Consider the following 576,716-nt stretch of genomic DNA (forward strand, 5'->3'; position numbering starts at 1 on the left):
ACTATGGTGGGACCCACCCCAGTTGGTAAGCGTCACCCTCTATACAACAGCACCTGGTCCCCAGCATTCAAAAGGCCACCTATGCAGAAGTCTCGGGATGGCGATAGCAAGGCAAATATATCTTCTCTTTCCTCTCTTCTGTCTGATGTTCTCTTTCCACTGTCTCTCTGAGTAGCAAGGAGTGGAATTTTGTTATTTTCCTAATAAAAAATGTTATGACCTACTCAGTTGGCTTAGCCCTTGAAATGTTAAATATGAGCGCTAAAGAAATCTAGAAAATCTTTTTGTCCTCAAGAGTGCTATCCTTTTAGGCCGATTTTCTACAGTTAAACTTCATATCTGTTGTCAGAAATGAAATAGTGATTCTTCATTCATTCCTCCATTCTCTGATTCTTTCTGTAGCAATGCTTCTCCAGCTCGAGAGCACATCATCACCTGGAGAGCTCATGAAAACAGATTGCTGGGCTTCATCCTCGAGTTTCTGATTCAGTAGGGCAGGGTGGGGACTAAGAATATTCATTTCTAATGAGTTCCAGTGGTGCTGATGTTTCCAGTCCAGGGATCACCGGTGGAGACCCATTAGTCTATGCCATCCTAGTCCCACCCGCCTGACACCTCATGCTCACCAGAAGGACACCTTGGGCTGACCAGAGAGGAGGGTTTCTGTGTGAGAAGGTAAGATAGAAAGGCACATTGAGTTTTACTTTTACCACTCTTAACAAACTCACTGAAAAGCACCAGATCCAACTACCTGCTTATTTCAGTTGAGTATAGTTTAACAATATGAAATTTAAGAGAAACCATCCTTTCTGCTTTGCATCTGGGATCTGCCTGTTTCCAAGACACAGATACCTTCTTTGCTTAACTGAGATTTCTATTGACATGTTCTTTCACCATGATAATTTATCATACTGTAATTTTTTTTAATTTCAGTTTTTTTCTAGGTTTAATTTTAAATTATACTTAAGTGAAATTTAGCACATAGCAAAGACATGGAATCAACCCAAATGCCCATCAATGATAGACTGGATAAAGAAAATGTGGTACCTATACACCATGGAATATTACGCAGCCATAAAAAGGAATGAGATCATGTCCTTTGCAGGGACATAGAGGAATCTGGAAGCCATTATCCTCAACAAACTAATGCAGGAACAGAAAACCAAACACCACATGTTCTCATTTATAATTGGGAGCTGGACAATGAAAACACATGGACACAGGGAGGGGAACAACACATACTGGGGCCTGTTGGAGGTGGGGTGGGGAAGATGGGGAGGGAAAGCATCACGAAAAATAGCTAATGCATGCTGGGCTTAATATCTAGGTGATGGGTTGATAGGTGCAGCAACCACCATGGCACATGTTTATTTACGTAACAAACCTGCACATCCTGCGCATTTAGCCTGGAACTTAAAATAAAACAAAAATTTAGCATAAATGTATGTTCCTGCTTTGGAAGATTTTCTTCCACTTTTTCATGGTAGCAATAGAGCGAAATCATTGATCACTTAATTATGACCCCCTGGGGAGGAAAATGTTAATGAAAATATTTGAGAAAACAAAGAAGCATTTTTCAGATTTGAATGCCAAGTCACAATACAGCCCATCTGGTCTTTTTTAAAAACAGAATTGTGTGCATCACTCAACCTTTCTATGAAAGGCCGTTTGGTGTTTCTGCTTTTAAAGGGATTTGTGTAGGTGAAAAAGACATTTAGTACATTCCACACCAATCTTGCTCTATTTGTTTGAGTAATAATGCACAATTGTAGATCTACAGGCTTTATAAATCACGTAAAACCAGAAGTAGCACTAAATTACTTTGTTTTTCCAAACCTCATTATTAAACTTAGTCTTTTACAGCTTCCTAATTTAAATAGGATCTTCTTTCCTTATTTGGCAAAAGAGGCTGGCAGCAACCATGAAATCCTTCTAACACTGAATGCCGTTGCATCTTCTGATACGATAGATCGTCAATAATTATGAAGATGATTTTGAATCCATTTCTGGTTTTTACCACTGGGTTTTCTTTCCTCCTTTTGTCCCTACAAGCGATTTGTGAATGCATCTCATAAATGCCCTGCTCTCAGCTGCTGAACATTCTCCTGCTGAAAGGCAGGGAGCTAATTAGCACAGCCACCTCGACAGCGTCTGTTCCAGTCACCCCTGCATGCATGCTAGAACACCTTTGAACAATGGATGACAGTCTGCAGAGAGCACAGAGCTCCCGGAGAACATAAAAATGCAATGGAACAGAATGAAGGGATGCAAGTCACAATCGTCTCAACTGCAAGTTGGCCAAAGTAAACATTGCCCCAAAGGTCAGACACGAGGCTGGGTTTACTATCACCTGGCTTCTTATGTATGCATAAAGAGAGAGATTGATATGAGACGCAGGGCGGGAAATTGATAGAGGATGAAAACACACCTGCCCAAGGCATTACTATGGGCAGACAGGCAAGCTAACTTGCTTATGGCCTGCATAGATTATATATCATGTTTGGACCTCATGAAGACATTCTGCATATTTAGAAACATGTCAGGAAATTTGGAGGTGCAAATCTGAAGTTATTTTGATGTCATTAGAAGTTCTACACATTTGCAAAATTCCATAATCCTTTATAAAGTGAACATAAAATAGTGGCTTTCCTATTTTCTTTTAAAGGAACGATGCGGGGATTTTTATCTTCTCAGGGTTAGATTCGATCCAGGATCAAAGTGTCATATTTAAAATGTTTACAATCATGAGTACCTGTCGTGACTTCCTTTCTAATTATCTGTAGGAGATGAGAATCTATTTCATGCCTTGTATGAAAAGATTTCTGTTCATAGCTTTAAATGACCAATTATTTCTTTCTGCACATTTTGGTAATTTTATTTCATGACTTTTGAACACCTTTTATTCTTGAAATTTCTCACCAATATTTGCTTTGAATTAAGTCACAGGGTGCTCATTGTACACCCCAAATCTTCATTTATGGACCCGTTGTCATTGTGACAATCTTACCCGTCGTAAAAAAATTCTAGCAAGAGTCAGTGTGGAATTTACATTATTTAACTTTCAATAGAAGGTATAGGTTTGTAGGTTCTTTTTTAATTTTTGTGAAAAACTTTTGTTAATTTTGAACTAGGTCCCAAATACTCAAAAGAGTGAGGTAAGGAAATGGAAGGAGGGAAGGCAGTGACTCATCAGCCCTCCTGGTTCTGCTCCACAGTGTGGGGGCCCCTCAGGGTGGTCTCATCGGCCGCTTCCCACCCCAGTTCCACTCTGGAGAGGAGTTGGACTTGATCTTTTCTAAATAGAAATGACATTTTGCTTCCACTTAGAGTGTTAAAAGGGGACTTTGTACCCCATGGGACAATGTTAAATAAAGGTGTGAAATTTAGTGTCCCAAGTTAAAAAAAAAAAAAAAAGAAAGAAATGATCAAACTACTGAATTAAAGTCAAAGATTCAGCATTTTTTTTCCTAGTGCCAAAAAAAAAAAAAAAAAAAGTGGTGGGGGAAAGATAGCAAGAGATAATAAAGTCAGGATACAGAACAGAGGGCCTTAGTTTCTGTCCAGAGGGACCACCATCTTTTAATATAGTCACTTAAAAATACATGCATTGCTACATTTTTCATTAGCCTTAATTTTTTCATCAATCATGTTAATTTATACAGAGGGCACTTAATAATAGCTAATTAACACTTATGACTTTTGAAATTAAAAGACCTTTGGAGAGATTACTGCTGATTGGGGAAAGGATTTTTTTTTTGTTCTTTCCTTTTTAGAGAAGAAAGAGAAATAGCAAGAAGGCACAGGGCCTTCATGTGCTCAGAAGAAATTCTCTCTCTTGCTTCACTGATCAGTCAGCAGATGAAAGTGACATCAGCATAAGCAGGTCCAGTGATACTCTGACACCATGCTAGAAAACATGACCCAATTGAGCATTAATGGCTCAAATAAAATAAATAAATGAATGAATAAATACAAATTCAGGATGATCTTTACATAGATTGAGACCAAAATAAAATTTAGAAATGACACAAAATAATGTCGGTGGTTCACACACACACACAAAATAATAATCTGGGGGTAGTTACTATGTTGGAGTAAGATCACATTAAAAATGAGAATTCGCTAAGTTGAAATCATATTGGAATTTTTAGTGAGAAACGAACTGTATAATTACCTAATTCGTCCACAGAGTTTGCTGAGCTGTATTTTCTCTGCGTCACATGAACCAACTGCGCTTGCCTGTATCATTCCTTTGTAACTTACTGCTTCAGGCCATGGTCTTCACATTAAGAAAGTAGATTTTAACTGTGTCCTTTTTAATATCTACAAAATGCCTTTGGTTGAGTACTTGTTTTGTGTTTACAGGATGTGGTGTGTGTACGTATGTATTTATATGTGTATCTATGTCTGTGTATGTATTTATAGACTATATAATCTATATTCTATATATATTATGTATATATATATACATCTGGATAGATAGATGATAGATAGATCGATCGATCGATCTAAATTTTTTATTTTGTCCACCAATAGATGTCTCCCTTCCCTGAGTGAAGGTTTGAATCTACAGGAAGGACTGCCTGAGATTTTTACCAAATCTGGCTTTTGTATGAATGGAGAAATCAAAGTTTAAAAAAGAGGAAAAGCTCAACATAAAGCCTTTCTTACCCAATGCAGTGTTTTAAATGCCTAGTGTGTATTCTATACCCTTCAATTGAAAAATGTTGCATTGGGGCATTTTAATTTTAAGAGGATCGCACAACAGATTCTCATCTCTCTCAGAGGCTTTGAGTGTTTCCATTTTGACTAAAAGTCTACATGAGGCCCAGGATGTGTAATAACTTTCTTGAAGTACCTAAACCAGTCTCTGGGGATGTATGCATTTAAAGGATCTAAAGTCGGCCTGGCACGGTGTCTCATGCCTGTAATCCCAGCACTTAGGGAGGCCGAGACGGGCGGATCACGAGGTCAGGAGATCGAGACCATCCTGGCTAACACGGTGAAACCCCGTCTCTACTAAAAATACAAAAAATTAGCTGGGCGTGGCGGCAGGCGCCTGTAGTCCCAGCTACTCGGGAGGCTGAGGCAGGAGAATGGGGTGAACCCGGGAGGCGGAGCTTGCAGTGAGTGGAGATTGCGCCACTGCCCTCCAGCCTGGGCGACAGAGCAAGACTCCAAAAAAAATAAAAAAAATAAAAAAAAAAAGATCTAAAGTCAATATAGGGAATAAAATGTGTTTCTAAATGTTAACATCTACTTGAAAATTGTACAAATTTAGTTATATGTTGACTCACTACTGATTTTTTAGTTTAGTATGCAAAGAGGTAAAAGACATTTACAAATACGTTTACCATATCTTGAGTTAATGGTAAAGCATTTAGTGCAAGTTGTATATCAGGGGAGAAAATCCACACCTTGGGAAATTAGTCATACCCATGCTGAAAATTTTCTCTAGAAAAAAATTCCAGTGATACAGCCAAATTTTTGAATCATTCTTTTGGTGCCTCTGACATTTTCTTCTCCTTTTTCCTAGTTGCTTCTTCCATTTTCCTTGAGTTGCTTGTGGGGCCTTGGTCTCATCTACTTTATTATCTTCCTTGTAAACTGCTCTTACTTTGGTCTTTAGGAGGTCCTGAATGACTGGTAGAGATTATTAAAGCATCTGTGGCCTGCTCATTGTAGAATATCCCAGTGGGCCAGATGGAAGATTTATTCTGAAATCCCTTGCTATAGCATGGAATATACCTGGAAAAGGTGTTGGCCTAAAACTCACATTTAAAAAATTTTCTTGGTGATCATTTCATGGTGTTCTCATTAACAAAATGTCCTGACGTTATTCTAGCACTATTCTGAGGTGCTTATGGGCTGCAGCTATTTCTTACTGAATCATTTAAATGAGTGAGTCCAAACGTTTCTTCCATGAGGATGCTCCCTACTAGGTAGCTGGGTTTTGAGTTTGGGACTTTCTCATGGGCGACATGGACTGTAGGCTATACCCAACTCCAAGCTATTAGATGTAGTTCTTCCCTTTTCATACAACTGACTGAAAGAAACTAGTGTATCTGACATCATATTAATATATGGAACCACTGATCTAGCGAATTCACTGTCCTCTTTTTATACATGGGGCTGTAGATCTAGAGGAAGTTTAGAGTGAATTACTAGATTATTAGGTTAGTATTTAATGAAATGGCTGTTAACCTGTAGGAGAATCTTATTTTTTTGAGTTTAATCAGTTTTCAAATGAGCAATTCCACTCTTTATCTAGCATTCAAAAAAATTGTGGCATGAGACACATAACATAAAATTTACCATTTTAATCATTTTAAAGTGTACAATTCAGTGGCATTTAGTACATCCACAATGTGTGGTGCAAGCTGCTGTCTAGTTCCAGAATGTTCTCACCATCCCCTAAGAAAACCCCATCTCATCAGCAGTCACTCCCACTACCCCTGCCCTGTACCCCAGCAACCAACAATCTGCTTCTGTCTCTGTGAGTTTGCCTGTCCTAGACGTTTTATATCACACATTGTCTTTTGTGTCTGGCTTCTGTACCTCACATAATGTTTTCAGGATTCATCCTCGTTGGAGCATGTATCAATTCTATATTCCTTTATATGGTCGTGATACTCTGTTGTATGAATATGCCACAATTCATTTATCTACCTTTTGGCTATTGTGAATAGTGATGCTGTGAACATTCTTGTGCAAGTTTTTGTTTGAACATGTTTTCGATTCTTTTGAGTGGAATTGCTGAGTCATATGGTAATTCCGTGTTTAACTTATTGGGGAACTGCCACACTGGGGTGCCACTTTTAATTGTAAATGTTTCTTCAGAGAATCATTAATTTAATGTGTGAGAGGTGTCCTATTTAATAAAATTTCAAAGTTGGCCATCTCAGGACCTGTTGTAATAATGATTATCATTATTGCTATTAGTGTAGGATCTGATTCATTTTATAAATGAGCCAGTTGAGGCCCAGATAGCGTAGCTATCTTAGCTTTAGTTTGTAGCTAATAAGTGCTTTGATCAGGACCACAGTCCAAGTCAACTAGTTCAATATCTTTTATATTACCCTATGACATGTGCTAATTTCTTTTTAGCTTTTCGCCGTACTGGCAATATTAGCTCTGAGTCATTCATTTTGGTTGCTTGTGACAAAGCCACCTTTGATGCTGAGGTGACTGGCTAGGGTTTCTTGCTGTTAGACTCAATTGTCTCTAACCATTTGAGCAATTAGTAACAGTATTACCAGCTAACATTTTACAGTTGCTCCCCTCTTCTCAACATCAGCCAATTCTGTGTGCCTTAAGAAAATAATCCTCTTACCTCTCAGATTAAAAATGATGACACTGATGAATCAAAGGGCAATTATTTGTAATTTTGTATTTGCAGTTGGGAAACTATGGTAGTGATGATGTCTCCCTTTGTCATCTTATTAAATTTCAAACTTGCTTTTGCTTATATCCACAATGGGATCAGAATAGTATTTCCATACAAGAAAAAAATATCTTGCTTAGTGAATACCTTGATTTACTAAAAGAACAGAAGGCCAATTTTTCAGATATTTGATACCTAATTTCTAGTAACACTTAGAGCCAATAGGGATGATCAAAGGACAAAACTTCTAGGACAATTTTTCACTTTTAAATAGTGTTATTTAGATAATAAACTTTGCTTTATCTAGCCTTCAGCAGCTTTTATTCTAACATAATTAGTTAAACTAGTTAACCAATTAGGACTAATTTAGTAATTTAGGTACACACCAACTCTAGATGTAATGATCTAATTCCAGCATGCTTCTGAGCCTATCTCCCACTCAGCAAGTTTCTCCTAACACATTTGGGGCTACTTTGTTTAGTAATAGGAAGAAACTAACCTTTTCAGAGGCATTTTTCTTTGGTGGTGAAACTCATTCTCTGCCAGGATGGTTACCCTGGTAACAGAAAACATAGCTTTCTTTCATCATGTATTTACTTGGTGTATTTATTTGGTAAAACATTTTGGCAGCTAATGTACTCAAGAGCTTGTCTGTTTCACAGTCCAGCAAAATATAGCACATGGTATGCAAATATTCTAAATTGAGTCTGAAATTTTCTGAGAATTTCATGATGGTTCCTTAGGGCTGCATTATCTCATACATTAGGCTCCAGCCATATGCGGCTATTTAAATTTAAATTCATTAAAATTAAATAAAATTAAAAATTCAGTTCATCCATCACACTGGCCACATTTCGAGTGCTCAATAGCCACATGTGGCTCGTGGCCACGGCATTTGATGCCGCTGAAATAGAGCGTTTCCATCCTTATGGTACGTTCTATCAGACAATGCTGCTTTAGATAATTGGGGAAAATCAGTTTGGCATCACAGAAGAATGGTTGTTTGTTTCATGGCCTGGAATTCTAGAAAGTCCAGTGAAGGTGGAAGAAACCTTGGAAAATGTCTGAGCTGAGTTATCCAGTCACAGACCTCAGGCACCGTGGATTGGCGGGCTAGTGACTCACCAAGTCCCATAACTGGTTACTGGTAAATATTTGATAATTTTACAGAGTGCTTTTCCATACCACGGCCGCTTAGCAACTGTCCATTAGTGTTTTAAAAGTTAATGTAATGCTAAAGTAGCTTACTAGCTTGTCATCTTTTTTTTTTTGAGGCGGAGTCTCACTCTTGTTGCCTAGGCTGGAGTGCAGTGGCGTGATCTCGGCTCACTGCAACCTCTGCCTCCTGGGTTCAAGCAGTTCTCCTGCCTCAGCCTCCTGAGTAGCTGGGATTACAGGCACCCGCACCATACCCGGCTAATTTTTTTTTTTTTTTTGCACTTTTAGTAGAGACGGGGTTTTGCCATGTTGGTCAGGCTGGTCTCAAACTCCTGGCCTCAGGTGATCTGCCCGCCTTGGCCTCCCAAAGTGCTGGAATTACAGGCATGCACCACCACGCCGGGCTGTCATCCTTCTTTTCTACATTGCCAAGCTCCTTGAGAGACTGCTTTTGCGTTTCCTCTGTGTCTCTGCCCATTTACTCTGGAATTTCTTGATGCAGAGTTTCAACCCTTACTACCACTAAAATTTCTTCTCCAAGGCCGTCAATCACATCTTAGCCACTAAATCCAAAGGCCTAATCTTCTATGTTGCAATTTCTCTGCTTTAATCTTGGAGCATTGAAGAACAGCTGCCTGCACACGCCTTCCTTTCTCTCCTTTCCCTTCAGCGCTGTCTTCTGCTCCACTCTCCTCTCCCTCTTTGTTTCCCTATCCAGTTCCTCCACCTTCCTTTGTCCCTTAAATAGAGCCACTCAAGGACCCGTTGTTTTTCTTATTACTGTTCTCTCTGAACTCTCTCCCTGGGAAAGTTTACCTAATATCAGAGCTTCAGCTGCCTCCAGGTGAGCAGCTCCCCACCTGTGACTCTTATTCTGACCGAGTCTGCTATGAGCCTGGGTCCCACGGCCAGCTGCCCCACAGGAACCCCACACTTAACATGCCAAACCTAACTGGTTATTTTTCTCCTGTAGGCCTCTTTCCACCGGTGCATCCTGTTTTTGTTAAAGACGCCATAATTCTTTGAGCTACCCAGAATTGAAATCTCAGGACTGTCACTGCCTCCTAGAGTGACAAACCATCCTATTTTGTCCGGGATTGAAAGGTTTCCCAGGAGTGGGTCTATCAGTGCTAAAACCTCAAGAGTCCCTGGCCAACCGGGTCAGCTGGCCCCTGCTCACTATTCCTGCTTTCATATCTAATCAGCCCATAATTTGTTTCATTTTCAGTTCCATGACATTTCTCACATCTGTCTCTTTCTCACTGAGGCCTCCCTTGTCCCACACCAGGTTTCTTGTCATCATCTCCTGATTGATCTCCATATACCTCGTCATCCTTCCTTCCACCCATCCCAAGACCCACTACTTGGCCATTCTTCTATAACTCAGCTTAATCATGTCATTTTTTCAACTCAAAAATATTCCCTGAGGACTTGGGGAAGGGACAGAAGGAGGCTGGAAACAAAAGGCAGGCAACTGCTCTGAAGAGCAAAGTAAGAGCAAATGTCCTATGGAAGAACAGAGGTTTGTTTCATTCTTTCTGGGTCCAGAGGTCTCAGGCGTCAAATCATTAGATTTGGGGAATGACTCCAGCCTGCAGTTGCTGGCGTGAGGATTTGGCAAGTGAAGATTTTCCCGCTGACTACCTCCCTCTGCCACCAGCTCTTTGTTGCTTTTCGGGTCTTCTTCCTCCTCCATCATCACTAGCCTTTTTGGGACAAGAGAGCATTATTCTCAGACATTATTTTTCTTGAGGATTTACTTTCCTTTCTCCATATCAAGAAGTAGGAACAGAGAACAGTAAAATACAGATCAATTACACACACACACACACACACAGACACACACACACACAGACACACACACACACAGTTCCCCAGCTCAGCCCTCCACAAAGAATATCCTCTCCCAGTGACAACATTCTTGGACTGGAATTTAATATTGTTCATGGCCCGGGTTTATATGACTTCTGCTGCCTTATCTCAGTCTGCCCTCATTCAGGCCACTGATGCTCTGGCCACTATAAGCAGCTCCCTCTCCTCTGGGATTGTCCTCTGCCTTTCCACACATACGTGTTTGCACATGCAAACACCTTGCAGACTTCTTTGTCTGTTTTTGTCTCACTCCTGTCTCTGCAGGGTCCCAGCCTATCCACGATTCCAATTATAGTTTATGTGAAATCTCTTCGTTGATGTCTAAGCCGCAGATAATAGAAACCATTCTCCCTTTGCACAGGGGCCACAGCCTTTTGAGAGTCTCGATTTTAAGACAACATCATGGCACATTATGTTGTCACTCAAGAGAGGTGAGAAAAGGCTTGGTGCAAGCCCAATACAGAGAGACACCTTTTTACAAAGATGGTTTAACTTTCTCAGCTGCTTCCCAACACAAGTCAGTTCCCATAATCATGTCATTAAAAGAGTTAGGAGAGCTTTCTGATTCTTTGTCTTCCAGAGGTGTTGTCTCGTCCTCTTGTTTTCCAAGACTGACAATGCCACCAACATGTTCTGAAAAAGCAAGTTATTACAAGTTTATATTTCAGTGGAGCTGGTTTCTAACCAGAATGGGCTGGAAAATGTAGTTGCACTTGAAAACTGATTTGTCTAAAGCTGGTTCCATGATTGGACATAATTTCTCTCCTCTAAATTTCCAGATAACTTTACATGCATCTCCTGTGATGTTTCTCATTTCTGATCATGCGTATGCCACTTTCTTCTCTCCACATGTCTTGGGACACTCTTTCTCTGTCTCTTCCTGGGGTTTCTCCTGCCTATTCATTACCGAAAGTTGGAATTTCCAGTGCTGTGCCCTGAGCTTCCACTTCATCTCATTGCCCATGTTCTCGTTCAGCAATTTTGCCCTTGTCCACAACTTCAATTAACATCTGTATATAACAACATCCAAAAGTATATCTTCATCCCTTGCTCTTTTATGCTCACACCACTGTATCTTCCTGCTGAATTTCCTGATATTTCCACTTGAATATCATGTAGCAGCTCAAATTTAACAACTTTAACACTTCACCATCCCCTCTGGATTTACTGCTACTCCAGTGACCACATCTCAGTAAGTGGCATCCCCATTTACCTGGTTTCTCATGCCAGGAACCTGGGACTCATCTTTTCTCAATCAGGTTGCGTGAAGTCCTGTAGATTCTATCTCCTGCAATGTATCTGGACTCCATATCTTCATCTCCACCATCATTATTATCATCTCTCACTTATTCAGAAAAGCCTTTTTTGATTACCCAATATAAAGGAGAATTTCCAATTATATTTTTCATAGGAATTTTTTTTTCATAGAATTTGTCCTCATCTGTAGCCATATACTTACCTGTGTGATGATGAGTGTGTTTCCTCTCCAGCATTGGTCTGTGAGCTTTGTTTACCTTTGTCTACCTACCTCCAGGCCAGGGCTTGTAATATGTATTGAATGAATGAATGAACCTGACAGGAAGCATGCTATGTATTTGCCTATCAGTGAACAGATTTTGCCTCAAAACCTTTGTGCCACAGATAATAATCAATAAAAATCGAATTGTCAAATGCAGAGAACAACAATAATGTATTTATGAGGTTAGTTGTACATCTCCATATTTGCTTAATAACCTATAGGGAATGGCTTGGAGCTTTAGGGTTATCTTTTCCTTTGCTTAAATAACATTTAACAAAATTCCTAGTTAGAACAAAGCCCATATTTGTAGTCTACAATTCCCCACATATTGAGTCCCATAAATTGGCAAATGATAAAATTTAAAGAAACACAAATAGAGTCTCGAAAAATTCACAAAGGTGAGCATGATATAATGATGAGTTGTTTCCTGTTTAAGTTTTGTATGGAACATATGTTCCTTCTGCTTGCCCATTGCCGGTCCTAGTATTTGGCTCAGAAGGGCTGCCAGTCATTAGCCCATGCTCCTCTGGGGTGGTCCAAAATCCATTTGAAGTCCGTTTCTCTTTTCCAGTAAAAGAAAAATCTTGACCAAAGATTGTTTCTGGAAAGAGATTGGTGCTTGTCATCCAATAGCAATGCCCTCCAGCAATGTTCTATGCTTTTCGTAATTTTTCAGTTCTTCCTCTAATTCTGTAAATGATAAGGAACCATTTCATGGGACCTTTTTTCTTGTTAAAGGTTGACAGTTAATTTCTGTTGCTTGCAACAGAAGAAACACCCAAATATTCCTAATCATTGTTTTCTGCACTAATAATTATAATAATAGCTAACTTTGATCAATCAGTTACTATGTACTAGGCACTGTTCTAAGTTCTTTACATGTATATGTAAAATATGTACTGACATGCATGTGCAGCCATTTTATAATTATATCAGTGTTGGAGGATATACTCAATAAAAATCTCATAACTAAAATTACTACTAATTTAGGATTAGTGACTGACTAAACACAATCTGGCTTTTTTTATTTAGGTCTTTAATAAAAAATGAAATAAGAGCAAGTATATAGGAGAAAACAGCTAACATAACTAAGGGGAAAAAAACCCTGTTTCTAATTATCTTCACAGTCTCTATTTGCATAGAAAGGACACAGACAGATTACATATTCATTTTAATTTTTATTGAGTATTATGTGCTTGGAGTATTGTAAAGATTCACTGAAGAGTACTTCTGCCTTCGAGGAACTTGTGTCTAGTAGACAAGCTTACCCAAACACAAGCAATTATAAGAAGGATGAGGAAGAGTATTTAATTATATTCAATATTACAGTGTTCATAGTAACAACGAGAGGCAGGAATTATTATTTTTCCATTTGCAGATGAAGATTATGAGGCTCAGAAAGGCTAAGTAACTTTTCTAAGGTCACAAAATTAGTTAATGATTGAGCCAATATTCAAATATTCACTTGCTTTGTGGACGTCACAATGAGATTTCTAACTGCAATAAGTGGAGGATGTTAAGGGTTAGTTCTCACTTATAAGTGGGAGCCAGACATTGGGTAATTGTGGACAAAAAGATGGCAACAATAGGAACTGGTGACTCCTAACTAGAGGGGTGAGAGGGGAAGGGAGGGGCAAGGGCTGAAAAACTACCTATTGGATCCTGTGCTCACTCTCTGGGTGATGTCAGACATTTCTCACATCTGTCTCTTTCTCACTGAGGCCTCCCTTGTCCCTCACCAGGTTTCTTGTAATCGCTTCCTGATTGATCTCCATATACCTCGTCATCCTTCCTTCCACCCATCCCAAGAGCCACTACTGGGTAGTGGTAACTTACTCATGGGGTTGTTGTCTAGATTAAATGAGTTAATACAGATAAAGAATAATGACTGGCACATGGGAAGTGCTAAGTAAAGATCAGTTATCATGGTTTATTCACTCTTTCTGAAAAAATTTTACCCAAAGACATATACTGGCCAGGCGTGGTGGCTCACACCTGTAATTCCAGCACTTTGGGAGGCCGAGGCAGAAGGATCCCCTGAGGTCAGGAGTTCCAGACAAGCCTGGCCAACCAACATGGTGAAAACCCATCTCTACTAAAAATGCAAAAATTAGCTGGGCATGCTGGTGCATGCCTGTAGTCCCAGCTACTCAAGAGGCTGAGGCAGGAGAATCACTTGAACCCAGGAAGTGGAGGTCATAGTGAGCTGAGATTGCGCCACTGCACTCCAGCCTGGGTGACAGAATGAGACTGTCTTAAAAATAAATAAATAAGTAAGACAGATACCATTATCTAGTCTATAGAGATGCAATCAAACTAAAGAATTCTAGAAGGGCAACTATATATACACACAAACATAAATATTTCCTAAATGAAAAACCAAATAATAAAACTAGAAAAACATAGTTAAGTATATTTTAATGCAGTTATACAATTTAATTAAAATATAAGCTAATTATTGAAATAGAAGATCTATAATATACATTAGAGAATTATCTAAGTCTAAAATTCCAAATTATTTGACAACCTGGAAGTACATAAAATGGTGGGACAAGAGAAACTAAAAAGTTTTTAAGTTTCTCACTTCACATTTTTGACAATTAGAAATAAATAGGTTCAAATACAAATTTTAGAAAAATAAGATGTACTCCATCCATAAAGAAAGAGATGTACCTTCAATAATCATAGTATTTGCCTCCCATAAATGAGATAAATTAATATATAGTCCTTCTCTAACATAGATGTTTCCCAGATGTCTAACAGTGGTCTAACCTTTTTTATTTTTACAGTGCTCCCAAAGCTTGCTGGCACATAAACATGAATGAATGAACAATGTAGAATTCACTCAAGAAATTTCAAGGAGAGAGAGGAGGAGATTTACATCACACAGCAAACAACCTAATAAATCTGTTAAACGCCATGCATGTGAATAGGCGTTTTCCTCTTTTTGACCCTTTCTTTCCACATAGAACTCAGTGCTCCTTCCTCGTCCTCCGTTACAGTATTTATCGCCTTCCTTCTTCCACGCCGGGGAGCAGTCGAGGCTTGTGTTCTTCAGCGGACTTGCCAAATCATCCCCTCCAGCATGCTGCTCTCTCCCTTCCACAGATCATCTGTTAAGAAAATACATTTTTCATGTCGTTAATTTACATATACATGTGCATTATATATATGTTTATACAATGAGAGATTGTTAGGAAAATCACTACCACATATACATGCATTATATATATTACATATACATACATATGCATTATATATATACCTGCACACACATGCATATGGAAAATTGTTAGGAAAAACAGCACAGTGGTAGTGTTAGTGCTGGTTGTCTTTCGGTGGTGAGATTATACATTTTTTTCTATAATTTTCTGTATTTTCCTAATTTTCTGTGATCCATATATGTTTTTAATCATCAAAAGATGTTGAAATTTAAACCATGTTCTACGTACATTTTACATCCCCATTTAAAGCTTTCTCATGGTTCTCCATGGCCTGCAGGATGATGCTTGATGTTCAGCTTAAGAGCTTCCTCTCCTCACTTCCCACCCCTCTGTCACTTGTAGCTCATGCCCTAATAATACCAGAGTGTTTCCTGTGCACACCCAGCTGATTCACGTCTCTTTGTCTTTGCTCACATGTCTACCTCCACCTGGAAGATAATTTCCCTTCCCCTGGCGACCTTCACACCACCCTTCTCTCCTCAGAGCAGGCACAGCTGCCCAGGAAACATTTCTGGTTGAGCCTTCCATGGGCCCTAACTGCATTTTACCCTGAAGATGAAATGATCTGTGCTTCTGTCTACCCTCCTTTCTGGACGGTAAGTTCCCAAAGGGCAGAAGCCACATTTTACTATCTTCATATCATAGCTTCTAGAAGGTTCTGCCAACATGATACAAGCTGCAAAAATCGAACTAAACTCAAGTGACACTAGAAGTAAAAGACCTCTGGTCCACAGCGAATATATAAAGTGGATAAAGAAGCTTTCTCTCTATTCTATGCATGTTCACAACACTACTTTGACTAAATATTCAAATTGGGACTGCCAAGCACCAAGACCTAAAAATATCTGTCTTTTGAGAGACAAAACAGATACTACTAGTTGAAAATAATGTCCCCGTGCTGTGGCTCTTTGGTATAAGAGCCCCTGCCATTAGCTCTATTAATGACAAGCAAGGGAAGAGCTGGGAAGGATGTCACATGTGAACTCATGGAATCTTAAACTTCCCTTCCAGTGCACTTAGGAGAGTATTCTTAGCCAAAACTGCTGAGTACAGATAAAATAGTTTGCTGCTCTTTAAATCACCCTAATCTTGAAAGCAATTAACCGTGCTTTGATAATTGAATTGATTTTTCCTTCCTCATTGAGGAGCATGGACATCGGCTAGGGAACTGAAGAAAAATCTCTTGAATATCATTAAAATTAGCTGTATTGAACAGCTTAGCATATATTTCAAATTTTTTTAAAATAGTGAACTTATAAAGCCAAGGAAACATTAGGAAAAAAATGAAATGCCATCAGGTGTGCTACTACCTTATAATGCCATAGATGAAAAGAAATGAATAATTCTGAACAATTTTTAAATACAGGAAAAGTGTAGTTTTTTCCCTACATTCATGTATAACTCAAATGTAGTTCAAGAAATTTGGCTCAGGCTTTTCCAGGATAGTTGCCTTTGAGCTGAGACAAAGAAGGAGATATTTCAGTAGAATGGCACTTATTGTTGAATGGATCAGGACTGTTGGAATGGATGGTGCTTATCAACACAGCATTGCTGTAAAAATGCTTAACTATACACATAGACATTCTGTTGCCACAATGGGCTCAAATGAGACGCCATAGAAGTTATGATTATCATTATTATTATTGGTAAGATTACAAGAGATTGTGGCTTCATGCAAAACCTTCCAACATTCAGGACATCCAAGGTGGGGTTCTTGGCAGAAATATTGGTCCAGGAAGAGCCAGCTGCTCTTGGGAGATCCTGCTGCTCTTTGGATACATGTTTTTTACTCCCTGGGTTTGCTCAAGTCTACTCAGAATGATGTGTGGTATCCTTTAAAGGCACTTCCAGGCTACTTTGGTTTCCTGTCTTTGTTTCCTAATAAAACTTTCTTCTGACATTAATTCAGAATTCCACTCATTCAGAATTCAGAAAACTAGGAAGGTTAAACAGCCTGGCTGCTTTTCCACTGAAACATGTGATGATAATTCATCTTCATAACCTCAGCCCTGAGGCATGAACAAACCATGAAATACTTCATTGACAGGCAGCAAAGCAAGATCTTAGGGCAAGTTTTGGTGCTAAGGAGAGATTTTTGATTTTTTTAAATTGGTAATCTTCAGATGGTATAAAATTGTCATTTGTATTATTCAATCAACCGGATTCTCTGATGCCCAGTGATTCTAGAGAAATAATTACTTGTCATACCAATGTTAGAAATTTCATTCTAAAAGTTGAATTGCCTGGCTGTTGAATATGAAAGTATACATTAAGGAATCCAATATAAATTCTCAAAATTAAGTGAATTTTCTGAATTATTTTAATTGTTTACAAGAAAGATATAATTTAGGGGCAACTCTTGAATAGCAGGGTATCTTTCAAGGACTGCATAAAAATAGTTCAGTATTTATACTCATTTTCTAAATACATTTTCATTTTCATTAAAAAAATGTACTTAGTGATATGGTTTGGCTGTTTCCCCACCCAATGTCATCTTCAGTTGTAGTTCCCATATCCCCATGTGTTGTGAGAGGGACCTGGTGGGAGGTAATTGAATCATGGGGGCAGTTCCCCCATGCTATTCTCATGATAGTGAGTAAGTTCTCTTGAGATCTGATGGTTTTATAAGGGGCTTACCCCTTTGCTTGATTCTTGTTTTCTCTCCTGCCACCCTGTGAAGAGGTACCTTCTGCCATGATTGTAAGTTTTCAGAGGCCTCTTTCCTTTATAAATTACCCAGTCTCAGGCAGTTCTTTATAGCAGCATGAATATGAGTTAATACAGTAAATTAGTACTGGGTGGTGAGGCACTGCTGTAAAGATACCCAAAAATGTGGAAGTGACTTTGGAACTGGGTAACAGGCAGAGGTTGGAACAGTTTAGAGGGCTCAGAAGAAGACAGGAAGATGTGGGAAAGTTTGGAACTTCCTAGAGACTTCCTGAGTGGCTTTGACTAAAATGCTAATAATGATATGGACAATGAAGTCTAGGCTGAGATGGTCTCCAATGGAGATGGAGAACTTTTTGGGAACTGGAATAAAGGTGACTCTTGCTATGTTTTAGCAAAGAGACTGGTGGCATTTTGCCCTTGCCCTAGAGATTTGTAGAACTTTGAATTTGAGAGAGATGATTTAGGGTATCTAGTGGAAGAAATTTCTAAGCAGGAAAGTGCTCAAGATGTGACTTGGGTGCTGTTAAAAGCATTCAGTTTTGTGTATTCACAAAGATATGGTTTGGAATTGGAACTTATGTTTAAAAAGGAAGCAGAGCATAAAAATTTGGAAAATTTGCAGGCTGAGGATGCAATAGAAAAGAAAAACCCATTTTCTGAGGAGAAATTCAAGCCAGCTGCAAAAATTTGCATAAGTAATGAGCCAAATGTAAATCACCAAGACAATGGGGAAAATGTCTCCAGGGCATGTAAGAGACCTTTGCAGCAGCTCCTCCCATTATAGGCCTGGTGACCTAGGTGGAAAATATGTTTTCCTGGGCTTGGCCCAGGGTTCCCCTTCTGTGTGCAATCTAGGGCTTTGGTACCATGTGTCCCAGCTGCTCTAGCCATGGTTAAAAGGGGCCAAGGTACAGCTTGGGCTGTGGCTTCAGAGGGTACAAGCCCCAGGCCTTGGCAGCTTCCACATGGTGTTGAGCCTGTGGGTGCACAGAAGTGAAGAATTGAGGATTAGGAACCTCCAACTAGATTTCGGAGGATGTATGGAAATGCCTGGATGTCTAGGCAGAAATTTGCTGCAAGAGTGGGGCCCTCATGGAGAACCTCTGCTAGGGCAGTGTGGAAGGGAAATGTGGGGTTATGTGAGGACACAGAGTCCCCACTGGGGCACTGCCTAATGGGACTGTGAGAATAGGGCCACCATCCTCCAGACTCCAGAATGGTAGATCCACCAACAGCGTGCACTGGGCACCTGGAAAAGCCACAGGCACTCAATGCCAGCCTGTGAAAGCAGCTGGAAGGGGGACTTTACCCTGAAAAGCCACAGGGGTGGAGCTACCCAAGGCCGGGGAGCCCACATCTTGCTTCAGTGTGGTCTGGATGTGAGACATGGAGTCAAAGGAGATTATTTTGGAGTTTTAAGATTTAATTACTACCTAGTTGGATTTCATACTTGCATGGGGCCTGTAGCCTCTTTGTTTCAGCCGTCTCTTCCATTTAGAACAGGTGTGTTTACCCAATGCCTGTACCTCCATTGTATCTCAGAACTAACTAACTTGCTTTTGATTTTACAGACTCATAGGCCAAAGGGACTTGCCTTGTCTCAGATGAGACCTTGGACTTGGACTTTTGGGTTAATGCTGGAATGAGTTGAGATTTGGGGGACTGTTGGAAAGGCATGATTGTGTTTGGAAAGGCATGATTGTGTTTTGAAATGTGAGGACATGAGATCTGGGAGGGGCCAGAGGTGGAATGATATAGTTTGGCTGTGTCCCCATCCAAATCCAAATCTCATCTTGAATTGTAGTTCCCATAACCCCCACATGTTTTGGGAGGTGGGGGGTAACTGAATCATGGGGCGGTTCCCCCATGCTATTCTCATGATAGTGAGTAGGTTCTCATGAGATCTGATGGTTTTATAAGGGGCTTCCCCCTTCCACTTGGTTCTCATTCTCTCTCCTGCTGCCTTGTGAAGAGGTGCCTTCCGCCATGATTGTAAGTTTTCTGAGGTCTTCCAGCCATAGGGAACTGTGAGTCAATTAAACCTCTTTCCTTTATAAATTATTCAGTCTCAAGCAGTTCTTTATAGCAGCGTGAAAATGAACTAATACACCTAGCACGCATTTATTGGGCATTTACTCTATGCACCACACTGTAATAGCTATCTAGGAAGGAAAGATAAATGAAGCAAACAAAAAGATTTTCATTGCATTTTTGTCCATGGCAGGCACTGTGTAGAGTGTGGCATCAGGTAGACAAGAGCATCAGCTTTACTGTTCATTATCTGGGTGACCTTGGGCACATTACTTGACTAGCCTTGGAATCAGCATCCATAACATGAGTATAATAATACTTTACCTCATAGGACTTCAGGTAGAATGAAATAGGATAATGTACCTAGAGTATTTTATATAATGTCTAACACATGGGGTTTAAATGAAGGCTAATATTATCTCATTTAATGTAGTCATCATGACAATTGATGCCCCCTTCTCTCTTCCATGCACTATTATTTTCTCTACTGCATTAATCCTCTATAATGTATCGATATTCAAACCTTCAGTATTTCTCCCATCTGAAAGGAACTTTGCCTTGACTCCACTTTTCCCAGCTACTGTCCCACTCCTCTGCTTCTCTTTACAACTGAAACTCTTTAAAAGAGGCTCCAGTGGTGAGCTGCAGTTGGGTTAAGAAAATAAGTAGATCCCAAAAAGTATGAGTTCCTGTCCTTTGTAGGACATGGATGAAGCTAGAAACCATCATTCTGAGCAAACTATTGCAAGAACAGAAAACCAAACACCGCATGTTCTCACTCATAGGTGGGAATTGAACAATGAGAACACTTGGACACAGGGCAGGCAACATCACACACCGGGGCCTGTCATGGAGTTGGGGGTAGGGGGAGGGATAGCATTAAGGGAAATACCTAATGTAAATGATGAGTTAATGGGTGCAGCAAACCAACATGGCACATGTATACCTATGTAACAAACCTGCACATTGTGCACATGTACCCTAGAACTTAAAGTATATATATAAAAAAAGAATTTTAAAAAAAGAGAGAAATAAAATAAGTGGATCCCAAGCTTGACAGACAGAAAGCGTGGTCACAGAAGCAGCTCAGATCAGCAGATGGGACTAGATACACACATATTCGTGCACATGTAGATGCAGCACACGCACACACATACACACACACATGCACCATCCACGTACACGAGCTGAGGAACAGGATGAAGAAAGTACATTGATGGTGTCAAGGGCTGTGAAAATATCAAGGTGCATAAAACGTTCAAGAAAACTCTTGGCTTTATCAATTAAGAGATGATTAGTCACTCTACAAGGAAATCTCAGTAAAGAGAGAATATGAGAAAACATATACCAGATGGCTTTTATCACCTCAGTGATTCCTCTCTTTTCATTTTCTCTTAAATTTCACACAAGTACGCTTTCCTTTTAACATTCTAGTAAAGCTGTTCTCATTAAGGTCACTGATAACCTCGACATTACTAAATCCAATGGCCAGTTTTCAGACTTCATCCTGTATCATCAGTGACATTAGCTGACCATTCTGTAGTCCTTGAAACACTTTCTACACTCAGCTTTCAAAATATCACTCTCCTTGTTTTCTTCTTACCCCACTGACAACTCCTTTTCTGGTTCCTCCTCATACCTCTTTCCCTTAATGTAAGAATATTCCAGGGCTCAGGCATAGCTCTTCTCTCCTCTCCCCTTCCCTCATTTTTACCATCCCTTCCCTTTTTACTACCCTCCTTATCTCTTCTTTCCACACTAAGCTTCATGTCTTCGAATGCAATTTATATGCTCATTAACTCCCAAATCTGTATTTATAGCACAAATTACTCATTGATTCCAGATTCACATATTCCACTGCCTACTTGACATCTCCATTTGGAGGTGTTTTAGGCAACTCAAACTTAACATGTACAAAACTAAACTGATGTTGCTACTCATTCATTGTTGCCTACATTTCCATTAGTGCTAGCTCTGTTCCTCCAACTACTGAGTCCAGAAATCTTGGCATGATTGTTTTTGCTTCTATTTATTTCATACCCTATATGGTGGTCTTAAAATATGCCCACTATTTTTTATACTCCTCCCTTCAAATAGTGGAGCCTAATTTCACTCCCCTTGAGTGAGAGTTGGTCTTATTAACTTGTCTCTAATAAAAAAATAAAATGGAAGTGAAGATGTACAACTTTGAAGACTAGGTTGTAAATGACACTGTGACTTCCTTTTTGTTTCTCTTTTCTCACTCTGACTGTGTTAGTATGCTCTGGCTGCCATAATAAAAGCTTCTGGGTGGCTTAAACAACAAATTTTCTCACAGTTCTGGAGGCTAGGATTCCAAGATCAAGGTCCAGCATGATCAGTTTCTGGTGAGGGTTCTCTTCCTGGCTTGCAGATGCCACCTTCTCACTGGTGGAGAAAGAGAACAAGCTCTCTGGTGTCTCTTCTTTAAAGGCACTTATCTTATTGGATCAGGACCCCATTCTTATGAGCTCATCTAACCTTAATCACATCCCCAAAGGCCTTATCTCCAAATACAGTCACATTGGAGGCTGGGGTTTCAATATATGAATTTTGGGGTTGGGGGACATCCACGTATTACACCATAACACTGGGGGAAGTTAATGGTCTTATCATGAAGACACACAAGCACCCAATGGAGAGATTCTTGTGACAAGGGACTGGGGCTTCCTGCCAACAGCCATGCAACGATCCATCTGAAGGCAGACCCAGTCAAGCCTTCAGATAATAGCAGCCCCTGATAGCATCCTAATTGCAACCTAATAAGACACCCTGAGCCGAAACTACCCACCTAAGCTGCTCTCGAACTTCTGACCCACAAGAACTATGAAATAATAAATGTTTGCTTTAATCCAGTATGTGTTGAGCTAAAGTGTTATGAAGCAATAGATAACTAATATGCCCCATATCCAATCCCTCAGCAAAGCTCTATGTCTTTATCTTCAAAATATATTCAGAATCCAACCTTAATTGTACTGCCAAAATATTACGAACTATTATATCTTACCTGGGTTTTGCAATATCTTCTTAACTGGTTTCCCTAATTCTACCCTTGTCTCATTTACCAGGACAGCAATCAGAGTGAGCTTGTTAAAATATAAGTCAGATTATGTCACTTCTGTGCTCAAAACTCTCAAATTTAAAGCTAAAAATGCTGTTGCCTCCTTGACTTCATCTCCTGCTGTTATCCTCATTCTGTCTGCTCCTGCCATATGGACCTCTTTGCCATTCCTGCATCATACCAGGCACTCTCCAAGTTCAGGGCCTTTGTGCTTGCTGTTCCCTGGTGTGAGACACTCTTCTTCCAGATATTCTGATAGCTTAACTCCTCTTCTTTAAATATTTACTTAATTATCGATTTCTTATTTCTTATTCTCTTTCCCTGCTCCATTTTTTTTTTTTGCATAGCTCATATCCCCTAATCTACATAGTATATAATTTACTGTTACATTTGGTTTGTTTCTGAATCCTTCCCCACCCAGTGGAATGCTAGCTCCATGATGGCAGGGATTTTGTCTGTTTTGCTTACTCCTATATCCTCGGTATCAAGGAGTGTGCCTGGCACATACTATGTATTCATTAAAACTTGTTGTAAGAATGAATAAATAAATAAGATAAATAGGCCATGCAATTTTACTTTTTTAAAGATGAAAAAGATTTGACTTTGCCAAAAGTGACATACCTATGTTGTGGGGTTGCAAAATATGAACCTGGGTTTGCCTTGACCCTAATGTTCATTTAATTATAACACATTGCAGGGCCCATTTTATATTATTTTTTCATAACAAATATTATTGAAAGAAAAATATCCTTTTTTTCCATAAGGAAAGACTTGAAAGAAGATGGTACTGTCAGAAATCTGAGTGACACCTCACACTGTAGGGTCTTTTTCATTGCTGGAGGTACTGCAGGGACACGGTGAATCACTATTTACTTAACCACAGATACTGTAGAGGAAACTGATGCTCTGCATGAGGAATTAACCAGGTGACCTACCCATCACTGTATCAGTCCCTTTTAATGCTGATATAGGTTCCAGCTAGTCAACACGGAGTCAGTGCACAAATATTAAATTTCCAGATCCTTAAGGGAAAAGAAGGAATCAAAGAAAGAGTCAAAATTTAACCCTCTGTTGTCAATGTGGCTATTCATAGCTCTTAGAGGCAGACACTTGACTGTGGTGTGCAGAAGATGTTGAGCTTGGCTTTTGATATCTTAAAGCTTAGGAACATCCAAATGGAATATCCCAAGGCATGATAAGTAATACCTTCCTCAAGGACTAGAGAGAGAATAGTAAAGAAATGTAGGAGGATTCCCTTCTTAGCAAAGTTTAACACAAACTCCATCAGTGCCAAGAGGACTGCTTCTTTAGGGACAGCAAACCTTGTGAAAATTTCTGATCAACCCTCCCAGGGGCCATATTTAAAGTGGTCTGAATATTGCCAATAGGAAAGTAGCATTGGCTCTTCAATTTCTGACCAGGACACAGGGACAAGAAGAGCAGGTGTATTAGTCCATTCTTCCACTGCTATAAGACCATACCTGAGACTGGGTAATTTACAAAGGAAAGAGGTTTAATTGACTCACAGTTCCGCAGGGCTGGGGAAGTCTCAGGAAACTTACAATCATGGTGGACGGGGAAGCAAACGTGTCCTTCTTCACATGACAGGACGAAGGAGAAACATGAGAGCCCAGTGAAGGGAGGAGACCCTTATAAAACGAGAAAAGGATGGGGGAAACTGCCCCCATGATTCAATTGTCTCCACCTAGTCCCTCCCACAACACGTGGGGATTATGGGAACTATACGATGAGATTTGGGTGGGGACACAGCCAAACCATATCACCAGGTCATTCCATTAAAGGAAGGGTACTATCCCAAAGCTTATATACATTTAACCAAGACTGACTGTTGCTGGGTGGTAGGGGAAGTAGGATACTCCTGGCCCCCAGAATGGATCAGAGAGTCAGATTCTAAGTGTTAAGTACTGCACAGCTGTCCTGGAGGCCCGGTGGACAGATAGAGCTCAGGCCTCATGTTCATGCAAGTGGGAAGGAACATCATGGGATTTCAGTTGGGAGACCTCTGCACATCCCAAAAGATTATCTAATTAGAAAATAAAATGAAAAACCAGCTCCCCTCCCCAGGCATCTCATCACAGAATATTGCTTTATTCCTTCTGCCTTTCATACAATGGGAGGTGTCAAAATGAATGATGTAGAAGTGGTTATTGGAAAAGTGCCATGTAGTACATTTGTGTGGTATTGTTAAAATGTAAATCAAGTCAACTTCATTAGGATGCTTAGTAGTTTCAAAATCAGGCTACAGTCCTTTCTGAGGCTCAGCTTCCAGCTGGAAGGGTACTTTCCCCAGCACAGCTGTCCCTGCTACTAACTGTTCAAGGCAGAGATGGCATTTGAATATAGATTTGAATATACTGAGCAACTGACAACTATTCTCAGTCCACATTTTAAGTCAGTTTTTCCACATTAGGAAAATACATTTTGTTCATTCAACTGACCTTGATAAGAATATAAACTCTTGCAACATGGGGTACGGAGATGCCACTACTGTTCTCACCAGCTATGGTTGTGTACCCATGGCCTCGGGATTCAATTTGGTAGAGCAGTAAATGGGCAAAGCAGCCTTAGGTTATAGTGCACACTACAGAGGGACAGTGCTGTTCTTCCTTGCAGGAGAGGCACAGCTTGAGGAGAGCAGTTTATCTGAGGAGCAGTTGGGGCCGGCACTGTCAGGCTCCAAGGGTGAGCTGCAAGCTGATTTTTTTAAAAAAGATGTCTCCAGCTTGATAGACAACAGGGCTATAGAAGCAACTTGGGCCAACGACTTGGGACACATATGCAGACGCAGATACAAACAAATACACGTATACACACACACACATGCACACGCGCGCGCACACACACACACACACACACACATATATGCACGTACAGCACAGGAACTGGTAAATGAGACAGAGAAGGAATAGGCTAGAGGTAGGATGACCAAGATATTTTAATGACATGAAAGTCAAACACTAAGAGGAAAAAGGTGGTTAATGTCATCAGGGTTTGAAAATGGTCAAGGTCACTGGGTGTGGTGGCTCACGCCTGTAATCCTATCAGTTTGGGAAGCCAAGGAGGGAATATTGCTTGAACCCAGGAGTTTTAAGACCAGCCTGGGCAACATAGCAAGACCCCTGTCTCTACAAACAAAAATTAGCTGGGCTTGCTGGTGCAGGCCTGTAGCCCCAGCTACTCAGGAGGCTGAGGTGTGAGAATCACTTGAGCCCAGGAGTTTGAGGTAGCAGTGAGACATGATAGCACTACTGTAGTCTGGCCTGAGTGACAGAGCAAGACCATTTTATTAAAAAAAAAAGTCAAGGTGCATAAAATATTCAAAAAGGCCCTTGGGTTTGTCAGTTAGGAGATCAGTAGTGACATCAAAACAGGGGTTGGCAAACTATGGCTGTTGGCTGCTTTTGTATGGCCCACAAGCTCCGAATGGTTTTAACATTTCTAAATTTAAAAAGTATTTACCAGATAACAGCTGCTGGAATAGTTGATTATATTGCTTCTTGGTCTGAAAGCCTAAAATATTTACTATTTGTCCCTTTACAGAAAATAAGTTCACTTACTGTTGCTCTAAAGAGACATTTTAGGAGAGGGGAGAGGGAACTTGAAGAATCCAGGTATCTCTTATCATCTCAGTAACACAGGAGGAACCTGTCTTGCTCCTCTCACTACTCAAAGTGAGGGATATGAAAATGGGATTCAGGCTTTGGTACCTTGGCTATACAGGAGACTCCACGAGAAAGTTTTTGCATATACTGCTTTCTTGATCCTAACCTCAAGATATTTCTGGTTTAAAAAATGGTTGAGGGGACCTAGGGTTTTTCTTGTTTTGTTTTGTTTTTGTTTTTTTGAGACAGAGTCTCACTCTGTCACTCAGGCTGGAGTGCAATGGCATGGTCTGAACTCACTGCAACCTCTACCTCCCAGGTTCAAACCATTTTCCTGCCTCAGCCTCTCAAGTAGCTGGGACTACAGGCATGCACCACCATGTCTGGCTAATTTTTGTATTTTTAGTAGAGACGAGGTTTCACCATGTTGGTCAGGCTGGTCTCAAACTCCTGACCTCAGGGGATCCACCCACCTCTGCCTCCCATGGTTGGTATTTTTTAACGGCAGACAGGGCTTAGTATAAACATGTTATAGTCTCATTGTAAAATCAGCATCAAGTCATCTGGAGTTGAATGGAAGGATTTTGGAGTATGTGCCTGCTGATGTTAGACTTTACTGGATTCAATCAAGCCAGTTTTAAGACTTTCCGCACCACCAAGTAGTGGCAAGGTGGGACATCAGCCAGTAGTCAGCAAATACTTATTGAGTGCCTACATTGTGTAGGGCACAGCAGAAAGACAATGGGGTGAGGAATCTTGGGGTGTCGGTGAGGACATCCTGAAAAGTTAAATTATGTGGTTCATTCTGTAAAAGGAGCCAACTAGGGTCAGAAAAGGATAGATGGATGAAAGATGGATGGATGAATGGATGGGTTTGGAGTTCAGAAGGGTTAAAAAACAAGAAGTGGCTGAGAGGGAAAGAACAGATTTGGTGCCTGTGAGAAAATCAGAGACATGTCAGAATGTGTGGTCACAAAGAGGACATCCCAATTACACCTCACTGTAGAGCAGGTTCAGGTCATGACAAGATCCTCAACTGTGAGCCTTCAATCCAATTTAAAGAATACTTATTGACAAAAACAAGCAATGGGGAAAGGATTCCCTATTTAATAAATGGTGCTGGGAAAACTGGCTAGCCATATGTAGAAAGCAGAAACTGGATCCCTTCCTTACATCTTGGATTAAAGACTTAAATATAAGACATAAAACCATAAAAACCCTGGAAGAAAACCTAGGCAATACCATTCAGGACATAGGCATGGGCAAAGACTTCATGACTAAAACACAAAAAGCAATGGCAACAAAAGCCAAAATAGACAAATGGGATCTAATTAAACTAAAGAGCTTCTGCACAGCAAAATAAACTATCATCAGAGTGAACAGGCAACCTACAGAATGGGAGAATCTACCCATCTGACAAAGGGCTAATATCCAGAATCTACAAAGAACTTAAACAAATTTACAAGAAAAAAACAACCCCATCAAAAAGTGGGCAAAGGATATGAACAGACACTTCTCAAAAGAAGACATTTATGCAGCCAACAGACAGATGAAAAAATGCTCATCATCACTGCTCATCAGAGAAATGTGAATCAAAACCACAGTGAGATACCATCTCATGCCATTTAGAATGGCGATAATTAAAAAGTCAGGAAACAACAGATGCTGGAGAGGATGTGGAGAAATAGGAATGCTTTTACACTGTTGGTGGGAGTGTAAATTAGTTCAACCATTGTGGAAGACAGGGTGGCAATTCCTCAGGGATCTAGAACTAGAAATACTATTTGACCCAGCGATCCCATTACTGGGTATATACCCAAAGGATTATAAATCATGCTACTATAAAGACACATGCACACGTATGTTTATTGCAGCACTATTCACAATAGCAAAGACTTGGAACCAACCCAAATGTCCATCAATGATAGACTGGATTAAGAAAATGTGGCCCATATACACCATGAAATACTATGCAGCCATAAAAAGGATGAGTTCATGTCCTTTGCAGAGACATGGATGAAGCTGGAAACCAACACAGGAACAGAAAACCCAATACTACATGTTCTCACTCATAAGTAGGAGTTGAACAATGAGAACACATGGATGCAGGGTGGGGAACATCACACACTGGGGCCTGTTGAGGGGTGGGAGGCTGGGGGAGGGATAGCATTAGGAGAAATACCTAATGTAAATGAGTGCAGCAAACCAGCATGGCACATGTATACCTCTGTAACAAACCTGCAGGTTGTGCACACGTACCCTAGAACTTAAAGTAGAATAATAATAAAAAAAGAATACTTATTGATTTAAATTTCTTTTCTATTTCTTTATTTGCCAACATTGAAATAGCACTCTCCTCCACCATTTTTATGGTCAATGTATTTCTTTATTTCAGTTTATATAGCCTTTGTGGACAACCTAACTACCATTTTATGTTATTACTCTTAGATTAAAATATGTTCCATTCAATTATAAATGTTTGCAATGCATTTGTAATGTACTTGTAAATTGAGACTTTATATGCAAAAATACAAATTTGCAGGCATTTTCAGAAGACCCTTCCAAACTTTAAAGGTGTCCCTCAGTAGCCATGAAGCACAGCTCCTTTTAGAGAGTTGCACAGCACTGAGCTGTCTGTTACAGAGAGCAGTCACATGCTAAGGAAATGCAGGGCTCATGGCATAGAGAGAATTTTCCATTTCTATTAAAATTAAGTGATTTTATTCATGGTCTGATTTCTTTTAGGTTTTTGCAATCTCCAGGAACGCCAGGCCACATGATTGAAACAGTTGTTCAATTTTTCTTGCTGAAGATGGTGAACTGGGTTAAGTTTAGAAACAACCATAGCTGGAAAAAGTATGACTTTGTTAGCTGCTTACTTCCTTTTCAGAGAAAAAATACTTTTCTAGTTTCTTTCTTTAGTTACAAAAATAATATGTGCTAATTATAACAAGCCAATCAATGGAGAGGCCTGCGGATATGAAGTTCATAGTCATTCATTCACTCTTCTGCAGAGTGGCTCCCCAAGGCAGCCAACATTGACAAGCAGGCTTGTGTGTTTCCACACTGTCTCTTGAGCGAGGCTTATTTAGTCTACACTTGCCTCCTTTAAAGCTGTTCACAAGCAGATGAGGATCAATCTCGGATTCTAGAAGGAAGAACCCAGCCCCTACTGTTAGAAGGAGCAGTGAAGGCGGCAGGTCAAAGCACAGCCTGGAGCCGACTGTCTGTGTCCAAATCCCACTTCACCACTTGCTGCATAACTGGAGCAGATGATTCAGCTTTTCTCTGCCTTAACTGACTCATGTAAATGGGGATATTAAAATATCACATATGGATTATTATATTGACTAGGAAGTTAATGCAATACAGCATGCATAGCAGTTAGTAAGCACTCAATAAATGGTAGATATTATTATTTTCTCTCTTGTGGGAGCAACAAAAGTGAAAAGAATGACCCTTTGGTAACTGGGGATCTGAGTATACACAGACTGTACCAATCATAACCACAATCACCAAAAAAACTACATTTGTGGAGGCTTAGTGTTAACACAGTCCCAAAACACTTCATCTATTGATTCCCTTATATGGCTAGAATTTAACATTAATTCTTTTTTCATTTTTCAGGAATAATAAAGAACATCAATAAAATTATAGGCATAATTTTTAAACAATTTTATTGAAGAATAATTATATGTAATAAAATTCACTGGCCGGGTGCAGTGGCTCATGCCTGTAATCTCACCACTTTGGGAGGCCAAGGCGGGGGGATTACTTGAGGCCAAAGTTTAAGACCAGCTTGGGCAAAAAAGCAAAAGCCTGTCTTTACTCTCTCTCTCTCTCTCTCTCTCCATATATATATATATATATATATATATATATATATATATATATATATTTTTTTTTTTTTTTTTTTTTTTTTTTTTTAAATAGCCAGGTGTAGTGGTGTGCGCCTCAAGTCCCAGCTACTTTCAAGGGGCTGAGGTAAGAGGATTGCTTGAGCCCAGTAGTTGCAGGCTGCAATGAGCTATGATCCCACCACTGTACTCCAGCCTGGGTGACAGAGTGAGACCTTGTCTCTAAAAATAAATAAATAAGTAAATACAAATTTTTAAAAATAAAAATTCATCCATTTTAAGAATACAATTAAATAAGTTTTAGTAAATTTACCAAGCTGTGCAACCATCACCACAACCCAGTTTCAGAACATTTACATCACCCTTGGAAGCTCCCTCATGCCTGTTTACAGTTAACCCCAGTTCCTATCCCCAGCTCTGGGCACCATTAATCTACTACTCTCTGTCTCTATGACTTTGCTTTTTCTGGACACTTCATATAAATGGATTATGCAGTATGTGGCCTTTTGTATCTGACTTATTTCGTTAACATAATGTTTTAAAGATCCATCTACACTGAAGTACGTATCAGTATGTGTTCCTTTGTACTGAGGAACTGTATTCCACTGTATGGATATACCACAGTTTGTTCATCCATTCGACAATGGATGGACAGTTGGTTGTGTCCACTTTTTAGCTATTATGAATAATGTCACTATGAACATTTGTGTACAAGTTTTTGGGTGGACTTACGTTTTTATTTCTCTTGGGTAGATACATAGAAGTGAATATAGTACATTTATATTTAACTTTTTGAAACTATTAAACTGTTTTCTACAGTGATCGCACCATTTTATATTCCCACCAGCAATGTGTGAAGGTTCTACAGGTCTAAACTTAAAGGTCAAAATAGAAAGAAGATCTAAAAATACATGAATTCAAGTGCTGAATGTCCGTTCTCTGACACTGGTTATCTTCTAAACTCCCCTTTAATGAAAGGACAGGGAGAATCCTTCCCCTGCCTTCCCCAGATTCTCATTTCCCATATTTTGCTGTTTGGCTAAGTGGGGGCTCCCTCACCTCATTTAGTCCTGCTAATTCAGGGAAAGCAACCCTGTGCTCCTCCACTCCTAGCAACCCTAAGAGGCTATCTAAAGTGGAAAGAACATTTTACAAATGCAAATTCAGTCCTTGGGTATGGCAAGAGAAGAGTTAATGCAGTTTGTAATAATTATTGACTACAAGAACTGCAAATGATTGCATAAAATTTCTAAAATATGCCTGCAAGGTTCTCTTATTGATGTGTTGCCCCCAGGGGTACACATATGGGTTTAAGTGTCTAAACTGTTTTATTAATTAAATTGCTATGATTTACCTCTCCCATGTTAGCATTTACAGTTTATGAAACAGCCCTGTAATTAGAAAATGATGTACTAGTGTTGCTTGTTTACTTTGTGGGTGAAATATTATACACACACAGATGTGTATGTGTATATATATACACTCACTTATATATGTTTATAGACACACACATGTGCACGCGCGCACACACACACACAAAGTGTTTTTTCTTGGGTCAACCCTCATAGGCTACTTTATTTCTAGTCCAATTAATAGGCAACCTCCAGTGGTGCATTAAATTGGTTTTTAGCGGGAGGGGGAGGATAACTGAGAAGTTCATTGTTCCTGCTGAGGTGTGTCATGGCATCCATGTATGTTTGTTTATTTTCCCTCCATAGACAGACAATTGAAATCACAAGAATTTATTGTAAAAAAAAAAATCTGTTGAGAACAGCCCTGAGGATACTTCAGCAAATCCTAAAACTGTACCTACTTTAATTATACAGCATCTTATTATCTTCTGCGTCCATTCTGAAGGTATATGTAGGAATATATAATATAAATTACCTGTGCTACATAGACAATGCCTAAATAAAGTTGTTGTTGAAGTGCTTTTTGTTTGCCTTTATTTTATACCTATTTATTTGTCCCATCTACAGACCATATTCTGGTGCTGAATCTGATGTTTACATATTTTTATCAGTTTTCTTAACTGTGGTTAATATGTGACTTTTATGTATATCAGATTATGCCAAGTCTGGTTCAAGCATATCAAATGATGATTATTGTTAGGTTGGGAGAACTTTAGGGGTTATATACTCACACTTTCCATATTTCTGTAACATTTCTGGGTTCTGTATGGATTGATCATAATTGACATTTCAAATCTCTTTTATATGGAGGTGATGTATAATTTTAAAAGTCTATCTTTCAGAGATACTAGGGGTAAAAGAAAATGATCTTTAAAATACCTTAACATATAGGGGGAAACGTTTCTATGCATATAAAATATCAATTTGGTTAGTAATCTAATGATGCACAAATTTATATAAAAGGGTTGCTCTGCTCCCCTGGCTGTGATGAATTCTGATTGCAGAGGCTAGAACAAATTTGGGGGGAAGAAAAGAGCAAAAGAGAAGTAGGTAATACAGAGCTTAGCACAGGACTATATGCTTAAGGTGCTTTACACATTTTTACTTCTCCACTTAAATGTTTATCGAGAACTAAACTATGATGGTATTTAGTAGTATACTGTACACTAAAGTGAATGTGAAGACTTTCAAGACGCTAATTTCAAGAAGCTCACAGTCAGGTAAAAGGAATGCTCTGTTCACAAGCATGCAGAAAGGTTGCATGCTAAGAAGACAATAGGGTTTCAGTAGGTAGAGGAAGGTCTTCTGGTTGGAGTGGTCAGAAAAGTCTTCTTGGAAAAGATAGTATTATCTTTTTGGCACTGGGGAGAATTTTAATAGATGGGGGCTTTCAAGGATAGGTAATTCCAGCAAGGGAAATGGTATGGGTAAAGGGGCAGAGGTTAGAAAATCTATGGTGTATGAAGATCATACACAGAAGTAAAATAAAGCAATCTCCTCTATTGGCATTTCTGACTTCATATTAAAAGAAAGTCGTGGACGATACCACTAGATTAGCCATTCATCTTGCAATTGCATGATGTGGGTAATTAAGGTGAAAGAAGTACAAATGCCTCACAGCAACTAGTCAACAATGCTGGCAAATATGTGTAGAGTGAATCAATGAATGAGTGAGCGGTCGAACAGCAAACATGCACAATGGAGGAACAAACAGCAACAAAAGGATAGATGAAGCCAAGTGTGGCAAGAGCTTGATAATGACTGAATCTGAGTTCTGGCTGGATTAGGGCTCATGATACAATTTTTTTTTCACTTTTATAGGCTTGACATTTTCATAATAAATTTTTTTCAGTTGTTTACAATTTCCATTTCTACTCCCACAGAAATGGTCCTCCTCAAGGTTCTAATGATCCCCGGTTATGAAATCCCGATGAAAACTTGCGTTCATCTTACATGACCGCCAAGCAGCCTTTGACACATTTGACCGCTTCCACTTTTTTGAAATATTACCCCCTGATTTTGCTGACACCGCATCTCTCCCTGTTTCTCCATTGCCTGCCCTAGCTCAGTTCTGCTGCCACCACCTCATCCTATCTGACCTCTAAATACGGAGTTCTTGAGTTCCACTCTTGGTCCCACGATCTTCTCACTCCACCTTCTCTTCATCAGTGACACATTGAGTTCAGTTATCACATGCACTCTGGTGACTCCTCATATATTTTCAGCCTAGACTTCTCCAATGAGTTCCACACTCACATATCAAACTCTAATCCATGTCTCTAGTCAACACCTCCTGTATTAGTCAGATTTCTCTAGAGGGTCAGAACTAATCAGATATATGTATATATGAAAGGGAGCTTATTAAGGACAATTGACTTACATGATAACAAGATAAAGGCCCATGATAGGCTGTCTGCAAGCTGAGGAGCAAGGAAGCCAGTGGTGGATCAGTCCGAGTTTTAAAACCTCAAAAGTAGGGAAGCCAACAGTGCAGCCTTTAGTCTGTGGCCAAAGGCCCGAGAGCCCCTGGCAAGTCCAAGAGTCCAAAAGCTGAAAAACTTGGGGTCTGATGTTTGAGGGCAGGAAGCATCCAGCACGAGAGAAAGACGAAGGCTGGAAGACTCAGCTACTCTGCCCTTCCATCTTCTCTTGCCTGCTGCCTGCTTTATTCTAGCTACACTGGGAGTTGATTAGATGGTGCCCACCCAGATTGAGAGTGGGTCTGTGTCTCCCAGTTCGCTGACTCAAATGTTAATTTCATTTGTCAACACTCTCACAGACATACCCAGGAACAATATTTTGCATCCTTCAATCCAATCAAGTCGACATTCAAAATTAACCATCACACTTCCACTTACAGACTGTTAGAATTCACTGTGTTCAGAATGGAGCTCGTGATCTTTTCCCCCAGTCTGTTCCTTTTCAGCATTACTACCTTGGTGAATGCCACCACTATCTACTCAGCTGCTCATTCCAGAACTCAAGGTGTCATTCTCTGCACTCTTCATCTCCCCTCAGCCTGTCCATCACCAAGTTTTGTCAATTTCACTTCCAAAATAGTTTTCAAGCCTGTTCACTTCTGTGAACCTCCTCACTTAGAGTAATGAGAAAGCCCTACTGCATCTCCATAAGTTGTAGGAACGCCCACCCGCCTCTCCATCCTCTGCTTGGAAACCAGAAAGATCTTGTAGAAACCTAAAGATTAAATACTCTTCTACTTAAAGCCGTTCCCCTTCCCCACAATGTCCAAAGTTTTTCCTATGGCCCAGAAGACCCCGTGTGACCTACGTGCATCATCTCACACCACTGTCCCCTTGTTCACTTGTTTAGAAGCAGCTGCCCTTCTAACTCCTCCTCCTTTGGGTTTCAGCATAAATGGTCCTTCATCAGCCTTATCAGACCTGCAAAAAAGATAAAGTCTCCCTGTGTTGCACTTTCATTGTCAACTGTAGTTTTCCCTCATAACATTATACACAAATGCAATTATTTATGTAATTATGAGTTTGTTTCCAGCCTCCTGCATTAGACAGAGGCTCCAGGATTTAATACATTTTCCCTTGCCTGACATGTAGTATCTACTCAATTAACAATCTCCCTCATAAAGAGAGAGACTGTATCTGTCTGTCAGAACATGGCACATAGTAAGTGTTCAATAAACGGTTAAACTTATTGAATGTTGTTGGTGTTCAAATTAAACACTGGAAACTGAATCAATGTTAACCTTCATTCTCTTAATAATGCCTCCTAGAAAAAGCAAGTGGAACAGTAATGAGCTGCTAGGTATTTACTTTGGTAATTTGCCTCCTTTCCCCTTCCCTCTAAAATGTGTAACATTCTCCTTGCCTCCCCTGCTGATGTGCTTCATCAGAAGTGAGCTGGAGGGATTTGGAGAGTTTCAGAGTCTTTTGTTTTCCTGAGTAAAGGCTATACACTAGGAGCCAGGTGTGAAATCTTCTGACATTGAATTTAAAGTGTGTAACAGAAAGTTTGAGAGTCATTTCAGAGTAAATAACTTTCTATCCTCCCTAGCTCATGTAAGAGCACATAATTATTTACTCCTTCTAATTTCCCCAGTTAAGGCATCTCTAGCTTAGTGGAGACGGAGTTGCTGAATATTTTTAAGTGACCAGCACGTAGACCGAATTCCAGTTTCACAGCCCTCAGCCTCAAGATGTCAGGTGAGTCAGATGTCAGATTCCCAGTCCTGGTTTTGGAAACTCAAAGCAAGATGAAAGTTTACTCACTTAATTTTCAAAATGGAAAAAATATGGAAAAACTGTGTTTTCAGTAAGTTGGATGAGTACAGATTGCTGAAAAATGGAAGGTGCAACTCCTTACACATGGCCAGCACCACCCTGAACCACAGCTGTTCAGCAGTCCTAACTCCCCCAGGTGTGGTGGGTATAGATGCTGTACTTTGAGAACCTGTTTCAACCATGGCAGAAGTTCTCCAAATAGCAAAGGCCTACCGCTTTTCAGGGAATCCCACACACACTGTGGGGAAGTGGCCTATGGGGGAAGGTTCAATAAATACATCTTACATTAAACTGCAATTAGGCACTTTTGGCTTTTCTGTTCTATTAAGAAAGTCATGCACTTGAGGGAAATAAACCCACAAGATCTCTTTGCTGGTAGAACTTAAAAATATTTTTTCTTCCTGGTTCTATTTGCAGACTGTGCTAGTGGGTTAGTTAATCAAACACAATTGCCTTCCGTCTCTGGGATTTAGGATTAACATATGCAACCTATTTCTCCAAGAGACACTGCATGCGGAGTTCTTGGCTCTTGGTCCTCACCGTAGACATTAATCATGTGAGTGTCCTCTATTAAAATGAGTAGGTCAGGATAGTAATGGGGAAACTCAGGCAGCTGCTCTTTCTGTGGTACCTGAGAGGGCCTGCACAGGTGACAGGAATTCCCTACTGCCCTTGTTGTGTGCCCGGATTGCATACAGGACCAGCTGAGCACACCAGCCAGAATCCCGGACAAATCTGGTGTAAAAGCTCTCGCTTCTCTTTCTTTATCAGGAGTTGGAAAAAAGCAAACTGGTTTTCTTAAAATTAGTTAGAATATTTAAATACATTCTACCTTTGTGATTTCTGCCTCTCCAATTTGAAATTTCTCTGAAACTTCACCATGGACTTCCTCACTTTCAAATTTGATGGTGTCTCCTCTGTCTTCATTTTCATTTGCTTTGCTCTGGTGCTTGATTCTGCTGATGGTCAAATTTCTTAGCTATCTGGCTATAGACTGAATGTTTGTATCTGTCCAAAATTCATATTTTCAGCGCTTCCTTGCCCCTTCTTCCATATGAGGACACAGCAAGAGGGCAGAGCGCTTCCTTGCCCCTTCTTCCATATGAGGACACAGCACTTCCTTGCCCCTTCTTCCGTATGAGGACACAGCAAGAAGGCACCATCTACAACAAGGAAGAGAACCCTCACCAGACACTGAATCTGCTGCACCCTGATCCTGGGTCATCCAGCCTCCAGAATTGTGGAAACTTGTTTAAGCCACCCAGACTGGTATTTTTGTTACAGCAGCCAGGATGGGCTAAGACCTCACTCTTCCTTCTTGGTTTCCCCAAAGTTCTGTGAACCTGGTCTTGTTTCTGCCTCCCCTTTGGCTTCTCAGCCTCATTTCTCTTTGCTATCAGTTCTTCCTGCCCCATGACTTTTGTATGTTTCTCTAAGCTCTGTTCTAGTGGGGCAGGTATCCATCCTCCCTCTGCACAGAGATGTATCACTAATACCTTAGTTCGTAATGTGTTCTCAGCCTGAAAAGCCTCCCCTACGTACTGTGTAACCAAATCCTATCCACTTGTCAAATTGTTCTAGAAATAGTTATTGTACATTGTGTGCCTCCAATGTATCAGGCACCATGATAGGGCTTTAGAAATATGACATTAATTAATCTTCAAATCAAGTTTGAAAAAGAGGTATTATTATCCCCATTTTATAGGGAGCTCTGGGAATCTGTGAAATGGGGACAAGAGAAGTTATTCCCTGGGGACTCAGAGGAGTTTAGCAACTTCCCCCAAATCCCACAGCAGTGGTGGAGCTGAGATACAAACTCAGGAGCTGACAGATAAAGTTTGCTTTGCCTTTCAGCAAAGTCTACACTCTACATACTACAGGCATTGCAGCCAAGTGGCCAAGCTATGTCCTTTTGTGGACAGACAGATCAGGGTTTGAGAACTAACTCAACCATTCATGACCCGTCCAATGTTCAGGTGTTCTAGTTATAAAGTAGGGGAGGGAGAATGATAATGCCTGCCTCATGGGCTGTAGTTCTAAAGGAGCTTGGTATAAACGGTAGGCACATGGTTCCCAATCTAATTAGTTGCTGTTGTTATTATTGTTGTTATGATGCGTTGCTCCAGCTCCTGAGCCAGACGCCCTACTCAAGGCCGAACAAGTCACATTGCTTCCATGTTGGTTCCAACTCTGTTATTCCCCCTCTAGGAACTTTTGTTGAACTTACAGTATCTACCACGTGACTTAATCATTCTCTTATTTTGTTCTCAAATTCTCCAGCAGTTGTGTATTCAGTCTCCCCGGTGGGTTTCATATTAAATTTTCTTCTGGAAATGATAGGCATCATCTAAAGGCATCATTTTATGCTTGCAAGTTTCAGTTGTACCTCTGAGTGACTTCAAATATATTCCTGTTATCTGTCCACAAGGCAGGATCTACTGGCTTAGTTTCATCCCTTCCACTCCCCCTAATGCATTACTGTAGTTATTTCAGTTTGCCAAAAAAAGCTAATTTTCTCACATTTCTCTCCCTCCCTTCCTTCCTCTCTTTTGGGCATCAGTAGTACTTATGAAGAACCTGCTAGGTACCGAGCACTGGGAATTCAACAGTGAGCAAAGCTCATGGGGCTCACGGTCTAGTGGGGAATTGAGACAGCATTGAATCTATTATAGAATCATGGATTGAGTAGAAAAATATGGGTATCGTGAAAGTGCAAGGAAGGCTCCTCATTGTAACTGAAGAATCAAAGGTAGCTTCATGGTGGAAATGAGGTCTATGCTGAGACCAGAAGGATAAGTAGGAGCTAGGGAGGCTGGGGTAGGGATGGGGCAGGAAGTGGGGATGTAAATGTTCCAGGCAGAGAGAAGCACTTACACAATGCTTGTAAACAATAGAGAGCCTGTAAAGTCAAGGAGCCAAACAAAGTTTAGTAGGGCTGGTTGACAGTGTCACGGCTGGTGGGGAAGCTCAGACGTGGTCATCCAGGCCCTATGGCCTATGTGAAAGTGTGAGGACTTGACACAATACCATCAAAAACATTTTTCCCCTCTCCAAGATGGAAAATGACTTGGAGGTGGAAGTAGTCAAGAATAGATTCAGGGAGACTCATTATGAGTAGCTTCAGTAGCCTAGATGAAAGTTAGTGGTGGCCTTTAGAATTAGGAAAATGGATGAGCTTGAAAATACCTAGATAGTAGAATTTATAGAAGTTGATGATAGATTTGGTGTTGGAGGAGAGAGAGAAGAGTAGAATTAAGGAAGACTCCAGGCTTATGGCTTGGGAAACCGGGTGGATATTGGTTCCCTCCAGTGGGGAAGGTAGATAGGAGGGGAAATTGGTTTGGGGGAAAAAACTGTGTGCTCAATTTTGGTTAAGTTAATCTTAAAATGCCTATGGGACATCCAAATGAAGATGTCCAATGGGCAGTGAAATATGCAGGTGAGGCTCAGGAGATAGACGTGGGCTGGGCTTGGACATGATCATGCAGTGGCGTGTGTGTGTTTGTGTGTGTGATTTCCCCGAGTTGTCCATCTGTCTTCTGGCCAATCATTTGAGCTCCAGGTGTTCTTTAAGACTGAGGTCAGGTCTCTCTCCTTTGCTGAATCATTACTTCTCTCTTCAAGTCTCCCTGTCATCTTTTCTCCAATGTCACTGTGTACAAGCCTACAGCACAGCATGGAAAAGACTGCTTTGTGATTATTCACTTGTGTCTTGCTTTGGGCTCTAATCTACAGGAAGGCAAGGATTTTGTTTTGTCCATCTTCATTTTAGGCATAATGGCTGACAGACATGCGTTTAATGAATTTTTTTTTTAATATATTGCAAGTAAAAGGCTAGCCGTGGTCAAAATGATAAAATGACAGTGTTTGATATGGGCTCCTCCCATTTTCCTCCAAGATGGCCAGTACTTCTCACCTACAAAATCAACTAGAACATCCTCCAGATTTTTTACTGCATTTCCCTGTCAAATATACCAGTCCTATCCGGAACACCAAGCAATGCCTATGCCCAGTGCTAAGACACTGTGAGGAAAACAGAAATGAATAAACACATTCTCTGTTTCAAAGAGTCTTCACACTAGTGGAATGGAGAATGAAAATAAAAATCATTGCAGGTGCGGGCAGGGTTTTGTAGCAAGATGAAAGAGGCCCCACGTATCTGGAATGGGCCCTCCCAGGTGCACTTTCTGAAGGGAACACTTTCACTCAAATACGTGATTCTTGAGGTAGAAACTTGGAGTCCTAGGGAGGAAAGGCAAGGGGCATCCTGCCCAGCTCTTCACTTCGTATCTCATTGGTGAAGCCTCACAGGGCTCTATTAATAATTGGGAACTATCCCTAGCCTTTCCAGGATTACCCTCCAGACCCCAGCTTGTCACATGGTCCCTGTACCCATGTGTTTGTAGACTTCCATTAGGAAGACTTTACTAAATATTAAAAAACAGAACAGGCTGGGCGCGGTGGCTCACGCCTGTAATCCCAGCACTTTGGGAGGCTGAGGTGGGTGGATCACCTGAGGTCAGGAGTTCAAGACCAGCCTGGCCAACATGGTGAAACTCCGTCTTGACTAAAAACACAAAAATTATCCGGGAGCAGTGGCAGGTGCCTATAATCCCAGCTACTTGGGAGGCTGAGGCAGGACAATCGCTTGAGCCTGGGAGGCAGAGGTTGCAGTGAGCCAAGATCGTACCATTGCACTCCAGCTTGGGTGACAGCAGGAGACTCTGTCCTAAAATAATAATAACAATAATAAACATTAAAAAAAATAAAAGAACATTAGAAATCCATTCCAGAAACCTACTGGAACTTCAGAGTTTTTACAGATGACATTTGAGAGAGCTTTCTTGAGTTTGTCAAATGAACAATTTCAAGAAGTCTCTACATACTCTTATCTACCATACAATGGATCAGTAGTCAAAATTATGGCCAAGATAGGTAATAAAGTAAAATGCACTGTATTGTCTACTGACAATGCGACAAGTTAAAAGTAGCTTTTAATAAAAGGTCTTACTGTTTGTGGGATCTTAAAGCACTATTTTTAGTTTGCAGCTAAGACATGAGTATTTCAGACAAACTTTGTGAATGTGTGCATAAGTTTAAGTAAGCATGAGACAGTCGTGAGTTATCCTAATAGACTGTGTCTCTTTAGAATCTTTGTTCCTTAGTTTTATGGGAAGGGTGTCTCATGTCTCCTGTATGTTCTGTATGTTCCTGTATATTCATGTCTGTGGGAGCAGAAAGCCAGAAGCTGTGACCATAGACTCTTCCAGGGAGACTGCACAGGAGCCTGTCAAGGAATGCAAAAGGACTCCTTAGAGGTGACAAGGCAGTTTGACAAAGGCAGATGGGCTTCATCACAGACTGAGGTATGTGAAAAATAGACCTCACGGCCGGGTGCGGTGGCTAGCACCTGTAATCCCAGCACTTTGGGAGGCCAAGGCGGGCAGATCACCTGAGGTCAGGAGTTCGAGACCAGCCTGGCCAACATGGCAAAACCCCATCTCTACTAAAAATACAAAGAATTAGCTGGACACCTGTAGTCCCAGCTACTCGGGAGGCTGTGGCAGGAGAATTGTTTGAACCCAGTAGGCGGAGGTTGCAGTGAGCCGAGATCATGCCACTGCACTCTAGCCTGGGTGACAGAGCAAGACTCCATCTCAATTAAAAAAAAAAAAATAGACCTCAGACCTCATGTATTCCTCCTCAGGCTGCTAGGAGGATGTAAAAAAAGCCTCTAACAAGAGTGCTTTCACTTTTGCAATTGAGAAAGGTAAATTTCCCAAGGACTGTAAAGCTACTCTTGTCTCCTATATTGATATTTTTCTCTGAAAAAATAAATGTCTTTTTGCATTATTTAAATAGCACATAATTAAATACTAAGGGCTCTCTGTTACTTGTACCCAAAGCAATGCCCGGTGAGGTATGGAGGCCCAGAGGGCTGTAGAGAAGTATCGCCTCTCAGAGCAGGAGAGAGGAAAAACAATAGACAGAGACAGACAGGGACCCAGGGCAGGAGGAAGAGAAAGGAAGTGTTTAACATTCAGAATTTGTCCACAGCCGATAATTTATTGGAACTCATCTGTAACAAGGCCTGGCACTGATTTATAAGTTGATTTGAAAAATAAATAAAAGTGATAGAAACCTGCATTTGGTTTTAATGATAGACTGTTGCAGCGTGAAAAGTAAGGATATGAAACATTGCAAGGAAATTAGATATTATGCCCTGAAGACAATTGCAGCTACCAGCCCATTAATTGTTAGATATTTATTATTAAAAATTTCTTTTCATGAGTGACTGCAGAATATTTGCGCTACTCAAGCTGTTGGGTTCTGACATGAATGAAGTGTGAGGAGCTCATTTGTTTCTGTGTGTCTGTGTGTGTGTGTGTGTGTGTGTGTGTAAAACTGACAAGCCAGCTGACCAAAATAGGTGATAGATCTCTTTACAGCAAAAACACAAACATAGAGGGGCTGCCTTTTAACTCAGAACAGAGCAAGGAGTCCTGGGGCACTTGTCATTTCTGAAGCTGTTATTAAATAATAATTTCATAAATAATAAAAATAATTTTTAACCCAGGTGTCAACCCAGGTATAGGCACAAGTTAGATCTGTCTACATTAGAACACAACTCAAAAATCCCTGGCTGACCAGGTGTGGTGGCTCACGCCTGTAATCCCAGCACTTTGAGAGGCTGAGGTGGGAGGATCACTTGAATCCAGGAGTTCGAGACCAGCCTGGCCAACGTGGTGAAATGCTGTCTCTACAAATAATAACAACACTAAATTAGACAGGAGTGGTGGCCCATGCCTGTGGGCCCAGCTCCTTGGGAGGCTGAGGCGGAAGGATTGCAGGAGCCCAGGAAGTCCAGGCTTCAGTGAGCCATGATTGTGCCATTGTACTCCAGCCTGAGTGACAGAATGAGACCCTGTCTCAAAAAAAAAAAAAAAAAAAAAAAAAAAAAGGCACTGGCAATAGCACCCCAGAGAGATCGAAATTATGAATACTAAAAGCAATTTTGTTATCTCACCAGTATTTAATGTATCGTGTTGAATTTTGGTCTGGAAAGATCCAGGATTGCCACTTGAACACTTCATGGTTTAAATTATAATACACAATGGTGCACCCAAAACAGGGGTATCCCCCCTCCAAGTTATGGCATGTCTAAACTGCTTTCTTAAAAAATAGGTAATACATTTGTTTTCTCGTTGAGGGAAAAAAGAGAGTGGGTCTTTGGTTAACTGGAAATCACTTGTTATTATAGGCTAATATTGTAAATATTTTACATTTCCTTTTTATTTTATATTTGAAACTTAATATTTGTGTTTCCTTTATTTGCCAGATATTTGTAGGATGAGGCTGTATTTGGACAGATTTTTATTTATTTAAATATACCATTTAATGGTCCAGATACATATTTTTTTTTGAAATCAGAAGGCACTTTATAGCCAATCTTAATTCATGATTCACTCTTAGGGCTATTTTCCATTAACTTTTCTACTGTGCCATTTTTCTGAAGCACACAGAAAACTGTTTTACAGTGGAGAGGACCAGCATAGTAAAGATAAAGATGGCATTATTCACATAAATAGCATATTTTAAAAACAGCTTCGGTGAGTTGCAGTGCAAGTTAATAAATTTAACTTGCCATTATTTAATATGTAATAAAATGCAGTCTAAAACTACAATCTAGGTGGTCCATGTGTCACAATGCCCAGCTTTGCCATCAAGGAATTTACAAATGCTATTCCTACATACTTTGTGCTGCTGACGGCTTTTTTTCTCTAGAGTGCTAAATTCTATGGTAAACCATCGAAGACCTGAGCAAATGCTTGAACTCAAATTTGGGCTAGACTGTGAGCTTCCTGAGGGTAGAGACTGTGTCTATATCCATCTTTGTGGCTTCTGAGGTCAGCCTGGTGCCAATCACTTTATGAATGATGGGTAGGTTAGGTTACTTCCTAAAGCCTTCATTGTTCAGGTCTTAGAAAATCAATCCACAAGCATTTGTTGCATCCCTCCTCTTCTTTTTCCACTAAGGAGTATGGTATTTCAGATATTGATGCACAGAGTTCCCCTGTTGGTTGAAAAGCAGGCTTGTATCCGGAATGGATAACATAATATCAGTGGTGCACACACATATGCACATATGAAAGCAGGCAGGCAGGAGTTTGCTGATCTCTGTTGTACCCAGCCCCACCATGGTTGATTTCAAGCTACTAATACTTGTGGCTTACTAAATTAATAAAAATTTAACTATCAGTTCTTGCCAACTGGTAAAAGGGGGCTCCAGTAGGATGTTCATAGGTTCATTTGTTTTTTTAAAAAATGTGCACTCTCAAACACATTTTTAAAGACTGTCAAGAGGAGGTCTGGACCACAGTGTTTCTCCATGGATTTGACTAACATCTGCCCACTGTCTCCCTCTCCATTCACTTGGAACTCCAAGCTGTACTCTTCACATCTTCCCTTCCTACAAATCACTCACCTGTCATTTCTTTAAGACAATGCAGAAATGCTCAACTCCAACCCTCTCCACCTTCAGTTTTCCTTATGTTGCCTTTCCCTCCTTCTCTCCCCTCCCCTGTCTTGTAGGAAGAAGTGTCTGCTTTCCAACAACCCCTCCACCACCACTGATACTCATCTTGTCCCCACTTTCCCTGAGACCTGCTCCATCATCTGTCTCACCTCTTACTTCAAGTATTCCTTTTCGTCAACAATTTCCCTATTTCCTTTCAGACTTCAAGCCAACTCAGATATTCCCACAAACAAATATTATTTATTTTGTTGTTAAAAAACTTACCTTCTCCTTCAAGCTATCATCACTTCATGCTTGTTGACTCTTCACCATTCCTTAGTTGCCTTGAAATCTGGCTCAAATCACCCAAAAAACCGACATAATCACCAAGTCAAATGGGTTTTCTCATCCTTCCTTCAAATACTTCTCACATGCTGAGCACAGCCTGGTTTTCCTTGTACCTTTTTATTTCACCTTCAGCCAAACTCCCCAAACTTTGATCTCACTCACAGCTTTGCCCTCAGATCTCCTCAGCCCACACTTCCTTGACAATCACGTCTGTGTGCATGGTTCTAAATTTTTATGTCTAGCCCCAGCAGCTCAGTCTTGTCATAACCCAGACCAGATGCCACCTCATTCCCTAACCAAGTCATCCTTTTCATATCTCCCTAACCACCTGTGCTAGAACTCTTGGAAGAAAATATTCCAGTGGTGTGCTGGTAAATACCCACCACCCCAAAGCCCTGATTTACAGTATTTGCTGCTTTCCATAGTGTAAATCAGAGGTTGGTAAACTTTTTCTGTAAAGAACTAGATAGTAAATATTCTAGGCTTTCAGGTTCCAGGCTTTCAGGCCACATGGTCTCTGTTTCAAGTACAACTCAACTGCTGTTGTTAGTGAAAGCAGCCACAGACAATGCCTAAATGCATAAGCATGGCTGTGTTCCAATGCAATGTTATCTATGGACCTGAAAGTTGAAATTCATTTAATTTTGTCATATTATATGTCCCAAAAAAATCTTCTAAATTTTTTTCAATTATTTAAGAATGTAAAGACCATTCTGACCTTGCAGCCACACAAAAGCAGGCAGGCAGGAGTTTGCTGATGTCTGTTATACCCAGCCCCACCATGGTTGATTTCAAGCCACTAATAATTGTGGCTCACTAAATTAATAAAAATTTAACTGTCAGCTCTTGCCAACTGGTAAAAGGGGGCTCCAGTAAGATGTTCATAAGTTCACTTGTTTTTTTTTTTTAAATGTGCACTCTCAAACACGTTTTTAAAGACTGTCAAGAGGAGGTCTAGACTACAGTGTTTCTCAATGGATCTGACAAACATCTGGAACAAGGGTGTTCCTGAAAAGCATTTCTCAGGAACACTGTTTGGAGGATTCTGTCTTGGTATTCTAATTGCTCAAAAGGTTCTTCTTGACCACTGCACAGATAAACCCAATTCACCAAGAGAGCGCTATTGCAGTAGAGAAAGAGTTTAATTATCACAAGGCAGCTAAACAGAAGGATGGGAGTTACTACTTAAATCTGACTCCCTGAAAATTTAGGAGACTAGGGTTTTTTCAAGGACAATTTAGCAGGCAGGGGGCTAGGGAATAGGGAATGCTGATTGGTTGGGTTAGAGATGACATCATAGGAGGTCAAAGCTGTCTTCTTACTATTTTCAGTTCCTGGGTAGGATCACAAGACCAATTGAGCCAATTTACCAAACCAGGTGGTGCCAGCTGGTCATCAGAATGCATGGTCTAAAAAATATCTCAAACACCAATCTTAAATTTTACAATAGTGATGTTATCTATAAGAGCAACTGGGGAGGTTACAAATCTTGTGACTTCTGGCTACGTGGCTCCTGAACCATAATTCTAACCTTGTAGCTAATTTCTTAGTTTTACAAAGGCAGTTTTGGTCGTTCAGCAAGGAGGGGGTTAGTTTTGGGAAGAAGCTGTTACTATCTTTATTTCAAGGTTAAACTAAATTCCTCCCACAGTTAGCTTGGCATATGCCCAGGAATGAACAAGGAGTACTTGGAGGTTAGAAGAAAGATGGAGTCAGTTAGGTCAGATTCCTTTCACTGTCCTAACTTTTCTATGTCAGATTTCTCTCACTGTCATAATTTTTGCAAAGGCAGTTTCACCATTTGTGTAGATTCCCCACTTTTCCTTCCTCTCATATATAAGCAGGTGCCAAGGCCTGTCATATCTATCCTTTCATACTGAGGGTAGAAGATGAGCCCTGGAGGGAGCTGGGGTCCAGATACCCTGCCTAATGCCCTAGCCTGGCTGGATCATTCCTAATTCTCTGCCCTCCCTAGGATCTCTACCAGTGAACTGACTTGTTTCTTCTCCGTAACCTGAATTGACCAGCTTATGCCTGTCTTCCTGGAGTCAGTGGCACCATCAATGACACCCCCTTTCACTCTTAAAAGCATGTGGGTTTGGATGATAAGGTATACTATTTACCTTTACCCTCTTTCACTCCTATCTGCCAAAATCTTCTCATTCATGAGCTACCTGCATATAAAGCCTCTTCTGATCCTTTTGACTGGCTATGATCTATCCCTTTCCAAAATCCCATCGACTTTCTTCTTTCCTCTCTTAGGCTCCCAGTTAGAGTTATTTATAGACCTCTTTTATTTCTTCTTATGTTTTTAAGCACAGAGACTGTGCTATATTAGATGCCACCAAAGTGCCAAGAACAATGCCTTGCTCAGAAGTAAATAATAACTATGGGTTGAATAATAAATAACTGACCAACTAAAAGTTCAAAGGGAAGATGTATCATCAGTGTAAGGATTTTGAGACCCATGAGTTTGAGCAGAAAGTCAGCATTCTCTGCCATCTCCTTTCTTCATCAAAATTTTACACAATGATCAATTTTTCTCCCAAATTGTTAAGTGGAGGCATTATGTAAGAGTTTACAAACTACAAAGAACAAAAGTATTTATTTAGCTAGTTGATTCACAACAGTGTTTTCTAAGATGTGTTCCTTGGAACACTAGTTGAGCATGATATTAGTGGAGTATTTATTAAAACAAGATTATCTGGCCAGTTGACTTAGAGCTCAACAGAGTTTTTAGTGTATATGTGTTTTAATAGTGGGACTCTCAGAACTTTTAATAAACAAATGTGCATGGCAAATCTCTAAAGAGGGGCTATGATATCTATCATTTTCCAAATTTAATTGATCATGGATGCCTCTTCTGAATCTTCCCACTCCCTTTTTCTGTGGAGCCTATCTTACGACAACTAGGGAAATAGTAATTTAGAAAGTAGATTTACAGTTAGTTATAAGAGTATTTTCAATATATTTGTTTTCCAAGGTAGTTCTGACCATGAGTTGGTAATGGATCTTAAAATCTTCTTAAGCCATTTTCTTCAATGTTGGTTTCTTTTTGTTTGTTTGTTTCAATGGTTTATTTTTTGAGACAGGTCTTGCTCTGTCACCCAGGTGGGCATGCAGTGGCACAAACATGGCTCACTGTATCCTTGACCTTCTGGGCTCAAGTTATCCTTACACCTTAGCCTCCCAACTAGCTGTGACAACAGGCACACACCACCATGCCTGGATAATTTATTTTAAATTTTTTGTAGGGACACAGTCACACCATGTTGCCCAGGCTGGTCTTGAACTCCCGGGCTCAACTGATACTCCAGCCTCAGCCTCTTAAAGTGCTGGGATTACAGGTGTGAGCCACTGTGCCTGGCCCAGTTTCTTAGTTGAAGCTTCTTGATAAGCATGAGCGGATGGTACTTCATTCATGCCTTTGACACATAAAGCCTGGAAGACTGAACTCAGCCTGAACTCCAGGGCCCCAAGCTGGATGATTCAGCCTCCATCCTCTGCTTTTTATTACCACTGTTGCCCAGAGCTTCATAACCTCATGCTGAATTATTTTGCTTTCAACCTCTCTTCCTCCTCTCGCCCATCCTACATATGCTCCCACAGCCAGCCTCCCCAAACCACACCTTGGTCAATAAACCTCACTGGTCTTCCTCCTATAGAGTCATTGCCAGCTTATTTACCTGGACGTCTGGGTGCTGCAGAACCGCATGGAGTACTGATATATTTAATTCCATTAAGCACATTAAGAATAATATCTGTAGGAGGAGAATTTTCTATTGCATGTAATATACAAATCACAGACATGAGCACATCTCTCTTAAGAACATATTGTCAAACTAAGCACAGCTGGCTGCTTCCAAATTTTTTTTTTCCTGGAAATTTCCTGCCTCTTGAATTTTCATTTTAGTTAATGTGTTAAATTTTTAAAGAAAATGTTATGGCTGAAAACTTTTAATTGAGACAACTCCATCAACTTAATTTATTTGTTTTTCTATAAATTGGGAAAGTATCACTACTGTTTGATTTTCACAAGATGATACAAGCTAACTCACGATTTGTGACAATACCACAGAGCCAAGTCCAAACTAGTAGGCTGTTCCTATCATATTCTTTTAAAACACACCCTTCCACTACTCTGCCCTACCTGGGCCTTGCTACTCAATACCTTGCTACTCAGTACCTTGCTACTCAGGGTGTGGTCACAGACGAGTAGCATCAATATCGCATAAACAGCTGACTCAAAATGCTGATTCTCAGGCCCTGCTCCAAACCTAAGGAACAAGAATCTGCATTTGAATAAGATCCCCGGATGATGTGTTTGCACACTAAGTCTTAAGGGCACTGGCGAGAGGCAAGCAACTCAAATCTCAGTTTTCCAATTTGTAAAGAAGAATCTCTTTCTCATAGAACTGTTGTATGGATTAAGTAAAACAATGTCCTCTGGTAACTGTGAAGCATTTTGTTGATTGGAGCTATATCATGCTGGTTCACTCACTGTCCCTGCAAACCCATGCACCTTTACCCATCTGAACCTTCCGGCTGCCTGGAACATTTCCTTCCTTTCCCTCTAAGTATTTGAATTACACCTGTCTGTCTTGGGCTGAATTGTGTCCCCACAAGAGATTCATATGTTAAAGTACCAACCTGCAGTACCAGAGTGTGAGTGTATTTGGAGACAGGATCACTAAAGAGATAATTAAGGTTAAATGAGGTCATTATGGTGAGCCCTAATCCACTACGACTGTGTCCCTATAAGAAGAGGAGATGAGAACACAGACCCAGAGGGATGACCACGTGAGGACACAGAGAGAAGATGCCATCTCCAAGCAAAGGAGAGAGACCTCAGGAAACACCAACCCTGCCCATACCTGGCTCTCAGACTTCTGAACTCCAAAACTGTGAAGTGATACATTTCCTGCAGTTAACCCCCTCTCCCCCTGACCCTGTCTGGGGTACAGTAGTCCCCCTTATCTGCCATTTCACTTTCCTTGGTGGTCAACCATGGTCCAGAAATATTAAATGGAAACTTCCAGATATAAATAATATCTGAGTCTTAAATTGCACACTGTTCTGTGTAGCATGTCACAATCTGCCACCGTTCCTCTCCTGCCTGGGATGTCAATTTCCCTTTGTCCTCGGTCTCCATGCCATTGATGCTACCCTCTTGTTAGTCACTTGGGAGCCATCTAGGTGATTAGATAAAAAAACAGCACATATAAGATTCGATATTATCATTGGTTTTGACATCCACTGGGGGTCTTGGAATGCATCTCCCTGGCATAGAGGGGTACTGCTGACTTTTATTAGGGCAGCCCTAGCAAACTGCCACATTCTATTCCCTTGTTCCAGCTCAAATGCTCCATTCTCCACCCTCCTGGATCCCCCTGCCCAGTGCTGCATGACTGCAGTGGGTGGGTTTTTACTGAAATTGACACACATACATTGCCATACATCTTCAAATATGTATTATTATTCTGGAGGCTGGGAAAATTCTATTCAATGCCTACCCTATCTGCCTGTGAATATCAGTGAATCAATATATACTTGTTGATTGATTGGTTTAAAGAAGAGTACAACTCAGGACTTCATATTCCCAGTCAAGGCTGCCAGCTAGTGTATGAAGATACTTCTGCCTCTAGATAAGCAAAGCAGATTTTGCATTCAGCCTGCATTGAACATATATTGGCACTGGTCTCATGATATATTACAGATGTTCTGCATATAAGTTTAATTTGCAGTATCCCAAACTGTGGGAATAAATGAATTGTAATACCTTGCCTTTGAATTTGCTTTGAAAATTTTTAACTCCTTATCTTATTTGACCTCCCAGCTCTACTCCAATGTGAAATAAGAAAATATGTTATTGTTCCTACATGAAAGAGAAAACCTGAGGTTCAGAAAGGTCAAGAGGCTGACATGGTGACTATAGTTAGTAACAATGGATTGCTCTCTTAGAAATTGCTAAGAGAGTAGATTTAAATGTTCTGACCACAGAAAATGCTAAGTATGTGAAGTAATGCATTTGTGAATTAGCTCGACTTAGCCATTCCACAATGTATACATACATATTTCAAAATGTCATGTTGTATATGACAAATATATGCAATTTTAATTTGTCAATTAAAAAACCAGAAAGGTCAAGAGGCTTAGCCAAGGACACTAGCTAGCTAGTAGAGTCTTACATGGCAAATAGGAGGCTCCTGGAGCTCGGATAGTAAACCAGACCTGCGATGATGTCGTCAATGAGTGGTCTTCATAGAAGAGAGAAGAAAAGGCCCTTCTCCACCCCTGTAAAAAAAGGAAAACCCAGAGCTTGCATATGAACAAGCCAGAAACCTTATTTTTCAGTTCTCTATACAGCAAATTCTTAGATTTAAAACCCAAAATTGAAAGCAATCTCCATAGAATTTCTCTGGGGAGAAATGACCTACTTCAGCTTATATTCCTCCCTGTAGTTGCTCTGAGCCTTGGGAATTACCTTGTCCATGTATTTTCATTCAGAATGAATGCTTTAATATATTTCTTTAATCATCTGTTGCATCAGAGAATATTGTTTCATGCATATTAAAGACTTGAGCATGTAATAGAACAGTGTTCTGACTAATAAATGCGCTCAAAGCATGTCACTAGTCTTATTGCTTTTCTTAGCTTCAGGATAGATGTGTTTTATTTGGAAAATAATGATGATGATGATGATAGTGCTTCTGCTAAACAAAGGGAATTATTTTATTTTAAAATGGTGTCATGACCCTGTACAGGTCATTATTCTTTTGAAGGAGTCAACCTTTTGCCTTATTTCCAAAGTGTTTTATTCCCCATTCAGGCAAATTAATCAGTGAGTATTAGGAACTTTCTACATGCCTGGCATAAGACTGTGCAGAAGTACAAAGATGCGCTTTCTATCTAGAAAATCTTCCAGTCTGATTTGGCTATAAACGACCTTCAGAAAATACATAAAGGTACAACTCACTTGCTCTAGGAAAAGAGAGAAGGGAAAGGGGTTTATAGAGAGATAAAGATTGAATGAGATTTTTATTAAAAAGAAAGATTGGGATGCTTTGACAAAAGGATTTCAGGCAAGAAGGAAAAATATAAATGAAGGCACATTATTGGTATGAGTTCCATAAACATGCACCGTTCCACTCATCTTCATCACTTAGATAAAAGACACAGTCCCTGTTCTAGAGTTAAAGGTCACACATACAGTGCAACAAATACCATACTAGAGCTAAACATGGCGTGCTAATTGATCTCAGAGGAAGGCTGTATGACACAGTGGAGGAAAAATAAGAGGACAACAAAAAGCGTATGCACCTAAGAGGAATCTTAAAACAAGAAGAGATTAGCCAGAGCAAGTAGGAGGGAAGGCCATTCTGTGCAGAGGGAATCATTTGGTGAGGGTGTGGAGGAAAGAGAAGAGACACACTTCTCCAGTGCCTCGGTTTGGCTGGAGGGAGGTTTGTGTGCCAGGGGACAGTGAGTGATGAGGTTGGAGACACAGGCAGGGGTGAGGCTGGGGAGAAGTTGGCAAATCATACTAAGGAATTCTGATTTTACTCTGAAAGCAACATGGAACGAATATCACACTCAAAGAACAGCAAGAAGGAAGAGGGTCCGGTAGGAGCACAAGCTTCCGTGGAGGAAAATAAAAGGGGTGGAGGGTGAGGGGAGGTAAGAGAAGGCTTTACTTGTCTTTCATGAGAAGTTTGGATTTGACCGGAGAGGTAATGAGACGTCAGTGTAGGTTTGTGTTCTTGTTCTGGTTTTGTGTGTGTGTGTGAGAGAGAGACTCATGTTGGCATGAGTCTCACATACATGATGATATGCAGTCAAAATAATCACACCAGATTGTATGAATGGGGGCAAAGTCATACTCTCTGATTTAGCAAACATCAGTAAATGACGACAGGCAGAAAATTAAGGTTATGCCCTTAATGAGCTCAGTGAATGACAATCTTTCTCAAATAATGGGTTTTGTCCCAATTTATGATGTGTTTAAATTCCTTATATAAAATAACTTGTACTAAAGTAAATCTGAACATTGTAACTGGTATTTTAAAAAGTTTTTTAAGTCTCTACTTACAGATTAAAAAATCTTAGAGAGTTGCTTTAAACTGGCACTATAACTGCGAAAAGTCCATGAACATTGTCTTCCTTTCTGGATTTCAATCAATCAAGAATATTTGGATGGTTTTTAACAATAAGGTAATAGAAAATGGAAATGTACAAGAGAGACTAGGAATGGAATATTTCATTGTGACCCTACAGCATGATTCTGAAAATAAATTCAGACCATCTTGCCATTCAGTTTACCAGCCTGCCTTAAAGCTTTTCTATACAAATGCCTTGGGGATGGATAATGTAACTAGTGGCAAATTTCTTTATTACTTCAGGATTTACTGGTGAAAATGAAATATACTGTTTTAGAGATTTTATACATTACAGGAATAAGCACATAAATTTTGTCAATATGGATCTTCTTACAACATAGGAGTGGGGTCTGAATATGATGAATATGATGAAAGATGAGACATTAGAATCTAACAGGCTTATGAAACAGAAAACTTATTTTCAGGGTATCTTAATGATTAAGGTAAAATGAAAAATAATCTAAACTGCCTAAAAAGTGTATATAATGTAAAATTTATAGAACTTTTTAAAAACATAGTACTTAAGAATTTAGAAAAAGCATGGCTGGGCGCGGTGGCTCACACCTGTAATCCCAGCACTTTGGGAGGCTGAGGCAGGTGGATAGCTTGAGGCCAGGAGTTCGAAACCAATCTGGCCAACATCGTGTAACCCTGTCTCCACTAAAAATACAAAAACCGGCGTGGTGATGCATGCCTGTAATCTCAGCTACTCAGGAGGCTGAGGCATGAGAATCACTGGAACTCAGGAAGTAGTGGAGGTTGCAGTGAGCCGAGATCACACCACTGCACTCCAGCCTTGGTGACAGAGCAAGACTCGGTCACAGAAGAAAAGAATTTAGAAAAAGCAGTTGAGATGTCACAATATTTGATGAAATCTCCAAAGAAATGGTTGGAAAAAATAATACAAAAGGTGGAGGCATAGGAAAGTGTTAGTAAATGGTATTTCTGAAATAAATACAAGAGGTAAACATAAACATGTTCAATTTGTTCTAGGTTGTTAGAAAAATCTGGCAATAAGTGTTATGGTGGAAGGAAGCACATGCAAATATAGATATTACACTCTAATAATGTTTAAAAATGCTGATACTGGAGAACAATGATAAACTTTAAAAGATACATAATATCAGTTCTGGAGATACGTTTGTTATCTCTCTCATTAGAGGCGCCTTGCATGTGAGTTTAGAAAACATTTTTACAATACACTGCACAGTCCTGCTCATTGTATCAGTCTGCTGGGGTTGCCATAATGGAATACTGTGGTGGCTAAAGCCTGAGTGGCTAAACCAAAAGACATTTATTTTTTCACAGTTCTGGAGGATGGAAGTCCAAGATCAAGGTGCCAGGGTTTGTTTCTGGGAGCGCTCTCTTCCTGGGATACCTTCTTGTTGGATCTTCACATGGGCTTTCCTCTGTGTGCATGTGGGGAGGGAGAAAGCTCTCTGATGTCTCTTTCTCTTCTTACAAGGACACCAATCCTATCAAATTAAGTCCACGTCCTTATGACCTCATTTAACCTTTATCACCTTCTCCCAGACCCCACCTATCTCTAGGTAGTAGGAGTTAAGGCTTCAGCATATAAATTTTGCCGGTGAGGTATGGGGGGAACCATTCAGTTCATTCACTCATCAATGTCAACTCTTTTATTAAAAGTCTAAGACATTTTCTTCTGCTGCTGTATTTAAGCCTAAATATTTTTAGTCACATAAATCCTTACACCAGGTATCACTTGTAAACCCCAGGTGCATTTATAAAACTATCAGCAACACAGAAATAGTCTTTGGAGATAAAGTAGCATTCTAATAAAGCAGTGGATATGAAATCTAAGCTGGGTCTCCCAGACAGAGAAGTGTAGTAAAGGAGAGAGATACAGCTAGACAGATGTGGGAATCAGAAGCAAGGCGAGAGCTGAGGAAACCCTGTTCAGACTTGTTTCTTCAGGAAGAACAACAGACTTGGCATTGAAAAGCTCACTTTTGTTATTTTTTCTGTCTAGAGCTTTTAAGTGGGAAAATGTGTTTCACAGAAGGCAGCTCAGCTGAGAATCAGAAATCCCAGGCCAGTCCTGCCAATAACTCAGAGTGAGACCTAGACAGTTTGCATAATCTCCAGAGCCCTCAATTTCCTCTTCTATAAAGTGAGGTATAGATCACTATAAGACTGCATTTTAACAGTCTGATTTCTATGACTCTAGGACTTACTTCTGAAGAATGTATACACTGGTTCCAATGTTTCTAGAACACTTCTGTATAGCACATGAAAACCTTCCCCTCCGCAATGCCGGTAGCTCTGTAATGCCAACGCTTATGCACAAATTTATTAAACTCTCAAGTACAATCTGGAAACCACTACAATCTGAGAAGTAGTGAAGAAGAAAAACGTAGTATAAAATCCAAGTAAGTGGCCTTATTTCCATGGTGCCATTATGTAGTTAGCTTGTTTATTTAGAAGTAGTTTAGTTTTAATTACCCCAATACTGTTTCTGTAATGCTCATGTTAAAAAGGATAGACTAAATTCAAGCTTTATGCGTTCAGGATAGAATGTTTCCTTTACCAGCATTAGAGTTTTATTTAGCAAATGCTGTTTTTAGTTTATTAGACAATTCAAAATATGTCCACTTACATGGGACATGCCATATTGTTGTCACAGACAGACTTCATATCACTATATGGCTATCATTCATACTTTAGAGGAGAGATTCCAAATATGGCATCCATTTATGGCAGGTGTTAATCAAATTGCATGCCTTAGTGAATCTTTCTCAGAGAATCCTTTTCTTTCTCTGAAGATCATTTACCATAGCCCTCATCAGTCAATATTATCAATGGGTGGTTCCTTAATACGAGTAAGACCAATTCTCCTATTCTGAGCTTCTTGGTGAGTTGGACATCTGTGTGACTTCTGGGGTCATGTAGACTTAAAAGCTGGAGTCTCATTTTGGGACATTCTTGATTGAAAGGGAGCAGAGAAAGCTGCTCTGCAGGAAAGAAAACAAGAGGGAAGCAAGAAGCACTCATAGGAACAGAAGGAACACAGGATCTTCCTGGAATCCTGATTGCTGTCTTTGTCTTTCTTCTGGTCCCCTGGGAGGCCAATCTGCAATCACTGCTCTTAGATTCTTCTAAGAGCTACTGCAATGCCCTGGTAATAAATTCGCCTCCCACCTCGCTCACCCCCCACCAGCACCCACCAAAACTACTTGAAGGTGACTTTGTAGCACTTGTACTCAACAATCCCTTTATCACCATTCTTCATCTTGGCAGACCACCCTAGAATTTAACCAAATTTTTATTACATTTTTTTTTCCAGCCAGTGTCTTTTTATTTGTCCCTCCCCAAAGCAATACTATATAGTATGCTCATTATTATGATAATCTGGCCAAGTGTGGCCATAGACTGAATTTTAGTGAGCTTCTAACCCCAGTTAGTAATGTGGCACAATTTCCAACAAATATGTGCCACTGGCTAAAAAGGAGGGGCTGAGTTTTAGAACACATATATCACTACAAATCTATCACCAGAAATCCAACTGGAAATGCCTAATGAATATAGGTTGTAGTGTCAGTACAAGAAATGAATTATGTTACTTGCCATATCTGCCTTATTTATTAAATAATTGATTCCCACAAATGCTTAACAGCGATTCCCAAACCTCAACAAAGACAGAACTACTGAAGGAAGCTTTTTAAATATAAATTCCTAGGCCTATCCCAGGAACTATGAAATAAGAACCTGTGGGAGGTGGGGTCTGGGAATCTATTTATTTGTACATTTATGATTCTCCAGGCCATTTTGAAGATCAATCATGTTGAAAGACCACTGTTCTAGTATATATAATGTCCAGGAGGAAACTTGTAACTGAAATTCAAACTCCAATCAATATAGAAAAATCAATTGTATTTCTACATACCAGCAATGAACAATCGGAAATTAAAATTTCAAAAAGTACAATCTATAATAGCCTTCAAAACATGAAATCTAACAACATGTGCAAGATATATATGCTGGAATATTGTTGAATCTGTATATTCAACAATATATTGATGAAAGAAATCAAAGACCTAAATAAATGAATATTTATACAATATTCAGGGATTGGCAAATTTAATATAAAGATGTCAATTCTCATTAATCTATAATCTTATATAGAGAGATCTATAATTTCAACTCCATCCCAAGCAAAATCTCAGAAGCAATTTTTAAAAAGAAATTGACAAGCTGATTCTAAATTGTACAAGACAAAGGAACTAGAGTAGCCTAAACAATCTTGAAAAAGCAGAAAAGGGAAGGACTCACATTACCTGATTTTAAGACTTATTATAAAGCTACAATAACCAGACAGTGCAGTGATGGCAAAATGACAGACACAGAGATGAATGAAACAGAGTAGAGAGTTCAGAAGTAGACCCATGCATGAAGAGTCAGTTGATTTTTACAAAAATGCAGGGACAATTTAGTGAGAAAGGAATGTTTTTGAAACAAATGATGCTGGAACAATTGAATATCCATATGCAAAATAATGAACTTTGACCCATACTTCACATTATATGGAAACATTAACTCAAAAAGTATAATAGACCTAAATGTAAAAGTTAAATAATTTCTAAATTATTTGATGATTAGATTTGTCTTCTAAAAAACAATTCTAGAAGAAAACATAGAAGAAAAATGTCATGGTCTTGGGTAAAAATATTTCTTGGAGATGATAAAAATCATGATCTACAAAAGAAAAACATGATAAACTAGACTACATCAAAATTAAAATTAAAAGCTTCTGCTTTTTGAAGAACATGCTTATGAAAAATGAAAAGCCATACACTGGGAGAAAATATTTGGAAAACATTTGTAAAAATATTTGCAAAATATGTATCTGATTAAAAAAAACTTGCATGCAGAATATATCAAGAATGCCTAAAAATCAATAATGAGGAAATAACTCAGTTAACAAAGAGGTAAGGATTTGAACAAAGACTTTACCAAAAAAGATATACAGATGGACAATAAACACATGAAAAATACTCAACATCATATTTATTAGGGAAATGCATATGAAAACAACGAGATGATGCCATTGTATACCTATCAGAATGGCTAAGATATAAAAACTTTCTAATATCAAGTGTTGGTAAGGGTGCTGAGCAACTGGAACCCTCACATGGTTGAAGGGAATGCCACTCAGGAAAACAGTTTGGAAGCTTCTGATAAAGTGAAACACACGACATGAAAATCCCACTCCTAGGTATTTAAGGGAAATGAAACATGTTCACATAAAAACCTATTTATAAATGTTTATAGCAACTTTATTTGTAATCACCAAAATTGGAAACACCCCAAATGTTCATCAACAGGCAAAATGATAAACTGCAATACATTCATACAATGAAATACTACTCAGCAATGAAAAGGGACATGCCACTGATACATGATGTGATATGGATGAATTTCAAATGCCTTATGCTAAATGAAAGAAGCCAGGCTCAAAAGGCCAGACACACTCTTTGATTCTATTTTATAAGACATTCTGGAAAATGCAAAACTACAGAAGCAGAAACCATATCATTGGTTTCCAGGAGCTGATTGGATAGAAAGGTTGATTACAAAGGGACAAGGATCTTACAGTACTCAGTCCTTTGTAGTGATGAGGCTATATGTTATACTGCTGTGTGTGTTTGTCAAAGTCCATAGAATTTTATGTGAAAAACAGTGATTTTACTAAATTATGCCTATATCTCAATAAACCTGTCTAAAAAGAAAAACACAATAAAAAGCAAAGTTCCAGTTTGGTGTGTCAAGGGATATGTACTTTGCTTTCAGGTTGATCCTTTCTAAGAATCAAATTCTTTTTCCCCCTTGCAAATGACTAAGGTAACAAACGGTCTGCCAGTGTCCCCTTATGTGGAAATCTGAGAGGACAGTATGCTGTGTGCCACTCCATTTGCTGTTGTGATGGGCTTTAGACATCTACTATTATTTATTACACAGGTTTAGGATATAATGTGGAGGTCACCTTCCAGCTGCAGTGAGATATTAACAGACTGGGATTGATGGTGGAGAGGAAGACCATTGTTACGTTTCTGCTATATATCAGAAAACCTGTTTATGTTTTGTTTGTATATGTTTCTGTAAACATTCTGTAAACATGTTGAAGTAAACATTCAACAATCCTATAGATAATGATTTTGGGGAAATTTCAATTAAAAAAATCTAGGATCTAACTAAAATGCTAAGTTGCACACCAATTATTATACTTAAAATGGGCATAGTTAAGGGTTTCTCAGCCATTTGCCCTCTGTATACATTTGCAACAGAATCTTCACAAAGAGGGAGGAACGTTTATGATCTCGGGGGCACCTGTGTGCTACCTCTAATCAGGTATTATGCTAAAAGAAAATACTAGCTAATCTCCGGAATGGCATCAAACTTTCCAATATTTGGAAGTATGTGATGAATACAAAAGAGTTGAGGAATACAAATTGAATTATTAAAAAGTTATATTCAACATATTTAATTTCCAGAATTTGCCATCTCCTAATAGGACCTCAGAGACGTTAAATGATTTGTCCCCAACTGGTAAGTGACAGGAATATTTTAAACTCAGGTCTTCTGACTCTAAGGCGAGTGCAGATTATATTGCTTTACTTTTTCTCTGAAAAGTTCACAAATGTATAAGCCATGATGGTGTGGTAAATCACACCAGGAGATGCCAGCAGTATTTCTTCTCTAGACTCTAGTGCTGAGAAGTTGAATACAACAATCTTTAAATTAATTCTTACTTGGCATTCTATTATCATTAGATTGATTTAACTCAGCCACATTTTTAATATTTCAAAGATAGAAGATATATGGCACCCGATTTCATCTTCTGATTTTTTTTAGAATACTCTATAAATGAAGAAGGAAAATACTTAGTAACGTTTTTCACCAGCACATAAAATTCCTTTCTCTTGCCTTCCATGGCACCAGCCTCCTAGCCCTCTCTTTCCACTTGTCTTTAAGCCCCTTTGCTTGCCCATTGGAGGCTGTTTCCCAGAGTTCTGTCCTGAGGTCTCCTTTCTTCCCAGTGTACATGACGCCTCCTCGGTGAGGAGAGCAAAGATCACCTGGTGACCATCAAGCAGGCCACCTGAAGACAAAACTCCTTATCTGAGGAATTTAGAAGTAATTATGAAGCGGCTTCCTTGTCTGGGGTAAATACCCGAGATTCGTTGTCTTATGGCCACGGAAAACTAGGATGTGGGCACACAAAGAGTGCAGTTAGAGCAGAAGTTTAATAGGCGAAAGAAAGAAAAGATCTCTGTGCAGAGAAAAGTCCCAGAGAAAACGGGTTGTGGCTTCCGCAGTGGAATACAGGTTTTACAGAGGAGCTTGAGGGGACAGTGTTTGATTTACATAGGGCACCAAAGATTGGTCAGACCAGGTGTCTCATATGCATAGCACATGAAGAAACTGGCTGCCCCCACCCTAATCTTTTATTATGCAGATGAGCTCTCTACCCGGCTGGCGCCATGTTGCCTGGTTCTTTACTGTACACGTGGTGACGAAGAAAGGGAAGATGGAGCCTCCATGTTGAACATGCCTGGCCCTCAGGTAGCCCTTTTCTATTGGCGCGGCTGCCGGCATTCACCAGTGCAAGTTTCCAGCTTGCTTATCTATGTCTGCAGCTCGATTTTTCAGGCTGCTCTTTGTTGTTAGAAAAGAAATAATTTTGAGGTGCTTTTTGTTAAAAGGGAAATTCCGCCAAGGACTCTGTTGTCCTTACTATCTGCCTAAATAATTTCTTTCTATCTCCTGTATCAATTAGACTTCCCTATTATCTAAAGCTGGCGTCTGGTACAAAGCTTCTTTTGTACCAGATAGAAGTTACTTATAAACTCTAGTTACTTATAAATTTATTTTATTTACTTATAAATTTATAAGTAACTAGAATTTCTGTACATCTCCAGAATACGTGCATGCTGAACGCATTGTGCCAACCTGGCTGGCATTAAGCACAAAAATGTCTACAAATGTAATCATTTATCTAATGATACTAATGGGCTAATATGGTCCAAATTACCTTCAGCTCCGGCTTTAAGGTCCATAAATACCCCTGAGGAAGGATCCACTGTGTTGCACTCAGTCCTCTCTTGCTGAGGTGCTCCGCTGCAGCTGCACTCTTCGACAGCGTTCTTTCTACCTAATAAACCTTTCCTTTTCCAGTCCTATACGGTCAGTGGTAAATTCTTCTTACCAACCCACCAGTCAACCACCTTTTGATGTTGGAGCTCTGACACCTTGCCTGGCTCTGGGTGATTGCTTTCACTCAATTCATCTGTAGACCGATGACTTCATCTCTGGTACAGACCATTCTGACCTGCAGAACCATAGATTCCATTTCTTCTTAGTGGACAGTTCTGTCTGAATGACCACAGAGAACTCAATCTCAACATGCCCCAATTGAATTTAGCTGCCTTCACTATGCTCTGCTCTCTGCCTTTCCCATCTGCCCACTCTCCCCTAAATTTCCAGTGTCATAAATTTAATGACATCATAACTGAGCTGGGAGTCATGCTCAAGTGCTTTCCCTCTTCACATCCGAGTATCCATCTAGGCTTATTGTTCTGCCTGCATTCTCTCTCTCAAAGTCTTCTCCTCTGGATATTCCTTCAATACAACTCTCATCAAGTTTAATCTGCATTATTCTAGTTCATCTCCTCACTAGTCCCCCCAGCTTTGTCCCTGTCTCATTCCTGAGGGATACTGCTGAATCATGTTACTTCCAGCCAAAGGCCTTACAATAGCTTCGTACTCCCAAAGAACCAAATGCAAACTCCAAGGCCCCCCTGCTTCCATCTGCAGCCGAACCCTAATTGAAATCTGTTTCAGCTGCACCAAACTACCTGCAGCTATCTAAACACCCTTTGCTGTTAATCATCTGCAATTATATGCCTAAGCTGCTCACTCCGCCCAACCTTTTAGTGCTGGCTTGTTAGATCTTTGCCTTTAATGTCCTTGTCATTATGGATTTGTGTATCTTTTAATATTTAAAATGATTTTCTTTTATTATTGCCTTTTACTCCCTGAATTTTTCACAATGAACAAGCAAATCATTTTTAAGGGGAACATCTAACATTTATTAAAATACCTAGGTGAACAGGGAATGGCTTTCTCCTTTTTCTACTTTATGATAAAATCCAGATGAATGTAGGAATCGTAAAACTTCAAAAAAGTTATTGTTGTTTTAGGTCTATTCATATGTGCAAGGTTTTCAATTTTACGAATAACTCATACCATTTTGGGGCAAGTTTTGGGGCTGAGGGTTTACACCCATACCTCCACTAAGAGAACCGGGTATTCCTTTCCTGCTGTGTAGGTGTTTTCATCCCTTTCTTTTTAATAAAATAATTAAGGAGTTTTTATTAGTATAGTTAAAGATTTACCGAAAAATTGAGTACAATTCCATATATGCATCCCATTCCCACCACATATATTGTTTCTCTATTATTAACATCTTTCACTAGTGTGGTACATTTGTTACAACTAATGTACCAATATCAATATATTATTAACTATAGTCCATAGTTCACTTTCAGGTTCACTCTTAGTTGTACTTCTATAGGTTTTGACACATGTATAACATCATGTATCTGCTAGTGTAGTATCACACAGAATAGTCTCACCTGTGCTTTGCCTATCCATCCTCCCCTTCCCTTTCCCACCCCACCCAGCCTGTGCCCACCCTCATCTTTTTACTATCTGTATAGTTTTTATTTTTTATTTTTGGAGACAGAGTCTCACTCTGTTACCCAGGCTGGAGTGCAGTGGCACAATCTCAGCCCACTGCAACCTCTGCCTCCTGGGTTCAAGCAGTCCTCCTGCCTCAGCCTCCCAAATAGCTGGGATTACAGGTGTGCACCACCATGCCCAGGTAATTTTTTTTTTTTTTTTGACTTTTAGTGGAGATGGGGTTTCGCCATGTTGGCCAGACTGGACTCGAACTCCTGACCTCAAGTGATCTGACCACCTCAGCCTCCCAAAGTGCCGGGATTATATAGTTTTTCTACACAGACAGTCTGTATAATTTTTCAACACAGGCAGTAATCATTGTATTTTGAGCCAAAGTTTCCATCACCTTTTTAGGCAGACTTCTTTCTATTTGTTTTAAAATGAAGAAAGAATGTCTTCATGAAACATGAGTTATTCTGCATAGTCAAAAGTGTTCACAGATTGAATTTTTAAAGTTGGTAATGCTTTTCTGTTTTTTTTCAAGATCCAGTTTGCATTTTCTACTCCCATTAACCTACAGTGAATACATCATTGGTCAACCAAAGTTACAGGATGAAGAAAGACTCTTGGGAAACACATGTGGGTCCAAACTTAGACTCAGAAATGCCCATGAGGGAAATTGATTTCTCTTGTCCATTACCAAATTGCTACTGTTGACATCAGAGTAAGAAGTTATCATTTTCCTACATATGAGAAGATAAAATAATCTGATACACAATGTAGGCAATTGAAATGGTCAGCATGATGATCTTTTCTATTTTGCCATCAGAAAAAAACCCAGTGGTTTAAATTGCAGACCCCAGCATGGCTTTTTCAGATGGATAACAACTCATTTCTAGAGGCTTTTCCCATTTAAATTTGATAGTACTGACACCAAAGAATGGGGGGCATGCTTATCGTTACTTATTTTGGACTAAACAATCACAATACCCACTTAACAAAGCTGCTAAAAGCTTGGCGCATGATTGTGGGTGTTACCTGTGCCCCAACTCACAGGCAAGAAGCAGTGGCACATTATAATCATTCGACAGGAAAGAATTTCAAGGAGACATAGAAAAATTGAAAGTCCACATGGGATATAATCAAAGTTAAAAGAGAATTTCCTTTTCAACAAATGAAAGCAAGATATTTAGGTCAAACCTCACGTTGACAGGAAACAGAAAGGGCCACTGCCCATGTTAGAAGCAGACTGGACTGCACGACCCAAAGGAGTCCCTGTGGTCAGGTTAATGGCTTCACAAAAAGTATTACTTTTAGAGTACTTTATGGTTTTCTAAGTGCCTTTCTTCATATCTATCTTGATACAAATTGTCCTTATCAGATGTTATTAATATAGCAGTGTTTTAATATGCTGAAATTCTGCTACAGAGAGCAACAGATTAGAGTGCAACAGGTTAGAAATGATCCTGTAGTGAAAATATAATGGTTTTCCTCTTCATCTTTGCTTTAGTGAAATGCTTGAAGGCCTACTCTCTCTCTGAGCTGAAAGTATGATTTGTTATTCCAAAACTATTTTAGTCTCAGCAGAGATGGAGTTTGCACATGCATTTTTGATAACTAAGGCTGACTCCCATTAGGGTGGAAAATAAAGCCTATAATTCATAATAAGAGATTGCTGCCTTTGAAATCACTTCCTACCATAATACTGGCCACTTCATTACAGTGGTAATTAGAAAGAAAAAAACCAGAAGTGGCCATTTGAAGGGGAAATTAGTGCTTAATTTCCAAGACTGTTTTATTTTAATGGATGCAACTCTGGCAAGATTTTATACTTCAATTGCAAACCCAAGAATGATAAGGCTGGTGTTTCAGATCTGTCTTCTAAATGGAAAACACTTCATGCAGCATGTGATGAAAGAGCATCTAATGACTGAATATATCCCTTAAAGTCAGATATACTGTCTTTAAAGGAGGGTTTAAAAAATAAGTATGTATGTGAAGGTGGGCATGTGTGGGTGTAAGTTACATCCATTTAATCAGCTGCTACTGTCATTAACCAAGTACACAACTTGAGCGTGTTAAAATTACTCCAATTAAAAGAAAGTGCTGTTAAAAGAAAATCTCATATTTTATTAAAAATGTCTGATGCGGCCCAAAAGGAAGGAATGGATCTTTTCCTGGAAGAGGAAAACAAGATTTAAGACAAAGAAATACGCATAGGTTGATCTAAGAGTCTCCATTTTTAGAGAGCTGCTGAGGTCTTCTAAAGAATGTTTCTTTTCTTCCCCCAGCCCACTTCCTCTTTTAGAAGACTCTTTTATTGTGGAATGTAATACAGAAAACTCCACCCATTCAAAACACACAGTTCAGTTATATTTCTCAAAGGGCACACCAGTGTAAACATGACACAGGCCAATAAAACATTGCCCCACCACACAAGCCTCCTCAGGCCAGCCCTCTCCAGCCCTAATCTCTCCTTTCTCCCAAAATACAATTGTCTTTTACGTTATCACTTCTTTGCTTTTCTTGATAATTTTACCATCAAAACATGGATCCCTAACCATTGTAGTTTTGCTTTGCCTTTGTTTTTTTTTGTAACTTTACGTAAACAGAATCATATAGTTTATACTCTTTTGTATTTATGCTTTTTCATGTGACATTATGTATGTCAAATTATTGTTGCCATGAGTAGTGGTAAGTCTTTCCTATTCACTCAATTATATGTGTATAGCACAATTTTTTTTAACCCATTGGACTGTAGGTGACTACTGTATTTGGGTGACTCAGTTTCTGCTTTTCTGAATGATGCTGCTATGAATATTTTTGTATGTGTCTTTTGATATACACATGCCTACATTTCTGTTGTATGTGCTTGTGAGTGGAATTTCTGCATCACTGGATGTACATTCAAATTTTTCAGATAATGTTGAATAGTTTTCTGAACTGGTTATAGCAATTTGCACTTCTAATAGCATATGAGAATTGTCAATATTTAGCCTTTGTGGTAAGATTGTAGTAGATTTTTACTTGGGGTTATCACTGAAGCATAATGAGTCTTTTCAAATGTTTATGGTTATTTGGCTATCCTCTTTTGTAAAAGGATTCAAGTCATTTCCCAACTTTTGTATTATGCTGTCCTTATTGATTTGTAGAGGCTCTTTATGTATTCTAGATACAAGTTCATTTTGATGACATGTATGGGAAATTTCTTCTCCTACTTGTGGCTTGCTTTTTTACTTTCTTAATGGTGTCTTTTGATGAATATGATTTTTAAATTTTTAAACATTTTATTTTGAATTAATTTTAGATTTACAGAAGAGTAGAAAAGAGTACAGAGAGCTCCAATATATCCTCCATCCAGCTTCCTCTAATGTTAACCCCTTCCATAACCATTTATCAAACATAACTAACACTTATCAAACTCAGATATTAATATAGGTACGACACTGTTACATAAACAATACAATTTATTCAGATTATACCGGTTTTCCGCTGTTATCCTTTTTCTGTTCCAGGATCCAATCCCGAATACCATGCTGCGTTCAGCGCTCAGTCTCCTTAGTCTCCCTCAATCTGTGGCAATTGTCTCAGTTCCTATTTTTCCTGACTTTAACACTTTAATAGTACTGGTCAGGTATTTTGAGAATAAACCTCAGTTTGGACTTCTCCAATGTTTTCTCATGATTAGATGAATTCACTAATTTTAATGTAATATAGTTTGTCAATCTTCTCCTTTATATTAATGCTTTTTGTCTCCTTTCAAAATAACTTCCCCTCCCCACAGAGCCTGTTTTACCTTTCATATCTTGTGAAAGCCACTGTTTGACCTTTCATATGTAGTTTATAAGTTTAGGCCAAGTTCCATAGTTTCCATATCTAACCCATCAAACATCAATTATTGAAAAAAAAAGTTTCCCTGCTTATCTGTAGTCCCATCTTTGAGGCAAATCAAATGTCCCTGTGTGTGTGGATTTGTTTCTGAGCTCTTAATGTTGTTCCAACAGTCTATTTGTCTCTTCTTGTGCCATAGTGCACTGCACTAATTACTGGAGCCAATAACAAGTCTTGATATATGGTGGTACCTATTTTGTTTAAGAGATCATTGGCCATTTCAGCACTTCTCATTTCTTTATAAATTCTGGAATCAGCTTATTTTCTCATATACACATACGTACACAGGCATGCTGGACTTGAACTGAATCCATAAATCATTTGGGAATGACAATTTACTATATTGCAACTGCCAGTAGATGAACATGAATATACCTTCATTTATGTAGGGATTCTATAATTTTGCTCAATAACTTATAGTTTACTGGCAGAGATTGTGCACATCTTATATTTATTTCAAAGAATTTCATGATATTTAATACTACTTTGAATAGAATCACTTTTTTCTTTTTTTTTTGAGACAGAGTCTCGCTCTGTCACTCAGGCTGGAGTGCAATGGTGCAACGTTGGCTCACGGCAACCTCTGCCTCCCGGGTTCAAAGCATTCTCCTGCCTCAACCTCCTGAGTAGCTGGGACTACAGGCGCCCGCCATCATGCCCGGCTAATTTTTGTATTTTTAGTAGAGACAGGGTTTCACCATGTTGCCTGGGCTGGTCTCGAACTCCTGACCTCAGGTGATCCACCTGCCTCGGCCTCCCAAAGTGCTGGGATTATAGGCATGAGCCACTGCATCCAGCCTAGAATCACTTTTAATATTCAATTTTTCTAGTTGTTTGCTGCTATATAAAGAAATACAATTCTTGCATATTGATCTTATATTGAGAGACTCTGCTAAATCCTCTTTTTAATTTTAATAGTGTATTTGTAGATTGCTTTAGATTTTGTGTGTACATAATTGTGTCATTTGTGAATATACTTTTTTTTCCTTGCAGTTGTTTTTTCTTCCTTGTTTTTTGGCTTTTTCTGTACAGGCTAGGACCTCCAGTACAATGTTGAATAAATGTACTAGTAACAGGAATACACACTTATTTCTGAAATCAAACCAAATACTTTCTATAACTTATCATTAAATATCATGCTTACAGTAGGTTTTTTTGTAGGTACTTACATATATGGAACTATTCAAATTTTGTGTTTTCCTATGTCAGTTTTGGTAGACTGTATTTTTGTAGAAATTAGTTGTTCTTATCTAAATTTTCAAATTTATTGGCATAAAATGCTTTAAGATATTCTTTTCTTCTTCCTAAATGTTCATAGAACATGCAGTAATATCCTTTTTTCATTTCAGGTATACTACACATTTTTATCTTCTTAATTTCATGATCAGACAACCCAGAAGTTTATTAATTTTAATTCTTAAAAAAAAAATCAACTTTTCTTTTTTTTTTTTTTTTTTGTTTGAGACAGAGTCTCGTTCTATCACCCAGGCTGGAGTGCAGTGGCACAATCACAGCTTATTTTAGTCTTGATCTCCTGGGCTCAAATGATGCTCCTGCCTCAGCATTCCATGGAGCTGGGACTACAGGCATACACCATTGTGCCCTGCTGATTTAAAAAAAAAAATTCTTATTTTTTCTAGACATGGGGTCTCATTATGCTGCCCAGGCTGGTCTCAAACTCCTGGTCTCAAGCAATCCTCCCACCTTGGCCTCTCAAAAGTATGAGGTCACAGGGGTGAGCCACTGGGCCTGGCCTTAATTTTTTTAATTGTATATTTTTATTTACTATTTAATTTCTGCTCTTATTACATACTTCTTTCTGCTTTCTTTGGGCTTCATTTGCTGAATATTTTCCTCACTTCTTAAAATAGATGCTTAAAACATAATAAATGTTTATAAAAAATAGGCTGTTCTTTTATGTGCATTTTTTGTTTGATCTTCAAAATCACCTTGTAAAGGTGTGCTAATTCCATTTTTCTGGATGAAGAAAATGAGAAGGTAACTAATTTGCTCCAGGTTAATTATGAAGCTGGAATTCAAATTAGGGCTGTTTGTACAGAAAGTCTATATTCTTTTTAAATATCTTGAATTCACATATGATTAGTATAAAATACATTTTTATCTTTTTCAAAAATTCTATTTTGTAATTAAAGAAAAAATTAGAATATGGTAAATATTTGTTTGCATTATAAAGAATCTAGGGTCAGTAAAGAAATCTAATTGTTATAAATCCATCTTTATGCTGATCATGTTTAAAAATTTTTTCATGTATCTCAAAAACGGCACTGACAACTTCCTCCCTTTTGACCTGTTTCTCCTTCTTTTGGCTCCTTGAGATCACGCTTTTCTCCTTCTCTGACTTCTCATTTTCAGCCCCTGTGCAGGTCCCTCTTGCTCTGTTCACCACTAAACATCAGTGTTCCTCAGGCTTTGTAAACACTCTCTTCACTTAAAAAAACAACATTGACAATCTTACTCATGCTCATTATTTTAACTCCCGAATCCAGATTCCCAGGCCTCTCAAACTACATATTATCATTGCTTTCTGAAATTGTTCATCTGGAGGTTCCAAAGTAAGACTTTAAACTCAGTCATGTCCAAACTATGCTTCAACTTGCTCTCCCCAACAGCAAATACACTCTTTCTCCTGAATTGTGTATCTCAGCAAGTAACATTCATCCAGTTTTCCAAGTCAGAACTGCAAAAGTCATTCTAAGATGCTTCCTCTCCCTCATCCCCTCCCTATCAATTACCCTCTAGATATCCCTATTATTGGTTCCATCCTCACCAGCTCCAATGCCTGAGTGTGTATTTAGATCCTCACGATGTCTTACCTGGACTTGCTTAAATGCTACCTCTTAGAAAAAGTCTTTCAGAATAGTCCTATTACACTTCATATACATTCACATTATAGAAATTAACGCACCATAACTCTATGCCTGCTTCTCACTAAACTTTGAGATAATTAAGTGAAGGAGTTGTGAGGCAGATATATAATCTATCTCATAAACATAGATATGTATTTACATATCTCTGAAGAGACTTGCAAATTGCTCAATACATATTTGGTCAATGGCTGTCACAGGAAAAAAAATGGAAAGGAAAGCTTATGATTTTCTCAGTGGTTGCTACAATAGTGGATAATTCATACTTTTCAAAATTAAGTGGAGAGGTCAAGTGGGTCCATGGAGTGTTACTATTAACCCTTCTGAAAGAGTTAGTTTAGATGGAACTATTGAGTGGACTTGTGTTCACTCACATAGAAATAGAGCTGGACCCTTTATGATAGTGCTCTGCCATCCAGGAAATGTCTGTTCATAAGGTCATAATAAAGCCTTCTGCTATTATAGCCACATCATTTGAACAGTCTTGTCTATTCATAAGCAAAGTTGTATGCTTAGAAAGGCTTAGGATCATGGAATTTGAATTTTGAATATTATAATTTCAAATTACATATCACTTATTAACAAAACTATCATAAAGAAGAAAACTCAATTCTATCAAGAAGGTATTTTTAATCACCCCATTTTCAGTGTGGTGAGTGAAGCACAGTAAAATCAAGCAATTTATGCTAACTGTTATCATATTACTGACAGTAATTCAGAAGTATTTCTTCCTAATTCTAGAGTCTCCTCTTTCTTATTGTGGTGACATTTCCAGCTAACACAGGAGAGGCACATAAAATCCTTAAGTACAACTTCTGATCTGGCACTTAGATCCCATATTTTAAAAATTTCCAGTGTTAATTATTTTTAATCCCTGCTCCAGCTTTAAGTTTATAGGTGTTCCTCGAATTATGACAGGTTACATCCTTATAAACCCATCATAAGTTGAAAATATCCTAATTTGAAAATGCACTTACTGCAACTGACCTACGGAACATCATAGCTTAGCCCAGCCTGCCATAAACGTGCTTAGATACTTGCATTAGTCTACAGTTGGGCAAAGTCATATAGCACAAAGTCTATTTTATAATAAGGTGTTAAATAGTCAGTGTAATTTATTGAATACTGTACTGAAAGTGAAAATAGAATGGTTGTATGGGTACTCGAAGTGCAGTTTCTACAGAATGTATGTTGCTTTCACACATTCTTGATCATTAAGCCAAGAAATCAAAAGTTGAACCACAGTGAATTGGGGACCATCTGTAGTCCCAACTGGATCTCTTGCTAAGAGAGACAAAATGACCTAGGAGTTCACAGCTAAGCAAGCCAGATTCCCTTTGCTTCTTCTCTGACTTTGACGCCTACACTCTATTTTTTTTCCCCAAGATTAAGCTTCTGTCTTGCCTTGTACTTCCAGTGATGTCCTCTCTGTCTTGACTACATTTGCCTTGGCTGCTTTACAAAGTATCTCACTTTAATTCAACGTAAAATCCTGACTGGTCCTTGGATTCTATCCCTTACTCCCAGTTGCCCCGTTTCAACACCTCTCTTTATGGTTGAGTCCCATTACCTGCTGGTAGATGACTTGAAGTGTCTACCTATATAGGCCATCTCACTCAAGCACAGGTCGATTTGGCTGACTGGGGATGTCAGGCAGGAAATCCCTTCTTCTTTCACCTCTGTGCATTCTCTTAAAGCCTGGTTCAAGATGCTAATCTTCTTAGGTGGGTTAGTAAGTATGACAGCAGGAGTGTCCACAAAAGTCCTTCCTTGGAAAAAGTCTTGCTCCCTTTACATGGTCCTGAGAAGGAAGGCAGTGTCAGGATTTTGAGAGGACACAAACAGCTGGAGAGGATGCCAGTCCTAACCTGGTGCTGTTGTGGCTGGAAAGAGCAGGAGTTGAGGAGTGGTGGGTTATCAGCTAGGCATCAGAGTCAAAGAAACCGATTTAGGTGCATTATGCCATTTACTATGTGTGAACCTTGGGTACATCACTTGTCTTCTTGAGGTCTGTTTCCATGTCTTCAAAATACAAACTACTGCTTCCCTGCCTGTTTCAAATCACTTTGTACAAATGATATGCATTAGACAATAGCAAAATTAGGAAATTTTACAAAGTATACTAATTGGTACCATCTCAAATAATCAAAGCTTTATGGTGAAGTTTTCCTATCACAAACAATTATGCCTATGTATTAAAAACAATCTTACCTAATTAGCCATAATATGAGACATATTTTAGGACTGAATTCTGTTTTATATTTCTGTTAGTCTTCTCCTAGAAGATTTGAAATCTATATTTAAGTTAGTAAAATATTTCAAAATTACATTTAAATTAGTAATTAGATTTGTAATAAAACATTACAAATCTTACTTCCAAAATTTGAATTTTACCAATTAAAACTGGTAAATGAACCAATATTTCTGAAATAGATTGCATCAAGATAGCGGCCAGCAAGTTTTCATTTGTATTAGAAAGGCAAATCTGAGAATCATTAGTAGTATAAATCACTAAGACAAAGAGTTGGGAGAAATTCTCTTTTAATGAGTTTTGGCTCCTGTCAAGATGGTGAGCTAGGATAGGCTGCTGGTTTCTTCCAAAAACAATCCTAGAGGAACTAGGAGATGGGGGAGGGTGGCGTGGTAGGGAGAAAGGATAGGAGAGAGGGTGAGAGACAGTGAGAGAGAGAGAGAGAGAGAGGAAGACAGACATACTGATTCAGACAGACAGATGTGAATTCTAGGAAAAAACAAAACAATACCAAAAGTGAGATGTTCTGGGGAGACTGAGGCTGTTTTAATCTTGGAGTTATAGACTAGAAACACAGAAGGCAGCAAGGTGCAGAAGGCAGTGAGAAGGCTTGGAGAGAAACTGCCAATGGCTATGCTAAAGTGTGTAATTACTGTTAAAAAAAAAAAAGACAACTGAAAAATATCTACCATTGAAAACAGAATGATTAGAAGAGAGTCCAAGAATTTAAAATAACCATGATAAAAAATAACACAATTAGGAACAATACTGGTAGCATAAAGCAAAACCAATAAATCGTTTTAAAAATCCAGGTAGAAATATTAGGTCTGAATACATAAGGGTTGAAATATAAAAAACACGACCATGACAAAGGAGATAAACAGCAGGTTGAACAGATGAACAAATTAGTACACTGAAAGCCCAGACTGAGAAACTCTCTCAGAAGCAGCAAGAAACAGCAGAGATGGAAACCATAAGAGAATAGCTTAGGGATATGTAGATGAAAGTAGAACTGCCAACATGTATAGGAGTCCCAGAGGTGGAGGAGAAAAAATAATCAAACTATTAGATATTCCTAGAAACTGTGTTAACAGATAACCCCTTAGAATTATGAAAAAAAAAATCACTACCCACGCTTCAGTTTTATGAGAATGGCAAACTGCTAAGAAATAACTGAACAAATAAAGTGTATGTTAGTAAGATTAGCTTGCAGAATTTACCAAATAGCTAGGACATTTAAAACAATAAATCTCTTAATTCAGTGTGGGACTATCAGCCTGTGAATCTACACTCTTACTGGTGCCCTAGCCATGGACCTAGTTAGGCCTAATCAATCACCTATGTAAACAGTGCAGCCGCACACCTGGTTCTATGCTTCTCCTGAATCCAGCATAACTCCAGTTGTTTAGAGATGGACATCTCTATGACTCAAACTGGCTATGGATGATTCAAACTAGCTATGGTTCATACACATCTTACAGTAAATTCCCCCAGCCTCACCCTGTTAGATCAAACCTTCTTAAGAGCAGACATTTCAAATGTCTTCTTTGATTTAAAGAAAGGTGGCCAAGCATCCAAACAGTCCTGAGATTTTATGATTCTGTGGTGCTTAACACAGATATTGTAGACCAACATCATCAATTAAAATATAGTTAGAAACTAGAGAAAAAGATGATTACCTGTGTTTATGAAATGTCTCTGGTTTATATACAAAAATTATTCTAAACAATTACAATTGAGGTCTATCTATCATTGAATTTTGGAATGTATGAAAAAAATCAATTCCTAAGTGCCCCAACCAATTCCTAAGTGCTTATACACTGTTGAGTCAGAAATGAAACACAATAAACATTTTAATTGATCTGCTTTTTATTTCTGTCACTGTAACTGGTACTAGGAGAAAAATAATTGGGGAAGAGCCCTATAATGAGATCTAGAATAATCAGACTCCAAAGTCTTATTGCTATTATTTTCTATAGTGAAAAATTATCCACATTTCTTTACTTATCTATTTAAATCTTATCAATTGTGTAAAAACTGATTAAAATGGTCTAATTATGTTTTAGAAATGTGGGGGGTTATCATAGGATTAAGATATTTAATAAAACACATTTTTGTGATTAGACTCAGAAGAATCCCTTAAGTGTTAAGACCTACTTCCCTAAACCCCTGTAATTCACAGTTCATTCTGAAACAGCAGTAAATCATTGATGTGAACATTTTCTTCATAATGTCACTACAAAATAGCATAAAAACTATCTTAACTACATGCCATGAAATTAAAACAACAGACCATGACTGGAAGAGAATTACAGGTTTATCTTACTTTCATGAAGATTTTTAAAAAGGTAACATTTATAGAGAAAGTCATGAATATTAAATCTTTCAAACACCTACAATGATTAAAAAACTCTTTCTGCTTATGCCAGCAACTCTCCAACATAAGATTGCTGTTCAGTTTGCTAGGGCAGGCCACCGAGAATGTGAAGTTTGAAAAGCAAATGGAACAAACTTGGGTGAAAATTATTCTGATAATTTCAGATGTCCTGATATTGAAAACTTCTGAAAGTTTGTATGCTACACCCTAGACACTCCAGGTATGGTCCATGGACCAGCAACATTAGCATCACTTGGAAGTATGTTAGAACAAAATCTCATGCCCCACCCAACCCTATTGAATTCAAATCCTTTGTTTTTTCTTTTTAAAAAACTAGATCCTTAGGTGGTACATGTGCACACTGAGGTTTTAGAAGTACTACCACCATGGCGAAATATTCTGAAAACTTAGGGTTAATGTGATGTGTTTTTATATAACAATCATAGCAAATCTTCCATAGATTGGAAGTTTTTCAAGAGTACGGGTTATAGTTTATTCTTTTTGCATCCTCAGCATCTAGTATAATGCCTGGCTCATATTTGGCCCAGTGAAGATGAATGAATAAATGACATTATAGTAAAAATAGAGCAGTCATATCAGTGAGGCTACATTAGCTGTTTACAAATGTTAAGACAGCTGGTTCAATGGGCAAGTATAGGGACAGTCAATAGGGACAATAAAGCAGAATAAGTGAAAATGTAAAATATTTTTGCTCAAACACATAATACAGAAAACTTATCAAGTGTTTAATCAGGAAGAAAACACACAGCAAAGGTTTTGAGTGTCACAATGTATAACCTGATGATTTGATAACCATGTAATTAGTTTTAGAGTTGGGGCTGGCCATGCTGGAAAGACTAATGATGTGACCGTAGGCTTGGGACTTTGAGCCATGAGGTTTGGGACTTTGAGCCATGAGGTTTGGGACTTTGAGCCATGCAATACCAACCCAACCTCTGGGGAAGGAAGGACAGCTGAAGATAAAGTTCAGTCACATGGCCACTGATTTAATCAATCCTATGGGCTGTATAGTGAAACTCCAATAAAAACCATATACCAAGACTTGGGAGAGCTTCCCTGGCTTGAACACATGGATGTACCAGGAGGGTGATGCATCATAAGGACATGGAAACTAGTGTTTGCAACTATGTATATAAGAGTAAATGTGATTTTGTAATGCATACATATTTGCAGTGTGCTAAGCCACATTACTGGCCCATTACTGGTCAAGTTTTACTAAAATTTTAGGCTTACTGATCAAATAAGAATCTAGAATGTAAAGTGGGTTCAAAATCTAGAATATAAAGTAGGTTTAAGGTAAAAAACACTTGGGAAAACTAAAAGCATTTGATAACAGTTCAGACAATGCTAATAGTTCTTTAATGATAGCTAACAAGCATAATGCCTGCAGTACAATTCTGATCCTAACTACCCAGAGTTAGGTCAAATGTCACATGTATTACTCAGGGCTCTCAGAGGGACAGAACTAATAGGATATATATATATATATATATATATATATATATATATATATATATATATATAAAATATATATGTATATTATATATATGAGTATATTATATATATTTATGTATAATATATATTTATATATTATATATATATGAAAAGGGGAGTTTATTAAGTATTAACTTACATGATCACAAGGTCCCACAAAAGGCTGTCTGCAGGCTGAGGAGCAAAGAGAGACAGTCCAAGTTCCAAAAGTGAAGAACTTGGAGTCTGATGTTCCAGGGCAGGAGAGCATGGGAGAAAGATGTAGGCTGGGAGGCTAGGTCAGTCTCGCGTTTTTCTGGGAGGCTAGGGCAGTCCTGCACATTTTTCTCCCTGTTTTATATTTGCTGGCAGCTGATTAGATGGTACCCACTAGATTGAGGGTGGGTCTTCCTTCCCCAGCCCACTGACTCAAATGTTAATCTCCTTTGGCAGCACCTTCACAGACACACACAGGATCAATACTTTGCATCATTCAATCCAATCAAGTTGACACTCAGTATTAACCATCACAAGTCTACCCCTTGTCAACTTGAACCCATACACATCTCCTGAGATCATACATAATCTTCAAATAAAGACAATAATGTCATAATTATGCCTAACATAATACAACTATCCTTCATACAACTGGAAATGCACCAATCCCCAACCCAAATACTATTGCATAAAGTTAACAATACTTAAATGCTGATATGAAGTCAATAATCTTACATCACATGATAAAGGAAAAGGAAATAAAATGAAGATATTTTCTTAGTACAAGTGTATACATGCATAAACATGTTTTTAACAAAAGGAGGAGGAAATATTCATGACAGTTACAGTCCTCGTTTCTGTAGCTGGTCATGTGGTCGTAGCTGGTATTGGTGACTACCTTCTACTACCCATTCTGTATTCCTTTTGCCTTCAGCAAGCACCTCAGCAGATTGTGGCTTTTCTCCTGGTGAAGTCACCCAAATCTTCATTCCCGAGGGGTCTGGACCATTTGTAGTCCTGCCTGGCTTGGGCTGTTGTAGTTTCCCATTGACTTTAATCACAGGGGATGGTAATACTAAGAGGCACCGATCTCCTGTATTCCATGCATACTCTTCCTTACCTCTCTTATGGAGTAATAGACTGATTTCATCTTGATAGTCCGGGTCAATCACCCCAGCCAACACTGTAAGTCCCTTCTTAGCCTATTGACTTAAAGGTAGAAGGAGCCCAAAGTGTCCAGGTGGCAATCTTAACTTCCAGTTTAATGGATCGTTGTTGTGTCTCCTGGTGGCAGCATTCCTCCCTCTGGTACTAAGAACTTTAGGCCAGCAGAACGTAATGTCGCCGGAACAGGAAGCAAAAATTTTGCTAGTGGATCACTAGGGGTGATGGTGAGTGGTGCCACTTCCACTTCCATCCCTTGATTCCTGGACCCATGAATCCTGGCTATGGGAGAAACAGTACCATATATTGGATACTGATTCAGAGCATACACAGACTTCTGGAGAACTTTGCCCCAGACCTGCAAAGTATTGTCACCTAGTTAGTGTTGTAATTGTGACTTCAAAAGGTCATTCCACCTTCTATCAATCCATCTGCTTCAGGAAGATGGGCAACATGGTAAGACCAGTGAATTCCATGAGCATGAGCCCACTGCCACACTCCTTTAGCTGTAAAGTGAGTGCCTTGGTCAGAGGCAGTGATGGGTGGAATACCATGACAGTGGAAAGGCATTCCATGAGTCCACGGATGGTAGTCTTGGCAGAAGCATTACGTGAAGGATAGGCAAACCCATATCCAGAGTAAATGTCTATTCCAGTGAGGACAAACCTGTGCCCTTTCCATGATGGAAGGGGTCAATATAATCAACCTGCCACCAGGTAGCTGGCTGATCACTCTGAGAAATGGTGTCATATCTAGGGTTCAGTGTTGGTCTCTGCTGCTGGCAAATTTGGGACTCAGCAGTGGCCATAGAAAGGTCAGCCTTGGTGAGTGGAAGTCCATGTTGCTGAGCCCCTGAGTAACCTCCATCCCTGTCACCGTGGCCACTTTGTTCATGATGACAGGGGAGGCTGGGGAAAGAGGCTGAGTGGTGTCCACAGAACGGGTCATCCTATCCACTTGATTATTAAATTCCTCCTCCACTGAGGTCACCTGTTGGTGAGAACTCACATAGGATACAAATATCTTCACAGTTTTTGACCATTCAGAGAAGTCCCTCCACATACTTCTTCCCCAAATTTCTTTGTCACCAATTTTCCAATCATGCTTCTTCCAAGTCCCTGACCATCCAGCCAAACGGTTGGCTACAGCCCATGAATCAGTATATAATCCTACATCTGGCCATTTTTCCTTCCATGCAAAGTGCACAACCAGGTGCATTGCTAGAAGTTCTGCCCACTGGGAAGATTTTTCCTTCACCACTGTCCTTCAGGGACGTCCTAGAAAGGGGCTGTAGTGCTGCCGCTGTTCACTTTTGGGTGGTGCCTGCATATTCTGCAGAACCATCTGTGAACCAGACCCTAGTCTTTTCTTCCTCTGTCAACTGATCATAGGAAACTCCCCATGAGGCCATCGATGCAGGCTGGAGGAGGGAAGGCAGGGTGGCAGGAGTGGAGACCATGGGCATTTGAGCCACTTCCTCGTGCCTTCAGGACCTGCTCAAATCCAATCACATATATACCACTTCAATTTGATGATGGAATACTGCTGTACACGACCTGCTCTATGGCTAGATGGGTCAGAAAGCACCCAGTTCTTGATAGGCAGTTCAGGTCGCATGGTGACTTGATGACTCATAGTCAAACATTCAGTTTCCACCAAAGCCCTGTAACAGGCCAAGAGCTGTCTCTCAAAAGGAGAGTAGTCATCTGCAGAAGATGGCAGGGCCTTGTTCCTAGAGGCCTCTGCTGTGATTCACCCATGGGAGCCTGCCAAAGGCTCCAAACAGCATCCCTGTCTGCCACTGACATCTCAAGCACCATTGGATCTGCTGGGTCATGTGGCCCAAGTGGCACAGTAGCTCGCACAGCAGCTTGGACCTGTTGCAGAGCCTTCTCCTGTTCTAGACCCCACTAAAAACTGGCAGCCTTTTGGGTCACTCGATAAATGGGCCAGACTAACACACCCAAATGAGGAATGTGTTGCCTCCAAAATCCAAATACACCTGCTAGGACCTGTGCCTCTTTCTTGGTTGGGGAGTGTGGGGGGGTGGAAATGCAGCAACTTATCCTTCACCTTAGAAGGAATATCTCCACAGGCCCCACACCACTGGACCCCTAGAAATTTGACTGAAGTAGAAGGTCCCTGAATTTTAGTTGGATTTATTTCACATCCTCTGGCATGCAAATGTTTCATCAATAAGTCCAGTGTGTTTGTTACTTCTTGCTCACTGGATCCAATCAGCATAATGCCATCAATGTAATGGACATGTGTGATATCTTGCGGAAGCAAAAAGCAATCAAGGTCTCTCCAAATAAGATTCTGACACAAAGCCTGAGAATTGATATACCCCGAGGTAGGACAGTAAAGGTATATTGCTGGCCTTGCCAGCTGAAGCAAATTGTTTCTGGTGAGCCTTACGGACAGGAATGGAGAAAAAGGCATTTGCCAAGTCAATGGCTGCATACCAGGTACCAGGAGATGTGTTAATTTGTTCAAGCAATGAAACCACATCTGGTACAGCAGCTGCAATTGGAGTCACCACGTGGTTAAGCTTGCGATAATCCACTGTCATTCTCCAAGATTCATCTATCTTCTGCAAATGCCAAATGGGAGATTTGAATGGGGATGTGGTGGGAATCACCACTCCTGAATCTTTCAAGTCCTTGATGGTGGCACTAATCTCTGCAATCCCTCCGGGGATGCGACATTGTTTTTGATTTACTAATTTTCTAGGTTAAGGCAGCTCTAATGGCTTACATTTGGCCTTTCCCACCATAAGAGCCCTCACCTTACCAGTCAGGGAGCCAATGTGAGGGTTCTGCCAGCTGCTAAGTATGTCTATGCCAATTATGCATTCTGGCACTGGCGAAATGACCAAAGGATGAGTCCGGGGACCCACTGGACCCACTGTCAGAGTTGAGCTTTATAAAACTCCATTAATTACCTGATCTCCATAAGCTCCTACTTTTAACTGGAGGACCACAATGACGTTTTGGGCCCCCTGGAATCAACATCAGCTCAGAGCCAGTGTCCAGTAGTCCCAGAAATGTCTGATCATTTCCTTTTCCCCAGTGCACAGTTACCCTGGTAAAAAGCCAGAGGTCTCCTTGGGGAAGGATGGGAGAAAGACTCACTGCATAAATTGTTGGTATGTAGTGGGGTCCTTCCTCAAGGGGGCCTGGCCTCCCCTTCATTCAAGGGGTTCTAGGTCTGTAAACTGGCTCAAGTCTGGAAATTGATTGAGGGGCCGTGATTCTCTGTTTTTATAATTCAAATTAGTCTTTTATCCATTCGATCTAGAAGTTTTCTCCTTGTATAAATTAACTAGAAATGCAGTAGGCTTCCTATCAATTTCACTACTAGGAACACCGTAATTAGCCAATGCCACAGCTCTACATGAGTCAGACTATTCTGATTGTTGCTTTGTCTCTGCTGTCCATTACGGATCCCTGCCACCTCGAGATCCAATTATTCTCATCGTATTTAAATTTTGTAGTTGAGTAACTGCGGTTCCCAGTGTCAGATCTGACATACAGAGAAGAGCAATTACAGGGGTCTTCAAAGATGCAGGTGCTGCCCTCACAAATCTATTTCGCAAGGCATTGGTCAAGGGTGTATCTTCTGGACCCTCCCAGCTGGGATGAGTAGGTCTAAAGTGGCTAATCCACTCTACCATCCCACACTCTCTAAGCCTTTGGATCCCTTCCTCTACATTAAACCAAGGGAGATCAGGCATTTCCAACTTGCTCACAGTGGGCCATCTTTTAATTCATATTTCAGCTAACCAAGCAAACAAACTACTAGAACCTTTTTTAACTCCCCAAGCTGCAACATTAAAATCAGAGTCCCTACTTAGTGGGCCCAAATCAATAAATTCAGCCTGATCCAACTCTATGTTCCTTCCACCATTTTCCCATACCTTTAATATCCATTCCCATGCCTGTTCTCCAGATTTCTGTTTATATAAATTAAAGAACTCAAAACAGTTCGAGTGTAGCACACCTCCTCATGGGTCACACTCTCAACCTCACCTCTAGGGGCCCGCTGGGACTTTATTCTAGTTATAGGTCTAGAAGCAAACAGGGGTATTGGGGGTGGCTCCAGAGGAGAATCAACATTATTTTGCCTGGCAACTGCCTCAAGGGAGGCCATCACTGTTTGCCTCAAGCAGTGCAGGACTTATTTCCTCAGTCAAAGGTGGAAACACTGATGGCAGCCTGGGTCAGCGAGGAGATGTTGCCGCTACTGGGGATGGGGAAGCTATTCCTTGTAGCAAAAAAGGTTCCTCAGGGTTTACAAACTCAGTGTTCCCAGCTTCATCAAGGTCCTCCCACACATCTCCATTCCAAGTTGCAGGATCCCATTCTTTTCCAATTAATGCCTCACTTTAACAGTAGACACCTGGCAAAGCTGTGCATGCACTTTTCATTGCAGGTCAGCCAGTCACATGATAAAAGCTTGTGTTTGTTTTTCCACAATTTCAGCTCTATCTCCACAGGAGAAAGACTCTGACTCAGTGCAATCTTAGCAGATTTGAGGCTCAGTATCTGCTTCTGAAGCCAGGAGACACAGTCCCTGAGTTCATCATTTTCTTTCATTACTTTGTCCACTGAACTTAGGAGTAATCAACCAGCTTCATTATGTTCCTTGGTTCTCCACATATGGTCAAAGGTATTATGTATAGAGTCACTAAACTCCTTGCCTCTCATGAGTGGTGAATCAGGAGTGTCAAATGCATTTATTTTGCATAACTCTTTAAACAGTTCAGGCCACAAGGACTATCAGTGTTCTCCATACTATTGGAAGTAGAGTCCTTAGCATTTTTGGGTTTAATCATATTAAGCAGCCAACCCCAGAAACCCCAAAACCAATGAAAGAACTCCATCCTTAATATTCTATTCCTCTAGAACCATTCCTGGTACCAAAATCTGTATTAGTCACAGTTCTCTAGAGGGACAGAACTAATAGAATATACATATATTTCTATTAAGAACTAATAGAAATATATATATATATATATTAGGGAGTTTATTAAGTATTAACTTACATGAACACAGGGTCCCACAATAGGCTGTCTGCAAGCTTGAGGAGCAAGTCCAAGTCTCAAAACTTTAGAACCTGGAGTCTGATGTACCAGGGTGGGAAGCATCCAGCATGGGAGAAAGATGTAGGCTGGGAGGCTAGGCCAGTCTCACCTTTTCCTGGGAGGCTAGGCCAGCCAGTCTTGTGCGTTTCTCTGCCTGCTTTATATTTGCTGGTGGCTGATTAGATGGTGCCCACCAGATTAAGGGTGGGTGTGCCTACCCCAGCCCACTGATTTAAATGTTAATCTCCTTTGGCAACACCCTCACAGACACACCCTGCATCAATACTTTGCATCCTTCAATCCAATCAAGTTGACACTCAGTATTAACCATCACATCACAGGTGAAGGACACACTCTCCACGAGACTGCCCTCACTTCAGAGAGCAGTTGCAAGCTTTGGGGTTCCCAGGCCATTCACTCTTCTGATAAATTGACTGCAAATTCAAGGGTTCTCATTATCCTTTCAGGTTCAACAATTCATGAGAATGCCTTACAAAACTCATGAAAGCATTGTACTTTCAATTTCATTATAAAGAATACAAATCAGGACCAGCCGAAAGAAGAGATCCATAGGGCAAGGTCTGGGAGGCTTGCAAACACTAAGTTTTTGTGTCCTGAGGACCATCACTGTCCTGGAACACCCATGTGTGTCATGAACCAGGGAAGCTCTTCTAACCTCAGTGTACAGTTTCTATTGGAGTTTCACCATGTAGCCCATAGGACTAACTGATTAAATCATTGTTCATGTGACTAAACTTAATCTTCAGCTTCCCTTCCATCCCTGAATGTTGGGCAGATATGACATGGCTCAAAGCCCCAACCCCACGGTCACATCCTTAGACTTCTCAGCATGGCCAGCCCCAACCCTGAAACTATCTAGGGACCAACCATGAATAACCACATTCCTATCAATTGGAAAATTCCAAGGACTTATAGGATCCCTCCCAAGAACCAGGGACAATGGTCAGCCAAACTCCTTGTTATGCAACATGGTTGTACTGAGAATTCTGGCTTGGCTGGCTTACTTCTAGGCCAATCTTAACATAGTGATCCACAGAAGCTGGCCAGTTAGATCTACTGGTTGTTGTTGTTGTTGTTGTTGCACTGAATATTATGCCATAAAATAAAACACAATATGGCAGAATTTAGAACATCATTTCTCCAGAATATTTTTGTTCTACTGGTGCTTGTTCTTTGATTAGTCTTGCATGACAGGTATTTAGTGAGTACCTACTGACAGGCACCTAATGTAAATACAGCTGAAGAAACAGTTTCTAGCTACATACTGCTTAAAACAAACACATCTACCTATATTTAACTAATGTCTCAATCAAATATCTCACAAATTCTTTACTTAGAAACCCTTCCTCATGCATTGTCTTAGTTTGGGCTGCTCAGGCTGATACAAGAAAGCACCATGGGCTGGGGGTCTAAGACAACAGAAACTTATTTCTCAGTTCCTGGAGACTGGAAGTCCAAGATCAGGGTGCCATCATGGTTATGTTCAGGTGAGGGCTCTCTTCGGGGTTGCAGACTACTGACTTCTTGTATCATCACATGGTGTAAAGAGGGCAAGAGAGCTCTCTGGGGTCTATTTTATAAAGGCGCTAATCCCATTCATAAGGCCTCCATTCTCAGTATACTTTCAAATGTTGATTTCTTTACTACAGAAATCATTCCACATTTCAGACTATTCATTACAAATAAGTGAGGTAAAGTTTACTTCCATCTAATGGCAAATGACAAAAGAAATGGAGTTTAAAGGGTATGACTGGCAACTAGTGATTTTTAAACAGTGCTGAATTGTTTAAAATTGGAGGGTGGAATGATGTTGGTAATAGGGAGACAGAGGTAAAATATTAGGAAAGTGTAGAGGCAAAATAAGGCTTTGATAAGTCAAATTTATATTTTATCAAAGATTTGAGAAAGTTGACAAGTTTTTCTTTCAAGTACAAATCCTTTTCTTCTTAAAAGTTTAAGGCAGCATAATGAAGTATGCATTAAGATCCCGTCTATCTTAAGCCAGGAAAAATTTTAAATGATTACCACTTGGGAAAAAACAATGGCTGTATTTCAGCAAATGGGCAAATGAAAACCAGTCCGAATTCCTCATGCTGGACCCCTCCATGATACAGGCTCTGTTGTACCTGCATATGCACATAACAGATTAAATAGCCATCAGAATACAATGGAATTTTAAGAATGAGATTAACTATTCCAAGTATATTATACTCACAAAATATAAACAGTGTCCCCAAGAGCACTAAGCTTTTTAAACCAGTATTATTTATATTGAAAACGAAGAATAACAGTATTTTTAAAAAATACAATAGAAGCAATTCTAAAAATCACTGCTAAAAATAAGTGCCCAAATCTTTGAATTTAGACTCAAAACTATGCATGCAACATTCCTATGGTCTGAATGTTTGTGTCCCCCTGAGATTCATTTGTTGAAATCCTAACTCCCAAAGTGATTGTATTAAGTGGTGGGGCCTTTTGGGAGGTGATAAGGTCATGAGGGCAGAGTCCTTGAAAATGGGATTAGCACCCAAGGGAGCTTGTTTGGCCCTTCATCATATAAGGACATAATGAGAAGGCTCCTTCTGTGAACCAGAAAGCAGGCTCTCACCAAATCTGCCAGCACCTCCATCTTGGACTTCCAGACATCAGAACTGTGGGAAATAAATTTCCATTGTTTATGAGCTACCCACTTATGGTATTTTATATAGCAGCCTGAATGTGCTAAGGCGGAAAATATTGTCCAAATTTGCTAACTCTACTTGTGTTTCTTAAATTTATCCTATTTTGTCCTCAAACTTCCAAATTAAATCTTACTTTTATGGAAAAAACTAGGATAATTTTATAATTATTTTATTATAATTTTGAGACATCAATTACTTTTTCTTCAATTAAAAAAAATCCAATCATGATTCCTTTGGGATTACTTGGGCAAACTGTAGCAAATTTTTCTTACTACACATACTTACATGATGCAGAATGATGTCTGTTTTTACTACCTTGCCTATATTCTACATAAAACTTAAAGCATGTCTTCTCTAAATCAGTGGTCCCCAACCCTTTTGGCAGTAGGGACTAGTTTCGTGGAAGACAATTTTTCCATGGACTGGGACAGGGGATGGTTTCAGGATAAAACTATGAAACTGTTCCACTTCAGATCATCAGGCATTAGATTCTCAAAAGGAGTGTACAACCCAAACCCCTTGCATATGCGGTTCATAACAGGGTTCCCGCTGCTATGAGAATCTAACGCTGCTGCTGATCTGACAGGAAGTGGAGCTCAGATGGTAATGCTCACTTGTCAGCCTCTCACCTCTTGTTGCGTGGTCTGGTTCCTAACAGGCCACGGACTGGTACCAGTCCACGGCCTGGGTGGTTGGGAGCTCCTGCTCTAAAGAATAATTTTAAATCAGAGAAAACTCAAGTTTTAAAGTTCATGTTAAGCCTTACTCCAACTTCCATTTCTCTCTTTATAACAAAATTCTATTAACACATCTTGAAAAAAGATCACAGAATAATTTTATTTATAATGAATGTTATTCTCTCCAGACTTCAACTCATCAGTTTACTCTTATAACAGAGAATCAATTTAAATAACACCATCAAAATGGAATGAATATAAAACAATCTGCTATTACGTATCGATTTCTTTGATAGGATATAATTATAGCCAATTAGTCTTGCAACACATGGTCCATTTCCAGTGAAATTCTCAATAAACTGCTAGGAATTACAGTCCTTCATATTGACATTTTATTGTAAAGTCTGCTAGACGTGGCTCTCTTGATTGCTTTGGAAGTCAGTCAAACAAATGCTCTGAAGAAAAGGCTGACACCGCAAAACAACTTCATATGAAATCTGTCCACAAATGGGATAGCAATGCCTCCAGATCCTTTGGTTTTTATCAGTCCCTTTGGAAAGTTAATTAATTGATGATTGTTCCCTTAAAATTCTATTTTAAATAGGACAATCACTGTCTATACAGTCTGTGCCAGCGTCCTTGACTTTCTTGCTTCCACTGATTTGTTTATCAAATCATACAGTGATGGTAGTCTTATTTTATCCATATTTTTGCTGTAAACATTAAGAAATATACCAAGGACAACTAACAAACCAGACCATACATACCTAAGAGAAAGAAATAAGGAAAAAAAATTAAAATTAGCAAAATAACAATTTACTATTAACCACAGAATTTGTTAATATGTCCATAATAATTCTTCAGTGAAGTAAAATTCTATTAGAAGCCTACAATAATAGCATTAAAATAAAAATAGTATTCTTAGATGAGATTTGATAGAATTCTGTATCTTTTAATAATGCATTGAGTAGATATAAAGAAAGATATTTTACAAAATTTTATATGACATAGTTCATTTGAACTTTGGGGATAACAGTATATTCAAAGTACAGTCCCCTACCAAAAGTCGTAAAAGTACACTTAAAGCTTTGGACATGTATATCTACCAAAGGCCATTTTGGTAATTAAACTCAGCTGTCCAACTCGTTGTCTCAGTTGGGTAGAATATAAAGGAATAAAAAGAGAAACATCCCTGAGAAAGTAGGGGAATCATTATAATTATATTTATGTATGACATAACACTATTATGTATTATACCTAGTACATACAGAAAGAAAAACTAGTTTATAGACAAATAATAATCTGTAATATATTGATGGAAATTAATTTTATGTTTCCCTCCAAACTTATAGATTGTTAAGTTCTGGGTTTGAAACTTCACAATCCTGACCAATATAAGTTTAAATGGTGCTAATGTCAAACAAATAGTAAAGACAGTAAATATGATAGTAAACACTTTCACACACACAAAAAATAAAAGCTTAGTTTAAAGTCTTTAGGATGTAACTTACAGAATATTTCTCTACCTTAAATCCTTTGTGGAAACAGGCATCAAATAAACTAGTATTTTTTTAAAGCATGTGATGTAAATACATAATTTACATATTTGCAGTAGGGCAAAGGGGAATCCCTTAATCTCAACAACGTACACATCACTCATATTCACTCATAATGGAAACAGGTCACATTTGCACTGGACTCTGGTTAGGCAATTTAAGTATACAAAATGATAAATTCAAAATAATAAATTACCAACATTTCCAAAATAGCAGAAGACACACTGATAGTTAAGAGATCAAGATGAAAAGGTTTCTTTATAAAGCATAACAGGAAAAAAAACCACATTAATTTATATAAAAATAAATACACTTACTACAAAAAAGAAAAAGTAGAAAAGTTGAAATTAAGATTAAGAGGAAATGTGAAACACAGTATCTAAAAACTGAGAAAAATTGTTTAATTAAGAAGTACTTACTGAAACGTGAATGGTTTAGCAAAGAATATAAACGAAAGTACAATGGTCATTGCTTTTCTTCCTGTTGTCACTGTAGGAGCAAAAAATTAGTTTAGAATGTGCCTATTATCTTGACAATATTTTAGAAATCACTTATTCAGCAAATATTTAGACCTGACTATATGCCAGAATCTGTTGAGGTGCCAAGGTGACAATGGAAAGTAGAAACCAACCAACCAAACACACGCACAAAAGTCACTGTTCCCTGTTACTATGGAGTTTAGTCTTGTAGGGAAACAGACATTAAATAATTAATACAGTTAAATGTTAAAGTACAACTGTAGTAAGTACTTGATGGAGGCTATGGTATTACGAAGCCACAGTTTAAGTCTTAGAGAAAGGCTTTCCTATGGAAGCTATGATTAGCTAGAGGCAGGGGTTATTCTTTAGAAACAGTAATCTAAAGGATATACTCATATCTTAATAGGGGTCATCTCTGGATAAGACTATAAGTAACCATTACAATCTTCTTTACGCAACTGTATTAACTTTTCCCTGTCCTTTGAAGTACTACACTTTGAAGTCTGCTGTAACGCTGGAAGCCTTCCTCCCTTCTGTCCCAGGCAGAGTGGGGAGATCTGCATAGATCTCCATGACAGTACTTTCCTCCTCACTGCACTATCGGTTGCCATCTTCCCACTTGACTATGTGCTTTACTTAGTTTCTTGCCTTATTCATCTGTATATTCCAAGACTCTACAGTTCCTGGCACTTAGTAATTTATGCATGAATGAATGAATTCCAAAGGAAGAAGCTGTTCTGGAAACGTGCCAGAGTCAGATTCCAAATGTCTGTTTTTTTCTTTCTATAGTAAAAGGACCCCTATTTTGAGTTGGGTATATGTTCCCTCTTCTCCTGCTACTAGGTGTGGTCATGTGTCTAGGCTATGGTGAAATGTGAGCAGAAGTGCTGTTTCTCGGAGTATGGCTTTTAGGATTTTCATCTTCTCTTACTCCATCCCACTGCATAGCATGAGGATGAAGATGGCACAGTGGACAGAAAGAACATGGGTTTCTCATGACCATGGAGTCACCATACCAGCTTAGAGGCAGTATAATGTATGGTGAAGAGCACAGGTGTGCAGCCAGACTGCCATCACTGGAACCTGGCTCTGGTTGACTATGAGACAAGTCACTTAACCTCCCCGTGCCTCAGTTTATCCATCTGTAAAATGGAATAATCATAGTGCCTAATTTATAGGACTGCTGTGAGATTAAAATAATGGTGTCTGGTACATACTAGGGCTATGTATGCATTAGCTATGATTATTGCCAGCTCTGGCTTTCTTTTACGTGAGAGAGGAAAACTCCTGCCTGTACCTCTAAGGCAAAAGCTGTGCCTTAGAGTTTTGGCAGATGACACAGGTGGCACATTGACTCATCTGTTCCCCTCACTAGGCTATACACTCCTCCAAAGCAGAACAAATACAACTGATTTTTCTACAGGGCCAAGCAAAGACCCTGCACACAGCAGGTGCATAGTGCTTATTGGTGAAAAGGGAAGCTAATCTGGTTGATGTCCTAGAAAATGTACAAATGAAAGGCCTAAAAAGCTTATTTAAAGTGTACCTCTCATACTTGAAATGCAACAAAACTGAAAGTTTCAGTTACAGGTTAAAAGCATATAAAGGCAGTACTTTCTTTGGAGGTCGTCATCTCATCATAATTTTATAGAAAGTTCTTTTAATGCGTTTAAGGGTTACTGTTCTGATAAATGTATATGTTTGATTTTAAAATTAAACCATCAAAATAAGAAATTAAGATCAAACAACATTTTCTTTAGAATTCTAAAGAAACACCATAAGCCAAAGAATAAATTGGTGAAATATGATAATTTTCTTTTTAATATAAAGGAGATGTTGCCCTTATGTTTTGAAAAAGAGCATCAGAGAAAATGTAAATGCTTATTTTATAATCAAAGCAAGTAAATCCCTCCTACCTGTTACAGCAATAAGTGCACCAAAAATTTTAATCAAAGCCAGAACAAAGGAGATTCCAAAATATCCAGTGAGGGAAAAAAGGAACGCATAACCATAGGTCCGAACTGGATTCTGCAAAAAATAAAAAAGCCTGTTAGAAAAATGTAAAACAAACTCCGAGGTATTACAAATAAAATAAAACTACAGATGTTAATCAACTTCTTGAGCAATAAGTTGTTTGACAATGCAGTCAAGCAAAGATTCTTATTTTGATTTAATGAAAAAAAAATGTTGAAATTAAAGATCCTCAACTTTCCTACATTATGAACAGCTTAAAAATCAACTCATAGGGTACAGCAAGGATAAAATAAATTTAAATATCAGTCATTTCATTTCTGAAATTAATTTCCGATTGGCATGTTATGTTAAAGGAGGTATCATTATATCTATGATAGCCTCTTTTGAACAAGGGAAATGAGAAATTTAGAGAAAATTATTTAACAGAAGATTTTTTTTTTTAAATGTGATTAGTGTTTACCTTTGCACAAAATGTTACTGCAGGGCCTAATCCACTAGTGCATGTCAATCCCAGTAAAATGTATACAAAACCAATTGAATACGAATACAATACCTAGAGCAGATAAAAATAAAGCAGAAAAAAGTACTATGAAACTGAAAATGGAAGATTAAGGGTTTTAACTCTATGGCTCAATTAGGTTTGCAGAACAAACATTTTAAAAGAAACATTATAATTTCAATATGGCCTAAATTTCCAGAAATGTTATTTGATTCTAATGTTTTATAAGTCTATGCCTCATTTTATGTACAAAATAACACCTAGTAATATTAATCCTTTCATATATGCTTACATATTCATTTCTTTCTAGGCTTAATTATTGAAATCAACCAGATTTTCATATTAGAGTTCTAAAAAAAATAAATGAAACAAAACAAAAAGCTTTAAAGATACTTATAAAACATAAAAAAATTAAGTTTCTAAAATACATTAAAATATAATGAAAATAAGCAGCATATGGCATATCTACTGCTTAACTTCTCTATTTTCCAACCAACCTTTTAATCCCAATTTACTATGCTTTTCATAAACAGAATCAGCAGCAGCAGCAGCAGCAGCAAACCTAAATATCTGCTGTGTGTCAGGTACTGTGTTGAAGCTCGGTACGGATTATTCCATTTACTTCTCACAACCACCCTAGATATGGGTATTCTTAGTTATCATAATCCAATTTCCAGATGAAGAAACTATAACTTAGAGATATTAAGTAATTTTCCCCAAATGAGTGCTAGTAAAGCCAGGATATGAACTGAGCTATCTTATTCCAGAGCCTACCATCATAAACACTGCATTATATTAACTTTCTAACAACCTACACTCCCTCAATTCTCTCTGTGCCCATCCTTACCTTATCTACAATGAGTAGTGATTATGATGAAGAAAATTCTTAACCAAGTTCCTGTGTTATTAGAGACTACCTAAGTTGCCCCATTCTGTGTCAAGAAAATAACAGGAAAGAATAGTCCTGTCTATCCTTAATTCAGTATGCTCTTTCTGTCCAGCAAGGTGGTTGGTTATAAAATTAATGTAAACACACACACACACACACACATACACACACATAATTTTCCTATATAAAAACCAGTTACAAGATATACAAAAAGACACTACTTGCAAAAAAAAAAAACAGTTACAAGAGATACAGAAAGATATTATTTGCAATAACCACAAAAAGATGAAATAACTTTAATAAGTTATTATTAACAATACCTTTAATAAGAAATGTGCTGGATTTACATGAAGAAAACTTTAAACTCTAATGGACATTGAAAAAAAGACCACTTGAGTAAAAGAAAAGTCATACCTTATTCTTGGACTGAAATAATCAAGATGCCATTCTCCCTAAATTAATTTATAATTCAATGCCATACCAATCACAATACCAATGGGATTTTTAGTTTATTTGGGAATATAAACACCCCAGAATAACTACTGGTAGTAATATTCTGCAAAAGAAAAGGAACAATGGTAGCTAGTCCTAACAGATAATAAATGTCTGATAAAGCTGCTGTCATTATATGTACTATTGCAAAAATAAATTCAAATACAATTCTGAATGCCACACAAGAGTGTGATATGATAAAGAGGGCATTTAAAATGAGCTGAAAGTGGATTATTCAATAAATGATATTAGAAAAAATGGTAGTCATTTGAAAGAAAAGTTCTTTTAAAAAAGTTTTAGATTGGATCAAGGGCTTAATAAAAAAGGAAATCACAAAACTAGTAGGCAACAGGGATGAAATGTTCTAAATCTCAGGGTTAGGAAAGCTCTTTTCAACCATGATACTTAGCCAGAAGCCAGCAAGGAAAAGACAAATTGGGCCATATAAAAATTACAAACTTCTACATGGAAAAATACTACCCACTAGAAAGAGATGAGAGAAAGGATATAACAAAAGATTTTATTTTAATACATAAAAAACTAAATCAATGAGGAAAAAATTTGTCAACTATGCAACAAGCGGTTAGCACTGCTAGTTGTAGTTTTAGTTTTTACCTTCCTATAATGTTTGAATGTATTACTTTTGTAAAAATGAGTTTAAAAATGCAATGCTAGTTATAATAATTATTTCATCAAATTACGTGTATCACCATTTTTTAAATCTGTCTAATTTGAAGAAAAAACACTAGAGTATTTACCATTTCAGAATTAGAAGCATTATGAAGTTTCATAGCTTTCTCTTGAACATTTCCAATGACGGCATCTGCACATAGTGCCAGGGAAATAAGCACCACACCTTCAAGAAGGTATTAAAAAAACAAACAAAAAAACCCTCCTTATTTAAACATATGAACTATAATCAAGCTTTATCAGAAATTTCATTGGTCTAAAAAACAAAAGCAGATCTTCAACTACATTTGTTCGGTAATCCAGAATATTCTTATTCACAATCGGTTGTAACAAGTACATATGTGATGATATTAAAAAAGATATACTAATAAACTGAGTTAGTTCTGTACATATCACATTTCACATTTCAATAGCGTATTAAATAACAGTTCCATAAATATTCTACTAGTCTAATAGTTCCACTAGTTCTGAAAGTGTAGAAGAAACTCTTAGGATATCTATCTATTGGGATTGGTGGCTATTCAGTTAATTAAAAAAAAAAAAAACAGATGAAGAGAAAAGTCATTTTTGAAAAACCCTATTATTACTAAAATGTTTAATTTAAATCACATAAACAGGCACGCTGCTGTCAGGGCCTTTTTCTTTGAGCATGGGTCCTGAATAGAATTCCATATTTTCTCCTTTGTATAAACACACTCAGCACACATTTTCCATGATTTCCAAGGTGTTTTTGTTTAAAAGTGCCCTGCAGAGTACAGAATCCTTTCATATGTTTATGAGCTTCCCTCCAATATTCACAGTGGTTTTACCCACACCTCATTCAATAGTGATTTTATTGCTTGTCAATCAAGTTGTGTCAGTTAACTCAGTTTTCACAAAAACAATTATTTGTTCATATTCATTTTTGAATAACGTAATACTGAGTTACGACATAATTATAATAAAGGTACAACTGACATAAACAAATCTGAGTCAACACTTCATTCCTGAGAAGCATCAAAATGCATGCACACTAAAAAACAAACAAATTGTTTTATCTACAGAGCTGTGATATTTTCACTACATCTTATATGGAAAGTCCAAAAGCTTTATGTTAGATATGAAAATTGCAGCTGTCACACTATCATTTAAAATGCTTACAAAATATTCGAAATTCGTATTCTAAACTAAAAAGCCTATAAAAGCTAGGAATATAAATAAATTACTTACCCGTCAGGTTGAAATTTGGTGCAGTTGTGCTGTCAGCGAGGGTAAACCATATCAGGCCAAGGCTCATACATATGGCAGCAGACACATCTGCAACATTATAACGCTTTCCTGTATAAAACAAACGTAAGTCCACTTCATTATGCAAATACCCACCCAGCTTTATATTTGCTCTATGTGTTAAGTAGAACATGGATTTGTTTTTTTATATCCAATGCCAAAAACGTGAACACTTAGGTCAAGGCAGAAGACAGTCACAAGAGGGCTTCTGAAAACTACCAATGGGCAGCAATATGTCCCTGTAAGTTAGAAACGAGAGCTACTTTATCTGGTATAATAGTGACACTAAAATACATACTTTGGCAAAAACTGACAGCAAGAATAATGCACATCCACAAACATTTAAAAAATTTCCTGGAAATTTAGTTCCTGTTTTACTTTGTGCATAATAAAAGGTTATGAATTTTCTCGTAGTTTGTAAATTTACGAAGTAACCAGATTAATGAGTCTGGTTACATAACTGTTTAAGTTTGCAAATATCATAATGTGATAACTTCCAGGCAGGTGAAAATTAAATTATTTTCATATATCATTATTTTAAAAATAAAATGTAGTATGACTTTTTTGTAAGGTTTATAACGACAATATTATATATGCCTAGTCAGTTGGGACAATAAATGTGATTTTTAATAGGGATTGAGGTCAATTATTTTTTCCTATATGAAGTTATCCTGAAATGATACGTGAAGTAGTTGACAACACTTTCATTTTTAAAGGCTTATTCTGGGATGGTATCTAATGCATAAATGATATCAGGCTGTATAAGAACTTCAGTGATACAGAAACACCCGACTATTAAAACACGAATATTCCTCGTGACAATTAATGTGAACAACAGAAGCTACTTCCACTGTTTGTTGCTATCACTGCCTCCTCTTTTACTCGTATTTCCACAAAACTTGTCACTTAGCTGGGGCTCTAAACATCACTAAAGCCAGCAGGTTGGTAAAAACGCAGTTCTGCTCAGATTAAACTTTACTTCAATATGAGAACTGCCCATGCACAATGGAAGTGAAGGGTAGACCCCTGGAGAGTAGAAGAATGAAGGAACTGAAAAAAGGGACCTTTCCACGTACTTTTGAACTAGACCTTTAATACGTAAATATAGTATTGCTGGAAATGTGGTAGATTCCAAAATAAAATAATAAAAACAAAGTATTATCTTTTCTTTTTCTTAAGTCCAAATTACTGACTTCAGAAACTAAGGCATATAAGTGTTTGTTTGTTTGTTTGTTTGTTTGTTTTGAGATGGAGTCTCGCTCTGTCGCCCAGGCTGGAGTGCAGTGGTGTGACCTCGGCTCACTGCAACCTCTGCCTCCTGGGTTCAAGCAATTCGTCTGCCTCAGCCTCCCAAGTAGCTGAGACTACATGGATACACCACCATGCCTAGCTAATTTTTGTATTTTTAGTAGAGACAGGGTTTCACCATATTGGCCAGGCTGGTCTCGAACTCCTGACCTTGTGATCTGCCCACCTTGGCATCCCACAGTGCTGGGATTACAGGCGTGAGCCACTGTGCCTGGCCATCAGTGTTTTTAGAATACCTTATTTTGGTAAGACATAATTCAGAATTGTTACAATATCTAGAATGCTCATTGAAAATGTAATAGAAGTTTAATGTTTTTCCTAATGCTAGATGCCATAACATAGCCTATTAGTTTTAAATAGTATAAAAACATATCATTACTATACCTTGAATAAAAACTCCTCCTAGCATAACAGGAATCAATTTGCAGCACTTGAAGATGACTTGGGTAGGGTAATTCAGGTAGCCCAAGGAAGTGTTTGATAACCCCATAGTACCCACAGTTAGAAAAGCTATTATCATGTAGGTTTTTCCTGGTATTCTGTAAAAGACAATTTTTAAAACCTTCATTTTGGGACCCAATTCATACTACTAAAAGATAATGTGTTCACATTGTGTAAATGTCTAATTACTTTTCTAATTTCTGGTTACTATTTCTGGAAATATCAGTAAAAAATATCACTATTTAAAAACTGTAATGCTCTTGTATAAAAAAGTTTATAAAAATAACAATTTACCTTTATTTAGTCAATCATAAACGAGGCCACTCAATTATGTAAAAAAGAGTTTAGATTTTTACTGAAGGTATAAATGTTGACAAAAGGTTTTTTTTTTTTTTTTAACAGCAGTTCTAGCCACAAATAAAAACCATCTTAACCATCTTAAGTTAGAGAAAAAGAGCTTCTTTTGTTGTTGTTTGCTTGAGATAAGGTCTCGCTCTGTTGCCTAGGCTGGAGTGCAGTGGCATGATCTCAGCTAAGTGCAACCTCTGCCTCACGGGTTCAAGAAATTCTTTTGCCTCAGCCTCCTGAGTAGCTGGGACTACAGGTGTGCGCCACCATGCCCAGCTAATGTTGGCCTCCATAATGGTAAAAGGTACCTTAACATTTTAAAACTAATTTTTAACTCTTGAATTGTTGTTCTGTTTCCTAATGTTTCCATCTAGCATTAGGAAAAATACATCTATCCATTCTGCTAAAATAACCCAAGATTTTCTCTAGGAAAAGTTCATGTGATTTAAAACCCTAGATGTAATTTTTATTATAATATCTTATAGATCATCTCTCTATATTCTATGTTATAATAATCAACTTTTAAGATGAGGTATCTGACTCTCTCATGATTTCAAGTCTTTTAACTTTGGCTCTATCTAAAGTTCCTAAAGGAGATTCTTAATTTAGCATCTTCAGAATTTTGAGCCATTACTGTGAGCATATGCTCACTTTGACTAGATATTTAATGGTCTAAACTAATAATCTTGTCTACTGGTATGACGAACACAGACACAATCAGGCACTATTCATACTGATAATGCTGGAGAGTTAGATGTAATTTCCATTTTAGAATTTGTGTTCACATTGAAATCAAGGCAACAAAATTTCTCATCTTATATATGGTTAGATATAAGGTAAAATAATTTACTGGAAAAAGTCAATTAAAATGCATCATTTACATTCGATTCTGAGGGGTTTTTTTCTACTTAACTACTAATATAGTAGTTAACCATGAAAATCCACGTGGAAACAACTTGGCATGCCCATATGCATCAGTGTAAATGCGTTCATGCCATCCATGGGGTTTGACCCTCATTGGGATATCATCAGTGATGGTGGAGCACCACTTCGCCAGGTAAAATGATACAAGTCAAGGTGGTCAGATTTTCTCAAAGATAAATGGCAAATCATTGGCAGAAAATAAAAATTCAAGTCAGAAGAATTACAAGGAATGAGTAGAAAAGTAGCACAGTACAGGTAGAAAGAAAACCAGCCTGACAGGGGAACTAAATCCAAAAGTAGCTCCAAAAGGAGCTCAAAAAATTCTGAGCAGTCCTCTAGGTCTTTGTTTTCTCATTGGTATAATGAAGAAATTAGATTTGATCAGCTTGCCTCCAGGATACTCACTATTTCTATTTTATTTAATACATCAATTGCTTGCTTCCTTAGAAATGGGGAGAAAATTTTTTTTTTGAGACGGAGTCTCGCTCTTGTTGCCCAGGCTGGAGTGCAGTGGCGCCATCTTGGCTCACTGCAACCTCCGCCTCCCAGGTTCAAACCATTCTCCTGCCTCAGCCTCCTGACCTCCTGAGTAGCTAGGATTACAAGTGCCCGCCACCATGTCCAGCTAATTTTATATTTTTAGTAGAGACGGGGTTTCACCATGTTGGCCAGGCTGGTCTCGAACTCCTAACCTCAGGTGATCAACCTGCCTCGGCCTCCCAAAGTGCTAGGATTACAGGCGTGAGCCACTGCACCTGGCCGGGGAGAAAATTTTAACTTTAAAAACCTCTTCAAGACAAATCTGAGCACTCTCCTTAATTAGAAACTTATACTAATTAATAATAATGTTACAAGGTATTCTTTGATGAAAAATAATAAGCAGTATATTTAGGATATTACAGTTTATGATGTACTTTAGCACGCATTACCACATATGAGCCTCAAGATAAAATTTAGAGTATTATAGAAACTTCTCTGAGGTCTTGACAGATGTAATAAGACCCAAGTGCCAAGACCCAAACCCATGTTTCTAACTCCAAATTCTCAACGAGTATTGATGTACTTATTCCAGTATGTCGGTATTCACATAAATGTGGGAAGAAGAAAAAAATAACAACAGCAAAGAGTTTAGCTAATTAAAGGTCTAACGAGTAGCAGTACCATTAAATAAATTCAGATATGGGTGTATTTGCAGAAATAAATTCAGAAAGGTTTCAATTCATAATTACATTTATTATAAATACATAAATTATTCTCCCAAATTATTTCACTTATATTTAAATCAAGTACAAATTATTTTATTTTAAAATATGTTATGGTCACGTGATTTAAAAGTTGGGATAAACATGGCTTGAGGCCCCCTCCCCTCTCATCGGGGTAGCTGATAGGGAGGTGTTTCTTTCTGAAATGTAACAGAACATGCATCATCATTGTATCATTTTTCACCTACAAAGATAGTATTAGTGTCTTTTACCTTAGAAGCAATCTTACCTTAGAAGGCCCAGTAGTTTGTAATAAGTAGTAAATCATCATCAAGCTTCCTTATATATTAGTCTTGACAGATATATTTAATTACCTATTCTATCACCTATGGCTATTCCCAGTACTCCTCTAGGTCTTTGTTTTCTCATTGGTAAAATGAGGAAGTTGGATTTCATCAGCTTGCCTCCATGATTCTATCATGGAGAATCATGATAGAACATAAAAATAATGAAGATGATATTCTAAGGTTCAAATATTTTTACAATAATTGCTACAATAATTTATTGGCAATAAAGACAGGTTGAGAGGCAAAATTAGACCCATGAAGAAACCTGTAATATAGATTTAAATATGTAAAACTGTAGTTACCTTGATACAAACTTCAACACCATTTTATGATTAAAAAAAAAGCTGCACAATTTTTGAAATCTTCACTAAAGGATTAAACATTTGTATCAAGGTATGTCAGTATTACAGTCGTTATTACATTTAAACTGCCCAATAGATACACGATATATACACACATTAGGGTACGACAGAAGGAGCACGCTTCTTACATTAACCAAGAACATTTTATATTCAAATTCCTAACCACTTTCTGTTTATAATCAGAGACTAAGTTTTATTGCATATTGTTCTAGATGCCATTAAAGATATATCAAGATATTTCTCAAATCTAGATGGTTGCTACCTGAAATGATATTGTCAAACAAGCACATTTGGTCTTGATGAAAAGGAATGAGATTTGTTTCTCTAATGCTTAAGAACGCAACCTCAGCTATCGGACATCATATGGCAATGTTAGCTGGGGCATATCCCACAAAATATAACTTCACATTCTAAAAAAGCAGAATAACAATAGATACAGACTTGGTATCCCTCATCCAAAATGCTGGCGACCAGAGTGTTTCAAATTTCGATTTTTTTCAGGTTTTGGAATATTTGCATCTGCATAGTAAGGTATCTTGGGGAATGGGACACAGGTCTTAATATGAGATTTATTTATGTTTCATATATACATTATACACATAACCTGAAGGTAATTTTATAGAACATTTTTGATATGGTTTGGCGCTGTGTCACCACTCAAATCTCATCTGGAATTGTACTCCCATAATTTTCATCTGTTGTGGGAGGGACCCAGTGGGAGGTAATTTGAATCATGGGGGTGGTTTCCCCCATATTGTTCTCATGGTAGTGAATAAGTCTCACAAGATCTGATGGTTTTATCAGGGGTTTCCGCTTTTGCATCTTCCTCATTTTCTCTTGCCACCACCATGTAAGAAGTGACTTTTGACTCCTGCCATGATTCTGAGGCCTCCCAAGCCATGTGGAACTGTAAGTTCAATTAAACTTCTTTTTCTTCCCAGTCTCGGGTATGTCTTTATCAGCAGCATGAAAACGGACTAATAACAGTAAATTGGTACCAGGAGTGAGATGTTGCTGAAATGAGACCCAAAAATGTGGAAGCAACTTTGGAACTGGGTATCAGGCAGAGGCTGGAAGAGTTTGGAGGGCTCAGAAGAAGACAGGAAAATGTAGGACAGTTTGGAACCACCTAGAGACTTGTTGAATGGCTTTGGCAAAAAAGCTGATAGTGATATGAACAATAAGGTTCAGACTGAGGTGGTCTCAGATGGACATGAGGAACTTGTTGGGAACTAGAGCAAAGGTGACTCTTGTTATGTTTTAGCAAAGAGACTGGTGGCATTTTGCCCCTGCCCTAGAGATCTATGGAACTTTGAGATGATTTAGTGTATCTGGTGGAAGAAATTTCTAAGCAGCAAAGCCTTCAAAAGGTAATTGGGTGCTGTTGAAAGCATTCCATTTTAAAACGGAAACAGAGGAAAACGGTTCAGAAAATTTGCAACCTGACGATGCAGTAGAAAAGAAAAACCCATTTTTTGAGGAGAAATTCAAGCTGGGTGCAGAAATTTGCCTAACAAGGATCTGAATGTTAATCCCCAAGACAATGGGGAAAATGTCTCTAGAGCATGTCATGGGTCTTCATGGCAGCCACTCCCATCACAGGCCAGGAAGCCTAGGAGGAAAGAAAGGTTTTGTGGGCTGCACCCAAGGTCACTATGCTGTGTGCAGCTTAAGAACTTGGTGCCCTGCATCCCAGCTGTCCCAGAGCTGGTCATGGTGCACATTTTATATCATTTTGTGCACAAAACAAAATTTGTGTTAAGTACTTATGTTTGGAAGTTTCCACTTGTGTCACATTGGCACTCAAAACTTTTCTAATTTTGGAGCATTTCTGGATTTAGGATTTTTGGATTAGGATGCTCAACCTGTACTGATATTTCATTTCACCACTGTGATGTTAGTTGTACTACAAATCAGTAACTGCACCTATTTCAGCAGAATTTATACAAATCAAGTATGTACATTGTGTTTTTTATCATGTTGTAAGAACATATAACACTAAGTTGAGCCTAAAGCTAATATTTTTTTATTTTGTAATACTGCATTTAAGACTTTATTTTTTTCAGTGTATAAATGAATAAAATGTATTTAGTATTAAGTTAGTTACACTAAGAGTTCGTGCCTATCACATGTTTTGTTAATAGAAGTATAAATTTCATGCATATTCAGTATGCCAAAAAAATTCAACTAATATAGAAATATCAAAAAATAAAAACAAACCACATACCTCCTCCTTTTGTCCTGAATAAGCTGAAGTTCTATTAGGCCAAATATGGAGTAAAAGGCAAACTGCACTAAGGTAAGGTACCAGCCACAGGACTTAAAACCCTCCACTGAAAATATTAATTCCTGTCAAAAGACACATGAACACTGTTAAGTCCAAGGCAGCACACTAATTTCCTAAAAATAAATTCTTAGAAACACAACATTTTTAAAGAAACCAAGCCCCACCTCCAACAACAACAAAATGTAAATTAGAGAGGTTAGAAGCTCTTTCATATTGGTAATGTTATTTTTTGAAATTCTTGTGCCATAGATGATATAAACCTTCTTCTTTTAGAGGAAATGGTTAATTTGCCTAAACATGTTATATTATAAAGCAATATTTATATCAGTTATTAATAAGCCATTCTTAACAAGTCACTAAGAGTTATTCTAATAGTTATCTGGTTTAATTTTAATTGAATAAGTCAAATTGATCAATAAATCAAATTGAATAAATGAAGTGTATGTATGAATATGCATACATCTATAAAAAACACTTCATTACCAAACCCCAACCATTTTCTCTGAACTATTTTGATATGTAATTATAAGTAATAGTAGCAATGTCAGTTTTTACAAAATCAAAGTGGTTAAGTTATAAATACAATTAGCAGGGGTTTGTGTAATTTAAAAAACTTTGCATAAACCAATTATAAACTAAAATATCTGATTATTAATTAGAGAAAATTTATTTAATGACACTTACAGGGTGAATTTCAAATTCATTTTCCATTGCAATGGCTAACTCTGTTCCCAAGCTATTTGGTAACAGTGGTATGCTGAAGAAAAAAATGTTTCTAAAATGTTTCTCAACAAGAAATTCTAATCTCTATTTTTAATTGTTCTTCATTGTGGCATCTCAAGTTTTATATCACCTACTAGTGGAATATCAGTTATTATAAATATTAAAATTTTTAATTCATTTTTGTTTTACATTAATATTGTTCATAGCATTCTTGCAAGCTAACTAAAAAACAGTCACAATTCCATGTTCACTTACATTTCCCTTGATGATCATCTCTACAAGACAATGAAAAAGAATACAACAATTTTTAAATTCACTAACTTTTTAGTACTAAAGAATACTGGAAATATCTGTGTTTTAAGAAAATACATCATTTTCCTTTCCTTGAATTACAAAGGTTTTCTCAAGTTATGGGAAAATATCCACTAATTAAATGACCATTCATAAAATTAGAACCCATTCCAACATCCTGTTTTCACTAGCCTGGATCCTCACCCATCCAGCCCATGTCTTTGAAGGTCAGAAATCTGCTCCTAGCCAAAGGTATATAACTTTTCCAAATATAATGTAAATATAAGACAAATTGTTGCAGTATCAGAAATGTTTTGTGCCAGCAAAAAATCACAGAACAATAAGATTCTGGCAAAGTTAGAAGACAAAACCAATAAGAATGAGAATATAAGAGGTGTTTAAAAAAGAAATAATTCAAATATTATAGGATTAAAGAGATACCTTTAGAAAACCATAAAATATCCTGATACATTTTTGCAAAAATGATCTTTTATTATTGAGCTCCAAGAATCAAGTAAACTGCACTATCATTCAATAATATTCCAAGATACCAATCAATACGTGAATCATTGCTTTCTCTTGGAAGCACACATTTTGTTAAATATTTAAAACTTAATTTTCATAATGAAAATTTTTCAAGATAGTCTCTACATATGCCTCCTCCCCACTTAAATTATTTAACTCTTGAATTTTGATCTGTTAAGAAGCTCTTTTCTACTCTATACTAAAAAATTCAAATTTATGAATCAGCCAGTATCCCCTAAGTGACTATCTTGGGCAAAACTAGTAAATGCCCATACTGACCGCAATTATTATAAATAATTAACATATTACAAACATATAACTTTTTTACCTGTAAATACCCATAAATTAGGTAAAATACAAAAACTCCAGCAACACATATGAAAAACTGAGTAAGTTTGTTAAACTTGCTGAGATTCATGCCAAGTACCACAACGTCGTCAACTGACTTGATGTGTGGTGACATTGTTTGGGTTTTGGATGGCACAGTGATAGAAATATATTTCCTGGAATTGTTGAACTTGAGATCCATTGTTATTTTGCTGCATTCAATGCTTTCAGAGTTATTTTTGTTGGTTTCCTGGACTGTTATGTTCTGTATGTCTTTTGCTTGCTGTGTCAAGTCCTAGAGAAGGAAATAAGCAATTAAAACATTTACATGATAAAGTTTAATCCTCCAAATAATATTCCAAATCATACTTTAAAGTTATACAAATGTCTGCTTCTCTCTGGATATTAGTATATTAATTCCTGTATTCTAGGTTCCAAATCACCAAAAACAATATGCCTACAATCTTTAAACAATTTGTCTACAGCTGATAAAGATTAGTACATCATTAAACTGAATATAAACCATACTTATTTCCACAGCAACAAAAGCTAGTTATTTCATCAAAGAACTAAACATGTCTTTGTGTCTATATATAGTTGATGCATAACATTCTCAACATTAAAGTCAATCTTCACTTGTAGAGGAGTAAAAAATAAGTAATTCTCCTTTAAATACTAAGACAATTCTAAGATATATTTGCTAATGACATTTAAAAAATAAACTAAAAAAATGAAGGCCAGGTGTGGTGGCTCATGCCTGTAATCCCAACATTTTGGGAGGCTGAAGCAGAGAGGTTGCTTGAGACCAGGAGTTCAAGACCAGCCTGGGCAACATAGCAAGACCCTCTCTCTACCAAATAAAATAAAATAAAATAAAATAAAAAAATTAGCTGGACATGGTGGTGCATGCCTGTAGTCCTAGCTACTTGGGAGGCTGAGGCAGGATGATCACTTGAGTCCAGGAGTTTGAGGCTGCAGTAATCTATGATTGCACCCCTGCACTCCAGCCTGGGCGACAGAGCCAGACCCTGTCTCTAGAAAATAAATGAAAAAAACAAAACAAAGAAACCCCAAACCTAAGGTCCTTAAAAAGCTAGATTTATCAGAGACTACAGAAAGCACAATATGCTTCAGCAGTAGCATCTCTTAGGTTAAAAAATGTTTTCTTCCTCTGGAACAAATCATTTTAATTTACATTCTTCTGGGATGTAAAAGGCTGGAGAAAACATGTCATTTTTTGTCAGTCTAAAAAAAATTATGAAGCCATCAATTTCTCTTTGGATTTATATAAACTGAAAAAATGAACTCCATGTAAAGACTGAGGAAAGACTGAAGAATTATGACAAAGTATAGAATAAACCTATGTAAAAGAAAAAGTTATTTTCTTAGAAACGACTCATCTGTTTTTAATTCCAGTGGGAACAAAAATTTAAACTCTGCGGCACGAAGAGAAATAAGAATAATTTTGACAGTGAGTTTTCCTTTGGTAATGTTTTTTTAAACTGTTACAAGATGGCTTAAAATGGCCAAAATTAGAGTCGCCTCTTCATGATCACTTCTAGTTTGCTAATTTACAGAGGTTAACCAGGTCATCCTTAGGAATTAAAGGAGGGGTCAAGGATCTGAATACCACTTGTAACTAAAAATATGCAGCCACCACAACATTTTATAGGGCACCTGCCTTATTTCTAAATAGAAAAGTTGTTTCATGAAGTTTACTGTGTTCCTCTTGTTTATTCTTCACTTTCCTTTGTTCTTGCTTCCCACATTATGTTTCAATCACTGTCATTTGTAAGACTTTTTATGTAATCTTGCAGGGTATCTTTGAGATGTGACTTTCTTTTAAAACCATGCTTTAAATTATCTCTCCTAAATATTTGGTCAAACCTGTGCTTGAATGTAGAAGAGACGAAAACCTTAACAATTTACTCTTTTCTATGTGTGAGCATGGATATAGTGCACCATTCAAATAAACCCGGCCTTACATAGGTTTCTAAGTTTGCTCTCCCTCCACTCTCAATAAAGCCCTAAACCACCCATGTTTCATTCCTGAAATACACCAGGGACTTTAAAACACCGCTGCCTTCTGTTCATGATGTCCTTTCAGCCTGAGGTCTTCTTTCTCAAGGTCAGGTTTGGAAGTTCAGCTTTAATATCCCCTCCTTTGTGACACCATCACTAATCCCCCCAGTTATTAGAAAAGAGAACTTGAAAGGCAAGATTCAAATCTTATTTGTCTCTGTGTCCTTGGTACCTGGCATATACTCTGACCTGATATTCAGATGAACCAAATAAACTGATCCTTCCTCTTGATACCCTCAAACTTCAGCTTGCAATCACTCACCTTCTGCTTGGATACGATTTTTGAAATGGATGGTGGTACTGGCAAACTTTATGAGCAAAACTGAAAATCTTATAGAAAAAGAGTGGGGAAAATTTACAAATAATGCTTACATATTTACACATACATACAGAATAAATAAAACTTCTAGAAAATATCTTTCTTTCCTGCTTTTATTGGCATCAAAACATTTCTCCAGAAGGTCACGCTTTCCCAAAGTCACCTTCTTCTGAGATGTTTGTAATTTAGTAAACTGCCAAGCATATTGTAATGACTCAATACAATTATAGGTAATAGTATAAGAAAGCAGTATAGCATAATGCTTTCCCCATGCTTTGGAATTTTGACAGATATGAGTTCAAGATCTGGCTTTACTACTTATTAGCTGAGGAGCCTTGGGCAAATCGTTTAACTTTTCTGAGCTTTAGGTTCTGCACCTTCAAAAGTGGGAGGAGTTAAAAATGTGCCTATCACAGGATTTTGGTTAGGACTATATGAAATAAATGTAAAATTGCCTGGCATATGACAGTCCATAAGTGTGTTAGCTGTCATCCTTCAACTTTTTAGAAATATTGCTAGGGTGATATGGTGTGCTCAAGCTGACTCACCCCTTTGATGTGCAGCTGGAAATACAGACCTGAATTTCCAACGCTGCCTTCTCTCCTGAGATCCAGAGCTCTACGTCTAAATGCTTCTTTGATACCTCTACTCATAAGCTCTGCTGGCACTTCATATTTAAAATGGCCAAAGCTGATTATTTTCCCCTCAAAACAAATCTACTGTTTGTTCCTATATTCCCAATCTCACTTAACAGTACCTAGTATGAAACACAAGCTAAAAATCTGGGAGTCATCTTAAGAATCTTTCCTTTTCCTCACATTCTATATTTTGCCAAGATTCCTGTTAACTCTACCTCTATAACTATATCTAATATCTGTTTCGGACCCTACTCCATCAGGCAGCCATTTTCTCTTGCCTAGATTACGAGACTGTTTATAATCAATTCTTCCCTTTCTGACCCATCTGTCACATGGCTCAACGTGAAGTCTGATCATGCTGCATCCATGAATAAGGCCTCGAAGTTAAAAACGAGTTGATGTCCTGGACTCAATCATATTATACATATTTTTCAAATTCCTAAATGATAATGGTATAGCTTTTTCGTTTTTATACTTGTTTCTCCTAAAAGCCTATGAAATCCTTAAGGCAAGAGATATCTTCCTATGATGTTCTGGCACATAACAAAAATGTAAGATTAAATGAAGGACTCTACCACAGTTTAGCAAGCACCATTTATTTAATCAACGTTATTCAGCTCCTTTCCAACACTTTACCACTTCTAATACACTTCTTGGCAACTTTATGTGCTGCAGATCTAGGCCATATGTGCAGAATGAAATCTCTCTAGCACTGTCTTTTCTACATGTATGCCAAAATACCGACATTGCTACTGAAACTCCCCACAAAACATTTGAAATGAACATGAAAATAAATTTGTTTCCTCTGCCTGAGGCATCAGTCTCATAAAACTTGCCCACCAAAGCCTTGCATTTAGAATGCTGTTTTATTAATAAGAACATCACTGGTGAGAAAGTGTGACTGATAAAGACCTCTGATACCTAATAACTGTGATCATTGGGGAATGTCTGCCATATCCCTTCCACTTCAAACATTAATGACTGATACTAACCATCATCTAAAAAAAAAAATGGGCCAAACTCCTTGTGATGCAAGGAGCAAAAATGAAGCATGGAATTAAAATTAGTTTTCAGACTAAATGATCAACATTGTGCTTTGCTTTTGAAGCTCACAGTAATCAGTGAAACTAAAATATATATATATATATTTTAAAAATCACAGGTGTGTATAATTGCCTGAGGCCTCTTCCTAAATTCAACACAGATATTCAACTTCAACTGCTAAAATGGAATAAAAAGGTAGCATTTCCGGCATACAATGTATATTTAAAAATTAAAATTAGTGATAATGTTGAGTTACAATGACCTATTGAAGTCACAATTATTTCAGTTTATTTTTGAGTTTTCCGACCTGAAGGACAAAAGTCCCACACCAAAAAAAGGTAGAATATGAAAAAAAAGTCATTACGGTGTCATTAACCTGAAAAAACGTGATTTTAACTATACTTTGCCACACTCAACGTTACAAATAAAAGAATCTTACCATGCCATTATGCCTTGATTAACTGCGCTCCGGAATCAATCATGGCCTATGGTGTACGATTATAAAACAGAAAAAACAAAGTTCCATCTCATTTCTTTGTACACACATCATTACACAAAGGTGGAGAAACCCTGTGCTAATGTTTGAAGACTATTCTTTTTTTTTTCCAAGAGAAAAAGTTAACACTAGGACTTTATATATTAAGTAATTAAGTAAAAATAACGCTGTCTAAATTATTTTGAAATGCTGCCTCTCTTCCAAGTTCCAAACTATCTCAATTCACTTAGAAAAACGTTTAATCAAAAAACAATTCTAGGCTTCTGATATCCTAATGTAGAAAAAATGCAGATACTCAACACTTAAGATTTTGTTAGCGCACCAAATCATTCCATCTTTTACTTTCAATATTCCTTAAATAATAAAAAGACGGGAGAGATAATTCAGTTGCAAAGACTGGAGGAAACTTGCAGAACTTCTAGTGGAAGTTTATGCCATAAACTTAATAGCCCAGCCAGAACAATCACATTCTACTGCAAGCCAAATGGAGAAAAGAGTACCTTGGAGTGCCCCTATTTAATAAACACGGAACGAGGAAACAGTTAACTGTAAATACAGTCTAGAGGTATCCAGGTGACTGACAGTTCTCCAGAGACCCCGAGAACAGCGTAAAAGACCCCTTGAGGTCACCTCACCCCTGCGAGTCCACGGATTGGGACCTGAGGGAGTTCTCGCCAGCCCGAGGGCGAAAAACGGGCGAGGAGGAACAGATGCTCCTCCCTGGAAACCGCCCGGCCGGTTTCCGCTCTTTCAAAAAAGGGAATCACCCGTTTCTTCCATCCCGACCTCATCCATTCCTCGAACGCTCCTTCTGGATGAGGAAGATGGGCAGTGTCAAGGTTTTCTGGAGGAGAGGAGATCTGGGTCCCAAACACAGGAAAGGCCCCGAAGGCACGCGTACCCCAAGGCCGGTATGTCACCCGGAAGGGTGACGGCAGCCTGCGTGGCGTCTGAGCTAGACGGAGCATCTCCCCCTCCCCTGGTCCGTCGCCATCACCTCCTCTTCCTCCTCCTCCTCGCCCACTCCTGCACTTTCCACCGCGGCGGTCGCCTCCCCGGAAAGCACTCTCAACTCCGGCGCCCGCAGGCCACTTCCGCCTATGTGTCCCTGCGCGCGTGCGCAGACGCGTGGCCCCGCCTCCCGACAGGCCTGTGTGGCCGGTGGCGGGCGGGCCGTTACCTCCCGCGCATGCTCTATGGGGTAGAGACGCTAGGCCGGCACTGCCTAGGTGGGCCGGGCGGTGCGAGGGTCGCCTTTCAGCCTTTACCTCTACCCACTGAAATGGAGTAGGTCGGTGAGCGCCGATCTGCTGGAGAATCTCATTATCCCATCGGCGCTCTGCCTGCTCCTGGCCTCCAAGCCTCTGAAGCCCCTCGGGTTTCAGCTGCCGGCTACCCTCGAGCCCGTGGTGCCCACGAGAGAGGCGACTTTACGTCAGCGGCCCTGGGCTGAGATTTGAGAACGCGACCAAGTGGAGAATGTTGGAGCCAGATTTTAAAATCCTTGTCTTCCTTCTGCGTGCTACTTGATCTAAATGAGATACGGCAAAGTCACAGAACCTGTTTTTATGTTTTTGCCTGATTCATACGGGCTTCTCCGGTGAAGATGGGCCTGAAGTAACGCTTGGGTTGCTTCTGACGTTATAACTCATCCTGTAGCTGCAGCAACCGTGGTCCTTGCAACCTCATAAAAATGTTGCCAGCATTGTTTCGATAGTGCTGCTTAATTCTTGGAAGGTAAATCTCAAAGCTTGAGGACCAGCCATCAAAACTTTTGTAAAAGGTTTTCCCCGCGTTTAGGGCCTCATCCATCACCACTGAGATGTAATAACGTAAAAACCAAGACGGTTTGGGGATGAGCTGTTTTCAGAGAATAATTAAGGAAAATATTACTGTAACGAAGATGGACAATTTTTGAAAGCATGCCTTGAATACCAGAAAGGGATGAATTGGATTAATATGTATGTTAGAATCCAGTCAGTTATGGACAACTTTTAAAATTTTACAGGCACTCTTCAGAAAGGGTAGCATTTGTGTCTTGTATTGGGATCGAGGGTTTGTAAGAAAGCAAGGCACCTACTTTGGTGGTGAGAAAAAAAGGTCTGGGTAGACATTTTCGTTTAATACTTGCCAACGTTGTTAGGCTGGTGTTAGCAACACTTAGGAATGTTGGAATTAAGGCTTAGAGAACTTAAATTTCCTAAAGAGATAGTAAATGACAAAACCTTTCAGTGATGCCATATCGTCACTGTATAATGTGAATTTAGTACTACTGTTAGCCATTTATATGGTGGTTATTTATCAAGTATTTATTAAATGGGCATATGTATAGCTCATATCGTAAACTATGCGTATGAGCTCCCTGTCCTGAAGAAATTAGGGGTTTCCATGAGAAAGTAAATGGCAGTATAAAACAACTTAAGGTACAAGAGGTGTTACAAGGTACCATCTGCTCATGCCTGGACAATTGCAGTAGCCGTGAGCATAGCTTTCTGCATTCCCTTTATTTCTCTACATAGTTGCATTCAGCAGCTGGAGTGATCCCATTAGAACCTGAATATGCCACTCCTCTGTGCAGAACCTTTTAGCGGTTTACCATTTTACTCAGATTAAAGTTCAAAATTCTTACCCTGACTTTTAAGACTGAACTTATTCTTGATGGATCACATCCAAGCTACACTTCAGAGCTTTTCTAATTGCCCCCAAGCACAGCAAGCATCAGTGCTTTGTAGCTGTTGTTCCTTCTGCATGGAACACTGCCCTCTCAGATGTCCACAGAGCTTGCTTCCTCATTTTTTTCCAGTCACTGCTCAAATGTCACCTGGCTCTTCTCTGACTACCATGTCAGTGAAATATTTTTACATGTCAAATGTGAAATGTAGGAGAGACTATCTGGAGTAGTACTTATTATAGAGTAGGTGTTTAATAAATATCGACTCTCTTACAATACTTCCCATTTACTCCTGTGATAACCACGTGGTAAACAAAATTAAAGACTTGCAGCTATGAATTGTTTTTTATTGACTGATTGACTGATTGAGGCAGAGGCTCACTCTGTCGCTCAGGCTGGAGTGCAGTGGCACATCTCAGCTCACTGCAACCTCTGCCTCCTGGGTTCAAGCCATTCTCCTGTCTCAGCCTCCCGAGTAGCTGGGATTATAGGCGCCTGTCACCATGCCCGGCTAATTTTTGTATTTTTAGTAGAGATGGGGTTTCACCTTATTGACCAGGCTGGTCTCGAACTCCTGACCCCAAGTGATCCACCCACCTCAGCCTCCCAAAGTGCTAGGATTATAAGCGTGAGCCACTGCGCCTGGTCCTATGAATTGGTTTTAAATTTTTAAGAAATTAATAATTCTGTAGTATCAGAAACCTTTGGTGTCTTGATTCACATCTTCTGAGCATCACCTCTCATTTCTGACTTGGTTGTGGGGGGCAGTTTCATGCAATCTTACACATTCTTCTCCCTGACAGCTTCTCCTCTCCCACATTTACCAGGCCTCTTTGCTTTCTTCCCTGAGGTTCTTCGGACTTCACACATTCCAGCAGTAGCTCTCTCAGCTCCTGTCCTGCACAGCTTTGAAGTGCTGGTAAGTCAACACATCTGGGGCCCTTCAACCAAGGGGTGACAGTCACTGATGGATAAATGCTCTTGCTTCTTACACTTGAGCAAGATAGTTTTGTAGGCCATTCTGTGTGTTTTTCAAAAAGTCCCAGTGAAATTGGGTTCTGGTTTCTCACAACAGCAACTTCAATAACACATTCTTGTATTATGTCTATATTCTCCCTTCCATTCTCTCATTGTTTCTCACTAGGATCACATCCCAAATTACCTGTCCCCACATAAGTAGTTGTCTCAGGTTTTGAGGGAAACCAAGCTAAGAAATTTGATGTAAGAAGAAAGTCTAGAATGCAGCTCCTCAGAACTCTGGAAGTGGGTTACTTTGCAGTCAGATGACAACAAGGACTTTCTTAGTGATATTAAGGGGAGGACATGTGCATGGCCCAACAATTAAGGCTCTTTCTTACTAAAGCCGATATGACTACTGCCTCTTTGGATGTCCAGCCCATCAGCAGCAAAGATTGATGGTAAATTCCATAAGGAGAGCAATTACACAAAAGTCCTTCCTTCCTGGAGAGAGCCGTGGTTTGTACTTACGGAACTGACACTTCCCTTGATATGACTGGTCTTGTTCATGGTGCCTCTGCCAGTACCATTATATAACAGAGTTACAAACACATGATTGATTGACTTCCTTCCTTCCTTCCTTCCTTCCTTTCTTTCTTTCTTTTTTCTTTCTTTCTTTCTTTCTTTCTTTCTTTCTTTCTTTCTTTCTTTCTTTCCTTCTTTTTTTCTTTCTTTTTCTTTCTTCCTTCCTTCCTTTTTCTTTTTCTTTCTTTCTCTTTCTCTTCCTTCCTTCCTTTTTCTTTTTCTTTCTTTCTCTTCCTTCCTTTTTCTTTCTTTCTTTCTCTCTTTCCTTTCTCTCTCTCTTTTCCTTCTTTCTTTTCTTTTTTCTTCCTTCCTTTCTTTTTTCTTTCTTTCCCTTCCTTCCCTCCATCTCCTCCCTCCCTCCCTCCCTTCCTTCCTTCCTCTTTCTTTCTCTCTTTCCCTCCCTCCCTCCCTCCCTTCCTTCCTTCCTTTCTTCCTTCTTTGACACAGAGTCTCACTCTGTTGCCCAGGCTGGAATGCAGTGGCACAACCTCTGCCTCCCAGGTTCAAGCCATTCTCCTGCCTCAGCCTCCCCAGTAGCTGGGATTACAGGTGCCTGCCACTACACCTGGCTAATTTTTTTGTATTTTTGGTAGAGACACGGTTTCACCATGTTGGCCAGGCTGGTTGTGAACTCCTGACCTCAAGTGATCTGCCCACCTCAGCCTCCTAAAGTGGTGCAATTACAAGCGTGAGCCACCACACCCAGCCCAAACACATGATTTTCTGATGTATTGCCTCCAACTAAAGGACACACTTTATGGTAAAAGAGGTGTGACAATGACACACGACCATGGAATTCCACTGGTCCTACCATATATTGTATCAACTGGAGGAAATTGGCCTGATAGAACACTGACATTGTTTTGTGAACATCAGCAAGTATCCTTTTCAGGAACAGTGCTCAGATAGGGTTGAGATGCCGTCACTCCTGACACACACACACACACACACACACACACACACACACACACACACCTGGCCCTTGGGAAGTTTGGTGGCATTAACACCCCCAGGCAATGATCCACCAATGGGGAATGGGCACCTATGGATAAATGCCTTCCATTTCCTAGGAGCAATTTTTGGGAGGTGTTTTTATGTATTTTAGGATGTCCTAGATAATCAAGTCATGTGACTTGGGGGAGCGAGAAAGAGAAACCAGCAGTGGAGACTTAGAAGAAGCAGCTGTTGACATAGGATGGGTCCAGGAATGTACAGTCTTCTAAAAGCCAGGTGAAGACAATGTTTAAAGGAGGAAGGAGTGATCAACAATGTCAGTTCGTGTCAATTGGTGTTACTTAGTCATGTGTCTGTGAAGAATCATCTTGCATAGTTAAGTCTCAGGTTCTAGTGTCAGATTAAATTTAAATCCTTGCACCACCCCTTGCTCTTTGAGTGTCTTTGTGCAAATTGCTTAAATTCTCTAAGTCTCAATCTCCCCATCTGTGAAATGGGAATGACAGTAGTACCTATGTGGTAAATTGTAGTGATGAGTAAGTGAAAGATGTTTAAAGATGGTTAAATGGTTAGCACAACACCTATTACCTGACAAACACTTAGTAAAAGTTAGCTATTAATATTCTTATTAATATAGCCTACTATCATTAGAATAATCCATTTATATATAGTCATCAGTTGTCACTTTTCTAGCTCTTCCATAAGGAATAGGTTATATAGCATTTCCAAACTAGGAAGTTCATTGATAGATATATGGTTCCAGATGCACTGAGCAGAAAAACTAGTTAATTTGATTTTCATTAAATATCCATTTAATAAATACTTATTGAGCACTTACTCTGCATGCTACTGGGTATTGTGGATATGTGGATGACAAGACAGACATGGATCCCTGCCCTCACAAAGCTCACAGCCTTGTGTGGTGGAGATAATTAATTACACAAGTAATTATAGTGTGATTTGTGTTGATAAGGGTATTAACTACAGGATGCAATGGGAGCTATAGGCTATGCTAATGAGGCTGTGGTTATAGATTCAGTTCCCCTGTAGGTTGCTTGACTTCCAGGGCTATCAGTTTTTCTCTGCTGTCTCCTAAATGGATAGAGGTTCACAGAACTGGGCCACCTGGACACCAGCCATGACTCCTCTTCTTTCCCAGTACTGATAATTGGCATGGGGCAAAATTCTTCATAAAGAGGTAGCATGTGTAATGAGATGGAGAAATATTTTGCTCGTTTAACACCTGGCTTTTGAATCCCTTTTTGGTCAAAGTTTCTGTGTTTTGTTTTCTTTTTGTAAGAAGTAATTCGATTAGCCTCTTAGAAGATTATTCTTAAACTGCCTTCCATGGAGGGTTAGTCTTATTAACATGAAGTTCTTTTTATTTCCAGAACAGTGCTGTCCAATAGGAATATAATATAAGCCATGGAAGCTACTTTAAATTTTCTGCTAGTTACATTAAAAAGGTGAAATGAGGCCGGGTGTGGTGGCTCATGCCTCTAATCCCAGCACTTTGGGAGGCCAAGGCAGGCGAATCACTTGAGGTCAGGAGTTCAAGACCAGCCTGGCCAACATGGTGAAACCCCATCTCTACTAAAAATAAAAAAAAATTAACAGGGCGTGGTGGCGGGCACCTGTAATCCCAGCTGCTCAGGAGGCTGAGGCAGGAGAATGGCTTGAACCAGCGAGGCAGAGGTTCCAGTGAGCTGAGATCATGCCACTGCAGTCCAGCCTGGGCAACAGAGTGAGTCTCTGTCTCAAAAAAAAAAAAAAAAAAGGTGATATTAATTTTAATAATATATTTATTTAACTCAATATAACCAAAATATTATCATTTCAACATGCAATCAATATAAAAAGTTGTTAATGAAATACTTTAACATCTGTTTTTTTATACAAAATCTTGGAAATCCAGTGTGTATTTCACACTTCCAGCATATTTTGGTTTGGACCAGCCACATTTCAAGTGCTCAGAGTAGCACATATGACTACTATCTACCACTCAGGACAATGGAATTTTAGAGCACTTTAATTCTTGTTCACCACTTGGAAGGTGATGAAGTTTAAAGTGCTAGAGAAAATCCAGGCTGGGCGCAGTGGCTCACATTGCCTGTAATCCCAGTACTTTGGAAGGTCAAGGCAGGCAGATCTCTTGATTCCAGGAGTTCAAGACCAGTCTGGGTAACATGGCAAAACCCTGCCTCTAGAAAACAAACAAACAAACAAAACAAAAATAAAATCAGCTGAGTGTGGTGATGCATGCCCATAGTCCCAGCTACTCAGGAGGCTGAGGTGGGAGGATCCCTTGAGCTTGGGAGGCGGAGGTTGCAGTGATCCCAGATCACACCACTGCACTCCAGCCTGGGTGACAGAGTGAGACCTGTCTCAAAAAAAAAAAAAAGAAAAAAGAAGGAAAGAAAGAAAGAACAAACAAATGAAGGAGGGAGAGAATAAAGGGAATCACCAGTGTGGTATGGCTGAGAAGGGAGCTTTTGGGAGACTATAGGTTCTGTATCTAACTGGAGTATTTAAGTTGTTTTATGGAGGCTGTGATTTATAATTCCACCACTTCATATTCTTAAAAAGCTTCAGTAAATCTGCATTGTTCATTAATGCCCTGCATAGGTGCATTATTTCAGATGAATTTAAAGAAGGCTAAATTCTGTGGCCAGGTGGGTGTGGAGTAAAAATAAAGATGGCTCCCAGGGATGTAGGAGCAAGTGGGTGGGAACTGCTAAAGCTTGTTTTTACGTAAGATAAGCATTTAACTTCCTCCACTCCTCTACTGTGAAGTCTTGAAGGGTTTATGTCACTAATTGTTCAACCTAAATAAACATTTATTAGGCCTGTTCTCTACAGCTGCAATTAGAACTTTTGAGAACCAGCTGCATTTTGCAACTTTGTTCTTTCTTGACTTCTGTACTGCTGCACTGACTGGTTCTCCTACCTCACTGTTCCTTGTCCTGTCCTCAAAATGTTCATGTTTCAGTCTCTGTTTTCCTGATCTTTTGTATAAACTCCTCTTCAGGAAATCAATTTAATTTAAGATTACGGACTTGTCCTCTATATCTGTGTAATTAACTGCTCACCTATGCTTTATTCTCATTTTTCAAACTGCTTGTTAGCGACATTGGATGCAGTGATATAACCCTGTAGTCATCCTAAGTGTGAACTCAGTTTCTTTCACAAATCAGTATTTTCCCTCCTCCTTTCTTTTCCTTTCAATAAAACTCTAATTATTTGTTATCACTATTTCTTTTTCTCCGTCCTTTCTAGAGGTTGAGTATCTCTTATGTGAAATGTATGGGACCAGAAGTGTTTCACAGATTTTAGATTTTTTAAAAATTTTGGAATATTTGCATATACATAATAAGATATCTTGAGGCTGGGGCCCAAGTCTAAACACAAAATTCATTTATGCCTTATAAATACCTTATACACATAGCCTGAAGGTAATTTTAAACAATATTTTTAATAGCTTTGTACATGAAACGAAGTTTGTGTTAAGTACTTATGTGTGGAATTTCCCACTTGTGATATTATGTCAGTGCTCAAAAGTTTTGGATTTTGGAGCATTTCAGATTTCAGATTTTCAGATTAGGGATGTTTAATTGTATTAGTTTACTTTGGTCCGTCTTGTGTATATAAGTAACTGTATTAGCTTTCTATTGCTGCTATAACAAATTACCACAAGCTTAGTGGCTTGAAGACCACACAGTTTTTTTATTTTACAGTTCTATAGGACAGAATTTCAAAGTGGGTTTTGGGTGGGTACAGTGGCTCATGCCTATAATCGTAGAGCTTTGGGAGGCTGAGGTGGGAGGATAGCTTGAGGACAATAGTTTGAGATCAGCCTGAGTAGCATAGAGAGTAGAGTAGAGTAACATCTCTACTAAATACATACATACATACATTACATACAAACATAATGAGCCTCACTGGGATGTAATCAAATGGTCAACAGTGCTGCATTCCTTTTGAAGCGGCTATGTTGTCTGGGGTATATACCTGGGGTTCGTAGTCTTGCACCAGGAAAACTTAGGACACAGACACACATGAAGAGTTTAGGGGTGGAGGCTTAATAGGCAGAAGAAAAGAGAAAGAAAAACAGCTCTCTCTATAGAGAGGGGTCTTCTGAGCAGAAAAGACCAGCTGGCAGTGAATGTGCCAGATTTTATAGTCCCGTTTGAGGAGGTGGTGTCTGATTTAGTGGGGCTTACAGATTGGTTCAATCAGGTATGATGTTTACATAGCACAAGGGGAAGACTGGTTGCCCCACCGTAATCTTATGCAAATGAACTCTCCCCTTGGCCAGTGCCATCTTGTCTGCTCCTTACTGTACACGTAAGGTAGAGAAGGGTAGATGGAGCCGCCATCTTGAACATGGTACTAGTCCCTAGTTCCTGCCGTCATTCACCCAGGGACGCTCCCAGCTTGCTTATCTATTCTGTGTCTATGGCTTGACTTTACAGGCTGCTCTTTGCTAGGAAATGATTTGGGGCTGCTTTTCATTAAAAAGAAAAGCCTTACTGAGGATTCCCATACCTTTACTATCTGCCTAAGTGATATCTTCTTAACTCCTATATCACTTTCTAGGGGCTCTAGGGGAGAGTTCATATTCTTTCTTTCTCCATCTTCTAGAGGTTATCCCTATTCCTTGGCTTGTTGTCCCCTTCCATTTTCAAAGCCAGCAAAGCCATTTGAGTCTTTCTCACATGGCTTCAGTGTGTACTGACTCTTCCGCCTCCTCTTATACATTTTAAAGATCCTTGTGATTACACTGGGCTCACTCAGATAATCCAGGATAATCTCCTTTTTTTTTTTTTTTTATTATACTTTAAGTTCTAGGGTACATGTGCACAACGTGCAGGTTTGTTACATAGGTATACATGTGCCCTGTTGGTTTGCCGCACCCATTAACTCGTCATTTACATTAGGTATTTCTCCTAATGCTCCCCCTCCCCAATCCCCCACCCCAGGACAGGCCCCAGTGTGTGATGTTCCTAGCCCTATGTCCAAGTGTTCTCATTGTTCAGTTCCCACCTATGAGTGAGAACATGTGGTGTTTGGTTTTCTGTCCTTGTGATGGTTTGTTCAGAATGATGGTTTCCAGCTTCATCCATGTTGCTACAAAGGACATGAACTCATCCTTTTTTATGGCTGCATAGTATTCCATGGTATATATGTGCCACGTTTTCTTAATCCAGTCTATCATTGATGGACATTTGGGTTGGTTTCAAGTATTTGCTATTGTGAATAGTGCTGCAATAAACATATGTGTGCATGTGTCTTTATAGTAGCATAATTTATAATCCTTTGGGTATATACCCAGTAATGGGATTGCTGGGTTAAATGGTATTTCTAGTTCTAGATCCCTGAGGAATCGCCACACTGACTTCCACAATGGTTGAACTAGTTTACATTTCTTTTACATTTGCTGAGGAGTGCTTTACTTCCAACTATGTGGTCAATTTTGGAATAAGTGCAATGTGTTGCTGAGAAGAATTTATATTCTGTTGATTTGGGGTGGAGAGTTCTGTAGATGTCTATTAGGTCTGCTTGGTGCAGAGCTGAGTTCAATTCCTGGATATCCTTGTTAACTTTCTGTCTCGTTGATCTGCCTAATGTTGACAGTGGGGTGTTAAAATCTCCCATTATTATAGTGTGGTAATCTAAGTCTCTTTTTAGGTCTCTCAGGACTTGCTTTATGAATCTGGGTGCTCCTGTATTGGGTGCATATATATTTAGGATAGTTAGCTCTTGTTGAATTGATCCCTTTACCATTATGTAATGCCCTTCTTTGTCTCTTTTGATCTTTGTTGGTTTAAAGTCTGTTTTATCAGAGACTAGGATTGCAACTCCTGCTTTTTTTTGCTTTCCATTCACTTGGTAGATTTTCCTCCATCCCTTTATTTTGAGCCTATGTGTGTCTCTGCATGTGATATGGGTCTCCTGAATACAGCACACTGATGGGTCTTGACTTTTTAATCCAATATGCCAGTCTATGTCTTTTAATTGGGGCATTTAGCCCATTTACATTTAAGGTTAATATTGTTATGTGTGAATTTGATCCTGTCATTATGATGTTAGCTGGTTATTTTGCCCATTAGTTGATGCAGTTTCTTCCTAGCATCGATGGGCTTTACAATCTGGCATGTTTTTGCAGTGGCTGGTACCAATTATTCCTTTCCATGTTTAGTGCTTCCTTCAGGAGCTCTTGTAAGGCAGGCCTGGTGGTGACAAAATCTCTCAGCATTTGCTTGTCTGTAAAGGATTTTATTTCTTCTTTACTTATGAAGCTTAGTTTGGCTAGATATGAAATTCTGGGTTGAAAATTCTTTTCTTCAAGAATGTTGAATATTGGACCCCACTCTCTTCTGGCTTGTAGGGTTTCTGCCGAGAGATCAGCTGTTAGTCTGATGGGCTTCCCTTTGTGTGTAACCCAACCTTTCTCTCTGGCTGCTGTTAGTGATAATCTCCTTTTTTTTAAGGTCAGTTTGTTCCGGGACCAAACCCAGGGCTGGGCTGCTTATTCCTGTGGGCCAGTAATGGGATGCAGATGAACTGGGAAAGACGGGAGTTTATTCCTGCAACCAGGTACAGGGAGAAGGCCTGTAAAAATATCACCAAACTCAAAATTATAAAGTTTTCCAGAGCTTATATACCTTCTAAGCTATATGTATACGTGTAAGTGTACATTCATCTAAAGTGATAAGTGATTAACTTCTTCTAATCTGTAACTAAGATCTGAGTTCAGAAGACCTTCCTCTGGAGCCTCAGTACACTTACCTAATCTAAATGGGTCCAGGTGCTGGGATGATTCCCTTATCTTCTCCCCTGCCAAATCATGGAGGTGTGGGGAGTTCCTTCAGACCCAATAAACTTGTTTGCAGAGGCCTGGGGAATTTCTTCAGACCCCCAGTAAAAGTTGTTTAATCTTAAACGGGTCATGTTAAGAATTCCCTCATTATCTCGTCATGCTTTAAGGCCCAGGAGAGGCCTAGGCAAAATTCTTGATGGGCTTTTGTTACATTCCAGCCTTTGTATAAGGGCACTGGCTGTCTCAGCTTTTAATATTTAACTTCATCACTCAGTCAGTGCTGAAACAGTTGTTGTGGAGCCCTGCCTGTTCAGCCTTTATGAAGACCTGGCCTGCAGAAGTTGATTGAAGCCCATCCATACATTTTGAGGCCCCGTTCCATTGGAGATCTCTGAGTTATCTCCCTTAAAGGGTGAGGAAGCTTGGAGATTTATCCTCCACCTCCTCCCGTTGAATGAGGACTTTTTGTAAGTCTGTTAACTCCCCAACAGTTTATTTCTACCCTTCCCCATGCCAGTAAGCAAATCTAGGAGAAAGCACCCAGGCAGAGGGTAAGTAGGATACCAAGAGCCCTCCTGTGGTTGAAGAACTCTCTGTTGATTGATTCATCACAGTGAGTGAGAGTGCATGCTGTGGAGGAACTGTGGAGCATCTCAGTAAGCAAGTATTAGAAAGGATTTACAGGATTTGGTCTCATGTCAGGTAACAAGGAAGAGGTTCTAGGAGGTGGAGATTTGCTCTGGGATTTTCTGTTGCCAGAAAACATAGATCATCCTATGTCTGGATATCTTTAGAATTCTTTTTTTTTTTTTTTTTTTTGAGATGGAGTCTCGCTCTGTCGCCCAGGCTGGAGTGCAGAGGCACGATCTCGGCTCACTACAACCTCTGCTTCCCAGGTTCAAGTGATTTTCCTGCCTCAGCCTCCTGAGTAGCTGGGATTACAGGCACGTGCCACCATGCTCGGCTAATTTTTGCATTTTAATAGAGATGGGGGTTGCACCATGTTGGTCAGGCTGGTCTCGAACTCCTGACATCATGATCTGCCCACCTCATCCTCCCAAAGTGCTGGGATTACAGGCTTGAGCCACTGCTCCCGGCCCAGAATTCTTAGCTTGAAGGAGAGAAGAACAAGAGCAAGCTACAGCTATAATTGGTAAAGAAGTAATTCTCACTTATATTAGCCCAGATAGAGAGACGTTTGTTCATTTTGGGAGTTTAGACAATGTTCTTGTTTTTGTCTGAGTTCAGACATGATCACCAAGTGGTCTTGTGTTCATTTTGATCCGTCATTGTCATGGAATAGACTTGTCCACTATTGGTGTTCTGTGAAACTGGTTATGATCAACAGAAGGACACTGTGTCTTATTGGATAGTACCAGTCAATCTCCCAGCTATCAGGAGCTGCTTTTCTTTTTCTCACTACTATGGTCATGTACTGGCATGGTGAGTGCCAAGACAAGTGAGACTCCTACAGCATCCACTACTTTTCACTTTCTTCCATTCTATAGATTGCTGCTGGGTAGGTATTGATATTTTTACAATATTTCTTTTACCATAGTTTTACCATGTGTATTAGTTTCCTTTAGTGCAAAACAAGTTACTGCAAACTTAGCAGCTTAAAACAACACCTATTTATGAGCTCATAGTTTTGTAGATGAGAAGTCTGGGTATGGGTTGACTGGATTCTCTGCTCTGGGTCCCATAAAACCAGAATCAAGGTGTTGATTAGGACTGTCGTCTTATCTAGAGCTGAAAGTCTTTCTTCAAGCTCATTCAGGTTGTTAGCCAAATCCAATTCTTTGCACTTATTGGACTGAAGTCCCTGTTTCCTTGCTGGCTGTCAGCTGACGGGCCTCTCTCCGCTTCTGGAGGCTGCCTGTGATTCTTAGCCAACTGGTTCACTCCATGTACAAAGTCAGGTGTGTCAAAACCTTCTTGTGTTTCAAAACCCTGATTTTCTCTGTCTCTGACTGCTAGACCCAAATCTAAAGGGCTCATGAGATTAAGTTATGTCTAAAAGGATAATCTCTCTTTTGATTAAGTCAGATCAACTGATTAGTAACCTTAATGATGTTGGAAAAATCCCTTTTGCCATATGATATCACATTTTAAACTCAGATTATTTCAAGAGTCATTCACGTTTTTGCATTCATCAATAAAGCATTTATTGTTATTGCTGAAGTAAAATTCCATTTCATGAAATATTATTTATCATTTCACTGTTAATGAAAATTTAGGCCATTTCCAGGTTTTGGCTGTTACTTGTCAGGATGCTGTTGAGCATTCATGTTACAAGTGTTTGTGTGGACCTATGTTGCCATTTCTCTTGGGTAAATATTAATACCTAGAAGTGGACTAGTTTTGTCACATAGCTGTGTATTTAACTTTTTAAGAAACTGCTGGCCAGGCACGGTGACTCACGCCTGTAATCCCACCACTTTGGGAGGCCGAGGTGGGTGGATCACCTGAGGTCAGGAGTTCGAGACCAGCCTGGCCAACGTGGTGAAAACCCGTCTGTACTAAAAATACCAAAATTAGCCGGGCATGGTGGCAGGTGCCTGTAATCCCAGCTACTAGGGAGGCTGAGGCAGGAGAATCGCTTGAACCCAGGTAGCAGAGGTTGCAGTGAGCCGAGATCATGCCATTGCACTCCAACCTGCCGGACAAGAGCGAGACTTCGTCTCAAAAAAAAAAAAAGAAAAGAAAAAGAAACTGCTAAACTGTTTTCCAAAATGCTTATACCATTTTACATTCCCAACAGCAGTAGATGAGAATTCTGTTCACTTCCCATCCTAGCCAGAAGACTGGTCCAGTCTTTTTCATTTTAGCCATTTTAAAAGGCTTAGTAGTATCACACTGTGGTTTTAATTTGCAATTCTATAATGTCTAATAATATTAAATACTTCTCATATGCTTATTGACTTATTGAGCGTCTTTTCATATGCTTTATTGAGTTCTGTAGATCTTCTTTGGTGAGGCATTTATTCACATTTTTTGCCCATTAAAAAAAATTTTTTTTAACCTTTAAAATTTTTTCAACTGTTTTATTTCTTTTTAAAAATTTTCTATAGTTAGGATGTAAAACCTAATGTTTTCATATACATTTACATAGTGAAATGATTACTACAGTCATGCAAATTAACATATTTGTAACCTCCCATAGTAAGCTTTTCTTATTATCACATTTTGAGAATTCTTTATATATTCTAGATCCAAGCCATTTTATGAGAAATGCAGCTTGCAAATATTTTACCCCATGCTGATGCTTGTTTTATCATTCTTTTCATGATTTCTTTTGAAGAGAAGTTCTTAATTTTGTTGTGTATAATATTAATTAATTTATTTTTGATGGATTGTGCTTTTTGTGTCATAGCTATTAGGTTGGGGCAAAAGTAATTGTGGTTTTGGCCATTAGTTTCCATGGGAAAAACTGCAATTACTTTTGCAGAAACCTAATAATGTATCTTTGCCTCAGTGTCACAAAGATATTTCCTATTTTACTTTAGAGGTTTTCAGTTTTAGGTTCTACATCTAGGTCTGTGATCCATTTTGAGTTAATTTTCACATATATTTTGAGGTCTTTAGTTCATCTTTGTTTTTGAAAGTTGTTTTCACTGGATTTTAACTTCTAGGATGATGGATGTTTTTCTTTCAATACTTTTGTGATGTTGCTGCACTCTCCTTGCTTGCATTGTTTCCAATGAGAAATCTGCTTCTCGGGACACACTAAAGATGAAAATTACTCTTTTGGAGTTTTGTTGTTGTTCATCTATATTCTGGACACAGATTGTGACCATTTACCAACTGGAAGTACATTATTTTAAAACAAGTGAAATGTAAATTCCTGTCTAAAAGTGATTGATATTTCCAGAGGAATTCAATAGATATGGTCTTCCAGATATATAAATAACTTTCAATTTTTGTTATAGTGGTTGATCCAGGACAATGTATCATAAATTCTAGAAGCTTCATGTTGGTGTCCTAGGAGACAATATTGCAGCAGAGGTTAGATAGCCACTCTGCATCTTTGGAATAAAACAATTGCTACTTAGCAGAACCCAGGGTTAGACAAATCAGTCTTGTACCTATTTGAAAGGAAGAAGTATTAAAAGAAAATAAATCTTTATCAACAAATTTCATCTCAAATGCTATTATGGAAATGCAAGTTTCAATTCATTTATATAATTGAATAAAGTAAAATTTATAGTTGTTTTCAAAGCTTTCATTTGGCTATAACATATGTTAAATTTTTTATTTTAGATCTTTTAAAAATTGACTTAGTAATCAATAAATTAAAATATTTTATTATAATATTAGTCTGATATGTGGAAATCATACTAATTTTTGGTGAGTTGTAATTGCAGTTAAAGGCAGTTTGCTACATTTAATACTAGAAAGTATGCAAAAATCTAAAATCAACATGTGAAATGCATTCTATTGTTTTTGCAAAGAAATTAATAGCATAACATATACCTACATTAAATATACATAACATATAAATAAATATATGAAATAATATTTATATAATCGATATAAAAACTGCTTTCAAAATATATTGTATTTTTGCATTTTAAAGAAACAAAGAGTCAAAGAACTTGTAAAGAATTTGTTCAATTTCTGTTTATAGCTAATACTGGACTAATTCATGACAGAAAGATAGGTGGAAATAATTATTTCTGTGTCCTCTGTACGCCAGAAGAAAAGTTTCTATAGTTGAATAAATACAATTAAATGAAGTCCAAAGAGGTATATGTTGCAGCTATTTCTTTTAATCTTTTAAGATATTTGAATGTAATATTTAAAGACATAATTACTTCTTTAAGCTTTAAGGCTAAAGTTCTTAAACAGAAAGACAATAATCAATGACCAGAAAAGCAATCCAAAAAACCATAATGATAAATGCGTAACTCTAGATGAATATTAGTTCACTTTTTCATGAGTCACTTATGTTACTAATGACTTAGCAATCCTAGTTTACTTTATTGTATTATTATGCGTGCTAAGATTCTTGTTATTTCTGTACAGAGAAAGAGGAAAATACAAGAATTTTCTTTGTATTTTCTGAGAATGAGGTTTGATGTGATGAAGGTTTTTCATGGCTTTTTGAATTAGTTTTTTAAAAAAACTTTTGTCTTATAAGAAATTTGTACTCAGCTTATGTTTATTATGAATTGTTTCTTCTTTGAGTCATGTTTATTACATCTTTGAATTGCCAATATGATTATCCCGTATCATAAAAATATACTGTCTTTCTTTTGGAGTTGTTACTGAGTTATTGTTCATTTCAAAGGTATAATCAAGTTCTTAAATTGCTAATATGACTATTGAGTTTAAACAGTCTTGTCTCTTTTCTCAATAATCCTTTTACCAACTCCTTTCCCCACCTCTGAAGTTCTTTGAATCAATTTTCATCACAACAAAATAATTTGTGACCATGGTTCAGTTGCCTTTAGTTTGCTTTCATCACAATAGTCTTTCATAAAATAAGCTCTTTTGTGTGTATGTATATATATATATATGTGTGTGTGTATGCACATACACACACACACACACACGTATACTGTTTTTCTATTTGTACTCTGTGTGATTATTTTGATGTGATTTAGGTCTTAACAGTAATCTAACTTCTTTTAGAAATAGAATGGCCAGCTTTCATTCGTTTGGACATTTAGGATTATATAACTCATATGGAAAAGAAATATTACTTTAGATGTCTTCTTATAACAATAGCCTATTGGATTCATCAGGGAGGAATAAAAGGCGGTCAGGAGCAGCATAGCTTGAGGAAAAATAATAGCATTTTTGTTTCTTCCATCTTAGCGTGTCATGATGTAGAAAGAAGATGGTGTTATTTTTTACCCTTTAAAAAAACTTGTGTGGTCTTAAGTTGATAAAAATAATGGAATAATAACAGTGTATTTTCCAGGCTTGTGACATAATAGGAGAAGTTTTAGATACACGTGTGGCAGCATAAATAGCTAAGGGACTGGGGAATGAGCCTGGCTGGCACCACTTAAACGTTAGACACAAGCTCTATTTCTAAGAGCATGCTGCTGAATATAACCTCTGTGAAGAATACCTGATTCTGGGAGGATAGATGCTTCACTTTAACAAAAATTTTCATGTTATCTTAAAGGCCATTCTTTTTTTTTTTTCTTTTTTTTGAGACTGATCTCACTCTGTCGCCCAGGCTGGCATGCAGTGGCACGATGTCGACTCACTGCAACCTCCACCTCCTGGGCTTAAGGGATTCTCCTGCCTCAGCCTCCTGAGTGGCTGAGACTACAGGCATGTGCCACCATGCCTGGCTAATTTTTGTATTTTTAGTAGAGATGAGGTTTCACCATGTTGGCCAGGCTGCTCTCAAACTCTTGACCTCAAATGATCCACCCTCCTCAGCCTCCCAAAGTGCTGGGATTACAGGTGGGAGCCACCACACCCTGTTAAAGGAGCTTGATGGAGCTTTGAGAATACCAAGACTTGGGCACAAGCTGCATCTTCTTATTTTAGATTGGGTAGCACTGTCCACTGATCTTTAACTATTATTATTGCTATTATCTCTGACCCTGAATACTGTGCCATTCTTTCTTTAAAGCCGATTTGAAGCTTTAAATTACTACAGTATTTTCAGTTGTGTGGAAGAGTAAGAGTTATCCACTGTAGTGCCAAACTTAGTCTTTTGCCACCTGATGGGAATTGACATTTGGTGTGCTCTAGTACTTACTTCTTACCTGTCACGCATAGCATCAGAGGTTTTAATTGCTTTATTTGCATACAGTTAATGAGGGTAGTATAGTTGGATAATCTAAGTAACCAAGTTAGTTATGTATTGAATTAGCCAATTAAGCCAGGTAATCCCTCTGAAATGTTTTTTGTTAATAAGAAAGAAGATGATAATGAAACGATTCATCTTTGGTTCCAATCCAAGTATAGTATCCTGCTGGGATAATGGCTTTGGGGCAGCGCAGTCTAACAGCTGGTTAGTTAATAAGCTTTCAGCAGCAAAGTGATTGTAAATAAACAGAATTGGACTCTAGCTTTGAAATAATACTTATCACTAGCTATTGATCTCTGTTAAGTTCTGTGTGAAACTATATGTACACACACATATGCATATCACAGTATGGATGTGTATGAGTGTTAAGTGCTTTAGGTATAAAGTTTGAGTTGTTGAAAAGGTCTTCATTCTGTGTAGTGGGTAATTGTTAGCAAGACACTACTTAAAACACTGCTTAAATTAAGTCTCACTCACATGCGTGTGTGCTGTAGCTAATAGTATCAGTGATCTTTGATCAGTTTGTTAGGGAACAGTGTAGCAAAATGAATACTACCTGGAAATCCAGAGATCTAAATTGGAATGAAGGCTCTGCCACTGTCAAGCTTTATTACTGTGAGAGGTAGCATCTTCCTAAAGATCCCTCCCCATTCCCCTTTGCCAAGTAGATTAACAGTTCCCTTTCTTGGGCCACGACAAAATTTTTGTACTCACGTCTGTTTGCTTCTATTAGAGAAGTAATTTTGGTGTTTTGCAGTGTTGGTACATTTTTCTCTCTCCCTCCTTTACTGGGATAGGAACTCTTTGAAGGCAGTGACCATGTTTTCTGTTTGTTTTCACTGTCTTGCCATATAGAGGGCAGTCAGTGAATATATGCTAAATGAACAGATTTGTATATGAGAGCTAGAATAGAGTATCTTTAACGACTTGATGATTTCTGCTTATAACTTGATATTTAGTAGGGGCAGTTATTTGATACAATTGGTCTGTCATATATTTAGTTGAAAGAATTACTTCTAAACCTGTCATTGGATTATGCTAGGTTACAAATTCCTAACATGACTGTGCTTGCAATGCACATCTGTGTGTTATTCCCTTAGTTTTTGACTTACTGAAAAATGATTCAGTCACATTCTGAATCTCAACAATGGAAGAAAGTGTATTTGTTCATGGCTTTATGAAACAAACGCTACAATTTGAAGGTAATTTTCTTATACCTTTAAAAATATATTTCTGATTATCAATCTTATCAAACCATTGATCATGTTAGTTACTGACATTGCTAAAATGAGCAATGATATCATCATTTTAAATTGTTTGAAACTTCCAACCAAGATGTACATGCACAATCCAATATGTGATGAAATATTTAAAGGCATGAACATTAAAAAATAATTATATTTAATATAGAACTGTAATTTTGAAACTTGAACACGAGGATTACTTTACATCCTCCATGTCTGTGTATATATAAGGATGAATCTTGGTCTGGATGTGAACCTTGGAAGACAGCAATTTGGGGACTGAATTCAATACTTGGATTATTTCATTTTCCCATGTGCTTAATTAATAGGCCATGCATCATACTACTGGTGAGAGAAAATGCACCAGACATGTTTTATTCTGGCATTTGTGTGATTCTTTGTTTAATTACTGTATATTTTTATTTATTGTCTTATTTAAGTTTTAATGTTACTTGTGATTATGAAATATATCCACACAATTAAGAATTCAAAAGTTGCAAAAGCTTCTGTAAAGTTGATTACACACCCTTGGCCTTATTCATTCACCAACTTCCCCTCTTCTCAGGCAACTAATTTTGTTACCAGTATCTTAATATATTTCCAGCAATATTATATCCATAGTAATTGCATCCACACAGAAACATATATTTTCTTTTAAAAAACTTAAAATAGTAACATAATACATGATTTTCTGCATCTGCCTTTTTAAATCTAATGATGTATAATAGAGATTTCTTAGATTTTATAGTTGAAAAAACTAGATTCAGCCAAAACAGGGGCTTAGGCTGTATAAAATATACAACTTTTTGGTGGTCTATTCATATATATTTGTATTTGTAGCTGTTATTCTTACATTTATATTTTATTCACATACATTTATATCTGTATATTTTTTGGTCTATTTAATCATCATGCATTTAGTCATGACATATTCAGTATAATCAACTTTTCCTTTCAAATTGATTGTGGGGAAGGGAAGCAAAGGCCAAGTGTTTGTAGGCATGGTATAAGTTTAAACTTTAGGCTTCCAAACCCAAATTTCTATTAAGAACAGAATGACTATGTTATTCTAGAATCCAGAAACTATAATGTAATGAAGAATCATTGAAAGAAATGAGCATGCAATTATTGTCCTCAAGTAATTTAATGTCTATTAGATAAAAAGGAATTAGACTTATGTGCCTTTGGAAGGCATAGCTAGAACTAAACTGAGGTATAGAATATATAATTTCTTGTTCCCCTGACTTTAAGCATAGTAATTTTCCAAAATGGAATGGGTTGTCTTGTGAAGTACAGAGCAGACATGAGAATAGTCACTTTTCTGAGACATTATTGTACAAGGGATCCCTGTATCATAGAAATGAACTAGATAACCATTTAGGGTTCTCAACCCTCAGACGCCCTACTCCAGACCAGTGCTCCTTATCAGGCCTTGCCAAATCTCTTGGGGCTATTAATGGCTAAAACTTCTCCTTTGTCACGCAATTCCCTATAGGAGGAGCAATACAGAGTGAGCACCCATGTCAATAGCTACTTACACCTGTAGGCTGAGGTGAATGGTTACATACCAACAAATAAGTAGAACAGAAATAAAGTGGATAAAATATTTCAGACCCAAACAACGCTATTTCATGCAGAAGGAAATAGTCCAAGCAGAAACAGTTTTCCCCATTAAGAGCACATAGCTGTGTATGTCAATCTTAATGCATGTATAGTGAGTAGTAGGACAAGAAAGCCTTTGTTGGGGATGACTAGTTTCTTTTCAGCTTTTATTTTAGATACAGGGGGTACATGTGCAGTTTTGTTACCTGGGTATATTGTACCCAGGTAGTGAGCATAGTACCCAAGAGGTAGTTTTTCAATCCACATCCCCTCCCCCACTCTAGTAATCTGCAGTTTGCATTGTTCCCATGTTTATGATGTGCTCAATATTTAGCTCCCACGTACAAGTGACAACACATGGTATTTGGTTTTCTGTTCCAGCATTAATTGGCTTAGGATTATGGCCTCCAGCTCCATCTATGTTGCTGCAAAGGATATGATTTTGTTCTTTCTTATGTCTACATGAAATTCCATGATGTATATCATATGTATATCATATACCACATTTTCTTTATCTAACCCACCATTGATGGGCGCCTGGGTTGATTCCATGTCTTTGCTATTGTGGAGAGTGTGACTATGAACATACAAGTGCATATGTCTTTTTGGTATAATGATCTAATTTTCCTTGGGTTTATGCTCAGTAATGGGATTGCTGGGTCGGATGGTAGCTCTATTTTAAGTTGTTTGAGAAATCTCCAAGCTGCTTCCCACAATGGTTTAACTAATCTACATCCCCACTAACAGTGTGTAAGCATTCCCTTTTCTCCACAGCCATGCCAGCATGTGTTGTTTTTTAACTTTTTAATAATAACAATTCTGACTGGTGTGAGTAGGTATCTCATTGTGGTTTTAGTTTGTACTTGTCTGATGATTGGTGATGATGAGCATTTTTTCATCTGTTTGTGGTTGCTTATATGTTTCTTTTGAGAAGTGTCTGTTGCGTCCTTTGCCCATTTTTTTAAATGGGGCTATTTGGTTTTTGCTTGTTGATTTGTTTAAGTTCCTTATAGATTCTTATTATTAGACCTTTGTTGGATATGTAGTTTGTGAATGTTTTCTCCCATTCTGTAGGTTGTCTCTTTACTCTGTTGATAGTTTCTTTTGGCTGTACAGAAGCTCTTTAGTTCAATTAAGTCCCACTTATCAATTTTTTTTTTTTTGCAATCGCTTTTGGGGACTTAGTCAAAAGTTCTTTGCTAAGTCCTGTGCCGAGAAGGGTATTTCCTAGGTTTCCTTCTAGGGTTTTAATAGTTTGAGGTCTTATATTTAAATCTTTAATAAAATTTGAGTTAATTTTTGTATACAGTGAAATGTATGGGTCCAGTTTCATTCTTCTGCATATTTCTAGCCAGTTATTCCAGCACCATTTATTAAATACAGATTCCTTTCCGTATTGCTTGTTTCAGTTGGCCTTGTTGAAGATCAGATGGTTATAGGTGTGCAGCTTTATTTCTGAGTTCCCTATTCTGTTCCATTGGTCTGTGGGTCTGTTTTTGTACAAGTACCATGCCGTTTGGTTACTGTAGCTTTATAGTATAGTTTGAAGTCAGGTAGTGTGATGCCTTTGGCTTTGTTCTTTTTGCTTAGGATTGCTTTGGCTATTCAGCCTCCTTTTTGTTTCCATTTTGGAATAGTTTTTTCTAATTCTATGAAGAATGACGTTGGTAGTTTAATGGAAATAGCATTGAATCTGTAAATTGCTTTGGGCAGTATGGCTATTTTAACAATATTGATTCTTCCAGTCTATGAGCATGCAATGTTTTTACATTTATCTGTGTTGTCTCTGATTTCTATCAGCAATATTTTGTAGTTCTCCTTGTAGAGATCTTTCACTTCCTTGGTTAGCTGTATTCCTAGGTATTTCATTTTCTTAGTGGCCATTGTTAAGTGGGATTGTGTTCTTGATTTGACTCTTTGCCTGGACATTATTGGTGTATAGAAATGCTACTGATTTTTCTACATTGATTTTGTATCCTGAAACTTTATTAAAGTTGTTTGTCAGTTCTAGGACTCTTTTGATGGAGTATTCAGAGTTTTCCAAGTATAGAATCATGTTGTCAGTGAACAGAGATAGTTTGACGACTTCTTTTCCTACTTGGATGCCTTTTATTTCTTTATCTTGCTTGATTGCTCTGACTAGGACTTCCAGTACTATGTTGAATGGGAGTAGAGAGAGTGGGCATATTTGTCTCGTTCCAGTTCTCAAGGGGAATGATTCCAGCTTTTTCCCATTCAGTATGATGCTGGCTGTGGGTTTGTCATAGTTGGCTCTTATTATTTTGAGGTATGTTCCTTCAATGCCTAGTCTGTGGAGGGTTTTTATAATGAAGGGATGTTGAGTTTTATCAAAAGCTTTTAATATATCTATTGAGATGATCATAGGGTTTCTGCTTTTCTGTTTATGTGGTGAATCACATTTATTGATTTGTGTATGTTGAACCAACCTTGCAAACCAGAAATAAAGCCTACTTGATCCTGGTGAAGTCACATTTTTTTTTTTTGGAAACAGGGTCTTGCTCTGTCGCCCATCCTGGAGTGCAGTGGTGCAATCTTGGCTCACCTCAACCTCTGCCTCCTGGGCTCAAGCAATCCTCCCACCTCAGCCTCCCGAGTAGCTGGGTTAACAGGCACACACCACCACCCCCAGCTAATTTTTTGTATTTTTAGTAGAGACAGGGTTTCATCATGTTGGCCAAGCTTGTCTTGAACACCTGACCTCAAGTGATCTGCCCACCTTGGCCTCCCAAAGTACTGGGATTACAGGTGTGAGCCACCACGCCTGGTTGTGAATTAGCTTTTTGATGTGCTGCTAGATTCAGTTTGCTAGTATTTTGTTGAGGTTTTTCGCATCTATGTTTGTCAGGGATATTGGCTTCAAGTTTTTTTTTTTTTTTCACTGACAGATGAAAAGACAGATTGAAATTTGATGAAATTTCAGATGAAATTTTAGATTTTCAGATGAAAATTGACAGATTTTGGCATGAGGATGATACTGGCTTCATAGAACGAGTTAGGGAGGAGCCTCTCCTATTTGATTTTTTGGAATAGTTTTAGTAGGATTGGTACCAGTTATGTGTATGTCTTGTAGAATTTGGCTGTGAATCCATCTGTTCTAGGGCTTTTGTTGGCTGTTAGGTTTTTATTACTGATTCAGTTTTGGAGTTTGTTATTGTTCTGTTCATGTTTTCACTTTCTCCCTTGTTCAATCTTTGAAGGTTGTATGTTTTCAAGAATTTATCCATTTCCCCTAGATTTCTAATTTGTGTGAGTAGAGATGTTCATAATAGTCTCTGAAGGTCTTTTGTATTTCTGTGGGATCAGTCTTGTCATTTCTGATTGCACTTATTTGGATGTTCTCTGTTTTTTTCTTAGTTTATCTAGCTAACAGTCTTTAAATTTTGTTTATTCTTTTGAATTACAAACTTAGTTTCATTGATCTTTTGTATGGACTTTTGCATCTCAATTTTGTGTAGTTCTTTTCTGATTCTGATTTTAGTTATTTCTTTTTATCTACTAGTATTGGAATTGGTTTTTCCTTTTTTTTTTCCAGTTCCTTTAGATGTGATTTTAGATCATTAATTTGAGATCTTTCTAACTTCTTCTTCTTCTTCTTTTTTTTTTTGAGAGACAGTCTCCCTCTCTTGCCCTGGCTGGAGTGGAGTGGCATGCTCTTGGCTCACTGCAACCTCTGCCTCTCGGATTCAAGTGATTTGCCTTCCTCAGCCTGCCAAGTAGCTGCAATTACAGGCACCTGCCGCCATGCGCAGGTAATTTTTGTATTTCTAGTAGAGATGGGGTTTCACTATGTTGGCCAGGCTGGTCTTGATCTCCTGACCTCAAGTGATCAACCTGCCTCGGCCTCCCAAAGTGCTGGGATTACAGGCCTGAGCCACCATGCCCAGCCTCTTTCTACTTCTTGATGAAGGTGTTTAGCACTAAATTTTCCTCTGAACACTGCTTTAGCTGTACCCCAAAGATAATGGTAAGTTCTGTCTTGGTTTTCATTAATTTTAAATAATGTTTTTTATTTCTGCCTTGATTTCATTGTTCATCCAAGAGTTATTCAGGAGAAGTTTGTTTAACTTTCATGTTTTTGTGTAGTTTTGAGAGATCTTCTTGGTATTGATTTCTATTTTTATTGCACTAATCCGAGAGTGTGCTTGGTACGATTTCAATTTTTTTGGAAGTCAAGACTTGCTTTATGACCAAGCATGTGGTCAATCTTAGAATATGTTCTGTGTGCAGATGAGAAGAATATATATTCTGTGGTTTGGGGGTGGAGTATTCTGTAGATGTCTATTAGGTCCAGTTGTTCAAGTGTCAGGTTTATGACCAGAATTTCTTTGTTAGTTTTCTGCCTCAATGATCTGTCCAGTGCTGTCAAATAGTGTTAAAATCCCCTATTATTATTCTGTGACTGGTCAAGTCTTTTTGTAGGTCAAGAAGATCTTTTTTTTTTATGAATCTTCGTGCTCCAGTGTTTGGTGGATATGTATTTAGGATAGTTAAGTCTTCTTTTTGAATGGAACCCTTTATCATTTTGTAATGCCCTTCTTTGTGCTTCTTGATTGTTATTGATTTAAAGTCTGTTTTATATGACATAAACATAGTGATTCCTGCTCTTTTTTGTTTTCTGTTTGCATGGTAGATCTTTCTCCCTTTACTTTGGGCCTTGTGTTTTTATCTACTTTGCCACCCTGTGCCTTTGAAGTGGGACATTTAAACCATTTACATTCAGGATTAATATTGATATGTAAGGTTATGATTATGTCATCATATTGTTATCTGGTTGTTTTGTAGACTTGGTTGTATAATTGCTTTGTATTTTCTGTGGGCTATGTACTTGAGTGTGTTTTTGTGCTGGCAGGTATCAATCTTTCATTTCTATGTTTAGCACTCCCTTAAGGATCTCTCGTAAGGTTGGTCTGGTGGCAATGAATTCCCTTAATGTTTGCTTTTCTGAGAAGAATTTTATTTCTCCTTTGCTTATGAAGCTTAGTTTGGAGGGATATGAAATTCTTTTGGCTGGAATTTCTTTTCTTTGAGGATGTTTCCTTTCTGGCTTATAAGGCTTCTGCTGAGATGCCTGCTGATGGTTTCCTGAGATTCTTTTTTTGTTTGTTTGTTTTGAGACAGAGTCTTGCTTTGTCACCCATGCTGGGGTATAGTGACATGATCTTGTCTCACTGCAAACTTTGCCTCCTGGGTCCAAGCAATTCTCCTGCCTCAGCCTCCCAAGCAGCTGGGATTACAGGCATGTGCCACCATACCCATCTAATTTTTGTATTTTTAGTAGAGACGGGGTTTTGTCACGTTGCCCAGGCTGGTCTCAAACCCCTGAGCTCAGGCAATCCACCCGCCTCAGCCTCCCAAAGTGCTGGGATTACAGGCGTAAGCCACTGTGCCCGGCCGAGATTCTCTTTATAAGTGACCTGACCTTTCTCTCTAGATGCCTTTAAGGTTTTCCCTTTTGCATTGACCTTGGTGAATCTTATGACTATGTATCTTGGAGATGGTCATCTTGTACAGTAGCTCACAGGGGTTCTCTGTATTTCTTGAATTTGCGTGTCCACCCCTCTAGTGAGACTGAGGAAGTTTTCATGGACTATATCCTTAAATATGTTTGTCAAGTTGTTTACTCCCTCTTCTCTCTCAGAAATGTCAATGAGTCATAGATTTGGTCTCTTTATATAATCTCATATTTATTGGAGGTTTTGTTCATTTTTTGAAATTCCTTTTTCTGTATTTTTGTCTGACTGGGTTGACTTGAAGAGCTTGCTTTTGAGCTCTGAGATTCTTTTGTCAGCTTGGTCTATTCTGTCATTAATGTTTCTGACTATATTATGAAATTTTTATAGTGAATTCTTTAATTCCAGAAGTTCAGTTTGGTTCTTTCTTAAAAATGACTATTTTACCTCTCAGGTCTTGAATCATTTTACTGGATTCCTTGGATTGTTTTTCAACTTTCTCCTGGGTCTCGATTAGCTTCCTTGCCATCCAGATTCTGAATTCTATCTCTGTCATTACAATAATTTTAGTCTGGTTAAGAACTATTGCCTGGGGACTAGTGCATTTGTTTGGAGGTAAGGGGACACTCTGGCTTTTTCAGTTGCCGGAAAAAGCCAGAGTGTCTTGCATTTGTTCTTTCTCATCTGAGAGAGCTGGTGTTCCTTTAACTGTGATGTAAGATAAATATAGTCAGTTGGCTTCATTTCTAGGTACTTTCAGAGTGCAAGGCTCTATATAGGATCTTTATTTGTGGCTGGATTTTTGCCTAGGGTTTCAGAGACACTGTGTACTGGCAAAATATTTTTGGCATTGTAATTTGGACTGTGATCCAGTAGATGGCACTTAATAGTGAAGGCTGGCAGATAGGTTCTTTCTCAGTCATGTGGCTCTTTTGTATTTTAGCACGTTCTCGGTAGTGCTGTATGATGGCGGGGGAGAGAGATGACATCTTTACAGGTTTGCTCCAGAGCCTTGGAGGAGCCTCCTCTGATAACTGGTGCCACACTCACGTTTCTTTCCCTCAGGGAGAGGCCATGGTTGGCAGACAGGCCATACCTTTTCCTGGATGGCCCTGCAGAAGGAGGCATATCTTGTTCCCCCATCGGCCCATGAATTCACGTGTCTCACTCCTCTCAGTGTTCTGGGAGTGGGGGCTCCTCCCCTGCTTGGGTGCCACCCATACCAATAAGTCTTGTCTGGCTAGGAGCAGCAGGGGTGGATGAAATAGCATGGACTGTTGTCCAGGTGTTTCCCAGAAGAACACAGAACTGTGTCACCTGGCAGAGTTCAGGTAGGAGTGGGGCTGCTGTGCTGACACCTAAGCCAGAAAGTTCTGCCTGACTAGCAGTAGTGGGGGTTGGTAGAGTTGTGCAGTCTGCTGTCCAAATGTTTACCCTACTTCCTTGATTTACTCTTTGTTTTATGAAATCATGAATTCTCATCTTTATGACTTTGAAGAGTGGCAACACATGCCATCCAGCAAGCCTTTGGAGGGCAGAATTGATGACTAGGAACATCTGGAAACGTTGTGACCCTATCACAGTGTCTTGGTCAATTAAATTATTTTTTGAATTCATAATAAATCACAAGCCCAATCAAGGCCAATTTCTTCAGTGTCATATATGAATATTTATAATATTCATTATTATTGATAGAAGTACCCCTACTAGTAGTGTTTCCCCTTTTGTGCCTTTCTTTGTTTTGTTTCAGTAGCTTAGATTGTATCTTTTTTTTCTGTTTTTTTTTTTCTCCAAATTCTACAATCCTTCAAAGTTTGGATCAACTATTTTACACCTAATTATTGCCTCTTTCTCTGCCTGATTCAAATACCTTAGTACTTGTTTCTTACAATTTGTACTTAAATATCACTGCAATGATTTATATATGTAATAAAATATATATATTGCATATATATATATAATATGGAACCTGTGTAGTGATTTGCACAAAATGTGAGCAGAAAGTACAGAGTTCCCATATACTGATCCATTATTATTAACTAAAGTTTATGTTAGAGTCCACTCTTTTACATTATAAGTTTGGACAAATGTGTAGTGACATGTATTCATCAGTACACTATTGTACAAGTAGTTTTGTTGCCCTAAAAATTTCTTGTGCCCCACCTATTTATCCCTCCTTCCCCTGAACCCTTGGCAACAACTGATCTTTTTACTGTCTCCATAGTTTTGCCTTGTTCAGAAGGTCATATAGTTGGAATCATACAGTATATATCCTTTTTAGATAGGCTTTTTTTTTTTTTGCTTAGCAATATGCATTTAAAATTCCTACATGTCTTTTGCTGGCTTGATTGTTCATTCCTTTTTATTGTTGAATAAAATTCCATGGCATGGCATGGCACGGCATGGATGTGCCACTGTTTGTGTATTCACCTATTAAAGGATATTTCTGTTATTTCTTAAAGAATAATCTTTTTTTTTTTTATTGCAGGGTTTAAAAATTGCTTTAGTGCAGGGGTAGAAACTAAAACTTATGTAGTTTATTATTTCTAGAAACCAGAGAAATCAGAAAATATGCCTTATAGTTAAGCATTCAGTTAAAATTTCTTTAGCTCTTCTGAGGTCAATGCCTATATTACATCAATATATGACAATATTTACATTTTAAAAATAAATACATTATTATAATAATTAGAAATAGAAGCGTTAAAATTTTTTTTTGTTTTCTGCATAAACAAGATTTCCCAAAGCATGACAGTATAGAGAGAAGTCTTCTTTTTTCCTTAAATGTTTCTTGAATGTTTATCTCTTTGTTATGTTCCCCAAGTTGTTAGAACTTTTAAAATATGCTATGGTTTGAATGTTTTGTCCCACCCAGGATTTCTGTGTTGAAACTGAATCCCCAATATGACAGTATTAAAAGATGAGAGTCTTTGGGAAGTGATTAATTCACAAAGGTGTAGCCTTTATGAATGGATTAATGCCGTTGTAAAAGAGGCTTCAGAGAGCTACCTGACTGCCTTTCCCTTCCATCTTCCCCCATGTGAGAATGCAGTAGCAAAGTGTCATCAATGAGGAATGGTGCCTCACCAGAAACTGATTTTGCGACTGCCTTGATCTTGGACTTCTCAGCCTCTAGAACTATGATAAAATAAAATTCTATTATTATAAATTACCCAGTCTTTAGCATTCTGTTATAAAACCACAAATGAACTGAGATAAATGTATATTTTGTTAAGGCTTGTATTACAGAATCCTAGAATGCAAAAAAAAAAAAAAAAAAAAAAGGGAGGGTCTGAGGGCCATCTGGTCCATTTGGTATCCAATATCTGAATTTCTTCTCTGACATGATATGCAGGTGGTCTTATAATATATGTTTGGACATTTCCAATGATAGGAAAATTACTGTCTTGTAAGTCAACTGGCTTCAGTTTTTTAGATAACTCTAATTGTTAGAAAGGTCTTTCTTTTATTCAACTAAACTGTTTTCCCATAATTTCTAACCATTCATTCTAATTCTACTCCATGAATAATAAAGGATAAATTTAATCTTTTCCCCAATGATAGCCCTTTAAATATTCAAAAGATAGCTAGAATGTCACTTTCCATATTAAACTTCTTAAGCACCTTATCATGTTAGACATTTTCGCCTGAATGATTTTGCTGAATGGTTTTTGTAGCTCTCTAAAAACATTTTGTGGATGCATACTTATATTCTTTTTTCATTCATTCATTCAGTAACTATTTTTTGAGTGCCTGCTACCTGCCAGACACTGTGTTAAGAATTGGGCATATAATGGTAAACTAGACAACAGCTGGCCCTTCCATCATGCAACATGCAGGGGACAAGGATAGAGATTAATGGGGTGGCGAAAGCAAGGTATTCAGGGAAGGTCAGCCAGGAGGGAAACCTCCCAGACAGATGTATGGACATGTGAAAGAACTTGGAGGTAAAAAGGAGTTTAGCAAATTCTAGGAACTGAAAGAAGATGACTGGGACTAGAATGCAGTGAGAAAAGGTGTATGTGGTGGCTTTGAAATAATTACCACTATACATTATATGTATTGAAACATCGCTGTATACCTCATAAGTATGTATGCACAATTATTTTTCAATTAAAAAATAAAAAGAAATTGTAAAAACGTCTGCAAATTCTTTCCTAAGATGGCACCTAATGTCCATCTCTTATATCTGGGCTGGACTCAGTGGTTCTTTCCTAGTGAATAGAATGTGGTAGAAGTGATGCTATGTGATTTCTGAGGTTAGGCCATTAAAAAGAACAGCTTCAGCTTCTACGTGACTCGCTTGCTGTTGGATCTCTCATTCTGGGAAAAGTCGGCTGCTATGTTGTGGGGACTTGCAGCAGCCTGCAGAGAATCCCATGTGCAAGGAGCTTGAGGCCTCTGCCAACAGCAAACATTAATTTGTGAATGTGAATGAACCACTGTGGAAGTGGATCCACCTGCTCCAGTTAAGCCTTCCATTGACTGTAGCCCCAGTCGACATCACATCTACAACTTCATGAGACACCCCCCAAACCAGGACCACCCAGCTAAGCCACTTCTGAATTCCTGACCCAAAGGAACTGGGAGATATTTATTGTCATTTTAAACCACTAAATATTGAGGTAATTTGTTATGCAGATAAATGATACAGAAGAGAAGTGGCACTTAGTTTGCTTCTGGCTTCAAATAACACAAGACCCAACTAAAGTTATGAGGAGTTTATTTTGTCCCATAATAAGAGGTGCACAGGTAGTATACCCGCAGCACTGGTCAAGTCAGTGGCCCAGTCAACACCCAGGTCCTCACCATCTTTCTGCTCTGTTATTCTTGCTATGTCGATGATGTCTCCTCACAGAACCACAAAGCAGCAGCAGCTTCAGCCATCCCCTGGGCCAGACAGGCATTTCCTCCTGTGTCTTTTCATAGATGAAGAAAATCTTCCCCTCATTCCTGGTGGTCAGAGCTGGATAAAATATCCACCCTTCAACCAATATCAGACAAATGACACAGATCAGAATAAACAGAACATGCTGACGAATTGGATGTGAAGCATGAGAAGAAATGGAGAGGACCAAGATGACCTGGATTTCTGGCTTATGCAACTGCATAGAATGTAGTATCTTTTTTTGTTTTGTTTTGGTGGGAAGACCAGAGTTGTGTGGAAAAATTAAGAGTTCTATTCTATTTATTATTATTATTTTCAGACACAGTCTATCTCATTTGAGACAGTGCAGTCTCATTGCACTGCACCAGGCTGGAGTGCAATGGCACAATCTCGGCTCACTGCAACCTCTGCCTCCCGGGTTCAAGCGATTCTCCTGCCTTAGCCTCCCGAGTAGCTGGGATTACAGGCGCCCACCACCATGCCTGGCTAATTTTTGTATTTTTAGTAGAGATGGGGTTTTGCCACGTTGGCCAGGCTGGTCTCGAACTCCTGACCTCAGGTGATCCACCTGCCTTGGCTTCCCAAAGTGCTGGGATTACAGGCATAGGCCACCACCCCCAGTCAAGAGTTCTATTCTATATGTTAAAGCTGAGAGGTCTGTCAGACATCTAAATTGAGATGTCAGGGAGCAGTTGGATATTTACATTTGGAATGAAAAGAGGAGGTAAAGACATAAGCATAATGAGCCAAAAGATGAGTTTTGAATCCATGTAGCGGATTAGTCAACTGTGGGGGTGTGGATGAAAAGTGGCAGAGGAGGCCCAGAGCCAGGCTCTGAAGAACCCCCATACCCTAGCTTGGGGAAAGGAGGAGGTGGCAGCGAAGGGAGACCAGAAAAGTGGTCAGGAGGAAGAAAGGCAGAAAGTAATGTTGCCAGGGAAGCCACAAAGGGAGCAATTTCCAAGAAGGAGGGAGTGGTAATTGTTTCCCATTTGCCAAAAGGTTGAGCAGAATGAAGATGTAAAAGTGACCTTTGGGTTTAGCACAGTAGTTTCTGTGGTGGGGGAAGAGGCAGATTCCTAAGGGGCTTATGAGTGAATAGGACATGAGGAAGTAGAGACAGTGTGTAAATACAACTGCTTGGAGAAGTTGTCCTGGGAAGGAGCAAGGGTTGCTACAGTGGGGTGTTGGATCAAGGAGATGGAAGTAAGAGTAGGAGAGATTAGAGCACATCTTATGCCAGTGGGAACATTCCCATACAGAGAGAATGATTGATAATGCAGGAGGAACGAGGGACAGCGGAAGGAGTAAAATCCCTGCAAACAACATGCACACACGCATCTATGCATAGTCATACCTAACTTTAAGATTAATTAGTAGAATACAAATAGAATATTTGTATGTTGGGTCTGTTAACTATTTTTTTGGCAAGGCAATTTTGCAAAGTGGCCAAGAACCCAGACCCCTAGACAGAGATTTTTAAATCAGCTGTGTGAACTTGGGATATTTGGGTTATTTACTTAACCTCTCTGTGCTCCAGTTTCCGCATCAATAAAATGAAGATAGTAATTACAATACCTGCCTCATAGAGTTGTCAAAGTGACCTAAGTTAATGTACGTAAAGTATTCAGAGCAGCGCTGGTACAGGGAAAATGCTGTATGTCTGAGGCACCTACTTGCTAGTGTTTGCTGGGTTTGATTCTCCTAAGTAACTTAGGCCGAAGTGTTATCTTCAGAAAGAAATTATTGATTTAAATTTTATTGTTATTTCTACATGCTTTTTGGATTATGTGTGGACCTTTATAAAAAGTGCCATATATTGAGATGCAACCTCAAGAGATGAAATGAAATTTACAGTTTCAAAGATAGTTATCTGACCATTAGTAAAAAACATGGGTTAGTATTTGATATTTATTATCTTCTGCCTGTTGGAGCTCTTACATTGAAATAGAAAAATATTAAAAATGTGATATCTAGACATTCATCAGAAAGCATCCGAAGATTATTTGGGTGGAGTAGCCCAGGTGCTAAATTAAACAACATAGTACGAGCTGGATAATGGATATGAACCTTGTACTACATATGCAGCACTTTCTTCCTCTCTCACTGAATGTTAATTTCCACCCAAGACTGTATAGCCATTTTCAGGAGTGTGCAAAGGTAGAACATTTATAGGAATTAATGCTCTGTGGGTATACAATGCGGAGACCCTGAAGAACTAAAAAAGCATGAATAAATGTATTCCAATTATAGGCTAATGCAGGTAATGGGTTTATAGTACTTAGAGGTCTGGATCTGCTCTCTGACAGCCTGCAGACATTAGGGGCCCCTCATGGCTCTGCTGCAATGTAGGCATTATGGAGTGATTTTTACTTTACTGCCTTTTCCATCAGATCATCCCCTTTCTTTCACACACAAGGTTAATTCACTTCTTGATCACATTATTTCCTCGCTGCTCTTTGACAATATAAAAATTCTGAGTGGACAGCTCAATCCCTCTTCCATCTCAGATTTGATTGTTATGGTATTGCCTGGCGTCCCTCAGAGGCCTCCAGCAGCCTTTGCTGCACTTTATGACACTTAAATGGCTCGGCTACAATTTCTCCATCTATTCACGAAATGCTGTTAATAACTCATTTCCAAAGAGGCCCTTCTTTATGTCTTGGCATTAAAGGAATTTTTATTAGGTGCCAGGATAGGTGACACACAGCCCCAGTAACCAAAGAGTTAATTAATCTGTTGAAATTTATTGCCTTTTATACTGCACTCAGTGTGACAGTCCCTAAGAGAAACAGATACTATATTTACAGCCCGAGTTGAAATATTCAGTAATATAGTCTGCATACTGACCTACTCCATCAGTGTATGCCTTCTGCTGGAACATCCATTAATCACAGAAGATGAATTTGTGTAATCTATCTTCTTTCTTATTCTGAGATTCCAATAAATATTGAAATAATAGTTTATTGATTACCTTGCAATATAAATGTGTAGTAAAGGCACCCAAGACATTTGCATGGTAATGCATTTTGAAAGTTTTTGGCATTCTATGGGAATGAAAGGAAAAACTGTGAGGAGTGGCATGGAATACTCTTGTGGGTGAAACTCCAAACTGATTTCTTAACGTGTGGAGAGAAATGAGAAGAGCTTTTGAACTACCAAAAGTCATAATCATAGCCATGATCATTACATTCTTCAAAGCAAACATGAATATTTACTGAGTCTTTGTTCTTTGAGCATTATCCTCATAATATTTTAGACCACAAATAATTTTCTTGTGCCACAATTTCAGTTGTAAAGCCACCTCCCGCCTGCACTTAATCCAGGCAAAGATGAAAAGGGTATAGGCATGTGGATGCTAGCTTCTATGTAATACCAGTGAAACCTTCTGGGACTATTCTATAAACTCTTCAGGCTAAAATATATATTTCCTAAGACCATACTTTGAATAGTGTTTTAGGCTCTTGGCCTAAATCTAAATTCGGTCCTAAATTTTCATGAGTTCTGTTACTTATGGAGGTGTTAGTTTTGTCACTATGCTAGAATCATAATAATTTTTGCATCAAATCTGTCTTGTTTCAGAAACAGAGAAGAGTATGAGAAGTGTTACAGAACATGAAGATACCCTTGTGGCTCAAACATACTTATTTTTAAAAACTCTAAAAGTCTAAATGTGTCTGTATCTGGATATATTTTCAGTCAACTTATGCTGTGTTGGGTAAAGGTAAACCAGCATTTTCTAATCTATATTTGTGCCACTATCACCAGCATTACACGATAAGATTTGTTATAGGTTCAGTTCTTCTAGTTGAATCCAATCATGCACAGTTAATGTAGCCCATTTCTGTTCTCCATAATAATTTATCTTAGTTTTGGGCAACTCTTTATAGTCAGGATAACTCTGCAGAGTGGATGAAATTCTAATGAGTGGAATTTGTTTTCTAGTGCTTTACTGATAAGGTTAACCAGATGGTGAAATGTAATAGCTTGGAAGATGTAGTTTTGATATACAGTACATCATTTCTGGAATGATCATGAAAAAGCAAAATCAACAGAGCTTTTTAGATTCTCTTTTTTGGTCATGAAATTGAAAATATACCTTTTTAGAGAGAAATATCTCATCATAGTTCTCCTGACATTTAAACTGCTTGGCTATATATTTTTAAAAGAAGACAAACTTTTGAAAATGTTGCTATAAATTTTTATGTATTGTAGATTTAAAAAATCTCATTTAAAAAATGAAAGATTATGAAATTTTTTATGTCACCTGAAGGAATGTCTATGATGTGAATTTCAAATAAAATAGATTTTCTTCAATATTTTTAGTAATGATATCAATTAATTCACTAAGAAACTCACATTTCTTCCAAGACATTGAATTTTGATGAAACCACAAATCAGTGATTATCAAAATATTAGAATTAAGCAACCCTGAACATTATTTTGCTATAACATTTGCTAATTTGGCACAGATATTCTTTGAAGATGGACAATATACATTTTTTCATCTGTTTTGATTTTTGCTGATATGGATTATGTTAATTATGGAAATCTACAAGTATCTCACAAATAAATTATGTGGATGCATTTAACTATAGATTTTTCTTTTGTGATTTTTCTATGAGATAGCACATTACTGCATAATTGCTGTACTTTTTTGGTGCTTTTTCCTTTTTCCTTTCAATATTAATCATCGCTGCTTGTTCTCATATAAAGGTACATTCTGATTTAAGTTCTCCCTGGTGTTTGGCTAATTGGGCTATTCGCTTAAAGCATACTCTGTTTTATGTCTTTATCTTCCATGGTATTTTACATTTTGGAATGACTGATTCTAATTCCTCTTCCACAGTGGCATAAGTTCACAGTAGCATAACCTTGGGAATCCATTATATTTGTCCTTTAGAACACTGCTTTGTTTTTCTCCACACAGTAATGAAAAGCGGTGGCATTTTCCAACACCCACAATGACTCTTCTCCTTTTTTTAGTAATGCTACTTTTTCTTTGCTTAGTTCAAATCAACACAAAGTCTTATTTCTTGAGCATCTATTACGTGGCAAATTTTGTGTTAGGTACTGAATATGTGAAGTTGGATAGGCATAATTGCTACTCTCAAGCTGTTCAAAGTCAAAGTCAGTTGCTTGAGACAGAGAAGTAACAAATAATGATTTTTAAAAGCCTTTTTTACCTCTTACCACATTAAGTCCGTAACTTTGGAAACTTACTGTTGAATAAGGTTGGGAGCTAGCCATTTATTGAGTATTTGTCCACGGGCAGGCGCTTCTTTAAATACTAGAAGTAGATTGCTTCACTTAATCCTAACAAGGCCATGAGGCAAGGACTATCATTCTATCACCCCCATTTTACTGCTGAGTGAAGTGAGTCGCAGGGAGGTGAAGGGACTCAGGCCCTTACTCTCGGTACCCGGAGGAGGGATTGAAATGCAACCCCCTGACCCCAAGGATGGGGCATTCATCAGTAACTCTCTGCTCTCTGGGAAGACACATATGTTATTCCAAATAAGAATTAACCATTCTGTTTGTGTATTTATTGTCTGAGTACCATTTATTGAGTCATTTCCCCAGAGATTTGCAATGTCCCTCTATCACATAACAAGTTCCACACATACATGGGACTGTTTTTAGGCTATATTTGTTCTTAGATAATCTGTTTTAGTTTTTTTGTCTATTCCTACCCTATTTCCACAGTTTTCATTGTTAGGATTTTATAGAAGTTTTAGTCTGATTGGGTGACACACACACACACACACACACATACACATAACATATATACATAAACACACATACATACACACACTATTGTTTTCTTATTGAAAATATGTATTCTGTTTTGGGCTTTTAACTTTTGGTTTATTTTTTATTGTGAAATTTATTGTGCATACAAAAGAATACACAAAAGTTTATGTCCAGTGCAAAGAGTAATAATAAAAAGAGCAACCACAAATTGATTACCCGGGTCAAGACATAAAATATAGCCTTGATGTTACTTTTGTAACCGACCCTTCTTGAATTCATTCTCCTCCCAACCTCTCCTTTCCTCCCAATGGTCACAGGAAAATGGTTGTTGTGTTCACTTTTTCCTTGCTTTTCTTTATCTTTATAGTTTTCCTATTATGTGAATAATATATGATTTAGGCTTATCCATTGATGATATTTATTTATTTATTTATTTATTTATTTATTTTGACACGGAGTCTCGCTCTGTCAACCAGGCTGGAGTGCAGTGGCACAATATTGGTTCAAGCGATTCTTGTGCCTCAACCTCCCGAGTAGCTGGGACTACAGACACATGCCCCTGCACCTGGCTAATTTTTTGTATTTTTGGCAGAGATGAGATTTCACCATGTTGGCCAGGCTGGTCTGGAACTCCTGACCTCAAGTGATTCGCCTGCCTCGGCCTCCCAAAATGCTGGGATTACAGGTGTGAACCACCACACCTGGCCTCCATTGATGATATTTACATAACGAAAACAAATTGCACAAATTTTCTCTAACTTATTTTGTTCAATGTTATGTTTTTGATTCATCTATGTTGGTGTAAATATATGTAACTAATTTATTTTCACTGCTGCGTACTATTTCATTGTGTGAATATAATAAATTATTTTTCCATTGTACTGTTGATTGGTATTATAGCCATTTCAGGTTTTACAGTTATGAGCAAGGCTGCTATGACTATGTTTGTATGAATACTCTAGTATGCATGTGCAAGAGTTTCTAAGTATACTCTTAGGGGTTGACTCACTGAATCGTAAGGTAGGCACATTCAAATTTATTAGGTAATGTCAAACTGTTTTCCAAAGATGTTGTACCAATTTATACGACCTCCAGCAGCATATATTATATATCTACACTTTGTTAACACTGTGTTGTCTGATTTTAGTTTTTTCAATTCATTGGTATAAAATAATGTTGCACTGTGATTAATTTTTATTTCTCTGATTACTATTGATATAGTGAGGTTGAGCACTTTTTGGTGTATATACATATGTATGTGTAAAATCACACACACACGTTTTTTGTCTTCTATGAAGAGCTAAGTCATTTTAATTTGGGGTTGTCTTTTTTTCTTGATTCTTAGTTTTTGTTGTTGTTGTTGTTGTTCATTTGTTTGTTTTTTTGAGACAGGGTCTTGCTCCGTTGTCCAGATTGGAGTGCAATGGCATGATCATGGCTCACTGCAGTCTTGACCTCCAAGGCTCAAGTGGTCCTCCTGCCTTAACGTTCTGAGTAGCTGAACCACAGGTGTACGCCACCACACCTGGCTATAAATAACTGCACGAGACTGGGTAACTTAAAAAGGAAAGAGGTTTAATTGACTCATAATTCAGCATGGCTGGGGAGGCCTCAGGAAACTTACAGTCATGGTGGAATGCGAAGGAAAAGAAAGGCGCCTTCTTCACAAGTCAGTAGGAAGAAGTGCCGAGTGAAGGGGGAAGAGCCCCTTATAAACCCGTTAGATCTTGTGAGAACTCAGTCGCTATCACGAGAACAGCATGGGGGAAATTGCCCCCATGATTCAATTACCACCACCTGGTCTCTCTCTTCACATGTAGGGATTATGGGGCTTATGGGGATTACAATTCAAGATAAGATTTGGGTGGGGACACAAAGCTTAGCCATATCACCTGGCTAATTAAACAAATATTTGTAGAGATGGTATTTTGCCATAATGGCCAGGCTGGTCTCAAACTCCTGGCCTCAAGTAATCCTTCCATCTTGGCCTCCCAAAGTGGTGGGATTACAGGCATGAGCCACCACGCCTGGCCCACAGGATTCTTTATATATTCTCTATATAAGATTTTTTCAATAATGTGTCACAAATATCTTCTTTTAGCTTGGAGTTTATGTTTTTACTCTATGGTAACTTTTAATGACCGGACATCTTTCTTTTTAATGTAGCTGAATTTATCAATATTTTCTTTATAGATTCATGTTGTGTCTTGCTTAAGAAATACTTTCTACCTTAGGTCATAAGGATGCTTTCTTATATTATCTTTTAAAGACTTTATGTTTTTGCCTTTCATATTGATTGTCAATCAACCAGTAACTATTTGTTTCTTTTTGATATATGCATGGTGTGATGTAGGAATCAGATAACAGTTTTTGACAAGGGTAATTAAAATGCCTAGTAGCTTTGGAATACCTCATCTTTTTCCCAGTGATCTGAAGTTTCCTATGTATTATATGTCATTACAAACCATTTTTGCATGCATTTGTTTCTGGGCTTTCTATTCCATTCATGGGTCTATTTATCTGTGCATATATATAGACTACAGTTCTTAGTTATATAGCTTTATAGTAAATCTTAAAATCCATTTGCTTAACATTCCTCTCCAACTTGGTGGCTATTTGGGGGCTTTTGTTCTTACAAATAAATTATAAAATCAACTTTAATTTCAAAAATAATAATAACAATGGCACATCCTGTTGGGATTCAATTTGAATTCTCTACAGATTAATTTTGGGAGAATATACATATTCATGATAGGGTCTACTCAACAACAGGGGATATCTGTCTATTTGCTTAGGAATCTTTAATGTCTCTCAATAAAACCTTATAATTTAATCCATAAAGGCATGCCTGTATTTTGTTGAATTTATTTCTTGATACATGTTATTTTAATTTCTATTGTACACATTAAAAAGTTATGTTTTTGATTGTTGCTGGTGTAAACATTTGCATTTGAATTTTTTGCACTGATTTTTTGTCCCCAAATTGTTTGTGCCATCACCAATATAAAACTTATTTGTAGATGTCTTTGGATTTTCTTGAAGAAAATAAAACAGTCATGAGTAATTATAAGTTTTTTTTCTGTTTTTCCAATTCCTTTCATCTTTTGCTCTTTTCTTTTTATCTTACTGCACTGGCTAGGACAGCCATGAAAGTGTGAAAATCAATGGTAATGGCAGGTATCTTTAGATTACTTTTAACATTTTATTATTAAATATAATGCTTACTCTCTGATTTTTAAAATATACCTTTATCAGGTTTAGAAAGTTCTATTCTGTCCCTCATTGACTAAGTTTTCTCTTTCTTTTTTATTTACTTTAGTAGTCACAAGTGGATGTTGAATTTTATTACTTTTTCTGCATACACAAAGATTTATCTCCTTTAATTTATTAATATGAATGATTTATAATAATCAATTTTCTGATATGAAACTTGCTTTGTAGTCCTAGGATAAACTCTGTTAGATATATGAATTGCAAATATTTTCTCCCGTTCTGTGGCTTTTTTCATTTCTTGATCTCGTCTTTAAAATTTAAAAGCAGTTTTAAATTTTGATAAAGTTCAATGTGTTAATTTTAATTTTTATTTTTTTGAGACAGAGTCTCTATGTTCCCCTAGTCTGGAGTTCAGTGGCAAAATCTTGGCTCACTGCAACCTCTGCCTCCTGGTTTGAAGCGATTCTCATGCCTCAGCCTCCTGAGTAGTAGGAACTACAGGCATCACCATGCTAATTTTTGTTATTTTTTGGTAAAGATGGGGTTTTGCCATGTTGGCCAGACTGGTCTTGAACTCCTAGCCTCAAGGGATCTACCTGCCTTGGCCTCCCATAATGCTGGGATTACAGGCATGAGCCACCACACCTGGCCTCAATGTGTTATTTTTTAAATGGTTAATACTTTCTATATCTCTCACCCTAAGAAAAAAATGTGCTTAACCTAAGTTCACAAAATTTTTCTCCCATATGCATTCTTCTAGACTTTTGATAGTTTTAGCTTATATATTAGATTATATGAGTTCATTTTTGTGAGGTAAGGGTCCTTCCTTCCTTCTGCATATGGTTATCCAATAATTCTAGTATTTGATGTTGAAGAAACTTTTCTTTCCCCATTTAATTGCCTTGAAACCTTTATTGAAAATCAGTTGACCATACATATTTAAGATTATTTTCTCAAACTTTGTTAAAGATTTTTGCATATACATTTATGAGGGGTGGTGATTTGCACTGTTCTACTAATGTTGTTACCTGGAGTTAGTCAAACTTTGAGGTTTGAGGGCATATGCCTCCTGACCCCAAAGTCTTCCCAAGATTTCTAACACCAACAGCAAGTTCAAGGGTTTCCCCAAATCACTTTCAGATTTGACAATCACTAGGACTCACAGAACTCACTGAAAGTGATTGTACTCACAGTTGCAGTTTATTACAGGGAAAGGATACATTAAAATCATCCAACGGAAGAGACATGCAGGGCACAGTCTGGGAGAATTCCAAACATGGAAGCTTCTATTGTCCTCAGGATGCCTAATCTTCCCAGATCAATGTGTTACAATACACGTGAAGTATTGACAACCAGGAAAATTCACCTGAGTTTCTATGTCCAGAATTCATTATGTAGGCATGATTGATTGATTTAGCCCCACTGTCCTTAGAGACTGGGCTGATATGCAGTCTGATGGATCCACTATGAGTCATCTTATTAACATAAGCTATTAGGTGTGGTCTGAGGGGCCAATCATGGAAAACAAAGACAATTTTATCACTTGGTAAATTCTAAGGGTTTAGAGGTTACTCCTAGGAGCTGTGGACAAAGCTAGACCTCTCTTAGGGCAAGACAAAATTCTTTACCACATAGTCATCTTATAGTTTTGATATTAATTATGGTCTCATAAAATGATTTTGAGGGTGTAGTATTTGTGCTATTACTTTCTTATATTTGTGGGATTCACTACTAAGCCAGCTGATCCTGGAATTTTTTTGAGGTAAAGATTTTTTTCTACAAAGTAAATTTCTTTCATAGATATAGGGAGATTCGTTCTTGAGGAAGCTTTGATAGTTTGTGTTTTTGAGGAAATTTTTATTGTATCTAAGTTGTGGAATTTTCAGAACACACATTTATAATATTTATTACTTGTTTGAATGTCTGTAGGATCTGTGGTGATGCTCTCTTTTGCCTTCAGCTTTTGGTTTTACTGTTTCTTTGTTTCTGTTTGCTTTTGGTTTAATTTGTTCTTTTTAATCTTTTCTAGTTTCCTAAGGTGGAAGCTTAGATCATTGATTTGAGACTTTTCTCCTTTTATAAGTAATTAATACTTTGAACATCTCTGCAATCACTATTTTGTTTCAGACAAATTATGATGTTCTGCGTTGTCTTTTTAATTCAGTTTAAAATATGTTATAAGTTTGGGTGTGGTGGTTTATGCCATAATCTAAGCATTTTGGGAGGCTGAAGTGGGTGTATCCCTTGAGCCCAAGAGTTCCAGACCAGCCTGGGTAATATGACAAAAACCCATCTCTACAAAAAAATACAAAAATTAGCTGGGTGTGATGTGATGGTGCACACCTGTGGTCTCAGCTACTGGGGAGGCTGAGGTGGGAGGATCACTTGAGCCTGGGAGGTCGAGGCTGCAGTGAGCCGAGATTGTGCCACAGCACCCCAGCCTGGGAGACAGAGTGAGACCCTGTCTCAAAAAAAAATTTCCCTTGTGATGTCTTCTTTGGTTCATTAGTTATTTATAAGTACGTGGTTTATTTTCCAAATATGCTAGATACCTTTTGTGCATTGGTTTGTATTTTAATTCTGTTTTGACCAGAGAACATATTTTTCTGTGATTTTAATCATTTTACAGTATTTGTGACTTGTTTTATGACCTAGAATATGGTGTATCTTGATGAATTTTTTATTTATGCTTAGAAAGAATGTGTATTCAGCTTTAGGGTGGAATATCCTATTAATATTAATTAAGTCAAATTTATTGACAGTATTGATTAACTTTTTAATATCTTTACTGATTTTCTTTCTGCTTGTTTATCAATTATTAAGAAAAGAGTGTCAAAATCTCCAACTGTAGTTGTGGGTTTTTCTATTTCTCTTTTCAGGTCTATCAATTTTGCTTCATGTATTATGAAGCTGTTTTTTTAGGTGCATACAAATTTAAGATTGTTCTGGTCTCTTTACTAATTGACCTCTTTACTATTAAAAAAACAAACAAACAACCCTATTTTTCCCTGGAATTAATCTTTGTTCCAAAATTTTCTTTGTCTGTTATTGATATCAAGTATTATTTATATAATGTTTTATGGTATGTAATATTTCCCCTCCTTTTGTTTTATTTATTTTATGTTTTATTTATTTGTATTCTTTATATTTAAAATGGCTTTCTTGTAGACATTGCACAATTGGGTCTTGTTTTTTAAAATCTAACCTAATAATCTCTCCCTCTTATTTGGAATGTTCAGACCATTTTTATTTATTGCATCATTTTTGTTGGATTTGTTTTCTGTTTAATACATCTATTATTATTCTGCTCCTTTGTTCTCTTTTTCTGTCTTCTTTCGAGTTAACAGATTTTTTATATTACATTTATTTAATATTAGCTTATTAAATATATATTTTTCTTTTTTTTGTGGTTGCTTTTGAGTTTACAGTATACATTTTTAACTTACCCCCTTCTACCCATATCACTTTACACATATTCTAAGAATCTTAAAACACTACTTCATTTGTACTTTCTAGTCTTTGGACTATTCTTACTATTTATATTATTTCTACATACAAATTTCATAATTCATTTTTATTTTTCTTTAAAATAGGAATTATATTAACATGAATCAATATTAATTATATTAACATAAAACATGAATTATATATACTTATTTGTTTATTTTTAATTTTTGTGGGTACATAATTGGCACATATGGTCATGGGGTACATGACATATTTTGATACAGGCATACAATGCATAATAATCACATCAGGGTAAAGAGGGTATTCACTACCTCAAGCATTTATCCTTTCTTTGTGTTACAAATAATCCAATTGTACTCTTTTAGTTATTTAAAAATGTACAATAAGTTATTGTTGACTGTAGTCACCCTGTTGTGCTATCAAATACTAGATCTTATTCATTCTCACTATTGTTTTAAACTCATTAGCCATAGTCATTCTCTCAACCATGAATTATTATTTAAAGAGATTTAAAAAAATGAGTAAATGGGCTGGGTGCCATGGCTTATTCCTCTAATCCCAGCACTTTGGGAGGCCGAGGCAGGTGGATCACCTGAGGTCAGGAGTTTGAGACGAGCCTGGCCAAAATGGCAAAACCCTGTTGCTACTAAAAATACAAAAAATAGCCAGGCTTGGTAGCATGTTCATGTAACCCCAGCTACTCAGGAGGCTGAGGCAGGAGAATCGCATGAACCCGGGAGGTGGAGGTTGCGGTGAGCCCAGATGGCGCCATTGCACTCCAGCCTGGGCGACAAGAGCGAAACTCCATCTAAAAATAAAAAAAAAAGAGTAAATGTATTTTATATTCATTTATCACATATTTGTCATTTCCATTGTTCTTCATTCCTCTATTTAGATCCAAATTTCCAGGTGGCAGCAGCTGCTGCTGCTGCTTCTCCTTCTCCTTCTTTTTCTTTTTTTGCTTGAAGAAATTTCCTTAACATTTTTGTAGTGCAGTACTGCTAGTGATGATTTCACTCTGTTGCTGTTACTCTGAAAAGTTATTTATTTCACCTTTATTTTTGAAAAGTATTTTCTTTGTGTTTATAATTCTAGGCTGGCAGTTTTTCTAGTATTTTAAAGATATCTCTCCATTGCTTTCCAACTTGCATAGTTTCTGATGAGAGGTCTATTTACGTTCTTCTAATTGTTCCTCTCTATGTAGTGCACCTTTTTTCTCTGCCTGCTTTTAAGATTTTTTTATTACTTGTTTTCAAAATTTGATTATTTTGGTGTGATGTTTCTTACATTTCTTTTGCTTAGACATCACTGAACTTCTTAGATATGTTGGTTTACAATTTTAATCACATTCAAATATTTTTTATTTATTAATATTATTTCTTGAGAAATATTATCTGCCTCCCTGTCTTTTCTTGGTTTTTGTTTTAACATATGTAACACAGCTCAATATTGTTTCACAGGTCATTGATGCTCTGTTAATTTTTTTCATTCTTTTTTCTCTGTGTGTTTTACTTTTGATAGTTTCTACTGCTATGTGTTCAAGTTCACTAATATTTTCTTCTCCAGTGTCTAATGTGCTGTTAATCCCATTGAGTATATTTTCCATTTTAGATATTGTATTCCTTTTCTCTAGAAGTTCCATCTGGGTCTTTAAAAATATCTTTTAACTCTCTCTTCATCCTATTGTGTACTTTCTTGCACATATGAAGTATATATATAATATTTATTTTATTATTATTATAGTTTAAGTTTTAGGGTATATGAAGTATATTTATGATACCTGTTTTAAAATATTCTTTTACTAATTCTATCATCTGTGTCATTTCTGGGTCTGTTTCTATTGGTTAAATTTTTATTTGTATATGAGTGATATTTTTGTTCTTCTTTACATACATGATAATTTATTAATAAAAGTTCAAACAAATTTATTTTAATATGATTTAATTTTTAAAACATCATGAAATTATGAAAGGGCAAGGAATATCAGTAGAATGTCCCAACTTTGCAAATGTGGAAATCATTGTTGTATATCAAATTGATGTTAACATTTTTAGGTAGAAAATGAACATAAATGTTTTTGCTCAAATAATTCCCTTTCCCATGTAGCCTTCACTAATGCCATGAGGGAAGAGGGGCTTATTACTGCTGGGCAGTGATGGTATTCCTGAGTCCTGACTCAGAAACGAGGACCAGCTTGGCCTCATTACAGTCAAGTGAAGGTAGAAGTCTAAGCTCCCTACTCAGCATTTTCTGAGGGAGGGCGTGGGGCTGATGTCTTTTTTCATAGTGTTTGACTGGAATACGGTGGTAGTTGTCTAGAAGTTTCCTGCCTTGCTTGACTGCCGCTCTCCAGGTCCTTTGGCTAGAGAAAATGAGCAGGCTTTTCTTGGGGCTTTTGTTTGTCTGCATCTGTTGGTATTTTTGGTTTGCTGGCTTCTCCAGCACCTAAACTGGTATATATTAAGCAAAAAGAAAATCCACATAATTAACCAACTGTTGTGTTGTTTTTTGGATCCCAAGAAAGTCTACCTTCTTCTTTCCACATTTCAGTCTTCTTATGCTTGATTTACAAATAATGCCCAGGGTTTCAAGCTGTATCCCGTTGGAATAATAGGAAGAAGTGTGTTTATACGATCTTTTCCTGGAAAGAGAGAGCATGCCTGGTAATTTTTGAATGGATACTAGACAATAAGAATTTAGTGTTCTTTACTGTTGATTTTTTATATTCCATCAACTATTACTGGGATTGATTCTGGGATGAAATTAAGTAACTTTGAACTAGTTTTATTCTTTGTGGTCTAGCTTTTAAGCTTTGTTAGGACTGTGCCAGAGAAGTCTTTGGTCTAGAGTGAATTTGACTTCACTCCTAATGCAACACCTTCTTTAGTAATTAACCTAAAGCCCTGTATACTAGGACATCTTCCCAGATTAGCTTCTGGGAAAATGAATTATTCCCAGACTTTTTTGAGCTTCATAGGGTTATTCCTCCTACTCCTTACAGGTAGCTCTTTCTTTGGCCTTGTGTATATCCTCCTATCAGTTCTTAGCCACAGTCTTTAGGGATTCTTCTTAAGATCTCTGGAGGGAGCTCTTTCCTCGTCTAGTTCCCTCTCATGTTTTACCTACCCTCTCAACCCCAAATTTCAGCACTTCTGGTCTCCCATCTGTCTCCTAGGTTTTGGGGTCCTGCTTGGGTTTCTCTTTCTTGTGCTGCAACTTGGAAATTCTCTTCAGGCAGTAACCTGGGACAATTGTAGCACTGACCTCCCGTGTTTCCCTGCCATTCAGTGTTAAAAATTGTTGCATCAAACATTTTGTCTGGTTTTCTAGTTATTTAAGGCAGAAGGTAAATGCTCTCATTCTTAATCCATCCTGGTTGGAAGTAGAAGTCCTTCTTTGCTTCTTGCATTGTCACTTTTCCCCTTTTGGTTTCAATTTCCTCCAATTAACTTCTCATTTCAATTACCTTTCAATTACTTGTAGTAGGTTTACTGTTTATCGATCTATCTATCTATCTATCTATCTATCTATCTATCTATCTATCTTTCCTCTAATGTTTTGCTTGTGTTTTGCCAGAGTGAACTGTTCTGTTTTCAGTTGTCTGATAATATCTTTATTAGGTTACCACTTGAGTGATATTTTAGGTGAGTATACATTCTAGGGTTTCAGTTATTTTATTTCATCACTTGAAATCATTTCATTCCCTGGCATTATAAGCAGACATCTGCTTATATGATGTCTGCTGTCAGTCTAACTAGTTTTTTTCTTGGTGTAAGTTATTTATTTTGTTCAGTTGCTTGTAATAATTGTTTTCTTAATTTTAATGTTTTATAGTTTTACTATCACAAATCTAGGTGTGGACTTTATTATATTTATTTTGTTCAAGACTGAATTATTTTTTAAATCTAGATCTAGGAGACTTTTGTTTTTCATTAGTATTGTAGAATACTTAATCATGTTTAAAAATATGGTGTCCTCTTATTTTATCCTTTCTTTCTTCTAGTGGTCCCATTGAATATATGCTGAATTTTCTCATTCTATCTTCCATGCTTCTAAACATTTTTTTCTTCACATTTTTCTACTTCCTTTAAAAAATCTGTATTACATTTTGTGGTTATCATTTCAAGCCTATTTTTCAGTTCATCTGAAAAATGTATCTTCAGCTGTTTCTAATATGCTGGTTAAAACTCAGAAACTGAGTTTTAATTTTAGTAACTGTGTTTTTCATTTGTAAAAGTTCTGCTTGTTTCTTTTCTCAAATTACCTTTTTTTTTTTCCTAATTCTTGGTTCTTTTATCATGGTTCTATTGCTTCTTTATATCCTTACTCATTTAAAAATATATTTATCTTATGGCCATTTTCACATCCTATGAAATGTATCTTCTTTATGCATTATTGTTCTTTCAATTACTTGTTATCTTTTATTATGAGATCATCTTCAGTAGGATTTGTTTGTTATGTGGAGTCTACTGTACCTGGGGTTGTTTGTGTGTTCCTTCAGAATAGATTTTTTGCATAAGTTTCAGAGCATGCAGTTTAGTGGGACTTTCAGTTATTAATTTATTCAGTTTAAATTTATTGTCTACTTCACCTGTAACTTCTTGTTGGTCTCTTGTCCCTCTGTATTTTATTCTGAATGATCCTTCTTCCCCAGTTTTGTAATTTATTGTAGGTTGAGAAATCAGATAATCAAGCCTATGAGAAGTCTATTTAAAAGGCAATTTCTTTTGGGAAATACTTCAACTAGCTATAGGGCATTCTTTATCTATTTACAGGCCAATATGTTCCAAACAGTTAAAATTGCCTGAAATCTGAATTTTAGTTCACTGATATGTTAATTATTTTAAAATAGTAGACTTTTTATATTACACGAGACTAGACAGATAATGTAATTATCTTTGTTTTTAATTTAGTAGATGTGAAAACTGAGATCCAACATAATTGGTTTTAGGTCACATAGTGTCAAAGCTGATCTGTGTCCTAAAGTTGCAGTTCAGGTTATCACTGGTTTCAGTCATTATTCATTGACAGTCTTAGAATGTCACACCAGCATGGTTAACCTCTTCCTGACTCACCTATCTTTGTAGATAATTTCTTTGATGATAAAATAACTGTAAAATGTCACTTGCAAATATTTTCCCAGAATTTTAAAGGAGAATCAGCTTTTTTTTCCTGGTCCAATAGAGAGAATATACAAAGTAAAAATCAAGATAATTACTGTTTACTTCAGCATGTTCTGTCTAAAATTTAGGCCATGCTTTTGTTGGGGCTAATATTACTCCAAATAAATAATCATGACGTTATTAGTCTGAACAATTTTGGAGATGGTTTTTATTTTCAAAAATAATGTTACTGAAATACTTACTTTCTCTCCTTCTAACCTGCCAAATTTCTGCCCTTCTTCCATTACTAGGTGAAAATGTTGCTTTTTCTGTAGTGTCTTCTCCAACCCTGAAGGCAGAGTCCATACAATGTTCCTTTCATTGTATTATAAAATGAAGGGTACTGTTGTCCCTAACAAAGTGGATGGAATGAATTAAGACACCCTAAAGCATTTGTGCAATAACAAGTGGATGACTGATGAAGAATATAAGATGAAAGAGCCAAAAATTTTTGTGTGAAAACATGTTGGGAAAATTTTGTTACCATATTATTTTTTGTACATTACAAAATCAAAAAAGGAAAAACTATGATAGCAAAGATGCTGAAATTTTAACTTTAATATAACCTATGATTACAAATCTATTATCAAAAACTAAAGTGAAAAAATGTAAAAAATGACAATATTAATGCCTGAATACAGGAAATAGACACATATTCTGAAAGCTTGACATTTGCAGATTAGCAGATAAAACATGTTAAGTGTTTAAAAAGTTAAATAAAAATACAATCTAAATTAGGTTATGGATATGATAAAGCAAGTAGAATATGGATTATTGTTAGTTTATGTGTATCTTAGTCCATTCATAATTGACCTTGTATTATTTGTACTCTCCGGGCTTTGATCATCACAAAAGGAAATATTTCAAATATTTGTTTTCCAAGTTGTGATTCTACTCTGTGAACTACTACCCATTAAAACAAATCCTATAGGCTTTCAGGTGGAGAAAAAGAAAATAAAAGTGCTCTATACTAGACTGTATCTAAGTGCTTTGCAAATTTAAATACAGGTTTGCTTTTAGATCTCAGCCACAATGCTATACAGAATCTTGGTATACTTAAAAACAAGCTCAAAAAAAAAAATACCCAAAACAAAACACAAACCCCTCAACAAAATACTAGCCACCAGCACCTAACAGCCTATACGAAGAAATATATACCATGACCATGTGAGATTTATCCCAGGAATGCAAAGTTGGCACAACCCATGAATATCAATCAATGTAATACACCATATTCATAGAATAAAGGAGAAAAAACCCACATGATTATCTCAATAAATGCAGAAAAAGCATTTGCCAAAATCTGACACCCTTTTATGGTTAAAAAAAGAGAAAAACAAGGCAACATACTAGGAATGGAAAGTTCTATAATCTGATAAAGGGCACCTACAAAAAACCCACAGCTAGTAATATGCTCAATGGTAAAAGACTGAAAATCTTCCCCCTTAGATGAGGAACAAGACAAGGATGTTCACTTTCACTGCTTTTGCTAAACATTGTACTAGAAGTTCTAGCTAGGGAAATATTGGCAAGAAAAGGAAATAAAAGGTGTGCAGATTGGAAAGAAGTAAAATTATTTTTATTCCAGATGACATGATAGAAAACACAGAGGAAGCCATTTCTTATATATAGAAAACCATTAAAAATTTCATGGAAAGCTATTAGGTTTAATAAATGAAGGTAGCAAATTGCAGGATACAAGACCAATTTACAAAAGCACTTGTAATTAAGTTCACTAGCAATAAACAACCCACAAATAAAATTAAGAAAACAAAATCATTTGCAATAGCATCAAAAAAAAAAGCCTAGGATACGTAGGAATAAATCAAGATTTGTATACTGAAAAGTACAAAAAGTCATTGTTGAAAGACATTAAATAAATGTCTTTTATTTAAAAAGTGAATGGAAACACATTCTATGTTTGTGAATGAAAAGACTTTGTATTGTTAAGATGGTAAAAGACTCCAAGTTGATCTGTAAATTCGATGCAGTATTTATTAAAATGTCAATTGCCTTTTTTAACAGAAATGGGAAAACTGATCCAAAACTTCATATGAGATAGTAAACATACCTGAATAGTCAAAATGATCTTGAAAAAAAGAACAAAGTTGTAGGACTCACATTTACTGATTTCAAACCTGTTAAAAAGTGAGATTAATCAAGCCAGTGTGGTACTGACAGAAATAATAGACATATATCGTTCAATGGAATGGAATTGAGAGTACAGAAATAAACCCTAACATATATGGTCAGTTGGTCCATTGATTTTCAATGATGGTGCCAAGATCATTCAAGGGGGGAAAGAATAGTCTTTTTTAAAATGGTGCCATGACAACTTGATATCCACATGCTAAAGAATGAATTTGGATGACTGTCTTACACTATATATAAAAATTAATCCAGCATGGAAGAAAACAGGTGTATATTTTCTCTACCTTCAATTAGGCAACAGTTTCTTAGATATGACACCAAAAGCATAAGCAATCAAAGAAAAAAATATATCAATTGAACTTTATCAACATTAAAAAGCTTTGCACATCAAAGGGCACTGCCAAGAAAGCAAAAAGACAGTTTGCAGAATGGGAGACAATATTTGCAAATCATGTATTTAATAAGGGTCTAGTTTATAAAGCATATAAAAAACCCATAACGGTAATAAAAAGGGAAATAATCTAATTGAACAATGCAAAAGTTTTGAGTAGACATTTCTTCAAAGATGATATGCAGATGGCCAATAAGTACATAAAATGGTGCTCAACTGCATTTTGGGGTGCAAGTCAATACCACAATGAGATACCACTTCATACCCATGCACTAGTATGGCTATAATAATAAATTAAAAGTCGCAGAAATTAACAAGTATTAGCAAGGATGTGGAGCTACTAGAACCATCATATGTTGCTGTTGCTAATGTAAAATGGCATAGCTACTTTGGAAAACAGCCTGGCAGTCCCTTAAAATTTAAACATGCAATTATCATATGACCCAGCAATTCCATTCTTATTATATACCCAAGAGAAATGAAAACATATATTTATATCAAAACTTGTACATGGATATTTATAGCAGCATTATTCATAATAGCCAAAGTGGAAACCACACAAATATACAACAACTGATGAATGGATGAACAAAATGAGATATAGTTATACAATGGAATATTACTTACCCATGAAAAGAAATGAAGTACTGTTATATGCTACAATGTGCAAGAATATTGAAAACATTATGCCTGGTGAAATAAGCCAGACACAAAGGCCACGTATCGTATGATTTCATTTGTATACAATGTTTAGCAAAAGCAAGTGCATAGAGACAGAAGGTATATTAATGATTTCCAGGGGATGAGGAAAAGGGGGAGTAGGGAGTGGGGTTTCTTTTTGAAGGTGATGAAAGGATTTGGCATTAGATAGTGGTTATTGTTGCACATTCTTTTGAATATACTAAAGACCACTGAGATGTAGACTTTCAATGGTGAACTGTGTGTATATAAATTACATCTCAAAAAATGAATAACCTAGGAAAATTAGCTCAGACCAATTTGACTCAAATTTCTCTCCTATTGTATTAAAAGTATTAATGTTGAGGTGAAAAAGTTGTCAACTTAGCATGTTTTATAGAGGTCCACTCTATTTCAAGTGTAATGGTAATTTACAGCTTTGCAGATCCATTCTTGCCAGTCGAAGATGATAAAAATTCAGAGGTCAGTAACATGACTATAATATGGAAACACAGTCTGTGGGCAGTGGAGCCAGTTAAAAACACAGTCTGTGGGCAGTGGATCCAGTTAAAATAGTGTAAGATTGTAAATTTAAAAAGGCACATGTAAAAATTTATTATTAAAAGATAGATATAAACATTAAAAATTGTATAGTGAAAATCTGGGCCTAAAGTCTGAGATAAAATTCACAAAGAGTGAAGCAGGTGGAGGAGGTTTTTCAAATAGAAGAAGAAATCAAGCAAATTTATTTTTCACTTGTTATCCTAACCATTATGTAAATATAGGTTAAAATGTTTAGAAAAATCTTAAGGATAATCACTGAGTTGAAAATAAGAAAAAAAAACCTTTCAAAAGAAAAATCAGACAAAGCAGCAGACAAATACTGCCACGTATAAAGCAAATAGCAAATAGCAATGAAACATCAAAACAGAAAACAGAACATGAAGACAAAATAAGACCAAATATAAACTTTGTAACTATAAATATGAATGCCTTAAAAATACAAAGGCGCAAATTGAATCAGGCAAATGAAAAGAAACAAAACAAAAAAGAAATCAGTGCTTGAAACGTTAAAATCAGACCAAGACCATAATAATTAGGTGGAATAAAGAGAAGGTCTTTATACTGCAAAAGACCTTTATATTAATGTCTTAATATAAATACCTTGATGTAATTATTTATAATTAAGAATAACTTAATATAAAGAAAACATCTTTATATTGCTGATTCCCAATGATGATAAAAGTAACAATTGTTACGTGCCAAATAACATATCATCAAAATATGTAAAGTAAAATCATTAAACTGCAAGGAAGAAATAATGGAAACATAGTCAGAGATTTTAACCTTTCCTACTCTATGAGATCAAGTAAGCATACAGAAAATCTCAGGAATGTAACTGATGAGTTAATTTAACAGATACATATGAAACGTTGTGGCTAACAAAAGCAAATATACCTCTTCCTATGCCAATGGAATATTCATGAAAATTGATAATTCAATAAGTTCCCCAAAGAATAATCGTTTTATTATAATAGAGTTAAAATGAAAATTAGTAAGAAAGATTTAACTCCCTCAAAATCACAACTTAATCATTTAAAATTAGCTTTACTTTAATTCTTAGTTCTTTAGTTAATTCTTTAGTTCACTTGACAAAAAATATTCCAAGAATGATTTTCTTAAAATATCCAGTTAACAGAGAAGCTCCGGGCCGAGCACAGTGGCTCATGCCTGTAATCACAGCACTTTGGGAGGCTGAGGCGGGTGGATAACCTGAGGTCTGGAGTGAGGTCCAGAGTTCAAGACCAGCCTGACCAACATAGAGAAACCCTGTCTCTATTAAAAATACAAAAATTAGCTGGGCGTGGTGGCAGGCACCTGTAATCTCAGCTACTCAGGAGGCTGAGGCAGGAGAATCGCTTGAACCCGGGAGGCGGAGATTGCAGTGATTGGGGATTGCCCCACTGCACTCCAGCCTGGGCGACAGAGTAAGACTCTGTCTCAAAAAAAAAAAAAAAAGAAAAAAAAAAGAAAAAGAAAAAAAAGAGAGGCTTCTACCCAAGACTAACAGGAAAATTAGGAAGCATAAATCTATGATTTTAGTATAGGTATGATAATAGCATTATAATTAAGAATAACATCACCAACTTCACCCACTTACTGACCACTGATTAGGATAAATAGTAGCACCTGCTTTGTAGGAGAGTGTGAAGATTTTATGTGATAAATTTCTAAAATGCTTACAGAAATATGTATCATAAAGTAAGCCCTCAATAAAAGTCAGTTTTGAACTACAGGTATAAAGTGTATTTTTAGGTATTTTATTCTCTTTGAAGCAATTGTGAATGGGAGTTCACTCATGATTTGGCTGTTTGTCTGTTATTGGTGTATAGGAATGCCTGTGATTTTTGCACATTGATTTTGTATCCTGAGACTTTGCTGAAGTTGCTTATCACCTTAAGGAGATTTTGGGCTGAGACAATTGGGTTTTCTAAATATATAATCATGGCATCTGTAAACAGGGACAATTTGACTTCCTCTTTTCCTAATTGAATACCCTTTATTTCTTTCTCCTGCCTGATTTCCCTGGCCAGAACTTCCAACACTGTGTTGAATAGGAGTGGTGAGAGAGGGCATCCCTGTCATGTGCCAGTTTTCAAAGGGAATGCTTCCAGTTTTTGCCCATTCAGTATGATATTGGCTGTGGGTTTGTCATAAATAGCTCTTATTATTTTGAGATATGTCCCATCAATACCTAATTTATTGAGAGTTTTTAGCATGAAGTGCTGTTGAATTCTGTCAAAGGCCTTTTCTGCATCTATTGAGATAATCATGTGGTTTTTGTCTTTGGTTCTGTTTATATGCTGGATTACGTTTATTGATATGCGTATGTTGAACCAGCCTGACGAGTTAATGGATGCAGCACACCAACATGTCGCATGTATACATATGTAACAAACCTGCACGATGTGCACATGTACCCTAGAACTTAAAGTATAATAATAAAAAAAAAGAAAGTGTATTTTTAGAACTATGTTTAAAGCAAATAACCTCACCTAGTGGTGAGTGATTTAAATAAACAAATATTTCTGTTTTCCTCATGCAACAAGAGCTCCAGAAGTAAGCAGTCTAGGGCTGGAATTGCAGCACAACAATACCGTCAAACACTAAGACTTCTTATAACTTCCTGTTTTCCTATGCTTCTTCTGTATCTATCAGCCTCATGACCACAAGACTGCTGGTACAGGTGAGGTGCGGTGGCTCACACCTGTAATCCTAGCACTTTGGGAGGCTGAGGCAGGTGGATGACCTGAGGTCAAGAGTTCAAGATCATCCTGGCCAATGTGGCGAAAGCCTGTCTCTATGAAAAATACAAAAATTAGCCAGGTGTGGTGGTGGGTGCCTGTAATCCCGGCTACTCGGGAGGCTGAGGCAGGAGAATCGCTTGAACCTGGGAGGCAGAGGTTGCAGTGAGCTGAGATCTCGCCACTGCACTCCAGTCTGGGTGACAGAGGGAGACTTCCTCTAAAAAAAAAAAAAAAATTGCTGGTACACCTCCAGGTATTGCATCTGCATTGCAGGAGGAAAGAAGGGAGATCAAAAGCTTTATCTTTTTGCAATTGTACCTTTTGATTTGAGACAAGAGCTCTCCCCACTGAATCATCACTGATCAGAAATAGGTTGTACAGCTAATGCTAATTGCAAAGGAGGCTGGGAGATTAAGCATTCTTAGTTGAACACAGTGCTATGCCTAACAAAATGCTGACAAAGGAGAAGAAGCAATGGATATTGCATAGGTAACCAGCATTGTCTTTCATAGAGAGCTATACAAAATTTTTATGTGCACTAATAAATTGAAATATTGTAATAAATGGAATAGCTGTCAAAAATATATTTATATGTAAATATATTGTATATATTTCCTTGATTCAAAATAATGGAAGATTTGCTTTTTAATTATTTGAGAATATATTTCTATTATTTTTTAAAAGGTTCCAGAGGATGCAAAAAGATAAGAAATATCTCTTTGTATTTCAAAGATGGCAAAACCTTGCTACCTTACAAAACTTGCTCAAAGAAAAATAAAACACAGGCCAAACTTGTTTATTCATAGAGATAAAAATGCTACATAAATAAAAGTAAATACATCTCAGCATGAAAATTAACAATAACAAGCTGTGATTAAGGGTTTATTTCTGGAATTAAGGAATGGTTAAATAATTGGATATCTATTTATATAATTCATCTCATCAGCAGATAAAATATGAAAAATGATTTTTTCCACAAAAACTCCTAGTGACTCCTAATTAAAGATTCTTCTTTAATATTATAAAGCATGTCCAAAACCAGCAATGGCCATCATTATAGTCAATGACATTTCTATTAAAGTCAGGAACAAGACAACAAGGCCCACACTATCACCAATGTTCTTTTATCCTTAAAATAAATGAGTTTGAGGACAGAGGCAAAATATTATCACTTGTCAATGATAGGCTTAGGTATCTGAAAACTTCCATAGACTATGGAATAAGCCTACTATAGCATATTAGCTAGTCATGCAGAAATATATAAACTTTAATAATAAATCAGTAGTTTGAAAGCACGATAAAAACAAAATCCCAATTCAATACCAAATATAACCTGGGCATTAACCTAACAAATACAAATAGATGTAGAATCTGTTCAGGAAACATTTTAAACTTCCCGGAATAATGTAATAGAAGACTTGAACAGACATGGAAGCTGTCTATGTTGTTCATAGGCAAGACCTAACATTAGAAAAATAATACTTTTTCCTAATTAGCCTATAAATCTAATATGTTTTAATCAAATTCTATTGCGATTTCTTTTAAAAACTTGACAGACTATTCTGGAATTCTTAGGAAGAACAAACAGATAAGAATAGTAAAGATAATTTTGATTAAAAAGGGTACTAAGGCACTCTTTGGCCTCCTAGAAATTAAACACGTGAGGGTTCTAATAATTAAAATAATAAGATAACAACACAGGAACAGACATATTTTTAATAGAAAGAGAAGTCCATAAGGAAACCTAATTATGATGAAAAGTTTATCTTAGGATAGAAATTGATTTTGTGTTTTATCACTGAAGAAAGGATACTTCTTTAAAATGGTATTGGAAAAAAAAAAGGAAAATATAATATTCCAACCCTATTTCAGATCTTATCCCAAAAGAAAATTCAGATGGATTACAATCTTAGTGTAAGAAATGAAACTATAAAATGACAAAAAGCAAGTATAAAGAAGCTTTTACATGATTTTGGGATGGAAGATTATTTTACTTTTGTTCTGCAGGTGCTAACCCAGTAGGTTTCAAATACATATGTTACCCCTTATATTTGAAAATGTGTGGGCAAGACAGGAAATGGGGGGGCAGATACTGTCACAGTGATGGGTGGTGGTGTTACTGATATTTAGTTAGTGGGTGCTGGGGATGCAAAAATCTTGCATGGCATGGGACATTCCCACATGGTAAGGAGCTGTCCAGCCCCAGATGCCAAAAACAACCACACTGAGAATCACATGTTGTGGAACATTAAGAATTATTTTAAAAGGTCATTATTAATCATGAAGTGGTCCAATAACTAATATTTCCTGTCTGAGGTTTTCTCCCTTTCTTCTTTTTTAATGGCAAAATGCCTATAAATGACTAAGACATCTGAATAATGGCTTTTCTGTCCTCTTCTACATACCAGCTGTAACAATTCGTCAAATGTAGGCAACTAGCTTTTAAAAATATAATGAAGAATGTATTGGTGGTGGTGTAAATTAGAGGCATTTGTAAAGAGAGAAGATCTCTGGACAAGCTCACATTCGCTATGCCTCATTTCCTCTCCTTTATTGTGTTGATAAAGGGAAATGGTGTTTATTGGGAGAGGACCAAAGAAGTTGTATTATTTCCAGTTTACACAATTACTGTAAAAGCTTCTCTCAGACAGTCTTACCTCAGGACATTCCGTGAGTCTCACTGTAGAGGATGTCATATGCCAATATTTCTTAGGGTTCTTCTGATTGAAATGCCTTTTAAAAAACTTGTTTGAATACCTCAAAATAGGCATGGCTATTAAAAAGAGAGAGTTGAGTTCTGATAGCTAACATATAAAAGTTTAGTGTATGATAAAAATATTTCATCAGAATTTTCAAAGGGAAAGGGACATTTTGGCTGCAACGAAGAAGGTCACTTCTCAGAAGCGATTCTCCGTTTTTCAGATCTCCCTGTTAACTCAGCAATGGTAACATTGATTTCATACCTTATTATCCAGTTATGTAAATAATCGGAAAGAACAGAATGCCTGACTAAAGTGGTTTAAATGAGTACAGGTTTATTTATTTATTTTTTCTCACATATCAAGAAGTCCAGAGGAAGACAGCTTAGGGCTGGTGCAGGAGCTCAACAGTCTAAAAACTGGGTTCTTTCTGTTTCCTCTGCCATTCTTAGGACATTGACTTTAATTCACATGCTGGTTACCTCACAGTTATAGGATGGTTGCTGCAGCTCCTGGTGGTGTAACATCATTCCAGGCAGGAAGAAGGTAAGTGGGGAGCAACCCCCTGGACCTGTGTGTGTGTTAGTGCCAACTATTGGAGGGTGAGGTCCGTTTCTTTCTGGAAGCAAGGAGAAGAGGGAGAAGGAAATGAAGGAAGAAGGGAGGAAGAAGAATGATAAGAAGCTAGCTAGGAAAGGTAGAAGCGGCAAGACCACTGTACTTCTTAACTTTGACGTGCATGCAGATCACTCGGTTTTGTTAAGATGAAGACTGTGATTCAGTAGGTCTGGAGTGTCTGCATGTCTAAGGAGGTCCTCCATGATGCTAATGCTGCTGGTCTGTGGTTTATGCTTTGAGCCTGATAAAGTCTCTTGAGAGTTGAGTTACTTCAATATAAAACAATTCTAGTTTGTTTTTTTTTAAGTCTCAATTGAATTTTTAATATGTTCAGTGGTGAAATCTGGATACTCTACTTTATTTAAAGTTCTCCCTCCCTGTCCTTGAGTGACCTTGTGGTTGGGCCTGCAGCTGGCTGTCTCATTCTTATGGGGCTTTTGTGCAGGACACTCTTCCATCCTCTGCGTCATGGGAAATTTCTGATTTGCAGTTCTTTCAGGTTGGCTTCTTTATTTCCCCACAAATTCACTTTTCTGCATAAAATCATCTTTTGATCTTGTGGCCACTGAGGTTGGCCTTCTTTTATCTGGGCATTTGGGTGAAACTGAGAGTCTATTTTGTTAGCAGTGTTAGCCTCCAGGTTCTTTCTACTGCATTTCTCCCTTCCAGGAGGATCTACTTAGGGAAGACCTAAGACATCCCAAGCCTTGCTCTGTTTCTTGAGTGGATCTTATTGGGTCCATAGGAGAAACCTCACACATTCTTTGCCCAGACACATTCTGTGACTCCAGGCTATTTCCAATGGAGGAATGTCTCTTTTGTCCACTATCAGGGTAGATAACATGTTATGGATTCTCACACTAGATTTCTCAGGCCTGTGTCAGACCCTCGCCCACTGTGCAGCCCAGTCTCCAAATGGCCCTACTAATTTTTCTTTTTTTTTTCTGGCTGAAGATAAGGAGTCAGCACACTTAACCCTCTCCCTTTGAGGCAGGGACATGCATAGCTCTCTTCAAGAAAACTCTCTCAGTTCAAATGTAACCACCTTCTTGAATGTTTTAGACTTCCGTATCTCGGTTTCCAACCACAACTTTGCAAGTTCTGCATAGAGGATCTGCTAATGGGTTTTGGAATGCCGCGGTGGTTGTCACATTGTAAATATACAGTTGTGCAAGCAGTGCATTGCAGAACTCTAGGGGTGCCATTCACCTCCAAGTCACTGCAGATTTGTACAGTGATGATTTTTTCTTAATTGCACTTTATGCAGTTAAGAAAAAGGAAAGGTTGCCTTTTTCATAATGCACAAAATCCCCTTTTGATCTGCTAGCAGCTAATTTTGGTGATAGCTGTGTCAGGGTCATCAGAGAAACTGAAAAGTCCCTCATTATTAGGAATGTTTTAAATTACTTTATAAAATGTTATGAGGACTTGTATATGTTTGATTCCTTATTATTATCCCTTGAATACCCAATGCAAGTTTTTCTTGTAAATTTTAAATCCTTCATTTGCTTCTTTGGGAGTTTTTAAATTTAATTTTTGAAAAGTAAATATGAAACAGAGGGATTCAAATTTTGGTTGTTCTTTGCATTCAGATATTCTGCAATCAGTAAGTTGAGTTCCTTTAGTTGATTTATATTTCTTATCAATATTTCAAAGCACTTGTTTCCACAAATTTTCTATTTAAAACAATTTCTTATTCTTGCATTATAACTTCAAAAACCTTGCTTTTGGCTTTGTTTTTTGGCTCTTACATCACTTACAAATTTTTAAAATTGATTACCTTGTTTTAAAGGTTGATGACTGCCTGTCCAACTCCATTCCCATCTGGCCTAGAATGTTTAAATTGGCTGTCAGCCTTTTTTTATTTTGCTATTTTATTTATTTATTTATTTATTTTTAAATTTGCTTTAAGTTCTGGGATACATGTGCAGAACACGCAGGTTTGCTATGTGTGCCATGGTGCTTTGCAGCACCTATCCACCTATCATCTAGGTTTTAAGACCCGCCTGCATTAGCTATTTATCTTCATGTTCTCCCTCCCCTCTTCCCCCACCCCCTAACTGGATGCAGTGTGTGTTGTTCCCCTCCCTGTGTCCATGTGTTCTCATTGTTCAACTCCCACTTATGAATGAGAACATGGCGGTGTTTGGTTTTCTGTTTCTGTGTTAGTTTGCTGAGAATGATGGCTTTCAGATTCATCCATGTCCCACAAAGGGCATGATCTCATTTCTTTCTATGGCTGCATAGTAGTCCATGGTGTATATGTACCATTTTCTTTATCCAGTCTATCATTGATGGGCATTTGGGTTTGTTCCGTGTCTTTGCTATTGTAAATAGTGCTGCCATAAACATATGTGTACATGTGTCTTTATAGTAGAATGATTTATATTCCTTTGGGTATATACCCAGTAATGAGATTGCTGGGTCAAATGGTATTTCTGGTTCTAGATCCTTCAGGAATCACCACACTGTCTTCCACAATGGTTGAACTAATTTACATTTTACACCAACAGGGTAAAAGCATTCCTATTTCTCTATAGCCTCGCCAGCTATTGTTTCCTGACTTTTTCACAATCGCTATGCTGACTGGTGTGAGATGGTATCTCATTGTGGTTTTGATTTGCATTTCCCTAATGATCAGTGATGTTGAGCTTTTTTTCATATTTTTTTGGCCACATAAATGTCTTCTTTTGAGAAGTGTCTGTTCATATCCTTTGCCCACTTTTTGATGGGGTTCTTTGTTTAAGTTCCTTGTAGATTTTGGATATTAGACCTTTGTCAGATGGGTAAATTGCAAAATTTTTCTCCCATTCTGTAGGTTGCCTGTTCATTGTGATGATAATTTCTTTTGCTGTGCAGAAGCTCTTTAGTTTAATTAGATCCCATTTGTCAATTTTGGCTTTTGTTGCAACTGCTGTCGGTGTTTTTGTCATGAAATTCTTGCCCATGCCTATTTCCTGAATGGTATTGCCTAGGTTTTCTCCTAGGGTTTTTATGGTTTTGAGTTTTACATTTAAATCTTTAATCCATCTTGAGTTAATTATTGTATAAGGTGTAAGGAAGGGGTCCAGTTTCAGTTCTCTGCATATGAGTAACCAGTTTTCCCAGCACCATTATTAAGTAGGAAATCTTTTTCCCATTCCTTGTTTTTGTCAGGTTTGTCAAAGATCAGATGGCTGTAGATGTGTGGTGTTATTTCCGAAGTTTCTCTTCTGTTCAATTGATCTATATGTCTGTTTTGGCACCAGTACCATGCTGTTTTGGTTACTGTGGCCTTATAGTATAGTTTGAAGTTAGGTAGCATGATGCCTCCAGCTTTGTTCTTTTTGCTTAGGATTGTTTTGGCTATATGGGCTGTTTTTTGGTTTCATATGAAATTTAAAGTAGTTTTTTCTAATTCTGCGAAGAATATCAATGGTAGTTTGATGGGAATAGCATTGCATCTATAAATTACTTTGGGCAGTATAGCCATTTTCATGATATGGATTCTTCCTATCCATGAGGACAAAATGTTTTTCCATTTTTTTATGTCCTCTCTTATTTATTTGAGCATAGTGGTTTGTAGTTCTCCTTGAAGAGATCCTTCACATCCCATGTTAGCTGTATTCCTAGGTATTTTATTCTCTTTGTATCAATTGTGAATGGGAGTTCATTCATGATTTGGCTCTCTGCTCTGTCAACATGCTTTGACTAGTTAGAGGCATCATGCTACCTAACTTCAGACTATACTACAAGGCTACAGTAATCAAAACAGCATGGTACTGGTGCCAAAACAGACATATAGATCAATCGAACAGAAGAGAAACTTTGGAAATAACACCACACATCTACAACCATCTGATCTTTGACAAACCTGACAAAAACAAGGAATGGGGAAAGGATTTCCTATTTAATAATGGTGCTGGGAAAACTGGCTACCCATATGCAGAGAACTGAAACTGGACCCCTTCCTTACACCTTATACAAAAATTAACTCTACACCAATTATTGGTGTATAGGAATGCTTGTGATTTTTGCACATTGATTTTGTATCCTGAGACTTTGCTGAAGTTGCTTATCAGCTTAAGGAGATTTTGGGCTAAGACATGGGGTTTTCTAAATATAGAAATATGTCATCTTCAAACAGAGACAATTTGAATTCTGCTCTTCCTATTTGAATATGCTTTATTTTTTTCTCTTGCCTGATTGCCCTGGCCAGAACTTCCAATACTATGTTGAATAGGAGTGGTGAGAGAGGGCATCCTTGTCTTGTACTGGTTGTCAAAAGGAATGCTTTCCAGCTTTTGCTCATTCAATATGATATTGGTTGTGGGGTTGTCATAAACAGCTTCTATTACTTTGCAATATGTTCCATCAATACCTAGTTTATCGAGAGTTTTTAACATAAAGGAATGTCAAATTTTATTGAAAGCCTTTTCTGCATCTATTGAGATAATCATGTGGTTTTTGTCATTGGTTCTGTTTATGTGATGGGTTATGTTTATAGATTTGTGTATGTTGAACCAGCCTTGCATCCCAGAGATGAAGCCAACTTGATCGTGGTGGATAAGCTTTTTGATGTGCTGCTGGATTCAGTTTGCCAGTATTTTGTTGAAGATTTTTGCATTGATGCTCATCAGGGATATTGGCCTGAAGTTTTCTTTTTTTGTTGTGTCTCTGCCAGGTTTTTGTATCAGGATGATGCTGGCCTCATAAAATGAGGCTTTTTTGCCCTCTCTTCACCTTTTGCCATCACAGGGTGGAAAACTCCCTGGGATCATGCTTACACCACCATTTTTGGAGTATGGGACCCATGAAGGAGCATATACCTCTATTGCATGTGCACATGTTTCTCCTATCATAAATATTCATCCACCTCCTATAGCTCACTAAATACGTATATTTGGCCGCCCCATTCAGGATAAATTCTTGTCCCCATTTCCCCTCCCTCAAAGTGTCTTTTCTGGCTTCTGGCCAGACGCTGTGCTTCCCAACCCATCAGACAGCCTGGCCACCCTGCAGGCTGCAACTCTTTATGAGAAATAAAGCTCTCCTTTCCAAATTAATATTATATATATATAATAATCTCCTTTCCAAATTAAATATATATATATTTCCAGTCTTTATCCTTTTGAGTGAAATATGGAATGAGATTTGTCTATAGGTTCGTCTATATGCATACAGATTTATAATTGTATAAATTAGGCAAAGAACATTTTATGAAAGCCTTTTTATAAGAGTTTATTTTTTCTTGAAATTTTCTGTAACAGATTTTTTTTCCAGTCATTTGCGGGGGACGGGGTCTATATTAGAACCTACAGGGAGATTTAAATTATTTAAATTATCCCAATTAAGGGGGATATTTTTGAGTCTCTTGATCTGATGATTTAATCTTGTCATTGCCCTTCATAACACTTGCAAAGCTTAGCAAGATCACGAAGAGAAATTGCATTTTATTCTAGAATCTGTGGTAGAAATCTCTGGAGTTTATCTTTGTAATTTCTCATTTTTTTCCCTGTAAGAACCACCAATGCTCATTCCACTATCTATGAATAATTTTAGTTGACAATCAAAATATATTAACCCCCAGTGACCCGAAAGCAATGAAATCCACCATTTCCTATTCTGAAGACTGTTCGGCAAACACAGATTTAAATCTCTTTACACTTCAAAATTTTTTACCAATGAAAAGCTCAATGAAATTGCCTACAAATAATTTCTGGATAGTTTAACTTATGCTTTCTGAATTACATTGCATTTTATCCTGCTGATAGAAACTATAGTAAATTTTCATTGTTTAAGACCTGATTTTAGAGCTGCTCATGAAGACAATTCCATTCAGATTCAGTAATAAAAATCAAACTTCCCTCCACTTTTGGCCAGAAGAGGGAAGCAGTTGACTGCATCTGAGGCATCTGTGCATGGATTCCAGCAAACTTTTGTACTTCAAATTAATTACCACTCAATAATGTAATAGTTAAAATAATGCACAGCTCTCAAATGTCACTTTGTAAAATTAAAGGAAATGTATAAGGTATGTATTTTCTTTTCGTTCATTTATGTCTTGAAATTACTTAGCTTCTTAGACTGTGTGTTTGTGAAATTTAACAAACACTGCTAACTGATAGTCAATCTCTGCTTTAAGTCAGACCTTTACCATTGGATTAGAAAATCAATAACCAAACACCCAGAAGACCTGCCTTATTGGTCTAAACTTTTGCCTCTGACATGAGAAAGTTATTTCCTAATCGTTCCACACAGTTAAATGCAAGCTCCTGGCAACATGGGATAATATATGTTTACCTCTACAATTGCTTATATTAATATTAGGCTGTTATTTTAATTTTAATTTTTTCTTACTTAGGATGTGATCACTCACTTAAATTGCTCTTTTATTGTCTTGTTCTTGCCTTATCTCTGATATATTTGGTAAAGTACCAGATGAACTTCAGGCTCATCTAAAATGTTTCCCTGAATTAGTTTGTGCTCCAAAGGCCATGTGGAGTACAGCATTGAGGAAAAGTTTTCTGGATAATTCAATTAAAACAAAAAACAAAAAGCAAATGAAGCCCCTATCATTGAGTAAACATAAGAATTTAAATATTTCTGTTGGTAATTGTACACATTTCCTTTTTCGTTTTGAGTTGATACTAGTTCTGTTTATATAACCAGACACTGTATGATAACTGAATGGCAAGAACTCAGTCCACTTGCCACCAAGGTACATTGTATTCATCTAGGCCTCACAGAAATAGGGTTACCAGATGACCCGTATGAATTTGTCACTCACTGTTCTGTTACAGACCTTGTTTTAGTAAAGTGATGTGGGTATTCATTTTCTTCACTGTATTTTTTTATTCCTGCATATATTTAGTTTTTAATTTTTTTTCTTCATTTCACCCTGATTAAATTCTCATATTAGGAGCACTTTAGTAAAGGGCCTAAAATAAAAACATATACCCAAAGAAGTCTCAGAATGTCATTAGTGGCCGGGCGTGGTGGCTCATGCCTGTAATGCCAGCACTTTGGGAGGCTGAGGCAGGTGGATCACCTGAGGTCAGGAGTTTGACACCAGCCTGGGCAACATGGTGAAACCCTATCTCTTCTAAAAATACAAAAATTAACTGGTGTGGTGGCAGGCGCCTGTAGTCCCAGCTACTTGGGAGGCTGAGACAGGAGAATCACCTGAACCTGAGAGGCAGAAGTTGCAGTGAACCAAGATCATGCCACTGCACTCCAGCCTGGGTGATAAAGTGAGACTCCATCCCTCCCCCAAAAAAATAAATAAAAAAAAAGCTCAAAATCTATACTCTATTTAAGTGAATAAACAATTTGTGGCAGATTAAAGATGGCAACAAGTTTTTTGAGATTCCTCCCAACAAGAGATGGGGTTTTGTCTTTTTTTCCCTTGAATCTAGGTAGGTTCTATTATTTTTTTGACCCACAGGATATAGTGGAAGTCAGGCTGTGTTGGTATCCTGACCAAGGCTTTAGGATACTGGAAGCTTTTGCTTTCTGTCTCTTGAAACACTTGACCTTGAATTCCACCTGCCATGCTGTTTGGAAGCCCAAGCTGCACTGTGGAGCAACCCATGTGAAAAGGAATGGAGGCTCTGGCTGAACTTCTCGTTGACAGACAACACCAAATTGCCAGCCATGTGAGCCAGCCACCTTGGAAGTATCATCTCCAGCCCCAGTCTAGCTGCTGTCATTGTATGGGGGAGAACTAAGTTTTCCTTGTTAAGCCCTTTTCAAATTGCTGATTTGTGAGCCAAATAAATGATTGTTTTTGCTTTAAGCCAAAAAGTTTTGGGACAGTTTGATTTACAGAAATACTTACCTGAACAATTGTTCTTCAACAAAAATAATCATCTCCCAAAGAAGCTTGTTCATAATAAGTGATGTAAAGCTGACAGTTTGGTCTTCAAAAGCCTCTCATACTGTTAGGAGGGAAATGAAGCAATCAATATAGGCTTGTAATCAGCATTAGGGAAAGTAGAAAACTACTGATAAGTTTTAAGCCTTCTATTCTACAACACCACTTCAGAATTGAGTGCTAATTGCTTCATTGCTGCTGAACGGTATTAGTAGATTTAGAATTTGTACAATATACCAAGCATGTAATTGTCTCATGACACCATTTGTGCACTGAACAGCAACGCTTAATGTGGACAATAGACTTGGAATGGATTTTAGAAATGCTAATTAACAAAAAAGTTCTTATTGTATAATAATGTTTCAAGTGTGTTCCCAACAACTTCAATTAGCATAGAACAACTAAAGCAAAGAGCAGGGGAAGTTAAATAATACTCTGTTCTGTTCCTTTCTGTATCACGGACCTGCAGACCAAAACTAGAAGACATGGTCATCTTTTTTATTGTTTTGGAAGGTAAATTCTCATTTTCACACGATTTATTTTTATAAAACAACTCTTTTTAGGGAACAAAATATTCATTTCTAGTTGGAGCAGTATTTCTGAAACTTTAGCAGGTATCAGAATCATCTGGAGAGCTTGTTAAAACATTGATTTAAAAGACCCAATCACAGAGCTTCTGATTTGTTAGATCTGGGGTAGGAGCCAAGAATTTACATTTGTAACAGGTTCCCAGGCAATGTTGATGTTGGTCTGGAGAACACACATTGAGAACCACTGGATTAGAAAAAATAATGTATAATGAATGATTCGTAAGTCCCAGCTACCTAGAAGTGAAAACTTAGCTGTTACTATTACCTAAGGTATCGAGTTTAGAATTATTAATAAACAGTAAACATTCCTTGAATGCCTACTATGAACTAGACACTGTGGTAGGTTTGAGGAGCTTATACCCTGGTTGAGGAGAAATATGGGGTCATATGGGGACAAATAGGAGGAAAATCACCTACTCTTAGGGTTTATGGAGAACTTGTTGTAGGAGATGACTCCTGAGTTAAGTTTTGATATGAGCAAGTGTTGCCTAGGTCAGTAGAAGCTGAATGATTCTTACAGACAAAGAGAATAACCCAAGAAACTAATAAAAGGTTGAAACAGCAGTTTTTATTACAAGAATGAAAGCATGAGGTATAGAAAAGTAGGCAATGATGTAGTTTTGCTCTCAAGAAAGTAAATTTGAAGATAGAAGAGAATAATATAGTTTTGTTTTTAACAAATATTTGTGTGTTACCCAGTATATGGAAGTGGTTTTATTGTGTGTGTTGTTTGTTGTTAAAAAGTGGCTTGGTTTGCATTTTGTTGAGATTTTAAACATTTTCTCATGGTAATTGATTAGAAAAAGGCAAAAATGGGGATAAAATTTGTCAAGACTATTCATTTTAGTGATTTTAAATAATCTGTTCTCTTAATGAATCACAACTATGCTCAATATATTGTCATTTCTAAATTTTGAATTGATTTTGTTTGGTGAGAATTATTTTACCTCAGCTAATGTGAAACTGCATATGTAGCTTAAAACAGAAATGGCACTTTAAAATAAATTTTCAGTGTCAAGTAATGTCAAATCATATTAGTCAGCTTGAGTATGTTAGAAACTAATTCTTTTTTGTTGAATTTCGAACTGCTTCATGGGCAATAGAGGGACTGCACGTCACAGTTACCACCCTCCCCAAAATATAATGTTCACTTCAGAAGAAACACTTCCTTCTTCCTCAGACAGGAAAAAAGGGTGGATAAATTAACAGGAACTAAAAGCAGAGGCACAGCTACTATATCAACAAGTAATACAAAAATGCGTGAAACAGAAAAATGCTCATGGCACCTGAAGTTAACATTAGTCTCTTTTCTATGTATCAAGCTGACATATTAGAAAATAAAAAATTATGTATATTTGATTTTCATGTATATATGAAGCGCATATCTTGAATAACAAAGGCATCTCAATTTTGAAGCAAGCAATTTTTTAGGCAAATCCAAAAGCAAGAAAATGATAAAATAGGTCTGTATTTCAAATAGAATATAAAGACATAGTGAACAAGAAGAAAATGAAGCAAAAGGAGTTCAGTATGATGAAAGAAAGTCTATTGCTTTAGTAGCTCACCAAGTCAAAATCCTCAGGAAATGCACAATCTTTGTTGTGTTAATATGACTTCAAATGGAGCTGTTTAAATCGTTTACTAAGATTTAATAGCTAAACATGGGCACAGTAACAGTATCTTTTATAACCTTTTTGGGTCAAAGAATATTCACACATTTATTTGTGGGTAGAATATGCTTAACTCTTAACAATATAATGGTGCTGTTTGACATCGCAAGAAGGGTAAATAGTAACACCGCAAAATTATGACAACTATTTTTAAAATGTAATTAATTTAATTAGAGCACCAGAAACAAAAAAATTCTGGAAAAGGAGCAGCAGGAGAGAATTTCACTAACATCTTTCACAAATCTCGACTCTAATTCAGTGTTTAAATAATCCTTTTGTCAAAATAGTGAACTGGCTTTCTGCAAAGGACGTCTTTCTGCAAAGGGCATCTTTGAACTGGTTTTTACTTGTGGAGCTGTTTTGTGTACTGAAGAGTATCCACTTGTCAAGCTGCCATTCTGAAACCCAGATGAGTAGCTGAGAAGCTCATTTTGCTTGCCCTCGGGACAGCTAAGCTTTACATTTTTGATGACAATGGAATGCAGTAGTTTATGTCAGGTGTGTGTGTGTGTGTGTGTGTGTGTGTGTGTGCGTGCATGTGCGCACCTGCATGTTATTCAGCTTCTGTTTGAGGTTCACCCTACTTAATTACAAAGTAAGCGTGAAGCAGGGAACACCCTTTGCAACTACCCTTCACTTTTCATCTTAGAATCGTGCACTCTGCAAAAATCTGATTTTCTCCCCATTTTAGTTTTAAAAACAGTTTATATAAAAACTGAAAAGCAACAAAACAGAAATTTCAGAAATGTACACTAAGGTGCTTTGCTTGCTTTAAAGATGGAAACACTGTGTTTCTTATTTCTATTGCATTTTAGAATTTAGAAAACCAGAAAGAATCCAGAAGGTCTTCTATGGCCATTTTATTAAACAGCCATAGGTCCTGAGAAACTGATTCTATGTTTCTGTAAGTTTACTCAGAATTCCAGTGACACCAGCTTTACTTCTATAAAAAGATATTATTGATGATTAAACTTAAAATACTTTTGAGATTATTATAATTAGAAATTAAACAGATATTATTGAATAAAGCAATAATTTCTTAAGCTACAGTATTAAGTAACGTATTTTATAATATCTACATAGCTAACAAAATATCTGTATCATAAACCTTGGGTATATATAACTCAGGTGGTTTGTTTCTGGGAATACGATCATAATAGGGAGAAAACTCAGTGACATAACAGTGACAAAATAGCTTCAACCCTACCTTTAGTTGTATAATTTTGCTGAAGTTTCTGCATATATATAGCAAAGGAATTGAACTACATCTGTAAAACTCAATTTCTAAAAATTCCATGGTTAAATAAGTAAACAGATCCATAGGAGGGAAAACTCTACAAAAATTCAGGAAATGTGATTATCTCTCTCCCTTCCTTCCTTCTTTTCCTTAGTTGTTTAGCTTATGAATCCTGCCTTTAATGAAAGTGAAAAAATAATATTAATATAGCACATGAGAAAGTTATGTTAAAAGCTTAAAAGAAGAGATGGAGAATGGTAAAGATGCAATTCAAAGAAGTGATAAATGTCTGGGATTAGGAAATGATGTTCTGGTAGAGCTATTTGTTATATCAACAACAAGACTGAGATAGGAAGCTCTGAGCTGAAGGATGTATGTAACGAGTGTCAGGGAGGCCCTGGAAAAAAAGCTCAAGTCAATGGCATTAGCTGAGCAATGGAGATTGAAAATTAGGTTTACATATTTCGATGCACCCAGATCACAGCCATGCCAATGGGTACTGCATTTCAGGGACTCTTCCTTTGCTGACAGTTCAGTTTTTCTAGAACACCAGTCTCACCAGGTAGACTTCCAAGAAGATAATTAATTTTCTGCTCATGCAGCAAAATGTGTAAGGGGAAAAAAGCAAACATTCCTGGCCATATAGAAACAAATAAGGCAGATGGGAAAGGCAATGTAGTATGGCAAAAAATTCACAGACCCGACATTGACTCTTACAAGATATTTTACATAGGGCAAGTTTTTTTATTTTTAATCCTTTTGATTGTCAGTTTCCTCATGCATAAGATGGAGTTTATACCAGTCCTCACATAGCAGTGATGTGAGGATTAAATGAAGCAAGACTTGTAAAGCGTCTCACATACTGCCTGGAAATAATGGGTGCTCTCCCTTCAGTTTTTCCTTTTCTCACTTTTTATACTTTTCCTTTTTCTTGCTCCTGATGTTTTCCCCACTCTCTCACCAAGTGAGAAACAGAAGTTTCCAAGTAAAAGATCCTCTTAACATCCAAATGGCCTGCTGGGTGGCTCCTCAAGGTCTTAGAGTCTTAGAGGGGGATGGTTCTTCCTAAGAATCCCTCAGAACACAGTTTCCAGTATCTTGGACTCCTGAGCTGCTCTCCAGGGTGCTGCTGGGCATTTTGAAGATTCTCTCCTCAATGGGGAGTTGCTTTTATCTTCCTAGGGGCTCTAAAGTGCTTCCTGGAATTCGAGCTTCTGTAGAGATATTTATTGGCAGTGACAGACAGAGCTCTTTATCTTTTCAAAGAGCAGCTCTACCAAGAAGGAATTGTTTGGCCATGTCTAGGAGTACAGGGGCAAATCTGGACATGATTTTACTGCTTGAACTGCAAAGCTATTTGGGTTAACACTGAAATTAATTTTTTTCTGAGCTATATTGTAGGATAGCTTTATATATAAAGTTTACTTTGAAACCTTCCAATGGCACCTCTTGGTTTAATCAAGATTGACATTTTTAGTAATCCCAGTAAAGACTCTATCTAGGGTATTGCCTTAAAGTGTGTCTCAAAAATACCTGAGAAGTAGGACTCTATTTGGATCTAGCCATCGTGCCTGTTCGATTGTTCTTGCCTGGTAGTCAGGGGAACACAGGACATTTTCACACCATTTTCAAATTAGTTCCGTTTATGAGGGGTGATACTCATCATGTACTTGTAGACTAATGGGTGCAAAATACAGATTCTACCCTCAAAAAGTGCAACCTTGAGATAGGGTGATGTTTCAGATCCATCAGTGCGAAATTTAGGAAGTAGAACTGGTATGGTTTGGCTCTGTGTTCCCACCAAAATCTCATGTTGAATTGTAATCCCCAATACTGGGGAAGGGACCTGGTAGGAGGTGATTGGATCACAGGGGCAGATTCCCCCCTTGCTGTTCTCATGATAGTGAGTGAGTTCTCACCAAATCTGATGGTTTAAAAGTGTGTGACACTTCTCCCTTCGTTCGCTGTCTTTCTCCTGCCGCCATGTGAAGGCATGCTTGCTTCCCCTTTCCTTTCTGCCATGATTGTAAGTTTCCTGAGGCCTCCCAGCCATGCTTCCTGTACAGTGTGTGGAACTGTGAGTCAAGTAAACCTCTTGTCTTTATAAATTACCCAGTCTCAGGTAGTTCTTTGTAGCAGTGTGAGAATGGATGAATACAGAAAGAACTAAAGGGTTATTATCGACAAGCGAGCAATTTTAATGTTTTGCCTTGCGAAAATGTAGTAGTTCAGGTAAAACAAAACAAAAGATGAAAAAGTTCAAGAGTATAGTTTGGTGCAAAAGTAATTGCGGTTTTTGCCATTGAAAGTAATGAAAATAGAAAATGTCCCTGATAAAGTTTACCAAATAGTAATAAATATACTTTCCACAACATACTCTCACAATTTTATTGAAACAGTTTCTGGCACTCTGGGTAGTTTTCCAGACTCTGATCATGAGCACAGTAGTTATCACTGGCAGACGTGGGAGGAACAGGCAGCTTGGCCCCGTCTCTGGGGAACGTTGAGAGATTAATACAATGGGCAGCTCAAAATCCAGAGCTGGCTGAAGCCTTCAGCACTCTTGGCCTGAGTTTGTCACTTTAGAGTGGGCACCACGTAACTGACTGACTTCCCAAGAATTCGGGGTGGCAGATCATGCCACCTGGTTCAGTACTGCTCCATCTTACCTGCAGAGCTTGGAACAATCCTTTTGTTCTAGTAGATAAGTGAAGAAGAGCCAAACTCTTAATGAAATATACTTCCCTTGAACGTGTATCTCATAGGCTGTTTGACTGTTATGAAAAATGTCATCTATAGAAAAGAATGGTATACATGTTGCTAAGACACATTAGATGTTATTGCCGGAGTCAATATTTCAGAATTCAGGATGGTAATCTAACATTACTGCTTTTAGCTGTCCCTGAAGATCCAAAATTAAATTATTATTTTAAAGTTGTAGATTGCAGCATAATAAGTGGGTAAAAGTAGGGACTCTGGCATTAAACTGCCTGGATTTCCTGCTGGACAAGTTACTGAACCATTTTGTGTCTCAGTTTCCCCATCTGTAATATCCCTTTCCTCATATGGTGGTTGTGAAGCTTACATGAGTTAATGCATACAATGGTACTAGAACCATGCCTGGGACATAGTTAGCATTATCTAGGGGTTTGCTGTTAATACACAAACTTATCCTATCCCACCATTCCCAGGAATTCTAACATCAGTTCCCAGGAGTTTTACCATTTTAGGATTGTTTGAATGAGAAACTGAACAGTATCTGACATGGATTACTGTTTCAAATAGTATGTGAAGGAGGTGAACATATGACAAACAAGGTGTATCTTTTCACCTTGGTGCTTTATCTAGGAATGACGTTGTTATTCCAGAAAAGTGTTTGTTACATTGTATTGGCTATATTACATGCAGTATATTTGAAAACTAATTGTTCACATGAAAGCATTGACTGGCCTGGCGGTTATCTCATAACCTTGAATTTATCTCATTATTGAAAATGTCATAAAGAGATATCAGATATGCATGGTGGCTCAGCTCTTTGTCAAAGACATCTAATTTTTATCGTGAACCAGTGATTCTCCAGACTGGTTCTGTGGTTAAGATCAATAGCAGCAGCAGCAGCAACAACAACAACAAAAACAAAACTTCTTGATCATTACAGTAATCTTTTAAAGAAAACTTGAAATGTTTCTAGGTTTATCTTAAACTTGTCTGAAAAAAAATCTCAATCTTGCTCTAATTATCTCTACCTAATGTTATCTCTACCCTGATAACTTAGTGCTGTAGATAATAGAGAATCAGAGTTCAGAGGACAAGATTCTTGAGGTACCTCACCAAGAAGCCACCTGTTGTTAGTCCCACGAAGTATGATCAGGCAGATGGTCAGCCCAAAAAGACACCTTGAGATGACTTGGAGAAGATTGGCCAAAGAAATGTTTAGGTTTCTTGTCCTTCAACATGACATGGTCAAAATGTCAACTTACTAATATGGCTCTATGTCAGTATTTGCTTCCATCTAGTGAGATTTAGCTACAGACTTATCAAACTATTAATATATATAGTGTGGATTTTTTTGGTGAATATTCCCAATTTTTTTAAAATCACAATATTAGTTGTATACCAACATATAGCATTTTATTCTTATTATGAAGGCAATTTAAATTTATTGCAGAAAATTGAAAAACAGAAATAGAAAAAATAAAGCAAAAATGACTTGTAATGCTACTATTGAGATATATCCACTAGCTTTTAGTATATTTTCTTCTAATTTAGTGTGTGTGTGTGCACATGTATGTACATACTTAGGACCAGACCGCATGTGTTAGTTTACCTCTTGCCTTAAAAAAACAAAAACAAAGAAACTAAGCATTGTATCCTAAGTATTTCCCCAACTTCAAATACTCTTTAAGATAATATTTCTAATGGCTGCAGGATATTTCATCATGTGGATGTACCATATTTTATTTATTAGATGTTTAAACTTTCTTCAATAACAGAAATAATGTTGCTAGAAATATTCTTATACAGAAATAACTGACCACAATTCTGATTATTTTCTTGGAACAATTTTTCTGGAAGTAAGATTATTGGATACGAACATTTTCAAGGCAATATTATTAAATTATTGTTAAGAAAGTTTGTCCCTATGTGCACTTTCCCCAGTGGTAGATTAGCCAGCACTGGTCTTGCTGCTCCCTGCAATGATTACTAGTTATTATTTTAGGGAGGTGATGAGGATATTGGTTAAGAGCACAGACCCCAATTCTGTCACTTAATAATCATGTGGTCTTTAGCAACTTATTTCAGCTTTTTGTGTATTACTTTCTTCATCCGCAAAATTAAGATTGAAACAATACCACAGATTTTACAGTGTTGTGGGAATTACGTGAGATAATAGATCTGTAGCTCTTAATGTAGCACCTGGCACATACCAGCTACACTGTAAGTGTTTGCTCTTATTAATATTGTAAATGATTGGTAACTTGATAGGCAAGGTGGTATATTACCATTATTTTGATGTGCATTACTTTTATTATTAGTGAAACCGAACATTGTTTCTTTTGCTTCTTCCTCTTTTTAAATTTTATTTATTTATTTAGAGACGGAGTCTCCCTCTGTCTCCCAGGCTGGAGTGCAATGGTGCAATATCGGCTCGTTGCAACCTCTGCTTCCCGGATTCAAGCGATTCTCCTGCCTCAGCCTCCTGAGTAGCTGAGATTACAGGCACGTGCCACCATGCCTGGCTAATCTTTGTATTTTTAGTAGAGATGGGGTTTCACCATGTTGGTCAGGCTGGTCTCGAACTCCTGACATCGTGATCCACCTGCCTTGGCCTCCCAAAGTGCTGGGATTACAGGCATGAGCCACTGCGCCCGGCTCTCTTTATTTTTTTGTATAATTACCAATTTTCTGGCCATATTATTTACCCATTGTGGTAGGCGTGGAGATGAGCTGCCTAAGGACCAATTTCAAGCAAACTTTTGTGCCCCAGGATCTAAGAGTAGACATCCTTTGGTGTTAGTGCCTTCAGGGATTATTTGACTGCAGAGGTTGCCTGGCCTGAGATCATGCCCCTTCTTAGGGTAGCTGAAGTACAATGAATGATAGATATGGAAGTCCAGTCGTATGTTGCTTGATGCCGAGAATGTATTTTGAGAAAAGTGTTGTTAGGCCATTTTGTTATTATGTGAACACCATAGAGTGTACTTACATGAACCTAGATGGTAGAGCCTACTACACACCTAGGCTAGATGGTAGAGACTCTTACTCTAAGGCTACAAATCTGTACAGCATGTTACTGTATTGAATACTGTAGAAAACTGTAACACAATGGTAAGGATTTGTGTATCTAAACATAAAATGATATAGTAAAAACGTAGTATAAATGATAAAATATGGCACACCCGAACAGGGCAGCTCCATTAAAATCTTATGGTACCACTGTTATATATGGTATTTGTTGTTGACCGAAGTGTCCTTAATGTAGTACATGACTGTATACAGGAAGGAACATCTTGGTCCAGTTTGAGACAACTGTGAATGGCCATTCTAGATCTAGAGCCCAATTCTTCCCCTCAACCTCACCATGGGATTAGCTGAAGCTGTCAGACCCATATCACATCTCAATTTCTCCTGCCTTACTGTGCTATCCTGTCCCGTCTTCCACATTTGCAAATAAATGTCCTAAACACTGAACTTCATCTCCATGTTGCTTTCTGGAGAATCCAAAAAGTGACACTCAGTTTTCTATCTGGATCTGTATTTCTCTTGTTGACTTGTTAGAATTTTCTCTGTATTAGGCTTATAAACATTTGTCCTACTTATTATGGAAACTCTTTCTACCTTTTTTTGTTTAATTTTGTTTTTCAATGTGCCTCAATTAATAAAATGTATAAAATTAATGCATTTTAAGTGTACAATGCAATAATTTTTAGTAAACTTACACAGTTTGACCAGTATAACCCAAGTTCATTTTTAGACTTAATACAATTTTTATCTTTGGGAGGTGATTAGGATATTGATTAAGAGCACAGACCCCAGTTCTGTCACTTAATAATCATGTGGTCTTTGTTTTTAAATGTGCCTCAATTAATAAAATGGATAGAATCAATCCATTTTGTGTATAATTGTACACTTAAAGTGGATAATTTATATCCATTTTAAGTGTATTAAATACCTCCCTAAAATAAAAATTCATATATATGAGTTTTCAATGCTTATATTGTCAAATCTATGACTTATATTGCTCTTGTGTTTTGTTTAAAAAAATCCCTATTGTAATTTTAATTCTTTAAACCATTTGGAGTACTATTAGGTCTGATGTAAGTTAAGGTTAAAAATTTTTCCAAAAATTAATCAAACACACACTACTTATTAAATAAAATTCCCTTTACTAATTTGAAAAGTTATATTTATCAATTAAAAATTATTATATGCAACCATGTAGTCCCAGCTACTCAAGAGGCTGAGGCGGGAGGATTGCTTGAGTCCAGTGGGCTATGATTGCACCACCATACTGTAGCCTGGGTGACAGAATGAGACCATCTCTACAAAACAAACAAACATACAAAATATATTTATATCTTGTAGGATCCACTCCTTGACTATAGACTCTACTGATCAATTTTGGGCCAGTACCACATTACCTTTAGAATATAAAGGTAGAATTTTGTAAATGTGTTAATGTTGGGGGTAAATTATCCCTCATCACTCTTCTTTTTCTAAACATTTTTGTTCACTTTTACACATCGTTCTCCCAAATGAACCTTAGAATAGTTTTGTCAAGTTCCTATTCTATTTCCTAAAAACCGTTCCTGCTATGAGTTTGAGTAAAATTATATTAAGCCTAAAAATGAGGCCAGGTGCTGGTGGCTCATGCCTGTAATCCCAGGACTTTGGAAGGCTGAGGCAGGCAGATCATTTGAGGTCAGGAGTTCAAGACCAGCCTGGCCAACATGGAGCGAATCCCATCTCTACTAAAAATACAAAAATTAGCTGGGTGTGGTGGTGCATGCCTGTAATCCCAGCTACTCAAGAGGCTGAGGCAGGAGAATCACTTGAACCTGGGAGGCAGAGGTTGCAGTGAGCCGAGATTGTACCACTGCACTCCAGGTTGGGCAACAGAGTGAGACTCCATCTCCAAAATAAATAAATAAATAAAGCCTAAAAATGAACTTGGGTTATACTAGTCAAACTATGTAAGTTTACTAAAAATTATTGAGTTGTACACTTAAAATGGATTAATCTTGTCCAAACTGTACACTTAAAATGGATTAATTTTATCCATTTTATTAATTGTGGTATCCTTAAAGTATACCTCAATTAAGCTATTTTTTTAAATGAGTTTCTATCCAGAAACTTCATATCTCTACTTATTAAGGCCTTTTATGTTATGTTTTATTTATATTTTTAATAATGTTTATTAGTTGTGTTTACCTCTAGTAGATTCCACCATAAATCATTTCATGTTGTTGTTGTTGGGTAGCCTCAAGTGAGTTTGTTTCTGTGATTGAATTTATGGGGCCATGAGATCTGGAGGGCAGAAAAGTCAATGTGGCATCTACTTGATCACTTGTTGAGGGGACGGGCTGGAACCATGCTCCTTCTGCAGGTGTTCTGAATGTCAGTGCCTTCAAGCTGGGCAAGCACATACATGTGGAACTCACCTGGGGGTGAGGCAACAGAGCATGAAAGAGGCTATAGAGAACAGGATCTGGGTGCTTCCCATAGAGGCATGCCAGTTTAGACTTTTTCAAGAACACAGTGCTAGCCAAACAAAAACTCCTCTGTCATCTAAATCCAGCTCACTGTCTTCCAATTTGTATCCCTTTTTTGGGCTACCTGAAGTTTATATTGAGCTACCTGCTCTGAGAAGTCACCACCAATATATACATGAAAGGAACAAACACTCTCAAGATCTGGTAACTGCTGAATTGGGGTGAGCTGATATTTCTTCATAGGCTCCTGTAACTTATAGGCAACCTTTGTAGAGAAAGGTATAGTAGGTATCCAGGAGATGTACTGTGTGCGTGAGAAGGCTGGCGATCCTATGCTAGAGTGTTGGTTCTGGGCAGATATGATTTAGGATGGGATTAATCTAAAGTGGACTCTATAAGAATGAGGGGTTCTTGTGTTGTTGCCTGTTCCTCACTAATTTTACTGCTACATCCACTGAGAATCTATTTGAAAGACTTAATTCAGGCTGGGTGCCGTGGCTCATGTCGTAATCTCCTCACTTTGGGAGGCCAAAGAAGGAGAGTCGCTTGAGCCCAGGATTTCAAGACCAGCCTGGGCAACGTGGTGAGACCCCATTTCTGTTTTTATCAAAAAGACTTAATTTATATTTTAAATTTGAACTATAGAATATGGTCAAGTTACAAAACTCATTACTTCGCTATATATAATTATCAAAATATGTTCTTGCTAACATAGGAGTAGCAACATTTATGGATTATTTAATAATATCATCTTACATATAGCTTTTATTGATACAAAAATTTTTAGAAAATAAAAATATTAAAAAGACCACTCCTGTATTTTGTACTTGTAGTTTTACAGCATATTCCCTATATTTTTCTATTTAAATTGACAAGAAAATGTCTTTTTCTTGCCCAAAGACTTTTGGCCAATTACTCAATGAAGGAATGACTATTAATTCACTTATATGGATTGTGTTAGCTTGGTTCTGATTAGAAGGGCCTTGTATCTTAAAATGACACATAATGTCAGCAAATAAAACACCACTGTTTAGTATATTAATGTAACCTTTGATAATTAGAAAAATTAAGACTTTGTCTTACAGTTTTCAAGAGAAAATGTTTACTTTGCACAATTTTTAAGACTGACCAATAAATTATATTATGTTAATTAAGATGGTCTTAAAAATTTTTTCTAACTTATGAACATCTTTAATTTTTAATTTTATTTGAAAATACAGTATGTTTTATGCAAATGAAAAAATAATAATAGGTATTTCTAAAATTTATAGGACATGCTTAGTTTCTTATAAAAATCTCATAATTTCTCAATACATTATTATTATCATTATTTTTGTGGTAATTATTTCAATTTATTTAATTGAATTTTATGTTCATCTTAAAAAATTTAGAAATGGATAATATATTGTTCAATTATTTCCAGGGTCATAATAGTCTGGAGCTTCTATTTTATTATATGAGGGGTTTCACAAAATTAGTTTTAATTAATGATACCATTAACCAAATTCTTCTCTGAATTATTAAATCTTTAAATTACCTAAATTATGGTAAAATTAAATATAAGGCTTTAAATCTTTCTTAGGGTTCATTTTCTTCCAAAAATTCTCCTTCCCTAATACTACATTCTAGCTCAGTTCTCTCTTAATTTATTTTATCACATTTTTCCAACAGATTAATACTTATCAATTAGTGATCTGAGTTAAATTTAATAACTGTGGCAAGTTTCCCAAAAGATGACTGAATTTGACCAAAGTTACAGACGAGGTGCTTACAAAAGAAAGCTTTGGCATAGAACCTTGTTCTGTTGGATTTAACTGAGTATCAACCATTACACTTATAAAATAGCAAACTTTTCAACCTAGAGAAAAAAGTGCATCATCATTATCAACAACTACTACCACCCAACAACTCTGCAGTGATGACCATTTTAAAACTCAAAACATGAATTCTTCATATTGAGTGACATCCAGGCGATTTCTCCCTTGGTTTCCTCCACTATCTGTTATACCAAGACACAAAGGTATTTCAGCTCTAATTATTAGAATTCTTTGCTGTTGGCATCTTGCTGGAATTTTTCTTTTTTCATAAAGAGACTTTCTTCCAAAATATTTTCAGCCTCTTAATCAGCTGTTAGCTGTCAGGAGCACAGCTGTTTCTTCCCCTTCTTCTGAGTTAAGGATTACTCCCCAAGTCAGAAATAAAGAATTCTTAATCACAAAGGACTTGGCATATTTTAGAATATAACAAGACAGCATCATAATTAATTTTTAAAGGATAGAACAAATGCTCTGACAGATTAGCTTGAACAAATGAAAGTTTCTAAGATAGTAAAATTGATTATTTTAGAAACTACTAAATAAGAATTCTCTGTATTTTCCATTTGCTATAACTATCTGTCAAAGTTTGATAAGGCAAACTTTGCCCCAAAGAAGTTGGTAGCTAGTGTGTAAGCAAGAAGTTGCTGTCACAGGTAATGGGAATTTTAATTAGGTTGGGAATAGATGCCTAGGGTTGGGGATAGGCTTTTCTGCCACGTGTAGCATTCTGAAGAAATAACACTGAATTTCTAAGATGCTATTGTCATTACCATTTTCAAGGGGTGGGGGAAGGTGAGAAAGCTCAGAGAAACAAATTCTAAAACATTAATGTTCTCCATAGCTGACAAAATCCAACCACATTCTGGATCAAGTACAATGCAAAATAGTAAGTCACTTTCTGAAACACAAAGAGATTTTAGCTCACAGCAAGAAATAACAGATAATTCTGTAAAACATGCAACAAAAACAGAAAATAGCATGGATGTGTTCATAAAATGTTCTTAATAATTTTCATTAATTGAACTTTGTTTTTCATGCCCTGAGTCTTCAGTTTTAGAGATATAATTTCTGTATTTATTGAATGCTTTGTATATGTGATACACTATAAATGCTTTGTTTACATTATCTCATTTAATTCTTATTTTATTCAGAAATGGAGAAATAAAGCTTAAAGAAATTAAATAACAATTAGTAGGTGGTAAAGCTTAGATTCAAATTCAGTTCTATTTGCTTTTACTTCAGAGAGATTTTAAAATAAGATGTTTACTTTCAGATATAATGGAATAACAGGGACAATATTTATACTCCTACCTGAAGCAACCTCTGCCCCTGCAAAAAAAAAAAAAAAAAAAAAAAAAACACTGAAAAATTTGCAAATATAATGAAAACCATAAATCCAGAGATCCAAGAAGATGAAAAAACCTTAAGCATAAGAAACATGAAGATAATTGCTCCAATGCAAATTGCTTAAAACAAGTGATAAAAGAAAATATTAAAGGCAAGGATAAAAAAGAAACATTACATATGTTTAGCTGTAAAAAGGTAAGCATGATAGCATATTTCTTAACAGAAATAATGCAAGTCAGAAGATAGTAGAGCATCATATTTAAAGTACTGAAAGAAAGAAGTGGTTATTTTAGAATTCTCTATATAGTAAAAATATGTTTTTTAAAAATAAGAAACATTTTTTCAAATATTAAAAAAGCCCAAAGAATTCATAGCCATTAGATCCTCAGTATAAAAAATGTTAAAACAAAAAAGTCCTTTGGACAATGATACTAGATAAAAACCTGCATCCACGTAAGAGAATAAAGAACACTGGAAATAGTAAATATGTGGTTAAATGTAAAATACTTTTTTTGATTTTTGTTCAGTTTGTTTGATCCTTTATTGTTTAAATAGAAATAATGTATTGTAGAGTTTATAACATGTAGAAAGAAAACATCTGATAGAAGTAGCACAAAGTCTGGGAGACAGAAACAGAAGTAAACTGTGAGCTTCTTACATTGTACTTAAAGTGTTATTATATTACTTGAAAGTAGACTGTAGTAAGTTAAAGATCTATGCTATAAAACTAAAAATACCACCACTAAAAGGATAAAAACAAATATGTAAGTCTTTGTTAGTCAATAAACTAACAAAGAGGATAAAGTGCAATCATGAAAAAAATTAATCCAAAAAAGGTAGAAAAAAGAGAGCAAAAATCAGACGAACCAAATAGGAAACAAATAGCAAGATGGTAAATTTAAACCCAAGAATATAAATTATCACGATGAATGTGAATGCTCTAATTTTCATATTAAGAGGTAAGATTGGCAATTTGGATTAAAAAAACAAGGCTAAACCATATATTGTCTGCAAGAAATCCACTTTAAATATAAAGAAATAAATAGAAATAAAATAATGGAAAAAGATGTACTACCGCTAATCAGAAGAAAGCTGGAGTAGTTACGTTAATATCCATTGAAGTAGATTTCTGAACATATAATAAGCCAAATCGTTTATGCATTGAATAACAAAGGTTAATAACAAGTTAATAACAGAGACAAACATTTCAAAATGGAAAAAAAAGCTGATAGAACTTCAAGAAGAAATAGAAAAAATCCTCAATTAGCATCAGAGATTTCAACATTTCGTCTCAATAATTATAGAATAAGTAAATGGAAAATCTACAGGATGTAGAATATTTGAATAACTCCATCAACAAACTTGATCTTTTATTTCTAGAACCCTACACTCAATGAGCAGAATACACATTCTTTTCTAGTGTACCCAATACATTTATTAAACTATATTTGGGATCATAAAACAAGTTTCATTAAATTCAAATCTTATAAAGTATATTCTCTAAAAATAAATTGGGAATCATTAACCAAAAAAATTCCTAAAAAGTTCATAAATATTTGGAAAATGTATAATTCTGCATATCTGATGAGTTAAAGAAGAAATCAAAAGTGAAATCTTTTGAAGGTGAAAACACCACATATGAAAATTTGTAGACTATAGCTAAAGCAGTCATTAGAGAAAATTTTATAGCCAGAAATGTCTGTATTAGAAAAGAAGAAAAGTTGAAATCATTGACCTCTGATTCTATTTTAAGAGACTAGAAAAAAGTGCAAACTAATGCCAAAGTAAACAGATATAAGAAAAATACTATGTGAGCAGAAATAAATTTTAAAAAGAGAAAATCAATGACACCGAAAATTAGTGACACCGAAAGCTAGTTCTTTGAATGAATTTACAAACTTGATAAACCTCTAGCCAGACTGATCAGAAAAAAAGAGAGGAAACACAAATTATCAATATCAGAAATTCTAGAGCTGACATAGATACAGATGCTACCTATATTAAAAGGACAATAAATGAATAGTACAAACAACTTTATGTCCCCAAATTTGATGGTTTAGATAAAATGGACACATTTCTTGAAAGACATAAACTACCAAAGTTCACTCTAGAAGGAACAGGTAGCCAGAATAGGTTTGTGTCTACAAGAGAAATTGAATTTGCTAAAACCTTCCCACAAAGAAAGCTCCAGGCTGAGGCGGCTTCACTAGGCAATTCTACAAACTTTGGAGGAATAAATAATACTAAGTCTACACAAACATAGAAAACTGAAGAAAATGGAACACTTACCAACTTATTCTATGAGAATGGCATTACCCTGATACCAAAACCAGAAAAAGATGTTAGAGGACAAAAGATTACAGACCAATAACCTTCACGAACATAGATGCAAAAACAATTAACAAAATTTTCTAAATAGAATTCATTAACATTTTTTAAAAAGGCAATAAAACTTGATCAAGTGAGGGTGATCCTGGGAATGCAAGTTTCATTTAACATTTGAAAATCAATCAGTGTAATTTATCATATTAATAAAAATGCATATGGTTAAATTGATAGAGACTGGAAAAGCCACTGACAAAATTAAATATTATCCCTGATAAAAATTCTCTGAAAACTGTGAATGAAAAGGATATTTCTCAACCTGATGAAAGGATCTATGAAAAACCTACAGCTATATCACCCTTAATACCAAAAGTCTGAGTGCTTTTTTCCTAAGATCAAGGCAAGGGTATTCTCTTTAATCCCTTCTGTTCAACATTATACTAGCAGTTCTAGCCAATGCTATAAGGAAAGACAAAATAAAATAAGTCAAAATTGAAATGGTAGAAGAATAAAATTCAGTTTTATTTCTACATAAAGTTGGAAGACTTACAATGTCTGTTTTTCAAGACTTATTACTTACAGGAATCAAATAATGTGGTATTGGCATAAGAATAGAGAACTAGATCAATGGAAAGGCATAAAGAACCCAGAAACAAGCTCAAAATACATGGTGAAATGATTTTCAACAAAGACAATTCTATGGATAAAGGATAATAATTTCAATAAATGATGCTGGAATAATTGGAAAGCCATCTGTAAAAAAATGAAATTTGACTATACATTGCAACATGTAAAAAATTAACTTGAAATGGTCCCTACACTTAAGTGTAAAACCTGAAAAACATAGAACAACTGGAGATAAACATATTTAGAAGTCTTTGTGGTCTTGGGTTAGATCATGAGTATTTAAACACAACATCAAAAATACAATGCAAAAAGAAAAAAGTGATATATTGACCTGTATCACAATTTAAAACATTATTTATGGACTGGGAAAATATATTTGCAAATTACATTTGTTAAAGCACTTATATCCAGAGTATTAAAAGAACTCCAAAATATGATAATAAGACAGCAAATGGCCCAATTTTTAAAAGCCAAAAGATTTAAACAGATCATTTACCGAAAGACATATGGATGGAAAATAAACATATGAAAATATGCTCAACATCATTAATCATCAGGGAAATATAAATTAAAACCACAGTTAGACACCACTACACACCCACTGAAATGACTCTAATCAGCAAGACAGACAATAGAGTTGGTGATGATGTGGAGAAACTTGAACTTTGTTATTGCTGGTGGGGTTTAAAATAAAACAGTTTGGCAGTTTCTTAAAAATGTAAACATTGATCTACTGCAAGTTCCAAACATTCCCCCAGGAGAAATGAAATTGTGTGTCCACACATAGACTTTTACATGAATGTTCTTAGCAACTTTATTTATAATAGCTGAAAATTGGAATCAACCCAAATGTCCATTGCTATGTGGACATTTGCTATTATATGTACATATTTGCTATTATATGTCTTTATAATGTAATACTACTCAGCAATAAAAAGGAACAACTATTAGTCTATGCAGCAACATAGATGATTATCAGAATTGTTATGCAGAGTGGAAAAAGTTAGACAAATAATATCGTAAAAAATGCAAACTAATCTCGTGACAGAAAGCAGAAATAGTGATTATCTCTAGAAAGGGATCAGGGAGTGGGGAGGTACAGGTGGGAGGGATTAAAAAGTAGCATAGGCCAGGCACAGTGGCTCACGCCTGTAATCCCAGCACTCTGGGAGGCCAAGGCAGGCGGATCACGAGGTCAAGAGATTGAGACCATCCTGGCCAACATGGTGAAACCCCATCTCTACTAAAAATACGAAAAAGTTAGCCGGGCATGGTGGTGCGTGCCTGTAGTCCCAGCTACTCAGGAGGTTGAGTCAGGAGAATCGCTTGAACTCAGGAGACGGAGGTTGCAGTGAGCTGAGATCAGGCCACTGCACTCCAGCCTGGCGACAGAGTGAGACGCTGTCTCAAACAAACAAACAAACAAACAAACAAAAACTTAGCATGAGGACACTTTTGAGAGTGATTTATTGCCTTGATTCTGGTAATGGTTTCATGAGTATACATGTATCATAAGATATTACATGGCACATTTTAAATATGTGGAATTTCTGATATATTTATTATATTAAATAAAGCCAAGATAAATGTATGAGAGACAAATCTATATTACTCTATTTAATTTATTTGAAAATCTTGAATTATATCCTTAGGTATGTTTGACTTGAGTTCCCTCGTGTCTGTAACTATAACTGCTTGAAACTCCATTGAAAACACTGGACAGAGCAGCACATCAAAAAACTTACCCACCACAATCAGGTTGGCCTCATCCCTGGGATGCAAGGCTGGTTCAACATACACAAATCAGTAAATGTAATATATCACATAAACAGAACCAATGACAAAAACCACATGATCATCTCAGGAGATGCAGAAAAGGCCTTTGATAAAATTCAAAGACCAATGGAACAGAACAGAGACCTCAGAAATAACACCACAAATTTACAATCTCTTGGAATCAGGCAAGAGAAATAAAGTGTATTCAGATAGGAAGAGAGGAAGTCAAATGGTCTCTGTTTGCAGATGACATGTTTCTATATTTAGAAAACTCCATCATCTCAGCCCCAAAACTCCGTAAGCTGATAAGCAACTTCAGCAAAGTCTCAGGATACAAAAGCAATGTGCAAAAATCACAAGCATTCCTATACTCCAATAGTAGACAAGCAGAGAGTGAAATCATGAATGAACTCCCATTCACAATCGCTACAAAGGGAATAAAATACCTAGGAATACAGCTAACAAGGGATGTGAAGGACATCTTCAAGGAGAACTACAAACCACTGCTCAAGGAAATAAGAAAGGACACAAACAAATGGAAAAATATTCCATCCTCATGGATAGGAAGAATCCATATCATGAAAGTGGCCATACTCCCCAAAGTAATTTATAGATTCAGTGCTATTCCCATCAAACTAAGCAAAAAGAACAAAGCTGGAGGCATCACGCTACCTGACTTTAAACTATACTACAAGGCTACAGTAACCAAAACAGCATGGTACTGGTACCAAAACAGAAATATAGACCAATGGAACAGAACAGAGACCTTAGAAATAACACCACACATTTACAACCATCTGATCTTCAACAAACCTGACAAAAACAAGCAATGGGGAAAGGATTTTCTATTCAATAAATGATGCTGGGAAAACTAGATAGCCATATGCAGAAAACTGACACCCCCTCCTTACACCTTATACAAAAATTAACTCAAGATGGATTAAAAACTTAAACGTAAAACCCCAAATGATAAAAACTCTAGGAGAAAACCTAGGCAATACCATTCAGGACATAGACATGGGCAAAGACTGCATGGCTAAAACACCAAAAGCAATTACAACAAAAGCCAAAATTGACAAATGGGATCTAATTAAACTAAAGAGGTTCTGCACAGCAAAAGAAACTATCATCAGAGAGAACAGGCAACCTACAGAACAGGAGAAAATTTTTGCAATCTACCCATCTGACAAAGGTCTGATATCCAGAATCTATGAGGAAGTTAAACAAATTTACAAAAAACCCACAAACAATTCCATCAAATGTGGGCAAAGTATATGAACAGACACTTCTCAAAAGAAGACATTTATGTGGCCAACAAACATGAAAAAAAGCTCAAGACATCACTGATTTTTTGAGTCTTGAGAAATGCAAATCAAAAACCACAATGAGATACCATCTCACACCAGTCAGAATGGTGATTATTAAAAACTCAAAAAAACAACAGATGCTGACAAGGCTGTAGAGAAATAGGAATGCTTTTACACTGTTGGTGGGAATGTAAATTAGTTCAACCATTGTGGAAGGCAGTGTGGCGATTCCTCAAGGATTTAGAACCAGAAATACCATTTGACCTGGCCATCCCATTACTGTGTATATACCCAAAGGAATATAAATCATTCTACTATAGAGACACATGCACATGTATGTTTATTGTGGCACTATTTACAATGGCAAAGACATGGAAGCAACCTAAATGCACATCAGTGATAGACTGGATAACAGAGACATACACCATGGAATACTATGCAGCCATGGAAAAGAATGAGATCATGTCCTTTGCAGGGACATGGATGAAGCTGGAAGCCATCATCCTCAGCAAGCTAACACAGGAACAGAAAACCAAACACCACATGTTCTCACTCCTAAGTGGCAGTTGACCAACAAGAACATATGGACACAAGGAGGGGAACGTCACACACTGAGGCCTGTTGTGGGGTGGGGTGCTGAGGGGAGGGAACCTAGAGGATGGGTGAATAGGTACAGCAAACCACCATGGTACTTGTATACCTATGTAACAAACCTGCACATTCTGCACATATATCCCAGAATTTAAAGTAAAATTAAACAAAATAAAAATTAATAAAATAATTTTTTTTTAAAAAAAGCACTGGACAGAACAATGAGAACTAGCACCAATTCCAAACATTGTCAGTACCAGAGCAAGAATATTCAAGAACATGTTCAGTTGTTTGGACAGCCACTCTTTCTGGTTTGTTAAAGTTATGAGTGCCCATCCTTAAACTTACTAGGCTTTAGATCATAATTATTTTTAAAATAATTACAGAAGCCAAGATATCAAGAGAAATCATTTTTAAATAATTGTAGTTACTCACTTAAAATGGACATTATACAACTTTGAATCTTCACCTTATAAAAACCTTTTTGAAGAATGTTTTCAGAGACAAAATTGTGTAATGGTTTTTTTTTTTTTTTTTTTTTGGGTCAAAGAGAAGGAATCTTATATTTAGGACCCATGGCAGTCCAATTTCTACCTCTGATTCATTGTAACCAGGAGCAAGTTTCTCAGACATCTCCAAGACACACCAAACTCTTGTATGTAGTGCTTTCCTCCTTCCTGCACAAACAAACCACAGTGTGTGGATAAAACTCTAGACTGGGATTAAGAAACATGCCTCTGGATCAACTGTGTCCACTTCTGCAAAGGACTGTTATACAATCACAAGAAGAAAACAGAGACCAATATTTCCTCATATTTTAACTGATTGTTGACATTTTGTGTTCCTAGGGTTTACTGAGACATAAAAAATTATGTTTAAAATTGCTTTTTGATGATTATTAAATTTAAAATATAGATCTTCACCTGATAGCTGGCTACGAGTGACCGGAAGACCTGAATCAGATTTTGGACATCTTGCCAGAGACCATGATATTTGCTGGTCTTAGCAGAGAGATCCCACAATAAAATTGGCCACACCCACTAGGTCCAATAGCAATTTTCATGGGAAGGTTATGTCAGTTACCTTAAAATAGTACTTACTTCTTCAGTGTGAGTGCAGATACCCAGGAATCCTGTAAACATGCAGATTCAGGTTTCGTATGGAGAGGACTGACATTCTGAGTTGCTATTGAACTTGCAGCTGATGTCATTGCTGCTGGTCAGTGAATCACATTTTGAGTAGCAAGGTCTCAGATTTTTGTTGGACTGTTCCTGAGATGTGAGGAATTGTTGTTCTGTCTCAAAGAGCAGCCATAAAAATCGTGGACCTGAAATTGTCTGTGGCAGTTAGGATTAGGATTAGCTCTAGGTGCCTATTAGTGGCTTAGACAAGATAATTTCTTTCATGAGGTAAGGAGTCCAGGCCTGGTATGGTGGCATCATTGCATCAAGACCCATGATCTTTCTCTCTTGTTGGTCACTCATATTTAGTATATCACTTTAGGGTCCAAGATGACTGTTTGTCAGCTGCTTAATTTTAATTGAGTCAGCAAGAACACTGAGGTAGCAGAAAAGGCTGTGACTTACAGCTTTAGTGATAAGTCTTGGAAGCTACGTAGATAATTTCTATTTACATCTTACAGGTGAAGTGGTCTCATAGCCACACCTAGCTGCAAGGGAGACTGGGTAGCAATGTGCTCATCTGCAAAGTGAAATTCTTTTTCAAGACAGGAGGTTGGACTTTGGGAGGCAACTAGCAGCCTCTGCTACAGTGTTTGTGAACTGATTTTGGTTAAAAGGACTGCAATTCTCAATGATGCATTACAGCTCAGTTCAGCAATGAGCCATGTAACCTTGGACTTAACCTATATAGAGCTTAGTTTTTAGGTTTGTAAAATAAGGGGCTTACACCAGGACTGAAATAGCAGGAAAGCTGTAGAGAGAGCAGTGGAGCAGTCTCTGACAGTTAAAACATACCTAAGAAACATATCTGTCTTGCCAGGCAAGAACAATCTCTACTTCCACATATACTCAGGCTTATAGGTTACAATTTCATCATCTTCCCTCTCTTATTCTCCCGTCCAGCCTGCCCTCAATGTGCAATATAGTTTATGTGGAAATTATTTCCCATTATGGCTCTATTTCTTTTCTTCAATAGGGACAACACTTTCAAAATATTTAATAAGTAGCAGTTAAAGAATAACATCAATGAAAATTTTTTAAATGTTTTTTTTTCCAGAAATTACTGCTGATGTTTACTTAAATAGGGTACCTATTTCCAATTCTGACTTTAATAGTTTCTTAAAAGAGTGAAGGACATCTGTACAGCTTCTGAGGAATACAAGAAAGTATGTATATTTTTGTCAGATGACATCATCTCTTTTGACTAAGTGAAAGGAGAAGGTGCACAAGTATTGAGGATCTTATTTAGCTTTTGAAAGTTAAGGAAGCGGATTCAAAAGAATATATGTTTGTTGTACAATTTAAGGGAGTCTTTTAAAAGGAGAAAAGAAATCATGGTGTGAAGGTTTACTGTATGTTTTGCATTAAACCATAAAGCATTCCATAAGATTCATGGGGTCTGTGAAATACTATATTCTAACCAGAAAGTACCCATGCCTAATCCTGTTTAAGCTACTATCGTTGGATGTGTAAGACCCTGATGGTTTATACATATGAACAACCATGTGTAAAGTCTGTAACAATCTACATGAAGGCATTTTACTGACCAATTTCATCCTCTTATATAAAGGAAATTGGACTCTAGGGGCGTGTATATTTATTAAATTCCATTTCCCTCACTTGCTCATTAAAAATCTGTCCTTCTTTTTAAATAATTCCCTTGTATAAAACTAGAAACTAAGGAAGCATACTTTTAAATTGTAGACTTTTCTGTTTTTCAGCATTTTGAGGAACAATAAGTCTCAAAATTACAAGAACTCCCATAACTTTAGAAAATACAAATACAGATGTTAGCATAATTTGAGGTAATAGTAGATATATTATTTAATTTTATTAAGTTTCTCTGACCTCTCCAAGACCCACCGAACTTTTATATGGAGCTCTTGCCTCCTTTCTGCACAAATAGTATTGTAGAAAATTCAGACTAATCTAGCTGCAGTGTGTGGGAAACACTTCCTTTTAACCACTATTATCATTCAGGGTCCAGCTAGGAGACAGAAAACACACAGTAATCTGAATAATTAATGTTTCTTATAGAGCATTATTAATTAGTAGTTAGGGATTAATTACTAAGCGGTAAAGAGAACTTCTAGGAATACAGGAACAGGAGAGAATGCAGTCACTGATGCCATGGCTAAGTCCAAGTACCGACGGGAAGGACTGAATCTGGAAGCGGCCCCTGCCTCCATGCTGAGATTCAGTCCTGTTGGAGAGGGCATGGCTGCAGCCCACTGGATGGAGGAGAAGCTCCCTGAAGTGGGATCGTAGGACAAACAGGAAACTTCTTGCTGGGATGCCAGTGAAACTTACTGGGAAATCATCTAGAACACAGGCAGAACACTGTAGGAAACCATTCAATGAGGTGCCTGCCAGACTTTCTGGGTTGCTGGCTGGGGTACCAGTTGAACTTGCTAGCAAGCTGCCTGCAGGATTGCTGCTGGATTGCTAGGTAACCGAGCTACCAGCGTCCCACATGCTGGCGGACACTGCAGGAGCCAGAAGGGAGGAAACACTGAGTGAGGAAGAGAAATCCTTTTCTTCTCCACTGTTCCACTGTCACCCTCTACTGATAATACTTACAACTGTGCCAGTCGACAAACGGAGTCGACAAAAGGAGAAATGTTTAGAGGGTCCAGCTGCAGTATCACAAGGCAGTACAATGAGGGATTTGGACTTGAGGAGCAATAAATTGATAGCTGGCACAAAACTATGTTTTTTTTTAATTTAAGTAACTGAAGACGAATTTGTATTATTACAATGGAAAAGTATGACACTTGTTCTGGCTCTAATCTGGTTATGGCTATGGAATAGCCATAACCAGTGTTGTTTGGGAAATTAATACTAGTCTAAATAGATTCATGGAAACATACCATAATTTATAGGGGAAAGTCTATGGGATCAAAGCATTTTAATAAAATTAAAGTCTTTTAATCTGAAAGATTGTCCAATCCCTCATTCTAGAAAGTAGAGGAAGACTGAAACCTAGAAGAATTAAATGACTAATTTAAGCCTGAAGAATTAGTTAGTGAAAGAGATAACTGATTTGTTCAATGAATATTTATTTATTGGGTGCTACCGGGTGCTATTGGTCCAATGTGCAGAAGATACAGCAATGAACAAAATGGAGTCACTTCCTGCACTCAAGGAGCTTACATTTTGGTAGAGGGCATGAGACAATAAACTGAGAAGCAAATAAATACATAATAATTTGGGTATTAAAGGTGCTATGACAAAAAAAAGCAGGGTAAGAAGATAGAAAATAATAAGTGGGATGGTGGGGGAGGTTGTGCTGTTTATATTGGTGGCATTTAAGCAGAAACTTGAACGTTCTCTTAACTTCCAATTCAAAACATTCAAATATCATATTTAATGTTTTTCTAATTATATTTGTATCTTTTGTATTTGTATCCATGTTTTTCTGAATGAGAATACATTTGTATACCTTTAGGAATCAAGGTTGTACAATGCCGCAGTTTCTTTCCTCTCTTCTTTTTATAAAGGGGACTACAGTTATCTGTTTTCACAGTGTTTCTGTTGGACACACCTCAGGAAGCTAGGCAGATGTTACTTACAGGAAACCTGGTTAAAATGGGCACAAGTTATATACTCTGCCTTTTCAAAACTCAGACTGACCACATATTTTGGCAAGTTTCAACTGGTTACTAGATTTCTGGCTGTTCAGATACTGTACATCTCCTAAGGGCAATGTTGAAAATGCTGAAAATCATTCAACAGTTAGAGCCCCACATAAGATGATATTTCAGCACTGAGATATTTCTTAATTATATGTGTTTCCACTGTATGTGTAAATAGGGAATAAAAGTTGCTGAAATGCCATTAACAATAGCTGTGGAAATTTTGCTGTTTTGAAACTATATGCACAGAAAGAGAGTGGAACATTTCATGGTCAATAGGCAATCAGGCTATTTCCTGACACACAGAGCTGACTTGAAGGTCATATAATTCATATTACTGTCAGACTTCTAAAATGTTGTCTTAAATAGGCAGTGGAATCACAGAGATACAATGGAGTTTTCCTAGCTGGAAGAAAAAATTCTTCATTTTAAGTATTGTGAAAATGTCACCAAATTTTAATTTGATTTCAACTGGACCTTTTGCAATATAATTAGAAAATATAGGACTAATCTGTATTTCCTTATAGCTGGTCATTTATCCTGTATAGCTCTTTTGGTTTGTAACTCCACTAATCAATGTAAAATGAATTACATTGAAGTTTTAATGTGACAAAAAATTGGTGATTTCAAGAGATCACATTAAAATTCTGCGTGAGTTAATACAAAATTTAAAATATCTCATTGGTTATTAAAATCACTTTGCTGAATTGTGTATAGATAAATGAATACATCTGTTAAATTTAGTTGAAATTGCAATACAAATGGAAATATTTTAAAGGTGCTTATTACCTTGTTTATATCTCTATTTTAGAGAGACATTTTGTCGTTAATTTAGCACGCTATGTGGAAGAAGACTAAACTTTGAAAGAAAATCACTACAAAATTCAAAGCACTATATCATGAGAATAAAAACTAAAAATTCTAAAGTTTTTTTAAATATCTCTTAACTCCTGTGGACATAAAAGTTGGACTCATGTATCTCAGTGTTTACCTTACAAAGATCAAAAGAACAAAAACTCAGATGACAATCATATATTCTTCTCTAACTAAAAAAAAATACTTGCAGTGTAAGAAAAAGCGTAAAGAGACTACCCAAAACCTGCCAATTATAATTCTCTCTTGTGTCTCTTCTTAGTAAGTTTTTGGTTAGTTTTTTGAAGCAAATCAGGTGATAATTAAATGTGCCTGGAGGACCCCTGAAAACATCCAGTTATTATCCTCACGGACAACTTTCCCCCCAGTTATATGATGAGAGCCAACCACTGGGCCATGGATTTATGTTGGCCACATAAAGGGGAAAAAATATTTTGTAAAGAGCAATGAATGAAAAGGGACAAAAGTTTTAAACAAGTTCCTTATCTCCTTTTAGTCCTCGGATACCTTATGTTGAATAGCCAGATCATTTTATTATTGCAAATGCCATGGCTGTAATCTTTTATTGCCTGCAGTACAGGCCTACAGCATTAAGTTAGTATAAAATTACATATAGTTTAATATATCTGTACAACACCTTTAAACAAGCTTCTCTAGGCAAGAAGGTTATCCGTCTTATAAATCTATTATTCCATTGTACATCTTGATAGCCTAGCATTGCTCCTAGCCATGTTTAAGCATTAAATAGTGCATTATTATTTCACATAAATCAACCAGAGATGTGTGAATTCATAAATTTTGCATTTGCACAGACAGTATTTTAAACGTTTTACTGCTTCGTGGGAACTCAGAGCACCAGCCTGTACACAAATCAGGACCTGAGAAATTTCAATAAAATTTAATATCACAATTACATCTTCTCAAAGTCAAAGCAGGCATGTTTTGGAAGTATTTTAACTGAGTCCAAAAATGAAAGTAAATGTTAAGAGTGACTTTTTTGTTGGCATTTAGTCAGCTATTGTTATAACAAGCTAATAAGCACTTTACTTTTAAAATTCTTTATAGCCAAATGGTATAGAGAAAAGGTTTTATCCAAATTTGAGATGAAGGAAAAATATATGAAGATTTTAGTAATTATCTGTAATTTATTAAAAGTAACAAAGATGGAAAGTAATATAGGATTGATAAGTTTATGTTACATTTAAAATGTAGCTTTACAGTTGAACCTGAAATAAGTCATTAAAAATTTCACACTTTAGGCTCTAAGTTACCTGAGGGTAAGAAGCAGCCTTTTTTGGGGGTTTCTAGGTGATTATCTTTGATTTGTAAGAAAACTGTATTCTCTTTCTTATTCCTAGGCATTTTGGGGAGTTGGTAACGTTTACTGTTTCTTCAAAGTTTTAATTATTTTTCTCAGAAATTATTTTTTTAAGGTTTCACTTAGTAAGAATTGGCTATGAAATTTAATGCATGGGAGTTGTGTGTTTAGGGAAGATTTCTGCTTTCGTATGTGTGGGGTGAAAATTACATTCCTGTTGCAGTGATTTCTAATGCATATAATTAACTGCACAAATGCCACACTAATTTTAAAATGGCATATTTATCACCTAGAAACAGGTGATGTAGAAAGATAAATTGCTGTAAACATAGAACTTGCTTCCAATTACGGTCAAATTCTGGGCAGACAGCTGAAAGGATAGGAGAGAAAATTTTAAAAATTCTGCCCAATTTTTTGAATTTTTCTCAACTGAGACTCTGCCATTATTAATAGGTAACTTCTGGGTGACGAAGTGAAAAAGGATAGGTAAAAACAGTATTCTACCATGGACCTTTCCTTCTGGAGTGAGTGATTTTTTAATGATGAGGATTTGCTACATTGGGAAAGCAGTTTCTGTTTTCCTTTATAAACTGTAGATATTTTCTCTACCATTCTGAACACTGCCCTTTCTTTCCTGATGAACTAAAAAGCTCAAACCTAAGGTTAACAGTACCAGATTCTTATTTGGAGATTAGTGTCTTTAGAACGATAAGCAAAAGACAGACACAGGGAGCCTTTAGACCCCTACAGCTGATCAGAGTAATGACACGCATTGCCAGACACGGCCGGCTTGTACTGTTAAAGAAAGCAGATCTAGTTACCATCCATAAAAAAACTAACGGAAGCATCTCTCTTATTCTGATGAATGTTGAAAACCAAGTGGCTTAAATAAAAGAAACAGCAACATACACTTTTTTAATGGTGATTTTTGACTATTTAGCATTCACTGCTTTGGGATCCATTTCCTTTTTGATAGTGTTGCTATCCCTGGCTTCCGTGTGTGTGTGTGTGTGCGCGCGCGCGTGTGTGTGCGTGTGTGGGTGTGTGTGTGTGAGAGAGAGAAAGTTTTATCTTGCTGTGTGTGAAAGTTTTATCTTATTGTGTGGACCTTGACTATCAAGATATAAGGACAAAAATGATTTATTATAGAAATTACATTTTCTGAGCTGAGCCAGAAGGCACTCTTTACTTTAGCTCTTGTATAAGCAAGACTTAGTGTTATGTATATATTTTATGTGTATATATGTGTATATAATGTTTACTTAGCAATGTATATATTTATGCCACACAAGTGGCCCATGCTACCATTACGTAAATCCCTCTGTTTTTCAAAGACTATATGGCTGAGGAAGGAGCATGTGGAAACAAACATGTTTAAAAATTCTCAGTGTATGTCAATGCCATTTAAATAAATATATGTTTTTTTCTCATAACACTAACTTTACTGGTTAGAGCGGAAATTACAAGAAAAAATGGACAATGAATACAGGCATATTTAATGTTATTGCACTTTGCAGATATTGTGTTTTTACAGTTTGAAGGTTTGTGGCAAACCTGCATCAAGCAAATCTATTGGTGTCATTTTTCTGACAGCATGTGTAAATTTTGTGTCTCTATTATATTTTGGTAATTATAGTAATATTTCAAAATTATTATTATTATTATATCTGTGATGGTGATCTGTAATCACTGATTTTGATGTTGTTATTATAATTGTTTTGGAGTGCCATGAACTGTGCCCATATAAGATGGTGAACTTAATCAATGCTATGTGTGTTCTGACTGTTTCACTGACTGAGTATTCCCCCATCTCTCTCCCTCTTCTTGTGACTTCTTACTCCCTGAGACACAATGATATTGAAATTAGGACAATTAATAACCCTACAATGGCCTCTAAGTGTTCAAATGAAAGGAAGGAAGAGTCTCACATCTCTCACCTTACATCAAAAGCTGCAAATGATTAAGCTTAGTGAGGAAGGTGTGTTGGAAGTTGAGAAAGGGCGAAAGCTAGGCCTCATATAGCAGTTAATCAAGTTGTGAATGCAAAGGAAAAGTTCTTGAAGGAAATTATAAAAGTGCTACTTCAGCGAACACATGAATGATAAGAAAGTTAAACAAGCTTATTGCTGATATGGGGAAAGCCTGAGAGGTGTAGATAGATCAAACCAGCTACAACATTCCCTTAAGGCAAGCCTAATCCAGAGGCCCGAACTCTCTTCAATTCTGTGGAGGTTAAGAGACGTTAGGAAGTTTCAGAAGAAAGATATGAAGCTAGCAGAGGTTGGTTCACAAGGTTTAAGAAAAGAAGACGTCTCCATAACATAAAAGTAAAAGGTGAAGCAGTAAGTGTTGATGTAGAAGCTACAAGTTATCCAGAAGATCAGCTAAGATCACTGGGGAAGGTGACTGCATTAAACAGCAGATTTTCAATGTAGACAAAACAGCCTTATATTGGAAAGAGATGCCATCTAGGACTTTCATAGCTAAAGAGGAGAAGTCAATGCTTGGCTTCAAAGCTGCAAAGGACAGGCTGACTTTCTTATTATGGGCGAATGCAGCTGATCACTTTAAGTTGAAGCCAATGCTCACTGACCATTTTGAAAATCTTAGGGACCTTAACAATGATGCTAAATCTACTCTGCTTGTGCTCTGTAGATGAAACAACACAGCTTGGATGACAGCACATCTGTTTATAGCATGGTTTACTGAATATTTTAAGCCCACTCTCAAGACCCACTGCTCAAAAAAATGCCTTTTAAAATATTAATAGCAGTAGCTCTTTGACAGTGCACCTGGTCACCTAAGAGTTCAGATGGAGATGTACAAGGGGATTCATGTTGTTTTCGTGCCTGCTAACACAGCATCCATTCTGTGGGTGAAATGCTATCAAAGAGCATCTCATGCTACAGAGACATTTTTTTGTGAAAGGAAGAGTCAGTGTGGCAAATTTCATTGTTGTCTTATTTTAAGAAATTGCCACAGTAACTCCAATCTTTAGCAAGCGCCACCGTGATCAGTCAGCCACGAATGTCAAGGCAAGACCCTCCACCAGCAAAATGATTATGACTTGCTGAATGCTCAGATGATTGTTGGCATTTCTTAGCAATATTTTAAAATTAAGGTCTACATACTATTTTGTTAAACATAGCTATTACACACTTAATAGACTATAGTGTAAACATAACTTTTATATTCACTGGGAAACCAAAGGTCCCATGTGACTTATTTAATTGCAATATTCCCTTATTGCAGTGGTTTAGACTACAAACCTGTAATAACTCTGAGATATGCCTACATGTTGAATTCTAAGACAAAATGAATTTGTTTCATCTTTTTAAGTAAAAAATTTGGCTGCAAACTAAATGTTTCTATTTCAAATGAAAATAATGGATTATTTTGTTTTCTACCCTCATGGATTCAATTTCTATTGGGTAAACCACAATGACATTTTAAAATAAACTTTAGCATATCATAGAGAGCACTGTCTTTGTGTTTTATTGTTTTCTCTTCTGTTTGCATGTTTACTAATTCACCTCCAAATATTTTGGCTAAGGAGAAATCAAGACAGCAGGCCAAAACTAAACCAATAATTGGTTAGTCTTAATTTTCCAAGTTTTGCCTCTCTTTATTTTGTTAGACATGTTCATTAAAAATATATTGTAAGCTGTTAGAATGAAAAATTCCATGTCCTGGACATCATTCATATCCTCAAATGAGCTATATATTTATAGACCTTACAGTTTTATTAGAATGTGTGCAACTAGGTAATAGGAATGTGATATTGCTTTTTATTAAAAACCAAATACCATATTTTATAATTAAAACTGGCTACAATAGGAAGGGATGCAGTCTGATTTTCTGTTTTTGTGATGAGTTGTCACGGAGCTGCTTATATATGCTGAGAAGCAATATGGCATAGTAGAGAGAACACAAACTCTAGTGTTACAATTCCTTGGTTGGTGAACTAACTCTGTCATCTGACTTTCTCATCCAGAGATGGCTTACTGTCCATCAGTCTTTCATGCCACTTTTCATATCATAGAGTGGTGACTGGCAAGTATGTTCCCTGCCAGAGCCCATGCCCCCATGTCCCTCTACCTCTTGCATAGAACTGCAACCACAAGACTATGGAATGTGAACAGAACTGATGGATGTCTTTTCTGGGCCAAACCAGTTAAGACGCAGGTATGTATGCTCCCATTTTCTTCGTGTTTTCCTGAAGGCAGAGGATTTTGAGGCCTTAGAGGAGGGCAGAACCACAAGACACAAAAAGTCATGAATATCTGTGTTGAAAGGGGTCACTGACCATTGACCACAGTTATGAGTTCTGAAATGATAGCATGTTACAGCAGCTAACACTACTGTGCAAACTAATATGTACAATGTAAATCTTGGCATTGTTTTTTTTTTCATCTCTTAAATGTAACAAGAATCTGCAATATAAATAAATGCAAAATGAGGAGGCCTACCTCACAGAGTTGCTAGGAGCCTCAAATGAAAAAGTGTTATCACAAGTGTTTCATAGTGCTAACCAGATGTACAGAATTTGCCATAATTTCTTATTCTCTCACTTGGTTTCCTAGGAACAAATCATATTGCACCTATGAGCTGGTATGGAAGTGTATTGACACTATATTCTGCAACATTGTAAGAAATTGCTTACAGCTTTTTTTGCTCAACATACTTTGAATCCTCTCCTCTCCTTACTGTGTTGTGAGGAGTAATCAATGTAGTATGGCTTTTTCTGTTTCACCACTTTTATGGGCAAATATTTCATGTCAGACATTGTACTGTGTTATGTCATTTTGTCATCACAACAGCAAGAGGTGGGTGCGTTATTCCTTTTTACACATGAGATGTTAAATATCTGAAAGATTAAGTGAACTGCCCAGAGTCATGTGGCTAGGAAATGGTACCACTGAGATTCAACTTGGTTCAGTTTGACTCCAATGACATGACTTACAATCACTGTATTCTCATCTACTAAGTAATTCATGTAGTTTGCCCCTTGAATCCAAAGGAATGGAAACTTCAAAAACCTTCTCTTAACCCAGGTTCTTCAGAAAACAGAGTCTGAGGCTATGATTACACTACTGGCACCTGATTTGGAAGATGAAAACTCAGGCAAAATGATGAGAATGAGAAAAAAGCGGAAGGGAGAGAAATGAAGCAAGGAGCAATGGGAAGCAATGTGAATGGGTTGTGACCACACTTGGCTCTTGCTTCAGAACATGCTACAGAGAGACACAGTAGGCTGCTTGGCAAATGTGTTGGCCTAGCCCAAGGTTTATCTCCAGACTGGTTGCAAGGAGAATTCATATCACTAAGTAGCTGCAGGAGTGAGGAAAGGGTGGGAATACAGCTGCCTGCATCTCCCCTTCTTCCCTCATTTCCTGTTGTTCAAAGTTCTTCTCACAGAGAGGAGTTAACTTCTTGGTCTTTTTGAGTTGCGTAATCTGGCCTGTTGGGTGGTCACTCAAGATGCCAGATCTCACATCTTGTGTGGATGTGGTGATTCAGCCAAGTCCGGGAATGACTTATAGGCATGGATCTACAGTGACAGCTAATGGATAGAGCCTGGCACACCCAAAACTGCTATCCGGAAGGCCCAGGCATGATTTGAATTGCAGGGTCTGAGTGGAGGAAGCTGCTAAGAGTCTGGAAATTGGGAACTGTGAAGGAAATATGAGGAGACACCTAAGATGGGTCTGACAGAACCTTTAAATGATTCATTCAGTTAATATTTATTGAATGCCAAGGGTATGCCCGGCACTGTTATAGGTGATGGAGAAACATCAGTGAAAGAAAACAAAGTTAAAAAGTCTTTGCTTTCATGAAGCATATATTCTAGTAGGGAAGAAAGAAAAAATGTAAGATGTATAAGTACAATATATGGCATGTTGGAGTCAGATCAAGCTGGAACATGGATATGAAATGTTTAGAATAGAGAGTAGTCAAGAGATTCTTTATTGCAAAGATCACTTTTGAGTAAGACCTAACAGAATGGAAGCACAACCATGACAATATTTGGACATGAGCAAGTGCAAAGGTTCTGATTATGGAGTGTGTGGGCACATTCCTGCAACAGCAAGGAGGCGAGTGAGGGAGGAGAGGAGCTTGTTATGAGGAGAATCATATGAGCAAATGTCTGGATGATGTTGACTCATGTAGGTAATTATAGGGACTTCATATTTTTTATTAGTTATGCATTTTGACTGACTCATTTATGCATCACAACAATGGAAAGATGGACAGCATTATTCCCGTTGTATGGATGAGCAAACTGAGCCTCATGCCGGTCAAGTGAAGGATCCAAAGTCCTATCTAGCAAAAGATCACAAAGTGATTACTAGAAACTTCATTATTGGGAGGAAACACACCTGTCAAAGGAAATCCACTCAGTTCCAACTAGCTTTCAGAATCGAAATGCCTAAGTATGATCAGTAACCAGGAATGATGACAACTTCCATGAAAAGCTGTTTATATTTATTCCTTGCAACAGTCCTCTGAGATGGGTACTGTCACTATTTTCATTTAACGGATGAGGAAATTGAGATATTTTAGTAACTTACCCAAAGTAAAAACATTGGAACGTGACAAATTAGGAATGGAACATATGCATTCTGCTTTTAGAAACTGTGCTATGTCTACAAGGACACCATTGCCTTTACAAATTCTTTAGTTAATGTTATTGTATGTCATATTTTTTCCCAGAGTCCTTCCTAGTCTTTCTTCCTTTTCAGTTTTAAAAAATAATCATATAATTCCTGGTCCTTTTCAGATAATTACTTTTTCTTTCCCCTTGAGACAGAGTCTCTCTCTGTCTTGCCCAGACAGGAGTGCAGTGATGCGATCTCGGCTCATTGCAGCCTCTGCCTCCTGGGTTCAGGCAATTCTCCGGTCTCAGCCTTCCAAGTATTTGGGACTACAGGCATGTGCCACCATGCCTAGTTAATTTTGTATTTTTAGTAGAGACTGGGTTTCACCATGTTGGCCAGGCTGGTCTCGAACTCCTGACCTCAGGTGATCTAACTGCCTCGGCCTCCCAAAGTGCTAGGATTATAGGCATGAGCTACTGCGCCTGGACTCATACTTTATTTTTTAATCATATCTCTAAGGCTGTGACAAAATGTCTTCATCTTATTTTTTTTCTAATTTTTTCCCAACATTGTTACTTGCTTTCCTTACTTCTTACTGAATTAACATCTTTTGCAAAATTTTCAACAACTCACAGTGAATAGGAAACTTTCTCAGTTTGTCTTCATGTGAATTTTTATTTATTTTTGCCTTTGTTTTGAGTGATAATTTAGGTATAAACTTTTATGTTAACAGCGCTTCAGTGGTTTTCTGGCAACTATTTTTATTGATAAGAATATTGCTCATTATTTAACTTTTTCTTCAATACATCCTGTTTTTCTGCCTTCTTTATAGATTTTTTCTTTGTTTTTGAAATTCTACAGTTCCACTGCAATATATTATGAAGAAGAAAAATTAACCTACTCACTTTGTGTTTCTTTTTGCCATATAAAAGTTTATTTCTTCTTTTGGTTCTGGAAAATTCAGTCATTTTGCTTTGTTGCTTTTCTTTTGTTCTTCCTATTCTTGTTCTCTGGAATTTTTGCTAGATGTATATTGGATATTATTTTTCTATTTTCTAGGTCTCTCCCCCGCCTTTTTTTTTTTTTTTTTTGAGACAGGGTTTCTGACTCTGTCACCCAGCCTGGAGTGCAGTGGTGAGATCATAACTCACTTCAGCCCCAACCTCCCAGGCTAAAGCAGTCCTCCTACTACAGCCTCCAGAGTAGCTGGGATTGCAAGTGCTTGCCACCATGCCCAGCTAATTGTTTTCATTTTTGTTTTTGTAAAGATGGGGTCTTGCTATGTTGCCAGGGCTGGTCTTGAATTCCCGGACTCAAGCAATTCTTCCCCCTTGGCCTCCCAAAGTGCTAGGATTACAGGCATGAGCCACCATGCCCAGCTTGTTTTCTAAGTCTCTTTACTTTCTTCTTATATTTTACTCTTCTGATCTTTCAGCTTATTAATTCTCTCTTCATCTCTATCTAACCTACTATTTAGCCAATATATTGAGTTTCATTAAAAATCAAATTAACTGGGGTAAAATTTACATACAACAAAATACATACATTTTAAATGTATCATTTGAAAAGTTTTGAGAAATATATACATATACATAACTATCACCCCAGTAAAGATAGAGAATATTTTCATCATCACAAGTTACAATAAATTTCTCATTCTCCTTTGCAATGAATTCCATCTACTGCCTATCTCAGGCAACTACTGATCTTATTTCTAGGCTGGGCGCGGTGGTTCACGCCTGTAATCCCAGCACTTTGGGAGGCTGAGGCGGGCAGATCACAAGGTCGGGAGATTGAGACAATCCTGGCTAACACGGTGAAACCTGTCTCTACTAAAAATACAAAAAATTAGCCAGGTGTGGTGGCGGGCACCTGTAGTCCCAGCTACTCGGGAGGCTGAGGCAGGAGAATGGCGTGAACCCGGGAGGCGGAGCTTGCAGTGAGCCGAGATCGCGCCACTGCACTCCAGCCTGGGCGACAGAGCGAGACTCCGTCTCAAAAGAAAAAAAAAAAAAAAATCTTATTTCTCTCACAATAAATTGATTTTGCCTGTTGTAGAATTTCAATAATGTTCTAAAAACATATGAATAAAAACATATAGTATATATAGTCCTTTGTATCTAGCTACTTTCAACTCAACATGTTTTTGAGGTTCATTCATGTTATGTTTATTAGAAATTCACTGTGTTTTAATACTATATTTAATTTTATGTATATACTATCATTTAATGATAAATACCTGATTTTATTTTTCTCCAAACAGTTTCTGCCTAAGAACACATAACAAACTGGGAGTATATATTAAGCTATGGTGGCCCCACACTTTTAGCATTATAGGATACACAAACATCAACACTTTGGAATTACTTATAAGTCGAATAATAAACCAAATTCTAGAGTGTGTCTGACACTGAGAGTATGGGCAGAAAGGCAGAGAAGTCTTAAAAAATTTCATGAAAAAGAATAGATGAGTGGAGACACTTAGATCAAGCACAGAAATTAATTCTGTAAGAAAAAGTCCAAGAATAAGTTCCATAGTTCTGAACGCAGAGCTGGGACTTGGTAGTTTATTGCTCTGTCTACAGGGAAGGGCCTTGAAAGAGAGTCAGACCAACAATAACATCCTTGGAGAAGCATTGCTCTTTGGAAAAATCAAATATATAGGAAAGGTGGTGGCTTTTGGAGATGTCACAGTTAAGGCAAAGAAGGAAATAAGAGTGAAGAAATTAAGGATCCTGCAGAAAAGAAACTGGAAAAAAATGGCAATACTCTCTCCTCTCTATCATTACCCATTAAAGCATTTGTATTTTATTAAACTAACAGAAGAGGGCACTCTTGAACTAGTAACCCCATTGACAAGGACTAGAAAAAAGCAGATCACATTCACATGAAACTGCTGTAAAAAGAAAATAGAAAATCTGAGTAATTTCAGTTGTTGAATATTCTCCCCTCCCAAAAAAATCACAAAGCAGAAGAGAAGTATAATACAACTTCTTAAATTGAATATTCTCCAAAAAGCATTTGGGGATACAGAAAAAATATACCTTAAATTAGAAGTTTGAAAACTAAGAAAATAAATTTCCAAAAAAGAGGATGAAATTCAGAGTTGATTGACTTCAGGAATTGGAATAAAAAGGAAAAAAAATACCAGATATGAAGATTACATTACAAAATACGTGAGAGAGTAGACTTAAATAAATACTGACAATTAAAACTATTGCTATCATCCTACAAGGAGAGAAAAATCAGACAACCTACAAAAATTTCCAGGGCCAGGGACTATTTTGTGAAGGCAGCTAGGACTGGAAGTGGCAACAGAGTAAGGCCAAATATACATAGCAGCTGATCTGGCTGGGCATAGAAGTAAAACACATTCTACTCCATGGTTGGAGTAAGTGGGAGATAGTAAACCCTTCTTTTCCCAGAATCTTATGGCTATATCCACATCTATATTATTAGAGGCCTGCTGCTGCTGATTTAGGGGAAATTTCTGCCTAAGGCTAACCAGAGATACAAGTCAGAGTTTTTCTACCATGGATAGCAGAAGAAAGCCACATGTCTGAGGTTATCATATCCAGAAAACTCTCCACTTGCAAACAAGAGCATACAAGAGCATAGAATAACAAACCGCAGTGGTCCACCACTAGGGGAAACACAAGAGGGTGGAGAAATAACCATTTAATGACAATGTGTGGAGGGATGATGAAAGCGTAGGTAGAAGATAAATGCAAAGAAAGCCTTTTACAACCCAACATTGATTCTAAGCTCAAGGCAATGGCAGTCCACCACTAGAAGAATTTGAAGCCTATGGTGCAAAACCAATAATCATAGCAGCCTCACAACCCAAATACAGCTCAACTGTTGACTAGTTTGACTCAAATCCTTACACTAATGTTCCAATTATTACACATAATGTCTCTGTTACACACAATGTTTAATGAAAGTTATAAGATTCACAGAAGCCAAGGCAGAGAACAATCACTTGTCAACAGACAAACCAGTCAACAGAACCAGACTCAGAGATGATCAAAATGTTGGCAGTATCAGAGATTTTAAAATAACTGTGATTAATGTCAAAGGATTTAAAATGAAAAAGATGGAGTGTGAAATTTCAACAAAGAGTTAGAAACTATAATACAGAGTAAAAGAGAAATGCTAGAATTATAAACACAAACACAAACATGTATGCACACACAAACTACTACAGATGAAAGATGAAGTATGCCTTTGAACAGCTCAGCCAGTAACTTGATATAGCTGAAGAAAATATTAGTGAGGAAAAAATCAGGAAAGCATTAGTCTTTAAAATAATCTAAACTAACATGTACAGAAAAGTGAGTGGGAAATGAAAACAGGGTAAATTCAAGAGCTGTGGGACAATATCAAATAATCTAACATATCTTTAATGGATCCCATAAAGAAAAGAGTGAGAGAAGAACAGAAAATGGATTGAAGAAATGTTGAAAATATAATAGATAAGAACAGACACTCTCAACCTATACTTTGTACTATATATAAAAAAATGAACTTGAAATGAAAAATAGAACTAAATATAAAACCAGAACTTTAAAACTGCATAAGACACTAAACTAGAAAACATAGGAGAAATATTTGTGACTTTGTGTTAGGGAAATATTTCATAGACATAAAATAAAAAGCCCAAATCATAAAAGGAAAAAATGATAAATAGGACTTCTTCAAATTGAAAACTTTCTTTCTTTGAAGGACAATGTTAAGCAAATGAAAAAGCAAATGTCATAGACTTGGAGAAAATATTTATAAGACATATAACTGAGAAGCAGTCTTTAATAGAATATATACATAATTTTTAAGGCTCAATAATTAGAAAATAACCTAATTCAAAAATGAGCAAAATATTTGAAAAGATAGTTCATTACTCTACAGATAGTGATTGCAAGAAATCACATGAAAGGATGCTCAACACCATTTTTTATTAGAGAAATGCAAATTGCAGCTACCATAAGATACCAAAACATACCTGGTAGAATAGTTAAAGTTAAAACAAAATACTGTAGCAGACAATACCAGGTGCCGGGTTGGATGGAGACCAGCTATAACCCTCACATATTGCTGATGGTAATGTGAAATGGTACAGTCACTTTGGAAAATTGTTTAGCAACATATATAAACTTAAATATATACTTGCCATATAACCAAAGAGTTCTGGTCCTACACAGTTACATGAGAGAGAAGAAAACATACACACACACAAACACACACACACATGCAATGCCCCCAAAACTCTACCTAAATGTTTATAGTAGCTTTGTTCCTAAGTTATCCCAACTGGAAAAAAAAAACAAATGTCCAGTATTTGGTAAATGTGTAAACAAACTAGAATCTGTTCTCTTCTTCCTCTTTCACCAGTGCACCAACTAAATAGCAAAAGCAATAGCAGGAATTGTTTTTGACCTATTCTACACATCTCCATTTTAACAATAAAATAATAGAAAAAAAAGAAAAATAAATTTTGCAACTATGATTCTTAATTTTCACTTCAGATGTAGTCATATGTATATTTGTAGGATTCGTCAGGAACCTGGAATTCTCTCATGATAAAATACATGGAAGCTTAATTACATTAATAAAAACACAACACTATTGAAATTTTGCTTTCTATCAGTTAAAACAGTAGATTACAGGAAATTAACCATTTTATGCCCTTTCCTGAGTATTGAGTTTCTCAGCATTTTAAAATTTATTAAAAATAAATCATGTTGAAAGTGCCAATGTTGCCACCCTTTGGAATGACATTATTTACATACAAAAGAGACTACTGCTAGGATTGTTCCCTTCACCTGCTTTTCAGTATGCACGCTTTTGGATAGAGGAAGAAGCCAGGGTGCCTTTTCCTACTCTCATGCAGCCAACACAACACTTCTGACCCCAGAGGTGTGAGGGTTTTCTCCCTTCACTAACCAAGGAATTCTCCAAGTGGACATCAGATGAGTGTTCCACAATTCAATTCAATTCGAATCTGACACGATCTACCTGGAGATAGTATCAGATTCCACAGGTTGAGGGCTCAATCTCACAAGCCTGTCTCCCACTTCAGATGACAGTTGCAAGCCTCAGGCTGTGGCTTGGTTTCTGATTGACCGGCTATAAACTGGGGTTTTCATGACCTCCTCCTTGGGTTCAGTTAGTTTGCTAGAGTTGCTCACAGGACTCAGGGAAACACTTTACTTATGTTTGCAGTTTATTGTAAAGGATATTACAAAGGATATAAATGAATAGGCAGATGGAAGAGATGCCTAGGGCAAGGTGTTTGGGAAGGGTTGCTGAGCTTCCATGCCCTCTCTAGGCACACCACCCTCTTGGAACCTCCATGTATTCAGCTATCTGGAAGCTCTCTAAACCCAGTCCTTTTGGATTTTTAGGGAAGATTAATTAGGTAGGCCTGGTTGATTAAGTCATTGACCATTGTTGTCAATCACCTTAACCTTCAGTCCTTTACCCTTCCCCAGGATTTGGGGGATGGGACTATATATTCCAACTCTTTAATCAAGCCTTGGTCTTCTGGTGGCCAGCGATCATTCTGAGGTTATCTAGGGCCTCTCAGCAACCAGTCATCCCATAACATACAAAAGACACTCTTACCACTCCTGAGATTCCAAGCATTTTAGAAGTTGTGTGACAGGAAACTGGATGAAGATCAAATATATAAATCTTATTATAAATCACAATATCACACATATATGGACCCCAAAACTGTTGGGGATAATGAAGTTGGTTTAAATGTGCAGACAGCAAAAAGGTTGTCAAAATCTTGCCTAGCTTAGGGAAACTGACAGAGTAGATTTCTTGGCAGTATCTTTGTGGTTGTTAGATTCTCAATGTCAAATATCTTTCCTTTATACCTCTATGTTTCTTTAACATTTTCTTTAAATTTGCACAATTTAGAAATTTCAACAAATTAGAAAAGCAATTTATGCTACGAAGGAATCTTTTCTTAAAAATTAGAGTACTCTTCAGTATTTTAAACTTTCTTAAATCTATATTCATATGTTAGCATGATTTTGTTTAAAATACCCAGCAGACATCAGCCATGCTGGATTGATTAAGATAAGCAGTTGATAAAAATTGGAGCTCCGAGCAGGCCTGGATAGATTGCTGTCATGAGAAGATTTGGTGAGCAAAAACAAGAGTACTGAATGTCTATATAGCGAACACCAGGATGCTGAGGGCGTTACTCAATTTGTCCCTCCTTTTTCTTTATTAATATTCCCAGCTTCCTGTATATGCCTCAGCACACTGAGTTCAAATTAGCCTATAACAAAGAATAGGGAATTGAAATAAACATACATGAAGCCCTTATATTTCATGGAAAGGAATGACAATTGGATCATGTACTCAAAATCTTATGTTTCCTATAATCTTATGTATCCTGCACAAAAATGCTCATATATGAGAAATACGGGGTTTACTTGTATTTGTGAGCCAAATTTACCTGGTATGATACTTAACAATTGCAAATACTGTACAGTTTCTTACTGGAACTATGCATTTTTGATTTCTTAATAATATACAAATAAACTTTTGAAAGGGCAACTATTTAATACTGCCTATAGCTGCATTTTATCAGTTATTTGCAAAATTTAATCAAGCACCTTGTGTCATAATTTCCTTGGAGAAACTTCTATATCTCAGGGTGCAATAGTATTGTCTTTGTGTCACACACTCAACATTTGCTTTTTTCATAGTCTCTCTACCCTTTAAAACTCAAGTTAGAACAAGCAAATAAACAAACACACCCTCTCCTCTCCTCTTCACAATCCCAGAATACCATCCATAGCTAGTTTATAACTTTTTGAAATGGTAATCAGCAACTATACCTGTGCATAACATCTGCTGGGAATTTATATCTATTTAATTCACCAACCAGGTAATAAAATATCCTGGGTGCAATTTTCCCTAGAACTATGGTATATGGACTCAAATTGAAGCAGACATAAAAAAGTATGCTACTTGTTTCCTTGGCAGACTTTTCAAGAAATCACAGAAAACTAAAAACTGAAAAACTCTATAAAGAGTAGCCTTTGCTTCAAGATTGGTGTCTTTTATTAGGATGAATGTTTAATTATGAGCTTCCTTTAATTTCAAAAATGCAATATCTTTATCTGTTAAACCCATGAGAGGTAAATAGATAACTAATTTTCTAATATCCTTTTATAGAAAAAAATTAAAACCACAGACTAGATTAGAAACTGGGATATAATTTCCCAGACTTTCATACGCAAAGCTTTATAAAGCTTGCCTAAATCTTGAAGACATAAGTGGTTTGAGAATCATATCTCTATCCATATTTCATAAGAAAGGGGAAAAAAGGTATTTAGTTCTTTGGAAGGTAATGAGAGTCTATCATTTAGTTGAGCAAAACAGCTTTCATTCTCCCCCTTACTCTTAATAACATACCTTGGTATTTAATTAATTAAATATCTTGAAGTAGCAGAGTCCAAAGGCTCACCTGTCTTCATTGTGTGAGGATGGAAATAGTGAATGAGTTAAACATCCATTGGACAAGTGAAGATTTAAGCATTGTGCATTTCCACCCTCTGTAGTATATTACATGGACAGAGCTAGGTGGTGTGTGTTCCTGTAGACTTGGTTGGTTAACCTCCAGAAGTAGGCAGGAAGCACCCACAGAATGATGAGACAGGAATATATAATTTCAGGCTACAAAGACAAGAAGTCAAAGACAGCCTGAGGCGAGACTCTTGGCAAGCCAAAAGAAAACATGATTTTCCTGAAAGGCTGTAGGCAGCTCCCTCCCCTCCTCATCACTCTCACTTCTGCACCCTCCAATCTCAGTTCTGTCTGCATATCCTACAAGCTCATTTAGTTGGCTTTTTGCTCACATGTAATTCATTTTCAGGGCTGTAATCTTGAAATCTACCCTTTTAGTCTGGTCCTTCATGACCAGGCTGCTGCCTACTCTACCAGTCTATTTGGAGCAAAACTTCCTAGCTCTCTACTCTCTAGTCAGCTTTCCTGTAAAGAGCCCAACAGTTCTGCCTTGAATGCTCTTTCTTTCCCTTTTCTGCTGAATTCCTGTCAACTTTTGGACCCATCTCAAATGGAACCTCTCCAAGGAGACTTCCTTGATGTCCTGGACTAGGTCTCATCTCAAAGTGAAGTCCATTCTTTACTCTCCATCCCAAACCCACCCTACACCACTTTGTAGCACATACAATTTTAACAAATAATTGGCTGTGCAAGTATTTACTGCCTGTAATCACAGCACTTTGGGAGGCCGAGGCAGGCAGATCACAAGGTCAGGAGATTGAGACCATCCTGGCTAACGTGGTGAAACCCAGTCTCTACTAAAAATACAAAAATTAGCCAGGCGTTGTGGCACATGCCTGTAAGCCCAGCTACTCAGGAGGCTGAGGCAGGAGAATCACTTGAGCCTAGGAGGTGGAGGTTGCAGTGAGCCGAGATCGCCCTACTGCACTCCAGCCTGGGTGACAGAATAAGACTACATCTCAAAAAAAAAAAACAAAAACAAAAAAAACAAACAAAAAAAACCAATTATACCATTTTAAATAAGATATGCTATTGAGAATTCACTGATAAATTCATATTTGCCTATGTAATATTACATTTATAATTATAATATATATTATTGTAATATTTTTAATATGAAGTATGTCCAAAAAGCCTTTTTAAAACCCATTTGTTGCTCAATGTGATGGTTCAAAGGCCTTTGCAATCCTTACTTTTCAATGTGGAATGAGAGTATATAATTGGAATTTAGAGATAGCTCAGAGAGATACATCCTTGTACTTTCTGATAAACCAGGATGAATAATTTAGGTCCTTGTTGTGGAGAACTATTTCGTGAATGTTGATTTTGCCATTATCAGCTTTGTCAGCTACAAGAATCTCGCCACACACTGGGGTGTCCTCAATCTTGGCCGCTGTTTATCAGTGGTGTGGTGATGCATAGGAGAACTAAACTGAATGTTTAGGGCAGAGACAGAACTGACTGGGATGGGACACCGGACACGTCTACTGCAGAAGGCGAACGATGGGCATGAAACAGGTCACTAAAGTAAACACACACAATTACAACTGCATTTTGTTTGGAAATTTTCATGTAGACTTTTCTGTCATTTTCCTCCAGATATAACTTGGCTTACCTTTGTACTCCTAAATGAGGTAATTAACACACGTGAATTCACATCCAAATGAAGCTTTCAGGATGATCTCCAACTTGGCTTTTATTTTTTTTTTTTTTGTTATTGTTGTTTTATTTGAGACAGGGTCTCAATCTGTCTTCCAGGCTGGAGTGCAGTGGTGCCATCTCGGCTCACTGCAGCCTCAACCTCCTGGGCTCAAGCGATCCTCCTGCCACACCCTCCTGAGTAGCTGGGATTACAGGTATGAGCCACCACGCCTAGTTAATTTTTGATTTTTTTTTTTTTTTTGTAAAGACGGGGTTTCACCATGTTGCCCGTGCTGGTCTCGAACTCCTGAGCCCAAGGATTCCCCCTGCCTTGGCCTCTCAAAGTACTGGGATTACAGGCGTGAGCCACCGTGCCTGGCTAGCTCTTAGTTTTTATAAACTGTGATTGGTTTCATAGGAGCTTAGGTCCTATGAAAATATTGTTATGCTTCATTAAAAAGTATGTATTTCATTTTTAGGATATAGAAGGGCAAAGTAGGTCTGAGGGCATACAGAGCTATCCTTAAGTTTAACACTGCCTTTTTGGATGTATCTCAGTATACAGCATTTAATTTCTAGGTGATTCCAGTATAATGAAGAGTTTACTTCTGGACAATTATTCAATTGTTTTTGATAAAACTTATTGATTCTCTAATCGATACTAACAGAAGTAATTTGCTCCAATGAGTTGCTTACTAAAATATAGGGAGTGGCTATACCGGATAAATGAAGGTCATCTTTAGCTATTTCTTAATAATAAAAAGAAAGATAAACAAAAATATGAAAGGCCAAGTACCAAGAATTCCCTTTGCCTGAAACATCTGAGTCACAATAATATATTTTGAGTATTTCTATTTAGGAGCAAGGCTACCTGAAATCTGACTAAAAGTCATGAGCTTCATTTCATAAATCACATATCAAAAGCTGCATGTACATCGCAGTAATCCTTTCATAAAATGACAGACAATGTAGCATGTTCCTTTGAACCTTTTCACCTTATTTTTTTTTGGATAACACAAATGAAAAACTAATGATATTGCCTTGATGAAGACACTGCTTGACAAACGCACAGTGCTCCAAACACATTTGAATTCTTTTTTCTTTAATTATGGCAACATTCCTTACCCAGCTCGTTTAATCTGTAGTGCAAATCTTGTTTTTGTTAACACTCAACTAGGCAATTATTAAACTTTTCATTCCATGGTTTATAACTACTTTACAGAGTCACTAACCAGATTATCATTTAGTAGGATGAGAAAGTCGGTTCTGCATATTTCAGATTACATTATCTTTAAAATAAATTATTCAGATGATCACTGATTGTTTAATTATGCAGACTTGGCCAAAATGTTACCCCTTTAAATGAAAATGCAACCAACACAGGAAAGTAAAGTTAATTGCACATAGGAAGTTTCTTTTTGTTTATTTCTGCTGAAAAATAACCTTGGTGGATTCTGTTACTTGAGATTCAGTTAAACTTTCAAATCAAACTTAGGTTTGTATCAGCAAAACATCTCCCTATAGGCTAATTGCATATATTGTAAGGCGACTTGATCTTTTTTCATTCTTTAAATTACAACTCATTTATTTAAAGAAATACTTGTCAAAAGAAAGCTTTAAGTAGTGAGTTAAAAAAGCAGTGTTAAATAATTAAATTGACTGTGATAAAATTGCCTTAGTTTAAATAGACTAGTCTATTTAATGAATTGTGCTTTTATAGGGTGAGATAAATCTATGTGAACTCAAGTGGTTCCACCAGAAGCACTGAATTTGGACAGATTAGGAGAAAGTCAAGAAGAGGCATTTATAATAATGCAGTTATATTTTATTTTATTAAAATTACACCCAGTTATGAAACTGTTTTCTGCCAGGTTAATAATAAACTTAAAATATTATCAAGAACCTTACACATATTGAACAATTCAGATCCCCTGAAGAGGAAGTAACTATATTTGTTCTTTTTCTCAAGTAGAAATCATAACTTGAGGCTTAATTAGAAACACAGCATTTAATTTCCAATTTTTAGGAAAAGATTCAACTTACGAACCTTCAACATTGGATGAAATTATTTTGGCAGTGAGACTGCAGCAGGAAATTAATTTCATATTTTAAAGTAAATTTGGCAGGTTTACTTTCCTGTTTAGTGTTGAAAAGGGTTTTTATAACATACTATTAAGCTTCCATGGGGGTCCGCCTGTGTAGCAATACTTGGTTATCACTTCAAAAGGGAAACTTAGCTGGAACGTTTTTGTAGCTCTTGATTACACTTCTTGTGTTGTTAAGTGTTGAAATACATTTTATGTGCTTAAAAACAGAGAAGCAACTTGAGACAGAAAAAAAAAAAAACGAAGACAAGTACAAACACAAGGATCTGTTCTCATCAAAAAAGAATCACAGACTAAGACTGTGGATCATGTAGAAGGTTGGCAGTCATTTTCACATTGGTTGAATAGTGAAAACCAAATTCTTTGTTACATAGGTCAAGGCTGAAAGAAAGAAGTAGAAGATAATATCAGTTCGCACATACCAATGGACCATTCCACTGTTTAAGAGTTGTCTCTTCTTTTGATCTGACCCATGAAATTCCTATTTTAGTACTTACTATCTGAGAAGTAGCTTCTTAACTTAAGGCAAAATTCTTTTCAACACACACACACACACACACACACACACACGGAGACTTCCTGCTTGGTATTTTATGTTCTTACTTTGAGGAGCTTCTAATGGTTACAGCGAAAAAATAGGAAATCAAATTCAAGTTCAAAATATGTAACAGAGATATTTAAATCCTGATTTTAAAGTAATGATTAGTTTATCTTAGCAAGAAAATGGAATGTGGATATAAACTGAATAATTCCAGGACCTTCCTAATCCTGATGTTATTTAGTATTAGAATATTTCAATTAGACTTTTTTGGCAACTAAGCTTTTTCTTATTATAAAAGTTACACATGCTTGCTGTAGAAACTTAGAAGAGAAAAAAGTAAATAATACCCATAACTTCATTCATTCAGCAACAATTTATTGGATGCCTAATAGATGAAATACACATTTCATACCTTTATGGAGTTTTTGGTCTATTAGAGATAACAGATACTAAACAGATTGCCACAAAATGACTAAATGATTAAAATAGATTTAAACGCTGTGAAAACTGGGTCCAGAGTTCTTTGAGGATATCTAATAATGGACTTATTCTAAACTGGGGATTGGGTTGGGCTCCTGTGAGGATGTGTTTTAATGTGAGGTCTGAAGGAGAGTCAGGGAGAGGCGGTAGGGATGGTGAATGGAAGAATAACATTCTGGTTGGAAGGAACTGCAAATGGCCAGGCCCCAAGGCTGCAAGACCACTGGTACATTTCAGGAACAGAGCACAAATGAGTGGACAGTAGTGAGCAGAAAGGAAAGTGGCTAATAATAAGTTGGAATGAGAGGAACTAGATAGTCATATGGGATGTTTAATATAGGAAGGAGCTCATGCTGTATTCTAAGAACAAACAGAAATAAAGAATTCTAACATTTTCTATCAACTAGGTTCCTCTTGCTTGTTCTTTTTCAATGTTTTAAGAAGATCAGATGTTAAATGCTATGTGAGGATCAGACTATGTGAGAAGATGATTTTTTCATATACTTAGTAATGCATCATTCTATATTTATTAAATGTTTTTCCACAACATTTTTTTTTGTGGTTAATTTCATTACATAGATTTTTTATAGTTTACTTAGCCACACTCTTATTTTGTACCTTTGGATTTTTTAAAAAAGCTATAATTACCAATGATGTGATGGACATCTCCTTATAGACAAATATTTTCAACATCCATGATTGTTTCCTTAGGAAAAATTCACACAGCACAGACAGGATCTCTCTGATAGAGAGATAAGGTTATTTGCAAGCTTTTAGTATGCATAGCCAAATTGCCTTCCAGAAAGGCTGGTACAATTATTTCCATGGTAGTGTAGAAGACCATCTGTAATAAATCCAGTTTTTGAGCCTAAATTACAGAGATAATGGGGGGCGAGGGGAGAATTTCAGATTCTAAAATATGACCTTGAATAGTTATTGACAAAACTGAAATCTACTTAAAGATTCTTATTTGATGATGGAATTTGAGCCATGTGACTGGAAATCTATAAAATTTCTGTCTTCCTATTTGGTTTTAAATTAATAATGACATTGTTTCCCTATGATATCATTGTGCAATGATCATGAAAATGTATTGTCAGCTTCAAGGTTTATGGGTAATGTGTAGTTTTCAAAATTTGTATAGAGAGTTAAAAAAATGAATGTACATAGTAAAGAGACAATATAGTGACTCTAAAACTTAAAATTTGAATTTGGGGCAAATTATTGAAATTAACAATCATCTTTGAGACTGTGTCTAGACACACAAAAGATAGTAGAAATAAATGCAAAAACAAAAGGGTGTCAAGATAAATGAGAACAATGTCTTTAACTCAGTATGATTAAATCTAGTCTCAAATGTTCCAAAGCTATTTTTAAGCAATTGTTTTAAATTTGCAACACTAGGACTGATAGGCTATCACTGGATGTTTTTCTCACTAATCTCAGCTCTGACTCTTGGCAATGTACCCCAGCTTTGATATGCCGCTGGCTCTTTGGCTTCTAGTTCCAAATACTATTCTCTCTAGCTTTTACTCATTGCTTTCCTTAATGGATTTTGGCTTCTCTTGACTTTCTGGATTTTCTTACTTTGGATGACCTCTGATGGGCAGACCCCTCTTCCCCAAATGCTCCGTCTCACCCTGCTATGGCTCCTTGGAAGACATGGCCCTGGCAGTCATTGCTGGGACAGCCTTGGCTATACCATCCTTGAGTTGGGGCAGATATTTGGAAAATTAAAGTATATAGTTTCTTAAAGGGTTCACATAATTATTGAAATTTCCTAGTAAATCATCACATATTTATGGTAATTTTCTTCTGTGCAAATTGGGCAAAAAAATTAATAAAAGGCACCCTTCCTATCTCTCAAACATGTAAATCTATGGGTATAATGAGGTGCAACTTTGATCTAATGAATTCATGTTTTACTTGAATCACTAAATGGAGATGTAGTATTTTATAATGCAATTATCCTGAGAGTAGATATACACATTGCAATGATGCAACCATTCTTCCAACTGTATATAGAATTCCTCTTTTTGGAGAAACGGGAGTAGGCGTGGTAAACTTTGTGAAATGTGAGCTCTATTCCCTACTGTTGCCTCTTTCTCTTATAATTATGCTGACTTGTGTGCTGCTGCCATGCATAATTTAGTGCTAAATTAAGTGGCTAATTCAGCAAAGGCTCCAGGAGTTCAAGGAAGGAAGGGTGCTCAATGTGTGTTTGAGCAGTCAAGGAAATTTTCTTAGAGAAGATGGGCCTTGAAAAATAAATATTATTTAAGTAAGTGGAAAGAAGAAGTCAGGGTTCCGATGAAGAAAATCATTTCGGCAAAATGAAAGAAATGAGGTTTTTCAGAGTTGCTATATTTTGTGCTATGATGATTGACAAAGTGTACTTTTCTACATACATTAAATTAATACATGCAACTGACCCACCTTTGTTGAGCTATTTACTTTTTAACTGTATTTTTAAATAATGATAGTGCTTTTACTTTCTCAGCCTTTTTTATTCTAGGAACATGTGAGGCTCATATTGAAAAATTATTTTTTCTATGCTAAGCAAATTAAATGGAGCAAATAGTTATATAATTTTCCCATTTCTTCAACTTTTTGGTTTTCTTGTTTGCTTTCTCTTTCCTCTCCCTTGCATATTTACAATCAAATATTTATCAACTTTTGTTGAACTTTCTTCTTCTATTTTATTTCATGTTTTTCTTATTTAGGATCCAACGACTTCAAATATGGAATATGATAATCCTTTTTCAACTGATCTATCTGATACCATCTCACCTCCTTCCAGTTCATGCTAGGCATCACAGTAATTAACATATTTTTAAAATACTGCTTTTATTTTATGTCACCTCCCTGACCAAAATTCCTGTATTCGTTTTCTACGACCTGAAAGGTGGAGTAGCCCAAATGCATCTCCCACTAGTGCTCTCCAAGATTCTTCTGACCCAAATATTGTTCATCAAAAGCTCGCTGGTAAAATTACATTATTTTTGGCCCCATTCCCCAAGGTGAATTACTTCTACATCTCTCTTTTCAGTTCATCATGCCCAGTTCAAAATTTACCCCTTTCCTCAATAAACTAAGAGTGCTGTGTAGATCCTGCATCTTGGTTGACTCCTTTTGTGATTAATCTTTTTCACAGGACCCTCTTCCATTATTTTTAAAGTTGAATAAAAAACTCCTGTGGCACATACAATCTATCTTGTATTGTTACTTAAACTTCTTCATATATTTGGTTGTTTCAACTAAAAGATAACCTCTTTGAAGACAGAGACTCTAGTTCTAGTCAAGAATGGTGTTTTTCCACATTGTAGTACTTATTTATGACATTCATGACATCAGTGGTGATAAACATCTCTACATGACTACAGTCTTAAGAAAAATTAAACCATTGGTAAAGAAATTAGGAAGCCCTACTCTGTACTCTGTTTCTTAGGCACCCCTTAAAGGTCTTGTGCTTTAGGAAAAAAAAAGGAGGAGGGTGAGAAGGGGCATCTACTTTGTATACTCTAGATGGCTAAATTGTCAGCATTTCTTGGGGAAGTCCAAACTGTTTAACTGTTGTCATCCATCCTCATTTCTTCAGTGGCATTTCAGAAGTTAATAACAAAAACTACCACTAACACCCCATGGTCTCAATGTGCCAGGCTTTATACCTCGTGTTTTGCATGCATTATCTCATTTAGTATTCATGCTCTGCCTGTAAGACAGACATTATTGTCCTTTTGCTGAGGAGGAACTGGAAACTTTTAGACCGATATCACCCAGTAAGTCCACAGTAAGGCTAAGATTTTTAACTCAGTTTGGAGCTGGGTTAAACACTTTTATACCTTCCTCAGATTTCCTCAAATTTCTGTTATCAAGTGGATTCCTAAATAACCCAACGTAGAATCCAAGAATTTCTAAAAAGCTGTGTGAGGGAGTATAATGTGGATGATAAGCAGAAAGAGAAGGATGAAAGAATTGTTTTCCTTTTAAGAGGAAGCATCATTCCTTGATTACAGAAGGTGCTAGGAGGTAGATGAAAAAGCAAGGTAAGTATTTGTTCTGACCCAGTGAAAGATTGAAAGGTAACAGGGCTTTTATGGGTAGACATGACATTTGCTGGTTCTTGATCTCCTAGTTCCAAAAAGAAATAGTTATTAGTTTCCTGCTCCTAGCCACAAGATTATTGATTTCTATGAAAGATATGAGAAGACCCTGGGAATGGAATGCAGGAGATTAGAAATGGAACCATATGAAAGGATGAGCCATTTTGGAAAACTGATAAAACCAAAAGATTTTTATTATCCTGCTTCTTCTTATTCTGTTACTATGAACTTTTTTCCCCCCTGTAAAGGAATCTATCTTCCCAAGTGGGAAAAAATAATTTTTAAAAAGATAAGCCTGAAAAAATTAATTTAAACTTAGCCATGTTAGGGTAGCATTAAGGCACTCCCGGGTACATTTTATTGGTCCATTAATATAGGGCCCGAGTGGTTGAATACACCTAAGGCATGTACTGTATTAATGAACCAATAAAACATGCCCTGGAGTGTCTTAATGATATATTACAACCATTTCTATTACATACATAAATGCACTATTTGCTGGCTGTCTTGCATAGTTTTAAAGAAAATCTTCAATTAACCAAAAATATTGCATCAAGAACTCTTACCCACAATAAAAGAGAGCAACAAAGAATCCTGTAATTAACTTACTGGGCTAGTTACTCATGAGGTGATTCTGGATTGATTTAATCTTTGGTGCTTTTTCACTGTAAATACTTTGGAAGAACTGGTTATTTGGATTTAAAATTGGATACTTTCAGGAAAAGAAACAGATGAAAGCTGACAGAATTCATACTGATCTCCTTCCTTACTTACAATATCCAACTGTGGTTGGTGATTATAACATTAAATAGGTATTAATGACTGGATTCAAATAGTAACTCTCTATGCCTACATTAGAATGATATATTTTAGGCATGTGGGGACATTTTCTACAGTGGTAAGGAATGCCACACACTCATGTATGCAAGGGTTGAGACCAACACTTGGGATCTTGTAAAAATGTCTTCTCCTAACCAACATTGTGTTCCACTTTTATTAATAAACTCAGGGTTGACCCTGCTGTCTTTTGACTGGAGTCATATAAATTGATGCATTGCTATGAGTAGGAGAAGCTGGAGGACCGCATGGAGAGAGGAGAGATAATGATGACAATAGATATCATTTATTGAATGATTATTATACATCATACAATGCTCTAATTATTTTTACATTTATTATCTCCTTTAATCTTTGCAACAACCCTATGAGGGAGATACTATTATACTTGTTTTGTAGATGAGGTATCCAAGGTAAAAGTAGAAACTTTTCCAAAGTGGTGGACTTTGGGATTGAATGCACTCTCTGAATCCAAAGCCTATACTCAAGTGGGTAAAGCTTGGGATGACCAGTATGAGAAAAGCAGAGAGAACCATTAGGTTTATCCTCTAAATAGGGAAGAAGTCCTTTCTAAACTCTATCTACCAACATATTGCATTGTATATTTTATTCTTCCCCTCCACCTCCTCCTTACAGAGGCACATAAATAGAGGAGAGACAGAGATAGTGGACATGAAGGGTCCTCATAGCAGAGTCTTAAAAGATGCAAAGTGACTTCCATGAAGCAATGATCTAAGACCCAATGAGAGTGGGCACATGGCGATATGGTTAGATACCAACGGCCAGAAACAGGAAAAATTTGAATGCCTTATCATCTGATCATGGGGAGAGAAGATGACATCCTCCCATTCTCACTGAGGATGGCACCTCAGTGGCACCACATAGACTCCTTGAAACTAAGGTGACAGCCCTTGGATAATGAGTGAGTAGAGAATATCGTCAAGCTAGTCACAGACTGAGGAAATACTGCACTGACTGATTAACCCTAAATTTGACTACTGAATAGAATGGAGGCTCAAGACAGAAATGAATTGTAAAAAAAGATAAAGTAAAAATTATTTGTACACACGTTTGAAACCTGAGATTTATGTCCTGAGTTGTTTTATTCATAAACTGTTTAATTGTTACAGATTTGCATCCTAAGAGAACCTGACCATGAAATGTTTACAAAGGCTATTGAAGTGACAGCAGTTATTGTTGGTTTTAGGGTCATAAGTTAGGTGTCAAATCATAAAAAACTGGCCTTTTTGAGGAATTGCATTTTATTTTGATTTTTTCTTCAAGATCTATAACATAGTAGGAAATTCATTATTTTGTAAACTTATTCTGTACCAATTTCTCCAGCTGAATTTTACAAGCCTAGAAAACAGTTGCTGAAAGGTCTTTGATGCCTCCACTTGATTTTTACTCATGTTTTATATTTGCCGTGCACATTTTGTAGTCAATGATACAATTCATTTTGGCTTTATTTACTGAAGGGCTTGGCCCTGATGTTGAAAGTCATACTGCAATATTGTTTACTCAACCTTTAGAAGGCAGGAAAGTTGTTAAACATAAGCCCTAGTGCATTTTTAAAATTCTGATAAAACACAATTTTACCACAATATCTTTAAAAATCTCACATACACTATTTACAAATAACTTTCCCTTCTTTATTTCAGTTATTTTTTAAGACCATTAGGTTGGTGTTGTTTATGGCAAAGTGGTAATTTAATACCAGATAGTAAATTCATTATGTGATTTCAGTGGGCAGACAATTACATCATGCAATTTCTCTGTGTCTCTTAAGTGACTCATCTGCTGGCTTATGTTCAATGTAGGAACCAGGTCATCAGCTCTTCTGTAAAGCTGACCAAGCAAGTCATCACAATGTGATGTAAATAAATATATATAAATAAACCAGCACCAACATGTGAGGGGTACTAGTGATGGCTGGACATTTGCAGTGAGTAATTTAGTGGACATATGATTCTACTGCTCTTAAAAAAAAATTAATGCTGCTTTTGCTGGTGAAGGCATCTTTGCTGACTATAATAACAGCAACCTAAATGTGTATAGTGCTTTAACAATTTTTGAAGCACTTTCGCAGGTGATATTATCATGTGGAATATTTCCCCACAATCTTGTGACACAATTGTGAATCATATTGTCCTCATTTTCAGATAAGGAATTGTTACCCAGAGAATTTAAGTGTTTCTCTTGAAGCAATTGCTAAATGGCACAGTGCATTAGAACCAGGTCTTCTTGGAATCATGTTCTTCTTCTTTTCCCCATAAGACTTGAACATCAACAGGTCAGGACACTAAAGCTAAACAAAACTGAATGTTATTAAACTGACAATATTCTACTCTTTCTAGCTGATTACAGTTTCATATGACTCGACCTAATAGTAAAATAGAGGCTTTGGGTATCCTTGGTCAGAAAATCTGAGAATTTAGTTGAAGTAAATGAAGGAAGACCAAACAGGCAGGGACTATGGCCATGGATCCAGAGTCCAAGCTGGATGTACATGGATACTGACAGGAAAACAGAGAAAGTGAGAGCTGTTTAAAATGTGAACCACATCTATGTTTTGGGAATAGATATTTGCTTTTAATTTTGCATAGCACCATGGGATAAGCTTGAAATGCTTCTGAGTGAATGACTTCTATAGATTAGAGATTTAACTGAATCTAAAAGCAAAATAGATCTATGATTTGGAGATCAGATGAGATTTTTAGCCTGATTTATTTAGAAAATTTTGTATGTTTGGGACTCTTATCTAGTAGATTTTGACTGTACCTTCATTAAATAAAATAGTGTAATATAGGTGTCGATTCACATCAACAAAAGTAGGAGGCTGTCATGAGACACAAGGAAAAACATGGTTGTCATGTCAAAAGGCTTCAGTTTAACACCAAATTCTCCTGCATGATTTGGACAAGTAATTGAACCCCATGCAGATTAATTTTCTTAATTAAAAAACAGTGATAACAATACCTACCTCATAGAGATGTTGTGAGGATTAACCTATGGATTACTGGAGTTAGTAACCCTGGATGGATTTTAGGACATCAATGAACCCTCCAACATTGCATGCATGAAATTCTGGTGAGAATGTTCATTATTGTCATCAGATCCTTAAAAGTCTCCACAAATTGCAAAAGGCTAAGAACTACCAACGTATATGAAAAGGATTTGAAATTGTGAAATGCTACACAAATGTTAGAAATCAAGGATAAAGAAGCACTATCCAGGAAAGGAAAACAAAACAGTAATTTTTAGGGAGATAGAATGTTTATCTGTCTCCAACAAACTTGGATTGGACTTCTAGGAGATAATTTGATAAGTCAAACGTACATAAAACATAAATTACCTCTAATGGCAAAATCACTTTTATTTGTAGTAATTTTAAATATAGGCTTGTTAAACTGTGCTTTTGAACATACTTCATAGATGATAATCTGTAATTTACTAGTTTCTCTCTCTTTTTCAAATTTTATTGTATGTATTTGAGATCCTTTTATGATTTTTTTTAAGGTGATGTCATTGAACTCTTAAGTGCAAGATGAAACAAGTCTTTCTGGGGTTCTAAGTAGGTAAGTGATCTGTCCATTTCTTAACTAGCTAAATGAATTGCTTTATTAAGATACTGAAGGTATGTCAGGCCTATCAAGATCCAGTATCTGGAATCACTAATCAACTCTCTATGAACATTATTTTTTTGAAGACTTTTCTTTCGGCACACTAAACAAAAATAAACTCAACCTGGGGGAAGATGCTTGGAGCTAATGTGAGGAGGAAGGAATGATATCAAAGACCTTGCTTTCTCAAAGTTCCCTAAGATGCGAAAGAATCAGTACTGCAGTTTTAAAATAGGCTGGGGTTGGACAGAGGAGCAACAAATTGTAATTTAGGAGTGCCATTGCTTTCTCAGACATAACGGCATTATTGTCTGGGGGAAAGAGTTCTATTGTATAAATACTGTTGAGAGGATAGTGGAATTTAGATCTCCAGCCTCTTCCTTGATTTTGGCAAGGTTGAATGTAGAGGAAACCACAGTCGTTCAGGAAGAACGTTATGTGAACAATGTCATGTTTTATTGGTGGAATGAGTAAACCAGGCAGTACAGGCTGTAAAAACGTATCAGTTGGTGTTATGGCAGGAAACAGATGGCTCATTCCAATAGAGTAATTCAAAGAATATCCAATAAAGGGGCTACTTACAAAGGTGTAGATGGGAAACAGGTGAGCCATGAGATAGAGTGTATCCAAGGCTAGTAACACAGGGTCTATTTCTAACCCTATGCTTGAAGGGGTGAATTACCGGGAAAGAGAGGCTCCTAAGGAGGGGCCACCTTGAGAAGAGCCACAGTCGTCGCGGAGGGAAATGGGAACTTGTGAGCTAAGGGAATATAAATACTCCTTCCTTATTCACCTCCTTCCCTCTGATATTCTGCCAGATCTCTCTAATAATATAATCCAATCTGGAGCCAGTGGGCAAGAAATCTAATGGACTGACTCTTTAGACTGGCCTCCTGCAGCTGACTAGGGTGAAAAGTGTGATCTGGAGGAACAAACAACTCCCCACATTAAGTGGTTTACAGTCCCAAAGGCCTACTTCTCACTCATGCTGAATTTCCGGCATGGATCAGTAGGGAGTGTTTCCATGTGTCCTCACTCTAGAACTTCAGAAATGGAGCAGACATTTCTTCAGAATATAACCAATTGTTTTGATAGAGGGAAATAGAATTTGGGATAGTCTCAAGCCAGCAATTATGTATTTTGGTCTTAAATAATTTATGTCATTTGTACTTACCCAGAACTAGTTCAGGGCCCTGTGCAAGCTTCAGGGAGCCAGAAAGTTGAACTCTACCAGGTGCCTGAACGAGAAGGGGATGTGATAAAACTGAGCAGTGTGAATAACCACCACGGGTAACTTTTCTGTTCAAAGCATGCTGGTCCCTAAATTAAATTGAAGCTGGGATATGGGTTGGCAGAATAATTCAGGCAGAATTTAGTTTACAGACAACTTCTGAACAACTTGCATGATATTCAACAGAGCCTATATGTAGATTATACAAAAACTTTTTTTCTTTTTTTTTTTTTTTTTTTGAGACAGAGTCTTACTCTGTCACTCAGGCTGGAGTGCAGTGGCATGATCTCAGCTCACTGCAATCTCTGCCTCCTGGGTTCAAGCAATTCTGGTGCCTCCCAAGTAGCTGGGATTACAGGTGCCTGCCACCATGCTGGCTAATTTTTGTATTTTTAGTAGAGACGGTTTTGCCATGTTGGCCAGGCTGGTCTTGAACTCCCGACATCAGGTGATCCATCCACCTTGGCCTCCCAAAGTGCTAGGATTACAGGTGTGAGCCACCGTGCCCGGCTTATATCAGAACTTTAAAAAAGCCAAATCCATACAGTTGACTGGAATGGAACCATACAATAATTTTTTGAACATTGTTAGGATCAAAATATTAATACTTACATTAAAAAAAAGCCTTTTTTTAAGTACATGGTATGGTACTAAGCCTTTAGTCAAGGAAATTTAAACAAAATTATCCCTGCCCTGTAGGAGTTTATAATCTAAAACAGACAGTATTGATGTAAATACATGCAATTGGTTCTCTGTTATTCGCAGGAACATTATCTGCTCTTAAATTGATCTATGGCAATTTTTAGAATGATTAAATTATATATTACTCAGTATACAACTTAACTATATTCTTCTTCCTCCAGTTGTATTACTATTTGTAAATGGACTATAAAGAAAATTAAGAATATCTAGCACCTTTGGAAATGCATGTAATTTATGCACAAGTGGGATAATGTCACATACTATAGGTGCAAATTTAGAACTGATTGCACTATAGGGAGATGACAGCCTCATCTATGCTTAGAAAAAAGTTGTTTTAAGTTGTTTTAGAAGCTGAATATTGGGTTTTATTCTGGATATAAAGCATGCCATTAGTTTGCTAATATCTTAATAGTGAGAAAACTTTCATCTAAATACTGAAAGGTAAAAAGTGTTGGGAATAAATCCTAAATATTAACTGATAATGTTTCCTGAATACCCTGAGGAATGCTGATGGGACAGAGTTTCAGATATTTTAAGCTCAGCAGCTTATACCTATGAGTGCTTTCTCTGACAAATTGCATGGTGGATAGAGCACATGCTGCCCACATCACGGGTGTCCTTACCATTTTCGTACAATCCGGTTTGACTTCCAATTGCTGATGACTGTGTCTCTGGCCAGTGGGGCCTGCAGCAGTCTGGGAGTACTGGAGGAAAGAGTGCCATCAAAGAGCAGCCCTCAATTACAGACCCAGAAGATTAGGTCTGTGGGTCTCAGTGGATGAACCAACACGGAGGAGCACCACGTTGAGCGTCCATCTTACAGTTTCCCAGGGCACAAAGTTATAGTCATCTGAGGGGCAACTTGCTTGACAAAGTAGCTTTTCCCGACTTCCTTCCCATCTTTACCTCACTCCCCGACTTTCTAACCAGTGTTTCTTGGGATCAATTTCCAAATACGTGCATTCAAATCTTTGTCTTTGGGTATGATGTTGAGGAAGTAAAACTAACACAGGGGGCTATTTCCCTAGCTACAGGCCTCCTTATTCTTGTACTATATTATGGGACCTGAAAAAATACATAATTCAGAGGTAGTGGCAGCACGAAGTTCCTTGCGTAAGTACTTTTTGTAGATAAAGATGAAATAGGTGTAGACAAGCAAGGTTGCCTAGAGCAGTTTAATGGAGACTTTGATTACAAAGTCTTATATTAAAATGACATGAAAATACTGTAGAATCTTGTCTCAGAAATTCCTGATATTAGACATAACTTAAAGCATTAAAAAGTCAAACTGTTGAGTGTCTGTTGGAAGTAAGCTAAAGAAAAAATATATTTAAGAGTTATCCATAATATTTGCATGTGTGTACATATGTGTGTGTATATATATATGTAATATTTTTGCAAAATATTTCACACTTTACTATAACCTGTTAATATGCAAGGTTACCAATTATTTATTAGATTACTAGATTAGTTGCAAATTTTCTGCCTCCTCTACTCCAGCCACATGGGTGGTGGCACCAGGACTGGATAACTGGAATAAATACCTTAGGCAGAAAACAGAAAATTGCAATGTATGCAGTAGTCACTGGTCCATGGTAATGATGAAATCCTGTGGACAGCTGTTATGTAGTCTTGTCAGTGAGAGAAGTGCCATGGTCAGAACTTGATTCTGTTCTCAGGGAGGAATTTTCCCGTCCATTGTTCTGTGGGGCCCCTGCTTCTGCCATCTGGGAAGCTTTGCTTGTCTATTATCTGCCGTGGCTGCAATGGCAGTTGAGGGCTCTAGAGGTTTTGCTGCCTGCCTCCTGCCTGTATGAGTTGGGTGGCCTAAGAGTTGCTTCAAGGCTCAGCCAAAAGCTTTTACGTCCTAGCTCATGGTTGTTTTTGTAATATAATTTTCTTTAAAATTAATAAGACTGTCGTCTCTTCTAGGCACAGGAAGACAAATGTTGCATGTTCTCACTTATATGTAGGAGCTAAAACAAAGTGATCTCGTGGAGGTAGTGAATAGAATGGTGGCTGCCAGAGGCTAGGAAGGGTAGTGGGGGTAAGGGGATAAAGTTACAAAATACAGTTAGATAGAAGGAATAACATCTAGTGTTTGGTAGCACAATAGGGCTACTATAGTTAAAAATAATTTATGACACATTTCAAAATAACTAGAAGAATAAATGTGGGATGTTTTCAGCACAAAGAAATGACAAATGTTTGTAGTAATTGGTGATGAATACCCTCAATTACCATTATGCATTGATCATTATATGTTGTATGCTTGTATCAAAATATCACATGTACCCCATAAATATGTAACTATTATGTATCCATAAAAATTAAAAAATTAGAAAGCAACTAATAGACTTACATCTCTTTGCTTACAATCAGTTGAATATGCCAGCTACCGCACCCACAGTTCTTTCTTAGACATAATTCTTAAAGTAGTACTATCTGTTTTTCTTCTCATCACCATTTATTTTTTTTTCAACTCAATGACATCTACCCCAAGGCCATAGGCTTGGGTTGAAGGCCTGGTTCAATTGGAATTTTGTCACATAATTATATCTTAAGACTGTTCATTATTTAATCTCAAAAATTACGTATTAATGTTTGAGGTAAGCATTCCCAACTTTTGAGGCTTAAAATTTCTGGATGCTTTCTTATTCCCTTTCATTTTTATGTGTACTTTGGATAATTCTTTCTTGTGGTCATTTCTCCTTCTAATATCTTGCCAAATAAAGCTAGTAACATCTAATGCATGCTCACATAATTCTATTTTACAATATCTTTTGCTACAGACACAGGCTAGGGAAGTTAGTGGCCTGCCTCCAAAGGTATCGTGGGCTTCATTGTTACTGAACATTTTGCCTCTGCTTAACTTGGGGTTTCATTTTTCCAGCCTCTGATATTAGTTTCCTAGTTATCTCCTGCCAGTGCCACCAATTTTAGGGTTTTGTTTTTGTTAGTGTCCATTCTTGGTACTAATTTCTATTTTAGTTATGATAACACCAATTAAAGCATCAGATAAACCTCCAAGTTTAAGTGGCTTAACATGTTAAGATGTTTGTTTCTTGCTCATGTAAAACTCCATAGAGGGTCTGGGGTTCTATTCTATGCATCCATTTAGCCATCCAAATTGGCAAAACTGTTGTATCCAATAGACAGTTTTTAAGGCACCAACATCCAGCCAGCAGATAGAACCCTTAGCTTCTTCTGACCTTCCTCTCCACCTATGCTGACATCTTAGGTGTCCTCTGGCTTTCAATATCATCTCCTTGCTGAAAAATCCCGAATCTTCTTTTATCGAACTCCACCTAGCCCCTGGATTTGTGTATGTAATTGCTTATACAACAACTCCACTTGGATGTCAATCAGGCATCATTAACTTAATATATTTGAAACCAAATGTTAACTTTTTCCCCCTAAAATTGCCACCCCTTAACGTGATCAATATTAATATTTGGGACTGTGATTTACCAGTTATTCAGCGTAGAAACCTGAAAGTATTTTTTGAATCTTTTTTTTTTAGTATCATATAGTACATAGAATCAAAAAACAAATCCTATCAGTGATACCTTCAAGAACATCTAGAATCCAGTCACTTCTCATAGCTCCATAGCCATCAGATTTTACTTGTTGTAGTGTAGTCATGATCTAACAGGTCTTCTTGTTTTCACTCCTGCCCTCTTAGAATGCATTTACCACACATGAGCCACAGCAATATTCTACAAAATAAAGAGACTACATTGCCCTTCTATGTATAAAACTGCAAAAACCAAAGGTTTCCCTGATCATTTATTTAAAGTACTTCATAGCATTTGTCATTATCTGACATTTCAGCCATTATGTTATACATTTTTTGTTTAATTTTCTGTCTTCTCAATGAAGAATGAATATCTATGTCATAGACTTTTCTTTATTCATGGCTGTCTTTATAACACCTAGGATGGTGCTTGCCACATGGGAGATGTTCTAGTAGTTTTGAATGAATAAATAAATGAATGAGCTACTTTTTATATCTTTTTGATGCTTTAGTCTTTTTATATCTATTTGTATGACTTTTTAATATTAACCAGATGTAATCATTATCTCATTAGTATTAAATGAAATCCTAAATTTTCCCTTTAGTTTACATGTCCATCTATCCAGCTAGCTAGCTAGCAATATAATAATAAGTAATTTCTTCTTCACAATATTTTCCATTATTCTTCACCTTAGAAATCCCTCCGCTCTCATGAGCCTGGCTATATTCTCATATATTCACCTAATGTCTTCTAATTCTTAGTCTAATTTTAGAGGAGCATGGTGACCAGTCTTCATCCAGATCTATTCTAGGATTCACAGTAAATTCTCCAGATCACAGAACTTACCTTCAGCAATACTCTTGCCTGAAGGTTTCTAAAAAGGCTTGCACTATGAATGCTTGTTACTGGAAGTAGGCAGGCCAGATCTCTTTCTCCCAGGGATCTCCAAAGAGGTACCAGGGGTGCTGCCTAGTGGCCCAATTCCTTCCTTCTTTGCCTGACTTCCTAACTGAAGGGAAGGAGACTCTTTCTAGAGCTGTCAGTATACTTTTCTTTCATTCAGCAGCTGCCAGACATAGTAGGAAACATATGATGTCTAAGTCATGTTCCTGGATTTTATGGAGTAAATTGAACGCTGTATTTTTAAGGAAAGTCTAGGAAAAAAATTTCCTTTTTTGAAATTCCACCAGATTCATCGATATTGTAAAGCCAGTGGTCCTGGTAGGGGTGTGTGTGTGTGTGTGTGTGTGTGTGGCTCTGCTTGTAGTTTTGCAGATTGAACGGTTTTGGAGAAACCATTTATCTCACAGTCATCAAATATTTATATAGTTATTGCAAAAGTTTCTAGCACATGACAATAAAGTGTCTTGTCTTTTGTCTTATGCTTGACCTACATGAAGTCACCATATGGGCTAGCCATTGGGGTTCTGTTGAGTTGGGTGTGGGGAAGGAGGGGAGAAAGAAAGCGGGAGTGATAGGCAGGTGGAGATTGAGGAGGGCAAGAGAGATTTGCCTTTCTGGGGATTTGAGGTTGTCCTGGATATGCAAGAGGATGGAGAAGTCAGACTTAAGGTATCTTGTGGAATTGTGGTAGAAAGGAGAGGAGGTCAAGCCTTGATTAAATTGAAACAGCAGAAACCAAAGCTTTTTTTGTAAGATTTTACTCTACTTAACTTTCGTAGTATTTCAAGTCTTTTTCTAAAGTGTGACAGAAAAATCACATTTTCTAAAATGTGATAGATCACTTTTTTTCACACTCCAGTATATTGTAAAAACACTGCTCTAATTTTTACTTTCAGAGAAATATTGTTAAACTCTTGCACCATAAAATTCAGAATCCCAGAGACTTATCAGTTTGAATAAGCCATGGGTTACTGAGGATAGGTGGTGTCTTGGGGAACTATGTAAGCCAGCCACAGAGCCTTGATTTAGGGGCTAAATCTTGGAGCAAACGAAAGGTGGACAGGCACAAATAGACTCAACATTACTTTTTACACTAAATTGCTTTCTTTTGGAAGGAAAAAAAGGCCATAATAAATATCCATTTCCAGGATTGTATCCAGCAACAGCAAGGACAAATTCCTGTAAGATTTGAGAGAAGTCCTATTCTTTTTTCATTTTTTTAATGAATTACTATCATAGTTCCTTTCTTACCTGTATATATTGACTCCAGAATGTTCCTATGATTCTTAAATTCCAAGCTGCTTTTTCTAAAATGTTGTTTTGTGTCTTAAATAAGAAAAAAATTCTAGGAATTAAGAATGTGATATTTCATCTTTGTCTAGAGACTACAAGGTTCAAATAAATTCAACTTTCCCTTTTTCCTTTCTCCTATATTTAAATATTTTAGCAATATTAATTTAGAAATGTCTAAATTTTTCTTTTTTTCCTTTTTTTTTTTTACTTCTCTTTCCCATGTTCTTTTTTTTTTTTTTATTATACTTTAAGTTTTAGGGTACATGTGCACATTGTGCAGGTTAGTTACATATGTATACATGTGCCATGCTGGTGCGCTGCACCCACTAACTCGTCGTCTAGCCTTAGGTATATCTCCCAATGCTATCCCTCCCCGCTCCCCCCACCCCACCACAGTCCCCAGAGTGTGATATTCCCCTTCATGTGTCCATGTGATCTCATTGTTCAATTCCCACCTATGAGTGAGAATATGCGGTGTTTGGTTTTTTGTTCTTGCGATAGTTTACTGAGAATGATGATTTCCAATTTCATCCATGTCCCTACAAAGGACATGAACTCATCATTTTTTATGGCTGCATAGTATTCCATGGTGTATATGTGCCACATTTTCTTAATCCAGTCTATCATTGTTGGACATTTGGGTTGGTTCCAAGTCTTTGCTATTGTGAATAATGCCACAATAAACATATGTGTGCATGTGTCTTTATAGCAGCATGATTTATAGTCATTTGGGTATATACCCAGTAATGGGATGGCTGGGTCAAATGGTATTTCTAGTTCTAGATCCCTGAGGAGTCGCCACACTGACTTCCACAATGGTTGAACTAGTTTACAGTCCCACCAACAGTGTAAAAGTGTTCCTATTTCTCCACATCCTCTCCAGCACCTGTTGTTTCCTGACTTTTTAATGATTGCCATTCTAACTGGTGTGAGATGATATCTCATAGTGGTTTTGATTTGCATTTCTCTGATGGCCAGTGATGATGAGCATTTTTTCATGTGTTTTTTGGCTGCATAAATGTCTTCTTTTGAGAAGTATCTGTTCATGTCCTTCGCCCACTTTTTGATGGGGTTGTTTGTTTTTTCTTGTAAATTTGTTTGAGTTCATTGTAGATTCTGGATATTAGCCCTTTGTCAGATGAGTAGGTTGCGAAAATTTTCTCCCATGTTGTAGGTTGCCTGTTCACTCTGATGGTAGTTTCTTTTGCTGTGCAGAAGCTCTTTAGTTTAATTAGATCCCATTTGTCAATTTTGGCTTTTGTTGCCATTGCTTTTGGTGTTTTGGACATGAAGTCCTTGCCCATGCCTATGTCCTGAATGGTAATGCCTAGGTTTTCTTCTAGGGTTTTTATGGTTTTAGGTCTAACGTTTAAATCTTTAATCCACCTTGAATTGATTTTTGTATAAGATGTAATGAAGGGATCCAGTTTCAGCTTTCTACATATGGCTAGCCAGTTTTCCCAGCACCATTTATTAAATAGGGAATCCTTTCCCCATTGCTTGTTTTTCTCAGGTTTGTCAAAGATCAGATAGTTGTAGGTATGCGGCGTTATTTCTGAGGGCTCTGTTCTGTTCCATTGATCTATATCTCTGTTTTGGTACCAGTACCATGCTGTTTTGGTTACTGTAGCCTTGTAGTATAGTTTGAAGTCAGGTAGTGTGATGCCTCCAGCTTTGTTCTTTTGGCTTAGGATTGACTTGGCGATGCGGGCTCTTTTTTGGTTCCATATGAACTTTAAAGTAGTTTTTTCCAATTCTGTGAAGAAAGTCATTGGTAGCTTGATGGGGATGGCATTGAATCTGTAAATTACCTTGGGCAGTATGGCCATTTTCACTGTAATTTATTTACATCCAATTTAGGGATTGATAGTAATACAGTAAAAATTTATTCTCACATTCACTCTACTATATTACTGATTATTCAAATAATTTCTAAGCTATGTCAATCATTGGCCTGGTGCAGGCTCTATAAAGATGACATAACATACATCTGTCTTTGAGGACCTTGTAGTCTTCCTGGTGAGACAGATTATCATGCATAAAACTTTCAATGATACTAGCTTTTTTTTTTTTTTTTTGAGACAAAATCTCACTCTTTCGCCCAGGCTGGAGTGCAGTGGCGTGATCTCGGCTCACTGCAACCTCTGCCTCCTGGGTTCAAGTGATTCTTGTGCCTCAGCCTCCTGAGTAGCTGGGATTACAGGCGTGTGCCACCACGCCTGGCTAATTTTTGTATTTTAGTTAGAGACGGGGTTTCACCATGTTGGCCAGGCAGGTCTCAAACTCCTGACCTCAGGTGATCCACCCAGCTCGGCCTCCCAAAGTGCTGAGATTACAGGCATGAACCACCACACCTGGCTGATACTAGCTTTTACAGAGTTACAAAGAAAATGGGATTGAGCACAAAGATAGGCTAACTATATGAGGAGTTCATGAAAGTCTCCTCAGAAGAGGTGACATTGGAACTGAGTCTTAAAAGATGAGTAGGCAGCTTCAGTTGATGAAGGTGAGAAAGAATATCCCAGGAGGGACAGCATGCTTCTTATTATGGCAAGTCTTTATTTATTTATTTTTTAAATTTAAAAAATATTTAAGTTTTATTTTAGGTTCAAGAGTACATGTGCAGATTCGTTATACAGGTAAATAGTGTGTCGTGGGGGTTTGGTGTACAGATTATTTTGTCACCCAGGTAATAAGCATAGTACCCAATAGGTAGCTTTTCGGTCCTCATTGTCCTTCCTCCCTCTACCCTCAAGTAGGCCCAGGTCTCTGTTGTTCCCTTCTTTGTGTCCATGTGTATTCAATGTTTAGCTACCACTTATAAGTTAGAACATGCGGTATTTGGCTTACTGTTCCTGTGTTCATTCGCTTAGAATAGTGGCCTCCATCTCCATTCATGTTGCAGCAAAGAACTTGATCTCATTCTTTTTCATAGCTGTGTAGTTTTCCATGGTGTACATGTACTACATTTGCTTTATCTGGCCTATCATTGGTGGGCATCTAGGTTAATTCCATATCTTTTTTTTTTTTTTTTTTTTTTGAGATGAAGTCTTGCTCTGTCATCAGGCTGGAGTGCAGTGGTGTGATCTCGGCTCACTGCAACCTCTGCCTTCTGTATTCAAGCAATTCTCCTGCCTCGGCCTCCTGAGTAGCTGGGACTATAGGCACACACCACTGCACTTGGCTAATTTTTGTATTTTTAGTAGCGACAGGGTTTCACCATGTTGGCCAGGATGGTCTCGATATATTGACCTCATGATCCGCCCCCGTCGGCCTCCCAAAGTGCTGGGATTTCAGGCCTGAGCCATTGCACCCGGCTGATTCCATATCTTTTATAGCAGATCTTGATGTGCTTAAAAATGATGAGGACTTTAGTATACTGGAATGAATTTAGAGGCATATTGGTGGCTTAATGGAAGTGGAGAGGAGTTTAGATAGAGTTACCAATGGGATAATAGGCCAGAAATAGATTGGAAGGGCCTTGAGAGCTAAAATAAGAAATTTGGGTCTAAATCTGAAAGGGATAGGAACCAAAAGGAATTTTAAAGCAAGTGGTTGACATGATCAAATTTAATAATTAGGGAAATAGCTAATGTCTTTCAATACCCTCTGACTTGGTCAGGGAGTTATGAGACAGGAAGCTATCTTAAAAAAACCCAGGCGAGATATTATAAAGTCCCAAAATATGACACAAAGGATGGGACAGAGGATTAGATTTAAGATATTTCTGCTACATATCCCAGAAAGAAATAGAATGTTTAGAATTTAAAGCATTTTAGGAGGGAGCATAAAGTGAGATAACATGTGAATTTCACACTGAGATTAAAAATTTACAACTGAACTTTAGATCTTACCAAGGGAACATATTTTAAATAGCCTTGAATTTTGGTCTGCTAAGTTATGTTTAAATGTTAGTAATGTTCAAGCAAGAAGAGTCTTTTCCTTCCAAAAAGAGTGCTAATGTACACTTTCACACCTCCTTAAATATCTACAGCATGAAACACCCTACGCAGACATATCTGGATTTCCTGGAGCTATCAGTGCCTTTTGTGTTGTGAGACAAAGGCAATCCAATAAAGACATGTCTGTTCCCCAAGTGCTCACCAAAGTCACGGCTCAGAGAGTGCGCATTACAGTTATGTCTTTTCTGGGTTTTATATTTTAAAGAATATGATAATAAAAAGGAAAAACAAGCTTCCTGGTAAACTGTATTTATAGCCTCATAGACTGTAAAGGTTTCAAAGTTTAAAGACACTTAGAGCAAATGTCTTCCTTTTTCAGCATTAGCCTTTTTCTCCAGCACCAAAAGTGTGGAAGGCAAAAGCCTGCGAAAGAGAGGAAGTAGTGTAAGACAGTGTGGGAGGTGTTCTAAGTCTGGGCTCATGATCCTCTAAAATACATGGGTCTTCAAGCCTGCAGACAAGCTACAGAAGCCCTTCCAGCACCGTGAAATTGTGGAGACAACTGTGGCAGATGCATGGATGGCCTTTTTTTTTTTTCTGGGGAAATACTTCATAGTTTTCATTAGAATCTACAGCCTTAAACCTTTGACTATATAATTGGACACGTACAACAAATGGCTATCATATAGATGAGTATATTATCAGAGCAAAAATAATGATTCAGATAAGTTCTTGCCACTTCAGAAGATACAATTAATTTGTCTCAATGGATATGAGAGTGATCTACTTAGTTATGGATATTTGCAAAGTTTGTTTAAATAGCTCCACAACTTTGGACATGCTTACCTCTCCCAGCCTTTTTTTTCCCCCATTACTATCTCCTAGGTTTGCTGTGACGTAATTTATGTAGACCAGTTTGCACAATCCTTGGAAAATGTCTTAATTATATATTTATGACAAATTTGGATATGACATTTGTTATACATCTGTATGCAGGGCAGCTTTAAATATAAAACTTAAGCTTAGTGAATTGTTAAAAATTAGTCATATTTCACTTATGATCATCTCCTCTTGGAAGCTGAAGAAAGAAGATCAAGTAATAAGGATGTTTATATTTTCTAAGTACTATTTTTAAGAAGTTAAATGTTAGTTTCTGGTGTCATGAATGAAGAATTGGAGCAAATGAGAAATTCCAGTATATGGCTTGCTTCGGAGTGAATGGCCAAAGTATTGTGATAAAGTCGCTAACCTTTGGGAGGATGTACAGCCGATAAGAGTCAGGCCCCATTTCCAATGAGCAGGCCCCATTCCTGATGACAAGAGTTTTAAGAACATACAGTAAAAAGATTGAACTCTGATCAAAGGCCACAGCTGCTACGCTCCGCATGCTGCTTGCTGGGTATGGAGTCAGCCCTGGAGCTCTAACCTGATTCTTCAGCTTTGGCAACACAAGCATTTGAAATGTGGGAGAAGGTGGGGCCTAGCATCATCAAGTCATAGTCTGAGAGGTCTTGGTCACTACCGTGACCTCCTTCACCAGCTCACCAGTCTGAGGGAGAAGCCCAGGCTGCCACAAGGCCTTGTCTTACAGGCAAATAATTAATTAAGATGGAAACTTATATGTCTACTGACCTCCAGTGATTAGGCCTCTGGTTCAGGAGCTGAGTTTTGAGGACTTACTTAAATTAGGAAGACTATGACAGTTGTCCTTCCTTTCTCCCAACCTCCGTCTTCCCCCCATTGTTCCTCTGGGTAGCTTAGAGGTCACCTGTGGAACATTTAATGGCCCTTTTATTTGATATTTTGGTACTTATATATGTCTATCTTCTCAGATAAGCTTTTCCTCTGACAGAAAAGATTTTAAAGACATTTTAGTAAAACAGAATAAAACAACCCAGGCATGAGACAAACTGATTATTAGTTGGAGATTTGGTTGGAAGATATTAGCTAGCCCTGAAGCAAAAACACAGTTTTCTTCATGCTTTTCTATAACAGTATTCATAAAGTTACATGTAAGTTGGACAGCTTATGGTTGAGCAGTGACTAAGAAGAGAAATTGGGCTGCAACAGAGAGCACAGGCATTGCTGCCAGCCAGACAGGGCTTGAGACCAAGCTACCGATTCTTAGCGATATAATGGTGAGCAATTTGCTTCACCTCTTGGAAATGTCCTCTTCGGGGAAATGGAGGTGATAATGCCTCAGCGGGTAGTTTTAAGAATTAAAGGTAAAATGTGCAAAGTGCCTGGCACCAGTGACTACCGAGTAAATTAAAAATATTTTATATTTCTTAGTGTTCATTTCTTGCTCTGCCTTAAAAAAACTGCACATCAAATACTTTATTCTTCTGCATGCAATGCATTTTTGTAAATCATCTATTGCACATAGTGTTAGGTGCTTGGAAACAAAGAGGAGTAATGCAGATCTTTGATATTCAAAGAAGTACTAGCTTAGCTGTGTTTGGGGTGCTTGTGTACATGTCCAAAGAGTGAAGCATAATAATTCCTTGTCTTTTTGAAAATTTTATCTAAACAAAATGAAATCAATGAATTAATATTTTTGGAGTGCGTAGGTGACATAGACGTTCATAGATGACTTTTACGTAGGATTAGAGGGTATAGAATTCTAAGCGGCTGAATCCTGAATTCTGACATACAACACTAGGGACTTATGGAAGCTAATCACATAAACATAGCTCCTTTATTTTTCCAATAATAGTTTAAAATTTTTCACGTTGGATTTTATCTGAAGTCAATCTGACTTGACTTCCAGGCCTTCCTCTCTTTTTTTTTTCTCCAAAACACCTGATGACTGAGTCCATCAAGTTCCCAAAATAGATTTACACATTTTTAAAAACAGATAATCAAGTTTTACTTTCATCTGTGGGTTTTTTTTTTTTTTCTCAAAGTCCAGGAAACTTTGTAACACCTGCTTTGCAAAATAAGCAAGTAATCATCTATTTTGGGGACGGAAAATAGAGGAGGTGAGAAATGAGTTAACTGGCTTCAACTCTTGTTATTTGGGCATGGAAATTATTTGTTCAGTGATTTTTGCCACAGCCATAGAACAACTTTTGCATTGCTTTGGTTTCTCCATATGCTTTGGAGAGACAGGAAAGAGAATATTGCACTAAAAATCTTGTTTCAGTTCAAGGTAATTATGCATATATTTAGGCTGAATAGGGAAGAGGCATTACTGAAATAAAAGTGTTTTTAATACAATTTGGAAGACATAAATTAACACATTGAGAGGAAAATGAATCAATAATTTTATTTTAGAACTGAAGGGGATTTTAGCGATCATCTTGTTTAACCGCCATGTTTACAGATGAATGAACTGTTATGTGTTTTGCCCACAGTAGGTCACACAAACAAAGGTGTCCTGACTTCTAGAATAGGCCTTTGTTCCTCTCTCACTGTAAATACATGACTATCCTGCAGAATGGCCTAGTAGATATTGTCATGTTGCTGTTCCTGGTTGGGAGGACTGGGTGCACGTACAAATAAAGTTTACATAATACCTGATACAGAAATCTTGGTGCCCTAAAGTAACTATTTAATGATGATGCCTTTGCTCTATTCAGACCAGCAAAATGAGCACACATTTCTGGCTCCATTTAATAAATTGCCTCCTTGAGGGCACTAAATCCTGCTCTTCAGGAAAAGCTCATTCACCTCACATGGGTAAACAGTTTGCTTCTTCATGAATTCTGCTGTTTACTCACAACAGTGGAAAGCCTGTTTTGTGTTATTGCCGTTATCACAAATCTGGAGACATCACTGCAGATTGGAATGAGGTGGCGGGAGACCGTTGCCTAAGTGGGTATTGTTCAGCACAGCTTAATAGAAAAGGTTGACCAAACATGTTAGAGTTACCATCGAATAAGTTTATTGGGGGAACCAGCCCCCAGTATTTCAACATAGGTTCTTTTCTATTTTCCCTAAGTGTCGGCCGGTCTGAGAAATAAACAGAAAGAGTACAAAAGAGAGAAATTTTACAGCTGGGTCTCCGGGGGTGACATCACATGTTGGCAGGTTCCGTGATGCCCACCTGAGCCGCAAAACCAGCAAGTTTTATTAGGGGTTTCAAAAGGGGAGGGGGTATGAATAGGGAGTGGGTCACAGAGATCACATGCTTCAAATGGAACTTATCTTTAGTAATGGAGAGCTTTTCAAATCTAGTTAATTTTGCCTTTCAAAGTCACTGTGAATGGGTGAAAAGTAAAATAGCTCATCCGTAGATCGTAAGTTAATATTGCTGAATTTTAAAAAATTTGATGAGTCAGAAAAATTTGCATTGGTATCATCTACATTCACTTTCTACCTTTAACTTCATTACTTTCCTTCACACATTGACCTGTGATTCCCCCAGAGGCAAAGTTTCAAGGTCAATTATGTGAAAGTAGTTTTAAAAGTGGCCAGTCCAGACATGGATTTGTGAAAAATAAAAATGGAGTTCAAGCAGTCAGAATTCTGTAGTATTCTTCACTCTTTTCTTTATTTTTCAAATAAAACTTTCTAAATATTGTAGCTCAAGATAGATTAATGATTCCAGTTTTTAAGTATATTTAAAGCTCAAGTTGTTGGATTTTTTAAAATTTTGACTCCTCCCTTTCTCTTTCTCTTTCTCCCTCCCTCCCTCCCTCCTTCCTTCCTTCCGTCTTCCTTCCTTCTTTCCTTCCCTCCTTCCTTTTTCCCTTCCTTCGTTCCTTTTTTCCTTTTTTCCTTCCTTCCTTCCTTCCCTTTCTCTTCCTTTCATTCTTTCTCTCTTTCTTTCTTCACAATATAGGTTAAAAAGGAATAGTAACAGATGATCATTTATACTCCTGTTGCTTCACTCTGAAGAATTCTTTGTTCTCCTTATCCATGCCTTAGCCAAAAGCTACAAATGAAAGAAAATTTCAACCCCATGTAAATTTTTTGGAACATCGTACCATATTGGTGGACGTAATACAGTTTCGAAGCATTAGGTCCTTGTTAAGAACAATTCATTAATATTTTTCTATTGGATCAGACTTACAGATAAGGTCTGCTTCTAATGATGTCATCAATAAGCGTTTCACATGGGAAATAATGGGAAATACATTGTGTTGTTGATTATATATATTCAGGGAGTTTTAGGTGAATTTAATAGTGAATTATTAGTGGAGCTGCCATTAACTATTTTAAAATATGTATGTATTCATGCAATTCTTTAATCCTTAAGGAGCATAACAGGACTGAATTATCCTTCTGTCCTAGTCTGTTTGGGCTGCTATAACAAAATACCATAGACTGGGTAGCTTATAAACAACAGGAGTCTGGGAAGTCCAAGATCAAGGCCAGCAGATTTGGTGTTTGATGAGGGCCTAGCTCACAGATGACATCTTCTACTGTGTCCACACATGGTAGAAGAAACAAGCTAGCTCTCCGTTTTTGTTTTTTTTCAATAAAGGCACTAATTTCATTCTAAAGACAGATCCCTTATTGCCTAGTCACCTCCCAAAGGCCCCACCTCCTAATACCATCACTTTGGGATTAGGATTTCAACATAGGAATTTTGGAAGGACACACACATTCAGACTATATACCACCTTCTTTTTAAATTTTTTATTATTTTACAGACAGGGTCTTGTTTTGTCACCCAGGCTGTTGTGCAGTGGCACAAACATAGTTCACTGCAGTCTTAAACTCCTGGGCTCAATACATCCTCCTGCCTCATTCTTCTGAGTAGCTGGGACTATAGGCACATGTTCCCATGCCTGGCTAATTTTTAAAGAAACATTTCTGCAGAGACAGGGTCTTGCTATGTTGCTCAGGCTGGTTTTGGATTCCTGATTTCAAGTGATCCTCCTGCCTTAGACTCCCAAAGCATTGGTGTTACAGTTGTGAGCCACTGCACCCAGCCCATAGCACTTTCTAATATTACTCTTCAGAATTTTAGAATCTTACTTATGACTGGCCTCGTCCTTGCCTTTTCAGATAGAAGAGTTATATTTTCAAAAACAACCCCAGCACACTGCAGTCTCACTATTACATAAGTAAATTCTTTGGTGTTTCCCTGGCCTCCCCCAGCTTCAGCATGGCCCCTAGTATAGGTGCGTCCCAAAAGAGTCAGGTTGTCCTCCAGGCCCAGAGAAACCAGGAATCTGTATAATGAGTGTATACTGTTTTGAATTTTGTTCCCATAACATTTCTCATTTCCTTCCTTCCTTCTTTCCTCCCTCCCTACCTCCCTCCCTCCCTCCTTCCTTCCTTCCTGTCTCCTTTCTTCCTGTCTTGCTTCCTTTTTTTTTTTTGTATTTTTGGTGGCAGTTGCAGTCCACTGGGATAGAGAAATAGGAAGAAAAGCGTTACGTAGAAATTAAGTATACAAACTAAAGCAACAGGAATTAAAAAACAAATAGGAATTCAATCACTACATATTTCTATTTCAAAACTGACAAAAGCTTTAGTTCTAAAAATGAAAAAAAGAGAGAGGACAGAAAGTACACGATGGGTACAAAATAAGTGAAATTTAAATTCCTTTATTTGCATTACATTTCCTTTAAACTTTTAAAAATGACTTTTTACCCTCCCCTTAAGATATCCAGCCTTGTTTCTTCTGACCAGCTCTCTTGGAGTTTTCCTGAAATGACACTCTCCTTGGCAATTATCCCCTGAGCCTTATCATCCCAATTTTAAAATCTCCATGTCAAGTTCTGAGAACTTCTAGCTTCTACTTTCTTTCTTCATCAATGAAAATTTTAATCAGACATTGTTACAGCTGTTTGGATGTTTATTTATCTAAAACCCTCTAAAGTTTGAGAGAAGAATCCCCTCCCCTCCCCAACCCTCCTCGCCCTACCCCTCCCTTCCCCCCCCTTCTTTCTTTTATTCTTAGCAAAGTGCCTAAATGTTTCCATCAGGAAGCGATGTGTGCACTGAGTACTAATTGCAAATGCTGTGTCCTTCACTTTTAGAATTGCTAGATAATATACTAAAAATTGGTTCATAAAATGCTTGTGCATAATATAACTTTAGGAACAATTCTGTCCATTTCTATCACTTATAGATGAAGAACTGCAACCTAGAGAAGATGGAAATGACTTCTTCATTTTGTGTTTGCTCTCTCCATGGGGGTTTTGAGGGGGAGCCCTGCCCTCGCAAACTGCCAGGTGTATACTGGACACACCAGTCATGAATCTAGATTCACTGGGAGGGAAGAATGATTACCAGTTTTTGCCATCTTGAGGGGTAAGAGTGCAATGATTTGGAGTCTCCTTGAGAGATTAATATGGGATGCTGACTACCCAGAAGAAGATCTAGGATAACATACACACAAACATTTATATATATACATGCGCATACGTACAGACATGTAAAAATATATACATGTTCTGATTTGTTAATATTCTTTGAAAGTAAACCAAATTAAAATTTCCAAATCCCCTGGTAAAAGTTCACTTGTAACATGATGAAAGGGGATATTCAGATAAGATTTTAGAACACCTTCTCTAGAACTAAAAAACAAAGCAAAACAAAATAAAATGATACTTCTCAAAAACTCCTTTGAAGCAGGTGTTCTTGTCAAATACTAAATCCATGACCAAGTATTTCAGTGTATGAGGATTCAGAAATATATATATATATATGAATATATATTTAAATGTTTCTTTATATGATTTAGTTTTCTCATAGCTTAGTTTTGTGTGTGTGTGTGTGTGTGTACGTGTGTGTTTTGCTACCACTTTATTCGGTGAATATATCCCACAGAAACAAAATCTGTCCACTTAGTTCATGAGTTTTTTGAAACATTTGATGTCTAAGTAACTTCATCCTTGGCAGAAATAACTTCCTGTTTTAAAAGAAAATAACTTAAAAGATCGTATAAGGAAGGCTCATAAGCCTTCTTGGAAATCAAACAGTTCTTACAAAACATTTTGATGTGTTTAGTACAGAGGAATTAGGAACATATGGGTTACATTTTCCTTAAAATGCATATGGTTTTTAAAAATTAAGGGGTAATGTTCTTGGCAAAATAGGTTTTGCCAAACCCAAACTGTTTAAAGAATTGTTCAAGATGTTCAGTCAGGCCAAAAGGCCCCAGGCTTCCACAGTCCTAATAATAGAATCAATCAGGAAAACCAGAATGAAGTCACTAAACTGATTTTAAGAGTCCCTTGAAATAACCAACCAAAATAAATCTCAATGTCGTAACAATCACAAGCAATTAGAATATAATAACTTTTATGCTTATGCCGAATAAAACCCCAAGCTAGTAGTTAAAATCGTTCTAGGAATTCTGGAAAGTTGGCAGTGTATTTTGTTTGACTAAAATAATTGATTACATCTATAAAAATGGCGAAGAGACTAGAAGGGATTTCACAGATAAAGCGCCTACCAGAAATAATTCAAGAATTTCACCATGGTTTCTCAAGGAATGGAGGTTGATACGCTTGTTTAAAACCCACACATTCTGTGGTAAAAAGGTGTATGTGGAGATGATAACCACAAAAATTTCATTACCCTGGTACTAAGCACTACTTCTCTTATCTGGAAAAGAGTCTATTAAGTCACTTAGTGATGGGCCCAGAGATGGTGAGATGAAATAGCCAGTAACATCAGACCAGAGGCTGTATATGTATATGGCATAAAGCAATTGGGTAATTGTTTCAAAAAGGAATCCAATCTCTGTATGGTAGTATTTGCTTCCCAACACTAATCTTTTTTTTTTTTTGAGACAGAGTTTTGCTCTTGTTGCCCAGGCTGGAGTGCAATGGTGCGATCTTGGCTCACTGCAACCTCCACCTCCCAGGTTCAAGCAATTCTCTTGTCTCAGCCTCCTGAGTAGCTGGGATTACAGGCATGCGCCACCACACCTGGCTAATTTTGTATTTTTGGTAGAGACAGGGTTTCTCCATGTTGGTCTGGCTGATCTCGAACTCCCGACCTCAGGTAATCTACCACCCTCAGCCTCCTGAAGTGCTGGGATTACAGGTGTGAGCCACCACACCCGGCCACACTAATCTATTTTGAAATGACATCACAGTCTCACACATAGTAGGGTTGGTAAAATTATCTTGGTTGGATTGGATTTGTTCTCATGAAAATATCTTCACATTCTTTTTCAAGATCTTCATTTTCTACTCATGACTTGCCTCTTGGCATTATGAGTAAGCCACTAGAGTTCCCTCTGTTGGTTGACTCCTTGGTGTTTTAACAAAAATTGCTGCAGGTAGTTAAATAATTTTTTAAAAAATCTTTTGTTCTTTTCTGACTCAGACTTTATATAATCACCTCCAGCTAAAGACAGAAACATTATGTCTACCAGTTGAGCCAATTGAGCCAATAACAAAAGGGTTCTGGAATTCTTCCAGTTTCCTTTTCTCCCCTCCAGAGATTCCTGGCATTCTCTCCTGCTGAGCAGAATATGAATTACTAGACAATTTGGAACAAGGCGGTTCTGATCAGCAGACATTTGCATGGCTGTAGCATTTGTGGAGAGGCAAAGCACTCAAGGCAGTAGCAGCAGTGTTGCCCCTTCCTGTCTCACCAGCTCTCTAACAAACTATATGTTTTGCAACGGATGGGAGTAATGCATTTTAAGGATTTGGGAGGTTGTCCGGGTTGTGCATTAGGTGTTGTGGTTGTGATAATTATTGGGTGTATGCAGAGTTGGAGGCTGTTAGACTTACTTGCATCTAGATCTAAGCCCATAGGGGATTGTGTATGTGATGCTTAAGTGTGTGTGTGTGTGTGTGTGTGTGTGTGTATGAAGCTGGCTTTATCAGAATTACTGGGTGATGGTATGGAAGAAAGAGAGGCTCTCAAAGGGCACTAAAAAGGATACTGAAGCTATGAATGAATGTCTAAAAGTGATTGAAGATGAGTGATATGGTTTCACTGTCCAAAAATATCTAAAGGGAATTAGCCTTTACGTATCAAGGAAAAAATAGTTTAATTAGAACATTTCCAGAAGTCCCTCTCACAATCTTTTCACTCATGTTCATACATAAACCCAGGCTGGTTGATTCCTTTTTGTTTGTACATGCTTTCCAACTTGGTCCATGTAGTTCCCACCACTTTCCCCTCTGCACATTGCAGTCCTACTCTTCTTTCAAAGAACTGTTTGATCTCTATCTCCTATACGACAGTGGCTTTAAACATTTTGATCATGACCCACAATAAGAAATGCATTTTATATCAAGTCCCAGTGAATGCAAAATACATGCACACAGACATCTGAAACAAAAGCTTCATTAAATTATACATACATGGACTGTATTTGATACTTCTATCCTACAAAGCCTAGTCATAACTACCTAAAATAATTTCATGATCACCAATGGGTCTTTATCCACTGTTTGAAAAATACTTCTCTGTAAAGTTTTCCATGATGATTCCAACACGCTGATCCTTCATTTGTCTAAACTCATAGAAATTTTGTTGTTCTGACAACTTGTTGGGTACATATCAGTATACGACATTAATATATCTCCCTGTCCCCAATTAGGTTATCAGTCACTTGATGGAGGAGATTGTATGTTATATATTACTTTGTATTCTTCACAGTGTCTAATATAAAGGACACAAGTCCTTTCTAAGAAAAGAGTGCTGGGATTCTCTCTACAACTCACCAAAATATCTTCTGTCACATTTCCCATCTAAACTCTGAAATATAACCCAATTTTATTATTTGTGAATTTGGAATCAGAGCAGACTCTCATTCTCCTCAAATCCCCTGCTGTAATGGATGATATTTCTTCCTAGAGTTCTTAGTATTTTTCTGAGGGCCTTTAAAAAAATATAGAGCCAGAAATAAATAAGGTGAGGAGCATAGAACATATACATAATAGCCTAAATTCTTCTTTTTTTTTTTTTAGACAGAGTCTTGCTCTGTCACTCAGGCACTCAGGCAGTGGCACGGTCTCGGCTCACAGCAACCTCTGCCTCCTGGGCTTAAGCAATTCTCTTGTCTCAGACTCCCGAGTAGCTGGGACTACATGTGTGCACCACCATGGCCAGCTAATTTTTGTATTTTTAGTAGAGACGGGGTTTTGCCATGTTGGCCAAGCTAGTCTTGAACTCCTGACCTTAGGTGATCCACTCGCTAGGCCTTCCAAATTGTGGGATTACAATTGTGAACCACTGCACCCGGCCAATAGCCTAAATTCTTGAGTAGGAGTGGAGATAAGGGTAGGTTAGGCTAGTAGACTATTATGAGAAAGAAGAAGATGAGTTTTTCCAGTATGTTTTTTCCTCCATTACATTTGGAAAAGGTAAATAAGAAGTTTACTCAAGCTGTGTCTACCTATACAAAACTGTGAAGCCAGAATAAATGGAACCTCCCAGGGTACTGAAAGAAACCGAAGGAATCATTAGCTTGAAAGAGAAGTCTGCACTAGAAGGATCACCAGGACCCAAGCAGCAAAGAAGAGTGGTTGAAAGACTTGAAAGACAGGTTAAGTGTCGTCAGTGAGGCTGTGGTTATTAGGAAAATCAGGGTCAAGTTGTGACCCTGAGCTCATTGACCTCTTACAAAGAGGTAAAGGTGCTTCTTCTATAGCCAGTATATTTTTGAAGATTTGATTAAATACAAAAGATGATATCTTTGTGGCGAACAGGTTTACACATAAGAACACTGAGACTATGACTGAGACCTGTGTCTGGCAACTCATGACCACATTTCACCTAGTCCTGGTGAGGCAGTTTTGGTTATTCATTAAAAATAGTATCTGTGTTACTATTAATTGTTAATTAATCAGTAAAATCTGGCAAATGCTTGGGTCAAAAGTTTATACATACATTATTTTGAGACCAATTAATCTATGGTCTCAAAATAATGTACGTAGAAACTATTGACTCAAGCATTTGCTAGATTTTACTGATTAATTAAATTGGGTAGATTTGTTCATTCATTGGAAAATAGTGTTTGAGCAAGATAGAATTTGGGTATCTGAAAGGAAACCAAGACAGGTGATACCTTAGCGCCTACATGGAGCCGATCTTCTTCTTGGCATTCTTTTGGCTTTTGTAAATGAATTTCTTCTTTCTCAAGGCTCACGGTAGGATTTTAGTATTGACACCTGGACCTACGTTTGGCCACTTGATCATGATGTTGGAGGCTAAGCAGAGAATACCCTAGATCAATGCTCAAGTAGGAAATGCTCCTGATTGGGTGCTTTCTGGTACCCAATCCAAAGGTATGAACCAACTTAGAATCCAGGTTAGGCATTTACCAGCTGCCTGATTGAGCCTCTTTTTCTCATTCAGTAGAGAAGGGGTAATTCTCTTTGACCTATTTTATAGGGTTGCTGGGTTGAGATCATTTCTAAACTAGGAAGAGCTATATAAATATAAGATATTATAACACTTTAATATAATTAATTAGTGCCTTTTCATAAGCAATGCAGGTGAGCTAAAGTTATTTAAAACAAGGTGAAAGCCTCTCTTTAAGATCATTTTTGCATTTTATGAGTTCTTATAGAATCAACCTTACTATGATCCTAAACTTTTGTTCTCAGAAACATTCAAAATATTATAGCATGTAGCAGACTATATAAGTCATATCTGTGATATTAATATTTGTTAGGTTTACTATCTGGTGTGCCACTTTCCCTACTCAATCTTCTAAAAAAATATTAAATTACATTTTGATATGGTATCCCAGAGCAGTGTCTTTTTTTATTGTTGTTCATTTTTTGAGACAGGGTCTTGCTCTGTCACCCAGGCTGGAGTGCAGTGGCACAACCTTGGCTCACTGTAGCCTCCATCTTGAGCCATCCTCCCACCTCAGCCTCCTGAGTAGCTAGGACTACAGGCCCACACCATCATTTCCGGCTAATTTTTTTAGTTCTTAGGATCTCATTTTGTTGCCCAGGCTGGTCTCATACTCCTGGGCTCAATACTCCTGGTCTCATACTGCCTTGGCCTCCCAAAGTGCTGGAATGACTGGTGTGAGCAACTGCATCTGGCCAGAACAGTGACTTTTAAATGTACTTCTCCAAAGGGTGATGAGGAGGGGGTAAGAAAAACAACAATGTCTTGAATTATGAAAAATTTCAATGTCCAGATACTTGAGAAGATGTGGAAGAACTGTAGCACTATGCATTACTAGAATTAAAGTAATTATTTACATTAGATATATTAAAATATCATTATAAACCAGCTTGCTAAAATTATGAACTTAGTTATACATGAATTCTGTCCTTTTTTCAAACATAATTTTATTTTAAAACCCTAAAATGTTATGATCAAAATACTCATATTTCCTGACATCAGCATTATAACAGCTCTCAAGTCCTCCTAGTTGGGTAAAACAGTTAAGTCTTTGTGGCCTTGGTTGCCAGCTTGACAGATTCCATTTAACCAGGCCTGTCTTCTCATGCTTCTGCTTGGGCCAGCCAATCTGCTAATAAGGAAGAAGAGGAATTGAAAATATTGTTCAGTTTCTGTTCATGTATATTTTTAAGGATTGTCTGGGATTCTCAAGAACTCGAACACCATCCCAGGAAGTGAGCCCAAAGTAGGCTATGAACGATGGCAGTGTTTAGATTAAGAAAACGTTAAGTTCAGAATTTGAAGTCCTGGTTGCTTAAATCTTCATTTGCTACTTCTAGTTAAATGGATGAAATTAGCTCAAGGGACAAAGTTAAGGACTCCTGCCATTTTCTAGTTTGAGCCTCTGTTCTTTGATATGAGTTAGAAGTCTTTTAGCTGCAAGGGAATAAAACCCAACTTACGCTGGTTGAAGCAAAAAACAAGTGAAACCAGGGTGGGAAGGTAGTGGGGGGACTCACTGGCACCTGTCACTGAATTGTCAGGGACTACTCTGAATTCAGGCTTTACTAGATCCAAAGACGTGGGTAATAGTAAAAGTATCGGTAGTGATCTCTCGGTTACACTGGCTTCTGTGTGGTTTCATCTTTTCAGGCAGGCTCTCCTGATAAACTAGCAACATGGCTGCTCTTAATTCACATACTCCAAGCTTAGTAATTCTTAGCAGAAACAAAAAATTTCCTTGACAGGCCATTGATAGTTCCAGGATTCAATCGTGTGTGTGTGTGTGTGTGTGTGTGTGTGTGTGTGTGTGTGTGTGTGTGTGCATTTATTTTTTATTATACTTTAAGTTCTGGGATACATGTGCAGAACGTGCAGGTTTGGGGTTACATAGATATACACGTGTCACAGTGGTTTGCTGCACCCATCAACCTGTCATCTACATTAGGTATTTCTCCTAATGCTCTCCCTCCCCTAGCACCCCACCCCAAACAGGCCCCAGTGTGTGATGTTCCTCTCCCTGCGTCCATGTGTTCTCATTGTTCAACTCCCACTTACGGGTGAGAACATGTGGTGTTGGGTTTTCTGTTCCTGTGCTAGTTTGCTGAGAATGATGGTTTCCAGCTTCATCCATGTCCCTGCAAAGGACATGAACTAATCCTTTTTTATGGCTGTATAGTATTCCATGGTGTATCTGTGCCACATTTTCCTTATCCAGTCTATCATTGATGGGCATTTGGGTTGGCTCCAGGTTTTTGCTTTCATGAATAGTGCTGCAGTAAACATACGTGTTCATGTGTCTTTAGAGTAGAATGATTTATAATCCTTTGGGTATATACTCAATAATGGGATTGCTGGGTCAAATGGTATTTCTGGTTCTAGATCCTTGAGGAATCACCACACTGTCTTCCACAATGGTTGAACTAATTTACACTCCCACCAACAGTGTAAAAGCATTCCTATTTCTCCACATCCTCTCCAGCATCTGTTGTTTCCTAACTTTTTAATTCTAACTGGTGTGAGATGGTACCTCATTGTGGTTTTGATTTGCATTTCTCTAACGACCAGTGATGATGAGCTTTTTTCCCACATGTTTCTTGGCCGCATAAATGTCTTCTTTTGAGAAATGTCTATGCATGTCCTTTGCCCACTTTTTGATTGTTTTATTCTTACAAATTTGTTTAAGTTCTTTGTAGATTCTGGATATTAGCCCTTTGTCAGATGGATAGATTGCAAAAATTTTCTATAGGTTGCCTGTTCACTCTGATGACAGTTTCTTTTGCTGTGTGGAAGCTCCTTAGTTTAATTAGATCCCATTTGTCAATTTTGGCTTTTGCTGCCATTGCTTTTGGTGTTTTAGTCACGAAGTCTTTGCCCATGCCTCTGTCCTGAATGATATTGCCTAGGTTTTCTTCTAGGATTTTTATGGTTTTAGGTCTTACGTTTAAGTGTTTAATCCACCTTGAGTTAATTTTTGTATAAAGTATAAGGAAGCGGTCCAGTTTCAGTTTTCTGCATATGGCTAGCCAGTTTTCCCAACACCATTTATTAAAAAGGGAACCCTTTCCCCATTGCTTGTTTTTGCCAGGTTTGTCAAAGATCAGATGGTTGTAGATGTGTGACATTATTTTTGAGGCCTCTGTTCTGTTCCCTTGGTCTCTATATCTGTTTTGGTACCAGTACCATGCTGTTTTGGTTAATTTATCCTGTAGTATAGTTTGAGGTAAGGTATCGTGCTGCCTCCTGCTTTGTTGTTTTTGCTTAGGATTATCTTGGCTATATGGGCTCTTTTTTCGGTTCCATATAAAATTTAAAGTAGTTTTTTCTAACTCTGTGAAGAAAGTCAATGGTAGCTTGATAAGGATAGCATTGAATCTATAAATTACTTTGGGCAGTATGGCTATTTTCATGATATTGATTCTTCCTATCCATAAGCATGGAATGGTTTTCCATTTGTTTGTGTCCTCTCCTATTTCCTTGAGCAGTGGTTTGTAGTTCCCCTTGAAGAGGTCCTTCACATCACTTGTAAGTTGTAAAGACCAAACCTGCGTTTGACTGGTGTACCTGAAAGTGGTGGGGAGAATGGAACCAAGTTGGAAAACACTCTTCACAATATTATTCAGGAGAACTTCCCCAACCTAGCAAGACAGGCCAACATTCAAATTCAGGAAATACAGAGAACACCACAAAGATACTCCTTGAGAAGAGCAACCCCAAGACACATAATCATCAGATTCACCAAGGTTGAAATGAAGGAAAAAATGTTAAGGGCAGCCAGAGAGAAAGGGTGGGTTACCCATAAAGGGAAGCCCATCAGACTAAAGTAGATCTCTCTGCAGAAACCTTATGAGCCAGAAGAGAGAGGGGACCCATATTCAACATTCTTAAAGAAAATAATTTTCAACCCAGAATTTCATATCCAGCCAAACTAAGCTTCATAAGCAAAGGAAAAATAACATCCTTTATAGACAAGCAAATGCTGAGAGATTTTGTGACCACCAGGCATACCTTACAAGAGCTCCTGAAGGAAGCACTAAATATGAAAAGGAAAAACCGCTACCAGGCGCTGCAAAAACATACCAAATTCTAAAGACCATTGACACTCTGAGGAAACTGCATCAACTAATGGACAAAATAACCAGCTAGCATCATAATGACAGGATCAAATTCACATATAATAATATTAACCTTAAATATGTATGGGCTAAATGTCCCAATTGAAAGACACGGACCAGCAAATTGGATAAAGAGTCAAGACCCATCGGTGTGTTGTATTCAGGAGACCTATCTCACGTGCAAAGACACACATAGGCTCAAAATAAAGGGATGGAGGAATATTTACCAAGCAAATGGAAAGAAAGAAAAAGAAAAGCAGGGGTTGCAATCCTAGTCTCTGATAAAACAGACTCTAAACGAACAAAGATCAAAAAAGACAAAGAAGGGCATTACATAATGATAAAGGGATCAATGTAACAAGAAGAGCTACTATCCTAAATATATGTGCACCCAATACAGGAGCACCGAGATTCATAAAGCAAGTTCTTAGAGACCTACAAAGAGACTTAGACTCCCACACAATAATAGTGGGAGATTTTAACACCCCACTGTCAATATTAGATCAATGAGACAGAAAATTAAAAAGGATATTCAGGACTTAAACTCAGCTCTGGACCAAGTGGACCTAATAGACATCTACAGAACTCTCCACCCCAAATCAACAGAATATACATTCTTCTCAGCACCACATAGCACTTATTCTAAAATCAACCACATAATTAGAAGTAAAACACTCCTCAGCAAATGCAAAAGAACGGAAATCATAACAAACATTCTCTCTGACCACCTTGCTATCAAATTAGAACTCAGAATCAAGATACTCACTCAAAACTGCACAACTAAATGGAAACTGAACAACCTGCTCCTGAATGACTACTAGGTAAATAACAAAACTGAGGCAGAAATAAATAAGTTCTTTGAAACCAATGAGAACAAAGACACAACATACCAGAATATCTGGGACACAGCTAAATCAGTGTTTAGAGGAAAATTTGTAGCACTAAATGCCCACAGGAGAAAGTGAGAAAGATCTAAAATCGACATCCTAACATTACAATTAAGAGAACTAGAGAAGCAAGAGCAAACAAATTCAAAAGCTAGTAGAAGACAAGAAATAACTAAGATCAGAGCAGAACTGAAGGAGATAGAGACACAAAAGAAGTTAAAAAAATCAATGAATCCAGGAGCTGTTTTTTTTTGAAAAGATCAAGAAAATAGACTGCTAGCCAGTTTAATAAAGAAGAAAAAAGAGAAGAATCAAGTGGACACAATACAAAATGAAAAAAGGGATATCACCACTGATCCCACAGAAATATGAACTAACCGTCAGAGAATACTATAAACACCTCTACGCAAATAAACTAGAAAATCTAGAAGAAATGGATAAATTCCTGGACTCATATACCCTCCCAAGTCTAAACTAGGAAGAAGTCGAATCCCTGAATAGACCAATAACAAGTTCTGAAATTGAGGCAGTGATTAATAGCCTACCAACCAAAAAAAGCCCAGGACCAGACAGATTCACAGCCGAATTCTACCAGAGGTACAAAGAGGAGCTGGTACCATTCCTTCTGAAACTATTCTAAACAATAGAAAAAGAAGGACTCTTCCTTAACTCATTTTATGATGCCAGAATCATCCTGATACCAAAACCTGGCAGAGACACAACAACAAAAAAAAATTTCAGGCCAATATTCCATCAGTGCGAAAATCCTCAATAAAATACTGGCAAACAAAATCCAGCAGCACACCAGGATTCAATCTTACTGCTAAGACTTTATTCAGTGCCTGTCACCAAAGCAGTCCCTGTTGAGAGGGGATGGAATTTCTTGGCTGGGTGTGGCTTATGATTCCATATGGTTGGTGAGAGATAAGGGTGAGGATGGTAGTGGTGGTTGGGGAAGGGGTTTAGATGTCCAGAATCACAAGAACAGAGAAGGGCTAAGTCAAAGTACTATTACCAAAAAGAAGGATAGCCAGAGAGCAGAAAACAACAGATACTTACTGTGTGTGTTTGTAAGTTACTTTAAAAATAGTTTTTTCATAAATTGACTGTCTTCACATTTCTGTGAGTAGGATTATTTTTAAAAGACCAGAATTCAAGTGCCAATGCCATTTACTTGGATTCTCAGTTTGTTAAGAAAGTGAAAATGTTTTGGAAACCATAAAGTGCTATATTCATGAAAGTGACATATTTAAAAGTTTTTTAGTTCCTTCTCTGCTGTTAGTCATAATATGTCACTGTCATAAATGTAAATAATCATGAAAAAATAATACCACTCTCACGATTACCTGACACTTTACAGAAAAGGCTATTTCTATTTTTGAAACAGAAGAATGGTTATTAGAAGTGTCATGATAGTGTTAAAACAATTTAAAGGAGAAAAAGAATGAATCTTAGATCATGAAGTTACTTAATACCCTACAATATACTGCAAGGAAAAATCTTGCCTTTAAATCTCCTTTCTTATTCTAAGACTGAGACTTGAGTCACATGTATAAATTTGCCTTTTAGTGTTATAAAAGTATGTGAATAAGTACAAGTACAAACACATTAATATATAAAATAAATATAGAAAACCTATTATTGAATTTCAGCTATTTAGAGCATGTTATAGTTCTGTTAAATTTGGAAATTGAATATAGAGATAGTTGTGGAAACAAACATATGTTTCTCGATTTTTTTATTACCAGTGTTTTAAGAAGAAAAAATTGATCATAGCCCAATTCCCACTCTGTTAGTAGTTAGCTGTTACCTTGGATGAAGTCACCTCATCTCCTCAGGCCTAGTATCCTCATCTGGAAATTGAAGAAATTTAATTAAATGCTATATAAGGCTGCTTTCAGTTCTAAAATCCTGCAATTTATGCAAGTTTTGAAAATGCTAGGTCATAAAATATTATTTTTGGGAGGAAGTGAAGTAGGTAAACTGCCAATGGCAGAAGCACATATTTTAAATATTCCCTGCATCTAATATGGTTACTTGATTCTGTCCAAACTACTGTGAAAACGCACGTGATTGTGTAGCTATTTCTGTGACCTGCATATTAAAAGGTTTAAATTCTCAGATGTTCCAAGAGCAGCCGTGTGATTTCGAACAGGAAATTTGATTCAACTTTTCTTTCCAGAAGGAATGAAAGTCAAGGGTAGGTCGATAAGGATTACAATGGTGGGTACCTACTGTGATCAATTTGAAATGTTTCAAAAACACATGGTTGGTTATTTGAGAGCAATTTTATTGAACTGACCAGTCTGTGGCAAATTACTTCATGTTACCACGTACGCCAAATTCCTTGTCCCCTTTTTCTCTTGCCACCTTCCTCTCTCCTATTTTCTCTCTCCTATCTCTCCTATTCTATTTGCAGGAGAAATCTGCTCACTCCTTTAGTTATTTTCTTTTTTCACCATCTAATTGACTCTACATGCTGCTATCCAGGCACAGCCCTTTGAGAATGTTTCCCAACCAGAAAAGAAAACAATAATAGAAGTGGCTACAAAATATAATTTTTTCCCTGACTATTAATGCAGGAGGAAAAGGTCTAATGGGTTGCAGATTTCTTCCTATTTGAATAGCGTGACCGTGACCAATTAAAAAGGAACCCCTCAGCTGAAGTTGCATTTCCTTAGTTCCCCTCCATCAGGGCAGGGCCTGGGATCGGGTGAGGGCTGGCTGGTGTTCTATGGATGGAAAGAGGAATGATGTGCAAATGGGTAGAGGTTTCAGTGACAGGGAGGAGAGCAGAGTTCTTTAAACTATTATTAAGAATAAGGCAGCAAGACTCCAGTCACCCTGCTAACCATTAAATATTTTTGGCTGTCTGCCAGCATGTTTCAGTATTTCTTTGAAGCTTTCTTGTACTTATTGCAGTAGAGTAATTAAAGTGTACCTTTTCATCTTTACCTACACACGTACACACACACACACACACACACACACACAAACACACACACACACCAATCCATTTTACTCTGACATAGACTTGCTGCGGGCGGGGCTTGGGGGCCCAGAGGTTGGGGGAGATGCAAATTCTCTCTGGAGCCCTCCTGAGACCTAGGAATGAACTGCACCTAGGAAACGTCTCAGGGCTGGGGCTGCAGCACTGATTCTTTTGAGCTCTTTGGTTTCTGCATCTCTCCCTTTAAAATATTTCTCTAATACATCCAAAGATGTTTCATAGGTGGTTGGGAGCTAGATTTTACAAAGAAGCTGCACCCCTGTGGCATTTAAAAATGTACACCTTGGTGGCCAGATAGGCAGCTGAAATTTCTGCTTCCCAATTTGGTATTTTAGCCTTTTACCTGATCAAATGATATTTCTTTTGGAAAGATAAAATTGAACCATATATATATATATATATGGTTATAAATATATAAATATATATAATAGAAATATATATTTATAAATATATGGTTCAATTTTATCTTTCCAAAAGAAGCATCATTTGATCAGATAAAAGCCTAAAATACCAAACTATATATATATAATATATAACATGTAACAAATATATAATATATAATATATATTCAATTGCTTAGAAACCTCTCTCAAAATATGGTCTTTACCATAATTACATTGATAATATTAATTTTTTAAAACCCAAGAATGTTTTTCCTTTTATCTCTCCTTTCTCTCCAGTCAACTAAAAATACTTACACCATCACCACCTCCACCACCACAAAAACAGTAAGAAAATACTGAAAACCCAAAGGTTGTTTTCTCTTAGGATATTTCAACTTCAGTATTAACAATTACTATGGTGTTGTTTTCTAATGTTTGGGTTTAATTCAATCAGTAGTCCTTCTGAGGAAGATTGAAAAAAAAAACAAAGATATTGAAGACAAAGCAAATTGTGTAGAGAGGAATATGATTTTTTCCTTATATGATCTTACAGATTTTATTATACTTGTCCTTTTACGTATGGTCTGTAATAAAATAATGTTGATCCTTAAATAAATTCTATATAATAGCGACAAAGCTGACTTTCATCATTAGTTGGGATAATCAGATCCACATTAATTACTATTGTTGTTCCAAGAAGAAATTTGAGTTCAGCATATCTCATGGCAAGAGAGGATGCCATCTTTTGCTCTGAAGGAGAAATTCTTGCCTTCTCTCCACCCCCATGTGTATTCAGGTGTGTAAGAAATGGTCTGATCGTCTTACACAAATAAATATGTAAAGTACAAGGTCTATTTTGGTGGATGGGAAATAGACCAAAGGAGAAGATAGGAGGAAATCCCAGAACTGTAACTCTTAGATTCCTTACAAAACTATTGCCAACTTTCTACAGAGTCTCCAGGTGTTCTAAGGTGGCGATGTTTTAATAGAATACATTATACCTGTAAAAATTTGCCTTAAAAGGCAAGTTACAGTACTTTTGTTTTGGTAACTGTAAGTGTTGGATTTTCCACTGGCAGGTGAAGGGACACTTTGCAGGGGTGGGCTGCAGGCACAGTGCCAGCATGCCAACTTCTGGCAGCTGGCTGGAAATTGATATGTTTTTATGGACATGTTCATTAATTCTAATTTTCTCTGGTACCTGAACCACTAAATTTGTGGCTTTCAAATATCCAAGAGGGTTGATTATAATCTTTAAGGTCTCTTCCAGCATCATGGCATTGATGAGATAAGGGAGATGGTTTCATTTTGAGGGCTGGATTGTCCTGATAATGACTCTACCTTAATTGCCTTCATGAGTTACAGGATCAAGACCTTGGTGGAGGACTCAGACCACGTGAGAGCAGACACTGTATATCGCTGCATAAGTAACATTTGGATGCAGTGGGTGGAGTTTGTGAATTTCTACGCTGTGCTTGATTCTGACCCCTCAGGGTACCAAGAAGCAGTTCACAATCAGAAATGTCAAGACTAATCCAATATTTAGAAAAACCTAAAGACTTAAGCAAAAACCTGTCAGAACTGATAAAAAAATTCGGTAAAATTGCAGGGTACAAAATCAACATGCAAAAATCAGCAACATTTCTATACACCAGTAGCATTCTTATGCAGCAACAGCAAATAATCTGAAAAAGAAAGTAAGAAAGCAGTCTTATTTACAGTAGCTACAAAAAACTTAAAATACTTAGGAATAAATTTAACCAAAGAAGTGAAAGATCTCTGCAATTAAACTATAAAACACTGATGAAAGAAATTGAAGAAGACACACAAAAAAATGGAAAGATATCCTATGCTAATGTATTGGAAGAAATAATATTGTGTAAAATGTCCATACTACCCCAAATGATCTCCAGATTCAATGCAATCTTCATCAAAACACCAAAGACAATCTTCAAAGGAATAGAAAAAAACAATCATAAAGTTTGTATGGAATCACAAAAGACCCCAAATAGCCAAAGTATCCTGAGCACAAAGAACAAAGGTAGAGGGATCACATTACCAGACTTCAAAACATACTACAAAGCTATAGTAACCAAAACAGCATGGTGCTGGCATAAAAACAGACACATAGATTAATGGAACAGAATAGAGAACCCAGAAATAAATCTACACATTTATAGCCAACTCATTTTTGACAAGGGCACCATGAAATTTTATTGGGATAAGGACAATCCCTTCAATAGATGGTTCTGGGAAAACTAAATATCCATAAGCAGAAGAATGAAACTAGACCCCTATCTCTTACCATATAAAAATCAAATAAAAATGGATTAAAGATTTAAGTGCAAAACCCAAAACTATAAAAAACCTAGAAGAAAACACTGGGGAAATGCTTCAGGACATTGGTCTGGGAAAAGACTTTCTGGGTGGGACCTCAAAAGCACAGGCAACAAAAGCAAGAATTGACAAATGGGATTGCCTCAAGCTAAAAAGTTTTTATACAACAAAGGAAACAGTAAACAGAATGGACAGACAACTGACAGAATGGGAGAAAATATTTGCAAACTGTCTATCTGACAGGAGATTAATAACCAGAATGTATAAGGAACTCAAACAACTTAATAGCCAAAACACAAATAATCAGAATTTTTAAAAAAATGGACAAAAGTATGAATAGACATTTTTCAAAAGAAGACATTCAAATGCCAACAGGTATATGAAAAATGCACGACTTCAATAATTATCAGGAAAACGCAAAGTAAAACCACAGTGAGATATCATCTCATCCTAGTTAAAATGGCCACTATAAAAAAGACAAAAAAAATTCTGATGAGGGTTTGGAGAAATGGGAATGTTACTACACTGTAGGAATGTGACTTAGTACAGCCACTATGGAAAACAGGGTGAAGGTTTCTCAAAAAACTAAAAATAGAGCTACTGTATGATCCAGCAATCCTATTGCGTGGTACAGTGTCAAAAGAAAGGAAATCAGTATACTGAAGAGATATCTGTACTCACATGTTTCTTGCAGCACAATTCACAATAGCTAAGATATAGAACCTTCTTAAGTGTCCATCAGCAGATGAATGGATAAGCAAATGTGATATATATACACAATGGAATATTATTCAGCCATAAAAAATTCTATCATTTGCAGCAACACAGATGGAACTGGGGGACATTCTGTTACGTGAAATAAGTCAAGAACAGAAAGATAAATTATCACATGTTCTCATTTAGATGTGGGAGCTAAAAATGTTGATCTCATGAAGGTAGAGAGTAGAATAATGGTTACCAGAGGTTGAGAAGGGTAGGGGGAAGAGAGAATGAAGAGAGGTTGGTTAATGGGTGCAAAAATACAGTTTGATAGAAGGAATAAGTTTTAGTGTTTGATAGCACAGTAGGGTGACAGTAGTTAACAATAATTTATTATATATTTCAAAATAGCTAGAAGAGTGGATTTGGAATGTTCCCAACACAAAGCAATGATTGATTAATATTTGAGGTGATGGATATCAAATTATGCTCATTTGATCATTACACATTGTATGCATGTATCAAAATATCACTTGTACCCCACAAACATGAACAATTATGTATCAGTAAAAAAGTAAAGTCATGATAAGCAGTATTTTTTTAATGTTTAACTTACACGAAGAAAACCACCACCACAAAAACATTGTTTTTAACAAAACAAAATCAAAACAGCATTCAGTTGCCAACCTTGGAATATGTTTATACTTTAAAATTATTTTAGTTAATATTTACTTTTACTCAACAAAAATACTACAGCATTAACACTTTTTGGGACAAAAAAATAGCTTCAAAGGTGATGTTTTGTCCACTAAAATATTCCATTAAAAGTTTGATTTTTGCAGGGCGTGGTGGCTCACGCTTGTAATCCCAACACTTTGGGAGGCCGATCATTTGAGTACAGGAGTTTGAGACCAGTCTGGGCAACACAGTGAAACCCCATCTCTACAAAAAAAAAAAAAAAAAAAAAAAAAAAAAAGTCTCCCTGCCCAAAAAAAAGAGAATTTGCCAGGCATGGTGGTGTGCACCTCTAGTCCCAGCTACTCGGAAAGCTGAAGTGGGAGGATCACTTGAGCCTGGGAGGTCAAGGCTGCAGTAAGCCAAGATAGCACCACTGCGCTCCAACCTGGGCAAAAGAGCAAGACCCTTTCTCAAAAAAAGAGAAATGTTTGATTTTCATAATTTTGAGTAAATTCAGAACCATCTGGAGTGTAGCTATGTCAATGTTTTCTATTAAAATTACATGAACAGAACAGATACCTTAAACACTAAACTCAAGGATACTTATCTAGTAAGTGGATAGTCTGGAACTCAGATTCAGCCCGCTGATTTTAAAACCAACTTTCTTACACCAAAATATGTGTGTGTCTAGATGTGTGTACAGTACTGTATATTGTATACTTCTGCTGCTGATGTTGTTGGGCTAACATTTTATTTTGTATTTTTTTGCATTTCTGTTTATGTGTGAGATTGATGTAAACTTTCTTCTCGATTGATAACAAGTTTACATAAGGCAACTAAGGGTTTTCTGGGTGATCTGTTGCTTATTAGTGATCTATTAAATTCATTTTGACTCTAACACTGTATTTACCATTTGTTCCTAAGGTTTACATTTTCCCGTACTCTTTTTTTAGCTTTTGACCTAAACATTTTACTACTCTTTTCCCTCAGTTTTTCTTTTTGTTTTTAAATGAACACTTTTAAGACCACAAATTTAATACTAGGTATTACTTTTGCTACATTCTACAGTTTTAAATATGTTACTTTTATCATTTTCATGTTACTTTCATTGTTTGGTTTTATTTATTTCAAGTGTGTTTTATAATTTTTATTGTGTTTTTTTAAGCTAATGAGTTATTTAAACATCCCTGTCTAAATTTCCAAGTAAATGACGAACCTTATTTATTGTTGAATTCTATTTTGTGTTTCTTTTTCTGAGAATATGACCTTTGTGATACTGGTTTTTTAAAAAAATTTATGTTTTAATTTAAGACCCACTATGTGGGTCAAATATTTTATAAATGTTCCATATGGGCTTGATACTAACGCATATTTTAATGATTAATTCAGAATATTTAAATATAAATTATACATTTTTATCACAGAGAAATCATATATTATCAGGTTTATGATTTTGTTCTGCAAATCCTCTTATTTTTTAATAAATTTTTTTCTGTTTCTGAGACAAATAAACTATCCAAACAATGATTTTTTTGTGATTTTTTAAACAATTCTATTAGTTTTTTTAATGTTTTTAAAAGTCAAGTTGTTAAATGCATGAAGTATATAATATTGTTTTTTCTAGTAATGTAATATTACTTGTTTTGCTGTAATATTACTTGTTTATTAATTTGTCTGACTTCAAATAATACTTCAATGATTTTATAATATAGTTAGAAAATATATTATAGTTAGCCAATAGTTATAGTTAATTAGGTTTAATTAGGATTTGCTGCATAATTTTTTTCTATTCTTTTATTTTTTGTCTTTCTGATTCTGTTTTAAATTGGGTTTTGAATATTTAATGCAATCTGATAATCTGATCATGGATTTACTTTGTTTACATTTATTCTGATATATTTGGATTTGTCTCATTTATTTTTCCTTTTTTCTTCCTTTTCTTCCCTCCTTTTTCTGACTTGCATTAGTTTGATAAAGGTTATATATTTTCTTTTCCCCCATCTTGTAATAATTTAAAGCCATTCTTTGTATCTGTATTAAATTTTACTTTTATTTTATTATTTACCTTTAATTTTTAGTACATATACTTAGTTATAAAATCTTCTAAAAATTCCAAAATTATTCAATCACCTATCAAACACAAAAAAGGATCTTGGCTTTTTTTTTTTCGCTGTCTAATAAACAACTTCCATTTTACATTGCTATTTCCAACTTTATTTTATTTATTAATTTTTTTGAAGTTTAGTTCTGTGGTGCTTTTTAAATTTTATTTTTTTTATTTTTCCATAAGTTATTGGAGTACAGATGGTATTTGGTTACATGAGTAAGTTCTTTAGTGGTGATTTGTGAGATTTTGGTGCATCCATCACCTGAACAGTATACACTGCACCATATTTGTAGTCTTTTACCCCTCTGCCTCCCACTCTTCCTCCCAAGTCCCCAGAGTCCATTGTATCTTTCTTATGCTTGGCACCCTTATGGCTTAGCTCCCACTTATTAGTGAGAACATACAATGTTTGGCTTCCCATTCCTGAGTTACTTCACTTAGAGTAATAGTCTCCAATCTCCTCCATGTCACTGCAAATGCTGTCAATTCATTCCTTTTCATGGCTGAGTAGTATTCCATCATATATTTATATATGTGTATATATACACATATGTATATGTATATATGTGTGTATATATACACATATGTATATGTATATATGTGTGTATATGTATACACACACACACAGACACACACATACACACACACACCACAGTTTCTTTATCCACTCATTGATTGATGGGCATTTGGGTTGGTTCCATGATTTTGCAATTGTGAATTGTGCTGCTATAAACATGCATGCACATTATCTTTTTCGTATATTGACTTCTTTTCTTCTGGGTAGATACCCAGTAGTGGGATTGCTGGATCAAATGATAGTTCTACTTTTAGTTCTTTAAGGAATCTCCACAGTTTTTATAGCAGCTGTATTAGTTTACATTCCCACCAGCAGTATAGAAGTGTTCCCTGATCACTGCATCCATGCCAACATCTACCATTTTTTTATTTTTTTGATTATGGCCATTCTTGCAGGAGTAAGGTGGTATCGCATTGTAGTTTTGATTTGCATTTCTCTGATCATTAGTGATGTTGAGCATTTTGTCATATGTTTGTTGGCCATTTGTATATCTTCTCTTGAGAATTGTCTATTCACGTCCTTAGCCCACTTTTTGATGGGATTGTTTGTTTTTTTTCTTACTGATTTGAGTTCGTTGTAGATTCTGATTATTAGTCCTTTGTCAGATGTATAGATTGCGAAGATTTTCTCCCACTCTGTGGATTCTCTGTTTACTCTGCTGTTTCTTTTGCCTTGCAAAAGTCTTTAGTTTCATTAAGTCCCAACTATTTATCTTTGTTTTTATTGCATTTGCTTTTGGGTTCTTGATCATGAAATCCTTGCCTAAGCCAATGTCTTCAAGGTTTTTCCAATGTTATCTTCTAGAATTTTTAGTTTCAGGTCTTAGATTTAAATCCTTAATCCATCTTGAGTTGATTTTTGTATAAGGTGAAAGGTGAGGATCCAGTTTCATTTTCCTGCATGTGGCTAGCCAATTATCTCAGCACCATCTGTTGAAAAGGGTGTACTTTCCCTTCATGTTTTTGTTTGCTTTGTCCAAGGTCAATTGGCTGTAAATATTTGAGTTTATTTCTGAGTTCTCTATTCTGTTCCATTGGTCTATGTGCCTATTTTTATACCAGTACCATGCTGTTTTGGTGACTATGGCCTTATAGTATAGTTTGAAATCAGATAGTGTGATGCCTCCAGGTTTGTTCTTTTTGTTTAGTTTTGCTTTGGCTCTGCGGGCTCTTTTTTGATTCCATATGAATTTCAGAATTGCTTTTTTTCTAATTCTGTGAGGAATGATGGTGGTATTATGATGGGGATTGCATTGAATTTTTAGATTGCTTTTGGCGGTATGGTCATTTTCACAATATTGATTCTACCCATCCATGAGCATGGGATGTGTTTCCATTTTTTTGTGTCATCTCTGATTTCTTTCAGCAGGGTTCCATAGTTTTCCTTGTAGAGGTCTTTTGACGCCTTTGTTAAGATATATTCCTAAGTATTTTTTTTTTTTTTTTGCAGCTATTGTAAAAGGGGTTGAGTTATTGATTTGATTCTCCACTTGGTTGCTGTTGGTGTATAGAACTACTACTGATTTGTGTACATTATTCTTGTATCTGGAAACTTTGCTGATTTCTTTATCAGTTGTATGAGCTTTCTGGAGGAGTCTTTAGGGTTTTCAAGGTAGATGATCATATCGTCAGCAAACAGTGACAGTTTGACTTCCTCTTTACCAATTTGGATCCCTTTTATTTCTTTCTTTTGTCTGATTGCTCTGGCTAGGACTTCCAGTACTATGTCGAAAAGGAGTGGTGAGAGTGGACATCCTTGCCTTGTTCCAGTTCTCAGAGGGAATGCTTTCAACTTTTCCTTATTCAATATAAATTTGGCCATGGGTTTGTCATAGATACCTTTTATTACATTGAGGTATGTCCCTTGTATGCCACTTTTGCTGAGAGTTTTAATCATAAAGCGATGCTGGATTTCGTCAAATGTTTTTTCTGCATCTATTGAGATGATCATGTGATTTTTGTTGTTTTTAATTCTGTTTATGTGGTGTATCACGTTTTTTGACTTGCATATGTTAAACCCTCCCTGTATCCCTGGTATGAAACCCACTTGATCATGGTGGATTATCTTTTTGATATGTTGTTGGATTCAGTTAGCTAGTATCTTGCTAAGGATTTTAGCGTCTATGTTCATCAAGGATATCAGTCTGTAGTTTTTTTTTTTGGTTATGTCCTTTCCTGGTTTTGGTATTAGGGTGATGCTGGCTTCATAGAATAAATTATGGAGGGTTCCTTCTTTCTCTATCTTATGGAATAGTGTCAAAAGGATTGGTACCAATTCTTTGAATGTCTTGTAGAATTCTGCTGTGAATCCGTCTGGTCCTGGACATTTTTTTTGTTGGTAATTTTAAAATTACAATTTCAATCTTGCTGTTTGTTGTTGGTCTGTTCACGGTATCCAATTCTTCCTAATTTATGCTAGGAGGGTTGTATTTTTCCAGAAATTTATCCATCTCTTCTACGTTTTCTAGTTTATGTGCATAAAGGTGTTCATAGTAGCATTGAATGATCTTTTGTGTTTCAGTGGTGTCAGTTGTAATATCTCGTGTTTCGTTTCTTAATGAGGTTATTTGAATTTTCTCTCTTCTTGGTTAGTCTTGCTAATGGTCTGTCAGTTTTATCTTTTCAAAGAACCAGCTTTTTGGTTCATTTATCTCATATATATATATGAGATAGATATATGAAATATATATATATAAATATATTAAAAATATATATAAATATATATATTTTTATAAATATATTTTTTAAAAATATATATATTTTTATATAAATATAAAAAATATATATATAAAAAGATTGTTTGTTTGTTTGTTTCAATTTCATTTAATTCTGCTCTGGGTTTGATTTGTTCTTGTTTCTCTAGTTCCATGAGGTGTGACCTTAGAGTGTCAGTGTGTGCTCTTTCAGTCTTTTTGATGTAGGCATTTAGGGCTATGAACTTTCCGCTTAGCACCGCCTTTGCTGTATCCCAGGTGTTTTGATAGGTTGTGTCATTATTGTTGTTCAGTTCAAAGAATTTTTAAATTTCCATCTTGATTTTGTTTTTGACCCAATGCTCATTCAGGAGCAGGTTATTTAATTTAGGTGTATTTGCATGGTTTTGAAGATTCATTTCAGAGTTCATTTCCAGTTTTATTCCACTGTGGTCTGAGAGAGTGCTTGATATAATTTCAATTTTCTTAAATTTACTGAAGCTTGTTTTATGGCCTATCATATGGTCTATCTTGGAGAAAGTTCCATGTGCTATTCAATAGAATGTATATTTTGCCGTTGTTGGATGAAATGTTCTGTATATATCTGTTAAGTCCATTTGTTCCAAGGTGTAGTTTAAATCCATCATTTCTTTGTTGACTTTCTGTCCTGATGACCTGTCTAGTGCTGTCAGTGGAGTATTGAGATCCCCCACTATTATCGTGTTGCTGTCTATCTCATTGCTTAGGTCCATTAGTAATTGTTTTATAAATTTGGGAGCTCCAGTGTTAGGTGCATATATGTTTAGAATTGTGATATTTCCCTGTTGGACAAGGCCTTTTACCATTATATAATGTCCCTCTTTGTCTCTTTTAACTGCTGTTGCTTTAAAGCTTCTTTTGTCTGATATAAAAATACCTACCCCTGCTTGCTTTTGGTGTCCATTTGCATGAAATGCCTTTTTCAACCCCTGTACTTTAAGTTTATGTGAGTCCTTACATGTTAGCTGAGTCTCCTGAAGGCAGCAGATGGTTGGTGAGTTCTTATCCCTTCTACTGTTCTGTATCTTTTAAGTGGAGCATTTAGGCAATTTACATTCAATGTTAGTATTGAGATGTGAGGTACCATTCCGTTCATCATGCTATTTGTTGCCTGTGTACTTTTGTTTGTTGGTTTTTGTTTTTGCTTTTTAACTTTTATTTTTGTTTTATAGGTCCTGTGTGATTTAAGCTTTAAAGAGGTTCTGTTTTGATAATTTTCCAGGATTTGTTTCAAGATTTAGAGCTCCTTTTAGCAGTTCTTGTAGTGGTGGCTTGGTACTGTTGAATTCTCTCAGCATTTGTTTGTCTGCAAAAGACTTTATCTTTCCTTCATATATGATGCTTAGTTTCACTGGATACAAAATTCTTGGCTGATAATTGTTTGAGGAGGCTGAAGATAGGTCCCCAATCCCTTCTTTCTTGTAGGGTTTCTGCTGAGAAATCTGCTGTTAATCTCATAGGTTTCCCTTTATAGTTTACCTGGTACTTCTGTCTCACAGCTCTTAAGATTCTTTCCTTCACCTTAACTTTGGATAACCTGATGACAGCGTGCCTAGGCGATAATCTTTTTGCGATGAATTTTCCAGGTGTTCTCTGTGCTTCTTGTATTTGTATGTCTAGGTCTGTAGTAAGACCAGGGAAATTTTCCTCAATTATTCTCCCAAATATGTTTTCCAAGCTTTTAGAACTGTCTTCTTCCTCAGGAACACTGATTATTCTTAAGTTTGGTTGTTTAACATTATCCCAGACTTCTTGGAGGCTTTGTTCATATATTCTTATTCTTTTTTCTTTGTCTTTGTTGGATTGGGTTAATTCAGAGATCTTGTCTTTGTTCTCTGAATTTCTTTCTTCTACTTGTTCAAGCCTATCGCTGAGACTTTCCAGAGCATTTTGCATTTCTCTAATTGGGTCCAGTGTTTCTTGAATTTTTGATTGTTTTTTCTTTAAGCTCTCTATTTCCTTGAATATTTCTCCGTTCACTTCTGGTATTGTTTTTTGGATTTCCTTGCATTGGGCTTTGCCTTTCTCTGGTGCCTCCCCGATTAGCTTAATAACTAACCTCCTGAGAGACCCATAGATGGTTCACATCACAGGTCTCTGAGCAGACAACCCCCAGTACCAGCCTGGAAATGTGTAGACTTGCTGAGTGGTTAGACCCAGAAGAGAGACAACAACAATCGTTGCAGTTTGGCTCATAGGAAACCACATCAATAGGAAAAGCGGGGAGACTGCAAGAACAAACCAGCAATCCCAAGAGGACCCAAGATTATATGACCTTTGTCTTCAGCTACCAGGGTGGATAGGGAAGGACCATCAAGTGGGGGCAGGGCTAGGTGTTTCTGAGCTCAGGCTCTCCTTGGGTGGGTCTTGATGCAGTTGCTGTGGGGATGGGAGTGAGATTCCCAGGTCACTGGAGTTGTGTACCTAGGAGGATTATGGCCGCCTCTGCTGAGTCATGCAGGTTGTCAGAGAAGTAGGGGAAAGCTGGCAGTCACTGGCCTCACTGAGCTCCCACACAATCCAAAGGGCTGGTCTCACTCCCACTGTGCCCCCACCAACAGCCCTGAGTTTGTTTCCAGGCAGTGGGCTAGCTGGGCTTGAGAACTTGCCCCAGGCTACCCGCCTCCCAGCTGTGAAAGAAAAGGGTTTGGTTCTTCCCCTGCCTGTGGAGTCTGCACACCAGATTCACACCCTCCCTGGAGTTCTGGTCAAGAGGCTTCTCACCCCATTCAAATTATTACAAAGTTCAACTGGAAATTTCCTTTTCCCTGTGATGCTTTCCCCTCTGCCCTGCTCCTCTGGCTGCCCTCCCATTGGATGCCTGTGGTTCCAGGCAGGAATGGCCTGCTTGGGGACCCAGCTGAGCTCCCAGGGTCTTTCTGCTGCTTCCTCTATCCCTGTATTTTGCTTGGCTCTCTAAATTGACTCAGCTCCGGTTAAGGTAGGAAACTTCTCTGGCAAACAGACCTTCAGTTTCTCCAGTGGGGGTGAGTGTTCGGGAGAGGAGGCTCTTCTTTTCCCACTTCCACAGTTGGGGCACTAACAGTATCTGGGATGTCTCCTGGGTCCTGCAGGAGCAGTCCACTTCCTTCAGAGGGTCTGTGGGTCCTCTCGGGATTGCTGGTTTGTTCTTGCAGTCGATCTGGAGCTAAAATTCACAATGCAAGCCTTTGCAAACTGCTCTGTCCATCTGAGTCAGAGCGGCAATCTAGTCCTATCTCCTGTCTATCATGATGATCTCAGTCCCCAACTTTATTTTTAATTAAGAATCATAAAGAAATATTATGATCACTTCTTAGAGAATATCACTAAATAATAAATGAATGAATGAATGAATGAATAAACAAATACTTCTTACTAGCATATGTTTTTAAGATTTGTGCACCTTTATTTGTTTCTTTCTTTCTGTTTTTTTTTTGTTTTTGTTTTTGTTTTGGAGACTGGATCTCACTCTCTCACTCGTACAATCATGGCTCACTGCAGCCTCAACTTCCAGGGCTTAAGTGATCCTCCCACCTCAGCCTCCCTAGTAGCTAGGACCACAGGTGCACACCACCACACTCAGCTAATTTTTTATTTTTTTAGAGATGGGGGGGTCTCACTATGTTTGAGACCCAAGCTGGTCTCAAACTCCTAGCCTCTAGCAATCCTCCTGGCTCAGCTTTCCAAAGTGTTAGGATTATTAGAGGCATGAGTCATCACACCCAACCTGTTTCTTTTCTCTCTTACTCTCTTTTATTTCTCTCTCTCACTCTGTTTCTTTTCCTTCCTTCCCTTCCTTCCTTCCCTCCCTCCCTCCCTTCCTTCCTTCCCTCCTCCTTCCTTCCTTCCTCCCTCCCTGCCTCCCTCCCTCCCTTCTTTCTCCTTCCTTCCCTCCCTTCTTTCTTCCTTCCTTCCTTTCTTTCTTTCTCTTTCTTTCCTTCCTTCCTCTTTCCTCCCTCCCTCCCTCTCCTTCCTTCCTTCCTTCCCTCCCTCCCTTCCTCCTGTCTTTCTTTTCTTTCTTTTTCTCTTTCTTTTCTCTTTCTTTCTTTCTTTTCTTCTCTTTCCTTCCTCTCTCTCTCTCTCTGTCTCTCTCTCTCTCTTCCAGTTCTTCGACTGGTCTTGCTATCAAAGGGTTTTGCTGGACTCAAACTCCTCAGTTCAAGTGAGCCTCTTGTCTCAGCCTCTCAAATAGCTGGGAGCACTCTTGTTTCTTAACTCCCATTTCTTACTCTGGATTAACCTTTCTTTGGAATATTTTTTAATACTGAGGACCTATAGGTAGTAGTTCTCTATTTATGTTTCAAATTGCTTATTTGGGATTCATTTTTGAATAAGGTTTAGATATAAAATTCTAGGCTGACAATTACTTTCTGTTAGCTTTGAAGATACTATTCCATTGTCTTCTGACCTCTATTATTACTGATAGGAAGCTGGGTTTTCCCTACTTTGTAGTTTATCTTTTCTTTTATAGTATTTTAGATTTTGCTTTTTCTCTTTTTTTTATAGTCGCACTGCAATATTTTTTGGAGTTGATTTGTACTTATTTATTTTTCTTAACATACTAAATACATTCTGATCTTGCAACTAATGTTTCTCTTTTGTTTTGGAAAATTATCATTTAATATACCTACAAAATTCCTAAAAATGTAATATTTCTGTCTATTCGAGTCATATTCTGGGCAAATCCTTTAGTACTGTACCATTATTCAGCTCATAAATTCTTTATCTCTATGCAGTCTAGAATTTAGTTTGTCATTTTAATTCTTTATTTCTGAAATCTTTATTGTCTGAAATATCTTTTTTTTCATTTTAAAAATACCTATTTTCTGTCATTTTCCTCCCTATTTTTTACTCCATCATTTATTTTTCTTTTAAATTAATGCTAATCATTCATTTGTCTCTTTAAGTCTCCTAAGTATGTTAAAGTCTTTTCTAGACTGCGAATATTAATTTTTTCTGGGCGAATTTGTCTTTTAATTATGTTGATTAAATTGGTTGACTTTTTATCATTAGAATTCTTCATTATGTATTTTGATATTTTGGTTTCCAAACTGGTTTTGAATGGAAAATTATTTGTGTTTTTTTTTCCCTCTCTCCCTTTCTCCTCCCTCTCATTCTTCCCAACTAGTGGGATGTTCTGACTGGTGACATGCCTTTTTTTCCAGCCCTCCAGGCCCCAGATTCAGAACTCAGCATTCAAATGTTTCTCTGATGCTCCTCCTGGGTGGCATGTGGAGACATCACAGATGTGGTTACCAAGCAGCAGGTAGCATGGCTCAGCAGCTAGGTCTGAGGCAGTGGCTCTGTCCTCTACCCTCCTCAGGCACACTTCCTTACAGACGTCCCAGTCCCAACCAGCAGCTGTTGTTTTTCTAGCTTCGTTTCATGGGTGGGGATGTTGAGTTCTTTTCCCCCATCTCAGGTGAGCCATTCTGCCCTCTGCCCTCTGATGCCCTGTAGGAATCCAGCTCCTGGCCCCATTGCCTTTCTCTCTGCTGGAACCCAGCCAGCCTGTGCCTTCAGTCTTGCTCTCCACTGGGCTTCTTGCTAGCTCCCATCCACAGAGAGGTTTACAAGCTAGTGTGTGTCTTTTTGTGTGTGTGTGTGTGTGTGTATATATATATATACACACACACACACACACACACATTTATTGGTATATATTATTATATATATATACCTATATATAATAGTTATATATACATATATATAATAGTTATATATATAATAGTTATATATACAAATATATATAATAGTTGTATATATAGAAATATATATAATAGTTATATAGAAATATATATAATAGTTATATATAAATAATAGTTATATATATATATATATATAATTTTGTCTACCATTAACATGTGTTTGGAACAGATGAGGTTTGTTGATGTTCATCAAAATATCATTTTGACTAGGAGTCTATAACTTATTTGAATATTTATTTAGTGACTCCATTTATTATTTTGTACATACTTCGTATCAAATCCAGTCCTTTCTCTTAGGAGCCAGTTCCTTTAGTAACTTCACAAATGGATGGCAAAAATCCTCAACATTTGGAAAATACATTTTCAAGCAGAGCTGGTATTATAGCCCACTCATGAAAGTATCAGTCCTTCCAAATTCCAGGGTTTAGAGAGTAGCACAGGGTAAAATCAGGAAATTTTTAATTTAAAATCCTCCTGTGTTGACATACTTTCTGACCTGATCGGCTCCACTTTTTGGACAAGTGGTGACGTTTGACATGTAACATGTAGAAGTTTCATTGCTGGGGATTGTGTTGCAGGGAGGGCAGTCTTGCAATTTCCCAGTGATTATATCACATTATTAATCTTGACAATAAAGTGAGTGCGCTTATTAAAATTATGGGCAAACAAGAGAGAGAACTGAAAAAGTACAAAGAACATATGTTTCTATTAAACAGTCAGACATGAGGCATAACTTATTCATGTCATTTATTCAGTTTTAGACTACCCCAATTTGATAAGGCAAATAGAATTGATGTGGGACTAGTAATACCAGAATTGTGATAGTCCTCATTCTGAAGACAATATGCAATCTTAAAAATTAAAATGTGGAAAATTATTTATTTTCTCTAGTATTTAACTTATATCCGTATAATACAAAATACAAAGCTTTTCCTGTTTATTAATAAATTTAGATTTTATGATACAGAAAAATGTCATATAGATGTATACATTTACACCCCACATCTGAATTAATTCAAGAAATAAATCCCAAGGCATTGCTCAGAGATGAGGAGGTGAATGAGGAGGCTTTAGCTGGTGAGGAAAATACCATCCAGTCCTCTGAGGATGAGCACTTTAATCTTGCTCTGATTCTTCCACTCTACCAATAAAATTTCAAGAAAGCAACCATTAACATTTTGGACCTAAATTCTAAAAAGGAACTGCACATCTTTAATTGGGTTATTGGGCTTTTTGCTCTTTAGTTGCAGGAGTTCATTATATATCTTGGAGATTAATGTTTGTCAAATATATGTTTGCAAACATTTCTCATTCCGTAGGTTGCCTCATCACTCTGTTGATGGGCTAAAGACCTGAAGAGCCATTTGTCCAAAGAAGACATACAAGCGGCCAACAGACATATGAAAAAATGCTCAACATCACTAATCGTCAGGGAAATGCAAATCAAAACCACAGTGAGATATCACTTCACACCTGTCAGGTTGGCTATTACTGAAGAAACAGAAAACATGACTAGTGTTGGTGAGGATGTGAATACATTGGAACCCTTGTACAACATTTAGTGGAAATGCAAAGTGGTGCAATTGCTATGGAAAACAGTATGGAGAGTCCTCAAAAAATTAAAAGTAGAATTACTATATGATCCAGCAATCTTACTCTGGGTATTTATCCAAAAAACAAAAACGTAATCAGCATCAGCGTAATATAATCCACACTCCTATGTTCAATGTAGCACTATTCACAATATTCAAGATGTAGAAACAACTTAAATGCTCATTGACCCATGAGTGGGTAAAGAAGATATGGTATATACACACAAATGAATATTATACAGCCTTAAAAAGGAAGGAAATTTTGTTATATGTGACAACATGGATGAATCTTGAGGTTCATCCTCTTATGTTAAGTAAAATACACCAGTCATGAAAAGACAAATACTGCATGATTTTACTTATAGAAAGTATCTAAAATAGTCAAGTTCCTAGAATCAAAGAGTGGAATGTGGTTGTCAGGGGCTGGGGAATGAGGAAATGGTATGTTTCTAATGACTGCATAAAGTTTCATTTAAATAAGATGAATACATTCTATAGCTCTTCTGTACAACATTGTACCTATAATTAACACTGCATTGTACCCTTAAGAACTTGAGGGTGGATCTTATATGAAGTGTTCTTACCAGAATAAAATAAAAATTTAAAAAATAATATATATGTTACAAAGTAGTTCTGTCAAATGAGATTAACAATACAGTTCCTGGCTCATACTATTACATACTATTACAGAATAAATATTTATCTAATTTAAAAAAAGCTTTCACACTTTCCTTGCTTCAAACAACAGCACCCCATTGGCTTTAACTTGTACCTGTTTTCCAAATCTGACCAGCACAGAGACTGGGAGCTATTTATTTTCTCCTACTTAATCCCCATGTATAGAATTTTTAAAATTTTATTCTTTTTTATTTCCATAGGTTTTTGGGAAACAGGTGGTGTTTGGTTACATGAATAAGTTCTTTAGTGGTGATTTCTGAGATTTTGGTGCACCCATGATCCGAGCAGTGTACACTGTACCCAATGTGTAGTCTTTTATCCCTCCCCAGTCCCTACCCTTACCTCCGAGTCCCCAAAGTCCAATGTATCATTCTTATGCCTTTGCACCCTCATGGCTTAGCTCCCACATATGAGTGAGAACATATGATGTTTGGCTTTCCATTGCTGAGTTATTTCACTTAGAATAAGAGTCTCCAACTCCATACAGGTTGCTGTGAATGCCATTATTTTGTTTCTTTTTATGGCTGAGTAGTATTCCATTACATATCATAGTTTCTTTATCCACTTGTTGACTGATGGGCATTTGGGCTGCTTCCATATTTTTGCAATTGCAAATCATGCTGCTATAAACGTGTGTGTAAGTATCTTTTTTGTATAGTGACTTCTTTTCCTCTGGGTAGATACCCATATATGGAATTTTTTTTCACCATAGATGTCTTCAAAAGGCCAAACAGTGAAATATTGGTAAGAACTTTTGAATACTTACGGCATCTAAAAGTTCTTACCAATATTTCTACTCGCACTTCTATTTCTGGTTTCCATAGAATTGCCTATATTCCTAATTTCTTTTTCTCTGTAAGTCTATTTAACCTTACAAACATGGTGTTTCTCTTATTTCCTCAGCACCGCCTGAGATGTGATGGTGAGCTGAGCTGTACCTGAATCCTGAGCTGCCCAGCCCAGGCAGGAAGCACACTGGCGATCTCTTTCCATCGGGGGGCAGCTGCCCTAGGCTGGAAGTATTTTAGCTCTGAATCTGCTGTTAGAGGGTCTATCATTCTTTGTCATTTTTTTCTCTCAGATACTGCTCTTTTTAGTTTAGTTTTATTTATTAATATCTTCCTACTGTGGTGCTTAACGTCTCCTTTCCCCCTCCTCCAAGGGTGAGAGGTCTGGTTGAAAGATCTCTACTAGCTACGCAGTAATTTTTTTATAATTCTTCCTTCCTTCAAATGTGTCTTTTTGTGACCCAATCGAACGCTGGCAATGAAGTTCCTTATCTCCATTTGACTTGTGCATGAAGCCAACACTCAGAAATCCTACTTCATCCCTTACCTTTTCTCTTTGTAGCTAACCCAAAATGTGTTCAGTTTTACTAAAAGCTGAAGCTCTCCACAAACTTCTGAGTATAGTGTACTCTGGCCGAAATGGCAGCCACTTTTTCAATATTTTTCATGTTAATTACATTTAACTACACTTAGTTTCATGAAATTGAAATTTACAAAAAAGGAGGAAAAAACCATGGGGTGGGGGTGGGGAAATGTGGTAAATTATATTTTTAGAGAAATACCAGAAGTAGTTTTGTTTTATTTCAAAAAAAAGTAATTAAAAATCGTTTAAATCATTCATAACTTCTATAAAGTTCTTTTCTAGCTTCTGTTTGACATAAAAATAACAAGATAATGAGTCGTGGGCCCGGGGAACCAGAAATCTTGGCTGTTGATCTGGTATTTGTGGCTCTATTGCTGATTGGTATAGAAGTGAACTTATGTGACCATAAAGGTGAATGCAGTCAAAATGGTCAGACATGCAGTCAACTCTAAAGATGTTGTGATAGGGGCCGAAAGTCAAGAAATAAACTTTAGTAGATTACTGTGTGATGGAGAAGAAATTATGAGAAGAAATGCACCTGAAGTGGTCTCAGGGATTTGTTTCACATTAAAAAAATATACTTTATTTTTTAGAGCAGTTTGAGGTTCACAGCAAAGTGAAATAGAAAATACAGAGATGTCTCACCTACCCCCTACCCCCGCCATGCACAGTTTCCTCCATTATCATCATCCCTAGCCATAGTGAGAATTTGTTACAATTAGGGAACCTGCTTTGGCACATCATTATCTCTCAAAGCACACAGTTTACATTAGGGTTTTCTCTTGGTATTGTACATTCTCTGTTTTTTGACAAATGTATAATGTCATGTGTCTACCGTTATAGTATCATACAGAATAGTTTCACTGCCCTAAAAATCTTCTGTATTCTGCCTATTCATCTCTCTTTTTCTTTCCCCAAACCCCTGACAACCATTGATCTTTTTACTCTCTCCATAGTTTTGTCTTCTCCAAAATGTCATATAGTTGGAATCGTACAGTAGTAGGTAGCATTTTAGAGCAGCTTCTTTTACTTAGTAATAAGCATTTGTGTCATTCATGTATTTTCATAGTCTGATGGCTCACATCTTTTTGGCATTGAATGATATTTCATTGTCTAGTTGTACCACAGTCTACTTATCCAGCCATCTACTGGAGGACATCTTGGTTGCTTCCAAGTTATGGCAATTATAAATAAAGCAGCTATACGTGTCCATGTGAAAGTTTTGTGTGGGTGTAGGTTTTCAACTCACTTTGAAAAATACCAGAGTGTGATTGCTGGATTGTATTTCACTTTTCAGTTCTGTTTGTGAGTGTTATTTTAAAAAGATGCTATAGGATATGCTGCCCTGCACAGAATAGGTAGATAGGAACCAGGCAAACGGAATGTTATCTGAGGCTCATTCATGTCAGTGTTCACTCCTGCAATGCAGAGTAAAATCTCTAGTATATAGTTATAGTTTACAATAACTGGAAGTAGGTTTCCAGGAATAGGACAGGATTGACATGGATTTTTGATGCTGCTATTACTCCTCTACATTTCTAGCAGAAAAGGGGAAAATTATGTCTGGCTGGGCACTGGAATTGCTTTAACAACCTCATAGTCTTTCTGAGGCTTCATAAATTACAAATAAGCTCTTGATGGTTTGATATCCTGACCTTTGGAAATGTTATTTCTTCTATTAAAATATTAAATAAAACAATGTTTTATTTGATCTACATTGGCTACAGCAAAAGGTTTTTATAAATATATATATAAAATAAAACTTTTATCTGAATGTTATACTGTAATTGTTCTACTGACTTAAAATACTCATTAAGGTAATAGTATTATGAGCTCTTTTCTGAGAAAATTTTATAAGTACAAAAGCCATTAAAATGATTAAAATTTCCTCTTGGTTTCTGCTATTTCTGCAGATGTCTTGGTTCCTAAGAACAACTATACTGTTGAATCTAGCTAGTAAAAAGTATTAAATGCATCATACACCTGTCTAAATGAAGAAAGTCCTGAAATAATTCTTACGCTTTTCCTCTATTGCTGCTTCTCTTTTCTTTTACCTTTCCTTCCTTTTAAGAAAAACATAGTACTTTGGAACAAATTGATTTTTTTAGATAGCGCATTGATCATACCCCTAGCCTGGGGTTAGCGCATAATTTCAAAAACGATAATAACTAAGACAATCATCTAATTTTACTGAAATAAAACTGAAAATGTACACCCGACAAAATCATCCCTGAGACTACATTAGGTGCATTTGTGCTTGTATTTTATTCTCAATGACACAGTAATCTACTAAAGTTCCTCTCTCAATTTTTCTCTTTGCAATCTGGAAGAACAGATTCACTAGTGATTGTGCTCATTTATAAAAGCATCCAAAACAAAATTGAACCCCAAGGCTGATATGCTATAAAGATGCTGATCAGATCTGAGCAGAATGGACCATGCTTTGGGGCTTGCTCAGCTAAAGATGGTTCTAGAAGACTGATGACTTTATATACACAATTACAAACACCACAGCTCTGTCAGATGAATGGAAACTCATGAAATATGAGCTGGCCCTTTATTAAGTAAAAAAATGGCATTTTGTAAAATACTTCTTAAGATTCAGTAATTTTTTAAGGTAATTAATTTCCCCCCATTCTTTGGCAGAAGACATAATCAAACAATCTTACAGGAAAGAACAATCCAATAGTATGTTTATAAAATAGTTATACAAAACAAAGACTAATTGATTTTTTTATGGCTCAAACTAATAGGAATGAACCTTGTCAACTTCATGTAATTGTTATCCATAACCAGTGGAAGTCATAATCAATAAGAGATTAGAAATATGTTAATTTTTTCCAGAGTTCCTCTCCAAAAAGAGGTTGGATGTAAGAAAACAACCTGGAATTTTTTGTGTTTTGTTTTGTTTTCAATAACACAAATAGCTAAATATGTAGTAACAGTGAGGCAATATATTAAAAATAAGATTGGTCTTCAATTAGAGATTGATGCCCATTTATCAGAGATGGTGTTAGTCCACATGATCAGCGTTGATTAGACTTGCTGTTGGTCATGTCCTAGCATGTCCCATGAAATTTCAGATTCATATTTTATTATAAGAAGACCTTGAATTTGCATTTCTGCAAATACTTTTTGCCAAGTTAAAATTTTGTTCACTAAATGAATCAGTAGGAACACCTATGTAAAATTCCTGGATTCTCCAGATTTTATGTCATAATTCTACCAGCAAAACATGATCAAAATCTGTTATCATTACTTGGAGTGACCCTACTTATTTTTCCTGCTCTTAGATTCTCTATCGAGAACCTTTATGCTCAGCTCATCCTATGTCCCCAGAGTTCTCATGGTTTCCCCTGGCTTTCCATTATATATAAGCTAACTCAGAACCCTTATTTAGACAGACATACACATGAGTAATAAGAAAATGAAGTTAAAATCATCCAAGTCCTTCAAACACTGAGTTTAACAAATGCTGGTAGTCTCAGAGAATAATTCAAATTAAGGCAAAAGAAATTAAATACATCCTAGTATTTGGCAGCAGACTGTTTTCTGGGGAGATGTTAACTTGTTTCATAGATGTGCAAATTTAATTTGAATTAAAGTATCAGAATGAGGATACCTGAGACAGACTGGCCTCTGGTATTTTGAAGACCCAAGGCAGGAGTGTACCAATGGACATCCATATACCCTATGCATAAATACTTAAAAGAAATAAATCAAACTAACAAATTCTCAAATACAGTTGGCCCTTCATATCTTTAGGTTCCATCACATCGTGAATTCAACCAACTGCGGATGGAAAATATTTGGAAGAAAAAAAGGATGGTTATATCTGTACTGAGCCTGTACAGAGTTTTTTTTTCTTGTCATGACTCCTTAAACAATACAGTATAACTATTTATGCAGCATTCACATTGTATTAGGTATTGTAAGTAATCTAGAGATTATTTAAATATATGGGAGGATATGTGCAGGTTATGTGCAAATTCTACATTTTTTATCAGGGACTTGAGCACTTACAGATTTTGGTATCTACAGGGGCTCCTGAAACTCATCCCAAATGGATACCAAGAGACTACTTACTGCATGCTCTACCCTCCTACCTTGGCAAATATAAGTTATAACAACATGGATGGCCACATTTTAATTTGAGCGCTAGAGCTTCCAGGAACTCAGTACTGTGCTGTGATGCCCAGAAGGGCTAGATACCAGCCTCTGCCTCTGCCACCGTCTCCTCTCCCTCCCCTTAGTGCACTACAAGATGCAGATGCTGTATCAAGATGTAGCCGGCATCCCCCTCCTTCCTGGTTGCATACAGTTTCAAGCATTTTTTCAGTACTTTTCAGGAATGGGGGAATTTATCATAAATCTGTAGTTCAGATTAAGAAGTTGGTAGGGATAATAATTGCTTCCCTCCCCCTAAAAGGTCCATATCCCGGTCCCTGGAATCTGCAACTCTGTTACATCACATGGTAAAGAGGAAATGAGGTCCTATATGGAATTAAGATTGCTAATCAGCTGATCAGATGTGATCACAGAGTTCTTAACAGTGAAAGGGGAGGCAGAGCAGGTCAGAGTGAAGTGACCTGAGAAGGCCTCAACCTGCCCTTTGAGGATCAGGGTTCCCCAGGCTCCAGTACTGTTCCATGGCCTGTTAGGAACTGCACCACACAGTGGGCGTGAGCAGTGGGTGAGTGAACAAAGCTTCATCTGTATTTATAGCAGCTCCCCATCATTCATTATTGCCTGAGCTCTGCCCCCTGTCAGATCAGTAATGGCATTAGATTCTTACAGGAGCATGAAGCCTATTGTGAACTGTGGATGCAAGGGATCTAGGCTGTGTGCTTATTATGAGAATCTAATGCCTGATGAGCTGTCACTGTCTCTCATCACCCCCAGATGGGACTGTCTAGTTGCAGGAAAACAAGCTCAGGGCTCCCACTGATTCTACATTATGATGAGTTGTGTAATTATTTTATTATATGTTACAATGTAATAATAATAGACATAAAGTCCACAATAAATATAATGCACTTGAATAATCCGAAAATCATCCCCACCCTGCCTTCGTTTGTGAAAAAAAATGTCTTCTACAAAACCGGTCGCTAGTGCAGAAAGGTTGAGGATCACTGTTGAAGATGGAGGAAGGTGGCCACCAGCCCAGGAATGTGGCAGTCTCCAAAATCTGCAAAAGGCAAGAAATAGGTTCTTCCCTACACCTTCTAGAAGGGAATGCCAGCCCTACCAGCACATTGATTTTTTTTTATTATTATTATACTTTAAGTTCTGGGATACATGTGCAGAATGTGCAGATTTGTTACGTAAGTATACACGTGCCATGATGGTTTGCTGCACCCATCAACCCGTCATCTACATTCAGTATTTCTCCTAATGCTATCCCTCCCCTAGCACCCCAGCCCCTGACAGGCCCTGGTGTGTGATATTCCCCTCCCTGTGTTCATGTGTTCTCATTGTTCATCTGTCACTTATGAGTGAGAACATGTGGTGTTGGGTTTTCTGTTCCTGTGTTAGTTTGCGGAGAATGATGGTTTCCAGCTTCATCCATGTCCATGCAAAGGACATGAACTTATCTTTTTTAATGGCTGCATAGTATTCCATGGTGTATGCGCCACATTTTCTTTATTCAGTCTATCATTGATGTGCATTTGGGTTGGTTCCAAGTCTTTGCAATTGTGAATAGTGCTGCAGTAAACATACATGTGCATGTGTCTTTATAGTAGAATGATTTATAATCCTTTGGATATATACCCAGTAATGTTATTGCTGGGTCAAATGGTATTTCTGGTTCTAGATCATTGAGGAATCGCCACACTGACTTCCACAATGGTTGAACTAATTTACACTCCCATCAACAGTGTAAAAGTGTTCCTATTTCTCCACATTCTCTCTAGCATCTGTGGTTTCCTGACTTTTTAATGATCACCATTCTAAATGGTGTGAGATGGTATCTCATTATTGTTTTGATTTGCATTTCTGTAATGACCAGCGATGATGAGCTTTTTTCATATGTTTGTGGGCTGCATAAATGTCTTCTTTTGGGAAATGTCTGTTCATATGCTTTGACAACTTTTTGACGGAGTTGTTTGATTTTTTCTTGTAAATTTGTTTAAGTTCGTTGTAGATTCTGGATATTAGCCCTTTGTCAGATGGATAGACTGCAAAATTTTCTCCCATTCTATAGGTTGCCTGTTCACTCTGATGCTAGTTTCTTTTGCTGTGCAGAAGCTCTTTAGTTTAATTAGATCCCATTTGTCAATTTTGGCTTTTGTTGCCATTGCTTTTGGTGTTTTAGTCATGAAGTCTTTGCCCGTGCCTATGTCCTGAATGGTATTACCTAGGTTTTCTTTTAGGGTTTTTATGGTTTTAGGTCTTATGTTTAAGTGTTTAATCCATCTTGTATAAGGTGTAAAAAAGGGGTCCAGTTTCAGTTTTCTGCATATGGCTAGCCAGTTTTTCCAAAACCATTTATTGAATAGGGAACCCTTTCCCCATTGCTTGTTTTTGTCAGGTTTGTCAAAGATCAGATGGTTGTAGATGTGTGGCATTTGTTCTATGGCCTCTTTTCTCTTCCATTGGTCTATATATCTGTTTTGTTACCAGTCCCATGCTGTTTTGGTTACTGTAGCCTTGTAGTAGAGTTTGAAGTCAGATAGCTTGATGCCTCCAGCTTTGTTCTTTTTGCTTAGGATTGTCTTGGCTATATGGGCTCTTTTTTGGTTCCATATGAAATTTAAAGTAGTTTTTTCTAATACTGTGAAGAAAGTCATTGGTAGCTTGATGGGGATAGCATTGAATCTATAAACTACTTTGGGCAGTATGGATATTTTCACGATATTGATTCTTCCTATCTATGAGCAGGGAATGTTTTTCCATTTGTTTGTGTCCTCTCTTATTTCCTTGAGCAGTGGTTTATAGTTCTCCTCGAAGAGGTCCTTCACATCCCTTGTAAGTTGTATTCCTAGGTATTTTATTCTCTTTATAGCAACTGTGAATGGGAGTTCACTCATGATTTGGCTGTTTGTCTATTATTGGTGTATAAGAATGCTTGTGATTTTTGCACATTGATTTTGTATCCTGAGACTTTGCTGAAGTTGCTTATCAGCTTAAGAAGATTTTGGGCTGAGACGATGGGGTTTTCTAAATATACAATCCTGTCATCTGCAAACAGAGACAATTTGACTTCCTCTCTTCCTACTTGAATGTCCTTTCTTTCTTTCTCTTGCCTGATCGCCATGGCCAGAACTTCCAATACTATGTCGACTAGGAGTGGTGAGAAAGGGCATCCTTTTCTTGTGCTGCTTTTCAAAGGGAATGCTTCCAGCTTTTGCCCATGCAGTGTGATATTGGCTGTGGGTTTGTCATAAATAATTCTTATTATTTTCAGTTACATTCCATCAATACCTAGTTTATTGAGAGTTTTTAGCATGAAGGGGTGCTGAATTTTATTGAAGGCCTTTTCTGCATCTATTGAGATAATCATGTGGTTTTTGTCATTAGTTTTGTTTATGTGGTAGATTATGTTTATTGATTTGTGTATGCTGAACAAGCCTTGCATCCCAGGGATGAAGCTGACTTGATCATGGTGAATAAGCTTTTTGATGTGCTGCTGGATTTGGTTTGCCAGTATTTTATAGAGGATTTTCACGTCGATGTTCATCAGGGATATTGGCCTGAAATTTTCTTTTTTTGTTGTGTCTCCGCCAGGTTTTGGTATCAGGATGATGATTGCCTCATAAAATGAGTTAGGGAGGAGTCCCTCTTTTTCTATTGTTTAGAATAGTTTCAGAAGGAATGGTACCAGCTCCTCTTTATACCTCTGGTAGAATTCGGCTGTGAATTTGTCTGCTTCTGGGCTTTTTTGGTTGCTAGGCTATTAATTACGGCCTCAATTTCAGAACTTGTTATTGGTCAATTCAGGGATTCGACTTCTTCCTGGTGTAGTCTTGGGAGGGTGTATGTGTCCAGGAATTCATCCATTTCTTCTAGATTTTCTAGTTTATTTGCATAGAGGTGTTTATAGTATTTTCTGATGGTAGTTTGTATTTCTATGGGATCAGTGGTGATATCCCCTTTTTCATTTTGTATTGTGTCTGATTCATCTCTCTTTTCTTCTTTATTAGTCTGGCTAGTGTTCTATCTATTTTGTTAATCTTTTCAAAAAAGCAACTTCTGGATTCATTGATGTTTTGAAGGGATTTTCATGTCTCTATCTCCTTCAGTTCTGCTCTGATCTTAGTTATTTCTTGTCTTCCGCTAGCCTTTGAAGTTTTTTGCTCTTGCTTCTCTAGTTCTTTTAATTGTGATATTAGGGTGTCAATTTCAGATCTTTCCCACTTTCTCCTGTGGGTGTTTAGTGCTATAAGTTTCCCTGTAAACACTGCTTTAGCTGTGTCCCAGAGATTCTGGTAAGTTGTGTCTTTGTCCTCATTGGTTTCAAAGAACTTCCTTATTTCTGCCTTAATTTTGTTATTTACCCAGTAGCCATTCAGGAGCAGGTTGTTCAGTTTCCATTCAGGAGCAGGTTGTTCAGTGGTTGTGTGGTTTTGAGTGAGTTTCTTAATCCGAAGTTCTAATTTGATTGCACTGTGATCTAAGAGACTGTTTGTTATTATTTCCATTCTTTTGCATTTGCTGAGGAGTGTTTTACTTCCAATTATGTTGTCGATGTTAGAATAAGTCTGATGTGGTACTGAAAAGAATGTATATTCTGTTGATTTGGAGAGTTCTGTATATGTCTATTAGGTCCACTTGGTCCAGAGCTGAGTTCAAGTCCTGAATATCCTTGTTAATTTTCTGTCTCATTGATCTGTCTAATATTGACAGTGGGGTGTTAAAATCTCCCACTATAATTGTGTGGGAGTCAAAGTCTCTTTGTAGGTCTCTAAGAACTTGCTTTGTGAATCTGAGTGCTCCTGTACTGGGTGCATATATAGTTACAATAGTCAGCTCTTCTTGTTGCATTGATCCCTTTACCATTATGTAATGCCCTTCTTTGTCTTTTTTGATCTTTGCTGGTTTGAAGTCTGTTTTATCAGAGACTAGGATTGCAACCTCTGCTTTTTTAAAAATTTGTTTGCTTTCCATTTGCTTAGTAAATATTCCTCCACTCCTTTATTTTGAACCTATGTGTGTCTTTGTACGTGACATGGGTCTCCTGAATACAGCACACCAATGGGTCTTGACTCTTTCTCCAGTTTGCCAGTGTGTCTTTCAATTGGGGCATTTAGCCCATTTACATTTAAGGTTAATACTGTTATGTGTGAATTTGATCCTATCATTATGATGTTAGCTGGTTATTTTGCCTGTTAGTTGATGCAGTTTCTTCAGCGTGTCGATGGTCTTTACAATTTGGCATTTTCACAGTGGCTGGTAGCAGTTTTTCCTTTCCATGCTTAGTGCTTCCTTCAGCAGCTCTTGTAAGGCAGGCCTGGTTGTGACAAAAGCTCTCAGCATTTGCTTGTCTGTTAAAGGTTTTATTTCTCCTTCACTCATGAAGCTTAGTTGGGCTGGATATGAAATTCTGGGTTGAAAATTCTTTTCTTTAAGAATGTTGAATATGGGCCCCCACTCTCTTCTGGCTTGTAAGGTTTCTGCAGAGATATCCACTGTTAGTCTGATGGGTTTCCCTTTGTGGATATCCGCTGTTTGTCTGATGGGGTTTTTGTGTGGATAGCCTTTTTGTTAATGTTGATGCTATTCCTTTCTGTTTGTTAGTCTTCCTTCCAATATTCAGGTCCCTCTGTTGCAGGTCTGCTGGAGTTTGATGGAGGTCCACTCCAGACCCTGTTTACCTGGGTATCACCAGCAGAGACTGCAGAACAGCAAAGATTGCTGCCTGTTTCTTCTTCTGAAAACTTTGCCCTGGGGGGCACCTGCCAGATGCTAGCCAGAGCTCTCCTTGCTAGGAGGTGTCTCCCAGTCAGGAGGCACAAGGATCAGGGACCCACTTAAGGAGGCAGTCTGTCCCTTAGCAGAGCTTGAGTGCTGTGCTAGGAGATCCGCTACTGTCTTCAGAGCCAGCAGGCAGGAACGTTTAAATCTGCTGAAGCTGTGCCCACAGCTGTCCCTTCCCCCAGGTCCTCTGTCTCAGGGAGATGGAAGTTTCATCTATAAGCCCCTGACTGGGGCTGCTGCCTTTCTTTTAGAGATTCCCTGCCCAAAGAGGAGGAATCTAGAGAGGCAGTCTGGCTACAGTGGCTCTGTGGAGCTGCGGTGGGCTCCACCCAGTCTGAACTTCCTGGCAGCTTTGTTTACACTGCAAGGGAAAAACCGCCTACTGAAGCCTCAGTAATGGTGGACACCCCTCCTCCCACCAAGCTTGAGCGTCCCAGGTCTACTTCAGACTGCTGTGCTGGCAGCGAGAATTTTAAGCCAGTGGATCTTAGGTTGCTGGGCTCTGTTGGGGTGGGATCCGCTGAGCTAGACCACATGGCTCCCTGGCTTCAGCCCCCTTTCTAGGGGAGTGAACGGTTCTGTCTCACTGGTGTTCCAGGCGGCACTGGAGTATGAAAAAAACTCCTGAAGCTAGCTCGGTTTCTGCCCAAATAGCCGCCCAGTTTTGTGCTTGAAATCCAGGGCCCTGGTGGTATAGGCACCCGAGGGAATCTCCTGGTCTTCAGGTTGTGAAGACTGTGGGAAAAGCATAGTATCTGGGCTAGATAGCAGTCCTTCATGGATTCCCTTGGCTAGGGGAGGGAGTTCCCCGGCACCTTGCATTTCCTGGGTGAGGCAATACCCCACCCTGCTTCGGCTAACCCTCCGTGGGCTGCACACACTGTCTAACCAGTCCCAGTGAGATGAACCAGGTACCTCAGTTGGAAATGCAGACATCACCCACCTTCTGGATTGATCTCGCTGGGAGCTGCAGACCGGAGCTCTTCTTATTTGGCCATCTTGCCAGCCACCACCCCAGCACATTGATTTTTAGCTCAGTGGAACTCATGTCAGATTTCTGACTTCTAGCACTCTTAGGTTGTAAGATGCCAGTTTATGGTAATTTGTTACATTAGCAATAGAAAACTAATACCAAGGATAAATATGTGTGATGCTTTGGAAAGCTTAAAATGTTACTGAAATCTCTGTAATGGGTAGCATGTTTTGGGTCCTTGATTAATATTTATTAAATATAGATGAATTCACAATTAGGATAAAAAGTGTTGTCAGCTGCTAGGTGGGAAATTACGTTACAATGTACTTATACATTATGATGTAGCTGGTGGACATATTATGTTATTTTTTGCATTGTTGCTCCATAATGAATTTTAGCTTGAATTTGGACCCCAATGGAGTTTTTGAAGTATTTTCAGAAAGATTACTCTATGATTCAGCTGCAGCATCATAGGGTATTAAAAAATACTATATGCAGAAACTTACGAAAGTAATATAATTGCCAAACCTTTTAGAACAGTTTGTGGAACTTTCTAGAAGTTGTGACATAGTCAAATGAATACTATTTTTCAGCTGCTTAACACTATCTGTCCAAAGCATCTAGTTTACTTTCAAGAGAAGCTTATCTAAATGCTAATGGGTAACTCAATTAAGAAAGAAATGATGAGTATAACCAAATAGTTAATGCAGAAGAATCTCCGTAGTCCTCAAAAGGCCTCAAATACATACTGTCAATCATAAAGGTAAAAAAGTTGTCAAAGTTTTGAGCGTGGGTGATAAAAAATATCGTTTCCATAATGCTCAGCATACATTCGAGTATCCAGAATGAACTCAGAAGCATTTTCTTTTTCTTTCTTTTATTTTTTTTTTAATAAGAAAAAGATGTGTCTCAAACTTCAATCATAATTGAAGGTGAAAGGTATGTGGAATTTGTGATGACTATATTCCATAGTTTATTAATTAGAAGATAGATATATTTAAAATGCTGATTGTTCCTCCTGAAAAGTTATTATTATATTTTATATATCTAGGGGTGTGTGTTTTCATATATATTCAATTATATTGGGAATTATGGCATTAAAATAGGGAAAAATACAAAATATCCACACAACTTCCAATTTCTGCTTGACCTGGTATATACTGAAGTTATAAAAATAGCACAATATATAGTGAACAAAATAGTAATAAAAATGTAAAGCAGAGAAACCTAGTAGATATCAGAATCTAAATCCCTTAAAGATGTTATCCTTAAAATCAGCGTGAAAATCAGAGAATTCATATTATAATAAACTATCAAAGGCATTTATTAAACTGAATTTTCCTCACACCAGGTGGCTTTCCCTTCCCCTCCTCCCATTTTTTTCTTCCCTTTTTAAAAAATCAAGTCTAAGGAAACCTATAGTGAAGTTCTTTAATAGCAAAGTATAATGGGGCCTCCTACACCAAGGTATGGAGAGGGCTGTCTAGTCTATTTTTAAAAGTCTCCAGGGAAGGAGCTTCTACAACTTCCTTGTGAATCTCTGACTTCGTACCTGGCAATCTTCCCCTCCCAGGGTCCCCAGGCTGGTCTTCCTCTCTTGCTTAAGAATTTATTATAGATCAAATTATTTTAGGGTTCTGAATATATTGTTATATTTAAACGATACTTTCCCCCAAAGGGGCTCAATTAAAAGAGCGCAGGATGTCTGTGTGGCTGAGTGCTATCCTTAAAGAAAGGTGTTCAATTAATATAAATGGGTGAGATTCAGGCCATAAACAGAAACCCTAATGTTTTAGAAACAACTGCAATCTGAAGTATGTCTTCTCCCTCCTGATTTTTTCTGGAGTTACACACTTTTGAAGACAGATGACCCCAGCCTAAGTCCTTGGGCTAGACTCTTGACCACACTGTCTATTTCTTCATCAGAGGGTGATGATCATGCTTATCTACCTCCATTTTTAAGTGAGGATTAATTAATATTTGTGTGGTATTTTCAAAGATGTTAAACCGTATTTAGATGCTCTAAGGGCTGATGTTATTTCTCAAGGTGTTTTTTCTTTTATTTTATATAAAAAATTACACAAGTTCTGTTCTTGCCATATAATTATGTGTTGGCATTTGCAAGGAAAAAGAAATTCTTTTCAACATTTTTGATGTTTCTTTTAATGTTATCTACTACCTTTATATTGGCATTTTATCTCAGGAAAAAAGGCACCACAATATAACTAGAAAATTTTTTAATGTTTACATTTGTATTTAATATTACCCATGAGCTTCTAATTAAAACATTAACATGATTATCTAATGTAAACCATCAAAGTATTATATACTTATGTTAACTATTTTATTGTTTATTTATTTGAGTTTTGGGGAAGGAAATATACTCTCTTTTTCTTTATGTTCACTTATAATTCAGCTATAAAAGTTTTTATATCTAAGAAATATTTAGATTCTAATTTTTGCATTACAACTTCTGTTAGGATGAGCATAAAAACAGATTTTAGATTGATTACACTCATCAAAGTTTCTCTTGGTTCCTGTTAAGGATAACTGGAAAGTCATCTTTATGATAAGCAATTATTTTTATCTGCTGATACATTGGTAATAAAGTAGTAGGTTACTTTTAAATATTTGAGGTCAATTTGTTTTCATGGTTATCATTTATTCAAGGAAGGCATTTAGAAGCCTGTTTGTCTACACAAATTATTGAATATATTACTGGAGCTCCATGGAGAATGGCAGGTTTTTGCCATTGCGTGGTTTGTCTTTCATCTTTGGATGCTCTGTTACCACTGTTCCATTCCAGGAACAGAGTGAATACACTCACAGCATATATATATATATATAGAGAGAGAGAGAGAGAGAGAGAGAGAGATTGAGATGGAGTTTCGCTCTGTTGCCCAGGCTGAAGTGCAGTGGCATGATCTCGGCTTACTGCAATCTCTGCCTCCCAGGTTCAAGAGATTCTCCTGCCTCAGCCTCCCGAGTAACTGGGGTTACAGGTGCGTACCACCAAACCCAGCTAATTTTTGTATTTTTAGCAGAGATGGGGTTTCGCCATGTTGGTCAGTCTGCTCTCAAACTCCTGACCTCAGGTGATCCACCCGCCTCGGCCTCCCAAAGTGCTGGGATTACAGGCGTGAGCCACCATGTCCGGCCTGGCATACAATGTTTAAAGCTGTCAAACATAAAGTATAACAAAGATGAACTTCTCTTTTTCTGTTTTCCAATTCAGCTATACTATTAAGATTATTTTAAAATAAATAGTCTGATTTTTTAAAAATGTGATTCAGATCATTGTTTCTGTTCTCCCTTCCTTCTGCATGAGCAGCTCAAAACTCAAGGTGCTGGTTGGAGCTACGGGAACAGTTGCAGAGGTTCTGTGCTGTCTGCCTTGCTGTCCTACCTGCATCTGATTCAGGGAGGTGGAATGTGTAGAGGAGAGTTAGAGTGTTAACTCTCCCCTTCATTTTCTAGGCACATTTTAGAGTCAGAAAGGTAGAATATTAGTATAGTATTAAAAGGAAAAAGTAGCACGGAAATGTGATTCATTGTGCCAAGACGCAAATAATTTAGCTGAAAGTTAATGTCACAGCAAATAATGGACACAGAGTTTCTTAGTTTCTTATCTTTTTTTTTTTTTGTAGTACTTAACTGTTACTCATCTTGGGTCTAGTACATAATTTCTGAAGCCAAATTTCTTCATTTTGAAGAACAGATAATAACACTTAATCTAAGAAAGTATTTTTAAAATGCTTTGTAATTCTTAACGAAATGTGTCACAATAAGGTAAAAGCATCTCTTAGTCACTATTCATATTGTTCAGTCATAGTCTGTCTTTTTCTTTCCAGTAATAATCCATCCTGTTTTTTAACAGATTGTAATAGGGGAGCAGTGAGAGAGAAAATCCATGCTTTACTCTGTTCCATATAATTTGTTTATGTTGGGTGTGTGTGTGTGCGTGAGAGTTTATATTATTTACATTGCTTTAAACTAAAGTCACAATTCTCAGTGGATTATTACTTGAACAATAGGAAAAGAGATTATCCTATTTTTTACTACCAGAATGCAATCAAAAATATATTTCTAACTTCAGTGATTTTCAAATAAGAAAATTATATTATTTATAATACTTCATTTTGTTAATCTGATAGTGTAACTACCTTAAAAATATTATCTGTTGTAGTGGTATCATGTCCCAGGGAAAAGAATACATACACATAAAAAACTCATAATGTGCATTATTAACCAAAATACATTTTAAACCCTTGTTTCCTTGTATTAGTGGGTCTTCAGGTCTAAAACAAATATTAAACTAGAGTTTTGTTTGGAATATGGACTCAGTATAAGATAATCAAACCTGCTTTAGGAAAAAAATCATTAAGAAATTTACGTGAAGGATCTATTGCATTTTTTTCTTTGAGGTGAGCAAAAGCAAGTCTGCTATTGCTGATACCACTTGAAAGCCCATTGCTGTGAACACTTTATTTCTTAACAGAAAACTGATTTTAAATGTTGAGGTTAGAAAATCTACTCAACATTTTTTAACTGCTCCAGCTTTAATTCATAATTACAAGCTTATTCCAATCTCTGCATAATGAAACCACATTTTAGACCAACAGCTGTTATCTACTTTTGCTGGTAGCCTTGGGGTATGAATATTTTAATATTCATTTTATATGTGCAGATAAACTAAATACTTCCTACTGGAAGTCTATCAAATTAATCGCAAAAATCTTAGTTGCTGTTCTTTCTTCCATGCAACTCATTTTTAAAAAACTGCTCACTTTGTGCTCCATTTTCCATAAACCTGAAAGTGATTTTTATAAAATATACAGGGGAGAATGTAGAGAAATCCATGGATATAAAGGATCATGGAAAAGATTAAAACAATACTGTTTTAGTGACCTGCCCTTCTGTCCATTTCCATTTTGTGCAAGTTCAGTTTAAGATTCAATATTTTGCTTATGGAAATGTTTTAATAACTGGTTTTGTGTTGGAAGGCTGTGATTTTCACTTATTTAAATAGTATTAGGTTCTCATATGTAAATGATATGGCCTAAAGATAGAACCCTCCCCCCACTCCTCCAGTTTTCCCAGTATAATCTCACAAACACCATTGTGATGTACTATAAAACATGCGGTAACTTTTGTTTTTGGATGGCAGTGAATGATTAGAAAATAAAAGTTCTGTAGCCCAGTAAAATCTAAAAGTGTTTATTCTGAAGTGGAAGATAAAAGGATGATGGAAGATACCAAAATAGAAATAGATGAATTTGTAGCTAAGGTTGGTGGATATTAATAGTAGAGATAGTTCACATAGATTCTTCACATTTTTATGAATTCTGTAGGAAGATGCTTTCACCTGTTCTGCATTTTAACAGAACAATACTACTTACATCATACAATAATCAATATTTGGGGTGGAAAACATAATCTGTATCATTAGCAGATCAAGATCATGTACCTCATTAATGTTAAACCACAACTATTTAAACATGTTTGAGAGGCCTGAGCATGGTGACAGAAAAATAAAGACACGAAATAAAAAAAAGCAACATAAAATGGTCTACGTAGTGTTTTTCTAGTTATGAGGATGAGACTTCTGTGAAAGCTTATTTGGTCTTAGTGAGCACATATGCGATGATGTCTTATGTGATCTTTCTTTCTGACTTCATGTTCTTTTTTTTTTTTTTTTTTCCAGGAGAGTAAAATCTTTTATTATAATAGGTGTATTTTTTTTAATTATACTTTAAGTTTTAGGGTACATGTGCACAACGTGCAGGTTAGTTACATATGTATACATGTGCCATGTTGGTGTGCTTGTACCCAGTAACTCTTCATTTAATATTAGGTATATCTCCAAATGCTATCCCTCCCCCCTCCCCCCACCCCACAACAGGCCCCGGTGTGAACAATGAGAACACATGGACACAGGAAGGGGAACATCACACACCTGACTTCATGTTCTTGGCTCTTGGGATAACAGAACACAAACATTCAGGTCCTTTGTCTTTGAGAAGCAGATGTTTTTCCCCCTTTTGTTTAGCGGAGATGTCTTCTGGGTCTTGACGATGAGAGGAGTTAGACACGTCTAGTCTTTTCCAGTGCTCGCGACAGCTAACATTTTCCTGCTCATCTCTTCTTTGGGCGTTCACCACTGCCTTATACTTTCCCCCTCATTTCCCCTACTTCTTTTGATTGTGACTTACAAAGTCTTTGATTGGCTACTGGGGAAATTCTGTCTCTCTTGAGCCCATTTTTCATTTTCACTTTTTCCTTTGTTCTCATGTCTTAACAGACACATGCCCTTCCCTCTGCCATTTTTGATGGATCTTTCCAGAACACTGCCAGCTATCCATCATTCCTTATCTTTCAAAGTCTTCCAGATGCCTCTTTATGCTTCCTTTCTTAATCATTCTAGCTGCCCTGGAGGGCTCCCCGCATTTGATTTTTGTCCTTCTAATGGTATTTCCTAGCATTTACTGAGGAGTTACTCTGCGCTGGTTCCATGCTAAGCTCTTGGCGTGCCTTATTTTATTTATTCATCATGATACTTAAGAGGTGTCTACTTATTGTTTCTATTCTGTAGCAGAGGAGAATGAAGCTCACAATGTTGAATAACTTGTCCAAAGATAACTGTTAAGTGGAACGGATGGGAGTCAACCTTGAGTCTGTTCCAGACTTTACCCTCCTTAGTTGTTATTAGAATATTTGATTCATTTATTCTTCCTTTCTGATCATTGTTCTCAGTGACATTGGCTTTCTTACTGAAAGTTCATCAAGCAAGCTTTACGGACTCATAGTATCAACAGTCGCAGCATTCCACTCTCCCTGTTTAGCTGCCATGCTCTGGAATTGCTCATCATATACCGCTGAAATCTGAGTTGGTGGGCTCATTGCAGACACACTGTTTTGCTTGCCATGTCTCCCTCTTCTTTATCCCCATTGAACCTAACTCTCAGTATCTCTCCTCTCCTGATCCACACTCCCTTTTAGTTTATTTTATTTTGCCCCAGTATTTCATGTCTTTTGATGACATCATCTTTCCCCAGCTGAATGATGAGGCTGTCTCTAGTTTTAGTGGCTCATACACATCAGTCTAGACTCCTGAAGTCTCTTGATTTTAGATAAGCCTTCAACATCAACCCCCCAATCTAAAATAATTCTTAAATATACATTATTCACACCTCTCTTTAGATCATAGATTATCACTAGGAAAAATAAAAACATTCCTGAGGTATCTTATAGCTTTAAATTCTGTTTCTAGAAAAATGTAGACTTAAATGGCAGATGTTGTTTCCAGCTACATGTTGGCACTTGCTTCTTCTTGGAAGCTCTTCTATTTATTCCTTCTGATTCCTTACTGCTTTCACCTGTGGCCCTGTTCCAAACTAACTCTTACTTCCTCTTTCTCACAGTCCAACCCTAGTCATTGCAGAAACATCCACTTTCATCTCTTTCTCTTACTCATCTCTTCCTCTGTGCTAAGCTCTCATGCTGAGTCCTGTTCACTATAACAAACACTCCCCATTTGTGTCCTAGGTTCTGTCCAGTTGTTATTTTGAGGTATCTCACTCTGAAGCTCATTTTTTCCCCTGACTGTGATTTAAGTCTTTCTCATTACAGCGATTCCTTTCTCCTTGCCTTCAAACACTCAGGCTCTCCTTTCTTAAACAGTTCTTCCTTTTATAGTCTGCCTCTTCTAGCCATCATTTTATTTCATTTTGCTTTAACTGCTGACATGTATTAAATAAATGTTCTCAACCCGCTCTATTCATCCTCTAACAATCTTTATTTTAATCCTTTGAAATTTCAGTCTAATTTACTCAGCATTTTGCTGGGATCACAGTCATCAATAATTGTATTCTTTTTAGTTCTTTCTTCTGTCCTCATTGTTCTTGACTTTTCTGTAGAATTTGGTAAGAATTAGCTAAGAAACAAAGGCAGAAATTTACTCTGAGATGCTGGGGCAGTCCAAGAAGCAAAGTACAAGGATTGAGCATAAATGCCTGGAGACTTCCCAGCCTCTAGAACTGTGAGAAATCACTGTTTATTGTTTAAGCACACAGTCTATGGTGTTCTGTTACAGCAGCTCAAACTGACTAGGACAGAGCACCTATTGGGACCTTACTGATATTTCAGATACATTGTTTCTTGATTCTTTCTCCCTTCCCTCCCTTCCTTCCTTGCTTCCTTCCTTCCTTCTTTTTCTTTCTTTCTTTCTTTTCTTTTCCTTCCTTCTTTCTTTCTTTCCTCTTTCTTTCTTTCTTTCTCTTTCTTTCTCTTTCTTTCTCTTTCTCTTTCTCTTTCTTTCTTTCCTTCTTTCTCTTTCTTTCTTTCTTTCTTTCTTTCCTTCCTTCCTTCCTTCCTTCTTTCTTTCTTTCTCCTTCCTCCCTTCCTTCTTCTCTTTCTGTCTCTTTCTTCCTTTCTTTCTCTTTCATTGATCAAATTGCTGAATGATGAATTAACTGTACATGCCCTTACCTTTTATAACAGTTGTCACGTACCAAATATTCTGATAAATTATCATCCTCGTTGCTGACTTCAGCCTTCTTCAGCCTGTTCTTATTGGTCCATTTTCCATGTTTCTTCAGCAGCTGCCAGGAAATATCTCAGCTGTACTGAATATTAGCCATTGCTTCAGCATTTATGTTAGCCTAAAGTCATGCAAAGGGATACTTATGAGAATTCATTGCATGGCATTTATTATGACTGTGCTATTTCATATTGTACCACTTGAATTGTTCATGCCTGTAGTGAGTATGGTCAACAAACCTGACATCTTAATCACATATAAAGGCAATGTGGGAGTGTCTCCTTTATTCCCTGATCTTGGGCAGTCTGGCATTCTGTCATTTATTTATAGTTGGAGTCCAAGAGTGTAGAAGTAGTCACAGCAATTTTGTGGATCCTGATGTCTATAAGCTAATCTGTGGGCACACTTTCCAAACATTGGGTTTGCTTAGAGATGTATAGTAGAGTATGAGGAACCTAATTATCCTCATCTCGTAGGATTTTATCTTTTGGGCCTCGGATCTCAGAAGGAGTCACCACTGTATTATTTCTGGCAATGTTGACTTCAAGATGCCTATTAAGCATCAGGTAGAGATATTGATTATGCAGTTGAACATATGAGATTAGAGCATAGGAAGGGGTCTGGATTGGTGTTCTAAACTTGAGAGTCTTCATCTTATAAAGCCATTGGAGTCAGTGAAATACTAAGCATTAATAAATAGGAGAAAAAATGTGAAGTGCCTAAATAGCTAGGTACTAAGCATTAATAAATAGGAGAAAAAGTCTGAAGCCCTCTTCTGAAGGATGCTGGGGCCTTCAGAAAGGCCTTATCTGAAAGACCCTGGAGACATTCAACATCAAGAGCTAAGAGAATGATGATGGTGTCACAGAAGAGCCTTGGTACAGTTGCTTTACCCTCTGTCTCCATCCCTCCCCACCCTCTCTTCTGTATTTAGCTTCAATAACAGAATACAGCCCTGATCCTGGTTTGTGATGACATCCAAGATGCTTTAATATGGCCATGTGGTCTCCTGATGCTCTGTGTTGACCTTCTATCTAACTGCCAATGACAGAATTATCTCTTGGCCTATATATCCTGGGGATTCTTTACTCTGCCATGTGTTTTATCTAGGAGAGTAGGGTAATCTGCCAGAGAATGGAGGCCTCAGAACTTTGATTCCGTGAACGATTCCTAATGTTGGCATTTGTCCACTTCCAAGGCTCTCAATCCCTATATTTCTGTGGCATGCTTTAAGTCAAAGATCAATGTATCTTTCATTCATCCCTGGAATGACCTCCTTCAAGACTCTACAAAAGTTCTAAAACCATGGTAACAGCTGAATCTCCTGGATCTCATGTTTGCAGATGGAACAGTACAGAGACCTTCAAGTGGCCTAAGCTTATCTGCTGCCCAGCTTCTCTTGCCATCAAGAAAAATCTCTGCTTTCTCAAGACATGAGATTTCCATGAAGTGTTAGTTAACATTGATCTCTATTTTACAATGTTTCTAAGGAGTTTGTTAGAAGTTTTCAGTTTAGTGCACTCACCCTGAGCTGTGGATATTTGGCTCCCATCTGGCTTATCCAGTCCTACAGGACAGTTTCCTTCACTTCCCTCCACTTTCCCCCAAAGTATCGTAGCTCTGGATGGGTTGATTCACTTTCTTTCTTTTTTTTTTTTTTTTTTTTTTTTTAGACAGTCTCATTCTTGTCTCCCAGGCTGGAGTGCAGTGGCATGATCTCTGCTCACTGCAACCTCCACGTCTCGGGTTCAAGTGATTCTCCTGCCTCAGCCTCCCGAGTAGCTGGGACTACAGGCACCTGCCACCACACCTGGCTAATTTTTGTATTTTTAGTAGAGATGGGGTTTCACCACGTTGGCCCAGCTGGTCTCGAACTCCTGACCTCAGGGGATCTGCCTGCCGTGGCCTCCCAAAGTGCTGGGATTACAGATGTGAGCCACCATGCCCAGCTAATTCACTTTCTAGTGTACTGAAACCTAACAGACAGGTAGGTGATCATAGAATCTCAGATGTTACTGAGAACTTCTTAAATCCAAAGTCTCAGCATATAGCCTCAAATACAACCCACGCAAAGCTGACGTGCATCTCCAGTCACCTGCATGTGATCACATTCAAAAGAAACATCAGGCTGGCATTTAAAAGGGAACTGATGGGATATCTATTAAATGGAGATTATATTGCATAATTAAATTTAAGTAAATCAGCTTAAAATCTTGTATCCACTCTTCTAAAAGTGTGCAAGTATTTTTTAAAATATTATGCAACAACAAGAATAACTGAACCCTCCAAAACAAAAAGTGAAGCAAAAAACAGAAAACAAGCAAGCATAAAAACGAGTAAAATCTCGTAGGTAAGGTTTACGTGGCTGATCCCTATCTTTCAATTGCTAATTTTATTTCTAAAATACAGTCTCATTGTTCTCACTGATTTAGTGCTATACATTTCCATGTAAGACATACATATTAATTATATTAAACAATTTTTATCACTTTCCATTTGGTTGCCATGGGAAATTCCATCTGAAGATGTTGGAAATGACATCTTTAGAGCTTTTGCTATTTCTATATGATTGTCATTAAAATTTTAATTGTTTTTGCTGTATGAAAATTGGCAATAATGATTTGTTTGGGCCAGTTAACACTTGAATTTATAATAAATTAACACTAAAAGATAAGCTAGATTTGTATTGGCTTCCTTCCAGAAGTCAGTGGAATGATTTCTGTGTTAGACCTTAGTGACTATGAAAAGCTTTCTACTACCTTCCCTTAGCTATTCTCCTTCCAGTTTCCACTTCAGCATAGCCCATAGTCCTTTTTCTGCTCATCCACCAAACAGCATCATCCCCCTGCTTAATGACCAGCACCCATTAGGCAAGAGCAGGGGATTGGAGATTTGCCATCAGGTTGTGAACTGAGTGGACAATAAAGAAGTAAAAAATGATGAGAACAGGGCAGGAGGCAAGAGCTATAGCTTTATAGTTATGGGCAATGAGAACTTGGGTAGAAATTAGAGAGCCAAAGTTACTTGGAATGGGCAGAACAGGTCCAAAGTAATTGCCAACAATTAGGTCTTTGATGAGGACATGAGCATACCACTCTGGTCCACAAATCCTTGACACCTCTAATTGTGAGATGTGGTATATATCACTTGAGTCTGGACTCTGCGCCTGCTTGATCAGTAGTAGAAGTGATGCCATGCCAGTTTCTGGGTCCAGGTGTTAAGAAATGGTCAGCTTCCATTTCCTCTCTCTTGTGATCACAACCTAAAATCCAGCCACCATATTGAAAGGAAGCCCAAGAAATCAATGGAGAAGCCACATGTAGGTATTCTGGTCCATAGTCTTAACTGAGGTCTAGATGATGCTCAGTCACCGCATATACGTGTTCATGATCCTCTAGATCAATGGCCCCCAACCTTTTTGGCACCAGGGACCAGTTTGGTAGAAGACAGCCTTTCCACAGACAGGGGTGGGGGTTGGAGGTGGCTGGGGGTAAGGGGTTGGTTTTGGGATGAAACTGTTCCACCTAGATCATCAGGCATTACTTAGATTCTCATAAGGAGCACACAACCTAGATCTCTCGCATGTACAGTTCACAATAGGGTTTGGGCTCCTATGAGAATCTAATGCTGCCACTGATCTCACAGGAGGCAGACTTAGGCGGTAATGCTCAACTGATGGCTGCTCACCTTCTGTGCAGCCTGGTTTCTAACAGGCCACAGACCAGTATAGGTTTGTGTCCGGAGACTGGGGATTCCTCCTGTAGATGACTAGTCATTGCCTGCAGTCTTGAATCTCCCCACTTGAGTGGCCAGATATGGAGCAGAGGCAAGCCATCCCTCCCGCACACTCTCCAAATCCGATTCACAGAATTCGTGACCATTATAATGGTGTTTGTTTTATTCTGCTAAGTGAGGAGTGTTTATTAAAATGTAGAAATAGTAACTGAAAAACCATTGTCAGGCACAAGTATACCACCATTAAGCAAGACCTACCATCTCTGACTTGATGTAAATCACATGAGAATCCTATGAGTATATAGCTGTACATCAAAAATGAATGACTTGAATCCCTAAATATAGCAACCTGTAAATGTATTACTCTGAAATGATAAAACTCCCTTCGAATAAGAAAAACTTTCTGAAAAGCTTATGGAGATTTCTTTCCCTTGCAGGAGAAACAAACCAATATGTAAATACATTTTCAAGCATGAGCATGTTTCTTTGATATTACCTTGTCACTCCCCTTGTTTGTACCATATACTTTGCTCTTCTAAGCATTTTTGATAAGGGGAATTTTAAAAATCAGTAGATTGCAGCCTGTGGCTGACGCATCTGGATAGTTTAGGTGGCCAGCTTTGAACTATTTTATTATTGCAAAGTTGAAATAAATTGCTTTACTTCTCTACCAGTAGGCTCCTCTGCCAAATTTAACTTGTACATTTCTAAATCACTTACATATTTTAAAGGATTAAAATTAAAGATGAGATTAAAAACTTTTCTCTTTGCTTCAAAGGGAGAACCAAAATCTCCACAGAGCCTAACTGACAACCTTTGTTGCTGCTTGGAAAGGGGGAGGGAAAAAAGGAATTGCTTGAAGTGTTTCCTTAGTTCTTAACCTCTTGTTTTCCAGCCAGTGTTGTTTTGGACTAAACATTGGAATGTTGAGATAGATCGCGATGCTTACCTTGGCTTTACTCAAACCTAAAGTGACATTGAAGAAATTGATCCTGGATATTTGTCCATTTCTGAGCTTGGCTGTGACTCCAGTCCTTAGGAGGGTGGTTAATTTGACATGTTCTGGCAGAATTAATTTTGCTGCCATACCAGTAACTTTCTCCTAATAAATTTTTCTCTCTGGAGATTTCAACACTTTAAAAGATGATACAACGTACCTTTTGCAAAGCAGAGGATGATAAGGTTCATGTAGGCAATGGAGTAAATGATTACTTCTGCACCCCAACATATAATTATGGAAGCAGGATGAAGGAACTTTGAATATGCTTGCTAGTGGCACAGCTGAACATGGGGAGAAATGTCAAGTCGAGGTTGAGGTTCAAAGTTAGGAACGGGTTTCCAGCTTTGCAGCTGCTGTAATTACACAATTCTGTGCATTGAAGCCATTTATCTCCTGCCAACTGTGGTAATTAATTTTGTTTTCAGTTAGTGGAGGGGGGATTGATCTTCCCTTTGTGAAAAACTTTCTCACGCAAATGTTTCCCAGTGTTGAAATGTTGAATGGCTTTCCTCCTGTTGTACAGGTATTTACTGGAATCTGAGCTCATGATTCTCTGAATCCATGACTAATGCAAAGTCAGAGCCAAGTTTATTGATGACTTCTATTTCTCTCTTTAGGGATCAAAGTTTTTCAAAGTATACACTACTTAGAACTTTTAAATTATCTCTAAGTCTATTTGCACGTAATGCAAGTATAGCAACCTGTACAGGTAAATACCTTTTAGTTTCATAAACAAGGAATACAATCTCATGTAGGCATACGTTTTCAATTAAAAATTTCTTATAAACATATAGTTTGTGTGTCTCACAGAGTTCTTTAACCCAAATACATGCCAGTGGCCTTGTAGAGTTGAGTAGTGTTTATAAGAAGGCTTGTCACTGGGCAGCTTTATGTCAATATCCAGAAAACTTGGGCCATACTATCAAACCTTCACCACCAATGTTTTTTACTTTGATTTATTGTGAAAGCCTTTTCTTTCTTTCTTTTTTTTTTCTTTTTTTGAGATGAGGTTTTGCTGTCACCCAGCTTGGAGTGCAGCGGCGCAATCTTGGCCCACTGCAATCTCGCCTCTGGGGTTCAAGTGGTTCTGCTTCAGCCTCCTGAGTGGCTGGGATTATAGGTGTGCGCCACCATGCCTGGCTAATTTTCATATTTTTATTAGAGATGGGGTTTTGCCATGTTGGCCAGACTGGTCTTGAACTCCTGACCTCGGGCGATCTTCCTGCCTTGGCCTCCTAAAGTGCTGGGATTACAGGCATGAGCCACCACGCCCAGCCTGATTTACTGTGAAAGCCTTTTGATGTAATTTCCCTTGAAAGTTGGAGAAATTATCACATAGATTTTTTAAAAAGAGGAAAGTTTCAAAGGACATGACAAAATAATCAATGAACTGAATTATAATTTGTATTTTGGTATTTATAGGAAATCACTTTGAATTAAAGACAGTATATAATTTTTATTTATTTCTTGCATCTTCAAAACTTTGAACTGCATCCATGTCTCAGTCTTTTTGGGCTGCTAAACAGAACAGCATTGATGAGTGGTTTATAAACAACAGAAACTTCTCTCTTACCATTCTGGAGGCTGGGAAGTCCAAGATCAAGGTGCTGGAATAGTCTAGTGAGGGCCCACTTCCTTGTAGATGGCATCTTCTCTTCAGTGTGTCCTCACGTGATGGAAGGGATGAATGAGATCCCTTGGGCCTGTTTGATAAGGGCACTAATCCCCTTCATGGGGGCTCTGTCCTTGTGACCTAATCATCTCCCAAAGGTTCTATTTCCTACTATCATCACCTTGGGAGATTTCAACATACAAATTTTGGGAGAGCACAAACATTCAGCAACATGTGAAAGGTCATAATTGATATGGTTTGGCTCTGTGTCTCCACTCAAATCTCATTTTGAATTGTAATCTCCATAATCCTCAACTGTCAAGAGCAGGACCTGGTGGGAGGTAATTGGATCATGGGGGTGGTTTCCCTCATGCTGTTCTTGTGATAGTGAGTAAGTTCTCATGAGATCTGGTGGTTTTATAAGGGGGTCTTCCCCCTCCCCTCATTTGCTGTCCACCTGCCTCCATGCAAGACGTGCCTTTGCTTCTCTCTCACCTTCTGCCATGATTGTAAGTTTCCTGAAGCCTCCCCAGCCATGTGGATATGTGAGTCCATTAAACTTCTTTCCCTTATAAATTACTCAGTCTTGGGTATGTCTTTATAGCAGTGTGAGAAAAAAACTAACACAATTATGATTAAATAAAACTGAAATTCCTCAGTGAATTTATTCTAAGAAATTAGATAAACCAAATAATATGAATGATAGATAAAATATGATTGGACTGGAGGATAAAAAGAAAATTTGTGAGTGGTTGGGGATAAAAGGATAGTGAGGAGAAGGTAAAGTTGAGCAAGAGTTTAATATTTTTTTCCTAAATATTTCGGTTGATTTCTCTGTGCCCTCCTACACTTCAGTCCTGGGATTTTAGACCTGAAAGGGGTATTAGGGGCATTCTTGTACTTGCCCTTTTCAAACTTCAAGGCAAATATGAATCTCCTGGGGATCTTGATAAAATGCAGATTTGGATTCAGGAGGTCTAGGGGAGTGGTGGTGGGGCTTCAGTTTCTGCATTTCTAAAGCACTTCCTTGGACCACATTTTGAGTACCAAGGATCTAGTCCACTTTCCATTCCTCCCTGTTTTTATTTGTGAGCATGGTGAAGGCCAGAGACACTAACTTTCCCAAGGCCACACAGTCCCTTAGTGCTGCACAGACGAGAAGAGCCAGATCCTCCACTCCTCTGCCCAGTGTTTTCTGTGTGGATTGAGAGTTTTCCAATCTGGTTCTGCCAGCAGAAAGTCACAAATATAATGATGCTTTTTGCAGAATACCCTTAAACACTCACATAATCAATTAATATTCCTCAACTTTGTGCTACATCAAATAGCATCTTACAATAGATAATCAGAGCCCGTTATTTAATATCAGCATCAAACACATCAGTTAACTTAGGAGATCCACGTTTGTGCATCCCAAAGCTTACATTATTTGAGTTCTCCTTTAAAAAGGTACTGAAAAGTTTAAATATAAATAAATATGAAAGTCAATATTTATGTAGAATGGGAATAGAAATGTGAACATGTAACAGAAGCTTTGGAGATCCATGCCTCTTCCTTCTTAAATCACTTGTGGCAATGTATAAAGAGTTTTTCCTAACTGTTGCCTGACTTCCCCTGCCCAACCAGTAAGTACTAGCTCCCAGTACTTGCAAGAGCCTGGGCCACTGAGGGGTCCTGAAGCTTAAGCATTATTAGCTTCACTGTAGAGCTGTTTCTGGTCTAAGAACCAGTGTTGTCTGCATGAAGTGGGCTTTTCTGGAGCAATTAATTTCCTGGGTACAGTGCTCCAACTACCCTGAGACCCCTTGCATACCCATTTCATGGAGTGGATAATCCATTTGCTGGTCCTCCACAAGATTAGAGCTATTGAGAATCTTAACTAGACATACTTTGCTGTTAGTATAATTTCTGGCATTGTGTTAATTCTCATTCAGCTTCATCACCTCATTGGAAGGCAGAAAGAAAAGCCAATAGACAAACTAGAAAAACCAAAAATAGTTGATCAACTTGGAGCTGATCATGCCACATGAGAATGTGGTCATCTAAGCTCCAGCAATTCCAGCGTTTTTTGTTTTTTTAAATCATCTCTGGACCATCCCAGTTATTACCCAGCTTTTGATCCTTTGCCAGTGTTCATTACTTTAGGTCAACAGGAGATTGACAAAGGTAACTGTCAAGTTGAATCATAAAATAGAGAACCAAAATGTAGCTGAAAAAATATGCATGTGTTCTAATACTTCTGAATGTTCTTAGAGAATTTCTAATCCGAATTTAAAACCTTTAAGTTTCATTTTTTAAAATACAAAAGACATTTGTTTCAGAAGACATTTGCGATGTTATATTTTGATATTCTGAATAATCCCCCTTGTGCCGCAGTTTAGCATAGTTTCAGCGCAACAAATATGATTTAGTTAAAATTAGCTGAAAGCATAATGGATATTAAAAACCTTCTGAGATACAAAGTTAAGAACATTACACATTTCTTTGGTATTGACTTTTTGTGATGAATCATATTAATACATCTCAAGTCATTAATCTTGTCTGTTTGTATTTACTTAACTGGGAATATGTAGTTTTGTTATATTCAGTATTTACACCAGTTATGGCGGATGCTATTTCACATATATCTAAAATTGGTTTACATATCAAGATGATTTATTTAAACTAGACCAACATCCACATTCATTTATGCTATGGAAATCAGCTTTGATTGTCTTCGTAGCCAACTTGGAAAAAAAAATCTGGTAAAATCATTTAGTCTCTGAGTTTGCTTTACGAGTGATTTTCTCTGGGAAAAGAAGTGGGGGACTTCTGCTAAATTGGGGATCTGGGTAACCGAGCATCTCTGGGAGGAACAAAGGAATAGAACAGAGGGGCTAATTGTTTAATTAGTAAATGTCTGCTTGGTTAATGACATATTAATGAGTTTTTAAGACCGTCATATCATTTACCATAAAAGACCCATGTGCCTATCCCTGGATGTACTGTATAATTAAGTAATGTGGCCCAGAGGAGTTAATCATTTAAAACCCTGTCATCTTTCTCAAGTTTGCAGATAGAAGAGCTAGCACAGAAGGCACCTGCCAGGTAGAGTCAGGGTGGCACATAATTCTGAACTAAATTGTCTCTCTGCAACGGCTGCACAGTCAGATGTCTGCCCAGGAGCAGAAATTTTTTTTTCTTTTGACAGCTGAAAAAGCTGCTAAGATACTGCCATTTGCTCCTTGGCACTCAGTTACTGGCAGTGAGAGTATGTGTTTGCAGAACAGGGACCATGTGAGCAGCTTTTGAGTACTTAAAAGAGTGTGGAGGCTCAGAGGACTCAGAGATTCTAGAACTGTGCTATTCAATATGGCAGCCACTTGCCACGTATAGCTATTTAAATTTAATTAAAATTAAGTACAATTTTAAAATTATTATTTTTTCAGTCATATCAACCACTTGTCAAGTGCTCAATAGCCACATGTGGCAAGTGGCCCCTTTATTGGTGGCACAGACATAGAACATTTCCATCATCACAAATGGGATGGGATGGACCACACTGTTGCTAAATGCAAACAGTGGTGGGGGCAACCAGGACATTGGCAAGCAGTGGTCACCTGTGTTCTCCATTTCCACCCGTGAAAAGCTGAAGAGAGAATGCATTCTTCAAACCCTGGAAGGTCAGCCCCAGTCCTACACAAATAGTTCATATCCTTTTTTCATGGGGCAGAATCCACACCAGAATATTGCAGCCATTTGTTTAGACTAGAAAATGATAATTTACCTTACCACAGAGCACACAGTTTGGGGGATACAAATTATGTTCTTATTGGTAAATTATAGAGCTTACTACCACAAGCAGCACTGTGAAGTTTTCCAGCCCAGCTCTTTGTTCTAACCTGCTTCCCTTAGACCCTCCAGAGCTTCTTGTTTCAGACCCACAGAACTGAATTCAAGTCAGAAACTGTAGTTCCACTGCTCTTGCATATGTCTATGTGGTTTTTCAATATAAGGTAAACTCTATGCTCAGAAACTTTTGAATGCCTTAATTTTCTTGGACCTTCTGCAGAAAAAAGAGTTCTCCAAATGGGTTATTTTAAACAATTTACTTCTCATTCCCGTTTCTTGACCTCCACTCTACAGTCTGATTTGCATTAATATTTTCTTGCATTAGGTCTCTCCTCTCTCTTTCTGGCCTCTATTTTTCTAAATACTTTTGTCATGTTTTAGTCATTTTAAATTTAATATCCTGCAAATTTCGAATTAATTATGTAAGCATGTGCCACCTTATACAACTGGGGAGTGATTCCAGTGTGTCTTCAGGGTGGAAATACTTAAGACCCCCTTCCTGATCTGCTGGTAATAGCAAGAGGTCTAGGAGTTCAGTCTGTTTCCCTTCAAGATTCCTGTTGAATCTTGACAAGGGGACAAGAACCTCGTCACCTACATGGGGAATCTTTTGCTGGAGCTGTGTGATAATGGTGCTACTGCCAACAACTTGGCACTGGCCATATCACAACTGACGCAAATGCTCCAAATAATATAGGCATGGAGTCCCAATCATCCCCCCATATGCTAACACATCAGACACCTTCTAATTTCCAGCAGTCCAGGGCTTTCTCTATGTGATTTGCAGTGGAAGAAGAATAGGCAATTTATTTTAAAAAACATAGTTCCGGATGGCAGTTAACATACACAGCTCAGACATAACTCTCTTAGATAAGTGCACATCCATCTTTCTGACTTAGAGAAGTCCTGCAGAAAATATTGCTTGAGCGTAAAAAATGTTATCATAAAATTCATGTATTTCCCCCTCTTTTGACATCAAATAGGGTAGATAGATTCTTGAACACAAATGTTACCTCTTTCCCTACTTCATTGGTGGAAGGGGTATACTATTTCTCTCCTTGCCCCTGTGACTTTGTCTCATGGTGGACGAGGTGTTCTTTACCACCCCTTGGTCTGGGGCTTGAGTGTGTGTTTTACTTTGGTCAAATAGATCTTATCAGGTACAGTTTGTTCAGAGGCATAACCTGTGCTTGCCCAATTGGGCTTGCATTCTTGTATTCCTGCCTTTTATCACGAGAAGATACCTTGAGTAATTTTTCTAAGAGGATGAGAGAGACACACACAGAATAACTTGGACCCAATCTGAAGCCTGGACCCCAACCCAGCTGCAGCTGACCTAGCTCAGCTACATCCCAACTACCCTGAAGATGTGTGAGTGAGAAAAAACTTGCTTATTTTTGTATGCCACTGAGATTTTGGATCTGTCAATAACTGAGACATCAGCCAGCCCCTCCTTTTAATTATTAGCAAGACAATATTGATTGTGTGTGAAGGTCACAGGGCATCTGAGGTTGTACAGGCACGATTGTCTGTTCTTTCTGGCTTTGTACTTTCATGGTTATGAAACACCTGGAGCCAGAGCAGGGAGAGTGTTTGCAATTCAGCCCTACCCTTATACACTGACCATGGCAGAGAAGTACAAGAAGATGGTCTTGGTCTTTGTCTTGGTTTCAGCCCTACCCTTATACACTGACCATGGCAGAGAAGTACAAGAAGATGGTCTTAGTCTTTGTCTTGGTGAGGCATGCCTGAAATGCAGAAGTGGGTAAAGGTCTTAGTTCTTGTGATGCCTGTGAAGATGGCTTTGATAGCCATTAGGGAATTTTATAAATATCCTGTTTCTCCTCTTTCCAGGACCATGCTATGTTTGCATGTCTCCACTCTTCTTGAAGTTGTCCTTGACCAATTACTTGGTTTGGACAATAAAATGTAAGTAGGTTTGATGTGTGTGATGTGCTACCTCTGGGTAGAAGCCCTAAGAACTAGTGTTTACCTTACCTGTCCTTGTCCTTGCCATTTTAATGGGCCACTTCCCACATGGTGGAGGATGATGCTATGGAAACCAAGTTCAGAGCTGATGGACACAGAGCATGAAATGGAAATACACATATGCTATTGTAACTCACTGAGAAATTTCTTTATTACACCATAACCAAACCTATCCTGGACTCTTACAATTTCCTATATTCAAGTTGGTTGAAATCTAGTAAAAGAGATGAGGCAGGTTACTATTCAAATCAATATGGGAGTAGCACCATGAATATATGGTTCAGAGTAAATTTTTTTCGAATGTGGAACAAAAGAGAAATTGCTTCAGAAAGACATGATTAAAGATGAATAGCTTGAGCAGTCATTTGAATATGATAGGATCTCAATAGGCAAATTATAGAGGGAGGCATTCAAGAGAGATGAAATGGGAATGGAATTAGAGAGCCCAAGGGATATTTAAAAAATGGAGAGCAGACAGATGGACTTGCGCTCAAGCCTTTTGAAAACAGGCTCATTGCATATAGCTGAGCAGCCTTTCAGTACAGAAACTCATGCTGTGACCTTGAGTATAAGGCCCAAATAATACCAGATAAGAAGACCAGGGCAGAGGGTGAAGACCCTCGAATGTCAGACAAAGAATTATGACCTATGTTCTATTGGCAATTAGAGTTATCAGTGCTTTATGTGTAGTGCAGGAGTCAGAGGAAAGCAGTGTTTTAAGAAGATTCCTCTAGCATGGTCTACATGATGACCAAGGAAAATTAAAAAGGTGACTTATCTAATTTTCTCTCCCTCTTGCTTTGTCTTGAGGACCCACCATAGCAATTGAAGAATGATATGGAAAGCCTTGATATAAGATTCATAAAATGGGAAGATACAAATGAAAAGGCACTTCTTGAGTGAAATGTGTATCATGGAGTCACTAGTCTATAGGTTCTGCCGCTTAGAAGGCTATGTAACCTTAGGCAAGTTACTACTATATCACTTTAAGCTTCATATTCCATACATGCAAAATGGTGATAATACCAGTATACATTTCACAGACTTCTAGGGGAGTGGGTGGTAAATGAGAATATTCACTCATCCCAGTGCCTGTTTAGCCTATATAGTAAATACCAACAAATAGAGGCTACAATTACTTAAATTAATGATCATTTCAGTTTCTCCCGGGGAGTATGATGGTATTTTTTTTTCCTACTAAGCAATCAATTTGCTGTTTCTATGTGATACTTCTTTGGAGAGGAAGACAAACTTCCTAAAAATGTTAAGCTATCAAAATAAAAATGAAAAAATGCACTTTTCTGTTATTTCAACATCACTCGTCCATTAGACCAGAAACACCAAGTAAGCATGACCATCAAGGCAGTTCTTTGTGCAGTTTGGTAATTCCTTTTAAGGCCCCCAGGGAGGCTGGTAGGGAAGAATACTGAAGAGGAAAGCAAACAAGATTAGGTCAGCACCCACTCTCCCTTTGGGGGGATTCACAGTACTGTTTTTGTTGGAATAAGCAAAGCTCTTGCAAAAGTTTGGTTTGTTTCTCACTGAATCCAACGTCTTTTCCCTATCCTTCGGCTAATATTTTAAAAGGTAAAGTAAGCATTCAAAAATGTAAAGTAGCACTTTAAATAAAAAGTGGAGACATTTTTTTCAAAAGGCAGAGAAAGTCAGCCAAAATAGGACAGCCTTCCTTAGTTGTATAAACTGAAAATCCATGAGTTAAGCTATAGAAATGCCTGTGTGCCTCTTCTCTGCCTGTATCTATCTTGGACACTTACATCTTCACATCAACAAAATTAGTAAGGAAGTTATTACTCAATTTTACAAATGAGGAAAGAGCAATTAAGTAAATTTAAAAGCACGAAATAAAAATGGGATTTCACTCATTCATTAAACAGAGATTTATGAGTGTCGATTTTATGGCAAGCACTGTTTAAACCACAAGGACGTAACCTTGACCAAGTCAAAGAATAGAATTTCAAGCAGCTGGAAGTGTAATGGGGTGGTGGGGGGTAGACAAGTAAACATAGAACTAGTGTGATGAGGGCTTTGAAGGTTCCTTGGAGGAGGTGAATTCAAGCTTGAGTCCTGCCGGGTGACGGCAGGTTAGCATCTGCTAGGGCGAGAGGGCAGGGTGCCAGGGGAAATGGAGGCAGGTCAAGGTGGCTGGAATGTGGCATGAGAGGCAAGGAGTGACCAGGGCACTTGGATCATGAAGTTCCATCTACATTATGGCATCTGGACTTCATCAGAATATGTTGTCGATATCCACTGTCTTTATTAGAATCTGATAAATCCTTAACCTTTCCATCACTGCCACCTCCATCCAAGCCATTATAATTCCTTACTGGGATTATTGTCATATTCTTTTGTGTGATCTCCCTTCTGATCTTGACCTCAAGTCTATTCTAACACTGCCACAGTAAGCCTGTTAAAATGTAAGTTAGATTATGGCACTTTGGCTTATAACTTCCAATGTTTTTTACGCATTAAGGAAACAGACAAACAAAGAGCCTGGATCCATATAGCCTGTATGGCTTTACTGGATCTGCTACCTTCTTTCACCACTCACTTTCCACCATATACTCTCTGATCTGACCTCTTATTGCTGTTCCCTCTCCTCACTCTGTCTGGTCCACTGATGCGGCTTCCCTGCTGTTCCTAGAGCACACACAGTGTCCACAGCATGCTGTCACCACAGGACCTTTGCATCTGTACTCTCTCTGCTTACAATGTTTCTTCTTTCTGACCTCCTTAATTAAGGTCTCTACTTAAATGTCACCTTCCTGATGAGGCTTCCCCAGTCCCCTTTATGTAAAGTTGTAACCCATGCCCCTACCCATCTCAGGGATCCCTTTCATGGAATTCACTATCTAACATACTTAAATTTCATGTGTTTTTCTTGTGTATCATCCATCTCCTCCTCTAGCATATGATCTCCTCAAGAGGAGGCATGTCTGCCTATCTGCTCACTGCTGTGTCTCCGGTACAGACAACAGTGCCTAGAATAGAGAGGCTTCCCACTAACTGTTTATTGACTACATGAATGAGTATACCTGGACACAGTTGGAACAGTTGCATATGAATGGAGCTTTCATTTCTTTATAAGACAAATAGTAAACACTGAGCTTCTGAGTGTCACTATGTGTCATAAGATTAGCCTAAAAAGTAAATCTAAATATAAAGGAATACAAAATGTTATAATCTAGGGAGGATACAGGCAAACCCCGGGCAGCTCAGATCTATAATTATTACTCTGAAGGTCAGAAATAGGAGCAAAATACTAATATTGTAACCCAGAAGGGAAAGAGGTTTTAATAAATATAAAATGTTTGGCTTATGCTAGTTCTTTATTTGTGGTAGTGAGAGGTGAAGCCAGCGGGACTTCCTGGGTCGAGTGGGGATTTGGAGAACTTTTCTGTCTAGCTAGAGGATTGTAAACACACCAATCGGTGCTCTGGGTCTAGTTAGGGGATTATAAATGCACCAATCAGCACTTTGTAAAAATGCAACAATCAGCACTCTGTGTCTAGCTAAAGGATTGTAAATGCACCAATCAGCATTCTCTAAAAACGCACCAATCAGTGCTCTGTGTCTAGCTAAAGGATTATAAATGTGCCAATCAGCACTCTCTAAAAACGCACCAATCAGCACTCCTTGTCTAGGTAAAGGATTGTAAATGCCCCAGTCAGCACTCTGTAAAAACGCACCAATCAGCACACTGTGTCTAGCTAAAGGATTATAAACGCATCAATCAGCACTCTGTAAAATGGACCAATCAGCACTCTGTAAAATGGACCAATCAGTGCTCTGTAAAATGGACCACTCAGTGCTCTGTAAAATGGACCAATCAGCAGGACGTGGGTGGGGACAAATAAGGGAATAAAAGCTGGCTAGTAGCCTGCAGTGGCAACTCGGTCAGGTCACCTTCTATGCTTGTGGGGGCTTTGTTCTTTTGCTGTTCATGATAAATTTTGCTGTTGGTTACTTTTTGGGGCTGTGCCACTTTTAAGAGCTGTAACACTCACCACGAAGAGCTGTGGCTTCCTTCTTGAAGTCAGCGAGACCAAGAACCCGCCAGAAGGAAGAAACTCTAGACTGGGTAGTCTCTTTGTTTCCTTCTCCTAATGAAACACTAGATTCATTGGAGCTGATCTATCAGCATGGCTCTGATGCTTATTTTTTTTTGTTACTGTAACAGCTAAAACACTTCCTTGTAATTTACCCCAAGTGGCATAATAAAAACACAGTATTACTCAAAAGGTTGAAATAGGACTAGATTTAGCCATAATCTGGTCTAGGGCCTCAAATAATGTCATCAGTACTCAAAATTTCTCTACCTCAAGGCTTCGTCTGCCCCCTAGCCTGGCTTCAGCCGAGACAGTGTCTTCATAGTGGCAGGATGGCTGCAGCAGCATGAGCGTCAGCAACATTTAAGTCTGCAGCACACAAGTAACTTTCCTGGCAGCATGCTGTGAGAGTCACTCTGATTTGACCAGCTTGAGTTACTAGCCACCTTCATTTGTGGACAGGGAAAATGCAACATAGTGATTAGTTAACCCATGGGTCACATTCAGGTCCTATGAACTGACAGTGAGTTAGGTGCCAAATAAAAATCAGTGTTTGTGCCAGAAGCTGGCCATCAGGATGCATGAGGACCAATCCACATGTGTCATCTTCTGTTTTCTTCTAGAATTTCCTGAAGTTCATTATTGTTAAGGATCTTAGCAACCAGTCTTTGGATTTAATATTAAAAAAATAAAATGATAGCAGCTATGGTGACACATTTTTAGTAACTTTTGCCATATTTTAGAAAGTTAACATATATAAACATCAGAAATTACTGGACAGATTACTAAGGGTTATGACTTCATGGTAATTTATTTATTTATTTAGAGATGGAGTCTTCTTGTGTTACCTAGGCTGGAGTGTAGTGGCATGATCATGGCTCACTGCACCCTCAACCTCCTGGGCTCAAACAATCCTCCCAAATAGCTGGGATTACAGGTGTGCACCATCATGTCCAGCTAATTTTTGTATTTTTTGTAGATACAGGGTCTTTCTATGTTGGCCAAGCTGGTCTAGAATTCCTGTCCCCAAATGATCCTCCTGTCTTAACCTCCCAAACTGCTGGGATTACAGATGTGAGCCACGATGCGTGGCCTTTGTGGTAATTTAAATTAAGTCTTTCTTGAATAGAAATTTCTCTGATGATGGTGATGATGATAACAGATAATACTCAGACAATTGAGCAGAAAGTAGGTTTGTGTATTCTTTTTTTTTTTTTTGAGATGAAGTTTCACTCTTGTCGCCCAGGCTGGAGTGCAGTGGTGTGATCTCAGCTCTTGGGTTCAAGCCTCCCGAGTAGCTGGGATTACAGGCGCCTGCCACTATGCCCAGCTAATTTTTGTATTTTTAGTAGAGACGGGGTTTCACTGTGTTGGCCAGGCTGGTCTCTAATTCCTGACCTCAGGTGATCCACTCACCTTGGCCTCCCAAAATGCTGGGATTACAGGCGTGAGCCACTGCACCCGGCCTGTTTTTGTACTCTTTAATCCACCATTCACAGAAAGGTTGAGGTTGGTGCCTTCTGGGCATGTGAATTTTCTTTGGGAAGGCAAACTACAACTGTTGGGCAAAATATGTAGCAAAACGAAAAACACCAAATACTCTGGTATGCCATTCAACAAACTGATAGACGTTCTCTTCTTATTTTCGGCAGTATATTTTATTATCCCAGTCCTGATTTGTTAGTACTTCTCTCCAGTGATATAAAATCAAGAAATGAAGTTAAAATTTTAGGAATATTCCCAAACAGTAAAAATTGGTGAGATAATTCTATCAGCCTCCATGGTTGTTCCTGCTAGGAGCCAATTCAGTGCCTTGTGGTATTCGCACAAAAAGAACATATTTTGCATAACATATCTTCCAAGCAGTGATTATCCCTTGCAGGCTGTGTGTTTTTCCAAGGGGTCCTGCTGATTAGAGGCTCTGAGTGAAATCTGTGCTGGTTGATAACCTGGCTACCTTGGCTTTCTACTACATTAAACCCCCTTTGGTCTTTTTAAACAGTAGCACTCATGCCAGTAGACTTTCCCTGCCTTCAGAAGCTATGTTTCCTTGCCAAGAATTTAATTCTTACAGGTCACCAAGAAGTAGATGGTATGTGTTGGCAACATTAATATCAGAATGCAACTTTTGAGATTATGAATTATCAATAGAATATCACATATTGTATGCCTTTGTAGTTAAATTTTCAAATAATTCAGTGAGTATTGAATAAACGTTATTGATCGTCACCATCTTCACCAAATTGATGTGGCACTGCCCGATTCTATTACATAATAGTGCCATTCAGTGTCCCATGTTAGAGAGTTAGATGGAGCAGAAAAAAATACCAGGGTGTTTGAGAAATGTTTTTTATTTTTTTTTAATTTTTTAAATTCTATTATTATTATACTTTAAGTTCTAGGGTACATGTGCACAACATGCATGTTTGTTACATATGTATATATGTGTCATGTTGGTGTGCTGCACCCATTAACTCATCATTTAGCATTAGGTATATCTCCTAATGCTATCCCTCCCCCCTCCCCCCACCCCACAACAGTCCTCGGTGTGTGATGTTCCCTTATAGACCCATAACATATTGGCATATTAATGCCTTGAAATATCATTCAGCATCTCTCAAAGTTATCATTTGCTTAGGCTGTTTTGAACCTCTTTTTGCCATGTGACAATTTTTAATATTCTTTGAACTTAATTTCCATGGGGTACACATTACAAGATTCTAATTTGACAAACACTTACATGGTCCTGTGTGCAGGAAGCTCGCCTCTGTATCACTGTAGTATTCATAAAACGACAGTAACTATCTAGGTCTTTGGCCTTTTCGTCTCTCCTCTAAGCCACAGGTCTGAAAACTTTTTCTGTAAAGTCCCAGATAGCAAATCTTTTTGGCTCTGTGGGCCATACAATCTCTGTCACAATTACTCAGTTCCGCCCTTGCAGCCACAGACAATATGGAAACATAATGACCATGACTGTATTCCCATAAAACTTTATGGCTAACGAATACTGGATTCCATGCACTTTTCACATATCAATTTTTTTTTCCTTTTGATGTTTTTCAACCATTCTTTACTCATGGGCAATACAAAAACAGGCAGTGGATTGGATCTGGTCCATGGACCACAACTTGCCAACCCCTGCTCTAAACTAAAATGGGTAACCTAGATGATATCAGTACTTCTTTCCACACTAGCCAGATCAGTATTCTGTATTACTGTTTTCTTACTTTTCTTTTGTGCTTTTGCAAAAATCTTGAAGAAGACAAACCTTCTAACTCTACCCATCCCTCAATGCTCACTAAGTTCCTACTGCCTTGATTAAACTTTTTCTTTATTCTTCCTTCACACAGAAATTTTTCTACATGACCCCTTTAGAATAAGGTATGTCAGGGCCACACTAGCAGCACCTCTCCTCTGACATTTTGAAATAAATTTAGTTTTGCTACATACATTCAAAGAACACATATTTTGTGGTCTCTGAATTTTTTGAAATATTTTTTAGAGCACAAATCTACTCTACATTACTTTATGACACCACTCCTGAACCAAGCTAGCACATAATTGTATATCCATTGAGCACTCAATCAACACATTATAGAAAAACAGTGTATAAATCATACGAGAATGGATGGATATTTTATCTATAGTTTTATAGTCAATACTCAACTCTCTGCACATTTAGTATATGGCAGAGCATAATTGACATGAGGTAGTAGAATGGATGTTATTATGTTTGGAGTAGTATGGTTTATTCTCAGATGTCCATCTAATGAAAGTGGGTAGTTGCCTTGTCTTCATTCATTTGATAAATAAATGCTTATTGAGTTCCTGTATCGTAGGTCCCAGCATTGAAGCAGATCTAGGTTGTCGTTCTCATTTGTACAACATGACATCACCTCTGGGTCCAGCTTTGGCTGAGTGTGCCTCTGAAACATCTCACACATCAGAACTCTTCTCCCCTCCATGCCTGCCTCTGTTAGCCTCTCATTGCCACTTGATTCAACAGTTAGTTTTTCTTCCTGTAGTCAGCTGGTGTCTTCTACCTTGTACACAGTTGTCAGAGTGATACTTTTATGAAGTATAACATATTATTAACGTATTGCTAATTTCCTATGTCTAACTGTTTAAGGATTTGCATAGCCTGCAGGATGTGTGAGCTTCTCAGGGCGTACACGTTCTCCCATGAAGACCCCTGCCTCCCTCATCTCTTTTGTCTTGTACTACTTTGCTAGAGCTTCCATAATAAAACATTACTGACTGGGTGGCTTAAACAATAGAAATTTATTTCCTCATAGTTCTGGAGGCTGGAAGTGCAAGACCATGGTGCCAGTAGGGCTGGTTTCTCCTGAAGCCTGTCTCCTTGTTTTGTAAATACCACATTCTCTCTTTGTCCTCCCTGGGCCTTTCCTCTGTGCACACACATCCCTGGTATCTCTCTGTGTCCCAATTCTTCTTCTCCTAAGGTAGCAGTACCGTTGAATTACTGCTCAATCTAACAGTCTCATTTTACCTTAATTACCTCTTTAAAGACTCTAATTTCAAAATACAGTAACATTTTGAGGTATGGGGTTAGGACTTCAACATGTAAATTTTGGGGAGGCACAGTTCAACCCATAATGCATCCCTTACTTTCTTCCTTCTCCCTGACAAGCATCGGCCACACCAGATGTTTTTCTGATTGCACCAAAGCCTTCCGTATCTCATGCTTTGCTCCTTCTGCTTTCTTTGCATGAGATGCCTTTGTCTTATCTAGACCATTTTTCTGCCTGATGAACACTGATAATATTTCAAGATGTAATTTAGAAATCACCCTTGGCCTGGTGCAGTGGCTCACGCCTGTAATCCCACCACTTTGGGAGGCTGAGGTGGGCTGATCACGAGGTCAGGAGTTCAAGACCAGCCTGGCCAATATAGAGAAACCCCATCTCTACTAAAAATACAAAAATTAGCCGGGTGTGGTGGTGCACGTCTGTAGTCCCAGCTACTCAGGAGGCTGAGGCAGAAGAATTGCTTGAACCCGGGAGGCCAAGGTTGCACTGAGCCGAGATCATGCCACTGCACTCCAGCCAGGGTGACAGAGCGAGACTCCGTCTCAAAAAAAAAGAAGCCACCCTTTCTGTATTGTCTTTCTTGACCTCTTGGTGTCTGTGGAGATGTTCCATAGTTGCACCTGTGACAAGTGTTGTACTCATGTGGGTGCATCTGTCCTCAGTCCTAAATTGAAAACCAGAGCCTATGTTTCATTACTGCTCAATGAAGATTTGTTGGATGAATGACTTGCAGGATCTTCTCTGACCCTCTTGAGTTTTGATTGGTTGGATACATTGTTAGATAATGAGGCAACAGAAATGTTGCAGTTCCTGAGTTACCAAAGCAATTTTGTGAAGATAACTATACTGAGCAGGATAAGCTTAAGATACGTAAAGTGCAACCAAAGACACTGTGAAAGGTAACATGATAGGTTGTGCATAGAAGTGGACACAAATTGAACCAGGACACTTTTACTTTAAGCTAAACTATTATTTTCTTAGATTTATTTACAAGAAAATGATTAGAGTAAAAGTTTTGCTTTTTAAAATCACTTGAAAAATTTCCCAGAGTCTCTTTTATTTCTTTTTTCCTCACAAACAAAAGGAGCTAGCTTTTTCCTAAAGAAGTTTTATCCTGATGATTTACTAAGTGAGATATTAGATAATTACTTTTACTTTATAGATTTTTACCTGGCACCTCAGGACTTGGAAATAAAGCTTTCTTTGAGGGGAAAATGTTTTGAAACATAAAACTTCCAAGACAAAGCTGTACCCATTTTCTAGCACAATTTATAGCAACTTCTAGAATCTCATATACAAGATGGGAGTTGAAAGAATTTTATAAAATTCTCATTTAGCAATATTAGAAAAATATTTAATGCATTACCATTCATCCTTTCTTTCATAGATGTTAGACAAAAAAAATAGATCTAGATGTATTCTGACAATAGTTCCTTTCCTTCGACACTATGCTCCATGAATTGTTCTGTGGTTCCCTATTTTTTGAAATGTAGGTAAGACCTATCTTGTATACACCATAAATTATAGTTCATTATAAACTATAGCTTATAGCAAACTTTAAGCAAGAATGATGAACTACTGCAATTTGGAGGAGAGAAATCCTCTGCCTGTTGGTAGGACTACATCAAGGTAGGTAGTTATCTATGTTTCTTTGGAAGAGTCTCAAATCATGTCATTAAAAATGGCAGTACTATACATATACCTGATGGCTTTGTCCCTTGGTTAGGCTCTTCATTCATTAGTAAATTCATCAATTTATTTCCTCCATCATTCAACCTATGTTTCCTATGAGCTTGCTGTGTGCAGGATACTTTGCTACATTAACTATGCAGTGCCTTATTGTATGCAGTTATTTGCCCCATTTATTTTCATGATAAGATTTCAAAAGAAAACTCTTAATACATCCGGTGAGGGCCTTTCCACTTGAAAAAAAATGCCAAACATTTAACCTGACTGAAAATGTATCACCAAAGTGCTTGGCTTCTGGCATAAAGCAGGGACTATGTATAAACACATCATAAAAATAGATAAAACAAGACCAGAGAGCCCAGAAGGGTAAAGTTGTCCTTTAGATACAGTCATGGTGACAACCCAAGCAGTGCCAGAGGATAAAGCAAGCTGCACCAGACTTCAAGTCAACAGACATTTATTGAACTCCAGTTCTGCATGGGGCACTGTGATAGTTGCTTTTGGGGATACAAAGATGAGTGAGACATCATTCTGCCCTCAAGAAATTTACAAGGGGAGAGAGAGATACACAGAACTGCCATACAAGGCAGGATGCATTAAGTGCACAAAGAGAGATATAACTAAAGTGCTTAGGGACATGCAGGAGAAAGTGGTTAATTTTTACCATAAATATCAGGGAAGACTTCATGCAAAAGATAGGCTTTGAGTTTTTCATGTAAGTTTAGATCAGATTCTGAGAGATAGAGGTATGGGAAAGAGTGAAGTAAACAGCACATAAGAACAGTCATGAAGAAGGCAATTTCAGTGTGCAGCATTTAGAGCTTGGGTCAGAAAAGCAGGTCCACTACAAGTGGGAGCTGGTTGCTATACACTGAATGTTTGCAGTCCACAAAATCAATATGTTGAAACCCTAATCTCCAGTGTGATGGTATTTGGAGGTGGGGCCTTTGGGAGGTAACTGGGCTTGGATGAGGTCATGGGGGTGGAACTCATGATGGAATTGGAGCCTTTACAAGGGAATGAAGAGACAAGAGCTCTCTTTATGCCACGTGAGGATACAGCAAGGCCCCAATCTGCAAGCCAGGAAGAGTCGTCACGAGAACCAGACCATGCAGGAACTCTGATCGTGGACATTTCAACCTCCAGAACTGTGATCCAGTAAGTGTTGTTTAAGCCACCCAGTCTTTGTTATTTTTTATAGCAGCCTAAGCGGACTGAGACACGTGAAGGTGGACTGAGACACATGAAGCAGTCAGTGTGGGGCTGTTCCTTCACTATCTGGTGCTGAAGCTTTAAGTCCACGGGGCAGGAAGTTGGGAGAAAAGAGGGCGTGAAATAGAGAGGGGTTCGAACAATCTGGAACTCTTGAGGCTGAGCTGGTTCCCACAAGGACCAACTGGGACCCATTAGCCCCTCTTACCACCTGTTAGCCTCCATCTTTGATTATGGAATCGATTTGCTGGAGAAGCTGGAGCTTTTCCTCATGGAGCTAAATCTGCTGCTGCCATGGGTGTGATAAGCTGAAGGAGGGGAGTGGGAAGGAGCTGAGGAGCTGCACTAGGCTGCTACCCCAGCCAACCAGTTGAACTGGCACTGGGACAACCATGTATGCTGTCTGAAGCACAGCCTGACGCCCCTGTGGACCTTTATAGAATGCAAAGAGTATGGCTGCTACTTCACTTTTACCTTTCAAATCTTGTGCAAATTCACTTATGCTCCACCCCCAACCCAGAACTCTGCGGATAAAGGAATTCTGGGAAATGTAGTTCCAGTTTGTCTGAATTGACCTATTGCAAATCCACAACACAGCACCAGAATATTACCTAGGATTATATTCGACCTGTTTCAGTGCTACAGAATATTTTATCTTCTCAGAAACCATGTAGTCTCCTTAGAACATCACAGTGAGTGCAACCTCCCACAGAGCTAACCTGTGTAATTGAAACCATTTAGGGAACAATGTATTCACTTGCTAAAGATCAACCAACTTGTTCATTTTTCAATTGTTTAGGGCCTTGCTGGAATTTAACACAAGGCAGAGAATAAGATTTGAGTAAAAGAGAGAGTTATATAAAATTGATGCTTTTCTCTCTTTTTTTTAATCATTGAAAAGTGAATGGAGAGACCCTTTTTCATTTTTGCTGGACAGCTTACAAATTCTAGATACATCAGAGCTCTTACATACAGATGTAGAACAATATGGTCTTGGGAAGCTGAAAATGCTAACTGAAACAAGCAGGACAGGGGATGAGTCAAGTGATTAATTTTTTATGATGATAGATGTCTTACAACTCTTTCTTTCCTCTTCCTAGAAATGCATATGTATCTTTGGAAGAAACTCTGAAGTAAAGGCCGGAATATTCTTTGTTTAAAACATTAAAAACAAAACAGACCAAAGCATCAAGCAAGAAGTTTCCTGGCAATAAACTAAGCACAGCATTATTTTTTAAGGAACACAAATTAAGTGTTCAACCTGTGGCAAATTTGTACTTTCTCCCTGAATTATGTTGTTATCAAAGAAAAAAATTGGGAAGCATGGCAAAATATCATCAAAACTGAAACTAGAATTAAACAAAACTAAATTAAAATGAAATAAAATGATGTCCATTCTTAATTCATCCTCACAACTGGGCCACTAGTTTTATGCATCTTGGCAGCCAATATTTTTGTCTCTAGGGCATAAATTATGCATCAGGTACCTCTGAAACTCAGAGACCAAGGAAAAAGGAGGTAATTTGGAAGGTGAAATAAATGTAAACATTCTGAAGAAAGAATCAAATCTGTACTTCAGGGTCAAAGATGAAATTCAAAAGGGGTTGACAATGCATAGAAAAAAGTGCTGAATTTAAAGTTGGTTTTATTATTATCATTGTTATTTGAACCAATAATTAAATCCAGTAAGTCTAGAGCAATGATCATAATTCTGTACTGTTGTTTTTCTATTTTAGAATCCAGTGTACTGTTTCCAAGAGCTTGGCAAAAAAAAAAAAAAAAAAAAAAAAAAAGAAAAAGGAGCTTGACTCTAAATCTCTAAATCTTGGAGTCTGGATGCACTATTCATGTGATAGGCTAAAATAACTACTAATACCTTATGTTCAAACAGCACTTTATGAAGTGATTACACATAAAAGATCTTTTTTGATATAACTGTTATACGGCATATCTTCCATTTTATAGACAGGGTGAGTTGTTTGATGCGTAAGATGAGCTGAAATAGGAAAAGTGACAGAAAATTTACAGACCTATGGAATAATATTCCACAATGGGGTATTCTTTATAATTATCTGGGCTGAATAGCACCATCCAAAGTTCTTAAATCATCAACAATGCCATTTTTACTGTAGAGGAGAAGAGTTATGATCCTTTGACTCTTTAAATTTTCTTCCTTGACAAAAGTGATCTACCTTTCTAGCCAACCTGTCTCAATGATCCATAATGTTGCTACCCTGGTGCCAGATGGATATGATAGAAGGCTCCTAAAAGGCTCTTGGTTTGAGGAAAGTGTTGCTTACATACAACAGGAATCTTGTGGGATTTAAGAAGTGGGGAGATGTAAGTTTGAGTCATTAATAATTTAACTAAATTTACTTTTACAATGTTAGCATTGCTATTTTGGTTTATGTAACTTATGACTAATATTTTTAAAGATACTGAACATTATATTAATTTCTTTACAGCATGGCTTACCTTTAAATATTGCACCATGTCCATAGGTGCAATCTGTCCTAATCTATTTCTATTGAGGACCCAAAATAGGCACTAAGATGTACAGCTGTGCCAAAGAGCGATTTATCCCTCTTCTTGATCTAATGCACCGTAAAATCTAGTAATTTCTTACTGTTCCAATGATTACTTCTTGCTTATAGCTGGTACTCAGTCAAAACAGCCTGTTACCAGATTAGCTACATTATTTAGACCAAATTCCTCTTAACTGCCTACTAGATTTCTCATCTTGGATGCCCCATGGGTTCATCAAAATTAGGATGTCCAGAACGAAAGCCATTACCTTCCCCTCAAAGATGTCCTTTCTTTCTAAAATGATTCTGTCTATGTGTGAATGGCATCATGATCCCCTGAATCTTGCAAACTATTCACTTTGAAGTCATCCTTAACTCCATACCTTATTTGTTAGCCACCTCATCCTGTTAAATCACAAACGTGTTTCCAACCCGACTTCTCCAATTTATTCCTACTGATTGTGCTATTCCAAGTTCTCTATGTATTGCCTGGATTTTCTCAGCATTTTGTAACTAGTTTCTTTGTCAATAATCTCTCATTATTCTGGCCCCCAGCCTGCCAATGACCTTGCTTTAATTTTAGTGGGATGGTTTCGAGGGAATGTATGTTGGTGAAAACAATTATCTGCTTCCCTATTTAAGCTAGAATGCCTTACAAACTGCTTAGCAGAGGAATGCAGCTCTTCACAAATTTGCCCCATATGGATCCTGCCCATGAGGCAGGTTCAATAAAGTCGACCAGTGATTGTTGGAGTGATGTGCACAAAGGCGGAAAGGGAATTGAGGCATTGGCAAAGCTAGGAAGGCTGATGATACTTATTAATAGTGTGAGGCAATGTATCTAAACAGAGGTTGAAATATAGGAGAACCTGGGTTTGCTTAATGGGGCTATTAGCTGGGCAGTGAGCCTGGTGTGTACAGAATGAAAAAAGAGGTGATTGTGAGTGGGGTTGTACGTAACAGGACTCTTGTGTGGCATTCATGTGCTGTCTTTCCAGTTACTCTGACACGTGCATCCTTTGATTTAGCTGTGTAATTTCTTTCATTATTATTCTTTTAAACTGACAAATAAAAATGTATATAATTAGTGTATACAACATGATGTTTTCACATATGTATGCATTGTGGAATGGCTAAATGAAGCTGATTAATATTTGCATTCCCTCACATATGTATCTGTGTGTGTGTGTACACTTAAAATCTACTCCCAGCAATTGGAAGTAAACAATACATTGTTATTAACTCTACTTGCCATATTGCACAATAGAACTTTTGAACTTTTTCTTCCTGTCTAAATAAAACTTTGTGTCCTTTGACCAACATCTCCCCAACTTCGTAACTCTCCTACTGCTGATAACCACTATCTTACTTTCTGCTTTTATGAGTCTGATTCCTCTAGGTACCTCACATTAGTGAAACCATGCAGTATTTGCCTTTCTGTGACCAACTTATTTCACTTAGCATAATATCCTCAAAGTGTATCCATGTTGTTGCAAATGATAGATTTCCTTCATGTTTTTAAGGCTGAATATTATTACATGTGTACCATATTTTCTTCATTCATCCATCAGTGGCCACCTAGGTTGCTTCCATATTTTTAGCCATACAATTTCTTAATGTTACTTGAGCACACCTAAGACTGTATTTCCATCATTTGACATTTTGAAATTAAGACATTTTGAGAATATTCAGGGCATAAAAGTTGAATACTGTTATAAATTTCCTATTGATTATAAACTAGATCAATGTAAAATTGCCCTCTACTCAATTTCATATTTGTCTTAACAAAACAATGATTAATTAGCTGATTTATTCACTCAACAAGTATTTCTTTAAGTTTGATTACATTCCAAATGCTTTTAGGAGCCTATGAACAAAATTCACTGTCCCCATTTTGTAGAGCTTACAGAGAATGTAGTCATTATTACAAATAATACTGACATCAATATTTGTACTCTGGGTTTTTCTTTGAGGGGGGGAACTGCATTCTAGAGCCTTGTGTATGATATTTTCTTGTGATACATTATTTTTGCGATATTTTGTGTAAGAAATAACAGATTATTATTTTCAATTGTTTCTGAGAGTCTTTGCCTGTATTATAAAGGGGAAATTTAGACCCTTTACTTTTATTCTTCTGTTATTCTTTTGTCATCCTGATTTATACTTTTTAAAATATGTAATACTCTTGCCTTTTATTTATTTTTTTTTACAGGTGGAAGTGTAGCCACTCTCTTTTTCATTCTACCAGTTGCTATTTCAATCTTTTTCAAGAGAAGGCTAAAATTTTAAGAGAAGGCTAAAATTTTATGTAACTATCAAGGAGAGGAACAAAATTATGGCTTTTAATGCTCCCTTTGGGAAGGTCAAGAATTTGGAGCTTTTATATTTCTCTTTCTTCTTAATTTAGGTCTTGATCAATATAACTGGAGCCTGTGGGGTATGTGTGTATAAAATAAAGTTTAAATGTACTGGTTTAAAAGGCTGAAAAGTGTGTTTAGTCTAGGTCCAGGTAGCAGAGCTCATTAGTAGTAAAAACTGGACCAGGGACTATTTCTGATACCAGATCCAGTCTTTTTTCTGTTGCTTCCAGCTACCTTTCATCTTAGTCATAAGTTTGTGATTAAATAGCAAATGTGTTAGAGATTTCACTTTAAAACTAGTTCATCTCAGTGTGGAGCAACTCATGTGAAACTCTGACATTTCTTCAATGAATAAACCAGTCTGATAAATTTAGCATCTTCTAACATTAGTCAGCAAAAATGTTTTTGACTTACTGAAAGGACACACATTTTCCACAAAAAGCCCACAATGATCATGCATCCTAAGCATTCCACACTATTTAAGCAATCTGTCTGTCTATTTCAACAAACACATGTAAGTTGCCATCTCAGTGACAACTTTTCTCCATGAAACACAATTCTTCTTTAGCCTTGATTTGATGCATTGGGTGCATTTAGTTTTCTGCACTACATTTCATTTCCCTTCTATGGAGTAATAATACAGTGCGTTAACATTAAACCTCAAAAACATTCATGAAAAGGCATTTTATCCTACATTAGCAGCATCTTTAGATAGCCATAAAGCTCTTACTCTTCCCCTGCAAGATAAATAAGCAAACCCTTCAAATGGCTGAGGCATAGCAGTGCTCCTGAAGTAAGTGGATGCATATAATGATCTGGTTCTCATTTTCTAAATATAGACAAGGCATGTTACGTGATAGAGTCCCTTCCTAAAAAAAAAAAAAACCAGAAAAATCTTAAACATTCATTTATCGCATGAAAAGTCCTAGCTCTTTTAAAACATTCTTTATCATTGGCTTCCAGCCAGTGATCACTGTAGTAATTTGAGGAGATACGTGTGTTCAAGATGATTTTTCTGTTTCTGCAGGGATGCCGGGATTATTAAGTATTCTACATCATGAGAGTAATTACTGATGTTCCTCAGTAGAAGGCAACCCAATGAATAGAATTTTGTGAAACAACTTGTTTGGTATATAATGGATTCAATTACACTTTTTAAATTGTTTGGAAATACACCTGTGACACTGTAAATTAACAACGATGAAGTGAGCCAGCTCTAGGTTGGGGAACTCCCATAACAAAGCACAGGCCAGCTGTCAGGAAGGGAGTCCTGGTCGTGGATGAATCAGTACAACATCGGGGAATCCACGTCCAAGGAGCAGAAATCAGAAGGGAGAGTGGAGTCCTTAAAGAGCTACCAGCAGAGAAATGAAAGCTGGAAGGCCTGTTTTTAGAAAGAAAAGCTTTAATGAGCTAAAAGAAAGTAAATCCCATGAGCCCTAGGAGTTTTGTAAATAAAGAGACCAGCCTTCCCCTGGGTGTTAGGCTGTAAGCGAGCTTCCCGTTTAGAGATGCTGCTGCAATCACGTTTCATGTGCAAAGTTAGCTCGTCTGGATTCCTTGTACTCCCAATTTTTCAAAGGAGTGACCAGACACCACCTGAAAATGTTGTTCACATTGCTTGGGATGTGATCCATTTGAGATTTATTTGGAGTTTCAAGCAAATGCGCCACAGAAGATAAAGGGTAATCAGTCACTTACCTCCATGGGAATGAAGTAGGCACTTTCCTCATACTACCTAACTAAACAGCAGGGAAGGAAAGCAAGTTTTCTAGAGGAATAGATAGGGCAGACTGAGGCAGCGGAAAACAGCATAGCCCTTCCTCTAAGGTGGCACCTGGGGGAACTACAGGAAGAATGGTCAGGTAAGGGAAGTGAGAGGGCCGATGTTAACAGCTTGCATGTAACCTTGAACCCTGCCAGCCTACAAAGTCTCCCTACTCCATCTTCTATGGATAGAATGCTTGCGTTCCCACATCCCCCCTAAATTCTTATGTTGAAGACTAAATTTCCAACGTGATGGTATTTGGAGGCCGGGCCTTAGATTTTGAGAGTGGAGGCCTCATGAATGGGATTAGTGTCCTTTAAAAAGACACGAAAGATGGTCTCCCTTTCTCTGCCATGTGAGGGCACAGTAAGAAGACAGCTAGCCATGAACCCAGGAAGGGTTACCAGAACTCCTCAATCATGCTGGCACCCTGAACTCAGACCTCCCAGCCTCCAGTACTGTGGGAAATAAATTTCCGTGTTGAAGCCACCCAGTCTGTGGTGTTCTGTTACAGCATTCTGGACTGACTGAGACACCATCCCAGTGTGGCTATAATTAAACTCTGGCTTTGTTCTCTACTCCATCTCTCCCAACCCACCCATTTTCTGCCCTGTTGTAGTGACAATAATCCATACTGATAAATACTTCAGAGTGGGAGGCTTGAGTTATGACATATGAAATAAGCAGCAGCAATGTATAGAGTTATTTTATATCTCATGTTACTACAGATGCTTACTGCTGTTCCCGGGGGACCCTTGGTCCTCCCTTTTAGGTATTCAGCTATTGAGAGTAGGAATCAAATCAGTTTTCAATATTAAAAGATTTTCCCCCTCTTTATCCCCACAGCATGAGCATAAGGCCTGGGAAAAGGGCACATGTGAAACAAACAAAGCGACAGGGGTGGTACCTGCCAACATGAATGACCCTGGCTCTGGCTCTTGGATGGATTTTTCCATTTAAAGAAAGAGGGTGAAGATAAATTAGATAATAATAAGAATGCCACTGCTGAACGCAACCGTGTGACCCTTTAATTTTTACTAAAATCAGCACATGAGGTGGGTATTTTTTACCCACCTCTATATAGAAAAGGAAGTCAAAGCCCAAAGCAGTGAAACAGCTTGTGTAAGATCATGTATCTTAAGCAAGATGAGAGTCTGTGTGAGATTCAAACTCATGCCTTTGCCCTTAAACCAAAATATCTATCACGTTCCTTCTGACTCTCATTCTTTCGCAGTTTGATTTTATAATCTTTATGGCACAAATTGCTGCGAAATACAATCCAATATGTAGAGTTGTAATGAATTTACATAGATTGAAGGTCAACTGCAAAAATGTAATACAATAAAATATTTTAATTGATATTTATGAAACACACAGGTCAACTAAAATTCAATTATTACTTCTAAGGAATTAAGTTTCATCATTTTTGGCAATTTGTTATTTTTATGTCCATTTTTATAATGTATTTTGAGTCAGAATAAAATGGACCCCCTTTTTTTTTCAAAACAATATAATTTCAAGTACCCTGTCTCTTTGTTTCAAAATTGACATAAGATGAATAAAGTACTGGTTTAGTAAACTCTGATTTTATTTGTTTCAACTATATGAAACTTCATTGGTAAGAACAAAGTCTAGATTGTTTTGTTAAATGTTAAATCTCAAATATAAAATGTCCAATTATTCCTGAGTCATTTTCTTTTATCTTATCTTCTCGGTTATCACCGTAGGGCAAATCATGATATGTGAGGATTTAGAATAAGCATTAGTTAAATACCTTATGAACCATGAATGATTTCTTATAGGTTAGGTGATATGCTTCCATCTTTAAGTTCACATGAATCAAGTTAATCACAAAGTCATAAATTAAGTCAATCATAAAATTAAGATTCTGTTTTGTTGCTTAGGCAATCACGAAGAACAGAGAATAAAAGGAAAAGGAGGGACCCATTGAAGAAGGCTAATCTAACAACATGCCATTCACGAATCCCTTTGTCCTCTTGACACTGGCAGTTGGGGCTTCCTGATATGATTATTTGATGTTAAAATTGGTGGGGAAACCCCGCATTTTACTGCCAATAACTTGTTTTATTTGGAAAGTATTTTTTTCTTTTAACGGTATGGCAGTGCTATCAAATAAAGGTATACCTGTCCTTTTCTATTCTTCAATTAATTCTTAGAAGAATATTGAATTTATGACCATTGCCCAATGGTGTATCATGATGCTTTAAGCAAAAATGTCTTTATCCTTTTACAAATTGGATAATAACTAAGGCAATGAAATCTAATGAATGAATACGCTCTTTATGTTTTCTCTGAAGGTGTGTGAGGAGCATTGGCTTTTAAGAAATGTACATCCTTGGGGTGCTCTGCTGAGACAGGCAGTGGAATGAGCAGGGTCAGGGAGCCAGGGGTTTGGGGCCCCCAACCAGGGTATGACTTTGGAAGGGGCCCTCATCATACTCATCGTCTCTCTAACTATGTTTTTCCATATACAAAATGAGAAAGAAAGCAGTAATTGAAAAACTCCTTTCCAGTCTTAAAGATCTGGGATTTTCAGCAGATGGAATAAGGAAAGTGATTTTTAGCTGTTAATTCTTTTCTGTTTTTAAAGAAAACAGCAAAATTGGGGTACAGAGATATGATAATAAATTGTATTTATTCTTTATGATAGAAACAGAGTGATGGCTTTTAAAAATTACTAATTGCTCAGAATTGAAAATCACATTTCCTCCATTGTCCAGGAATATCTGGTGGATAAATTTGCCTTTTGATGGAAGGGCAAACCTGCTATGTGGCGTTTAAAAGTGTAGGCTACACAGATAAGGTTGCTTATTTTGGAAACCCAGCTTTACTCCTCTCTGATAGGTCATCTTTGACTACATTCTCTAAGGTTATCACCAGGAACTGAAGGACTTGTGCTTTGAACACAGGAGATTTCTTTGCCCTGGAGGGCATTGGGAGACTGAACGTAGATATAGCCAAATTAAAGAAGAGTAAGAATTGAGTTCATCCTAGAGTCTAATGTAGATCTGCTCTTGTACTCAATTAAATTCCTACCTTTAATTTAGGGCATTTGGTAAATTGTTCTGTCTCAAACTAATAGATAGTCTTTATATCTTTGATCAAGATTTGGGAAACATCAGTCTACAATATCAATAATGTGAACATGATATATAATCTAAATACAAATACACGGCCTCAAAAGTAGCTATCAACCTGTTTACAGTCTTCTTAAGGTTTGTGTTTCCTTCTCAGCTCTGTGTTTTTCTGTATGAACGCCGCAAAACTAAGTTCACAGCTGCAATGCAATTAGCAAGCTCTCTGAAAAACCACCTCCGTTTGTGGCTGCTAATGTATTTGCTATAGATTTTAGTGACAGAAATAGTGATATTAATGCTGTCAACATCTATGTCACTGCTTGCAGGCATTATGTAAACCAAAAGGTTACATTTTAAATTATGAAAGCCTGGGTTAAAAAAAAAGTTCCTCATTTTTCTGACTTGTCACATTAGAGTTTAAGATTATGTTATAGGTGCTCAGAATTAATCACAGAATGTTAGTTTAGGTAGAAATAAAATATCTGGAAAGTCTGTATAGCTTATTTAAGTATTTTAAATGTTATACTATATTCTCAATAATAAGATAAAATTCCATTTTATGAATAGCCTCAACATTTAGTTAGATAATTTGTTTTTTACCCTCAGACTTACCTTTTTCTCTGCACATTCTCTGCTTTGAAATTATGAATAATACAATAATAACATTTCAGATTTTAGAAAAATCTATGATTTTTAAGTTACTCAAAGCAACATACACACACACATATATATATATATGCAGAAAGTGTATAAATTTTATATTTACCAGATACTTGTTTGGTATTCTTCAGAATCACACAACTATAAAATGGTGGCACTAAGGGTAAGATGAAGGGTTGGTTTCAAAAATCAATACTCCTTATCTTTGATTCATATCTATACTCATAACAACATGGCCAATAACCGAGGCAATGAAATCTAATGAATACAAGTATGAATATTCAGAACTATAATTTATAATTTGTATCTATGCTTTCTATGGTTTTGAACACCAATTTTCTTCTTACCAGAAAATACAGTTTGTTTTGGCTCTCTCTAGGATAAAGTTGAAAAATCTTGCAGAGGTTTTTTTTTTTTTTTTTTTTTTTGGTGGTATGTGTGTGTGTGGTGGGGGTGATAATAATAATTTTCTGTGGATACTTGAGGCTGAATGAAGGCATCTCTCTGTGGTCCTGTTGCTTGTCTTCATTATAGTGACATCATGTTTTGGAAACAGAGGTATAAGTGGCTTTTTGCTTCTTCCTTTTTTATCCTTCTGGAAGCTGTAGAAAAAAGTACTAAAATGAATAACTAGCACTTGGTCCATGAAACTTAAGAGTGCTTTAAAAAAAGATAAAAAATTAGACTTAAACATTTTACTAAATGGGAGAACTTAAAAACCTGAATCAGAAACCCTGATATACATGGTTACATTACTGCTTGGGAGATTTCATTTTCATGTGCTACTTAATTTCAGTTACCCACTCCTATATTAAATATAGAGAGTATATCCTCTACATCTGTAGGAACTTCTTTTTATGGATATGAATTTTGAAAAATCTGTCCATCACTTAATAATTAACATGGCTAACTAAGATGTTTATTGATTCATTCATTTTAAATGCTATTCATTGATCAAATACTTGCTAAATACCAGTTGCAAACTAGGCATCCTGCTAGATGCTAAGGATAGAGAATATTAGAAAGGAAACTAATCAGAGAAAGCCAAATTGACCCATTTTGTTACTTATAATTTCAGAACTCTCTAAAACTCCGGTTATATTGAGTGAAGTGGTGGAAGTTTTCTTAAGCTTTGCACTGAAACCATTGCAGGACTTGTTTTAAGATTATTTAATGCCATAAGTCAGTGCTGTCTCTAGTAAGAAAGCTCATTCACAAAACATTATAGAATTTGCAAGGATCTATTTTGTAAGGAAGTGAGATCTGGTTATATTTTTCCTAAAAATCAGTACTGTTTGATTCTGTTTTTAAAAGTCCGATCAAAGACAAATTGGAAGCTATACAGGAGAAAGCAGGAGTGCTTCTGTTGTTTTAGGCAGTTACTTTTAACTCATGTTTCAGGTCAAACTTTAGTGAATGATGAACAAAAAGATAACTTCAGCCTTATGTTTGGATTGTCACACTGGATGCTATTTATTCTTTGTGGGCTTCTGATTGCAAATGAGGTGAGCATGGACTTTGGTGAATCAGTTTTGTTGACGCTATTGTTTTATCAAATAACTAATTTATTAAAAGAATGCATGAAGCTTCAGACTGTAATCAGTCCGTATTGGGAGAAAAAAAATCATTTGTGGAACAGTTCAAATGCCAATGACTATAGTATTTTCCAGCTCTGAAAAAAAAAAAGAAGTAACTAGAAATGAATTATGTTAAGTTACTAACTGAATTTCTTCTGAAATCCCCAGAAACTGAACAAGAGATCAGAGATGTTTTGTGGGTTTCTTTTTGAAGTCAATCAAACAATAATGGTGATTGACACATTTGGTACCTAAATGGTTTAACTTTTGGCTGTTGCGTCGATTTCATTAAATTCAATGAGATTTCTGTTATGCAGAACTTGCCAAAGAAAATTTGCATACCAGAAAGCAAGTAGTCATGGAATTTATCCATTAGCCTTTTTTTTCTCCTCCACCAAAGGTCAACAAATGCAAAGGTTTGATTCTGGATGGAGTTCATTTGGATGTGTCACCAGGAAGGGTATCTTAGCATTGCAGGCTGCCGAAATTTGGAAGAATCCACCCTCATTGATTGTCTTTGTTCTTTGCTGGTTTACACAGCAAATATAGTGGAATATCTGATCTGCAAGGCCAGACATATAAATAATTTCACCTTTTCAGTGGCAGTTGAAGGCCTAATCCATAGCAAAGTTACTAAAGAAAAAGTTTTATAGGTATTTAGTTTTTTCCCATGTTTTCTTGATCATTTTACTCCTAATTAAATCTCTCACCTCATTGCTGATATTAAGAATGGTGGTAGGAATAATTTTAGCCTTTGGGTTTTGTTGATTGATTTAAAAATGACAAGGTTTTTGTTAGTTATTCTGACTAGCCCTTAAATTATTATTTTAGAAAGTGCTTTCTCGTTGTCTGATGATTTGAGAAGTGGCCTGAAAAAAAACAAAGGTATTCCTCATGCTGTGGTTAAATGGAAGCTGAGATCTGCCAATCAATCCTTATCTACCAAATTTAATTTAGAACATTGTGTTCTTCCATATCTAAAATAGCATAAATTTAGCAATACCATACTTTTTCACAGTGATGTTATGTTTAGTTTATGAAAATTATATTTTTTTGAAAAATTAGCATTATATTTCAATTCTACTTTTACTGTCATTATGAGAGGTGACAGCGTGCTGGCAGTCCTCAGAGCCCTCGCTTGCTCTCAGCACCTCCCCTGCCTGGGCTCCCACTTTGGTGGCATTTGAGGAGCCCTTCAGTCCCCCACTGCACTGTGGGAGCCCCTTTCTGGGCTGGCCAAGGCTGGAGCCCACTCCCTTAGCCTGCAGGGAGGTGTGGAGGGAGAGGCGCGAGTGGGAACCGGGGCTGCAGGTGGAGCTGCCTGCCAGTCCCGCGCCGTGCACTCGCATTCCTCAGCCCTTGGGTGGTCGATGGGACTGGGTGCCGTGGAGCAGGGGGTGGTGCTCGTCGAGGAGGCTCGGGCGGCACAGGAGCCCACGGAGGAGGGGGAGGCTCAGGCATGGCGGGCTGCAGGTCCCAAGCCCTGCCCCACGGGAAGGCAGCTAAGGCCCGGCGAGAAATCGGGCACAGCGCCGGTGGGCCGGCACTGCTGGGGGACTCAGTACACCTGGCGCTTGCGGGCCAGCTGGAGTTCCGGGTGGGCATGGGCTTGGTGGGCCCCTGCACTCGGAGCAGCCAGCCAGCCCTGCTGGCCCCGGGCAATGGGGGACTTAGCACCTGGGCCAGTGGCTGTGGAGGGTGTACTGAGTCCCCCAGCAGTGCCGGCCCACCGGCGCTGTGCCCGATTTCTCGCCGGGCCTTAGCTGCCTTCCCGTGGGGCAGGGCTTGGGACCTGCAGCCCGCCATGCCTGAGCCTCCCCCTCCTCCGTGGGCTCCTGTGCCGCCCGAGCCTCCTCGACGAGCACCACCCCCTGCTCCACGGCACCCAGTCCCATCGACCACCCAAGGGCTGAGGAATGCGAGTGCACGGCGCGGGACTGGCAGGCAGCTCCACCTGCAGCCCCGGTGTGGGATCCACTGGGTGAAGCCAGCTGGGCTCCTGAGTCTGGTGGGAATGTGGAGAGTCTCTATATCTAGCTCAGGGATTGTAAATACACCAATCAGCACCCTGTGTTTAGCTCAAGGTTTGTGAGTGCACCAATTGACACTCTGTATCTAGCTGCTCTGGTGGGGCCTTGGAGAACCTGTGTGTCTAGCTCAGGGATTGTAAATACACCAATCGGCACTCTGTATCTAGCTCAACGTTTGTAAACACACCAATCAGCACCCTGTGTTTAGCTCAAGGTTTGTGAGTGCACCAATCGACACTCTGTATCTAGCTGCTCTGGTGAGGATGTGGAGAGTCTTTATATCTAGCTCAGGGATTGTAAACACACCAATCAGCACCCTGTGTTTAGCTCAAGGTTTGTGAGTGCACCAATCGACACTGTATCTAGCTGCTCTGGTGAGGACATGGAGAACCTTTATGTCTAGCTCAAGGATTGTAAATACACCAATCGGCACTCTGTATCTAGCTCAAGGTTTGTAAACACACCAATCAGCACCCTGTGTTTAGCTCAAGGTTTGTGAGTGCACCAATCGACACTCTGTATCTAGCTGCTCTGGTGGGGCCTTGGAGAACCTGTGTGTGGAAACTCTGTATCTAACTAATCTGATGGGGACGTGGAGAACCTTTGTGTCTAGCTCAGGGATTGTAAACGCACCAATCAGCGCCCTGACAAAACAGGCCACTCGGCTCTACCAATCAGCAGGATGTGGGTGGGGCCAGATAAGAGAATAAAAGCAGGCTGCCGGAACCAGCATTGGCAACCCACTCGAGTCCCCTTCCACCTCGTGGAAGCTTTGTTCTTTCGCTCTTTGCAATAAATCTTGCTACTGTTCACTCTTTGGGACCACGTTGCTTTTATGAGCTGTCACACTCACCGTGAAAATCTGCAGCTTCATTTCTGAGCCCAGCCAGACCACGAGCCCACCGGGAGGAACGAACAATTCCACAAGCGCTGCGTTAAGAGCTGTAACACTCAACCGTGAAGGTCTGCAGCTTCACTCCTGAGCCAGCGAGACCACGAACCCACCAGAAGGAAGAAACTCCGAACACATCTGAACAAAAAGGGACAGACTCCAGATGCGCCACCTTAAGAGCTGTAACACTCACTGCGAGGGTCGGCGGCTTCATTCTTGAAGTCAGTGAGACCAAGAACCCCCCAAATTCCAGACACAATTAGATTTGTCATTAAATCTTTGGTTTGGGGAGGGTGAAGAGGGAAAGGTATTGATAATTAAAGCCCATTTCAGACAGGGAGGAAGAGAAAGCCAAGACCAGTCCAACCCAATTGGTAGGTTTACAAAATAGGCTGGAGAGAGTTAACCTCAAAAGGGTGCTGAGCCCACTGGTATCTTGTGGGCTGAGGTTCAATTCATGGTCCCTCCTTGAATGGGGAGATGGAAGTATGGGGCAGAGAACTAGGCAGGGTTTTTAATGAAATTAAAGGCAGAATTTCATGCCTGCAAATACAGTTAAAAGATAGAATGAAAAAAAAAAGCAAGGGGTTTAACTTAACTCAGTATTTGGTATTAGGACCTCAGGTCCTAGCTTATGCTTTTTGCCCTTGGCATACATACCCAGAAACTGGAGAATAAAAAAAGACGAAGGAAATTAGTCAGGATGTGAAACGCCATTAAGTATAACAGAGCAGCTGGGTTTGCAAAATTCAACTTTGGAAGATGGTTAGGAATTATTTTTCTATTTGGTTCTGTAACTGAAACAAGAGTCTGGGTGTTGACTTTTGAGAGTCAGAATATTCTCGGTGATATTGGTGCACTACAGATTTCAGAGGGATTCTGTGGTACAGTGCACTGTTCTCAACCCCCAAGTCTTCAATTTGTCTCCCGATAATAAATAATGTAAATAATGCTAAAATTAAATGAAAGGCCATTTCACAAGAAAACAAACAAACCCCTAAACATTAAAATGACAGAAGAGTCCCCAAACAGAGTGGAAAGCCCTGGAGTGGTGGCCTCACCATGGTAAAACTAAATCATCAATACAAGCAGGTTCTAATAAACCATTCAGCGTGATAAAGGGGCGCTATTATGTTACAAAGCCCAGAAGGCTCTGCTTACTGCTGCTACCATGAAGTGAATAGGTTAAAAGATTTTAAATGGGATTGCCATGGCTTTCTACAGCAAAAATGCAGGGCTACAGGCAGATAACATGGCTTTATTAATGCAGATGCTGGGACACTAATACAAATTAGAAGTGTCTATGATGTTAGACAATTTGGTTTGTCTCATTCAAAAAATTAGTGGTCTTGGCCAGAAAGAAAACACACTTACAGAAAGGATTTTAGTAAGAGTCTATTTGGAAAATTAGTCAAGTTTTCCTATTTAATAGAAGCTTCTAGAAGAAAAGTAATTGCCCAATTAATGTTTGTTTAATAATATTTTTCAGTGCTGATGATGTACTAGGTACTGTTCTGGGTACTCTTATGCTTGAAAAGGTCACTGTGTTTGTTTACAATATAGTCTCCTATCCATGAGGCCCAGCACTGGGCATACATTTATTCTATCTTTTATGTGGTTTGTATATAACCATAGAAACCTTAAGAATAAAAAAAAACTCTTTTAAAAAGTTATGCACCCATTATTTTGACATTCTTCTCATTTTTGTCCATGTGATTCTAACCACTTCCTGACCTTTAGTGCTACAAAGTCAAACAAAAAAGAAATGAAGGTGAAGAGACAGTAACATTTCTAAATGCGGGTCAATATTATTGTGCAGCATTATGTGAGAGTCTGGCATCCCTTTGCTGATCACTAAAATTGGTTATGTTATAAATATTACCTGATGACTTGACATACAATTTTGTTCAGTATTGGAAAATGAAAAAAAAAGGATGTGAAATAGACTGTATTATGTTGATATAATCTCCTGGCAATAGAACCCTGGCACTGTACTACTGTCATGCTTTTAATTATGTAACTAAGTAATCACACGTTAAAGTCTCATGGAAAATGATCCCTTATTCCCATGATACCCTATTTTATTGTTTTCTAAATGGGTTTCAGAATAACGATGCGAACTTGTATAGAAAAAGATTATTTATGGTATTATACTCTTTGTGCTTCTCATGTAATATAAAGATATGCTGTGTTTTTTTAGTTTTAATTTGTGCATGTTTTTTAAAAGTTGAAAGGTACTTACTCATAATGACAAAATGTTTTGGTGTGACTCAATATTGTTAAACTTTACTTATGGCAAAAATTGATGCAACATATATTAATAATTCTCCAGGAAACTGTTCTTTCATTGATTTATGGGGGGGTGTCCTAATAGATCAAGTTTTGCAATGGGTTGAATGTGTTGAAAACCCTGCCCTGGGTTGATTAGTCTGCAATGAACTCTTTAACTTGTTTTCCCAACTAATTGTGTTTATGTGTGACCATGTATGCATGTGTGCCCATGTATGCTTGTGCGCAGTTGTGTGTGTGTGTGTCTGTATGTATGTGTTTGTGGGGAAGGTTCACCAGATTATCTTTGATTCTTAATCTTTCAGAACTGGCACAATGTTAAAGTGGTTACTGCATGGTATGAAGTGACCTAGGGGGTCTCTTCAAAAGCAGATAAGGATAAAAACTTAGGGAGAAAATATTTTTATTACTTTAATCAAAAGCCATAAACATAGTGGGTGTGACTGATCATTGAACAACAAGGTGCATTTGCACTTGGATATGCATTTGGATGGCTTTTGTCCTGACCTCTGTTCACACAACCATAACTAGTTTAATATGGTAGCTTAGAGTTAGCTGGCTTTGTGCAATCACAATGGTCAATGAAATAATTCTGTATGTGTCTACCTGTATAAATGGACTTTCAAAACAAAATTTTATGTTTTTGAGGTTTAAAATAGCATGTAGCTAACAGATGCTGGTGTAAACCTTTGCAAGTTCCTATAAAAGTATGGAAAGATCAAAATTGCCATACCAAAATATAAACAAAATAAAAACAAGCAAATATACAAGCAAATAAAAATAAACAACACTAGCATTAATCCAATTTCAGAATCTGGAAGAATGTTCTAATAACCATAAGGATGATGGAACTAAACTGAAGAGGGAACCATGCTCTAACTGTAATAAAAATAATTGGGGAGATCTGCTTTCTTGCAGTGTCTACTTCTTCGTTGGTGAGACAATTGTCCTGCAGAACCATCACTCCTTGAGGCACAGTATTGGCCACCTGTCTTGTGTCTCCTCTAGTCAGGAATGCTGAGCCTCACAAAACAACCAGGTGCAAGGTGGCCTTGGGGCTGGAGAATTGGTAGCAGCATATTATACTATGGGTGATACTGTTTCTACAAGGAAATCTAGGATGAATTGTGTGGGTGACATTTTGTACTGACAATTATGGCTTTCCATGCCTTTCATCCACCCATAGTACAAAAGGTCTGACAACGCATGTGAAGTTTAGAAAGACCCAGAAAAAGTCTACTGGAAAGTGGTAATTGGACCCTCTTGATTCAATAGGGGCATACAAACCAGCCCCTGAGTGTGTGGAGAATAGGTTGATGGGTAGGGCCCATTTGCTGTTCACTGGTAAATAGTGAATGAGTCAGCACAGATACCTCCTGATTTCTGGATGAACCAACAGAAAAATCAACAACAACTAAACTTGAATAGGGTCCATAAAAGGCTCTTCTACATCAAGGCACATGAAACATTATTCTGAAAACTCAGAGTCAGTGTATCATGAAAATGATTTGTATGAGGAATTAGAAGAAAGCAAAACTTTTTAGGCATTAATAGTAAGATGCCATGAAGATGCAGCTTCTCTGGAATAGTCACAGAATATTAAAAGAGGAAAGGCGAAATGAAAGGAAAACAATGCCAGTAGGAGAAGGATAAGACAGAGATGAATTTCTGTGCCGTGATACATTGAGTAGGATAATTAAAATTTATATTGGAGACATGAAGAGCAGAGCTGACACTTGGAAAATCACATCAGTGAGTCCAGGGCAAATTTGGGAAGAAGAACTTCCATACAACAGGTGAACAAACAAATTCAATTGAAATACTGGATTTCAAAAGAAGATGACACATCTGAAGAATAGAGAATGGAGATTCTAACCTAATGATAACTATTCCTAATGGGAAAAGCAAACAAACATTCAGAATCATTGATGACAATTTCACTAGCAGAAAAAATGGTGTAAACATGCAGATCAAAAGACTCTGTATGTTTCAGTTAACATTAATAAGGAAGGTCACAGGTAAAAATAGAGGTTGCTAAAACTTCTTTCCAGCTTTATTGAGGTATAATTGACAAGAAAAAATTGTTTTTATTTAAGGTGTACAATGTCATAATTTAATGTACACAAATAAAATAAAAATAAACCTTTAAAGCATCCAGGCACAACAGCAACAAAAAATATATTATTAAAAGAGGAAAAATCAAACTGATTTCATACATCTCTGAAAAGCTAAGTGTCTTAGTCCGTTTTAACACTGCTATAAAGAACTACCCGAGACTGGGTAATTTATAAAAGAAAGATGTTTAATTGACTCACAGTTCAGCATGGCTGGGGAGGCCTCAGGAAACTCACAATCATAGTGGAAGGCAAAGGGGAAGCAAGGCACCTTCTTCACAAGGCAACAGGAAGGAGAATGAACACAACAGTAACTATCAAACTCTTATAAAACCATCAGGTCTCTTGAAAACTCACTCACTATCATGAGAACCACTTGGGGGAAACTGCCACATGATTCAGTTATCTCCACCTGGTCTTTCCCTTCACCATGAAGATTATGGGGATTACAATTCAAGAAGATGTTTTGGGTGGGGGACACAGCCAAACTATATTACTGAAATAATGAAAATAATTTGAAATAATTTTCAAACAATTCAAATTTCAAATAACTGAAAATGATGGCAAACTTCTCTAGATCCCTGACAAGAAAATATTCTGTCTCAACAATTATACACCTGACTGTGTTATCTTTCTTTTATAAAAGCAAAAGACATTCTTTATTGTACAAGGGTTTAAAATATATTATCTCACGTAGATTAAACATTACTTCCATTGATTATGGGATTAATCTACATTAAAATCTTAAAACAAGATCCTAGACTCCATCCCAAGGAAATAATAGAACACGTGGACAATGCTATCTATCATAGGTACTTCATTGTTATAAAAATCACAGATCAAAAGTGTTACAAAAATCACTTCATTGGGCTGGGCACAGTGGCTCATGCCTGTAATCCCAGCACTTTGGGAGGCCGAGGCAGGTGGATCACTAGGACAGGAGTTCAAGACCTGCCTGGCCAATATAGTGAAACCCTGTCTCTACTAAAAATACAAGAAAATTAGCCGGGCATGGTGGCACGTGCCTGTAGTCCCAGATACTCAGGAGGCTGAGGCAGGAGAATCGCTTGAACCTGGGAGGTGGAGGTTGCAGTGAGCTGACATTGCACCACTGCACTCCAGCTTGGGCAACAGTGAGTTTTCGTCTCAAAAAAAAAAAAAAAAAAAAAAAAAAAACTTCAGTGTTATAAAAATCACAAATGTTCAACATTAGGAAGCAGTTTCATATTTTGGGCAATGCAGACATAAAACTTACCATCACAGAAAGGTTTTCCATGGCATAGTAAAATGCTTGTCAGCAGTCAACTATGAGCTTCCTGAGAGCCGTACCATGTGTGTTTTGCTTACTGTTGTCTCCTCAGCACTTGGCATGATTTCTGGCACATGAAATATTTGCTGACCATAATAGTGAAAAATGATTAAATGTGGCAGGAGGTAAAATTGTATGTAGAGTATCATCTTACATATATTTACCCCTGGAAAAAAAATGCTGGGCGAGTTAACTTCCCCTAGCTCCTTGTTAGGATGAACCCATCAGCAGCTGAGAAATACTGACCCATGGCTAGTGGGGAGCACTGAAGGAATCTGGACTTAGGTTTTGCTTGTAACAGCAACAGTTGGGACAGACTTCCATGGAATGCTGTGCGTGTCTGGCATCACACTTAGTATGCATTTGCAATTATATGTAGGTCAATCTAGAATGTAAAGCTCTTCAAAGGCTTCCAACACAAAGCAAGTAATCATATGTTTGTGGAATGCAGCAGAGCTAAGCAGTTCTGTGTTTAATCAGCTCTAATAGGGTGAATAATAACTTACTGGGCATCACTTTTGTGATAGAAATGCATCTTATGTCTGGATTAATATTAGATGGAATGTTTGTGTCCTTGGCCCCAGATTCATATGTTGAAGCCCTAATTCCTAATGTAATTGTATTTGGAGATGGGGCCTGTGAGGAGGTGATAAAGTTTAAATGAGGTCACAGGGATGGGCGCCTTATTTAATAGGGCTGGTACCCTTATAAGAAGATAAACAGAATATTTCAAAACAACATGGACACAGTAAATACATACAATTCTTATTTGACAAACAAAATAAATAATTATATTTAAAACAAGAGGAAGATACAACAGGGCTCTTTCTTCCTCCATGTTACCATACTGAGGAAAGGCCATGTGAGATCACAAGAAGGTGGTTGTCTGCAAGCCAGGAAGAGAGCCCTCATCAGAAACTAAGTTGATTGTCTCCTTGATCTCGGACTTCTATTCTCCAGAACCGTGAGAAAATAAATTTATGGCAGCCCGACTAGACTAAGACAATTCATTAGTAATTTGTGCTAGTGTATATGTAATATTAATTTTATTCATGGTGAATATTTCCCAAATCCCAAGCCAAATATCTTGAATGAAATCCCAAGCTGGCCCCTGCATTTTGGTTATGATCTAGCTTACTGTTTTTCATACCAAAAAGAATGGCTTAGTGAGAAATTCTTGAAAGGGGAAGTGGATACAGAACGGAGGAAATGAAAGCAGAGTGGAAGTAGGTAGTGTCAAGCTTAAGGTCCATTTCTTTCTAACTTTGGGATGCTGAGTCTCATATCTCAAGTCACAATTTCCTCAATGACACCTGTGTTTTCTACTTCATGCGTGTCCTGGGATGATCAAATAACATCATGTGTGTAAAACAGCTTTGTTGACCACAATTGCTATGTAAACGTAAGGGATTTATACAAAGTGCCACTTTTAGACCTGGGAAGGGAAGCCTCCAATGAAATGAACATGCTTCATAGGACCTGCGCTAGCTTATTCTAGCCATGCCCCTCCTCACAGCATGAGGAATCCCTGGGGTCAAGGGAAAGTGCCCACCAGGGCCCAAGCTCCAGTTTCTGCACCATGATCTGGGTACCTGGGGCGCAGAGTTCCCTGCTCGAAGAGCCTGAGTCTCCTCCCTAGCTCTGCCTTGATCGCTTCCCTAGACCCACCTTCTCAGCTGTGCCCATGACTTACTCATTTATAAATCTGAGGAGTGCAAGTGCCGGGGTTTGGGGAACACGGACAGATCTTGGACTTGCAGGCTGAGATGCCCACAGTGCATGCATGCTTGCATGAGGATGTGTGGCCCTTCATGCTGCATGAAGGAACCAGGATAGGGAAGTAAAAAGGGCAAGGCTGGCAGGGCGCGGTGGCTCACGCCTGTAATCCCAGCACTTTCGGAGGCCGAGGCGGGCAGATCACAAGGTCAGGAAATCGAGACCATCCTGCCTAACACGCTGAAACTCCGTCTCTATGAAAAATACAAAAAATTAGCCAGGCATGGTGGCTGGCGCCTGTAGTCCCAGCTACTCGGGAGGCTGAGGCAGGAGAATGGTGTGAACCCAGGAGGCGGAGCTTGCAGTGAGCCGAGATCGCGCCACTGCACTCCAGCCTAGGCGACAGAGCGAGACTCCGTCTCAAAAAAAAAAAAAAAAAAAAAAAAAAAAAAAAAAAAAAAGGGCAAGGCTGGGGCTGTGGTATGTGGTCTGTGACATGGGATACGTGGGCCTCTTTGCCCTCTCTGCCAAGCCTTGAGAATGTTAGAGTGAGCCTGTATATGAATCTTGGCTTCAGCCTCACTATGACTTGGGACTAATTAATTTGTATATCTGGACCTCAACTTCCTCAAATGAAAAAAAATCGATGATTTGAATCTCTGTCCACAGATTTGGGTACATGAAACTTGTACTGTGTATAAAGTCCTGCCTCAATTCTACTTCTGTTGAAATTCTGGCTTTGATGGTCATCTCTATACTCCTTTATAAAATTCATCCACATACCAATTTTATTGGCTGTCCAATATCCACCTCAATACTTACACTGAAATTCACCATTTCTTGTTCTTAGAGGTCTTCAATGGACTTTATTAATGAAAAGCTTACCTAATACGAACTTTCTCATTTTCTTTTTTTAATCTGCATAATTAGTATTGAGAATTTTTTGTTGTGCATCATATCATTTTATCAGTTGTAATTACATCTGATTCTTTTGTTGCTTAAATAATAAAACAATATTTTTCTTTTACTTTCTGCATGATTTATATTCCAGCTTTGGTTACCTATTTTAATAAGATTTATGCCCACATTTTAATGTAATTTATGGTATAGCTTGTCTGTGGCACAGATCATTGTAACCCACTCAAAATTTGAGACTTCAAAGGGAGACTTGAGATTGAATTTTTTAACTTAATTTGGCTCTTATAATTAGGGATATTTTATGAATAAAATTATCACATAATCAAAAAATGTTTTCCGTGGGTAACTTTGTTTTAACTTAAATTGACATAAGGGAGTCTATGGGCTGGCCTAAGATTCATAGCGTTTTTTCTCTAGGAGAATCCCAAGTGGTCAGTTCATAAACAAGTAATTATTGAACACACCCAAGAGGACCTAGATCTTATTCCCACATCTGCCATTAAGCAAATTGCTTAATACCCTTGTCTTCATTTGTACAAGGTTGCATTGAGGATAAAGTTAGAGACAATAGATGAGGCGATACCTCAGAAAGCTAGAATATGCTGCCATTTTAGTTTGTCATTATTAATAATAAAATTATATATCATGTTCATAATGAATAATTTATACAATCTAAAACTAAATTATATTTTCATGTGAAATTTTTTACAAAACTAAAGGTTCTAGTGTAATGGAGACTTTATAACTTCATGACCAGTTTAATGTAGTCAGCTTATTTCAGGCAGAGTTTGGCTTAAAGATAACCACTTTGTCCCCTGTTCATTTGACAGATGAAGACTGAAATGTTGGTATTTCGTGGCTGATGGCTGAGAAATTTGCAAATAATGAACTATTCACTTTAGACCTTAATAATTTAAAAAATTATTTTTAAAATTATGATTAACAAGACATGACATAAAATTTACTAATTTAACCATTTTTTGTTGGACAGTTCAGTGACATTCAGGACATTTGCATTGTTGTGTCACGATCTCCACCAACCGTGCCCAGACCTTTTTCATCATTCCAAACAGAAACTTTGAACCCATTAAACACTAACTCCCATTGCCCCTTTTCCCCAGCTGCTGGTAACCACTGCTCTAGGTTTCTGTTTTTTAATTTTTTTAACATGGAGTCTTGCTCTGTTGCTCAGGCTGGAGTGCAGTGGCGTGACCTCGGCTCACTGCAACCTCCGCCTCCTGGGTTCAAGTGATTCTCCTGTCTCAGCCTCCCTAGTAGCTGAAATTACAGGCACATGCCACCATGCCCAGCTAGTTGTGTGTGTGTGTGTGTGTGTGTGTTTTGTGTGTGTGTTTTTGGTAGAGATGGGGCTTCGCCATGTTGGCCATGCTGTTCTTGAACTCCTCCTGACCTCAGGTGATCTGCCCACCTTGGCCTTCCAAAGTGCTGGGATTACAGGTGTGAGCCACCGTGCCCAGCCGATGTCTCTATTGATTTGAGTGCTTTAGGTCCCTCATATAAGTGGAATCTTACAGAATTTGTTATTTTGATAGTAATGGGTGTGAGATGGTGCCGCGTTATGGTTTTGACTTGCATTTCCCTGAGGATTAGTGACGTTGAGCATCTTTCCCCGTGCTTTTTTGGCAAATTATATATCTTCTTTGGAGAAAAGGCTATTCAGTTTCTTTGACCATATTTTCACAAATATGATTTCCTTTTGTCTTCTTTCAGAGAAATTTTCTTTGACAAATATTTTATAAGAAACATTTTATCAAATGACGTCTCTTTATTTATTTATTATTTTGAATCCTTCACCAACATTAGATGTTACAAAATAAAGCCTTTCTTAATTCCATTTTATTCTCAAAGAGTATATAAATTTATCCTAGTAAATGTTTTTTCCATCAAAGTATCTTTTTGTTGGTTGAGATATTCTGAAATGCAATTTTAGAATTTCAAGATTTAGTCCGGTACATTTCACCTCTCATTTTTAAATTTATTCAATTTATCTCTTATTTTTGTGAAGATACATTTTAATGACATTCTGTTTTCAATAATTACAATTTTACTTCAAAATCTTACATAATCTGTTGGGTAGATACATAGGAAAATATGACCTGCTTTTTGTCTCTAAGAAGTAACTATCTAGGGTGGGAGGTGAATGGGTCAATGAAGAAGAAGGTGAATAAGCAAATAATTATGGTTAAATGTAGTAATAAGGATGCAGGAATATCAAAATCGTGATGGTAAACAACCTGATAAGCCACCTCTTTGTGTTCTAGGTTGGCCCAATGGCATATGGTGATCCAGAAAATCCCTCCCTCCCTTTATGAGCAGTGGTATCCTTAGAGATAATGTTGAGTACTAAAACAAAAATTTGAGTCAGGTATATGAATGTTTTATGAGATAAGATTTAGGAAAATGGGTTTAAGACAATCAGGCAAGAATGGGGTCCAAAATTTGAATGACATCAAAGGTAAAATGAATAGTAAACTTCACTCTGGAAATCAGCCTGGGTTAGATTAAGGAGTTGGAGATTCATCAAACTAAACAATAGAATTTAAAGCCAATGTTCAAGTTAAGAAGTGGAGATCAATAGCTGGACATGGTGGCTCACGTCTGTAATCCCAGGCCGAGATCAGGAGTTTGAGACCAGCCTGACCAACATGGTGAAGCCCTGTCTCTACTAAAAATACAAAAAATTAGCCAGGTGTGGTGGTGGGCACCTGTAATCCCAGCTACTTACTCGGGAGGCTGAGGCAGGAGAATCGCTTGAACCCGGGAGGCGGAGGTTGTGGTGAGCAGAGACCGCGCCACTGCACTCCAGCCTGGAGGACAAGAGCAAAACTCTGTCTCAAAAAAAGAAAAAAAGAAGTGGAAATCAACTAGGAAAGGATACACCAGTTTCATTCACAAGGAGTCCCTCTTTGCTAGGGCAGGTCAGTCCTTGCACTGATCACAGATCACTGTTTTGACATCATTTCAGCCAGTAAGGATGGCACTGGTCCCTGGAAGCTGATCAATCTCTAAAGGAAACTCTGAGCCACCCATAACTGGTAACTGACATTCAATAGCTCCTGACATTCTCCTCTGAGGAATGTTGGATTTCTTGATACCACCTTTGTCTCTGAAAAATGTAGCCTACCACATATTTACAAAAGAAGGTAAATTTCCAGATGATGAATTTCAAGATGAATTTTTTCTTATAAATTGCCTTAGAGATTCTCAACAATTTTGTGCTCACGCCTGTAATTCCAGCACTTCGGGAGGCCAAGATGGGTGCATCACCTGAGATCAGGAGTTCCAGACCAGCCTGACCAACAAGGTGAAACCCCGTCTCTACTAAGAATACAAAAATTAGCTGGGAGCTGTGGCAGGTGCCTTTAGTCCCAGCTACTGGGGAGGCTGAGATACGAGAATTGCTTGAACCCGGGAGGCGGAGGTTGCAATGAGCCAAGATCGCACCACTGCACCCCAGTCTGGGCGACGGAGCAAGACTCCGTCTCAGAAAAAAGAAAAAGGAACTACCTGGGGTCGTCTCAAAACCAGAAAAATGTAGGCCATTCTAAAGGATTTTCCCAAAACCTTTTCTGAGAAAAATTTTAATTTACACCTTGTTATCTTGTCACTGATCATTTTTAACTTGTGGGGAAAAAAATGAAAGTGCTAGGTGGTATTCAGCAAATACTACACTTCATTATTAGTTTTGAGCTAGACACAGAAAATCGGTTTCCAGGTTAGATCAATTTTATGCAAATTGTGAAAACATCCACCAAATAGAACCTTGATTCTATGAGAAACACCAGTGACCAACTGCTTAACACTATTTTCACTGAATCTTTCAGGTTTTAGGGATGAAAAGGTAGCAGAGGTAATATATGTGGCTTACTGCATTTGAATCATTGCATTCAGGAAGAACTATCCTCCTCATTCTAGAACATACACTTTCCTTAGGAACAAACTTAGTAATTACAATCTGAAAAATGTATTTAATGCATGTGTATATATACAAATATATGCATCCACACGTGTACACACACACACACACGCACACACTTTTTTTCTTCTGGTAAACATACTTGAAAATTCCAGCAGCCAGCTCTGGTATTATGCCTATCAAATCATTCAGCTTTGCAATACTTGCAAAAAGCTATAGAAACATTCTTTCAAAGTGTGGGGAGATCGGAATTTATAGATATATTTACCCAAAGATTTGTCAATTATTCATAGGCCTCAGTAGGCATATTTACAAATTTGTATGAAAATCAACTTCTAAATCTATAAATCTTCACCCTATTTGCTTAGAATTTGCTGAGCGCAGCATTTATATTGATTAGCCAACTAAAAAGAGTGAAGAATATCAAACAGAACACTTTGGGGTACTTGTCATTCATAGACATAATTAGTGGCTTGAATAGCAATAGGTAGCATGATAAAAATAATTTCTGATAATTGTTTATGGAAGTTTTAATTTTTTTCCTAGGATATCTCTATGCCTGTTTTCTGAATGTACTTCAGGGGTGACCAATCAACTTTACTAGTAGTTCCTTAGTTCATTCAATAAATATTTATTGATTACCAGTTATGTGCTAGGCATTGTGATAGATTCTTTAATCAAAAGGATTAGATACCTCCTCTGTCTCACATGTCTTTTAGTTTAAGAGAGAATATTGACAGACAATTGCAAGACAGGGCTTTGATAGGGTAAGCTTTGAAAACATATAAAAGAGGAACCTAATTTGGATTTATGGGGGTCGGCAAAGACTGCCTGTGGAAGCTGCATCTAATTTGAGACCAGAAAAATGAATAACAGACAAGGAGACAGAGGAAGCAATAAATTTTTAAGCAAAGGTAACAGCTTACTCAAAATGTTGCAGAAATAAGAAAAAAGCCTAACACATAGAGAAACTGAAAAAGGTGCCATATAACTGGAAAATAAAATTCTTAGAAAGATATGATAGACAAGGCTGGAACTGAAATTATAGTATCTATTTGAAGTATTATATGCAATGATAAAACTCTGGATTTATTTAGGAGCAATGAGAAATCCCTGAAAGATATTAAGCAGAGGAGTAAAACATGGTACTTTTGTCCTAGAAAGATTACTCTTGTGATAGCACAGGGAATGTATGGGAGGGGGTAAAACTGGAGACAGAGAGAGTAATTAGAAGCCTGGTGCAGCAACCCAGAGGAAGGGCAATGCCACCTTGATAGGGAAGGGGCAGTGGAGAATGAAGAGACATGGGAAGACTTGAGAAAGATCAAAAGGTAAAGACTGAACTTGCTGTTTCACTGTAAATGAGTGAGTGAATGAAAAGAAAGACTCAATAATGATGATAGAATTTCCAGCTTGGATAAATGTGATTGAATATTTTTACTATTCCTGAAAATAGGAAATACGTGCAAAAGAGCAGGTGTAGGGAGAAGGATGATGAGCCCAGTTTTGCATCTGCTGAGTTTGAGGGGCTCATGTGATGCCCAGCAGAGATTTTCAATTAGCTGGTTAGTAAGCAGATTGGATGCTCAGAAGAAGGATCAGATCTGAAGTAAAATACCTGGGCTTCAGGAGACTGTATGTGATGAATACAGACTTGGAAACGATAAGATAGTTCGAAGAGAATATCTAGAGTAAGAATGGAATGTGGTGCAGGGAAGGATCTGAAGAACACCAACACCTAAGAGGCTAACAATGGAACAAGAGTCCTCAAGAGGGACCGAGACATTAGCAGGCTGGGGAAGAGGAGAAAAACCACAAGCAAAGCAACATAGAAACCAAGGTCTATAATAGCTTTCGTCTTAGAAAATATGGTGCCAAATAAGACAGCACAGAAAGTTGAATAGTATTGACTCAAATGCCAAAGGGAGCTCCTTTTACCTGCATGCATGAGGGATGGGTGAAAATCCTTGCTTTACGGATCAGAATGACCACCTACCCTATTCCTGAAAGCCACACCATTAAACATGCAATGAATAATAACTAATAGATCATGAATTCATTCATTTTTTAAGAAGCCGTGATTGCCCACCTCTGACTGGAGTACACATGTGGATTGGACACAATTTCCTCTTTCAAGAACTTACATTTTAGTGGGGAAAATAGTTTTGTGCAGCAAAGACCCACATAGCATAGACTGTGCTACTACAAACATGTCGAGGAGTGATATGGGATTACTTTCAAAAAAGCGATGCTGGTAAGACAAATGAGAAGGACTCATCTTAGCTTCCCATGGGCCGGTCGCACAAAGGAGTGATGTTGGAGAAGAGTCGCTGAGTCCATTGCTTCTCTCAGTGGTTTTGCACCTTTGGGGAACCATGTGTGCCTGCTTTGGCCCCACATTCAGCCCTAACCTTTTCTTGTAGCCCACCAGTAGGAGTTTGGTCCTCTTGCCCCAGTGTTAAATCTCACTGCTCAAAGAACTTTACCCCATGGAATTTATGTATTCATTCATTCATTCATTCATTCATTCATTCATTCATTCTTTAGTGGGTGCCTACAATGTACTAGGTTGTTCCCTGGTGTTACAGAAGTGAACAAAACAAGTCTCCAGTCATTTGGATCTTCCCTGTAGATGATACAGGCAACTGAAAAAGAATATTGTAGTATTTGTGGAGATGATAAGAAATATAAATTAAATAAAGCTGGACAAGCAATAGAGACTGATGTCGGGGGACAGGGGTTCTGTGCGCTGTTTGAAAGAGGGTGATCCTTATGTAGAGAGGATAAGGGTAGCTGAAAATTAATTCTTATTGAGTTCAGCCATCTCAGGATTGTGGAACCCATCTCCCTCCATCTTGACTGAGATTTCTCTGAGGTGAATGTATACACTGTCTTTCAGAGTCTCCCAGTGGAAATAAGCTCCAAATATCTATAGTGACATCTTGCTTGATAAAACACTGTAATTACCTCCTGCTAACCCTCATCCCATTTCTTCACTTCCCAAATGAAGCACTGACTCTAGAGTCCTAATCTCTGGGTTTCTGGGTAACCTAAGTTAAAATAGTAAGAGAGACATCTAATGAGATTTGTGAAATATTCAGTCTCATTTTCTAAATGTTTGAAATATCTCCTAGACTCTCAGTATAATTTTTGGTGAGAAGAGAAAACTTATCCCAGTGTAGAACAATGTCAGAGATGCTGCCATGTTCCTCGGTCTTTCTTTGTCCTAGTTCCCTTCATTCTTGTGTCCCACACAGCCTGGTTACACCCAAACGTAGGCACAGAGCTGGTTTCTACCTCACATTATTCCTGCCTTCTTCATCCAGCAGCATGGGTGTGGCAGGGCTGTAAAACAGAAAATCCTTTCCATGACATGTTCACCTACTAACTCTGAATTTTAAAAATTAGAAGAGTATTTCTATACCTTCTATTCACCCTGTTGGTGAAGGAGGAACCCCCAATTCCAATTACAAGACAACCAAATACATAACACCCAACTTGGGAACCATGAGATTGACAGCAGCTTATTAGCCATACATATTTGCAGTGCAGGGGAAGAGGACACTGTGCTCCATGCAGAGAGAGTCACATGAGTATGGGCTCAGGAGGAGAGTGAACCCCAAAGGGCATAGGAGTGTAGGCTTTGTAGTAACAAGAGGGTGAGGTGACCCCTGGTTCCTATGGAAGGATGTGATTGGCTTGTTTGAATAATTTCATGGGCTGGCAGGGAAGTGAAACCTGTTGTGTGGGGGACCATGTGGCGAGCAACTGGCCCAGCAGATAGGGGGACTAGCTAGGTGGGGAGACTTTCCTTTTGAGTGCAGAGGTTGCATATCTGATGAGAGCAGAGAAATTCATAGTGAGGCCTTTGAAGCCTTGCAAGGCTCACAGATGTCAAGGCAGTACAGGAACTTTCAGAATTTACAATACAGGGAGCTATTAAAAGTGTGGTTGAGCTGTAAACAATCAAATGGAAACAAATAACATCCATTGGAATAATAGTTGTGAGGTGTGGTTTCAAGAAGTTTAGATAGAAAATTTAAATTTGTTCCATATTTGTTCATTTTTTAAAAGCAAGTTACTGTAGAGAAGGTGGTTGATCATGCACTTCAATATAAAGTGCTTTTTTATATAAAGAAAATGGGTTTTACTTATACTTGTGAATATTTCATATTGTAGGCAATCATGATATTCTGTGTTTTCTAATTTTGGACTTAAGATCCATGAAGATTAAAGTCTATGACATTGAGAAATTGTAAGGGCCTCCAGGGATGTTTCAGATATAAGAAAGTGCAGTGAGCTTGTCTGTATAACTGATCACACCTCAACTTGGCTGCTTATTCAGAAATCAATGCCACATGCAGATACACTGCCACAATTTCTGATGAGAAGGGGATGGGATACAAGCTACGCGATAAGTATTCAGTGGCATTTAATTTTCATGTTTATATATGACAATTAAAATGGATGTTCCACTATTTTACATTTAGAGAGAGAAAGGAAGTTTTCATTATTGTCCACATTATATTAAATGGTTTATTTGAATAGAAAAATACTTCAGTAGGGTGAAAGATTTTAATAAAACATAACAATTGCTTCAAAGTCTTTACCAAAATATTACAATCATATAATGTTGAACTACTTGGTTTTTGTATAAAGATAGCTGAATAGGATGCCTATAGTTTCAATCTGATAAGTCTATTGATTGCCTGGTATAATAGTAACTAACATATCATCAACATATTATAGCACCCAACACAATAAATTCTCAAATAACTATTAGTCACCTGCCTCTTAATTTCAAAAGATTCCAACTTCAGAGCTTTTATTATATATGCTGAAATCATGGTGCAGTTTTAAAATATTTTTATTCATTTTACATAGGTTCCATATAACCGAACATTCAAAGTATAGATAAACCTCAATTTGCGTAACAAATATGTTTCTGAGAAGTTATAAATTGAATGATATTTTAAATGCACTAAGGAAACTGATTATTTGAAAGCACATTGTGGTGAGTTCTTTTGTAATTCAAGTGTTATGTAAGTTTGTGTTACTTTGGAATGGATTCTATTAAAACAGGACATTTCTTAGTTCTAGCACTGATGAGAGAAATAATTCACAGCAGATTATAAACATTCAATGCAAGTGACTGAAGTGCAGAGTATTTAAGGAGGAGAAAGAAACTTTTACCTTTCAAGGATGTTTAAACACCTGGTTGAATCAAAGGAAAGTTAACATCAAGTTCAGGTTTATATTTACCCTTCCTAATTTTGAAAATATATCTCTCTTTCCAGTTGGGTTTATATATAGTCCTCCCAAGGCAGGGGGATTACCCAAGTGACTTTATTTTAAGGTCTTTTATAGTTCTTTTACTTCAGTCCAGACAAAGAATTTTTTTTTAAAAGCCTTCTCTTCGCACTGGGTGAAAAAATAAAACCATGCATCAGCCTCTGAGGTGGCATTTAAAATAGAAAAAAGAATCCTTTAAAGATCATTGTTCTCATAATTATTTCATCACCATTTTATTTACTAGATTTATGTTTTTGTTGAAAATAGATTGCAAAATTCTTTAAAACATAACAACAAGCAATTTTCAGAATTTTTTTTTTAACCAAGGAACTGAAACCTATTAACTAATCTGTGCAGCACTGCAATGAAGGACTGCAGATTCAGAAAAGATGGCTTTAAAACTCATCTATTGGATCTATCTACATTTATCTTACCAATAAAATGTAAGAAATGTGAACAAATTGTAATGGAAAACTAGGGGGCCCTTTTATTTGCAAGTATTTATATTAAAAATTTGTTTCTCAAGAAGAATATGTCAGTCTATCCAATAAATACTCACTTATGTCTACCCCATCACTTGTGAGATATGGTGAATCACACCATGATGGATATGACATGGTACCTAACATCACAGAACATATAGTCTATCAAGAAAAAGAAAGCGGCTTGGCGTGGTGGCTCACGCCTGTAATCCCCGTACTTTGGGAGGCTGAGGTGGGTGGATCACGAGGTCAGGCGTTTGAGATCAGCCTGGCCAACATGGTGAAATCCCGTCTCCACTGAAAATACAAAAATTAGCCAGGTGTGGTGGCGCGTGCCTGTAGTCCCAGCTACTCAGGAGGCTAAAGGGGGAGAATTGCTTGAACTTGGGAGGCGGAGGTTGCAGTGAGCCGAGATCGTGCCACTGTGCTCAAGCCTGGGCAACAGAGTGAGATTCCATCTCAAGAAAAAGAAAAAAAAAGGAAAAGAAAGCACATGTACAAATAAAGTATTACTGCTATTGGGGGATGCAGGTAGAGCACCAGAGCACGGAGAAATTATCTACAGCTGTAGGAAATAGGAAATTGCACACAAATGTGTTTGAGAAAACATTTGTCGTGGGAAATCATCCTAGGAGTTACAGCTCAAAGGTGGACAGGAGGGGTCCTTGGGAGGAAATTCAGATCACATGAGGCCTTGAATGTCAGGCTGAGCAATTAAACTTGAATTTTCTGTGCAGTAAGGGAGTTATAGAAGGTTTTGAAGCAGGAGAGGATTATGATACAGTAGATGGTACAAGAAGATTAATCTTACATGGGTGCCTAACATGGGCTAAGAGAAGAGGAAGCTCCTAGGTGAGAAGTGTGGGGAATTCCACAATCACTCAGGTGTGAGAAAATGAGAACTTGAATAGGAAAAACAGATACCGGACCAACGTCAGAGGAATCAGAAGTAGTGAACAGCCAAAAGAAGGGAGGATGTTACAGGGAAGGTTGGAGGGAGAAGCTAAAAGGCATTTCGGTATTCATCTCTATGCCTGGGAGAGTGAAGGTAACATTGCATTCAAAGAAATGGGAAACACAGGGCTAGAAACAGGTTTGGGAATCAAGTGGTAATCTTACAAATTGGTAATCTTGGCTTACATGCCTTGCACAATGTTTGATGTAGGTGTTTCATATTTGCAGCAAAAAAATAATGATTTTTAAAATTTATTATTCAGGCTTTTAGACATTTAGGTGATTTTTAATTTTTTTCTAAAAATTATATAAGGATTTACTGAACATGCTAAATTACATTGACGGAATATGGCAATCCCCAGATATTGGAAAAATTATATTCTTTCCCTTCATAGGTATTTGGCTCCAGTCAACTCCCAGAATCATGGCAACTAAACTCTAATTTGAGAAAATAATGAAAGAGTGTAAATCACATTCCACTTTTTGAAACTTCATAATCTATGTGCTCTGGTCCCTCATTTTAGAGTTATTTGAAAAAGTTTGTCTACGGCATACACAGAATAAGTTTATGATGTGTGAGTATATGATGGACTTGGGAGATGTTTCATTACAACAAAGTCTCCAATGTTTTTCTGAAAAGGGGCTCATTTTGACTTTTCTGAAATTTTTAATGAGTGGAGGATGGAATTTGAGGTTAAAGGTATTGATTATAAATGTAACATTGGGTTGCAAATAGAATTATCCATAAATTTGCTGTATCATAAATGCTACTGCAGTCGGTCTAAACACTGGACATGAATTTATGTGTTACTTTGTACAAAATGGTGAAAAAAATACTATATATCCAATTGATTGACAAAAGCCCAAGAAGCTTGTTAAAAGGGCTGGCTAAGCATATTTGTGAAGACAAATATTTTTAAATGTCCATTAGAGTAACTTCAACATAACTAAGTAAATCAGAAGAACTAGGATTATGTTTACTCTTTAAATTTGCTAAAACAGAGGTCAATGATTATTGATCTTGATTGGCTGTCTCCGCTCTTTTTCTTACCTTTCCTTTTATTCTTCTTATGCTTCAATTTTTTACCGTTCTTTTTTTTTTTTAAGTGATCACGCATTAACTTCAAATGACTGGATTCTAACACTGGTTTCTTTGCAGGGCATAGAGGTAAATTATGACTTTCCTAACCTCTTCCCTGATCCATAAACCATGAACTACCCTCCAATAGGTCTACTTTGAACCACTGGGCAATACTCTCTGAGCCACATGACTAAAATTTACAGGATTCTCTAAGTAATCTTGCAGTGTTAAGAGGGTGCCTGACTGAGCAATGAGATTTCATGATAACTCATTCGAGTCTCCTATATGGTACAGCTGAGTCTGGAACATCTTTGTTTGGAGTTCCTGAGAGGTTACAGCTATTTAACTTCATGGGGAGAATTGGAAACATGGACATATGCTTGATAAATATCCTTTAAGTAACCATGTATCACTTAGTCACTTTGGAATCTTAAATTAATGCTCTATTACTAAGGAAAAAGCCCTACTTCTTAAGTCCTTGACTTTTTTGTGTTAACTGCCAACAAATAAAAACAATAACTACAAATCCCATCCCAAGCTGAAAAGCTTAAAGCTACCCTTGTATTGAGTAAAGCCCAATGTGTTTCGTAGATAATGTGATAATGTATTTCACTGATGAAATGTGGTTGATCTTACCAAGCATCAATGAATGTATTACCATTTTTCTACTGTTTCAATTATATTTTAGCATTGGAAGAAAAGTGGAAGACTTAGTCAATTCTGCCATGAGTAAAACTTAATGTCATTTAATTCCATTGCGTTCCATTAAATCTGGTGAAAAAATTTATACTGTCATTTATTCCCATTCTTAATCATTAGAATGAAATGAAACATATCAGTATACTTAAAAGACCCTTGGATTATGAATTAAATACAAAATTACAATTAGAAAATAGTACAGAAGGATATTTTAAAATAGTTTAGTATAAAATCAGCAAAAAGAAAATAATAAGGCAACAGTTTGAGGTTTGATTGTTTCTTTTGTTCTTCACCTGAAAATAATTTCAAACTCTTTCACAATGCAGTGTAATACATTCTGGAAGTAATAAACATCACACTATTTAGCTATTACTTAAGCAGCACATAAAAATAATTATACCTGGATTTAGACACAGGTTGAAGAAAATAATGGGATTACTGCTACCACATAATTTATAAATTAATTTTTAATTTTTAGGTAATTGCGAATTCACACGCAGTATAAGATGTAATATGCAGAGATCACAATACTGTGTACTCAGCTTCCCCCAATGGTAACATCTTATGATACTGTAATACACTCTCACTCTCAGGATATTCACACATGATACACGCAAGATAGAGAACATTCCCATTACCACAAACATCTCTCATGCATTTTTATTGCTACCTGCCTTTCCCTCCTGCCTGCATTCCCTCCTTAATTCCAGGCAGCCTAAATACTATGTTTATAATATTTTCATTTCAAAAATGTTGTACAACTTGAATCATATAGGGTGTAACTTTTTGGATTGGCCTTTTTACTCCATCTAATTATTTTGGAGATTCATCCAGACTGTGGCATGTATCAGTAGTTTATTCCTTTTTATTGCTGAGTGTGCAATACACGGTATGAATATTACATAGTTCAACCACTGCTTCATGAAGAACATCTGGGTTGTTTCCAGGCTATTACATATAAAGCTGTTATGAACAATTGTGCTCATGTCTTTGGGTGAACATGTTTTTATTTCTCTGAGAGAAATGTCCAGGAGAATAATTGCTAGGTTGTAGGAGAGTTGTTGCATGTATAGATTTTTGAGAACCTACAAGCAGTTTTCCAGAGTGGGTGGACCATTTCATGTTCCCACCTACATAGTAGGTGTGATTTGGTGGTTTCTCTGCATTCCTCCCAGCATTTTGTCTTGTAACTTTTTTTTTTAACCTTTCTGATAAATTAGATATATCATTATGATTTTAATTTAAATTTTCCAAAGGACTAATAATATTGAACATCTTTTCTTGGGCTTATTTGCCATCTGTGTATTCTCTTTAATGACATATCTCCTTATCTCTCTTACCCACTTTATAATTGAATTGTTGTTTTTTATTTCTACTGTTAAATTTGAGAGTTTTAATATTTTCTAGACCTTTGTCAAATATGTGGTTTGCAAATATTTTCTTCCAGTCTGTAATTTGTCATTTTGTCCTTGTAACAGGGCATTTTGCAGTACAGAAGTTTTTAATTTTGATGAAAGTCCAATTTGTCAATTTTTTTTCTATTTTTGGATGATGATTTTAGTGTAAAATCTCAGAACTCTTTACTTAGCCTTAGATACTGAAGATTTTCTCCTACTGTTTTCTCAAAGTGTTACAGTTTTACTTTTTACAATTAAGTCCATGAGCCAATCTATTTTGAGTTTATAGGATATGAGACTTGGGTTTGGGTTCTCTCTGTCTCTCTCTCTCTTCCTCTCCCTCTCTTTTGCTTCTGAATATCCAGTTGCTCCAGCATCATTTGTCAAAAATGCTACCTTTCCTCTATTGAATTGCTTTTGCCTCTTTGTCAAAAATTAATTGGGCATATTCGTGTGGGTCTATTTCTGGGATCTCTGTTCTATTCCACTGGTTTTTGTGTCTATGTTTTGCCAGTACCACATCATCTAAATTATTGAAGCTATAAGTCTTAACATCTAGTAGATCAATTTTTAATTCAAAATGATTTTAGCTTTCTTGATTCTTTTGCCTTTCTATGCACATTTAAAAATCAACTTGTCTATGTCTGTAAAAACACCTTGCTGGGATCTTGGTAAGATTGCTTATTGATTTAGAAAGAATTGACACCTTTGCTATGTTTAGTGCTTCATCCCATGAACATGCTATAGCTATGCATTTATTTCAATTTTCTTTGGTTTCCTCTATTGGTCTTTTGTTTTCAACATACAAATCTTATACATGTTTTATTAGATTAACACATATATTTATTTCTTTGAGCAATTTTAAATTGTACAGTAAATTATCTTTTATTTTAAATATTTGTGTTAATGGCTAATGTATAGAAATACAATTGATTTTTGTATATTTATCTCATATCCTGAAACCTTCATGAGCTTACTTATAAGTTCCAGAATTCTTTTATTGGTATTTTTTGTTTTTGTTCATTTTGGGTTTTTTTTTATTTTTGGGGATTTTTTATTTAGATGATTATGTCATTTGCAAATAAGGACTGTTTTATTTCTCCCTATCCAATGTGAACACTTTCTATTGCTTTCTTGAACTAGCTAAAACTTCCAGCATTGTTTTGATTAACAGTAGTGAGAGTGGACACTCTTGCCTTCTTTCTAGTCACAGGGAGAAAATTCAGTCTTTCACTCTTAAGTATAATGCTAACTGTAGGGTTTTTTGCAGGTACTCTTTATTAAGTCAAGGAAGTTTCTCTGTATTTCGATTTTTCCGACAGCTTTCTTTTCTTCGAAATAGATGTTACATTTTGTCAAAATTCATGTTTATTTTCCTTCTTTATTGTATTAACATGGTGGGCTACAGTGATTTTTGATTGCTGAACCAGCCTTGTGTTCTTACCGTAAACCACACGTAGTCATGATGCATAATTCTTTTCATATGTTGCTGAATTTATTTGGTAAGATTTTGCTAATTATTGTTGTGTCTGTATTAATGAGGGATATTGATCTGTAGTTTTCTGTTTGTACTGTCTTTATCTGGTTTTGGTGGTAATACTAGCTTTATGGAATGAATTGAGAAGTGTTCTCTCCTTTCTATTTTTCTGAAAGCTATTGTTTAGAATTGTCTAATTTTCTTTAAACATTTGGTAGACTTCTCCAGTAAATTCAATGAAGTCTGGAGATTTATGTTTTGGGAATTCTTAAAAATTACAATTTCAATTTTCTTAATAGTTAAAGAGCTATTCAAATTATTTCAAATTGTTTCTTGTAACCATTTGTTTTTTTCAGAGGATTGTTCCATTTTGTCTAAGTGGTATCCAGCCTTTTTGGCAACAAGGACTGGTTTCATGGAAGATAATTTTTTAATGGACAGGGGAAGAGGGTGGCAGGATGGTTTTAGGATGAAACTGTTCCACCTCAGATCATCAGGCATTAGTTAGATACTCATAGAAGTGCACAACCTAGATTCCTTGCATGTGCAGTTCACAATAGGGTTTGCACTCCTGTGAGAATCTGAGGCTGCCGCTGATCTGAAAGGAGATGGAGCTCAGGTGGTAATATGGTTTGGCTGCGTCCCCACCCAAAATCTCATCTTGAATTGTAGTCCAAATTGTAATCCCCACGTGTTGGGGGAGGGACCTTGTGGTAGATGATTAGAACATGTGGGCACTTCCCCCATGCTGTTCTGATGATAGTGAGTGAGTTCTCATGAGGGACTTTCTCCCCCTTATCTCTGCACTTCCCTTTCCTGCTGCCCTGTGAAGAGGTGCCTTTCACCATGATTGTAAGTTTTCTGAGGGCTCCCCAGCCATGTGGAACTGTGAGTCAACTAAATCTATTTTCTTTATAAATTACCCAGTCTTGGGTATTTCTTTATAGTAGCATGGGAACAGACTAATACAGTAGTTTGGTAGCAGGTAGTGGGGCACTGCTATAAAGACACCCAAAATTGTGGAAGTGACTTTGGAACTGGTTAACAGCCAGTTAACCAGGAGACGAGGGCTCAGAAGAAGAAGACAGGAAAATGTGGGAAAGTTTGGAACTTCCTAGAGACTTGTTGAATGGCTTTGACCAAAATGCTGTTAGAGATATGGAGAATTAAGTTCAGGCTGAGGTGGTCTCAGATGGAGATGAGGAACTTGTTGGGAACTGGAATAAAGGTGACTCTTGCTATGCTTTAGCAAAGAGACTGGTGGCGTTCTTCCCCTGACCTAGAGATCTGTGGAACTTTGAAATTGAGAGAGATGATTTAGGGTATTTGGCAGAAGAAATTTCTAAGCAGCAAAGCATTCAAGAGGAATTAGAGCATAAAAGTTTGGAAAATTTGCAGCCTGACAAATGCAATAGAAAATAAAAACCCATTTTCTGGGGAGAAACTCAAGCCTGCTGCAGAAATTTGCATAAGTAACAAGGAGCTGAATGTTAATCACCGAGACAATGGGGAAAATGTCCCCAGGGCATGTCAGAGACCTTCAGTGCAGACCCTCCCATCACAGGCCTAGATGCCTACGGGAGAAAAATGGTTTCACGGGCCAGGCCCAGGGCCCTCCTGCTCTGTGAAGCCTTGGAACATGGTGCCCTGCATCCCAGCTGCTTCTGTCCCAGTCATATTTAAAAGGGGCCAACATACAGCTCGGGCCATTGCTTCAGAGGCTGTGAGCCCCAAGCTTTGGTGCCTTACACGTGTTATTGAGCTTATGAGTACACAGAAGTCAAGAATTGTGGTTTTGGAATCTCTGCCTAGATTTCAGAGGATGTAGGGACATACCTGGATGCCCAGGCAGAAGTTTGCCACAGCAGTGGAGCCCTCAATGAGAACCTCTGCTAGGGCAGTGGGGAAGGGAAGTGTGGGGTTGGAGCCCCCACACAGAGTCCTCACTGGGGCACTGCCTTTTGGAGCTGTGAGAAGAGGTCTACTGTCCTCCAGACCCCAGAATGGTAGATCCACCAACAGCTTGCACTGTGTGCCTGGAAAATTGCAGACACTCAATGCCAGCCCATGAAAGGAGCTGGAAGGAGGGCTGTACCCTGCAAAGTCACAGGGGCAGAGCTGCCCAAGGCCATGGAAGCTCACTTCTTGCATCAGTGTGACCTGGATGTGAGACATTAAGTCAAAGGAGATAATTTTGGAACTTTAAGCTTTAATGATTGCCCTATTAGGGCATGGGGCCTGTAGCCCCTTTGATTTGGCCAATTTCTCCCATTTGAAATGGGTGTATTTACCGAATTTCTGTATCCCCATTGTATCTGAGAAGTCTAACTTGCTTTTGATTTTACAGGCTCATAGGTGGAAGGGATGTTTGAACTTTAACTTTTGGGTTAATGCTGGAATGAGTTAAGACTTTGTGGGACTGTTGGGAGAGCATGGTTGTGTTTTGAAATGTGAGGACATGAGGTTTGGGAGGGGTCGGGGCAGAATGATATGGTTTGGCTGTGTCTCCACCCAAAATCTCATCTTGAATTGTAATCCAAATTGTAATCCCCACGTGCTGGGGAGAGCTGTAGTGAATATCAGGCTCGGATGTAACAGGAGTAATCTAGCTTGTTCTACTAGCTCTGTTGTACAACATCCTTGCTGAGATTGTGCCTAGCTAGCACCATCACAATGTACTAGACTGGAATAATAAAGTGCGCAAATGGATCTGAGTGGTACAGATGGTAGATTGTATTTTATCCCTCAAAATTCTCCTGGCTCCACCTCTTAACCTAGCTACTATACTGGCTTTGATAAGCCTAGCAGTCATCCAGTGCTTCAGCTTGAGCCGTTCAACTCACCTCTTGGCTCCTGCCCTGGTCTTCTCTGATGCCTTTTCAGGACACATTCTTGAGAAGCCACTTTGCACTAATTTGTGTGCAATCCAAAAGTGGGAAAACTACCGCCTGTGGGACTCCTCTTACTCTCCTCTTTTATCTCCTGACCAGGCAATTTTGTGATGTTTTTTCAAAGTCTCCTCAGTATTCACTGGGAGATCAAGCACCAGCTTCCCATAGCATTTGCTAAGCAGATAAAACATTTTTGGGATGGTTTTCCTCTTCTTCTCTCTTTTATTCTTCAGCATGTACTTCTCCCTGGGACCACATTCCTGTGTGAACAAGTGCAAGCAAACCTTTGCATTAGACCCTGCTTTGGGAGTAATCCAGGCTCAGAAAGAAAAGCCATCTGATGATGACTTTAAAGTGAGAAACCTCATTGCAAAATGGAGGTTTCATCTTTCAAAATTGTATACATTCTTTTTAACATAAGATAAAAAATAAACATTAAAAAATCATATTTGAACTCCTAGACTCCCAAGTAACTATGAACCACAATTTGAGAAACAGCGGTGTCAGATCTCTTTTTTAAGGAGAATTATCAGCAGTTTCATAGAACCTATGGAATGACCAATAACCTATACTATGGGTCTGGAGTTGGTCATTTGCCACAATGTAGCTGCAAAGTGCACAATTTGGTCACAATGTCCACAGTTCAATTGCTAGGGGAAAAGAAGAAAAGGGCCATTGGATAGGCAACTAGAATACTTTGACATTGGGACATGAATGATTGATGTTAATAGATTCAAGTTTTCCCAGAATTTTGTTAGTAAATATTCATTCTTACTCAGAACCAGAAATATCCGAATGTGCTAGACTGGTTAATACTCTGTGTTAATGGCATACATATTATGAATATTGTTTAAAAGGAAATATGAGTTTATATTTCAAAATTAATATAGTTCCTACATGTCCTTATTTGACTTTCAGCAAAGGTAATGCTGGCTCAGGTTTTAGCAATTTACCTGCTGTTAAATGTGGCAGCATGATGTTTCAATATTAGAAAATAGGGGAAAAAATTAAAAAGGCTTTTGTGGATTTGCATTAAGTAAGCTAAGAATATATTTTTCCATTTGTTATTAGCCATTGTTAAAGCAATTGAATTATTATACTCTTATCCATCATTGTAACATTTGGATTTATGGAGAACATAATCAGACAATAGATAAATATGAATTTTTAAAGAGAAAAATCAAGTCTACAAATAAGAAAAAGAACAATCACCTGATTGTTATGAACCATCTGAATATAGTTTTCTAGGAATTCTTTGCTCTAAACAGACAAAAAACAAAATGACTCCCACTGGGTAAGGAAAAAAGCAATAAGATCTAAATCTTAATCAAATGTTGTTCAGATCTCTATAGCTGGGGGCTGGCTTTACAGGAACATTCAGAAAGTTGTATGTGTGTGTGTTTCAGGTCTCCATGTTACATTAAGACCTTGTGCAGGGTACAGTTACCCTCAATAATTTCATATTGTTTAACTAGAAATTCAAAGCCAGAAACAAATATTTTTGTCCTCTCTCCAAGTAAAGAATAATATCTTCATTGACTAACAAAAGAGATTCTTCTGAGCATGGATTATGCCTTTAGGCTCTAGGATGATGCCTTTTTAGTGTCTATATGCAAACTTTAGTTGAAATTACGACCCTAATTGACAGGATTTTTAAATTGAGCACCCACAGGCCACGTTGCTACATAGTACATCGTCATTTTCTTCTACATTGAATTAATTTTCAATCAACATTGTTAAAAAAAAAAAGAACAAGAGTAGAAACTGGCTACCAATACTCTAAAGCTATTTCAAATCCCGAAGCACAAAGCTTAATTAAGAACCAATTAATATAGAGAGTATACGTCAAAAGAAGATAAGGAAGATATGATGAGGTCAGGGTAAAAGTCGTTTCTGTTTTCTTTTGAAGCTTAGATATATCTCAATTGTAAAATAGAGGAGAAAATAAAACATTAACTTGCTGAATCTGCTTTATTTTTAAAAATAGAAATAAAATTTACCTTTGAGGTTACTGACCCATAATCTTATTAGAGAAGAAAAAGCATCAGAAGGATTCATAAGGCACTTCTTGTAATTTCTTAGGGAATCAGGGTAGTGTTTGAATTATTAGGATCAATTTATTGTGGCATATGATGTTGTTTTGCTGAGACAGAACCACTTGCGCCACATGAACATGGAATTAGGTGTTGTTGCCACCAAAGTTCTTTCAAGTTTAGCAAGTTCATACTTTTATTTTCCAGTAATGGGTCAATTCTGTCTTCATATTGATCCATTTAAACTACTATGAAACCTAAACCTTTGTTCTGAGTTGTGATGTCCTTATAGCCTTCACTTGAGGGTGAATGCATAATTTTCATGTTAAGTGCACCTCAGTTTTTATCTTTCTAATCTATGACACGGAAGGTGGAAATACATGCTGTCAATGAGGTCTTAATGCTGACAAAAATGGAAATCAAATGAGTATGGTTAATTAGAAGTCAGGTGAATAAGTACTTTAAGGAATTGGAAGTGATTAACCGTATCTTCTAGTGTCTCCATTTATTTGAGCTGCTGTAACAAAAAACCATAGTCTGGGCAACATAAGCAATAGAAATTTATGTATCACAGCTCTGGGGACTGGGAAGTCCAAGATCAAGGTGCCAGCAGATTCAGTGTCTGGCAAAGCTCACTATCTGCCTCAAAGATGGTGCCTTGTTGCTCTGTTCTCACATAGTAGAAGGGTATAACGGGGCTCTGGAGCTTCCTCAAGCTTCTTATATACAGTTAGTAATCTCATCCATGAGGGCAGAGCTCTCATGACCTAATCACTTCCTAAAGGCCCCACTCTTTAATACTATTACATTGGGGGTTAGGTTTTAACATATTAATTTTGAGGGAACACCAACATGCACACCATAGCATAGCTGAGAATTAGCTACTGAGTTTACAATGTGAAGGTCATTGTTGACCTTGAGCAGTTTTGATAGAGTAAGAAGGATGGAGTGATAAAATTTGAGTGAAGTGGATACAATAGAGATTAACAAGAGACAAATCAGGAACAACTCCTTTGAGGAATTTGAAGTAAAAAGAGGAGTAACCAGCCAGGCGCGATGGCTCACGCCTGTAATCCCAGCACTTTGGGAGGCTGAGGCAGGTGGATCACAAGGTTAGGAGTTTGAGACCAGCCTGGCCAACATAGTGAAACCCTGTCTCTACTAAAAATACAAAAATTAGCCAGGTGTGGTGGCATGTGCCTGTAGTCCCAGCTACTCAGGATGCTGAGACAAGAGAATCGCTTGAACCCAGGAGGCAGAGGTTGCAGTGAGGCGAGATTGTGCCACTGCACTCCAGCCTGGGCAACAGAGTGAGACTCTGTCTCAAAAAAAAAAAAAAAAAAAAAGAGGAGTAACCTGTAGTAATCAAAACAATATGGTACTGGCATAAAGAGAGACATATAGACCAATGAAATAAGATAGAAAGCCCAGAAATAAAACCACAAATATAGGGTCTTTCTAAGAGGATGCCAAAAATATAAAATGGGGAAAGTCTTTTCAATAAAAGGTGTTGGGGAAACTGGATAAGAGAAAGAGGTGGTAGCTGAATCGGGGATTGGGAGCAGATTTTTTTTTTTTTTTTTTTTTTTTTTTTGAGACAGAGTCTAACTCTGTCACCCAGGCTGGAGTGCAGTGTCGCGATCTCGGCTCACGGCAAGCTCCGCCTCCTGGGTTCATGCCATTCTCCTGCCTCAGCCTCCCGAGTAGCTGGGACTACAGGCGCCTGCCACCACGCCCGGATAATTATTTTGTGTTTTTAGTAGAGACGGGGTTTCACCGTGTTAGCCAGGATGGTCTCGATCTCCTGACCTCGTGATCCGCCCGCCTCGGCCTCCCAAAGTGCTGGGATTACAGGCATGAGCCACTGTGCCCGGCCGGGAGCAGACTGTTTTTAAAATATGGTATAATGTGTTCTTTGGAGAAATGTTGCTTCAAGTCCTTAGCTGATTTTAACTGGGTTAGTAGTTTTATTTTTTGCTACTGAGTTGTAGGCGTTTGTTATATATTTTGGAGATTAACTTCTTATCAGATATGTATGGTTCGCAAATATTTTCTCCAATTCCATAGATTGCCTTTTTACTCTGTTGATTGTTTCTTTCACCGTACAGAAGCTTTTTAGTTTGACCTAAGTTCAACTGGTTTATTATTATATTTGCTGTCTGTGCTGTGGTGGTATATCCATGAAATTATTGTCAAGAGAAATATCATGACCATTCTATGTTTTTTGAGAATATGTATAGTCTTACGTTTAAAGCTTTTAACCCATTTTGAGTTGATTTTTGTATATGGTGTAAGACAGAAGTCCAATTTCATTCTTTTGCATATTGATATCCAGTTTTCCCAACACCCTTTTTTAAAGAGATTTTCCCCATTTTATATTCTCAGCACCCTTTTAGAAGACCAGTTGTCCATATATTCGTGATTTTCTTTCTGGATATTCTGTTTTGTTCTGTTGGTCTACAAGTCTGTCATTATGCCAGTACTATATCATTTTCATTAATGATATAGGTTTGTAATGAATTTTAACATCAGGAATTGTGATGCTTCCAGAATACATAAAATAGCCAATAGGTATATAAAAATTCTTAATGTCACTAATAATTAGGGAAATGTAAATCAAAACCACAATGAGTTATCTACTCACACCTCTTAGGATAACTAGAATCAAAAGTAAAACCAAAAAACAAGTGTTGGCAAGGATGTGGAGAAATTGAAACACTTGCACACTGTTGATAGGAATGAATAGTATGGCGGTTTATCAGAAAATAAAAAATAGAACTACCATATGATCCAGAAATTCCACTTCTGGGTATTTATCCAAAATAATTGAAGTCAGAATGTCAAAGAGATATAAGCACTCGTATGTTCATTGCAGCATTATTCACAATAACCAAGATGTGGAAACAATCTAAATGTCTGTTGACAAATGGATGGGTAAAGAAAATGTGGTATACACATGCAATTGAATACATTGAACCTTAAAAAGGGAAGGAAATCCTGCAAAATGTGACAACTTGGATGAACCTTGAGGACATTATGCTAAGTGAAATAAGTCAGTCACAGGAAGACAAATACTGCATGATGCCGTTTAGATGAGGTGTTTAAAATAGTCAAATTTATAGAATCAAAGAGTAGCAAGGTGATTGTTGTGGGGAACAGAAAATGGAAAATTATGAATCAATCGGTATTAGTTTCAGTCAAGCAAGATGAATAATCTCTCTAGAGATCCACTGTACAACATTGTAACTACAGTAAAAAATAATGTATTATACACTTAAAAATTTAAGATGGTAGATCTCATGTCAAATGTTATTTACAATAATAATAATAGTAATAATAATAAATGAGAATAATGGCATGTTTGTACATTAATCAGAATGATTCAGTGGAGAGGAAAAACCCGATGATGCAGGGAAGAGAGAGGCTTGGATACTTGGACCAGTGACCTTAGGTGAGCCTGAGGGGTGGGTCTGTAGCATACAAATGAAAAGGTTGGCTCTAGATAGGCACGATGATCATTTGCCTATGGTAGCAGGAGGAAAAGCAAGGATACTGTGCTCTGACTGCTTCAGTGTCTCAGTAAAATCTCAAGCAAGCTCATCAGCAGAGAGTGGGATGGAAGAAGTTGTATTAGTGTGTTGAAAGTCAAAGACATTTCTCTATTAAGGGTTTAATTGATTTTTGTTGTCATTGATTACTGCAAGGGTTGGCAACTTTTTCTGGAAAGAATCACATATTTTAGGCTTTGTGGTCCCTGTAGTCTTTATTATAACTACATGATGTTACCATTGTAGTAGAAATCTTCTACGGACAATATGTAAACTGGAGCTGCCATAGACTATACATAAACTGACAGTTTTCCTCCTCCCTTCTTAAAGACCGTGTTCAAATGCCATTGCCTCATTGAAGTGTTGCATGATTTTCTTGGGCATAATCAGTCAGGATTCTTTCTGGGGTCCTAGATCCTCTGTTGAACACCTTTCTTCCACATTCTTCACACTGTACTGTAAGTACTGGAGCTAGTTTGCCTTGGTTCAAGAGAACCGAATATTAAATTTTCTGGAATTCTTTGAGTCAGTTAAGGTACCATCAGCAGCTTGAAATCACACAAATTGGCAAACTCTACAAATAAAGGGTTCCCTCACTCCCAAGTGCCAGTTATTAAACATTTATTTGCCGGGTCACTCACCATAATAAATTTGTTTGCATTACCATCCCTTTCGCTAGTACCAACTTCTTAAGAATATTGACCATGTTCAATTAATGTTTCTGTCTTCTCCACCTACAGAACTATGGGGATTTTGTCAATGCTGAAAACTGTTAAAGATAATTTTGAATGTTTTACTTTTTTACCTAACTAAATAATTCAAATCCAGAAAATTTCTTCCAGTTTAATAATCTGTCCAAAAGTCAATAAAGTGTACCAACCCATGCATAAGAGGAATAAAGAAGACATTAGGTGTTTGTGAGATGAACCTCATATTGGATTGGACCTCAGCCTATCACAGTTTTCCCTGAATTGACTTTGGTTTCAATCTCTAGTCACTCAACCCACTCTATCACCTTCGGCCTGGACAAGCACTGTGCCTCATATCTGATGGTAAGATTCATAGTTTGTAAGAGCACAGGGTTGGAGCCAGGCTACCTCCTGACAGTGGGCAAGTTATGAAACATGTATGTTCTCATCTGTAGAAGGGAGTAAAAATAATATATACCTTGTAGAGTTGCTGTGTGGATTAAATAAATTAACCCTTGCAGTGCACTTAGAGCAGTGTCTTAGCGATGTTAGAGCTAGTTCTCATTATTAATCAATCTCCCAGGTGTCTCCTCTTGCCTGTCTAAAAATCCATTCTCCCCAAAACATCCAGAGTGACCTTTAAGAAACAGAAATCTAATTGCATTATCTCCCTGCTTGAAAACCACCAATGATTTTTTTAATGCTAGAAATAAAAATCCAGTCTCCTTTTCCTGGTCTCTAGTCCTGTCATGATCTGCCCCTGTGGTTCCTTCTTGCTCTCACCTCATGCCAGGCTCACCTGGTTTCACTAAACTTCACCCATATGGTCTCCTTCTGCTCCTTGGGTGTGCCAGCTTTCATCCTACCCTTGGCCCCCACTCTTCCCTCTGCCTGGAATAGTTTTCTCCTAGTTATTCCTGTGATTCCTTTGTGTTACTCCGACCTTGGTTCAGATATCGCCTCTTCATGAGGTCTCTCCTGAACACTCATTCCAAAGGAGCTCAACCCACTCTCATTACACTTTATCTCATCCTCCTCTTTTATGATCTTTATATCACTTGTCCATATCTGAAATTGTTGTATTTATTTATCTTTTTATTTGCTTGCTTTGTTTTTATTCCAAATGGATATAAACTCTGGAGAGTATGGATATTGTCTATATTTTTCACTGCTGAATCTCTAGTTCCTAGATCAGCAGGTCCTCAAAACATTATCGTTGAATCACTAAATGACATGAAGAATGGATGTATCTTCTTGTTGCTGTACTTTGGAAACCCAGTTGATCCCTTGTCCTATTTCTGAATGGAATCACTGTCCTCCATTGTAGAAGTCAGAAAGCTCAGGGTCATCCTTAACTTGTCCTTATCCATCATCCCCGTAATGTACTTCTTACCTTCAGTCCATTCTGCTTCCAAAATCGCACATGAATCCCTCTACTTCTTCCTGTCTAGAATCATTTTTATGTATTTGTTTTTCCAACTGGTCATTGTTTCTTTTTTTTCTTTTCTTTTTTTTTTTTTTTTTTGTTTTTTTGAGATGGAGTCTTGCTCTATTGCCCAGGCTGGAGTGCAATGGCGCAATCTCGGCTCTCTGCAACCTCCACTTCTTGGGTTGAAGCGATTCTCCTGCCTCAGCATCCTGAGTAGCTGGGATTACAGGTACCCGCCACCATGCCCAGCTAATTTTTTTGCATTTTACTAGAGACAGGGTTTCACCATGTTGACCAGGCTGGCCTTGAACTCCTGACCTCAGATGATCCTCCCACCTCGGCCTCCCAAAGTGCTGGGATTACAGGTGTGAGCCACCGTGCCCGGCCTGGTCATTGTTTCTTATGCTCAGCTTCAATCTCTTTGCTTCACTACAGTTAGATTAAACTTGCCAAATCGCAATCTGATTGTGTCCCTTCATTGCTTAAAACCAGTAACATGTAAACAGTCACATGAGGTGGGAGACATTATGAATGCACAATCTAGCCCCGTATAATTTGTGTCCATCAGCATGTCTGAGGTTAGGGGCAGTTTCTCAGAAGCCACTGGCTTCCTATGTGAGTTAAATGATTTTTCTTTGTCTCTACATCAGGGCTTTCTCTACATCGTGGAGCTGCTCATCGCTCAATGTGGCTCCCCTGGGGCAACTCTCATACAATGGAGGATGGCATCAATGGATAGATGTTTCAGTCTCTCCCACCACCCCAGCCTCCCAGCCTTCACTGGGATTCTTCTTAGACCCTTGAGGCCACTGGAGGCCATGACTACACTTGGTACCTCAGAGGGATGCCATGTAGGCATGTAGGGTTGAGACCCATTGCCAATAATCATGACCAGCTCAATAACACACTGTTTTTTGTTTTGTTTTGTTTTATCTTCTTTCCTTATCTCTCTTTTACCTCTTCCTTGCTTGTGCATTCTGAAATTAACTCTTAAATAAATGACCTGTATCCAAGGCCTGTCTTGTATTTCACTCTTGGGAAAACACAAGCTAGGATACATGACTTATAACATGCCTTGTGATCTGGTCTTTACTTCCCTCTCCAGGTTATTTTCCTCAGTCAACAACCACTTCCTACCCACATCAACCTTGTTTTGAGGCCATACTAATTTCTTGAGTACATCATGCTCTTTCTTACTTTCTATGTATTTGTGTACTTTTGGCTGCAACCTAAATGCTACCGCAATCACCCAGTGGATAACCACGTGCCATGTTCCAACAGGTGTTCGATGATTGCTCCTTCAAGTAATTGGAGTCTGAAATTTATTCCTGTTCATGTAATTCCACAGAGAAGTCTTAAAATATTTTAATTTATTTTTATACAGTGGGTTATGGGAATATCGCTAAAATTCTGAGAAGATATAAAAGCAGAAATACATATAGTTATTTTAAAATTCCAAATTTATATTTTTCTTATTTTTAATGGCCTTTAAGTTAACCAGGTGCAAACAATCTACTATTTTCATTTGGAAACAATGGAACATCCAGCTGTCCAGAGAATAAATTTGTGTGAATTGCATGATTTAAAAAATGTAAGCCAATGTTAGCTTAAAATTTTCTTTTTACAATAAGTGAAGTTCTTTTTATGGAGGACTGTCACGTGATTACTTTTATTATATCTTTTTTTTTCTGAAAAATGTTCCCTGGAAGTAGCATTTTCTCAGTTCTAAATAAACTTTTAAGTTATACCCAGCAAGAGCCAAAGTGATGATAGAATTAAACTCATTATGCTTTTATTTTACTCTGATACTCTTAACAAGAGATATAGCTCATTCTGAACATATAATTAGGGCAATTGAGGTAATCCATGCTTTAATAATATTTGAGATGATAAATGCCAGTTACAACAAACATGTTACTACTCTTTTCACTGTTGTTCCTTTTCTCTTTATAGTCACTCACTAAAAACTTGGATTTCTTCTATGTTTTAATTTTTATAAAACCAACAAAAATCCAGAGTTCTTATAGACCACTGATATTTGTTGGCCTGAAAACATTTGAAAGAACAGGCGGTCTTCTTGCTGCAGGGTCCAAATGCACTATCAACGTGATTTATATGATATATTCAAATATTTCATGTAAAAGTGAATTTTCATTTTCATATTCACATCTTTACAATTTAAATCTGGATAATTCTCACTTACTGTTCAGAGCTCAAAGAAATTTTCCACAGTTGCCCATACCACTGCAGCATGCCTGAGTTTCCATGCACCGTGTGCTCCTCCGTCACAATCTATTTTAGACATTGGTAATTATGTCTTTAATGTACAATTGTGCACTACATGACAATGTTTTAGTCAATGATGGACTGCAGGTATGACAGTGGTTGCATAACATTATAATGAAGTTGAAAAATTCCTATTGCCTAGTGACATCTTTTTTTTTTTTTTTTTTTTTTACTTTAAGTTCCTGGATACATGAAAATTTCCTACTGCCTAGTGGCATCTTTTTGTTTTTTCTTTTTTCTTTTACTTTAAGTTCTGGGATACATGTGCAACATGTAGGCTTGTTGCATAGGTATACGTGTGTCATGGTGGTTTGCTGCGCCTATCAACCCGTCATCTAGGTTTTAGGCCCCGCATGCATTAGGTATTTGTCCTAATGCTCTCCCTCCTCTTGGCTCCCACCCCCTAACAGGCCTCGGGGTGTGATGTTCCCCTCCCTGTGTCCGTGTGTTTTCACTGTTTAACTCCCACTTATGAGTGAGAGCATGCGGTGACTGAGATCTTGATGATCCTGACCCTGTGTAGGCCTAGGCTGATGTGTGTATTTGTCTTCATTTTTAACTAACAAAAATATTTAAGAAGTAAAAAGAAAAATTTAATTAAAATTAGAAAAAAGTTTATGGAATAAAGATATAAAGAGAAAATATTTTTTTGTAAAGCTATACAATGCATTTGTGTGGGAAGCTAAGTATTATTACAAAGGAGTCTAAAAGTTTAAAAAATTAAAAAGTGCACAAAAAGGCTACAGTAAGCTAAGGTTAATTTATTATTGAGGAAATAAAAATATTTAAAAATAAACTTAGTGTAGCCTAAATGTACAGTGTTTATAAAGTCTACAGTAGCGTGCAGTAAGGTCCTAGACCTTCACGTTCACTCACCACTCACACACTGACTTACCAGAGCCATTTCCCGTCCTGTAAGCTCCATTCATGGGAAGTGTTCTATACAGATGTACCATATAAAAATCTTTTATAAGTACGAAAGGTATAGATTTTCACTACACCTTTTCTATGTTTAAATACACAAATTCTTACCCTTGTGTTACAATTGTCTACAGTATTCAGCACAGTAACACGCTGTTCAGATTCGTAACTCAAGAGCAACCGACTCTATCACATAGCCTAGGTATGTAGTAGGCTATACCGTCTGGGCTTGTGTAAATATACTCTATGATGCTCCCACAATGACAGAATTCCCTAAGGACACATTTTTCAGAACATACCCCTGTTGCTAAGTGATGCATAGCTGTATATCTTCTCCACTTGACTACAAACTAAATGATGATCCAAATGGAATCTATTTTTTTTTTTTTTTACTGTCATATAACTAGCTCTTTAGCACAGCACCTGACACATAGTAGGTACTCAAAAGATGTTTGGAACTTCCTCCAGTATACATCTATATTTATTTTTCCAGCATACATAGAACTTTAGTTGATTACATCATTCATTTATATTTTTATGCATTTAAATTTACTTAAACATTCATTTATTCTACAAACTTTTATTGAGCTCCTAGTATGTGCCAGTGAACATTAGGCCATGTAGTGGTGCCTTAGAAATAAAAGACAGATTCCCTTTTCTTTAAAAAAGAAGACAGAGAAATATAAGAAAATCAGCCTGGGAAAAAACCACCTGGGAAGCTGCTTGAAATACAAATACTAGGCCCCTCCCCAGGCCTACTGGGCAGAGACTCCAGCAACCTATGTTTTAACAAGCCTCCCTGGGAGTCCAAGGCCCACACTGTAATGTGAGAGACGCCTGGTACAGACACTGCTCTACCCTCTTCCCCAAGGCAGATTTCCTCCATCTGAAAGTACTACCAAGTCCAGAGTAAAAACTAACCCAGTTGTAGTTCTGAGGTGCAGGATTCAGTCTCGCATCTGCAAAGCTCAGAGTGGTGCCTTCTTAGATCACTAGCTGACCCCTTTAGGGAAAGCCTGTGCCAGAATAATCCTCTAAGCATTGTTCTGACCTCCTGCTGGCTTCCTGTGGTTTTCCTCTATTTTGTGTCTCCAAAGTCTCATAGATGAACTTACTTAAATTATATGGTATATAGACTTAATTAATGGTAAGGAAAGTAGAATTCACTAGTTTAAAGGGAAAGCAATAGGAATGAATTTAGTACATATTTTCAGCAAGAAGCATGGTGGTGTTAAGTCAGAGACATCAGTTTGAACATATTAAAGGCCATTCTTTTGCTCTGTCAATCTCATGGCTGTTGACTCTAACTTTAATGCATAGTATCTTGAAAATATGTGACTATAATCAAAATGGAAAGAAATGAATCTACATACATCAACATAGATCCTTATTTCCTGAAATATTCGGAACCTACATATACTTACACACACACACACACACACACACACACACCCCGCACCCAAGCACACAATTATTTTTGTTTGTTAGTATGTGGTGTTCTTTTACAAATATATTAATGAGCTATTTTTAAGGTTTTAAAAATGGTTTGCTTTGTAATGGGTGGCCTAAAAGTCTTAGTTTTACTTCTCTGGAAATTCTGACTTTTCCCTTATTGCTCAGTTGTGGTTTTTCAGCGAGGAAAGTTTTGCTATTTTCCAACTTAAAGCAAATAAATTTATCTTATAGTTTGTTCTATTTTGTATACCTTCTCAAAAACACATTTGATAGCAGTGCAAATGCTTTTTGAAAATTAAAATAGTAAAAGTACCACAAGGACTTCAATTAAAAACATCTCGCTTTGCCCTGTGTGAGCTCTTTTCTATTTATCAGGATGTTATTTAAAGTTGGACAATTAATGTAAATGCTCTCTGGAGAACTTAAGTGCTTCCGTGTAGATAGGTGGAATTTCCTAGGAAATTCCAGAGACTATCAATCTATCAGTCTGTCATTCAACAAATGTTTCAGCTGCATGAAAGATACAGCTTTAGATTCTAGGTGCAACTGGAAGTGACACTTAAATTAAATGGAAAAATATGCATGCAGAGTTAAGTTACAGTGTTAATATTAATGATCATTCACTTCTGTGTAGCTTTTTTGGTAAGTTTTTAAATTTTATTGACTTATTTGACAACTAAAAACTAAATATTTGAGGTGTGCAATTTCATGATTTGATGGATATATGTATAATCACCACAATAAAGCTCATAATATATCCATTACCTCAGATAGTTTTCTTTCTTTCTTCCTTTTTCTTTTTTCGATGAGGAGGTGGTGAGAATACTTAAGATATATCCTCTTAGCAAATTTCAAGTTGTATAGCTTACTTAAATTATTTTCTTTCAACCTATAAGGCAGGAAGGGAAATAATTATTATCCCCATTTTCAAATAGAGAAACAGAGGCTGAGGTTTGCAGACATCAAGTGCCTTATCCAAGGTCATGCATCCTTATGCTAAGTGCCAAAGTCATGATGAAGACTAGCTCTTTGGAGTTCTAATACAAGACTTGTTTATGACTTCCCATTGCCCCTTTAAAAAACAAAACAACAACTAATTGATGGTGCATGATAAATGATAAATACAGTTATATCAGAAAAATGCTTATTTTTTGTGGCAGTGATGACTGGGAATTCCCTCCCTCTATGAAGGAGAGAGTGAAGCACTGGGTTTTGGGCCAATTTATCTAAAAGTGAAAGAGCCTGGTCTTGGGGAAATGATCAGTGGTGGAAGGAGGAAATGCACATGCAAGGCCCGCAGTGGATCAGTGTTCTGCGATGATTGAAGGCGCCCTTGGACTTGGATGGGCATCCTGACATTGTCTAGTCCTGACTGTTCATTTCTCAAGATTCTTGTTAGCTGCCAAGGTCTAGTAGGATGAGACCACATTAATGTCAATGAAGTCCAGTCAGTTCGAGACAGCTTTGTTTTTCTACAATTAAAACAATGAGGCAATGACTCTCAATCATGATCTCTTGGGTCTATTTCCCCTGGATACTAACTAATGGTGGTTCCAATTCTTTTAAAACAGACTATATTTTTTTTTTCTCACATGAGTTCACACACACAAATGCATGTGGTTTTGGTCCACATGCATTTCATATGACTCTGAAGTATAGCGTTATTGGTGAACATAAAAGCAATCAGACTTGATTACCGTTCAAGAGGGACTCTGAAAAGAGCATCCACGAATAATGCCCTGGACTCCTGGAAAGCTTGGTGTATCATTCCTTCTTCTTTTTTTTAAGAGCACTGGACCTTAGACAGTAGATGGCAGTGTGAGATGGGAAATTTAAGTCTTGGCAGCGATATGCTTGAAACCAGCCCAGTAAAAATGGCTTTTTGACTTGGAAGCATTTATGAAATGAACTTTCAGTCGGAGTTTTGTCTGACAGCCAGGATTCCACCCTGCGAGGTGTTGGCAACCCACAGGTGAGGCTGTGTAAGTGCTTTGTTTGAACCGAGGCTGTTGCACTGCTCGGAAGCAAGGTGGGGAGCATTTGAGCAAAATCATTGTCACAGAGCCAAGCAAACTGCCACTCAGGTCTCTTGGCACTCCTGTTCCCCCTGGCATAGTTAGAGCCACTCCTCTTTGCCTTTCTGGGAAATTCATTGTGTTTAAATCTAATAAGTAGAAGCTTTGATATATCCAAAATGTTGTTGCTGCTTCAGGTATTTACTTAATCTTTCCTTTCCTTTCTATCCTAAACCCCTTAAAAGTCTGAAGCAGTGAGTGAGGGAGTTTCCAAACTGAAAAGCAAATTAGATTATTCATGGGAGAATTGCTCAATCTGAAAGTACACTATTCCCCATGGCTTATCAAATGATGGATTCTATTTAGAATCTTTAAGAAATCATGGAAAATAGGGCAGTGTTGAAGCAGGTTTGGGTGTCTCTTCTATTAAAGACTCTTGACAGTGGCAGGATTTGGTATCTACAGTTACCTGGTAAACCTGGATCCCTCTAGAACACCTTATAACACGCAGGTGTATTTTAAGCACAGAAGAAGTAGCATAAAACATTTGTTTTACACAATATTCTATTTCATAGAGAAGAGGTTAGAGGATCCTTGCTGCGCATGCAGTCACTGAAGAATCAGAATAGGGTCCATAATGAGTGTATCCTAAAGTTAGTAATTATTCTGCTTCTTGAACCTATCTGAAAACTACATTCCCTTAATTTAGGTATAATTTCTAGACTAGCTAAATCTCAGCTTTTATGTGATATAATATACATTACTTAACCCTCCATAAGATCTTGTTTTCCCAACTGTAGAATGAGGATAATAAAAGTACTTGCTTCATAGAGCCTGTTATACCATAAATATTGCCATTATAATACAGTTTGCTATACAACAAATATTAGCCATTATTATTACATATATGTTGATGAGTGCAGGCATATTTTCAAACAAAATTACTTTCTCTCCACTTCCCGAAATAATTCAAGAGGATAGTGAACACTAGTAATACTCTAAGTCAAACAAAATTAAGTAGATAAGTCTGCTCAAAATATACTGTGTACACAATTAAGTGCAGGAAAATTTAAGACTACCTGTAAAAACACTCATTTTCATCAATATGCTTCAGAGGAGAAGAATAGAATGTTACACAAGCCTCCACACACATACTGTGTATGCGCATTCACATGCCCATATATTTTCATTCATTACTTAAAACAGTGCTTTGGTTAACCAGGTGTGGAGACACATTTTCAGGACAAGAGAAATAGAAGCATGAGAATAAAGTATTGCCAGAAGTCACATTCACCTCTTCTTTTTAACAGGCAGAATTTCTGTTTATCAAGTGAGATTGGGGTCAAAGCTTGAAGGGGTAGAGTGGGCATAAAAATGGTCATGGGCCAGGCGTGGTGGCTCACGTTTGTAATCCCAGCACTTTGGGAGGCTGAGGTGGGTGGATCACTTGAGGTCAGGAGTTCAAGACCAGCCTGGCCAACATGGTGAAACCCCATCTCTACTAAAAATACAAAAATAAGCCTGGCATGGTGGCAGGTACCTGTAATCCCAGCTACTCAGGAGGCTGAGGCAGGAGAATGGCTTGAAACCGGGAGGCGGAGGTTGCAATGAGCTGAGATCGCGCCATTGCACTCCAGCCTGGGTGACAGAAAACGACAACAGCAACAAAACGGTCATAACCATCCTAAAACTGGAACCTTCTTTTGAGAGAGAAGTACCTAAGTTAATCTGGAGGAAAAGTAAGTTGAGAGTGATTGACCTAGTGAATTATGGTTAAGTATCAAGAAGTTACTTCCCAACTCCACTACTTTTCACTTTCTTATATTTTCCTCAAGTTGTTTTTTCATTTCATTTTTTGTTTGTTTGTTTGTTTAATTAACTTTACTAAGGCGATAAGTCTGCGTTCTTTCCCAGGCTCTTCCAGGTTTTGAGATCTTGGGAAATTTACTGAATGTCTCTGTGTCCTCACCTATAATAATAAGAAATAATAACACCCCAGCTTGTTGTGAGATGAGATAAGCAGATACATGTAACACCCACCAGTCCAGTGTGGGGCATAAGGTAAGCTCTCATCCCATAAAAGCCAGAGATAAAAAGGATCATTTGACTTGGCATTTACAGAATTAGAAAACTACATGATGTTTGAAAGAAGCTCAGAGTTAAGCAACGCCTCTTATTTTACAGATGAGGAAACGAATGGCTAGAAAGGTTAAGTAAAGATTGGTAACACTGCTTGCATTAGTCAGGATTCTCCAGATAAACAGAACCAATAGTATTTATTTATTTATTTGTTTATTTAATCATTCATTTATTCATTACAAGGAATTGGCTCATATGATTGTGGAGGCTCAGACATCCCAAAATCTGCAGCCAGCAAGCAGGAGACCCAGGAGAGCGAATGTTGTAGCTCCAGTCTGAAGATCGTCCAGCCTGAGACCCAGGAGGAGCCAATGTTTCAGTTTGAATCTGAAGGCAGGAAAAGACTGATGTACCAGCTCATGGCAGTCAGGCAGGAGCAGTTCCTCTTACTAGCAGGAAAGTTGGCCTTTTTGTTTTATTCTGGCCTTCAACTGATTGGTTCAGGCCCACCCACATTAAGGAGGGCAACAATCTGGTTTACTTGGTCTCCTGATTAAAACATTAATCTCATCCAAAAATGCTTTCACAGACACACTTAGAGTAATGTTCAACCAAATATCTTGGCACCCTTGGTCCAGTCAAGTTTACAATATTAACTGTCACACTGTTATAAGTCTAGTCTATGCCTAATTTTAAGCTTCTAAAACAATCAACTCAAAGGAAATTTAACTGAGCTCTAGTGGTCCCGTTTGCTAAAGTATAACATTAGTGTTTTATTCTAAACAAGTTTAGGCTTTTCTCTTTGCTAAGATAAATTCACATTTTTAAGCTTTGAAAATGCCATATATATTATTTATTTATTTATTTATTTATTTATTTATTTTTGAGGCAGGGTCTCACTGTCTGGCTCAGGTTGGAGTACAGTGGTGTGACCATGGTTCACTGCAGCTTTGACCTCTCAGGCTCAAGCTGTTCTCCTGCCGCAGCCTCCTGAGTAGCTGGGACTACAGGCTCATGCCACCACACACTGCTAATTTTTGTATTTTTGGTAGAGACGGGATTTCCCTATGTTGCCCAGGGTGGTCTTGAACTCCTAGGCTCAAGTGATCCACCCACCTCAGTCTCCCCAAGTGCTGGGATTACAGGCGTGAACCACTGTGCCCAGCCAAAAATGCTATTCTGTTAATAGCTTCTTAGAGTTTTTGTTTTTTGTTATGTGGCCTTAAAGCAGAGCAGATCCATGTGTATAGGGACCAGTCACAAATACATTATAGAGGTTGCCCTCAAACTTCATTTGTACCTTTCTGGCATTAGCTTTCTCTTTCAAATGATATAAGGAGGCAGCAGCATGATGTCTTTGTTCCCTGACAGAGGGAAATCTAGGAATCGGTTATCTGCCTTCAGAGAAGTCTGGAATGAGAGTACAAGGAAACTATGAATCTCACCACTTTGAGAGCCCATTTACCAGGAGGAAATGAATGAGAAAGAGTATGAGTTCAGATCAGCTTGGGAACTAAAGCCATGGCCATGCCTGGGAGAAAGGAACTTAAGGTGAAGACAAAAATCAGTGGGGAAGTATACACTCTATTATCAACAAAAATCAGATGATCAATTTGTATTTATTACAGGACCAGAGTGTACAGAACTGAGTGGCCTTCAAGGCAGCTCAGGGCATTGAACTCTGCCCTTGATTCTTTTGGGTGAAGACATTCAGTGCCACACTACCAGTATGTAATGTTTGCACCTGGCAAAAGTGGTGGTCAAGATCTACCCTGAATTTACTGAAAAATGTCTCCTCTTTTCTTTCTCAACTACTGTGGTTATTAGGCTATATTCTTTCAGTACCTTCACACTTTAAGAATTGTTAATTATTCTTGTTTTTTCTGTTATCATTTATACTGATAAAATGAATTATAAGCCTAAAATAATACATTTCTTGGCATTTTTGGGGTTTGATCATGTTTTTTGCTTAGTTTGAAGAGTTATTGCTATAAAGAATATCATCAATGAAAATATATCTAACATATTTAAATGCTTTTATCTGAAGGGTGATATTTATTTTAATATATTGAAGGTATTTGAGTGTCATTTGGTATTTATTTCTTATCATTGTTAATTTGAATGATACTTATTATTTTGGGGGACCTCATAAGCAATACGCAATTAATACTTGAATTTATTTTAAAAATTAACGAGTATATCCTTAGGTTGGATTGCCAATGCACTTTAGAGTAAATCTTTGAAATGTATGAAGTACTTTTTAATTGGAATTATTTAAACTGAGGTAATGATAAGGGTAATACTATTGTTAATGATCCTTATAAAATTCATTTTTATTTTGTTTACCAATTCCATTTTGGTTCTTAAATTAATGCTCTCAATTGCATACATGCACATAAAATCAGTTAGTTGGACGTCTATAATCAAATGGTAGACTCAATAAATTATATAAACATTTATTAAAATAATCTTATATTTATATTATCATTTTATAATTTTCAAAATGGTTTCATTAATTATCTTTTCATGAATATTATTGTGTACTTACAACAAGAGGCCTCATGTTTTTCGAACTCTATATGTACAACACTGATTACGACATTACTTCTGCCTTTAAAAAACTTATATTACACTACTGTAGACAGATAAGTAAAGAATTATTGATCTGGGAAGACCAGTATTATAAGAGAGGCATAAATAAAATATTTTAGAATCAGAGGATGAAGCTATGAACTGTTTTGGGGGAAATAGGGATGGATCAAGGAAGATTGTGAAGACAATTTAGGATTTTGAGCCAAATTAGAAAAGATGAGGTGTTGCCTAGGAGGAGAAACTGGGTAAGGGAATTCTAGGGAGATGGACCAGCGAGGATGTAGTGTCTGCTTGCACACAGGGTGTTGGAAAAAAAATAGGTAACAATTTGGAAACAAAAGGAGAAGGTCAAGATTTAAATCTAGAAAAAAAGAAAAAAGATCAGAGCTAGATGGTGGAGGGCCTTACAAATTATTCTAGCTATGTCTACCTTTTCCTAGGTAATGGAAAGCCAGTGGAGGTTTAACCCTCACTTATCATCCAGCTACTTTAAGATGCAGGAAATGTAAATGATCTCAAGTTTATGAGATGTCATCCGCTAAAAAATATTAACCAAGTGCTAGCCTTCTAATTTCCAACCCTGTGCAGTTCAATACCTTTCAAATAATTCTGGGTCTACTTCAACCAATGTTCTAGTGAGTCAAGTAACAAATGAAACATAAGTGGCAAGGAGTCAGATTTTTGTCTATTGTGTTTACTGCTGTATCCCCAATACCTAAAACAGCACCTAGTGCCAAATTAGTAGAACCAATAAATAGAAAATATGTATTGAGTGATTATGAAGTATCAGTTACTCTTTTAAATACCATTACTTGGATTAAAGGATTAAAACCGCTATTAGAGAATTGTGTTCCACTTTTGGTACATTATTTTACAAATCATTGCTGGACAAGCAAATAATAATATGATATTGAAGGTTCTGGAGAATATCACCAAATGTGGCCTAAAATGACACATCATGTTGAGGAGATTTAGTTAGAGGAGACTTATCTTCAAATATTTGAAAATCTATCATGTAAAAGAAGTAGATCTATTTTGAAGAATCATCTCTGGAGAGTTTACTTAGGGTCGATGCGTGGGTGCTGTAAGAGTTATATTTTGTTTTAATATGTGAAATAATTGTTTGACAATTTGATTTAACTAATAATAGAAAAAATTAATTTGGGATAAAATAAGCTTCAGTTTACTCATGATATTCAAACAAGAGCTGCAGGGCCATGGGTTCTATAGAACAGAATACAGAGCTATAGGATATACAAGGTTCTGTGAGTCTAGAAGAAGTTGGTAGACCAGACCAGTTGGATTATTTTGATTCAAGTGAGGAGTGTACTGGTCTGTTAACATGTATGTTTGAAAGTAGTTGGCCTGTTTCAAATCAGCTTTGAACATCAATTAAATGGGGAAAAAAGGCTCTTTGGCTTTTTGTCAATGTCCTTTCCAAACCAAAGCAGATTATTCATAGTTTCCTTTAATGTCTTCTCTTCTGTTTATGAGGAATGACTCAAGGGAGGTTTTTCTTTAATTCAAAACAAACAGAGTGTTTACATGATGAATGGATGGCCAATACTTCTATGTTTCCTGAGAATGTTTACTGCCCATCAGGTGTTGTTTTACCTGAACTTCTGGTGACTCAAGAGATGGGACAGACTCAGACCATGGACTCCAACTACTGACTTGCTGCTTGCTCGGTTGCTGATTATGAATTTGCTGAAAAAAATTCTTTATAACGCCTTACAAGAAACTGATAGTTTAGCAAACTGTTAAATTGCAGATGGACTGTAATGGCTTGGGATACTGGTAATGGCGTTGTTACACTTCTTTATCTGGAGGTCCTCTTGCAGAAGCCTCTGAAGAACAGGGACACATTAATTTTCTGAGGATATATGTGGACTAGGGTTTATGAAGCATCATGCTTGGAGAAGACTTTCTTTCTTTCTATTTCCTGTTTTCTCATTTGAGAAAACCTTAATGGCCACTGCTTGTCTGCTCCCATTATTGGCCAAAAGGAAAAGAAACCAGGGAAACTGATGTTATTAAAGAATGTGGACACCTCAGAGAAGGTGACGCTCGACAGCCTTCTGTTCTCCATCTGCACTGTTGGATGTAGAACTCAGGATTCCCTGAGCAGACTCCAGATCAAATGCTGGTAGTGATTTTCTTTCTCTTGTGGTAGAGGGTGAGAGCTCAACAGTTACACAGCCAGAGAGATGGACTGCTCTCATGGTTTAAAGCTGACTTAGGGAAGGTCCCATCTTCTTTAGTACTCTAGGGGAAGCTCTGTTAGATCATCGTTCACGGATTTCTTGACATGAAAACTCAATTTTTATGTGAAGAAATTGTGGATTCTTAATGTCTTCCTTCTGAAATTCCAATCAGGATACACAGAGGAAAAATAGACCTTTGATTTTTAAGATTAAAAAAATAAAGAAGACATCTATTTGGAATAATAGGTTTCATGTTTAATAGCAGAAATTATAAGCTGTTTTGTCATTAAAGCAATGGGTTTATGGCGGGGTGATTGCACTGAAGGTTTATGGGTGGAGTTGTGAAAAAACTTACACTGTGCAGGTAAATTATAAAATCAGCAATCTTTTAAAGTATATATTTTTCTGAGTAGTATTTCTACAAATATAATATTTACTCCTCGGTTCCTACAAATTATCTGCGTCATCTTTTAGATGTCAGATGAGTATTTGGAGGCCTAATGCTTGGCTTTTTATTCCAGAAGTGACTGGTAATAGGTTTCCCATCTTCCTTTGGGGTGAAGGGGACACTCTTTCATGAGTATAGTTTCTCTAAAGTTCAAAATTGTTTGTGAATGTTGTAGTGGCTAGAGAAGTGGGCATGGATTCAGTACGTAGAGGCCCCAATGTCCTCTCTGCCACTAAAGTCACTGTGACAGGATATAAATCATTACCTCTCTGAGCTGGTTTTTTTAGTCAGTTGAAATTTAAAGTGGACCTCGACGGCTCTTAATCTCCCTGCAAATTCTAACATGAATATTTTTATATTGACAATATTTTTTTCTTAAGGCAGGAAAGCCACTCCTTGGGAATAGAGTATATTATATGGCATTTAAAAAAAGAATGAAAGAATGTGCCTATGCCTAGGTAAAATTTCAAGCAAATAATGCCTTTCCAAGTAGCAAAGTAATAACAAAATAGCCTGTCTTTGGAAATACATTTTCACAAGATCTTTTTGGTTTATTTTGTGGATTTTTAATAAATACCTTTTTAAGAAAACATACTGGTAAAGGAATTGGAGAAAAGCTAATGTCCTTTCAGGACATGTTATTTGTCAAAATTATGATTGAGACTTGACAGTTTCCTAACATTTTCTCTTTTAGCTTCTTTTAGAGAGTTTTATTTGCTAGTTTATTTTAGGTTTATTCTCCTAGATTGTTCATCCCAGAGAGGAAAAAATGAAAAGGAATAGATAACTATCTAGACAAAAAGCTCCCCCTTGCCCTCCTAAATGTTGTAATAGTTTCTCATATCCTCTAACTTTTTCAAATATGCCTTTGATTTTTATACCAGCAGTCTATCCTGAACCTCTCATTTTTTTCCCACTCTGACACTGAAAGCATCATTTGCTATTAGTGGACACAGAGTCCCTCTTACTTACTCTTGGAAGAAGCTACAGTACAAGGGTTTAAGCAAACACATGTATTAGGCTGTGTATGGTTTGGAAGTAACTAACAAGCACAGGCCTCCCACAGTTTTCCCTGGGAACCTTTTCTGAACTTCCTCTGTGGCTTCGTTTCCTCTTCACTTAAGTCAAGGCTCTTTCTATTCCCAACTCCCCTGCTCCTCTTTGGTAGTAAATTGTCACTCAGGTGCATGCTCTCATTTGCAAAACCAGAGGGTCACTTGTACGTTGTGATATGTTTGAATCACCTGGTGTTCTGTCATCATTATCTCATGTTGGCACTAACGCCCCTTTTCTCTGCCTTAACTCTCCTTAATTTACTCAGAGTCCAAATTCCTGCTCACTGCATCTGTTTTCACTACTTCGAAAAGAACAAAGTGCTAGTTCTGATCCCCATAGGGGTCAATTACCTTCCCCGTGCTCACCATCACATATTTCATCTCCAACCTAAGCTGCCATTGAACAACGTGGGTTGTTCAAGTCACAGTTAAGGGAAGAAGGAACGGTAGATTGGAGTGAGAGAGAAGGCAAATATTTTGAATAGACTTGTACAAATCCATCAGTGCACCTGGAAAAACTGCACAGAAGAATAGACAGAGCAGAGGTATTAGAATTAGAAACTAGCCTTCAAATCTAGGCTTTGTGGCATATTCACTGTTTGTCCTTAGGAGGTTGCATAACCTCTATACACCCAATTTCTTTATATATACAATGTAGACAATGATGACAATCTTATTGGATTGTTGTAAGGAAAAAAGATAATAGATAATATATTCAAAGTGCCTGGCACTTGAGAGAGAGAAGCCCTACATAAATCAGAGTGATTAGTTTCACTAACACTGCAGTAGCACAGCCTTCAATGTAACTTGACAATTATCCATTGAACAACACCTAGATACTCTAATCTGTGTATTAGAGTTGATAGAGTGTATAAAAGGTATAAATTGCAACTGTTTTTTTTAACCGTCACCTCATCTTCAGCTTTGCCTCCTGAATAATATCCAATACTTTAGCAAGATATTCAAAGTTCTTTAAACTTATCCTCAGCCAATTATTTTTTCAGACTTCCTCTTTTCCCCCTTGCTTCTGCAGTCTGCCTTCTTGACAAACCAGGGGGCTCACATCCATATACCCTCTTGAGTTTCCTTCAGCTGAAGACACCAGGATGAGGCAAATGCTACTCGTTTAAAGATCTAACATAAATGTAACTTTCCCTGTGGAGTCTTTCTGGACCCGGCCTTCTACCCTGCCCTCACAGGAAGGGTGATTTATATAAAGCACAGCATGGAAAGCCCTTCATACATATTGCTCCCCTGTTTTTATCTCCCTTACCTTTCTTGTCTTTCTTACCTGTCAATGTTGTAAGTCTCAGCTAGCAAGACCACTCCTCCTTCTCCTCCCCCTCCTCCTCCTCCTCCTTCTTCTTCTTTTTTTTTTTAATTTTGAAACGGAGTCTCGCTTTGTTGCCCAGGCTGGAGGCTGGAGAACAGTGGCGCGATCTCGGCTCACTGCAACCTCCACCTCCCGGGTTCAAGCCATTCTCCTGCCTCAGCCTCCTGAGTAGCTGGGACTACAGGCGCATGCCGCCACAGCTAATTTTTGTATTTTTAGTAGAGACGGGGTTTCTCCATGTTGGTCAGGCTGATCCCCAACTCCTGATCTCGTGATCCGCCTGCCTCGGCCTCCCAAAGTGCTGGGATTACAGGTGTGAGCCACTGCGCCTGGCCAACCTCTCCTTTAGCAGAGGGAGCAAGAAGAGAATTCGAGCTCCACTACTTATCAGCTATATGCCCTGGACAAGTCGGGAATCTGTTTTTACACCTGTAAATGGGGGTTGTCAATAACTTGTGGAACTGAGCAGATGTGTATAAAGCACCTGGCACATAATGGGACATTGCTTTTTAAATATGATAGTGGCACTTCTACCTGGATTTATGCATGGTTGTGTAAGTGACTGTCACTAGATTTGAGTTCATCAAGGCCAGGGACAACCCTCAAGTATCACTGGATCTCCATTATGATAACAATGCCTAATTACTATTGATTAAATGCACACATGCCTTCATGTCTTTCCTTCTTTTCTCCAGAAATACTGCTCCTCACTGAGGTGGCTCCAGCTGATGTCTGGGTTTCTGTGTGCCTACTTTTCTAATCTCAGGACACCTGCTGTTACTTTTACATAGTTGGTGGCTCTCAATGGTTCTTAAAATTAAAGAGAGAATTTTAAACATCCATAGTTTCTTTCACTTTTCTCCCTTTCCTCCACTAAAAGAGACCTTCCTTTTGGTTCTCTAAGCAGGGTTCATATATTTAACTACATGTCTCTCATGTCACAGAAAACTAAAGTTTTTGTGCAAGCTAAATAATAGGCTTCAATGGAGCAATGTAATTCCAAATAAAGGAAAAAGCCGAATGATTGATTACTTTAGTTTACCATGATCGAAATTAAAGTTCTGAAATAAGATTTGAGCAAAATAAAAAAGACTGCTTTTTGCATTCTGGCTTGGGGAGTTTTATGGTGCTGCTTTGGCTTTTATTTATTTATTAATTTTGAGTGTTAGAGACAATTTTATTAATTTTTTATTTTCTTATTTCCATGGATTATTGGGGGAAGAGGTGGTGTTTGGTTACATGAGTAGGTGCTTTGGCTTTTCAAAGAGGATGGTCACTAATCGAGTGAGAGAATGTGCCAATGAGGACACAAGCAACACATTTGATTAAAAAAATCAAGTATGCTTTCAAAAGATACTAAATGCAGAGTTTGTCTCTACGTCTGACTTGCTCGCGCACTTGAATGGGTTCACACATTTTGGGAGTCAGAATGTCTTCCTGGTGAGTGGAAGCTTACCAGGAAGCTCTAAAAACCTCTGATAGTTTTCACTTGTCTGTTTTTTTGTCAGAGGACTTGAGTTGATTCAATTAATTATGCCCCCCCTCTGAGTTCCATTTTCATCTGAACCCACATGGCAAAGCTGTAAATGATACGTGCAAATAAGAATTCATCTCCGGGGAAAGCCTTCTTACAGGAATGCCTGCTCCCACTTTGTGGGATGCCAACAGTGTGCTGGGTTTCAGGGCTACTACCCCAAGAAAGGAGTTCATCTTGCCTTTTCTCCTTTCAATACATTATATTTTATGTGCATTCGAAGAATAAGGTGAGGCTGTGAAAAAGACATTTCTATTAAAACTAAAATGATAGCTCATTTATTTTATGAATTTTCTTCCATCCTAATAATGTTGAGGGATATATCTTATTGTCTTTACTTTCACCTAGGTATCATCAAAACTCAAGCAAACATCATTCACTCAGCTCAAATCTTTCTAGCTTGTTGTTACATTTCAATTAAACTTATATTTCACAAAAATGAGAATGGAGTGGATTTAACCTCCAGAATGACTCATTTTTCTCTATGGAGATATATTTTTCAAAATTCAAATAAAATATTACACTTGTTTTATAAACAAAGAAAATTGAATGCCAAGCCAATGTTTTTTATATGGTTCATGAGACTTTAATTTTTGGTTTTAGGCAGCACATGTGATCATGACAGAGAGCCTCCTGAGATTCAGTTTGCTTTTGATTTATGAATTTTCTAACTGAAATACCATGGTCATGTAGATATTTTGCTGGGGCCCAGTCTTTCTAAGGAATCAATTTAGAGTTGTCAGTAAATCTTAGGTAGAAAGTGTTTCAATGCACAGTACGTGTTGTAATGAGCTCTGGGACAGGCAAACTGAGGCTCAAACCCAGCTCTATTCCTTGGGAACTCTGCAACCTTAGCCAAGTTTCTTCTCATTTCTGTGTAAATAGGTGTCCTGATGCCTACAGTGCAGGGTGATTTTGAGAATCAGATATTTGACAGTATGCAAAGATCCTCACATTGTGCCTGGCATGTAACGGGATGCAATTGCTGTGTCATAGTGTGGTCCCTGGACCAACAGCTTGCGCGTCACCTGGGAAATGGTGAGAAATGCAAATTCTCAGCCTTACCCCAGAGGTATTGAATCAGAAATCTGCAACTGGGGCCCCAAAACTCATATTTTAAGAAGTCTTCTAGGTGATTCTAATGCCCGCTCAGGTTTGAGAAACTGCCAGAGTGTCTTATAAATTAAAAAACAACATTTACTGACTCAGCTCAATAGCAATTTAGAATTATCCTAGAAACTTAGTACGTAAGGTGGCTCATACTTATTTTAAACATAACGAGAAGGACAATCTTCCTTATAAATATAAAATCTTCAGATACAGATAAAATGACTGAAAATTGTTGATAGTTTATTATTTTTCTATGGCTGATAAAAGGTGCAGTATACCAATTATCTTATTTAATCCTCAAGACAACCTCAAGGAAGAGTTGCTATTAGCAGCCATACCTTACTAAGCAAGTAATTTGGACTACAGAGGACAACTGAACAAAAGTGATAGAGGTGGGCCTTCCATTCTAACAAATTTCAGAAATTTAATGCGTAATCCCTAATAGAAAAATAGTCTATGAAATCAAAATGACCGTAGAAGTCTTCTTAATTTTGATGAGATTACTAAACAGATACAATTTCATTCCAATTTTTAAGAAAGTGCTAGACTTCCCCAAAAAGTCTATGAAAAGAGCTTTCCTCCCTATTCTGGGTCATAGCAAAGTTTTTCACCTTCTTTCTGGAATTTATCACAACCTGTATCATTTATGAGTGTTTACACACACACATACACAAATACAAACATATATATTGCTAGAAACTTCATGAGGGCAGAAGTCATATTTGCCTTCTGTTCTAAACATGTAGCCCAATGTTTAGAACAATGCCTGGAACATTACTTGAACTCAAAAATTATTAGTTTAATATAATAAATGAATGAGCAAATCTCTACTGGTGCTGGTAAAAATTTCAGAGACTCACGGCTTTGGAAAACAGTCTTTTCTTTAGTCCTGTTAAACTGAAGAAACTGGCTGAATCTCTATTTAGAAAGCAGATAGATTCATTTTAGTAGCTTTAACATTAACATGGCCAACACACCCACAAGTCATGAGATCAATGTGACATTCATTCAGCCATTAATCATAGAGACATACGTTTTGAAGTTGAAAAGGACCTTGGAGAACATCTAATCTCTCCTTGTGCAGATTGGGAATTTAGGCCCAGGGGTTAAGTGGTTTGTTCAAGGTTAAATGCTGATCAGGCGCTAGGCTGGAAGTGATGCTGGAAATCAAGGTCGGCTGATTCTTGGCCCATCACTTTTCTCACTCTAGACTGTCTTCATTAAGTGTACTGGCCCTGAGTGCATATGGGCATGTAATATCTAAACTGCAGTCGCACCCTGGATCCTTCTATAATGCCATGCTTAATGTGAGTGACAAATGCAAGTGGAATTTTCTTTTAAATTGGCTTTGCCACTAACAATCTATGTAGTCTTCAGCAAATTACTTTAACATCATTGTACCTCAGTTTCTTCATATCTAAATTTTGAAAAAATAATAGTTTCTACTTCACAGGATTGTGAGGATTAAAGGAGATGAATTGTGTAAGGGGTTTAGAATGGTTCCTAACATGTAGTAAGCTCTCTGTAAGCGTTAACAATTCTTACTAATATTATCTTGGGTAGGAAAGTTTGCTATGGGATATTTTCTTCTGAGTTGGAGTGATAAACAGATAAAAAGTGTAACTGTGGCTAACAGTGAGTTTTCATAGAATTCAGATAAGCAAGATTTTCCCAATTTCTGCCTGTGACTAGATGAGCAGGCAGTATTCTTTCTTGCTTTTTAGTCCCATTTGACTCTTAGAACTGGGACTATCAGTTCATATTATTTATTGAAAGTTTCGTATTTGAGAAAATTTGACTAAGCACAGCAGAGCAGGGTACATAGAGTGACCTAAATTCTTACCAACAGTTTTGGATTATAAGCACAAATTCCATTTGAAATATGCAATCCACAAACAAGAAATCCATGTGGTTGAAGTTATATGGTTGATACCTGAAGAAGAGAAGTTCAGAGTCTTTTACTTAAGTATGCAGTTTATGATGAGGAAAACAAATGAAGGTGAATCTTGTTTGAGAACAAAAGACATGTTTCTGAACATTTATAGAAATTAAATCTCAAAAATTCAGATTTAGGTATTGCTGTAAATTTGTTTATTTACTAAAAAAATCACAGTGGAAATACATTATAGTTTTCTTTCTATTCTAGAACTAAATCTACTTTAATTTGATTGAACGATGAGGAAAATACCTTATATGGAACATTGTATATAGGGCATAGTGGCTCATGCCTGTAATTCCAGCACTTTGAGAGGCTAAGGTAGGAGGATAGTTTGGGGACAGGAGTTCAAGACCAGCCTAGGCAGCATAGTGAGACTCCAACTCTGGGAAAACAAAAATAACTTTGTATATAATATACAGTATATATAGCATACATAGTGTACATATATTGTGTATATACATACCTGTCTACATATACACACATATAAACAAACATATATACATATATAGGCACATATGTACACATGTTTATATTTGTGTCACATTTAAAATGCATCTATGCCCATTACAAAATAAAATTGTAAACTGAGCTGAGACAATGAGTTCATGTCATTCACTGATCGCTATGCATTTAGATTTACAGCAAACATAATAGATTGATCGAGTCAAATTGGTAGGAAACAGGCTAAGGCACTGTGGTGGCATTTGCCACTGCCATTATATTCTTCTAATTAGGGGATTGTAACTACTTAAGCCATTTACAAGATGGTCAGTAAGAGCATTCACATGAGAGGAACTTGGTACACAATGGAAAATGTATTTGGAACACAGAATGTTTGGTTAGAATCTGGCATTATTCTTTTGCTTTTAAAAACAAAGAGACATAAAAACCAATTTCTCTTGTTTGTCATAGGATTTCTTTCTGCGTAATTCTATGTAAATCTGACTTCTTTTTGGGGACCCCCCAAATGCACACTTACTTCTTATAGGCATATCTTGTTTACATTCCAAAACAGAGAAAAGGCCTGTGTTGAAGGCTGCACTAGCACAAAGTGGAAACTTCAAAACTGCCTCTGAAGCTTCCATTAGAAGACGGAAATTGTCAATTATCCATAATTAATATTTACTGAGGACTCAAGGGGACTTAGCAGCTATGAGAGGATGTCAAACACTCCCACAAAAAGTTATGTTATTTCAAGTTAAATATAGATTTTCCTGCACAGTTTTCCCACTAGTACCATATTTTTTCATTCCTTTAGAAATCTAGTTATATATTTTTAAAGAAGGGTTAACTGTATAGTCTTTAACTTGTTTCTTTTTTACTTCTCCCCGCGGCAAAAAGAAGCAAGGACAACAAAAATAAAAGTTTTTATGATCCTGCTGAATCAAGGTACTAAAACATGAGTTAAATGAAGAGGCGTGGTGGTTTTAATGAAGAAAAATAAAACAATTTAAGCGTTGCCAGGTGGAAAATGAAACAATCTCTTTATATGGAATGTGTAGAAAGGGATGAGGCACAGGGATGTTTTGGAAGGCAGTTTCCAATGTCAGGAATTTTTTGCCATGGTCTTTGATCTGCAGGCCAATTTCAGTCTTGGTCTAAAAGAAAAAATGAAGAGGAAAACTATTACTTGCTTTAATGAAAAAAGTCTCAGTGAACCAAGACTGACTATGGAAAAACAGCCAGGAGAAAGGATGCTGATTCAAATAAACAAAACTTAAAACCAAAAATCGGAATGAAACTAAAATCTCCCAAACACACATACACACACACACACACACACATATCCCCCAATTCCCAGACATCACCACCACCAATTGCTTAATATGCTGTCCATACACAACTATATTATTATTTAGTATCCTCTGGCTACAATTTCTTTTTAGTGAGTAGTACTTCTCTTTCTTTCCAGGCTTAAGACATTAGTGCTATCTGATAACTTTATTATCTACATAATTCAGCTTCTAAAATTATGTGAACAATCACATGCCTAGGAAACATGGCCCATAGTAATTGATGTTTTTCATTGTCACTCTGCTGGTAGAATGTATTCTGATTTTGTTGCATGGACTGGCTTTTACAAGTAAAAACCACATTGATATTAAAGAAAAAGTGGCAGGAATGTTGTTGCCTCTCTTTGGTGCCCTGCCACAGACAAAGCTGACTTGGGCGGCTGTGTCTATATCCCAGATATATGGAATTCTGGATAAAACAGGGCTTGTTTAAAACAAAACAAAGCAAAATATTTGGCTAAGCTCAAAAACAGGAAAAGGGAAATCTTGAGTTGCCAGAAAAAGAAATGCAGAGTCACGGAATTGAACCACAGCCTGCCTGGGGTGTTTCAGGGCTTTCAGGCTGGATATTTTTCTTAGGTGTTTGGGTTTCCGTACCAATGGGTCTAAGACACTGTGGGATGTGGAAGTGTTGTTTTATCTTTTAACCTGGATAAAACCACTACCAAATCTAATGTCTAAGGGAGTCTCCTGGAAGCCATGCACCCACCCTTAGTTATAGATAGAAACAGAAGCCCTTGTGAGAAACTAGAATTCCATGCTACTGTGAATACAGGTAAAAAAGTTCTATAAAATGGACAAGAAACTGATACCATAAAACTGACACATCACCCTAAGCTAAAACTGAAAACCAAATGCAACCAACAGGAAAATCCTCTTGAGACTGCAGATAATAGAAAAATCTGAAAAAGAACTTAAATGGTAATGTTTAGAATTTTCATAGATGAAGAAATGGATTGTATCTCTGTTACAGAAACAAAGAAAGCAGATTGGAAAGTGAAACAAATATAAATTTTAAGAGTGAATTTAAAATTAAAAACTTAAGTGAAAAATATATTAGATATATTTCTACCAATTCTGAAATTAGATATATCGCAAAGGGTGTGGGTAGGGGAAGTAGAAAGCAAACTACTATTTAGTGAAGAGTAACTTAAACCCAATGAACCAACAGTTTTTCAGTTGAGGGCTTTCTCCTTAATTTCTTATGAAGCCATTTAGGCAACAAACTTATCTAAAGTATTTATTTCCTTTACATCCTTCAAATTCTAAAAATAATGATTGATTTGCAAACTTTAACTCATAGCATTATTTTATTGTTTGTTTTATTTATTTTTATTTTTTTTGAGACGGAGTTTCTCTCTGTCACCCAGGCTGGAGTGCAATGGCGCGATCTCGGCTCGCTGCAACCTCCGCCTCCCAGGCTCAAGAGATTCTCCAGCCTCAGCCCCCTGAGTAGCTGGGATTACAGGCACCCGCCACCATGCCCGGCTAATTTTGTATTATTAGTAGAGACGGGGTGTCACCACGTTGGTCAGGGTCGTCCTTCTGTCTTGATCTTGTCTGAGAACTGAGCATGATTTCTTTCATTCTACAATGCCATAAAAACATACTCAAGAGCTTTTTGCTCATAAATTCTTCAGGCGTTGTTTGCCCGTTATTTTCTAAGAAGAGAACCGAAATAACACAAATCCTACTCTGCGTATCCTTATTCTATTGTGCCCATTTTTATAGAAAAGGTTTCTGCATTACCCACATTCAGATCTCTATTGCAATCGATGTTAAACACGTCACTCTAAAATAGCTAGACTGTAGGCAATTTCGTTTTCCCGGCTATTTTTCTGTTTGTTGTTGTTTTTTCTTAAGGCACATACCAGCGGTCTGCTTTCACTTCTCTGAATATTCATTTAGCCCAGAGGTTCACTCTAAGCAGCCGTAATGCCACTTTCTCAAGACATCAATAAATCTGATATATTTTGAGTATTTATCTCACAGGCAATAAATATCGTTACACAAACTACATTTCATGAATTAGCTCAAATTACATTTGGGCTGCTTCGGAGCTGCAGAGAAAGGTGCTAAACATTTGATACAACACAAAATTATATTTAACTTCAAGGGAGAACAAAACTTCTGATTCTCTCATTAAAAGTAAAGGTGAAAAATCTGTTTTTTTCTTTTTTTAAATCAAGTCGTTTATTTTCATTTATCTGTCATTTTTATTAAAGGACTTCATAGTGATGTATGTTTCCTGAAGTTTAGGTGTAAATTAAAATGAGTCTATGTGTGTAAAAGTGTATGATTCATCTTGTAGATGGCTTATTGCCCACTGTTGGTTATGAACTATTAAAAAGAAAGTGAAAAATTGGGAAACGTTGGTGCAAGCTTGACTTTGGCACACTTTACCTCGCTTCCTTTTATCTGTCTTCTCTTTTGCTTATGGGGGTGTTTTCTGTTTCACCACAGAACACTTCAGTTGGTGATACTGGAATAGTGAATTTGCCTGCTAGGTGGAAATTTAAAACTTGCTGTCATTATGCTTTGCTTCACTGCGGAAGAGCTTCACAGTTTTTCCCCACCAACTTTTTCAGTATATGACCGCCAAGGTTGTATTGTGAGACATTCTCTTCAGAATAAAATTTAGCCTCTGAATCTGGGGGAGGTGAGCACTATGTTGTTTAGCCAATTTACTGAATTTTCTTGTTTTTCTTTTCCTGATATCTGGAGCCCTCAAACCAAAACATTAGCCAGCAGGCATTTCCCAGAGAACAGGAATTCAAAAAGGAGTTCTCCGTGATGTAGTGTGTGCTCTTTGCAATTCGTAGGACTTTTATAATCAATATTTTCCTTCCTCTTTCACGATGACACTCAAATAGAATGACAGTAATGAACTAGCAAACTTGGATATGAGACTACCATGTCCTTCTAAACTCCATAAAAAGTAAACATAAAAATCTTAATTGATTTTACTGCAGTTCAGTCAAATTGCACGTTGTGTTTTTTTTTCCAATAAAGTAATGAAAATTTGTTGAATGTCTACTGGGTGAAAAGCACTGTGCTTGTTGCTGAAGAGGAATCCCAGCACACGTTACGTGTGGTCCTATGTACATCAGCTTTGCTGGATGTAGGGGCCTCTGCATTTTACTCTGTGTCTATGATTGAGAAAGTCATTCTACTCTGGGAACAATAAGCTCGTCATTTGGGTATGAGACTTTAATTATCTAATTGAAGAGCTCTGACTCAGAAAGCAGATATCCATAGTGGGGATAGCTGTAGGTTCCGACCGTCTTTAGCATCCTTGCCCGTCATTTTAAGAAAACAGTGATGAGCAAAACCTGCAATCAGAGGTGTTTACAAATGGCCATTGAGAAGATTGAATGCTATTGTGAAGAAGTCTTTGGGGACCCTGGGCACAGGCTCTTGCTGACTTTTTTTTCTGGTATAATTATGACACTATTATTATTGAATTATTATTGATATAGTGATACCAATGTTATATCTGGTACAATTGAATATAATTAGTATTGACTTAATTATTATTCAACTGGCTAGTATTTATTCTTTTTCTATTGTGTGAAAGAGTTTATATAAGAATAGGCTTCTTTGCTTCTTAAATGTTTGGAAGAATTCACTGGTGAAGATTTCTCAGCCTGGGTATTTCCTTTGGGGAAATATCTTAATAACAGACTCAGTTTCTTTTGTAGATACAAGCCTATTCAGATTTGGTATTTCTTCTTGTGTTAGTTTCTTAGTTGAGTTTTTTCAGGAATCTGTCTATTTCATCAAAATTTTTTAATTTATTGGCACAGAGGATATTGGCACAGTATCCTACACTTTTAATACTTTAAAAAATATCCATAGGATTGCTATAATGACTTCTTTCTCATTTCTGGTATCCATGATATATTTCTTCTCTTTATGACTTCTTTTACTTTCATTAGACTTAAGCTGGTGTACACTTTTCTCCTTTAAGATATGAATATTTAGATCATTGATTTCAGCCTTTTCTTTGACTGTCATCTAAAATGCATGTATACATCTTGTAATATTAAAAATATAGTATTTATGTGCACATATTTATTAGATCTTTAAATAAGAAAAATAATGAAATATATTTATTCACATATTTGTTTATATATTCATTTATATATTTAAATGCTATTACTTAAAATATATAAATATATAAAATAATTATAAATATATATTTATTATATTTTTACATATATTTATGTCCGATATTTATATTTTATTCTGTTTTATGTATTTTATGCATACATCCACAATTATATAAATATTCATATAAAATGTTATAATATGTGCATACTTAAAATATATAACATATCAAAACTTGTGTTAGACAAGGGAAACATTTATTTTCAGTCAGTCAGGAACTGAGCTGCTCTGGGTCAGGCTGCGATTTTTGTCAGCCTGCTCCTAACTCATGTCCATACTGCTCCAAGGGTTAGTCCCCAGAGATTGGGGGTGTTTACTCAAATCCCCAACTCCTTGGTGGGTTCTGAACTGCAATATTTATTTCCTAGGCCCTGTAAAACTGCTGAAAACTCTGTTTTAATTTTCAGAGTCTCAGCTTAGCTTCTTAACCTCTTGCTTCACAGTTAAAGAATTTGGTGAAGACCTTGACCTTGAGCTCACTTGTTCATCCTCCCCTTTTCTACAGGATGTAAGCTGCCTTGAGGCCCTGAATTCAATTTTTGTCTCTCCATTCCTGTGAAGCTGAGACACTCAGCTGGCCTATTGGCCTCCTGGCCCAGGTCTTGACCTCAAATTTTTCACCTTTTACCTAATGCCAAGAATCAGCAACTGCTCCAAGGAAAAAATGGGTCTAAGAAGTAGGCTCATCTCTCCTTGGTTCTCCTTTCTACAACATCTTGGCCCCTCAATTCCTGGTTGTCTTGGCGGCTTTGTGCTGCTTTCAAACTTATAACTTTGTGTTTTATCTGACTTTTCTCATTGTTTTTGACAGGGGTTTCATTGTACTCCTGTGTACTCAACATAGCCAGGAGTGGAAATCCTGGCATGAGTAACAGAATTTTTCACTCAGCATTTCTGTGTGGTATTTACAGTGCTAAGGTCTCTTTTTAATTAACAGAAGATAATTTTATTGTCTTGTAATTATAATTTGGATTAATATTGTATTATACATAATAGTAAACATGCATTCTCTAAGTGTATAAATAAAGGGTTAGAAAATTTATTTGTGGGTAGATTTCAAAAATATAATACACTCTCACACTTATAAGTCCAAATCTGTGTTTATGAAAGCATTCTAGCTACAGAACTAATTTTATGAAACTAATTTTTGTTCACAATCCATATATATACTTTTTATTTTGGGTTTTTATTATTGTCAAAACAATATTATTATTAACAAGTCCTATTTCTATTCCAGCATCACTTTCAATAAGAAATGTAGTTCAATATGGCAATGTAGTATATTAGTTTATATATAAACCAGTACCCATTAGAGACATTGATGTACAAATTATTTATTCATGCTATTTTAAAATGACAGAATATAAATAATGAAATATTTACTTCAATCACTGATTTTTAGTATAATAATTCATTAAATATACCTCACCTGTATAAATGGGGTATCTTTTAAAGGCTCGTTGACAAATGTTGAGGTCTCCAGAAAAGTGATAATGTTAAATCAATCAGATTTTCAAGCCAATTGGATATGAACCTAGAATTTGGAGGTAAGACTGATGGACAAAGATTAAATAGCTCTGTGTTAATCAGCCAGTAGCAAAAGCCCTGCTGCCTTTGAAAAATATTGATTAAAGCTGATTGATGGACTTCATGGATGGAAAGAGAAACAGATTATGGGAACTGGATAGATCAACTCATGAAGCTAGGCTCATTCATTAGGGAGACGTAAATAAAGTCATACTATTTATACATGCTGTCTGATTCGCTTCAAATATGTTTTCAATAGTTTTCTATCTACATTGTGCTGAAAACATATATGCTGAAATAATATCTTTATGCACAGAAAATAGAAAAAGGGGAAGATAATTGCGCAGTTGTTCCTTTAAGCCAATTAAATTCCACCAGAGGGAGATACCTCTTTGTGCTCCCAGATGCTTGCCCTGTGTGTTCATTCATCAACATAGAGCTCTTAGTTTTGCCATTTCATATGACATCAATGGGGAAACTGCAAGTAATTTAACTATTAATATAGCTGCCATAGCATTTCAAGTACAGACAACACATTATTATTACGTATACACTAAATCAATCAATATAGATCTATTATGGAGCATGTATGGACAGAACGTTGCACAGACACTGGGGAAAATACAAAAGAGGATCTTAAAGCCTACTGTGTCCACTAGGAACCTGTGCATACTCTGCATTCATACCAAAACCCCATCTTGGCTCTTAAGACTCTTAGGGAAATTAGAGCCTAAACTTGAGATTTGAATACTTGGTTCTACCTGTCCTTTCTCTCCAACATATGACGCCATTTTCCATTGCCAAAGAGAAGCAGAGCACTGAGGTCATTAAATTCAATCGTATCTAAATCGCACAGTCTGATAAATCACAGGGCCCATTTTTTTTTTGCCTCATATGTTCATTAAAGGTCTGACCACAAGGTGATGTTTAGAAGAGTGACAGAAATGAGTTTCTTTCTTTTCTTTTTTTTAATTTCTTTGCAAAATTACTACATATATATATAGTTGAATTCAATTTCATATATAATGAGCAACTGAGGCTTATCACAAGAATGCAAGGTTGATGAAACCTTTGAAAATTAATTTATATAATTCACCATGACAGACTTAAAGAAATAAAATGAAAAGCAAAACATATGACCATTTTAATAGATGCAGAAAAAGTATTCGACAAAATCTAATATACATTTCTCATGAAAACTCTATGACTAGAGGAGAACTTTTTCAATTTGATCAAGGGCATCTACAGCCAACATTAAACTTAAGAGTTAATTAGTTAACATGTTTCCCTAAAATCAGGAAGAAAGCAAGGATGTCTGCTCCCACTACTTCTATTCAACATAGAACTGGAGGTTCTAGTCATGCAATACAGCAAAGAAAAGATATAAAAGACACCTAATTTGTAAAGAAAACAAACTGTCTCTATTCACAGTTGATGTAATCATCTATCTTATGAATCTACATAAAAATATTAGAACTAATAAGTGTACGTATCAGATCATTATTCAAAAGTTTATTGTATTTCTTTTTTTTTTTTTGAAGTTGCAGAACCATTTATTACCTTGCATGCTATCACAGACCTTTTTTCTCAGTTCATTAGAAGCAAGTAGCTTGTTCTCAGCCACGGTCAAAGGGAGGGAAATTACACTCCACCTCTTTTTTTTTTAATTTTTTAAATTATACTTTAAGTTCTGGGATACATGTACAGAACATGCAGGTTTGCTACATAGGTATACACATGCCATGGTGGTTTGCTTCACTCTGATCAAAAGGAGAAAAGGAGGCTTTATAAGATCTTTCACTTTGTAAACAGATATGTACATGATGCAGTTTACTGACCTCCTCCATGACTGCTACTCTGTATAAATTTCCACTACTCACAAAGGGAAAAAATAGACCTCCTGTTTAGAAAGCTACTTTGGCTATTGTAAACTTGTGGTCTGGCTAGGCAAAAATTAGAAACACCGGAAGACAAGTTTCCTGAGCAGTAAGGAGGAGAGGCTTTTCTTGTCTCTTGCGTCTTATAGCACATCTAACTTCAGGATGAGCTGTGGGTGCAACCACTGGAGAGGTGCAGAAATCAGTCTTGTAATCAGCTCTTCCTTCTAATGCCTGCACAAGCCCTACTCATAGCAGTCTCTACAGCCATTCTCTACCTTTAGTTTCTTCTCAACACCCACCCCTTATACTTGTCCAGAGGAGAGGACTTAGGTCTGGGGGACCGCAGCTAGAAGGATTTCAGTGAAAGCAATGCTATTTATTATACTGATGTTTAAGAAGAGACAATGGCCTAGAAATCAGGGCCTGGAAAAGTAAATAATAAAGTTCAAGAATAGCATACTCATGTATGAGGCAGTTTTTGAGTCTGAGATGACATATTAGGTAAATAAAATTTGCATGAGTTTTCTTTGTTAATTCAAGTTGCTGGTGGCTGGCCAGCAAGTAAGTAGAAGTGTTAGGCAGAGGACAAGCTAGTTCAGGAAGTTTCTGTGGCAGGTGAGTTTGTAGTGGACTGAATGTTTGTGTTCCCCCCCACAAATTCATAGGTTGAAATCCTAACTCCCAATGTGATGGCACTAGGATGTGGGGCCTCTGGGAGATGACTAGCTCATGAGGATGGACTCCTCATGAATGAATATAATGCCCTTATTATAAAAGGGGCCCCAGAGAGCTCTCTTGCTTTCTTTCCACCATGGGAGGACATAGGAGGAGGATGTGATCTATGAACTAGGAAGCCCTCCCCAGACACTGGATCTGCAGATGCCTTGATCTGGACTTCTTAGCCTCCAGGATGGAGAAATGGATGTTGTTGTTTAACCTATCTACTGTGTAGTATTTTGTCATACCAACCCAAATGAAGTAAGACAGAGATATTTTTTAGAGACAGGGTCTCTCTATGTTACCCAGGCTGGTCTTGAATCAAACCCCTGGCCTTAAGATACTTTCATCTCAGCCTGTCAAGTAGCTGGGAATGTAGATGCGTGTCTGCAACATAATTTAAGATCAAATATTTACTGATTACTTTTTAATAAACACTTGAATGGAGCTTAATTGGTGCCATACTCTGTCATAAAAATGAAAAATATTAACTAATAACAACTCTAGGAGTTTGGTTCTGTTATTGTCCCTGTACTATACAGGGAGGAAACTGATAAATCAAGAGGTTGAGTGACTTCGCTGAGGCCCGTGACCAAAAAGTTGCAGGGCAGGGTCTTCACTAGGCAGGCTGTTGCTAACCTCCTTGTGCCCTGAAGCACTATGCTGCACCTCAAGAAGGGTCGCTTAACCAAAAATTAGGGGATAGGTTTTGCCTTCAATGAGAACAGAGACAACTTCTCCCAAGACTGGCCATTTTGGGAGCATTTGCTCAGCTTTGCGCTTGGGAGTGGAAAAAAGGATGGAATCCTAAAAAGGAAATTTCAAGCATCAGATTTAGAAGGGGGAGGGTGAAAACAGTTGTGGCTGAAAAGGGAGCCCACTAATGGAGTGACAAGATAACAGAGAACCCATCACTGACAGAATTTTTAGAAAACTGGAGTCCCTGGCATTTTGACCTTTGGCTGACCTAGGAGTGGCTCTCGTGGGAGAGGCACTGCAAGGCAAGTGGAATTACAGGGTGAAACATTTTAAGCCAAAAAAGCAAAATCTGGGGAAAATAAAGCAGCCCTGAATGATCTAGAAGAAGAGGCGTGGGGCAGGAGCTGATGGGAGGCGCTAGGATTCCTGCTGTGGCAGGCTCTCGCAGGCACCCTCTGCCACTACCACCTCCTTTCCCCCATCCCTGATCCTCTCCGGCCTCATCTGTTCAAACCACCCATGTAGCTACTGCAGCTCCTCCCTGGGGCAGCCACGCTGCAAATACTCCTCCAACCCCCGATGACTTCTCCCATCCACACAGCCTGAACTTAGCTTCATGCCGCAATGGTTACTTTTCAGACAAATAGAGTCATGAATCACTTGACAAGAGGGATGCGTTCTGAGGTACATGTCAGGTGATTCCATCATTGTGTGAGCATGAACACCATAGTGTACTCACACAGACATGGGTGATGTAGCCTACTGCACACCCAGGCTATGTGGTAGAGCTACAAACTGTAACTCTCCTAGGCTACAAACCTGTACAGCATGTAACTGTTCCGAATATTGCATGAAATTGTAACACAATGGCAAGGATTTATGTATCTAACATAGAAAATCTACAGTAAAAATACAGCATATAATTTTATGGGACCACTATCGTGTTTGTGGTTTGTCATTGACAGAAATCTTATGTTGTGACTGTATATGGATACCTAAGCGTGCCTTTTCTAATTTCTTAGGAGGGCAAGAATTAAATTTAATTCAGTGAATATAAAAGAACAAGTCTATGGCAGTTGGATTCATAAATAATAACAAAACAACAATGTCATTTATATTATCATTCTTATTGTTATTAATACATCACTAATACTTGGTAAAAAGAGTCAGACATGTCACCGTTAATCTTTACAGTAACCCTGGGTAACAGGCACACTTCCTATATTTAAATAAGAAGACTAAAACTTAAGGAGTAATTTGCCAAGGGTGGTAAGTAGGTGAGCTAGGATTTGAACTCAGACTTATCTTATTACAAAGCCTTTGGTCTCAACCCCTAGGTTATATGAGTTCAGATACAAATTTAAATTGGGACTCATAAGAATACACATGCAGGAGATACATGTAGTTAGGTGAAATTGTTAATTATTTCTACCTATATGAAGCTAGTTTTTACCATTGATAAAACAGGGATGAGAATTACCTAGCTCATCGGGTTTAAGCTAAACACTGTTAATGAAAATGCCTTATAAACTCTGAAGTGTAAATAATTACAAAATGCTACTACATGGATTGATAATGGCTATGGGAGGCAGACACGCACATACGTATCCTTACACATACATATATCAGCATGAGGTTACAGCTTGCTTGAGTGACTGGGCAAGCCATACCTAACCAGTCAATTAGTACACTGAAAATCCATGTGCCATTCATATATCTTAGGTACTATTGTAGAGAAAACAAATAACAGAAAAAATTGTCCATGAAGTATCGGATTAAGAATGAACAGCTAATGAATTGGAGGAGAAATCAAGAGGGAACAAACTTACAAAAAGAGTTTCCTAACCATCTAGTTTAATGAACTCACCAAAACTTTGAAAAGAAAGTGGTAACTGAATTATTTCATAAGAAAACATTTGAGACATATTTTGAATTCTTATCAGATTTAATAAATGTGAAACCCTAGGATCTTGTAGTTTTCTTGCTAGCAGTTGACATTAATGAACTTTGGACAACTCAGTGCATCACTGTATAATATGCCTTTTCCTCCAATGTAGAAAATCTTCAGATGAGTCCATTTTAATTCAAAATTTGTGTATCCAGTGCTTTTTGTTTATTTATTTAGATTTCCAGGGTCAAACTTCTACCACTGAAAGTAAAAACATAAACATCCAATAAGACCTTTAATAAAGATAACTTGTATTTATACCTTTAATATTCTGGAGCAGAATTTGACACTAAAGATTATTTACCTGTGTCCAGCTCAACACCTCTGCAAGTAAATCACTCACCAATAAACTTGACTTCCCGGACTGAAGGCTGTGGGGAATGGGTTACAGGCGATGTGAATCCGCAACGGCAAATGTCATGGATGTTTGCTTGTTGCAGCTTGCCAAGCTGACCCAAATCCAGTGGAGCCTTTGCTTTCCTGCTAACCACCATTTTTCCTCGCCACTTTCCTCTTCTCTCCCCTTTTTTTGGGTAGTGTAAATGTATTTCAAAGCAAAAGTTAGTATTCAAATTGTTTTCTGCCAAATCCAGTAAATCTAACAAATTTTGACTGATGCCTGCTAAGTGCAAATGGTAAGAGCAGCATGTGAATCTGAAGATTTTCAAAAAGGGATTCTGCAATTAGCATGTGGTCCTGTATTCTTCCAGCAGGTAGCAAAAAAGAGAAACATCTAACAGTAGGGTTTACATCTCAACAAATATCAAGCAGACCTAAAATATGCATTAGGATCTTTGCTTCCCTTTATGTCTGGGAGTGATCTTGTAAGTTTCCTTCCTGGGCATGGAAGAGAAGAACGCTCCTCTTCCCAGGGAGACGTGAAGGCCCTGATGACTGTGGCATTGCCAGGGGCTGGCTGTGAGGCAGGCAGGAGCCAGCCCTCATTTGGTACACACTGTCTATGTGCACTATGCTGCAGAAACCATGCAGTGAATAGACAGGGAAGGACAGATTTGCAAGCTGCATGTGGAACTTTATGCCTTGTAATTCTGAACTGTGCCTCTTTGATTCTTAATATCCCCTTCTGAAAATATGGTGAGTCACTGCCTCTGACCGTGGCCTGTCTGCTGCTACACTGTGAAACTGTTTGAATCTTGGAGGAGCAGAGGAATAAGTGCCATGTTGGTTTTAATTAAATTTTGAAAAAGGCTCAACCATATCCTTCTTTTTCCTTCCATCGGGGATTCTACAATTATTAAATTAGGCTGGTGGTGTCTACTTTCAGAATCATGAATTTTTACCAGCAGATAATTTCTCTTTTTATTGTTGGATATTTTCTTGGTGCATTTTACGGCTCTCATCTTTGGCAGAGCTAATCTGGTTTTCGTCAGCCACAGTTCTGCTCGTTAATCCATTTATGGATTTTTACATAGTTTCTCCTTGGATGGTAAGTGTACTACCTCCAAGGATTCCTTTCAAGCCACTCAGTAGAGCTTGCTCCTCTTTTCCTCTGTCCATAATGTGTGTTCATATCATCCCTGCCATGTTAGCCTTTTGAACATTTCATTTCAGGGCCTGGCTGGAATGCTGTTAGAGGAACATATTCATAAAGTGGGCATATTTCTAAACAGCTTTGTATAAGTTGACTTATGTATATTTTTAAAATGAATGTTCTCATTTGTCTAGAAATTTACCCAAGCATTTATAGATCTCTTTTTCTATGTCTGGTACCCTGCTAAGCACAGTGAGGGATACAAACAAATACACACACTGACCCACCCCCCGACACATACCCTCAAACTGAAAAATATAATGCCATTTTTGAATTCTACCAAATGTCAAAAAAAGAATTAACCTCAATCCTTTTCAAATCCCTCCAAGAAACAGAAGAAGAGGAAATATTCCTAACTCTTCATATTAGGCCAGTACCCTGATACCAAAGCCAGACAAACACATCACAAGAAAAGAAACTACTGCCCATATCCCTTATGAATATAGATGTGAAAAAGTTCAGCAATAGTGAGCAAACTGATTTCAACAGTATATTAAAAGGATTATACCACATGTCCAAGTAGGATTTATCCTAGGAATATGTGGGTGGTTCCACACATGAACATCCACCAATGTAACATACCGCATTAATAGAATGAAGGAAAACAAATGAATATAGGTGCGAAAAAAATAGTGAGCAAGCTGATTTCAACAGTATATTAAAAGGATTATACCACATGTCCAAGTAGGATTATCCTAGGGATGTGTGGGTGGTTCCACACGTGAACATCCACCAATGTAACATACCACATTAATAGAATGGAGGAAAACAAATGTGTGATCATCTTAATTAATGCAGAAAAAGCATCTGATAAAATATAACACTGTTTCATGATTTTAAAAAAAACACTCATAACTAACTAGGAATAGAAGGGAACTTCCTTAAACATGGTAAAGGATATTAATGAAAAACCCACAGCCACCTCATCCTTACTGATGAAAGGCAGAAAGCTGCCCCCACTCACATGATCAGGAATGAAACAAAGATGTCCGCTGTCACCACTTCTATTCAACATTGTACTGGAAGTTCTAGCTAGAGAAATTAGGAAAGAGAAAAAAATAGAAGCCGTCCGTTGGAAAGGAAGAAGTAAAACTATCCCTATCCACAGATGACATGATCTTACAGAAAATTCTAAGGAATTCACCAATAAAACTATTGAGACTAATAAACAAAATCAGAAAAGTTTCAGGATACAAGACTAACATATAAAAAATCAGTTGTGTTTCTTTACACTAGCAATGACCCATCAAAAATAAACTTCAGAACATTCCGTTTACAATATCTTCAAAAGAATAAAGTGTTCAGAAACAAATTTAACCAAATAACTACAAAATTTGCCCGCTGAAAACTATAAAATATTGTTGAAAGAAATTAAAGGAGACCAAAATAATTACAAATAGATCCTGTGTTAATGGAATAAAAGACTTAATATTATTTAGGTGGTGGTACTTCCCAAATTGGTTTGTAGAGTCAATGTAATCCCAGTCAAAATCACAACATTGCAAGGAACCCCAAATATCCAAAACAATCTTGAAAAGGAACAAAGTTGGCTGACAGTTCTTAATTTCAAAACTCAATACAAAGCTATAGTAATAAAAACAGCATTGTATAGGGATAAGGATAGAAATGCAGATAAACGGAAGAGACTTCTGAGTCCATAAGTAAACCATATATTTAAGACCACTTAAGTTTTTTACATGGAAGCCAAGATTATTCAATGAGAAAGAATAGTCTCTTCAACAAATGGTGCTGGGACAACTGGGCATCCACATGCCAGAGAATGAATTTAGATTCTTACCTTACACCACATACAAAAATTAACTCAAAGTAGATCAACGGCTTAAATATAAGAGCCAAAATTATAAAAGCCTTAGAAGAAAGCATTAGGGTACATCTTTATTACCTTGGATTTGGCAATGGTCCTTAGATATAACACCAAAAGTACGAACAATAACAAAAATATATAAACTGGACTTCATCAAAATTAAAATCTTTTGTACATCAAGTGACACTTTCAGTCAAGTGAAAAGATAACAACAGGATGGCCAAACACATTTGCAAATTATATATCTGATAAAGATCTATCATCCAGAATATATAAATAGCTTTTAGAATTCAATGACAAAAAGGCAAATGATCCACTTAAAAATGGGCAAAGGGCTTGAAAAGATATTTCTTCAAAGAAGATAAGAATGTCCAAAAAGCACAGGAAAAGTTGCTCAACATCATTAGTCATTAGGGAAATGCAAATCAATACCATCAGCAGATACCATATCACACCCACTAGGATGACTAGGCTGAAAACACTTCAAAAGTGTTGTCAATGATGTGGAGAAATTTGGACCCTCATACGTTGTTGGTGGGAATGTAAAATGATGCAGCTGCAGCAGAAAACAGTTTGGTGAGTCCTCGAAAATTAGACACCAGTATTACCATATGACACAATAATTCCATTCCCAGGTACATACCTAAGAGGTTTGAAAACATATATTCAACCAAAAATATGTGTACAAATGTTGATAGCAGCACTATTCACAAGACCCCAAAGGTGGGAATGATATCCAGGAGCTAATGAATGGATAAACAAAAAAAGATAGATTCATACAAGAAAAAATTATTCAACCATAAAATGAGTGTGCTGCAACATGGATGACTCTTCAACACATTATGTTAAGCTAGAGAAGCCAGACAGAAACAACACATGTTGTGTAATTTCATTTAGCTGAAACTTCTAGAAGGTAAATCTATACATACATAAAGTAGATTAGTGGTTGGAAGTGGCAGAGAGGAGGGGAAAAGGTGGAGTGACCGGTTAATGGTTATGGGATTTTCTTTAGGGATGATGAAAATGTTACAGAACTAGATAGTCGTAGTGGTTACACAACATTATGACTGTATTAACAGCCATAAATTGTACTCTTTAAAATGGTGAATTTGTATTATGTGAATTTTACCTCAATAAAAGATTATAAAAAGTGTACCATTTTCAAGTAGTTCTAAACCTAGCTGAGATGGAACTAACATTCATGAAAAATCAGGTAGAGGCAGTTCTCAGCACAGCAGTGTGAAACCATAGAATGGCTATGCAAGCTGAAATTATGGAAAGAGAGCTTAATCATCAGTAGAAAAAATTAATGGTGCTCTTGCTTAAGAATTTGTTAAAACCTTAAGAAATTTTATACTGCAATCAGAAATGACATTACAACTGATAGCACAGAAATACAAGAGACTACTTTGAACAACGCTGGGCACACAAGTTGGAAAATTTAGAGAAGATATGTATAAATTCCTGAAAACATACAACCTTCCAGGATTGAATCAGGAAGAGATTGAAACCCTGAATAGACCAGTATTGAGTTCTGAAACTGAATCAGTAATAAAATCTACTAACCAAAAAAAAGCCCTGGACCAGATGAATTCACAGCCAAATTCTACCAGATATACAAAGAGGAACCCATACCAATACTACTGAAACTATTCCAAAAAATCGAGGGATGAGGGAGCTGGCTCCTCCCTAACTCATTCCATGAAGCCTGATACCAAAATATGGCAGAGACACAACGAAAAAAGAAAACTTCAGGCCAATATCCCTGATGAACACTGATGCAGAAAAATCTTCAACAAAATACTAGCAAACCATATCCAGCAGCACATAAAAAAGTTAATTCATTGCAATCAAGTAGGCTTTATTCCTTGGATGCAAAGTTGGGGTTGGTTCAACGTATACAAATCAATAAATGTGATTCACTACATAAGCAGAATTAAAAACAAAAACCATATGATCGTTTCAATACATGCAGAAAAAAGCTTTTGAAAAAACACAACACTCTTTCATGATAAAAATCCTTAACAGACAAAGAGTCATCTACAACTTAAGTGCCATCTATGACAAACCCACAGGAAACATCATACTGAATGGACAAAAGCTGAAACCGTTGCCCTTGAGAATTGGAACAAGACAAGGATGCCCACTCTGTCCACTCATATTCAACATAGTACTGGAAGTCCTACCCAGAGCAACTGGGAAAGAGAAATAAATAAAAGGCAGCTAAATAGGAAAAAGAAGAAGTCAAACTATCTCTCTTCACTGATGATATGATTCCACACCTAGAAAACCCTGAAGACTGCACCAAAAGGCTCCTAGAACTGATAAATGTCTTTAATAAAGTTTGAGGATACAAAATCAATGTACAAAAATTAGTAGCATTTGTATACACCAATAATGTCCAGGCTGAGAGTCAAATCAAGAGCACAATTCCATTTACAATAGACAAAAAGAAAATGAAATACCTAGGTATACAGCTAACCAAGGAGGTGAAAGATCTCTACAAAGAGAACTACAAAACATCACTTGAAGAAATCAGAGATGACACAAATAAGTAAGTAAAAAAATTCCATGATCACGAGTTGGAAGAATTAATATCATTAAAATGGCCACATTGCCCAAAGCAGTTTACAGATTCAACATTATTTCTATCAAACTACCAACATTATTTTTCACAGGCCTAGAAAAAATTAGTCTAAAATTCATACAGAACCACAAAATAGCCCAAATAGCCAAAGCATTTTTAAGCAAAAAGAACAAAGCTGGAACATCACACTACCTGACTTCAAACTATACTATGAGCCTACAGTAATCAAAACAGCATGGTACTGGTACAAAACAGACACATGGATCAAATGGAACAGAATACAAAACTCAGAAATAAAGCTGCACATCTACAACCATCTGATCTTCGACAAGGCTGACAAAAACAAGCAATGGGGAAAGGACTCCCTACTCAATAAATGGTACTGGAATAACTAGCTAGCCATATGCAAAATGAAACTGGACCCTACCTCTCACCATATACAAAAATTAACTCAAGATGGGTTAAATATTTAAATGTAAGACCTAAAACTATAAAAATCCTAGAAAAACCCTAGGAAATACCCTTCTCGATATTGGCCTTGGTAAAGAATTTTTGGCTAAGTCCCCAAAAGCAACTGGAACGAAAACAAAAATTGACAAGTGAGAGCTAATTAAACTGGAGAACTTCTGCACAGCAAAAGAAATTATCAACAGAGTAAACAGAGAACTTACAGAATGGGAGAAAATATTCACAAACTATTCGTCCAACAAAGGTCTAATATCCAGGATCTAGAAGCAACTTAACAATTCAACAAGCAAAAAACAAATAACCTCATTAAAAAATGGACAAAAGACATTAATAGAAACTTCTCAAAAGAAGACATTTGAGTGGCCAACAGACATATGAAAAAATGCTCATCATTACTAATCATCAGAGAAATGCAAATCAAAACCGCATTGAGATACCATCTCACACCAGTCAAAATGGCTATTACTAAAAAGTAAAAAAAATAATAATAATAATGGATGCTGATAAGACTGTGGAGAAAAGGGTACACTTATGTACTGTTGATAGGAATGTAAATCGACCACTGTGGAAAGCAATTTGGAGACTTCTCAAAGAGCTTAAAACAGAGCCACAATTCAACCCAGCAATCCCACTGGAAAAGAAATCATCCTACCAAAAAGACAAATGTACTCATATGTACTCTGCTGTGCAATTCACAACAGCAAAGACATGGAATCAACCTAGGCGTCCATCACTGGTGGATTAGAAAAAGAAAATGTGGTATATATACACCATGAAATACTATGCAGCCATAAAAAAGAATAAAGTCATGTCCTTTGAAGTAATATGGATGGAGCTGGAAGTCATAATCCTAAAATTAATACAGGAATAGAAAACCAAATATTGCACATTCTCACATATAAGTAGAAGTTAAATATTGAGCACATATGGAAACAAATATGAAAACAATAGACACTGTGGACTAACAGAAAGGGGAGGAAGAGAGGAGGCGTGGGTTGAAAAACTACCTATTGGGTACCATGCTTGCTACCTGGGTGACGAGATCCATACCCCAAACCCTAGTATCACACAATATACCATGTAACTAACCTATATATGTACACCCTGAATCTAAAATTAAAGTTGAAATTAAAAAAAAGAATTATTGTGTTGTTGATTATAAGCATTTGCAAATGAAATAAAAATAGTAAAGCTAATATTTACTTACTGTGGTGTAATTTAAATATTAAATTACATTAAGAATTAAAGATTTTTTAATTAAAAATGTATCTAGAGTTGCTTGAACAGTGCTTGCCTTTGTTCTTTTTGTATAGCTTCTACTATGGAGAGCTCATGTTCTCTATGCCTTGGCAAATTTTCATGCTCTTTTCTCAGTTTGGGTCAGCTTCTGACATTTTATCCTTTGCATTTTCAATGCCATGAATTATCTGTGAAGTTGTTTTCTTTTGCTTTGTTTTGTCAGCATGTTCATCCTTTTCATCACAACCACATTCTTCTTTTGTCAGTAAGTTTGCCCTCACTAAGTTCCTCTGGCTGCACATCTAGAATCTCCAGAAGGGTGGCAGCATCAGCATTCCACGATCAGCTATTTCTTCTAGGACTCTGTTACCGCTGATCCTACTTTCATTTTCAATATTACCACTTTTCATTTTTTGTTACATTGTCACGTAGGTTGACTAATTTTCTCTTTTGATAATCCACATTTGTAAAATGTTACTTGGAGTGATTGGTGAGAGATTAAGAGTCAACACAGCTACCCACCTTGCTGTCTCTGTGTGAACTGGTAACAGAGGCACAGTGACCAATTACCAGCAGACTCTGGAGGAAGTGACATGGTTGTGCACTGATCGTGATGTAGATCTTTAACTAAACTTGAACTAGAGTTAGCAGCATGGTTTTTCTTCGTGCAATTACTCACAGTTAATATGCCATGGTAGCTGAAATTGGAACCATGTTGTTGGGGGAATTGATTTTATTTAACTAAATCAAGATAATTGTAATTTTGAAAATTGAAGCTATGCAAAATTATGCAGTATTGAGTAACATTGAAACAGAATTTTAGAGATTGTATTAACTAGCTTTTAAATGATGAGTTGGATTTATTTAAGGATTAAAGCATTTCTTGTAGAACAACTGAATGAACATAGGTATTGAGGAAGGAAGAGACATGAGGTGAGTGGGTCGGTGAGCAGATTTACCTGAATATAAAAGAGAAAGTGCACTCTTACCAGTGGATGAACAAGAAAAGGTGGATTGTGGCAAGACTTAAAATGTAAAATTGGCAAACATCCTACTAAATTATTTTGATAACTTTAAACAGGAAAAACATCCTACTAAAATGAAAATCCATGCATAAATGCTTAATAGAAGCAGAAAACTTGAGTTTTTACCTACCTTGAATGTGTTCCCTATGAAGGAAGTGTTGGAAACTTAATCCCTAATGCAACAGTGTTCGGAGGAGTTTAGGTGAAGTGGAACCCTCGTGAGTAGATTAATGCTGTTATAAAAGGGCTTGAGGCTACTGTTTAGATCTCTTTCTGTCTCTCACCTTCTCTTTGCCCTTCGTCCATGGGATGACACAGTAAGAGGGAGCTTGTGAGATGCTGGCCCCTTGATCTTGGACTTCTCAGCCTCTAGAACTGTGAGGCAGTAAATACCTGTTCAGTGTAAATTATTCAGTCTCAGGCATTCTGCTATAGCATCACAGAATAGTCAAAGACAGCTTTGTTGCTCATTCCATTTCCAATCTTTGGATTTTTGGCAAGTCATGGCCATGAGTTTCCTCATTTGCAAAGTGAAGGTACTCATATTTAGTCCAAATGGCTGTGTGTGAAGGTTCTTGAAAGCTGAGAAAAACCTTCTGACAGTGTCTGTTCTTCAACCAATATTTAGTATGTGCCTGCTTTGAGACAGGAACTGGGCTAGTCATTTATGTCACAGAGATGATAGGGAATCATCTCACACACTGTAAGGGTTGGAGATTGGGAGGAGTGAATCAACATCGAGACCCAAAAATTACCAAACAATTTGGTAGGTGCTATTAAAGAGGTCATTACAAATAGTAGAAGAGAGAGTAATCGTGATAAAATATCACAGCATTTACAAAGAATTCTTTGGTAGCTCTTTACAGAATAAGTTAAAGAGGGAGGGACATCTAGTGTTAGGAAAGAGTTTGTAGCTCTACGTACTGATCCTGGGTCTAGAGTCAAACCCCTGAAACGAGGCACAGAAGGGGACTGAAAGAAAATTTGGAATTAAAAAGGTCAAGATACTGGAAGTCCAGAGAGTTCCATGGATCATTGCATACACAGTAAAATTCCCAAGAATAATGGCAAGACTAATCCTCATTTTAAAAGATATATCATGTAGAAATTATGTAGAAATTAGTTCTTGTTAATTAAGAGGACTGCCTTCAATCCTTGACTAGTGATCCTAGCTTGAAAGACAGATTTCAATAGGCAGTAGGTGTGTTCGTCACCTGCAGTGTGCTGCATCAGTGCTTCTCAAACTTTAATATGCACGGGAACCACCTGGAGTCTTGTTAACATGCAGATGATGATTAAGTCATTCTGGAGTGGGTCTTGGGGTTCTACATAGCTAAAAATCTCACAGGCAATGGCCATGTTGCTAGTCCACCAGCTTGGCTGCATGGTTGCAAGGTGCTACGTTTCTCAGTGTTACTTGCAAGTTTAATCACTTCTCAAAGCCCACTAAAGTGCTGAAAACAATGTTTTACAATCTTTGTAGTAATTATAATGGAAATAAACTAAACTAAACTGTTTTCATTTATTATTTTCTAATAATAAACCAGATATAAGAATCTTAGTTTCTTAAAATGTTTCAAATTATTCTGTTCCTCTGTTATTTTATTTTATTTTATTTTTATTTTTTAAGACAGAGTCTTGCTGTGTCACCCAGGCTGAAGTGTAGTGTTGCAATCTTGGCTCACTGTAATCTCTGCCTCCTGGGTTCAAGTGATTCTCCTGCCTCAGCCTCCCGAGTAGCTGGGATTACAGGCATGAGCCACCATCCTTGGCTAATTTTTGTATTTTTAGTAGAGACAGGGTTTCCCCATGTTGGCCAGGCTAGTCTCAAACTTCTGACGTCAAGAGATCCACCCTCCTCAGCCTCCCAAAGTGCTGAGATTACAGGCTCAAGCCACGATACCAGGCCTATTTTTTTTTATTCATTACAAATATGGAAATAGTGATTTCTTATACTCGGTTCCCTAACAATCTTTATTGAATATCAATAAAAGGGACAGTTGCAGTGTAACAGGCTACTAATATACGATTCCCCTTTTCTTATAATAACTTTATTTGCCAGAGCATTTGAAGTAACAGACAAAAAAGTTATAGGTATTAAGTTGAGTAAATTTAACTTTAAAATGATGAAAATAAACAAAAAGAGAATACTTAAAATTTTTAGTTTTGTAAGACATTGGTTCTTACTAGAACTGTTGGGGTGGAAGAATAAGTCACCTAGCATTCAAAAAACACTTCTATGCATCTTAAATGCAATCTTGACCCTAAAGGTGATTTTATGAATCACCTGTTTTTCATATTATTAGATGCATGTAGATTAATATAAATAGAATATTAGTAGTAAGAGTGAAATGTTATAAAAATTCAAAAGACGGAGCTGATCAATTCATTTGAAGGAATCAAAAACCAATATGTGAACAAGGTTCCGTTAGAAATAGACCTCAAAGGATGGGAACTATTTTCTTATGATATTTTAAAAGGTCATTATAAACTCATGACTTTTTAATAAATTTAATGTGCTGTGATAGTTTTTAGATATTACCCTTTTTGGCAAGCAGAGCCCAATCTTTGGCAAGTGGGAATTCTTTCGGTTGCTTCCATCCCCTAATGGGACCCTAGTAATCTTTCACAGCTTTGTTGCTCTCTGATCAAGATGTCTGGTCTGTGTTCATCTTAAATATTTCTTGCCCTAGACTTGGAATCATCATGGCAACATGGCAAAAAAATACATATATATTTTAAAAATGTAGATAGTCAAGGAAACTTTGAAAGGCAGAGGAAAGAATGTAAGTAAATAGTGAAGGCGTTTATACATATGGTTGGTTGAGATAGGGAAATGCTTCTGTGAGTCTGGCTGTAATTGGAGTAAGGAGGTGGAGAGTAGGCGATTGAAGGCAGAGTGTAAGGATGGGGAATTGGTTCTAAACATTTTTGGCAATAATAAATTATCTTATAATTGTTATTTAACTTTTTTAAACACATGGAAGACTTGATTGCAATTAAATTTTAGCAAGGAAGATTTAAAGATAGTATGTTTGATGAGAAGATGTTGCAAATAAATCAATTACAGATTATTGCAATAAATTTGAAAGTTGACAAAAATTGCAGGGGAATTGGGCAAGATTGGTTAGATGTGTGAGATTTTTTAGAGGTAAAAGACACAATATTTGGCTACTTGGTAAAAATTAGTAGTCAAAAATACTAATGAAACTTTGGAGTCTGAGAAAATAGTTTTCAATGGACTTTTGAAAGACAAGGAAGAATAACTGGGCTTGTGGGGACACTTTCATTTGGAAGATATTAAGTTAGGTAGGCATCCAAATATTAATGGCCAAAGACCAATGGGAAACTGAAGTCTGAAGCTGAAGGGAGAAAAGAGAGAGAGATTTGGTAGTTTTTGATATTGAGACTGCAACAAATCCATAGAACAGCATATTAATTTGGGAGATTGTACAGAAAGAGACAAAGATGGCTTATTAGATAATCTTGCATAATCTTTATCATTAAGGGGAAGAAAGACTATGAGGTATTGCTGAACAGGATTAAGAGAGAGATTTCATAGAGTTAGAAACAGTCAAGATAGTTTGGTAACATGCAAACTAAGAAGAGAGGTTCTCGAGGATGAACCAGTACTCAATTGAAAGATTGAATAAAAGAGGAAATTGGGAAAGAATAAATCTTAGGTTGCAGTTATGCACTTATTAACTCAATAAAGAATGTGATATGGATAGAATACCTTAATCATGGGACTGACCACTGACCAGAAACTCTGTACCTGAGTTAGGAGAGTTAAGAGGTTGAAGTTGGAAAACCTTGTAGCCAAACAGGACCTGAGAGATGATGCACCTGGAATGGTTTATCATAGGGGAGCCGTTAACTAGACATGAGCAGTGCCCAAAGGCCAGATTCAGGATGCTAATAGGTGGTCAAGAGCTACAGACAAGGCAGACACAAGCGGATTCCCAGGACATGAAATGAATAAGCTAAACCATGTCCAGAGTGGAGAGAGATCATCACATGGCTGAATATTCTTTAGTCATCCTTGGGTGCCACTTTTCAATAGGAGCATGAGGTTCTTAAGCACAGTTTGGAAGTGATGGAGAGGTAGCCAGCTGAGCAGATGAGAAACTAGAATTAGAACAGGTAGTTTTGCAAGATTTTTTTTTTTCAGTGAAGGGAAGGAAGAAATAGAGGCTTTAGGATGAAGTAGGTTCAAGGAAAGACTTTTATATTTGGTTAAAGGAGAATTGAGCATATTTGTAGGCAGAGGAAAAGCATTCTGGAAAACATAGGGGATATGAGGATGGAAGTAAGAGGAAATAAGTGTCAAAAGAGATAGAAGAAAAAAACAGACAACAGAAAAATATAGGCCAAACCAATTAAATTTTCCAAGTACTGGGCCCATTTTCTCATATGGTTTTCAAGATGCTATTGTGTTCATTATCACATAGGACCTGATTAATGAGTAGTCTCAAGTTTATTTTAGTCTATTCGATTGGCAACTGGCTTGGATTCTAGGTGACATACAGGAAGATTTTTATTTACAAAGCTGGCACCACTTGATCTTTATTCTGAGGAAAGGCATGTGGGCTGGTTGTACAGTAGTGATGCTGGATTTGCAATGAGGCAACAGTAATTTCTCAACTCAATTTTCCTTTAGACCATGGCCAAAACTATATTTTTCATATAGTTGCCAGAAAATTTTGGTACACTCCATAGCTATGGAAGAGAGAAAGCGGAACTGTCCCTGTGAGAGGCTGAGTATGAACACCAATCTTAGGAGCAAGATGTCATAACCACCAGGCTGTTTCTCATTGGGAAATGGGAAGATATATTTTCAGGATCACACTTTAACGACTCTTGAATATGTCAGGTAGAATCATTATTTAGCTAGTACACAATTTCCAATTAAACTAATTAATTAAATGTCATACTCTTTTTCTATGAATCATATATCCTGCAGGCAACCTTTCAGATCATTCCTCTTGACATTGGATTTTAATTTAACCACTCAAGAAATGGCCGTCACCAATCAGGTTGCAATATTTACCTATCCAGTTACAATGGGTGGTTCATCTGGCAAGAATAAATATGCTATTGAAAAACAATTTCACAAATGACAGTTATCTTTTTTCCCTAAATTTGACTTTCTATGTACCAGATGTTTCCATTCTGAATTTCTGAGAGAGGAAAACTCTTTTTATTTTATTTGTTTTTCCACCAGCTTGATGAGATGTATTTCATGTGCATCCTGGTGTCAGAAATTACTCATTCGAAAAATAGTAGTTGTATATGTTCGCTCTAGCAGGTATATAAAATCCATTGAGGAAGGTGGAGACCTCAGACACCTTTTAAACTATCTGGTGATCTATAGGAACCCACTAAGGATATAAAAATAAAAGACTGAATAGGGCAGTCTTCTTCTTTCACTCACTTTGCTCATTTCTCTTCAGTGGGTTGGAGCTGAAGCTGGTAGTGGGGTTAATTCCTTGACTGTTCTGTCAAATGTTAGGCTCCAGTACACATACTTGTGTATATATGAACAACTGTTTTTTAATAACCTGCCAAGAAGCTATAATCTTCCATTGCGGTCCCCTGGGATTTAATTAGAATGGTTTTCCACAGCCTGACATGTTTATGGGGCATAGGTAAAGAGACAGTTCATAAAACTGTCAATTTCCTGAGAAATTAAAGAAAAATTGGGCTGCTTAGTGCTTTGGCAATTCTGTGCTGCTGATACCAGCATTGCAAGCAATGAAATCAAGGGAAACATAACAAGATACTGATGCATTAGATATGGGCAGGTTAAAAATAATGTACAAGGGCATTTGTCAATTTGAATGCATAAAGAAGAAAGTGGAGAAAGTAAACCATAAACTGGAGTAGCTTGACTTTGGGGTGTTTGGGAACGAAGTGAACACTGAACAATAGTTTATTTGCATCTGGAAGATTTATTATTTTTCTTCTTAATAGACATGATCAAGAAATGAATTCTAGGGAGGATGTAGTCTCCCTAGGGGAATGATAATGTGATAAGCAGTGCCTTCATTTGGGAATTCTTCATTTAAACTATTTTTGCCTCCTTTAGGTAAGTAAAAGTTATTAATCTTACACAGACACTGTCTTAAGAGAACCAGGTCTGTTGAAACAAACGAGCCAATGTAAACTGGTCAGGCCTCTCTTTGCACTCTATCTTTAATCAACGTGTCCACTCTCTTTTACCCATCCTTCTCTGTGGCAGCTACTCATGATCACAACACTGAATTTGCTCAGGTACTGCACCCAGCCTGCAGTAGGAAACAGAGCGATGTGACAGCAAGCATGATCTTGAGTATTAGACACAGTCAAGGAGTGTTCTTAGGGTTACTGGGGAAAGACTAATATTCAAGGAAGGTCTGCTTTATCTCAGGGACCGTACTGGGCAATTTTTGTGCATTTCTCCATAGAATTCTCTCAACGACCTTCTGAAGTAGGTATTATTTATCTCACTTTACATATGAGTGAAAGGACATATAGAAATGTTAAGCAATCTGTCCAAGATCATTCAACCAGGGACAGGTAGGCAGAGCTAGGATCAAGGAATCATTATCTATGCTTTTTTTACATAATATTATATTGCCTTTTAAAAAAGTAGTTATAAAATGGTGGAATATGTATAAAATATGTACATTTGGAGAAAAGGAAGTCCAAAACATTGAGTGTTGCCAAAATAGCAGTGATGTGAGAAACAATGACCACCCTGTATATGCCAAAAGTCCCCATGATGGCAGATGGCTGGAGCAGGTCTCCCGGAGATGAGTGACATCATTATGCTATCACTCAGTACAGGGCTGGGGCTGGTAAAAAGCAGGGATTACATGCTGGAGGTCGCTGTGGTGTTCTCATCTTGTTCATCAAGCGTTTCATCCCTACCACTTAAGTAGTCGAATTCATGTCCTGTGAGTTTTAGTCATCTATACCTCTATTCATTTACTAATTTAATGTTGTTTTCCAGGCATGGTGTAAGGAACTTGAGCTCAAAATGAACTAAGACACAGTCTTGTTCACACAGTGGAAGGTAATAGGCTTTAGAGTTGGATGAATTTGGGGTCAAGATTCTGACTCTGCCACTTAGTAGCCATATGACCTTGGCTATTACTTGACCTTGATATTACCCAGTTTTATCACAGGAAAAATGGGGAGAAAAAATACTTATTTCAAAGTTGGATTGATATAAAAATTATTCATTTTATCTTTTTTCTTTTTCTTCAAGATCCCATAAATTAATGGTACATGTAGACATAGTAGAAACCAAAAATGATATTTTATTAAGAATCAATATGAGAAGAATTAATGGATTATTTTTGGATGTTGAAGAAGTCTTTGCAAAAGTCAACTATTTGAACAGCATAAAAAGATACTTGAACAGCATAAAAAGAATATTTTCAGATGGATACAAAGGAGGAAGGCAGTTTTTAGGTATTCAAAGGAACGCGGGCCATCCATGTTCTTGAAACACAGTGTGTGTGTGTGTGTGTGTGTGTGTGTGCGCGCGCGCGCGTGCGCGTGTGTGTGTGTGTACATGTGGACCTGTGTGAGTTAAACAGAAGTGGTAAAATCGAAAAGCATCAGAAGTTGAAGATAGGTTGAGTCCCAAGAATAAAAACTCTCTTACACCAACACTTTTTTTCTACTGGAATGGGAAGACACTAAAAGAATTTTAATCAATAAAGCTAGAAGAAAAGATTTGTATAACTTCAACAAGTCTTTCTCTTTCTTTCTTTCTTTCTTTCTTTCTTTATTTCTTTCTTTCTTTTTCTTTCTTTCTTTCTTTCCTTCTTTCTCTCTCTCTCTTTCTTTCCTTCCTTCCTTCCCTCCCTCCCTCCCTCCTTCCCTCTCTCTCTCTCTCTCCCCCTTTCTCCCTTTCCCCCTTTCTCCCTTTCTCTCTTTCTTTCTTTTCTTTCTCAGAGTCTCTTTGGCCCAGGCTGGAGTGCAGTGGCACCATCTTGGCTCACTGCAACCTCCGCCTCCCAGCTTCAAGTGATTCTCCTGCTTCAGCCTCCCAAGTGGCTGGGATTACAGGCATGTGCCACCACGCCTGACTGATTTTTGTACTTTTAGTAGAGATGGGCTTTCGCATGTTGGCCAGGCTGGACCCAAGCTCCTGGCCTCAAGTGATCTGCTTGCCTCAGCCTCCCAAAGTATTGGTATTACAGGCGTGAGCTACGGCTCCACCTCAACAAGTATTTCTAATTGATGATAATAGTTTAGTTCTAAGCCACTTAACTTATGTGTTCATGTCATTGACTTTGTAGGTAAATAAAGCTATTAATTTTAAATATGAGAAACATGTAAATAGTGCTAGCAAAAGATATAAAACTGATGGGGCAATCTAATTAATCTCTGAGTTAGTTCCAATGACAGAATCCTATTGAATTGTACAAAGAATAAATTTGAGTGAAAATAATTTGTCGAATAATACACCCTATAGCAGAAAGTAGCCTTGGTTTAAAAAAATTTAGAGATTTATACCAAACAGGGACAGCATAAATTGATAAAACCCATAGCATAGCAACCATGGTCTAGCAACACAGTTTTGCATAACTTCCAAGAAGACTGTCAACACTTGAAATTATCTCCAGAGTTAAATGCCTCAAAGTTATAGTCCATGTAAAGTCATAATTAATGCAATGTTATACTCACAATTTTGCAATGATACAAACACTTTATCATCCTATAACTTCTTTACTCTAAGGATCTAAAGTGATTTGTAATCATTAACTAATTAAAATTCTTACATCATCCCAAGATAAACTAAATGGTTTGTTCAAAACTCAATACTGTCTGTAAAGTAAGTTTGGTCTGCATTTTAAACTATTGGATAATAAGTAAGTGGTGGTGAGAGGGAAAATAAAATGCATTTATTTGGGATTGATCGAGAGTATTATATTAACTTATTTTTTCAAAATGTACTAAGATTATATGTAATTGTTTATGTGTGCCATTTCCAGCAAGTATGACAGAGCATTTCAGAGTTGTACTGACTGAAGGACAGGTGATTCCATGGAATAGTAACTCTGTATATTAGGTGCTGTTAGGAGGTCACCTATCTACATTTAACAAAGAATCAAATTCTTTAAGAAATGTTTTAGCTTCGATAGGTGATACGAAGATAGGGACAAAAACAGTCTTTGTAATGGTCCCCCTAAAAAGAAGAATTTGATTCTGGATGTACAGGTGTATTATATTTACTGTTCTATAAGTGATTCATTAGCAGTTCTATGTTCTAGTATATTTTATTATTATTTTGTAATACATGGCCAAACGTGAATTAGTCTTTATAACTTACTTTGGCACATAAATAATGTAAAAGCATGTGTTCAAAGAATGTTACTATTGAGTTCATTTCAAACAGAAATTTATTCTCCCCTCCAGAAAAGTTGTCTAGCTTGTTAGAATTATTTAAGAAAAGGCAAACCTTGGGAAAGTTTTAAACTGCTTACACTGCTTATATCTTTTGTTTGTTTTGAGATGGAGTCTCTCTCTGTCACCCAAGCTGGAGTGCAGTGGTGTGATCTTGGCTCACTGCAACCTCTGTCTCAGGGGTTCAAATGATCCTCCTGCCTCAGCCTCCCAAGTAGCTGGGGTTACAGGCATGCACCACCATGCCCAGCTAATTTTTATATTTTTTAGTAGAGACAGGGTTCCGTCATGTTGGTCTTGAACTCCCGACCACAAGAGATCCACCCACCTCGGCCTCCCAAAGTGCTGGGATTACAGGCATGAGCCACCACGCCCAGCCTAAACTGCTTATATCTTTTAATTTATTTTGAAACGAAAAGTTTCAAAGCACACAGTTTTTGCTTATTCTAATCTGTAGTTTTTAAGTTATCTATACACTATAACTGTTAAAACATGGAACTTAGTATGTACACAATAAGTAATACTGTTCTTATTATTCTGTAGCCATAGATTTATTATGATAAATTTATAAAAAATAAACCTATAATATAATAAATATATTTTTTGCCCTATTGATGTTTTGTTTATTTGCTTTATATTCTGTCTTAAAGATGAAATAATAGAAGACACTTTGCCTGTGGAATTTCAGTTTTCTCCATTTTCTTATTCCTCTATTTACAACCTTTCAATTTTTTTCCCCAAAGAACATAGCTTTTATTTTCATTATGTACTCTTTTGTCTTCCTCAACATTTTGTTGATTCTTTTCTTCCAAAGTTTTGAAATCATTACTGTTACTCCTAGGAAAAACATAAAAAGTCATTAGATACAGAATTTGTGTGATTTGTCTTTTTTATGCCTTAAATCATCAGAGGGAGAATACTCCAGCAGCCCAGGGCATTATGGTTTTATTTCTTGCTAGATTATTTAACTTCTTGTGTCTTTATCATTTTTTTAAGTTACTACAACACTTACTGTTTTTTTATCCATTCATAAAATAAAAGCAACTGAACATCTTATCTCTCTCTCTCTCTCTCTCTCTCTCTCTCTCTCTCTCTCTATATATATATATATATATATATACACATACACACAGTTATATGATACATAAGTTTATATATGCTACATAGTGAAAATGAGGAATGAACATTTATAGGCAGAAATAGAATAAAAGAGGAAAGAATGGAAGTCAAAAAGAGATGTGCTAAAGGTCACCAAAGTAATATGGAGAATTCATTCAGATCAAAGAAAGTTGGGAGTTATTTGACAGTGTTTAATATGAAGCAGCTGCATTGGAGAGTCTTCTGTAATAATTTATTCTTCTTTTGACTTGCAGAGTACTGAGCTGTCTCCGAAGAATTCAGATTATTGAATGTAGGCACCCTTTTCTGATTTCCTTCATCAATTCAATTCAGGAGATGTGATGCAATGTGATGTGTCAATGTATGTATGATCGAAGTGTCAGTCTCTATAAGTACTCCGCTCCATGATCCTGGGGTGAAGTGCTACAAAACACATTTTTGGTGGAGCAGAAATAGTGCTGCCTTTCCTGTGCTTCCCACGGCTGTTGTAGATAGAAAGCAATGAATTCAGAATTCTCAAGTCGGCCAGGCCATCTTCTCAGTGAGCTTTGCCTCAGGCACCCTAGATATTACCACATGAGAGCTATATTTCATCTGTTCTTAAATTTTTGCAGCTAAAGGACCACATTTGAGGGTCGAAATCCCTGCCACAAAACCAACCTTACCACCTTCTACTACTCATAAGAAAAATCCATCAGAATTTACTGGAATTTATTGCAAGAATGACCTTCCATTTCATGAGTTGACAATGATGTGAAGCCTGGTTTTATCAACTATCCAAGTAAAGTAGTAACTTCAAGTCTTTAATAGTACACAAGAATCATTTACAGGTCAAGTATGGAACCTCTAATTATGAAAAACTGATTCTCAGAGCATATTTTACCAGATATTGTGAGAAACAGAGAAAAAGCAGTTAACAATGAAAGTAATTACTGGCCTTCAAATTCATTATTAACAGCAAGTCAAATTGAAAAGGTACTGGTTCTGTTCTCTGTCATTGACGTGAGAGAATATGGTAGAAGTAAGCGGAGAAAGAGACTTGGAGGCCATCTGCTCAGGCCCTTTCACTTTTCTTCAGAAGCAAAGTTGTTAATTGCTCAAGGCCTTCAAGATCCCCACATTCCGTCTCTTTCCGTAGAACATACATGTGCCAGTATCCAGATTTCTTCACATATTCTTCTTTCCATGTCTCCCATTTCAAAGAAGTGTTCCTTCTCAGGTGTAAAGAGTGAGGCTAATTGCCCTGTCTTTTCCCGCTAACTCAGCTCTTCCTGAAACAAGTACCTTTCCTCATTTCTGTAATTTTTCTTCTGCTTGCCATAAAAGGAAATCAAGTTGCATACCATTCAAATCTCCCATCAGCTTTGTGATCTTTGGAAATGTTTTTTTCACATTTTCTAATAGAAAATTTCATATACAGTATGTACGAAATGGAGTGAAATGATAAGGTCCCATTTATACGACACTCAACTTCAATAGTTTCTAACTCATAGTAATCTTGTTTCATCTATACTTGCACTCGCTGCCATTCTGTCAGATAATTTTAAAACAAATATCAGATATTATATCATTCTCTAGTATTTATCACTAACATTTAAGAGCTATTTTATTAAACATAAGAGTAATGTCAGGGTCTGGGGTGTTGGCTCACGTCTGTAATCTCAGCATTTTGGGAAGTCGAGGCAGGCAGATCACTTGAGGTTAGGAGTTCGAGACCAGCCTGGCTAATACAGTGAAACCCTGTCTCTACTAAGAATCCAAAAATTAGCCAGGCATGGTGGCGTATGCCTGTGGTCCCAGCTACTTGGAGGCTGACATGGGAGGATGGTTTAAGCCCAGGAGGTGGAGGTTGCAGTGAGCTGAGATCGCACCACTGCACTCCAGCATGAGTGACAGAACTAGACTCTGTCTAAAATTTTTTTAAAAAGTAATGTCGTTATCACATGTAAAAATTAACAATGATGCTTTAATACCATCAAATAGCTAGTCAGTGTTTATATCTTCTCAATTGTCTCAGATAATTTGTTAAAAGTGTTGAATCAAGATTCAAATAAGACCATAGTTTGCCATCAGTTGATGTATCTCTTAAGTCTCCTCTCTCCTTCTGCAATATTTGTTGAAAAATCTGTGTCGAGACGGGCGGATCACGAGGTCAGGAGATCGAGACCATCCTGGCTAATACGGTGAAACCCCGTCTCTACTAAAAATACAAAAAAATTAGCCGGGCGTGGTGGTGGGCGCCTGTAGTCCCAGCTACTCGGGAGGCTGAGGCAGGAGAGTGGCGTGAACACGGGTGGCGGAGCTTGCAATGAGCCGAGATGGCGCCACTGCACTCCAGCCTGGGCAACGGAGCGAGACTCCATCTCAAAAAAAAAAAAGAAAAAGAAAAAGAAAAAGAAAAATCTGTGTCATTTGTTGTGTGGGTTCCCTACCGTCTGGATTTTGCTGGTTGATTTCTGTGAACTCTGTACTTCCTGCACTTTTATAGTTGAATCTGGAGGCTGGATTATATTTGCTGTTTTTAGCAAGAACTATTTTTGGACAAGGTCTCATATTTCAGTTAGTAGGTGAATAATGTCTGGTTGTCTCTCTTGTGATGTTGGAGTCAGTTGCCCAGATCCAGTGGCAACAACTGTGGGTAGAGCCAGTGGGAGTGGCCTGTTCTGGGTGCAGGCAATAAGGGGTGCTTTGCCCACAGTAATCTGAATCCTAAAGAGAATTTTAAAACAATATTGAAACTAACTAAAAGCTGGTATATTTTTATTATTACTAAGGTTGCTAATTCTAAATAATGTCTCTGAAAAAGAAAATCTTCTGTTGGACTAAGTTCTAAATAATTGCTGTGGTTACTGCTGAGTTTTAATAATATGTATCTTGGCTTCAATTTCACACATTTTTATTATGTATTCTTTAATAAACCTGCTATTCTACATAGAAGTAAATTCAGAGAAGTCCAGTTACACAGTTGGCTTCACACACGAGAATTGGGCTAAATGTTTTAATTTTGAGACTAAGTTCGCAAAACTTTGGATTCATTAGAGCTTGTGCTGGGTGTAGTCTGTGTCTCCAATCCCTCTGGTGCTACATCGTCCTGTGCTTAATTCTAAATCAATAATCATATCAGTGTCACTGTAAAGAGGAATACACAGAACACAAGTTACTTTAATTCCATCAATTCTGTCATTTTGTTAAACCGCTTGAAGTTATTTGTTCTTAAATGTTAAAAGACTGAAACAAAATATGAATCGCAAGGTGTAATAGCTTTGTTTGGTAAATGCAAATTTTAGTTCATATGTAAAGTCTTATTGTATTTAATTTACATGTTTAAAATGGAAATTTATTCTTATATTAATTGGAATACTAAAAATATGTATGAAGAGGAAGGCAGGATAAATGCTTGAGTCTTTCTCTTTATTTAATAGTTTTCAAAATAATTGGTTGGTTCCATATCATCATCCTCCAGAGATATCCAACTAGTTCTTTTTGTATTGTTAAGAACACATTTGTTTAAATATATCTGATGCCTTTGGCAACACCTTAAGCCAATTGCAGTCAGATTTAGTTATTATCCTATCAATGCCTCAAAAGTCTCTTTGGCTAATATAGGAGTCTGTTCAAGTTAGCTCCTGAGTTTTCTTGACACGCCCTTAAAAGTCTTTGGTAGCTTTCTTTGTAATGTACAAAATATTTCAGGCTCATTTTGCACATTTCTTGCTCTAGGCTTGGTATCAGTCATTTCTCAGAAGAAAACTGGTTTCTTTTAGTGCAAAATAGTGTTGGGCACTAATGGTGCTTGTTGCTACCTAATAGTTTCTAGGCATTTTCAGTAGATTGTGCTAGGTAAACAATTCTAAGGTAAAATGCATAATAAGTTTATACTGATCTTTCCTAATCAAATTCAGGATTCTGAATTTTTACCTGCCCTCATTCAATATTATATCTCCAAGTCACAGTGAAAATTCCAGTTCTCAATAATGCCAACATACTTAATTGACGTATTACATAATCCATGCATAACAGTCTCAGAATAGCAATACCAATACTACCGCTCACACTATGCTTAGCAAAAACAGATTTTTTTCGTGGTTATATTTGCCCACAGGATCTCTCGCACTAGGGATGTGTAGTCATATACTATGTCTTAAAGTCACTTGAAAAAATCCCCCTTTTTCTATTGGTGTCAATTTGACACATATTTAAATTAACTTATTTTATTTGGCTTTGGATATTACAAATTACTTTTTAACATTTAATTTTGGTTTATGATTATGTGAACTATTTACCTATTTACGTGGTTCCAAAGTAAATTCTACAGAGCAAGGTATATTCAGAGAGGTCTAGCTTCTACCCCTGTATCTTTCTATGCCTGTTTCCACTACCTTTCACCTTTAGATGTCCTTTTAAAAAAATTCTGGTTTGTCTTTTCATTTTCAATGTAAGAAAATATTGGTTCATGCTTTCATTTCAACACATAAAAATATAAACAATAGCATATGAAACACAGTTTTCTGTCCCTTGGACATGTTTCTTAAAGTCTCTCATTGTATCAGGTCATTGATACCTACTTTGAGACCTTCAGTCTGTACTAAATGAAACTGTGTATGACATGCTTGCTACCGTAGGCACACATGGGATTGTTCATTTTTATTTCTCTCTGAAATCGATCAATCCAGATACTCCCTACATCTAAAAGACCTCCTGCGCTCAAACAGCTCTGCTTCACACTTCCAAACTTTGTGAAAGTTTGCCAACTGAATTTTCAGCCTCAGTCTTTCTCACTGATGCTGCATCTTACAATTGGTGAGAAACAATCACATTTTCCTAAAACCTTAGTTAAGAACATAAAAAGATATTAAATTCATCTTAGAGTGTTGTTCTAGTGTATTTGGGTTTGCCTGAACATTTTTATGCACAAAATGGGGTAAAACATATTTGAACGTCAGATCCCATTTTTAACGTAAGGTATTCATAGGAACAGAGATCCCAACTTGAGCTTCCGAAACTTCTTAAGACTTTGGACTATTGAAACATCTGAAGACTTCAAACTTTTAAGTGAAAACTTGAAATGGGAGATTTGAGGCATTCTCATTATTGGTGGATCATAGAACTACCAAATGGATATAAGGATATATTCACTTATGTAGTTTGTTCCACACATTTTCCAAAATCATGAGGTGGGTGAAAGTATAGATAATTTTAAAAAAATGTCCTGCTGGGCATGTCTAGGAACTACTGTCTCTTAATAAGTCTCTCCTCCTCTTTGGCAGAGATAACAACAATTTGCTCTTCTCAACTCCTTTTGCCAGCACAGGGGAACAAATGACATGATATTTACTCTGCATCTGATAGCCTATCACTTTACAAAACAATGTTTGAGCCTGGGTGCAGTGGCTCACACCTGTAATCCCAGCACTCTGGGAGGCTGAGGTGAGTGGATCACCTGAGGTCAGGAGTTTGAGATCAGCCTGGCCAACATGGCAAAACCCCATCTCTACTAAAAATACAAAAATTAGCCAGGCATGGTGGTGCACGCCTGTAGTCTCAGCTACTAGGGAGGCTGAGGCACGAGAATTGGTTGAACCCGGGAGGCAGAGGTTGCAGAGAGCCCAGATGGCACCACTGCACTCCAGCCTGGGTGACACAGCAAGACTCTGTCTCAACAAACAAACAAACAAACAAAAAACAATGTTTGAGTACAACTCTAGGCCAAAGACCACCTATTCTTGGTAATGACAACTGTCTAATAATTGTTCAGCTGGTACCAACAATGCTGAGAGGGCATGGTGTGATGACATGCACTTCATGCCCAAGTAACTAAATTTGTCAACATATTCGATGCTTACAGGACACAGGACTGGGCTGTGGCCCTTGGCGAGCCTCCCAAGCTATTCAGTGATGTTAGACAACCCACTTACCTTCTCTGAAATTTACTTTTCTTATATGTAAAATGCAGCTATTGTACAGGTAAGTCAGATTTCTTCCAGCCCTAAAATTCTGCGACTCTTGGTCTAGCATGAGCCTAACTAACATCAGTGGATGATTATATAAGTGTAAACTGTGTGTAAACTGTAATAGAATCCTCTTTTTTCTCACAAGATCACTTTGATTTCAGATTTATAAGTATTTTTCTATTTGGAAAGGGACTTTAGAGGTGGGGTGTACAGATACTCATATTTTTTAGCCTAATGTGTTGGAGAGAAGGAACTATTAAACAAACTATTAAGAAGGAGGTAAAAGTGAGTCGAACAAATTAGATTTTTTAGATTGAATTATGAATTTGAAAACTCTGGTGCTCTTAAATATTCAGATCCATGAAGTTACTCTTTTACATGGGGACAATGAAATTTTCTGAAATTACATGGAAAATATTGTACAGAAAGGCAAAAACCGGAAGCATTTATTGAGCAGTTACGTGCTGCATACTTTCAAATGAATTCACTCATTTAAACCTTACAGAAACTCTGTGTTAAGTATTACCATTCTTGTTTCTAATGTCAAACTCAGTTATGTTAGTTACTTCTCCCAATATCACACAGCTTCTAAGGAATTAGGCAGTGACTGGACTTCAAAGGGTTGTTAGAAGTTAATATGTTAAAGGAGCTTAGAAGAGTATTCAGTACCTACTGTGCACTGTGACTTGACCTATTCTCTTCCTCCTCTTCCTCCTCCTCCCTCTCCTCCCCTTCCTGTTTCTCTTCTTCTTCCTCTTCCTCTTCTTCTTGTTCTTCTTCTTCTTCTTCCCCAGAAGTTCATTAAATTTACTTGGTGAGAGCACAGTGATCTCGGGTTTGGGGGCTGGGTTGCCTGCATTTAAATACACACACTGCTGTCTAGGTGAAGGGCAGAGTGCAAACTGCTTTAACTATGCAATCTGTAAAAAACTTGAACAACACGTGGCATACGCTGCATATACAGTAAATATAAACTCTTACTATTAACATAGTTCTTTTACGTATTGGTTTTACGGAAATAATTCTTTAAAAGCTACCATTCATGGTGCTATTATAAATAGGCTAGATAGTACAATAGATGCTAGTTAGGGTAGAAGATATTGATAACACTCATTTTATTGGTCGTATTATTTGGTATAACAGAGTACAAAATGATTTCTCCTGTTGTCTTCATCCTTAGAGACTTGAAGTCAGTTTAAGTCAGTCTTAAGTCACTGATTTTTAAAAGTAATTCTTCTGACATCTAGTCTCGATGATGATTTTTAAAAGGTCAATTCTAAATATGTTCTATTTTTTTCTCAGCAAGTGCTTATTTTTCTACTTTGAAGTCAGGAGATAATATATAGTTGAAATGTGATACCCTTAATCTCTTAATTTTTAGACATCTACCTGCCCATTTATTCTATTGTTGCCTCACCAAGCACTCAGAATTGCTTTACACAGCAGGAACAAAATCAACCTTGGAATCACACATCTAGTATTGAAGTGACATTCTGCCACTTGTTACCTGTGTGATCTTGGAAAATTTGCTTAATTCTGCTGAGCCTCAACATTCTCTAGTGAAAAATTAGATGGACAATGCCTTCCTTCAGTTTGGCTGACTAATCCACAAATGTAGGCAGGGCAATAAGTCTGTTTTCTTCCCAGAATATGGTGCAAGCATGGCCACGCACAAAGTGTGTCTGGATTGGTGTTTAGCTGCATGTGTCTTGGCCCATGCTTTTGTCCTGTCTAAAGTAAGAATATCTTAGACTATAGAGCTGGAAATGGCCTTAGACCTCATCCTGTCCAAGTTTCTTATTTAACAGATGAGAAAATTTTGGTCCAGACAGGGTAAAAGAGACATGCCTCAAAATCGAATCAGTTAAACTATAATGCGTCATATTGTTTGTGCCTTTATTTTTCACTTTATCCTTTCCTTCCTATTTCACAATAAAAATGAGTACCCTCACTTATCTATCTTTAGAAAATTACCTTTCTCTGACATTCAATATTCAAGAAAGGTATATATTTTTTGTAATCCACTTTTTTCTTCTTACAGCGTATCTTGGGATATTGAAAATACCCCATTTTTGCAAATAAATCTATAAATTTAAAGAAGTGTCAATCTAAATCTCCAGAATATACTTTATGGAACTTTGTAAGTCAATCATAAAGATGAGGTGAGGGAAAGAAACCATAGTAATGGCCAAGAAAAATTTTAAAGGAGGAGTGAAGGAGAACTTTTTCTACAGACATCAAAATGTAATATAAAACTATAGTAAATCAAATTATGTGGTTTTTGGCACTGGCATAGACTAATAGATCAATAGAATAGACTAGATTCCAGGAAAAAAACTACAACTGTAATAAAAATAGCATTTTAAGTCAGTGGGAAGTCATTTAATAAATGATATTGGGATAATTGGATATACACATGGATAAGAAAGAATGAAACTAAAATTGGTCTTATGCATATGTAATGAATATTGCAATCTCATGTGCTTTTAAAATACCCTGTGGGGTATGCGTGTGTGTATGTGTGTGTGTGTGTGTGTGTGTGTGTGTATAAAATGTCAGGGAAAGAAATCATTAGAGTGAAGGAAAGAGGCTAAGATAATTTTTAATTTTTTGACTCTTTGTAAGTCTGTGTTTTTAATATTTTTAATTTTCCTATCACTTTTGTGATTATAAAATAAAGATTTCAAGTACAAAAATCACTTCATTACATTGTACATTTTCTAAAAAATTTCAGCAAGCTGTGTATGTGTGTGTATTTGTTGTAAACCAAATCGTAATTTGAATTAAAGTGGGGGAACTACACTTTATTGGAATTAGAGGGCTTCCTTTCAAAAACGTGAGCATTCCCTAGTCTCCCCAGTTCTTAGGTTTAGAATTTGGTGCATCTGGTTTTCTTTAATTTTGCTTATTTCTACTAACCCTTGAAATCTGGGTACCATGATGGAGATTAACCATGTCATGCTGACTTCTGAAAGATCAGGTTTATCCTAGACCCCATTACCTTCCTCTGCTTAAGCTTTTGTTGAGGAAATTTTTCCGCAGCTGAAATGAGGTTTGAAGGCTTGAAGAACAGTGATTTCCATGTGACCTAGTGTAGCTTGGAAGAATGAAGTTCTGATTTGGAAATAGAATCATTTCCTATTGTGGTAGGTTAGTAAACTTGGAATAACAAGTATATGTTAAATAAATATAATTAAACAATAGTAAACATTAAATTTAAAGACTATTTTTAATGCTCCATTTGTATGAACTCACTTAATCCTTACAATAGCTGTGAGGCTGTTTCACTCATGAGGAAACTACAGCACAGAGAGGTTGGTAACTTGCCTGAATTCACAGAGTTAATAAGGATTGGTACCAGGATTGATGTTCAGGTCATCTTGTTCCTAAGTCTATTCCCTAATCACAGCCAATGATGCAATGAATATTCTTGTGTATGTTTTCTTACATTCACATGTAGAAGGTTTTTCCAAGTGTGGCATTCTTGGCTGTAGGTTATACCCATCTTCAGCTTTACTAGCTATTGACAATTTCTTCTCTTTCTCCATATCCTAGCACTTTTAAGTAACTTTTAATATTGGTCAGTCTGATGAGTGTGAAGAGTTAGATCATTGTGTTTTAAATATTCATTTCATTTATAACAAGAGAGTTTGAAATGTTTGCACTGGGTTTTGTCCATAGATTTGTAAGATTTTTTTTATTCTGAATACTAAATCGTATTTTCTATATAAACATCCTTGGGCACTTTGTTCTGTTTCTCTGCTCTGTTTCCCTAGCCCTGCACTAATATACATTGTCATAGTTACATGAGTTTTTCCTCTTTTACCTCCCCTTCCTCCTGGTCCTTCTAAAACATTGTGTATCTGATAGGATGAATCCCTTACCCTTTTTGCCTTCAAAATAGAATTGATCATTTGTAGCCTTTTAGCTCTTTCGTATAAACATTAAGATAAGGTTGTCAAGTTCTAGGAAAAAATTCTGTTGCATTGAATATATGGATTAACTTAGGAAGTTAGTTATGCTGATTCTATCCAGCCTGCTCTTTCTGAAAATGGTGTAGTAAAATCAGTTGCTGAAGCTTTAATGGTTAATGAATCTTACTGGCTTTCCTGTGACTGGTTGCGAAAAGGGATTAACAGTTTCTAAAGTAACTACTTATGAGCATGACCTCTATCATATGTCAAGTGCTATGGCTAAAGTCTTACAAAATTTATTGTTGTTTGTGTTGTTTTAATAAATATTGAGGTATTTCTAGATTGTGTTTTGTATTAATGTGATTGTTGCTGTTTCACTGAAGTAATATAGATGTTAGAGATACATGGAGTCACATTTGTACACTGATAACCACCATTTTTTACCCAAGACTGAGTATTTGGGATTCTTTAATGCCTTATTTGGCTCTAATTCATAAAGCTTAGGGTGATTGCGAGTCCAGGCCCTGCTGAGCTGGGGCCAAGTGTTGAAATGAATGTTCCAAGCACTTGATGGTGTTGAATGATTCTAACTTAGAGATTGGAATGGAATTTTAGTGTATCTATTTTAAATTTCTTCAGGTTTAATATACAATCTAAAATTATGACAATTCAATCAGATATAGTCTCAGATAAACAAGTTTAAAAAACCAGACAAAAATCTCTGGAGGAGTTTATATAACTTGGCTCTGCTGCCTTCAAAATCCTTGTAAATAAGAAACCAAAATTCTGGGGTTGATACTTTTTCTTTAGAGTTATGAACATCCCATTTTTGGAGAAACAAAGGTTACCATAGATATTTCAATTGTTAGTATTATACATATCACCACTTTTTCTTTAGTTAATCTTGGGCCACGCTTTCTGAAACAGCCTCTCCCACATGCCAAGTATTGTATTTGACCTTTTCATGTCAATTATCTACTTTGTTCTTCACAGCAATCTTATAGACTGCATATTGATTCCAAATTTATAGATGGAAAAATATGGTTGAGAGGAGTTTCCTAAAGTATAATAGCTAGAAACAACAAAGTTGGGTTTCAAACATGGTTCTATCAAATTCAGGTCTGTATTATTTTCTGTCATCCCATTCATTCTCCCAGTGCCTGGGAACTGGATAAGAAAAAATAAAAATGACAAATCTATACTTTATTTTTGAATAGGTGCTAACTCCTAAAATTCAGAAGAGCTCTTTCTTAAGTGTACCAGTGATAGCCCAACTCAATATTGACTATTCTGCTGATTTTGTTAATTTGCTCAGAAGCCTAAATTACCTGCTAATAAAAGAAATAATATTGCACAACTGGACATTCCTAATGTTAGTTACATCTGGAGGTGATCTCATTAAACATTACAGATTTGGCTGTGTGTCTTGGGGGCTTTCTGAAATCCTAACTTTTTGCATCCTTGCCCTACAGGCACAGTTCATAAGCTCTAAATACATAGCCAGATTAGCCATAGCCATGACAAACAGGAACCTTTCCATTTAGGTTTTTCTCTATATTTTATTTGAACTTTGGAAACAGAAGCAAGTAGATTTGAAAATAAGATGTTTTAGGGGTAGAATTGTCCTAGTTTCTGTATTAAATGTTAAAATAACTAAAGACTGTAGACCCAAGAGATTTAAAGATGTTGTTTAATTTTCTAGTAGTAGAAGAAATGATTAACAGACCAACACTCTTTCAAAAGTTGATATAACACTTACATGAAAGAACCAGAGAAAATATTGGAAAGGATGGTGCCAGTTCAAGGGGCTTCAAGAACAAACTATCTCTCCATGTAGAAACTTTTCAGTGGTTGACTGTAAGGAAGGACACCAAAGAAACAGAAGAAGACAAATCCATGCTGACACGTTCTGCTGCTCCTGCATCCAGCTACAGGGGCTAAGGGCTTAGGGTGACTTTAATGCAAATTATGGTCCAATTTTGCAATTCCATTTTCACTTGAAAAATATAAACTGAGAAAGTGTCAAGATTCTTGTCCTAAGAAGTCTTCTTTAGAGTGAAAAAGGAACCGTACTGGGTATTGGTGGTACTAGTGCTAATCCAGACCATCTCTGGCTCACTATGTGACATAGGCAAGCCTATGGCTTGGTTCTTCTGTGGTCCCTGAGTTAAGGACTACTAGTGAAACTGCCTTACAGTTCAAAAAATGTCTCTATACGGGATCTCTAAGGTTTTTTTTTCCAACTCCAAACCTTTGTGAATCTCAGCCTGACTGGGTGCTAGGATAGGATTAACAAGAAATTAATAACCCTAGCTAGTAGTTTCAAATTGTAAAATCATAAAACATCTCTATGAAATGAACCTTATGCAATAGTACATATCTCACAAAACACTAGAAAGTATAATTGGCTCTCTTTATCCAGAAACAAAGGGCAGACTTAAATAGACTAGAAAGATTTAGACTCATATACCAAATACTAGCTAAGTTCAACTTCTTCTTCTTTCACATAAATACTGTATGACCTTAGAGGAACCATTTAGTGTTTCTTTATTTGTTTCCTGTCTGTAAGTTGAAGGGACTATGTTATGTGATTTAAATTCTTCAACATCTAAAAGCTGAAACAGTTCTCAATTATTTCATATGAAATGCATATCGATTTTGGGAAGCATGTTATGGGTAGCTGATAAGATAGGGGAAAGATCAAACTATATTGGAGGAAACCAAGAAATGCCCAATATTATAATTAAAGCAAGTCACCACATAACTTCTCATATACTTGAGTATAACTCTTCAAGCCCTCCTCAGCCTGCAAACATAGATCTTAAATTCTTAAGATTATAATAGATATCTATAAAATCAATTTGTTCAAGAGCTTTTCAATTTTATTGTTTAATTTGCTGGGACATTTTGGATAGCTATAGTTCACATGGAAGTTATTTAAAATCATAGGGTAGGGCCTTTTCAGGTTGACATAATTTATCTGTAGCTCTGCTTAGAAGCTGGGATATGGATGATATGACTTCTATAGGCCCCTGCATGTCCCAGGAATATATGGGTAATTGGTCTTAGCAGTGCTTGAACAGCACATGGTTTCAGTATAGAGTAGGCAGAATTTGACCCCAGAAAAACAGACAAAATTTTTATTTTTTTAAAATAAGAGCACTTGAAGAAAGCCTGAAATAAATCCAGAGTTACTATAAACAAAGTGGAGGGAGTCTTACTCATCACAGAGAAAAGTCAGGCTCATTAAAGAAGGTAATTATTACCTCTGACATACAGAACTGTGTGCTGCTTTAAATTAAGGTTCTTAACGAGGCATTTCATTGTATGTCCTTAACTGAAGGATTTAAGGAGGCCGACTGTCTTCCACAGTCAGTGGGAATGGGTGTTCTATGTTCATGAGCTTTACTGGTAAAGAATATTTCAGGAAAGAATAGTTCAGGAATTTAAATACACCAATGTTCACACAATTTCTGAACAGATTGCTGGTGTGCTGAAAGCCCACCCAAGCTATGTGCTTATAAGTGGAAAATTTAAACTTTGCCACATGCTAATGATATGCTAATGAATTTTCACGTTAGACAGATGACAAGAGCATGGTCTCTGTCCTTTTTCTGTTAATGTAATGAATGAGCTTGGACAAGCAGTTTTAAGAGGAAGTTGTAAACAGGTTGTAAATGTTTACATGTTTCCCTCATTTTTATTAGTTTGTTTATTTCACCTCTCTTGCTCAACAAATTTCTTTTTGTTCTTTCTGTATTGTATTGTTTATAGAATTTAAACATGCCCTCATGCTCTTGCAAGATGAGAATTTGTCTTGATCAGCAAGAAGAAACTTTATCTATCTCAAAGCCTCCCTTTATCAAAAAGTCTATATTGAGTACCAATATCAACTTCTCATGATGCTCATATACATAAATGTGTTATGTTTCGAGGAAAATAAATTGCTTTTCAGTGAATACATTTCTTTAAAAAGGCATATTTTACGGCTCTGCTTTTCCAAATTTAAAAATATCTCACCAAACCACAGTGCTATTATAAGAAATGAAACGGGGGTATTGCTCAAATCTAAAGTTTGCATTCTAACTCTTTTTCCAAGCATATAGCTAAATTCTGGAAAGCCTATAGCCCATTAACATGATTTCCCCAAGGATTTTTACCTGTTCCATCTAAGAGTAAGTGATAGTAGAGCAATTTTGTAACCTCATTTTCTCTATCTATCAGAAGAGCAGCAATGTCTACCAAGCACCCAAGAGACATGCTGGTCCAAGATAGAATCTATGATCTGTACCTACTATAGAGAAAAAAGTCTAAATCTTTCTAAACTTTCTTATACGAGAGCATTTGAGTGTGACCCATAATATTACCACCTGATTAAAATCCATTTCCAGTTAAATTACAAAGTCCTAGTGTTAATCACACACATCTCACCATGGGACTTTCAAGGTGGGTTCATATCCTTGGTAAGTGCTCAAATGTTCTCTAAGGTCAAATATCCTGTGACAGGAACCATTATGTCAGTGTTTGACACTGACCTAGCTTTAGTCAGTTCCATCATGATATCATGCTTAAAATATATGTTTAGTCTGTTTTTAAAATAAATACATCATTTTCTGATTCTGTTACATGCTATCGTTCCGATCTTGACAGTTGGTACAGTCTTTATTCTTCCCTGCTTTTCTCTGCCTTGTTTACAGATCATAGAGGTGATGTCCTACTTTGGGCCATTTTAATTAATCCAGTTTCTCCTTATATATTCCACATGATTTAAAATAAAAATTCAAGATACAAAATTTCTATTAAATTTTATATCTATAAAATTTCTATTAAATATTAAAATTCTCAGGGAATTTGGAGCTAAATATTTATGATGAAATATCCAGAATCTTTTGTGAATATAAAGGAAATAAATCCTTTGTACATTATGTGTAATATACATGTTTTACTATATTGCACATTTTATATATATATTCAATATAAATATATTTTATATTTATTACTATAGTGCACATTATACTTTTTTACTATAGAGTGCATTATATATATAACATAATTTTTTACTATATATTACTTACATATTTTATATATATATAATGTGCACTATAGTAAAATATGTATACTGCATGTAACGTACTAAGTAAATAAAGAGTTTTATCAAAAAGTTTAATTCTACCAATATGTCATCCATTTATTTAAAGTGATTCATTACATTAGTCAATGGCCAGATCTTCATGTCTCAATTCTGTGTAGGTACTTTAGAGACCACAAAGCCCAGAGAAAACATGCCTCAGATATGTTTCTTTAATAATATTCCATTTAAAGCCAGGCACGGTAACTCATACTTGTAATCCTAGCACTTTGGGGGGCTGAGGCAGGAGGACCCCTTGAGCCCAGGAGTTCAAGACCAGCCTGGGCAAAACAGTGAGGTCTGATCTCTTCAAAATATGTATATTCCATTTAAATACATATTCATAATTATTTCATTAAATTGCAATATTAAATCCCTGAAAGATATTACAGGTGCTCTCATTTTCCCCATAGCTATTTATACCTAAATCATGTACCTTAAATCATTTATAGGTCACTTTTCTCATCTGTGAGTTGAAAGGGTTATAGGACACATGTTCTTGTCATATTTGGGGATTACTGAGAGAATTCCCTGGACAATGTCTATTGATAGTCGTGGTTATCATGTAAAAGCTAATAGTTCATGAGGCTCTAGACTTTTTCTAATCCTGATTTTATAGATGAGAATATAGAAGTTCTAAAAAGTTTAAGCTCAACTCAAAGTGAATATCCAATTTATCAATAATTTAAATAAAAGAAGAAAAGCTTATGATTTGAATTTCATGATCCTTCACCTTCTGATTTTTTTGCAATAAAATATCTCTAGAATTATGAACAAATATAAATAATTTGAGACAATCTAGTATGTTCTTTTAAAGTAGAAATTCCTACAGTTATCAAACATACTAGTGAAAGCTCATTGCCACAGTTTTTGATGTTTGCACTTGGACTTAGAGGCAAACATACCCCTATAAACTTCAAGACTCTACAAGTCCTTCGTGTGAACTATTTCTTTTTTTTTTTTTTTTTTTTTATTTATTTTTTTATTATACTTTAAGTTTTAGGGTACATGTGCACATTGTGCAGGTTAGTTACATATGTATACATGTGCCATGCTGGTACGCTGCACCCACTAACTTGTCATCTAGCATTAGGTATATCTCCCAGTGCTATCCCTCCCCCCTCCCCCCACCCCACAACAGTCCCCAGAGTGTGATATTCCCCTTCCTGTGTCCATGTGATCTCATTGTTCAATTCCCACCTATGAGCGAGAATATGCGGTGTTTGGTTTTTTGTTCTTGCGATAGTTTACTGAGAATGATGATTTCCAATTTCATCCATGTCCCTACAAAGGACATGAACTCATCATTTTTTATGGCTGCATAGTATTCCATGGTGTATATGTGCCACATTTTCTTAATCCAGTCTATCATTGTTGGACATTTGGGTTGGTTCCAAGTCTTTGCTATTGTGAATAATGCCGCAATAAACATACATGTGCATGTGTCTTTATAGCAGCATGATTTATAGTCCTTTGGGTATATACCCAGTAATGGGATGGCTGGGTCAAATGGTATTTCTAGTTCTAGATCCCTGAGGAGTCACCACACTGACTTCCACAACGGTTGAACTAGTTTACAGTCCCACCAACAGTGTAAAAGTGTTCCTATTTCTCCACATCCTCTCCAGCACCTGTTGTTCCCTGACTTTTTAATGATTGCCATTCTAACTGGTGTGAGATGGTATCTCATTGTGGTTTTGATTTGCATTTCTCTGATGGCCAGTGATGATGAGCATTTTTTCATGTGTTTTTTGGCTGCATAAATGTCTTCTTTTGAGAAGTGTCTGTTCATGTCCTTCGCCCACTTTTTGATGGGGTTGTTTGTTTTTTTCTTGTAAATTTGTTTGAGTTCATTGTAGATTCTGGATATTAGCCCTTTGTCAGATGAGTAGGTTGCGAAAATTTTCTCCCATTTTGTAGGTTGCCTGTTCACACTGATGGTAGTTTCTTTTGCTGTGCAGAAGCTCTTTAGTTTACTTAGATCCCATTTGTCAATTTTGTCTTTTGTTGCCATTGCTTTTGGTGTTTTGGACATGAAGTCCTTGCCCATGCCTATATCCCGAATGGTAATGCCTAGGTTTTCTTCTAGGGTTTTATGGTTTTAGGTCTAACGTTTAAGTCTTTAATCCATCTTGAATTGATTTTTGTATAAGGTGTAAGAAAGGGATCCAGTTTCAGCTTTCTACATATGGCTAGCCAGTTTTCCCAGCACCATTTATTAAATAGGGAATCCTTTCCCCATTGCTTGTTTTTCTCAGGTTTGTCAAAGATCAGATAGTTGTAGATATGCGGCGTTATTTCTGAGGGCTCTGTTCTGTTCCATTGATCTATATCTCTGTTTTGGTACCAGTACCATGCTGTTTTGGTTACTGTAGCCTTGTAGTATAGTTTGAAGTCAGGTAGTGTGATGCCTCCAGCTTCGTTCTTTTGGCTTAGGATTGCCTTGGCGATGCGGGCTCTTTTTTTGGTTCCATATGAACTTTAAAGTAGTTTTTTCCAATTCTGTGAAGAAAGTCATTGGTAGCTTTATGGGGATGGCATTGAATCTGTAAATTACCTTGGGCAGTATGGCCATTTTCATGATATTGATTCTTCCTACCCATGAGCATGGAATGTTCTTCCATTTGTTTGTATCCTCTTTTATTTCCTTGAGCAGTGGTTTGTAGTTCTCCTTGAAGAGGTCCTTCACATCCCTTGTAAGTTGGATTCCTAGGTATTTTATTCTCTTTGAAGCAATTGTGAATGGGAGTTCACTCATGATTTGGCTCTCTGTTTGTTGTTGGTGTATAAGAATGCTTGTGATTTTTGCACGTTGATTTTGTATCCTGAGACTTTGCTGAAGTTGCTTATCAGCTTAAGGAGATTTTGGGCTGAGACAATGGGGTTTTCTAGATATACAGTCATGTCGTCTGCGAACAGGGACAATTTGACTTCCTCTTTTCCTAATTGAATACCCTTTATTTCCTTCTCCTGCCTAATTGCCCTGGCCAGAACTTCCAACACTATGTTGAATAGGAGTGGTGAGAGAGGGCATCCCTGTCTTGTGCCAGTTTTCAAAGGGAATGCTTCCAGTTTTTGCCCATTTAGTATGATATTGGCTGTGGGTTTGTCATAGATAGCTCTTATTATTTTGAAATACGTCCCATCAATACCTAATTTATTGAGAGTTTTTAGCATGAAGGGTTGTTGAATTTTGTCAAAGGCCTTTTCTGCATCTATTGAGATAATCATGTGGTTTTTGTCTTTGGCTCTGTTTATATGCTGGATTACATTTATTGATTTGCGTATATTGAACCAGCCTTGCATCCCAGGGATGAAGCCCACTTGATCATGGTGGATAAGCTTTTTGATGTGCTGCTGGATTCATTTTGCCAGTATTTTATTGAGGATTTTTGCATCAATGTTCATCAAGGATATTGGTCTAAAATTCTCTTTTTTGGTTGTGTCTCTGCCCGGCTTTGGTATTAGAATGATGCTAGCCTCATAAAATGAGTTAGGGAGGATTCCCTCTTTTTCTATTGATTGGAATAGTTTCAGAAGGAATGGTACCAGTTCCTCCTTGTACCTCTGGTAGAATTCGGCTGTGAATCCATCTGGTCCTGGACTCTTTTTGGTTGGTAAACTATTGATTATTGCCACAATTTCAGCTCCTGTTATTGGTCTATTCAGAGATTCAACTTCTTCCTGGTTTAGTCTTGGGAGAGTGTATGTGTCGAGGAATTTATCCATTTCTTCTAGATTTTCTAGTTTATTTGCATAGAGGTGTTTGTAGTATTCTCTGATGGTAGTTTGTATTTCTGTGGGATCGGTGGTGATATCCCCTTTATCATTTTTTATTGTGTCTATTTGATTCTTCTCTTTTTCTTTATTAGTCTTGCTAGCGGTCTATCAATTTTGTTGATCCTTTCAAAAAACCAGCTCCTGGATTCATTAATTTTTTGAAGGGTTTTTTGTGTCTCTATTTCCTTCAGTTCTGCTCTGATTTTAGTTATTTCTTGCCTTCTGCTAGCTTTTGAATGTGTTTGCTCTTGCTTTTCTAGTTCTTTTAATTGTGATGTTAGGGTGTCAATTTTGGATCTTTCCTGCTTTCTCTTGTGGGCATTTAGTGCTATAAATTTCCCTCTACACACTGCTTTGAATGCATCCCAGAGATTCTGGTATGTTGTGTCTTTGTTCTCGTTGGTTTCAAAGAACATCTTTATTTCTGCCTTCATTTCGTCATGTATCCAGTAGTCATTCAGGAGCAGGTTGTTCAGTTTCCATGTAGTTGAGCGGTTTTGAGTGAGATTCTTAATTCTGAGTTCCAGTTTGATTGCACTGTGGTCTGAGAGATAGTTTGTTATAATCTCTGTTCTTTTACATTTGCTGAGGAGAGCTTTACTTCCAAGTATGTGGTCAATTTTGGAATAGGTGTGGTGTGGTGCTGAAAAAAATGTATATTCTGTTGATTTGGCGTGGAGACTTCTGTAGATGTCTATTAGGTCCGCTTGGTGCAGAGCTGAGTTCAATTCCTGGGTATCCTTGTTGACTTTCTGTCTCGTTGATCTGTCTAATGTTGACAGTGGGGTGTTAAAGTCTCCCATTATTAATGTGTGGGAGTCTAAGTCTCTTTGTAGGTCACTCAGGACTTGCTTTATGAATCTGGGTGCTCCTGTATTGGGTGCATATATATTTAGGATAGTTAGCTCTTCTTGTTTAATTGATCCCTTTACCATTATGTAATGGCCTTCTTTGTCTCTTTTGATCTTTGTTGGTTTAAAGTCTGTTTTATCAGAGGCTAGGATTGCAACCCCTGCCTTTTTTTGTTTTCCATGGCTTGGTAGATCTTCCTCCATCCTTTTATTTTGAGCCTATGTGTGTCTCTGCACGTGAGATGGGTTTCCTGAATACAGCACACTGATGGGCCTTGACTCTTTATCCAATTTGCCAGTCTGTGTCTTTTAATTGGAGCATTTAGTCCATTTACATTTAAAGTTAATATTGTTATGTGTGAATTTGATCCTGTCATTATGATGTTAGCTCGTTATTTTGCTCGTTAGTTGATGCAGTTTCTTCCTAGTCTCGATGGTCTTTACATTTTGGCATGATTTTGCAGCAGCTGGTACCGGTTGTTCCTTTCCATGTTTAGCGCTTCCTTCAGGAGCTCTTTTAGGGCAGGCCTGGTGGTGACAAAATCGCTCAGCATTTGCTTGTCTGTAAAGTATTTTATTTCTCCTTCACTTATGAAGCTTAGTTTGGCTGGATATGAAATTCTGGGTTGAAAATTCTTTTCTTTAAGAATGTTGAATATTGGCCCCCACTCTCTTCTGGCTTGCAGGGTTTCTGCTGAGAGATCCGCTGATAGTCTGATAGGCTTCCCTTTGAGGGTAACCCGACCTTTCTCTCTGGCTGCCCTTAACATTTTTTCCTTCATTTCAACTTTGGTGAATCTGACAATTATGTGTCTTGGAGTTGCTCTTCTCGAGGAGTATCTTTGTGGCGTTCTCTGTATTTCCTGAATCTGAACGTTGGCCTGCCTTGCTAGATTGGGGAAGTTCTCCTGGATAATATCCTGCAGAGTGTTTTCCAACTTGGTTCCATTCTCCCCATCACTTTCAGGTACACCAATCAGACGGAGATTTGGTCTTTTCACATAGTCCCATATTTCTTGGAGGCTTTGCTCATTTCTTTTTATTCTTTTTTCTCTAAACTTCCCTTCTCGCTTCATTTCATTCATTTCATCTTCCATCACTGATACCCTTTCTTCCAGTTGATCGCATCGGCTCCTGAGGCTTCTGCATTCTTCACGTAGTTCTCGAGCCTTGGTTTTCAGCTCCATCAGCTCCTTTAAGCACTTCTCTGTATTGGTTATTCTAGTTATACATTCTTCTAAATTTTTTTCAAAGTTTTCAACTTCTTTGCCTTTGGTTTGAATGTCCTCCCGTAGCTCAGAGTAATTTGATCGTCTGAAGCCTTCTTCTCTCAGCTCGTCAAAGTCATTCTCCATCCAGCTTTGTTCTGTTGCTGGTGAGGAACTGCGTTCCTTTGGAGGAGGAGAGGTGCTCTGCGTTTTAGAGTTTCCCGTTTTTCTGTTCTCTTTTTTCCCCATCTTTGTGGTTTTATCTACTTTTGGTCTTTGATGATGGTGATGTACAGATGGGTTTTTGGTGTGGATGTCCTTTCTGTTTGTTAGTTTTCCTTCTAACAGACAGGACCCTCAGCTGCAGGTCAGTTGGAATACCCTGCCGTGTGAGGTGTCAGTGTGCCCCTTCTGGGGGGTGCCTCCCAGTTAGGCTGCTCGGGGGTCAGGGGTCAGGGACCCACTTGAGGAGGCAGTCTGCCCATTCTCAGATCTCCAGCTGCGTGCTGGGAGAACCACTGCTCTCTTCAAAGCTCTCAGACAGGGACATTTAAGTCTGCAGAGGTTACTGCTGTCTTTTTGTTTGTCTGTGCCCTGCCCCCAGAGGTGGAGCCTACAGAGGCAGGCAGGCCTCCTTGAGCTGTGGTGGGCTCCACCCAGTTCGCGCTTCCCGGCTGCTTTGTTTACCTAAGCAAGCCTGGGCAATGGCGGGCGCCCCTCCCCCAGCCTCGCTGCCGCCTTGCAGTTTGATCTCAGACTGCTGTGCTAGCAATCAGGGAGACTCCGTGGGCGTAGGACCCTGCGAGCCAGGTGCCGGATATAATCTCGTGGTGCGCTGTTTTTTAAGCCGGTCGGAAAAGCGCAGTATTCGGGTGGGAGTGACCCGATTTTCCAGGTGCCGTCTGTCACCCCTTTCTTTGACTCAGAAAGGGAACTCCCTGACCCCTTGCGCTTCCCAAGTGAGGCAATGCCTCGCCCTGCTTCGGGTCGCGCACGGTGCGCGCACCCACTGACCTGCGCCCACTGTCTGGCACTCCCTAGTGAGATGAACCCGGTACCTCAGATGGAAATGCAGAAATCACCCGTCTTCTGCGTCGCTCACGCTGTAGACCGGAGCTGTTCCTATTCGGCCATCTTGGCTCCTCCCCCCCGTGTGAACTATTTCTAAGGACGTTTTGGCAACTGAGTTTTAGAGATATTTCAAAAAAACTTTAGCATTAGTATTTAAGGGATCTTTTAAAAGCTTTCATTTTACACTTTTGTTACCCCCCTCCCCAAGTACAAGCTTATGGCTGCTCATGTGAAGTTGGAGACAAGGCAAAGTACACTCTCAAATCACCTTCCCATGTAACTGTGCTTATTTTGGGGAACAGCTGTACACCTCTATTCTCAGCAGAGTCAGCTGAAGCTAATGGCTCTTTTGCTCTGAATCTTACCATCTTACCTTTTAAGTCCTTTCAGGACATCATTCACAATCGCATCACAACCATCTTCAGATCCGCTACTCTCCTTAAGCATATTCAATTTCCATCACTGTGAAAACCAAATGAAATTCTATTACTTAATATTGCCCCTGCTCATGACTATCATGGACACTATATCTTTTTCTTTTTTTTCATTGCCAACTTCAGGAATATTGCATAACTAACTGATTATCCATTCATTCATTCCTAGATTCAACCATTTATTAAGAATGTTAATTGGTGGGGCTGGGCGCGGTGGCTCACCCCTGTAATCCCAGCACTTTGGGAGGCCGAGGAGGGCGGATCACGAGGTCAGGAGATCGAGACCATGGTGAAACCCCGTCTCTAATAAAAATACAAAAAATTAGCTGGGTGCTGTGGCGGGTGCCTGTAATCCCAGCTAAGCGGGAGGCTGAGGCAGGAGAATGGCGTGAACCCGGAAAGCCGAGCTTGCAGTGAGCCGAGATCGTGCCACTGCACTCCAGCCTGGGCGACAGAGCGAGACTCTGTCTCAAAAAAAAAGGATTTTGTTTTTACAGCACCAAACTACATTTGGTCCTTCACTAAAACTCAGGTTAATAAGAAATGATGTGTTGCAAAAGATTCCTTGAATCCCATTTAATTGTGATCAAATTTCTTATTTTCATTTCTCTTTTTAAATAATAATAGATTGTCTAGAAAAAGAAAATAGCTAAATGTAAATCCAGATGTAAGCAGTGTCTTAGATAGCAATGCTTTTATTCCTTTATTATAATATTGTCATTGAAAAAAATTCTAATATTTCTCATCTTTAAGTCCTACTGCTAGTTGTGGGTTAATTCCATGCCATATGTTGTTTTTCTTCAGTTTCATTAGTAATCTGCTTTTTCATCTATGACACATCACTTCTGGCCCTTACTTTGTCCCAGAGAACTCTCTGCACCATTCTCTATGGTTTGTGCCACTAAGGTGACCCACTGGACAGAGTGCTGGGAGCAAAGAAAGACATGACTTATGGAAAATATGATCTGTGTCCTCATGTTCTCCAGTTTTAAATATACTTCATATAGAAAATAAAAATAGTTTTTTGAAAAGAAAAAAAAAAGAATGTTAATTGGACATCTGATACTGTGCTAGGGCAGTGGGGAAAACCTTTTGGCTGCTGCTGTCCCTGCCACCAAGACACACAGCACAGTGCTCAGCGTATAGTAAATGATTAATAAACAGGAGTTCTCCCACCTGCCCCCCACTTCCATTTTCTCTCCACATTCACCATTTTCCTTCCTTGTTTATTTAATATTATCAGCCATTTTTTCTTCGTGTAAATAGCACATATGCAAAATTTGGACAAGTAAAAAAATTCACCCTTGTAATCATACCGTCTTAATTACAACCCTTTTTTTTTTATCCTTCTTTACGGGAGTTGTTTTTAGTGCATATATATTTTCATGTTGCAGCTTTATATTAATGTCATGGTTGCTTATGCTAATGCATACTTGCTTTATCTTGTCCAAAAATCCAAACAACAGAGAAAAGTGTAAATAATTGAGTAAAAATGAAATGCAAGCCTTTTATCCTAAGATATCATCTCAACCTTTCAGTGATTGTGAATTTATTTATTTTCCCATGCATATATATGTAATTTCATATGGACTGAATATTGTTTAGTGTCCAAATATTTAAAAATTATGCCTGTAATATCTGAAGACACTGTAAATATAAAAATTTCAGGGAATAAAACCTATTTTGAGTTAAATCAAAGTTCCTCCCATGGAGTTGCCATCCAGTTTGATGTGGTCTTTTAAGTCGTTTTCAACAAAATTATAGCTAGAAGTAAATATTTAAATATATTAACAACATAATTGGGTTAGTACTAAATGTATTTTTCTGCAGCCCGCTTAATATAACAATGTGTTTTCAACATAGTACGATAGTAATGCATTTAGATTAACCTCATTGAATGTATTCATTTTAAAATTTTTAGCTAACTAATACATATAAATACATTTAAAAGCACTGACAACTATAAGGCTTGAAAATAAAAATAGCAGTTGTTGGTCTTACCCCTCTCTAACTTACTACTCAGAAATTCTTTTGGACATTTTCTCTGACATGAAAATCTGTTTTGCAAAATAACGTGCATGCATTCTTATTTCTGGACTTTATTTTATATGTTGTTTATTGGTTTCTTACAACAGAAGAATCTTTCCTAAGGAACTCTCTAACCCCCCTCATCTTTTTTCACCTGCCTGCCCTATTTCAATTACAATTTTTGTATTAAATCACTAGTCCCTGTTTACAGTATAACAACTAGATGCATATTGTTCATAGTTAAGTAATGCAGAGTACTACAATTACATTCCCTTTCTTATATTCTTCGGAGGTTAATAATTGTCTTAATTTGTGTTGTTTTCTTATATTCCCTGCGTATTTATTACTGATTTATCTTCAGATTCTTTGACAGCACTATAGCATCCTTATTGATACGGTAAACTTTAATACTAAGATATTCACCTGTAAGCTTTCAAGATCTTCCTTTTCTCTGGGAGTCTAGGCCTTGAAATTTTTAAAAAATATATTTAGTGGGTACTGCTGAGGATTTCTTGCATGCATATATTGCATAGTGGTGAGGTCTGGGCTTTTAGTACACCCATCTCCTAAATAGTGAGCATTGTACCCAGTGGGTCATTTTTCAACCTTCATCCTGCTCTCCCATGTTTCGGAGTCAGCATCTACTATTCCCCTCTGTATGTTCATGTGGGCCCATTATTTAGCTCCCATGTATAAGTGAGGACGTGCAGTGTTTGACTTTCTATTTTTGAGTGATTTCAGTTAGGATAATGGCTTCCAGTGCCATCCATGTTGCTGCATAAGACATGGTCTCATTCTTTTTTATGGCTGAGAAGTATAGTGTTTTCTTTTCTTTTCTTTTCTTTTCTTTTGAGACAGGGTCTCACTCTGTCACCCAGGCTGTAGTCTCAACCTCCTGGGTTCAGGTGATCCTCACACCTCAGCCTCCCGAGTAGCTGAAACTACAGGCACATGCTACCACACCTGGCTAATTTTTAAATTTTTTTGTAGAGATGGGGTCTCCCTATATTGCCCAGGCTGGGCTTGAACTCCTGGACTTGAACGATCCTCCAGCTTTGGCCTCCCAAAATGCTGAGATTACAGGCGTGAGCCACCATGCTTGGCAGCTGAAGTATGTATGTATGTATGTATGTATGTATGTATGTATGTATGTATGTATGTGTTATTATTACTATTATTTGAGACAGGATCTTGCTCTGTTGCCCAGGCTGGAGTGCAGTGGGACAATCATAGTTCACTGCAGCTTCGACCTCCCAGGCTCAAGCCCTCTTCCTACCTCAGCCTCCCACATACCTGGGACCATAGGCCCATACCATCATGCCTGGCTGATTTTTGTATTTTTATTTTTGTAGAGACAGAGTTTTGCTATGTTACCCAGGCTAGTCCCAAACTCCTGAATTCAAGCAATCTGCCAACCTCAGCCTTCCAAAGTGCTGGGATTGCAGGCATGAGCCACTACACCCAGCCTGAAGTATGTATTTTAAATGACACATTTTGGTGGAGTCCTTTCATTCAATGAGTTGAATGTTTCTTGGGCCCTTCAATGTGGTAAGAAATGCTTTGGGTTATTTTTAATTTTGAGATGTTTCTGTTATTTCTTTAAGGGATTTCTTCCTTCTGAGTTTGTTGTTCTCTCTGTAGCTCCTAAATTGATTCTTTTTTATCCATTTTTTTCATTTTCATATATTTTTGTTTTATCTTTTGTGTTTTCTTCTATTGTATCTTCCAGTCCTTAAGTAGCATTTTTGATTTATTTTGTACTAGTTGGTAATTTCTGAGAGTAATTGTTTTCTGAATATTCCTTTTATTTAATAGTATTCTTCCTGGTTTCATGAATCTTCTCTTACTTTCTCACTTATTTTTCGAGGTTATCAATTCCAGGGTTGTTTTGTTGTTCTTTTGCATTTGCTCATTTGTTTTTTTAGCTTTCACTTCCTCTCTTAATGGTCTCATTTTCTCTGAGTTCCTTTTCTATCTCCTTTGATCTTTGTCTTTCATGTTGGAGACTTTAAAACATGTTGCATTATTCTGGATCTCCGTTCATATTCCAAAATGATGCAGTGATACACTAAAAGAAAGTCCTGGGCAAGTAAGTGGGTGTGATTTGTTGACCATGTAGAAACTCAACCTTTTGGTTGGAGGCTTCCAAATGCCAGTTGATGTAGGTATTTTCTCCTAGACTGGGAAATTTTCCCAGGGGTAAACCCTCTAATCTCTCATCTGTGAGAGCAGGGGGAGATGGTAAGGAAGACAGTTTAAATGTAGTCTGTCTGGCTGTTAGGGATCGGGGTATGCCAGAGGATGAGTATGTAGGAGGAGGTGGGGGGATTCTTATAAGAAAGAGATTTCACTCTCTCTCTTTCTGGTGCTTCACTCTTTTTTTTTTTTTTTTTTTTTGAGTCGGAGTCTCGCTTTGTCGCCCAGGCTGGAATGCAGTGGTGTGATCTCGGCTCACTGCAGTGGTGCTTCACTCTTATGTTCAACTGTGTCTGATGTCTGTGAGCCCAGAGCTTCTCTGGTTCAAAGTATTTCCATAGTAAATATCCCGTCTCCTGTAGGGTGGCAGAAATGTTGTTCCTTATCAGATAGGAGAGAGCATTTGGAGTGTACAGTTTTTTTTTAAGTTTTATTTTGTGTTTAGTTGATACATGATTGTACGTACTTTTTGGGTACGGTGTGATGTTTTGATACATGTAGACATTGCATAAGGATCACATTATTATTGCATAAGGATATCCATCATCTCTACCACTTGTCATTTCTTTGTGGTGAGAACATTAAAAATCCTCTCTTCTAGCTATTTTGAAATATACAATACATTTTTGTTAATTACAGTCACCCTCCTGTGTAATAGAACAGCAGACGTTATTCCTCTTAGCTAACTGTAACTTTATACTTGTTCACCAACCTCTCCCCATGCCACATCCCTCATCCCCTCCCCAGCCTCTGGTAATAACCATTCTACTCTCTACTTCTATGAACAACTCATTAGATTCCCCATATGAGTGAGATCATGGGGTATTATCAATTCCCCTTTTCTCATTCATCCTGTGTCTTTGCCTCTATATGTACCCACTGCCTCTAATTTTTGAGATATTCTGGAATTGCTTGGTGAAAATTAACTTGCTTCCTGTTTGGCCCTGAATAGAGTGGAGAGGCTGATACCTAAGCTTGCTATCATATAGCTATCACTTTCCATTTTCCTGAGTAGTCTTGAAATCTTTCATCTGCTACCATTTTTTTCTTAAATACTTTTTAATTTTGTGATGTTTTCCTTTTTCCTTTAATTTAATTTTGTAATGTTTTCCTTTTCCCTTTACTGTCATTTTAATAAAATTTCATAAGTGAACAAAGATAAATATCTGCATTCACCTTGACTAATTAAATAATTCCATTCCATTACTTTCTTAAATATTAATGATGGCATCGTTCTCCAAATCATTGCTTATATACCATATTGATCCTTGATTTTTTTTTTTTTTTTTTGAGACGGAATCTAGCTCTCTTGGCCAGGCTGGAGTGCAATGGCATGATCTCAGCTCACTGCAACCCCTCCGCCTCCCAGGCTCAAGCAATTCTCCTGCCTCAGCCTCTCGAGTAGCTGGAACTACAGGCGTGTGCCACCATGCCCGGCTAATTTTTGTATTTTTAGTAGAGATGGGGTTTTATCATGTTGGCCAGCTGGTCTCAAACTCCTGAGCTCAAGTGATTCACCCACCTTGGCCTTCCAAAGTGCTGGGATTTCTGGTGTGAGCCACTACACCCAGCCTGATCCTTGATTTTCCATGACACTTGGCATTACTTACAATTTACCTCTGGGTTGCGTGACACTGTAGCTTCCTAGTTCTTCTTCTATGTCTGTTTGTTCCTGATCTCTTTTTCAGATTTCTCATATCTTTCTCAATTCCAAAGGTTTGAATGAGATAACATATGTTAGTCACTTATTGTGCTGTGTAGCATAAAACCATAAACAATCTTGGGAATTACTTCACATAATCTTTTACTTATCCTTATCATGATGCTTACAAATTGAATTGTAATTTCACTGAGGTCAGGATTGAAGTTTAATTTGCCTCTGTGTGTTTAACACCTAGAACCATGGTCCATATGTGTGTATATAAAAACATATAATATGCATTGAGTGTTTGTAGAGGGAAGCAAAAAGGACAAGAAGAGACACAAGAAGAAAGGAATTGATGTCATTTGCAAAAATGTATAAATTAACCATGTAATATAAAAATAATCAGGATGATTTATTTAGCTTGCTAACAATTTAAAATAAGAAAAACACATATTTTGGGTGAAAATATCATCAGAGTTTTTATAAAAACTCATAGACAGAAGTGGAAAGTTTCATTCAGATTCATGGCTTTCACACTTTTCACACTTTGTTAGCCTCACTGCTATAATTAGTTTCAATCTCCTAGATTGCATAGCACAACTTATGCCAGTAACACCAAAAATACACACACACACACACACACACACACATGCACACACAACATAAACACATGTAAATGTAACTAAAACCTACCAGAAATCATATATCTTGTTCAGAAGTGTTTTAATAAGTCAAATGCATGAAAAATAGCTAATTATATAAAATTTATCTTTTTAAAATTGCATTGAAATGGCTGATAGAAGAGGATACAAAGGGACCCTCCCCACATTGATCCTCCCCACCTCCCAGCCTTTACCCAGAGATAGTTGTAGAATTAGTCCTATAGGGCAGGAATGGAAAGGCCAGGCTCATCCATGTGAGGAGAGAGCAGGTAAGTTGTGGGTTTTTTGAGGGGAATCTACTGTTTCATTTAAAAAATGTCAACATAAAACAAACAAACAAAGACTATATAGGGGACATTTCACATTTTATCTGCACCTACCTAAAGCATTTGAGTATTATTGTCCAGAACTTGCTGTATATTCTTTAGTTGTTTCTTTTCCATGCATCCTTTTTCTTTGAGGTTTTCCTCAAGAGCAGAATGCTTCTAAGTTGCTAGACAAATTCTTGATAACCCAATAAGGCCACCAGTCAGTATGTTTCCTGTCTCCCTACTAGGAGCAGTTTGAACATCTTTGTCCAATTTCTGGAATAAAACATCTGAGAAATGACAGTTCACAGTATATGTTAAAACAAATAAATTTTCTGTCCAATTCCTGGAATAAAACATGAGAAATGACAGTTCACAGTATCCGTTAAAACAAATAAATTTACAGGAATACTTAAAATTCATACAATGTGAGATTTTTTCCAGAAACAAGTCATACCCACTCATTCCTAAGTTAACCAACAGGACACAGCCCTGGTGATGGCTTTCTGAGGATGACACGATGGAGGCTTCTCCAATAGCTCTAAAACTGCGGTGTGGAAAACATTCGGCAGCCTCAAAGAGCGGTCTTGTTGACCCCAACTATATCATTTTTCATCAAAATCATTCTTGGTAAGTCTTATGCCCAAGGAGTTATTTTCCTTAGCAACATCATGGTATGGAGGGATTTGCTATAGGATAGGTCCTGAATATTCTTGCTTTTTTTCTGACTTAACTTTGAAAAGAAGTCCTAGACTAAATTCAACCCTGCTCTTTCAAATAGCTTCCTCAAAAATATAAAAAAAATCTTTTAAGTCTGCTTTTCTCTGCACATGGCCCTCTACACAACATCCATAGATACAGTAGAGACATAGATGAAAGATGGGTGTAACCGAGAACAGGTTTGTATACCAATTTCCATAATTATCAATGTATCAGATTTTATAGATTGATAAGGAAGCGTGGGCCCCAAGGTAGGCATTATCTTTGGCCTGTTGATTGTCCACTGGCAAAGTCTGTAATTTTGAAGTTGTATTAACAACAACAGGTTGTTGCATCATCTAACACAAATGAATGCATCCATTTGGAATATACAAGAGAAGACCATATGATTCTGAGGAAGGGGCTCGAAGCACTCTCTTCTGGGGAATTCAACTTCATATCAGTGAGGTGAAGTGGATATAAGAAAAATGCTGTGTGTGTGGAGAGCATTAAGAAAGGTCATATATTTCAAAAAAGAATATTGTTTACAAGGAGTGTTAATAGGTTTCAGGGGAAATGTTAATTTTTTTTCCTGGATGAAATAGCTACTGCAAGTTTTTAATGGTTAATCATTCATTCTTGAATTTTTATATTAAGCATTTCATATTACTTTATTGACTTAACTTTTATGCTCTTCTTCATTTTGACAGTAAAGAATGACCAGGCAACACTCTTTGAAAATTGGAGGCCATTTGCAGCTGCTCTCTGTTGAGGAAAGTGAATAATAGGGTGCCCTCAAGGAATTGCAAAGGTATCACTCAACAGAAACTTTCGTGTCTGAAGAAAACTAGATCATTTTATCATGGTAGGCATGCTGATATGTTTGCTTTAATAAAATGCCATATTTCTGCCTTTAATCTCTTGTCAACCCGCTATTAAAAAGCCCCAAAGTGCATGTGTGCAGCGCATGTAAACACTTGTGGTTTTGAGGTTACCACAGAACATACTAATAAAGCATGTAATTTGTGTTTTGTGCACAGACTGTAATAATTTATTGAGTGGTACAGAGAAGCTAGAAAAGGATTTTCTCTAACTTTTGCCAGCAAGTCAATTTATTTTTAGTGCTCTATGCAGAAGTACATGTATACACATGTTCTTATGATTACATCATGTTTAAAAAGCATTAGGGAGCCTGCATAACAAAATGGGACAAAACATAAATTCATTTTGCACATACGGAAGACATTCTATCAAGCATGCTAATGTTCCTCCTATAAGCTGATCAGCTGGGAGGTGTGGCATATATTCTTCCACAAAGGGTGTGTGTTTGTGTGTGTGTGTGTGTGCATGTTTGTGTGCGTGTTGAGCACTGACAATACATTAGCAGAGTATAGATCAAGTAAGTTCAAGTAAATTAAGACGAATAATAATAGCAAGAACTTTTATAAACTTTACCAACTTTATCCCCAGTCCCCCTGGGGGAGGAGGGCAGAGAACAATGTTGTTCCTTCTTTTATATGGAATAACAAAACGTATAATGGTTGGGTCACTTCTAGAGGGTCCTAGAAGAGCTCATTGCCAGACTACAGCTTCCACCATGATTGTTTGGGTAGCCAATTTATCTGTTTATGTAAGATCCTTACAGGTAAGAACCATCAGGTTGTATACCACTTAGCTTTTTGCTTTCACTTCTTCCCTTGTGAGGTTCCTTGCACACAACAAATCATCCACACAGATGCATAATTTGAAAGGAAAGGTCTTGAGCTTATGGAAGAAATACATACCAGTTTCTGGAAAATTCTGTGAAATTCTGTAGTTGGAAAATAATTCTGTGAAATTCTATGCTTTATTTACTCAAACAAAAAACACATTCAGTTTAGAAATAACGTCTGTGCCCAGAAGAAATAGGTGTTAGATACTCAAAACGTGTTTATTCCAAAAAGATGCAAGATTTCTCTCCTGGAAAGCAATTCACCACTCTCTATGCTTCTTTTTCTTTCTGAGAAGTCTTATACACATAACAGTTTTCAATGCACAGATGGATCTTCTGTGGTTCACAACCTTTTACATTTGAGGGCTAATTAAAATGAATCCTTTGTGCCACCTCTAAGATACAACTCACTCCTTCATGTTGTTCATTGACTAAGATCTAATAAACCAGTTCCAATTCATAACTAGGGATTATTGAACTTCTTGTGGCCATTGGCTATCATAGAGGCATTGTGAAAATCTCTAAGGAGACAAGTGCACAGCAGCCTGGCCCGGAGGGTCCTCTTATTTGAAGTAGAACTCAAGTTGCACCCAATTATGTAAGGCTGATCCAACCCAGAAAAGAGTTTTCTGCAAGAGATTAAGCCAATTCTCCAGAACTCTAAGGAGGAAATCAAGATCCTTGTGGCTGTTTGATCACTTCTGTGATTTGAATGTCTCCACGGTTTAATCATTTGCTTACATAATGAGGACATTACAGAGAGAAGAGATGAGGGTAGGGGAAGAGAAGGAAGGGAAAGTGAAAAATAAGAAGGAAAAGGAAAAGAAAGAAGAAAAGGAAAGAAAGAAAGAAGTAGAAAGGAAAGAAGGGATGGAGGAAGGAGAGGTGGGAAGAGGTGAGATGCAAGGCGCGGAGAGGAGAAGAGGAAGGAAGAAAAGAAGAAAGAAATTGGTCAGAAAACCATATATCATTAAAATGTTTATCTTGCACATGTTGGATGGTACTAGTTTTCTAGTATCAGAGGTACTGGAGTCAATGCTAATTTTAAAAAGCCAGGAACAAACATTTTCAAACTGTTAAAAATTATGATTTGGAAGGCTTTTTGATTGGCATAAAATGTAACAGATATAAAAAGTAGAGATTAGCTATTTAAGTAGCTAGGTTAAAAGAAGCTTAATCAGGGCTCTTTTGCTTAGTAGCCTTTTTAATATTAATATGTGGGTTTCTCAGCCATACATGGATGCCAAATCATCTTTCATGATCAAATTTAACTGATCAAATGTGTTTTAACATACACATAAAGATGGGAGTAGGGTGGGGGCACAAATACATACAAAAAATTCAGAGTCAAAACAAAGTTAGTTCCCAGGATCATGTTTTAAATCTGTAACTCTGTAAGGTTGCAAAGGTTCATGCATATCAAACTCACTTTATTTTATTTTAATGTGGTAATCAAAACATCTGTTGAAACATTTTAGATAAAGATGGGCAGGTTTGAAGAATAATGACAAATGTGAATCAATTTAGAACACCAGTATAGACTATATTTTAAGTTAAAATTACTTACATATTAAATAAGCACCCATTACTAGTTTTTGTAATGCTTTTATCTTTGTTAAACAAAATGTCATACCCAAAGGTTATAATTTCTATTTAAAGAGATTAATGCAAAATAATTCTGTGATTGCAGTAGAAACCATTGATATCAAAACACAGCATTCACATCACAGGACACAATCCAAGTTGTAACTCACTAAATATACTCTACATAAATGTAAGATCTGTGACAACCACTTTTTTCCTCAGTAAGAAGACTGAAGGAAAGACAATAGTAGTTTTTCAAAAAAATTTTCCTCTAAGCTTATGTGTACATATTTCCTTATAATGAGCTCTAGAACTAACTGAAGAGTGAAAAATCCCACAGTTAAAAAGTCATAAGTTCAGTGTCCCAAGAGTTTAGGTAATGACAGTGGTTTTACACTACACTAATGTTTTACACTAATCATTGATCTTTTATAAGAATTTCCAAGTTCAATATTTTAAGATCACAGCTTTCCACAATTTAAGTTTACGTAGATATAAAATATTTAGATATAGATTCAGGTACATCTGGCCTAGATCTTGTTGATTGTGACCTCTGCAATACAATTACTAGCTGTATTTTTTAGAATGTTATAATTTGCACTTGTTCAACTTCAATGCATACCTTTCATATTCGAAGTAATCATTAATTCTGAAGGAGCATTAAAAAATAATCCTACGGTCTGTCAGACTTTGAGCCTAACTAGTTCAAAGTATCAGTAAATTGAAATACAAAACCTACTAAATTCTGATATCGAGAAAACTTCATTAATTCTTACATTCATTCAGTCAGTCGTCCATGTAGACTTGGTAGGTTCTAAATAAATATATGCTAAATGGAAGAATGAATGAATGAATAAACTTTTATGTATCTAGTGCATAGCTCTCATATGTTAAATGGTCACTAACTCTGAGTGAACATTAAACAAAAACATTCTAGTTGCTGGTGATCGTGTAGTAAGCATGACAGATTAAGTTTCTTACCCTCATGGAGCTTACATTCTAATGATGAAATTTCATCAAAACTATTTATTCATTTCAAACCAAACACCAAGGCAATTGGGCAAATATTCTTTTCTCATTTTCTTTTAGAACTCTTATGGTTTTCTTTTCTTTTTACCAGGGACACGCTGCGGATGGCTTGAGATTAGTATCTGCGCAGGTGCCATTCTCACAGTGTGTGCTGTGAGAATGTCGCAGACGTGTGCTGCTACTCTGGCACTCACACTTGTCCAGGCTGTTTCTTAGGTGGTCATCTTGCCTGTGGTATCAGAAAAAGGGATTTCTACTTAGTATTAAGAAGTTGAAACCAAAGTAGAAAATATTCATCCTTTGCTTTCCCCAAACAATTCTTCTGCCTAGAAATGTCAACAACTTAACCACATGCAAATACCCATTTGTGGACAAATGTGTACAAAAGACATTTGGGGTTCCCCTCTTTGAGACTAGATTAAAGCTGACCATATAGATAGGGAAGAAAACTGTTTTTCTCTGTAGCATCATATTGCTGCTTTGTATATTTTCTGATAGAGTAGCATCAGGTCCTCTGGCTGCTTTATTGAAATCATCTTTGACGTTTCTAACAAGGAAATTTCCTGTGCAAAACTCTAGTTAGAGATTTCAGTGACTTGTATCACCAAGAGGAGGACCATCAGCATGCAGTGGAGGTCTAGGCTTCAGACATGTGAGGCACACTGAGGAGCAGCTTTATTTGCAAGAGGTATTAGGAATCTTCCTAACAAAGTTGACCTTCAGGATGGGAGAAATCAAAGCACAGACCATAGATCCAAAAAAAATGGCTTCTGGTCAGAAAAGGTGATCTGAGATTAGGGGAAGATGTGTCATCAATATCATCCCCTGGTCCAGCCCTGTGAAATCACACCTGAGTGGTAGAGAAATATCTATGAAAAAATAGTAAAACAGAAACAAATGTTTCTGTCTGGCAGACAGGCAGCTGCATGGCTTTCAGGGCCAGGTAGAGGGGACATCACATGTACATGGTGGCAGCGGGATGTCCCCAGGTAGCAGAAAGTCGCAGGTGGCTCATCAGAGACCCTAAAGAACTAGCCCCCTACTTGTAGGTGTCAGTGGCTGTGGTAGGAGTGGCCATAGATAGTTTCTGGTTACACAAGATTGGTGTGGGAACAGCATGACCACGAGAAAAATCTGGGTTGACGGCCCCAGGGAGCTGGAGCAGAATATTAACAATAGTAGCTAGCATTTGAGTGCTGCCCATGTGCTTGAAAATGTTCTAGGTGATTTACCTTTATTAGCTCCTATAATTCTCAAAACGACCTCGAGTTAGGTCTTTCTATTATTCCTATTTTATAGACAAAGCAGTGGAGCCACAGAGAGGTTAAGTAACTTGCCCAATGTCACACAGCAAAAAGTGGCAGAGCCACAATTTTAATTTGGGTTGAAGAGGAAAATAGATAATGCATATTCCTAGGATCTGAGAGATGTTTGAGGTGAGGGGGAATGAGAGGCTCTCCTTTGAAAGAAGCAGCAGGGGGTACTGAAACAGAGTAGAAGAGTGTGAAAGCTGGTGGGGTTGTTGTTGTTGTTGTTTTTAGTCCTAAGTTAGTGGCATGAAAGCACTGCCCTGGAAGCGATGGAGCAGCAAGTGCTCTACCCACATGGAAGTCTTTGGGACCTGCACTTCAATGAGCGCAGAGAGGAAAAGGAGAGAAGAACCAACACAACTGAAGCACCTACGAGCGTCAGGCACTGGCCCAGGTGTGTGCCATCGGCCATTTTCATCTCTATTTCATAGTTTAGGAAACAAACTCAGAGAAGCTAAGCACATTTCCCAAGTTCCCACAGCTGTAAAGTTGCAGAAACGGGATTCAAATGCAGGTCTGATTAAATCCAAAAGTCATACTTTTCTCAGAGTACCACACTGCTTCTTCCCAAGACACATACTAATGGGGAAAGGGAGGGTGTGGATCAGGTACTATGCTTATTACCTGGCTGACAAAATCATCTGTATACCAAACCCTCGTGAAACGCAGTTTACCTGTATAACAAGCCTCCACATGTACCCCTGAACCTAAAAGTTTAAAAAATTTTAAGGTAAAAACATGAAATTATCCATAGAACATATTAAATTGGAATTTCACTTGAATCAAACATTGCTCAGGACACAATTTATTGAGATTTTATTCCTCTATTTATTATATAATTACAAGGAATGAAAATCATGAGCAGTGTTTCAAAGCATTCATCTATTAACTGGAAGGTTTTAACCAAATGCATCTCTGCTGCTTTCGATCAGGCCAAGGACAAAGGTTAAACAAGGTAACTTGCCCATATGCTTAGGAAGCACTTTGAAAACAAGACCATAACTTTTTTTTTTTTTTTTAAGACGGAGTCTTACTCTTGTTGCCCAGGCTGGAGTGTAATGGTGTGATCTCTGCTCACTGCAACCTCCGCCTCCCAGGTTCAAGCAATTCTCCTGCCTCAGCCTCCCGAGTAGCTGGGATTACAGGCGTCAGCCACCTTACCCAGCTAATTTTTGTATTTTTGTAGAGACAGGGTTTCACTATGTTGGCCAGGCTGGTCTTGAACTCCTGACCTCAGGTGATCCACCTGCCTCGGCCTCCCACAGTGTTGGGATTACAGGCGTGAGCCACTGCGCCCGGCCAACCGTAACTATTCTGTAGAAACTGGTATGGTTAGTCAAAACCACTCATGCACAAAGCATACTATCAGATTCACTCACAGTGATTTTCCTAAATGTTTATATTAATTAAATGGCCTAATGCTGCCATAAAATATTTCTCTTCTGCTGTCTTTCTTAGCCCACATACCATGCTAAATGTCAGCTAGGAGAGCTCAGAGGGCAGTCCCTGATTTTAATGAGTTGTATTCTGAAAGTAGTTTAGAAATGGAATTCATTGTTTCAGAAAATAATTGTTATAAACATAGGTAACTATGAAGCTAGTTCACTTAATTTATCTGACAGATTAAGTGAGCATAGCAGAAGGAGTCTGAGGGAGTTGAGAAGATACCTTTGGTGTCATGAGAACAGGGTTTTGACTCTCTGAGAGAAGGAACATCACTCCTCTTTCCTAAATCATATATTATAAGCCTCATTTGTGAGTAACGGGAGTATTAGCAACCCCTCTCTAGCTCTTCTTGTGTGCCAGACACAGTTCTAAGTCTTCTCTGTTTTCATTCATTCTGCAGCCACACCAGACCAATCTGGTTCAATTTTTATGTAACAAAGTTGCGAATTGTCTTTCAGCTGCCATGGACCCCCGAGTTGAAGGTCGTATAACCTCAGCCTGCCCAAATGAACCAAGCACACAACCACAGGGGGAACCCAAGAGTTCCAGTGGGAGAGCTGGAAGAGGAGGGACCAATGTGAGAAGTGGACACCATATGGCAGGATCCAGGATCCAATCAGACTGAGCCCTGGGGTCACCCCATGGAAGGATCCAGTTGGATCATGCCTCCTGGCATCACCTACTGCAAGATCCAATCAGATCACACCTCCTTACCCTATGCTTATAAAACCCCACCCAGCCCCCAGCCCGAAGATACAGATTTGAGTATTTCCTCCTGTTTCCTTACCAGTCGATTTGCAATAAAGCTTTTTTTTTTTTCCTAAAGTTGGTGCTGTGGTATTGGCCTCTATGAGCATTGGGTGGGAAGCTCATTGATTGCTTTGTAACAATTCCTACAACAATTTTCTGAGGTGAGGACTATAATTGTTCCCATTTTACCAAAGAGAAAGAGGAGACACAGAGAGGTTAAGGGATTTTCCCAAGGTCACACAGCTGGTAAACGGAACCCACTCGACTGACATCAGGAGAGGAAGGTATTCAACAGCCAGACACCCTGAACTCACAGGTCTTAGCACATTGTAACCACCCTCGATGAAAGGAAAAGGCAAGATTAGGAAACATCTCTCTGTGATGATCCAGAAGACTATCTGAATAGGCGCTGGAAGTGCAACAGGTTTACTGTTCAACGCTAAGAGTTTCTAAGAGACTTCAAATGGTAAGGTAGTAACACCCACAGGAGAAAGCCACAGAAGTGTAAGTCTTCATGGTGAACTTCAGCCTACAAAGATCGTAAACACCCGGCCATACATTGCTGGGCACAAATTTGCTATGGCATCATGACTTTGTAATAGATTTCCGTAAACATAGGTTAAATGTTCTGTTTTTCTTCCCTCCACTAGAACTTTAAGGCTACCCTTTCCTGTTACATTCCTATAAAAACTCAAAGGTAGATTCTTATCTTTCACCAGGGAGACTTTGGGGTATACAGATAATAGTCACAGCCGTGTGTGTTTGATTTATTGGTCAGGCCATGGTAGTGTTGTGTATGGCCATTGGTGTTCAAGGTTTAAGTGTTGCATGCTTCCTAGTGGGACTATTATATTTTGAGTACACTTCTTGCAATTCTTTTTTTTTCTTCTTTTCTATATTTAATCTCAGATTGTACCATAAAAGTAACCAGCTGCAGAAACGGAAGACATCCAAAGTCCTGTGGAGTGGATAACCTGAAAAGGCTGATAGGATCTTTTTAGTCTCAGTGGAGCAAGGCCAGAGGGCAGTGTTTGGTGTGGTGTTTGCTAACCAGAGTGCTCTCCTTTTATTTTACACCAGAGTCCGTCCTGTGACGTGGAGTACGCAGTGTGCTGAAATGGGAGAAGCTGTCTTTTTTATAGGTCTTATGTGTGAGCAAGCCTGGTTTGCTTAATTACAAAAACGTGGTGATGCCAGAGATCTGATAAACTATCGAGAGATTGAAAATCAGGTTTTGGGCATATCTATCTCCTGTGATGCCTTTAATTCCGTTGGAGCAACATGGTATAGATAGGTTAATCTCGAAATGCCTCTAGGCAAATTCAGTCCTTTTCTTAGTTTCTTCCAAATACCAGGATCATTTTATACCCATGGATTATTTGTGCAATACTTTTCCTCGGTAAGTTAGTTAATGAAAGTAAAACCTCTGGAGAAACTACACTTATATCTGGTTTCTATATTGATCCATTTAATATCTTTTTCCTCTCCTTTTTGGGAACTTAATCCAGTAGACGGTGTTTTTGTCTGTGACAGCATGGTTAAAATAAATCTCAATTTGAGGGGAGGGCATCTCCACAGTAACGACTTGTGTGATTTAGAAGCGGCATCAAACATTCTGCCTCTGTTCCTCTATTTGCAAAAAGGATCATTCTCGTGGTCCTTATAGGAAAGAGGGGAATGCATTATAGATCCATGATAAAAATGTACTCGCCCAGTGCCTCCCTGTTTCTCCACTGAGTCTATTTATTCATTCTTTCAATAAATATTTTTTGTATTCCAATTACGTACCAAGCCCCGTGCTAGGTACTGAAGGTATGGCATTCTGTATGTCACAGAGTTTCTATTTTTTCAGGTAAGATAGACAGATACAAAGAGCAAATAATAAAGTGTTAGGTGTCCTTGTACGAAAGGCACAGGGGACCTTAGAAGCACGTGGCAGAATTTCATTTAGCAACATAGAAAAGGAAGGGTGGTAAGAAATGAGGCTGGAGAGGGTCTGAAATGCTATGGCCGGGGGAAGACTTCAAAGAGTGGAACAGGCAAGAGGGGCTTAATCACATGTACAGTTTAGAATGCTACCTCTGGGTCCAATGTGGAGAATGGTCGGGAGGAGATGGATAGCTTTAGGGTGCTTAATAACGTTTTTTGTTGAATAGTATACCCTTCAAAGCCTAAAAACATCAAAATCCTACTAATCCCCACATAAGAGTCATTGGAAATGGATTCTTAGCCTACTTCATTTTTTATAACCTTTTTTGGAAGAGCCTATTGTAGGGTTTTTATATTATCCATGACGGCAATAAGAAAAGATTCTCAAGTGAGAATCACTCTTCCATAGGCTTATCTAGAATTATTTTTTATCATCATCATCATCATCATCATCATCATCATCATCATCATCTAGCATAGATAGTCCCAGAAATAGGAGAGTTGCCTTTTGGAGAAGATCAGCCTTGGTGACACAATGCTCAGCAAGTTTAGTTATAGCTCCTCCCCTTTTACTCCTATTCATTTAAATATTGGGACGGGCAGCTGAGAATGGCAGTTTTGGAAGACCCCCTCCTTCAAGTCTTGCACGATTGGAAAGATTTCTCTTAGTTCCCTTACCTTTGCAAGCTGGTTTGTTTCCTACTGCCTTGTATGTACCACATGTATTCACCAGTTTTGGTACAGTGTATTGCTGGTTCATGAGGTATCTGCTGGAATCCATGTCCCCTCTTTGTCTTTCTTTAATTTAAATCTGGCCCCAATCATATCAGGCTATTTTAATTGTTTGGAGGTGCCAGCCCCTGGTTGGGCAGCTCCAGGCCTCACTCCCATCCATCCTTGATAAATGAGGAAACAAAAAACCAAAGAGGCTGGTATAATAGGACTTGAAGAAAATGCCCTTTCCTTACCTTTGTTTTTTCTATATCAGCCCAAGCTGTTTGTGTTCTCTGATACTCTTTTTTCCCAAGACAGAAGTGAAGGAAACAGAATCAGACTGTGAACATTCAAAAACAATACAAACAGAATACATTTAATAGAAATAAAACAAATTCCTCACAGAAAATTAACTGTCTCTGAAACTTTCTAGAAATTATCATAAAGAATTTGGTTATTAACAGTAACATTTATTTAGGAAATATAATTTTAAGGATTTTCTAAAAATGAGTATGGGCTTATTTTATTTAAGGCCTTGTATGTGCTTCAGCAAAAATGATTTTGTAACTTAAAGCCATGTAAAGTATAAATTAAAATACTGACTTTTTGATTGCTTTATTTACTTTCTTAGCCTGAATAACTATGTATCTATCTATACACACGCATATATATAATATATACATATATATGTATATGTGTGTATATATATATATATAACTGAGTAACTTTCTACATCTATCTAGATAGCTAGCTACTACATAATACACTGATGACTACTAATAAAATCCTGAGGTTTAAAATAGAAGCTCTAGGACAGTTTCATATATATTCATTCATCAACTTACAACATAATGGACTAAGAGCTTTCTAAACAAAGGAACACATTTATGGAATTTAAATATTCTACTTACTTGTTTTACATAACTATTTTACATGTATAAGGTCTCTGAGGTATTAGGAAACATGAAAATTATTTAATATAACATCACCAGATGGATGAATACCTCTATAACAGCCATAATAAGAGGTCATCTCACTTTTTTGTACATACCTAGTGATGTAAAATGTGCCATCTCTCTTGAAAGCTAGATATATTTTCAGGCAAAATAATTATCAGACAGTCCTTTCTTACAATGAGCCAATATCTTCCTTTCTGCAACGTTCTCCTGCTTTGTTTTCTTTTTGCCCTCCAAGAGTCTCAGAGAATGAAACAAATCTCTCTTTCACCTGACAATGCTTCAGATATTTAGAGGCAGCTATTATAGTCTAGTCTTTTTCCATCACTTATTAAACATCCTTGAAATTTTTAACTATTACTTGGAATTTTGTTTGTTAAAGACCTGTTGAATCCCCACATCCAGATCCAAACACAATGCTGCTGAACAGGACAGGGCAGAGTTACCAGCCACCTTCATTAACTTTTAAATAACAAAAGAAGTTTTGTTCTTCATCTTCTCTAACAAATGCGCAGAAGAAGGTGGGCATTTGATTGACAGGTATCTTTACAATCTTTTGTGATTGCCTTTTGATTTTTGACTAAGATTTGCTTAAGTGTATATGATAAAATATATACAAAAAAGAAATGAAATCAGAAATAACATCAGGCTTTCATTTAAAAAAATACAAATTATTGCTCAAATTAAAGAGTTTCTCATTGGAACTTTGTTCTTTTAGGTTATTAAATGGAAAATAGAAAAATGTGAATTGTACCTCACATTAAAAGAAAAATTTAAGACAATTTAACAGAGTTTAATTGAGCAAAGAAAAATTGGTGAATTGGGCAGCCCATGAACCAACCAGAATAGGTTGAGAGTGACTTCAGTGCTGCCCCACCATTGGAGATGATTTATGGACACAAAAAAAATGTGTCCACACAGAAAATGGAAGTGAGGTACAGAAATAGCTGGATCGGTTACAGCTCCATGTTTGTCTTATTTGAAAAGGGTTGACCAGCTGACTGCTCGTAATTGGTTGAAAATCTGTAATTGGCACAAGAGTATGTCACAGTCTGTTTACACAACAAGTTATTTTGCACTTCGCTATGTACAAAAAACCTTTAGGAAGAACTTAAAATATGTAAGAAGGCAGCTTTAGGCTAAACTTAACATTCATGAAGTAAGAATTTTATAATTATTTTTTGCTACAGTTTTGCTATTTCATATTTCATCTCTGAATATATTTTGTTATCGTTTTAATTTAATTCATCTGGGAATCAGCAGTTTTAAAAACATTAACTTTGTTTTTTCCGGAACACAGTTGAATTCATTTCTCAAGTTAAGATGTGTGTTTGAAACTCTGAGTTGTAGTATATCTAACCCAGCAAACCAGCCTTAGTAATTTTAAATGCAGTGATAGAGTTCCTTGCTGTTCCTAAACTCACAGCTGAGTATTTGTTTTTTAATTGTCTTTTTCATTTATTTCTTCATCCTCTTTCGGGGCATTCTTTCACTTTCAGGATTTGTCAACCTCTTGCTTAATTGTTTCAAATTACATTCTAGTAAATGCAGCACAAATCTAACTTAATGGAAGCAAGAAAGCTCTTCATCTTATCTCACCTTTGGGAATGCAATGTCCTGCTGTCTTTCTGGTTTATACCTAACTTCTACAAAGCAGAACAAAGAGAAGAGGGATTAATCAGGGGGGATATCTATAATAGGTAGACCTAGAGGTAGAAAGTAAATATGCAAAGAACGTTTATGTTCATTAGGTAAATTAGTAGTAAGAAAATCGATTTATTAAATTGTATAATCATATGTTTTAGGGGTTTTGTACACAGAGTGTGGCAAAATTATACACAGACCAGTTGTAAAAAATATATAGATGACACTATCTACAGTATCTTTTCAGTGAAAAGATCATTGAGTATCTTTTCACAAATATATGTATTTGTGAATATATATACAAATATAAAAAGACATTTTCATGTCTATTTTTGTCATTTGTTTTGTATTTCCACTAAGCTTTTGAAAGGCTATGTTATTAATTGCAAATACAATCGCTGCCCGTACAAAGAAACTTCGTTAGTTACATGAGTTTGAAACAGCTCCCCTATCCCTTTTAAATTTCCATTTTCTCCTTTTCATACTTGAGCATCCTTCTTAGATAAAGAATATATAGTTTTACTCTTTGCACTTATTAAGATTTAAGAGTGATAGAGTTTTGTATTTCTTATTGTTAAATGAAAAAATGAATAAAAATTTGTTGATATCCAGCCTTAGGAAGTTATAGGGGAATATAAAATTTATTTATACAAACAATATCATACGGATGACATGTTAGCATCATAGACCCTTGATATGAGATATTGGAGGACACATCACTTCTGTTGCATTCTTGCCAAAAACACAAAGTCTTAATGCGACCATCAGTTAAACCCAAGTGAACAGACATTCTACAAAAGAGCAGACCAGTGGTCTTCAAAACACTCTGTTAAGGTCATAGAAAACAATGAAAGACTTTTTTTAAATTTTATTATTATTATACTGTAAGTTTTAAGGTACATGTGCACAACGTGCAGGTTTGTTACATATGTATACATGTGCCACGCTGGTGTGCTGCACCCATTAACTCGTCATTTAGCATTAGGTGTATCTCCTAAAGCTATCCCTCCCCCCTCCCCCCACCCCACAACAGTCCCCAGAGTGTGATGTTCCCCTTCCTGTGTCCATGTGTTCTCATTGTTCAATTCCCACCTATGAGTGAGAACATGCGGTGTTTGGTTTTTTGTTCTTGGAATAGTTTACTGAGAATGATGATTTCCAATTTCATCCATGTCCCTACAAAGGACATGAACTGATCATTTTTTATGGCTGCATAGTATTCCATGGTGTATATGTGCCACATTTTCTTAATCCAGTCTATCATTGTTGGACATTTGGGTTGGTTCCAAGTCTTTGCTATTGTGAATAGTGCCGCAATAAACATACGTGTGCATGTGTCTTTATAGCAGCAAAAAAACACCAAAAAACAAAACAAAAACAAAAACAAAAACCAAACAACAATAACGATCAAATATACCAAAGGAGCAAGAGGAGTTTAGGTTGTGGGTAGTGGCAGAGGCAGAAGAATCTGAGCCATCTCTAGTCTTAAATATCTGTGAGTCTGAGTCCTCTTTGAACTTCTTGGGGCTTTGTAGAAGATGAGAGAGGAGACCCCACATGACAGGAGGCAGGGCAGGGCAACTTGTCATCTTCTTACCCATCTTGGCTTATGCATATTTTGCGTAGTGATTTCTGTTTGGAAATTGATTTACAGCAATTGCAGGTGGCCAAGAGAGCTTGTTTCAAGGCAGGATTTGAAGGGGAAAAGAAAAGACCTTGTCCAAAGCTTTCTCCAAGGCAGGTCATGCTGAGTGAAGGTTCCTTGTTGGAAAAGAAAGGAATTCCCCACGGGGTCCTGTCGTCTCACTCCAGCTGACGGCTCTATTGCAGGTATGGTGCCTCCATGGCTGTCAGTCATTTGAGGGGAACCTCTGACCCCCAAGACCTCCCTGGGTTATTAAGGGAGATGGCATACATGTGTCAGGCTGGTGATGGTGTATGTGACACAGAAACTGTCACAGAGCAAAGATGGCGGAAGCTGAGCACCTGATTCCCCAAAGCAGCCACCAAGTCATGCCTGATGTTAGTGCTCCATTAGAGGGTGTACTGCCTGAGGGTCATATGTGGGGTGTGTGTGTGTGTGTGTGTGTGTGTGTGTGTGTGAGAGAGAGAGAGAGAGAGAGACAGAGAGAGAGAGAGAGTGTGTGTATGTGAGCATGAGGGGCCAAGGGAGAATATCTTAATGGGATTTCTAGTCTTCCTTGTTTATTTCACACACACAATTCTGAATTAACACCTCCATTCATGTACTTGATGTTGCCACTGAATAACTATATAGAAGGATTTGATGTCTGGAACTCCAGCCACTTATTTCTGCTGACTGTAAAACCATAGCAGTTGGTGAGCTGTTCATTTAGCTAGCACTAAAGATGCCCAGATAACACCCCCACCAGATTGTTGCTCATCTATACTTTGTAAATATGCTTCTACATGTGGGTACACACATGTATTAATCTCATTTGTTTCCTAAATATGAAACTGAATTTGGAATAAATCCATCAGGAATATGGGCCTAACAACACATTTAAATAGTCACCAATTGGTGCCAATAGCTCTGTAATAATTTGTTCTCAGTTCAGTTTCCCAAACTGAAGAGCTCTTCCTCAGTCCTTTCTTATCTAGAACCCATAAGTTCAAGAGATTCAGAGAATTTTCTATTAGTGCTGTGATCTTTGCCAGCTGTAGTTTAGTCTACAATTTGATCTATCTGGGGTGTAAGTACTTGTTAATGGGTTTTGAAGCCCAGAATAATAAATAATGCTTAGGAATCTTTTATAACAGGCCTGGAATAGATTTTTAAAGCAAACTGAGGTAGATTTTCAACATGCGTATAAGGTACATATATTCTGTTCTGGCAGAAACCAGAACAGTTCTGGTGGAAAAGTTTCTTTGTTCATTCAATAAATAATTAGATGTGCAAAAAAAAAAAACAATGAAAGACTAAGAAAATATCAGAGTCTGGAGGAGACTAAGGAACTGTGGCAACTAAATGCAATGTGAGATCCTGGATGGGATCTTGGGACTGAAAAAAGACAATGGAGGAAAAAGTAGCGAGATCAGAATAAAGTCTGTAGTTCAGAGAATAGTGTAGTACCCATGTTAAGTGCTTGGTTTCAGTAATTATCTTCATGGTTATAGAGAAGGCTGACATCAGGGAAAGCTAGACAAAGGTATAGGAGAAGTCTCTTTTACGCGTTGTAATACAGGTAATAGTTTCACAACTTATTTATAACTCTAAATTTATAAAATAAAACATTTAAAATATTAAATAAAATGTATTTGAAAGAGAATAAAATAAAATATTTTAAAACTATAGTCGTCCTCCTTCCTGAGAATTCTGTAGGGGCATGCTAGTCCAGTACACATTCATTTTTCCTCTTTATTTTACTCAAATTTGAAGTTTGTGTTTATTTCATATTAATAGACACTAGCATCAAATCCTAACTTAAATTTAAAAGGGAGCTTAAAACCAAGCAATTTAATCTCTTTATAAACCATGACACTCATCTGAAAATAATGCATGTAGATGAGAAAACATTTCATAGTCAGCCCATGCAAGTCTGTGAGTGAGCTGAGACCAGCACTCAGGAACCCTCAGACTCAATGTAGTTCTTTTCCTTACCACTCTGACTCCAGACTCAAGAGTGTTAGTAGCAGCATTTCTGATTTTATGATTTACCATAGGCATTTTTAAATGACAGAGGATGACTTTAAATGATTTAAGACCTACTTCACGCCCATGATCTACTCAGAGCCAGTTTTGTTGTTTTGTTTTGTTTCGTTTTCCATAAATGTGTTCCCTGGGCTTGTGTTGCTAAATGAAATTCAAAACTAGTGATATACAAATAGATTCATCAAAGGCAAACATCATTTCATTTATTAGTGGTCACCGGTGGCTCATAAACAAAGTACAATCTATTGAATAAAACAGATTGCTTTTTTGATTCTATTGATTGTTTCTTTGAATTTTCTGAGGATAATTTAGTAACAAAAGCCTTTCTCCACCATTACTTCTAATATATGTATTTACTCACGTATTTTTCTTTTGCTTACACAGAGAAAATGAAATAATTAAAGCAGTTTTTCAATTTTTCTGCAATTTGTACTTAGATCTTATGAGGGAAACCTGTGGATCAGTTATTTCTTTGCACATACACTGTGCATGTGTGTGTTTTTCTTCTTCAACTTGAAAGGACAGGGCTTTTGTCTCTTCTACAGAATTGAAAGCAAAAACTCAAAGATCCTTAATGCTTCTGGTGTGGATCTGAACCACCAATGACTAAGCTGCTAAGTAGCAAGACTACCCATATGATAGTAGTTTCATATTATATTTAAATAGCCATGTTCTTTTTTTTTTTTTTTTTTGGCAGAGTCTCACTCTGTCGCCCAGGCTGGACTGCAGTGGTGCGATCTTGGCTCACTGCAACCTCCACCTCCCGGGTTCAAGTGATTCTCTTGCCTCAACCTCCTGAGTAGCTGGGACTACAGGTGCACACCACCATGCCTGGCTAATTTTTTGTGTTTTTAGTAGAGACAAGATTTCACCGTGTTAGCCAGATGGTCTCCATCTCCTGACTTCATTATCTGTCCACCTCGGCCTCCCGAAGTGCTAGGATTACAGGTGTGAGCCACCGCTCCCGACCAAATAGCCATGTTCTTTAACATTTAATGTCTTGCTAATGTTAATGGTCATGTCTACAGTCTTGAACTGAAGTTGGAAAGAAGCAGTGGTTATTTATTAGTCATGGCTGTTAACAAAACGTAATGACATAATTCCTTTCCTTGAGCCTTATTGATTAAGTATTATTTTTGCAACTTCTTTGAATCTGTAAGTTTTGAAATCAAAAGACTAGAAACAAAACAAAAAGAGAATGCTCCAAGTCTTGAAATGAACACAATTTGGAAAGGGGTGAATAGCCCTTGGGACATTCAGAGGGTGTATTAATTCGTTTTCATGCTGCTGATAAAGACATACCCAAGACTGGGCAATTTACGAAAGAAAGAGGTTTAATGGACTTACAGTTCCACATGGCTGGGGAGGTCTCACAATCATGGAGGGAGGCAAGGAGGAGCAAGTCACATCTTACAAGGATGACAGCAAGCAAAGAGAAAGAGCTTGTGCAGGAAAACTCCCATTTTTTAAAACCATCAGATTTCATGAGAATCATTCACTATCAGGAGAAGAGTGCAGGAAAGACCCGCCCCATAATTCAATCACCTCCCACCGGGTTTATCCTACAACATATGGGAATTGTGGGAACTGCACTTCAAGATGATATTTGGGTAGGGACACAGCCAAACCATATCAGGAGATATTGGTAGATCCTTCGGCCTCCTCCTGACTACCCCTTGAGCACAGTGTCAGAAATTCCAGTAGCTGCACATGGGCCTCAGGCCAGCAGGTCTTTTCTGAAGAACATGGATACATCAGAGATGTGCCCCAAGGACTCATGTCCTCAAAACACCCAGTTTGTTGATAGATTGGTAGCTGTAATGGTGACCAGGCACAATTCCTTGCCTACATTTTCTGTTAATTTAAAGGGATGCTATTTTTTTGTTTGTTTGTTCTCTTTGTCTTCTTTCTTGGAGAGGCTAACTTTTTTCCCCTCATTTTCAAAAATAATGGGACAACACATGACATTCATCTTACTGGACAATATAATGAACTTCAGGAGATAAATTGTTTGCTGGTCAGGATTTCCAGGATGGCACAAATTCAATTTTATATTTAAATTTGAGAAGAAAAACAATAATTCTCAGTACCCATTACTCAGAAAGCAAGTAAAGTCATCTTACAAACAACTATTAACTCAACAAAGAAAAGCCTGAGAGGTACTCAAATACTTCATAGTTGAAGTGGTGGATAATCCTATAATTGCTACTTCTCAGAAGAGCTCTGCGTGTATGTGGAAAAAAGGCATTATTTAAATCATGGAACATTATCCATCAAAGCTGCTTCTGTCAATGATGTTTAGTTGCTTTAAAACATTTTTTTTAAATAAGATAAGACTTAGGACAGAGATTTCAGCCAAAGCTATGAAGGAAGGAAAGAAAAATAAACCCTCTGTAATTCCAGATTCATTCTTTTCTATCACAAAAAAAGTAGCTTTATGAACAGTGGCTCTTTGTGATGGGTTCTGATGCAAGAGAGACATAACAGGAGGTCACTGTATTGCATCGCCTCTGTCTCTTCATCATTTTATCTGCCTTCTATATGGGCCTCTTTTCATGGATCTGCCTCATGGCTAAAGACAAACACATGAAGTGCAATTTCTATTAATATTATGCCATTCTCCTCCTTAAGATCCCTCTGCACTATATATATATATATATATATATATATATTTAATTTTAAGACTCTTAATATGAAATATAAGCCATTGACTGAATATCTTCTCTAATTTCCCACATTGTTTCCTTCAGACTTGGTGCTCTATTAATCCAAATTTACACTGTTGCTCTTTGAACCCGCCATATTGTTTCCACACTGCTGTGAACTGGGCATGCTTTTCACTCTCTCTGGATTCCATTTCTCCCCCAACACATACATACATTTTTCTACTACCTTTTAATTTGGCTAACATGTCCTGGTGAGCCATCCCTGAACCCTCATGGGTTCTTCGGTGTCCCTAGTGCATTTATATCAAAGCCCTTACACTAAAGAGTAAGAATTACCTGCTGAATCAAAATCAACCCTTGAGGCTGAGGGCCCTTCCAGGGCAAAGACATCTTATCCACATTTTTTAACAACCCAGACACAGCAAACACTTAATAAATGAAATGAATCTTTCCAGTTATAATATCTCCTTTCTTACTCTTTATCAACTCAAAATCAGTCCTTTGAACCCCAGGAATTTTTAGAAATGGAATAATTTTTATTATGTTTATATTCTAGGGTTGCCCCCAAAACTCTTGGGATATTACTTATGTGATCTCTATGATAGTCTTTTAGGCAGTAATTAGATTTAGGAACTAATTTATACAAGGCTTATTGTCACAGCAAACTTTAATTTTTCCATTAAGACTATAGGTTCTTAGCCCATCAGGCATCTCTGGTATTTGTAAAACTCCCAAAGTTGCTTACCAGAATTTTGGGGTAGGTGCATTTTCTGGAAAGAGAGCCAACAGCTTTCTTGAGGTAGTCCAAGTAGTTTGGAAAGAAAACAGGAAAAAGAAGAGTGAAATTACTGAATAGGAATGAAGGGCATATGTTTAGGAAATGCAGGAAGGAAAGGAGAAAGTATGTTTTAAAAGTGTAAAATGATATTGAAAAAAGAAAATGGATAGGGCCACGGACAAATCTTGCTGAATCAAACTTTGTCTAGGGCTAACTTAGATGCAGGATGATGTTAGCCTCTCTTTTGGGGAACACACAATGTCTGAGTATAAATATATTCCTCTTTTTCTCACTAGAGTGAGAAAGACTAATAGAAAAAAGGATATGAAACTTAGAAGCTCAATCTCTTGGCCAATTTTTTTTCTAAGTCACAATATTCATTGGGTATTGATGAAGAGAGAGATACAGGATAGCTGTAACATAACTCACATTTGACCAAAATGATCAATGGGCAAAATTATCTCTAGCAGAAAGATATTTTATTTAAAATGAGCTGAAATTAAAATATAAATAGCTTTGTTTTCCCTGTCAGGCAAAATGCTTACAGTCAGGATAGAGACAAAATTGTGTAGTCTCCCAGTCACGCCACCGTGCTGTCTACAAGCCCTCCGGGTGTGACCGGTGAAGATGCGTTCTCTGGGAATCCTGATCTCAGATCTGATGGATATTTTTGCTGTGGAAGAACCAGTTATAGGATTTCAAGTTCCAGAGAAAAGGTGAGAAGTGAAAAAAATTCAAGATTCATCTTAATTAATCTTTATTAATTACAAAACAAAGTGAATATAAATGAAGGGCAATTTCAACTCACTATTGGAAAAAAGGCAACAGATTTCCAAGATTCCAACTTTAAGAAAGAAAAGCACAACATTTACAAATAAAAGCCAAACCATTTACTCAGCCCCAAAGCTGCATTGCCTGGCTGCTTTGAGGATGTTCACCATGCCTCCTTGTTTGGTTGAATGCACGTCAAAGACTTCTGACCACAGGATTTAATTTACTAGATTCACATATGTGTCAGTCATCCAAGTCAGGAGGATATGTAGAAGTATTTTTAGCAAATACTCCGTCAATTTGTTGTCTTGTCTTGTAGAAGATCAAGAACAGCAGCATGTATTTGTGAACATTCCAATTTTACATGCATTTTTATTACAATATGTTTCATAAAAACCTTGCTGAGTGGTTATATCTTTTTTTTTTTTTTTTTTTTTTTGAGATGACATTTCACTCTTGTTGCCCTGGCACGAATCTCGGCTCACCACAACCTCCGCCTCCCGGGTTCAAGCGATTCTCCTGCCTCAGCCTCTCGAGTAGCTGGGATTACAGGCATGCACCACCACACCTGGCTAATTTTGTATTTTTAGTAGAGATGGAGTTTCTCCATGTTGGTCTAGCTGGTCTCAAACTCCCAACCTCAGGTGATCTGCCCTCCTTGGGAGTGGTTATATCTCGTTAGTGATGGTCTTTCATCTCAAATCCCTGGAGGGTTATTTATTCTGGGACAGAGCATGTAGGCACCCCTGGGTACTATTTAGGAGAAATGACTACATGATCATCTACTCCCACGTCAGTTCAAGTTAAAATATTTTATGGCACTGTCAAAATTTGGTCAATAGCAAATAACTTATTGTCATAGTCTATTGCAATAACAAGTAAGCATTTGTCAATAACAATGCAAAGAATAGGTTATCCTTTCTGAGTTTCTGTGTGGGTGAAGCTAAATCAAATGTCTACAAAGAGAAGAAGAGAAGAGGATATTCTAGGATTAAATCTAGTTATGGCAGGCATTTGATATCTCCGTCAATGGGAAGATTCATGCTTTTAAATAACAGAGAAAGAGAGCTTTGAGGAACGAAGAAAATTAAGTATCTGAGTGAAGATTTTCTCAAATAGGGCATGGGAGATTTTTAAGAATCCTCAAGTAGGGAATGTATTTGAAATATCTTACTGAATAATTTAATATTTATTCTACACATAGAAGCTTCATACTGAGGTTATCTTTACAGTGTTAATTTTTATGAAAACTGTAACATTTTTGCATTCCTAATTGTTAGGGATAAAGAAGCATTTTGCAAAGGCTCAGAAGCTCTAAGTTTGCTCTCCATGCATGTTGTTGCTGCTTTGATCTCCTCACCTTGTGATGGTCCAGAAAGAAAACTTTTGCACCTCAGCCACAGCAGGACTGTGAGAAACCGATAGGATATTTACATGCTCCTTGCCTCTAAATGTCAAATGCATTAGGCAGTACTAGCTTCTGAGACTCAACAAAGCACCCCAAGGCACTAATGCCCTGAAACATGATCAGATCATAAAGTCAGAGAGTTAGAATGACATTTGGGACCATCTAATCCCACACATCTTCCTAAAATAAAACGCTTCACGTAGACCCCTGTGCTCACACAGCACACAGCCTCCAGGAGTGGTACTGTCTTCTCTCTGGGGAAGATGGTCTCATTAGAATCCCTAATGCAACACTTAGCCAATGTGCTAAGTGTTGGAAAGATCTTTCTCTCGGTGCTGGTTCTGAGCGTAATTACATCTATCTACTGTTCTCCTTTGCAGCCCTTCAAGAAAGCTATGACCTTTTCCTGAAATTTCCTTCTAGTTCTCTTTGTAATGGCTCTTTATTTAGTGTGGTTTCCAGTCACTTTCTCATCTTGCTGACCCTTCTCTGAACATGATTCTGTTTTTTTCTGGTACCTCTTTACATCTGGAGCCTCAGCTCCCAAATGAATTTTGACCTTTGACTTCCAAATGAATTTTGACCTTTGATAGCTAAGGGCCATTACCTTTATTTAGCCAAGCATTGTAATTATCTTAGTACAACATAAATTTGCCTTATCTTATGATTAGTTGTAAATGGCGTAGGCTTATGGGGTGCTGGCAATGTGGATCTAGAAAGAGTGAGCCAGCTCTCTATTTTTTTAAACAAAGACTGGAACGTAGGGCATGTCGTCAGCACAGGAGCTCTCGAATATAGACATTGGCACAAACTCCATTAGGAGGAGCAGAGCTCATGGGTAAACTTGAACCTGGGAATAATGCAGAGCTATTGTAGAAAAAAATGGAGCACAGCCTCGAGTCTAGCTGGCAAAAATCTTCATTGATTAAGTATATGATACTATTCACAACGACAATCAATTGCCATTCTTTTACTCTGTGCTAAGAGTTTACAAACTTGTTTGGAATCCTATCCTATAACGGATCTAAAAGGTAGCTATTATTAGCTTTCTTTTCCAAATAACAAAAGTGGAGCTCAGTGTAGCTAAGCACATAGACCAAGTCATAGTTAGGTGATGGTGAAGCTGGAACACAGGGGGGATGACCTGACTACAGGGTACATGCTGATAACTGAAGTGCACCAAGCCTGTTACATATGACTTCCTCACCTTGGGATTAATCCAGTGAGCTGGAGGCATCCCTGAGTATGAAAATAGAGCTCAGTGGCCCCAAGGTGGTTACAAGGATAGATTATAAAGGGTTGGGACTGGTGGACCCTAAAATTTACCACTGACCTGGAAGATAGTTTACTATCATACTAGTCAGGGTGAGATTACTGGATGGAGAGGATGACACCAGGGCCCTGGAACAAGAAAAGCTATCGTATCACCCTTTGCTCCCAATCTGCCAACAACTTAGAATGTTGGTTTCAGTAAAGAAGGTTAGGTTAGCATCAAACATAAATTGGAAAATAAAATTATGTCAAAGGAAAGTCTCTACCCACACAAAAGGAATAAAAAATACAAAGACTTTTTAAAAAATATAATTGCTGCTGGGCGCAGTGGCTCATGCCTGTAATTCCAGCACTTTGGGAGGCTGAGGCGGGCGGATCACGAGGTCAGGAGATCGAGACCATCCTGGCTAACACAGTGAAACCCCGTCTCTACTAAAAAAATACAAAAAATTAAATAGCCCGGCATGGTGGCAGATGCCTGTAGTCCCAGCTATTTGGGAGGCTGAGGCAGGATAATGGCATGAACCCAGGAGGCGGAGCTTGCAGCGAGCCGAGATTGCGCCACTGCACTCCAGCCTGGGCAACAGAGCAAGACTCCATCTCAAAAAATATATATATATATGTGTGTGTGTGTGTGTGTGCGTGTGTGTGTGTGTGTGTGTGTATGTGTGTATATATATGTGTGTATATATATGTGTGTATATATGTATGTATATGTGTATATATGTGTGTGTATATATATGTGTGTGTATATATGTGTATATATGTATATAATTGCTGAAACGTGACAACTCACCAGCCACTTTTTAAGCATATCCATTAGAATTATTATTACTATTATTCAAGCCAGCAGTTATTATGTGTCTCCTGTTGTTCTAAGTGCTTTTCACATATTAATTTATTTAGTGCTTGTAATAACTCAATGAAGTGATTGCCATTATTATCTTCATGTAAAATATGGGTACACTGAGGCACAGGCAGGTGAAGCAGCTTGTCAGATAGTGAGTCACAAGCTGGCACTTGGATCCAGGTGTCTTTAGAACCTCCTTTTTTATTCATCCTTCCATTATGGACTCTCCTCTATTCTGCGTGGTAATGCTATTCAATCTCCTGAGAGATATTCCTTTGGGAAAATGCTTCTGTGAGACACCAAGATAGGCCACCACTAAACTCTGGAGCTGAGCCCCACCCTGTCACCATATTCGTAGATATTTGAGTCCCTGGGTTCAATGTCGGAAGTGTGTCTAAGTATATGCCCTTTGGTTGGTTTGAGCCAGGCTGTTAATTATTCCTACAGGGATAGAAAAACCTTGGTTTGGGGCTTGTTGTTATAAATCCCTAATGCAACATGTTATTTCCACTATTTAATAATATTTTAGTAAAAATAATTTTTTAACTCATTTTTTCTAGTCTTTTCTTCATGAAAAAAACAACCGATGCCTAAATGGTCTTGCATATCCCTCAGAGAAGTCTAATCTATGGTAGTCACCAATGTTACAGATTTAAAAATTTTTATTGGCTTGGCTTCAATTTCCATTAAGAAAAACAAAAATTCCCCTGAAGTAATTTATCCACTTATTTGGATGAATTATTTCAGGGGAAGTTTTTCTTTTTACATTTTTTATTATGTAAAGATTATTTTAAAGAATTATTCTGGTGACATAATAATAATATTTCAGAGGAAAACAGCAGGTAACTAGTTTTGACGTTGGCCCCTTCACTATTTTCTTTCCTCCTTGTCTCTGCCTGGGCCTATGTTTATTGAACTCCACAGAATGCCAAGACAGCATTTGTAAAGGGGGATTTATTTAACTCTGGGTGAGTTGTACAAATGCAATAATGTGGCCCAACTCTTGTTTAATTTTGAAGGCTCTCTCCTAGACAACATCGCTCATAATGGACGGTTCAAGCCAAATTATCCATTATTGTTCCCAAAGTTTACAATTAAACTATCGATCAAAACTGGCAGTGATTTCTCCAGCAGCCTGAGCTTAGAAGCAGCTGAATTACATCAGAACACGAGTGTGTGGAGCCAGAAGGTGACACAGACAGACAGATACCAGACAGACAGTGGCACCTTCTACCAACCACCCTGGGATCCAGCCTTTGGTAATTTTCCTTGAGCCGAGAAGCAGGCTGCCACCCCAGCTATGTAGAGTGGGTTTGCGGTTTTAATAGCCAGAGGTGCCCGCAATTTGCGACCTCTATCCCTGGCTGTAAAAATTGGAGTTTAACAGGTTCGGCTCCATGGGGAACCAACCTCAGCTTTTAGGCTCCTTCAGACACTGCAGAATGCATCTTTTCTGGGGAATTCCACAATAAAATGACTGTTATTTATCATTACAAACCTCTTTATCATTTAGTCAATAAAAGGCCTCTCTCTCTCTCACTTTTTTTCCTGTGGCGTGCTCAGTCAGAAATCGGTATTAGTCTCTCCTGGCCTGAAGGCAGGAGATGTCAAAAGCTAAATCATGATCTACCCTGGCTTCCTGGCTAAATTGTGTATGAAGGCCTGAGGCAAAAAGGTACACATGCTCATTATTTGAAACTGAGATTTTCCCCCCCTCTTTTAGTTTTTCTTTCTTTTTCTCTTTCTTCTTTTTACATATTGAGACATATAATACATACGTGGCTCAGAAGACATCTGATGTAAAACACGAGAAGAGCTTGACATGTCCCCTTCATATATTTTCTGATCAAGAAATAAAAAGTGAATTGTAATCTGAAAAAAAAGGACAGTGGACTTCACCTCTTGAACTTTTTGCTCACGGTGAAAAAAAGAATGTTGCTTATGACTGGGTGTCAGTAACAGATTCCTTCCAAAAGGAGTGCCAACCTCAAGAAAGGCAGATCTTTAGTTGAGCATAAATAGTGTTATTTTTTACTTGCACAGAGTAAGAGGAATCCATTCCTTTAGATCTGCAAATAAGGTTTGCCTTGGAATTCCCTCACTTCATACAGCACTTCTGTGGTAGCTGCGTGGTGGGGGGTGTCAGTCCCAAAAGGTCAGTAGGAATGCCGAGGTAACAATGTCTTTGGACATAACGTATTTGGAGTGGTTCCTGCAAAGCCAGCTATCCTGATTATGGTCTGAAGCATCACGTTTCAACCAAAAGTAAAATTTGGTGGTTTTAGATGTCCTTTTCATTAAATTGTCATGTGTATGCCCTCTCTCCTGATTTTTACACATGACAAACCACTCTTTGGGGACACGGGTTTGTTCATTACTTTATTGTGTTTTGCAGTCAAGGCAGAGTCTGAGCTTATTCTAGGTGCCAGATACCATGCCACCCAAGGGGACAGACCTTGTGAATAAGTAAGGATTATCAAGCATGATGAGGTTTGTCAGGAAAAGCTTTTAATGACCCTAATTACAGAGACACATGTCCAATTGTTTCATTTCTAATGGGTCAATCTACAAAATAAGTAATAAAATTTCAGGGGACCTCTGTTGTTAAAACCTTGATATTTTCTCCCTGAATATCTTATTCCTGGAGGAGGTAACATTCAGAAGCATAGAAACCTATATTTTTAGAGCTAAAAATAGAGAATATCTTGTTCCATACTGCTACTTAGAAATTAAGGCTTAAAGAAAGAAAACTAACACAAAGCAACAACAACAACAAAACTGTCTGAACATTTAACAATTTTAGGAACTGAAACTTGGATTCCTGTCCGTACATCAATCTCCTTTCTATATGATATGTTCAGTCTTATCCTTTTTTGTATAGCCTTTACCAAAGATACATTCAAGGATTGCTTGGCAATGACGAGAAGACAGAGCAAGAAATTGCCTTAATGGTATCAGAGACTACTCATTGTCATCATTTGCTCACCTGTGTTCTTCTTAAAGATGAACAAAAATTACACAGGTCTTGGATGCATTAGCTGGGAAGTTCACTTTGGCTATAGAGCTAAATACATATTTATTTACATATTTAGATCTCGCTGTATGTATATATGTCTAAGTATATATATGTGTATATCTCACTAAGTATAGTGAGATATATATAGAGAGAGATCTCACTATATATATACAGTGTTATCTAAATATATAAATAAATATGTGTTTATTTATTATGTATATATTTAAGTATGTAAATATATATATGTGCATACACACACAACTGTGCACACAGACGCACACTTTTTGTCTTTGCTATTGGTCAGGGCCCTGAAATGTTGATGCTTACTTATTATCCCTTACATAACATGGACAAATGAAAAGCATTTGCTTTTTTCCTGGCCTTCTGATTTTATTTGACTGGCTTGCAAGCTGCCCTTCCAAGTAATCTCCAGAGTGGATCAATGGTACATAATTCTGATCTGCAAGGCAGAGGAGCCAATCTCCAAAAAAACTTAATCATAGGTGTGGCCCTATTAATCTTCAAGGTTAATACAAACAAATCTTGGTGGGGAAAACAGATCATGTTGTATGAACCTGTGTGTGTGTGAAGAACTCCATTATGATGTGAAATTATCTCAAGTACAACAACTGTCTCCCAGTTCTAACCAGGTCACAGTACTGCCCAAAGGAAGGCAGTTTACACTCTTCCAGTTACTAATCTATTTACATTCAAAATAACCTGGTATATTTTCAACATTTACAAAATAGATAGCTTTTAGACTGACAGTGCGGCAATTGCTCAAGGATCTAGAACTAGAAATACCATTTGACCCAGCCATCCCATTACTGGGGATATACCCAAAGGATTATAAATCATGCTGCTATAAAGACACATGCACACATATGTTTATTGTGGCACTATTCACAATAGCAAAGACTTGGAACCAACCCAAATGTCCATCAATGATAGACTGGATTAAGAAAATGTGGCACATATACACCATGGAATACTATGCAGCCATGAAAAAGGATGAGTTCATGTCCTTTGTAGGGACATGGATGAAGCTGGAAATCATCATTCTCAGCAAACTATCGCAAGGACAAAAAACCAAACACCGCATATTCTCACTCATAGGTGGGAATTGAACAATGAGAACACTTGGACACAGGAAGGGGAACATCACACACAGGGGCCTGTTGTGGGGTTGGGGAAGGGGGGAGGGATAGCATTAGGAGATATACCTAATGTAAATGACAAGTTAATGGGTACAGCACACCAACATGGCACATGTATACATATGTAACAAACCTGCACGTTGTGCACATGTACCCTAGAACTTAAAGTATAATTTAAAAAATGAAACCATATATTCTTATCTCAAAGTGAAATTTTATGACAGGTTATAAACCACTTAAAAATGAGATCGTTTGGGATAAGGATACAAATCGGGGGTCTAGTAGCCCCGTGGTAGCTTGACAATAAAAAAATCAGATTTGTATATTCTTTACTTCTGAGCTGATATTTAAAGCAAATCTTACCTTTAAAGAGTGCAGGATTTAAAAAAATTTTTTTAAAAAGGTATTTGCATTATTCTCATATTTCTTTCCTTTTTCTTTTGTTCTTTGCTATTTTAAACAAGACCCTAACTTAAATCTTCCAGCTCTAACTTGCAAACTACAAGCCTCCAAGCTCTAAGTTGTTTAGAAATTATTCATATTATTTCCCAAACTTTATGACTATGCCTCTTTTCTCATTTAATTTTAAGTCCACATCTCCTAGAAATACCACAGGCGTGGGATCCTAGCTCTGCCATATAACCTATAAAGAAAAGAACTGTAAGAGTGTTGATGAATTTAAATGCATCTCACATCAATCTTAAGTGTTTATTTCTTCCTCAAATTCAACATTGGTTTCCATGGCCTCAGGTGGCTTGGTGCTTACACACGCGTGGTCCTGTTTCCTAATGAAGTGGGCAAATACCTACCTCAGAGTGTCAAACTGGATAGTGGCCCTTGAGCACCTTCCTTAATATTGATGAGGCTCTTGGTGAACAGTAGTAAATGCAGCACGTGGGTATATGTAGTGTAGAATGACTGTCTCTGTGCCATGCATGGGTGTGGGGTGTCCTTTGACGTGATTTTGGTACCCAGCTCTGTCTCACAGCCACGTGAGAGTGCTCACTTCCCTTGGAGAGTGTGAGCTCTTTGAAAGAGGGAGGTTCAATAAGTGCTTTTCAGATTAAATCAAGTTTGACATCTTGCTGTGCAGGAGTGGACTATTCAGACTGATGGCACACTCAAGGGTGCTATTTTGAATACTTTATGTTCATACGTTTTTCTATTCTGATATTTTACTTCATAAAACTGTGGATGGACCATACTCTTGAGATTGATTAATGTGGATTGTTCATGCTTAAGTTCCCAAAGATGGTTACATATCTTACATATTATTTATATCCCCAGCATCATTTTAAGTTCTTATTTTGGCTAGATAGATTTTACATGAGATACATGTAAAATATGCACGTATGTTTTCTTTAAAGCTCTCTTTATGATCAATGCAAGTCACTCAGTCTGGAAATTCTCTTAGAATGAAACATTTGTACTCTCTGGTTGATGCTATTGTTGTTCACAATCATCACTACCTCTTCCAGTAAAAGGACATGTACCCATGTGGGTATGTAGCATGTGACTTTCTTTGTCACATGACTTACCATATGACTTTCTATGCCTCCTATAGGTTTCTGAAGTTGGGCTTGGTCATGTGACTTGCTGTGCTGTCTACAAGTGAGCTGGTGGTCACAAGTCTGGTAGAAACCTGATAAGCCTTTGTGTGTTTTTTTTTTTTCCCAACTCTCTTGCTCCTTCTCTCTGCCATGAGAACAACATGTCCCAAACAAAGACTGTTCCTTCAACCAGAATGTTAAGTCACATAGACAAGGACCACAAAAACCTCAGCTTCCAGCATTTGACAAGGCTAAGAAATAAACAGTTGTTAAAGGCCACTAAAGTTTTAAGGTTATTTTTCTTGTAGCACAGATGACTAATATGCTATTAACATTTATTTTTGAAAAGAATAATTAGATTTTTCGGTACATAGAGATACAAAGAAGAAAAAAATAAACAGAAGACTCATTATACCCCAACACAGATGACCTTTGTTAATGTGTATATACAGTTTAGAAAATTCAAGCTAAACAGAAAAAGAGTGTGTTTTCAATTTTCAACTTAATTATGATATGGTAATGTGTTCCCTTTAAAATTGTCTTTCTTTAAATATCTTATGTGGCAGTTATATATCATTAGAAAATATTCTTCTGTGTTTTCATATATAGTATACCTGACTTTCCTGTGGGCAACTAAAATTTGAAAGAGATAAATGATGACAAATGAATATTTTATTTGTATTTATTATTTACTTTTCAAAACCAAGTATGTATACTGTCTATGTTCATAATATCTATATTAGGAATACACATTTCTCTACAAAAAAGTTGAGGCATTACTTTGATATTGTTTTGATTTATTTCCTAGGAAGTAAAATAAATTTCCGTTCCACCATACAGAAAATGTCTTTCTTTGCTTTTGTGTTTTGTTTTGGCAAATAGTCATTTGAGAATTTGGAATTGGCCTGACATTTTATTCCAAAAGATGGATATCTTCAGAGAAATTTCGGTACAATTCCAAACCTAACTCTTACATACACATTTTTGGGATAGATTCGCAAAGTAGTGCCAACAAAAAGTCTTTCCTTTTATTGCTCTATTCTTTGATTTTTTTCCACTGTTTATATCTTGCTTGACAAAGGATATTTAATTAGTGAGAGTCCATTTCATTTTATGCATTCATGCATGCAAGGTATTATATTCATATCTCTTTTGCCTTAGAACAGTTGAGAAGAAGCCAGTGTGGGTGTTGATGAACAGGAATGGTTAAACACTTTCTGAAAACTGGAGAGTGTGCATTTCAAAGTTGGACCTGGTTTTCAAGCATTCTACATTTGAGATACCTATTTCATATATATATCATATATATAAATATGATATATATATAAAATATGATATATATAAAATATATGTATGTGTATGTACATGAATATGCATACATTAATGTTTAATATGTATACATTATATATTATAATGTATATGTGAATTACACAAACATACATGAATGTTTATGTATGTAAACATACATAGACATGTTTATTGAGCAGCTGCTACATAAGGCACGCTTTAGAGCCTAGTGTGCTTTTTATATCTATAATAAATATAAATGGGGAGACCTTGAAAAGTAAAATGTAAATATAAATGAAGAGAGCTTGAAAAGTAAAAATACATATCCTATTTTCTTGGGCTATGATCATTTCAGATCTTGCACTCATTTCAACCTTCATCACAACTGACAGAAGATGCTTCCTAGGTGGATTATTGTACTTTCAAGGCACTTGGTATATTTTTCATTGATTATGTCCAGTTTTGTATATATGTATTATCACTTCAAATTCATTAAAATATTTTTTGCTGGGTGTGGTGGCTCACCCCTGTAATCCCAGCACTTTGGGAGGCTGAGGCTGGCAGAACACGAGGTCAGGAGATCGAGACCATCCTGGCTAACAAGGTGAAACCCCGTCTCTACTAAAAATACAAAAAAAATTAGCCGGCCATGGTGGCGGATGCCTGTAGTCCCAGTTTCTCGGCAGGCTGAGGCAGGAGAATGTTCTGAACCCAGGAGGTGGAGCTTGCAGTGAGCTGAGATCACACCACTGCACTCCAGCCTGGGTAACAGAGTGAGACTCTGTCTCAAAAAAAAAAAAAAAAAAAAAAATATATATATATATATATATATACACACACACACACAGACACACATATATATATTTATAATAATTTGTATATATATGTATATATATATATGTACATTTTTTAAGGAAAAGAGCTATGTCTTATTCATCTATATGTGTACATTACTTAGCACAGTTCTTGGCTTCTGGTGGGGTTCAATTAATAATACCTGAAAATTATGACATTGTGGTATATTGTTATTACATCTAGGCCAATCAGCAGTACAAAGAAACCCCTTCAGAGGGGCCAACAGTCTTACACTGAAAATATTTGAAGATATTCAAAAATGCTTTTAAAATTTGAGGATAAAAGGATTGGATTTATTCTATGTTATTTTGGAGAGTAGAACAAAAAACAGAGATTTCAGTCCAGTATAAAAAATGTTTTCTAATACACAGGCTTTCCAAATTGCTCTTCACTGGGCATGCCAGAGCAAAGATATCAGAAAGTGGATTCCTGTATTGTGTGGCAAGTTACATACTAAATGGATTCTTGTTCTAAATCCCTTTTATAGTTTTCTCTAACTATTTTGAGTGGTTCTTTTCTATCTCAATAGATTATATATTTATTGAGTCTAGGGATCATATTTTACATCTTTTAGTGTTGCTAGGCTCTAAACTGTGCCTTATGTAGCAGCTGCTCAATAAATACTTGTGGAATATAACAATGGGAGGCTACTCAGAGGTAAGGCAACATTAGGAATTATGCACAGCTCACTTTTTATAGGACTGGGAAGAGTTGGCCATCAGACGGAACAAACATATGGTAGTTTATTTTAAAGGGGAAGGCCACAAGAGGTGGCCAGAAGTAGGGATGCAGATTTAGAGAGGAGAAGATGATGGGTTTGATTTTGAACTTATTGAAATTGCTTTGCCAAGAGAAGACAGACAGTAGACAGTTGTGTAAGTGGTCTGGTACTTAGGAAGGAACTCTGAGTTGAAATCTACAATTTGGTAGACTTGGCTTCCAATTTTGGCTCCAATGCTGACAACTCTGTCTTTAGAGAAGGTATTTAACTACTTCAGGTCTCAATCCTTATCTGTAAAGGGGTAATAAACAATTTTGCTTAATTTTTACAGTTGCTATGGAGATATTCTCATAATGCCTAACAAATAGTAATTATCATTTAATGGGTTTAACCATTGTAATAATTTTTATTATTAGTTTTTATTCTAGTGAAATTCATTTCAGTAAGATGAATGCTGAGGTCATATTTTGATAGTTGAAGATTGTTGGCTAGTCCTTCTAAAATACTGAGAAATAGATAAGATTACAATTAGATGCAAGGAAAGAAAAAAATGTGTATATAAGAGTAATGAACATTGTTTTAATGCTGAGGAGAAAGAGCCAGGAGAGGGGGAAAAGTTGAAAATAAGAAGGAATTAAGGGATCAGTGTCTACTGAATGAAGGAATAAGTGAATGAGGGGACAGGTACCTAAGTACATCTGGAGGGATGGGTTCTGACTAGGAGAAGAGGTGCCATTCTTTGGAGATGTGTGGGGGTTAAGAGTTGGGGCATAAGGAGTAAGGAGATAAAGATACTTATAATGCATTTAATAATTGAAAATAAACTAATTATCAGAATACCAAATTCAGAAAATATTTATTAATTTATATAGAGAATTCTGCACTCTTTATTTTTGAAGAGACTTTATCACACGTGATTCCATGAATAACATTAGAGGTAAGGGTAGAGCAGTTGATATTGAAAACGACCCAATAGTCCCATACATAGTTTTTTGATAAGCATAGATATTGACCCTTCTGGTCTTAAAGCTTGAACCTTATATTTGCAGACCTTCAGGCTTCTCAAAGTATCAAAGTGTCAAAGAAATGAAATTCACCAGGTCACCACATCCAGCCAATGAGATGCTGGACCCCTCATTCACCATAATTGATTCCTTGCTCCTCCCTAGTTTCTATTTTGTTACACATTGTTACATGTCTTCCTTGCTATATACAACCCTAGATCTTGTCTTGGAGTGAGTGAGTGGACCTGGATTTGAGACTGAGCTCCCATCTCCTCAACTGTGGCACAAGATGAAAGCTTTCTTCCTTGGCAATACTGACATCTCAGTCATTGGCTTTCCGTGCAGCAAGCAACAGAATCTAGACTGAACCTCTGGTGTTTGAGTAACAATATTATGCCCTTCAATCAGTGAAGAATCTGAGACCAAGAGAAATAATGCAACCTACCCCAGATGATGTGGGTCATAATAGTCCTGCAACTTTATGCAAATCTGACCCATTTCTGTAGTAGGAGCCTGTCTTTTTGATTCCATTATCTGAGGGGTTCAGACCTCACTTGAGAACCTTACTTCCCACCTCTGATATCTAGGTTTGGCAGCTGAACTTTGCCTCCGCACAACCAAACACTGATTTCCTCCATGGCATTTTCCTAACTAGCACCCGAATCGCAACTCTCTTGTGTGTCTGGTGTAGTAGCCTCGGATTCAACCCCATAGAACCTAAACCAAGATCAGTCACATGGCTAGAACCTGGTGGGGTGCCTAAGTCTTTTGCTGTGTGGTAGTCAGTATGGTTTTATTTCACAGCTCACTGAATTAGGAGCTAGGTCTCCTAAGCCCACTGGGAGCTGAAACATATATAATACATATATATATATATATATATATATATATATATATATATATATATATATATATTAGTACTAGCCAGTTTTAGGAGGACAAATACCAGTGAAAAACTTTGCAATTTGAAATTTCTACAATTTGGATTGGCCTTGCCTCCTTCTGCCTAGAGAGTAATCCAAATGATTAGCGGATAATTCATCTGTCTCTTCTCATTTCGAAAGGTAAATACTCTTATCTTGCTTGAATAGCGAGACTGCTTTTATTTTAACTTCTTGCTGACATCATCGCCTCTACTCTTTGACAAGTTTGGATTTGTTTAAACTATGCATTGCTCTATAAAGTGCTTGAATGAGCATTGGTCTGGAAGACTTGTGCAACACTTCTAAACCAACTTTCATGCCCCAGTGTCCAAAATGGTATTTAAATTCCGTCCTTCCTATCCTCTGTGTGCCTAGGGACACTCTGTTAAATCAAGTAGTATTGAAATTGTAACACATTTAGATACCATTTGTCTTTAGCAATGATAATCTTATAACAAAAACTACAAAACTATGAAACTATGACATTATAAAGTTGCAAAAATTTGATACCCAATTTAGAATAGGAAGTTTTCTCATGCTTGCAGGTGATGCCTGGGTGTTATTATACTTAATTTCTATTGTAATTGTTTTCTTATACTTCAGATGTGACTTTGGCTAACGAGTTCCCAATTACACCAGCCATCCGGGATTATAGTTATTGTAGTAAAACCTGAAAAAATAACTTCCATTAAATGTTTGAATGTATTGTTAAAATAAGAATTTATTGCTTAATTCACTGTCTGTTTAGATTAGGATTTGTGTTACAGATTTGATTGTGATCCAAATGTTCTTTATTCTTCCATAGCTAACGTCACCTCTTGTTCCCTTCCCAGAAAAGAGGGAACAAACATAATTATATTGTTGGGTACATTTCATTATTTGACCAAATTTGTTTTTTATAGAGTCCATCAATTTTTTTCTGATTACAAAAGTATTTTGTAGATTGTAGAAAATATTAAACACAACTAATAATCCCACTTCTCAAAAATAACATTTTTACTTACATACCTGCTGATAAATATGACAAAGTTTTCTTCTGTAAAATTTATCCTTGAGTTAGTTAAGTTTCATCTTTCTATACATCACTTTCAGTGATGACACAGCATTTTATCAACATATGATCTTTAATTCACTGAGTGAATTTATTATTGGTAACCATTTATAAAAATTTAATTTCTTTGTAATAACTCTATGGTGAGCATCCTAGAACATAAATATCCTTGTACATATCTGATTAAATTCCTACAAATATAGGGATGCTGTTTATCATGTCATGGTTAAGATTTGGGACTTCAGAGTTAGGTAGACTTTGCCTAAATAGCAAGTCTATCAAAAAACTCTGACAACATACGACATCATGGAAAACCTACACAACCTCAACTTCTCTGAGTTTTGGTTTCATCATCTGTAAGATAGATGTAAAATAGATTATAACTAAGAGGATAATTGAGAGGATAAATGAGGTATATTTAGATGTTTATATGCATGTTTCATGGTCACTAGTTTTCATGTATTTTTTAAATTGTATTCCAACTAAAATCTCAATGGATATTCACAGTGAATCTATGAGGTAATACAGCTAAGGTTGCTATATGGTTATTTAATAATCTTTATTTTAAAAATAGGAACTTTAAATTCTATGATCGGTATGTCATCTCACATCTATCACTTCATAAATCAAAGACTCCTTCTTAGAGTTATCCTCTTGATGAATTATACCATTTTCTTGTTTTACTCCGTATTTGTGAGTCTCTGGTCACACGGCTCTTGGGTGAAGTTGCTAAATTCAGCAGGTAAAAATACAGACTGCCTAATTAAATTTGAATTTCAGCTACACAGCAAATTTTTTTAAGCATAAGTATATCTAATAGAATATTTGAGACTTTTTTTTATATGAAAACTACTTGGTTTTAGTATGAAATTCAAATTTGATGGGACTCCTTTTTTAAAAATCTGGCAACCCTACTCTTGGGATTTCTTACTTTTACAACTGCAGCTAGACACCAGCTAGAAAGCAGCCCTAGAACTGTGCAAGACCATGGTGTGCCATTGGATAGCAGTTCCAGAGCCTTGCAGAGGCTGGCAGGCCACCTCAGTTCTTACCTCTATTCCATTTCATAAATCTGATGCAAATTCCCTCTCCTGAGCCTTAATTTCCATATATATATATATATATATATATATATATATATATATATATGTATATAAAATTTGGTGGTGTGAACTAGATGGCATCTACTTGTCTTTTTTGATCTAAAACTCTCCTCTCTCTTTTCCTCATTATTCTCTACATTGTCCAATATCTTTTCTGATGAACTTTCTGAACCTATCTTCAAACGGCAAACATTTTAAAAGGAATAGTCAATTAAAAAAAAAACCTGCACGTTGTGCACATGTACCCTAAAACTTAAAGTATAATAATACAAAAATAAATATATAAAAATAAAAATTGAGTGGAAGTGAAAAAAAATATTTCTCTATCTCTACTTTTACTTCTATATCTATCTATAACATGCAAAATAGTATAATAAAAGAAAAAAACCCACCAAGTCCCCCTTCTCTGGGAATGAGAGAGCGAGGCATTTTAAAGGAGTATGTGGTCGGGTTTCATCAGTGCTTTCCCAGCATGATTCAGTAAGTGAAATATGCAGAACTGCATCACTCTTTTAGTGTTCACATCTTTCCCTAGCATATCAAGACTTTCCTAGTCCTGCCTTAAAACTATAGCTCCCATAATATCTCAATACATGCTCCCACAGTATATTTCCTGTATGCGGGTTGAGTTCTCCCAGAATACAGGCAAGAGGTTGCCTAGGAGTGCAGAAATCATGTCAATACTGCTGCATTTGCACATTTCTTAAACCTGTGCTCCACTATCTGAGCCCATGAATCAATTTAAGGATGAATCCTCCTGCTGTTTTTATCAGTTACTCCTTTGTTCCTGTTGTCATGCCATAAGTATTTTGCTTTGGAACTAGAAATTCTTGCTTCCACCTTGTAAACTTTTCTCCTTCTGTCTAGGACAAAGTGGTAATCTCATAAACAATCAAGAGAAGACAGGATTAAAAGGATTGGTTTTGTGTAATTGAAGTTGAATGACTGAATTCCCTCACTTTTTAGGCAATTTTGATTTGCTAACCAAAAAAAAAAAGCCTTATATTCTGAAAGACCAAAGGAATGTGTTAAATTGATAAAATAATGAGAGTTATAAACTCTTTAAAGGTAACAAATAACAAAACAAGATGCATCAATTTATAAGTTTTAACACCATTTATTTTTTCTGATTCTATATTTCAGACATGCACGTTCAAAAATGAATACGAATACTAACTGATAAATTTAGAAAAGTGGTGAAATTAGAAAGTTACCATTTGACAATGATTATAAAGATTCTTGGTTCAGACCAGGAAATGTCCAATAGGTACTAAAACTAATTGGTTAATTTTGATGAGAAGCAGGAAATTTATTTACCAAAATATTTCTCCACAAAACACTACAACTTTACACTAGAGAAACCTAGCAGACACCTCCTTAACCAGATAATTCCATTTGAACTCACCAGGAATGGAGCAAATGTACATGATGTGACTCTTGATATAATGCACTGAGAAGGATACAGTATCACTTCTATGGTATTCCTGTCAAACATGCATGATCTGAGTTTAATCAAGAGTAAACATCATACAAATCCCATGTGAGAACATTATGCAAAATAATTGGCCAGTAGTGTTCAAAAATGTTAAGTGGCACGAGACAATGTCTGAGGAACTGTTCTAGGTTAAAGGAGACTAGATGTGACAACTAAATGCAACATGTCATTCTGGATTGGCTCTCACATCACATTTTTTGTTTTGTTTTGTTGCTTTGTTTTCTCTAAAGCATGTTAGTGGGATAATTAATAAAATTTGAATAAGATCTATAGATTAGATGATAGTATTGTGGCAATGTTAATTTCCTGATTTTGATAATTATACTCTGGTTACGCAGAAAGAATGTTATTGTTTTAATGTGTGTGTGTGTGTGTGTGTGTTTGTATAGAAATATGGAAATACACACTGAAGTGTTTGGGTGTAAAGGAGTGAAAAGTGTAAAATACAGAAAAGTATATTTAAAAAGAACAACTCTAATCCACTTTTTAGAAAAAAGTATGAACATTCTCATTTTAAAAATATTTTCTATGGATAAATAATTTAAACATGATTTTGGATTCTCTTGCTCAAACATGTTTTACTGGAATGTAAGATATTCTCACATATTGATTCGCTGTATAAAAAACTTTTAGCTTTATAGTTGAATATTGATTCACTGTATAAAAAACTTTTAGCTTTATAGTTGAAATGTATGTCTTATTTAATATAAATGATAAACAATGCTCATTCCTTGTTTAAATTTATTACCTGTGAATTACCTTTTTGTGTGTCTGGCTCATTTCCTTTGGAAAAGTTAGTGGTTTTCTTATTAATTTCTCTAAATTAGTTTTATATTAAGGTTATCAACCCTTTGTGAAGTTCACTGCAAATAAACAACTCGTGTTCTTGTGGAATTATCTCTGATTTTAGTTATCTTGTTGTTTGTGTACCAGCCAGACCATTTGATTTGCTGAATGAAGAGTCACAAGCTGTTTTTCTTACAGTTGAGGTTGAAAAGATATGTAAATATAAAAATAGTGACTTCTTACTTTGGGATAGGCAGATTCTATGATCTAAGTCCAGTGATCTCTCTTTAGTGATCTGAAAGCCAGTGAGGGAGGATATTGCTTGTTTTTATCTCAAAAGCTTATTTCCTGGGTCAAAAGAACAATGTAATAGTTGGTTTTTACATGTTGGTGGGTAGGTTTCTGCAAGTTGGTGAGCAACCTAAAGAGAGGTGTGTAAGCTCTGGGAAGGCCAGAGCCCTCTCCCATTTATTTATGTGTTCCCAGAGCTGGGCGCGTAGCGCATCTTAGGCACTCAAGGATGAATGAATTAATGAGTTAACAAATGTAATACTGCCTTTGGAATAATGAAGAAAGGCATCTGGGAGAAATGAGAATTTGCAAAGAAGAAAAAGGGACTGAAGAGACAGGCAGAAAGGTGACGAAAAGAATCTTGACAATTTTGCCTAAAGCCAATTCTTCTCTCAAGTTTTAACAAGATTTTCTTTCACTGCCCAAATTCCTAGGGCTCTATTTCTAATATTTTTGTTTTGTGCAAATAGTTTCCACTTGGGAGAGGGGTGAAATACACTTGAATAACAATGAAGAGACTTTAATAGAAGATAGTTTGGCTCAGGCTTTACTCTGTAGTTTATTTACTATCCCATGGGATTGTCCTTATAAATTATTCCATATCTCTCCTCTGTCCTTTTTATAATGTAACTTTTGTCAAAAATACACCGTTTTATAAACTTCACAGATTTCCATCTCCATCAATTTATTTTTATAAAGCCATGGCTTATGCACAGATTATACCAACAGCTACAGGACGGGCATCTGCAGTCAAGCATGCAGAAAAGGCAGTGCCCAGTGTTGTAGAAATAATCTTTGACTGGGGATCACTGGACTTGGTACCTAGGAAAAAAATGAACCATAGCCCTGAGAATCCAACAGTTCAGAATGCTTCGTGGAAAGAGGACTTCTCCTTTATCTTGGAAAGACACCCTGTGAGGATTGATGGTGGTGGAAGTGGCAGCTTCCCATCTTCCACAGTTCCATTCACGCACCTTCTGGAAGAGAGAATTGGAATCCCTGGGCATCATAAAGTGAGAGGACTTTTGGATTGAGGCTGAGCAGTCTGAAGGAAATTGTCTTCAAAGGACTAGCGGGTGAGAGGAGAAACCTACTATGGCCTAATACCTGATGTTCAGGAGAGACAGAAAGTGAGTGGTATGAGCGCATCACAGCTGACATTCATTGGCTGTTTACTGTGTTAGACAGTTTTCTGAGTGCTTTGAATGCATTGTAAATTTAACACCCTAACAATCCTATTACATAGGTAATGTTATCCCTACTTTACACATAAGAAAACTGAGGCACACAGAGCTTAAGCGGCTTGTTTAGGATTACATAGGTGTAAATGGCATATTATGGATTCAAACACCATCTGACTCTGGAACTTGCTTTTAAACCACTATGCAAGATTGCTCTGAGCCATCCACGGTAATCTTAGGGAGAACATTAATAACTCCATTGTGTATGGGATGATAACTCCATTATTTTACTTTAATTTTAAAAGGGATGTGTAATTCCAAATGTCTGGAGGGCTTGGGACCCACCAGAGAGTATATAACTGGGTTGCACATAGACTGACTTATTTATTTTTGAGTATGAATTAACTGGGGCCCTAGACCATTCTATGAGCTCTCTCCCAGTTCTAAAATGTAATCATGTGAACCAAACACAGAGGCATTTAATTGTTTATTATTCAGTCTTTAATGTGGTATGAGCTCAGAGCAGATTTTATTATATAATTTCTGTTGTCTTATTAGGTGACTCTTTCATTTCAACTGTGAAAAAGCAGCTTAAGGGGAAACCTCAGAGTCCCTGGAAGACAGTAAATTATAGTAGAATGAGTAATTGACTGGGAATCAAGAGTTTAGTTTGGCTTTCCCACAGATGTTAGACCAGGGCTCACATAGCCAATGGCCTACTCAATGTATTGTCTTGAAAGCCCTACAGGCATCCAAAATTCATAAAGTATAAATGTCCACAATCCAGCCCTTTATGCACTTGACCTTCAATATGCTTCTTTTTCATTAGTCTTTATTCATTTCAAGGCTCCACCTGTTACCTAACAAACCATATGCAAAATCTTGTATCTAGTGATATTACCTCCCTATATTTCTTGAATGCGTCATCTCACCTCCACCTCTACTCTAATTGATCTTGTTCTATGCCTGGATGATGGCAGCAGGCTCTTATTTGGACATCATGACTTCAGGCTAGCCCTCTTCCTATCTGACCTCCACTCCATGTCACTATACCATCTTCCTCCATTTACTGAAGGAAGAGATGTAGCCTGTACACTTTCATGCTGGAAAATATCCAGGAGCTGCCACTGCCAAGTCTAGGCAATTTTTCATAACATCTAAAACCTTCAATATTCAGGTCCTTGCAATCTGTCCAGCCACTGTCCACTTTTCATCTTGTGCTCTAAGTGCATTTATTCATATCCATGCTTGAGCTCGTCTCTCTATTTAGATGTGACCTTTCTTCCCTTCTTCTCCTGTGCTTAATTCTAAATTCTCAAGTGCTGCTTCTTTCTGTTTCTATAGCAGGCTGCAATCTCTACACTAGACCACATTTTAAAGAAATTGAATTCATTATCTCCCCTTGATTAATGATAAACTTTTCAGGGGCTACTTTTCTTTGCAGCTCTGTTGCATAACTCGGTGTCTGGGACATGGTCAGCGTTCAAGGAATTGTTGTGAACCATGAAACTGAGATCATGATCACAGATGAGTCTCTTTTCCTCTCATGCCTCAGGATCTCATGTGTAAAATAAAAGTACTGATTGGAATGATCTCTAAGGCCTCATTCAACTTAAACCAAATCAAACCAAACCAAACAAAATGGTACTAGTATAATGCATTTTCAATTAGTGAAGCATGTTTGGTACTTCTGCTCCATCTTGCTTATAATTTAATTTTTTTTTTACAAATTATATTCTCTAATTCATATATGTTCACATTTATTTGGTAAGATGAAACTCCTCCTGATAGTTGGCCTTTGAAATAATTTACAGAAAATCTTCAGATCAAATGATGCTAATGAGGAGGTTATAAAGGTTATAAAGATGTTCTTTGAACACACTGGCATAAATGTTGGCATTTAAACTTTTAACCAAACATGGTAAAAAATCATACATTAAAATGCAAAAATCCCTATTGAAAAAAGCATTATTAGAAACATACCATACTAAAATGTTTACTATTAATATAATGAGCTCGTATAAGCACTGGATTCAGACTGATTTGATTAAAATACAGGATCGGCCATTCATCAGCTAGTTGACTTGTGCAAGTTACAAATATAAAGAGATACATTATCCTTATTTTTGAGTTGGGGATAGTAATACCTCCCTTTCAAAATTATACTAAGCATTAAAGATGACTTCTATAGTGTAACAGCTTAGTCCCTAGTAGCTCTACAACAAGTTGGAAATTATGCTTGTGATGCTGGTGGTGATGTGGGTGGTCAAGATGATGCTAGGGATGGTGGTGGTGGTGATGATGATGGCAGTGGCAGAGGTAATGGTAGTGGTGATGATGGTGGTGGCAGAGGTAATGGTAGTAATGGTAGTGGTGATGATGGCGGTGGCAGAGGTAATGGTAGTGGTGATGATGGCGGTGGCAGAGGTAATGGTAGTGGTGATGATGGCGGTGGCAGAGGTAATGGTAGTGGTGATGATGGCGGTGGCAGAGGTAATGGTAGTGGTGATGATGGCGGTGGCAGAGGTAATGGTAGTGGTGATGATGGCGGTGGCAGAGGTAATGGTAGTGGTGATGATGGCGGTGGCAGAGGTAATGGTAGTGGTGATGATGGCGGTGGCAGAGGTAATGGTAGTGGTGATGATGGCGGTGGCAGAGGTAATGGTAGTGGTGATGATGGCGGTGGCAGAGGTAATGGTAGTGGTGATGATGGCGGTGGCAGAGGTAATGGTAGTGGTGATGATGGTGGTGGTGGAGGCAATTGTGGTGGTGATGATGGTGGTGGTGATAATAATGGTGATGATGATAATAATAGTAATGATGATAGTGGATGCTGATGGTGCTTATATGGGTGTTAGCAGTGGTGGTGATAGCCCTTTCTACCTCTGTGACTTTGCACATGGATTTACCTCTGTTGAGAGAAGGTCCCTCAGTCTAAGCGCTATCACTCCACCCTCCTTCACCTAGCTAAATCTTATTCAGTTTGACATCACTTTCTCAGAGAAACAGGGTCTCATTTCTCAAACTAAATGAATTACCCCTATTTTAATCTCTCTTGGCAAGCATCATATACTTTTCCTTCGCAGTACTTTTCACAAATGTAAGCAACTTATTATTTACAAAATATCATTGTAAAATCTCTCACAACTTGACTGTGGTCTAGTGTATCCCCAGCATTTAGTGCTATGCCTGGCATAATTCAGGTCCCTCGATAAATATTTGTCGAATGAGTAAAATTATGACGAAATCATAAGGACTAGCCACCTGAAGTCAGGGTGAAAGGATGGTATGTTCTACTTAATTCAAGGAATTGAATCAAGTAACTATTTGGATTACAGTTTAAAGGGCATTCCCAATGTGAGAGTTATTTTAAATAACAAATGAACAATTGGTAATGTACATAATTGAAGTCTAAGATGAATCCAATACATGATTGATGGTATATTGTAAGAAAAGGAAAAAAGAAGAGAAAAAAAAATGTTGGTTGACAAATAAAAACAAGTACTTTAAAAAGAACTTTTCTTGGGGCCCTGTCCTTTTGGCTTACTTCTGTAGGAAGAAGGGTCTCTAGATAACGGGACTGACTGAGTGACTGTGGGGTGTTGCTGGGCATCAGTGAATCCCTCAATGCTTCATTGTCTTAGGCCACAGTTGCTGCGCAGGATAAGAAAGGCCCATAAAGATGACATGTTTGCTTGGCGGCTCCCTGTTGGGGTTCCAGTGTATTACCTGGATCTAATTATCTCATCTCCAGCTGACAGAGGGGTTTCCATGGAACCTCTCCATCACTGCTGCCTCAGTCCAGCTTCCAGGGGGCTGTCTAATAGCTTGATATATTTTTGGATCCCCTGCTCATTGGATGAACAAGCTGAAGCAAATCATGTATTGACCTCAAAGCATTTATAAACTGTAGAACATTATATTCTCATCAGAGCCATAGGGGCAGTAAACTATAGTTTCTCTGCTGTGAAACATGGTTTTGGTTATGCACTGTATTACTGGGGTTGTACCTAAACAATAATACATCATTTGTGGCACATGTCGCCTTCTTTATTGAAAGGCAAAACAAGGAGTTGAGGACAAAAATCATTACTTCTTCAGCAATTTTTCACAAAATGCTTTTCTTTTGTACTTGACACACAGATGGGACATTGTACTGCGAGGGAAATGATGTATGGCAGCGTGACAAATTTCATTTCCTTTCTAAAACCAGAATCAGAAGGATGCACAAATTTGGGAAAGTTGTGTTTCTTTTTGTAAAAGAAAAAAAAAAAGAACAAAATATGCTTTTTAAAAGCAAAAGAGGGGACTCCAGTGGGGCTCCCTGAGAAAGCATTTGTATGCTTTAATTGACTTGTCAGGTATTGATCAAAGCGCTTAAGTGAAACTATTGGTAACAATAAGCCGGCTCATGTAAGAGCTTTTGTGTCATCTTGAAGATAGTCATCCATGATTGAGGCTGGAATTAACAGGATGCAATGCAGCCCTGTAGGACTGGATGGACAAAGGGGCTGACACAGAGTCCTCTCCTGTGGGCCCAGGAAAAGCTGTATGCACAAACTTTCCGAGCATCAGAAGAAATCAGGCAGCTGCTCTCAGGTCTTGCCCGTTCCTTCTCTATCTTTCCTAATCTTTGTCCTCCCCATCCTCAATGCAGTTTCTCAAGGCTTATCCAGCCACCACTTGCTTCTAAGTCACCAGGGTACTTCCTAAAAATGTGAGATCTCTAGGTCCACGCAGACTTGGAAACAGACTGAGTTGGGGCATGAGGATCTGCACTTTTCACATGTTCACGAAGTGATTTTCCTGCACTCCAAAATCTGTGAATCCCTGCCCATGTGTCTCATCCCAGACTACCCCGAGAATAAATCATGATTAACATCTGCAAAGGGCTGAACATCTTTTTCTGACTTCCTCCCGCTGAGAGTCCTTTTCCCTTAACATTCTACTTGGTGACTTTTGAAAAGCACTCACAGCTATTAATATAATAATTTACAGTGTTCCTCTTCCAGATAACATGTTTACATTCCATTAGAGCCTTTTTTTCCCCTTATTTTCCAAGTCCTGCTGGGCATTTTTTTAAAGAAAATAAATAAAAGGCTCAAATATGTTTAAGAAATAAAGCTTAGGCTGGGAGCAGTGGCTCACGCCTGTAATCCTGGCACTTTGGGAGGCTGAGGTGGGTGGATTATGAGTTCAGGGGTTCAAGACCAGCGTGGCCAAGACGGTGAAACCCCGTCTCTACTAAAAATACAAAAATTATCCGGGCATGGTGGTGGGTGCCTGTAATCCCAGCTACTCGGGAGGCTGAGGCAGAGAATTGCTTGAACCCGGGAGGCAGAGGTTGCAGCAAGCCGAGGTTGCTCCACTGCACTCTAGCCTGTGCAACAGAGCAAGACTCCATCTCAAAAAAAAAAAAAAAAAAAGAAATAAATAAAACTTAGTTAAGTTTAGTGAAATATCTTGAGTACAGAATTTGTCAGAGCCTTTAATATATGTATGTACACTGGGATTTTTCAAATATTATTTAACATATTTGATATGAGACTCCTTTGTCCTGGAGAATTTCATGAGATTTGTGTTTCAAAGAACAAATATTAAATAATATTGCCTAATTCAGGAGTATTAAAGAGTAAGCAGAAATTCTGGAGGTACTGTGGCCAGTAGGCTGTGGCAGGGGAGACATCTGCTGCCTTTTATATGTTATCACCTGTGTTCTGTTTGCTATGCTCACAAACAGTTCTACATAGATGCAGGAAAAATTGTCTGATACTGAGAAATAAAGATTATGTGTTAGATAATTTAATATTTACACCAAAGGGATTCACCCTACTGGAACATATTTTCTAGGCAACGTTTTATTTTTTAAAAACAATCAAGTAGGCACCATTTGCCTAATTTGATATCTATAATATTTAAGCTTCTATGATTGTCATTTTATTCTTTAAACGTTTCATCAGTCACTTGGATTATGAAAAAGTCAACAAACTTTTTAAACACCAATATAAGCACTGCATGACTCCGAGTGTGTTTCTTCACATCTCTGGGATGCTGACTATAGTTTCAGTAATTCCTAACCATTTTGGGGTCATCGTATAGCTTTTTGAGATTTCTAATGAAAGTGATGGGATTTCTTCTCCCTAAACATCACATATGCAGATGCGAATTAACTTTTCTCCTGTAGTTTCTAGGGCTACATGAATCATCTGAAGCCTCTTCCGGATGCTATAAGCAGCCATGGATGGGCGGAGAAAAGATCCTTGGGCCAGCGTCTCCCTTAGGGTCCTTCCTGCCATGATATTGTGTGAGTCTACGATCTAGTCTCCTCTCACTTGCCACACTCCATATGCTTTCTACTGGGGTATCTTCCTTTTTGTTTCCTTTTTGTAGTTTCTGGGAACCACAGATCTGAATCTATAAAGTTTCAGTCATAATGAGTGGTTACAACTTCAAAGGATACTCTTTCAGTCATTTACCTTAGAAAATATAGCGCTGTTTTTCCATTTATACAAAGCTGCTATTTGCCCTTTCTTCTGCATATTTAGTGTGCAAAGTTAGAGACCGACCACAGAGGTCATAAACAACAAAAATGTTTTGCAACAGTTGGCATAGAGAAATGATTTTTCTGAACTGTTAAAAGTGCATGAAATCAGCTACGCATGTTACGAAACGTAAGTCACAGTTCTTTTTGTGATGCAACAAATAAAATGGTGGATATTTCAGCAAAATTACAATGACAAGCAGCTGCAACCACATGCAATCATCTGTGTCTCAAATGTTCTCCCAACATTTTTTAATACCCTTTATTTTTCAGAATAGTTTTAGAGTCCCCATATACCCGCCCTGCTCCGGCATACACACAACTTTCCCCACTACCAAAATTCCCCATCAGAGAGGTACATTTGTTACAATAGTTGAACCTACATGGACACATTATTACCAAGAGTCCATAGTTTACCTTAGGGTTCACACTTGCTGTTGCATATTCTATAGATTTGGACAAATGTAGAATGGCACGTATCACCATTGTAGTATCATACAGAGCAGTTTCACTGCCTTAAAAATCCTCCCTACTTTGTCTGTTCATCCCTTCTTTCCTCCAATCCCTGACAACCACTGATCTTTTTACTGTCTCCACGGTTTTCTTTTTTTCCAGAGTATCATGTAGTTGGAATTACACAGTATGTACCGTTTCCAGATTAGCTTCTTTCACTTAGCAATATGTGTTTAAATTTCCTCCATGTCTTTGCATGGATTGATACCTTATTTCTTTTAGCACTAAATGATATTCCATGTAATCCCAGCACTTTAGGAGGCTGAGGTGGGTGGATCACGAGGTCAGGAGATTAGGACCAGCCTGGCCAATATGGTGAAACCCCGTCTCTACTAAAAATACAAAAATTAGCTGGCCATGGTGGCATGTGCCTGTAGTCCCAGCTACAAGGGAGGCTGAGGCAGGAGAATCACTCAGACCCAGGAGGCGGAGGTTGCAGTGAGCTGAGATGGTGCCACTGCACTCCAGCCTGGGCAACAGAGCAAGACTGCGTCTCAAAAATAAATAAATAAATAAATAAATAAATAAATAAATAAATAAATAAATATTCCATGTATTCATTCCATTGTCTGTATGTTTCCCAGTTTAATTATCCATCCACCTACTGAAGGATATCTTGGGTGCTTCCAACTTTTGACAGTTATGAATCAAGATTCTGTAAATCTCCATGTGCAGGTTTTGTGTGGATATAAGTTTTAGTTCATTTGTGTAAATACCAAGGAGCACAATTGCCAGATGGTATGGTTAAGAGTATGTTTAGGTTATTAAGAATCTACCAAACTGTCTTCCAAAGTGGCTGTACCACTTTGCATTCCCACCGGTGAATGAGAGTTCCCACTGTTCCACAACCTCATTAGTATTTGGTGTTGTCAATGTTTGGGATTCTGGCCTTTTACTAGGTATACAGTGGTATCTCAATGTTGTTTCAATTTGCAATTTCCTAATAATATATGGTGTTGACCATCTTTTCAAATGCTTATCATCTGTAAGTTTTCTTTGGTTAGGTATCTATTCAGGTCTTCAGCTCATTTTTTAATCAGGTTGTTCATTTTCCTTTTGATGAGTTGTAAGTGTTCTTTACAGATTTTGGGTAGCAGTCATTTCTTTATCAGATGTTATTTGTAAATATTTTCTCTTAGTCTGTGGGAAGTCCTCTTACTTTTGTGACCCTCCTAACATTTTAATTATGCCACTTATGGCTATAGGATATATTAGTGATGTTTTTTGCATTTCTTGATTGGAATATGAGGCACAAAGAAAGTTGTATTTTTATGTTTTATCTTTTAATATTATTTTGAAAGGAAATATATATTTTTCATAAATAAAAACCAAAAATATAGTGGTCCTAATTATCTCCAAAGTGTTTCAGGACAAAAAATGAAGAAACTAAGGAATTAAACAACCCGAAAAATGTACCAAAGATAACTTAAGGGCACTATATTTCTTCCCTGACTAAAAATGTGTGTGTGTGTGAACATATTTACACTGTCTATTGGACTCTTTGAAATACAGTTTTCCTTTATACATCACCGCCAGTCCCTTTTGAAGGAGCTAGAATCTTTGGAGTGTACCCTTAAATGTGAGATTATATTCCCAATTATAGCACATATCAGGTTTTATTGCTTTGGGACTAATATTACACGGCATTTCTATTTTTAAATAAAGTAACTGCAGTATCATTGAGGCAAATGAAAGAGATTATGCTGGAATTATTTGGATCACAGTTTTTTTTTTTTCCATAATGCACATAGATTACCGATATAAAGGAATTCTTAAACTAACATTAAGATTTGACCTAACTGGTCATTGTCGCATTGATTCTGCTTTAACTACTTTGAATAAGGATTTTTTTTCTATCCAACAAATCTCTTGGACCACATGTGGTCCAGTAATGCACAGAAAGGATGAGAATCACTACTATTAGCACTTACTTACCTTCAGATGGCTGACTCATGGCCGTAGAGAGACCTGGCCAAAGCTTACCTAGAGAAACTAAACCTGTAGGTACAGCATCTCTATAGCTCAAAATAGCAAGAACAACAGCAACACACAATACTGCATATGTTCCTTTCTGATCTGTGTACCAAAGAACAAAGTGAAGCCTTTTTTGGCACATGGCTCGGTTTTGGGCAATGCAAGTAAATGATCACACAGGTACTTTGCTATGGATCTTGCAGGGTTTCTCATTCCAATTGTGAAAAATTTGCCTTCTACATTCATTTATTTTGGGGTCATGGACTGCTGAAGTCAGGTATCTAGTCTTATCTACTCATCAAAGCTTTCAAACTTATATCAGCACAAGTAGGGACACACTATTTTCTTGGCTCAGTCATTTGGAAATGCCTCTAGCACCTGAGTGGTCAGCTGTGCCAAATATAGCCTCTATTTAATTCCTGCATGATGGTGTCTATAAAGTCATTGGAGCTTTTTTGTTTGTTTGTTTTTGTCTTTCAAGGTTCCAACTCTGCTTTCATCTTTGTCACGTTTATTCCAGATTTATTAGTCCCAAAGTTGCTCTTGGTATGTCATCATTGATCAAAATAAAAGAAATACTCGGATTAAGAGTGCATTTAGAGATGATCTTAAAAACATGCATTCAGGATCATTTTTACCATGTTTAAACCATTTCTATTCATAAAGTAAATACAAATGCTAAGAGGCTTGGCCAGGAAACACATGCTTTTTGCACAAAGTAGAAGATGTTTTTTCTTTTTTTAAATATTAAAATGTGAACCTTTCTTGCCTTATTCATGATCCAGCTAGTGAGCTGTGTATGGTTCAGTTAAGACTGAATGTATGCTTATTGTTTCTTTATATATCAACTAATAAAAAATTAAACCCATTAAGAATATAACATTTAGACAGGAGAGAATGATATTTTTTTAATGTCACACTCAAAACCACATTTCTTTTAATCAACATCTGCTCTGTGTTAAGCTGCCTATAAAATCTGGTGCCCTGTTGACAGTGGAAGATGAAAACAAAAAAACAGGAAAACTACAAAAGGCATGGTATTAACATCAAAGTAGAATAACCCTGCTCTCTTTCTTTGGCATTTGAAAAACGTCTTTATTTTGACCCTAAACAATTGGATTTTCTTCCCACCAATCTTGATTTTGGAGCTCTGGATTAAGAAGACTTGCATGTGAACTGAAACATGAGAGTAAAGGGAACCGAAAATGAACAAGGGACTGTTTGAACAAATTAAACCATTTGCAATTGTAAAACCTCTTTTATTGTTTGCAACAATCAGAAATCAGCACCACATTTATTTGTAGATTAGACTCATGCTCTTCAGCCATAATGGCAGATACCCTATAGAAGGCAAACTGATCAGAACTGTCCTTTTATAACCCTGCAAATAACGTAGTGCAAAGGTTTGGGATTATGGAGAATGAAAGAGAGATCTCTTAGAATTTGTGAATACTGGAATATGAGAGCATCATTCTTTTTTTAAACTGAGACCAGTGATCTAGATTTGTGTTAATGCTTTATGACTAGCTTTGTGTCTGTACTAAAAACAAAAGTAGCCTGTGGGATGTCTCACTTTAGAACATTCGTGATGATGAAAATCTCCATTCTGCAAGGGCTGTGTCTATCACAAAAATGTATGTACTAATTTGTTACATGGAGAAACTTGCTATATATTTGTTTATTAAAATCATAGCCTTTACTATGAGCCAGGTAGTATGATATGTGTTGAGTACAGAGATAAAACAATCAGTCTCTGACCTCCTGAACCTAGTGGGAGAAAACAAGCTAACTCCTCACTAGCAATAACAACCACAAAATTCCTGCCATACGGGTTAAGAGGAGATACAGAGAAAATCCTTCCTTCCATGCATGATGTTTCTCAGAAGGTGATACATTCTTCTCTTACCATATGATTGAGGGATTGAAATACTATGCAAGACAAAATAAACTTGTCCCTATGGAGTATAAAGTGTAGGGAGCATTTTCAAATTTTATTTATTGACAACTTTGCATTTTATTCTCCCCTTGGAAAACCTTATCCAACTGTAAATATTTGTGGAGCACTCACGCTAAGTCCCAGGGGGAACACCTTTACAGGGTTATTCCAAATCTGATTTTCTCAGGATCACTAAATATTAAGACAATTCTTTCTCTCTCTTTTCTAGCGTCTTCAAAGTGTCTTCTGTAAAGACTTCTTCAGACTGTCAATAGGAAGACTGATAAACTCAGGTATTTGTACTTTTTTTTGTTCAAGGAAATCCAAGAAGGCTTCCTGGAGGAAAGCAGTAGGAATCCATTAAAAATATGGGCATGGGCCAGGTCCGGTGGCTCACACCTGTAATCTCAGCACTTTGGGAGGCCGAGGTGGGTGGATCACCTGAGGTCGGGAGTTTGAAACCAGCCTCACCAACATGGAGAAACCTCGTCTCTACTAAAAATACAAAATTAGCCTGGCGTGGTGGCACATTCCTGTAATCCCAGCTACTAGGGAGGCTGAGGCAGGAGAATGGCTTGAACCCGGGAGGTGGAGGTTGCGGTGAGCCAAGATCCTGCCATTGCACTCCAGCCTGGGCAACAGAAGCGAACTCCGTCTAAAAAAAAAAAAATTGATTTTAAAGTGCCACTTCTTTTTCTTTCTTTTTTTAAGTGTGGTGGAGGGGCTGCAATCTTACCCAGGTATATATCTCTGGTTTTCCTATTACAAGCATGGGTTTGAGAGCCTTGGAAAATAAATTTTGAGGGAGGTTAGAAGCTATGGTTAGGAAGACCATAGGAGAAGGAAGGAGAAACCTCTCCTGTTTTGCAGGGAAGACAGAATGTGGCACAGAAGTGATTAAAAGGTCAAAGGCATTCTATCCTCTTTGATTCACACATTTCTTGGATTTCACCCTTAACCTGAATCTCTAATGAACCAATCATATAATTGAATTAATTCATCCTTGCCAATTCGTGTTAGGCAGCGAGTTTGAGTACTATCAGAAGAAATTGTAACGGGGAGGAAAAAGGACAGGGTTTCCCAGACCCTTAAGAGTCTCTGGTATGGGGACTATTAAAAGCCACCTACTCAGAACAATGTCTGCAACTGAACTAACTGCACCAATCCTTTCAGATTTTCCAGCTACTTTTTAAAATCACTGACCTCAAATTTCATTGACTTCAGGGTGCATTGGAGTCACGCCTCAGTGCTTGCGTTTATGTTGCTCAAGGAGGCTGACACTGAGGGGTGCCAACAGCACACAGGATGTTTCTTTGTGAGGTGTTTATTTTCTTGCATTTCAAACCTTTCTTTTTAATGTAAAGCTCCTAGATTATTTTACTCTAGTATTTTTTTTTCAATCATAAAGTGAAAAGCATATAGTCTTGTTAAGACAGTCTTACAGCTATAGCTCCAGATAAAGACATAGATAAAAATAGATATATAGATAGTATGTATGCTAAGTGGGAAAGCTATCAAATCTGTGTTAAGCATTTTCTCATATGTATATAACTTGGAGCATGCCCCAGGTATTCTTAAACTTGTTCTGGTTATACAATTCCTCATCAATAAAGGTTCAGACATAGTTAAAATTGGCACAAATAACAAAAATCCCCTGGTGAGATAGATACCATAGAATGACTTACTTCTCACTCATAAAACCAATTTAACATTTAAAACAATCTATTTCTCTTCACTTATTCCTTGCTCTTGCCGCCAGAATCACTGTCTTTCTCTTTCTCTCTTCTTACTTATTCTTTGCTTTGTTCTCATTAATTAAACAATAGCTACAAAGCAGCCACAGAATGCATGAAGTCCAAGTCTAGTCTTGCAATCCGGATTAAGAAGATATAAACAATAGTAGTTTTTCCACAGGTGACTGTTGTTAAGTAAAATGTTAAATTGATACATTATATGCATATGTAAAGTATAGTGAGGTGGGCTGTAAATTATGCTCTAAGAAATCTTTCTTTCTCTCTATGTATATACATATACATACATAATATGTTGATAAGCCCGTGCAAGATTATAGCAGTCGATGGGTAAGAATACCCAAGAGGTTTTCCCACTTAATGGTACTAGAATAAGCCCCTTTCTAAGGTAATCCATTTTCCTTCATGCTATTTAAAAATAAAACGGTACATTTTTCAATTATGCACGTGAAGGCAATATTCAGCGGGCTGCTTAGCATTCAGAGGGGATTTCTGCGATCCACCCTGTCATTGCTGTTCTTGCCCTCGCTCTGCAGTATGAGAAAACACTGTTATTTACCCTGGGACACAGGTGACTGAACTTATAAAAATCACTACAAGACAAGATGTATTGAGGCTTGGCATGGAATGACAAATTCTGGTAAGGTTCACCAAGAAGAGACATATTGATTCGTAAATGATTAATAAGGAGAATATAATTGTATTTCATTAAGATGGATGGGATTTCATTTAGTCTGTCTTCTCCCTTTCCAGTTCAGATGCGAGAGGAAATCGAGTCATCATCAATGGCACCTCATGTTAGCCTGCCATGGCAACAAGCTCATTGATTGAGTAAAAGAACTTTCAGATGCACTAGCTGGTCTTTAACGGGTTGCTGAAAGCACAGATAAGACGACTGAGGGAGCCGACTGAATTTCCATGGATATATACAAAGGGAATGGAAAATCACAGTACGATTTTTCATTGGCTCCTGATAGAGCTAGGTCCTTGTATAATTCTAAAACTGGTGTATAAAACAATGTCCACGCCATTCATTTTGGTTATAACTATTAAGGGGAAGGGAGATGATGTCTGTGGAATTGCAAAGTAGTTTGCACTAGAATTTTCTATTACATATGCTCTAATAGGAGTATTTTCCTCTGTTACATTATGACTTATGTAATAATAATAGCTAAGGATTACTGAGGGTTTTTATTTTCTTTTCTGCATGATCTTGACCGTTTTTCGAAACAGTCCTTGTTGCTGGATACTATTTATGTCACCATTTTACAAATGAGAATGCCAAAGTTCAGAGTGACATCCATCTAAAAGAGGCCAGTTTCAGCCTTGAACCCATTATACTCTAATCCCATTTTCAAAGTAACTCTTGGTTTTCTCAAAAGGCCTTTAAATGTATGGATAAGCCAATATGAGGGCAGCAATGTTGTGGTTAAGTGTGTGCACTTTGGTTGGACTCTGCCGAAGGCCAGCACCACCATTTAGTAGCTATGTGAACCAGTGAGTTACTTAAAACCTATACCTCCACTTCCTCATCTGCAAAATGGGGTTGTGGTAAGGCTGGAATAAGTTAATGCATGTAGCATGTTGAGAAGGCACTGTCTAAGCGCATGGCACATGGTAAGCATGTAGGAAACAGCAACACATGCCTGGGTCTGAGTTCTGCTCTGTCATGATGATTGGTGCCCAACGGGAAAAGCTCTTCCGCACCAGCGTTTTACAAGCCTAGCTCCTCCTTTTCCAAAACAAGTTCCCAGGCCATGGTCAATATCAACATTCAGGGGAAATACATTCTGTTCATTGTAGATATGACAGTGAGAATATTTGCTGAATAACAATTAAGCTATCTGATTGCGTAATAGTTAAAAGGTTTGTTTTTACCATCTGTGAATTAAAGCCAAAAATAACAACCAATTCATAGAATATTGTGACGGTTATAGGAGATGCAGCTTGTCAGCTGCTCAGCTCAGCGGCCTGGGCATGATTAGAATTCCACACATAATAGTGATTACCATCAGTATTATTATTATTAAGGCAACACAGTGATCGTAGTAATGGTAAAACAGAGAGATCTACCTAATCCAAAATTCTATTCAACAAGGGAGTTTCTACATATAGCCACTATGGTTTCTAATTTTCAAAGAATCAGCATATAATAAAATGCTCTCAATAATAAAGCTGAACTGAATATATTATAATAACTTAATGAGGCAGAAGACATTTGAGATGCCTCAATTATCAATGTGTTTCACAGATTCAAAAGTGTAACTTTATACATTTATTCAATAGATAAAACACTGACTAGGTCCGCTTAAAGTTGAAATAGATTTTTGGATTCTCTCAAAGTATAGGGCAATAACAAATATAGAAGTTTTCTGAAAAAAAATAAGCAAAATAGAAATAGTACTATTATTAGTTTTAAAATATTATAAAAGAATTTTAAATGAGACAAAAATAATATGATGGCAATATATGGCCTTTTACAAAGAGAGGAACTGAGGCAGGGAGGAGAAATAATTCTAGAATGACATGCTGGTTAGAGGTATGATGTGTCGGACCACAAGAATGATGTGATTCTGACTTTTCCTTTATTTACAAATCACTTTGGATAAACCGATGGCTCTTGCTGAGCCCCTGGGTTGGTGGAGGAGTAACATGCCTGGGAGTCGAGCATCCTAAGACGTGCACCCTGAGGACTGCAGGAAAAGTGCAGAAATTAGGTAGAAATAGGGCTTGTTTAGCATTCATGATGGCTAGGTGTCTTACTGCAGGTGTCTTAAGAAACTACCCAGTAACTCACTGAACCAGCAACTCTGTGCATGGCCTCCTGAGAGGTGAGGGACACAAAGATTTTATCAAGAGTGAAGCATGTGTCTGTGTTCAAGTATCTTGCAAAATGAAGACAAAAGAAGTAGTTTGCAATTAGCTCTTAGTTCCTACCTTTCAAAGAAGCATCCGCCAGTCAGGTGAGATGAAACTGACCATGAAGAGAAGCTTGTATCTGTATAAAATGCAAACCTGTTTGGACAGCGGAATGGGGTTTGCTTCAAACTTCAGGGTGCATTTATATAAAGCAACAGAGAGTGCACTTTCTAATAAAAATAAAATGAAGCTCAAATGGCACAAGAGTCTCCTTATATTTAAAATGGTTCTCGTAAAGTAACATTTTGATGATTTAAATGGAAATGAATCAGAACATATAGATTAAATTTCCTTGAAAAACACATTGGCTTTTGTATATTTTTTATTAAATTTTCATTTCCAATATCCTGAAGTAGGCTCCAGAAAAAAATTAAACAGGAAGGAAGAGTAACGAAAACATGTATTCAGCTCTGAGCATGATGTTTTTCATAATATTTTGAGTAAATAATAGAAATTGAAAAAAAAAGTTGGTATGAACGCTTGCTATGCAATATATACTGGGGACTTTGCCTTTGAAAACAAGATGGATTCAGAATATAACATCACCAAAGAGGTTGAAATATGAAATTTAATGTATAATATTTTTAAAACATAATTTTTCTCATTTAAGAATACTTTTAAGAGATTCCCTTATATAGGAACGTTTTTGAATACTATCTACAAGATAGGTCAAGATAAGACTTCAATTTGAAACTAAGTTTTAAGGGTAGATGTACACAGTAATGCTTATTAGAGGAATTTTCTTTTTTTGTTTTGTTTTGTTTTTTTTTGAGACAGAGTCTCACTCTGTCGCCCGGGCTTTAGTGCAGTGGTGTGATCTCGGCTCACTGCAACCTCCACCTTCTGGGTTCAAGCAATTCTCCTGCCTCAGCCTCCCAAGTAGCTGAGATTACAGGCATGTGCCACCACGCCTGGCTAATTCTTGTATTTTTAGTAGAGACCAGGGTTTTCACCATGTTGGCCTGGGTGGTCTTGAACTCCTGACCTCAAGTGATCCGCCCACCTCAGCCTCCCAAAGAGCTGGGATTACAGGCTTGAACCACCATGCCGGGACTTCGGGAATTTTGCTAATGAAATAATCATCATTCAAAGGGCTTAAAAGAAGAGGCTTATGCAAAAAAATAGGAATGTACTGGAATCACCGGTATTAACAAAAGATTAACTTGATTAAACAGCACTGTGTATTATCTCATTTTATCTTCACAATGACCATGTTGCAGCCATCTATTGTTGTCACCATTTTATAGAAGCAGAAACGTGGGCTTATGGAGGCAAAGCAACTTGTCCAAGTTTATGTGCTTCGTATGGCATAGAGTAATTCCTACCTCATGCTATGACCACTCCATCACACGGTCCCTCTTTCTGGATTGAGTCCCTTGATAGTGGTAGAGTTAAAAACAGTAAAAGCATTGTGTTTTATTGTTTTCTAACTAGAGAATTCTTGTTTTGTCCTTTGTTCTGGGCCCTTGACAGGCCTTCAATGTAAGAAAATAACTTTTATTTGTCCAACATTTTGTGGATAGTTGGCCTGGTTATAGAATTCTAGGCTGGAAATGATTCTTTTTCAGAATTTTGAAAGTAATGTGTTTTATTGTTTTCTAACTAGAGAATTTCAATGCCACTCTGATTTTTAATCCTTTTTGTGTGATCTTCTATTTTGTCTCTCTGGAAGTTGTCAGTATTTTGTTTTACCTCAACGTTGCCACAGTTTTATGACAATTTACCAAATTGTTGATTCTTTATTGTCCTTTATGCTGGGCCCTTGATATGCCTTTTTAATCTGATTTTTTTTTTTTTTTGCCATTTACTACTAGAAAATGCTATTTGTTTTGTTTATTATATTTCCCTCCCATTTTAACTGCTCTATATGTTTGAAAAAAATTTTTTTTGCAGGGGGTATTTTCTGTTTGTTTTTCTTTTCTGTTTCTACTTCCTGGAAATTCTTTCTTACAGCTTTTTATTGAATTTTTTACTAATTTCCTTTAGATGTGAAATTTCTGAGAACTCTTTTTGTGTTTTCTCATTGTCTCTATTTAATAGCATTCTGTCCCCATTTTGTAGCTGCTATATCTGTTAGAATCTTTCTGAAAATATAAATCATAGCTTTTAAGGGAAGATTTCTTCCGCTTGCATAATCTTAGTTTCCTCTAAGTTGTTGATTTTGTCTTTCTGCTTGTGTGAGTCTCCATCTTTTATGTCAATGGCTTTCCTCTGGTGCCTGGTAAACTTTATTGTTGTTATTTCAATATCTTTAAAAATGAGGACCAAATTGGAAGCTATAACCACATGGATGGAGCGTATCTATTCTGAGAGCCACTCTCTCTGGATCTCAGATTCCCCAGTCAAAACTCCAGCCTGGATGATGAAAGCCTGACTGCTTGTCTGTAGGGATGGGGCCTAAATTTTCATTGAGAATCCAAAATGAGACGAAGACCCATGGAAAATGCATGAAGTTGCAATGGACAATATGCAAGTTATAGTAGTCTCGCAAACTCCATACAAAAAGGCCCCACACAGAGTGTGATGGTTAATACTGAGTGTCAACTTGATTGGATTGAAGGATGGAAAGTATTGTTCCTGGGTGTGTCTGTGAGGGTGTTGCCAACGGAGAATAACATTTGAGTCAGTGGACTGGGAAAGACAGACCCACCCTCAATCTAGGTGGGCACCATCTAATCAGCTGCCAGCAAGGAATAGCATAAAAGCAGGCAGAAGAATGTGGAGAGATTAGACTGGTTTAGCCTCCCAGCCTACATCTTTCTCCCGTGCTGGATGCTTCTTGCCCTTGACTATAGAACTCCAAGTTTTTCAGCTTTGGGACCCATACTGGCTTCCTTGCTCCTCAGCTTGCAGACGGACTATTGTGGGACCTTGTGATCATGTGAGTTAATACTCCTTAATAAACTCTCCTTTATATATACATTTACCTTATTAGTTCTGTCCCTCTAGAGAACCCTGACTAATACAGTGAGTAGGCTTTTCTCTCTCTCTCTCTCTCACTCCCTCTCACTCTCATAACAATAAGCTTTCTCTTTTTTTGCAAAGAGAGAGATGAATAATATGGTATGGCCCTTTTGTAGGTATCATTATTGTATCCTTGGACAAATACTTGGAGTTGTTTTGCTCCACCTTCCCCGGTGGCAGAGCCTTTCCATTGGGTCGTCTCATCCTCTTACCCTTACACACACTTAATAAAGGACCAAATACCATTAAAACTAAAAAATACAACCTTAGCTCTAACAGCAAATGTGTAAAGTATTTAGCATCTCACAAAAGCCCTGGGTAGTGCATCACAGTGCTTCTATAGGACAAGAATGAGAAGGTGAAGCTGTTGGTTTTCATCTTGACCCTGACCCGAACTTCTCAAGGCTTTGAAGTAATGTAACATGTGATGGCCAGGTTTTAATTCCAGAAGAAGTCATGCTGATACTCTGCATCCTGTCCATGCATCAGAGATGCACAATGAGGAGTAATTAGATACAAACAAAGTTGCCGGATGGGCAGTGGAAATGGGAGTTTCAATTATTTTTTAACAACCTGTTTACTGATTGTCTGGTGTTTAGTATTTTTCGGGTTTATGAGGTTCCTCATTGATGGCTTCAGGCAAGAAACTACAGAAAATTGATGGAGAGGATCCAAGAGGCCCTGGGCAATATTCTTTCACTCCAGAGTGTGAATACAATCTCTGAGTTTTACAGTTTTTAAACACAGGTGCAAGGCTTTCTGCTTGTTTGAGCGAGGAAAGTATTCTATTTGGAAAAAAAATAATAATGTGGTTCTCATTTGAGTGAGAGTTCTTGGCTTGACACGGTCGTGAATCTCACTCAAAACACACAGAAAATCACTATTAAGTCACAGCATAGCCCACTCAGTGCTGGAGAAAAGGTGTTAAGTCATGTGAATGCGTTGTCTATCAGCTTAGATGGGAGTGGATTTTATACTTAAAGAATGCAAATTTCACCCTCACAAGAAAAAAAATGCACCATATTTAAAAAAGAATAATGATTATTTAATGTGGAAGATTGGTATATACATACATTATTATTCCTAGCAATAATACATATATTATTTGAAATGTGCATTTAGTTCTCCTTGAAGAAATTTATAATACTTTACATAGCTCTCTATATTGGTATTTGTTGCCCTAGTAAATTTGCCTGGTTATGTAGAGGTATTATTATTTCTATTTTACACATGGCAAATGAAGGGATTGAGTAAGCTTTTTGGTATTATACTATACCTCTGAGTCATGGCACATGGGGAAGATATAATCCAAGCTATTTGATTTCCAAATGAATGTTAGTGTGAATAAATAAAACACACAGAACCAATGTTTTCTTTTGGCAGCATCAATAAAAGTATTTTCTCTTTGTTAGTTGTGAAATGTGTTAGTAGGCAAATTTGAGTTCTTAAGAAACAGATCACCTAGTTTTTAGATGATATAGGCCCTTTCTTTTACAGTGGATTTTGTTTCCCCATTATGTAGATCTGAGGGTATTTTGTGACATCTTAGCATGCCCACTGGATAGTTGAAGGCATCCAGACTACAGAGTGTGCTAGCTAAGCCTCATGGTGCTTATTTCTGATTTCTGGCAGGGGAAGCTTTCTTCACTTCTAGTGAGCGTGGAGTCAGAAATTAACTGCATAACCCTGGGTCCAGACCTTTTCTCCAGTGTTGCCTCTTGTATGTTTCACTGTCAATCAAGAAGAAAACCATGACATGGTTTGTTTCTCAGTACTCTATTTTTTAAAGTAAATGCATCTCTTAATCCTGCTTTGGAGCTCCCCCTCTCTCCACACATATGCTTTCTCCTTTAGTCAATCATTCGTTTTATTGGTTACAGTGTGACTACACTATTTCAGGCCTTTCCACAGCCGAGCACAGCTGCTCATGTTGGCTATTGATTCCATATGTTAGCTCAAAATTGTGTAACAGTCTCTTCTAATAGTTGCCTTTGGCTTTTCCTTTCCCCACTCAGAAAGGCACCCTCTGCCCCTGGCTTGGCACGTCAATAACTAGAAAAGGATCCTAATTATTTCAACCACTCATCGCCAAAAAGCACAAATAGTTGTCACGTGTTTGAACAACTAACCATGATTTTGGTTTATGTGGCTTCATGCTACTCTATGGAAAACACTTTAAGAAACCAACACTGAATTTGCTGGTAGGAAGAAAATGTTGCTCCTGTGGAAGGTTTAGCAACCTCTAACTCCAAGGAAATTTCCTTGTTAAATTATTGTGTGATTATGTAAGCTTGTCTTATCTCCAAGTTATCCTTATATCCCACCACCCCTCTTTTCTTCTCTCTTTTGATCTCGTTTCTTTGTTTATAACTGTGAATGGAATATTTAGCTGTACATGAAGCCTAACATTTTCCCCAGGGAAGACAGTTTGGATCGCACCCAGGAAACTTCATCTCTGAAAGTTTTATGGAAACTCCATGTTGTTGCATGTGCTGAAAAACTCAATTCCTACCGAGTGGATGCTTTACCTGAGAATCTCTGGGCGTCTGAGTGATTCAGAAGCTCATAATCTGGATCACAAAGAGCCTTCATAATGTCTCCTTCTAGTGCTTTAATAGCTTTTGTGTCATGGTGAGAAGCAAAACCAGTTATCATGGCCAGGTGTGGTGGCTCACGCTTGTAACCCCAGCACTTTGGGAGGCCGAGGTGGGTGGATCAACTGAGGTCAGGAATTTGAGACCAGCCTGGCCAACATGGTGAAACCCCGTCTGTACTAAAAATACAAAAATGAGCCGGGCATGGTGGCACACACCTGTAATCCCAGCTGCTTGGGAGGCTGAGGCATGAGAATCACTTGAACCCAGGAAGCAGAGGTTGCAGTGAGCCGACATCATGCCACCGCACTACAGCCTGGGTGACAGAGTGAGACTCTGTTTCAAAACCAAAACCAAAACCAAAACCAAAGAAACAGTTATCCTCTTTATGGCTGAAAGAAGAAGGCACACAATCTAGGCAGGGTCAGGAGGATCTACTCATCAGACATAGAGAAGAAAGTTCGGATCTCACATAACAGCCCTTTGGAATTGATCTCAATGACCAAAGCATACACAATTTTCAGGTTCTGAATCAACCAGCTGGAAGGGATGGAGCGTAAGTTGAATATAGTTTTGCAAGCTAACTTGAGAATCGGGCAAGAGGTCAAGAAGATTTTAGCCCTAAATCTCTTAATTAATTTTAGCTTTCTTCCACCTCTCCCTCCCTCTGGTAACCGGATCTAAGTCCTGTAGACCTTTCCTTTGCTACACTCACTGCCTTCTCTCATATATAGATCTGTTTTGTCTCATTTTTAGATTACCGAAATATTTTCTCCACGTTCTCTATTTATAGTCTCCTTTCTCTTTGGTAAATCTCAGTGGTGAGTGGTCAAACTGATTCTGCCAAGAAAAAAAAAATTCAAACTTTTCCACTGGTGGTCACAGAAAACTAATAAACTAGTAAACTAGTTGTTTTGGTAAAACTAGTAAACTAGTTTTTTCTTTTGTTTTTTGGGCTTTGTGTGTGTGTGTATGTGTGCATGTGGTGTATGTGTGTGTGTGTGTGTGTGTGTGTGTATGAGAGGAGAGAGATGGAGGTAGTTATAAGGTTAAATAAATCACCCTGAATAGCCTGTGTGAAGCGTAAAATGTCTTTAAGTCTCACATTTGATCTGATTCTTGCTAAATAGAATAATGTTTAACTTCCCAAGTCTTTGGGCAAAAAGAAGACTACCCAAAATAGTTCCATGTTTACCCTGTAGCTGCACAGACTGTTTCCCCCCATCCACACTGTCTCCTCTCCTCTCCTTCCCTGAGCAAATTGCACAGACTTAGAATTTGAAAGCAAATCAAAGCTCTGTGCAAGTTGGCCAAGGGAACCTCGGATCCACCCAATTGTTTTGCTTATAATCACTTGACCATTCTATACAAATCTTTCCTCCTATCTCTGTTTTAAGGTTTCATTACTCTGCTCTAAGATTTGCTACTATTATCCATTTAAAAATAGACTATCCTAATTACTAAATAAGATGTTTTCTGACCTTCGATGTTTGTTTTCATGAGAACATTGACCAAACATGACCCAGCACTCTTAAGTAGACCAGAGTATGTGAATTCCTGAGGCATCACACAAATTCTCAGCTGTGTGAATGCACTTAAATTCCCAAAGACTAATGGGGATTCAATAATGAACATACATATTGTTCTAAATTGTTATTCTCATAACCAGGCCCTTCCACTGCTCTCCCCTGTGTTGCTACAGCTCATTTCTAAACTTCTAGTGCTCTCTGTATTTTTCTTTGTCTTTCTCATTAAGCATGAAGTGATCAGTTCAATGCTTGGTATATAATAGGTGCTTAATAAAAACACCATGAAATAAATTGAAAGAAGAATGACGGTAGTGATAGCTGTAAGGCTGCATTTAAATCTACAGAACGTTTCAAAATCAGAGTATGCCCAAGATCCACCTGTTTTTGGAGTTGTGAAATTTGAAATTCTCTCTATAAGGAAATTTGATGATTCAATGAAAAGGAAGGCTATTGTTGATGGGGCCAACATACATATGTTAGATAGCTATCCATACACATGATACATGTGTCAGGCTTCCACAAGTAGAAAATCATCAAAGGGTTTTTGTAAGATTTTTAGGAAAATAAACTATTGGGATATATTTTCCTAAACGTATGTTCAGTTAAAAAATACTACATTTGACCTTCCTAATCTATTATAGTCACTGCCAAAATATAATTTGTTTTGATTTTATACAGGTTTTTCCATAAGTAAGATAATTAAGGATTCTGCGTTTTCAATTTCAGAGAAATTTGAGTTAAGCATTTTATGAGACCATGTGGGTACAGTTTGAATCTACTAAAGAAGGAAATTGAGCATTAAGCATAGCACCTTGCTCTTGCTCCACCGTACCTTCTAAGGGCTCGCATGCAGAGAATACCTGTGATCCAGTGCCAGCTTTCATCACCGCTTTGCATAGCCAGCTTACATTAACTTGAAAGAGAGTTCCAGGTGCATTCAAGTTCTGCTGAAGAAATGGAAATTTGGAAGCTCTATTATTAGCTTAGGCCATTTTCAAATCACATGAGTAACAGACGGAGTAATGTCATTCGAATTTATTTTTTCTCCCTTTTTATCACTACTGTTTTTAGGACAGATGGAAAACTGAACCGGCACCTAAGTGTGTATAGAAATAGGTATAAGGATTGTTTCTGTGTGGCAAAACAATATGGACTTTCATTTCTTCACCAACACAGACCTCAATAGGATTTTTAAAATAAATGTTAACATAGGTGTAAAAGTTTAGCTATTTGGCTCCCAGGAAACAGGAGTCCTTTGGGATTAAGGAGTAGAAAACCATCCTAACAAGTAAAATAGAGAACTTATTGGAATTATATAGGGATAGCTCACAGAGCCTGAGGATCAAAAGCAGAGCCAGGTAGAAGCTGGCATCTCTGCTTTCTTTCTTGGTGTATATTCGACCCCCTTTTCTTTCTCCACTAAGGACTTGTTTTCTCTGATATGTTCATACACAACATTAATATGGCTGACATGGCACCAATTTTACTAGGCTTCTTAGTTCAATGGAGCAGAAAGACCCCCTAGTATTTCTGTCTCCAAACCAACCTTACATCATAACCCAGTGTAATGCCTACATGACCTAGGTGAATTTTTACACCACCTTAACTTTGCTTATCTCTAGGAAACAGGATGCCTGAGTCAAAATATCCCCCTGTGACCAAACTGGCTAAGGCCGGTGGGATACAATGACAGCTCACATGACCTTGGAAGAACCTGTAACTTCCTTATAATCTAATTTCTATGCTAAATGACGCTCCCACCAATGCCATGACAATTGACAATCACCATGACAATGACCAGAAGAAACTGCCAAAGGACAAAAATTCTAATTTTGAGAGGTTCTCCACCCATTCCCAGAAAAGACATGAACATTTCCCCCCTTGCTTTTAGTGCCCAACCCCTTCATTAAAGATGTCCTATATCTGTGGCTTCCCAGCTCTACTGAGTTGAGAAGTTGATTTGTGAGCCAGCTCTTGCTTCTCAGTTCCATGGCCATTGAATAAAGCCGGCGATATTTGACTCTCACTTTCATTTTTATGTATTGGCTTTGTGGCACTGAACAGGTAAAGACCCCATTTTTGGGGAGACCAGCTTCTTCAGTAATAGTATCTCTGGGCAATATGACTTTATTGGTCTAGCTCAAGGTTCAGATGAAGTATTCAACATTTGTCAAAGAAGGGCTGAGCAGGGCCGTGTGGTACAATTAGAGCAGCAAGAGCTCTTTCTTTTCTTTCTTTCTTTTTTTATTTTTTGAGATGGAGTTTCACTCTTGTTATCCAGGCTGGAGTGCAGTGGCATGATCTTGGCTCATTGCAACCTTTGCCTCCCGGGTTCAAGTGATTCTCTTGCCTCAGCCTCCCAGGTAGATGGGATTACAGGCACGTGCCACTATGTCCAGCTAATTTTTGTATTTTTAGTAGAGATGGGGTTTCACCATGTTGACCAGGCTGGTCTCTAACTCCTGACCTCAGATGATCCACCCGCCTTGGCCTCCCAAAGTGCTGAGATTACAGGTGTGAGCCACTGCACCTGGCCGAGCTTTTTCTTTTAAACATTGTGGATGCCTATTCCACAAGGCAACCAGTGCCATCAAGTAAATTGCTCGTTGCCTAATCAGGAATGCTGTAAGTATGAACTGAGGTCCACCAGGGTACTCAGAAGATGTCCCTCACTCCTCATTCAGGCCTTTCTTTGTCTCTTCTCTTTTCTGTGTTTCAGTATTCCTGTGTGCTGATGTCTTCGTGTTTCCAACTGTCCTTCAAATTTTGCTCTTAACTTCTCTCCCTTTTCTTTGTCAAGGGAAATAGTGCTATGATAGATCAGTGATTCTCATACTTGAGCCTACATCAGAACCCCCTGGAGAACCCGTGAAAACACAGATTGCTGGGCCAACCCCCAGAGTATCCAACTAGGTAGGTCTGGAGCAGGACCCGAGAAATGCCATTTCTAACATATTCTCAGGTATCATGGACTGAGTTTCTACCCTTCTCCCCCAATTTATATGCTGAAGCCGTAACACACTATATTTGGAGATAGGATCTTTGAAGAGATAATTAAAGTTAAATGAGGTCATGAGGGTAGGCTTTAATCTAATATGACTGTGTCCTTATAAAAAGAGGAGATGAGGACACAGGGAAAAGACGCCTATCTGCAAGCCAAGAAGAGAGGCCTCAGGAGGCCTGCTGACACCTTGATCTTAGACATTTTAGCCTTTATAACTGTGAGAAGTACATTTCTGTTTTTTAAGGCACTCAGTTCATGGTATTTTGTTATGGCAGTCCTGGGAGCTAATACACCGGGTGATGCTGATGCTGCCGCTGGTCTGGGGACCAAACATTTAGAACCATTGGGTTAGAGGGTGGAGTACAGTTACTGCAATTTAATCTCATCATCAAATCATTAAGGTTTTACCCCACTTGTGTCCTAATTCTCAGGTTTATCATCGACAACTTTGGGTTACAAAACTATTGTAATATAATCAATCTACCAGCAGGGATAAGACATGTTTCCAATCTTCAAGCAATCCAGCTAGAATAGTAGGGGAATAGATGTCTTTAGCTGATGGGGCTATTTCTTTTATTGTGTTGGGCAAATCAGTTCTTTTGATCTGTAAGCAAGAATGATAACTATCATATTTACATATTTACTTCATAGAGCTGTGCTGAGGATTCAAGAAGGTGATATGTACACACATTTCAGAGTGTTATGAAATATTAGCTATTACAATTTGTTTTGAATGTGTTTGGAACATCCAGTTCTTAGAGTATGGGCTCTATGAATCTTCCCTGCCATGAACAGTCCATCTTCCTGCCTCTCTGGTTCTTCTACCTGAGGGAAACTCCTAATAACTCATTAGTATTTTCCAGAGTTGCTGCAGCCCTGGACTGTTACTATATCCCCCTCTATCCATCTCTCTAGCCTACTGAAGCTTTGATCTTCCTTGAGTTGTTAAATTTATTTGCTATATGCTTATCTTATCTCTTTTCTGGACTACTGCTCTGCATTTTTCTTCTTTGAGCCCTGTTCAATGGCAGTGACAGCAATCTTTTTGTAATACAAATGGGATCATTTTTCTCCTTTGCTCAGTCTTTCAATAGTTTTCCACTGCTCTCAGGCCTACAAGGTCGTGCACAATTTAGGTCTTGCCTATTTCTCCCAACTCATTCTATACCACCCTTCCAGAATCTTCATGACCCATGTGAGCTTCCTTTCTGTTTCTGGAAGCCAAGCAACCCTTTCCTAACTCAGCAGTTTCTCAGCCTGGAACATTCTTCATCAGGCTTTTGCCATGGCTGATTCATTCTCTACCTTTGGGACTCAGTTCAGCTGTCACTTCCTCAGATGCTTCTTCTGTCATACAGTGTTCATTTTGTTCATAGCCTCATATCATCTGTTTTTATTTGTTTTCTCTGTTTACTTATTTACTTTCCAGCTCCCCTGCTAAACCATGAGCTCCCACGAGAATGGCTATCTGCTTAGCGAGCTCTGTCCCTAGTGTGTGGCAACCACTATGTCCACGTGCAAAATGAATGAAAACATTAGTATTGCTTCCAGGAAGTAACATCTAGATAGCCATCTGGATTATCTCCTTGCTTCTGCTGTATTTTTTCTTTTGTTTAGGAAAACCAGAGCAGTATGTTAAGGCTCATCTTTTTTTTTGTATTGCTTTTAATGTACTGCTTTTGTCTGAAGACCCTCCTGAATTCTCTTTCTCTCTTAACTGACCTGTCAAACCGAACCTCCCACAGATTTTTGGTCTGTGAGGATCAGGGTTAAGCACTGACTTTGAGGTTAATAACTCTTTGACCTCGGGCTGGCCATACAACTTCTGTAAGCCTTAGTTTCTTTCTCCATGAGAGTAAAGACTCTTAGGATATAGTGAGGTTTGAATGAGGGTGACAGATGCAGTCCTTAGCATGCTGCTGCCAAACATGGAGTAAGGGCTCAATGGATATTGGCTACACACTCAGCCTCACATCTGCTCATCACTGTGTCTTCTTACCATTAAGGTGTCCTGTGCACTGTTCCCCTGACGCTCCTCATTCACATCTTTGCTGTTGCATGGGACCATGTCGTTCTTCCCAAGGTAGAAAAAGTTCTCTGTGTTTTTCTAAATTCTACCCATCCCTGATCACCTAGTTTAAAATTCTATCTCCAATCAGAAGCCCAGCCTGGGTCCACAGCAGTTCACCCTGCTAACTAAAGGCCAGTAACTATGTTTGTCAATGAAAAAAGCAGAAAGAGCTTTAAGAGCCACTGATTTTTTACCTTGTTCTAGGCTGAATGTGAGAAGGTACTTCCATTCGTTGCCTTGTATTGCCTCAGTTAATCTTCACAGTAATCCTATCTTATAGAGGCCATTCTCCCCAGTTTCCAAATGAGAAAATTGCGGCATAGGAGAAGAAGTAATGAGACCTAGCAGGTTTTCTATCCCAGGTTTCTCCAATAGTTACAAGGAAATTCATTGCCTACTTGTAAAGTTATTCTGATTTAAAACAATCCAGCAACCAAAAATCTAGTTTAGTAGAGAGCCAAAAAGGTCATGACCAATTGCTCAGAAACAGAGAAAAGTCTGGACACAGGTTAGGTCATCAGATAGGATACATGCACACACACACACACACACACACACACACACACACACACACACACACACACACAGAGAGAGAGAGAGAGAGAGAGAGAGAGAGAGAGAGAGATGAGTGTCTTGATTATAGATGAAGCTAATAAAAAATGAGGACAAGAAGCTGAAGTTAGATTTCTAAGCCGAAGTCAGGACAAAAGCAATGCCAGAGCTATGAAGAAGCATGAGGGCTCCAGCTCCCATGGGACAGGGCAACCTCCGCCTCCCGGGTTCAAGCTATTCTCCTGCCTCAGCCTCCTGAGTGGCTGAGATTACAAGCATGCACCACCACGCCCGGCTAATTTTGTATTTTTAGTAGAAATGGGGTTTCTCCATGTTGATCAGGCTGAGTCTTTAAAATTTAGAGCTGGATGGGAATATTAGAAAATAATACAATAACTTAAAAGTAAACCCCACCCCACCATTTTATAAAGTTGAAAATCTGATACGCAGAAGTGTTTCCAAATTCATTACGCTATTTCATAGCAAAGTGGAGGCTAGTGCATGGGTTCTTTGACTTCTGGTCCAATATGCCTTCCTTCTCAAGGCTGGTTCCCAGCACTGGCCCCAGGGACACATGAGCAGGAAAGCCAAGGATGGAGGAGTGACCAAACAGGATGATAAGAGTAGGGAAAACAATGAGAGGAACAGAGGAGCCCTGGGAGTTGGAGGAAGGAGAGGTGGAAAGGCAAATTGGGGCTGAGATGAAGGGGAGCACTGGAACAGACAGTGGGTGCTGACCTCAAAATGACTTCTTAAAACACCATCCTTGAATTATATCAGTGGCTGTCATCCCTGGATGCCCTTTACAACCATCTGGGGAAATTATATAAAAATGCCAACAGAGCAAGACTCCATCTCAAAAAAAACAAAACAAAAAAAACGCCAATTTCTGGATCCAACAGCAGACAGAGGGACTAACTGACTCGTTTCTGGATTGTGGTCCAGTTGTTATAGTTTGAAAGTTCCCCATGTGATTCTAATGGAAAGACAGTAGAAACCTTTGGGTTACAAGGAAGACTAGTCTAGTGGTTCTCAAAGACTGGTCCTTGGACCAATTGCATTTGTATCACCAATTTGTTAGAAATGCAAAGTCCTGCCTCATTCCAGGCCTATCGAATACAGAACCTTTAGGAGTGGGACCCAGGAGCTCTGTTAACAAGGCCTCCAGGTGATTTGGAACACAGGTAAGTTTGGACACCAATGCTTAAGCTGATGGCCATGGTGTTTAATTAAGTTGTTAATATATTAATGCATTTTCCATCTAATAAAGGTTAGGGCATTCTTCTTCTTTGCATTCTAAAATTTTATAAAATTCTTCATTAAAACATCATAGATAAGACCCAATCTGCAGGGATAAGACACACACCAACTTCCTTAAATTGCATTCAACTTACCACTGGCATCATTATAATAGAATGACTAGTCACTAGATAATAAAATATTAAATATCAGAAGGAAAATCTATGTTATATGCAATTAAAAGTAAATTTTTTTTTTTTGAGACAAAGTTTTGCTCTTGTTGCCCAGGCTGGAGTGCAATGGTGCCATCTCAGCTCACTGCAACACCTCCCCGTCCCGGGTTCAAGTGATTCTCCTGCCTCAGCCTCCTGAGTAGCTGGGATTTCAGGCATGCACCACCACGCCTGGCTAATTTTGTATTTTTAGTAGAGATGGGGTTTCACCATGTTGGTCAGGCTGGTCTTGAACTCCATGACCTCAAGTGATCCGCCTGCCTCAGCCTCCCAAAGTGCTGGAATTACAGGCATGAGCCACCACACTCAGCCAAAAGTAAACTATTTTATCTGTAGAATGCCTCCCTAAAATATTTTATCTTCTGTTATCAGTTGTAGATGTGTGTGGCTTTTTCACTCCCCGTTAAACAAAGAGGTTGTAAGGCAACCACAGCTGCTCCTGTATGTGAGATCCGCACACTGTTACTTAAGCCCCGTACCTTGTGGGCTCGCAATACATATTAACTTGATTACATAACTTGCATCTGTTTTGGTTTCTCTAGAAACCAGGAACCTTCAGTTACTCCAGCATGAAGGAATCAACTGCTATAGAGACCACATTCCCTGGAGTTTTATAAACTATGCTGGTCATCAGATCACTTTTAGACATCATGTAAGGTATTGATTTTGGTCACCTCATGGTGGTTTTTTTTTTTTTAATTTTTTTATTTTCCAGTTCTTAAGAAAAGTTCTTAAAAATGTAAATAGCTAATACTTGGGAAATTTTAATGTAAACTTCAGTCTCTTTGAAGTGAGTTGAGCACATATTAATTGTCATTTTATTTCAATATCTTTTGGCAGTGTTGTTTTCACGTATAACCAACCAATGACTTTCATGATAGTCACAAACAAAAACAGAATAGTGCTTTCCCCAAATGGAAATGTTTTATGGTTCTGTCTTCTAGTTCCCTGAGACAGACACATCTGAAGTGAGTAAAGAGTGTAATCAAAATTATATTCTTAAAAAGTTCTCTCTTGTTTTAGGTTCCTTAGTGAATACTCTCTCTCTCTCTCTCTCAATGGTTTCTAATGGTGAATTTCTTTTAAGAAAAGTTTATCTCTGTATTCTACTCCCTTTTCACCCACTAAAACACTTAGATTTATTTTCTTTTAGTGTACACATAAAATATTGCTTTTTAATTTGACACTCCACTGAGTTAAGAGTGGCAATTCTCCTAAATTATTTTCTTTTTCTTTTTTTTATTTTTATTTTTCAGACAGGGTCTCACTCTGTTGCCCAGGTTGGAGTGCAATGACATGATCATGGTTCACCGCAGCCTGGCTCACTACTGCTTCACCTCCTGGGCTCAAATGATCCTCTCACCTAAGCCTCCTGAGGAGCTGGGACTACAGGCACACACCACCACACCCAGATAATATATTTTTAAAATTTATTATTGGGACGGGGTCATCCTATGTTGCCCAAGTTAGTCTCAAACTCTTGAGCTCAAGTGATCCTCCCACCTTGGCCTCCAAGGGTGCTGGGATTGCAGGCCCAAGCCATGACATCTGGCCATTTCTAAATTCTTAATGTGGAATATTTACATTTTATCGTTGGAAAGACAGCCTTCAAAGATTAATACTTATTAAATAATAGAATGTTCTTAGCAAACAAACAGTTAATTTTTAAAATGAAAAGTCAAGATGAAAGAAAAATATTTCACAGAATGTTAATGAAGTGTGGGATAAATTTAGTATCTTCATATATTAACATAAGAAGTAATAAAATGCAATCACAAAAATAGCCCTGGAATTGAATTGCATGTTGGGAGTGATGGTTTGATGGCAACTCGGAATACAAAATGAGCAGATTGAAGAGGTTCTAATGTATTCAGGGCCAGAGAAATTATTCTTTAAACTTTTCTTCCTCTTAGCTGTCTCCATTAATGTTCATGGTCAGGTTGGCCTTTCGGATAAAAGTGAGATGATGAACATCAAAATGCACAGAACCCTATGGGACCACATGGTGGTTACTCAATACATGTTTCTGAATCTGATTCTGATAAATATAAGTCTAGTCTTTGAAAAATTAACTATCAGGGAAAGAAAGGGTCAGTAAGTTTTCTCTATGGTGAGCCCATCTTTTCCTTATTTACTTATTATGTATTAAACAGCTCCTAGGTGACAGGGCCTGTGCTAAGTGCTCAGTTCCTACCCTTAATTAAAGACAGGCATGCAAGGCTATAATTGTACCCACATTCCTCTTGAGGTCACACCAGAGCTCTCTCCAGTGGGAAGAACTTTAAATAGCCAATCTCTAATAAGCACAAGGGAGCCACATCATAGGAAAAAATGTGAAAAGACAATGGCATTTTCCACTTCTTTACACCACCAACAAGGGGAAATGGCTGAGCAGTGCGTCTTCCTCAAGAAAACGTTCCTTCAACTTTGATATCACTGTCAATTGAAAAATATGACCATAGATTTCTTCCACTCTAGAATCCACTCCCTTTTGTCATATGTCTTTGCTGCTTCATTCAGTGGTGAGGTTGCTGTCCCACTTCTTGAATCTGGGATGGCTTTCTGATGGCTTTGGCAGATAGAATATGACAGAAGTGGGGACGAGGGTTCATGCCTATAACACCAGCACTTTGGGAGGCTGGGGGAGGGGGGAGGATCACTTGAGGTCAGGAGTTCAAGACCAGCCTGGCCAACATGGTGAAACCCCATCTCTTCTAAAAATACAAAAATTAGCTGGGTGTGGTGGCTCAAGCCTGTAATCCCAGCTACTCGTGAGGCTGAGGCAGAAGAATTGTTTGAATGCGGAAGGCAGAGGTTTCAGTGAGCCAAAATCACGCCATTGCACTCCAGCCTGGGCAACAGGAGCAAAATTCTGTCTCAAAAAAAAAAAAAAAAAAAAGACAGAAGTGTCATGGTACAACTTCCATGTCCAGACCCGAGACTTAGAATGAACTTAGAAAGTCTGTGGCTTTCAACTCTTTAATCTCTTAGGATGCCACTCTGAATGCCACCATGTAAGGAAGCCTGTCCAGTCTATCAGGGGAAAAGGCGCCACGTGGATAGAAATCAAACCAAAATGCCACAGCCAAAGGCTGGCACCAAGGCCAGGCATGTGACCAAGGCATCTTAAACCTCCCAGCCTCAAGCTACTGTACGTAGCCACATGAGTGAGCACAAGCAGAATCAGCAAAGGGACACTCCAGCAAACCCACAGAATGGTGAGAAAAAATAAATGATGGTTGTTGTAAGCCACCACGTTTCAGAGTGGTTTGTTACAAAAGCCGTAGTTAACCGCTACTAATATCCTCACACTTACTTAAAGCTGTCACTCTGAAATCAATCTAGGCTGGCACAAAACCTCACATCTTTAGGATCCTAGTTGGCGATGACCATTTTGGTAAGAAAAATGGCCAAGAATCAAAGCTGGATGGTGTGTGTGTGTGTGTGCGAGCACACAGGCATCACACGCATGCACTTGGACATACATGTGACAGTGGGTGACTATGCTGAAATTTGGGGAATGTGAAACAGAATTTAGAAAGCTCAGATGAATTTTTGCGGGGTAACAATGATTGTGATCTATTCTTCCTTTCCATGGAAGTTAAATAGACTTTGATGGGGACATCCAACGTTCCAATCTGTTTTTATACTTGCCAATGGTCTAGGCCCCATTTATTAAATGCAGAATAACAGCCAAATAGATGAAGACCTGTAAAACACGGACCAGGGCAGAATTCACTTTTTTAAAAAGGTGAAGGCCATTTGCACTCCTCATTTAGCTGAATGAGAATGAGTCATTTGCTTAATGGATAATTTTAACTTGATTTCCAGTAAGTGGATTAAGTAATTGAAGAACTTCGAGGCATGGAGAAATATTTGTTGAAGCACTTGGAAACAAAATCAGAGCCAGGTCTGTCAGCAACTTACGATGGAAAATTCCAATTAGTCAACCTATCGATACAGCTTCATTATTAAGCAACATTCTAATGGCTTGGCTTCAGTGCTGACATGTTGCAGGCATTTGCAATGTTACACCAAGGTTGCAGGCTACCCTGATAGGCCTCATGCTGTTAGTCCACTTTGTTAAATAGAAGTTGATTTTATATTTAGTTGTGCATGGAGTGTACAGATGAAACAAATCACTTCTATAGGCTCAACAAGATGAATAGTTGCTGTTGAAAGCTAGCAAGGAGCTGGATGCAAGATTAATATGCAGTCCCAAGTTCCACTTCCTACAATTTTTATTGATTGCATGAAAAAGTACTAAAATTCATGATTTCTTAGATAAGTTAGATTGAAACTCTTGCATAGCTATAGTAGATGTAATTTCTCTGAAATGTACCATTTGTCTACAAATATAGCTTTTCATCTGGGACCACGTGCAATGAATTCTATGATGAGTGCAAAGCCTTCCTGATGGCACTCTGTGCTACAAACACACCCTGGCTCCCAGACTAGCTTCTTTGCCCTCTTTGGTCTTTGTCAAATTGCCTCCTTAGGAGAATTTTATAAATGTCCTACCCTGCTGTGGTTCAAATACCGGGACTTATTTGGTGTTTGTTTTTCCATTCCCACAAACCACAAAAGATTGAATGTTGATGTATTTTAGCATTAAGATCTTTCTACTAACATCTGAATGGCATGCCAACTAATTTGACACAGAATTCCATTGTCTTTCAGTAGGTTTCAGGAAGAGAGAAAGCCGATTACAGCCTGTCTTTACTTATTTTACTTTTAGAGTTTGGAACCTAGATTTTGGCAGAATGAGAGTGAGGACTAGATGAGGTTTGGTTCAGGGCATCATTCCAGTTCTATTACCATTCAATAATTTTTGGAAAACCTATGTATATACTTGAAATAGTACACTTGGGTGTTTTTTTTTCTTTCTATTGAAATCAACTGTTTTAGAAAATTCTTGAAGTAAGTTACAATACTAAAATATTAATTTGATGAAGTTCCTGGTTGATTTCTATTCTAGAACCTGTATTCTTTCCCATGAGATGGTCACAATGACAGAACATAATCAAGAAGGATATTGGGAGATTTATCATTCCTCATCTTTTAAAAAAATTGATGTTTGATTGACATTTATCAAAGCTTTGCTGCATCAGTAAAGGCTCAAGTTTATTCATATGTATTGATCCCCTTGGTTGTTCAGCTAAATAAAGTTTTGAACAGATTTGGAATACAAATCTTCAAAAATGCTTTTCACCTGCAGCGTGAAACTTGAAGCTCATCCCTTTGGCTCAAAGTCCAGCTGAATTATGTACTTTTCCTGAAATTTTAACTTTGACTATCTAAGAGTCTTACTGTAAGACTTCACTTCCAGAAAACATTGAGATATAGGGACTCTGGCTACTCTACTGTGCCCTACATACAGTTACGTCTTATTTTATGATAGTATTTTTAAACCTTGTTATTTTATAACACATTTATGTTTTGTAGAGGCCTAGATATCAATGCAAATTTCAAAGCAAGTGATCATGAGTCCTGATAAGGAGATAATATGCTTTGAAATAGGAAGAAATGAGACTATTTTAAGAATGACTGATGGTGCCCTGGCATTCCTTCTCCCCTGTGCCCTTGGAGGGTATTTAGTGCTACCTAGAATGTGAGTCAGAGAAGGTACAGATAGGAAGAACTGTTCTCACACCACAGGAGAAGTAACAGCTCAAGGGCCTAGCTAGTCAGAGCAGTGTGGCACTGCTGCTCCAGAAGTCTGGCTTCATCAGCAGTGATGCATGGCTCTGAGCTCTGAACAGGAAGCATGGTTGATCTGTGCTGAAGGCTTGGTTGATCTCTTGAATAAACTGAGAGATGATGGAATGGTGCACAGTGAATCTCCTCTGAAGACTGAACATCTTCCTTGGACCATGATCAGTGAACATACTGGAACATACTGGAACATTCTGACACCATTTTCCATCCCAACCCCTGTTCTCCCTTAGTTTTCTGGTCTTAGGGTTACAACTTGAAGTGAGTACCTTCCATTGTAGCACTCATTTCTAAAAGCATTAAAGCCAATTTTCTGACTCATCTGTATTTCAAGTCTAAATGTTTACTTCATTTAGTTGGATTAATAGCCCCATAGTTTCTTATTAGTGAAACTTATTTAAATATGATAATGAACTAGTATTTCTTGTGGTAATTTCTGATGCTGGATATGTGAACACATAATATGCTCTCTTTAGTGGGATCCTACATGAGGACAGTAATTGTAGTTCAGCAGGATGTAGCTGAAAACACCTGGCTCCGCTCCACTCTTTACATTGAATTTTCTTCAAAATTAAATTACATTTTGGGAAGATTTCCATTTGTCCATATACATGTTTGAAAATTGTTGGACAGCATAAAATCATTTAAAAGATTGTCCTATTTCCCATATTGTCTCAAGTGTGTATTACTGTTCAGTTCTAAATTATTGTTTAAATGGATCGCTGTTTTTATATGGCTGAAAAGCAAATCATGTTAGTTTGGGCATACATTCAATGCAATGAAGAGGCACTTGAACACACATCATAGGTGTACTTTTGTTGCAGATATAGAACACAAATATAAAATGCACAAGTTAAATCTGCCCCAGGATAATTCTAATTGTCCCAAAATACATTTATACACAAATATGACATTGAATGCTCTCTACTGGCAGGGCCATGTTAATGTTCTATTAACAACATGTTAATTTGTTATTTCACTAAACTAAGATTACAGCTTTTAGTTGCTTATCTATTCATATGCTGTATTAATTGCATGGCACAATAGATAAACATGTTTTAGCCATACGTTAGTTATAGAGAGCATGCTTGATGGATTGTGGACCTGTTATGACATCAAAAATATAGGCAAATAGAAAACATTCAATGGAAAACCTCTTGATGTATGAATTTTATGTTATATCCTATGAAAGGAGAATCTCCTACAAATAAAACTGCCTTATAACCCACTCTTTCCCGTGCTTCTTCTTTCTGCAACATTGCAATGATGGAAATCATGACAGAAAATGAAAGATAAATGCGAGCACTTGTAAATACTGTGATATCACCTTATCATTATCTGGTGATAATGATTTGCTGTTGGGCAAATCTGTTCTACTCTGCCTGTGGGTTGGAGGACTGTGGTATGAAGAATGCAGCTTTGAACTGCAGCCTGATGACCAGAAACACACATACAAACACCACACACATACAAATACCACCACATACAAACACCACCAACGCACACACATACAAACACCACCAACACACACAGAAAGAGAGAGCGAGGGAGAGAGATCAAGCTTGAGCCCTTCTGCTACATAAAATTTAGCAGCCATTAAACAAATAATTGCTTTATTTTGGAAGCTTTTCTAATTAAACGTTAGTCACATACTCTCCCTTGACCCCTGCTTTCTGTGTTAAAAATCGCCATCCTAAAAAGCTTACTTTATGCATTGCATAATTACAAAAAGTTCCCAGAAGAATGGAATGTTTTATTGTATGGTTTGCTTTTTGAAAAGGAATTGTGTGTGTGTGTGTGTGTGTGTGTGTGTGTGTGTGTATGCGCACATTTATATAAATGTGAAGATACATGATTGTATTTCACAAAATTTTTGCAGCCATATTACAAAAAGCATGAGGGAAATGAGAGAACATGGGTGATGCTTGGGAAACGAGGCTGGAGAAAGGAAAACAATAGGTACAAATTTCTACCAGTTTCCTCAGGCATCCATAGCAGCTGCTTAATGATACATGTATCATTATATCCTGGAGTAGTTGGAGGGCAGAACAGACTTGATTACACTACAGACAATTGTTTCACAATAATTCTGGGCCATTTTTCATTAGCTGTCTCCCCTCACAGCAAAACAAGAGGTAATTTTTTTAAGGAACATAACAAAACAAAACTAAACAAAACAACCTATACCACAGTAAGGTTGTCCAGCAGTTAAAGATTTTTAATAATTCATCATGCGAAACATTTTAGGTGAAATGCTAAATTTCTCAACTGTGACAACAAATGATGAGTGGAAAAAAACAGAACTTGTACTGATAAAAACAATAGGATAAATAAAAGAAATTGTATGTTCACTTTTCATGACTGCACTATACATTTTTTTTATTACCTTGCTTTGTCTGACAGGTTTTGTCACTAGTAGGGGGAATCAAAAAGGTTTGTTTTGAACCAATTGATGAAAAAGCTGATTTCTTTTTAACAGTTACGTGGCAAACTATCTCTTGGTAATCATTTATGTATGTTCACATATCCACTGCCTGGTATCATGTCACAGCCCCCTTTTAGGTTTTCTTTCTAAAGACGATGGAGGGTTCTAGTGAATTTGCATGGCTTTTGAAGGGCAGCATTAGCTGCTTCAGGGCTCTGCCTTCCCTTGTATTGATAATGAAAGTAAGAAGTAGTGGTCATTAGGAGCTATGTCTCAAGCTACTATTCTAAGAATTTGATATGAATTCACATATATAATCATTGCAACCAATCCTATGAGGGAAGTAACACTATTAGTCCTATGTAATAGACATTAGTCAGGAGCTCTCCATGCATCTGTGCATGGCTCCTTGGACAACCTGCAGAGGACCTTGGCGCCCTTCTCAGAACCCTACCTTAAAGGTATAAAATAAAATACAGGAGAATACAAAGGAAATCAATTATGTTGAAATAGTTAAGAAAAGATGTATTTGTATGTACACATCTTCATTAATGCATTCAATAAGAATATCTGTGAGGGGACTCTAATAACAAGTATAATCTCAAAGTGGTCATGGGCATTGGTGATATTTTCAGATAGCTTCAACACCTCCAATAGGATAGGCTCCTTGTGACTTCTACCGGTGAGAAAGTCACAATATTGCTAATACTACTGTGACTTGTTGCCTGCCCTCATAATCGATGGAAATTTCAAAAATTAGAGAAAATAAAGATGCACTCTTTTTTTTCTATGTAAGTTCCTCGCCTTACCCTGCAACTTCAAGCTCAATTCATCTTTTTTGATATGAAGAGAAAGTAAATTAAACAACAGATTTATTCAGATGGCATGATAAGAAGAGTGATGGATGAAGCTGGAGGCCATTATCCTTAGCAAACTAACACAGGAACAGAAAACCAAATACTGCATGTTCCCACTTATAAGTGGGAGCTAAACAATGAGGACAGATGGACACACAGTGGGGAACAACACACACTGGGGCTTGTTGGAAGGTGGAGGGTGGGAGGAGGGAGAGGATCAGGAAAAATAACTAATGGGTACTTGGCTTAATACCTGGGGGTGAGGAAATAATCTGTACAAAAAACCCCCATGACACAAGTTTACCTATGTAACAAACTTGCACTTGTATCCCTGAACTTAAAATAAAAGTTAAAAAAAAAAGGGTCAAGTAGACAAATTTAGACAATCTGGGGCCTATTCTCATAAAAATGTCACAACCAGTGTTAAGTATTTTCTACTAGGAATGCTTTCGAGTTTTAATCTAAAATGTGATTTTTCTCTCCAGGCTTTTTTCTATACTTCATGATTCGTCATTTTAAAATGTATGACAGTGGGAGAACAAGAAAGCTTGAAGGTCAAAGGTCATAAGGCCAATGTTGACTGACAAGATTTCCATCTGGAATTGGATGGCATTTCCTTAAAAGCTGTCCCTTGCATCTTTCTCTCCAAGCTGCTGATTGGCCAGTGATGTCCTTAGATTCTGACCCCGGAGCTTCCTCCATGCATCCCCTCACCCTTCTCATGGTCTCACCTCCTCAGAGCCTTCCTTGACATCTCATTCTTCGTCCATGCTCTGCCTTTCCTGCGTCATTCCTACTGTCTGGAGCACATGTTTTGTGCCTGATGATAATCATCTTCTGCTTTTGGCCTAATAACTTCACATTTCCTTTGAAGGTATCCAAAACATTGTATATTTCTTATGCATATTTCGTGTAGAAGGCACTTGGAGATTTCTTGCTGAATTTTATCTTGTCCTCTGCAACTGCAACCTTGATAATACAGAATTGAGGTGTGTGTGAGTGTGTGTGTGTGTGTGTGTGTGTGTGTGTACAAAGTAAATCATTTTTTAATTTGTAGTTTAGTCTTGAAGTATAATGCCAGTCTAATCCACCAATATTTAGTTAAAGGTACAAATGTTGTTTCTCTACTCAACTGGAAATGGACAGGCCTAGTTACAAGGATGAGCCAGTATTCCCTGCCCTTAGAGCACTGTCTGCAGGGGCAACAGACATGAAAACAGACAAAACAGACTGTTAGAGCACACACTAATTCTGTGAATGTGGAGAGCACAGACACATGCATTTGGCAGAGACAGGGCCATGAAGGATACATATATGTACAATTATAAATATATATATTTATTTTTTTAAGTTATATATACAATTTTCTTAAATGAAATTGCATGTTCAAATGTAAAAAGAAAGGACCAATCAAGCCTTAGCTAGGAAGTAGGGAATTGTGAGTGGTTTTGAAAAAAAAAAAAAATGCCCAGTGAAGCGTGGGATAACTGGGAAAGGCTGAAAGAGATGCATTTGCCGCCCCTGTAGACAGTGTTCTAAGGGCAAGGAATGCTGTCTCATTCTTGTAACTAGGCCTTCCCATTTCCAGTTGAGTAGAGAAACAACATTTGTACCTTTAATTAAATATTGGGGGATTAGACTGGCCAAGCCAGACTTCGAAGTGCCTGGTATGGGCCACACAAAAGTGTCTGGACTTCCTTTTACATAAAACAAACACCTGGTAAAAACCTTAAATGAGAGACTAAAATCGTCAGGTTTGCTTTACGGAAAAACATCTGCAATTGAATATGCAAGCCTTTAGAAAAGAGTATCTCAGGTGTATTTCCCCCAATGTTTCAAGTTCTAATTTTCTTTGCCTAATATCCTCCTTTTCCTTTCCCTCCATTTGTGAAGCCAGCAACCTCAACATCACAACAGAGGCAAAGTCATCATCCTGTTCCAGAAGGGCAATTTTACATTGTCCTTGCTGTTGAGCCCACTGCCTTTTCACGCTATGAATTACGGCCCACAGTTGGGTCAGCAGCTGTGGGCTGAACAGCCACCTCTGTCTATTTCACATAAACTGATGCTGTCTGAGAAGCCTTTAAAGTTTGGCTAATGGAATTCAGGAGAGGGGAAACTTCCCTTTGAATGGAATATGGAGTAACTCAAGAGACCTGAGTTGATTTCAACATTCCCAAATCAAGTTCTAGAATTAATTCTTCACACACACACACAAAAAAAAACAAACCCAAAAAGCTGAGATAAATCTTTGTTCCAAGGAATTGAACAAGAAAAGTATCTCAGGAAGGCAATTCTTAAAGGTTTTAATATGAAGACCCAATTTGTAGAGAACAGGGAAACTAAGCCAGAGGATTTGGAATGTCAGAGATGGTGTGATAAGACAAACATCCTTCCTAACTTTATTCATTTAGGACATCTTTGCCTGCATGCTTCAGATGCTCAGAGTCTTATTTCTTTCAAAACAGAATGAAAAATTATTGAAACAACTTCAAGTAAACCAAGTAATTGTTCAGAATACTGAAGTAGATATACTAGAGTTGTAGCATAAGAACATTAGCATTAATTTGCCCTCAATTTAACTCAAAATATTGTCAATATCAGTTATCCTTCCACCTGGATTTTTACAGTACACAACAAATGAGCAGGAGAATGAGACAACCGGAGTGGGAAGTCTGTCTGCTTTAGCGGTAATGCAGCCCACATTTAGGGCTCCGGGGGCCATTCTCTCCTCCATGAGAGTTCTTCCTCCTCCTTGTGAAAGTGGACTCAGCCCTGGGAAGGTTGGTCAGGCAGCCAAAGTACCAAAGGATCCTCACTTTTTGGAATTCTATGCCATTGTAGTAAATTTAGGAGCCCTAATATGGGAAATAGGAATCCCAACAGCAAGCAAAGAATGAACAGAAGTAGAGAGAAGCAATAAAATTCCACTGTCTGAAAGCACCTACTAGCAAGGCTCAGAGAAAGAACCAAAGTCCTTGACTAAGAAGCAAGGTGTGGGAAGTTAGGGAGAAGTCTGAGGAAAACGCCAGGTGTAATACCCTACAACCCTATTTCCAGTCTTAAGAGGATGCTACTCTTTGACCTGCATATGGCATGACGCTATCCCAAATCCACATGTGTCTGGATGTCTGGAATCCAGTAGTGAGATGTCTGGATCTTCACCCACAATAGCCCAAGTTCTTGGTAAGACTCCTGAAGTAAGGGCAGTGTGGATGCTGCACATGGTATCTGAGACAGTTTAAAGTTCGCTGGAAAAGGTAAAAGTGAATCTTGCGTCCCTGGGATGGAGGGAGGAGGAAGATCATTTTAGGAGGGTGTCATCTCTTACTTAACCCAAGCCAAATATTAGGAAAACATGGTTTTAGTGGGCAGCCCCACAAGCTACCACATTTTTTTCAACCTGCAATCATGCATGTGAAATTTCCTAAAGTCAGAGGTGAAAATAAACATCATAAAATGTTCAGGAAATGGAAATCTCTTGAAACTACATAAATCGGGCTGAGCTGAGGTTGTTCACGAGCCACTCGCAAGAAATCAGATCCCATTTCTCTTATTTAATGGGTTTGCTAAACCATCTTCAACAGACCTACTTCGGTGTCTTCTAACAGATATCTTCTACTAGCATCGAAGATGTTCACTGATATCTCAGAGCTCTTCATAAGAGCAGGGAGACACAGGATGTCTGCCTTTGTGGTCTGCCCTGTAACTTAAGCTGTTCCCCAAGGGTGCCAGCAATAAGGTGACAAAAGTTCTTTGATGGTGCAAGTGACTTTACACACACACACACACACACATCTTGTAGCTTGGCTAGATTTAGCAAATGCAAATATAGGACTTCCAGTTGGATCTCAATATCAGATAAGCAGCAATTTTTTGTTGTTGTTAGTTTAAGTTTGCTCTAAATATTGCATAGGCAGGCCAGGCGCGGTGACTCACACCTGTAATCCCCGCACTTTGGAAGGCCGAGGCGGGTGGATCACTTGAGGTCAGGAGTTTGAGACCAGCCTCACCAACATGGCGAAACCCTGTCTCTACTAAAAACACAAAAATTAGCCAGGCGTGGTGGTGCATGCCTGTAATCCCAGCTACTTGGGAGACTGAGGCAGGAGAATCGCTTGAACCCGGGAGACAGAGGTTGCAGTGAGCTGAGATTGTGCCACTGCACTCCAACCTGGGCGACGCAGTGAGACTCTGTCTTAAAAAAAAAAATGCATGGGCAGATTGTAGGGATTTTGCTTGTGCCATGTTGTGCCTCATTGATCAGGAGCCATACTGGGGATATGTCTCTGCCTTGCCTGAGAAAGATGATGGACTGGAGACAGAAGGAGATTTTACTATTGGAGTGGGGGCAGTGATGAATCTTAGAAAGAGTGGTTGTGTGTCCCAGTTCTGTAGCCTGTGACCTTTGGTAGGTGATTTAATCTGTCCGAGCCTCAGTTTCCTCATCTGTCAAATGGGGATAATTACAGTAACAACAGAAAACATTTTCTGAGTGCTTACAAAGTAGTAGGAGCTATTCTAAAGGCTTCATATGGATTGAATGCATTTATTCTTACAACAGTGCTATGAGGTGGGTATCATTATTAGTATTATTCTCATTTTATCTCTGAAGATACAGTACACAGAGAAACTAGGTAACTTGCCCAAGGACAGAGCTACTCAGTGGTGGAGCAGGGATAGATTTCAATTCAGAAACTAAGGTTAACTCTATACTGTCATGAAATAGATTGTGCATAGCACTGAGCCCAGCGACAGGTACCAAGTCAGTGCTTACTCCTTGCTATCGTCAACCTCTTTAGAGGAGGAGCTCTGCCTGGCCCCTGGAAAAGGCGAGCTTCAATAAGCCAGAAAATGACCTAAAAGAAAAATGAGAGATGCCTCCTGGCAGGAGCCAGTGACTAGAACCCAAAAGGGGATCCCTGTGATTGATGCTCCACACCCTGCACCCCTCACCAGCTAGGACCCTACAAAGCCAAAGTGTTGGAGGCTTAGCTGCACTCCTCTCACTGGAGAACAGCCATGTGATCGGAATCAGCTCTAGCCTGGATCCCTTTCATGCCTGTGCCACTACATAGCCTAATCACTCAGAAGGACTCCAAAAGCCTGCCCTTCAGCACTTCCAGTTTACTTTTTTTGGTGTTTTTTATTTGTTCATTCGTTTATTTAAATGTAATTATTGAGCTTCTTTTATGTTACCCATGTTGGGTGTTGGGATAGGTTTTCACAATACCAATATGAACACAGCAAACCTCTGACCATGATCATACAATGTGTGGGGAGCTGGATCTATAAATATATGATTTCTATGCAACACAGTGGGTGAAACAGTTCAGAGTGATCAGACCTGCTTGAGGTGGGGCGAGGGCAGGTGATGAGATCAGAGAAGACCCCACGGGGGAGATGATGTTGGAGACAGGACTTGGAGGGTGAGTACTGGTAGCTGACTTTATTGAGCTGCTACTGTGAACTAGGGACTACTCTAAGAGTTTTATATGTGTTAACCAATTCAATAAGAATGGCACTGTTAGCCTCATAATAACGAAAACACAGGAAACCAGTAACTTGTCCAAAATTACACTGTTCTTATGGAACTGAGCTGGGATTTGAACCCAAGTATCTGGCTTTGGAGTCTGTTCTTTTTTCATCACTATGCTGTTCTGGTTAAATAAAAGGCCTCTTGCTCAGAAGATGTGGAGAGTGTCGCAGCCACAGACTAGCAAGGTGCACATGAACATGAATGGCCAGATGTGGGGCAAGAGTTCTGGGTGGCAGCTCATGAAACTGGAGAGGGACACTGTGCAAGATCTCTGCTAGCAGGAGCCATTTGGATTTTAATTTATCAACTGAGAAATTATGGAAGGCTTTGAACCACTGAATGGAAGAATCAATTTTACATTTTAGAAAGATAACTTTCCAGAATAGAGGATGTACTGGTAGAAGGTGAAGCGGAAGGCAGAGAAATCAATTAGGAGATTGTTGCAATGGTTTATACTGTGGACAAGAAGGGTGGACTTGTGTCTGCCTAGATAGTATTCCAGTAGTAGACTGAGTCTTACAGGGAATGGATTGTATTTGAAAGAGATATTTAAATGGATAAGAAGGTATGTGGATTTGTTGGCACTTGATCCAAAAATTCTCCCTCCAGATGTCAATGCAATAAAGCAATTAATTGTAAGGCAAGATGATCCAATCATTGAAAATGAATGTTATGGGGTTTCATCCCTGCAAACTGTAAACCCTATAATCCTTCCTAAATGTAACTACAAATCTTCTTTGCTTTTCAATAAATATTTAATAACAGGGGATTGCAGAGGAAGGCTATATTTCAAAAATCTTAATTGCTCTAAAGAAACCATCTGCAAACTTAAATATTAACACACCTAATTGCTACTGAAACAAGTTTATCAACGGAGATGATCAACAGAGATGCAAGCAATGAGTTTTCTAATCTTCGGGTGGGTAGGGACAGAAGATTGACAGTTTTACTGTTTCTAATTCAGCTTTTTCACGGTTCATACTTTTTCAGGTCCAATTTATCTTTATCTTAGCCTATGTGATGCAGTCCAATCCTTTGTTTCATCAGTAGAGTGTAGAATTTTTCACTTTTTCCTATATATTGTTTTTAGACAATTCACTCTTCCCTATTTTATATGCATTCAGAGATCTCTTAGTGAGATCTTGTCCTTAGCTATCTTCTGTTCTACTCATTAGTTAATGTTGGCTCGGCACTATTCAAATCCCTCAGATAACAGTGAACCAAAGCAATTAAGTAACTGCCTTCATCAGACTTAGACTATGGTTGAGACTACAGACGTCAAACAAACTAACATGTAAAATCTTTGGAGCCAGACTACTAAGAAAGACTATGTTAAACATTTTGGGGTTTATTCTAAGGAAAATGAGTGCAAAATGAAAAAAAATCACTAAAACTGAGGTTATTGTTCCTTGATTTTTTCTCTTGATTTTTACTCAACTAATAAAACAGTGTGAATGGTCTAGAATTGGCAAGGGTGGGCAGAGGACGAATAGGGACAGAAAGTCAAATGACTCTCATTCTTGCCTTGGCCTTTCCATCAACAATTTTAATTAATTTATTTAAAAGTCAATATTGTTATTATATTTGAAAATAAATATCATTGGCATAATTTTCCCACATCCCATCTAGATAAGAAATACAACACAAAAACTTAAATTTCTGTAATACATGAAATGGCAACTAATATGTTCACAGAAACAATCAATTTTTTTTTTCCGGAGAAACTATCATGACTCAAAGTTAATCTGTTCCGAGGAAAGGAAGTGGAATTGGTTACTGATATGCAATCATTCATTTCTTATTTTACCAACAGTAATTAAATTGCCCGGAACTGTTGTCATTTAACAGCCTATTAATTGACTAATGTGCATTACTTGCATTCAGAGTATAGGTAAAATCCAGGGATTAAGCAAGAAGAAAAAGAGATTTGCAAACTCTGCCTGTCATCCTGAAAGCAGTAAATTTACCTCATATTGCAAGGTAATTTATAAATGCTCAAGTAGCTTATATTTCAGAAGACAGAAACATGTTAGTCTGAAAATACAGGAGCAGGAAGGGTCCTGCAGCCCCCCGGGGAGCTATGGAAGTTATCTCTTGAATCCTTTCTCATAAGCAGACGGATCCACTACCCTTTCTCATCAACAAGATGCTTTCTTCTGCAGTCACTTTTTTTTTTCCCCACGAAAAGGTCTCTTATGCCTTTGCCAATGCCAATTCTTCAGATTTCTTTTTCTTTTTTTTTTTGAGATGGAGTCTTACTTTGTCACCCAGGCTGGAGTGCAGTGGTGCGATCTCGGCTCACTGTAACCCCCTCCTACCAGGTTCAAATGATTCTCCTGCTTCAGCCTCCTGAGTAGCTGGGACTACAGGTGCGTGCCACCATGCCTGGCTAAATTTTTTTTTGTATTTTTAGTACAGACGGGGTTTCACTGTTTTAGCCAGGATGGTCTCGATCTCCTGACCTCGTGATCTGCCCACCTCGGCCTCCCAAGGTGCTGGGATTACAGGCGTGAGCCACCGCGTCCGGCCCAGGTTGCTTTTAAGTATGTTATTTACATTCCTAGTTGGTGTTATTGCTATTTTTTTCTAATAGTCATGCAGAATATTTCCAGTTATCCATGTTTTATCTTTGTTTCCAGTTTTAGAAGTTTAAATATGCATGGTTTATAGGAACCCTGCAACAAATTTTGAAAGTCTGGACTGTTTGTTCATCAAAGCCTGAGGTTTCCTGAGATCTTCGCATCTTTGAATCTTCGGTATAGTCAACAGGCCTGAAACACAGAAGACGTCAAATGCTCGATGAATCGAATTGGGATAAGAAATAATTTACTATAAATAACGATAAAAGAAATGACAAAAGTGACATTTATTAGCATTATTAAAAGTTGCAGTTCTGGGTTTTCGTGATCATAAATTGCCAGCCAGCCAAAGGCAAGCATCAACTTCACTCATAAAATTTTCTTCAAAGAAGCTTATCCCCAAACAACATTTCTGTCGGATTACCTCCAGCATAATTACAGTCCTTGTCTCCTTCCTATAGTCAGGAACTTTTCTCCCTTGTTGGACTTTGGGCAGAAAGTGAGGCCCTTTATGATCACAGCACTCTTCCCAGGAAACCTTTTTAATCTAGGCCCATTACAGCACAAGGAAGCATTTATATTTCTTCTGGTCTCAGAGCCACATGTTCTGCCGACCTTGCCTGAGTAACGTCTTCCCAGAAGCAAATCTTCTGGCTGCTCTATGCCACAGCTTACTCTCTGTAAAATGGAGATAACAGTGCTGTTCTAACCTACTGATGTATATGTAAATTGGATGTTTACCTTGGCAGGGAACTGAAGGTATGAATGGGGCAGAAGAAGCAAGTTGTCATTGTCCCTTCCATGTGGGCTCTTTCGTAGCTCGTTTCCTTTTGCTTCTCATCCTCTGTGGCTGACATTTTGTGGTCTCACTTATTTCTCCAATGGAAATGACCCACAGAATATTCTATGGTTTCTTGTTTCTAAGAAACAAGATGTTGGCCCCCAGTAGAAAGAAGCCCTCGTTGGGTAACTTGGGTGGAGTTGTAGGTGTGAATGAATGTAAGATGAGATCGTAAATGTATCTGTGCCCACACAGGCTGATATGTGACCTTCAGTAAGTCTGGACCTCAGTTTATTTATCCATGAAACGGCAGGGTCAGAACAGGTGACCTCTAAGGAATTCTGCTATGGTCTATAAATTAAATAAAACTGATTGCATTGATGGAAAAGAGATTCAATTAGGTTTGTCCACTTCTCTGAAATCAAAAGCAGCTGAAACCAAACTTTTCTAAAGAGGAAAAAATATATGCTGCCCATCTTTCTGGATTCTCTAAAAAACATTTTAATATTCCCCACTTCCCCCAAACTATGCATGGGATTAACTTTACCATGTTCTGTGTCTGTGTATCCAACCTGTTAACTTTTCTTTTTAAGGCCAAATTTGCGTGACAAAAGGTAAAATGTGTATTACCCCTCCATGCAAGGCTCGTAGAAGAGAGAATAATGGCTGAATGGCCCATTCTGGATCCTCTCAAATGACATTATAACAGAAGTCCTAACTAAATGCCCTAACGTGTAAATTTCCTGTGACATATCGCTTGAGTCTCTGCTTTTGTCACATTTTTCATTAGTCAACACTTTTCAAGTACAGATCTTCAACCAATTTGGATCTGCCTATCTACTTTTTTTTTTTTTTTTTGAGACGGAGTTTCACTCTTTCACCAGGCTGGAGTGCAGTGGCATGATCTCAGCTCACCGCAATGTCTGCCTCCCAGGCTCAAGTGACTCTTCTGACTCAGCCTCCAGAGTAGCTGGGACTACAGGCATGTGCCACCACATCTGGCTAATTTTTTGTATTTTTAGTAGAGACGGGGTTTCACCATGTTAGCCAGGAAGGTGTCGATCTCCTGACCTTGTGATCTGCCTGCCTCAGCCTCCCAAAGTGTTGGGATTATGAGCGTGAGCCACCGCACCCGGCCCTATATTCTATTCTTTAGTTAACACAAGAGGACTTTGTTCTGCACCTGCTACTGTATACATCAGATGCTGTGTCCAAACATCTCACATGTATTATCTCTGCTCAAAGTCCAGAGTAGGAAGGGTCATTTCTCAATATTACCTCAAAAATACCATGAATGCTTCATCAATATATCTTTTCTCTCAGAGGCATTCAATTCTAGGCTTGATTTTTAATTTTGGAGTGAAAAGCCTTATTTCATGGTAAAGAGATGACTGCTATCTGAAGAGAATCGGGAGTTTGGGAAGGGCTAAGGGACCCTTTCTAATGTGCTGGGTATTAAGCAGCATAGATTCTTTCCTTTGCCAAAGGCCAAACAGTATCCAACAGAGAAAAGTGTTGCCTGGCACCATACAATCCCATTAAAAACAATAAATATAAACACATCCAACTAATATCTGAATAGTATTCTCAAATTTGAGTCCAAAGGACAGCATGGTGGATTTTCATAACAAATTGCTGATTTGAGAATTTCCTAGGGAATCCATTGTGTATCTTAAGTTGATGGTTCGACCTGTGGACGGAACAGCCAGGCTGGCTGGCTTACAAATTGCAGCATTATTTTTCCTAAATCCCCAACATTCATGATTTCATTTCAGTAAAACAGTAATTTAAACAATGACTAAGTGTGTAAGAAAAAATATATTGAAGGCTATGGAACAATTTATTAATAATGGTAGGACATTTTCTGCAGTACTTCTAATGTATCACTTAGGACTGTATTGATTCAGCATCAGAGTTCTTGGAAACAAGCCTCTTACCAATATCTAAGATCCTGGTGTTGTAATTGAACTAGAAAATGTAAGATTTCCACTGTTCCTGCTGAGAATTCTTCCCAATAAATGTATGTTTTCCACTGGGGCGAAAACCACTGCTACTTGTGTTTTTAATTTTTCCTCCTGTTTCTTTTTCATATTATTCAGTTTTCTGTTTTTCTCTCCTTTACCAGAAAAACAGACATATTGGACACTATTTATTCCTCTAAGACAACTTGCACTTTAGGGGGCCATTTGAATGATAAACTTTGTTATAACTTATAGCCAGAAAATCACCAGTGTGCAGTATGAAAAAACTGAGAAAAATGCATTAATGTTTAACCCTACCCAGTGGTTGAATGAAATCTTAGTAGAGATGGGCTTTTACTAGTTCTCCTATTGTTTTATATGTTATTCTGTAAAAAAGCTTAAGAAATGGCTCCGTTTGCAGCCTCAGTGAGGAGCCAGGACACATACTTCCAAACTTAATGAGTTATATAGTACAGCATCAGCATCAGAGCATCATTTGCTGGGAGAACAAAGACCACTCGACTAGGGTTATGGTTCTGATTCCAATGCTAAGTAGATGTGTGGCCTTGGGGGAGATGTGCCATGTCTCCGAGGACCTGAAAATGAAGGGACTAGATGAGGCCATCTCTAAGGTCCTTCCACTGCTGTGTGGGACACCTCGGTTTTTTGTTTTCAGGAGCTTAAGAAAAGCACTAAAGAGCTATGTGAAGAAAGCTCACTAGAAGTCCCAACACTAGAGCATTAAGTATTTTCCAGTGGAATAGAATCCTTCTAATAAAAAGAGTGCTTAGGAAAAGTAGCAACATGAGTTTCACTGGAGTGGAAAGGGAGGTGGCCCACTCCTCTGACTAGATAGTTGTAGAGCTAGCTTCTCCTCCTGGGTGTGTTGGGCTGTATATGCCCAGGAGTAGCGGATGCTGTGGTGTGCTATTCAGATACCCCCTCCAGCAAGGACACTCATTCTCCAAGGCACTGAGAGTATTTGCTCCTGTTGTCTAACAGCCAAATCCCTCTCTTGGAATTGCTCTTAGCTGAAGGAAGCTACTTTGGGCAAGTTTACACTCTGTCCCTGGGATAGTCTGCTTCTAATGGCTCATGAGCTGGGGCTGGGGGCAGGGCGGTGGTGGGAGGAACAAAGTCTCAGCTCTGTTGCCTCAATTTGAGACAATTCTGAAGTTGCATCCAGTTCAGAGGCCCTGGTGGGATTGTGGGATCCTCTGAGGCTTCTGCTGCAATTGCATCACAGTTCACTTTCTCTCTCTGCTCAGTTTTGCTTCCCTCATCCTCTTTTGAATAACGTTCACGAGAGGACTCTCCGATAAATCTCCTACAGCCAAATTTTCATCCTGGAGTCTGTCTCTGAATAATCCACCCAAGGTGCCAGAAGAGGAGAAAGACCCTGTCAGAGCCAGTGGCTCATCCCTGTAATCCCAGCTAGTTGGGAGGCTGAAGTGGGATAATCTCCTGAGTCCAGGAGTTTGAGAGTAGCCTGGGCAACACAGCAAGACCCCATCTCTAAAAAAGTTTTTTTTAAATTAACCAGGCATGGTGGCATGTACCTGTATTCCCAGCATGCCATCCTAGGCAACAGAGTGAGACCTTGTCTATAATAAATAAATAAGACCCACTGAGAGATGGGTTGAGGTGGGATACAGTGGAATAACAATACAAGGAAGGATAGGGCAAAGGAAAACTGGAAGATGATGGGATCCTATCAGGTTGGTTTTAGCACAGATCATATATTCAAATAAAGTATTTCCTCCGTCTAAGCTAGAAATGACCCACTTTGTCAGTTTTCTGGGGGCTCTGTGGTAGGAGGCAGTCAATATTTTAGTAGAGGGAGCATGAGATGGCAGGCTCTGGTGATTGCCAAGATTTTTTTCACTATTGATGCAATCTTGGAGCCAGTGGAGGAGCTCAGGGGTACTTCTGGAGAATGGAGTGCATGGAAGCACATGCATTTCTGAGAAAGAATAAAATCCAAGCCACCAGAGGTGGAAGCAAGAGGATTCCAGACACCTGACACCAAGCAGCACCTCCTGCGCAGGAGAGTACTCATAGCTCCAAGCCAGAAGGTCCTTGGTTGTGATAGAGATCCGCTGAGAGAGAGAGAGAGAGAGAGAGAGAGAGAGACAGAGAGACAGAGAGACAGAGAGACAGAGAGAGAGGAAGGCAGACTTGTTCTCTGAATACTGGATCAGGAGGGCTGAATTTCTTAAGGTACAGTCTCAGGAGACATCATGGTACATTTCCTTTTTTACTCTCCTTTCTGGGTAAGTCACTGGAGGAGCTTGTTGAGAAAACAGATACTCAAGAGGCAAGCAGCTTGGGAAGGGGAGAGGTACAGTGTTGATACATTCAAAGACTATTATTCAATACAATGCCTAAATATTTCTGAAACACACTAGAAGTTGTCAACACATCCTGCTCCCTCTCTTTCTACATTTTATAATGGTGCAGCTGTTTTTTTGATCATGCAGAATTCCATATTTGTATTTACTATATTTCATCTTATTTTATTTGGACCTTGACTCCAGCTGATTGTGTATCTATTCCATTCTGATTCAGTCATTCATTGTGTTCTATTCCTCATACTCCACCCCCATTCTTTCTCCAGCCTGCTTTGTGCTGTCTATGATTTTGTTAAAAATATACCACAGATATCCTCTGTCTTAGTCTGTTCAGGCTGCTATAAGAACATACTATGAACTGGGTGTTTTATAAGCAAAAGAAATTTATTTCTCACCATTCTGGAGGCTGGAAGTCTGGGTTCAGGGTGCCAGACTGGTTGGGTTCTGGTAAGGGTCCTGTTCGATGTTGCAGACTGCTGACTTCTCCTTGTATGCTCACATGGCAGAAAGAGGGGAAGAGAGCTCTTTGGGGCCTCTTTTAAAAGGGCACCAATCCCATTCATGAGGGCTCCACCATCATGACCTAATCACCTCCCAAAGGCCCACTCCCTAACCCCATCACAGTGGAGATTAGGATTTCAACACAGGAATTTAGGGGAGACACAGACATTCAGTCCATTGTATCCATTTATAATAATTAAACTGGTTACATTTTTTAAGCATCTTCAAGAAACATTAGCTGTTGATACAGTAAAATATACACAAGACTTTCATCTTTCTTTCTAATTACAGCACTGGATATTTTTCTTTCCTGTTTATGACACTGCCCATGTATCAGTGAGCATTCTTGGATGCAGATTACAGACATCTACTCTTATTAATTTAAGCAGAAAATAAATTTATGGAAGTGAATCAGGTCATCCATAGAACAAATAAATGATTGGAGAAATGGATTCAGAAAATGGACGGGAATGCAGAGGCCAGACACTTGGGAACACAGCAGAGGTCACCCTGCAGTTACATTCCAGGTATGCTACCCCCACAGGCACTACCTTCTTCATGGCTACATCAGCACGCTTGCTACTGGAGGTTGTCACGGACACTCATCCAAGGAGGAAGTCCCCACAGTGGGACTGAGGTTTCTATGCTGGGCAGACAATATCCACTACAGTCAGCCTATTTGGTTATCCAGTCTCCAGATAACATATTTCTTCCACACTAATCTTAAAACAATACCTCTCAATATGACGCAACTCCATGGGCAATTAAATATACCTACTCCTTTTCCCCAAAGGGAGACATCCCACATTCTCAATATCTGCTTATGGCTCCACGTTACAGCCTTCCAGGTGGTGGGCCATTTCTCTCCTTATTCTGCGGTGATCTTGGTTAGATATTCTGCAACCTATGGAGCAAGTTTAAAGTTGGCCACAGACAACACACCCTATAGGTAACTGTGGGGGAGAGAGATAGAAACCAAAAGGGAAATTGAAACATATAAAATCACATTTCCACAACAAAGAGAAATTATGGATGAAGGCTCTAGAAATTATGGATAACTGGCAAGAAAGCTAGTTCATGAAGTTAGTGTTTAGCACCTTCCTTCTCCACAACCAATCCGTGTTCCTTTTGCTTCTCCCTAGCAACTCATTTGATCTGGTTTCTTACCCAGCGTGGAAACCCAAATGTTGGCGATCCTATCTACAAGGGATGTAAAGGTCCATTATTTTCCGCCACTGGGAATGATAGAATAATGAGTCAACATAAAGGCTCCTCTGGTTTCCATTTCCATAACCCTTTTTGCTGCATGCAACAATCCTAATCCTGACTATCAAAAAGATAGTATCAGTAACAGAAGACAGCCTGTTTATTCATAGGGGCCTAAAATGTCTATGCGGCAGTCTCAGATCCCATAATATCATTGGCCTGTAGAGATGGAAGTTCTCCCTTTATTATGAAAACCTCTAAACTTGGAAGAGCCCAGAATTGAGGAAGCTGAGTAAAAGTAAATTGTAAATGGGTCATTTATCTGAGAGTGACTATTCATGCATTTACCCCTTAGATTCCAGAGACTTTGATTCTACCTATGGAAAGATAGTAACATCTATTGTTCATAGCATCAGAATGTATATTGCATTTTATAAGACTGCACCCCAACTTGAGAAGGAGTTATCTCCCTGCTGAGACTGAGTCATATAGATGACGTCACTACTCTACAAAGCCATCTGCATCTGGTTGATGCTGTGTTTTGAGATCCTGAATTCCATTGGCATCATCCCACTGCCTGAGTTCTTTAATTGCAAAGTGAATTCCTGAATGCAATTTTATTTTATGGGATACTGTGATTATGTGCAAGGTGCTCAGTAGGTTCACAGGTGATGTTGTTTGCAGAAAAATGATGGGCAGAGAAGACAAATCTAAATCCAGAATGCCCTCATACTTGCAAGGACCGACTATTATCCCCTTCTTGAGGGAACAGGGTCAAATAGAATCAATGTGGCACTGAACATATGACTGGTGGCCTTGAGGTATGATTATCAGAATAGGAGCTCTGGCTTTGCTGCTGCTGGGGACAAACCAGTCAATGGACTAATCATCTTGGTCAAGTTTAAAATCCATGTTTTGAATTTATGGCTAACCTCTAACTATGCTACCTTGCCCCCTTGTTCATAAGTTAAAGCACTAGAGTGGTTAGGAAAGGAAGCTAACAGATGCCCACAGGGTAGATCATCTTGTGTATATGTTTATTTAAAGTCCTCTTACTTTAGGGGACTTTTTGCGAATACTCATAGGAGATGTGAATGTTTTCAAACTTTGGGCTCATTCTGAGAGGACTTCTCACATACCTTTTACCCTTAGATTCTTGTTGTACATTCTCTAATCTTGTTCTAGAATGCCTGGCAAAACCATCATTTACTGACAATGAATCAATGTGGAAACTTACCCCAGATAATCTCTCCACAGGTAAAGTTCATAAAATGCAGCCACTGAGGGATTACCAATGTATTTCTCCTCTCCACAATCCTCTTGGGCCACTTCTAAACTGGCTGAAATGTTGTGGCATTCTGTCTAGTGTCAATAGTATGTCTATATGATGATCACAAAGTATTTTGATTCTCCTGGAAAATTACTCAGGAAGCCATAGGTAGTTTTAGAGGGGGCAGAATTGTGAAAGGAGTAAATACGCTGGGAGTGTGAATGATTACTAGTGCCTTCCTGATCTGCTCACTTCCAATTCCACGTAAATTACTTTGAGTTAATGATGGACTGCTGCTGGGAAGACGTGAATTTGTGAACGGAGGAGCGTATAATGTCCAAGTCTTACTAGTCAACTCAGACTGCATGTCACTTGATATCCCATGACCAGATTGATCTCCGGTAGTACCCAGTTACAGGGCAAGTGTCATTTGTCAAAAAGAGAATAGTTATTTGCTGAAACAAACATGGGTTTGCTCTAAAATTCTCAGGCCTTGATGCCTACTCATCTATTTTTGTTCTACAGGTCCTGTGATCAATTAACTACTTCCTAAGACCTCTGTGAATAGGACCATCTTGTTTCCCACACTGGTGCTGCTGCCTTCTCTGATTACTGTTTTGGTGACCACTTTGCATCTCACACTCTGGAATCCTCCCACTCTATTAAAATTAACGAATGTATATCTGAACTGTAGCATCACAAGATATAGGAAATCATCATTGAAGTGCTGTTCACAAATGCTGGCATTCCCCAGGTTCATTTCTCATTGTTTGAGAGTGAGGACAGGAAAAAAGCATGTGCATCTAGTCCAACATTCCTAGCTTCCAGAGACAGTAAACACTCTTCTCTATATGCAGCCAATACATTTTTGTCAATGGGCCTATGCCTAGGGTGGACTATCATAATATTGCATAGTGTGAACCAGTCTTGCATACTCAGACTTTCTCTCAAATAGATGCCGTGTTGGATTTGGGATTAAATTTGTTCTCCCTTGTTCTAGTATACTCAGAATACATTCCAATACTCACTAGTCAGATTTTCAATAATCTAGAATAACCAAATCCAGCAATACTTTGGTGTATGTAAGATTCCTCCTACTCAGTTTGGCTTTTAATTAGCTCGTTGGAGCATGTGAGGCTTTAAGTTTGATAAAAGACATGGACAGCCTGAAAGAGCTGGGACTTTAGCACTGGCTTCACTCTTGAATGAGAATCCACCCATAGGACAAAGAGACCCTTATTCGGACAAATACTTTTCATGGGTTTATGGTTTCAAGATGCTTTTCCAATCCTAAGAGTTTTGCTCATGCCTAATCAATGCTTTTATTTTCACTGAGAAATGGTGAGACTGGGAATTCCAATGTTATCGTAATTGAACAACCATTAGGGTGAAACTTTCAGCTTAGTTTAGCAATCTCAGTTATGTAGTTATGAGCTATAAGATATTCTGGTAAGCTCTATGCCTTACATCATGCAGTATGGAGACTTGAAATTGCTATTTTCTTTTTTTAAGCTGGCAAGTGCTGTTAAGAGCAGCCACCTGACCTTGCTCTCTTGAATTCTTAGACTCCTCTTGCTTCTCTTTTGCAATCATTCCAAGTTCCTCTTTTGTAACCATGTGTATCATGAGCTTTCATATTTCTATCCTGAAATATTGATATGACTTTGACTGACATTTGCCTCAACCTAGGACAGGCAACCAATGTCTTATTCCCATGTGTTTCTAAGGCTCTGTTTTCTATAACCCTGATTGCTTGAGTCTAAGTAACAGAAGATGATTAAGTTAATCTGAAATGGACTTGGCAAAATAGTAGCTCAAAGAAACAATTGGAAGACTCCTAAAATTAGCAGAAACTAAGGAAGGCTTGGCAGTAGAAACAAATGCATTAAAGAAACAACCTGGTTAGAGTGCCACTATTATCACTTTTCTACCACTCTTTCTAGGCATGCTAGGCATGCTAACCACCAGCATTCAAAACTGCAACACCACCTTCATCACTACATGCCACCACTATTCATGAATTCTAACTCTTAATGTCACTACTACTATTAATGGATTTTAACTCTTACTTTGTCTTAATGTCACTTGCTCAAGCTTCAAAGTTCTCACTGTGGTATCTAATTGTCCTGTTATTGGCCACATGCCTGCACCTTAACTCTCAGGGCTGGGTGGAGAGATGGAGTGTCTGGTCCCGTCTTTCATTTGTACAGGAAGTTATGGCTCCCTTTAAACAAAGACTCTCACAGTGGAGATCCCTCTGAAATAAGAATGAGTTTATATACTGGGAAACCAAATATGACAAACATTCACTTCAAGCACAAATGCTGTTATTAAGAAAAGAGAAATTAGTGGCGTGACTTCCATGTTGACTACATTTTAGTAGTTAACCACCAAGTAACTGTTGGAGAGACGATTGGTTATTACCTGACAAGTGTGCTCATCTAATACTGGTAATTAGGTACTACCAGATCTTGAATATTCTCTGTGTTCTTTCTTTTTAAATATAATTTATTTATTTTTATATATTTAAGGGGTACAAGTGCAGGTTTCCTACATGCCTATATCGTGTAGTAGTGAAGTCTGGGGTTTAGTGTACCCATCGCCTGAGTAGTGATCATTGTACCCAAAAGGTAACTTTTCAGCCCTCACTTCCCTCCCACCATCCCACCCTTCCACCTTTTGTAGTCTCCAATATCTATTATTTCATTCTGTATGTCCGTGTTTACCCGTTTTTTAGCTCCAACTTGTCAGTGAGAACATGCAGTATTGGACTTTCCATTTTTGCGTTATGTCACTAAGTCTACTGACTTTCAATTCTCTTTGCATTGCTGTAAAAGACATGATATTCTTTTTATGGCAGAGTATATTCCATGGGATGTATATATACCACTCTTTATCCAGTTATCCACTGACGGACACTTGATTCCAGGTCTTGCTATTGTGAATTGTGCTGTGATAAATGTACGAGTGCAAGTATCTTTTTCTATACGGTTTATTTCCCTTTGCTTATATACCCAGTTGTGGGATTGCTGGATTGAATGGTAGTTTTATTTCCAGTTCTTTGAAAAATCTCCATTTCTGCTCTATTTCTTTCATAATCTAACTATATTAATTGGTCAAGATTTTAAACTTTCCCGGTCATGATAGAGAGGGCTGGCGCCGGCCGGGCGTGGTGGCTCACGCCTGTAATCTCAGCACTTTGGGAGGCGGAGGCGGGCGGATCACGAGGTCAGGAGATCGAGACCATCCTGGCTAACATGGTGAAACCCCGCCTCTACTAAAAATACAAAAAATTAGCCAGGCGTGGTGGCGGGCGCCTGTAGTCCCAGCTATTCAGGAGGCTGAGGCAGGACAATGGCATGAACCCGGGAGGTGGAGCTTGCAGTGAGCCGAGGTCGGGCCACTGCACTCCAGCCTGGGCGACAGAGGGAGACTACGTCTCAAAAAAAAAAAAAAAAAAAAAAAAAAAAAAAAAAAAAAAGGGAGGGCAGTTGCCTTACACGGCTTGCTTTCCCGAATTTCTGTTTTGAGCAATGTTCCTATGCTGCCTGTTTGGGGTTGGTTGGTAGGGCCTGTGGGAGGGCTGTGCTCTTGACTTTGTACACCGATCCCACTGGTGTGAGTAGAAGATAATTTTGTAGGGGCTGCTGATACTCACAGACTCATTTTTAGAACCTATCAATTGAAGGTCTCTACCTGGAACAGATGATTTTAACTCAACCTTCCCATCCTTCTTCTGAGATGCAGGACTACAGCAGGAACATACTTGTGATGAGAGAGGGGGGTGATTTATTTCGCTGCAAGCCTCATCGAGATTGGAGGGTAACGGAGAAGCTTTGAAAGCAAATTCCCACAGTGAGAAAGAGTAGGTGCCATAAAAATTCAATTTTACCAAGGGCTAAATGAGGGTTGTTTTTTTCCCCCTTATTTTGAATTTTGTTTTTTCTGAAATAGAAATCCTTTTCTTTTTTCTTTTACTTGACTTCCATTCTCGGCTCTTGTCTAGGGACCCTATTTAGGATTAAAATAAATGGACCATTTCAGCATAAATGTAGCAGTGCAGGAAAGAGTGTGGAAAGTGCTTACTGCATAAAACACATCCCTTTCTGATTCATTACATCCCTTTTCTGCTGTATATAAGTGGACACCTTTCGCTGACTCACTACAGGGTAGCTGAGCACATGTATTTTGAAGGGAGGAGACATTTTCTTCCAAAATACATAGGACTAAACCATAGATCAAATAGACTTATCACAATCAATCAATTAACAAAAGGGACCTTTAGAAACTTGTCTCATCCAAGCTTGACATCTTATTTTCCAGGAACAGAGATATGTTTACAGAGGATAAACTGATTAGAACATAGTTTAGACAGGAAAAACTGATCATTGATAGTAATTAGCTTCTTAAAAAAGAGCAAACATTTTATTTTATTATCAGTATTTTTTTTTGAGAGAATTTCGCTTTTGTCACCCAGCCTGGAGTGCAATGCACAGTCTTGATTCACTGCAACCTCTACCTCGCGACCTCAAGTGATTCTCCTGTCTCAGCCTCCCAAGTAGCTGGGACTACAGGCACCTGCCACCACACCCGGCTAAGTTTTGTATTTTTAGTAGAGATGAGGTTTCACCATGTTGGGCAGGCTGGTCTCGAACTCATGACCTCAGATGATTTGCCTGCCTCAGCTCCCAAAGTGCCGAGATTACAGGCATGAGCCACTGCACCGGGTCAAAAGTAAAATTTTTTAAAAAGCAAACTGGAAACTGAAATATGAGATGTCACTAAAGCAAGCAAGGGAAATATTAGAACACCTTTTTGGATCAGTTATCTTTTATCTGTATTTTCAAGCCTGTAGTTTTCAAAAATATTTGAGTACAATCAAAAGGAAAGATCTTAGTGGAAGCATCTATGTACTATTAAGATCAAGTTACTTGAGGATTTGAAGGGCACTGTAATAATGCTATCCTTAGATTTTTTTTTAAGATGGGAGAATGTACAAATGTCAAAGCAGGAGGCCAAAATTACACTAACAGAAATGTGTATGGTGCTCTGTCATTTTCAAATAGACATAATCACATTTTGTATTCAGTAATGGTTCCTGGTAATCAGGAGTATTACAGCAAACCAAATTTGAATTTATCTAGGGCAGGAAGATGTAAGGAATCTGGAATGGACATTTTAAAACTCTCAACTAGTCAATGGGTTATATTTAGAAATACACTCAAAGTTCATAGTCCTACCTATGTGTCATGAGGAAGAGAAAGCTTATAAATATTCATGAACAATGGAAGGTTTTCTGTATTTCAATGGTACACAGAAGCAATCTAAGCCTTGAGAGCCTGGCATTGATATCTATTCTGAAAAGCAAGACAAAGCTAGCACAAATTTCCTTTTGAATGAGAGTTTTCTCTGCTTCTCATCCCAAAGTTGGGGCAAATGATCTCAATTTATATGATCCTGACATTTTTAATGGCTCTTATTGCTATAGAAATTGGCTACAGTAGACTCTGTACCTGTCTTCAAATGACAGACTTCCACATGGACAACAGAACTCATTCATATGTACAAATACCCACAGCATCATCTTTAGTGGTTTGTAAACTTCACTTTCTTGCTCTGAATAATCCGAAATTGTAATTTTTTGATTAATGTTATGCTTCTTTCTCGATCATCTCCAAATATCATCAGCATCCGAGGAATGAACAGCTACAGGGAATTCAAAATATATTAAAATCAATATTTTTAACATTGACATTATTTGTTAATTCAATTTCCACAGAATCTGCACACTGCAATCATACTGCATTGCGCATCATTATCACTTCTGTGATTAAGCATTTCTTAATGATAGCAAAACTAATACTTAAGGTAAAAAGAATCTGGAGCATCAACTAGCTGATCCTTCTGAACCCAGGAATTCCAGACTTTGTACCATCCTAAAATGATAGATTACCCTTTCTTTTCTTCTTTCTTTCCTTCCTTCCTTCCTCTGTCTTTCTTTTTCCTTTTCCTTCTTTCTTTCTTTCTCTCTCTCTTTTTCTTTCTCTTTCTCTCTCTCTTTCTTTTTTTTTTTTTGACAGAGTCTTGCTCTGTCACCCAGGCTGGAGTGCAATGGCATGAACTCAGCTCGCTGCAACCTCCGCCTCTCAGGTTCAAGCAATCCTCCTGCCTCAGGCTCCCAAGTAGCTGGAATTACAGGCCTGCACCAACACACCCAGCTAATTTTTGTATTTTTAGTAGAGACAGGGTTTCGCCATGTTGGCCAGGCTGGTCTTGAACTCCTGACCTCAAATGGTCTGCCCGCCTCAGCCTCCCAAAGTGCTGGGATTATAGGCATGAGCCACCGTGCCCAAAGATAGGATACTTTTTCTTGATATGAGTACTGTATATTGGATGAACCATACACACCCCTGCAGTTTGTCATCCTTATTACCATTTCATATCATGCTTTTCTGTTATCGTACTTCTTACAATTGCTATTAATGACATATACAAATATTTTTTAAACATTTTGTTTGTTTGAACACCTCTGAATATTGTTATGTTCCATGAAGTAGAAAACCATGTTGATCTTCCATACAGCTTTACCTTGTTCCCATATGCTGCCGGCTGAATTATCCTAACCTTGATATATTGAAGTCCTAAGATAAATCGAAGTCCTAATGAGAGGTGACAGCATGCTGGCAGTCCTCAGAGCCCTCGCTTGCTCTGGGAACCTCCGCTGCCTGGGCTCCCACTTTGGTGGCATTTGAGGAACCCTTCAGCCCCCCACTGCACTGTGGGAGCCCCTTTCTGGGCTGGCCAAGTCTGGAGCCCACTCCCTCAGCTTGCAGGGAGGTGTGGAGGGAGAGGCGCGAGCGGTAACCGGGGCTGCGTGCGGCGCTTGCGGGCCAGCTGGAGTTCGGGGTGGGCATGGGTTTGGTGGGCCCCGCACTCGGAGCAGCAGCCAGCCCTGCTGGCCCCGGGCAATGAGGGACTTAGCACTCGGGCCAGTGGCTGCGGAAGGTGTACTGGGTCCCCCAGCAGTGCCGGCCCACCGGCGCTGGGCTCGATTTCTCACCGAGCCTTAGCTGCCTTCCCGCGGGGCAGGGCTTGGGACCTGCAGCCCGCCATGCCTGAGCCTCCCCCTCCTCCGTGGGCTCCTGTGCAGCCCAAGCCTTCCCGACGAGCGCCGCCCCCTGCTCCACGGCGCCCAGTCCCATCGACCACCCAAGGGCTGAGGAATGCGAGCGCACGGCGCGGGACTGGCAGGCAGCTCCACCTGCAGCCCCGGTGCGGGATCCACTAGGTGAAGCCAGCTGGGCTCCTGACTCTGGTGGGGACGTGGAGAGTCTTTATATCTAGCTCAGGGATTGTAAACACACCAATCAGCACCCTGTGTCTAGCTCAGGGTTTGTGAGTGCACCAATCGACACTCTGTATCTAGCTGCTCTGGTGGGGCCTTGGAGAACCTGTGTGTCCAAACTCCGTATCTAACTAATCTGATGGGGATGTGGAGAACCTTTGTATCTAGCTCAGGGATTGTAAAGGCACCAATCAGCCCCTGACAAAACAGGCCACTCGGCTCTACCAATCAGCAGGATGTGGGTGGGGCCAGATAAGAGAATAAAAGCAGGCTGCCCCAGCCAGCGTTGGCAACCTGCTTGGGTCCCCTTCTCCACTGTGGAAGCTTTGTTCTTTTGCTCTTTGCAATAAATCTTGCTACTGCTCACTCTTTGGGTCCACGCTGCTTTTATGAGCTGTAACACTCACCATGAAGATCTGCAGCTTCGCTCCTGAGCCAGCGAGACCACGAACCTACCAGAAGGAAGAAACTCCGAACACATCTGAATATCAGAAGGGACAGACTCCAGACGCGCCACCTTAAGAGCTGTAACACTCACCGCGAGGGTCTGCGGCTTCATTCTTGAAGTCAGTGAGACCAAGAACCCACCAATTCCGGACACACTAACCTTGGTATCTGAAATGTTATCTTGTTTGGAAATAGGGTTTCTGCAAATGTAATCAAATTAAGATGAGGTCATGCTTGAGTACGGTCGCCCTTAATCCAACATGACTGGTATCTGTAAGAAGAGAGAAATGCCAAATGAATGTGGAGACACACACAGGAATACCAGGTGACAACAGAAGCAGATATTGAAGAGATGCAGCTGCAAGCCAAGAAACACTAAGGATTGGAGGCCACCTGCAGAAACTAGAAAAAGGTAAGGGAAGATTCTACCCAGAGTCTGAGACTTGCATGGTCCCGTTGATACCTTGACGCTGGGTTTATAGATTCCAGTGCTCAGACAGAATACATTTCTGTTGTTTTAAGCCACCTAGTGGTAGTTAGTTACAGCAGCCCTAGAAAATTACTGCACCCTGCAAGTTACAGTTTATAATAGGTGCTCAATTAATTCTTGTTAAAGAATGCAAGAGTGAGTGAATGAGTGATGGATGAATGAATATAATTATCCAATGTCCCATAGGGGAGTTTATAAACACATACAACTGAATGAGCTCATGTACGAGATGGTGTTGAATTGTTTAAATTCCAGGATAATATCCCTTGCAGTGAATATCTGTTCCTGGGGTTCTTCCTCTACATTCAAGTAAAACAAGTGGATTTTAACTTTTGGCTAAGCAAAGTGTAATTATAAAATGAAATAATTAGCAGAATATCACATAATGTTCTCTATCAAATAAAAATAGAAATGAATATATACTATTTTCCATTTGAAAATATGAAAGCGGAGACACCTCATTGGTATCAGAGTGATGAATGCTTTGTCATTACTATTTTACATTCGTCTATGATGTGATTTATAAATGTTTTATTATATAAATCATTAAGGAATTCTTTAGAATCTTTATCTTCATTTTATAGGTAGTGTAACTAAGGCATTTTAATTTCTAAATTAGGAACGTTTTAATGTTGAAACTAGGTCACATTTGTCGTCTGACTTTAATCCCTGTACCAAATAGAGTTGCTTGACAAAGAAAGATACTTCAGAACCATTGTATCTTCTTCAACCACAGTTTTAATTATTGGATAAGCTTCATCAATTTTAGCACAAATAAGCTCTGGTGAAATGAGAAAAAAAGATAAACATAGAAATGGACTTGAACATATAAAGAATATAGACATGAGTTATATTTTATCTTGTTCTGTTTCATATTTTATGTATACATACATACGTACACGAAGATGAGGATGCTAAGATGGAAGAGATATGTATCTATTTGCTTTAGAAAACACGTTTCCAGAATGCATAGTTTGCAAAAATTTTCCCCCATTCTTTAGGTTGTCTGTTTACTTTGTCGGTAGTTTCCTTTGCTGTGCAGAAGCTCTTCAGTTTAATCAGATCGCCTTTGTCAATTTTTGCTTTTGTTGCAATTGCCTTGGGCAGTTTCGTCATGAAATCTTTGCCCATGCCTATGTTCTGAATAGTGTTGCCTAAGTTGTCTTCCAGGCCATTATCCTTAGCAAACTAACACAGGGACAGAAAACCAAATACTGGATGTTCTCACGTATAAGAGGGAGCTGAATGATGAGAACACATGGAAACATACAGAGGAACAACACACTGAGGCCTTTCGGAGGGTGGTGGGTGGGAGGAGGGAGAGGATCAGGAAGAATAACTAATGAGTACTGGGCTTAATACCTGGTGATAAAATAATCAGTACAACAAACCCCCATGACACAAGTTTACCTATGTAACAAACCTGCACTTGTATCCCTGAACTCATAATAAAAATTTTTTTAAAAGTTTCTGTAAAGCTTGGCCTAGGTTGAAATTTATAGCGTCTAAAATACACTGTGTCAGGGATGCTGAGCTTAGTGAGCTCCATTTGGTAATAATAACCTGCATTGATGTTCATATCTTCTTATCTCTGTTCTCTTTGAACAACAGCTGACTTATTGGTGGTAGTTAAAACCCTCCATTTTTGGAGGTATTTTGTGTCTATCTTTTCTATTATTGCAATAAGCCTAAGAAGCCTGTTTCTTACAAATAAACTCTAGAAATTTCCCAATAGGGCAATACAAACTTTATGACCTGTTCCTTTGTATGATCACCATTGAAAATAAGTTCCCCTAAAAGGTAGTGTTACTTTGGCAATAGGTACAATGGATAACAGTTTTTGGCCCTGAGATTTCCTCAGGAACAGAGCTGTTCTCGATGTTTGGTTTGAGGTTATTTTATGGGCTTTAAGGAAAGGCTATTCTTATTAATGTGCAAATAATTACAGGTCCAGTTTTACTTGGACATTTATTCTCTTTTTTTCTTTTTTGAGATGGAGTCTCACTCTGTTGCCAGGCTGGAGTGCAGTGGTGCAATCTCAGCTCACTGCAACCTCTGCCTCCCGAGTTCAAGTGATTCTCCTGCCTCAGCCTCCCAAGTAGCTGGGACTGCAGGCACATGCCATCACGCCTGGCTAATTTTTGTATTTTTAGTAGAGACGGGGTTTCACCGTGTTGGTCAGGCTGGTCTCAAACTCCTGACCTTGTGATCTGCTCTCCTCGGCCTCCCAAAGTGCTGGGATTACAGGCATGAACCACCGTGCCCTGCCTGGACATTTACTTTCTGTGAATTTTATGTGTGCCTACTAATTAATCACAGCTATTTGATTACTGATTTAAAAAATGAGTACCTGTTAAACTCATTGGCATGCTTTAAAATACTGTCTATGAAGGTGGGGAGAGCATCAGGAAAAATAGCTAATGCGTGCCGAGCTTAGTACCTAGGTAATAGCTTGCTAGGTGCAGCAAACCCCCATGGCACCCGTTTACCTATGTAACAAACCTACACATCCTGCATATGTGTCCCAGAACTTAAAATAAAAGAAAAAACTACTGTCTATGGTGGGGAGCAGATGGTAATATCTGCTCAGAATGGTCTCTCTAAGAGTGGTTCCCCAAGAAGAGAAACTAGGATGAGGTAAAGGTAACCTTTGCTGTGGCCATTGCTCAGAGCACCTGTTCTTCCCTTCCTCAGGCCTCCCTCTCCTCTTCTCCTCTGCAACATATTGTAGAACATTGTCAGTTCACAGTGATCTCTCTTTTTTCTCTGATATTTAAATTTAATGAAAAATCAGCAATCTGTGCACTATTAAAACAACATACTAGTCTTTTGGTCTCATATGTAGCGTGACTTCACTAGGCCCATGACTAATCTATACAATGGGACTATATTCGTGGTGGTCCTGCTGGCCTTTTAATTATTTCACGCAATGATTCAGTCATGTTGTGATGACCAAATACTATAGACTAAAGTGCTTTGAAAACAAAATGTAAAATATGTTAGAAATGTGAAGCAGCGGGTTAATTTCAAAAGAAGAAAAAACTAAACACTTTATTAGATCTAGCAATGTAGCTTTCTGTTTGTAACTGCATGCAGATCAATATAACTTCTTGTTTTATATATACATGTACATACGTGTATTTATATACACACACAGTATATCATTATCTTGCTCTGTTTGTTGCACCTGATCATATCTCACCATTCCAACCAGATTACAAACTCTCATAGGCAGCGAACCATATTTCTCTTATGTCCCTCTACACCTGTAGCACAGTTCTGGCCACGGGATTCAAGCTGCATAGGTCCGCATTTAGTGACTGACAGTGGTAACTACTTATGGCAGTATTCATTTCTATGCCATCGAGCATTTTCTAGAAAGCTACTATTGTTTTGTGGTAGCTTTGGGCAACTTGTTCTAGCCATTATTGGTGACACTGGCATGTGCAAAGTGACAGATCACTGGCACCATAGAACCCACAGAATCTGGGGACATTGTGGGTTCTAATTGGTTTAAAATTTACCAGTTGGTTTATCCTCATTTATGTTCAATGTGTGGCAAAGCTAATAATATTTCTTTTAAGTGTGCTTGGAGGCAATACAGACTTAGGGAAAACATTCCCTACAGTGTTCCATCTGCTGCCCTCTCTGTAGAAAGCACAAGCAACAATTTTATTATTGAAGGGTATGAATGGCTTACCACTTAGCTTGCCTGTGTAGAAACATGGAACATAGAGCGTCCCTCAGTTGCACAGGAGCTCACTCGCCCGTGGTGCTAAGCTCAGAGCATAGGGGGTTAAAAGCTTAGGTTTTCCCTCAGTCACCGTTGGGAAGTACACAACGTAAGTCAACCATCGTTTAATTTATTTTGCTTTGTTAGATGGTGGTGTTCATTAATTTTGCTTTGTCGCCTCGCTTTCCTCTTGATAACATCATTCTTTTTAATAGCAATGGAACCTTGCAAATGTCAAGCAGCCTGCCCCAATCACAACAGGCTGCAACATAAAAACACATTAGAGTTTGGAGGAACCACAAATAACTACTTTAGGAAAAAAATGTAATAGCCCTAATTACGTTGTGCCTGCCAGTGAGCTGCCCTCCTCCTTTCTCTCTCTCCCTCTCTCTCTTTTCCAGTGTCCTTAATGGATTTCTGTTGAACAAAAAAATCAGTGCCTTTTGTCAAACGCTTGGTGGCCTCTGCCTTTTAGAGAGGCAGCTCTTTCTATGCCAGTTGACTCACCTGCTACACTGATGCACTCTCTGATGCTCTATGTGCTCCGACTTCCTATGCTGGATCTGTTTCATTGACCTGCTTCTTGAAACATTTCCTATGGTCTCCATAACTTCCAAACTATTTTTTGTTGTTGTTGATAAGGTTAGAGTCCGCTTGTACCCCCAAGCCACACCCCAACAGGCTGAGATCAGCATCAGGACTATCATGAACTTTCCTCTCCACGTAAGGAAATCTAATGGGGTCTTGTGGACCTAGGAGGTTCTGAGTCTTCAGTTTGTCAAACTAGAGGGGAAAGAGAAAGATTTATTGCTTCATGCCCTCGTCTCCAGAGATTTCAACCTGTTCCCCAGCTTCATGCAACCAGTCTGGCTTTGTATCCCAGGAGTTTCTAAAAGTTGAGAATAAATTAAATTAGTAAAGAGAGCTGTGGTTCCTGGGCTGTTGATGGGTAGCATCAGTGTGATGGTTGCTGTAGACTTCTTGTTGAGTGTTGGTGAATTAAAACAGTAGCTGTGATCACAAAGAACTTCAAAAAAACTATGTTTACTTTAAGAAATCCTCTCTGGATTTCACAGACAGACGTACAGAATCATCAAGTGTTAAAATAGGGGACCATCTGAAACGACCTCAAGTCTGTGACAGTTACTTAAATGGGAGGAACCTGAGACAGAGAAAGGAGAATCTATCGGCATGACACAGCCATTGTGAAAAGATGCATACTGTGGAAAGGCTTGCTTTTGAGTCAGATGGAGTGAGGAGCTTTTCCTTGAGAGCTGAGTGACCTTTGGCAAAGTTCTTAAGGTCCTCTGATGTTCAGCTTCTTTATTTGTAAACTGAAACATTTACTTTGGGAGGCCCTTTTGAGGGTCACAAATAACAAGCCCTGAAGTAAACTGACACAGCTATCATAACTCTAGGCAGATGGTTGTTCATTCATTTATTACATATATGTGTGTATGCATATGTATGTGTGTATGTGAATCTATATATTATATGCATGTTAGGTGCTGGGAACCTCATGGAAGTGACCAGGACAAGCTTAGCCATGCCTTTATGAATCTTCTCGTATAGTTGGAATGCCTTGATAAGTTTCATGAAAAAACATAATGCATTTGTCTCTATCTCCCTCTAGCTGAGACTCACTCATAAGAAAGTTCAAGGTATGTTCAAGCAGTGAAATAGTGAGCTCACTGGATGGAGAAGAGGGTTTTATTCACAGGTGCTGGAGAGAGATACCATCATAGAGGTAGACCCATTTGTGAGGATCTTGGCTTTCATCTTAATCATTAGATAATGAGAAGCAGGAAGCCATTCAAAGATTTTGAGCAGTGGAATGACATGATCCACCCAGCACTTCAGGAAGAGTGTTCTGGGAATCAGATGAAGTAGATATTAATAGTATATGGGAAGATGTTAGAGACACCAAAATGCAGACAGTTTGTGTTATGAGCAAAGTGTATGGAGATGGTAGGGAGCCATGACTTGGGAAGTATAGTGTTATCAACCAGTAAGCAATTGTGAGGCCATCCAGTAGAAAAGACCAAATTATTTTTTTCTGAATCAGACTGAAGTGACGTCAAATCCTTGCTCTGCCTTTACTTACTCTTGAGGCTGGGAAAGTAACTTGCTTTGTTGGTCCTCTTTGCTATACTACAAGTGAGTACCTAAGGAAAGTGTCCTGAGATGAGCACAGTAGGTTGTATCAGGCACCCTGAACAGTGCGTGCCATGCGCTAAGCTGCAAACTAATGCTGGTTCTTATTATCCGTGAAGTCGTTACAATGTTCACTCACTTGCATTTTTTCATTTCATCATTAGGGCTATTTTTTTCCTTATTTTTGAGAACGGAAACTGAAATATAGAAGGATTACATAATTTACCTGAATTCCTGCAGCTAGTAAGCACTGATACCCAGATTCAAATCTAGTTTGTCAATTTTCCAAGCCCCCACACTGCCTTTTTGTTTCCATTAAGAAACAACCGAAGTATAGATAAAGGTTATCATTCAAAACACAAAGAGGAAAATAGTGAATCAAATAAAAAACAAGTAAATTTCAGGTTTTGTAGATACAAAGCTAGAGGGAGCATAAGTAGTCAATAACTGATGGGTGTTAGCTTTCCATAGAAAGGTGAATCATCCTGGCCTCTGAGCCTGAACAGGCTCTGAAAAGGACACCTTGCCATGTCAGCAGTGAACTGAAGAGTCTTCAGTGACTCCCTCCTGCTTTAGGACAAAGGCCTAATCAACTTAATTTGCCTTTTGAAGTCTTCACCTTGGCCCTCACCTACATTTCAGCTCTACTTTCTAATCACTTCATTGGAATATGATTTGGAGTGGACCATTTCTTACACCACTGAAATCTTAAACTGCTTCTTCATGCTGACCCATATTCATCTCTCTGCTTTTCTGATACGTGGAGGCTGTGGTGGGGGCAGGGGGGTCAAGAGAAGGGGTTCTGGAACTTGATTTCTGAGGTTCGTTCACATCCTGGCTCTGCACCGCCTGGCTGTGGAACTTAAGCACTCTGTACTTCAACTGCCTTATCTGTAGAAGGGAATATAAATAATGCAATCTCATGGGTCATTTTGAGATTTAAAAGCCACCATTCATGAAAAGCACTTAGGAGAATTCCAGATATGTTATGGGAAGTCAGTCAATGTTTTTTCCTCTTATTAACTTTGGCCTTCTTTCAAAGTCCAGAGCAAAAATCTCCTCTTTTGAAAGGCCATATTTTACCATTACAATCTACAGAATCACCTGCACCTCTAGATTTCCTCTGATTTTCACAGAAATTACTTGGCATTTTTAACATATCTTATGTTATCATCTAATCATTTACTCGTGTGTGTGTATTTGTATGTGGTTTCTTAATTAGATTGTAAGCTACTTGAGAGTGGAATGCTTTCAAATAATTTTCTCCGACTTTTAGTGTAATTGATACAGTCCTTTCCAAATAGTAAGCTCTCAATGAATATTTGCAAACTGGGACATTTAAAAATGTTTGGATACGTAGCCACAGCTGTAGTACAAATTATTTTATCAGGTGTAAGCAAAAATAATAAATAACTAAGCTGGAGATTCGGAGGGAGGCTACTCTTGGTAAATTAAGGGGCATTTTCAACTTGTCCCATGTTTGATTTACCTGAATCTAGTATTTGAATAGCAGCCTCAGATTCCAGGCAGAACATCCTAGGTGAAGTAGAGACAAACACTACATTTGTTTGACAATTGGAATATCTTAGATAAACTTCTGAGGTCAGCCACCATATCTTCCTCTACTCACCTTTTAAATATCCTAAAGAAATCTATTCTTAATAATCAATTGGAATTAAAGAAGAGCACAGACATTTCAAATTAAATATCTTAATTAAACACACATCTGAGAACCTTAATTTAATGTATCACCTAAAGCTCTATGCTCTCAAGACATCTTAATTTATACTGTGTATAATCGCACCTTATTCTTTCACTTCAGACAGTAAATGGAGCAAGTAGCTCCTTGTGTTCTTAAAGGAGTTTAAAATTTCTATTATACAACAATATCACACATGCAAAGAGTCTTCATTTATTTTCAAGTATAAACTGTTTATCCAAGGCAGGTCATTAAGACTTAAAAAAAAAATTGAGGCACTCAAGCAAAGCAATCATAAACAAACAAAAGAGTAGGTATTATGATTATAGATTCAAGGATAATTAATATGATTAAGTTTAACTGGAGTTAAAGTAAACTTAAAACTCCAGTGAAACTAAAAAACAATTCTATTTCTCTTTGAGAAACAAAGAATCTTTTACTGCTGGCCAGAAATATGGATAAAAAAATGTATCACAGGAAGACACAGTAAATTTTATATTTTCTGCTTTTTGTAAAGTTAGCTTTATATTTTCATGCTAACTTTAAAAAGCAAAGCAAAAACTTTTTTCACCTGTAATTAAAAATAAGTATGCAGGACATTTGCTTCCTATGGGCTTAAATTTCCTTCCTCTTTTTTCCTCTCTCTTTCTTTCCTTCACTCCCTCCTTCCTTCCTTCCTCTTTCTTTTCTTCCTTCCTTCCCCCCTTCCTAATGAACCATTAACTCTACAAATAATTCAGTAAATAATTTTGATATAATTTCCACTGCTTTGGCAATAGAAAAATTTATTTTTTATTGAAAGTAGTTAGATAAAATAAAGTGGAGAATCAAGTAAGTTAAAGATTACACTCACGTATAAGAAGTTAAATGATTTAGAAGAACATCCTGACAATCAGTCTTGCCACCTCCATTGGGCCAATAAGACATTCTTTGGTGTCTTGTATGAGAACACTGGGAAACAATTAACAAGCGATAAAGAAAAGTCCTCAGACATTGTCATAGACAAATGTACTAAAATAACAAAAAAGCAAAAAATGTAAAAATATTTATATGCATAAGTTCTCAAATAACGAAAGCCATTTCTGATACTATTACAGACATATTTTATGCTTAGCATAAAATGATAAAGCATGAATATGATTTGATAACTTGAAGGTAAAGGGTGCATGTGATAAAGAATTACAATGTTTAAATAAATACCTAGAAACTATTTTCACCTATTTTAAATCTTCTCCCTTTTTCTTCCGATGTCATGCCATGCAATTCATTTAGATAGACTGGTTTGCCTAATGTATATGCAGTTGGATGATGGGTTATTTTTCCTCAGTGTTACGATGAACCTTTAAAATGGATTATATTCTACCGTCAAGCTAAGAATGATGTTTAAACATGACTTTCTCAGCATTTATCTCAGAGTGATTGAATTTGAGTGTCTCCTAGGAATAAAATATTTGATCAGAAAACTTTTGGATTACACTTCAAATGCAACTGCATAAACATTTCTTCCAGCCAATGTGAGACGTGAAATTGCTAAGAACAGGCGCATGATAACCTTGAGAAGAATATGTATTGCCAGTAGCCAAAACGTCCTATAATATGAAAACTGGAAATGGACCTCTCATTGACTAGGCTGGAGTAATTTCTGATGCACAGCTTTGAAGGCCCTCATTTGGTTTTTTAGGTCCTGCAACATTTGCCACCCTAGTACCTCCTCCATTCTATTTCCCTCAGGAAGAGTGCAGCCCAATGCCATATAAAACACAAAGCTAATACTTCTTGAAAATGACTGATGAATTGCATCTCTTAATAGGCTGAAAATAATCAATGGGGCATGAAAGGTGCCATGCCGGAGCTGCCTGACAATGCCAATACTAAAACAATCCTACAGCACAGGCAGAATGAGGAATGCAGCCAAATTGACCAAGTTCTCTTTGGTAATCAGTTAAGTGATATTAGTACACATTTCTCAAATAAAAATCATTACCTATCATTGAACAGCTCCCATCGTGAATAGGTTGTTATTTGTCTAGCACAAAGCATCACACAAAATAACTACCCTTTGTCACGAATGATGAACGCTTCCTCCAGAAAAGAAGATACGGCTGTCTGGAAATTCTAAAACATTTTCCCTTTAAGAGGGTACGCCAGTCTAATTTGTGGAATGATGAGGTCGTTGGTCTTGGGCCTTTGCTCACTTTTTATTTCTCTTCTTTAATCTCATTCTCTTCATTTTCTTTATTACTAAGAGGGAGGCAAACTCACAAAAACCTGTTATCTATTATCCTTGTTCCAAATTTTGCTGGTTCTGAGTCCCCAGGGTTTGAAGTCAATATGTTTGGTAATGACTTTTTACAAAGAAAAAGGAAAAGGAACAGAGATTGGATTTCAAGTGTTATGATAAATGCGTATCTGAACTTTCGGCTGGGTTTGGCTTAAAGAACTCAGCATCAATTGCATAGAAAGGCATATAGTCTGAGAAACTGAAATTGGACAGAACACTAAATAAAATGCCATATTTCTTTCTCTCTCTCTCTCTTTCATATTCTCTCTCCCCAATGCATGCACGCGTACACACACACACACACACACGTTTGTCCCTAATTCAATGGTAAAAAACTCAGGGACCTGCTTACCCATGTTGTAAGCAAAATGCAGTCGATAAAAGAGTTTTCTATCAGTTTAAGAAGCCAGAGTTATATAACTCATGCTTTTTATTCCCTTTCATTGATTTACTAATTGGTTTCAACTTAGCTTTATTGCTTGCATTTTGTTGGTGTATCAGGATGAAAATATATGTACAAGAGTATTCTGTCTTTAAAAATTATGCTAAAATGTGTTGAAACCCTGTTGGCAAAAGGAACTTTAAATGCAGTGTGTTTTAGAAATACACAATCCTTTAAAAATATTAATTTGTTTTGTGTAAGCCCTATGTAATAAGGGGGATTAACTGATAGTATCCCTTAAAAAGAAAAAATAAAATATAAAAAGTATCAGTTTCACCTGTTCCTACTTGTGAATAAGACCGCTTTTGAGGAAAACTCAGAAAATATTATTGTATTTTGAAATTAAAGTATAGATCTCCTTGTTTTCCTCCCCCATATATTTCCAAGTATTTTATTCTTTCCTTTCTGGAGGATGTGGTGTGTGTGCGCGTGTGTGTGCGTATGCATGTGTGTGTGTGTGCATATATATATATATATATATATATATATATATATATATATATATGTAATTGTGTGTATAATTATGTGAATCTTTGTTTTTTTCCTCATTGGAAACCAAAGTTTTCCAATTGTTGGAGCCAGTTTGGGTTTTAGCATCTTTGGTGCCTGGTCAGAGTCAAAAAGTTCAGGACCACAGTGGAAAATTCCCATATTGGTTGGATTTCATATTTTCACCCCAAATGTAAAAAGCACAGTGGAACCCACAGATAAAGAGATCCATGGAGTAGCTGGCCTAGCTTTTCAGAGGCATAATCCTTAGCAGCTTTGTTGCCTGCTATCTCCAGTGCTTCAGGGGACTCTTGCAGCATCCCATAGCCCTTGAGTTCTCTGGGTTTGTAAACTGGAAAGAGGATGTGGGATAGCTGTTTTGCCATCTGAGTGCTAATAGTGATTTTGCTCCCAAAAGCCAGGTGTTCTGTGCTAGAGCTGAGATTCTCTCCCCCAAAGCTGACACCTGACAAAGTGCTTCTGATGCAGGTGCTCGGTGGTGCGAGCTCTGAAAACAGGGATCATCTGTTCAGCAGCTCGTCCCACAGACCTGTTTCTGCTTTAGTGGGAATATTTGGAGGCACAGCTCAATGTACACACTGACAAAGTAGTTCAGATCGGAGAAAAAATATCATCTCCAATTGCTAGATATACTTGAAAAGAGAAAGCAAAACACCACTTCAACCAGGCATTTGGCAGATGTCTCTTCTCTGGTCTGAAAGCAAACTAGAGCAGAGCTGCGACATGAAAGGCCCTTAAGCTCCTGCCGTAGATTTGTTATTAATTAAAAATTCAGCAAGGGAAATCTCAGGTTCTTTAAAGCAATGCTTTATCTATTTCCCCATATGAGGATGAACTCATAAATTCTATTTTATGATACTCATATCGATGGTTTGGGAGAATGAATTAATTGTTGGGGGAACAAAGTGGGTAAGTGAACACAGAAAAAAAGTCTTACCAAAAGAACAATTAAATGAGATAGGTCATATGATCAGGGTTGAATATACTCCTGGTGATTCTCCAGGTTCCTTTCTTTCAGTAGGAGGGAACTCAGGGAAAGCACTACTTTCCCAAGGATTATTATTTAAGTCTACAAGTGTATTGAAGAGTTGAAGGTCTGGAAATCAAAATTTGAATGATTATTAGGGAATTAAGATTTCCTTCAGCTAGCCCTTGTCATAATTCAAATTGCCTCATTGTTCTAGTAACTGAAATTCCAGTACTTCTCATTTCCCACTTTGCTTAATTCAATTCAGTGATTTGCAGCAAACTTTTCAATACAAGAATTTTTTGGTAGTATAATGAAGGGAATTGAAAAATCTGAAACAACAATAAAGTAAATCATAATATTTACAATGCAGTCACTACTAAAGTAAAATCATGTTTCCTGTGATCAATAGAGCATCAAGAGTCATGGCATTTTTTCCCTTTGCCCAAGTTCAGCACTTTTTGAGTTTCAGTAGAAACTTTTACTAACCTAATCATGACATTTTAAAGTTCAGGATGTCAAGTTGTAGCGTTCCAATGTGAACGTGCTTTCTTTGGTGCCAATTTAGTTTCAGAATCTTGGCCTGCCTAGCTCATATAACAAATGTATAAGTCCTTTCTTATATCATGCTTACAAAGTTGTATCGAAAACAAAGTTTTAGGCTGGGCACGGTGGCTCACACCTGTAATCCCAGAACTCTGGGAGGCAGAGGCAAGTGGATGACCTGAGGTCAGAAGTTCAAGACCAGCCTGGCCCACATGGTGAAACCAGTATCTACTAAAAAAAAAAAAAAAAAAAAAATACGAAAGACAAAATTTTACACACTGATGGGTTTATGAGGTAGATGTGGAATACTAACATGTCTCTGCTTACAGAGATGTCTAAAGTACTTAATTAATGTACAACATGATTCATGTGGATCGTAATTCTTTCTACACTGCCACCACTTGTGCATATCTGCTGTAGAGGAAAAAAAGCACGTCAAAGAAGGGAAAGGTAGGAAATTAGGACATGTCCTCTTTAAGAGAATGAGAAGAGGGAGACAGAGGAGATAAGAAATTAGAAGGAATTGAATCTAACAACAAGTAGGATGTAAAGACAGTGTTTGTGTCTTGTAGCCTTGGATAGTGGAGAAATGCTGGGATTACAGATAGAAGAGGCAGATTTGGCACAAGTTATGGACTTACGTTTTGAAGAACTGACAGCTGAGTTTGTATATCTGAAAAACAAGCGGTGAGAAGTAAAATCTCTTTCTCAATTGTTCTCTTAATAATTCTGAAGAAAGTGCCATTGCTAACCAACAGAAAATTTTATAGAATTTTGCCTAAAAGTTGTCAAAATAGTACATAACACAGTTGCACCTTCATTGGCCTGGAATTCTCCTAAGTGAATGCTGGAAGTCTTTATCCCACTTTTATGTTCTAGGCATACAGTTTTCTTTTCTTTACGCAAATAGTGTTAGGAGTTGTGTGTGTGTGCCATATGCGTGTGTGTGTGTGCTTTTAGACACTATCTATACATATGGAGCAATTACTTATATGTTTTTGTTCCATTTTCTACACTCATTGTAGCATGCTATAATCACTATTTTGTAGTTGGCTTTCTTCTTTCTACTTCTCTTTCTATGGGTTTATGTGCATGTTTTATATATATGTTTAAGATACTACTAATGTTTTGTAAGATAAGATATTAAAATATCTAATCTCTAATGGAGAAATTCTAGAAATTCCAGCATTTGGATGCAAAAGTATTTTTTGCATTTAATCCATATTTACCTCCTATTCACTTTCTAATCACCCTATCTTGAATGACTACCCATAGACTTAAGCAGATAACATAAGACAGTGGTTGAAAACATGGGCTGTAGACCTAGCTAGCCATGGTAGATCAGCCTCGGATATGTGCTGCTCAGTTCAACCCCCAAGAAAAGCTGTTGTGAGGAGTGAAGTTAGCTGACAGCCTCCAACTACAGTGCTTTTTAAACTGCAGCACATGCAAACTGAGGTCATGCTTTCCTTGGGCAGCTTAGCCAATGCCTAAGCATGACGGTATATTGGCAGCTGGCCATTCTTGCTCAGTATGAAACCCTCCATAAGCAATCTTTGAGTTGGACCTTCCTTTGGGCTGACTGAGACCTTCTCCAAGCTATATCAAATAGTCTGAGACTGCTTCTACCCAATCCTTTCTCGTACCTGCTTACCTTTTGTAGGTATCAGACCAGCACCTCTGTCTTTAGCCTCTTCACACCTACTCTTCCCCATTTCTTCTTTATCCTTCACAGGCATCACCTCCAGTAAATACCTTGCATTTCTTCTTTGTCTGGCATCTGCTTCCTAGAGGACCCAGTCTGACACACATGACTCTTACATGTCCTAGTTTTATGAGCGTAAGAATTTTGATTAATTTCTCTCTTATCATCACTTATTTTTATTATTATAGAACAAAAAAATAAATTCTTACCCATTTTGCTGGAGAACCTCTTCAATTTATCTAAAAAATAATAGGAGATAAAATTCTGAGTTCTTATGTGTTGGGAAAAGTTGTATTGTGATGTTGCATTTGATTGTTAGTTCTCCTGGCTACAGAATTTTAGGACAAATTCATTTCCTAGGAATTTGAAGACGTTGCCTTCTAGTAAACGTCACTATTGAAACATGACAATTTGAAATTCAATCCTTTATAGATAAGCTGTATTGACTCTTTTAGAACTTTGAAGAATTTTTCATATACTATTGGCTTAAAAATTTCACTGGAATATGTCCAGGGATGGGTCTATTTTTCAAAAAAATCCTGCTGAGCACTCAGTCACCATGTTTGCTCTTAAGACTGATTCATAGTTATCATCAGCTCTGATAAATTTTCCTTTATTATTTCTTTGATTATTTCCACCAGTTTATTGTCTTTCTACTCTCTTTCATTTCTATTATAAGAATCTTAAACTTCTTGGATACTAATCTATGTGTAAGTCTCTCATATTTTTACAAAATTATTTTCAATTATTGCATGTTTTACATATTTCCTTAAATTCTATTGACTTTAAAATGTATATTTCTAGTTTCTATGAATTCTGTCATTTCTTGCTTCTGAGTGTTTATTTTTAATAGAAGCTTTTTGGGTTTCATAGATGTAATAGTTTTCTCAATGGGTAGTAGTGACTTAGATGTAGTAATGGGTATACTTGGGTGATATATATATATGTGGGTATATATATATAATTGTTATTAATTGGACTCATGTTTTCCTATCACTTTTATTGAACCTCTTAGGTAATCTTTCAAAGTCAGAGCCTGATAGTGTCTACCTAAAATTAAATATTCAGCTCTTTTCCAAGACTTCCTAGTAGTATTCTTCTAACTTGGGTTTCACTTGCTGTGTAAGTTCATACTTTTCTCTCCCATGACTATAACTCCTGGGCATACAAATCTACTTATATTTTAATAACCTAAGATAATATTTCCACAAAAAACTTCACCCACTCAGTGTTCATTTTTCCATGAATGATTAATGATGATAATTTATATAGAATCTTCCACTGAAAAGCACATTAAATAACAACATTGCCAGTACAGCCTCCTCGTATCTCATTAGACTGGAAAGCAGTACTTAAAATAAATGCTGCTACTTTAACCAGTTGCAAGTCAACAAAGTTGCATCTGTGAAAATGTGGATAGTTAGAAAAAAGTATTTTAATGGATATATGCACTGGCCATATTCTCTTTATTTCATATAGGAAGTATAAAGTAGTCATTAAAATTTCTCATTCTAGAAAGAGCAGCCCGGATTCAGATCCCAATTCAACTGTCTGCTGTTGGGCAAACTAACTTTTCTGAGCCTGTTTCCTCACAGAGTTGGTATGAGAATTAATTATAATGCATATGAAGTGCTTAGTATAGTGTCTAATACATGGTAAGCATTCAAAAATATTAGC

At 37.7% G+C, this 576,716-nt stretch overlaps 1 protein-coding gene and 2 long non-coding RNA genes across 31 annotated transcripts, besides 38 other annotated features; 2 read left to right on the forward strand and 1 right to left on the reverse strand.

The window, feature by feature from the left end:
• Positions 52,415-52,584: an enhancer, noted in NCBI's record as "experimental_96039 CRE fragment used in MPRA reporter constructs". NCBI's record gives its function as "activates a minimal promoter by MPRAs in K562 erythroleukemia cells, with activity observed for the introgressed 6:8380335 variant allele {active_cell/tissue: K562}" and the evidence as "EXISTENCE:reporter gene assay evidence [ECO:0000049][PMID:34662402]".
• Positions 55,758-56,632: an enhancer, noted in NCBI's record as "OCT4-NANOG hESC enhancer chr6:8383593-8384467 (GRCh37/hg19 assembly coordinates)". NCBI's record gives its function as "activates a minimal SCP1, AML or CMV promoter by ChIP-STARR-seq in naive H9 embryonic stem cells {active_cell/tissue: H9 hESC(naive)}" and the evidence as "EXISTENCE:reporter gene assay evidence [ECO:0000049][PMID:30033119]".
• Positions 60,014-61,213: an enhancer, noted in NCBI's record as "CDK7 strongly-dependent group 2 enhancer chr6:8387849-8389048 (GRCh37/hg19 assembly coordinates)". NCBI's record gives its function as "activates an origin of replication core promoter dependent on BRD2, BRD4, P300/CBP, MED14 and CDK7 cofactors, with strong dependence on CDK7, by STARR-seq in HCT116 cells {active_cell/tissue: HCT116}" and the evidence as "EXISTENCE:reporter gene assay evidence [ECO:0000049][PMID:35650434]".
• Positions 65,061-65,261: a silencer, noted in NCBI's record as "peak5649 fragment used in MPRA reporter construct". NCBI's record gives its function as "represses an SCP1 promoter by STARR-seq MPRAs in K562 erythroleukemia cells {active_cell/tissue: K562}" and the evidence as "EXISTENCE:reporter gene assay evidence [ECO:0000049][PMID:32103011]".
• Positions 66,907-67,076: an enhancer, noted in NCBI's record as "experimental_96052 CRE fragment used in MPRA reporter constructs". NCBI's record gives its function as "activates a minimal promoter by MPRAs in K562 erythroleukemia cells, with activity observed for the non-introgressed 6:8394827 or rs1763097 variant allele {active_cell/tissue: K562}" and the evidence as "EXISTENCE:reporter gene assay evidence [ECO:0000049][PMID:34662402]".
• Position 66,992: a transcriptional cis regulatory region, noted in NCBI's record as "Neanderthal adaptively introgressed variant 6:8394827 (GRCh37/hg19 assembly coordinates) or rs1763097 in the experimental_96052 CRE". NCBI's record gives its function as "modulates activity of the experimental_96052 enhancer by MPRAs in K562 erythroleukemia cells {active_cell/tissue: K562}" and the evidence as "EXISTENCE:reporter gene assay evidence [ECO:0000049][PMID:34662402]".
• Positions 69,864-70,033: an enhancer, noted in NCBI's record as "experimental_96058 CRE fragment used in MPRA reporter constructs". NCBI's record gives its function as "activates a minimal promoter by MPRAs in K562 erythroleukemia cells, with activity observed for the introgressed 6:8397784 variant allele {active_cell/tissue: K562}" and the evidence as "EXISTENCE:reporter gene assay evidence [ECO:0000049][PMID:34662402]".
• Positions 76,837-77,006: an enhancer, noted in NCBI's record as "experimental_96067 CRE fragment used in MPRA reporter constructs". NCBI's record gives its function as "activates a minimal promoter by MPRAs in K562 erythroleukemia cells, with activity observed for both the introgressed and non-introgressed 6:8404757 or rs4959486 variant alleles {active_cell/tissue: K562}" and the evidence as "EXISTENCE:reporter gene assay evidence [ECO:0000049][PMID:34662402]".
• Position 76,922: a transcriptional cis regulatory region, noted in NCBI's record as "Neanderthal adaptively introgressed variant 6:8404757 (GRCh37/hg19 assembly coordinates) or rs4959486 in the experimental_96067 CRE". NCBI's record gives its function as "modulates activity of the experimental_96067 enhancer by MPRAs in K562 erythroleukemia cells {active_cell/tissue: K562}" and the evidence as "EXISTENCE:reporter gene assay evidence [ECO:0000049][PMID:34662402]".
• Positions 77,527-77,696: an enhancer, noted in NCBI's record as "experimental_96069 CRE fragment used in MPRA reporter constructs". NCBI's record gives its function as "activates a minimal promoter by MPRAs in K562 erythroleukemia cells, with activity observed for both the introgressed and non-introgressed 6:8405447 variant alleles {active_cell/tissue: K562}" and the evidence as "EXISTENCE:reporter gene assay evidence [ECO:0000049][PMID:34662402]".
• Positions 78,793-78,962: an enhancer, noted in NCBI's record as "experimental_96073 CRE fragment used in MPRA reporter constructs". NCBI's record gives its function as "activates a minimal promoter by MPRAs in K562 erythroleukemia cells, with activity observed for both the introgressed and non-introgressed 6:8406713 variant alleles {active_cell/tissue: K562}" and the evidence as "EXISTENCE:reporter gene assay evidence [ECO:0000049][PMID:34662402]".
• Positions 80,139-80,308: an enhancer, noted in NCBI's record as "experimental_96077 CRE fragment used in MPRA reporter constructs". NCBI's record gives its function as "activates a minimal promoter by MPRAs in K562 erythroleukemia cells, with activity observed for both the introgressed and non-introgressed 6:8408059 or rs6905245 variant alleles {active_cell/tissue: K562}" and the evidence as "EXISTENCE:reporter gene assay evidence [ECO:0000049][PMID:34662402]".
• Position 80,224: a transcriptional cis regulatory region, noted in NCBI's record as "Neanderthal adaptively introgressed variant 6:8408059 (GRCh37/hg19 assembly coordinates) or rs6905245 in the experimental_96077 CRE". NCBI's record gives its function as "modulates activity of the experimental_96077 enhancer by MPRAs in K562 erythroleukemia cells {active_cell/tissue: K562}" and the evidence as "EXISTENCE:reporter gene assay evidence [ECO:0000049][PMID:34662402]".
• SLC35B3 (solute carrier family 35 member B3) lies at positions 83,833-107,965 on the reverse strand. Of its 28 annotated transcripts, none has more exons than NR_109913.2 (12): positions 107,626-107,943; positions 106,783-106,828; positions 102,262-102,555; positions 100,335-100,456; positions 94,868-95,022; positions 93,119-93,226; positions 91,978-92,075; positions 91,142-91,283; positions 89,800-89,892; positions 89,282-89,393; positions 87,306-87,375; positions 83,833-86,097 (listed from the first exon to the last, which is right to left on the reverse strand). NR_109913.2 is itself a non-coding variant. In XM_011514648.2 (12 exons), exons 4-12 carry the CDS (start codon positions 102,460-102,462, stop codon positions 85,947-85,949), a joined length of 1,110 nt encoding a protein of 369 aa, XP_011512950.1. In that variant the 5' UTR covers positions 102,463-102,555; positions 104,605-104,672; positions 106,783-106,828; positions 107,741-107,965; the 3' UTR covers positions 83,833-85,946. The 28 variants fall into 28 exon arrangements, 23 of the variants coding, with proteins under 23 accessions (XP_011512950.1, XP_047274800.1, XP_047274801.1 ...); XM_011514648.2 differs by lacking the exon at positions 91,142-91,283 and adding an exon at positions 104,605-104,672 and having other exon boundaries at positions 107,741-107,965; XM_047418844.1 differs by lacking the exon at positions 91,142-91,283 and adding an exon at positions 104,605-104,672 and having other exon boundaries at positions 107,837-107,943.
• Positions 104,951-105,120: an enhancer, noted in NCBI's record as "experimental_96094 CRE fragment used in MPRA reporter constructs". NCBI's record gives its function as "activates a minimal promoter by MPRAs in K562 erythroleukemia cells, with activity observed for the introgressed 6:8432871 variant allele {active_cell/tissue: K562}" and the evidence as "EXISTENCE:reporter gene assay evidence [ECO:0000049][PMID:34662402]".
• Positions 107,571-107,710: an enhancer, noted in NCBI's record as "active region_23959". NCBI's record gives its function as "activates an Ori minimal core promoter by ATAC-STARR-seq in GM12878 lymphoblastoid cells {active_cell/tissue: GM12878}" and the evidence as "EXISTENCE:reporter gene assay evidence [ECO:0000049][PMID:35858748]".
• Positions 107,571-108,224: a biological region, named in NCBI's record as "H3K27ac hESC enhancer GRCh37_chr6:8435518-8436059".
• Positions 107,683-108,224: an enhancer, noted in NCBI's record as "H3K27ac hESC enhancer chr6:8435518-8436059 (GRCh37/hg19 assembly coordinates)". NCBI's record gives its function as "activates a minimal SCP1, AML or CMV promoter by ChIP-STARR-seq in naive H9 embryonic stem cells {active_cell/tissue: H9 hESC(naive)}" and the evidence as "EXISTENCE:reporter gene assay evidence [ECO:0000049][PMID:30033119]".
• Positions 107,721-107,780: an enhancer, noted in NCBI's record as "active region_23960". NCBI's record gives its function as "activates an Ori minimal core promoter by ATAC-STARR-seq in GM12878 lymphoblastoid cells {active_cell/tissue: GM12878}" and the evidence as "EXISTENCE:reporter gene assay evidence [ECO:0000049][PMID:35858748]".
• Positions 107,981-108,150: an enhancer, noted in NCBI's record as "experimental_96097 CRE fragment used in MPRA reporter constructs". NCBI's record gives its function as "activates a minimal promoter by MPRAs in K562 erythroleukemia cells, with activity observed for both the introgressed and non-introgressed 6:8435901 variant alleles {active_cell/tissue: K562}" and the evidence as "EXISTENCE:reporter gene assay evidence [ECO:0000049][PMID:34662402]".
• LOC100506207 (uncharacterized) lies at positions 108,021-457,843 on the forward strand. Of its 2 annotated transcripts, NR_038980.1 has the most exons (5): positions 108,021-108,576; positions 110,338-110,429; positions 230,983-231,041; positions 456,589-456,735; positions 457,515-457,843. It is a non-coding gene; the product is annotated as an uncharacterized LOC100506207 (long non-coding RNA). The 2 variants fall into 2 exon arrangements; NR_038979.1 differs by lacking the exons at positions 456,589-456,735; positions 457,515-457,843 and adding an exon at positions 383,007-384,691 and having other exon boundaries at positions 110,361-110,429.
• Positions 108,091-108,170: an enhancer, noted in NCBI's record as "active region_23961". NCBI's record gives its function as "activates an Ori minimal core promoter by ATAC-STARR-seq in GM12878 lymphoblastoid cells {active_cell/tissue: GM12878}" and the evidence as "EXISTENCE:reporter gene assay evidence [ECO:0000049][PMID:35858748]".
• Positions 108,251-108,340: an enhancer, noted in NCBI's record as "active region_23962". NCBI's record gives its function as "activates an Ori minimal core promoter by ATAC-STARR-seq in GM12878 lymphoblastoid cells {active_cell/tissue: GM12878}" and the evidence as "EXISTENCE:reporter gene assay evidence [ECO:0000049][PMID:35858748]".
• Positions 128,160-128,329: an enhancer, noted in NCBI's record as "experimental_96121 CRE fragment used in MPRA reporter constructs". NCBI's record gives its function as "activates a minimal promoter by MPRAs in K562 erythroleukemia cells, with activity observed for the introgressed 6:8456080 variant allele {active_cell/tissue: K562}" and the evidence as "EXISTENCE:reporter gene assay evidence [ECO:0000049][PMID:34662402]".
• Positions 128,470-128,639: an enhancer, noted in NCBI's record as "experimental_96126 CRE fragment used in MPRA reporter constructs". NCBI's record gives its function as "activates a minimal promoter by MPRAs in K562 erythroleukemia cells, with activity observed for the non-introgressed 6:8456390 variant allele {active_cell/tissue: K562}" and the evidence as "EXISTENCE:reporter gene assay evidence [ECO:0000049][PMID:34662402]".
• Positions 129,648-129,817: an enhancer, noted in NCBI's record as "experimental_96137 CRE fragment used in MPRA reporter constructs". NCBI's record gives its function as "activates a minimal promoter by MPRAs in K562 erythroleukemia cells, with activity observed for the non-introgressed 6:8457568 variant allele {active_cell/tissue: K562}" and the evidence as "EXISTENCE:reporter gene assay evidence [ECO:0000049][PMID:34662402]".
• Positions 141,683-141,852: an enhancer, noted in NCBI's record as "experimental_96153 CRE fragment used in MPRA reporter constructs". NCBI's record gives its function as "activates a minimal promoter by MPRAs in K562 erythroleukemia cells, with activity observed for both the introgressed and non-introgressed 6:8469603 variant alleles {active_cell/tissue: K562}" and the evidence as "EXISTENCE:reporter gene assay evidence [ECO:0000049][PMID:34662402]".
• Positions 148,259-148,428: an enhancer, noted in NCBI's record as "experimental_96161 CRE fragment used in MPRA reporter constructs". NCBI's record gives its function as "activates a minimal promoter by MPRAs in K562 erythroleukemia cells, with activity observed for the introgressed 6:8476179 variant allele {active_cell/tissue: K562}" and the evidence as "EXISTENCE:reporter gene assay evidence [ECO:0000049][PMID:34662402]".
• Positions 164,601-164,770: an enhancer, noted in NCBI's record as "experimental_96186 CRE fragment used in MPRA reporter constructs". NCBI's record gives its function as "activates a minimal promoter by MPRAs in K562 erythroleukemia cells, with activity observed for both the introgressed and non-introgressed 6:8492521 variant alleles {active_cell/tissue: K562}" and the evidence as "EXISTENCE:reporter gene assay evidence [ECO:0000049][PMID:34662402]".
• Positions 205,864-206,033: an enhancer, noted in NCBI's record as "experimental_96299 CRE fragment used in MPRA reporter constructs". NCBI's record gives its function as "activates a minimal promoter by MPRAs in K562 erythroleukemia cells, with activity observed for the introgressed 6:8533784 variant allele {active_cell/tissue: K562}" and the evidence as "EXISTENCE:reporter gene assay evidence [ECO:0000049][PMID:34662402]".
• Positions 228,313-228,482: an enhancer, noted in NCBI's record as "experimental_96383 CRE fragment used in MPRA reporter constructs". NCBI's record gives its function as "activates a minimal promoter by MPRAs in K562 erythroleukemia cells, with activity observed for both the introgressed and non-introgressed 6:8556233 variant alleles {active_cell/tissue: K562}" and the evidence as "EXISTENCE:reporter gene assay evidence [ECO:0000049][PMID:34662402]".
• Positions 244,527-244,696: an enhancer, noted in NCBI's record as "experimental_96450 CRE fragment used in MPRA reporter constructs". NCBI's record gives its function as "activates a minimal promoter by MPRAs in K562 erythroleukemia cells, with activity observed for the introgressed 6:8572447 variant allele {active_cell/tissue: K562}" and the evidence as "EXISTENCE:reporter gene assay evidence [ECO:0000049][PMID:34662402]".
• Positions 262,471-262,640: an enhancer, noted in NCBI's record as "experimental_96469 CRE fragment used in MPRA reporter constructs". NCBI's record gives its function as "activates a minimal promoter by MPRAs in K562 erythroleukemia cells, with activity observed for both the introgressed and non-introgressed 6:8590391 variant alleles {active_cell/tissue: K562}" and the evidence as "EXISTENCE:reporter gene assay evidence [ECO:0000049][PMID:34662402]".
• Positions 262,650-262,819: an enhancer, noted in NCBI's record as "experimental_96472 CRE fragment used in MPRA reporter constructs". NCBI's record gives its function as "activates a minimal promoter by MPRAs in K562 erythroleukemia cells, with activity observed for the non-introgressed 6:8590570 variant allele {active_cell/tissue: K562}" and the evidence as "EXISTENCE:reporter gene assay evidence [ECO:0000049][PMID:34662402]".
• Positions 291,896-292,568: an enhancer, noted in NCBI's record as "H3K27ac hESC enhancer chr6:8619731-8620403 (GRCh37/hg19 assembly coordinates)". NCBI's record gives its function as "activates a minimal SCP1, AML or CMV promoter by ChIP-STARR-seq in naive H9 embryonic stem cells {active_cell/tissue: H9 hESC(naive)}" and the evidence as "EXISTENCE:reporter gene assay evidence [ECO:0000049][PMID:30033119]".
• Positions 299,579-300,778: an enhancer, noted in NCBI's record as "P300/CBP strongly-dependent group 1 enhancer chr6:8627414-8628613 (GRCh37/hg19 assembly coordinates)". NCBI's record gives its function as "activates an origin of replication core promoter dependent on BRD2, BRD4, P300/CBP, MED14 and CDK7 cofactors, with strong dependence on P300/CBP, by STARR-seq in HCT116 cells {active_cell/tissue: HCT116}" and the evidence as "EXISTENCE:reporter gene assay evidence [ECO:0000049][PMID:35650434]".
• Positions 324,667-326,254, forward strand: HULC (hepatocellular carcinoma up-regulated long non-coding RNA). Its single transcript, NR_004855.3, has 2 exons — positions 324,667-324,788; positions 325,943-326,254. It is a non-coding gene; the product is annotated as a hepatocellular carcinoma up-regulated long non-coding RNA (long non-coding RNA).
• Positions 332,318-332,487: an enhancer, noted in NCBI's record as "experimental_96605 CRE fragment used in MPRA reporter constructs". NCBI's record gives its function as "activates a minimal promoter by MPRAs in K562 erythroleukemia cells, with activity observed for both the introgressed and non-introgressed 6:8660238 variant alleles {active_cell/tissue: K562}" and the evidence as "EXISTENCE:reporter gene assay evidence [ECO:0000049][PMID:34662402]".
• Positions 394,229-394,398: an enhancer, noted in NCBI's record as "experimental_96748 CRE fragment used in MPRA reporter constructs". NCBI's record gives its function as "activates a minimal promoter by MPRAs in K562 erythroleukemia cells, with activity observed for both the introgressed and non-introgressed 6:8722149 variant alleles {active_cell/tissue: K562}" and the evidence as "EXISTENCE:reporter gene assay evidence [ECO:0000049][PMID:34662402]".
• Positions 434,426-434,595: an enhancer, noted in NCBI's record as "experimental_96779 CRE fragment used in MPRA reporter constructs". NCBI's record gives its function as "activates a minimal promoter by MPRAs in K562 erythroleukemia cells, with activity observed for the non-introgressed 6:8762346 or rs7773191 variant allele {active_cell/tissue: K562}" and the evidence as "EXISTENCE:reporter gene assay evidence [ECO:0000049][PMID:34662402]".
• Position 434,511: a transcriptional cis regulatory region, noted in NCBI's record as "Neanderthal adaptively introgressed variant 6:8762346 (GRCh37/hg19 assembly coordinates) or rs7773191 in the experimental_96779 CRE". NCBI's record gives its function as "modulates activity of the experimental_96779 enhancer by MPRAs in K562 erythroleukemia cells {active_cell/tissue: K562}" and the evidence as "EXISTENCE:reporter gene assay evidence [ECO:0000049][PMID:34662402]".
• Positions 457,844-576,716: the final 118,873 nt, after the last annotated feature.

The sequence above is a fragment of the Homo sapiens genome, chromosome 6 (assembly GCF_000001405.40).
Source record: "Homo sapiens chromosome 6, GRCh38.p14 Primary Assembly".
NCBI classification, from domain to species: Eukaryota; Metazoa; Chordata; class Mammalia; order Primates; family Hominidae; genus Homo; species Homo sapiens.

What these genes read in the sequence shown, in the direction of transcription:
- SLC35B3 (XM_047418840.1), bottom strand. Translation starts at nt 107,807, where the DNA reads ATGCTCCGTCTAGCTCAGACGCCACGCAGGCTGCCGTCACCCTTCCGG. An exon ending in CAATCCGTGGACTCGCAGGG is followed by an intron (nt 102,556 to 107,474) that starts GTGAGGTGACCT and finishes TTCCTTCTCTAG; the next exon opens with GACTTGACACAGCAAGCAAA. An exon ending in AGGAGGAGTTTTTATTCAAG is followed by an intron (nt 93,227 to 94,867) that starts GTATAGTAATGA and finishes TGTTTTATACAG; the next exon opens with GAAAGCGTTATAATGTTGCA.